Genomic DNA, 490,271 nt, shown 5'->3' with positions numbered 1-490,271 from the left:
ATACAAAGATCATTAGCATTTCTATACACTAACAACAGATTATCTGAAAAAGAAACAAAGAAAACAATCCCATTTACAATAGCATCAAAAACAATGAAATACTTAGGACTAAATTTAACTAAGGAGGTGAAAGATCTCTATCCTGAAAACTGTAAACCATTGATGAAGAAAAGTGAAGACACAGTTGGAAAGATATCCCACATTCATGGACTGGAAGAATTAATATTGTTAAAAGGCATCTAAAGCTTCAGTCAATCACTATCAAGATTCAAAGGGCCTTTTTTTTTAAACAGAAATAGAAAAACAATTCTAAAATTTATATAGAACTACAAAAGACCCTGAATAGCTAAAGCAATCCTAAGAAAGAAGAACAAAGCTGGAGGCATCACACTTCCTGACTTCCTGACTTCAAACGATATTACAAAGCTATCAGAACAGCGTAGTACTGGCATGAGAACAGACACATAGACCAACAGAATAGAATTGAGAGCCCAGAGAATGAAACTAGATGCCTGTCCTATACTGCTCACAAAAATCACCCAAAATGGATTAAAGACTTAAATGTAAGACCTGAAACCACAAAAATAGAGGAAAAAGTTTGTTTACATGGGCCTTGTCAATAATTTTTTGAATATGACACCTAAAGCACAAGCAACAAAATTAAAAATAAACAAGTGGGACTACATCAAACTAAAAAGCTCCTCCATAGCAAAATAAATGATCAACAAAGTGAAAGGGCAACCAAATGAATGGGAGAAACTATTTGAAAGCCACACATCAGATAAGGGGGTTAATATCCAAAATATATTAGGAACTCATACGAGTTAATATCAAAAATGCAATCCAATTAAAAAATGGACAAAGGGCCTGAATAGGTACTTTTCCAAAGAAGGTATTCAGATGGCCAATAGGTACATGATAAGGCACTAAACATCCCTAGCTATTAGGAAAATGCAAATCAAAACCACAATGAGGGCTTCCCTGGTGGCGCAGTGGTTGAGAGTCCGCCTGCTGATGCAGGGGACACGGGTTCGTGCCCCGGTCCAGGAGGATCCCACATGCCGCGGAGCGACTAGGCCCGTGAGCCATGGCCACTGAGACTGCGCGTCCAGAGCCTGCGCTCCGCAACGGGAGAGGCCACAGCAGTGAGAGGCCCGTGTACCGCAAACAAACAAACAAAAAATACTGCATGGAGGGCTAAAAATAAAAGAGAACACAAGCAAGAAGAGCTTAGAGAGTCCTAATCAGATGAGATGGAATTCATCACAGGAACCAATAAATAAAAGTTAATTTTAGTTTGATATATACAGTTAAAAATGAAGATATGAGAATCTTGCAGTGAGTAACAATATTAAGCTATGGAAAAAATACATTAGAAACAAGGATAATCTGACAGATGTATAATATTAGTGGGAACCATGACAAATGCCTTCTCTGATGCACAGAACAAGTCCATAAAAGATAACTGAGGCGTCTGGGAAAGAACCTGGACAGGCATCAGGCTTCTGCTTTTGGTTTGAATGACATAACTGCAAAAGTTCATTCCATCTCAAGTGATGCAAAGTAAATACAACTTTAAAAGTTCTTTTAGGGCTTCCCTCGTGGTGCGGTGGTTAAAAATCCGCCTGCCAATTTAGGGTACACGGGTTCGAGTCCTGGTCCGGGAAGATCCCACATGCCGCGGAGCAACTAAGCCTGTGCACCACACCTGCTGAGCCTGCACTCTAGAGCCCGTGAGCCACAACTACTCCGCCCGCGTGCCACAACTAGTGAAGCCTGCGCACCTAGAGCCCGTGCTCCGCAACAAGAGAAGCCACCGCAATGAGAAGCACGCCCACCACAACGAAGAGTACCCCCGCTCGCCGCAACTAGAGAAAGCCCGCGCGCAGCAACGAAGACCCAACGCAGCCAAAAATAAATAAATTTTTTAAAAAAATCAGCAGACAAAATGATGAAGCCAGCTTTGGGACCAAACTTGTTTTTTATTCCTTTTTTGTAAAAAGGAGAATATTTTAAAACAGGGGAAGTATAGGCTGCCTTTGAGAATTGATGACTTCGGGGTAAGATCGTTTGAACTACATTTGGTGGGGGAGAGCTCTGGGAGGGAGGGGAGCAAAGAGTGTCCTCCTGGTGCCCATTTTTCAGAACTATGTCAGTACCGGAAAACTTAGATCAGCTCCTACCGATACCTGTCACCCTACCATGAGCACACCGACAGGAGAGACTGGTCTGAGCATGACGGCAGGTCCTGCTATCTCAGGCGCCCCCTCCTGCCATTCCTAATGCTTTGTCTTCTCTCCTTTTTTCCCTTCTCTTGGGGGTGGGGAGCAAAAAAAATATAAGAACAGATCACTCTCCACTAAGCCCTTTGCAGAACGAGAGTATCATTCCTGTGATGGGAGAGACCTATTATCACCCCCATGGTGCCTGCAAGAGCCAGTCTGCTCATGACAGCTTTTCGTTGCTTGCTGTGCCATGAGCTAGCCATGTTTCTGACTGACCGATATTAAACCTTCCTGCATTCCTGGAATAAGCCTTACAGCCTTCCTGACCATGGCTTAAATTTTTTAAAAAAATTTGTCCTGGGTTTTACTTGGTAGCATTTTATTTGGGATTTCAGCACCTACATTAGTCTGTAGTTGTGTTATCTTGATCAGGTTTTGGTACCAGGATTTAACCATCTTATAAAAATGCACCTTATTGGGGCTTCCCTGGTGGCGCAGTGGTTGCGAGTCCGCCTGCCGATGCGGGAAACGTGGGTTCGTGCCCCGGTCTGGGAAGATCCCACATGCCGCGGAGCGGCTGGGCCCGTGAGCCATGGCCGCTACGCCTGTGCGTCCGGAGCCTGTGCTCCACAACGGGAGAGGCCACAACAGTGAGAGGCCCACGTACCGCAAAAAAAAAAAAAAGCACCTTATTAAAATCGTTTCATCTTCTTTTCATTACTTTAAAAGTGCTTCCCGGGCTTCCCTGGTGGTGCAGTGGTTGAGAGTCCGCCTGCCGATGCAGGGGACGCGGGTTCGTGCCCCGGTCCGGGAAGATCCCACATGCCGTGGAGCGGCTGGGCCCGTGAGCCATGGCCGCTGGGCCTGCGCGTCCGGAGCCTGTGCTCCGCAACCGGAGAGGCCACAACAGTGAGAAGCCCGCGTACCACAAAAAAAATTTTTTAAAAATAAAATAAAATAAAAGTGCTTCCCACTAATTGGGGGCGTGGGGAGACAGGTACAGATATTGACCCTCTTCAGCCTCAAGAGGCCTGGGTGGCTGGAGCGCCATGCAGTGAGTTCCCGTTTCAACAATCTTGACTCTTCATCTCAGTGTGATATATAAATATTTTCATTTTCTGTGAGGCATGCCTTGAAAAGTTTGGGAAACACCATATTGTAGCATGGTACCTAATCAAAGGAAAAAAGTGTTAACCCCGTACAAAGAACTGGGAGAGGGCTGGAACTTCCGTGGAGGTCCAGGGGTTAAGATTGTGTGCTACCACTACAGGGGGCAAGAGTTCCATCCCTGGTGGAGGAACTAAGATCCCGCATGCCCAGAAGTGCAGCCAAAAAGTAAAAAATAAAGAAAAACACAACTTTAAGAAAAAAAAAAAAAGGTGGGAGAGGGCTGTACTCTGCATCATCTTCGGGGCTTGGGAACTGCCTCTGAGACCTCGTGTTTAAATCCGGCCTGGTGATTTCCCTTTTTTTTTTTTTTTCTGACAAGGTCTGGAGCTTTCAGGTGATCTGGGCCGGGTGATTGTGGGGGCGAGGCCTGGTGGGCCCCATTCAGTAACATGTGAACTTCACGTACTTTGCGTCGTGCTTTCCTCCAGACTGGCAGCACATTTTTGCTGCTTGGGGCTTTACGCACATGTTTACTTGACCTCGCGCACTCAAACTTACATTTAAAACTGAAGGCTTCAGGTGAGTGCTTGCTAGGACCCAGGGAGCGAGCCACGTGACGCCACGCGTAGCTCCGCCCCCCGTCAGCCCCCGAGCGCTGTGAGCAGGGCGGCGGGCAGTTGTGCTGGCGGTTGGCGCACCACGTGGTTTCTGGAATCCTCGAGGCGTGCGCTGGCTGGGGGCGGGCGCCGGGGGGCGGGGCGGGAGCCGCAGCACGCCCTCGCCCGCGTCCAGGTTGGAGGACGGCGCGTCGCCTGCGGTTCGCTGCGGTGCTGGGCCAGGGCGGCGGGGCAGCCGGCGCTGCGGGGCCGGGGCTGGGCGCGCGGACTCCGCGGCGCTGACCTGGAGAGGAGGCGCGCCTCCGCAGAGGCCGGCACTGCAGGAGACTCCGTTTTCGCCCCCAAAAGTTCATCTCGAGGGAGTAGCGACGGGGAGACCAGGAGCCGGGCGCGGCCGCTACGCTGCGCGTGTTTCCCGGGAGAGTCTGCCGGGTGGCCTGCAAGACTCGGGGAAGATGCTCCAGGTCCTGGTGCTGAAGGTGAGCGAGCGCGGAGCCCTGAGCCCGGCCGTGCAGGGTCCGCCTCGGCTGGGGACCTGCGGGAAGGGGTGCCGGATGAGATACCGGACGCTTAATTTCAGATAAACAACGGGAAGTTTTCGTTCAAGTTTGCCCCATGCAGTATTTGGGACATACTTAAAGTAAAAAAATCATTCGTTGTTTCTCCGAAATTCGGATTGAACTAGGTGTCCTGTATCTAGAACCTCAGGGGGAGGGACGGACTCTGACCCCTTCTCCCGGTCCCGGTTCGGCGCTGGATGAGGCCCCCCTCGCGCCCTCGGTCCGTTGACCTGTTACTCTCCCCCGATGCGGGTCCTCTCCGGCCGGTCCCCAGCTGCATTGGACAGGGGGCGTGGGTGACCTGTATCTCTTCTCCGAACACACGCCCGTCCCGGCTGCACTCGTGGGGACCCCTGACCGCTCGCGCCCCAGGACTCTGGCGGCCACCCCCTCCCCACGCGGGCTTCTCGGGACTCGCGTCCTTGGAGTCGGGGGCGCAGCGGGGGTTCGCCCCGGAGGGGGCCTGCAGAGCGACCCGAACTGCAGCTTCTCCTTTGAGTGAGGTGCGTGCTCCTTAATGATGCCAGAGACCGGGAAAGCACGTAATGTGTTCACGGTGTGTACTTGCAGGAAGGGAGTTTACAAACCAGAGCAAAGGGGTGGGTATTGGGAAAAGGAAACATAAAGAACTTTTTGGAAAAGATCATACTTCAGTGGGCAGAGGAGAGGCATTAAAAAAAAAATCAACTTTCCTGTTCCTGTTTTATGTAGTTTATACCAACAGAGATTCACAAGCGTTTGAAGCAGCTGATTCTTACAGAGGATTTGCTCTGAGACTTTTAGGGTTTTGAGATGTAACTGGCAAGCTCCTCTCCACCACCTTCCCTAAATAGTCTGATTTCTCCTTTAGAAAGACAGGGCTCTTCCAGGGGGTATGGATGCTGCCAAGTGCAAACCCATTGGGGCAGAACTTTGGAAGGAGTTGCTGGACTCTTACTGCCTCTAACTTGGGAACCTCTCTTTTCTTAGTTGGACCCAAGAACCCTTTTCTCTACCCCCTCAGTTCTGGTCTGGCCCCACTGCTGCTTCTTACCCTGCTCACACTCAGAGCAAATTTTCTATCCAATATAGGAGTAGTTCGTCAAGTGTGGTACCATTACCAGCTGTAGTTTTCCAGATTAATTTAGCTTTTACATGGATAAATTTTTTCCCCCAAGTTTTTACCAACAGATGAATGGGTAAGCAAAATGTAGTATATACATACAATGGAATATTATTCCACCTTAAAAAGGAAGGAAATTCTGGTATATGCTACAACATGGATGAATCTTGAAGACATCATGTTAAGTGAAATAAACCAATTACAAAAGGACAAATACCGCATGATTCCACTTATATGAGGTTCCTAGAGCAGTCAAATTCATGAAGACAGAAAACAGAATGGTGGTTGCCAGGGGCTGGGGGGCACATGGGGAGCTACTGTTTAATGGATATAGAGTTTCAGTTTTGCAAGATGAAAAAGGTTCTGGAGATGGATGGTGATCAAGGTAGCACAACAATATGAATGTAGTTAATGCTACTGAATATGGTTAAGTTGGCAGATTTTATGTGTATTTTATCACAATTAAAAATAAATTAAAAAATTTTAAGTTATGTATTTGTAATATATTTTAGAAATAAAAACATCATAACTAGCATTACAGACCTGTTAGGATGAGGCTAAGGGAAAAAAAAGGTGTTGATTAAAAATATATATATAAAGGAAGCAGCCCAGGGAACATGCAGCTGTGTCAGAAATGAGGAAGGTAGAATGCAGTGCGACCCAGAAGCACTGCAGGAGAAAAGGATGTCATGTCATCTTTGATCATAAAGGTGATCAGCACAGGAAAAGCCCCAAGGCCATTGGTCCTGCAGTCAAGCTTTGTTAGTGGAAAGGATCACTTACATTTCAAGACAGCTAGGTATGGACCCTTCAAAGGGACAGCTTGTGCCAGGAGGGGTGACAGAAGAAGCTAAACAAGACTTGGAAATAGGGGTGAGATTCTGAAAGCTGCAGGCTGTGACCTCAATAATGTGGTAGAAGCAGCTGTTCTGCTGGCTGAGTGTATGACTTCAGTACCGCCAGTGAAATCCACAATCAGAATGTCAGGAGTGGTTTTCCTGCTGGAGCTGCTTACCAGAATGCTGCTTTGTTCTGAGACTGGATTGAGATTGAAACAGTAGCTGCCCAGGGACCTCCCACGACACTATGAACAAAAGTGGGCCAAGTGCTATTTAGTCTGTAAATTTCATAACGTTTTAAAATTAACATCTTAATTTTTATAATTTATGTCAGAAAGTAAACGACTGAAATATCTGAAGTTACTATGCAAATACCGTATACTAAGGGGAATTGAACATGAATTGATAATTAACAATGAATCCAGTTACTGATGTTATAAATTATACTTACACCCACTCATGTTACAGAATGGAGGAAAAGAGACACTCATTACATAGTTACCCAGATAAATGAAAGTAAAGGGAAATAACATGTAGGAAACACGAGTTACTATTCCTGAGAAATAATAAAGAACACACTTTAATTCAATTAAATCCTATTAATTTAATGATGTGAGATATTTAGTTCTCATGCCAGATAGCTGATTCTACTTTTACTTGAGTAATAATAAAGTATTCAAGTTTTGAATGGTAGAGGTAAGGAGAAGAAAGTGGACCAAAATATTATATAGATATTGTTTTTCTAATGGAAATAACATAGACATGCAGGGAAAAAAATGTGTGAGGCTGATGACTGCAGTGTGGGCAGCATTGCCTTATGGCATTGGCGGGAAGCAGCAGGCCCCAACCTTGGTGTAAGAGGCAGGGGTGGGAGGAGTTGTGAGCCCATCCCTGCCGGGTAAAGCGCATGGAAGAAATTGCAGCTTGAGCCACTTGTTCTTCTGTCGGGTAAAACTGAACCTGGCCTACATTTTTTAGGTTTTAGTAGCAGATTAAAAAAAAAAATTGAAACAATCTAGAAACTTCAAATTATCTATGATGCCTTAAAAATATTTTTAAACATCTTTCCCCATCTTACTATTTTGAAGATTTTCAAACTCGAAAACAAGTTACAGAAACAATATTGAGAATAACCATATACTCTATACCTAGAGTCAACAATTGTTAACATCTTGTAATATTTGCATATTTCTTTTTTTTTTTAAGTCCCCATGTTGGGGCTCCACATCCAGATATTTTTATTTCATTGGCTTCAGAAGGAGCCGAGAAATCTGTATACTTTTTTTTTTTTTTTTTTTTTTGCGGTACGCTGGCCTCTCACCGCGGTGCCCTCTGCCTTTGCGGAGCACAGGCTCCGGACGCGCAGGCTCACGGGCCTAGCCACTCCACGGCATGTGGGATCTTCGTGGACTGGGGTACGAACCCGTGTCCCCTGCATCAGAAGGCGGACTCTCAACCACTGCGCCACCAGGGAAGCCCTGCATATTTCTTAATAATATATGTATATAAAATTGTTGACTTCTCTTGCCGAACCATTTGAGAATTAGTTGTAAACTCTAAATACTTATGCGTGTGTTTCCTAAGAATAAAGACTTTTGCTTACGTAACCACAATATAATTATCACACTTGAGAAACGTAACACTGATACACTAATATAAAATCCATACTCAAATTTCTCCAACTGTGTCAATAATGTATTCTGTAACTTGTTTTCTCTGATCCAGGATCCAATAAAAAATTATACATTGCATTTAATTGTCATGGCCTTTTATTCCCCTTGAATTTGGGTCAGTTCTCTGGCTTTTTTGTATCTTTGATGTCATTGAAATTTATGAAGAGTAAGGGCAGTTGCTTTGCAAAATACCCTTCAAGTTGGATTTGTCTGTTTCCTTATGACTGTGTTCAGGTTAAACATTTTTAGTAAAATACTGCATAGGTGATGCCACGTCAGAAGATAAGAAGCTTTCAAAAACAAATCATTACTTTTGATGAAAAATAATTTTAAAAATCCAACTTTTTATTAGGAAATATTCTAGACATACAAAAAAGTATAGAAAATATTATAAACACCTGGACATCTATCACCTAGCTTTGCCAGATTTTAACATTTTGCCATATTTGCTTCATATCTTTTTTAACCATCAACTATTTTATTGTTTTTAATGTAGAGTTCTGTGATATTTTGAAAAATGCATAGTCATGTAATCACCACCACAGTCGAAACACAGAGCAGTTCCATCACCCCCCCAGAATGGCCTTGTGGTCCTTTGTAGTCATTTCTTTCCCCCACCTCTAGTCCTTGGCAACCACTGATTTGTCTTCTGTCCCTATTAGTTTCTCCTTTTTCCAAAATGTCATAAAAATGGGATTGTGCCTATGGAATCATACAGTAGTATGTAGCGTTTGAGTCTGGCTGCTTTGACTTACTGTAATGCATTGGAGGCTTATCTATGTTGTGGCATTTGTTGGGAGTGAGTAGTATTCCATTGTATGGACATGTGACAGTTTGTTTATACAGTCACCAGTTGAAGGCCGTTTGAGTTGTTTCCAGTTGAGGGAGATTATAAATAAAGCTGTTAGAAACTTTGCATACAGGTTTTTGTGTGAATACAAGTTTTTATTTCATGGGTAAATCAGTAGGATTTACTGATGTTTGTTTGTTACTGATGTTGTTTGTTACTGATGTTTGTCAGTATGTTTAATTTTATGGGAAACTTTTTCAAAGTAACTGTACCACTTTACATTTCCATCAGCAGTGCTCTACATCCTCACCAGCACTTGATATTGTCAGTTTTATACATTTTAGCCATTCTAGTAGGTGTTTACTGGTATCTCACTGTGGTTTTAATTTTAATTTCCCTAATGACAAATGTGTTAATCATGTTTCCAGGTGCTTGTTTGCCCATCCTTCCATCTTTCTTTGTCAAGTATCTGTTCACATCTGCCCATTCTTCTAACTTGGTGATTTGTTTTCTTATTATTGACTTTGTAGAGTTTTTTATATATATTGGATAAAGTTCTTTGTTGAATATGTGATTCGTAAATATTTTCTCCCAGTTGTTGGCTTATCTCTTCCTTCTCTAAACAATGTCTTTCAAAGAGCTGAAGTTTTAAATTTGGATTAAGTCCAGTTTATCAATTTTTGCTTATATGAATTATACTTTTGGTGGTTTATCTAAGAAATCTTTGCCTAACCACAGCATGTGGGATCTTCCCGGACCAGGGCACGAACGCATGTCCCCTGCGTCGGCAGGCGGACTCTCAACCACTGTGCCACCAGGGAAGCCCCATGTGAGTTAATTTTTGTATATGGTACAAGGAATGGATCGAGGTTCATTTTTTTGCATATATCTAATTGTTGCAGCATCATTTGTTGAAAAAACTATCCTCCTTCCACTGAATTGCCTTTGTGCCTTTATTGAAAATCACTTGACCACACATGTGTGACTCTGTTTCTGTTGTGTTGATTTATGTATCTATGCTTTCTCCAGTACCACACAGTTCTGATTACTGCAGCTTTATATTGTCTTGAAATCAGATAGTGTGTCTTCCAACTATGTTGTTCTTTTTCAGAATTATAGGGGCTATTCTAGTTCCTTTGCCCTTCCAGTAAGAATTTAATGAATAGTTTGTTGATTTCACAACTCCTGCTGGAATTGAGTCCGTTTTATAGACCATTTGGGGGAAATCAAAATCTTAACATTCCATGAACATAGTATATTTGTATTACAGGCCTTTCTTTGATTTATTTCACCAGTGTTTTGTACCTTTTAGCATGCAAATTGTTCATTTTTTTGTTAGATTTATTCCTAAGTAATTCCTGCTTTTTGGTGCTATTGCAAACGGTACTGTTTTTAAATTTTAAATTTCCAGGTTTTATTGCTGGAATATAGACAGGCAGTTGAATTTATTATATGACCTGTACCGTGGAATCTTGCTACAGTCATTTATTAGTTCCAGTATATTTTTTGTGGACTCCTTAGAATTTTCTACATAGATATTCTTATTGTGAATAGAGACACTTTTCTTTCTTCTTCTCCGATTTTCCTGACAATCTTTTCTTATTGTACTGACTAGGACCTCCAGCACAATGTTGAGTAGGAGTGGTAAGCACACCACTAATAAATTTTTTATTTTGTTTGTTTCACATTTTGGTTCTAGAATTACCCTTTTCCAAAGGTTATTTTTTAAAAATAATTTCCATTTCTTACGTGAAACCCTCCTTTTTAAAAAACAAATTCACTATAGCTATCTTATCCTTAAGTTTTTGAACATGGTATTTATAATAGCTGCTTTTAAGTCCTTGCCTGTTCACTTCAACATCTGGGCAGACTTGGGTTCACTTTCTGTTGGCTGTTTTTTACCTTGGCTGTGCACTGCATTCTCATTTCTTTGCCTGTCTAGTATTGTTCATGCTACACTGGGGGTTGTGGTGATGGGGAACTACTGTGTGCTCTGTCAGCGCTTTGGGAGGCTTGGTTTATAGTTCTTTACACACCTCTTGATTTTGCCCTTGTTGACAGAGCACATTCTCTTTGCCTTGCAACATGGTCTTTACTCCTCAGGCCTGGCACTGCAGGGGTTCTCAGGGAGCCTGAGGTGTTTACTGAGCCTCCTTAACTCCTGCTCCAAACTCCATTTTCCTGTGATGAGTGTCACAGAGAATCAAAGACGGACATTGGTTAAAGCAGTGAAAACAGATTGTTATCAGCGACTGCTGATGTAAGGGAGGGAGCTGAGTTCCGTTCCAATTTGTGTAGAGGTGACCGGGCGTTTTAAAGGGAGGAGAGTGAGGACGACGAGGGGAGGGGCTTCAGTGGAAAATGACAGAGGGTGGGTTAGTGTCACTGTGGTGGGGCAGCTGTGTCCGCTGCCTCTGGGTCCAGGCTTCTGAATTCCCGCAGAGACTGGGAGGCTGGGGCCCTGTCCTTCCAGATGATTATATCCCAAAGGAATTGGTTATCAGGTCCTCGAGAAGGAGGAGTACTCCTGAGTGGTAGGAGGTAACATACACATCCCAAAGGGATAGGTAGGCTCCACAACTGATGTCCTTTTCAGTAAGTTCTGTGACAAGGGGAGGCTCCTCAAGGGCCTGTGTCAGGTGTTGGCTGGGACAAAAGTAGTTCTTTCTCAGGCAGGCATTGGTAGAGGGGACATGGCCTTATGCTGTGAGTTTGGATGGCCTCTTAGTGCAGAGGTTTGGGCAGTCACTTTGTGCCCAGAGTCCTGCAGTTCTCGTGGGCAGAAGCTGAAACTGTATTTCCATCAGCCTCCCAACTGTGGCTTCTCCCAGGACTCCCTGGAGTCTCACCATGCAGTTCCGGCTCTGCCGAGGATTTGAGGGGTTTCGTGTGCAGACTTCAGGGCTCTCCCCTCTGTGGCTCAGCATTTCTGCCCTTCAAGTACAGCTGCTCTGGCAGCCCCAGACTCCATTCTCTGGTTTCTCAAGCCACAAACAGGGTGGCTTCTGCTTCAGTTGTGTTCTGCACCCCCAGGACTGGGGCTGTTTTCAGGGGAAAAGCTGTTTATGAACGTGGCTCTCGCGCAGCCATGTTGCCTCCCTTCAAGGATGGACTCGCCCACCTGCTTTTGGTCACTCTTCAGCGCGTTCAGGCTGTCATTTTCTTTTTCTCCAGGGTTTATCATTGTTACTTGCAGGTGGGTTAGTCCATATGAACCACTCTGCCATTACTGGAACCAGGATGGCCAGCTGTTCTTTTTTCCAGCTATTTATTATAAAAATGTTCAAACATTCAGAAAAATAGAATACTGATGTACTCCTGTTACCTGGTATCTGGAATCCAAAATCTGGGGATGTCATTGCTTTTAGGCCCTTTCAGTAGACAGGAAATATAGTACATTTGAAAAATCATGAGCTCTTACTGATATTTTCAATTCAAATTTAACTTTTTATTTTATATTTGTATTCTTTCTCTAATGATGAAAATCTTGGTTTCTGATAACACTAACAGATAATAAGATACATTCAGAGAAGTCTTTCATCCCTCTTCCTTCTACCCCATTCCTGGCTTCCTCTGTAGGTAATAATTTGTATGATTTTGGTTTATCTGCCATTTCTTTATTTTAACATGAGCAGAATGTACATACATTCACATTTCCCTCTCTTTCTTATGAAGGACATAGAGTACAAAAAACGCTGTTCTGAACCTTGCTTTTCTATTTTATTATGGATATTTTCAAAGTACAGATCAAGGGCATTGATCTCTGCTTTTTCAGTCACAGCACATGATTCTAAATTACATATTATTGGTTATGTGTTTTAGAGTTTTATCTTTGCGTCTTTTATCGTTTTTCCGAGTTTTATTGAAGTATAATTGATGTATGACATTATATAAGTTTAAGGTATACAAGGTGATAGTTTGAGGGTCATTTATCTTCTGTCTGACCATTTAAGGCAGAAGTACTTGTCAAGAATTTGTTAGAGCAGTTAAATTTGAAACAGTTACTGTGATTCTAAGGTTTATTATTTTATGGTTCCTCTTTTAAATCATGCATTGTTTTGTCTTTTAAAAATTTTACAGATCGAAGATCCAGGTTGCTTCTGGGTTATTATAAAAGGATGTAGTCCCTTTTTAGATCATGAAGTTGACTATCAAAAACTAAATAGTGCCATGAATGACTTCTATAATAGCATGTGTGAAGATATAGAAATAAAACCACTAATGTTGGAAGAAGGGCAGGTATGTATCTAAATGTGCTGCTTTTTTTTTTTTTTTTTTTTGCGGTACACGGGCCTCTCCTGTGGCGGAGCACAGGCTCCGGGCGCGCAGGTTCAGCGGCCATGGCTCACGGGCCCAGCCGCTCCACGGCATGTGTCCCCTGCATTGGCAGGCGGACTCTCAACCACTGCGCCACCAGGGAAGCCCGGCAGGTGGATTCTTAACCACTGTGCCACCAGGGAAGTCCACCGTTTACTTGTTGAAGAAACGAAACCAGGTCAGTTGTCCTTTTAAAATATTCCACGTTCTGTATAGCCTGGTTGCTTCCTTGTGGTGGTGGTGAACTTTTCCCTCCATCCCCTATATTTCCTGCAGACTGATAAATATAAAGCTTTCCTTACGTTTATAGTCACTTTTTTTCCCCAAGGATGACTGGTGCTGTGAGATTCCTCTTGTATTGAATTGGGAGAGAATCTCACTTTCGGTGATGCTGAGGTTGACTGCTGCATCCAGATGGCGGCCGCCTAAGCGCCCCCCGTGGTTCCCGTCAGCTAGTCATGCTGTCCAGTGACCACCACCGCCCAAATCAGCTCTTCCATTTATGCTTGCAAAATGGTCGTTTTCACATTGCTTCTGCATTCATGAGCTGGAATTCTTCCATAGAGAACCTTCCCTTATCTGTTAGAACTGTTTGGCTTCCTGAAGTAATACTGGAAAGGTGGAAAAATTGCTTGATTCTTTCCCTTATCAATTTTCCTGTGCCTAGTTATCTACATTTACATCTAGAGGTTTGTTTTGTTTTTCCCTCCTTGTTATTTTTAAGTACTATATTGAGCTCATGGCTTTTAATGTATTCATCAGTTGTAAGCATTTTTCTTGATGCTTAAATTATCTCATTACTGGCTAGCAGAAGCCCTAGCACACCACCTTTTCAAAGTTGAGTGACTGTGTGAATTATTAGCTACAGGTTTCTTTGACTTAAGCATGAAACAGAAATACCCTCCATCCTTTGGCGCAATTTCTCTTGCATTATTTGAGTCTTGAATTGTGTGAGGCTCTCAAGAACACATCCCTTGCAGAATAGCTGCCCTGTGTTTTCCAACTTCAGTTCCTGAGGGCAGGGATCTCCACTGTCCCACTTCTTCCCTGTTGGGCACAGCTCTCCCTGCTGAGCCACTTTATAAGCCTGTGGTCAGCGTATGGTTTGCCCGTCTGTGGCCTGGCAGTCCCATGGGACAGTCAGGATGCCAAGCACTGTCACTCTAGCAGGGCAGCTTCCCTAAAGGGGGGCTGCAGGTATTTATTCAGTCAGTCACTGAGTAGTTTCTGAAGACATAGTACATGCCAAGCCCTGTTCTGGGTGCTGGGAATATGGCAGGAATCAAAAAGACAAAAATCCCCTTCGTCGTGGCACTGACGTCCAGTTGTGGCTGATAGCAAACAAATGTTAGAGGGTGGGGCTTCCCTGGTGGCGCAGTGGTTGAGAATCCGCCTGCCGATGCAGGGAGACACGGGTTCGTGCCCCGGTCCGGGAAGATCCCACATGCCGCGGAGCGACCGGGCCCGTGAGCCATGGCCGCTGAGCCTGCGCGTCCGGAGCCTGTGCTCCGCAACGGGAGAGGCCACAACAGTGAGAGGCCCACATACCGCAAAAAAAACCAAACAAACAAACAAACAAATGTTAGAGGGTGGTAAACAGGCGTGGGAAGCAGAACCAGGAAGATGAGCCTGGGGTTGTGATTTTGTGTTGTCCTGGCACATGACTGACAATTATTTGTAAGTTTTGTTTTCTGATTTAAGAAGGTAAAGCAATGCATTTTCCTTATTTCACTTTCTAAAAATTCTCCTTAGTTAAGGAGTCAAAGTGATCGTGGTCAGAAAACCTGTGAAACAGAATTCAGGTGCCCTGTGTTCTCGTTTTCCCAATAAGCAGTGTTTAGCTTGGGGTGATCCAGCCTCCTTGCATCTTTAAGGTAAAAGGTGTGAGATGATATCAGTTGAGAGTACCTTTTAGTCCTCCCATTATTTTTTTTTTTTTTTTTTTTTTTTTTTTTTTTTTTTTTTTTTTTTTTTTTTTTTTTGTGGTACGCGGGCCTCTCACTGCTGTGGCCTCTCCCGTTGCGGAGCACAGGCTCCGGACACGCAGGCTCAGCGGCCATGGCTCACGGGCCCAGCCGCTCCACGGCATGTGGGATCCTCCCGGACCGGGGCACGAACCCGTGTCCCCTGCATTGGCAGGCGGATTCTCAACCACTGCACCACCAGGAAAGCCCGTCCTCCCATTATTGACTAGAGATTTTTAATTTAATTTTTAAAATTTTTATTGTAGTATGGTTGATTTACAATGTTATGTTAGTTGGAGGTGTACAACAAAGTGAATCTGTTATACATACATCCACTCTTTTTTAGATTCTTTTCCCATATAGGCCACTGTAGAGTATTGAGTAGAGTTCCCTGTGCTATACAGTAGGTCCTTATTAGTTATCTATTTTATATATAGTCGTGGGTATGTTAATCCCAGTCTTCCAACTTATCCCTCCACACACCCTCCCCTACTTACTCCCTGGTAACCTTAAGTTTATTTTCTACATCTATAACTCTATTTCTGTTTTGTAGATAAGTACATTGGTACTCTTTTTTCAGATTCCACATAAAAGTGATATCATATGATATTTGTCTTTCTCTGTCTGATTTACTTCACTCAGTACGATCATCTTTAGGTCCATCCATGTTGCTGCAAATGGCATTATTTCATTCTTTTTTACGGCTGAGTAATATTACATTGTGTATATATACCACATCATCTTTATCCATTCCTCTGTCGGTGGACATTTAGGTTGCTTCCATGTCCTGGCTCAATATTGAGCTCAATTAAATAGTGCTGCAGTGAACACTGGGGTGCATGTATCTTTTCGAATTATGGTTTTCTCCGGATATATGCCCAGGGATTGCTGGATCATACGGGTAGTTCTATTTTGAGTTTTTTAAGGAACCTCCATACTGTTCTCCATAGTGGCCATACCAGTTTACATTCCCACCAACAGTGTAGGAGGGTTGCCTTTTCTCCACACCCTCTCCAGCGTTTATTGTTTGTAGATTTTTTGATGATGGCCGTTCTTAGCAGTGTGAGGTGATACTTCATTGCAGTTTTGATTTGCATTTCTCTAATAATTAGTGATGTTGAGCATCTTTTCATGTGCTTTTAAACTGTCTATATGTCTTCTTTGGAGAGATGTCTATTTAGGTCTTCTAACCCACTTTTTATTGGGTTGGTTTTTTTTTTTTTTTTTTTTTTTGATATTGAGCTGCATGAGCTGTTTTGTATATTTTGGAGATTAATCGTTTGTCAGTTGCTTCATTTGCAAATATTGGGTTGGCCAAAAGGTTCATTCATTTTTTTCCTAAGATGGCTCTAATAGTGCTTAGTTGTCTTTAACTTCATTCAAAACAATTTTGTTAGATTGTATTGTGACAGCTGTCATATCAGCGTGCATTTAAAAGAAAAATCAAAATTGGTGAATTTTTGTGTAGCCATTTTAATATTGAAGGTGGAAGAAAAAAGCAACATTTTCGGCATATTATGCTTTATCATTTCAAGAAAGGTAAAAATGCAACTGAAACTCAAAAAAAAAGATTTTGTGCAGTGCATGGAGAAGGGGCTGTGACTGATTGAACATGTCAAAAATGGTTTGTGAAGTTTCATGCTGGAGATTTCTCACTGGACGATGCTCCATGGTCGGGTAGACCAGTTGAAGTTGATGGCGATCGAATCGAGACATTGATTGAGAACAGTAACGTCATACCACGTGGGAGATAGCCGACACACTCAAAATGTCCGACTCAAGCGCTGAAAATCATTTGCACCAGCTTGGTTATGTTAATTGCTTTGATGTTTGGGTTCCACATCAGTTAAGCGAAAATAACACCTTCTTGACCATATTTCCGTATCCTTTCTCTACTGAAATGTATTGAAGATGTTTCATTTTTTAAACAAATTGTGATGGGCGATGAAAAGTGGATACTGCATAATGATGTGGAATGGAAGAGATTGTGGGGCAGGTGAAATGAACCACCAACAACCACACCAAAGGCCAGGCTTCACCCAAAGAAGGTGATGTTGTGTATATGGTGGGATTGTTAGGGAGTCCTCTATTATGAGCTCCTGCCGGAAAACCAAATGATTAATTCCAACAAGTACTGCTCCCAGTTAGACCAACTGAAAGCAGCACTCGGCAAAAAGCATCTAGAATTAGTCAACAGAAAACGTATAATCTTCTATCAGGATAATGCAAAGACTACATGTTTCTTTCATGACCAGGCAAAAACTGTTACAGCTTGGCTGGGAAGTTGATTCATCTGCCGGATGCACCAGACACTGCACCTCCGGATTTCCATTTATTTAGGTGTTTACAAAATTCTCTTAATGGAAAAATGTTCAGTTCCCTGGATGACTGTAATAGGCACCTGGAACAGTTCTTTGCTCAGAAAGATAAAAAGTTTGGGGAAGATGGAATTATGAAGTTGCCTGAAAAAATCACAAAAGGTAGTGGAACAAAAGGGTGAAAACGTTGTTCAATAAAGTTCTTGGCGAAAATGAAAAATGTATCTCTTATTCTTTCTTAAAAACTGAAGGAACTTCTTGGCCAACCCAATATTTTTCTCCCATTCTGAGGGTTGTCTTTTTGTTTTGTTTACGGTTTCCTTTGCTGTGCAAAAGCTTTTAAGTTTAGTTAAGTCTCATTTGTTTATTTTTGTTTTTATTTTCATTACTCTAGGGGGTGCTTTGAAAAAGACCTTGCTGTTATTTATGTCAGAGAGTGTTCCGCCTATGTTTTCCTTTAAGAGTTTTATAGTATCCGGCTTTACATTTAGGTCTTTAGTCCATTTTGAGTTTATTTTTGTGAATGGTGTTACGGAGTGTCCTAATACCACTTTTACATGTAGCTGTCCAGTTTTCCCAGCACCACTTATTGAAAAGACTGTCTTTTCTCCATTTTATAGTCTTGCCTCCTTTGTCAAAGATCAGGTGACCATAGGTGTGTGGGTTTGTCTCTGGACTTTCTATCCTGTTCCATTGGTACATATTTCTGTGTTTGTGGCAGCACCAATACTGGTTTGATTACTGTGGCTTTGTAGTATAATCTGAAGTCAGGGAGCCTGATTCTTCCATTCCATTTTTCTTTCTCAAAATTGCTTTGGCTATTCATGGTCTTTTGTGTTTCCATAGGAATTGTAAATTTTTTCGTTCTAATTCTGAAAAATGTCATTGGTAATTTGATAGGGATTGCATTGAATCTGTAGATTGCTTTGGGCAGTATAGTCATCTTCACAATATTGATTCTTCCAATCCAAGAACGTGGTGTATCTCTCCATCTGTTTGTGTCATTTTTGATTTCTTTCATTAGTATCTTACAGTTTTCTGAGTATGACTAGAGATTTTAACACCGACGTTTTCTTTTTATTTTGTAGGTTTGTGTGGTTTATTGTCAGGAACTGAAGTGCTGGTGCAGGGCTGTAATTAAGTCAATAGTGTCTTCAGCAGACCATTACCTCACAGAGTGTTTCCTTGTGGATTTTGCCAAGTACATTCCAGTGAAATCCAAAAAGTATGTATATTTGTATTTATTTTGCCTTGTGCTCTTTAGGGGACGAATGTCAGTTTTCAAGGAGAATGTCAGTTTTCAAAGTAAGGGGCGAGAGCTTCAAGAAGGGAAGACTTGCAGGTTCCAGTCTTACAAGCAGTGAACGCGAGAGCAGGTGCTCAGGATGAGGACTCAGCAGGCGGCTCCGGCCCTCCTTCTGTGTTCCTTCCTAGAAAGTGCAGGTGCTCTCCGTCAGCCGCTCTCCTGGCCTGGTGTGGCATGTCCCCTGCATTTGCTCAGGTGATGGAATGGGTCTTTCGGGAGGCCTGGCTACCGGGAGGCAGAGAGAAACTCTTCTTGTCACCACAGAAGGGATGGTTTGCTGGCACAGCCTCAGATTGCAGAGAGCAGAGCGTGTGTCCCTTGTCCTGCTTAACAGAGTGACGGTGTGACTGTCACAGAAGACAGGAGGCCGTTGAGAGTGACCCTCAGTGACTCCAGGACCACACACCACAGTTCCCTAGAAAACACTTGTCAGCAAGTCGGTCTTGGTGTTTGTGGTAATTTTTTCATGGGTTCCTATCCCAGAGTCAGAGGATATCAGTTTAATAAATAATAAATAATAAACATGAGGACCCTTCTTCCGAAAGGGAAAGAGCGGTCCCAGCTGCAGGGGGGGCGGGTGCCCTGATGGGGAGTCTGTGTCCGGGGGCCGCTCCCACAGTGGGACTGGCAGGTCTTCGTGGAACAGGAGGTGCCTTTCCAGCTTGTGGTTCTGCACCCTTATAACCATAGTGGTTATTAAAAATAACATCGTGTTTAACGGTTTGGAGAGATTTCCTCTTAGTATTTGGAGTTTTAAGTTTAGTTTGTTTTGGGCAAGAGAATCATATGATTAGAGCAGGGAGGCCTGCAGGGGCGGTTAGTGCAGCCACCTTTTCTAAACTGTCCGAGAACGAGGTGGCCAGGCTCCCCACACGCGGCCCCTGAGAACCTGTTGATGTCGAAACCATATGTTCAAGTGCTCTGTCATTTGCCTGAAGGAGAATGGAAATAAAAATGCTGAACAGCTTATGAAACCTCAGTCCAGTCCATCAGCTCTTTTGTGCAAAGCTGACAAATACTAATTCTTAAAACATCTGCTTATTTAAAGAAGCTTCAAGGTATTTCTGGTTGTGCATTGAAATTGCTATTTTAAAATCTTAAATAGAATTTGCTTCCAGGTTTGTTCGTTATTACCCAGTGTTTCTCAATCTAAGGAGACTGTTTTTCTAATGCCTCCCTGCCCCCATGCCATGAAATTTTAACGCCCAAGATTACTGAGTATCTTTTATGTACTATATGTATATCTGTGCTTTATACATAAAAAAGTAAGATTTTTCTCAGCCCCCAAGAACCAGTTTTCACCTTGCTCGGCAGATGTCTCCAAGCACTTGCTGCTGTTGGTGGCTATAATAGAAACAGAGATAATCAGGTTTTGTGTGTTTTGCTTCATGTTAAGTATTTAATTATGTAGGTGTACTTTAAAGAAATATGTTATATATAGTTTTTTTTAATCATGGAACTCTTTCTGTTTCACTGTTAAGCATCCGAGTTGCAGTAGAAACTTTTATGCAGCTTCCCTACAGAGCAAAAAAATTCAAACTGTACTGCACAAAACCTGTCACATTGCACATTGACTTCTGTGAAGACAGCACTGAGATTGTGTAAGTACAGCTTCTAACATATGCTGAATCATTAGTAAAAGTCTTAAATTGAGTGTATGATGTTTATGTGAAATCAGATCCTCTTGAGAAGTGCTAAGCGATTTCAAAGGTCTCTTTGTCCTTCAGGAGGTGTCTTCTGAGTCACTGTGTCAAACCTGGCCATGTAGCCCCATCTCCAGAGGCTGTGGTGTGAGGGGGTTAGAGTATAGTCTGAGCTCTGTGCTATTTGGCTTCTTAACTTACAAAAGGGATAAATTAAGTGTAAAGAGAAACATTTATACGTCGGATCATGAAGCATTAAAAAAAAGTCCATGACATCCTTCTCCAGCCCCATATCCTCCCTCCCTCCCTCCCTCCTGGGAGGCCTCTGTGACCTGTTCAGGCTCTGAACTTGCAGACCTTTTTCAGTGCTTTTATACATATTCACATGCATGGAGCTTTTAATGAAAATTAGAACACACTGTCTTATTGGCAAATTTAACTTAAGAATGTATTGAGTTGGCCAAAATGTGCCTTTGGTTTTTAAGTAAAAATAAAAGACACATTTTCATTTTCACGAAGAGCTTTATTGAACAACATATTCACCCTTTTGTTCCACTACCTTCTGCCATTCTTCAGGCAACTTCCTAATTCCATCTTCCCAAAACTTTTTATCTTTTTGAGCAAAGAACTGTTCCAGGTGCCTTTCACAGTCATCCAGGGAATTGAAATTTTTTCCATTAAGAGAATTTTGTAAAGACCTAAATAAATGGAAATCCGAAGGTGCAGTGTCTGGTGAATATGGTGGATGAATCAGAACTTCCCAGCCAAGCTGTAACAGTTTTTGCCTGGTCATGAAAGAAACATGCAGTCTTTGTGTTATCCTGATGGAAGATTATGCATTTGGGACTTGCCTGCTGGCACAGTTGTTAAGAATCCGCCTGCCGGTGTAGCAGACACAGGTTCGATCCCTGGTCCAGGAAGATCCCATATGCTGCTGAGGAACTAAGCCCATGTGCCACAGCTACTGAGCCTGCGAGCCACAGCTACTTGAGCCCACATGCCACAACTACTGAAGCCGGCACACCTAGAGCCCCGTGGTCCGCAACAAGAGAAGCCACTGCAATGAGAAGCCCGCACACCGCAACGAAGAGTAGCCCCTGCTCACCAGAATTAGAGAAAGCCCGCGCACAGCAACAAAGACCCAGTACAGCCAAAAATAAAGATAAATAAAATTTTTTTAAAAAGTAGAGAATCGTATGCAGAAATACAGTCAAGAAGGTGTTATTTTCGCTTAACTTATGTGGAACCCAAACATCAAAGCGATGAACATAACCAAGCTGGTGCAGATGATTTTCAGCGCTTGATTTGGATATTTTGAGTGTGTCGGCTATCTCCCACGTGGTATAACGTTGATTGTTCTCAATCACTGTCTCGATTTGATTGCTATCTACTTCACCTGGTCTGCCCGACCATGGAGCATTGTCCAGTGAGAAATCTCCAGCAGGAAACTTCGCAAACCACTTTTGACACATTCGATCAGTCACAGCACCTTCTCCATGCACTGCACAAATCTTTTTTTGTGTTTCAGTTGCATTTTTACCTTTCTTGAAATAGTAAAGCATAATATGCCGAAAATGTTGCTTTTTTCTTCCATCTTCAATATTAAAATGGCTACACAAAAATTCACCAAGGGCCTCCCTGGTGGCGCAGTGGTTGAGAGTCCGCCTGCCGACGCAGGGGACGCGGGTTCGTGCCCTGGTCCGGGAAGATCCCACATGCCGCGGAGCGGCTGGGCCCGTGAGCCATGGCCGCTGAGCCTGCGCGTCCGGAGCCTGTGCTCCGCAACAGGAGAGGCCACAACAGTGAGAGGCCCGTGTACTGCAAAAAAAAAAAAAAAAAAAAAAAAAAAAAATTCACCAAAAAATTTTGACTTTTTTTTTCTAACGCACGCTGATATGACAGCTGTCACAATACAGTCTAACAAAATTGTTTTGAATGAAGTTAAACACAATTAAGTGCTACTAGAGCCGTCTTATGGAAAAAAAGAACAAACCTTTTGGCCAACCCAGTATTTTGAAGCTCTTTGCCAGTACACGTATTCCCTTCAACTTTCAGTCGTTTTCCTGCATGAATACAATTGCCATACTTGCTGTTTTTAACCACTCCTCTCTTGATAGCCAGCTAGATTGTTACCAAACCATTTTGTACTGTACATTCTCATAAGAATATAGGTAAATCAAAATGAGATATATAGGTGTAGAAATGTATACATGCGTGCATGCACATGTATTCACATATCACACACACACACACACACACACACACACACACACACACACACACACACACACACACACACACCCCTGTCAAGTAATTTGACCAAATTGCCAGTGTTTGCACAGGATGGGTCCCTGCACTGGGCAGTGCTGTGTCGGGGTTATGACTGTGATCTTTGCTGTCTTGAATGAGCACTACCTGAGGTCCTGGGGGGTAGCCCTGTCCTCCCCCTCCAACACTGTGGCTTTGTGGGAGAAGAAGCTACGGGAAGCGGCACAATTTTGATTCAGCTTGCATGTCCCGGTGATGTTGCATTCTAAGTTTTCTCTGAACTTGGAAGCTGCCTCTCTTATGGATGCTTCTGTGGGATCTGTGGAGACCCTCCCATCTCCACTGCCCCAGCCCTCACCCCCTGTAGCTCCCTTGGGATGATGAATGCATCACTCTTGTGGCTGCCTCGGAATCCCCACTAATAAGCCAGCTGGTCTCTGCTGAGGCCGCCGCTCCGCCAGGCTGCCCAGCAGTGCCTGCCCGCTTCCTGTCCCCCTTGCAGAGCAGCCCGCTCTCCGTGCACAGCTCTCCCTCAGAGGCAGGCCCCCGTCTTTCTCACGCCCCCCCCCGCATTACCCGCTTCCCAGCAGCACCACGGTGCTCCCCAGGGCCCTTCCCAGCCTTGGGCGCGCCCAGCCCTCGGAGACCCGCGGTGGAGGCGAAGAAGGGCTTCAGTTAAGTGAGCTTACTGGGTTCTCATCACCTGCTTTGATGTTGCTGGTTTTGTGTTTGCACCTCATCTAGAATGTCTGTCTTAACATGTGTATTGCAGTTTTTGTTAAATTTCCCTTCAAAAGGACTAGCAGTCTCTACTCCCATCATTGGGGTATGGAAAGTGCTGCTTTCCCCACACCACGCAGAATATCATCAGGCTTTTTAACTTTTGCTTGTTTGCTGGACAACAATAGTATTTTGGGGTTTTTTTTTTTGTTTTGGTTTGGTTTTTTTTGTGGTACGCGGGCCTCTCACTGCTGTGGCCTCTCCCATTGCAGAGCACAGGCTCCGGACGCGCAGGCTCAGCGGCCATGGCTCACGGGCCCAGGCGCTCCGCGGCATGTGGGATCTTCCCGGACCGGGGCACGAACCCGTGTCCCCTGCATCGGCAGGCGGAATCTCAACCACTGCGCCACCAGGGAAGCCCCTAGTATTTTGTTTTAAGTTGTATTTTTCTGACTTGTAAAGTTCGGTATCTCTTCACGTAGTTTGTGTGTGTGTGCGTGTGTGTGTGCGTGTGTGTGTGTGCGCGCCTGCCTGTGTTGAGAGAGAGACACACATACACAGACACACAGACTAATTGATTAACCTGTGATACACTGTTGATTTACTTGTTCATAGACTAGATTGATTTTTCTCTTGGGCCTTTTCCTTATTAGGAATCTACTACATTTTGTTAAAAAACAAAAAGCTTATTAGGTAATTTTTTGTATAGCAAGGTTTTAAAACCACTGTATTCATTTGTTTGTTCGTTTATACCTCCCTTTGGAAACCCTTTGTGATTCTCTTGAAGTAATGTGCTTAGGATCTTAGTAAAAATAAAAATAACAGGGCTAAGTGCTTTATGTACATTACCTCATTTGATCTTTGAAACAACCCTTGGAGGATGGTGATGGCACCTCTGATAGATAAAACCAGTGGAGAAACATAAAACATATCACTCTAACCTTACTTTATTTTTGTTCCATTTTGCTTCCAAATACTGGTTTTTCATGATCTTCCACTGCCTATAGCTTCTCCTGCGATTTTCTTCCCAAAGCATAGTATGACTCTGACTCCAGTTTGGGAGTGTGTGTTTTAACACACCACCAAGCAATGAGTGTAGCCTAACCTGACATAGCATCAGATCCCACAGGCTAAGGGCTCCACCCTACAAGACCTTCCCCAGCTCCCCTCCGCCCCGACTTCAGATGCCAATTTTAAGTCTGGGTTGTCACCTGTGCTTCTGACTGGGATGGCTATAAATGAGAGGTTCCCTTCTTGGGTTTGATTAATTTGCTCACAGAACTCAGAGAAACATTTTACTTACTAGATTACCAGTTTATTATAAAAGATAGAACTCAGGAGCAGCCAGCTGGAAGAGATGCACAGGGCAAGGTGTAGGGAGAGGCGCTTCCTTCCCTCTCCAGGCACACCTGTCCCCCACACCTCCACGTGTTCACCAGCCCAGAAGCTCCCAACCTAGGCCATTTGTGGTGTTCATGGAGGCTGCATTACCTAGCCATGATTGAGTAAATCTTTGGCCGGTTGGCAATTGATTCAACCTCCAGCCCCTTTCTCCTCCCTGGAGGTCAGGGTGGTGGGACTGAAACTTCCAACCCTCTAATCACAAGGTTGGTTCCCCTGGCAACCAGCCCCCATTCTTAAGTTACCTTGGTGCTTTCCACTCGTCATCTTGTCACTCTCATCACTGAGCTCTGTGCCAGAAACAGGGACAATGACAAAATATATATTACTTATCATCAATCACGGTATCACAGATAGGAAAGGACAAGATGATAGGGAGAAATGGGACACAGTGAAAGGGGCACCACGAGACAGTAGTGGCTGTGTTTCCCACAGCCGCTTTCAGAACGTTGGTTTAACCGACACGTGTGGAGCCCTCGCTCTGTGCCAGCCTGTGCTGAGCAGTCCTCACTCAGGGTCCCTGTCCTGGGAAGCTAGTGTTCTGGCTGGGAGGCAGGTGTCGCAGGTAATGGGACGATGGTGTTGGGACAGATGATGCCGTGGAGGTGGGCACAGTAGCTCAGGAAGCCCCAGAAAGGGACCCATTCTCAGCGAGTCTCTGCACTGGCACAGGTGGGCATGCAAGAGAAGTCTGCTGCAGGGTGCCGCTGGGATCATCACCCTCAGGCCAGAGCCAGACCCCCTGTTACCTGCATCATATGTTCTTCAACGTGTAATATCAGACACATCCAGTGTATAATTTAACCAAGTGGTTGTTAGCGTACTGGCCTCAGCTTTTTATTTAATGAAGTTGCCTCTGTTCTCTGTTCCAGACCTGCCAAGAAGTGGGACAGTGCAGCTGTTCAGTACTTTCAGAACATCGTAAAAGGTGAGGCAAGTGCAGGAGCACTGCAGCCTGCTCTGAACTGACGCCTTCTGTTGATGAGGGGGTTTGAGATGTGCGTGCTTAGCTCTTTGACCCCCTTTGTGGGGTTCATAAGTGACCTGGAGCTTCTCCCACCCCAAGTGTCACAATGACTCTGCACCTCTGGAATTTTGGGGGTGGATGTGGGCATCGGTAACTGACAGGTGAAATCAGGAAGGAGCTATGTGGTTGAGGACCCTTACACAATAATAATGCCTGTCTCTTAGTTTGCATAGAAGCTGCACCACTGCAAAATAAATTTACGTGCATTTCATTGAACCAACAGTTGATGAAAAGCCTAACATTTTTTTAGCGAGCAAGGGGTAGTAAATGGATACTTAACTGTGTGATCACCGTCATTGCTAATGAAGATGTGTAGAATGTCTCAGCGCCTATTTAGTGTGCTCTTTTTGTTTAATATCCTTGGCTGTAAAATAGACTCTCATTTGTGACATCTGTCCTAACCGCTGGCAGCCTGAGCCAAATAACTGTGCCGAGCTCCAGGGCTGTTCTGAGGAGTAGTGAGTTTGCATTGCCTGGGGTGCTGGCCCCTCTCCTCCACTGCCCCACGGTCCGGGTAGAGGAGCAACCAGAGGCGTTGCACCTGGGAGAAATGGGAGGGGCGCCTCTGGTTTTGTAGCTTGGGCCCTTGTGAGCCCACAGGGGGCCCGGGAGACACAGGTTTGGAGGAGGCAGGGTGCTTGGGTTGAATACCGTCCTGCTACGTCTGCATAGCCTCCTCACCTGTAAAATGATAACAGTGCTTACCCCAGAGTGTTGTGGTAAGAGTGAAATGAGATACGTTTGTAAAGGACGGAGCAGTGCCTGTTGGTACCCATACATGGAGCTGCTCTTTGGGGCATTTGGAAGGGGTGGGGAATGGACTCAGGTGAAAGACTGTGACTGGTCACGTGGGTTTGGGAGTCACTGGAAAAGAAGAGAGGGCCCAGAACTGTGCTCGAGGTGCTGTCACAGGGTGGCAGGAGGAGGTTGGCGGGCTGAGGGGGACAGAGGACACATGGCTGACTTCGTGCCGGGAGAGCCTGCACCTTACCTTGCCCAGTGCCAGAGCCCTTCTGCGGGAGGAAGCTGTTGAATATTGTGGCACTGGGTAATTGTGAGTGGTTAGCAGAGATTAATAGGTGAGAAACAGTCATAGTTGTTTAAAGCATACTTTTTTTTTTTTTTTTTTGGCCTCGCGGCGTGGCATGCGGGATCTTAGTTCCCTGACCAGGAATCGAACCCGCACCCCCTGCAGTGGAAGCATGGAGTCCTAACTGCTGGGCCACCAGGGAAGGTCCCTCAAGCATACTTTTAATATCAGCTATTTTATGTTTTGATTTATGCTATTTAGCAGCTACCCAGGTGGAAGCCAAATTGTGTGCTGTGGAAGAAGATACTTTTGAGGTTTACCTTTATGTAACTACAAAAAATGAAAAGGTAAGTGAAAGAATTGTATTCCTAAAATATTATTAGAAATGCTTATTTTAATAAAACAGTACACACCTAGAAAAACAATGTCGTTCACACAGCATATAAATTTTCTTAATCTTTCGAGGTCTGGCTTAGATCAGAAGTTAGCCAGGACTGTTTTTCTTCTTTTAATTACTTTTAAAAATTACTTTAATATTTTATTTAGACAGCATTTTATTTAGTAATGGACAAGAAATTATTCCTATAGCGATGAGTGTGAAATGTTGTTTTCTTATAAGAGGATGTAATTTTCTTGAATACACACATTTGGTGTGGTTTTGGTTCCCTGCTTTTTCCCTTCCATAATTTTCTCATTGTATAGACATATGTTCACTGTAAAGAATCCAGATACCATAAGTAGAAAAGAAGTGGGCCTCACCTGTGAGCCCCCTCTTTCCTCCACCCAGTTATTAGCTGTTCACCTTTGGCTGGCAGCCCTTTATGAAGGGTGGCGTGAGGGCGCAGCAGCTCTGCACCTTATGTGGAGGTGGACAGAGCTGCGGGTCTAGGGCTGCTCAGGGTCCACAGAGGGCATCTAAAACCTGGATTTATTTTAAAACTTTGTTTTGGAACAATTTTACACTTACAGACGAGATGCCACAATAGTGCAGAGATTTTTGTATGTGCTTGACCTGGGTTCTCCTAATGTTAACCATACAAACAAGTAGTACAATGATTAAAACCAGAAAATTTACACTGATAAAATGTAATTTAAAAAAATTTACAGACCTTATTTGAACTTTGCTGGTTTTTCCACTAATTTCCTCTCTCTGGTTTCAGATCTGATCTCAGATCCCACATTGCACCTGACTGTCAGATCTCCTTAGTCTCCTCCAGTCTGTGACAGTTGTCTCTCCTCTTTTAAGACCTTGACACTTCTGAAGAGTCCTGGCCAGTTATTTTGTAGAATGTTACTCAATTTGGCTTTATTTGATGTTTTCTCGTGATTAGCTTGAAGTCTTGCATGCTTTTAGCAAGAATGCTACAGAAGTGATGCCCTTCTCAGTACATCAGAGCAGGGGTTATGATGTTGATGTTTTATTATTTGTCATCTTAGTCGTGATCACGTGGTTAGGGTGGTGTCTGCTAGGTTTTTCCTCAACAGAGTTACTGTTTATTCCTTTTTGAAATGATTAAGTATCTTATGGGGAGATACTGTGAGACCATGCAGATAGCCATCAGTGACTCTTGTCTGCAAAACTTACTTCTGTGGTGTTTGCCCATTTCCATCGTGCCTTCTGCATTTTTTATTGGAATCTATGAGCAAGAACTGACCCTTCTTCCCATTTATTAATTGATTCAATAATTTACCTTAGTATAGCCTCTTTGGATATTTATTTTACTCTGAGGATATAATCCACCATTATCATTATTTTCCTGCTCAAGTTGTTGCAGATTCAGTTGTTAGGAGCTTCTTCAAAGTGGCTGATGTGTCCTTTCTGTGTGCCCCGTCATAGTTGAAAACTCCTACGTTCTGGTACCGCAGGATGCTCCAGGCTAATTTTGTCCTTTTCCAGTCCCAGCCCTGGAATCAGCCACTTCTCCAAGAAGTGGTTCCTTTTATTGAAGAGTGGTCTTCAGATATTAAGATCAGGGCACTAGGTGTGCTCATTATTACTACTGGGGTGTCATTGACTGCAGGCCGTCTCAGCAGACAGATAGGAAAGACATGTATGTACGTTAACACACTTACACAAACATTTACATCTATTCCTAGATCTATCCATCTGTATATATATTAAGAACTCTGGTACCTCTAATTTCAATCCAGCGCTGCAGGGTTAATTCTAGCCCTCCCCTCTCCTCATTCTTAGCACCTGTCTCTGACAGTAAGAAACCTGCGTTAGCTACCATATAGTTACTTGTTTAATCCTAGTATTCACATAGAGCAATTTCAGACTTGCTAACCCACATTTCTGTGAAAAATAAATTTGTCTTTAGCCTTTGAGCATGCAGCCCTGCATGCAGAATTACTTAGGTTCGTTCTTTTCTTCCCTACCTTCTTCAGTGTCATTGTGTTATTGATTTGTAATAAGGTTCATTTGTTCCTGTTTGTATTGTGTTTGGGGTTCCCCCACATTCTTGTTGATTTTGCCTGTGACTTTTCATTGCTTATTTTACAACTTGGTAAAAATGCCAGAATGTTGGCTCTAGGACCCGTCTTGTGAAACATCTTTTAAACAAGTTCTCCACTGACCTCCTTCTTTCTTCTTGCTTTTCTTTGTCTGTGTGTATGGCTGTGTTCAGATGACAACTTGCTTTTACCTCAGGGTGTTAAAAGAGCAGAGGCATTGCTCAGCAGAGAGAACTTAACAGTGGATGCGTGATGTCGTAACGGCCAGAAAAGAAAAAATGGGGGCAACAGTCCTTTTCTAGCTCCCGAAGGAAGCACAAGGATGTGTCCCAGCGTGCTCTCTTTTTTTTTTTTTTTTTTGCTTGCTTTCTTTCACACAAAATTATTTTGAGATACATCCACGTTGATCCTTTTATTATCAATATCCTTCCATTGTCTGGATATACTACAGTGTGTTTATCCATTCACTTGTTGATGGACATTTAAGTTGTGACCCCTTTGGGGCAACTACAAATGAAACTTCTGTAAAGATTCATGTACAAGTCTTCCTATGGACCTGTGCTTTCAATTTTTCTTGGATAGATACCTAGGAGTCCCACTTTTGGGTAGTGTTATAGTATAGGTATTAAGAGCCTACCAAATTGTTTTCCAAAGTGGTTGACCATTGTACAGTCCCATCAGCAATGAGAGTTACACTTCCTTCACATCCTCTTCATTACTTTTATGGTCATTCTCATTGGTGTATAATGCTCTCTCACTGTAATTTTTTTTTGTTTTTTGTTTTTTGGGGTTTTTTTTTTTGCAGTACACGGGCCTCTCACTGTTGTGGCCTCTCCCGTTGTGGAGCACAGGCTCCGGATGCATAGGCTCAGCGGCCATGGCTCACGGGCCCAGCCGCTCCGCAGCACGTGGGATCCTCCTGGACCAGGGCACAAACCCGCGTCCCCTGCATCGGCAGGCGGACTCTCAACCACTGCGCCACCAGGGAAGCCCTCTCATTGTAGTTTAAATTTGCATTTCCCCAGTGACTTACGATGTTGAGTATCTTTTCATATGCCGTTTGCAATCCGTATATCTTCGATGAAGATTCAGATCTTTTACCCATTTTTTTCCTTTTTTTAATTGATGTATAATTGACATACAACATTATATTAGTTTCAAGTGTACAATACAATGACTTAATACTTGTGTATACATATTGCAAAATGTTTAGTTAACATCCATCACCACACGTTACAGAATTTTTTTCTGGTGATGAGAACTTTTAAAATTTACTCTTAGTAACTTTCCAATATGCAATACAGTATTTTTAGCTGTAGCCACCATGCTGTACATTATATGCCCGTGAGTTATTTATTTTGTAATTGGAAGTTTTCACCTTTTGACCCCCTTCACCCAGTTCATCACCTTCCCCCCCATATTCCCCCCAGCCCCAGCTCCAGCAACAAGCAATCTGTTCTCCGTATCTATGAGCTTGAGTGTTTTTTTTGTTTATTTTGTTTTCTTTTTGTTTTAGATTCTACATACCAGTGGAAATTATATAGCATTTGTCTTTCTCAGACTTATTTCACTTAGCATAATGTCCTTAAGGTGTTGTCACAAATGGAAAGATTTTGTTCTTTTTTGTGGCCAAATCATATTCCATTGGGTATATGTATATACACCACATTTCTTTTAGCATCTTTATTGGAGTGTAATTGCTTTACAATGGTGTGTTAGTTTCTGCTGTATAACAAAGTGAATCAGCTATACATATACATACATCCCCATATCTCCTCCCTCTTGCGTCTCCCTCCCACCCTCCCTATCCCACCCCTCTCGGTGGTCACAAAGCATCGAGCTGATCTCCCTGTGCTATGCGGCTGCTTCCCACTAGCGATCTACTTTACGTTTGCACCACATTTTTTTAATCCATTCATCCACCCTTGAAAGCTTAGATTATTTCCATTAATTGGGCTACTGTAAATAATGTTGCAGTGATCATGGGGATGCATGTGTCTTTTCAAGTTAATGCTTTCATTTTCTTCAGATAAACAGCCAGGAGTGGAATTGCTAGATTGTATGGTAGTTCTATTTTTAATTTCTAGAGGCATCTCCATGCTGTTTTCCATAGTGAGTATACCAATTTACATTCCCACCAACAGTGCATAAGGGTTCCTTTTTCTCCACATACTTGCCAACACTTGGTGTTTCTTTTTAACAACAGCCCTTCTGACAGATGTGAAGTGTTACCTCACTATGTTGTTTTTTTAAAAATTTATTTAATTAATTAATTTATTTTTGGTTGCCTTGGGGCTTTCTCTAATTGCGGCGATCAGGGGCTACTCTTCATTGCGGTGTGTGGTCTTCTCACTGCGGTGGCTTCTCTTGTTGCGGAGCACAGGCTCTAGGCGCGCAGGCTTCGGTAGCTGTGGCGCACAGGCTCTAGAGTGCAGGTTCTAGTTGTGGCGCACGGGCTTAGTTGCTCCACAGCATGTGGGATCTTCTCGGGCCTGGGCTCGAACCCGTGTCCCCTGCATTGGCAGGGGGATTCCTAACCACTTCACCACCAGGAAAGCCCCTCGTTGTGGTTTTGATTTGCATTTCCCTGATTATTAGGGATATTGAGCATCTTTCCTTGTACCTGTTGGCCATCTGTATGTCTTCTTTGGAAAAAAGTCTATTCAGATCCTCAGATCCTCTGTCCATTTTTGAGTTGGATTATTTGGGGCTTTGTTTGTTTGTTTGTTTGTTGCTATTGTTGTATGTATGAGTTCTTTATGTATTTTGGATATTAACCCCTTATCAGACAATGATTTATAGATATTTTCTCTCATTAAGAGTCTTTTCATTTTGTTGGTGCTTTCCTTTGCTGTGCAGAAGCATTTTAGTTTGATGCAGTCCCACTGGTTTATTTTTGCTTTTGTTGCCTTTGCTTTTGGTGTCAAATCCAAATAATCATCTCCAAGACCAGTGTGAAGGAGCTTATCACCTATGTTTTCTTCTAGGAGTTTTATGGTTTCAGATCTTATATTCAAGTCTTTAATCCATTTTGAGTTTGCTTTTGTATATGGTATAAGAAAGTGGTCCAGTTTCATTCTTCTGCATGTGGCTGTCCAGTTTTTCCCAACACTGTTTATTGAAGAGACTGTCATTTGCCCATTATATATTATTGACTCCTTTTTTGTAATTTAATTGACCATATATGTGTGGGTTTATTTCTGGGCTGTCTATTCTGTTCCATTGATGTATGTGTCTGTTTTTATGCCAATACCATACTATTTTCATTAGTATCTTTTGTCCATTTTAAAATTGGTTTTGTTTTCTTTATATTCAGTTTTGAGAGTTCTTTATGTATTCTGGATACATGTCCATCCAGATATATTATTTTAAAATATTTTCTCCTTTTCTGTGGTTTGCCCTTTACAGTATCTTTTGAAAAGCAGAAATTTAAAATTTTGATAGAATCTAATTTATCACTTTTTTCTTTTATGATTTGTGTTTTGTCTTCACCCTCTTCCCAGATCTTTGCCTGGCAAAGTCATGTTAGTTCTCAAGCACTTTCAAGTAGACGTTTTTTAGATTTTGTACGGTTTCTTACTGTTTTTCTTATCAGGAAGGTTGGTCAGAAGTATCTAGTTTACTGTTACTAGAGCAGAAGTCAAGAGATCAATTTCTATCAAATTATGTTCTATAAAATAATCTTTCTGAAGATTGAAATTTTCGGTTAAGTCTGGCATATTTTCTGAACAGTCACGTGAGTATATTTGTCTCATTCATGAAATGTTTAAAATTATACAGGTCTGTGTTAACGATGATCTGGTTGCAAAGAACTTCGCTTGTTATGTATCACCCACGGAGAATAAAAACCTTGATTCTTTAGAGAAACCAAGAATGAATATAAAGTCAGCATCCTTTTCCAGTAAACTCAATCCAGCACTTACTCTTTGGCCAATGTTTTTGCAAGGAAAAGATTCTCAAAGGATGGAAAGTGAGTGGATTTCACCAATATGTTTCTCTTAAACTGTCTTATTTATAGGAATCTTAGTGTATTGATATAAATTGTTGTACTGACTTTTCCCCGTATGGAGGCAGAGACTTCGACTCTGAATTTAATATTTGAATTTTAATCCTGGTGAGTTTGTTACAAGTTTTGAGGTTCTAAAAGAGCTGCTGCAGTTTATTTTTATGAGAACAGGATAAAAAACTATCGTCAATTTCTTATTAACATGGAGTTATATTTTCAGAAGTCCCTATGTTCGTAATTTAAAGATATTATCAAAACAAGGTTTTGGGGCTTCCCTGGTGGCGCAGTGGTTGAGAATCCGCCTGCCGATGCGGGGGACACGGGTTCGTGCCCCGGTCCGGGAAGATCCCACATGCCGCGGAGCGGCTGGGCCCGTGAGCCATGGCCGCTGAGCCTGCGCGTCCGGAGCCTGTGCTCCGCAACGGGAGAGGCCACAACAGTGAGAGGCCCGCCTAGCACACAAAAACAAACAAACAAACAAACAAAAAACACAAAGTTTTGTTTACTGTTTTAGATACTTTTAAAAAGAGCCATTTATTAGCATGAAAATATGAGAAGAGTCAGTCACGGACAATGGAAACAACTTTAAATATTTCTCTCTACATCCACTTTTGTATTTTGGGTTTTATTTCATGCTTTAACCCTGAAATGTATTCTTTCTGAGAGAGTCAAGTGGTTTAACTGTTCTGGCAAAGTCTCTCCAGCATCCGTAGCCCAAGGGTGTCGGTGATCTCGGGCCAACCGCTAGGATCATTGGTGAAAGCTGTTTTGCTCCATTTCATAGGCAACGTATAAGAATACTCTTAACTATCTAAAGATTGTAGGGGTTGTTTAGAAGGGTGGTGGTAATTCTGTCTCTTTTTCCCTTAATGTAATGGAACCAATTTATGATGTAGATGCTGACAAAGATAATTTGCCTTGCAGTCCATAGGATTTTACCATAGCATAAAGAACATAACAGGCCCTTGTTCTTGGGTAGGACTGATTTATTCCAGCCCAGCCATAGGCCAGTGATTTTATTATTTGTCTTCAGAATACACATATAGATTTATGATTGATTTTTACTTTAAGCAATAGGATGCATAGAAATAAGAAAGAGGCAGGGGCTTCCCTGGTGGCGCAGTGGTTAAGAATCTGCCTGACAATGCAGGGGACACAGGTTTGAGCCCTGGTCCGGGAAGATCCCACATACCGCGGAGCAACTAAGCCCGTGCGCCACAACTACTGAGCCTGCGCTCTGGAGCCCACGAGCCACAACTACTGAGCCTGCGCTCTAGAGCCCGTGAGCCACAACTACTGAAGCCCCTTCACGTAGAGCCCTTCCTCCACAACACCTCAGTGAGAAGCCCGTGCACCGCAACGAAGAGTAGCCCCCACTCACAGCAACTAGAGAAAGCCCACATGCAGCAACGACCCAATGCAGCCAACAATAAATAAATAAATTTATTTAAAAAAATAATAAGAAAGAGGCATTTATGAAATCAGAAATATCCAGTCTTTAATTCCATATCTCCAAGTTATTTAATGAATTGGATTTGTTGGGCAAGGGTGAAACATGCCAGCCACTCTGATGTTTGGCTCGCCCTCTGTGGTGATTCCTCCGCGATCACTCTTACATTGGGTGTACGTATACCTATTGATATTTCAGATATATCCATTGTAAACCTCGAGTAAACTAAAGCTTTAGTCGACTAAAATATTCCATGCACCTTAAATTTTTTAAATTACCTTGGTAATGTTCATCATAGAAAAATAACATAATTTTAAAAGCCTGTCACTTTTGATGTACCTACTTATTAAAATTTTACAGTTTTTTCCCCAGAGTTTTCCAGATGTGAGGGTGTGTCTTACAGAAATGGGATCCTACTATACCTACCACTTTGTAGTGGTTTTTCCCTTCTTTCTAGGTCAAATGCATCCAGTATAACCTCTCTGAGGTGAGACTCTGTCAGTCCACTCGCTCCTCTGTGGCACCAGGAGGCCCTATTCCCTCCTGCTGAGTTGGTCAGATGGGCTCTCCTTGTGCAGTTTGTGTGGTGGATTTTGGCACATGTGGCCCCTACCCATATTCTGATGTACCTCCTGTAGGGGTCCCAGATGGGAATTTCTGCTGAAAGGAGCCCATTACTAATGGGAATGTGTTATTTCCAGCTTTCCATTGTATAGACATATGACTTCAAGTAGCCCCAGATTGCTGGGCAATAATTGTTTCCTACTTTTCTTTATTACAATCAGTGTTGGAATGAACTCTGCATATCTTTGAAAAGGAAAAGGTTGATGGTAAACAAAAGAAAGCTAATGTGAGATGTGACTGGATTATCATGTAAGAAACAAAATTACTAGATGTTACTTATTCAAGCAAAGATTTCCTTTTTCTTGTTAATTTTTGTGAGGAGCTATTTCAATTATATTTTTATTAAGTTTTGGTACTTCTCCTTGAAGTTGCCTTATTGTTTCAAAAATCAAAGTGTAGTACTCTTTAATACTTGGCTACACAGTCAAATAGTATAGAAAGGCTATAATGAAAAGTAATTTTCTCTTGTCCAGCTTCTTCTCACCCAGGCCCCTCCCTAGAGGTAAACCTTGTATTTTTTCTTAGCTATTTATCTTGGCAGTTATCTTTAAGTTTTAAAATATTTATGATTATTTTACTCTTCCCAGGCTTATGCGTTCTAGACCTTGTCCTGACTCCTGTGGCAGGTTAGCTCTCACACCCCCGTTCCACACATCTTCAGTCCTCAGAAACTCAGGAAGCGCCTGCTGTGTGTCAGGCACTGTTCTAGGATTCAGCAGAAAAGGAATCAAAATCTGTTTTCCTGGAGTTTACTTACATTTTCTCAATAAAACTTTTATTTCAAAATGATCACGAACTTCCAGAAAAGTTGGAGAGCATTACAAACAGCTTGATTTTATCCTAAACCATTTGAGAATAAGTTGCTGACTGGAACACCCCAGCTCTCCCCAATACTTGAGTGTATTTTTCTTAGAAATAAGGGTACTCTCAAAAATATTCACACAGTACAACCCATCTAAATCAGAAATTAACGCTGATACATTGTGATCATCTAACCCTCAGCTACCATTGAAATTTTGCCAAGTTGTCCCACTAACTCCCTTGTGGGAGAAAGATGCAGCTCAGGACCACTTGGTGCAGTTCCTGGTCTCCCTCGGTCTGCAGCAGTCATCAGTCTTTCCTGGGTTTTCCTGACTGTGGCACTTTTGAAGATTATGGACCAGTTATTTTGTAGAATGTCCTCAATTGTGGCAGATGATTTCCTGTTTCCAATTTCATTGATTTTTGCTCTTATTTTTATTCCTTTTTTCTGTTTACTTTACATTTAATTTGCTGTTCTTTTCTAGTTTCCCAAGGTGGAAACTTATATTATTAATTAAAATTTTTTCTTCTATTCTAATATAAACATTTAATGATATCAGTTGCTCTTTACTGCTTTTGCTGAATCCCACAGATTTTGATAAGTTGTATTTTTATTTTCATTTAGGTAAAAATGTTTTAAAATTTCTCTTGATTTCTTCTTGATCCATATATTATTTAGAAGTGTGTTGTTTAATCTCCCAAGTATTTGGGGATTTTCCAGCTATCCTTTTGTTATTAAGTTAGTTTAATTCTATTGTGGTCTGAGAGCATACATTGTACGATTTCTGTTCTTTTAAGTTTATTTAGGTGTGTTTTATGTGGTCTGTCTTGGTGTAAGTTCCTTTTGAGCTTGAGAAGAAGGTATAATCTGCTGTAGGATGAAGTAGTCTGTAGATATCAATTAAGACCAGTTGATTGGTGGTGCTATTGAATTCAGCTATACTCTTAACTGATTTTCTGCCTGCTGGATCTGTTCATTTTTGATAGAGGGGTGTTGATGTCTCCAACTATAACAGTGTTCTCATCTATTTCTCCTTGCAGTTCTGTCAGTTTTTGCCTCACATATTTTGATGCTCTCTTGTTAAGCACGTACACATTAAGGTCTGTAATGTCTTTTTGAAGAATTGGCTCCTTTATTATTTTATTTATTTATTTATTTGGTTGCGCTGGGTCTTAGTTGCAGCAGGCGTTCTCCTTAGTGGCGGCTCAAGGGCTCCTTAGTTGCGGCACACGGCCTTCTTAGTTGCAGCAGGCGGGCTCCCTTGTTGTGGCTCAAGGGCTCCTTAGTTGTGGCACACAGGCTTAGTTGTGGCATGTGAACTTAGTTGCTGCATGCATGTGGGATCTAGTTCCCTGACCAGGGATTAAACCCCAGCCCCCTGCAATGGGGGCACAGAGTCTTAACCACTGCACCACCAAGGAAGTCCCTGGGTCCTTTATTATTATATACTGCTTCTATCCATAATTTTCCTTGTTCTGAAGTCTACTCTGTCTGAAATTAATACAGCTACTTCAGCTTTTTTTTTAAGCTGTAAATTTTTTTATCGAGGTATAGTTATTTGATGTACAATACATATAAGTTTCTAGTGTACAACATAGTGATTCATAAGTTTTAAAGTTTATACTCCATTTATAGTAATTATAAAATACTGGCTGTATTCCCTGTGCTGTACAATGTATCCTTGTAGCTTATTTATTTTTTATGTAGTATTTTGTACCTCTTAATCCACTACCTTTTTTTTTGTACCTCCCCACTTTCCCTCTCACCACTGATAACCACTAGTTTGTTCTCTGTATCTGTGAGTCTGTTTCTTTTTTGTTATATTCACTAATTTTATTAGATTCCACATATAAGTGATATAATACAGTATTTGTCTTTCCCTGTATAACTTATTTCACTAAGCATAAATCCATCCATGTTGCTGCAGATGGCAAATTTTCATTCTTTTTTATGGCTGAGTAATATTCCATTGTGTGTATATGTGTCTGTGTGTGTGTATGTACACACACACACGTATACACCACACTTTCCTTATTCATCTGTTTATGAACACTTAGGTTGCTTCCATATCTTGACTATTGTGAATAATGCTGCTGTGAACATTGGGATGCATGTTTCTTTTCAGCTTAGTGTTTTTGTTTTCTTTGGATATATACCCAGGAGTGGAATTGCTGGATCATATGGTAGTTCTATTTTTAGTTATATACATTAAAGACCTTTTGTTTCCTTTGCCTTAGGAGACAGATTCAAAAATGAAATATTGCCTACTGTATTGTGCTATACAGTAGGACCTCATTGTTTATCTATTTTTTTTGGGGGGAGGGTGCCACAAGGCTTTCAGGACCTTAGTTTCCTGACCAGGGATCAAACTCATACTCCTTGCAGTGGAAGAGCAGAGTCCTAACCACTGGACTGCCAGGGAGTTCCCTGTTTATCTATTTTATATATAGTAGTTTATATCTGCTGCTCCCAAACTCCTAATTTATCCCTCCCTCCCCCTTTCCCCTTTGGTAACAATAAGTTTGTTTTCTTTGTCTGTCAGACTGTTTATGTCTTGTAAATAAGTTCATTTATCGTATTTTAGATTCCACATATAAGTGATATCATATGATATTTGTCTTTCTCTGCATGACTTCACTTAGTATGATAATCTCTAGGTCCATCCATGTTGCTACAAATGGCATTACTTCATTCTTTTTAATGGCTGAGTAGTATTCCATTGTATATATGTACCCCATCTCCTTTATCCATTCTTCTGTCAGTGGACATTTAGGTTGCTTCCATGTCTTGGCTGTTGTAAATAGTGCTGCTGTGAACATTGGGGTGCGTGTATCTTTTCGAATTAGGGTTTTCTCCAGATACACACCCATGGGTAGGGTTGCAGGATCATATGGTACCTCTGTTTTTAGTTTTTTAAGGAACCTCCATAGTGGTTGTACCGATTTACATTCCTACCAACAGTGTAGGAGAATTCCTTTTTCTCCACACCCTCTCCAGCATTGATTGTTTCTGGACTTTTTTTTTTTTTTTTTTTTGCGGTATGCGGGCCTCTCCCGCTGCAGAGCACAGGCTCCGGACGCACAGGCTCAGCGGCCATGGCTCACGGGCCCAGTCGCTCCGCGGCATGTGGGATCTTCCCGGACCAGGGCACGAACCCGCGTCTCCTGCATCGGCAGGCGGACTCTCAACCACTGCGCCACCAGGGAAGCCCTTCTGGACTTTTTAATGATGGCCATTCTGACAGGTGTGAGGTGATATCTCATTGTGTGTGGTGTTTTTTTTTTGGGGGGGGGGTCTTTGTTGCTATGCGTGGGCTTTGTCTAGTTGTGGTGAGCAGGGGCTACTCTTTGCTGTGGTGCATGGGCTTCTCTTGTTGCGGAGCATGGGCTCTAGGCGCACAGGCTTCAGTAGTTGTGGCACATGGGCTTAGTTGCTCCATGGCATGTGGGGTCTTCCCAGACCAGGGATCAAACCTGTGTCCCCTGCATTGTCAGGCAGATTCTTAACCACTACACCTCTAGGGAAGTCCCTCATTGTGCTTTTGATACGCATATGTCTGATGATTAGTGATGTTGAGCATCTTTTCATGTGTCTGTTGGCCATCCGTATGTCTTCTTTGGAGAAAAGTCTCTTTAGGTCTTCTGCCCATTTTTTAATTGGTTTGTTTGTTTTTTGATGTTGAACTGTATGAGCTGTTTGTATATTTTTGAAATTAAGCCCTTATCAATCCTGTTGTTTGCAAGTATTTTCTCCAGTCTGTAGGTTGTCTTTTGTTTTGTTGATGGTTTCCTGTGCTGTGCAGAAGCTTGTAAGTTTAATTAGGTCCCATTTGTTTATTTTTACTTTCGTTTCCTTTGCCTTGGGAGACTGACCTAAGAAAACATGGCTAGGATTTATATCAACCTGTCTTTTATTTAGTGTATTTAGACCAATACCATTTAAGGTGATTATTGATTTAATTGGATTAATATATGCCAAACTTGTTACTATTTTCTGTTCATTCCCTTTGTTTTTTGTTCTTTTCTTCCACTTTTTGTCATTTGTAGCTTTAATTTAGCATTTTATGTGATTTTGTTTTCTTTTTTAGCATATCAGTTGTACTTCTTTTTTCACTTTTCTGAGTGGTTGCCTTAGATTTTGCAATATACATTTACAACCAATCCAAGTCCACTTTCAAATAACACTATACCTCTTTATGGGTAGTGCTAGTACCTTATAATAACAAAGTATTCCTAATTCCTCCCTCCTGTCCATTGTATCATTGTTGTTATTCATTTCATGCATTCGTAAGTGTACATAGGTGTGTGTGTAATTTATGTATATGTATACATTTTTATATGTATATGCATAATTAAATACATTGTCACTATTATTTTGAACAAACTGTTATCTATTACATCTATTTTCAAAAAGAAAAAATTTTAATTTGCCTTCACTTATTCCTTCTCTAATGTGCATATCCTCAAGCTCAAAGATTTTTTCCACAGATGAGTCCAGTCTGCTAATAAGCCCATCAAAGGCATTCTTCATTTCTGTTATTGTTTTTTTTTTTTTTTTTTTTTTTGTGGTATGCGGGCCTCTCACTGCTGTGGCCTCTCCTGTTGCGGAGCACAGGCTCCGGACGCGCAGGCCTAGCGGCCATGGCTCACGGGCTTAGTTGCTCCGCGGCATGTGGGATCTTCCCGGACCAGGGCACGAACCCGTGACCCCTGCATCGGCAGGCGGATTCTCAACCACTGCGCCACCAGGGAAGCCTTCTGTTAGTGTTTTTGATCTCTAGCATTTCTCCTTGATTCTTTCTTAGAATTTCCATGTCTCTGTTTATATTACCCATCTGTTCTTGCATATTGTTTACTTTTTCTATTAGAGCCCTTAGCATATTAATCATAGTTGTACTAAATTTCTGGTGTAATAATTTCAGCATCCCTGCTGTGTCTGACTCTTGTTCTTATTTGCCCTATCTCTTCAAACTGTCACCTTTTTTGCATTTCAGTATGCCTTGTAACTTATTTTTTTGTTTAAAACCAGACATGATATACTGGGTAAAAAGTAGGCCTTTAAAGACATGGTTGTAAGATGTAGAGGGAGGGTAAGCAGTCTATAATGCTACGATTAGATCTCCGTCTTTGGGAGCCTGTGCCCCTGGGCTGTGACCTTCACATGTGCTTCTCAGTCCACCTCTCCTGCTTTAGGGGGGACAGGATGGCTGGAGGGGGCAGATAGGTAGAGTGGGGTATTTCCCCTCCCCCAAGGTGATTCGTCTCTGGTAAAGCCCCAGTAGTTTAGGCTCTGGTTAGTTTCTCCTGAGGCCCAGCCTTGTTGAGAACAGAATGTGTTGGCCTATTTCAAATTGGTTAATTTTCCCCTCCCCTACCAGCAGCCCCAAGGGGATTTTTATATGATCTTCCCTATGAGAACCTGGTAGGGTTCCAGTAGGTAAGATTCACAAAAGTGTTGGGGGCCTCCTGGAATTGTTAACTTACTTTCCCACCCTGAGCCTCCAGGAAATGGTCAATTACAGTTCAGATTTTCCTGCTCCAGTGCTGGTTCCTGTGGAGATTTCTGCTCATATCAGTAGTGATTGTCTTGTCTCCCGGGTCTGTCTCTCCAGTTGTAGGAGAAGAGGTTTGCCCTGCAACCTCATTTTTTAGGTCAGATCTAATAAGAGTTGTTATTTTTCAGTTGGATTAGCTTTTTACTTATTGTTATGATGGAGTGGTGAATTCCAAACTCCTTACATGCTGGAATCAAAACTGGAAGTTAAATTGAGTTTTGAAATGTAAGATTTCAAAGGGAGTTTGGAATTCACCACTCCATCATAACAATAAGTAAAAAGCTAATCCAACTGAAAAATAACAACTCTTACCATATAACAACAATAACAACAAATAACAATAATAAAATATAAGATTACAGCATTTATTTCTTCATGGAGATTCTAATCACTTTTCTTTTTCCTGCTTGTATTATCTATCTTTATTGACTCCTTAAGTTGTTGCAGATTCTCAATTGAGTATTATATATCTGTATGACTTGAATCTTTTAAAATTTATTAAATGTGTATCATGACCCAGAATATGGTCTCACTTGGAAAAGGCTGTGTGTGTACTTGAGAAGAATGTATGTTCTACTATTGTTGGGGAGAGCGTTACGTAAAGGTCAGTTTCCTCATGTTGGTTGATAGTGTTGTTCAGGTCTTCTCCGTCTTTATTGATTTTTTTTGTCAACCCATCTGTCAACTACTGAAGGAGGGGTGTTGATATCTCCAACTTTGCAATTGTTTTATTTTTGTCTCCTTTCAATTCTATCAGTTTCTGTTTCATGTATTTCGAGGCTGTTACTTAGGTACATGAAAGTTTAGAACTTTTATGTCCTCATGATGCATTGATCTGTGTCATTATTAAATGACCCTTTTATCTCAGATAATATTCTTTGATCTGAAGTCTGCTTTGTCTCAGCTGGGGCTGTCATCTGAAATACGTATAGTGGCCTTTCCATGTGGTCGCTTGGGCTTCCTCACAACATGATGGCTGGGTTTCAGAAGTGAGCATCAAAGAGAGCAAGTCATAAGTATATGATGTTTTTGTAATCTAGCTTTGGAAGTCACATAACACCCCTTCCATGTTTACAAGCCCACCCAGGCAATCGGGAAAGGAGTATGAGCCCATCGCTCCGTGGTAGAAGTGTGAAAGTCACATTGTAAGAACAGCATGTGTTGGGAGTCATGTTGTGACCTTTGCAAAATAGATTCTGCCAAGTTGGGAAAATAAATTATGGTTAATTTTTAGCCATTAAAGGAATTTTTAAAACATTTTTTAATAATAAGGTTGAAACAAGATTTTTAAATTTAATCCCCTCAAGTAAAGTGTAACACAAAATCCTATTCCATAACAATTTAATATATTAAGGTTTTACAATAGTACTTTTTTTTAGTATAATCCTTTTTTTTTTAAAGTTTTTTTTTGGGGGGAGCTGTGTTGGGTCTTTGTTGTTCTGTGCCGGCTTTTTCTAGTTGTGGTGAGCGGGGGCTACTCTTGGTTGCGGTGAGTGGGCTTCTCGTCGCGGTGGCTTCTCTTGTTGCAGAGTACGGGCTCTATGCACCCAGGCTTCAGGAGTTGTGGCTCGTGGGCTCTGGAGCGCAGACTCAGTAGTTGTGGCGCGTGGGCTTAGTTGCTCTGCAACATGTGGGATCTTCCTGGACCAGGGCTTGAACCCGTGTCCTCTGCATTGGCAAGTGGATTCTTAACCACTACGCCACCAGGGAAGCCCTAGTATAATCCTTTTTGTCCTATTTTCTATTTATTAATAACACTTTCTAAGATAATTTTTATTACTATTTGTATTTTGCAGATACAGCTATAAAGTGTAATATGGATTCACTGAGAGATTCACCCCCAAAAAAATCAGAAAAGAAACAACAGTGCATCTCCTTAAAAGATGTAAATAAGGTGGTATTTTAAAATGTTCATTAAATACAAAGTTCATATAATGTTCATTTTAGAATATTCTCCTTTAAAATCTACTAGGAACCAAAAATATGGCTATGATAGTTTCATTCATGAAAGAATGTAAGTTTACATGTTTGCTCTATTCCAAAAGAACAGGGTAACTCCAGCTCCTCCCTTGTCAAGTCCTTGTTCTTTTTTTTTTTTTTTTTTTTTTTTTTTAAAAAAACTTCAGTAGCTTAACACAACAAATCTTTGTTTTGCAGTCATACAATATGCGTTCTTGAAGCAGGGGGGAGGTTCTGCTCCATATAATCCTTCCTCAACGACCTGGCTTCATCACCTAGAACATCATAATCATAGTGGTGGGGGATGAGGGGAAAAGAGAATTATGAACCTGCTCTAAAGCCCTTCTACCCACAAGTAGTGACACATGTCACTTCTGATCACTTCTGATTATGTATCATTGGTTAAAGCAAGTCCTGTGATCATGTAACTGCAAAGGGTCATAGAAGTACATTCCTGCTGATTAGCCAGAAGGAGAACTGGAAATAATTAATGAGCTGCAATGTTTACTCTTATCTCCCAGAGATATTACTAAGTGAAAAGAAAAAGCATGCTTTATTCTTCATGTTAAAAAACATGTTACATATACTATATACTCTTGAAATGCATTGAGTATTTCTGCAATCCATGTTGAAAATAAGGAGATAGCTCTAAGTAGGCATAGAAAACCTGGGTGGTTTAATTTTCTTGAAGGCTTAATTTTCACTGTATATGATTTTGTATTTTATGTATTTCATACCAGATGCATGTATTATCTACTAAAAACATGTATTTAAAAACAAAAATAAAAGGCATGCCCTTTGACCCTAAAACAAAGGGCAATATAAGAAATTTACCTGAATTTGCTTTCCCTTGAATAAAATGATATAAGGGTTTCCCGAAAGGAATATGTGAGTCCGGAAGAGACTTTTTAAAAATTACTTAAATTTATAAAGATTTAGTAATCATGGCTTGTAAATAAAATTTCCAGGTGGGAGATACTTTTAAACTCAAATCCTTGTTCTTGGCTTACTGACCACTCTACAAAATTGGGTATTCATTCTCGTTTTAACAAGGGTGTAAAAATCTGGAATTATGGGACACTGATAGTTAAGGTCAAGTCTGACCTGTCCTTCCAGGTCTTTTGAAAAGACGGGTGAAAGTAATTCCAGGACATTTTATTTATTTATTTATTTATTTTTTTAAATTTTTTTTTTATTTTTTTTTTGCGGTATGCGGGCCTCTCACTGTTGTGGCCTCTCCCATTGCGGAGCACAGGCTCCGGACGCGCAGGCCTAGTGGCCATGGCTCACGGGCTTAGTTGCTCCGCGGCATGTGGGATCTTCCCGGACCAGGGCACGAACCCGTGTCTCCTGCATCGGCAGGCGGATTCTCAACCGCTGCGCCACCAGGGAAGCCCCCAGGACATTTTAAATACTGATTATATGAAAAGGCAGCTGCCTGCTATTTGGACATTTCAATCTAGTGGTTATAGCAGGGGCATAATCACCCAGCTCTCCAGTTCTTGGTCTCTTCATATCTGTGTTGCTTGAATCTTATCTGGGATGGTTGTCTATGAGAATTAACTCCCATGGAATTTTGGTTCCTCAAGAATGTGTATCATGTTAGCATAATTATTCTTTCTGAAAAAAATTTTTTTACAGTGTGTTGAGTCTTCAGTGTATTGGCCGATGAAAAGAGGCATAACCATGTATGCCGATCCAGATATACCAGCAGCAAGGTATGATTTGAAAACCAGTGTAATTGACTAGAGACTTAAGTATAATATTGTTTTATACATCATTCTATGAGATTGATGATAGAAGAATATTCAGTTTCAAAAAAAGAGTGACCTTGGAAATATTGATTAAACATACATTAATTTAAAATTAAAATGTTTGACAACTGGCTAGCGGCACAGTTGACCAAAAAGTGGTAGTGATTCTCGTCTTCTTGTTACCTTATCAGACAAAGTTGTGTCTGTAAGGCAGGTCCAGTGACATTGTCTTGATGTAAAGGATGGGTAAATGTGGGCCAGATGGCAGTTCAAGTTGGTGGAAAGCAAAGAATGGTCTGTTATATTTTTGAAGATGAGCATCGAGACTTTGTAACCCTGTACTCATCAAGATCCATGTCAGTGATTCTAATCAGATCACAGAAAGGCTGTATTGTAATGTTATACATTTCACATATAGTGTGAGGTCTTAAAATGGGAAGCTTCCATTTCTCCCCTTCTGGACTTTATGCTAGTGTTGTCATACATTTTATTTATACATTTGTTATAAATGCTGGAATCTGTTATTGTTTGTATTTAAACAGTGATTTTTCTTTCAGAGGGATTTAAATAAATAATAAGAAAAAATATCTTATATATTTACCTATGTAGTTATTTACCATCCATGCTTTTCACTTTTTGTGTAGATGCAGATTTCCATCTGGTACCATTTTCCTTCTACCTGAAGGACTTCCTTTCCTGTTTCTTGTATTATGGGTCTGCTGGTGATGAATTCTTTCAGCTTTTGTATGTCTGAAAAAATACTTTAGCTTCATTTAAAAAACCAAAATCTCTGCAAGGATAGAATTCAAGGTTTAAATTTCTTTTTCCCTGTGTTTTAAAGATGTTGCTCCACCATCTGCTTGCTCATATTGTTCCCAATGCAGAATCTACCATCACCTTTTTCCTTTGTTCCTCTGTTTGCAGCATGTCTTTTTCCTCTGCTTTTAAGATTTTCTCTTTATTGCTGGTTTGAACAATTTAATTATTGTATCACATGTCTTGGTGTCGTTTTGCTCACGTTTCTTATGCTTGGGGTTCATTAGGGTTCTTCGTTTGTAGGTCTCTGTCTTTTCATCAAATTTGGTAAGTATTCAGCTGTTACTCTACAAATATTTTTTCTGCATTCATCTCTTTCTCCTCTCCTTTTGAGACTCTTATGAGACAGATGTCCCTGAGGGTCTGTTCATTTTTTCAACCTTTTCTTCTTGCTGTTTGTCATGTTAATAATTCTGCTGATCTATGTTTAATTGACTCTTCTGTCATCTCCATTTTGCTATTAAGCCCATCCAGTGAATTTTTTATTTGATGTATTACATTTTATAATTAAATAAAATTTTTATTTAATTTTTTTCTAATCTGTATTTTTTTGCTGAGGAGAAAGGAGAGTTCTTATCATTCCGTTCAATAGTGCTCACCTTTCCTTTTCTTATGGAGCATGGTTACAATAGCTGCTTGATAATTCACACTTCTGAGCTGTGCTGGGGTTGGCACCTGCTGATTATCTTTTCCCTCTACAGTCTATCTGATTTTCCTCATTCTTTGTATGTCAAGTAATTTTGGATTGCATTCGGGATATTTTGAATATTATGGTATGAGACCTGGTTTAGAATCCTCTGGAGGATGTTGACTTTGTTGTTTTTGTTGTTTGTTTCAGCAGGAGGTCATCACTTCCTTAAGGTTCAGACCTCAAACTCTGTCTCACTTGCTGTGGGTGGTGATTGCGGCACTGTTTCCAAGTCTTTGGTACACTGCTTTGGGTCTGTTCTGAATATGCTCAACTTGGGGTGAGCGTGGGACTTCTTTTTGGGCCATAAACAGAAATAAGGGATTCCCCCCGCCACCCAGCTCTCTATCTCTTTTTTTCCCCCCAGGATTTTCCTCACATTCTCCATTTTCTAGATGCCCTCTCTCCCTGTTCCTCTGACCAGATAGATGGTTTCCTGTGGAGAAGCTACCACGCGGTTCTGTGTCATTGGGGCTGCTTGTGTAATAAAACAGCAATAGAAATAAGAGAGGAAAAAAGAGGGGGATTTTCCTTGTACAGTCTTTAGACTACTGGGTCCCTGTTTCCTAGTTCCTTAGAGGGAGGGAGAAGTTTTCTCTCAAGGTTTTAAGTGACCGCACTGCCGTTACCACTGCAGCATGCAGCTCCGTGATCAGAGCTGCCCTTGGGGCAGGGCCAGGAGAGGAAGAGAGGAGAGCAAGTCGGGATTCCTTACATCCTCCTCTGGTTTTAGGCCCTTCCCTGTTCCCTGGCTTGAAGTACAGTCGGCCCTCCTTATTCACAGCTCCTGCATCCGCACTGACACAGGTCCCTTGGGTATGGAGGGCCGACTGTTCTACACCATCTTGTATGAGCGTCCGTGGATTTCGGTTTCCGCAGGGCTCCTGGAACCGGTCCCCTGAAGGTACTAAGGGATGACGGTAGGGAGTTTCTCTCAGGGTTTTTCATGTCTGCATCTTCTACGCCATTCTGCAACTCAGGCTGCCCTCAGCCCCACACCAAGAGAAAGCCAGGAAACTCTCCGTATCTCTGGTGGCTTTTCACGTTTTGACTTCTGTCCACTGTAGCTGCGCACTTCATCCCAGGTTTCTAGTTGTAATCAGCAAGGAGGAGAGGAGGTAGTGGGCTTGCTCCCTCCTGGCAGCCCAGGGCTGTCAAAATGGTTTTCTACTCAGAGGACTCAGTTTCAGTCCTCACAGAATTTACTTAAGTTGATCAGCTTATTCCAGTGGAACCTCTTAAATTTTCTCCCAGAAAATAACGGTATTTTGAGGTTTGGGATAAACGGGTTCAGAAATGTTAATACATGTTTTTTATTTCTAGTGCTTTATGTCAGAAGTCAAATGAGAGACCACTTAGATCGGCCGAGAAGAAAGAATACAATGAGAAGAACGGCTGTGTGAAGTACGGATTTTTTTCTTGGCCTAAATTTTTAATTGAAATAATTGTAAAAAACATTATAAGCAGGAAGAATTTAAATATGATTTTATTATTAATTTCAAACCTGCATTCCCATAAAGTAAATAAATATATATGAACACAAGTTAGTTTTTTCTTTTTCCATTTGCTAGAGTAGATTTTTCTGTTTAAAGCTTTGTTCCACTGTAAATAGTCATTCTCTACCTCCTGTTCCTGATTCTCTTGTCAAGTGAACAGTTTTATGAAACAGATTATAGATAGTCGATCTTTTCGGGCTGTTGATTTTATATGGGTTGCTGCTTATATGGTTGGTGCGTTCTTTCTTCCCAGTCTTCTGATGTTAAATAGGTCTGCCACCTGCTGGAGAAACTGTTTAATTATTTGCAGTGTAGAACGTCAGGATTCTGGGGTTGTTTTGTCCTGCCAGATTCACAGAGTATTCACTTACAAGGTGTTAACAATAGAGCGATCACTTCATTTTATACTTGTTTAATCCACAAGACATTTTCATACCAATTTTTATGATTTCTTACCCTACTAGCTTAAAAACACTCTTGCATTCCAAGTAACTGTGGCTGCTCTGAAACCACCAGAGTGACAAAGTGTTTAAGACAGTTCAGAAGTGGGTAGGTTGTACTGCATCCACTAACTGGCCTGAGATGACTGGGGAGAGGGCGTTGACCCTACAGCCAATTTGGTGTCCCGACTTCCCAGCGGCCACTCTGTGGCCCTGTGATGTCCCCTTGCCCAGCAGGAGGTCCTCACCGTGTCCAGGGCTGAGGGCTCTGAAGGCCGCCATGGAGCCCATGGATCTGGGGGTGGCTGCTAATGTATCAGAGTTGACATCGTCTTACCCAGGCATCCCTCCACCTAATACCTGAAAGTTGTGGTGCTACAACAGGTTATTTTCCTTGGAACCAAAGACCTTGCGTTATCCATGCAGCTCATTTCTTTTAGCTACATGCCCTTTGCTTAGAACCCACTGGTGAAATGACATCAGTTATTCTATCAGTCTGTGGTGGGTTCCAGGGAACCTTGAAGTGATTAAAGATCAAACAGCAAAAAAGGAAGGAGGCAGTGGGTTTCTTAGAAGAAACATGAGATGACCTAGTGATCATGAAGTCTTTCTCCATGTCCAGAGCAAGTGGTCCTGGGATTGGCAGTGCTGTGTCCACAGAGCAGGGCCTGGTGGGGGAGGGAGACGGGGCAAGCATGAGACTGGCAAGGCCCCCATGGCCCCTCATGTAGCAATAGACAAGGCAAAACAGAACAAGCAGTAATGTCATAGCCATGCCTTGGGAGACAGAGTTCATTTTACCTCTGTCGAGGAAGAATTAGAATAATAGCTCAATTGAAGGAATAGAAACACTCCTTTGTTCTTCAGATTATCCTTTCATTTTACAGATTATTGCAGTTTCTAAATCCTGATCCTCTGAGAGCCGATGGAATCTCTGATCTGCAGCAGGTATGGCAAACACCCGCAAGAGAAAGAAAACTGTTTACTCTTTAAATCCTTCCCCTTCCTCCCTCTAGATTTGAGATATGAAGAGAAACTCCTTGCGTGGAGGACTTTACCCGAAGACATCCTTTTAGACATTATGTACTGAATTATTGCTTTAGAGACATGGCTCTTTGGGGGTAGTGGATAATCTTCCTTTTCTTTTGGTAATTTTGGTAGGTTTTTATAAGCATATAAACTGAGGGTTTTACATTGAAAGCAAACTCTTATATCGTCTTTATTTCCATAAAGTTCTTGGTATTCTGTGCTAACACCACAGGGCAGAGCCATCTAACATCTGTGTTCTGAGTTGCAGAAGCTGAAGTCAGGCTCCCGGCTGCCCTTGGTCGTTCTGCGGACCAGGGTCGAGCCCTGCTTGTCCGTCAACACGGCACCGCTCTCGGCAGACCTGAAAAAGGTGACGGGGCCCAGACCAGACTTGTGAAGGAGTACTGACCTGCTGTAACGTGGAAGGATTCTTAATGAAACAGTTTTAAGTTTGCATTTGTATAATTTCTTTGCTTTTGAAATTTTCTTCTAAGATTTTATTATTAATTTCTCATTTATTCTTAGAGTCCAGGTGAACTTCTTATAGGTGAATAATTCTTTTGTGGAGAAACCTAAGTGCTTTTCTGAAACAAGTTTTCAGATGTGCCTCTGAAAAGGGGCTTAGAAGGAGCACAAGTAGTCGGCAATTAGAATGTACTTCTTAGTGTTCTTTTCAGAATCGCTTTATAGACCTGTGGTTTCACTTAGATCATCAGTTTAGATCATAAATCTTTATCTACTTCCCTCTTGATGCTGGAAAAAAGTAAACAAACAAACAAAACCACAAGGATGAATAGGATGAGAGCGGAGCCTTTATTGGACAAGAAATTTCTTACAGGCTTTTGGAAGACAGAAAAGAAGCAGCCGAGGAAGGGGAGTGACGTGGGGAGGGCAGTGAACTCCCTACCTTGTTTCCTGAACATCTTCAGCCAGTTTCTCAGGAAGGAGATCGGAGGCTCTGTTTGGAGAAACTGAACGGCCCTAGAGAATGACCTTGGGGTGATGCTGTTTTTGCATCCTCACAGTAACAACGCCTGCTTGCTGCCTGCCTCCCTGCAGTGACGTGACGCTCACATGGAGATGAGCCCTGCCTTGCCTGCGGATGTAGTCAGCTTTCAGTGTCCTCGACGTAAGCAGACGTCAGGGATCCTGGGACATTGGAAGAAAGCCTTAACCTAGGGAAAAAAAAAAAAAAAAAAAAGACCAAAACAAACTCTGAAAGAAACAGACAATGTAAGGAGTGGAAGAAAACGTTAGAAAATAGATATCCTCAGAGATAAGAGAAGATATTGCTTGGATTTAACAATAATAGGGTGCTACTAAAAAAAAAAAAAGGAACAGTCAGAGATAAAAAGCGCTCTTAGAAATGAAAAATGCTATGGAAATAAACAACAGTAGATATGAGAGGTAAAATAGAAGTTAACAATCAGAAAGTAGAACCCAAAGACAAAGGGATGGAAATGGGGGGAAAAGAGAATTTGAGGGTCAATTTGAGGTCTCATATCTGAGTGGGATTTCTAGAAAGAACGACGGCAGAGGACCGAAAATTCTGAGAATAACACATGGACGCTTTCCTTACTTAATGGATATGACTTTCTAAATTAAGAGAGTTTGCCGACCACAGACCCAGCACAACCGAGGAGCGAGAGTGTAGACACGTTGCTACGAAGCATCTGAACTGGAGGGCTTCAGAGATCGTGAAAGCTTCCAGAGAGAAGAAGCCCATCCCACGGCAGGGTCAGGAATCAGAATGACTTCAGACTTCTCCACAGCTCACCAGAGGAGCAGTGACTCCACAATTCTCGTGAAAAGTTATTTCCGGCCTAGAGGTCTGTACTCAAACCATTGCTGAAGGGTAAGGATAGAATGAAGACATTATCACACGTGCAAAATCTCAAATTTCCTTCCCCTGTACCCTTTGTCGAGAAGCTACCAAAGTTTGTTCTCCATCAAACCAAGAAATTCCACTGAGAAAGTTGCAGCCAAAAGGGTGATGTTGCAGGGGGATCCCAGTCCTGAGTGCAGCCTGGGGTTCAGGGCCGGGGGATGAGACCTTCAGAGAGAGGACGGTGCTGATGAGTTCAGCCTGTTGGCAGATCTCATCAGTGTGGCTGGAGAACTCTCCTCTGTGGAACGTTTGGGAGGTTTCGATGACAGCGAATTACATAGAAAAATAAGCAAACACAGGCAAGTTTTAAAAAAACTTCATAAGTGGAGCTGATGCACCAGCAGTTTATCAGGAGGAGGAGAAGCCACACCTTTGCTGGGCTGAGCATTAAGCACCGGGTGCTTCAACAGGACTGCCTCTGGGATCCTTTCAGTTTGGAGCCCAGGAAAGCAAGAGTCTTTTGAGCAGGAGTTTGCCGCTGGAAAAGATTCAGGGGGTACTTAACTAAGTTAGGTCTTGGAAAATACCAGATTAAGCCATGTGTACTCGTTATTGGGGTAAAGTGAGCAATGAGAAGGAGTTTATTAGTTTTCTGGGCTTTATTGTTGTTTTGGTGGTTGTTGATGTTTTGCAGGCTCTTCGAAGAAATAAGTTTCCGGGCCCCAGCCACACTGAATCTTACTCTTGGCCTCCCATAGCACGTGGCTGTGACGTGGTGGTCATTTCTCATTGTGGAAATGACCCTTTGTTGTACCTTCCACCACTGCTTACGATTTTGCAAACGGGGGGCTGCTACAAGTCATTACCAAGTAGAAATGGAGTAAGTTGAAGACATTTTTGTTTAACAACAAAATGGATTAAATATTTATTTTAAATTTGACACCTAACCTTTGGTGAAGTGTAAGTCACGTTAATACTCGCAGAACAGAGACCGTCCTATGAGAAACCCTTTTCTCGACACAGTCGCTGATTCTTACCGAGAACCCCTAAGTTGTAAGCCATCGGCTGAGTTCGGAGAGTCCTGGCTTTTAGTGACGACTGTACAGTTTACAGAATTACCTAACTGATTCGATTCGCCTAGTTATCATGGCAAACCCTTGAGGTGGTCGGGCCATGTATTGTTTTCACTATTTTATAGATGAGAAAATGAGGCTCGTGAAAAGTTAGTGGTAAAGGTTCTCACCTGCTGACAAGAGCGACAGGAAGTGGGATTTGAATGTAGGATCTCTGCCGTCTTGTCCCTATTCTTTACGTTATCTTCACAGAAGCCCACACTGTTTTATAGCCCCGCTTTATTTTTCCCACTCATAAGAATCAGATAATAGCTGAGAAGGATGATGGAAAGGAAGGCAGTTGGATGTGAGGGTCCAGTGATGGTGAGGGAGTGACATCTGCTTCGCTGGGGGTTTGGCTGTTAGGTGAATTGATGTGTATGAGACCCATCTCAGATCTTCTCCCAAGATAAGCTACAGATGGTTCCATCGCTCCTTATAAGGTGAAAAATAGCAGTACAAAAGACAATCAGAATTTCATCTTAGAAAAGATACTAGTTTGTTTTTCTGATTATGCCATGTAGTTTAATGAGTTCTCCTTGGAGATCTGTGTTGGCTATGTTATGATGTATTGACTTAATACTATTAAATGGATACATTTATATCACTCAGGTAGCAGCTGAGCCCACTGATGAGATGCAGCTTGTGTTGAGATAGACCCCTGGCCGGGCCAGAAAGGAATGCCCAGCTCTGCCCCCTGTGTCCATTCTGCTTTTTCTGCGTCTCCAGGGTCAGTCTGCATTTAGGCGTGAGCCCTGGAAGCTGGCGCTTGCCTGCCTCTGCATAAAAAAAAGAGGAGACTCATTCTTGTCTTCAGTTAATTGAGGGCATGTGTCCAGGAAGGTGTTTGGCAGGCAGATATCGAGAGATAGCTGTGGGGTAGTGGAGGGCAGGGGTCCGATGGTGCAGTAGGGAACTTAATCTCCTAAGGAAGCGATGTTAACCTTTCTCAAGGCCCCTTTCAGGAGGCAGTTCATCCTTGTGCTTAGGAGCAGGAGGTCTGGAGCCAGATTGCCTGGCTTCAAATCCTGCTTCTACTGAATATTAGCTGTGCAGCCTTGGGCAACAAACTTCACCTTTCTGTCCCTTAGGCTCCTCATCTGTGAAATGAGGTAGTAATAGGTCTCACCCTGTAAGGGGAATTTAAGGACTAAATGATTTAATACTTGTGCATAGTTTAAGCCCTAGCAGAATCTGAGTCAGTGTGTCTGAATCCATTCTAATGAAATTCTATTTTGACTTCTCTGACCTGCATGACAGTGATGATAGCAAAAACTTAACAGTGCTTACTGTGTACAGGGAGATGTTCTGCATGCTTTACATACACTGTCTTTGATTCTTAACCTTTGTCCAAAATTATGTGAATTTATTTGTCTTTGCAGCCTCTGGCAGTCATCGTATGCCCTGGGTGGAAAAAGGCCCAATTAATTTTTGAATTATTGGGAGAGTGTAGCATGTTCTCCAGGCCTGTTCATCCTGTGGTATTAACAATTGGACTCCACAAAGATGAAGCCAAAAATATGAAGCTTCCAAGGGGGTGTAAGCATCCTTTCCAAGCTATTTGGTTTTCCCTAGAGAACACAGTGGACGCCTGCTCAGGCAGGCCTGGGAGCCTGGGAGCCAGCACTGACCCGGGGCTTGTGTGACCATCAGCCAGGCTTCGCTTGTCAATTACCGATCAGTGTTGGTGGTGAGGGTTTACTCTTGGCTTACGTCTGTTTTACTGAGAAAACTAAGTCTTTTCATTCATTTATCAACTGTTTTTTAAAAACTTACTGTTTATTAGCTGTTGACTAAAACCACCCCCTGCCTTTCAGGAGCTCAGAACCTGGTGGGAACGTAGGTATTTAGTCAGACAGTACAGGGGCAGCCTGGGCAGGCCTCTTCTCACACCCACCTGAGTAAGAAACACAGGGTTTATTTCATGGAAAGGCATTTCTAGAAAGTATATGGAATCTTAGCAAAGGAAATGTTAGAAAAACCTGTGGGAAATCTAAGGTGTTAACTGTGTTTTCTTTTAAAATGTAGGCAATGTAATTGTTACAACACCACATAGCCTCCTGAGACTTCTCAAATATCAAAGCTTGTTATTTCTTAGACTCTGTCACCTGATTTTGGATGAAGTGGAAGTATTATTCTCTGAAGCTAATGAACAAGTAAGTATGGCATTTATTTAGATGTCATTACTACTCAGAAATATATATATATATATATATATATATGTAAAATTAAAGTCTTTTTAATTTTAATTAAATTTAATTGGGAAGAAGCTGGTTAATCTAAAAAAATTTTCCCTTTAACTGCTGTAATTAAGAGGAGAGAACGTTTATCTGAATTTTCTACCCAATGTTAAAGTTCTCTTTGAAGAGCAAAATTTCTTTCCCAGGGAAATTTTCTAAAATCAATATTTTTCTGGTTATGTAAACAATAATTTTATTTTAGAAAATTTGAGAAATAGAGAAGAACATTTGAAAAACCCCAACATCCATAATCTTATGCTCAGAGGTAACCACTGTTACTATTTTAGAGTATTTCTTTCCTTTTTGTAATTCCTGTGTCTATTGATATATATATAATTAATAATATCAGGACCTTATTTCATGTATTAGTCTGTAACTTGCATTTCAGTGAACAGCATTGTGAGTATTGCTACTAACTGTTCTCTAGCATGATTGTTATTGGCTATGTGGTATTGAACCCTGTGGACATAATTTATTTTCTGATTGTCTTATATTTGGACATTTAGCATCATTTGTGTGTATGTGTGTAGCTGAAGAAACGTCTTTCCGCACATGTTTTCTTAGGATAAATTCCTAGGAAGGGGATTAATGGATCAAAGGCTATGAATTCTTAAAAGGCACTTGTTGGAAGCAGTGTAACATGAAGATCAGGAGCATTCCTTTGGCAGCAGCAGTGGCCCCAAGGTCAAGCCCAGGCTTTGTTACTTGCTGACTGTCTCAGTTCTTACTTGCAAAGCTAGCATCTGGAACACTGCCTTGTTGAGTGGCGCTCTGAAAGTGTAGATGGCTTTGCTCTCCCTCTGGCAGCGTGCCTCCACGCCACACTGCCCGCACCCCTGGCAGTAGGAGGCCCTTGTCCAGCTGTCTTTTCTAGGCTGATTGTGACACGTGGCATCTGATTTGCTTAATCTGTATTTCCTTGATTACTTTGTTAAATTGAGCATTAATTCATACTGGCCATTTGTACCCATTCTTCTAGGAGATGCTTGTTCATTTCCTTTGCTTGTTTTCTTTCACTGGGAATCATCTTTTTCTAACGAGTTTGTAGAAGTTTTTATATAATAAGGCTGTTCATCCTTTGTTACCCGTGTTGCCCGTATTTACCTAGATGTTTGTTTTACTTTTGTCTCTACATAAACATTCTTCCCTTTTGGCTTTTTCTTTTACTTTCATGTTTAAAGACCTTTCCCACTCTGAGAACAGAAAATATACATTCCTTACCTTTTATGTTCTGTCAAACTAATTATTAGTTTCTTCTGAAATAAAAATGAAATTAATTATGCTGATTTTTTAGATATTTCCTATATTAGATAACTTTAAAAAAAATATTGAAGTTGAAGAAAGAGAATCTGCCCCACATCAGATTGTCGCAGTTGGAGTTCATTGGAACAGACATATAGAGCAGTTAATCAAGGAGTTCATGAACGACCCCTACATTGTGATCACAGCCATGGAGGAGGCAGCCCTCTATGGCAGCGTCCAACAGGTAAAGAGTCCTGGGTGTGTGTGGTGGGGGGTTGGTGAGCACAAGCAAGTAACCTTTATTCATGGCTTAATGTTAAAAGATTATAAGGGCTTCCCTGGTGGCGCAGTGGTTGAGAATCCGCCTGCCGATGCAGGAGACACGGGTTCGTGCCCTGGTCCGGGAGGATCCCACATGCCGCGGAGCAACTGAGCCTGTGAGCCATGGCCGCTGGGCCTGCGCGTCCGGAGCCTGTGCTCCGCAACGGGAGAGGCCACAACAGTGAGAGGCCCGCACACCGCAAAAAAAAAAAAAGATTATAGCATTAACTTCATTTACAATCGGTAATTGTGTATTTAAATTTATATTGCTTTTCTATTAAAATTATGACTTTGCCATAAAAGGTAAAACTGGAGCACCTTGAACATTTTTTAAAAATCCCACTGTTTCTGCATTTCATTACCAGGTAGTACATCTTTGCCTGGAATGTGAAAAGACCTCCACTTTACTCCAAACTCTTGATTTCGTTCCAAGTCAGGCACAAAAGACCTTGATCTTCACCGGTTCTGTAGCTGAAACAGAGATAGTGTGTAAGGTGAGCCCTTCCACACAAGAAACGTTCTTACTGCTTGTTTAAACTGTGGTTGAATCTTGAGTCACCAGAGAATTACTTGGGGTAGTTACGTATTTGACAGGGAAATAAAATTTTACAAGTTCAGTATCAGTCAGAATGGGCTCTGCCACAAAGCACTGGTGGCAGTAACAAAGGACAGCAGGAGGCCTGACACCGAGAGGAGGAGCCAGGCGTGTGGGAGGAGCCTTCCCATGGAAGCCAGCGGTCCACGGTCCACGAGGGGAACCTGGCAGAGCACGAAAAGGATCTGGTTCATGAAGAAGTGCCAACATCTTCTGAACCCTCTATTTAAGAAAGTAGAGACAATAATGCTAAAATGTATCGTCATTTAGCCAAAAAAAGCCAAATAAATTGGCTAAAGATGTATTTAATCTAATTGTGTATAAATTAATGCTAAAGTGTAGAAGTGAGGCCAAATACAAAAGAATCAGTAGTGCACCCACCTTTAGCAAAAATGAACTAGCAGGTATAGTGAAAAACAACAGTACCCTCTTGACAATAGTACCATAAATTTCATGTATACGTATACATATCTCTACAGATAATCTGTGTAGGTAAATATACATACAAACAAGTATATATGCATGCACATATATGTATGTACACGTTGTTTTAAAAGGGAGGAAAATAGTTTTAGCGAAATAATGTTTGTTCCACTGGAGCAAGTTTTTAGATATAAACCATAGAATTTTGAAAATATATTTCTTTAAATTTTACAACCATTTCATTCTTAGAATTAGTGGATCAGTGAGGTGAGACCCTCACAGATAATTTTAAATGATTTGTATTGATAATTATTGATGAAAAATTATCTTCAAGCTTGTGTTCCTGACTATGAACTGGCCCCTTTGGTTTCATCTTTAGGTAGTAGAAAGCAGTTCCATATTTTGCTTGAAAATGCATAAAGAAATGATTTTTAATTTAAAAAGTGTTTCAGAACAGTGGAAGAAGAAGTTAAGTTCTGGGTCTCACATTGTATTAGGTAAGTATTTTAATTTCTACTTGTATTTAGAGAAGGCCGAGCTAATAGGAATTATGTCTTCAATTCGTTAATTTATTTACCTCTTCTCCAAATTTCTCATCATTTCCCAGATTTATTGAGAATGTATTAGTAATGTGAATTTCAAAGTGAAAATTAACCTTGACTAAGATTTTGATACTGAGGTGGAATCCAAGTGTCTCAGGTTAGTGGGCAGCGGCCCTTGGTCTAGCCGTGCTCCTTGCAGTTCCAGCTTAAGGATCACTGTCATATGTATATGCCTATGATGAAGCTTGTCGTAAATGGTTGTTAAATTTAATATTGGAAATATAAAAGTCAAAATGTATAAAATAAGTGAAAACTATATGGGCAGCCAAGATTTGTAATAGAGGCATTTTTCGAGTTAAAAAGGAGACCACTTTTCTCTGGAATTTAATTACTGGGCTTTGAAATTTGGGGAAAAGAAATGGGAAGGAAGTTTCTTTGCATCTGAAAAGTAAAATGCAGTAGAGAAGTGTTTTGAAGTATGGTTCCTGGAATTGTTCTGTAAAGTATGTGCAGTAAAATTCCAGCTTCATTTGAAATTGTCCAAATCCTTTTCTCCAGCCTTAACAGACGATTGCATACCACTCTTGGCCATCACCGATGCCACGTGTGTGATTCACTTCAGCTTTCCTTCCTCGCCAAAAATTTTTGGTGGACGCCTGTACTGCATGTCTGATCATTTTCAGAGTTTAACTGAACAGGTTTGATTAATTTATATTACCATTTAATATGTCACTGGCATTTTCCACATAATGACAAATTCAGAGTCCAGAAAGTTTGATCATTTAGACTGGTATGGATGATCCACTGCCTTTATTCACCCCCAATTTTAAGGGTTCTCCTGCAGAACGGGGAGATAAAAAAACCAAATCTGTATTGCTGCTGACGGAGAGAAATGCCTGCCACGCAGTTGGTGTCCTGCGCTACTTGGAGCGAGCAGATAGCAAGATTCCTTCAGAGCTGTACGAGTTTACTGCAGGGGTTCTGGAAGCCAAAGAAGATAAAAAAGCCAGAAGGCCTCTTTGTCCGTATCTTAAGGCTTTTGGTTTTTGCAAGTAAGCCAGTCATCTTTTTTTTATAACTGACATGTAACATACAGTAAACTGCACAGATGATAAGTTTACAGCTTGATTGTTATATGTGTATGCAACCCATGTGAGCTACTACCCAGCTCTGAGGGAGCCCCTGCAAGATCCCCTCCTGCTCCTTCCCAGTATGCTCTTCCTCCGGAAGTAACCACCCTGATTCTACCTACCAGCGTTGACTAATTTTGCCTGTTTTAGAATTTTATATAAATGGAATTGTAGTGTGCTCAGTCTATCAATACCGTCTGTGGCATTCATCCATGTTGTTGCATGTATTGGTATTTTATTTATTTATTTATTTTGTGGCTCAGAATTCTATTGTGTGGGGACTTCCCTGGTGGTCCAGTGGTAGAGAATCCGCCTTCCAATGCAGGGGACGCAGGCTCGATCCCTGGTCGGGAAACTAGCATCCCACATCCCTCAGGGCAACTAAGCCCGTGTGCCACAACTACTGAGCTCACTCACCTCAACTAGAGAGCCCCCGCGTGCCACAAACTGCTACAGGGTCCACATGCTCTGGAACCTGCGCCACAACTGGAGAGAGAAAACCCACACGCCACAACTAGAGAGAAGCCCGCGTGCCGCAGTGAAGAGCCCGCGCACCACAACAGAAGATCCCAAGTACAGCAACGAAGATCCCGTGTGCTGCGATTAAGACCTGATGCAGCAAAATAAATAAATAAATATTTTTTAAAAATTCTTTTGTATGAATATATCATGATGTATATATCCATTCCACTCTTGACGGGCCTGTGAGTTGTATTATATATGGAGCTGCCGTGAACACTCTTGTACGTGTCCTTTTCTGGAAATATGCACCCGTTTCTCTTGGGCATATGTTATACTCTGGAGTGGTATTGCTGGCTCATGGGGTAGACTTGTGTTTAACTTTGCCAGAGCGGTCGTCATCTTATGATCCCACCGGGGGTGTGTGAGGGAGTTTGGGTTGCTCTGTATCCTCACCAACACTTAGTATTCATGGCGGTGCAGGGAAAACCATTGTTATTTTTATTTGCATTTCCCTAAGAATTCATGACGTTGAATGGCTTTTCACATGATTGTAGGACATTGGACATCCTTTTTTGTGAAATGCCTGTTCTGGTCTTTTGCCCATTTTTAAAATGGGGTATTTATTGGTTTATAGGAATCATTTGTTTATTCTTGATACAACTGCTTTGTCAGAGATATGCATATATGCATTGAGAAACTTCTCCCAGTCTGTGGCTTGCCTTTTCACTCTTTTAAGAGTCTTTCAATGGACAGACATTTTTGATTTTGATGAAATGTTTTATGGTTACTGTTTTATTGTGTTTTAATATAAGAAATAAATTGCCTATCTGTAGATCATGAAGACATTCTTCTGTATTTTCTTCTAGAAGAAGAAAATAGATTTAGCTTCCACATTTAGGCATATAATCTATATTGAATTAATTTTTGTGTATAGTGTTTGATATGGGGCAAGGTTTACTTTTTTCTGTATGGATAATCTCTTGCTCCAGCATTCTTTATTTAAAACACTGTTGTGTTCTCACTGAGTTGGTGCCTTTGACATAAACCAGACGATAGTATATGTGATCTATTTGTGGACTCTCTCTGTTACATTGGTCTATTCGTCTATTCTTACACCAGTACTACACTTTTTTTTTTTTTTTTTTTTTGTGGTACGCGGGCCTCTCACTGTTGTGGCCTCTCCCGTTGCGGAGCACAGGCTCCGGACGTGCAGGCTCAGCAGCCATGGCTCACGGGCCCAGCCGCTCCGCGGCATGTGGGATCTTCCCGGACTGGGGCACGAACCCGTGTCCCCTGCATTGGCAGACGGGTTCTCAACCACTGCGCCACCAGGGGAGCCCAGTACTACACTTTTTTAAGTACTGTAGCTTATAGTGGGTCTTGGGAAATGGTATTTAAGTCCTCCAACTTTGATCTTCTTCAAGGTGGTTTTGGCATTTTAAGTCTAATGCATCTCCATGTTTATTTTAGAAAGGGTTGTCAGTTTCTTCAAAAACATTACTGGAATTTTGATAAGGGCATTGATTATATGAATCAATTTGGAGAACATGGATATATCTTAACAGTCAGGAGATCCCTGAGTTAGGGATCCAGACACAATGCCAATACTTGATCAGTGGATCTCTGGGACTGAGTAGTAGATGTAGTAGTAGTAGTAGTAGTAGTAGTAGTTAGATATCTACTGATTGAATGTAATTTTAAGATAACTATTGAAATTAACTTCTTTGAATTATGTATGTTATCCAGGTTATTAGCAGAAATTTCCATTATGCCTTTAAATAAGATATTGAATTTTAAAACTGAAGCTTTAACTATTTCTCAGTTTGGGTTATGGAATGGCTCCTGGTTTAGAGGTTCATTGGCCTCTGTTGTGGGTTATACTGATGTGTTTCTGATACAGAGTCTTTATTTTGGAAGTATATTTTGTTCATTTATGTACTGCATTTAAGACTGTCTGGAGAAATAATGCAGTAACTCTGTCCTTTAAGTTTACTCGGTGCCAGTGAAATTTTAGGATCCCTTTCCACTTATTTACACATTGTTAGTGTCATCTGAAGGATTTAATTAACTTTACGGCATTTGGAATACAAGTTCTCTGATTTCGATTCTAGATTAATTTTCCTGGTGAATACTTTGAAATTCATGTTGAAAATTGTTATTGTTTTTTCCTGGTTTTAAAATCCTGTTCCTTTTTTTCAGAGACAAAAGGATCTGTCCTGATCGACACCATGTTAATCCAGAAGTAGACATGCCAAGGAAGTTGTCCAACCAAACTCTACCAGTGTTTGGATACATAAAAGTAAGTCCTATGAAAGAACGTGTCCAATGATTAATGGTCATTTTAATGAACAACTTTCATTCTTTAAGAGGTAGAATTTAATAGAATGCAATTATGACAGTATTAATTACCACCATTAACCTGACAGTAGGCACTTATTTTAAGGGTTCTTATTTCAAGGTGCCAGTTTGTTCAGAAAATCAGGATCAAATTGGAAGATACATAAACCACTTAAATTTAGGGATTTCTTAGTTATATTTTTAGAAAGAAAGTTGTTTCCCTTTGGGAACTATTAAAAATAATGTGATGGCATTTCAGATCATCCATGATTATTCCTTTGGGGAATATTCTGAGGTGCAGATAGAATTGCTGAGTTGAGTTGTCACTTTCTTGTGAATCTTTTTTTAAAAATTATTATTTTTTCTTCCTTTCTTTTTGAGTTTGCGTGTTCTGCCTTCACCTTCCCTTTCCCTTAGGGCGAGTCTGTTGTGCTCATTCATGCCTGTGCTCCTCCTTGTGTGGCTATGCTGTACTCGTTTCCTGGGGCTGTTGTACAAATACCATGAACTGGGTGCCTTAAAACAGCACCAGTTTATTCTCTCACAGTCCTGGAAGCCAGAGTTTGAAATCAAGGTGTCAGCAGGCTGTGCTCCATCTGAAGACTCCCTTTCCTGCTGCTTCCAGCTGCTGTTGACGCCAGGCGTTCCCTGGCCTGTCTTCACCTCGTGGCCACATCCCTCTGGTCTCTGCCTTCATCTTCACATCACCCTCTCCTCTTCTCTCTGTGCCTCTTACAAAGCACACTTGTCAGTGGATAAAGGGCCCACCCCCATAATCCACAGTGATCGCCTCACCCAGAGATACTTAATTACATCTGCAAACACCTTTTTTCCAAATAAGGTCACAGTCACAGATCGTGGGCATTAGCACAGAGACAGTTTTCTTTGGGGGCGTGGCGGGAGGCATGGATTACCATTCAACCCAATACAGTTTTCATTGATGAAATGATTGTTTTCTTTAATTTCTGATTATTTCCCAAGTTCTATCACCTCCTTTCTACATTTTAAAATTCTGATTTATGGGGTTCTTTTATATCATGTATCATTTTCTTAATAAGCTAAAAGGCAGCTAGTTTTGAAATTGGAGTACAGTTTTAATCTATTTTGTGGGTACATTTTTCTGGTGGCCTTCATTGTCTCTAGGGACTGTTATTCTGCTTCTTATTCTCTTTTTTATTATCGTAACTTAATATGGGATTTGACCTTAATACTTTGCTGTTGCTCATTTTTCGATAAAATTCCTTTTCCTTAAATTTGAGGAGGAGGTGTGGGTCAGGATAACTTTTCTAATTTCACAGAGTTTCCATTTCTGTTGTTTCCATGTCTGGTTAAAAAAAAAAAAAAATGAAAACACAGTTTCTGAGATTTTTGAGATACCCTGGCTCTGTGCCCCTCACCCAGGTATATCTGGCCTTTTTCTTCCTTCATCTCTCTTGTCCCTGGGTGGACAGTTTGGAGATTTCACAGGGGCCCAGCCTTCACCCACTATCCGAATGCGTGAAAGCCTTCCAGTTCAGCTGCCCTTGTCACCCAGGCCCACCGTGTTTTCAGTGAATACCTGCTGCCTCTTGTGGAATCCTCCTGTTCCTAGTCTTTCAGACGAGCTCATACCTCCCAGTGCTGCTTCCTGCACAGACAGTGATACCGTGCAGGTCTCGTGATGTGGGTGGTTTTTACTCATCTGCTATTTTTGCTGTTGTTATCTAAATTAATAGATTTTATTTTTCTGAGCAGTTTTAGTTTTACAGAAAAACTGAGCAGAAAATACAGAGATCCCCTGTACTCTCCCCCGGCAGCCCCCACCAGTTTCCCCTATTATTAACATCTTTCATTATTGTGGTACATGTGTGATAATAGATGAGCCAATATTGATAATTATTATTAACTAAAGCCTACAGTTTAAGGTTCACTCCTTGTGGTGTACGTTCTATGGGCTTTGCCAAGTGTACGATGACACGTATCCGCCATTACAGTATCGCACAGAACACTTTCACTGCCCTGAAAATCCCCTGTGCGCTCCACCTGTCCATCCCTTTACCTCTTCCCCAGAATTCCTCACAGTCACTGATCTTTTACCGTCTCTGTAGTTTTGCCTTTTTCAAAATGTCATATAGTTGCAATCATACAGGGTGTAGGTTTTTTGAACTGGCTTTTTTCATTTAGCAGTTTGCATTTAAGATTCTTCCATGCCTTTCTGTGGCTTAATAGGTTATTTTTACTGCTGAATATACTACAGTTTGTGTATCCATTCACCTATTGAAGGACATCTTGGTTGCTTCCAGTTTTGGGCGATTATGCATAATGCTAGGAGAAATATTCAAGTGCAGGTTTTTGTGTAGACAGAAGTTTTCAACTCATTTGGGTAAATACCAAAGAGTGTGACTCTTGTGTGTGATTATATATAGTAAGACTATGTTTTGCTTTGTAAGAAACTACAAAACTGTTTTCTGAAGTGACTAGACCATTTTACATTCTTACCAGCAATGAATGAATGAGACTTCTTGTTGTTCCACATCCTTGCCAGTATTGGACGTTGTCAGTGTTTTAGATCTTAACCATTCACTTAGGTGTGTAGTGGTATCTTGTTGTCCTAATTTGCAATTCCCTGATGACGTGATGCTGAGCGCCTTTTCATATGCTTATTTATCAGCTGTAATCTTCTTTGCTGAAATATCTGTGAGATAATATGTTCAGGTTTTTTGCCCATTTTTAATTGAGTTGTTTGTTTTCTTATTATTGAGTTTTAAGAGTTCTTTGTATATTTTGGATACCAGTCTTATCAGATATGTGTTTCGTAAAAATTGTCTCCCAGCCATTGGCTTGTCTTTTCATTTTCTTTATATAGTCAGCTCTTGTTATCCGTGCATTCAACCAACCTCAAATCTAAAATATTTGGCAAGCAAGACTTGAACTTGCAGTGGTCCAGCAACTATTTACATAGCATTTACATTGTATTTACAACTATTTACATAGCATTTACATTGTATGAGGTATTATGAATAATCTAGAGATGATTTAAAGTATATCCTTAGGCTGTCCTTAGGTTATATGCAAATTCTTACACCATTTTATGTAAGAGACTTAAGCATCCAAGAATTTTGGTATTCCCAGGGGGTCCTGGAACCAATCCTCCGTGGATACTGAAAGATGATTATAGTGTCATTTGGACAGCAGAAGTTTTTAATTTTAATGAAGTCCAACTTTCCAATTTTTTCTATCACAGACTGTGCTTTTGTCGTTGTATCCAAAGAGTCAGTGCCAAACCCAGGGTCACCTGGAGTTTCTCCTTTGTTATCATCCTCATCTGCTTTTATTTTGGGGTCCATGGGGATATTTTGTTAATTATGTTTTGTTGCAGTATGTCCCTGGCTTTGGCTTTGCTGTCTCACTGCTCTGTCTGTCTTTATGTGGGGGATTCAGAGAGAGTCAAAAAGTATGACACCTCACTGCGGCCACCTTCCCAGAACCCCTCTAACCAAGACCCTCCTTTTTATTTAATTTTATTTTTTACTTTATTGAAGTATAGTTGATTTTCAATGTAGTGTTAGTTTCTGTTGTACAGCAAAGACTGATTCAGATACATACATATATATATATTCTTGTTCATACTCTTTTCCATTATGGTTTATTACAGGATATTGAATATAGTTCCCTGTGCTCTACAGTAGGACCTTGTTGTTGTTTATCTGTTTCATATGTATTAGTTTGTATCTGCTAATCCCAAACTCCTAATTTATCCCTCCCCCACCCCCTTTCCTCTTTGGTAAACGTAAGTTTGTTTTCTGTGTCTGTCAGTCTGTTTCTGTTACGTAAATAAGGTCATTTGTGTCATATTTTAGATTCCATGTATAAGTGATATCATATAATATTTGTCTTTCTCTGTCTGGCTTACTTCACTCAGTATGATTATCTCTAGATCCATCCATGTTGCTGCAAATGGCATTATTTCATTCTTTTTTATGGCTGAGTGATATTCCCATGTGTATATATACCACATCTTCTTTATCCATTCATCTGTTGATGGACATTTAGGTTGCTTCCATGTCTTGACTGTTGTAAATAGTGCTGCTATGAACATTGGGGTGCATGTATCTTTTCGAATTAGAGTTTTCTCTGGATATATGCCCAGGAGTGAGATTGCTGGATCATATGCTAGCTCTATTTTTAGTTTATAAAGGAACCTCCATGCTGTTTTCCATAGCAGCTGTACCAATTTACATTCCCACCAACAGTGTAGGAGGATTCCCTTTCCTCCACATCCTCTCCAGCACTTATTGTTTGTAAACTTTTTAATGATGGCCATTCTGACCCGTGTGAGGTGGTACCTCATTGTACTTTTGATTTGTATTTCTCTAATATTTAGTGATGTGGAGGAGCATCTTTTCTTGTGCCTTTTGGCCATCTCTGTGTCTTCTTTGGAGAAATGGTCTTCTGCCCATTTTTTGATTGGGTTATTTGTTTTTGTTTTAGAGTTGTATGAGCTGTTTGTATATTTTGGAAATTAAGCCCTTGTCAGTCACATCATTTGCAAATATTTTCTTCTGTTCCATAGATTGTCTTTTCATTTTGTTTATGGTTTTCTTTGCTGTGCAAAAGCTTATAACCTTGATTAGGTCCCATTTGTGTACTTCTGTTTTTATTTCTGTTGCCTTCAGAGACTAACCTAAGAAAACATTGGTACAATTTATGTCAGAGAATGTTTTGCTTGTGTTCTCTTCTAGAAGTTTTATGGTGTCATGCCTTATATTTAAGTCTGTAAGCCATTTTGAGTTTATTTTTGTTTATGTTGTGAGGGTGTGTTCTAACTTCATTGATTTACATGCAGCTGTCCAGCTTTCCCAACACCACTGGCTGAAGAGACCATCTTTTCTTCCTTGTATATTCTTGCCTCCTTTGTTGAAGATTAATTGACTGTAGGTGTGTGGGTTTATTTCTGGGCTGTCTATTCTGTTCCATTGGTCCATATGTCTGTTTTTGTGCCAGTATCACACTGTTCTGATTACTGTAGCTTTGTATTATTGTCAGATGTCTGGGAGAGTTATGCCACCAGTTTTGTTCTTTTTCCTCAAGATTGCTTTGGAAATTCTGGGCCTTTTATGGTTCCATATATATTTTAGGATTATTCTAATTCTGTGAAAAATGTCATGGATAATTTGATAGGGATCACATTAAATCTGTAAATTGCTTTGGGTAGTATGGCCATTTTAACAATATTAATTCTTCCAATCCAAGAGCATAGGATATCTTTCTATTGAATCATCTTCAATTTCCATTATCAGTGTTTTATAGTTCTGAACATACAAGTCTTTCACATCCTTGGCCAGGTTGATTACTAAGTATTTTATTTTTAAAAGGGATTTTTTTTTTTTACTTTCCCTTTCTGATATTTCATTGTTAGTGTAATGACATGCAACAAACTTCTGTATGTTAATCTTGTATCCTGCTACCTTGCTGAGTTCATTTATCAGTTCTAGTAGTTTTTGTGTGGAATCTTCAGGGTTTTCTATATATAGTATCATGTCATCTGCCTATAATGATACTTTCACCTCTTCTCTTCCAATTTGAATGCCTTTTATTTCTTTCTCTTGTCTGATTGCTGTGGCTAGGACTTCCAATACTACATTGAATAGAAGTGGTGAGAATGGGCACACTTGTCTTGTTCCATATTTTAACAGGAAGGCTTTCACCTTACCATTGTGTTGGCTGTGGATGTGTCATAAATAGCTTTTATTATGTTGAGATATGTTCCCTCTATACCCACTCTGGTAAGAGTTTTTATCATGAATGCATGTTGAATTTTATCAGATGCTCTTTCTACATCTATTGAGATGACCATGTGGTTTTTATCTTTACTTTTGTTGATGGAGTGTATCACATTTATTGATTTGCATATGTTGAACCATCCTGTGACCCTGGGATGAATCCAGCTTTATTGTGGTGTATGATCTTTTTTATGTGTTGTTGGATTCAGTTTGCTAATATTTGATTGAGAATTTTTGCAACTATATTCATCAAAGATATTGGCCTGTTGGTAATAGTTGTTCTTCGTATGTTCGGTAGAATTCCCCAGTGAAGCCATCTGGTCCTGGACTTTTTGTTTGCAGGGAGTTTTTAAATTACATACCCCCATTCCCCTGGTTCCCAGGGTATCTGCTTTCTGTCACTATGGTTTTGTCTTTTACTGGAATTTCACATTAATGGAATTGTACAGTATGTGGTCTTTTGAGTCTGATTTCTATTACTCAGTGTATTATCTTTGAGATTCGCCTGTTTTGTTCTTTTTTATTGCTGTGTAGGATTCCACTGTATGTTTGTTCACAAATTGATGGACATTTGGGTTGTTGACAGTTTCTGGCTGCTTTGATCATTTGTTTTGCATCTTTGACAGTACATTTTCTTTTCTCTGGAGTAAGACCTAGGAGTGGAATTGCTGAGTCATATGATAAGTTTATGTTTGTAAGAAACTGCCAAACAGTTTTCTAAAGAGGTGGTACCATTCACATGCTGACCAGCACTGCATGCAAGAATTCCAGTTGGTCCACATTCTCATCAGTACTTGGTGTTCTCAGTCTGTAATTTTTGCCACTCCGTTGCATTTGCACTGTTATCTTATTTGTGTTACCCTGGTGATAAAGAATCTTAGACATCTTTCCACTGCTTACTGCCCATTTGTATCTCTTCTTTTGTTAACTTTCTGTTTAGAATTCTTGCCCACTTTTTATTTGGGTTTCCTTCTTGTTGAGTTTTAATAGTTCTTTATATATTCTAGATATCCTTTGTCAGATATATTGCAAATGTTTTCTCCCAGTGGAAGAGCAAAAGTTTTAAATTTTGATGAAGCCTAGTTTTTTACTTTTTTATTTTGTATTTTGTGCTTTTCATGCCATAAGAAATCTTTGCCTACCATATGGTTGCAAAGATTTTTCCCAGTGTTTTTATTCTAGAAGCTGTATAGTTTTACATTTAGCTCTGTGATCCATCTCAAATTAACTTTTGTGTGTGGCAGAGTTTTTTAAAAGGAGGCAAGTTTTTTTCTTCTGGATAATTGGTTGCTCCAGCATCATTTACTATAAAGACCTTCTTTTCCCCCTAAGTTATATTGGCACCTTTGACAAAAATTAGGAGACCGTATATGTGATTTCTGAGTTCTTTGTTTTTTCCACTATTTATTTATTTATTTATTTGGATGTGTCAGGTCTTAGTTGCAGCACGCGGGCTCTTTGTTACAGTGCATCGGCTCTCTAGGTGTGGTACGCAGGCTTAGTTGCCCCCCTTGCATGTGGGTTCTTAGTTCCCCGACCAGTGTTCAAACCTGCATCCCCTGCATTGGAAGGCAGATTCTTAACCACTAGACCACCAGGGAAGTCCTGATTTCTGAATTCTTTATTCTGCTCCTTGGTTTCTTTGTCCTTGTACAGTATCACACTGGCTTGATTACTGTAGCTTTACAGTCTTGAAAACTGGTGGGTAAGTCTTCCAACTTTGCATGTCTTCTTCAGTATCCTTTTGACTGTTACTTCGCATGTCCCTATAAAATTTTAGAATCAGGTTACCAATATCTATTATACTTAGAATCCTGGTGGGATTTTGATTGGCATTGCATTGAGTCTGATACCGAACCAACCTTGGGTCCACTTGCCTGTGTGCATGGTAAAGCCACTCTACTGACACCAGGTTGTAGTGAAAGAAGTGCAGCGTGCCAATGCAAGGAGAACGAGTGGCTCATGCTTTAAAAACCCCCAATTCCCCAGTGGGTTTCAGGAAAGCATTTTTAAGGCCAGGTGAGGGATGGGGAGTGACAGGGTAGGTGATCAGCTCCTGCACAATTCTCTGATTGGTTGAGGGTAAGACAACAGAGTGCTGTCACGGGGATTAACATTATCAATCCTTAGGCCCCAGTAGGCCTGGGGGCTATGTGCTCATTGGTTATCAAGTAGTTAATATCTTCTGTTTGGTGAGGGGTTTTCACATCTGTAAAACAACTCAGGAAACATGCACAGATACAATTACCTGGGTACTTCAGAGAGAAGCTAAAGCAGAGGATATGGGGGAGGGGTCTGCCGTGGGAAGGCCCCACAGGGTCCTACTCGGTTTCAAGTCTATAGATTAATACAGGAAGAATTGACATCTTAGCAGTACTGAGTCTTCTTAGTCCATTAACGTGGTATATCACTCTGTCTAGGTCATCTTTAATTTTCTAAGCAATGTATTACAATTTTCAGTAGATGGATCTTTTACTTTTTGTGTTAAACTTATCCCTAGTATTTCATGTTTTGGGATGTCATTGTTATTTTTCCTTAAACTTCATTTTCTAATTGTTTTAGAAATGTGATGGATTTCTGTATCTTACCTTGTGTCCTGCAATCATAACAAACTGAATTACTGGCGAGAGGGGAATCGAAACAGGTGGGGAGGTGTGTGGCCAAAGGGGACCCTCCCATGTGCCCAGGACTGAGGGGTTTCCCTCCACCCAAGATGTTCGGTGCTGGAACCAGGAAGAGTGGGTCACCTGTCTGGAGGCCTCACGCTCTCCCCCTCCTGTCAGGAGAGTCCAGTCCACAAGCTGCATTTTGCCACCTCCGTTCTGCCAGCTCAGTGTGTCGTGGATGTGCTGATGCCATGTGGAGGGGACTGCCACAGACTGATGCCTGCTCGGGCCTGGACTTTGTTCATCAGTGTGTGCTGAACACAGAGCCTTCTAACTTGGGAAATGTGGGGGAAAAGGAACTTTCCCCTTATTCCTGTTATCCTAAAACAGTCACCATTGGCATCTTAGGATATTTTCTCTGTTACTTTTCTTTGTGCATCTTTCAAAAAATTTATTTGCAATTGGAGTGTCTGTTATATTCTGCCAAGCTCTCATAACATTGTAGTGAGAGTTTTTCCCATCCCCTGCACCTCCTGTCCACTGACTCCTGTCACCCAGTGGGCTTCTGTCTGGGATGCCAGGTTGTTGGGGCCCCTAAACCATAGGGGAGAGGACTCCTTGGGAGAGGCCATCTGCCAGGCTAGAAGGAATATTGAATTCACTGCCCGAGATGAGGGCCGGCTTGACAGAGCACTGGGGGTTCACTGAGGCAGATTCTCCACGGGCTGGAGGATGTCTGGGTTGGGAACCATGATAGATGTGCTACTTGTCCTCTCCTGGCTCACCTTGCAGTGAGGATGGTCAGCAGTGAGTAAGATGATGACAGTGCTGCGGAGAGGATGAAATGCAGTGAAGCTCTGCTCTGTGTGCTGGGGGACATGGGGCCCTTTGGAAATTAGAGGCAGGGAGGGGCCCTCTGGGGAGGGGTCAGCTGCCCTGAGGGCCAAATGATAAAAAGAATCCAGCCATGAGACTATCTAAGGAAGAATATTCCAGGTGGAGGAAGCAGCAAGTGCAAAGGCCCTGAGGTAGGAGTTATGTGGAACGTTTGTGGAGTAGGACAAGGCTTATGGCCAGTGTGAAGGGTGCAGGCAATGAAGCTGGTGGGGGGGGGGGCGAGCGCAGAGGAGAGCCACAGGCTGTCAGCCCTGTGAGATCCAGCACCTTTTGGTCCCAAGGGGTGACCTCTCCCCTGCCTGCCTTGCCTCCCAGGTGGCACTGCCCTCTCTGCCACCCCACCAAATAACCACTGTTCACTCCTGCCATCTGCTCACTCCTGCTCTGTAGCCAGGGCTCCTCGCCCTAATGCATACTGTTTGCCCCCCGACTGGAATGCCTCCTCTATACTCTTGCATACCTGTGCACGCCAACACCCCAACACATGCCAGTGACCCTGCGTACGCTTTTGCCTGTGAAGCGTTACCTTCTTGACCACACGCCAGCTGTGGCACATCTGTCCACCCATGGTTGATTAGGGTCCCTGTAGGACATGTTTCCTCTCTGCGTTCCTTGTGCCTCATACACAGCAGGCTCTTACTAAAATACTTCAGAAAGGGCTCAAGAGACAAGGAGGCTGTTTTTTTTTTTAAGGATTTTTATAAAGTGCAGTTAAAAAGTAAACAAAGGAACACTTACTAATAATAAAGCTTTAAACTAACATTTACCCAAACCCCTTCCATTAGATTTAAAGTGAAACTGTAATTATTTGTGTGTATGCTAAGGTTTTTATTTTGTTTTTTGGTCAGTTTCCTAGTTTATTTTTAAATCCCTTTTGTGTGCTTTGGGCTCTTAGGTCAGGTGCTGACTTCTGCAGATACCTCTTTGCTTCAGAGTGAGGTTTTTGTTTTTGGGGTTTTTTTAAAAATTTATTTATTTATTTATTTTTGGCTGTGTTGGGTCTTCGTTTCTGTGCGTGGGCTTTCTCTAGTTGCAGCGAGCGGGGTCCACTCTTCATCGCAGTGCGCGGGCCTCTCACTGTCACGGCCTCTCGCTGCAGAGCACAGGCTCCAGACGCGCAGGCTCAGTAGCTGTGGCTCATGGGCCTAGTTGCTCCACAGCATGTGGGATCTTCCCAGACCAGGGCTCAAACCCGTGTCCCCTGCATTGGCAGGTGGGTTCTCAACCACTGTGCCACCAGGGAAGCCCTGTGTTTTTTTTTTTTTTTTTTGAAAGGATTTTATTTTATTTTATTTTTTAAACATCTTTATTGGAGTACAGTTGCTTTACAATGAGTTAGAGTGAGTTTGTTTTCTGGATATGTTTACTGTTTATGTTTCAGATAATACCCTTTTATATTTTGAATGCAACAAATTACTTTGGTCGTATAGTTGATAAACATGTGGATCTTTATGCAACTCTGACTGCTGAAATGAAAGAGTATTTTGAAGATTCCAGTAATAGAACAACTGTTGAAAAGGTGGAGAAATTTGGATTATATGGATTGGCAGAAAAAGTAGCTTTTCACAGGTAGAATGTCTCTTTATTTCATCTCTAAAAGTTCTGAAGCATAACTTTAAGTGGTGTTGAATAGCTGTTTTCATCTCTGTCCAGATGACCAGTGTACACACACCGGGCCTGGCTGCCTCCCAGGAGGGTGGTGGTGGGGTCGTGTCCACCCTAGTCTGGCTCAGCTGTACTCTCGAGGCTCATCTGCCCTGGGGCTGCTGAGCACAGAGCGTGGATGACAGTGTGACATTGATATATGGACAGTCATCGACTCACTTAATTCTTAACCAAATTCCCATAGAGTGGGCACAGTTCCCATTTTACAGATCAGCAGACTGAGCCCTGGTGAAGCTATGTAAGTTAGCTAGGCCACCTCAAGAAGTGGCACTGTCAGCGTTCCTTCCTGCCTCGTGTGCCTGTTTGCACCGATGGCCCTCGAATGCCCCACCCGTCCCCGCTTGGTGATAGCCCAGATTGAGAACCTTGGAACATTCAATTTGCTATGTTAATTTTTCTTGTGTTGTCAGATGAAGGAATTTCCTTTATTCAAAGTACTGCACTATTTTTCATACATAGGTATACTTGAATTAAATAAATCATGGCTAAGTGCTCTTGATGACTCCAGTTATTTTATGTCTAGTACGGAGTAAAGCCATGCAGTTTAGGGAACTTTTGTGTGGTTTGCTTCTAACGAGGAGGCCGAGGCGACGATTATTTCCCTTTGGGTCTCTGTGTTAGACTGAGGCCACTGTTGTCCTGTAGGGTCCAGGTGTTGGAGATGAGCCAGAAGGAGGACACGTGGGCCCTGGATAATGTCCTCGTGAAGTTCATAGATGAAGGCAGGACCGAACTCATCACAAGAGGCCAGTTGCTTCACCTCCCAGAGAGTTTCCACACTCTGCCCCCACAAGCTGTGGAGTTTATCGTTTGTAGAGTGAAACCCGCGGACAATGAAATTGAATGGAATCCAAAGGTGAGTTATTTTGGCTGTTTATGTTTTGTTGACTTTCAGAATATATTTAACCCAGAATATACACAGAATTGAGGTGTATTTGAGTTTGGAGTATTGGGTTTGGCTTAACTGCTTCATGTTTCTGGGCAGGGATGCACTTACAGCGCTACGTGTAGACTAGCTCTGAGCCCCCAGAGAGGCCGGGCGCGATTGGCCATTGCCGTCACTTTGGGTGTAAAATATGCACTGTGCTAAAAATAAACTGGCTGTTACTTAAAGAGAATAAACAGTGTACGCACTTAGAAAAGTGGATACCCCTGTCACGGGGGCCCATAGGTGACAGACGCTCTCCGGAGGGACCAGGTAATTCCGCTGGGCTTGTGAAGGTGGGCAAGGAGAGAGAGAGTCCAGAAAAGCTTCCAGAGGAGGGGACATTCCCTCTAGGTCCTTCAGAATGGGTAACTAGAACGTCACCAAGTAGAGCAGATAAGGCACCGTGAAGGCGAAGAAGCCCCCCTGGACCAAGGCACGGAGCACATGCCGTCTCAGGTGGGGGGAGAGGCCCAGCCCTCGGCGCGGCAGGGACGTCACCAGAGCAGTAAGTCCTGTTCATAACGAGGCCCCCGATTCTTCAAAGGAAGGCTAAATTTCATACAGTCTGATTAACAGGATATGAAAGAAGCCATTGCAGTTGGCAAAGCAAAAAGTTTGGGTCATAAACAGTAGAGCTGAATGCGGACAGATGCAGAGGTGAGTCCCAAGCACGGGTCTGTGCTGTGGACGCCTCACGCCGCGTGGTTCCCAGCGTGGGTGCGTGTCCCCCATCCCCTCTGTCAGCTGTCAACCTGTCTTTGAAGGATGGGTGTTTCTTTCTGTGGAAGCTCAGTGAGAGAGTGAGGAGAGAGAGTTCCACTGTTGGTGGGGACCAGGGCCCCTCGACCCCAGTGTCCCTGCTGCGGAGCCGGCCCAGTGTGTGACCTCGTCCTCTGGAGCAGCTGGCTCACCCTGTGCTGGGGACTCACCTCTGCGCCTGTCCTCATTCGTCTCCACCGGTGGTCACCCTTGTCGGTGCAGGGGTGTGATGGCCTCTGTAGCCTGCCTCATGGGGGCGTCGTGAGGCTCAAACGAAAGGCATGGAAAAGCTTCTTGCAAAACTATAGAGCACGTACAGAATAAAGTATTTTTTTTAAAGCTTCAGATAAATTACTTGTGTTTTTTTTTTTTCAGGTTACTAGGTACATTCATCATAAAATTAATGGGAAACTGCATGATGCAAAAGTGATGTTGGCTTTAGGGAATACGGTTTGGATTGATCCAATGGTAAGTATGCAGTTTTCTTGAAAAGAAACGTGTGTTTGAATGGGCCCCTAAAATTATCCAAATAATTCTAACCTGTTGCTTGAATAACTATTTGCCTCACATAAACGGAGGCTTATTTGATAAGGGCTCTGTGTAAAGGAGAGCTTTTTCCATGTTATTTGGGTCATGAACGTGGTCATGGGTTTTTTGGTTTAAGGGAACCTTTTACATTGTAACCCAGCGCTCACAGGTTGTGTGTGTGTGTAAATCACAGTCACACATACAACCGAGACAGAAACTTCATGAAGCTATTGTCAGTACACACGACAGTCTCTACCATTTGTAATTCTTTTCCAAGTGGTGACTGTGCACTGGTAATGCGCTTTCACAGTCCTCTGCCCACACAGGTGGGAAGCCCGGGGACAGTACCTGCCCTGCAGAAGCACAGCCGTGTGCTGGTGTAGTCGTAAGTGATCTTAAAGTGGTCGGTAATGTGGAGGATTCCGGTCCTCAGGCTTTCCAAGACAGATTTTATTATGTTCACGGTTCCTACCTCATCCATTCACCAGATATTTATTGAGCACCTACTGTGTGCTAGGACCTGTATGGGGCACTGGGATTCCATCCATGAGCAGACTCCTACCCTGTGGGGGTGGGGGGGACTGAGCTTGAGGCCAGGGCATGTGACTCAGGGCCTCAGCCCGTCCCTGCTCTGTGTGCCCCCTGGGGACTCTACTTTTCAATTCAGAGTTTTGCTCTATTAGACTTAAATCGTAATTACTATGATTATTTATACGATTTAAAGGAATTCAGTTCATAAAAACTGTTTTGTTGACATTTATTTTTATAAGAGTGAAAAAGCCTTAACATGGAAAAGAAGAGTTTGGGTATAAGATTTAAGAGTAAGAGGAGAATATGATTTTTAGAAGAGAAGGTAGAGACTACCAGTGCAGGTAAATGAAGAGGTCTGGGGGGCGGGGGGGGTCTTAGTCGATGTCATAATAGTCAATATTGTGGTGGTTTTTCATCAGAGAAAAAAAATGGAAACTTTATTAAGCAAGGATTTTTTAAACTATAGCTAAGAGAATGAAGCAAAAAAAAGAAAACCCACCTGGCAAACATGCTTCCGCAGCTCCAAAGTATAGCAGTGTTCATGGCACACTGGAGGGGAGACAGACCCCACACCTGCCGCCTTCTCCCCCCAACACCAGCTCGGTCCCCAGGCTGAGCGGAGAAAGGCTCTTCTGCTTTCCCCGGACGGGAGTGCATTCCTGGTTCCCGCGCTCCCTGGGGAGGCACCCCAGCCAGCGCCAGCCTGGTCTACTCCGACCCCCATGAAAGTCCTGGGGCCACACCTCCCACCAACAGGAATCAGACAATTGCAGATTTTCATGTTTTACTTCATTTTGTGTAAACTGAAATGGATGAGAATGTTTTGGTTGCAGAAAAAAACAAGTGGAGGAAACTGTCCAGGACGCAGGATTTAGGGCCTTGGTGTAGCCCCCTTCTGGGCATCTGAAGACCCTGAGCCTTCTTGTTAGGAGAGGTGAAAGCACAGGAGGGAGAATCAGAAAGATCTAAGAACTGTGCGTGTGGTTACAGCATCACCGATGGGTCTTGTCTGGGATTTTACCTCAGGACTTGATCTTGGCCCCAGCCCCACACCTGATCATATTTCTCCAGTACGGGGCTGGGTTCTGGAAGATTCCATTGAGGAGGCCCTTGTGGTGGCACATGCCCTGGTGCATCAGACATTGCACAGTGAGATCAGGAGGCCACGGTGAGAGTGTTTGTGATTCATCTAAAGTTCTAAGTGTAATTCCTGCAAAAATATTTTTTCTTTCATTCAAGGTGCACATTACAAAACTTTCAAACTTGAAAACTTCTGTCGTTGATTATAATGTTCGAGCTGAAATTTTGTCAATGGGAATGGGCATTGATAACTCAGAACATGTAGAACAACTGAAAAAATTATACAAAGGAGCTAAAATGCCAACTTTTGAAGAAAGCGTAAGCCAGACCCTGTAAGTGGATTTTTGTCTCCTTTTGGAAGAGCTGTTTTGTGGCAGTATAACTCACAAGTGTGATGGCCGTTTTTTCTGAAAGTAGCATAGTTTAATGAGTCTCTGCGTTCCCATCACTCAGCTTCAATAATTACCAATATTTGGGGGAGTCTTATTTTATCCAAACCCCAGCCCACATTTTTGTTTTTGTTTGACTATTATAAAACAAATTCCTTGGGCTTCCCTGGTGGCGCAGTGGTTGAGAATCCGCCTGCCGATGCAGGAGACACGGGTTCGTGCCCTGGTCCGGGAAGATCCCACATGCCGCGGAGCGACTAAGCCCGTGAGCCATGGCCGTTGGGCCTGCGCGTCCGGAGCCTGTGCTCCGCAACGGGAGAGGCCACAACAGTGAGAGGCCCGCATACCGCAAAAAAAAAAAAACAAATTCCAAATACATTTCATCTGTATCTCTTACAGAATGAATTTTTGTTAGCTTTTTATTGACAGCACACATACAGAAAAGAAAACGTGTCGTAAGTGTGGCTTGGTGGATTTTCTGAGCACAGAAACCAGCCCCAGATCAGAAACAGGGCATGACTCAGACACCTCCTGCTCCCTCCCCGAGGGCAGCTGCTTTCCAGACACAAAACAGCATGGATGGCTGTTCCCTGGTTCATACTTTGAATGGAATCATGCAGTGTGTCTCTTTCATATCTGGTTTCTTTAACTCGGCATTGTTTGTGAAATTCATCCATGGTGTGCATGCTGCCGTAGACCTACAGATTCTCATGGCTGCGTCATATTCCGTTGTATGAATATAATTTATTCACCCATTCTGTCCAGGGGAGAAATTTCCAGTTCTGGGCCACTTCAAGGGGCACTTTAAACATTCTCCTACATGTGCTTTGGTGCACTTACAAACGTATTCCATTTCTTACGAATGGAATGGAATTGTTGAGTCATAATTAGACTACTGCTTAGCAGTTTTCCAAATTGGCTGTACCAGTTTTCACATCCACAAGCAGGATATGAGAGGCTGTGTTAAGTCTCTGAGGAAGTACACTGGCCACCTCCAGAGGGGAGGATGGACCCAGCACGTGCGTCCACCAAAGGACTCGCATCAAGAGCTCTTTCGGTCAGGGAGAAATAGCAGACACCTAGTAGAAAATGGGGCAAAAGATTTGAACAGACACTTCACAATGTCCAGTTCATTAATTGTCCAATAATTAATGCACGAAAAGGTGCTCAGACTCATTACTTATCAGGGAAATGTAAATTAAAACCACAATGGAGCAATACCACTTCATAGCCACAAGAAATGAGAGAAAGGAAATACCAAGTGTTGGCAAGGATGTGGAGCAACAAACGGCTTTAAAAAACTTGACTGGTGGGGCTTCCCTGGTGGCGCAGTGGCTGAGAGTCCGCCTGCTGATGCAGGAGACACGGGTTCGTGCCCCGGTCCGGGAGGATCCCACGTGCGGCGGAGCGGCTGGACCCGTGAGCCATGGCCGCTGAGCCTGCGCGTCCGGAGCCTGTGCTCCGCAACGGGGGAGGCCACAACGGTGAGAGCCCCGCGTACCGCAAAAAAGCAAAAAAAACCTCACAACTTGACTGGAGTGCTGTTATCATAGCTAGCAAAATTAACGGTAATTTTTTAAATTTCATTTTTAAAAATTGTGTTAAAATATACATAACAATTTCTCAGTTTTGTTTTTTTCAAAGTGTGGTAAAATACACATAAAATCTATCACAGTAACTGTTTTTTAAGTATACAATTCAGTGGCAGTAAGTACGCTCACATTGTTGTGTAACTGTCACCACGTTCTCCGGAAGTTTTCATCATCCCAACAGAAACTGTACCCATTAAACCGTAATGCCCACTCTCCCATTCCCTCGGCCCCAGACACCTAGGAGAAAACAGGGCAAACTTTCGGTTTCCATTAATTTACCTGTTCTGGGTCCCTCATATAAATGGAATCACGCAGTGTTTGTCCTTCTGTGTCTGGCTGGCTTGTTTCACTGAGCATAGTGTTTTCAAGGTTCATCCATGTTGTAGCAGGTATCAGAATTTCTGTCCTTTTTTTTTTTTTTTTTTTTTTTTTGTGGTACGCGGGCCTCTCACTGCTGTGGCCTCTCCCGTTGCGGAGCACAGGCTCCGGACGCGCAGGCCCAGCGGCCATGGCTCACGGGCCCACCCGCTCCGCGGCATGTGGGATCCTCCCGGACCGGGGCACGAACCCGTGTCCCCTGCACCGGCAGGCGGACTCTCAACCACCGCGCCACCAGGGAAGCCCTTCTGTCCTTTTAAGGCTGAAAAATACTCCATTGTATGGATATACTGCATTTTGTTTATCCATTCATCTGTAGTGGATATTTGGCTGTTGTGAATAGTGCTGCTATGAACATGGGTGTACAGATGTCTGTTTAAATTCCTGCTTTCAGCTCTTTTGGAATTTCTGGATCATATGGCAATTCCACGTTTAATTTTTTGAACTGCCGAACTGTTTCCACAACAGCTGTGTGTTATGTTCCCACCAGCAGTGTACAAGGTTCCTGTTTTCTCCACGGCCTCGGCTAGAAATCAGCCCGGGGTGAAAGCTTAGGGTCCTCTCAGGACTTCCTGAGCGTGCGTCTTGCCTCGGCGGCACATGGCTTTCTCAGTCCCCTTCTGAATGTCCTAATTTCCAGTGAGCCTCCCCCTACCTTCTCCAGGCCTTCGATGGTCTGTTGTGTGTCTCCTTGCGTCATACCTTGCCTCAGGTGTCCATGGGTCCGTAGTGGCCTTTTCTGAGCAGTGCCCACAGCTCTCCTGCCTGTGTTCTGAGTTCCGTGAAACAAGAGATGAGCATCTTGCATTATAGCCCCTCAGGTATCCCCCAGATGGCTTAGAACGGACTACACAATAATTCACACACGAAGTCTGCTCTGCCCTCTCTGGTTTTGGGGGTGGGGGGATGGGGGAACGGGAAGGTGGTTCAGACAGCTTCTGGTGGTTCTGTCTGTGTGTCTTTGGGGAAATGGGAACCTGGAGCTTCCTAATCCACCATTTTGCTCTGTGTGTGTTTTGGATGCTGGAATATTTTATTCAGTCTAACTTTGTTTCAATTGACCTAATTAATAGATAAATACTTTTAACTGAAGTTGCCAATAGGTAAAGTTGAAATTTTTAAATTGGTTCATTTATTCAGCAAATATTTATTGATTGTCTACTGGGGATACAGTAGTGAACAAAACAGATGAAGGGCCAGCTCACATTTCAGTGGAGACAAATGATAAACAGGTTACAGACATACACAGTGGATAATGTGGTGGTATGTGAGATGGAGCAGATTAACACAGACGGGAAGACAGGGTAGTTTGGGGTCTGAGACGGTGAGCAAAGACCCAAGAGGCGAGGCCTGACCCAGGCGGCTACCGAGGCCTGCACCCACGTGAGCAGGGGGAAGGCTTGGCTGTTCCCTGGTTCCAGGAACAGAGAGGAAGGTGCGGTGACCAGAGCAGCAGACAAGGGGAGAATCTAGGCGTGAAGGTCAGATCTTGTTGGACCCCGTGGCCATTGCAAGGGTGGGCTCCTCAGAGGAGGAGATGGAACCATGAGAGTTTTCAGCAGAGGAATGGCTTAATCAGAACATTCTGGGCTACTGTGTTGAGAACAGACTGGAGCGGGGGACAAAGTCTGTGCCCAGAGTTCAGGACAGGATGACAGCGGCTCAGACTCGGGTAGTTTCGTGGAGGTGGCGAGAAGCAGCGGGTTTCTGAATGTAAGTGTAGTGCGCATGTGGTCTCAGGGGGCCTGGCCAGCAGGCCCTGGTGTTGAGAGCCAGGATGCCGGGCAAGGCCCTGAAGGACTGGGCACTGGGGCTCTAGTGTTGAGAGGTGGCCGGCAGTGGGGGTGTGGGGGAGGAGCCTGAGAGGCAGCAGCCTGGAGCTGGGGGGTCGGGGAGGGCATCCAGGACAGCGGGTGAGGGGAGGGTTTCACGGAGCCGGGAGCCATGAGCTGCCAGGTGCTGCGAGGCCAGACCGGTGGATTTAATGCTGTGACCACTGGAGACCTTGAAGGGTTCCTGAATTACTGCCGAGAGTAGGAGAATTTCAAAGAACATGGCAAAGATTAAAATAGTCTTAAGTTTGTAGAGTTTTCTATCTTAATAAAATCGGGTACCTGTGGAATTAGGGTATATTTTGTTTTCTGCACACTTTCAGGGAACAAAAATTGCTCCATACTTACTTTTAAGATATTCTTTTAAAAACGAAGACACTACTACAGTTCAGTAGATTTAATCAAGACAGATTGATCACTTATAGGAAACACCGCAACTGCCGCTGAGCCCCAGCTCTGCACAAGGTGCCTGGCTCAGCCCCTTCGCACGCGTGCTTCTGTGGTTGTACGGGAGCGCTGCGCACCTCGATGGTCATCACAGGTAGAGGGACGTGCAGAGGCCTCGAAATCTACGGAGGGAGCCTGCCTCCAAGAAGGGGCTCCATGTGGGGAGATGGGTTGGGGAGCTGTGATGGTTCTCTGGTTCAGAAATGAGGAGATTGGCGCCATTCTCAACAGCAGACTGGGAAAGAGGACAGAGTCCGGGCACTTGAAGATCTGGAGCCGTAGGGCGAGTGCTTGGCAGACCCAGGGGAGTGTGATTGTATAGCTCTGAGCCCTCATGACTGAGAGCAGCCAGCTCGGAGAGGAGGAGACACTGAGTGGGTTGGGACATGAGTTTCAGGTTAGTGAAGGTGTAAGCCTAGAGCTCAGGAAAGCGGCTGGGGAGGCCCTGGTTTGCTGGGAGAGTCCGAGCTTGTGTGAGTGTGGGAGGCGGAAGGCACAGGACCCCAGGAGATGAGGGTCGAGGGGAGGTCAGAGCCGTGGTGGAGGAAGAGGGTGGGCGGCAGGGCGTCTGGGGCTGCACAGCAGTGAGGAGGACAAGGCCCGAGGAGGGGTCCCTGCCCGGGTGGTTGGAACATGGGACACTGCCCTCCACGCCACAGGCTTCATGGGTGTCAGTCAGTCGTCGCCTTGGAGACACACATGCACACTCCCTAACCACAGGTGGGGGTGTGTGTGCGTATGTCTGTGTGTGTATACATGTGTTTGTATAGGTTTGCTCCTTTAGGCTTGAATTATCTCAAAAAGGATGCACAAAAAATGAATTACGTTGTCACCCATGAGGAAGGAAATTGGTGGCTGGGGAACAGAGGTCAGAGGTAGATTTTTCACTGTGTGGACCTTTCTATTTATTTTAAAATATTGAACCACATGCATGTGGTTACCCATTCAAACAACCAAAAGAAAAGCACAATTAAAAAGTTTTACAAGAATGAGATAGCCCTCTATTTACGGATACGGAATAATCTCCACTTTAAGTACAATAAAATAAGGGGTAGAAAAGTGAATGTAGTAGGTTCCCATGGGTTTAAACTTGCGTGTGTGTCTGTGTGTGTGTTTTAGATAGAAAGCTACAGATGGCAGTATTTGCCTTTTCATGCAAAGAATGTTTCTAGCAGTAGATCCGGACTGGTAAGAGGGCGTCTCTGGGAAGCCAGGACAGGAGAGGAAAGGAGATGGCTTGAGTTATCCTCTTTGAAGTGGGTAGCAGTGCACACTATCCTCTAAGTGATTTGAAAAGAATTTTATTTCGGTAAATGAGTTCCTGCCTTTATCGAATGATATGTGTGTGTCAGTCAGCTACTCTGCACCCCATGCCAGGGGCGCAGTAGTGCCCAGAGCTGACCGACCTGCCCGTCATCTGTAAAGGAGCCGTAAGCTCTGTGCGGGTCTGACTCGTGGTAGGAGGTACTTCACAGACGTGTGTTGCTGGCCTGCCTCCCTCTTCTTGCTGGGAAGTCCCTGTAGGGAGCCAGATTTTGCCTGTCTCCTCGTCTCACAGTTAACCTCCGCCTCTTCTACCCAGGATGCCTTCTTCCACAGAAGATGATGCTTGTCTGCAGAGCACACATCAAGAGGACAAGGGCTCAGAGAGAGGTGCTGACTCCCAGACAAACTCAGAAAACCCAACACATGGTTGGTTATGTAAAAGACGGTTAACTTAAAATCATTAATGCTTGGAAATTTTCCAGTGTTCAGGCTTTCCACTTTTAGATGAATTAGAGAGAAGGTGACATAAACTGATACTACCTTACTTTCTATTTTTGACAGTACAGCTTCCAGTTTTTTTGGTAACTTTTTTCTTTTTTGTTATTTGAAGTATAACGCTCATCCAGTAAAAGTGCAAAGATCTTAAGTGTACAGCTCATCGGAATTTTTCCTATGTGTATTACCATTACCCACACCCAGATCAAGCTGTCGAACATTTCCAGAACCCCAGTGGTCTCCCTTACACACACCCCCTGTCTGTAACCCTGCCCTGTAACCCGTTTGACTTCTGTCACCATCCGTGTTGCTGAATTGGAAGCACCTGGTATACACTCTTGTGTCGTCTTTCTCTCAGCTTTATGCCTCTGAAATTCATCTAGATTATTGCAAGTAGCAGTGGTACTTTTTCATTGCTGACTTGTATTCCATGATATGCACATACTACAGTTTATTTAGCTGTTCACCTGTTACAAAACGTTGATTGTTCTCAGTTTTTGACTACTGCTAACAAAGCTGCTTAGAAACATTTTTGCTCAAGTCTTTGGAAGCTTCAAATGTTTCAGATTGAGAATTTAAATTGCATTGTTTTAGGAAATGTTATGTTCAGCAGTGGTTCCTTGTGTATACTGGCTACTGTTCTGGAAGTCATCGTTACTGGGGCCCAAGCAGGTTAAGATAGCAGAGACACTGGAGCGTTTGTATCATATGGCCAATAATTATATGTGGTTCCTTTTCAGAGAGTTTACTTTCCCAATTGTTTAATCATAATATTTAACAAGGCAAATATTTGTTTTCTTAGTCTGATATTTGTTTTATTAGTTACACTAAGTGATCCGCATTTTAATTTTTAAAAATTATTCTTTGCAATTGGATACTTTGGTTACTATGAAGTTTATACTCTTATAGTCTTAGTGAGTAGTTCCTCAACTAAAAGTTGCAGAAAAGTACATATATATACATATATTATGGAGTCACATCTAAATAACCTATAGGAAAATTTGACTTCTTGTACAGAAGCTTTACCTGAAAACACTGGAGATGCTTCCATTAGCACAACTACAGAGCCTCTGAAAAGGTATGCTCATCATCGTTGGGGTCTGCTTTCCTTCCTTGCCTAGCGAATAAACACAGATGAGTGTATAATCCTCTTCACTGTCTTCTAGCTTCCACCCACAAATAAAATGGTTCCAAAAAGAGGATGTGGTCATACTGAAGATAAGAATAAGGGATGTAAAAGATTACAAGTGTAAATACTTCAGAGATAGAGTTGTTTTCAGGTGGGTATATGGATAGCTTATAAAGTAAAAGAGAAATAATTTCTAACATTTTAGAAGGCTGACCTCATTTCTTTTTGTAAATCTAGTGCCTGGGTGGGAGAGAAATTTTACTTGGCTGATTTGGAGCTGCAGGCCAACATAATAAAAGATGATTGCAAATGCATAGTGAAAAATGATGAACCAATAATCACTCTTTCGAAAGAGAAAAAGGAGTCTTGGTGTGGCCTACTCAGACAGAGGGTGAGTTGAAATCAGCTGTGCTTGGGCTTAACACGCTGAGCATGTTTTATTCTCTCACTTAACATAAACTGTTTTATTGAACAGAATCCTAACGTGGCTTTTGATTTCGATCACTGGGAGGAATGCAACGAGGATGAGGAGGACAGCCACTTCTCCAGGGTAAGCGGGGAGGGGGGGCACCCATCCCTTCTCCAGGATAAGCGGGGAGGGGGGGCACCCATCCCTTCTCCAGGGTAAGCGGGGGGGGCACCCATCCCTTCTCCAGGGTAAGCGGGGAGGGGGGGGGCACCCATCCCTTCTCCAGGGTAAGCTGGGAGGGGGGGCACCCATCCCTTGGAGAGTCGTAGGTCCTGAGCACCATGGGGGTGGATGCAGTCACTCAGCTGACTTCAGGAATGTGGCCTTTGTGGAAATGTGTCTTAATGTAAAGCCCTTAGGTATTCGTTTTCTCCTCGTGGTTGATCTTGGTGCTAAATGTTCTGCTTTGAGGAAGTATCAACTCTTGGTTATAAACATACCTCCTTATAACACTTCTACAAATATTTCTCCTAGGAAAATAATGTATTCATAAGCAGGCAAATTTTACCTGCTTGTTTCTTGCTTAAAATAATGAAAATATAAAATAGGTCACAAAATATAGAGCTAGAACCCAAAGGACTTTTTCTGCAATGACCACAGTAATCGGGGGGGATGAGGGGGGGAGATTTGCTAATTAATCTATAATTAGTAACATATTTTTAATAATATCTCTCAGCTGTAAATTCTAAAAACCCGTCCTTCAAAGTGGTAGAGTTGGTTGAGACCAGTGACAAAGCTTCAGATGAAGATGAAGGTGAGAGTGAATGAGAATGTGAAATAAATCCTGCACAGTGGCCAGAGGACTCTGAACAGAAATGGATGTTGCTACGTGACCGAAAGCTGAGAAGACAGGCAGTCACTGAGTTCAGACCTTCTGTCACTTCAAGGATCAAGTATAAGTAAGTGCCACCTTGTGACACTGAGATTAGTAACGGTGAGAAATTCTTAATTGATTGAAAAATGGGCCGATGATGAGACTCTGGAGGGAAGGTGGAAGCAGAGACACAGCGAGTGCTGGGCTGTCCTGCCCGTCGCCTCTGGTGTGAAGCCCACCTCAGCACTCAGGTTGCGTGACGCCCGCCGTGGCGTTCGGGTAATGAACTGTACCATCGGGAGTTGGTTTTTCATTTAGACCTGTGTTTGGTACATTCTTAAAACTTTCTCTTGTGCATATAAATTGAGATTTCTTAAAATTCATACCCCGCACTGCTTAACAGACCTTTTCAGCCATGAGTTAGTTGAGATTCAGTGTTAACTGTCTGTGTACTAATACTCCTAGTGTTCTTTAGATAGTGATAGCTGCCCAGGGTAAGTTTACTTCTTGGGAAGAGATAGTCCAAGGATGAGAGTGGGGTTGCCTCAGCAATAGCAGCCTGACGCAGGGCTTTCTGGAGGTAAAGCTAGTGCTTCCGAAGAACCCATGGAACCTGCAGAGTCCTGGACAAATAGGACACAGGTTTCTCTCCAGTGGAAACTGAAAAGGTCATGTGGGGTGCCTGGAGGTAACCCTCAGAATACCTGGATGTGGTGAGCCCTGAAAACATTCATGACGCCACCCCGCGATGAGCCTGCGGTGCCTTGATAAGGTCGCGAGGTTACCAAGAAACGTGTAGTGTCGTTACCGCTTAAGTGTGGGGATGCCCAGAGCCTGACTTTTCATGGTCACTGGAAAAGTTAGACAGGCGAGCTGTTGGGAAATTTACACCCTGTGCACTGCTTCAGTGTGGGGCTGGCGGCTTTGCCTAGAAGAGGAAAAGAGCATTGGTAGGCTGTTGGAACTGCCCGCAAGATCTTTCTTCTTTTTACACGTCAGAAAGCACAGGTGCCCAAGTTTGTGTATGTCCCAGGTATAAATCACCGGGTATGTCCCAGGTATTAAACGAGAGGTAAACTTTCTGTCGTCAAGCTGTCGTGTCCCGTGAGCAGGTGTGGATCTCCCTCTGGCTGTCAGTTTCCTCATCTGTAAAATAAGACGTTCGGCTCCTTGTGGGGCGTCACCTGGCCTCGGGGGGCCCGGAGCGCTGCTGGGCGGGGTCAGGCCGCTGTCCTCTGGTGGGAGGACGCGGCATCCGGCCTGGACAGCTGCCAGGAGCGCATCCTTGCTGCTGCCGTGACTCCCGTGGGTTAACTGGCAGGTGTCCGATTGGCACATGAAGTGTACGGGAAGTGATTTTCCTTTTTCTTGGCTAAATAGGGCAGGCTCTTTGGGAAGTGTGATGTTCTGGTGTCTTTGCTGGCAGAGGTTCTGATTCTGCAAAACTCTTGTAATGTCCCCATCCGGTATACTTTGCTTCCACCGGGAAGGGCTTTGGGCCGGCAGCCAGGCCTCCTGAACTGCACTGGCTTTCCGTGAGATTGTTAGCCACCTGCGGCGTGTGCTGGGTTGTACTGTCTCTTTCGTAAAACAGCACACAATAATAGCAAGCAGTAGAGCTGCACAAATGTGTTGCCCACGCACAAATGGTGGGGTCCTGCTCTCAGAGAAGATATAATACTGATTCTCTCGTGTGGTTCACTAACAGTGAAATGAAAGTATTGGGCAGAGGAAGGTACATGTTTAAATTTCAGTTTCTTTTTTCAGACATCTTCTGTTATTTGAAGTTCTGAATATCATTTTGTAAGACATAGGACACTGGCTTGTGAAATGTAAACAATTACTAATTGCTTTTTTTGTTCTCTACTATTAATATGTACTGATTTCACGTTTGGGGGAAATTCCTGAAATGCATGGTAAAAGTACTTGCGTCTCTACGCTTCTAAAGTTGCTCACATACTTAGTAAATTTTGGTGTGAATGTCTTCCGCAGTATATCAATAAAATTTCAGTGTTTTCACAGAAATGTTACCTTTTCCCATTTTTTTAGACCGTGTTTTGTCAGGAAAATCCATGAGTGCCAAATGCAAAATAGAATTTTTTTTTTTTTTTTTTTTTTTTTTGTGGTATGCGGGCCTCTCACTGCTGTGGCCTCTCCCGCTGCGGAGCACAGGCTCCGGACGCGCAGGCTCAGCGGCCATGGCTCACGGGCCCAGCCGCTCCGCGGCATGCGGGATCCCCCCAGACCGGGGCACGAACCCGTATCCCCTGCACCGGCAGGCGGACTCCCAACCACTGCGCCACCAGGGAAGCCCCAAAATAGAATTTTATACACCACACTTTCTGATTTGACTGAAATGCCAGTAAAGGCTGTCAGGGAACCTGTGATGCTGAGCCCCTTGTGGACACAGGCTGCAAATGGTTCCAGACGGCCAGCCTTGCACTGGGGGCCTTGACATCCAGGGACAGACCTGCTACATACATGCTAGGTAGAAATATGGTTAGGTAGTAAAGCGTTTGTACTTTAGTATTTTAAAAATCTATTTCAATCAAAGCATAAGTTCCACCAATTTTATATTTATATATATATGTATATATTATATATATATATACACGTACATATATATACACACGTGTATATATATATATACATATATACATATATACACACACACACACATATGCACCTTTCTGATCAATGAGTGTAAAGAATTCCCTTTATTGAAGTAGGTGTGATGTGCCTTGTTAAAGAGTCACCATGTGGTGGGGGCCGTTCGGACTGAGCCCTTCCCTGGCCACCAGCCTTCTGCTGGGTTACATCCTCACCTGCTAACGTCAGCACACACCCAGCCAGAGAACTAAGGGTAGCTGAAACTAACAGTATTATACACACGTGAATACATTTTTTTCTTAAGAAAAGCATCAGGAAGAAACAACCACAAATATTGCTTACAAAAATAAATTCTTCACAGCTTAGACTTGGCCACAGGAGGCTGAGCTTTGTTATTACTCTGGATCTTCCTCTGGGGGGACGACTTCCATCAGCATCTGAAGGTGCATGGTGAGAGGCTCTGGGGGGGAAAAGCGCAGTCAGAAAACCGTCACTTAAAGTTAGCTTTGCCTTGCTTATCAATGAGCAGTGATACTGTTACTACTCCTTGGTGATGTCTCATATCCGAGCCTGTGCTCAGGGGACACAGGTGGGTAGCGGTGGGCAGACCCATCCTGGGAGCTAGGTGGTTCTTTGGAGATAAGTTATTTCCCATTAAAGCAATTAGGAACCTACTAAATACTTTACTGCCACCAAAACATTTAGAGGAAAAGTATGAATGACTCAGTTTTATGTGTATATTTAACTACCACTGACCAAGATTGCATGTTGGGCCTGAAGTCACTAAGTCCGCATCTTGTTTAAAATACAGGTTGTTAATTCTTTTCACCTCCTTAATTTTAACTTCTTATTGGTTTCTGTAGGGAACAGCTTGGCTAAATATTCTAAAGCTGAGAAATAAGACATATCTCGGGCCTTTAGGCTGTAAGTCATCCTAGCTAGATTCTCTGTCAGTATGATCAAGTGCAAGTCCATTTTCAGGGGCATGGGAAGAAGTGGCTGTTTTTCAGGTAGTAATATGCCTTTTCTTTCGTTTCTATAGTAGTGTCCCTGCAACCCCCTCTCAGCTTTGGGCTTAGATCAGCGTAAAGAGGTTTAGGGGGAGGGGGAGCTATTTCAAGAAAGGGGAAAAGTCCTTGGGAAATAATAAAGCCATATTTTGGTTTTACTGTCCCTTTGTTAACAAACGTGAAAACAGATTCTCTGTCTCTTAGAACACCCCTGTCAGGTGAGAGGTGGTACCAGTTTCACAGGTGGGGACACAAAGGCCGAAGGAATGGAGGCAGGCATCCCCAAGTAAGATTGCCAACCTTATTTCATCTTTTTCTTTTCCCTAGACTGTAAAGAAAATGACATTTAGGCTCAGTCTAAATGGAGTCTCAGGGCCGCCTTCCCCCACTTCCAGTTGGGTTCTGCTCTTTGCTACCTTGTATGTCTCCCTAAGTTGTATGCATCTAAATAAAAGACCACACAGGGGTGCCTGAGGAATGACTGTACTTCCCTGGTGAGACGAGCTGAAGGAGAAAGAAGGCAGATTTTTCATCACATTTACTCAAATACTAAGTGGCTGCTGTATAGATCCAGGATTAAATTGTACACAGCCCAATTCCTGCCTCCGGGGAACTCATGTTTAGGGTGAGGGAGACCAGGCAAGGCTGTGGATCACTGCCGGTCTGGTGAGGGGCTCGGGAGCCTGGCAGGCTTTTGTGAATGGAGTTCCTTGCAGCTGGCTGTGCCATGTAGAATATAACACACCCTTGGGTGTACTTCAGGGTCCTTTGATGTACTCTGCCATCACTGCTTTCTTTTTCAAAACGAAAATGGCTAACATAGCTAAACTTTTAAACAACTTTCCTAAAATACACAAGGAATCAGTACTGCTGAGTGAAAAGCAAGAGCCGTGGCCTTGGTGTTGGAAGGCTCAGGCCCTCTTCCCAGCTCTCGCATTTTGGGTGTCTCTGGGATGCTGCTGAGACCCCCAGATGACGTCCGGGTATCAGGCACAAGGAGGCAGTGCTTCGGGTATGGGATGCACAACTATGTGAATAGGTATTGTCACTACTGACCCGTACACTTAAAAATGGTCAGGATTTCTGTTATGTGTATGTTACATTTGAAAAAAAGAAAAAAAAAAAACGGTGCTTCCTTTTCCTGCTTGTTACAGGAATTGATGGGAACAAAGGAAGAGGCCACAGGTGGACCCCAGAGGTGTGACACTGAGGAGAACAGGTCACGCCTCCTCCCAAAGAGGAGACGAAATTAGTTAGCTGCGCAAGACCCCGTGATAAGAAGGTCCTGGTAGAATCGGGACAGATGAGGCTACGGGATGTCGGGCCTCTCTCACTTTACTAACAGCAAAGCAGTCCCTCAGTTGACACTTACTTGAGATTTTCTGAGCCCATCCACACTTGTAGTAGACAAAAAGGAAATAAAATATAAGGCCGCTCAGCATAAATAACACACAGTAGAGATACTCCCATGCAGGTTGGCTGATGATTGGGGCCAAAACCAAAAACATGGATAACAGAGTCACCAAGATGGGGATGAAAATGGGCACCTGTAGGCAAAACAGAGTGGTGTCGTCATTTGGCCACGTGCATTCACTTCCTTTTTGCAAATTTTCTTTCAAAACAAAACACTTGACAGAAAGAAGAATATAATGAACTCCACGTACCCCTCCTCCAGTTTCAATCATTTGTAAGTAACATTACCAACCTTATTTCCGTCTTTTTCTTTTCCCTAGACTGTAAAGAAAATGCCATCCTGTCATTTTACCTGTAAAATACGCATTATACACCTCTAACTGATGACGGCTTCGTTTTTAACATGTTTGTTCCCTCCTCTCTTTATCTTGTCCTTAACTCGTGGGAATTGGAGGGTTTATCCTATACAGTGTCTTCATTCTAGCTTTGCCTGATAACTTGCTCCTCTGTCCCTCTTGTTTCCTGTAAACCCGCAGTTAGCCGTGGAGGCAACAATACTCTGTAGCTGGAGCAGTGCACTTCCTCTTGTAACACGTCATGAGGCACTTAAGGTCCGACTGTCACACTTCTGCACCCCTAAAGTCAATCCGTGGATTCAGGGGCTGGAGAGGAATCCAGTCCCAGCAGATCTGGATTCACCCGTTTTTCCAGGGCGTTTGGTAGGAAATGGCATTTAGAAACCGTAATCTGGGTGGTTGGGAGCACTCAGTGTTCTTTTACAAGGACAGAGAAAAAAAATTTTTTCAAGGGGAAAAAATTCATAAATTTCTACTGATAGCTTCCGTTCAAATGTAAGATTGCACTTTTTTCCTTACTTTCCCTAGACTTATGCCTTCTTTCCTTATGCTTCTGAAAATCTTCTCAATGGCTTTCACATAATTATTTTATTTATCCTACAATGTGCCTGTGATAAACTTCAAAATAACTGTACCAATACTACCACTGTAAGTAGTAGTAGGAAGTTTAGGATATTTTTGCCGTTCTTTTTAACTGCACAGCATAAGCCACAAAGGAGATGCATTCAAAGTCCTGCACTTTAATATCAGTTCTAGTGATTACGTTCTCTGTGTGGTTATGTCATCTACTTGTTACAGAGTAAGGTTTCTTTATCTCCATTTGTTTCTAGTTTTTAGGGATTTGCTTTTTCCCTTTTTTATTTGATTTTTTTTAATATTATAAATTTTTTCTTGATTTTGCTTTATTCTTCCATTATTTCTTTTTCAGAATAAACACATGTATATGCACAAATGTACATACACATGTTCATCTTCCACTCCTCTTACATAAAAGGTAGCAAATGCATAAAACACAGTTTTGTGCCTTGCTTTTTTCCATTAATATATTCCGGAGAGTCATAGTACTGTATAAAATTACTCGTCCATTGTTTTTACTGCTGCATACCACTCTACTTTGCGGATGTACCAAAACTTAATTCACCCAGTCTCCCATTAATTGACATTTGGGTTGTGTTGAACCTTTTGCTATTACCGATTAATGCAACAAGTAAGCTTATGTTTATTTCATATTTTTGTCGACATCACTTAGGGATAGATTACCTCAAACCAGGCTGGCTGGGTCTAAAGGTAAGTGCATATGTAATATTGCTGGATGTTGCCAGGTTTCCCTCTGTAGTGGCCATGCCATCTGTATTCCACTAGCAGTGTTTGAGAAGGCTGTTTCCCCACAGCCTCTCCCACGGAGTGTGGCCTAACTTTGAGATTTCTGCCCATCTGATAGGCAAGAAATGGTATCTCATTAGGATTTTGGTGTGCGTTCTCTTATTAGAAACAAAATTGAGTTTGCTGGGGTTCATTTGTTTCATGTTTAAGTGTCATTGCATTTTATTCATTGAACTGTCGTTTTATTTTCTTGTCTCCATTTATATCTTTTGTCCATTTCAGTTGTTAGTAACTCCCATATCAATGTTAGTAACTTTAAATTAGGGATATTTATCCTTTTTTGTGATATTATTGCAAATATTTTCCCCAATATTTTATGTATATGTGTTTTCAACTTCTCTTTTTTTGAATGCATTCATTTTTATTTGGGGGGGTTATGGCTGCCCCCTTTAAAAAAATTACTCCTTGATTTTGAGTCATGGGAGAGGTTTTCTTCATTCTTGAATTACAAAGCAATTTATATTTTCTTCGTGCATCGGCACCATGATATTTAAATTTTAGAATCTGTTTTTTGAATTTTATTTTATTTTTTATACAGCAGGTTCTTACTAGTTATTCATTTTCTACATATTAGTGTATACATGTCAATCCCAGTCTCCCAGTTCGTCCCACCACCACCAACCACCACCCTCCAGCCCCCCACCCACCACTTTCCCCCTTGGTTTGTTCTCTACATCTGTGTCTCAATTTTAGAATCTATATTTTAATATTTTTCTTATTTTTAGTTTTTCCCTGGCTATTTTTGCTAGTTTGTTCTTCAACATGAACTTTCTAATCAACTTGTCTAACTCCAGGAAAAAAAAAATTAGATGGTTTTTTTTATCGCGATCTCATAAACATCTAAATTAATGATGCCGAGTTTCCCTATCCAAAACCATGATGGATTTCCATTTGTTCAAGTTACCTTTTCTGTCTTTCAGGAGAATTTTACTTTTCTACTGTGATGTCTAGCCTCTTGTTAAGTTCATGGCCGGGTGTTCTTTGCTTTGGGGATGAGTTGTTCTCTTTCATTACCTTTTAATTGGATATCGTTTTTATAAATGAAGGCTGTTGATTACAGTGTGTTAGTTTTATGTCATATTACTTCACTGTATTTTCTTATATTTTTTTCTTTGATCCTTTTGGGTTTTCCAGATGTACAGTTTTATTTTCTTTGAAAGGAGAAAGTTAGACTTTTGAAAGTCTTTTCTAATCCTTGTGCTCCACATTGCTTTCTCTTGTTTAATTGCCTTGCTGATATCTTCAGAACAGTGTTAGCTGATAGCAGAAATAGAAGGAAGGCATTTTTGTCTTCACCTTGGCAGAGATCTCTCTAGTGTTACCTTATCAATTAAAATTGCTTTTTTGGGCTTCCCTGGTGGCGCAGTGGTTGGGAGTCCGCCTGCCAATGCAGGGGACACGGGTTCGTGCCCCGGTCCGGGAAGATCCCACATGCCGTGCGCGGAGCGGCTGGGCCCGTGAGCCATGGCCGCTGAGCCTGCGCGTCCGGAGCCTGTGCTCCGCAACGGGAGAGGCCACAACAGTGAGAGGCCCGCGTACCGCTAAAAAAAAAAAAAAATTGCTTTTTTGCCGTAGGGCATGTTTGTGTGTGCAATCATGCCAAGGAAAAGGTTATAAATTCCTATTTGTGTTTTTATCACTAATGTATGTTGAATTTTATCTGGTGGTTTTTGACAACTGTGGGAGGTGATTATAGGGGGTTTGACCATAGGTACATTAATATGATGAATTATATCCCCATGAATTAAATCCAGATCATTCTAATCTTTAGCCACCCTTGCACAGACTTGACTTAGTCATGATATGTTTTTAATATAATTGGATTCTATTTGTTAAAATATTTTATTTAAGATTTTTATATCAATATTCAAAAGTGAGATTGGTCTGTGATTTTTCTCTTCTCCCCTTTTTTGTGCTGTCTTTGCAAGGTTTGGTATAAGTGTTATAGTCCATAAAAATAATTTGAAAAATCAATAAAACATCCTGTAGCTTACCTTTTAAAAAAAGGAGAGAGAAAGCATAAACACACAAATAAGAAACAAAAATGGAGAAATAATCTCCAGAACACAGGAATTTTTTTAAAAATCATAAACTATTTTGTACAACTCTATACAAATAAATTCAAACACCTAGATGAAATGGACAGTTTTCTAGGAAAATATAGTTTATTAAAACTAACCCCAGCAGAATCTGAATTCATGGTGAAATTCTAAAAATCAGATAATCCAGTTAAGTGCTTTCTTTATGTTTATTAATTCCTTCTATATCCTTTTGGTTTTCTTTGTTCTTTCTCATGCCCTTTGAGTTGCTTATTTAATTTGTTTTCGTTTTGTTGATGTAAGTAATGTAGCGGAACTTCCTTAAAGTACTGATCATAGATTATATGTCTTGTTTTCATTATTGTTATTTTTAGGAATTTATGTACTTTCATTTCCTATTTCCTTTTGGACCAAAAGGTTTAATTTTAAAAATTAATTTCCTGTTTTATTGCATTATAGTCAGAGAATGTGATCTGTATCATTTCTGATTTTAAAAAAATAAATGTATTTATTTTTTATTATTTATTGTTTTTGGCTGCGTTGGGTCTTCGTGGCTGCGTGTGGGCTTTCTCTGGTTGCGGCGAGCAGGGGCTGCTCTTTGTTGTGGTGCACAGGCTTCTCATTGTGGTAGCTTCTCTTGTTGCAGAGCACGGGCTCTAGGTGCGTGGTCCTTAGTAGTTGTGGCACGTGGGCTCAGTATTGTGGCTTATGGGCTCTAGAGCCCAGGCTCAGTAGTTGTGGCGCATGGGCTTAGTTGCTCTGCGGCATGTGGGATCTTCCCGGACCAGGGCTTGAACCCGTGTCCCCTGTATTTGGCAGGCAGACTCCCAACCACTGCGCCACCAGGGAAGCCCCATTTCTGATTTTTTAATCAGGGTTTTTCCTTGTGGTATTAAAGATTGTCAGTGGTCAGACCTGTCCCATATGCACCATGTTTGCTATTTTGGGGATTCAGAATTTGAAATGAATCTCTAAGATAAACCTTGTTATGTTTTTATAGATCTGCAGTCACTTTTACTAATGATGTGCCTGGATCGGTCTTGTCCTGAGGGAGATGTTGTAAAGTCTCCTATTAGTGTGTGTGTCTGTTTCTCCTTGTATTTCCTATAGTTTGTTCAGTAAAAGTAATTACTGTGTGGTGTGGTGAATAGGTTTTCATAACTGTTATCTCTTTATTGTGAATTTTAGCCTTTTGCATTACTAAATGGTCTTTGTCTTGTGTTTTGGGCCTGAGTGCTTGTCTGATAAGATCACAACCCCTGTTTTCTGTGTATTTTCATTTGCTTGATTTTTCTTTGCCTATCCTTTTACTTTGCATTTTTCACAGTTCTGTAAACCTGCCTGAAAATTTTTTTCTTTTAATGGCTGATTTAAACCCATTTAAACTGCATAAGCTGGTTTATTCATACAACTGATAAGTCTGGTCTCCATATTGCTTCATATTTCTATATAAAGTATCTTCGACTTACTGTCAGTTTTCTGCCCTTAAAGAGTGACATTCTGTGGGAAAACTCTTACCGGGGCCTACTTCCTTTAAGTGGGAAAATTACCATGTATCATATGAAACCCGAGACTTCTAACCAGTGTTTTCAGATATAACAAAAAACAGAAAATGCATGTATATATCCAACATGTAAGTAAACTGGAAGTAAACTGCTTTAAAAATGATTTCCTGGTGACCAATTAGTATGATTGTTAGTAAATGGTTACCTTTAATGCAATAACATGTTTCCCAACATCTGAGACACACATGCCTCACACTTTCCAATATGCCTACATACGGCTGTGACTTGTGTTGGATTTGGAATGCCATTTGAAACTTTCCTCACACATGTATTAAAAATATTGTATTGCATTTGGGGAATTTTAATATGCATTTTTTCCATATAACTATCAACTAGAAATAAGAGTATTAAGAGATTCATAGATTCTATAAAGTTTGGGGATGTTAAAAATCAATAAGCAAAAAACCCTAATAAGCATTCTACTGAGAAAATGTCAACCAGGAAGATATTCTCATTTGTTTCCCTATTTGAGTCTTTATATATAGGTTCTTTTATGATATGGTTTTGTGGATGTGTTTGTGTGTGGGTATGTGTGTTGGATATATCTATCTATAAACACTGTTTTTGTTCTGAGAGTTACCATTATAAATAGTAGGTATTAATACCTTTGTCTCCTCTTTTTTAGATATTATCTATAATAAGCAGTAATGAAATAAGCTAGGATTTCTCCTCTTTCCCCCTAGCATCTAATTTTAAATTGTATCCAAAGGCAGTTTCCCTGACATATTTTCCTTAACTGGCATACGTTCATATGCCTTCTCTCCCATTTTTGTTTTATTAAGTTGTCAGTGCTTAATATTTATATACTGTTTTGCTATCTTTATCTCCCATCATTTAGTCTTAGTTCTTTAATTAAATATATTCACCTTATGCCAATGACTTTTTGGTTTCTAAAGCTCATTCTCTAGTGATCCCTTAGGTCTCATGTAACAATACATGCTTTGAGTTATTTTGTTGGTAACTTTATTCTTCAAGGTCAGTTTGACTGGACGTAAAATACGTGACTTACATTTTTTTTTTTTTTTCGCGGTACCCGGGCCTCTCACTGCTGTGGCCTCTCCTGTTGCGGAGCACAGGCTCTGCACGCGCAGGCTCAGCGGCCATGGCTCACGGGCCCAGCCGCTCCGCGGCACGTGGGATCTTCCCGGACCGGGGCACAAACCTGCGTCCCCTGCATCGGCAGGCGGACTCTCAACCACTGCGCCACCAGGGAAGCCCGCCAGAAAGACTTTTAACCAGATTTGTGAAACAACATTCCGAAGCTAAAGACATTATCTTTATTCTTGCTCTAGTTACTGAAGCCCTCTTTTTGCCTACCTTTTTCTTACATCTTCACTTGTTATCACAAGAATAAATAGCACAGGTGTTTTTAAAAAACAAAAAACAAACCAAAAAATCCTGTAACATAAGCAAAATAAAATACGTTCTTCTTCCTTGTTGGTATATGGACCCACACCAGCCATGGAGGGAGGTGGGAAGGAGCGCAAAACAGACTGCAAACACGGACCGTTGGTGGTTGCATGCATAGGAATGGGTCTGAGCCAGAATCAGAAGTCCCCACCGGTCGACAGAAAGTGCATTCATGAGGGGTCCTGGAACTATCAGAACTGGACCTCTCACTTTGGTTAAAGAGACAGGTCACAGGTATTGTTGATAACTTTAATTAATTACGAGATGGCTGACTGGATCATAATCTATAATATGAAATGAATTGAAGAGCAAACTCCACTCTAAAGTATGATGTTCAAGAGAAGAGTCAGGTTGAAAATAGAAAGCATGCTCCTAGAAGTTAAAATAGTTACCTCTACCTAGCTCATTTCAGGAAATAAAGCCACTTGTGACATTTGGGGAACTAAACCTACCTTGATGGGCCTTTTCAGTTCTTTCTTCGTAAACCTCATCACAATGAGTCCAAAGATCGTCAAGCCATAAAACAGCCAGGCAGCAAAACTGAAGTAATTGACTAATGAGTTTATGTCACCAGGGATGATATAAATGATCGCTATGATACCCTAGAAGAAAGAAGAAGGAATTCTTAGGTCATTAGTACATGAAACCATTAACCTTACCACTTCACAAAAGATGGAAGAAGCTTTTTTTTCTGTGGATAAACACTCTAATGTGAAAGAAAACTGTGTATCCCATTATATTTGGGGTTACACCAGACTGGTGCTATGACAGCTCTCAAGGTGTGATGGAAAGGACTTGGAAAATTTGTAGCTCTTTTAAGCAGGGGAGAAACAAAATGTGTATGTATATTGCACCAGCTTCCTAATTATGAATTTTCCTTCCAGAGAGTTTTCACTGGGGGAAAGGGCCCTGCACCATAAAACCCAGGCTGTCTAGGTCTGGTCTTGACTGCGTTAGCTGCATGGTCCTGGACTTGTAATTCCAAGGGCCTTGTAATTCTGGGTCCTTTTTCTCAACTTTAAAGGGAGTAGGTTAACAGAGAAAAGGGGCTCCCTCTGGGGGTGGTAGGAAGAATCTGGCCCTGAGGCTGGGCTGTGGATGGTCCAGAGGTACCCAAAACAGTTGCATACAGCCAAGGACTACCCCTCACTGAGAAATTCCAATCAGAAGATGTCAAACGCCTATAATTCACAAGAGTCCCATGACTTCTGAATTAGTGGACCGTAATGAGAAGCTGTTGTCATTAGCCACCTTGTAAAATGCCTTATTCTCCTTCCCCATAAGCTAGTGGGTTTTTGTACAGTTTGTTAACAAGGGACTCAGAACATACAAATGTGCATGTAAGAAGTGTAGAGGGTACAAGCTCAGAAGATTCAAACAGTGTCTTTCGTGGATAAATTCAGAACAAGGAGCAGAAGTTGAGTAAATTATTTAAATTGTTTTGAACTTTTAAATATACCTATTTATATAACTGAGGGCTGGGGGAACCTGGGTCATTTGAAAATCACTGAGCTTGGTGATCAAGTTTACTTCATCATCCAAACTGAGGGACCCTCTGCCTTAAGGGGGTGTTTTCGTGGCAGAATTCATACTTACATAAAAGATGATGGCAGGGGCTGGAGTGAGGCGCTTGACGCTAACATAAGAGAGCACTTTAAGCATGTGGCCTTCCCGGCCTGCAACGTAGACAAGTCTGAAAGGGCAGTAATAAGGAAGTCAGTCGATGAGGGTGAAGGCTGCTGTATGATCACCGAGCAAGTGTGTCCTGAGCATCACTACCCAGGCCACAGAGAAAGGGACTGAGTTATGACCATGGTGTCTTCAGGTAGGAGTCTAGCCTCTTGAGATGACTGTGTTTTGCAGAAGTAAGTGAGGTGGTTAAATGCATCTTAGAGGAATGAACCCTGGTGCAGTGGGGTCACCTGTGGGGGTTGCGGTGGAGTGGGAGGTTGGGGAGCCCCTTTCAAGGAGGAGGTACCTGATCTGAGTCCTGAAATTTATGCAAGAAACAAATGTAAAAACTAGTCCAGGGCCTATGGACCTCAGTGCTTGGTGCACCTGACAGAAGCCAACACAGACATGCCTTGTACTTCCTAAATCCAAAGTCTGTATTTTAAAAAAATCAGAAAATCAAGGGTGAGTCAGCAGATGCAAACAAATGGCTGAGCCACCCCGTCCACCCCCCAAGAACTTCTGATGATTCAGGAATCTGAAAGGCTATCTTTAAAATGGTAAAGGAAAAGGAAAGGAGAGCTAAACAGAATTCCTAAGGAAACAAAAAGTTACTTTAATTAAAAATTTAATCAACAACAGACAAACACAAGTGAAAAAAGTAAAAGCTAGACTGAATATGAAGCATAGAGAAGTGGAAAATGTAGACCTGAAATTAAGAGAAGAAACCAAGGAAGAAGCTCATGTATATTGAATGGGGTAAGAAATTCAAAGAAGAGCAGAGAGCCTTTACACAATCAAAAAACACTGAGCCTTCAAATTGAATCCTGTTCTAGACAAAAACATACACAGATATAAACATTAGAGTGGAAGGGGAAAAAATTTAAGCTACTGAATTTAAAAGATAGCTACAAAATTAGGACAATCAGAACAACAGCGATCGCATGAGAAACTTTCAAAGTGATGAGGGAAAATTGATTTAACTTTCAGATTAGAATACTACACAGCTAAACTATCATTCAAGACTACTGGCAAAATACATTTGTAGATAATAACTGTGAGACATTTACAGTTCTTCAGTCCTTGTTGGAAACTATTAAAAAGTCTACAACCAAAGAGGACACTGAACTGAGAAGGAACTGATTGAAGAAGCAACATTAAGGAAATAGCAGTAAAGCACATTTGGTGTGTATGTAAGTACTGGATTTTTTATTTCTGTCATGATGGACATTTTTTGGAGGGTTGGTTGGGATTATAAACAAGGTGTAGCTGATACACTAGATGATATGAAAGGGAGAGCCCTTGCAAGAGAGGGAAGAGAACTGAGATACTGATAGGCTCTACTAGGTATTCATGTTAAATTTTAAAGGTAATTGCTAAAAGAATAGAAATATAGCTTCCATCCATATCAGCAGAAGAAAAAAAAAGGAATAAAGGACATTTGATGATTAATAAATCAGGGTAAGATTTTTTTAAGCCAAGAAAACACAAAGGAATACGTTAGAAATTAATCTAGCAGTAATCACATCCAGTGTGATCAGATTCCACTTGCCCAGCTGGAGACTCCTGGGTTGGGTTTGTTGAAAGAGACACAAGCCACAGCCCATGACACTGAGAAGTAGACAATAAAAGGGATGGGACATGTTACCAAAAGTAGCAGCCTGAAAGACAGCTGATTCAGCAATATCAGTATCAGAATTTAAGGCAAAAGAGGGAGCATTCCTACTGAAAAAGAGAACAGTCAGAAGATATAAAAAACAAAAGCCCTTGCAAATATACAGTAAAGGTAGAAAATCAACCATGTACAAAGCTAGTAGGAAGGTTTTAAGACAAAAGTAGTAAAACCATCTATATCCAAAATAAGCAGTTAAAGAATACACAAAACAATTAGATGTAAAACATGTCAAAAACAGTAATCGTAAGGGGAGGAATGTACAAATGCAGGGTTGTTAAATGCATTTGAAATTAAGAGATCAGCAACTTAAAACAATCATATATATATATATATATATATATATATATATATATATAGTTTGCTATATATAAACTTCACATAAATACAAACCAGAAATCTATACTAGATACACACATAAAAAAGAAAAAGGAATTAAAACATAACACTAAAGATAGTCATCTAATCACAAGAGATAAGAACAAAAGAAGGAACAAAAAAGACCTCCAAAAACAACCCCCAAATGAATAACAAAATGGCAATAAGAACATACATATCAATAATTGCTTTAAATGTATATGGACTAAATGCTCAAATCAAAAGACATAGAATGGCTGAATGGATACAAAAACAAGACCCATATATATGCTGCCTACAAGAGACTCACTTCAGATCTAAAGATACAGATTGAAAGTGAGTGGATGGAAGAAGGTATTCCATGCAAATGGAAATCAAAACAAAAGCTGCGTAGCAGTACTTATATCAGACAAAATAGACTTTAAAATAAAGACTGTTACAAGAGACAAGGACATTACATAACAATCAAGGGATTAATCCAAGAAGATATAACAATTGTAAATAAATGTGCACTCAACATAGGAGCACCTAGATATATAAAGCAAATATTAACATACATAAAAGGAGAAAATGACAGTAACACAATAATAGTAGGGGACTTAAACACCCCACTTACTTCAGTGGGTGGATCATCCAGACAGAAAATCAATAAGGAAACACTGTCCTTAAATGACACATTAGACCAGATGGACAATATATATAGAACATTCCATCCCCAAACAGCACAATACACATTCTTTTCAAGTGCACATGCAGTGCTCTCCAGGAGTGAACACATGCTAGGCCACAAAACAAGCCTTGGTAAATTTAAGAAAATTGAAATCATAGTGAGCATCTTTTCTGACCACAATGCTATGAGACAAATCAACTACAAGAGAAAAACTGAAAAAAACACAAACACGTGGAGGCTAAACAATATGCTACTAAACAACCAATGGATCACTAAAGAAATCAAAGAGGAAATCGAAAAATACCTGGAGACAAATGAAAATGAAAACACAATGATCCAAAATCTATGGGATGCAGCAAGAGCAGTTCTAAGAGGGAAGTTTATATTGCCTACCTCAGGAAATGAGAAGACTCTCAGACAACTTAATTTTACACCTAAAAGGACTAGAGAAAGAACAAATGAAACCCAAAGTTAGTAGAAGGAAAGAAATCATAAATATCAGAGCAGAAATAAATGAAATAGAGATTAAAAAAGAAAAATAGAAAAGATCAATGAGGGACTTCCCTGGTGGCACAGTGGTTAAGAATCTGCCTGCCAATTCAGGGGACACGGGTTCAAGCCCTGGTCCAGGAAGATTCCACATGCTGCGAAGCAACTAAGCCCGTGCACCACAACTACTGAGTCTGCGAGCTAGAGCCTGCAAGCCACAGCTACTGAGCCCGCATGCCACAGCTACTGAAGCCCATGTGCCTAGAGCCCATGCTCTGCAACAAGAGGAGCCACTGCAATGAGAAGCATGTGCACCTCAATGAAGAGTAGCCCCCACTTGCCGCAACTAGAGAAAGCCCATGCACAACAACGAAGACCAAATGCAGCCAAAAATAAATAAATAAATTTTAAAAAAGGAAAAGATCAGTGAAAGAGTGATTTCTTTAAAAAGATAAACTCAATAAACCTTTAGCCAGATTCATCAAGAAAAAAAGAGGGCCCAAGTCAATATCATCATAATTGAAAAAGGGAAAGTTATCAGTGACACCACAGAAATACAAAGGATCATAAGAGGGCTTCCCTGGTGGCACAGTGGTTGAGAATCCGCCTGCTGATGCAGGGGACACGGGTTCATGCCCCGGTCTGGGAAGATCCCACATGCCGCAGAGCGGCTGGGCCCGTGAGCCATGGCCGCTGAGCCTGCGCGTCCGGAGCCTGTGCTCCGCAGCGGGAGAGGCCACAACAGTGAGATGCCCGCGTACCGCAAAAAAAAAAAAAAAAGGATCATAAGAGATTACTATGAACAAGTATATGCCAATAAAATGGACAGCCAAGTACAAACTGACAAATTCCTAGAACTGTACAATCTCCCAAGACTGAATCAGGAAGAAACAGAAAATATAAACAGACCAATTACCAGTAATGAAATTGAATCAATAATTTAGAAAAGTCCAGGACCAAGTGCCTTCACAAGTGAATTCTACCAAACATTTAGAGAAGAGCTAACACCTATCATTCTCAAACAATTCCAAAAAATACAGAGGAATGCTTCTGAACTCATTGCATGAGGCTAGCATCACCCTGATACCAAAACCAGACAAAGATATCACAAAGAAAATTACAGGTCAATATCACTGATGAACATAGATGCAAAAATGCTCAAAATATAAGCAAACTGAATTCAGCAACACTTTAGAAAGATCATATACCATGATCAAGTGGGATTTATCCCAGGGATGCAAGGATGGTTCAGCATCTGTAAATCAATCAGTGTGATACATCACATTGACAAACTGAAGAATAAAAACTATATTATTATCTCAATAGAGGCAGAAAAAGCTTTTGACAAAATTCAACAACCACTTAGGACAAAAACTCTCCAGAAAGTGAGTAGAGAGAAAACACACCTCAACATAATAAAGGCCATATATGATAAGCCCACAGCTAACATAATACTCAATGGTGAAAAGCTGAAAACATTTCCTCTAAGACCAGGAACAAGACAAGGATGCCCACCCTTGCCACTTTTATTCAACATGTTATTGGAAGTCTGAGCGACAGCAGTCAGACAGAAAGAAAGAGAATGAAAGAAAGGGAATCCAAATTGGAAAGGAAGAAGTAAAACAGTGACTGTCTGCAGACAACATGATACTATACATAGAAAATCCTAAATACGCTACAAAATAAAAATAAAAATAAATACTACTAGAGTTCATCAGTGAATTTGGTAAAGTTACAAAGTCAATATACAGAAATCTGTTGCATTTCTATACACTAACAGCAAACTATCAGAAAGAGAAATTAAGGAAACAACAGCATTTACAATTGCATTAAAAAAAAAAAATAACACACCTAGAAATAAACTTACCTAAGGAGGTAAAAGACCTATACTCAGAAAACTATAAGACATAGATGAAAGAAACTAAATACAACACTAACAGATGGAAAGATACACCATGTTCATGGATTGGAATAATTAATATTATTAATTATGGTCATTGTTAAAATGACCATACTACCCAAGGCAATCTACAGATTCAATGCAATCCCTATCAAAATACCAATGGCATTTTTCACAGAACTAGAACAAATAACTTTAAACTTTGTATGGAAACACAAAAGACCCCAAATAGCTAAAACGATCTTGAGAAAGAAGAACAGAGCTGGAGACACCACACTCCCTGACTCTAGACTATACTACAAAGCTATAGTTATCAAAACAGTATGGTACTGGCACAAAAAACAGACACACAGATCAATGGAACAGAATAGAGAGCCCAGAAATAAATCCACATGCTTATGGTTAATTAATCTACAACATAGGAGGCAAGAATATACAATGGAGCAAAGACAGTGTCTTCAAAAAGTGGTGCTGGGAACACTGGACAGCTACATGTAAAAGAATGAAATTAGAACATTTTCTCATACCATATACAAAAATAGACTCAAAACGGATTGAAACCTAAATGTAAGACCAGAAACCACAAAACTCCTAGAAGAAAACATAGGCAGAACACTCTTTGACATAAATTGTAGCAATATCTTTTTGGATCTGTCCCCTAAGGAAAAGGAAACAGAAGCAAAAATAAACAGGAACTAAATATAAAAGCTTTTGCACAGCAATGAAATCACTGACAAAACAAAAAGACAACCCACTGAATGGGAGAATATATTTGCAAATGATATGATCAATAAGGGGTTAATATCCAAAATATATAAATAGCTCATACAACTCAACATCATAAAAACAAACAATCTGATTTTAAAATGGGCAGAAGAACTGAATAGATATTTTTATAAAGAAGACATACAGATGGCCAACAGACATGAAAAGATGTTCAACATCACTTATCATCAGAGAAATGCAAATCAAAACCACAATGAGATATCTATCACCTCACACCTGTCAGAATAGCTATCATCAAAAAGACCACAACAAATGTTGGCAAGGCTGTGGAGAAAAGGGAGCCCTTGTACACCGTTGGTGGGAATGTAAACTGGTGCAGCCACTGTGCAAAACAGTATGAAGGTTCCTCAAAAAACTAAAAATAGAGGGACTTCCCTGGTGGCGCAGTGCTTAAGACTCTGCGCTCCCAGAGCAGGGGTCCTGCATTTGATCCCTGGTCAGGGAACTAGATCCCACATGCATGCTGCAACTAAGAGTTCACATGCCACAACTAAGGAGCCAGCTGGCCACAACTAAGGATCCCATGTGCTGCAACTAAGACCCGGTGCAACCAAATAAACAAATAAATAAATATTTTTTAAAAACTAAAAATAGAATTATCATATGACCCAGCAATTCCACTCCTGGGTATATATCTGAAGAAAACAAAAACACATAATTCAAAAAGATACACGCACTTCAATGTTCATAGCAGCACTATTTACAATAACCAAGCTATGGAAGCTACCTAAGTGTCCATAAACAGATGAACAGATAAAGAAGGTATGATACACACACACACACACACACACACACATATACACAATGGAATACTACTCAGTCATAACAAAGAATGAAATTTTTCTATTTGCAACAATGTGGATATAGCTGGAGGGTAGGTATTATGTTAGTGAAATAAGTCATACAGAGAAAGACAAATACTGTACATTGTCACTTATATGTGGAATCTAAAAAATAAAACAAAATAGTGAATTTAACAAAAAAGAGACAGACTCACAAATATAGAGAACAAATTAGTGGTTACCAGTGGGGAGAGGAAAGTGGGGAGGGGTTTAAGAGGTACAGACTACAATGTATAAAATAAGCTACAAGGATATACTTACTGTACAGCACAGGGAATATAGCCAATATTTTATAATAACTATAAATGGAGTATAATCTTTAAATATTGTGAATTACTATGTTGTACATCTGGGACTTTTACCCATGGGACATATAATATTATAAATCAACTATACCTCAATCAATTTTTAAAAAACAGGAGCCCCTGAAACATAGGAGGCAAAGTTTGACAAAACCACTGTGAGAGCATAACATTTGAACAGTCAAGGTACAAGCTTAGTGATAACACAAAAACCTAGAAGTTAGTAGAATACACATTATTTTCAAGACCATGGGAATACTTATAAAAATGGCAGTAAGCCACAAGGGAAGTCTTAAAACTTCTGAAGAAGTAATATCGTAAAGATCACACTCTCTGAGTACAATACAATAACATTGGAAGTCAGGAATACACAGGCCAAAAAGACTCATTTTTAAAAACTACTTTTTGAACTTTGAAAAGATATAAACATAGTATTAATTCCCAGAACAAGTCAGTGAAACTGGGAGGAAAGGGATTGCTAGATGGAGGGGAGACTTAGACTCAAGATGATGCTGTGAATTCACTCTTTAAATTCCATCAGTTCTCCACAAATCAATATATAAATTCCATGCACTGAAGATGCAAGCACGACTTTTCGGAACTGGACAAAATTACTGTAAGTGCATCTGGAATGCTAAACAGGCGAGGAGAAATCTGATGTGGGAGCACCAGTCCTACCGGATTTTTACATTACTGAAGCTGTGAAACATGTAATAAGTAAGATAATAGCACAGGAAAATATTTAGCAGTGAAACAAAGTGAATCAAGTACATTGGAATGATAATGCTGGATTTCAAACCAGTAGGAGAAAGGGTGGACAATAGGTAAATGTTTTGGGAAAAAAGTCAGATTTATGCCTCACGTCAAGCTGCTTTCTAGATTGATCAAAGAGCTAAAGTAAAATGCTAGAAGAAAACATAGGTGGGCATTCTTGAAAGGAGAGAGGAAGGTCTGTCTATGTGAGATAGAAAACTCAAAAACCAGTAAGCAAAAAATCTTAGATTTGACCTCATAAAAATGACATCCAACATAATTCAATATAGCACAAGTCCCTGGCCAACCCCCAAGTTGCACAGGACAAAACTATACAAAACTAACTCAAAATGGATCATATACCTAAATGTAAGAGCTAAACCTAATAAACATTTAAGATAAAACAGAAGAGAAAATCTTTGTGACCTTGCATTGGGCAAAGGTTCTTAGATATGACAACAAAAGCATGACACATGAAAAAAAAAAAAAAAAAAACCCTGATAAACTGCTCTTTGTCAAAGTTAAAAGCTTTGGTGTTCAAAAATACCACTAAGAAAATGAGAATACACGGCACAGACTGGGAGAAAATATGTGCAAATCAGACACCTGATAAAGGATTTGTATCTAGAATATATGATGAACATGTACAACTCAATAAGAAGATAAAAGGAAGCCCAATTTTTTAAATGGACAAAAGATTTGAATAGATATTTCACCAGAAGATATACGAATAGCTAACAAGCACACAAAAAGATGCTCAGTACCATTAGTCATTAGAGGAATGCAAATTAAAACCACAATGACAGGGGTTCCCTGGTGGCGCAGTGGTTAAGAATCTGCCTGGCAATGGGGGACATGGGTTTGAGCCCTGGTCCAGGAAGATCCCACATGCCGCGGAGCAACTAAGCCCGTGAGCCACAAATACTGAGCCTGCGCTCTAGAGCCCGTGCTCCTCAAAAAGAGAAGCCACCGCAATGAGAAGCCCGCACACTGCAACGAAGAGTAGCCCCCACTCACCGCAACTAAAGAAAAGCCCGCACGCAGCAACAAAGTCCCAACGCAGCCAAAAATAAATTAATTTTTTAAAAAAACACCAAAAAAACACAGTGACACACTAATACCCAGTGGAATGACTTTAAACAAAAGACAAATACAAGTGCTGGTGAGAATGTGGAGAAACTGGAACTCTCATGCATTGTTTACAGAAATTAAAATGGAGCAACCACTTAGAAAACAGTTAAGCAGATTCTTTAAAAGTTAATCACAAAGTTACTATATGACCCAGCAATTCTATACGTAGGAATCTACCCCAGAGAAATGAAAACATTTATATCCACACAAAGACATATATGGACAGGCTCTTTGGTGGGGCTAATGGCGGACTCCGTGAGGGCTCATGCCAGGGAGCACTTCGCAGAACTTCTGCTGCCACTGCCTTTGTCCCTGTGGTGAGCCACAGCCACGCCCCGCCTCTGCAGGAGACCCTCCATCACTAGCAGCAGAGCCAAATGAGATACGAGTAGGAATGCCATCCCTCAGAGTTCCCAGAGACACCCTGGAGCTTCATCCAGACTAATTTCCTTCCGCGGATAGGCCATAGAACTCACAAAGAAAGAGCGTCCTCCAGGTCTGCACTCAAGGCAACTGTGTTTCTGTAGCATTAAAAGTGTTCCATTACTGGGAAAATACCCCCAAGCAGAAGATGCTTACACGTCGCCACGCATGGCACGCGTGGGGTAGGTCCACTGTGAAGGTACCCGGGTTTTGGGGCATGGATTTGTGCTAGAAAAGCCTTTTCAGAGATCTCTAACATAAGTTATGGGTCCTTCTGCAATTAGCAGACAAATGAGAGGGAACCAGGGACTCACCGGAATTCAACTCTTTCACGAGAGAGGACATGGTGTTAGTGACAGAATCCGCTGCTACTAGAGAAAATGCCCTGTAATGGATCTTCCTTTTTCCCTCAGAACAGAGAGTACATCATTCTCTCCCTTCAAAATGTAAGCTTTTATCCCCTATAAACAGTGGATGAGAGCAACTTTTTCCTCAGTCTCCCTGGATATTAATGATGTTAAATAACTTTTTTTGAATCTGCTAGGCAAAAGATCTACATGTGAGGACCTGGAAGGATGTTCATGATATATCGCTAATTCAAGGAAGATGCAAATCGCAGACCAAAATGCAATGCATGATCGAATTTGTGTGAAAAGAGTATATGTCCATAAAAGCACACTTAAACATTAAAAAAAGAGAGAGAGACATATATGTACATGAATGCTCACAGCAGCATTACTCACAATAGCCCAAACTGGAAACAATCCAAATGTCCATCAGCTGGTGAATGGGTAAATGAAATATACATCTATAAAATGGAGTACTATTCAGCAATGAAAATGAATGAACTGATACCTGCTAGGACATAGAGGAACCTCAAAAATAATATGCTAAGTGAAAGAAGCCAGATGCAAATGTCATACTGTATCATTCCATTTACATGAAATGTCTAGAAAAAGCAAAGTCATAGAAACAGAAGCAGATCAGTAGTTGCCTAGACCTGGAGGTGGGAAGGGGCTTAACTATACTAGGCATGAGGGAACTTTTTGGAATGACGAAAATGTTCTAGAATTGGATTGTGATGATGTTTGCACAGCTTTGTAAATTTACTAAAATCACTGAATTGTCGAAATACAAAGTGAGTTTTATGGTATTTATTCCTCAGTAGAGCTGTTTAAGATGTGTTTCTATATACCTGCAACAAAACATCAGAAACTGAAAATGTTTACATTTTTGAAAATACCATTTACAATAGCATGAAGAAATATGAAATATTTCAGAGTAAATCTGACAAAATATGTGCAAGAATTTGTGTACTGTATACTGAAAGCTGCTACTCAAAACAATTTTTTTTGAAAAAAATTAAAGAAGAAAGACCTAAATAAATGGGGAGATAGTCCATGCCCATAGATTGGAAGAATCAATACTTTGAAATGGCGGTCCTCTCCGAACTGATCTATATACATTAGGTGAAGTTCTATTCAAAATCCCTGAAGGCTCTTTTGTAGAAATCGATAAGCTGATTCTAAAATTCATTTAGAAGTGCAAAGAATCTCGAATAGCCAAAACACTTTTGCAGAACTGAAAGGACTAGCACTAAGGAATGATTTTGTGGCCTGTATTTCTCTCTTTTTCTAAGCGTATACGTGCTTAACGTTTGGCAATTTCACTCTTAGAACTCTATCCACTCAGAACGCTGGACAGCTGGGCAAAGACGTGTTCACGAATGTCCCCTGTCGCAGTGTTTATAAAAACCACCCCCAACTAGCCCGTGAGTGGAGGTGATGTGAAACTATGCTCCATCGTAAAGGGGATTCCAAAGCAACCGTCTCTACACCGAATAGGGTCCAGAGGATCGGCAGGGGCTGGAAAACTGCCTGTTTATTTAAATAAAGTTTTAGTGGACCGTAACCACAGCTGTTGGCCTTTCTACTGCAAAGACAGAACATGACAGGTTTACACGGGCTGCAAGCCTAAAACCTTCACTATCTGCCCTTTCAGTTTACCAATCCCTGATCTAGACTGTGTATCTATTAACCTGAGAAGATGTTCAAGAAAGCTCATTCGGTGAAAAGTCCCACGGGTCAACCTCGCTCACCCGGGTCGCGAAGCCCCGCCTTGCGCTGGGGCGGGTGGCACTGTCCCCGCTCGCTCGCTCCCTCGCTCGGAGACGGCGGGCCCGCGCCACGCGCCGGTCCGCGCACGCTTTCGGCTCCATCACCCCAACTCAGGCCTGGCGCCGCCCTGTGCGCGCTCCGCCCTGGGGTGGGGGCCCGGCCCTACCTGCCCGCCGTAAAGCACGTCCCGTTAGCGGCGCCGATGGTTGAAAACGCCACGAAGAGTGGAACGATCCACGAGGCGGGGTAGAGGACGCGGTCGCCAAACGTCTGCGAGAGAAGTGGGTGCGTCCTGAGACCGTGCGCGCCCCCAGGAGCCACCGGCCCCGCAAGCTGCTGTGCCCTCCCAGCGGCCCCGCTGAGCTGGGCTCCCGGACACCTCCGGGAGGAACAGTGGAGCGCCCGTCGGGAGGAAACGACCTCCTCTGCGGATGGTGATGGAAATCTCTTCTCCACCTCTCTCTGGTATAATTCGCAGTGTTTCAGCAACCTTGGATGCCCCTGCCTCTCCCTCCCTCGGAATGGCCTGGTCTCCCTCCCACCCGAGCCGCCTATTCCCCGCTCAGTGGCCCGTCACCAAGCTGCGTCTCTCCACGCTCCCCATCCTTGTCACCTCATTGCCTGTTTTTAGTTTCATTTCCTGTCCCGCTCCAGCTCCGCCGGCCTCCTCCAGCACGTGGACCGCACCCACCTTTCCACCTGTCCCTCACACCCATCCCCCAGCTTGAATTCCACAATCCATTATTATAACTCCCTCTTCTAATGACTCCTTTGCGCTTTCTCTCCCCTGCACTTGCCGGTCAAAGCCCCAGCCCTGCTGAAGTCCAGCCCCGCCGCAGCTACACTCTGTGCCTTCCCCGGCCGGGCGGGGTGTGCTGGGAAAGCAGGACCTGCCACCTGCTGGCAGCCTGGAACCTCAGCTGGGTCTCTGGTACTGCCCTAACCTGCTCACCCTCGCCGTGTCTGGTCTCCTAGACGATTATTTCCCTCCCCCGCGGTGAGGGCCTTTCAACTTGAGCACTTATCCCTTGCCTGTCCCCTTCCCACAGACCAGGCACCCTCCCGCAGAGGCCCTGGGCACTCACCACGGCCACAGCCTGGGACTGCAGGAGCTCGGTGGCTGTCATCACAGTGAAGTAGGACACGTTCATGAGGATGTAGCACCCTGTCACCAGCGGGATCCCGATGATGATGGCCAGGGGCAGGTTTCTGGGAGGGGCAGGGACCCAGGGACCCAGTCAGAGCAGAGCATCCTGTTACGAGACTCACAAGATTGTTGTCCTCGTCTAGTCCTTTCTTCCACCCGCCCCGGCCAGCCCTCCACCTGCTCCCTGGGGTGGGCTGGGGTCACAGCTGCCCTTCCTGAGGCCCACCCAGAAGCAGGGGGCTTGTAGGACAGCAGAGCCCCAGTGGGGACATGTGACATTGTCAAATGAGAAAGAACTCTCCCTCTCTCAGACTCCAGGGCAGTAAAATTGAATTGGTTATAGAGCAAAATAAGCTAGAGTTCTTCCTTCCTCTTAGCAACCATTCTACTACCCCAAACGAAACCAAGCTCTAACAAGTGTAAATGGGGAAACCATCCGCTGCGTGGAAGGGGGTGGTGGGTGATGACGGGGGGAGCAGCTCCACTTTATGGTTGGGGGAGAGAAATACCCTCACCTGTCCACTGTCTCCTGCTCTGACTCAGCTTTCTTACCTGAAAGGGTTTCTAAGTTCTTCTGTAATATAGTTGAGTTGATTCCTAGAGGGAAAAAAAAGTAACGTGAGTAACATAACTTTGACTTTCTTTGCTAAGATTATGAAACACAAAATAATAAATGTAGGTCTCATTTAAGCTACTCCATCATAGAGAAAATTCCACTTGTAGGAATTTCAGGGCCATTTCTTTCGGAGAGAGCCCTGGTGGCGGTGGGACTAGTAAGGTCTGCACATCTTTCAGTTGGTAGGTCCTTGCCCTCCACGGGAATCGTGGAGGGCAAGATTATTGGGAGTAATGAGTCCCCAGTGTGCTTTGAAAAAACTGGAAGATTCTTCGTCTGAAAAGGGATTGAAGCCTGCGGATGCTTTGCAGGAGGGAAAGACCGGTGTCCCGGATGGCCCCTGGACATAAACAGAATCTCATCGACTAAACCTAGTGTTTGTAGGGTGGAAGCAGAAGTCCTACTGAATATCTGCCTTGTCCAGTGCCTGGCAGCCCTCCCTGCCTCCAATCCAGCTGAGCCTGCGTGTGTCTGGTGCAGCGTCCGGCACAGGGTCCCACCACTGCGGGCTCACGGGCCACTGTGTCAAGGGCTGGTGGCACGTGAGCGAACGGGAAAGGGGCAGGTGCCTCAGTGTCTCTGGGGTCCGAGGAGAACAGAAGCGTGAAGGGTGGGGTGCTTAAGAAAAGGGAGATGCGGAGGTAGATGTCGGGCTCCCACCAAACCCCCAAACGGAGAAGTCATTGCTTTCCACACGGCTTCGGTAAAATAGCCTAAAGAAACCCACAGCCAGACGTGTGCCGTCTTACCATCCATCGTACGCCCAGAGTCCATTATAAAACGCCAGACCGATGGCTCCCAAAGACAGTTTTGTGCCCTCAAAAGAATTTTCAAAATTCCTTGTATTTCCTGTAATTAAGCCAGACAGTGAGGAGTGGGTGTCAGCCGACCAGACTGGGACTTTGCATCAACGGGCCTGTGAAGGCAGGGGGTGACTAACGCCCTCAGGTTATTAAACACACTCTGAAACACTGGGAGACTAAAGACTGTTTCTGTTGAATTCCTGCCTTAAAGATACGCTTAGGAGCAAGACTTCCAAATGGTCTGTGCTGCGTGGCACCACACTCCCCGCCAGCCAAAGGTCACCTTGGGCCAGGAGGACAAGTCCGCTGATGATGATAACGACCACGATCACCATCTTGGCCGCTGTGAACACGTTCTGGACGTAGCTCCCCAGCCGCACGCTCAGCGCGTTCACCGTGGTGATGAGCACTGGGGAAGTCAGAGGTGGGCGACATTGTGTGTCTGTGGGCTCAACATCTCCCTCCTTTCTTAAGGCCACTCCCAGGCCCACCCCTCCAGCCTCCCCTCTCCGCCGCCACATCCATCAGAGGCACCTTTGAAATCCAGCCTGGCTGCCTCCCCGCAAGAGCAATGGAGACGCAGCCGGGCCCCCGTGGGACAGCCTGCTGCCCGCCGTCCCTGACAGCTCCGGTGGCCCCGCAGAGCAGGCACTGGACAGCAAAGGGCATCAGGCTTGGGCCCAAGAGTAGACCTGGCCCTGCTCCTCGGCAGCGCCTCCAGGCCCACTCGGCCTCTTTCTGGCTGTGCAGGAGCCGAGTCTCCCCACACCACCTGCGCCAGGTCTCTTCTGAGCCCTGACCAGTGTTTTCACACACGTACTCACAGATGGCGGCTGCAGCCAGGAGTTTAATGACAACTTGAGGAGGGTTGCAGCCTGAGTAGAAGGGCGCCGAAACGTACTCAGAGAAGCTGAGACAGATGATGGCAAAGGACGAGGGCTTTATGACGAACAGGCTGGTCCAGGAAAAGAGATAGGCAGGAATGGGGCCAAAGGCTTCCATCAGGTAAGGGTACTCGCCCCCCGACTTGGTGATCATGGTGCCAAGCTCCGCAAAGCACAGAGCGCCTGGAATACAGAGAGGAAGGGGGCCCCGGGCCCCTCGTGAGGCATTGCCCTGGTCGAGGGAACCCCTCTCCCCCGTGGAAGACATGCTCCTGGAGCCCATCACGGTGTCTCTCATCCTGAACTCTGGCCATTGGACTTTCTGTGAAGCCCGCTTTACACCTATCTGTGCACAAGCATTGAAGGGGATCCAGGCAGCAGCCAGACCAGGCACAGATAGAGCTCCGACAGCAGCCCCACACTCAACAAAAGGTGCTCGCCAGGGCGGGGCATCTTTGTTACCCAGTGTCGCAAGAATCCCACAAGTCGCCCATATGATGAGACAGGGTCCCACGGCTTCCATGTTGCTGAGCACAGACTTGGGGGAAATGAAGATCCCGGAGCCGATGATGGTGCCCACGATGATGCAGATGCCGCTGAACAGGCCCAGCTCGGGTGTGGAGAAGGGGAGAGGAGAGTTAGTGCTGCCACCCGGTGGGGCTCGAGAGGCCCAGACGCAGCCCTCTTCCTCCCTCCCTCCCTCCCACTCTGGGTGTGGCCAGGGCAGCCCCAAGTGTCCCAGGCACCTTCACCCTGTGCTGTTGCAGGGAGAGCACCAGGGAGCTGCTCCTGGGGCTTCGCTTGTACAGATTAAGTCAATTAATCCTCACAACAGCCTCATGAGTCGGGTACGCCATTGTTATACCCATTTTACAGAGGAAAAAATAGAGGAAAAGAAAGATTCCGTTACTGCCCAGGGTTCACATCCAGTACGGTTCATAGGCCCGGCTGAGGTTCCATGTGCCAACCCTTACCACCCTTGACAAAGGGGCCCAGATGGTAAGTAAAGGCTGATTTGACAATCAATCACCAACAGGAGAGGCCCTTGGGACCCGCCTCTTAGGTGGGCAGAGCAGAACAGAGCTTCTCCCCCCAGACAAAGAATGAAGTCAGGGTTTGGGGATCCTGGCCAGGGCAGTAGGGGTGAGGGGGTGAGCAGCAAGGTCTCCAGGGACAGAAACACTCGGGGGCTGTGAGCTTTCTCTCATGCCATTCTGTAGAATATGAGCTTCCTACCAGCGAGACCCTGCTCAGACACACCCTGTATGATTCCGTCCTATGAAATTCCACAACAGTGAACATTACTCTGCAGAGATAGAACTCGGTCGCGGGGGTGTGTGTGTGTGTGTGTGTGGCCCTCCTGGAAAGGGGCAAGAGGGAACTTTCTGGGGCGACCAGTTTGTCAAACACTTCAAACTGAACACTGAAGAGAGATGTGCATTTCACTCTATGTAAATCATACGTGAATCAAGAAAAAACATTTTAAAGGAATAAAATAGTCTGATTCAGTATATATAAGTCCATGCCACTCTCTCACTTTGTCCCAATTTATCCTTCCCCCTCCCCGTGTCCTTATACACACGACCAAATGTAAAATGGACAGCTAGCGGGAAGCAGCTCGGTGCTCTGTGACCACCTAGAGGGGAGGGATGGGGAGGGATAAGGAGGGTGGGAGGGAGACGCAAGAAGGGGGGGATATGGGGATATGTGTATATGTATAGCTGATTCACTTTGTTATAAAGCAGAAACTAATACAACATTGTAAAGCAATTATACACCAATAAAGATGTTAAAAAAAAAAGAAGGAATAGGATTTCCCTATCACTGGAGGTATTCCAACATTTGGGGAAGATGCTGTAGAGGGGACTCCACATCAGAAGTCCTCTCTGACCATCCTGGAAAAGGCCACTGGTCTGAGCAAACAGCAGCCCGTCCAGGTGCTTACCCAGAACGCAGAAGCACACATGTATGAACCTCACAAGAATATGCTGAGTTCACTGGCGAGAGAGAGGTGAGTACAAGGAATTGTTCGATCAGAGATGGGGTTGGGGGGGCTTGGCTGTGCACCCCGTGGCTGAGCCTGGGAAGGGCCTGCCCCTAAGGATGGCCTTACCTCCTTTTGGAGATTTGTGGTCTTGTGTTCGATGCTCTGGATCGACTTCTCATCCTCTCTCCTTTTTCTCACGCTTGTCTCTTCCATTTTCCACCCGCTGCCAAATCTAGGAGGCTGCAAGGAGGACGTGGGTGTTCACTCAGCAAATGCTCTATCGGACATGATGCAAATGGGGGCTCAGCTGTCGCGCCTGGGTTGTGGGAACGGATTCTACGAGCAGATGATTAGCTACAGTTTGGGGGAAATGCAGCTGTCAACTCCTTAGGGATGATTTGCTCAGTCCCAGCAAAATTCTGACTGCCGTTCAGACCCTGGGCAACTGGGGTTCCAAGCTCTTTTCCAAACTACTCCAGTACCCCCGTGCCCCCTCACCTATCCTATGTGCCCTAACCCTCAGCAGTGACACGCCTGAAAGTCATTCTACAGCCCAACCTCAGTTTTTCAAAGGCTTTTAAAAAGAAGTATTTAAAAAACATACTGGAATATCCTTAGTGGAGTCAAGTCTGAGGAAGGAAGGCTTTTCTCATAATTACTTCCCGAGTAATTAAGGCACCTCACACAATAGATCCACGGTATAGATATTTTTTCATTGAGTGATGCCAGGAACATTGCTGAGGAAAACCAGTTCAAGGCTGAACTAGTTAGTGCTCATTCCTTGTTCCCTTTCTCCAGATGAAGTCCCTCTCGGTTCCCTGGCCAGGGGATCAGCCAGCCTTCCCATCACCTGGTGGCCTTACCTTCTCCTTGACCTCGAGGAGCCCCTGCCCAGGGCAGCTGACCACCTTCCTCTGCACAGTAGTGCCCTAGGAATGGCCATGTCTCGTGCCCAGGAGAGGAGGAAGCCAGAAGGTACAGAGGTCAACAAAGGTAATTATTAAGCACCTTTTTTTTTTTTTTTAAGCAATGAAGCTTGGATATGCCACACAAAAAAAGGGAGAGTCGGGCAGCCAGTTTCTCTCCAAACTTTTTATTTTGCTCATTTGTGCCCAGACCATTTTTTTTTAAAACTAACCAGATCAGCTACATCCTGGAAGGAGAGATCTCTCTAAAGACTGGAACCTGAGAAGATAAACTTTGGAACCCACTCTTTTATTATCTTAATAGGTTCTATTTACAACTCCAGGCAGGCGGCACCAACGGTAGATGCACTCGTAACTCACAGGTTGGGGGGAGCTGTTTCCCTCCCCAGAGGAATTTCGTCCAAGGTCCTTGGTCTGCCTCCCCCTGGTTCGGACCAAGCTTGTCTGGCCCCTGCTGAGACCTTATCTGGGACGGAAGAGCCCAGCCTGAAGCATTGTTGCTTATCGCCCATCTCCTCGGGCAGTTTTGCACTGGGGTAGATTTAACAGCATCCAAGTATGCAGATGAGACCAAAGGTCACAGGACAGAGTTGGTGAGTCACTGAGGTTTACTTTGGGAGCGCTTTGGGACAGGCAGACCTGAGAGGAGGGCAGATTTCTCAGAATCATCTCTTAAAGCCTACTGAGAATGTGGGGGACCTTTTGCTTTCCCAGAGTCAGGGTCCTGATGTAGAAGATTGTTACCTGCCCCCCGCCCCTCCCCCCCCCCACCCCCCCCCCCACCCCCCCCGCTTGATGGGGCCATACCTGCTCATCAGGGCACCTGATCCTCTTGCCGGCCATGGCCAGAGCCTGAGCCGGGCTGTCTCTCCAGAGCATGGAGGCAGGACCTGCCCACAGGCTTGCTTGAGGCACTCCTTAAGCATTTGCCAACAGTGCAGCACTCAGAGGTAGGTCTGGCCCATCTGTACTTGCAGAGCACAACAGAAGGCTCCCTGGGTCAAGGTTGCCCCAGAGGGCTGATATTCTAACAGAAACCACTGAGGAAAGCAGGGGAGCAGGGGGCGGTGGGAGGGTCCTGTGAGCCCACACCAGCCACATAGCCTCTCTCCAAGCACTGAGTTCTGAATCTGTAAAATGGGCTCGTACTGGCACTCCCTTTCACAGGACTGTGAGAACTGCAGAAGGTTATGCATTAAGCGTCAGCATTCTGTTAATGCAGAGGATCCCAGGGGCTTCTTGGGCCTCTGTCAAATGCTGAGTTTGGAACATCTGGGCATGAGGATCCTTGCTGAGGGTCAGAAATCTACTTCAGTTCATTTTTGGTCCTTGGTGCGCATTTCTTTTCTTGAAGCTGTGGTTGCTTCTTGTTTTGTTTTTCCCCAGCAGAGTGAGTGTTCAACCAATTATCATAAGGGTTTTTTTCCCCCCTCAGGGAAAATAATGTGGATTTGTCTTCACAATTTTTTCCCCAATTCTTTAAGACCTTTGGCTCATTGTGCATCCGGCTCTGCTACCACGTGGCTGAAGTTTTACCTCGTTGCAGTCAATTCCCTCTCACAGTTAATTTCCTAGGAAGTTTCGTGTTATTATTATTTTTTTCATACAACTCCATTGTTTCTTAAGTTTCTGCTAAAGCTCTTGACCTTCACTTTCTTTTTTTCTTCTTTTGGCTGAGCCACGTGGCATGTGGGATCTCAGTTCCCCGACCAGGGATCGAACCCAAGCCCCCTGCAGTGGAAGCGTGGAGTCTTAACCACTGGACCGCCAGGGAGATCCCAACCTTCTCTTTCAAACTGTGCTTTTTCCAATTGCACAGATGCTTGCAGTTTGAGGATGGTAACACCATCTGCATTTTATCATCTTATATTTGGTACATATTTGGTTCCCTGGTCCTGTAATGGTTTATAAAGACATGTTTAGCCCGGCAGTGTAAATCCATACCCCCACAGCCTCTTGGCATCTTATCCTCTCAGTCACCTTCCTCTGAGTCAGGGTCAGAGTCAAACCTTCAAGACCGATGCCAGCTCTTCCTTTACCACTTAAAACTTGTCCCAGACCTGGCTTCAAGTTTTCCAACTTTCTTCTGTTCCTAAGTTTACTCATCTTATATTCTTTCCCTCTGCTGCTGACAGTAGTTCAGAGCTTTGCGGGGGACCCAAAAGGCCAGATAACAGGCGTTAACTTACCTACCAAAATCCCAAGCAAAAGAACTCATAAAGAGTCAGTGGAGGGCTTCCCTGGTGGCGCAGCGGTTGAGAGTCCGCCTGCCGATGCAGGAGACGTGGGTTCGTGCCCCGGTCTGGGAGGACCCCACATGCCGTGGAGCGGCTGGGCCCGTGAACCATGGCCACTGAGCCTGTGCGTCCAGAGTCTGTGCTCCGCAACGGGAGAGGCCACAGCAGTAAGAGACCCGCGTAGCACACACACACACACACACAAAAAAAGAGTCAGTGGAATGTGCAAAGTCTTTAAATGTCAAGGATTTACAGTCTGACTGTAAAACAATTAGCAAGGAAAGCACAATTTAAAAACTCTCATCTGGGAAACAATCTCTATCTATATATATCCAAGAGCTATTGGAATAGTGCAATTCTACCTTAGAATTGTCCCATCATTTTTGTCCATCCTTTTTTTTAGATATAATTGACATATTAGTTTCAGGTGTACAATGATTCGATATTTGTATATATTGTGAAATGATCACAATAAATCTAGTTAATATCTGTCACCACACATAGCTACAAATTGTTTTTCTTGTGATGAGAACTTTGAAGATCCACTCTCCTAGCAAGTCTCAAACATACAGTATTATTAACTACAGTCACCAGGATGTACATCACGTCTCCTGAGACATTTATTTTAGAACTGGAAGTTGTACCTTTTGACCACCTTCACCCATTTTGCCCACCCCTCACCTCTGGCAACCACAAATCTGTTCTCTATATCCATGAGTTGGGTTTGTTTGGGTTTTGGGTTTTTTGTTTGTTTTTCTGTTTACTTGGTTTGGGGTTTTTTTGGGGGGGAGGGATCCTGTTGACACATTCAAGTGAGAGCATTCATATTTGTTTTTCTCTGACTTATTTCACATAGCATAATGCTGTTCAAGTCCATCCATGTTGTCATAAATGGAAAGATTTCCTTCTTTTTATGGCTGAATAATATTGCATTATATATATGTATATATGTGTATATATATCACATCTTCATCTATTCATCCATTACTGGACACTTAGGTTGGACACATCTTGGCTGTCATAAATAATACAGCAATGAACATGGTGGTGCAGATATCTTTTCAAGTTTGAGTTTTTACCCAGAAGTGGAATTTCTGGATCATATGATAGTCCTATTTTTAATCTCCATACCGTTTTCCATAGTGGCTGCACCAATTTACGTCCCACCAACAATGTACAGGGTTCCCTTTTTTTCCACATCCTTGTAAACACTTGTTATTTCTAGTCTTTTTTTTTTTTTTAACATCTTTATTGGAGTGTAATTGCTTTACAATGGTGTGTTGGTTTCTCCTTTACAACAAAATGAATCCGTTATACATATACATATGTTCCCATATCTCTTTCTAGTCTTTTTGATAATAGCCATTCTGACAGGTGTGAGGTGGTATCTCATTGTGATTCTGATTTGCATTTCCCTGATGATTAGTGATGTTGAGCATCTTTCCATGCACCTGTTAGTAATCTGTGTATCATCTTCTTTGGAAAAATGTCTATTCAGATACCTCTGCCCATTTTTTTTTTTTTTTTTTTTTTTTTTTTTTGCGGTACGCGGGCCTCTCACTGTTGTGGCCTCTCCCGTTGCGGAGCGCAGGCTCCGGACACGCAGACTCAGCGGCCATGGCTCACGGGCCCAGCCGCTCTGTGGCACATGGGATCTTCCCGGACTGGGGCACGAACCCGTGTCCCCTGCATCGGCAGGTGGACTCTCAACCACTGCGCCACCAGGGAAGCCCTGCCCATTTTTTAATTAGATTTTTTTTTTTTTTTTTTTTGCTGTTGAGTTGTATGTGTTCTTTATATGTATTGGATATTATAGTTTCTGTTGAAGCATTTTTTTTTCTCTAAAGTCACTCTGATTTCTACCAAAGATGGCCAAATTCACACTCATTTGTTTTAAAATAAGTTTAGTTTCATTAAACTTGACCTGATTATTTACATAAGTTCAGCAAGAATAGCAATTGACCATATAGGCTGTTTTAAATCTGCTTTGCTGGAACTTTTCATAAGGAACCTCCAGATTGAACTTTTTTTTTTTAATGGAAATGCATTATTTATTTATTTATTTATTTATTTAATTTTACTTTTGGCTGTGTTGGGTCTGCGTTTCTGTGCGAGGGCTTTCTCTAGTTGTGGCAAGCGGGGGTCACTCTACATCGCGGTGCGCGGGCTTCTCACTATCGCAGCCTCTCTTATTGTGGAGCACAGGCTCCAGACACGCAGGCTCAGTAGCTGTGGCTCACGGGCTTAGTTGCTCCGCGGCATGTGGGATCCTCCCAGACCAGGGCTTGAACCCGTGTCCCCTGCATTAGCAGGCAGATCTCAACCACTGCGCCACCAGGGAAGCCCCCAGGTTGAACTTTTAATAGCCTCTTTAGGCTAAGAAGCCACGTCAAGGATTTATCATGAGACTCACCTGTAATACCTAAGGATTCGGGTGAATTCCTCTCTTCTTGAAGTTCCCCCAGATATCCTGAAGTTCCTGTGCCTGCCAGAAAGTGATCTTCCTTACTCACCTGGCAAGGCTGTTGGGAACTGTGTAAGCAAGGAAGCAGGCTGGTTTTCCAAGGGTCTTTATGGCTCCACAGTCAATCATAGCTTCTTAAAGCTGTCTGTCAAATCTGATTCTATGCAAATCCTCAAATATGACATTCCAGTCAAGGCTATGGTAATACAACGAATGTGTCCTGTTACAAAGAGAACAGATTCTTAGTGAACTTATATAAATAGCTATATTGTCATGAAAATAAGAATGCTTATTAAGAGTTTCCAAATTCTAGAGGAATCAGGGAGAGAGATAAATGTTTCAATCCTGCTTGCAAAGGTATAATTTACCAAACTGCTCTGATTCATAGTTAGCGTTAAGACGAAAGGCTTTCTTACATCTGGAAAACAAACATTAAAAAGCTGTATAACATTTCAGATAAAAAGTCATAAAATTTACAATCATATTCATCAGTTCATTCAGTCCTGTGTAACTAATTCTTGTTGATCTTGATCATTTGTTAGCAATTTTATGAAGCCGTCAGGCTTGCCATTAGAGTTTTGTTATCTTACCCAGTTCAACGGTATGAAATAAAAGTTATCAGAAACCTGTATTTGTCAAAAAATCCTTTCTATGAATCTTCTTGAAGATGAAGCATTTTTGCCAAAGGATCAGAGTAAAATAATAACTGTCTATAAATGACAAAGACAAAATGGCATGGTTAAAGATCTAATTACAATGCAATTGACAAGGAAATCTGGTTATTTCAATGACACAATATTTTAAGATAATAGCTAGAATTATGACTGATAGCATTTTATCAGGACATAATCAGATTTTTAGGAATTTCACATAATTTTTAGAACATATATATTCATCAATGCAATATAACCTAAGATGGTTTATCACCACTTATCTGACAGTGCATCCCATGTAATTTAACATGCCAATTAGTTTAAGATCTCTCCTTGAGACGTTTAAGGGACCCTCTGAAAAATCCCAGAGTTTGCTAGAGGTCAAAAGGACTTCATTTATAATTTGATTTGGGGAAGTTTATCAAAGATATCAGGTTTTAAAACATTTGTTCAAATAGGATCATAGGTCACTGTGAAATAATACTTAGTTATTCTCTTAACCAAAGTGACAAAGACTTCACAGGCAAATACAGAAAGTTTAATAATTGTTAAAAAAAAAAAAAAAACCTTAGCTCTTGTAATATTAAAAAGACTCAGCGGACTCAGTGTAAGTAATCAAAGACCTGATAAAACAACACAGGAAATTACTTTGATGAAACATAAACATCTCTGCTTTTTAGACAGACTACTCAGAGGTAAAGGAAAACCGTTCACAATTTCCCTATAATAGAAGACTTTTGTCTCTTTAACACAGAGAGAAAACCAAATTCTAATTTTGCACCAGTTTACTTTTAATATTTATTCACTCAGTTAAACTCATTTGAATCTTAGCCAGTCCTGAGCATGCGCAAAACTTTTTTCTAAGGGTTCCTTTCTCCCAAACCTTCTGTAACTTCCTTTTTTACATTCAGATTTTATCATATGCTTTCCCTCTTTTTTCTTTTTGTAATTAATTTTTATTGGAGTATAGTTGCTTTACAATGTTGTGCTAGTTTCTACTGTACAGCAAAATGAATCAGCTACACATATATTCCCCTCTTTTTTGGATTTCCTTCCCATTTAAGTCACCACAGTGCATTAAGTAGAGTTCCCTGTGCTATACAGTATGTTCTCATTAGTTGTCTATTTTATTCACAGTATCAATAGTGTAAGCGTCAGTCCCAGTCTCCCAATTCCTCCCACTCCCCCCCTTTCCCCCTTTGTGTTCATACGTTTGTTCTCTATGTCTGTGTCTCTATTTCTGCTTTGTAAATAAGATTATCTATACCATTTTTCTAGATTCCGCATATATGCGTTATTATACAATATTTGTTTTTCTCTTTCTGACTTACTTCACCCTGTATGACACTTTCTAGGTCCATCCACATCTCTGCAAATGACCCAATTTCGTCCCTTTTAATGGCTGAGTAATATTCCATTGTATATATGTACCACATCTTCTTTATCCATTCATCTGTCAATGGACATTTAGGTTGCTTCCATGTCCTTGCTATTTCCCTCTCTTTTTTAAAACCTCTCTTTAGGACAGAATTACTTGCTTTTCCCTTAACAACATGCATTTCTATTCCGTATATCTTTATAAAAAATTTCCTTGCAGATGAATATATTTTTCTTATTTATTTTAGTAGTTTTAATTACATGTAACAATTAGAATTCTTAACCCTTAGAAACCTAAATTTCTAGTGAAAACTAAAAAGTAAGCAAGTGTGAACTGTTTGCTATACCAGTATTTTTTGATTGGCAAACTTATGAATACATTTCATAGTTTCTAGAAACCTATATTTCCTCATAGCGTATTTTTTTTCAGTGTGGTATAAGACGTGTTTCTAATGGACCCAAACATCTTTAGTTTTTCTGTAATAAAGCAAAAGTAGGTAAATTTAAGACTTATTTAGCAACTGATGTTTCAGTATCTTCTCTTATTTGGAAATTATCTTGACATTCAATGAATTCCCATCATTTAACTTAGCAAAACTCTAAACTTTTAAGTTACCAAAAGATTTTGGAAGCTAATTTTAAGTCTTATCGCACTTATGTCTATCTAAATCATTTGTTCCTAACGATTATGTGTAGATTACCCATGAAAACTTCATGAGCTATTAGACAAGTCAACCATCTTCCCAGGCTGTTTTTCTTGCTGACAAATTTTGTAGCAGAGATAACATGAACTTATTTTACTTTTGGTAAACCTAGGTAGAATAAAAGTTTTACATTTAATGCTGATAACTCTAAAGACATGCCTATTTTAATTAAACCAATAACTTTAAATAAATTTGCTTTTACTTACTAAAGGTTAATCTTAGACCATGTGAACTTGAAAAACATTTGGGTTACTTTCTATTACACTTCTGAGATTTAGAAATATTTAATTCATAAGTGCTTACTTTTAAGCCTAAATTAAATAGAGCTCCTTTACAAATTAATTTTGGCAATACCATCTGGTGGTAGAAAAACACCATATCTAAAATAGACACATGTAGGGACTTACCTGGTGGCACAGTGGTTAAGAATCCGCCTGCCACTGCAGGGGACACGGGTTTGATCCCTGGTCCGGGAGGATCCCACATGCTGTGGAGCAACTAAGCCCATGAGCCACAACTACTGAGCCTGCGCTCTAGAGCCCACGAGCCACAAGTACTGAGCCTGAGTGCCACAACCACTGAAGCCCGCGCACCTAGAGCCCGTGCTCCGCAACAAGAGAAGCCACTGCAGTGAGAAGCCCGCACACCGCAATGAAGAGTAGTCCCCGCTCGTTGCAACTAAAGAAAGCCTGCGAGCAGCCAAAAATAAAATTAATTAATAAAAAAAATAAAACGGACACACGTAGACCCACAGACACAATCTGAGATCTCATAGCTTTCATTTTAAAACTTCAGTCATGAATCTGGGATAACAGTATAAAATTCACTATTTTATAAATAACAATTGGAATAAGTTAAGTGTATCTGTTCAGATGGTTAAGGCTTTTTACTATTTGTGAAAAAGACTTTTTAAGATTTGTATTTGTCCTTGACAAATCCTTGAGGCTGTGAATTAGATTTTGAGTGAAGGAGCCTTTCCAGCAGTTGGTACTTTTAAAAAAGGTCTCTTTCCCTTTGGTTTCAGGTTCTACTGAATTAACCAGGTCCAGTCTCAGGGGACTGTGGTTTGTGTTTACACTTCTAACTTTGTAGAAATTTGCAAGATGAAGACAGTTGTTTTCAGTTCCCTAAATATCTGGGCTGCCACCTAAATGATATCAAAAGGCTGATCTGCTCATCCAACTACATTTTCTTTAATTTGCTTCTTTATATCGGAGAGAAGGTTTCCAACTAAAATGGAAATTAAAAGATTTCTATGTTCTAGAATTTCAGGGTTCAGTGTACCATGCCTTCAAAAAGTCTGCATAAGGCATTCAGTAAAGGCCCTCTTTCCTAGTGCACAAGTCAACTCCAGACCAAGTCACTCTACAGGCAAAAAGCTTCCACTATTGCTCCTATCTGTCCCGAATATCAGTCCCTAGTTTCCACCTCACACCATGTGGGTTCAGGCAACCCTATTCGTTCCCTTTAGTACGTTCAATTCACTTTGCCTGAAAGGTGGATTTACATGCCCTATCTTACAATATTAGGCAGGGAAAACATTCTCCAGTGAGACAGTGTCCATCCCCATGATACAATCAGGCAAAACAGATGCAACTGAAAACAGAGGGAAATGAGAAGGGCACAACTTTTGAAAGAATGACATAGCCCGAGGACATGACTTAAACTGATTAGAACCAAATGGGCCCAAGATGGCGGACAAGTCAGCTTCCACTAGACCTTGAGCCTCAGTATATGCTCACTGTAACACATCAGCAAGCTAAATGACATACTCACAGGCGCCATGGCAGTTCCAAGGCCAACCATAAGGATCAAAAAGTGGGCAGTGGCCCAATTCCTGGAAATCCCTGCCCCTTCCCCAAATAGCTGGCATACTCCTCCCACGCATTAGCCTATGAAATTACCCACCCCTATAAAAACGGACAAACCCCCATACCCTGGTGCCTTTCTCACCCTCTGAGATGGTCCACACTCTGTCTGTGGAGTGTGTTTCTCTCTAAATAAATCCACGTCTTACCTATCACTTTTGTCTCTCACTGAATTCTTTCTGCAATGAAACATCAAGGACCTGAGCTTCATTAAGTCCTGAAACCAGGTGTGTGACCTCACGGTTGGAAGACCGTGGGTTTTGGCAGGGTTTGAGTCCCAGCTGCGTGGGTTCAAGTCCCAATCTGAGGTGCACGGTTTCACAGCCACCTTACACAAAGCCCATTCAAATACACCAATTCTCTTATAAACTTCCACCTCAATTCTATCCACTCTTATACCTCTAACCACAGCCTCCGCTAGGACCCCATCAACAAGTCTTGGGGTAGGGGAAGTGTTCCCACCCAGATAGAACTTCCATTCCCATAAAATACTTAGACCATGTTGATATAACCTCTTCACATAATGTCCATTCAAACATTTCAACCTTTATAATCCTCTCAACCCTCGTATGTTTACATTTTCTCAATCTAAGTGTAGGCCAAGTCAGGCTTCCATCAATGGGTTTTGGTACCACAGCTCATGGGACTCCTGCATCAAGGAGTCCTGGAAACTTCTGTCACCTAGCAGTCTTACCCACTCCAGTGTAAAAGGCTTTGGTTCTCAGTGAGGGGTCCAGGTGGGGTCCAGGAGAAATTTCTTGCTTGGATGCGGGACACCTGAGGGATCCTTACCGCTGACGGGAAAGTCTTGTAGAGACAGAAAAGTTGCCCAGAGTGACCTAGACTTCAGGTCTAGAGTATCTGGGAGCATTCCAAGTCTTCCCAGATGGAGGTGACCCCCACCCACTGAGCCCAGCTGCTTGAGGAGTCAAGGAGGTGACAGTCACCCAATCAGAGGGGGACAAGCGGGCCTGTCCTGGACAGTTCACAAGCCCTGCTGGTGGGGGCAGGGCTGGGAGCCTGCAAGGCCTGGGGAGCTAGCCTGAGGCTCAGTCCTGCTCTTCCCTTTTTTCTCTCTCCCTCTCTCTTTTTCTCCCTCTCCCTCTCTCCCCAACGCAAAGTCATGAACTATCTTCTAGAAGGTTAGTTTTGCTTTTCACATTAAGGTCTAGATAGCACTGTCCAAGGGAAATCTAATGGGAGCCACATATGGGATTTAAAGTTTTCTAGTGGCCATATTTTTTAAAAAGTAAACCAAACCAAAAAGACAAAACAACAACAAAAACAAAATAAAACAAAACCCACAACCAGGTGAAATCAATTTTAATAACATTTAACCCAATATATATAAAATGTTATCTTAACATAAAGCCAATATAAAAATTATTAGATATTTTACATAATTTTTTTCCTAGTAAGGCTTAAAATCTGGTGTATATTTTATACACCAGATGTGTTATAGCACATCTCAATTCGGGTGCTGGATTTTCATCAGAAATACTTGACCTATATCTAGATTTCATAAAATTTATAGTTGAGAAGGCAGATTCACCTACCCACTTACTCCAACACACACGTCAGTTTTCCCGTGATGCACTGAGACCCTGCTTGCTCTGGAAGCTCATGGCTCTGGGCTTCTGTCCTGGCGCTTTTCTTCTGAGCACCTAGCACGCTCTATAATGATGTTGGCCTTCGTCGCTACTGCTGTTCTCAACAAACAGTGCACATAGGTAAGCATCCACAGCATATTTGCTGAATAAATATATTTACATCAAAACTAATAAAATCCAGAATTCCCCCCTCTCCTAAGAGTTAGATGACCCGCTGGTCTACAAAGATGTAAGCTGTTGGAAGAGGGTGGGGTCTCTCCCATCTTCTCAGAGGTTGAGGGGCAAAGGCATCACTTCTGATCCTTCCACCCCTCTGCACGGGACAGCTGCAAGACAGGACAGCCCCCCAGCTACTGTCACACCAAATTCACACCCGCACTTGCGCCTGGCCCCTCTCCACAGTCCTGACTTCCCCAGGGCTGCTTTTAAATAGTACCAAAGGCAGCAGGGCTCACTTGGGTTCCTGGGTCATGTTTTCTAACTGTTTACCTTGGGTTACTTTCAACCTGATCAGGACCTTTCTAGAGCCACATGAAGACTCACCAGGACCAAGAGAGAAGTGGACCGGCTCCTGCTCAGACTGGAACCTGTCAGGATGACAGAAGCCCCCTCCCAGCAGCCAGGCCTTACCGCCCACCCAACCTCTAGCCCCAGAGCCCCACCTGCTGCTCACACAGCCCTTCTCCAGGTCCTGAGACCCTGTCCATTCTGCAAGGCTGTGTGTGTGCCTCTCAGCTGCACTGTCTTTCGCCACCTTGCCTGCTTTGCCCTCCTTTGCATCCCAGACTCTGAGCCCACCTGCCCATTTGCTACAGCACCCAGTAGGAGGCTAGCAGAGGCTGACTGCTGCGTGAACACCACCCCTGGGGGGCCGTGATGAGGTCCAGGGGTGACTGAACTTGCAAAGTATATTTGTAACGTGGGATAAAGCAGAAATGTAAAAACATTCACTTCTCAAGGGAATAAAATGTTCTCTTTGAAGGCGGAAAGAAGACAGGGATAACACACGGGATTCTCTAGGTGACGTGACCACAGCAACGTCCCATGGACAAGCCATCCCCTGAGCATTGGTCTGGAGACAAGAGGCTCACGGGCTGCTGCCACCTTGCAGCCTGTCTACAGGTTATTAGATGGTTTTGGCACAAATTCCCTTGAAATAACATCAAAGTTGGGTGCTAGGTCATCTCCTAGGAGCTGATACATAGTTTTAAATCCTGTCTTTCTATCCATGGTAAGAGGAAAATAAATTGGAATTCTTTAACTGTTGAATAAAATGTAAAAGTTTAATAAAATATAAAAGAACAATGATTTTCTATCTTAACTTCCCACTTAGCAACCAAAAAGCACATGTGTAACTTTTATATATGACCAGGGACCAACGCTGGGTCTATCTGCACACCTGAAACCACACAGGCCTTAGCTATGAGGGGTTTGGTAAAAGGATGTGACAGGATTCTACCCTCCATACACTGTTTAGGATCCTCTGTAGCCTTCTTCCAGCATGCCGGGGGCAAGCAGCCCTAGACAGCTGGCATTACCGCCAGGAGTCCCAGGTCCTGGAGGCAGGGATGAATCTACCTGAGGAGGTGGCACCGGGTGGAGCAGGACCACGGCCCCAGCACCCTCTCGGTGGTGGCAGTGGGGCAGGAACCCCACCTTGGTGTGCAAAGTCAAGGCTCTCAGCGGGGAGGGAGGTTACATGGCCCCAGAAAAATTACCTTTCTGGGAGGACAGGGAAGGGCTCGGGGAGAGGGCAGGACAGATTTTGTACAACCTACTGGGACAGGAAGACCAGCACCTGTTTTTTGCCAAACAATAAAATACCACCCAGAGTGAATGCACAGGTCTCAGCGCTGGGGCTTCCATCGACCGCTCAGCCAATGAAACTAACTCATCAAACACACAGGCTGAGCGCTCGGGCCTGCCCGCCCTTCCCTCTGGGGCTTTCTCAGAGCAGATCTAGGAGCCCGGAGACAGGCCAGCTTGCCAGGTCACCTGTTAGCCTGAGCAATGGATCTCACAGAGCCCGGCTCGGTGGCAGTGGGGTCAGAGGACGTGCGCTGGCTAAATATAGTTCAGCAGCACATTTTAAAAATAAAGCAAAATGTAAAAAAACAACGCTGCAGCGGTGGGCGGGAGTCTGCCCTCTCCTTGGCGCTCCCTGTCCTGCGTAGGGCAGACGTCTCCGCCGAGGGGCCCTAGCCCAGGGGCTCCTGCAGACCCTGGTAGGAGGTGGGAGGTGGCTTCAGGTCACAGAAGCTGAAGCGGCAGCCATCCTGCATGTCTCCCTGAGAGGTGCCATCCAGGCAGCGGTCCACGAAAGCTCTGGTGTTGTCCCACGGGCCTGTCCTCTCCAGCGTGGCCTGGAGAAGTTCTCGGATCCTTTGGTTTTCCTTGGAGGTGGACTCCCAAACAACCTCAAGCTCACCTTCCATTTCTCTGAGAGAAATAAACAATATAAAGGAAACGTTTAAAATAACACGATTTAAAAAATATTTATAGAGCCCTTATGAATCCTAAAGTAGTGAGAAGCCAAGTGGAAGAATGTTTAAAGTCAGAGAACAGAGACCATTGTGCGTGGGTCCTGAAGCAAAGATTCCCAGTGTCGAATGAAGCCCGATGGCCCCTGGAAATAGAAAAAAATACAAAGGCACAGGCTGAAAATGACGTCTTAGATTTCCTCTCTACGTTTTGCCTTTTCTTCTATTTTGGCACCAGCGCACGCACCCTTTGTTCTCCGTGGCATTAATGTTACAAAAATAAAACACAATAACTGCCGTGGCTGACCGACAGCACAACAGCCTGGCTGTGGGCACCCACACGGCATGGGCCCTGTAGGCCCCTCCCCTCTGCCCGTCCCCATTGCGACCCAGCCGACACTCAGACGCCTTGCACAGCCTCCATCCGCAGAGCCACTGATGGGCCCAGACACAGAGAGTGAGTTAGAGGGTGAGGAGGGGACTGACTGCGGGGAGTGAGGATCACAACCCGGGTCACAGAGATGACTGGCCCAGACCATGTGCCAGGAGGGCGAGTGCCCAGAGGGAACCAAGGCTGAGCCAGGACTGTGTGACGGGCCCCGTGTGGGGAGCTGAGGAAACAGGGCAGGCCAGGTACACGTGTCCTCACAGGGCTGTGGTCCACTGGGGGAGCAGACCAGATACCTGCCACCACCTCACATGAAGCCCCACGGAGAGGGAAAAACAAGCCTCAGCCTGAGAGGAGGAACGGGCCTCGTGCAGGACGGCAGGGCTGGGAAGGCCGGCTCCTTCACAGACACCGCCCGGTGGTTACGCAAAATGTTAGCAACTGGATTACCAGGTGGACTCAGCACTGTTGTCTAAAGAGGAGGACACAGAGATTCAGGGAGGCCAGTGACACACCCACTCGTCCAGTGTCACTTTCCTTGTGAACTGTTGTTTCCTTCCAAAGCCCATGATGCCCACTAATTACTCTGTGTCTAAAAAATCTCCAGGCTTCCGTTTTCTGATGCAAAACACCCAGATGTTTGAAACATTACATCATGATAATGTACAGCCAAACTCAAAACAAAGAGAGAAGGAAATCTCTAAGGGCAGACAAAAAAGAGGATTAAATTGAAACCACAGAGGTTGGCAAACAAAATGTTTGTATCGCTTTGAGGACAAAAGCCCATGCTAGAAACCCAGATTTCTGTAGAATGGAGACTAGTCTTGGGCGCATGCAAACTGGGTGCAACAGAAAACCGCAGGGCTCACTCACATCCATGTTTGCCCTCTTCCTCCTAGCAACACTGTGAACTATGTGTCCCAGAATTGGGCAGGTAAGTGGAGATATGTGAAGAACCCTCAAAGGAGGGATGGTTGGCTGGAAAAATCTGCCAATCTTCAAAAGAAATATGCTCTGAGAGGCTCCTTGGGAACTGTAGCCACTGACTGGTTCTCAAATGAATCTGGGGTTTGAATCTACACTATTCCCCATTGTACAGCATCCCCAGCCCCTGACTGGAGTGAACCAAGAGTAAAAAGACATTTTTGAGACAATCAGGGAAAAAACTCAGTGGATGAGTTAAAAGAACATTGCACACAACCAAAGAGAGAATTAATGAAGTGGAATATTGAGCAGAGAAAACCACCTAGAATGCAGCTCAGAAAAATATACATTAAGAAGTTATACATTCATTATAAATGTAATAATGGCATTGTGAAATTTTTTTTGGTTTTGGCCATGCAGCTTGCAGGATCTTAGTTCCCCGACTGGGGATCGAACCCAGGCCCTCAGCAGTGAAAGTGCAGGGTCCTAACCACTGGACCACCAGGGAATTCCCTGTGAATATTTTAAAAGTCCTTTTGTATTTAAAAAAAACCATTACTGTAGATTATTTTTTAAGTTAATAATAAAATTAAAGTGACTCCAGGTTTGGAAATACTCTCTGGCACCAAAGAAAAGCAAATGCAAACCTTCTCTGGAGAAAACATCCTCAGTCCAGGCCCCTAGGACTCCACAGACTAAATTCAACCCATACATGAGTTCATGGTAAAAAAAAATTACTGTACATAGAACGAAATAAGCCACACAGGGCAAGAGTCAACAAAACCAGATTTCAGACCCCCAAATTGCAGATAATGAAGCTGTCACACACAGAATATAAAATAACTATGAATAAAATGTTAAAAAAAATAAAAGATGTATTAAAGATAAGCAAAGACCAAAAATTTATTTTAAAAACGACTAGGTAGATTTTCAAAAGAACCAAACAGTACTTCTGAAATTGAAATTTACAGTTGTTGAAATAAAAAACCCTCCATGGCTAGGTTAAACGGTACATTGAACAAAACTGAACAGAGAACTAGTAAACAGAAATATTGAGAATTACCCAGAATGTAGACCAGAAAAACAAGGAGATAGAAAATGTAAAAGATAAGACACATGAAAGATTCAATAAGAAGGTCTAACATACATTTAATATGAGTTCCAGAAGGAAATCTGGAAAAAATGAGGGGAAAAGACTTATTTTAAGAGATAGATAATGACTGGTAATTCCCTGGTGGTCCAGTGGTTAGGCCTCGGCACTTCCATTGCAGGAGGCACAGGTTTGATCCCTGGTCAGGGAATTAAGATCCCACAAGCACACGGCTCAGCCAAAAAAAAAAAAGAGAGATAATGACTGAGAATTTTCTGGAAGTAATGAAAGACACAAAATCACAGATATAGAGAATAACTTATACCAAGCAGATAAGTGAAAAGAAATTCATAGTTAAATACAATGAAACTGCAGACTACAAGAGACAGAGGAGATCTTAAAATAGGCAAGAGAAATGATGGATCATCTAGTTTTAAAAAATGACAAAAGACTTCTCAACAGCAATAATGAAACAGACAAGACAGTGGAATGTGTTGAGAGAATCAACTCACGAGGATGAGGGCAAAATGCGGACATTTTCAGATAAACAAAAACTAAGAAAGCTTACTCTCCCTAAAGAAACTTCTAAAGCATGTACTTTCGGAAGGAGGAAAATAATCTGAGAAATAAGGTCTAACATGCAAAAGAGAATAGTAAGCAAAGAAACTGGTAAACTCTAGGTAAATCAAAATAAAATAACTATATTGAAACTAGTAATATGTAATTTCTGGGGCTAAAAACAATGATATAAAATAGATCTTTGCTTTTCATCTTCACATATCTGTATCTACATGTAATGACACTAGACAACAGGAGCATATAAACTGAGTGGGAAATAATTAGGTTAGAGCATTAGGTCTTGCATTTGCGGGTAGAAATGTAGAGGCGCTGATTAACTTTAGATTTTTGTTAATGTTAGGTATCCATATGAAATTTCACGGGCAACCACTAAAAGAACATAAATAGAATGTTTAACTTTCAAACCATTAAACGGCAAAAAATGGAACAAGGGAGAAAGTGAAAAACAAAGTTCCATTTTATTAACGCAATTCTAAACCTCCTGTCTGGCAAGAAAGTTGGTATCAGCCCAACTTTTACAAAGTGACCACTTATGGTGGTAAGAACTTCTGTGACTACAGAAAACCTGTTAGATAAGACTTCATTTTGCCTGGCATTAAGAAGCATCCAGCTGATAGAAAGCATAAACGGCTGTCTGCATTCTGTCTGGTAACAAATACATGGATTCTACTATAACTTGAAGAAAATCACATTCAAGTGTCATTATGATTCTTCCACATGCATCAGTTTATGTTCCAGTCTGTCAAAGACAACACAGCCATTCTGAAAAGGCCGACTTAAATGTGAACCCAAACTATGTGAGGGGACCACCAGGTTCACCTCCACAAAACACGCACTGTTCCCCAGGTTTCCAATACACTGGCAATACCTCCTCTATCACACATTTAAAGGACAAAGGTGTAACTGACAGAGTACCTTACAGCCAGAGAACATGATACACCCAAAATCTTATGACTGTGATCTTAATAAAAGGGAAGAATCTGAAATTTAAAGTTCTCAGAAATGAGAACATAATGGCAGAAATAAGACATCAAAAATTAATAAAATCTCCCAAGAAAATGGAATAGAATAAAAATATCAAAGAGATGGAAAAAAGGGGGAAAAAGTGAAGGACAACGAGAGGATTGGATTGATTTAGGAAATCCAATATTCAAACAACAGGAATTTTTTTATTTTTTATTTATTTATTTTTTTATTTTTTATTTTTTGTGGTACGCGGGCCTGTCACTGTTGTGGCCTCTCCCGTTGCGGAGCACAGGCTCCGGACACGCAGGCGCAGCGGCCATGGCTCACGGGCCCAGTCGCTCCGCGGCATGTGGGATCTTCCCGGACCGGAGCACGAACCCGTGTCCCCTGCATCGGCAGGCGGATTCTCAACCACTGCGCCACCAGGGAAGCCCACAACAGGAATTTTTAAAGGAGGGATTAAAGACCTGGGATCTACTGTACAGCACTGGGACGATAACTACCAGTACTGTACATGTGAAAGGTGCTAAGACAGGAGATCTTAAACGTTCTCACCATAACAAGAACAACAACAAAATGGTAATTATATGAGGTGAAGGATATGTTAACCTTATTGTGGTGATCATTTCACAATATATGTGTATATCAAATCACACTGTACACCTTAAACTTATACAATGTTATATGTCAATTGCTAGGGAAAATCTCTTCAAAGAAAAAAAATGAGGAGCAAATTAAAAAACCAATATTAAAATATATTTAATATTAAAATCAGATAAAACTAAACTGTAAAAACAAAAATAAGCGATCAAATGGACAAACCAGGTCCAGAGGGTTTTGCTGGAGAATTCTACCAAACATTCAAAAAACAAACACATTGCAACGGGGCTGGGGGGGCCAGACCTTTTCTGCTGCAGTGCCTTGTCCAGGACATCCTGCTTGTCCTGCAGCATCCGATGGAGGTACCTCATCTCCTGCTGGTACTGAGCCGTCTTGCTAGCAAAGTCTTCCTGCTGCTCTGTCAGACGGTGACTGATGTCACCCAGCTTCAGTGCCGCCTGCTTCCTGTACCCCTGGGGGAGGAGGGTGATCTCTGAGTGAGGGGCTGCTGCCCGCGGCCCAGGTGGATAGCTTTGTGGATGCGTTCCCTCCCCACTCCTTGGCCTGTCAGAGGCCCTGAACTGAGTAAGCCCTGGGCAAGTCTGATCTGGGAGGGCAAGTCTGGATCACAAAAGTCACATAAAGTAACGAAAAAATTTCAAGTATGATAAAACCAAATTTCTGACTTGTATCATGCCTAGTTTTTTGTATGCCACAAATAAAAATGAAAACACAAGGACGTGGCAAGGTCTGTCATACTCTACTGGTAAACAGGTGACTGAGATAAAAGCCTGATTCACTTATTTTCCTTCTTACGTTTTCATTGTACAGTACTTAAGTTTAACAGATTTCCCTCTGAGCATTTCCAAAACGGTTGTCACACAGATTCTGACTTGTAGTTCCCATAGGTTCAGTTCTCATTAGAAATTATGACATTCAATTTATACATCTCCTCTGACCCAAGAGTTAGTTTACTATACAGTTTTTACATTTCCAGGTGAAAGAACATTTTCTGCTCTCTGATTTTGTTTATTAATTTCTGGTATTTATCTTTTTGATCAACAAATGTCTGCCTTATTTCTACTTTAGGGGTTTACTGAGGCTTTTTTTTTTTTTGGTAGCCGGTCTATGATCAATTTTTGTGATTGTTCTGTATATGTGTGTGTGTGTGTGTGTGTGTGTGTGTGTGTGTGTGTGTGACACACACACACATATACACACATAAATAAACCTTATAGATTATGTTGTAAAATCTTCTATATCCTTACTTTTGTATAACTTCTTGATCTGTCTTGGACCAAGGGAAGTGGATTAAAGCTCCTATTATCACTAAGTTTCCATTTCCCCTTGTATCTCCTGTAGTTTATAAAATTTGCTGCTGTGTTATTTAGTACGTAGGCATTCATAACTACTATATATTATTAATTGTAGTCTTTAGCATTATTAAGGCCGCTCCTGTTTTTTCTTTTTTGGTCTCATTTAGTGCTTTTGGTCTGAATTCTCTCTTGGCAGATGTAAAGATCGCAACTATGCTTTCCTTTTGTTTGCATAAATCTGCATTATCTTCATTCATCCTTTTATTTTTAATCTTTCTGAAACACTGTTCCTGACTGTCTCTTGGTTCTGGCATGTAATAGTGTTTTCTGTTATAATATAATCTATTATATGTGTCAGTTCCATTTCACATCCTCCTTTGTCTGGCCATCTGTATCTCTGCTTTTTGGCACTTTTTCCCAGCTTTTACTATTTTATTGAGTTTTAGCTACCTGGCTACCTGCCTACCTCCTCCTTACTTGTCTATCTACCTACCAACGTATCAGTTCACCTTAGAGTACAGGTTTCAATTTTGATCTCCTTTGTGGCAACATTATTTCTGATGCTGCTCTTACATCATGTGTAAGAAAATTATACTTCTATTTTTCTTAAAGAATTTTTGTATGGAGGCCACTGAATTCTTTGGGATGAGATGAGGTTCCTGGGAGGGTGAGAGCAATGGGTCAACTTCCAAGCTTCACACACCACTTCTCTTGTAGTTCTTTCTCTGGCTCTCTGAATCCAGCCTGGTTCTGAAATACTTCTGCCTGCAACTCTGATTTCCCAGATCTCATCATTGCCCTAACTTCCAAGTTGATGTCCTCACTTTTAGGAGGGTTTTGCTAAGGTTTCCTAAGATGTCACCTCTGAATTTTTTTTTTTAAGATTTTTTTTTGATGTGGACCAGTTTTAAAGTCTTTATTGTATTTGTTACAATATTGCTTCTTTTTTTTATGTTTTAGTTTTTTGGCCACGAAGCATGTGGGATCTTAGCTCCCCGACCAGGGATTGAACCCACACCCCCTACACTGGAAGCGTGGAGTTCTCAACCACTGGACCGCCAAGGAAGTCCCTGTCACCTCTGAATTTTGACAAGCCTTTTCCAGGTCTCTTCTCCTCACTTTCCCAGAGATCCTGCCCTATCTGACCTGGATCAGACTCACAGATTTCTTCTCTGGGTGACTAGGTGGAACTTTTTTATTTTTACTGTTCTTATTCAGATGAACAGTAATGAGACAAATTCCCAAGACAAGGCCAACCACTCTGAAGATCAGACCTTCGCTTTGGGAAATAAAAGCCAACAGGAAAACCAGGAAAAAAAGAACAAGCTACAACTGCTCTTTATTACTCATAATACTTCTATGCAGATTCCCATCATTAATAGTGTGGTATAGTCCTTCTAGCCTTTCTGATGCAGAGTTGAGATACTGTTTTGTATACTGCCTTTGATCTTGTTACATTTTTTAAATTGTAAAATATATTATTTAATTCCCCCAATAGTTATTGAATTAATTGAATACTATGCACTGGGTGCTATTCTAGGTGCTTGGGATATACCAGTGAGCAAAAACAGAAAAAGAGAAAAAAATCCTTGCACTTGTTATTCTGGTCAGAATAGACAAACAGTAACCAACAAACATAATAAATAAATTACATAGTCTGTTCAAAGGTGATGTTGTCTCTGGAAGAAATAACAAAGCAAGGATAGAACCTAGATATATTTCTGTATCTTTTTTTGTTTTTAAACAGCTGCATGGTATCTTATTGTGCAGATGAACCAAAGCTTACTTAATGACTGGAGAGGTGCTATTACTTTTTTTTTTTTGGCCGCACCACACAGCATGCAGGATCCTTAGTTCCCTGACCAGGGATCGAACCCGTGCCCCCTGCAGGGGAAGCATGGAGTCTTAACCGCTGGACTGCCAGGGAAGTCCCGAGAGGTGCTTTGTAAAAAAAATTTTAATTAATTAATTAATTAATTTTGGGCTGTGTTGGGTCTTCATTGCTGCACGCAGGCTTCTCATTGCAGTGGCTTCTCTTGTTGCAGAGCACGGGCTCTAGGTGCGTGGGCTTCAGCAGTTGTGGCACGCGGGCTCAGTAGTTGTGGCTCACAGGCTCTAGAGCACAGGCTCAGTAGTTGTGGTGCACAGGCTTGGTTGCTCCGCGGCATGTGGGATCTTCCTGGACCAGGGCTCGAACCCATGTCCCCTGCATTGGCAGGTGGACTCTTAACCACTGCACCACCAGAGAAGTCCGAGAGGTGCTATTTCTGCCAGAGAAACCCAATACTGCTTTACTCTGTGGAGGATCAGTGATACATAAATGCAAAATGGGTCATTTTCTTAAACATGGAAATCTGACCCTGGGAAGCCCATTCCCATTAGGAGTGGCTAAATGTCCACTTACCTTGACTTTTTCCTCCAACCTTCCCAAGCGAATATTGCCTTCTATGATTTTGTTGAGAACTCCGTGCTTCTCACTTTCTAAACATTTAGCCTACAGAGTAAAGTGAAAAGAAAAACAATGGGCTCTTAGTTTAACAGGAAAACTAAAATAATAAAAAATCTTCTGCTAAGAGTATTACTACAAAGAGTATTACCATTCTGCCACTTGTCCTGGCCTGACACCTCTCCAGCCCCCCACCTCCAGATTCCTACCCCCTGTGTGAGGGCTGTGGGCAGACCTTGGACCAACAGCTGAGGAGGGCAAGAGCCGGGAACGGCAGTCTGGGCGCCCCTCCTGGGTACAACTGGAAAATCTGAGCCCCTCAAACAAGGGGGATGTGAGCTTCCAGGACACTTCTCTATTCTTGGGGAATATACCATTCCTTCCATCATATCCAAGGAACAAGCGCCAACATGCAAATAAACTTCTCACTGGACTATTTGAATAATTAACAAAATTAAGGATAACTTGAGATGAATGCACAATGCCATTCTCCAAACCAAATGTGACGGGCAGTAGATCAAAGAGGGATGTCACTGAAGTGGAATGATTTAGATTAATATCCAGATGGGACATGAACTACTACATGCTATAAATTAACCATTTCAAATGGTAAAAGTTTTGTAAAAAGTAAAGGTGAGCATTCCTTCTATGGTAGTACAGTAGTGACAAGTGATTTTTCTAGAAAGGAAAGCTAAGACCCAGGGAATTAAACTTGCCGCAAGTCACATGGAAACCCATCCTAAAGGGATTCGAAATGAAGATGCCAGTATCAATAAATTACTATATAGGGGGCTCTCACAGGCCCAGGAGACCAGGACAGGTTACAGTGAGGGTGCACGGCCAACAGTCCCACGACAGGGCAGAGGCAGCCAGTACCACGCCGGAACCCCAGCTACAGAGGCTGGTCTTGGGGCTGCCAGGGGCAAGGAGCCTGCAGGGCCAAGGGGACGGCAGTCCGTGTGCACACAGAAGTCCCTCATGGTGGGTGGAGCCAGGGCAGGCTGAGAGCAGCTCCCCCCGCATCTGGAGGGTCTGAAGATTCTAAATCTGAGCTTGGCTTTCAGGCCATAATAACAAAGGTCAAAGAGGGAGGAGAGAACACATTTTATTAATAGTCTGTTGGCTTAATCTGTAACTTTTAAGTATTTGGACAAGCAGTATATGGCCTCCATTTGTATTTCCATCCTGGGTCCACAGATATGAGGAGTGAGCCTAAGGGGACCATTTGATGGTCGAGGAGGCTCTTGACTTCATCTTGGAAGCCTGGGATGCTCTCTGGCCCAAACAGGAGGTACAGGGCCTGCCTCCTGGGGGAACCAGCATGTCCCACCCTATAAACAAGATGGCCCTGACACGAGGCAGCCAGGTTCCCATGAGTGTTTGCTAGATGAATGCGTTTGCTTGGCACTTTCCATTTTTCAACAAGCTTTTGTGTTGCCCTCTATATCCCAGTGGGTAAGCTCAGGAGACACAGAAGAGGAAATGGGCACTCAGCACTGGTACAGAACATGCCAGAGACTTCAGCACTTGGGTTGGGATAGTGACCTCTCAGGAGGGGACTACTGGTTCAGGAGGTCTGAATGCTTTTCAGGCTCCTACCATGGCATGTCAAAGTCAAATTGCCTCTAAAAGACTCGGGGAAGGGCTCAGAAATCACCAGTAATGTATAACCACGCTTACCATGCTCCTACCAGCAACTACTATAATTAAAAAAAAAAAAATTTGTACCATTAATATAAGTGCAAAATGGAGTCTCAAGACTGGCTTAATTAGCATTTCTTTTATTACAAGTAAAGATCAACGTTTTGCCCCAAGAGCTGTATACTATTTATATGTCCTCTTATGTAAACAATGGCTAAAAGCCTGTGTCCATTTTCCTATGGAGGAACTTAACATCTTTCTAACAGAGGGGAATAAGCCTGTGACACATCCTGACAGACTCTCTGCCCCTCAATCACCCTGCAGAAGGGTGGAGTTACCTCCAAGTTGGCTGATTTCTGACTCTCACAGAAAGTCTGCTGGGCTCTTGGAATGACATGCATTAAATTATTACTTTGAATCCTATGCCACCAGAGATTTGCAACATTGTTTAAATAAACATGTTTAAATGTACATAAGCAATATGTATTCAAAGCAGAAAAACCATAAAACGCAGATAGGTAAAAAAGATTTTTTAAAAAATCACCTGTCATTTCACCATTTGGAGATACAGTTATCTAAGTCACTGTTATATTTTGTGGTAAATTCTATCAGACTTTGTTCAACACATAGCTTGGCACAGCATCTGTCTTCTTTCGCTGCACAACCTGCTGTGGACGTCTTTTAAAATCGGCGTGGAGATGTGAGATCATGCCCACAGCATCACACTTGCTGGCTGAGCAGTGCTCCATCATCAAGGCAGGGGTCCCCAGCCCCCGGGCCACAGACCAGTACCGGTCTGTGGCCTGTTAGGAACGGGGCTGCACAGCAGGAGGTGAGCGGTAGGTGAGCGAGCAAGTGAAGCTTCATCTGTATTTACGGCCGCTCCCCGTCACTCGCGTTACCGCCTGAGCGCCACCTCCTGTCAGATCAGTGGCGGCATTAGTTTCTCATAGGAGCGCGAACCCTACTGTGAACCGCACGTGCGAGGGATCTGGGTTGCACGCTCCTTATGAGAATCTAACGCCTGATGATCTGAGGTGGGGCTGAGGCAGTGATGCTAGCGCTGGGGAGCGGCTGCAAATACAGATCATCGTGAGCAGAGATGTTTGACTGCACAGAGACCATGATAAATCAGTTGCTTGCAGACTCATATCAAAACCCTATCAGTGGGGCTTCCCTGGTGGCGCAGTGGTTGAGAGTCCGCCTGCCGATGCAGGGGACACGGGTTCGTGCCCCGGTCCGGGAAGATCCCACATGCCTCGGAGCGGCTGGGCCCGTGAGCCATGGCCGCTGAGCCTGCGCGTCTGGAGCCTGTGCTCCGCAATGGGAGAGGCCACAACAGTGAGAGGCCCGCGTACTAAAAAAAAAAAAAAAAAAAAAAACAAAACCCTATCAGTGAGTGGCAAGTGAAAACAAGCTCAGGGCTCCCACTGATTCTGCATCATGGTGAGTTGTATCATTATTTCATTATATATTACAATATAATAATAATAGAAATAAAGTGCGCAATAAATGTAATGTGCTTGAATTACCCTGAAACCACCCCCTGCCCACCCCGGTCCATGGAAAAATTGTCTTCCACGAAACTGGTCCCTGGTGCCAAAAAGGTTGGGGACCGCTGATCTGGGGACCACCAATAATGGACTCAATTCCTTTCCTCAGGACTGGTGCTACTAGAAACAATGTGGGATGGGTACCCCTGGAGCTACCTCTTTGTGCCCTTTAAACTATGTCATTGGGATGAACTCTATTTAACCTGTCTAGGATTCTTACGTTTCATCTTCAAACAGGGACTACATTAAGACAACTTTACAGAGAGAATATAAAGATGCACCTGTGTGTGTAATAGAGGCCTTATGACTACTGTTCCCAGTTGAACGGACTATTCCGTTAGTTTACCTTCTAAAATATCATTTGCCAGTATTTAAAAGTTTGGGTTATTTGCCTTTCAAAAATGTTTTTCACTGATGGTTGAAAAATAAAATTTTGGAGAACTTGAAAATTTATAGTTGAAATGTAAAAAGATACAGTTTTTATGGATCATTAAAAAAAAAAAAACCTTTAAAATTATGTTTGCATATTAACTTGCAGCATACTTGAAGTAACCGAGGAAACTTACCAAATACATAAGATTGTCACGTTCCTGGGTTATATTCTCTGCCAGGACAACAAGATTTGCCAGGTACTGGTGAGCAGACATTTCGTTCTCCATGGCTTTTTCCACCTGCTTTTCGAAGACATCAATTTTCTTTTGAGATCTCCTAGAGAGGTCCCCCAAATGGTGGAATAAAAAATTCATTAGCCTGCATGGCCAGGGCATAGTGAATATCTGTATTCTAAAAATAGCAAGCATGTTATCATTTAAGTGTATTTTGCAGCAACCTAAATCTTCTATTTAGTTTCAAGGTGAGAAGAGGTAACTGAATTTAAAGGAAGCATAATTACTGACTCCAAGCCAAGTCAATAGGAATCACAAAATACTTAACACACTTAGACTAATACATATTATTCTATTAATTTTTTGGCTTGTGTTCTTTAAAAGATATTTTTGAAAAAGGAATCCAGTAATCCCTGGATTAGACTTTTGGGAAAGACTTAGTAAAGAACTTCTAGAACTTGCAGAGTCCTAGGGTCAGCATTATGACTATCAACTGTAATTGAACAATAATGTTGGTTAATGTTGGTGATATTTTATATTTTGGTATTTAATAATCTCATTTATCCCTTTCCATTTCATTGCCAATATTAGAAAAAGAAAAGATAAAGACTATGAAATAGAATATTCAATTGTCTTTTTTAACTACTTAAAAAAAAAAAAAAACAGTTTAAGAACAAAAAAAACCCACCTATTTATTTTCTGTGCCTTTTCGAGTTCAGCTTCCAGCGCCTTGTTTTTAGCCGTCAGATTTTTCTTCTCTAATAGCAGGCTCTTTTTCTGCACTTGCAGGGCTGCCAACTTTTCCATCAACTCTTCCATCTCAGCATTTTCTTTCTCGTCTTCCTTCTGCAACTGGCTGATGGACAAAAATATCACAAGCCTGTATCCAGTACACCGAGGTTAAATGAAGCAGCCACTGCCAGGCAGTGATAGCACAGCCCTCCAGCCTGCGTGGGCCCTTTGGAGGCCTCTGTGGGAACATCGTCATTCAGTCCCTGGCAGACCTGGTGGGGAGCTCCTGGAGGGCAGCAGAGAGGGCGTAGCTGGTACACACTGCTTTGACGGTAATGATCTAATCCCTTTTTCTGCCCACCATATTTGCTTATGTCTGTGTGTGTATGTGTATGTGTGTGTATATATACACACACTTATTTATACTCCCTCCAGAAAGAATTTAAGACAGCTTAATTTTTTACATAGTTATAATTGCCCCTCCTTCAAAACCTAATGCTAAAACAAATTTTATTTCACACTAAAATAATTATGTTTTTCTGATAAAAGAAAGAAAAACAAGGAGGGCATACAATCGATATATAATTCTGGCAAAATGATGCCTGAGAGAAGAGTTATTCCTTCACTGGTTCTCTCGGTCAATTTTCACGAAATAACTGAGACCGAATAGGTAGGGCCACACGCACAGAGGCTGCTCAGCATTCTGAGTGATGGGGTCTCCCAGTGTACCACGTGGGGTTTACTACTTCCTGGCTGGCTGGTCCCGCTGCATGTGTTTGGGGTCTGCCTCACTTGCCACACAATTTCAATGACTTCAGCCTAGGTTCGCTCCCTGAACACCCAGTCTCCACTGCTTTCTAGTTTACTACTTTTAGTTAGTCAAAGAGCAGAGGACACACCTGGACAAAACCCACAGAGTTGGGATTTGAATTAAACTCATCTTTTATCTTTTTTCTTTGCTGTATTTTGTTTTGATTTTAGAATTTTATTTAAAGGTATTTTTGCCACTTACCTGACACCAAAATCAATCAGTTCACAAAATCAGTCAAAAAGTTCACAATGAAAAGCAACCAAAGACAATAGGAAATGCTGGGAAAGTGCTGGTGGGCGTGCACAGCCACCTCAGAGAACAATATGTCAAAATCTAGAAAATTCATTTACACTATGGCCAAACAATGCCACCTCTAGGTATGTATTTAGGGAAACAGATAAACCGTACAAGAAAGTTTACTGGGGCATTGCTTAAAGGAACAAACTTAGAAACAATTTAAACTTCCATTAATAGGCTAAGTAAAATGCAGTATTTCATATGATGGAATACCACCATGCAGTTAAAAAGAATAAACTCTCAGACTTCCCCGGTGGTGCAGTGGTTAAGAATCCACCTGCCATTGCAGGGGACATGGGTTCAAGCCCTGGTCCGGGAAGATCCCACATGCAGTGGAGCAACTGGGCTGGCGAGCCACAGCTACCGAGCCTGTGCTCTAGAGCCCACGAGCCACAACTACAGAGCCCGTGTGCCACAACTACTGAAGTCCATGCACCTAGAGCCGGTGCTCTGCAACAAGAGAAGCCACTGCAATGAGAAGCCCGCACACCACAATGAAGACTAGCCCCTGCTCACTGCAACTAGAGAAAGCCTGCATGCAACAATGAGGAACCAACGCAGCCAAAGGAAAAAAAAAAAAAAAAAAAAAGAATAAACTCTATGTATCTATCTCAACATGGAAAGATGTTTGAAAATTGAGTGTAAAAAGTGAAGATACTAAAAGTATGAATTCACTTATGAACACATAAAACACACCAAAAAACCACTGTCATTCACAGATACATGTAAAAATAAAAAATAGATTGGAAATATAATTCCAAGTTTATGATAGTGATTGCTTTTGGAAAGCCAGGGAAAAGAATGGGACTAAGGATGGTGGTTAAAAGGGGCTTCAGCTGTATTTCTAACAATACAGTTCTTAAAACAAACAAAAAAAGGTGGAAACAATTTGCATGCATACACATACAAAAAGTTAACACTTAATATTTGGTGGGAGAAATAGTTGATTAAAAAAATTTTTTTTAATAAAATGTTTCCTATTCTATCCCTAGGGTCTCACTCCCCAGAAGAAGCTTCTACTGACCATTTCTGATTTTAGTTCTGGTGAAAAACCATGACTTAAATTTTTAAACTGTGAAATGTTAATATAGAAAACTATACAGATGGTAAATGCGTATTTTAACAAACAATTATAGTGAACACCCACATAATTACCACACAGGTCAAGAAACAGAACACTTCTGGTACCACCCCCCAGTCATAGAGTCTCTCCTTTATCACCTCTGTAGTGTCATCGCCTATCTATGCATCACTACAGCTTAGTTTAGTTTGCCAGTATTGGAACCAGCTATAAAGGGAACTAAAACCATAATAGGTGCACAAAGGGACTATATGTACTTTAGTGTCATTGCACCTCTAAGACTCACCCGTCTTTTTGAGTGGCTATTGAATATTTCATTGTATCAGTACACCAAACGCTACACATTCATTTTCCTGTTGACAGTCACTTGGGCTATATTCTGCACACACACTTGCAGGATTCTCTAGGGCAGTGCAACTCAAAGTGTGGTCCTCAGATGGATCAGACGGGCAGTCTCCAGCTGTCTGTTACTCATCCACCAGATAAGCACAGAAATTGAAAAAACGGTTCCAAAACTTTTATAGCATTTTAACATTGCTGTGACATCTGGGCAGTCTGAGGTGAGTGAACACATTCTGCTGAACAGCAGCTTGGGTGTTGTCAAGTCTGCAGAGAGAGAAGCATGTGGTAGGAGCCACATACTTGTCATGTGCAGCAGGAATACATAACAATTTATGATTTTGAGATTAATTTATCAACTGTAACTCAAGAATACATAAAAGCCAGAATTCATTTATTTCACTGAAAAATAATTTAACTATTATTTTACTGGACACACTGACCTGGATTTACGATAAAGGGTTAAAGAAGAAGACTGAAAATACAAAGACTTCTTTCTGCTTCCAGCCAAGACAGAGTTACAGAGACCAGATTTATTCAGCTAGGAAACCAGGCAAAACATAAGAAACCACAGTTTTCAGACTTTGGACAATAAGCAGTACAGGACTGTGATCCCTGAGAGGGAAATAACAAGGTAAGTACTATGACTGCTCCAGCTTACTGCCTGGCTGCAGTACAGGGAGGGAAAACCCAAACCAAACCCAGTGGACTTGCTGAGTTGAGGAGTCAGAGGTCAGAGATCAGAGAGTCCAAGGTAGCTAGAAATTGTGGGCAGAGAGGAGGGAGTTCCAGGGAGAGAGGAAGGGCTCGGGAGATCTTTAGGCAGGGTCACCACCAGTCTGGCTGACTACTGATCTGCAGATGTATGAGAGGGAACTACCTGAGGCCGAGGAAAGAACCACAAGAAACAAGGAGGCAGAATAATTCCTGACATTCACCAAGAACTGGGAATAGTGCATGAGCCCACTAGCCAGAGTACAAAGACCTTATAATACAAAGGAGACTGGCGATAACCCTCAGAAGGGTATTACTGCCTTTGTAGTATGGTTAAACTAGCCCTGACTAAAGGCTGCTTTGGGCCTACCCTAACAAAAGCAAGCTTTGAAAGTATCCAACTGCTGTCTAGTAACGTAAGTGTGCACTAGAACAAAATGTAACACTATTCAAAGCAATGCACTAAATCTAGCATCCAGCAACACAGAATCTACAATATTCAATATCCAGTCAAGCATGGGAATAAGCAATAAAATAGGGTCCATGATCAAGAGGGAAAAAAAAAAATCAACAGAACAGATCCAGAAGTCAGAGAGATGATGCCATATAATAGAGAATAACAGCATGGTGAGGAGAGAAATGAGAAATACAAAAAAGACTCAAATGGATCTTCTAGTGATGGAAAAAAACAAATGGAAGAGGTAAACAATATGCTGGATGAGAATAAAAAGATTAGACACTACAGAAGAAAAGATTAGTGAACTTGAAGACAAGCAATATAAACTACCCATCTGAAACACAGAGAGAAACAAGAGCAGGAAAAAGAAATGGACGGAGCATCAGAGGCCCATGGGACAGTATCAAGTGGTCCCAGGAGGAGAGATGAGAGAGGGAAAAATAGAAAAGAATATTGAAGAAATAATAGCTAAATTATTTCCAAATCTGATGAAAAATATATATCCGCAGCCCAAGAAGCTCAATCAACCTAAAGCTGAATAAACATAAAGAAACCACACCAAGGTACATCCTAAGTAAATGCTAAAAACCAGCAACAAAGGAAAATTATTAGAAGAAGCTGAAGAGAAAAGACATATCACTGTTCAGAGGAACAAAAATAGTAACAACTGCAGATTTTCATCAGACACAATGCAAGACAGAAGGCTACAGAGAACACCTTTAAACTGAATGGGAAAAAACTCCAAAACCAAAAACCTGTCAACCTGGAATCTTTACCCAGTGAAATTATCAATAAAGTTTAATGATTTTTCCAATAAAAGTACTATGAATCTTTCTATTCCTTTCTATTTGTGACGCTTTGTAGATAGTTCTTTCCTTCCTTCTTTCTTTCCCTTTTTTTTTGGGGGGGTCGTTTTCAAAATCTCATTTTCTACATATTTATTCCTACAAATAAATACAATCTTTTTTTTTTTTTTTTTTTGGTACGCAGGCCTCTCACTGTTGTGGCCTCTCCCGTTGCGGAGCACAGGCTCCAGATGCGCAGGCTCAGCGGCCATGGCTCACGGGCCCAGCCGCTCTGCAGCACGTGGGATCCTCCCAGACCGGGGCACGAACCCGTGTCCCCTGCATCGGCAGGCGGACTCTCAACCACTGCGCCACCAGGGAAGCCCTACAATCGATTTTTATAAATTGACTTTGTTTCTACCAACGTTGCAAAAATTCATTATTATTTCTTTTTTTTATTGACGCATAGTTGATTTACAATGTTGTGTTAATTACTGCTGTACAGCAAAGTGACTCAGTTATATGTATATACATTCTTTTTCATATTCTTTTCCATTATGGTTTATCACAGGATTGAATATAGTTCCCTGTGCTATGCAGTAGGACCTTGTTGTTTATCCATTCTATATAAACCAGTTTGCATCTGCTACCCCAAACTTCCAATCCACCCCTCTCCCACACCCCTCCCCCTTGGCAACCACCAGTCTAGTCTCTATGTCCGTGATTCTGTTTGTGTTTCACAGATAAGATAGGTTCATTTTTATCCACATCCATTTTATGTGGCCAAGCGCCCCCAATGACCCATAGTGTCATATTTTAGATTCTACATATAAGTGATATCATGCAGTATTTGTCTTTCTGACTTACTTAGTATGATAATCTCTAGTTGCATCCATGTTGCTGCAAATGGCATTATTTTGTTCTTATTTTTATGGCTGAGTAGTATTTCACTGTATATATGTACTACATCTTCCTTATCCATTCATCTGCTGATGGACATTTAGGTTGTTTCCATGTCTTGGCTATTGTGAATAGTGCTGCTGTAAACTTAGGGGTGCATATATCTTTCTGAATTCTAGTTTTGTCTGGATATATGCCCAGGAGTGGGATGCTAGATCATATGGTAATTCTATTTCTAATTTTCTGAGGAACCTCCATACTGTTTTCCACAGTGGCTGCACTAACTTACATTCCCACCAACACTGTAGGAAGGTTCTCTTTTCTCAACACCCTCTCCAGCATTTGTTATTTGTAGAGTTTTTAATGATGGCCATTCTGACCAGCATGAGGTGGTACCTCACTGTAGTTCTGATTTGCATTTCTTTAATAATTAGCAATGTTGAGCATCTTTTCATGTGGATATTAGACATTTGTATGTCTTCTTTGGAGAAATGTCTCTTTAGGTCTTCTGCCCATTTTTCAATTGGGTTTTTCTGTTGTTGTTGTTACTGAGTTGTATGAGCTGTTTGTATATTTGGGAAATTAAGCCCTTGATGGTTGCATCGTTCGCAAATATTTTCTCCCATTCTCTAGGTTGTCTTTTCATTTTGTTTATGGTTCCCTTTGCTGAGCTAAAGCTTGTATAAGTTTGATTAGGTCCCATTTGTTTACTTTTGTTTTTAGTTCTATTGCCTTGGGAGACTGACCTTAGAAAACCTTGGTATGATTTACGTCAGAGAATGTTTTGCCTATGTTCTCTTCTATGAGTTTTACGGTGTCACGTCTTATGTTTAAGTCCTCAAGCCATTTTGAGTTTATTTTTGTGTATGGTGAGAGGGTGTGTTCTAACTTCACTTTACATGTGGCCGTCCAACTTTCCCAACACCACTTGCTGAAGAGACTTACCTTTTTCCCATTGTATATTCTTGCCTCCTTTGTCAAAGATTAACTGACCATAGGTGTGTGGGTTTATTTCTGGGCTCTCTATTCTGTTCCATCCATCCACATTTCTATTTTTGTGCCAATAACATGCTGTTCTGATTACTGTAGTGCAAAAGTCTATTATTATTTCTAATGATTTATTTGTAGATCTGTTTTCTACGTATGGAATTCTATCATCTATGAATAATGACACTTATTTCTTTCTTCCCAAACTTTATAACTTTTCTTTTTTTTTGCCATGTGCACTAGTTACCATTTAGTAACCAATGTTGTTTATGCTGTTTAGAAATGGTATCAGAGGGCATCTCTGTACTGTTTCCAGTCTCAATAGGAAAGCTTGCAACATTCCACCACTGAGAGTGACATTTACTGTAGTTTTATTTTTCAGCAGAACCATTAAAGAAGTTCACATCTATTACTAATACTGTTTTTAGAGTTTTTATATCTAGATTCATGAGTGAAAATGAAATGTAATTTTCCTTTCTTATACCATCATTGTTGGGGTTTGGTATCAAGGTTATATTTACCTCACAAAATGAATTAGAGAGCATTAACTCTTTTTCTGTTCTTTAAGAAATGTTTAGGTGAGACTAGAATTATTTCCTCCCTGAATATTTTTAGAGCTCTTTTGTGAAGGTATCTAGGCCGGTAGTTTTCTTCAAGGGAAGATCTTTGGATTCAATTTCTTTAATGACTAAAGGAATATTCAGGTATTCCTTTTCTTTATAAGTCCATTTTGACAAGTTATATTTTTCAACGAATGTGACTATTTCATCTAAATTTCCAAATGTATTGGCACGAACTTATTTTTATGTGCATCTATTTGATGGATTGAACTTTTTATCTCTATGAATTGATCCTCTTTGTTATGTGGAGTCTTTAACATTTATCTTGTCAGATGTTAATATAATTTACCACCTTTCTCTTGGTTCGGTGTTTGAGCAGTATAGCTCTTTCTGTCCTTTTACTTTTGAACTTTCTGTGTCCTTGTGCTTGAGATGTATATCTTAACGACAACACAGTTGCTGTTGAGAGTTTTGGTAAACTACTCCGCGATACTGCTGCCTTGGCATCCATTTTATGTGGCCAAGCGGCCTGCAGGGGTCTTGAACTGACACTAGCCCCGCTCTGGAGCGCAGGCCCTATAACAGCCAGCAGAGTCACAAGTCAATGTAAGTTCCTGATATGATGCCCCCAACGACCCTCCTTCCTCACCTCGCAGGGCCTTCCCCTCATGCGCCCTTTAGGTAAGAACCCCCTCTCCCCCTGAACCTTACCAAAACCCTGCTCTTTTCTGGTTTGAACTGACCAATTGGCCTTAGCCCAGGAAGCCCAAAGCACTCCACCCACAGACCCTAATAAAGGCACGTGCCCCAGGTCCTGTGGCTTCTCTCTGCCTGCACCTGCCTTGACCTCCCACGTGGCCCCACGAGGAGTGCCGTGCACCTCGTCCAGGACCTGTGAGTGATAAGCTTCTCTATTTCACTTTCCCTACTACCGATATATTTGCTTTTAAATCTAACATTTTATTTTGTGTTTTCTGTTTTCCCACTTGTTCTACCTTTTCTTGACATCATTTGGATTACTTTTTAAAAAAATCATTCTTGGGCTTCCCTGGTGGCGCAGTGGTTGAGAATCCGCCTGCCGATGCAGGGGATACGGGTTCGTGCCCCAGTCCGGGAAGATCCCACATGCCGCGGAGCGGCTGGGCCCGTGAGCCATGGCCGCTGAGCCTGCGCGTCCGGAGCCTGTGCCCCGCAACGGGAGAGGCCACAACAGTGAGAGGCCCGCGTACCACAAAAAAAAAAAAAAAAAAAAAAAAAAAAAAAAAATCATTCTTTCTTTCCCTATACTAGCTTAGAAGTTAAACACATTCTGTTCTCAGAAATTTCATCATGCATATTTTCAAACTATAATCAACACCTTTATCCTCTTCTGAATGATACAGACTTTAGAACACAAATTCCATTTACCACCCTCACTAATTATATGCTATTTTTTTTTTTTTTTTTTTTTTTTTTTTTTTTTTTTGTGGTACGCGGGCCTCTCACCGTTGTGGCCTCTCCCGCTGCGGAGCACAGGCTCCGGACGCACAGGCCCAGCGGCCACGGCTCACGGGCCCAGCCGCTCCGCGGCACGTGGGATCTTCCCAGACCGGGGCACGAACCCGTGTCCCCTGCATTGGCAGGCGGACTCTCAACCACTGCGCCACCAGGGAAGCCCAATTATATGCTATTTTTGTTGTACATTTTAATTCTATGTATTTTGAAGTCCCCAAAGATATTACCATTATTGGTTTATAGAATCAATGTTCATTTACATTTATCCACAAATTTACCACTGTATTTTAGTTCCATCTTGCTTCTCAGACATCCCACATTGAGTTACTTTCCTCCTCCAGACTTATGCCTTCTCTACCCTCCTTTAGAACTGCCTTTAATGCAGGTCTGCTGGTGGTGACACTCAGTTTGGGTTGGATTTATTTGACTTGACTTCTGAAAGGGATTTTTTCTGGTAATAAAATTCTAGGTCATCCAGGGTTTGCTTGTATCCAGCACTATGAAGCTAACATTTAAGGGACCACAGCACCCCTGTTAAGAGCCTGCTGCCGCTGAACTCCTCTGAAGGAAACTGTCCCGGCCGGGCTAGCACAAACCATGTATCATCATCTTCGGTTGGGGAAGATTCTCAGCTATCCTATCTCTAACCACTCCTTTTGATTTAAGTATATCCCTATGCTGATTCTTGTCTCCAATCTAGTGGTACCTCAACCTTTGAACACTCTATGTCATCCCGAACTAGTTTTCCTTCTGACCTATTTCAGTTCACTATTTCACAATTCAGCTGCGTCTAATCTGTAGTTAAGCCCATCCACTGAGTTTGTATTTTTCAGTTCTAAAAATTCTATTTCTTCCTTTTCAAACCCACTATTGTCACGTTTTATAGTTCCCTGAAGACAATTTGGAGCTTGTCTTTTCTTTCTTTGAGCACACAGCCACCAGTTGTTTTATACTCTTTGTCTGATAATTCTGCGTTCTGTGGGTGCTTTTAATCAACAGCTTCAGAGATCTGGAAATGCCCATCAACTATTAACGTCTCCCTTTCCATTTTCTTTAATCTCTCTGTGACTCCTGATGATCTGAGGCTGGACCTCTTGGATGGGTCTTCCATCTGTTATCTTTTCTCTCCATTCCCAACTGTTTGTTTCCTAATGTTCTAGGTGAATCCACAAATTTATCTTTCAGCCCTTCTACTGATTTTTTTTTGAAAATTCTGGTAATCGTTTTTAATTTTTCTTATTTAGTGATTACACTTTTTTTGCCATGGCATTTTATTCTTTTAAACTCTCCTTGGGAGGTCCTGGATGGCCTAGTGGGTTAGGATTCCGGGCTTTCACTGCCAAGGGCCTGGGTTCAATCCCTGGCTGGGGAGCTGAGATCTTGCAAGCTGCCTGGCGTGGCCAAAAAACTCTCCTCAGTTCTCTGTGTAATCTCAGTTTCCTTTGAAGTGAGTTTCTCTGCTCATCTAGGTTTCCCTCCATTGCAATTTCCCCCCTACACCCAATGCTCCTTGCTGTTGGTCACATCTAGCCATCTGTTCTTACTTTAGGATGAAGACTGGGTATTTGGTGTGCACTCTAGTCTAGTAGGGGACTGTTCTGTCCTGGTGCCTCCCTGAGCAGACACATCGCTGACTGATGACCAGGACTCCGTCTGTGTAGGTGAGTTATGTGAATAGTTGGCTTCATTTTAGGATACAGGACCCCCCAAAACCAGAATAAGGAAGGCTTGCCTTTTGCAGATACCACTAGTCACGACAAACCCTTGGCTCTCCCCAAGACTTTGATAAATTTCTTTAGTGACGTATGTTGACACCCGGTTTCTCTCCCATCACCCAAGCCGAGTTAATCTCGAGCTTTCCAGGCAACAGTAAAAGCAAAGAGCAATCTAAGCTTCAAGTTGTAACCACCAGTCTAAGTCTAAGCCAACTGGACAGTTCACTAGGAAAATAAGCTTCTGCCATTTCCCGCATCACAGTTCCTTCCAGGCATGGTTGTCAATAAGGAGAACAAGCAAGACAAAATGGATAAGCCACTCTGGGTTTATTATATGCACTGCCGTCAACAGGATAGGAGAACAACACATATGCACCACACCTAGAAGCTCACTGAGGACAGGTGCAACCCAACCTTTTTCTACATGAATAAAAATCTTTTCTTCATGACCTCACCTTTGCCTGAGGTACAACCCTTTCCTAACTCAGACTCACCCCCATATTGTAGGAGCTAGTTCAACAGCCACTCTGCTGCTAGTTAATGATTCCTCTTTGGTATGTGGCGTTATCCCTATTATGACAGCAGCATGGGAAGGGCTCTCCCTCACTGAGGCAACCAGAGGGCAAGTGCACTGAAGCCCCAGAGGCCCTTCTGCCACCTTTAGCCTAACTCCAAGGTGTTCTTGGCTCCAAGGTGTCCTTGGCCCCTGTGTGTAGTAGCCCAGACCAAAACACTCTGAGTTTCCTTCTCCTTATTTTGCCTATTTTTCTACCAGGTCTTGGTACCGCCTCTACACACTTCCCTGAATTCACATATTCCATCTCTGATGAATCCATGCCCCTCTTCCCACGTTACAGATTTCCTCTCCAAGCAAACACTGCTCCTTCCAAGAGCGCCAACAGGCTCAACACTCCCCCACCTCCACCCTCCTCATTCCTCTATTCCCTACCCCACCTGTCAACTCGGAGCGCAAAGCCTCTCCGCAAAAAGCTGGCACAGGGCTTCCCTGGTGGCGCAGTGGTTGAGAGTCCGCCTGCCAATGCAGGGGACACGGGTTCGTGCCCCGGTCCGGGAAGATCCCACATGCCGCGGAGCGGCTGGGCCCGTGAGCCATGGCCGCTGAGCCGGTGCGTCTGGGGCCTGTGCTCCGCAACGGGAGAGGCCACAACAGTGAGAGGCCCGCATACCACAAAAAAAAAAAAAAAAAAAAAAGCTGGCACAAAGGCTTTCCCTCCGGTGTAAGAACCTGACAATCGGCTTTTCTGACTGTGATGTAAGTGCTTGACATTAAGCTTTTGATTGCTGAGGCTTCCATTTCAAAGACATTCTTCTCGAATAAACATACTGCCGGCCACACAACTAGACAAAGAGCCAGGCCGGCTTACCCATAAGGTTCCCCTTTTAGAAAGCTCTGGGTGACCTAGGTAACTGACCGCTTCAGTGGCCCCCTTCCTGCACCCAAATTCCTGCTTTCGCCAGTAAAGAGTGAACCCGTGAAACCCTAGGCACTTTCACCCTTGACCCCCAAAAGGGCAGAATCTCAGTCTGCGCTGTCTCTCTCTCTCTACCCTTGACCTTGTTGTGTGGCCCCAGGTGTACCGTGAACCCTCCAGGACCTGTGAGGAATGAAACTTGTTTCTTCAGCGTTTCCTGGCGGTGCTGCTTGGGGTGCATCTTACAATCAGAATAAGAACTGTAAGGGCCGGCCCAGCCAATACAACACTTGGGCGGGGCTGGGGTGGGAGGGGGTAGCTCGCCACAAGTAGGATGGCCCAGGTCCGTGCTTCAGGCATTTCTATCCGACAGCATCACTATGACAGGCTGAGACTAGGAGGAAACACCTCCCAGTCCAGTGCCTTCTGAGCCACTACACTCCTGACCCAGTTTCTACTTAAAAGAGATTTGGTGACATGTTTGTTTCTTCAATGACCACATCTCCCATTGCCTTCAATTAGTGGCTCCCTTCAGAAATTTTTTATACCTTTTATACTCACCTCTAGGGGGCTATTAGGATATGTGGTTATGACGCATCCATTAAAAAAAAAAAAAAAAGAGCCACAGGAGTGGGTATTTGAGGAAAATAAAATCATAAAGATGAATATGACTTCAAGAAAATTTCCTTCCTCTACTGGAACAGAAAAGTAAAGTACAGATCTGGCCCAGACAGTATGCAACAGTATAGTCAAAACACTGGGTTTCTGTACTTGTTATCATCAGCATTTACTGATACACCAAGCTAAGCACTTTGTATGCACTAACTCATTTATTCCCCTGCATCAACCACCTTGAGCTGAAAGCCCCACCACTTAAAAAATTATTTCTTCTCTATTACAAAAGTAATATGCGTTCATAAAAGAACACTTGGAAAGTAGAGAAAACACAAAGAAAATTTACATTACATTACTCATTATGATAGTTAAGTTTATGCGTCAACTTGGCTAGTCTATGGTGCCCAGTTGTTTGGTCAAATACTCGTTAGATGTTTCTGTGAAGGTATTTTGTAGATGTGACTAACATCTCAGTCAGTTGACTTTAAGTAAGGGAGATTATCCTCGATAACATGGGCAGGCCTCATCCCATTACTTGAAGACCTTATGAGCAAAAACCGAGGTCTCCCAAAGAAGAAGGAATTCTGCCTCAACACTATAACATAGTCTCAGGTTCCAGCCTGAGTCCCCAGCCAGCTGGGCTGCCCTATGGAGCCTGGATTTGCCAGCCCTCACAACTGCATGAGCCGCTCCTTAAAATAAATCTCTCTCGCTCTCTCCAAATATATAGATACATATCCTATACATATCCTATTGGCTGTTTCTTTGGAGAACACTGACTGCTGATACACCCATAATTTCACCTGCCAAAGATAATTTCTATTACTATTTTTCCATTCTTCCAATCCTTTCTCTATGTACATATGGTATATAAGTAATTTTATATACATATATGTAATTATACAGACACAGACAAACACACACACACGAGAGTGATGAACTTGTCCCAGTCATCTTCATTAACACGAGAAGTCCCGTATCCTGGGAAACCCCTCAGTCCCAGGCAAACTGGGATGGTTGGTCAGCTTAATACACACACACACACACACACACACACACACACACACACCCCTTTTTAATTTTTAAATAAAATTGCAATCATTCTGTACATACTGTTTTGTAACCTAATCTCTTCACTTACAAATATATTGTGGCTATTTTCCAATGTCAAAAATATTCTTCTGTGACATCATGTTTAATGGCTGCACTGTATTTCATTTTATGGTTCTATCCTTTCATTTCACCAGTTCCCCATTACTGGAGATGTAGATTTCCAGTTCTACTACTTTAAATTGTCTTTGCATCTAAAAACAAGAGAGGCTGGAACAGTAGGGGAAAAAATCATATACTTACACACAAACTGTGGACCACAGCCCTCAAGGACGGCCTTGTTCTACCTTAATAAAATATTTACTATTCTTAGTCTTGGACACCTGTGCTGGTGTAGCTAAATGACTCAAAAAAAGAGGGAGCACCCCCTCTCTACCTGCCTATAACAACATGCATGGTGACACATTCACGCTTGAAAAGACATTGAGTCCTTACCTTTTTAATTCATTTACAATTGAAGTGTGAACTTCTATTGCAACTCTGCTGTCCAGCTGTATTTTTAGTTCCTGGCATTCCGTCCGTAAAGTGTCCAATTGCTCCTTACTTTTAGTTAGCTCCTTTTCTTGGCTCTGTGTTTTAGTCTCCAGAAGCATTAGCTGTTTAGTCAGTTTAGAAACTGAAACACAAAAGAGATGGATAAAGACTTGGTACAGAAGAGCTAATAAAGCATGATTACTGATTACTTATACTAGTGAGAGCTTATAGAAGATGATCTTTAAAAAAAATGTGCTGGCGATTTAGAAATTAATACCAAAGGCTTTGTACTTAGCAATTACTGTCCCTATATTAAATAGTCGCTAAATATACACTTTCTTACTGGGGATCAATATACTGATATTATCATTAAATATATAATATTTAACAAGACATGATTCCAGTCTTCAAGGAACTGACTTTCTAAAGACTGAAGCCTTAAGTCACACACAGATGTGCAAGCGTACCTCATGATGCAAGATTTTCAAGATTTTAAGGACATCAAGTATGGCCCAACTAAGGGCAGAATTTGTTTTTCTTCCCTTTCTTCATTAACTTTTTATGTTTAGTGTCCTAAATCTAAAGTAAATCATAAATATTTTCATCCTAAGTGACATGGAAGTATGTAATATTAAGACACTTCTTGGGCATCTGCTGAAACTAGCACTCAGAAGTATTACAGCGTAGAACTCTAAATCTTTCTGTTCTGTGAAAACATTTAGTTGATCAAAATGAATAGCTGTTTCTGGGAAATGGGAAAATAACATGGGCAGCTGACTGAATCAAACAGGCCAAAATAATCATCCTACCTGTTTAGATCTGCTGTGTTTGAGATTAAGCTCAGTAAATACGAAATTAATTTCCCCGTCGTCTCTGATATTTGAGGCTTTCTCTCCCCTCCACCCCAAGCAGTGCCAGGACAAAGGCAGCTACTCCCGTGCCTGCTCAAGTCTACGGGGAGGAAACTCCTGCTGGATTGACAGCTGCTCTCACTGCGGACCCGGCCTGGCCGGCAGACACTAGCCAAACGCCAGCCCCGCAGCGTCAGCTACAGCAGGGGCTGGTAGCAGCCTCTTCCGTGGTGTGGAAAGGGGAGCCGCTGAATAACAGGTGCAGAAGGGGAAACAGAAAGGACTCACGCTGGCTCACAGAAGACAGCTTGTATCTTGGCCTCCCGTCCTACATTGCTCTTCACCGGAAAAGCAAAATCAGTAAAGCCAAAGAAAAAAAAAAAATACCACTCTCTTTTGTGTTCATAAGTTTTGGTTTTAATCGAAGTGGAATAAATGACTCAGTCTGGCCACTTCAAAGTCCACTGTCATACGCTGTGAGGCTCCTGAGATGGGGCGGCAAGGCGGGCGGGGGGCGGGGACATGTGGGGAGAGGAGGCGCTCACAGAAAGGATCTGATAGAGATTTAAGCTATGGCAGCGCCTGCAGCGCCGAAGGAAGGGCGGAAGGGCGAGAGCACAGAGAAACTGTTTAGAGAGTCAATGGTTCCTACTTATTTACTCATTCAACAAATTTTGGGGAACGTGTCCCCGTGTTGTTTCAAATATTCATCTCACACGATTTTTCCCAGTTTCGTGGCACACTGTTTTCCCCCAAACTCAGTTCTGCTCACTCTAAAGCTGTCATCCACAACTGATTTACAAAAGAGAGTAACTCGACACCGTGGAGTCTAAGAGAAAGCAGTTCAGTGCATCACGGGTGATGGCTGGATATGCTATAACATAAACAGCTGCCCTTCAGTAAAGAAGAACATGTTCTAAAAAACATGACTTCCAGTGTCTTCAAGTGGGGGTGGGGGGGGGATGACACAATGGCGACATCGCAGCATCACCACCACTGGCGGGAAGGACCGCTCACCTTCCTGGAGATGCTCCTGGTGCGTGTCCTTGGCTTTTGTTTGCTGAATCTCCAACTGCTCTATCAACAACTTGTTTTCCTCTAAAACCAGTTCTGCTTGAGTCTGGAGCTGACGCCTACAATTGATTTACAAAATTAAATACTGACATTCAGGTGAAGAATGATTACAGAGACACTCCTGAGTCTAAAAGAAAGCATCAAATGTGTTGTAGGTAATGACATGTTTTAATGCTAAACATGTTATTAACATAGTAAGTCCTGCCATTTCCATTAAATTGAGGGAAAGGACAGAAATGAAGTTGGAATTACGAACTGCTTTAGTAACTTGTTAAAATGTAAAATTTCAAACATATACAAAAGTAGAAAGAATAGAATAGAGACTCCCATGTACAAAACGCCCTGCTTGAACAATGATCAAATGGCCAGTCTTGTTTCATCTATATAAACCTCTAATCCCCACATCCAGTGGATTATTTTGAAGCCAGTAGGAAATATTTTTAAAGAATTTAGAAAGTTCCCATTTTAAGCACAATATGTTCCCTTGTACTCGGTAGCATATTTGCCAAAAGACAATCAATGACTTTGTTAAAAAGCCCTTGTACGAGGGCTTTTAATTCAACCCCCCAGGTTGAATTTCACATGCGCAAACCCTATCCTGACAGTTGGTGCAAAGTAAATCGCAGCTCAGCTCAACCTCATGATGGCAAAATCCAGTGAGAATGAGCTAAAGGGATCTTAGAAATCATCTAGTTAAATGTTTACCACCCAAAGTACATGGTAAACCAGTAAATTATCTCAATTTTCCACTTTAGACTCAAAAAAGTGAGGTGGAGAAAGGAGGGAGAAAAGATGAAAGAAGTCCAGCTCCAGTGATTACCTCCCTCAACAGAGGCTGCGCACTAGCTCCTTGGCACCCGGAGGCGTCCCTACCAGCTGCCCGACCCGTGGTGTGGAGGAGGCCCCACGCTGTACCGGAGCGGAGCTCCCCCAGGCGAGGCTGGCTCCAGCCTCCTCATGCCTGCCTCAAACAGATCAGCTCCACTTCGGATTTTCTTATCAGACTTCCTCCCTCCCTCCCTTCCTCCTTCCTTACTTCCCCCTTCTTTCCTTCTTTCCCTACCTCTTTCCTCCTTCTTTCCTTCCCTTCCCCCCTCCCTTCCACCTTTTCTTCCTTTTTTAAATGAAAGGGATCTCCCATTCTTAAAAAAAAAAAAAAAAAAAAAAAGGTCAAAACCTCAAATTTAGTTTAATGCTCCTTCCCATTTTCTAGGTAAAGAAACTGAGGTCCATTAAGCCTGAGGTTACCCAGCTGGTCAGAGGCAGTTAGGGAAAGAAATGTAGAGTTTAGCTGCAGCCCAGAAGTTCATGGAGAAAATTATCTGAAACTAAGGAGGAAGACTCTGCTGATGCGTGAAGTCAGCATGCCGAGTGGACCTCGCGGCTGCGTAAGCACAGGGAGCAGCAGCCAAGGCGGGGCAGGCGGGGGCACGACTGGGACGGGCTTCGGGGTGGCAGCAGGCCTGCCTACAGAGTGTGAGGCCCCGGTCCTGCCCCAGCTGGAGGACAGTGAGTTCAGAGCAGGGGGAGGCCCTGTGCGGAACTAACAGCTTTCTGCATCCCCACCCCGTGCCGCAGGCCACCGGACCAGAGCAGGATGCAAACTTCGAAGTCTTATAAACAGGACTGGGGAAGAGAGTGGGCATGAGGATTTCAAAGTGGGGTCTGCCTTTCTTTCCTTTATTTTATTTATTTATTTGTTTTTACCGTAATGAGAAGTCGACAGGTTTGACTTACAGCTATACACAAGGTTAGAGAAAGAATCTGAGGGTTTGGGAGAGGGAGCCTGGAGGCAGCCCAACTGACCTGCTTTCTAGGTCACTATTCAAGGAGGGTTTGAGGGGAGACACACTAGGAACCCTGACAGGAGAAAATCAAAGTGCAACAGGGGAAGCCACAGTACAACAGGATCCAGTAGGTGCCCAACCAGTCCCAACTGACACATCAGTGGCCATAAAATCGGGGAGAACCCCCCTAATGGTAAGAATGCTGTTGACTCAATTCCAAATTTCTATACATCACATATGGAAAACATTTCATTTTTTTCAGTGATGTTAAGACATTTAAAAAATATTAACTATAACATACCTACCCAAGGCAAAAAAGATATACCTGAATAGCTTTCGTTTTCTTGGTCCTGCTTGGGTACTGCCTTTAGACTTTCGAAGACATTTACTTTCTCAAAGGCACTGAACAGGCAACTGTTGCTGCTGTGCTAGGTGAACAGGACATGGCCCTGCCCTTGAGATGCTCCCAAAGGAGAAGAGGGAGACAGGTGTGAAGACACATAGGTAGGCACAGCATGGCAGGTACAAGGACAGGGCGTGTATTTAGGGCCAAGTCAGAAACTGAGACAAAGGAACAATTCACTCTGCCTTCAGGGAGAGCTACTGACTAGCACCATTCGAGCAGGGCCCTAACGGATGTACAGGAGGGCAGAAAGGGGTGTTCCGGGGGGAGGGAAGCGAGGCAGCACTCAGCTGCCTGGGAATGAAAGGCGCAGGGCAAGTGGGAGCTGGGGGTGCAGGGCCTCATCCTGGACTGTCTGTCCTAAAGCCCTGGGAGCCATCAGAGGGGTCTAAGAAAGGATGTGACTCAACAGGTTTGGGATGGGAAAAGTGCCCTAGAAAAATACAACCTCAGAAGATAAAAATGGAGACAGCAAATATACATTTATATATATATAAACCTATTTAGAATTTTTAAAGTAGTCCTTAAAATACAAGTTTAGAATAATTTACTAGTTTTCACTACACCTTATTAGTTTCTTAGAAATTCTCCATTAAAATGTTTTAGTTAAAATACATATATATTTGACAATTTAGTAAAGTTTACTCCTATTATCTTTTCTTCTTTTAATTAGCAAAATACCAGAAACACAACACCACTTGCCATTCCTCACTGGTGACAAGACTATTCTTATTCAGCTTTTGGTGCAGTTCTTCATTTTCCTTCACTACTTCTTGGACTCTCATCTTAAACGTTCTCATTTCCTCCTGAAACAAAATTTATGTAAACTGTAACACACACATTCATCTCTGTACTTCTTAGTTCTAATGCTGTCGCTGTGGCTAAAATAAAATGTTAATAGCTTTTAAGCAAAGTCTCATAGTACCGGCAGCCTTAAACTTGGTACCAGCACCAAGTGCCTGCCCTCGAGGGGCTCACGGTCTAGCGAGAAGACACAAGAGACAGCTACCATGCAGAGAACAAGGGACAAAAGCACCTTAAGTTTTAAATATTCGATTCCTAACTTGATGACATTTTTCTATAACTGCCAAATATTTGAAAAGATAAAAAGGGGAATAAAGAAGGCAGAGATGCCTATAAATGCCATAGTTTTTTCTTGGTTTAAAGACTTTGGAGGATAAATTGGAGCTTTTTTAGATAAAAATAAGAATTTTTCATCCTAACTGAAGCCCATTTTGGTGGGGAAGGGCTTAGTGCAGGGGTTGGAGTCTCATAATCTTGCCCCATTACAATCACGAGAAAGCCTCCCTTACTTAAAGCCATCAGTCAGTCCAGCTTCATCACTCATTGGCCCCCACATGAGGACTGTCGCTTGGTTTGTTTTCGACTGCTAACAGTCTGTGTTTGTGGCACTCATGCTGGGTGGCCTCCGTCATGACTTTTCTCAGCTAGCCCTTGGCCAGCTTCAGTATCGTGTGCTGTCTTATGGTGAGGATCTTAGGTGCTAATATTTATTCTGGGACGCTTCTAACTATTCTCCCAGCTAGCAGACATGTATACTTATAAAAAGCAGCAATGCCAAGCAACTTCTTTCTCTCACTTTTCTGCCCAAACGCACTCCCCAATTGCTAGCAGTCCACTGGCCCTTTTTCAGAACATGGGTGGGGCCAACTACAGCCCATAGGCCAGCTGCCTGTATTGTCAATAAAGTTTTACTGGAACATAGCCACACCCATTCGTTCACACCTGCTCTGCAGCCCGCTTTCATGCTACAGTAGCAGAGCTGAGTAGCTGCAAATAGAGACTCCATGGCCCCCAAAGCCTAAAATTGATACTAAGTAAATGTTTACAGAAAATGTTGCCCGAACCCTATTTTAGAAGGAGCACTAAATAAGTAATTTTTACTATTTGGATTGATACTTAACCAATTATACAGGATTAATTCACCCTCTTAAAAAATTAAGTGTCCAACAGAAAGCCTAGGAGAAAAGGTTCACAACTGCATTACGTGGGCCATGTACGTGGGACAGCAGAACAAGAACAGGCTGGGTGACTCTTAACAGACCCTTCCAATCAGGGATCCTAGAAATACCAACTCTTTTCTCCCTGGATCCCTCCAATTCCAGGGATCTCTTTGGTCACTTAAATAAGGAACATAGAGGTTCGCAGCATGGAAAGGCGTGGGATGTATCTATAACACCTGCACAGCCTTGGTTTCCTGTATCATGAGAATGAACTCTGCCGCAGGAGCCATTCCCATGAAAAAGAGTGAACACGGCAGAAACACACAAAAACCTCACTTCCCCACCACTACCAATAATAGCTCAGTAATTAGACGTCCCGGGGGGTCAGCTCTTCACAGAATTAAGAAGCATCTAAGTCTGCCTAAAACATCCCGGGTCTTCTACCTTCCTTGTCTGCCCAAATGTCCCTTTTACCAGTGCTGTTTGCAGCTGCACAGGACCAGGAAAGTAGCACCTCCCACTGCTGCCTTCTCCGCACCCCAAGATCCCAGCCCACGTGGGGCTGCCTGCCTGGGAAACCATGGCTTCCAATGCTGCACCACCCCGTTCCCCCCTTACTTCTCCCACCAATCTCAACCCACCCCTCCAGATCTGCCCACCACTCTCTCCTGCCTTCCCTCTTCCTTCTCCCCGGCTACAGACATCCCCTGTAGCAGGTGGGTGTCCCCACCCTGCTACACTCCCTCCTTCCTTCTTTCCTTCTTTTAACAAACACTTGAGTACCTGCTAGATGTTGGCTATACCTATCTTCAAAATGTTGCTTCCAAGTTTGAATCGGTCTTCTTTTTTACAAACCTTGTTCTTCTGAGACTTTTGCCCACCTACCTGAAGGCTGGCATTGAGCTTGTCCTTCTCCTTCATTCTGTCTTCATAGGCCAGCAACAAGGGGGACAGGTATTTTGTATCCACCTGAATGAACATCATGGAATAAAGAAGGTTAGTATCTTTCTTACATCTAAACACAATCAGCACATCTTTAAAAAGGAAAGAAAATATACTTCATTTGGAATGGTTTGTAAGTTATTCAATTATAGCCCAGAAAGTATGGGCCTGAAATTAAATAACTTTCACTTACCAGCCAGGGAGGTATAGGGCCCTTTGGTGGGAGGCCTTCAATATTTAAACTCTAAAAACAAAACACATGGTGAAGACAAATTAAATTACATTTCCTCTGAAGTTTCAAGTCTTAGCTATTCTTAACCTAGACTTGGCATCAGCTATCTAGGAATCTTGTGTGTGTGTGTGTGTATATATAAATTGATATATTTGTGTATATATTTATATATATATAATTATCTGAAGTGTTTGAGAGTAATTTATAGACATAATGCTCCTTTTCCTCTAAATACTTCAATGTATATTTCCTAAAAGCAAAAGCATTCATCTATTTGACCACAGTACCATCATAAAAATCAGGAAATCAAGACTGATGCAATACTGTATTCTAATCTATAGACTATACTGAAATTTTGCCTATTTTCCCACTGATGTCCTTTTCTGGTCAAGAATCCAATCCAGGAATACATGTTGCATTTAGTTGTCAAAACTTTTCAGTATTTTAAAATGTGGAACATATCTAATAATTTTTTATTGGATGCCAATAAAACTTTCTCAGCATTATGTTGTTGAGTGTCTACATTTTGTTGTCATCTTTTAAAGTGTTTTGTTTTCTTCTTTTTCTTTTGTAGGCTCTTAAGTTACGCACAAAAGACGATGCTTTTGAGGCTCATCTTTTTACGCTGGCTAGGGTGGGTCTTTACTGAAAGGCTGGTTTAGCCATACTGCTAAGGCATGGCCCTTCTGGGCTCTCTACTCAACGCTGCAGTGTTCACCAAGGTCTCCCCACTCTGGCTGGCCAGAACCCAAAGGTCTCCAGGTGCTAATCACTTTTAGCTCACAGCTCCCTGAACTTGTTTTCTGCCTGGCCTCACAGAGTGTCATCCTATACATGTGCAGATTAGTGTTCAGCAAAAGACTGCAAGGAACCCCATGTGGATTTATGTAGCTCTTGCCATGGCTCCCTCCTCTCTGGTGCTCCTGCCCCATCAATCCTAGTCTCCTCTGCTTCCCCAGATCTAATCTGTGTCTTCAACTCAGACTGCTGGACTCCGCTTGCGTTGCTCCACCCTGCAATGTCATCCGAGAGTGCCTCCAAGCAGAAAGCAATGTGATCAAAAGGCTCATCGATTTATCCTCCTTCTCCCCACGATCACAGAGCTGCCTGCTGTCTGAGGTCTGTAGAGAGTTGTATTATTTATTCTGCCTGGTTTTCTAGTTGTTTACAGGAGAGGCCAAACCTGGTAGCAGTAATTCCATCAGGGCCGGAAGCAATGGCCCTGATGGCATAATTCCCTATTCAACAAAAATTTTCTAACGCGTTTACCATCTCATGATTCATTCAGCAAACACTGAAAGCTCACTAAGCCATTATGGACGTTACAGCACATTTCACTGTTTACAAGGGTTGTATGGTTCCACACAGAGATGGGTCTTCTCACGTAGCACAGGGCAGAACGTGCCTTGAGAGCGGTACAAACAGAAGCCTGCAATGGTCGGAGAGAGAGAGATCCCCTCTGGCTGCAGGCATCAGGGGAGACTCTCATGGAGAACGGTGGCCGCAAAGGGTAGAAAGGTGTGCACATTTTGAGGGGGCGGGTGATGGCAGCAGCCAGTCACTGGGCCTGCCTGCCCACAACCTTCTGAAAGAGAACTGGCTTGCCCACAGCCCTGCAGAGGGCCCTGGCCTAGGAAGCCTGTTTGGGATCATAGGACCCCAGGAACTCTTTTTGTTTAAAAAAAAAAAAAAGTTAACATTATGTTAAGTGAAAGAAGTCAGCCACAAAAGACCACCTGTTGTATGATTCCAGTTACATAAAACATTCAGAGTAGGCAAATCCACAGAGACAGAAAGTAGTGGTTGTCAGGGCCAGTGTGGGTGGTGGGAAAAAAGGGGGCATGACCGCTAACAGGTGTGAGATTTCTTGCTGTGAGTTTTCTTGTTGTGGTGAAAATGTTCTAAAATTGATTGTGGTGATGGTTGCACTGTTCTGTGAATACACTAAAAAAATCACTGAATTGTATACTTTAAATGGGTGAATTAGATGGTATGTGAATTATATCTCAAAGCTGATATTTAAAAAATTTAAACCTAAGTCCTACTTCAAAAAGAAAGAAAGCAGCCCATAAAGCTGCCCTGAACTCCCAGGAGCCACGTGACAACACCGTACACACCTGGCTTCCCCCCACCCCCCCACCCCCCCGATCCAAGTAGGAGCCAGTGAGCTGGGCGTCCTGACACCCCCACCGCGCCTCCAGCCCCACACAACCCTCACACACATGAGCCTCCAGGGCACAGACCTGAGCTGCTGGGTCCATTTTTAATTACTTGAGGAACCTCCATACTGTTTTTTATAGTGGCTGCACCAACTTACATTCTCACCAATAGTGTACAAGGCTTCCCTTTTCTCCACACCCTCACCAGAATTTCTATCTTTTTAAAAAAAAGACATGCTAACAGGTATGAGGTGATATCTCACTGTGGTTATAAGTTGCATTTTCCTGATGATTAGTGACGTTGAGCACCTTTTCATATACCTGTTGGCCATCTGTATGTCGTCTTTGGAAAAATGTCTATTCAGATCCTTTGCCCATTTTCAAACTGGGTTATTTGGTTTTGTGCTATTGAGTTGTATGAGTTCCTTGTATAGTTTGGATATTAACCCTTTATTGGACATGTGATTTGCAAATATTTTCTCCCATTCCACAGGTTGCCTTTTCATTTTGTTGATAGTTCCCTTTGCAAAAGCTTTTTTAGTTTGATGTAGTCCATTCGTTTATTTTTGCTTTTGTTGTCTTTGCTTCTGGTGTCAAATCCAAACAATCAGGGCTTCCCTGGTGGCGCAGTGGTTAAGAATCTGCCTACCAATGCTGGGGCATGGGTTCGAGCTCTGGTCCGGGAAGATCCCACAGGCTGCAGAGCAGCTAAGCCCGTGTGCCACAACTACTGAGCCCGTGCTTCCAGAGCCCATGAGCCACAACTACTGAAGCCCTCATGCCACAACTACTGAAGTCCATGCGCCTAGAGCCCATGCTCTGCAATGAGAAGCCACCGCAATGAGAAGCCCGCGCACCGCAACGAAGAGTAGCCCCCGCTCACCGCAACTAGAGAAAGCCTGCGCAGCAATGAAGACCCAAAGCAGCCAAAAATAAATAGATAAATAAACAAATAAATTTTTTTTAAAAATCCAAAAACTCAATGCCAAGACCAAGGAGTTTTATAATTCAGGTCTTACATTCAAGTCCTTAATTCATTTTGAGTTGATTTTTGTGTATGGTGTACAACAGGGGTCCAGTTTCATTCTTTTGCAAGTGGATATTCAGTTTTCCCAGCATCATTTACTAAAGAGACTATCCTTTCTCCATAGTATATTCTTGACCATATACACATGGGTTTGTATCTGGGCTCTCAATTCTGTTCCATTGATCTATGTGTCTGTTTTCATGCCAAAAGTACACCATTTTGATTACTATTTCTTTGTAATATAGCTTGAAATCAGGAGGTGTGATATCTCCAGCTTTGTTTTTCTTTCTTGAGTCTACTTTAAATATTTGAGGTCTTTTGTGGTTCCATGTAAATTTTAGGACTGTTTTTATCTGTTTCTGTGAAAAATGCCACTGGAATTTTGATAGCAATCATATTGACTCTGCAGGTCACTTTGCGTAGTATAGACGTTGTAACAAAATTCTTTCAATCCATGAGCGCAGAATATCTTTCCACTTATTTGCATCATCTTCGATTTCTTTCATCAATGTTTTATAGTTTTTGGTGTACAGATGTTTCACCTCCTTATCACTTCTCAGCCTTTTGGCTACGATCAAGTGTACATGTTTCACCTCCTTAGTAAATTTATTCCTGTTTTATTCTTTTTGATGCTACTATAAATGGGATCGTTTTCTTAATTTCTCTTTCCAATAGTTTTTTGTTAGTGTATAGAAACACAACTGATTTTTGCATATTGATTGTGTATCCTGCAAATTTACTGAATTCATTTATTAGTTCTAACAGTTTTTTGGTGGAGCCTTTAGGGTTTTCTATATATAATTTCATTGTCATCAGCAAATAGAGGCAATTTTACTTCTTCCTTTCCAGTTTGGATGCTTTTTATATCTTTCTTGCCTAATTGCTCTGGCTTGGACTTCTAGTATTCTGTTGAATAAAACTGCTAAGAGTGGACATCCTTGCGTTGCCCCTGAAGGTTTCAGCTTTAGATGTAGGCTTGTCATATATGGCCCATTACTATGTTGCAGTATGGTCCTTCTACACCCGGTTTGTTGAGAGTTTTTATCATGACAATATGTTGAATTTTTGTCAAAATCTTCTACATCTATTGAGAGGATCACAGGTTTTACTCTTAATTTTGTTAATATGGTTTATTATACAGTAAGTCCCCTACATACAAACCTTCAAGTTGCGAACTTTCAAAGATGCAAACATGTGCTCCATCAACATCAGGCGTGAGTGAAACTGCAGCTTGCCCTCCGTCTCCTATTGCTGAGGATCCTTCAGCTCTACCATCTCCCACCTCCCTCCCTCCTGCAGTCAGTAACTCCTCTTGCCTGATCACTCCATGCCAACCCCTGTATGCCAGCTGTTGTACTGTGCTACTGTACTGTAATCTTACTATATCGTAAGATTAAAAATGTTTTTTGTCTTTGTTTCTTACATACTGTGTGAAAAGTATTATAAACCTAGTATGGTACAGTACTATATAGCCAATTGTGTTAGTTGGGTACCTAGGCTAACTTTGTTGGACTTAGGAAAAAACAGGACTTACAAATGTGCTCTCGGAACAGAACTCGTTTGTATGTAGGGGACTTACTGTACTTACTAATTTGCCGATGTTGAACCATCCTTGTATCCCATGAATAAACAGCACTTGGTCGTGGTGTTTGATCCTTTCAATATACATTCATCCCTCAGTATCTGTGGAGAACTGGTTCTAGGACTGGCTGTGGATACCAAAATCTGTAGGTGCTCAAGTCCCACAGTTGGCTCTCCAGATCCAGTTCTACACCTGCAGATTCAACCAACCATGGATTCCGTAGTACTGTACGTATTTACTGAAAAAAAAATAATGTATAATGGACCCATACAGTTCAAACCCATGTTATTTAAGGGTCAACTATACTGTTGAATTCAGTTTGCTAATATTTTGTTGAGGATTTTTGTATCTCTGTTTATCAGCGACATTGGCCTACAATTTTCCTGGAGTGTTCTTGTCTGGCTTTGGCGTTAGGGTAATTCTGGTCTCATAAAATGAGTTTAGCAGTGTCTCTTCCTCTTCAATTCTTTAGAAGAGTTTGAGAAGTGTTGGTATTAATTCTTGGTATGATTTCAAACAATCAGCTTAGTTCATTGACATTTTCTATTTTTTATTTAATTTACTTCCGCTCTGATCTTTGTTATTTCCTTCCTTCTATTAACTTTGGGCTTCGTTTGTTCTTTTTCTAGTTACTTGAGGTATAAAGTTAGGTTATTTACTTGAGATCTTTCTTGTCTCTTAGTGTAGGTGTTTATTACTGTGAACTTCCCTCTTGGAATTGCTGTTGCTGTATCCCATAAGTTTTGTTATGTTGTGTTTCTATTTTCATTTGTCTCAAGATACTTTCTGATTTCTTCCTTGATCCACTGGTTGATCAGAGTAGCATGTTGTTTAGTGTCCACATATTTCTTAATTTTCCAGTTTCCTTCTTTTAACTGATTTCTAGTTTTACACTATTGTGGTCAGAAAAGATGCTTGATATGATTTCAATCCTTTTAAATTTATTAAGATTTGTTTTGTGGCCTAATATATCATCTATCCTGGAGAATGTTACATGTGTGCTTGGAGAAGAATGTTTATTCTGTTGCTTTTGGATGCAATGTTCTGTATACACATGGTCTGATGTATCATTTAAGGCCAATGTTTCCTTACTGATTATCTGTCTGAATGATCTACCCATTGATAAAAGTGGGGTATTAAAGTCTCCTACTATTATCATATGACTGTCTGTTTTTCTCTTTAGGTCTGTGAATATTTGCTTTATATTTTTAGGTGTGCCTACGTTGGGTGCAAAAATATTTACAAATGTTATATCCTCTTGTTGGAGTGACCTCTTCATCATCTTATAATAACCTTTGTCTCTTATTACAGTCTTTGTCTTAAAGTCTCTTTTGTCTAAGTAAAGCCAACCCACCTTTCTTTTGGCTTCCATTTGCATGGAGTACATTTTTCCATCCCTTCACTTTCAGTCTGTTTATGTCTTTATATCTGAAGTGAGTCTCTTGTATGCAGCACATATGTGGGTCTTGCTTTTTTATCCATTCAACTACTCTATGTGTTTTGATTGAAGAATTTTAGCCCATTTATATTTAAAGTAATTATTGTTAGGTATGGACTTATTGCCATTTTGTTCACTGTTCCCTGGCTTTCTGTAATTCCTTTTGGTTCCTTTCTTCTCTTGCTCTCTTCAAGTGTGATTTCATGATTTTCTATAGTGTTATGCTTAGATTCCTTTGTCTTTACTTTCTGTGTATCTACTATAGGTTTCTGCTTTGTGGTTACTATGAGGCTTACATAAAACAATTTATAACTGTCTATTTTAAGTTGATAACTTAAGTTTGAATGAATTCCAAAACTAAATTTTTTATTCTCTCCCCATTTTATGTTTATGATGTTGCAATTTACATCTTTTTATCTTGTGTATTAACAAATTATTGTAGTTATATTTTTACTATCTTTGTCTTTCAACCTTCATACTACATTTATAAGTGATTAACCCACCAACTTCACAACAGATTATCTTTAATTTTACTATATATTTACCTTTACCAGTGAAATTTTTAATTTCATGTTTTCCTGTTACTAATGAGTGCCCTTGTATTTCAGCTCAAAGAAAGTCCTTTAACATTTCTTGTAAGGTTGGTCTGGTGGTGATTAACTCCTTCTGCTTTTGCATGTCCTGAAAACTCTTTACCTCTACTCCAATTCTAAAGGACAACTTTGCTGGGTAGTGTATTCTTGGTTGAATATATTGTGCTACTCCCTTCTGGTCTGCAAAGTTTCTGCTGAAAAATCTGCCGATAAATCTTATGAGGGTTTCCTTGTATGTAACATGTTTTTCTCTTGCTGCTTTTAAGATTGTCTCCTTGTTTTAACTTTTGACAATTTAATTATAATGTGTTTTGATGTGGGTGTCTTTGGATTCATCTTCTTTAGAACTCTCTGGGCTTCCTGGATTGAGAGGTCTATTTCTTTCCCCAGGGAACTTTTCAGCATTATTTCTTTAAATGAGCTTTATGTCCCTTTCTCTCTTTCCCCTCTGAGACCTCTGTAATCCACATGATGGCATTCCTTAAGCTATCTTCACTTGTTTTCATTCTTTTTATTCTTCTGTTTGGATGAATTCCACTGCCCTGTCTTCAAGCTCACTGATCCTTTCTCACACTTGCTCTAGTCTGCTGTTGAACCCCTCTATTGAATTCTTCACCTCAAGTATTATATTCTTCTACTCTATGATTTCTCTTTGGTACTTTTTAAATATTTTCTATCTCTTCGTTGAAATTCTCACTTTGTTCATGCTTTCCTGACCTTGCTGAGCATCTTTATGACTGTTATTTTAAACTTTCTATTGAGTAAATCACTTATCTGGATTTCATTAAGATCAGTTTCTGGAGATTTATCTCATTCTCTTCTTTAGAACATATTCCCTTTTTTCTTCATTTTCCTTTACTCTCTGTGTTGGTTTCTGTGCATGAGAAAAAACAGCCACCTCTCCTGTCTTGACAGAGTGGTCTTGTATAGGAGATGAGTGTCATTGATCAGCCTGGCCCAAGCTCCTGGTTGCCTGGCAAACCTCTGTGATTGTCCAAGCTGCTGTCTTTATTTTTAGTGGTTCCCAGTAGTTGGGGATGTGCCAAGACCCGTCAGAGAAAGGGAGGTAGGGAGGGAGAAAATAGAAAGGTGCTCAGAAAGACTCTACTTTGGATGTATCTTTTTTTATACCAAATTATAATAAATATGAGCCCTTTAGAATTGGAAACCAACTCAACAGGAAAGGCTAAAATATCAGAAAACTGATTTTTCTTAATAGGAAACATTACCTCTTCCTTGGATAAATGTCTGAATTTTGTTTGATATCTACTCAGTTCTACATTCAAACAATGAACAGTCATTTTCAATCCATCATTTTCATCCACCAGTTCTTGAGCTTGTTTTCTTAGATAATGTAATTCAGGTGCAGCGACTACTGAAAAAAATAAATTCAATATTATACCATAAGAACTTATTTCAAATTTATCAAGATTTTATATAAATTGCTGATTGTCCTTCTTTCCCTTTTAGGCCCAAAAAGGCAGTGAATGACAGATATATAGATATAAATGAATAAAAGTTACTAAGTTTTTTTAACATTGAATAGTCAACAGTGTTTTGGAAGTTTGTGAAAGTTTTTGCATGTACAATTAAGGTAAAATAAAAATTTTAGGTTGAAAAAAAGTCATTTCAGATGATATACAAATATGTTCCTTGAAAATTATATAGAATAAATGGAGAATTTATTACAACTAATAACTTTCCCACATAATAGTAATGTCTTATTAGAAAATGTAATAGAAAATAGATCCCACAAAATAATAGCACAGGGGCTTCCCTGGTGGCGCAGTGGTTGGGAGTCCGCCTGCCGATGCGGGAGACACGGGTTCGTGCCCTGGTCCGGGAAGATCCCACATGCCGCGGAGCAACTAAGCCCGTGAGCCATGGCCGCTGAGCCTGTGCGTCTGGAGCCTGTGCTCCGCAACGGGAGAGGCCACAACAGTGAGAGGCCCGCATACCACAAAAAAAAAATAAAATAAAATAAAAATAATAGCACAAATAATATAAAGTATCTAGAAATGTGCCTAAGACAAGAAATATGCAGAGTCTGTATAAAGAAAACTACAACATCTTTTTTAAGGCCATAATATTAGACTTACATAAATAGATAAATATACAGAGAAAACACTGAAAACAGTGAATATTTATATGACCTTAGCATTATTATTATTATTATTCTGGCCGTGCCACGCAGCACGTGGGATCCTAGTTCCCAGGCCAGAGATTGAACCCGCCCCCACCGCACAGTGGAAGTGTGGAGTCTTAACCACCAGGTAAGTCCCTGATCTTAGCATTAAAAAGAACTTGACACCAATGGCATAGGTCATAACAGAAAAATATCCTATACATTTAGCTGAATTATCAACAAACTGAGAAAATATTACATACATGACAAAGGCCTAAAATCCTTAATATGTAAAGAGCTCCTACAAATCAACAGAAAAGATCAAAGCATCTCAATTTAAAATGGGAAAACTTATAAAAGAGAAAGAAAATGACCCACAAAGATAATAAAGAAAATATTCAACTTCATCAATAATAAAATAAATGAATTAAACTAAAATGGGATTCTTCTTTGTTTTTTAACCTATCAAATTCACAAGGAAAATACAGTCCTCATCATTGGTAAGTATGTGGTGAAAGAGCCACTTTTATATGCTGCTCATGAGGATAAAAACTAATATGAAACATATGTACAATACTATGCTCAGAATCAAAAGAAGTATTGGAATTTTAGCATAATGACACAGCAGATGAAATCAAATTTCAACAAGTATAAGGATATTAATGAAAGACCTTAAAATCATAACAAAATATCAAGAACATTAATATCAACAAATACTGTAACATAAAATATTAACTTTCAAAATAAATAAAATTTGAATTCTTGTTTGTTCCTTTAATAAAAGAACTGTGTAGTTGTCCCCACCTTCCTGAGAGGATGCTTTCTCAACTTCTTTCAGCTTTCCATTTTCTTTTTCCATCCTTTTAAGTTTTAACTGTAGTTCTTTCATTGTTTTTTTTATTATGTTAAGTTCAAGAGTAAGGGTTTGATTTGCATTGTTTAGATGCAAATTTTCTTCTTTTAATTCCTCAAACTTTTCTTTGGTTATTTCTATATGTCTTCGATGTGTTCCACCATTTACATCTAAAAAGGCACAGGAAAAAAAGTTTTAAAATATTAAGTGATATTTACAATTCTACATCAAAATTACAGGAGACTATTTCAAAAACCACATGAGCAACTCTTCATGTCAGTGCCTGCAAAGAGAATGGCCTATACAGCAAAGAGTGCGTGGTCTGTTGAGACTGCAGTGAGCAACAGGAAGAGGGATGACAGAGGGGGAGGCAGGAGCCGGTGGAGGCTCCAAACTATTGTACATAGTATTGTACGTATCATCATATGCAGAGTGGAGGTTGTATCCTGCAGGCCACCAGGAGCCAGAAAGCCTTTCAGGCAGAAGTATGGAAAGAAGAGGCTCTACTCTCAGGTGAACCCCTGAGGCCAGCAGTGAAGAGACTGAACAGGAAGGAGGCCTAGCCCAGAGGCAGGGAGACCAGTCAGGAGACTCCTAGAGTAGGGATGGAGAGGAAAGGACATGAGAGAAGGATTCAGGGGCGAAAACTCAGCAGGGCTCAAGAACTCACTGGGTGCGGACAGTGGGGGGGGGGGCAAATCAAGGATGAGCACCAAGACCTGTGGTTTGGAAGACATCTAGCCAGACAAGGGACACAAGCATGGCAGGGGGAGGGAAGCTCAGGTTAGGACACGGGCCCGAAGCTCTGAAGGCAGCCTCAGCTGGAGAGACTGAGGAGCCACCAGCATGTGGGCATACCTGAAGGCACCGGGGGGAGAAGAAAGCCAGAGACCACGAAGGATGTTAGGAAGGAGTAGCAAGAAAGATGGAGGAAAGCAGAGAGCGATGTCCCACAGGGAGATCAAAGGAGGTGCGGACTACGCTGGGCTCCCAGCCCGGGCAGAGCTTCTGCGCGCAGATGTGCAGACAAGGGCGGGAATGTTGGTGGCTCCAGACAGCCTCCCCTGACCTCTGACACACACATTCCCCAACCCCTAGAACATGAAAGGAAAGTCTTAAGAAATGAGTAACTCCACAGCTACACTGAAAACAAGAGGCGAGCCACCAGGAATCCTGGAAAGAAAACATTTGAGATTAGATTGAAGATGGAAGCTGCAGCCTAAAATATGCCAGGAGAGGCCAGCTACAGGAGGTGGGAGTGCTTCCAGGGATGTGCTTTGCCCTGGCAGGTAGTGGGGACACAAAGTGACCTAGAAAGGGCTGATGAGTTATCCAGTTAATGTGCCAGACAGGATCAGCAATGGTTCAAGCCCCCTGGGCCAGGTAGTACAGACAGGCTCTGAGGACGGAGGCAGGAAGGCACTGGGGCTGGGGAAACTCAGGAGGAAGAGGGACCCCCGAACCCCTTGGCTGACCACACACCCTGTCTGTCCCTGTCAGTCACTGGAGACAGGCTGTACACCTGACAGCCCACTGGTTTCCCCCTCTGAGCAGCCTGCAGTTATCAGATACAGCATCCCCAGGCAGACCAACAGGGACGCCCAAGGACCAAGGCGAACACATCACCAAGAACCATGTGAGCTAAGAGAAGCACCAAAATCAAATAACAGAGGACAGAGTTGGCTGCTGAACAACTATAAGATTTTTGAATGGGTGTAGTTAAGATTCCAGAGAGATGTCTGCCAATACTTAAATCATGGAAACAAACAGTTTCATTCACAATACGAATTCAAAGGATGGGCTCCGCAGCAGAATACATACAATGAAGAATGAACCTGTGGGCTAGACGTTAGAGCCCCAGCAATGTCCCAGAATACAGCACCAAAAACACCGAGATAGAAAGGGTGAAAACAAAGCCAATCAGACATGGAGGACAGACAAAAGCCTGGATTCCTGACAGGATTTTCAAACTAGCAATGTGAGGCTTAACAGGAAAAAATTACAAAATCCACCTTGAAAGCTAATGAGGCTCCCCAAACTGTTGAGGGGATAGCACCCCAGAAAGTATCTCTAGACCCCTCAGCTCTGTCTCTAGCCCCTGAGCAGAGCCCCTGCTTGCATTCACCCCCCTCCCAGTGTCTGCCTATATCCCACAGGTCCACTCCCCTCCCCAGGATCTGAGCACATCCCATGGGGACATATATCCATCATCCAACGTGTGAATGTTTTTGGACTCTCTCTTTTAAGGCAAAGGTGGAAATTCAACAAACTGCCTCCTCTTCCCAATTTTGATAATGGGACAGAAGCAATAGCCTTTACGGGAGAAAAAAAAAAAGTGATCTTTATCTTATGTGAGATTATTCTGGGTATTCGCTAGAACAATCAGCTTTTCAATCACAATGAAATTCAAAAGGCAAATACCTGGAGAGGGTGGAGGTTTTCCACACAATGGTGGTTTTTCATCCTAGGGAAGAAAAAAACATGAGAGTAATGAATTAAGAGTCTCGGCATCTTCTAAAAGTGGATTGGCACAAGCAGGTAGGTCATCTTATATCACATATTTAAGTACTTTTTTCCCCCTTCATTTTGGCTCTTATAGTTGCCAGTTTGTTTTAGCTTTAGAAACTTTAATATTCACTCTTTCTTTTAAATGAACCGAAACCTTAAGGGTTTTCCCCTCTTGGCAGGTTCTCTGAGCAGCAAGGGAAGTCCTGCTTTCTTCCTGCCTTTTTGTCCATGAGTTCAGTGTCTTTTTTTTTTTTTTTTTTTTAAATTGAAGTCTAGGTGATTTACGATATCGTGTTAGCTTCAGGTGTATAGCAAAGTGGTTCAGTTATACATATATATATTTTTCCAATTCTTTTCCGTTATAGGTTATTATAAGATACTGAATACAATTCCCTGTGCTATACAGTACATCCTAGTTGCTTATCTATTTTATACATAGTACTGTGTATCTATTAATTTCATACTCCTAATTTATCCCTCCCCCCCATCCCCTTTGGTAACTATATGTTTGTTTTCTATATCTGTGAGTCTATTTCTGTTTTGTAAATAAGTTCATTTGTATTATTTTTTACATTCCACATAAGTGATATAATATTTGTCTTTGTCTGGCTTACTTCACTCAGTATGATAATCTCTAGGTCCATCCATGTTGCTGCAAATGGCATTTCATTCTTTTTTATGGCTGAGTAATATTCCAGTGTGTGTGTGTGTGTGTGTGTGTGTGTGTGTGTGTGTGTGTGTGTACACACCACATCTTCTTTATCCATTCATCTGCTGATGGGCACTTAGGTTGCTTCCATGTCTTGGCTGTTGTAAATAGTGCTGCATATGAACACAGTATCTTTGCAAATTAGAGTTTTCTCTGGATATATGCCCAGGAGTGGGATTGCTGGATCATATGGCAACTCTATTTTAGATTTTTGAGGAACCTCTATACTGTTGTCCATAGTGGCTGTACCGATTTACATTCCCACCAACAGTGTAGGAGGGTTGCCTGTTCTCCACAATTTATTATTGGTAGTCAGTCACTGTGTTTACATGCAGTTCCCATAAGTAACAGGCCATCAGTTCACATTCTAAAGCATGTGATATGACTGTAGGTGCTGAGCAGAGATGCACAAAGCAAACTCCAACTGGCCTTTTCTCCTTGGGATATGCAAAAAGACCCCATAAGCTTCAGAGAAACACGTTTTCAAAGCACTGAGAAAAGAATACAACATCCTCCTTTTCAACCCAAAACTTAGAGGAAAGGGAAGTCTTTGAACTTTTGTTCATTTTTCTACCACACATCAGTCTGATATTAAGTTTCTAATTTCTGCTGAAAAAGTAGATAAGGTTATAAATTAACTCTACTGAGAAGTCTTTAATTTTTAAACTCCTTTGACATCGCAGAATTAAAAACTTAGGTAGAACTATTTCCATGTCTGCAAGCTGGTTATTGTCTATTCATTCTACAAAGAAAAATGTAAATGTAAGTGATTTCTAATCCCTCAATACATTACATTCATTTTAAACTATGCAAAACATGAGTTTCTTCATGTTTTAAAACTTTAAAAAAAAAAACATTCAATGGAAAAGAACTCTTAATGGAAGTTTTTTTCCCCACAAAAGTTGTCTTGAAATTATGGTGGAAATTCTATTAATTGAGAAAATCAGTTTTTAAAAAACAATCCTTGGGCTTCCGTGGCGGCGCAGTGGTTAAGAATCTGCCTGCCAATGCAGGGGACAAAGGTTCGAGCCCTGGTCTGGGAAGATCCCACATGCCGCAGAGCAACTAAGCCCGTGCGCCACAACTACTGAAGCCCGCGCGGCTAGAGCCCGTGCTCGGCAACGAGAGAAGCCACGGCAATGAGAAGCCCGCGCACCATAACAAAGAGTAGCCCCCGCTCACCGCAACTAGAGAAAGCCCGCGTGCAGCAACGAAGACCCAACGCAGCCAAAAATAAATAAATAAAATAAATAAATTAAACACACACACACACAAACAATCCTTACCTTTAAATTCAGAATAGAATGTTTACCATCTGATTAAAAAAAGAGAGAGAAAACTTTGTAAAGCAGAGAAAGACATCTGACAGCTCAGAAGAGTACAATCTTAGGAACTCACCTTCTGCAGATGAGCTAAACCAGGCCCGGGCGGACAGCCTTCCCAAGGTCACATGAGAAGCGGGTCCAGAGCCAGGCAGGAGCCCAACCCGGAACTGCTCATTTCTCCCCGCTGCTCGTTCCTGAGCACCTTCAGTGGCTCGCATGATTGGAGAACCAAGGCCAAACTCCTCAGCGTGACTCTGAGCCGGCCCCAGCTTCCCAGCACTCCCCTCCCAGAGCTCTCTACCCGTCCCACCGTCATTCCCCAGATGGGCTGAGGCTGATGCCTCCCCGTCCACTGGGTCAGATGCCGGTACCTCGACCAAAGGATGTCAGGGTCCGAGCTTCTTGGCCGGGTACTGCTAGGGCGCAGAGTGGCACCTCAGGCTGACAGAGTTTGAGGCTTTAGCCTTTAGACAATAATTATCAGCTAGCATTTATGGAGGATGCTGTGCTTCACACATACGACTAAATTTAATCCTGATAAATTTAATCCTTATAAGAACCTGATGAGAGGTGCACTCAAACTGAGTAGAAGTGGGGTTAAGGAACTCACCAAGCCTCTCGCCACCTGGAAATGACAGAACCAAAGTACTAAAAACCAGTGTTTCTGATGTGTTGCCTAAGGATCACTCACATCAGACTCTCCAAAGAGCTTGTTAAAAATACAGACCCTCTGGGGCTTCAGCCCAGAGTCACTGACTCAGAATTTGGGGTTGGTGTGGGGCCTTTTCACAAGTGTCCAGGGGCTTTTAATGCCCATCACGAACCAAAAACCACTGCAGGAACTGAACTCCCTCCCATCCACCACCTGCATTCCCAGTTCAACACCACCTGTGTTACCAAGTGCCAGTGACCACACTGCCTTTCAGCTCCAAACCCACCCTTATTGCTGGCTTTGTGTTACTGCAGCAGCGCTACCTTGCCAGGTGGCGCAATAGTAAACTTCATCAGTAGAGGGCGCAGAAGAGACACTGGAGGAGGAAGGGGCTTGGGTTCCTCATTCCAGAAGGCTGTCTCCATCCCCCTCTCTTTCCCTGCGTTCCTCTTTTTCTCTCCCCTCTCCTCCTTTCTTCCCTCTATCTAGGTGGCCAGCAGCACTTCCCCATGGGTGGCTTCTCCTGGAACTCCCCTGGAAAGGGTAGCTTTCCAGCGAGTTCTGTTAGCAACGGCTAACTTCTCCACCCGCCAGTGGGCCACAGCTGCACCCTCTCCAATGTCCGCATTGGAGATTCTCCAAATGTTTCTTCTCCTGGGGGCTCTCTGTTAACAAAAGAGGGAGCAGCTGTTCCCTCTATCTGCTTTCCCTGCATCCTTTAGATTTCTCTCTACCCCTTAGTAGGCAATCCTGTTATAGTCAATAATTCTTTACATTAAACTTTCCTTTTTCAAAGCACCATGTACATTCTGTCTCCTGATTGGATTCTGACTGATATATAACACATCAGGCCACAGACAACACAGACATTAGAAAGTGGATGGACATGTATGAACACAGAGATATTCAGGATGTGTTATGATTTTTTTAAAAAGGCAGGTAATAAAATAACATGCATTTTATTCACATACGCATTCGAAGTTGTTAAAATTGTACTCTACCGGAGTACAATTATGTGTGTTTAACCTCCTATGTTTCTGCATTTCAGTTTTCTTTTTTACGGTGAGAAAGTATTAATTCTGTAATTTAAAAAGAGATATACTTTTTACTTGAATTGAATATACACATGGATTTCCCACAGGGATAAAGTATGCTAGCCTAATCAACTGGCATTTTCTGGCATACGTATCAGTAGGCTGGCCTTCTGTTTATCAATCAGTGTCCTTGTGAACTGACTTATATGAGTCTTCTTGAGCCTAAGCAACTCTGAGGGTCCTGATAAAGCAGTGACTGGTGCCCACTGTAGGCCAGGCTCTCCTTCTCACTTCTCAAACATAAGCCACCTCTTAGGAAACAGAAAACTACCTTTGTTATTTAACGCGCTGAATTCTCTCACTGTGCCAAATGAAATGTACAGGGATGCGCTATTACAAAGTTGTATTATAAATATGTCCATGCACTCTTCCATCCAAAACACCTGTAGTGACAGCCTGCCATGGGCCAGGACCCTGATCCAGGCACGGGAGCCAGCCTGGTGAACAAGACAGACAAGCTCACTCGCTCATCCTGGGGAGATCACTGGGTACCCGCCCCTCACAGCGCTAGACGTGGGGCGCAGAGAGGAAGGAGGGTGTGGAGCTTCAGAGCCTGAGCCCTGACCCTCCACCCCAGGGGGCCTCTCACGGCTGACGGAACCGACAAAATGGACTCCAGTGCGAGGGCCTCATGCTTTAAAGATGACCTAACACCCAAGCAGTCAACTATTTTCACTGTAACCCAGTGAAAACAAACTCAGGGATATTCCCACTTAAAATCATGGAACCACACTATGAAGGTGCAATGGCTACATGTTCCCCCAAGTTAACCAATCTTTATTGCCACAAAATGCTTTTTTATATTAAATTAAAAATTTTTTTTTTACCTTTTTCTTGTGTATGCTCTGGTGGAACAGGTGAGCCTGGAAACCCATCTTGCTCAGAAATATGTTCCTCATCTTCACTGTCCACCCCATGTGACGATGGAACCTTTTTGTTACAAAAGACAAAGGGACAACCAACTATGTGATGATGGCTTCTGTATCAAATTTCTTCCCAACAAACCCAAACGTCTTATTCCACACCTTCTCCACTGCTCCCTCCTCTCTAAGACGTAAAAGGACCACATCTGGCAGGGCTGGATGAAATCTCGGGTCCCTCAGGAGAAGCCCAGTGGCAAAGGCAATGCCGTCCAAGTTATGCTGAAGCCATCGAGAACTTCACAGCCACCCCCACCCCCACAATGCTACCTGGGCAGCTCGCCTTCCCCATTCCTGCCAGGGACCAACTCAGGAAAAGGGGCTGCCTCTGGCCTGCTCTGCATGGCACCAAGTACCACCCTGCGTTGGTACTGATGCTGTGTGTTCATCTCTGCATGGGACAAGACCTGCTGACGAGCCCCGTGAGAGCCCTCATCCAGGCACCTATTTGGGATCGAGGCCATGATGTTCGCTGGCTGTGAGTCCGCTGTGAATGTTTCCTGGTGGACTGGAACTCTCCCCTCTGCTGTATGTGAGCATCTTCTACGTAGGTATCATGAATGGTGGCAGGGCTGCAGAGCTGCCCCTCACAGACCTGTGGGCCAGGACTGGGACCTCCCTTGATGAACAGGAGAGCACCCCACTGGCAGGGCTCTGGGAGGTGGGGACAGAGGCTGCCCAAGGGGAAGAGCAGTGAACCATGTCTCGTACAATAAGCTGTGACTGGTGCTCCCTGGCTGGCTTCCCTTCTGCCATACTGAATCGTATCTTGCGTATGTGATCAGCTTGGCTTAGCTGTGCTGTGCTGTGCTGCAGGCCATGGAAGGGTCATCCCCATGGCTGGCGGGGAGGGGGCAGAACTCACCGGCAAGATGCCCAAGGGAAGGGGCATTTCAGAGCCAAAAGCTAAGGCTAGGCCCACCAGGCTCTGGGTACAGGGCTCCAGGGCGACCCAGCTCAGAGCAGCAAAAGGTCTCCCACTCTACTCATCATATGAAGGGATTAAAAAGAAATGACCTCTTAGGTTTTGTCTCCTAGGAACCCACCTGCCTTGTTCACCCTGTCAAAGATATATTACGCTACTCACTTTTATCAAGGAAACACGAAACTGCTAGGGGCTTCCCTGGTGGCACAGGGGTTAAGAATCCACCTGCCAATGCAGGGGACGTGGGTTCGAGCCCTGGTTCGGGAAGATCCCACGTGCCGCGGAGCAACTAAGCCCGTGCATCACAACTACTGAGCCTGTGCTCTAGAGCCTGCGAGCCACAACTACTGAGCCCGCGTGCCACGACTACTGAAGCCTGTGTGCCTAGAGCCTATGCTCCGCAACAAGAGAAGCCACCGTAATGAGAAGCCTGCGCACCGCAATGAAGAGTAGCCCTTGCTCGCTGCAACTAGAGAAAGCCCGTGCGCAGCAACAAAGATGCAATGCAGCCAAAAATAAATAAATAAAATAAATAAAATTAAAAAAAAATGCTAAAGATACCCTATTATGGAAAATAATGTTTGGCAGCATCTACTAGCACTAAGACTGATCGTACATATGCCCTAAGACCACACATATATCACTCATCAGTATATATATATGAGCAGTATAGACCCACCAGAAATATACATATATACACACAAATGCTCATAGCAGCACTATTCCTAAAAGCCCCAATCTGGAAACAACCAAATATTCATCATCAGTAAAATGAAAAACTAATTGGATGTTATAATTGTACAACAACTGCTACACACAATGACAGAAGACTCTCAAAAACTCCAAAGAATACGTACTGTATGATTAAATCATAGAATCCTCAGAATAGGCAAAACTAACCTACGGTGATTTTCTAAGATCTAGTCTACTCTTGGAGTCAGGGCAGTGGTTAACTCTGGGGGGAGCAGTGAGTCCTCTCGGTCACAGAGGAGGACTTCTGGGGTCCTAGTAGTGTTGTTCTTTTTCTTTTAATCTGGATGGGGGCCACTTTGTAAAAATTCACTGAGCTGTACACTTATGGTTTATATGCCTTTTGTGTATATTTAATACATCGATAAATGAGCCTAAAGAATTTGTGACAATATTCTAAAAACACTCTAAAAGTTTTAATTCAAAACATTTTTAAAACTATTACATACTTCTGAGTATGAAAATCACCTGGTTACTGAAACAGAAATTGTTTGGGTACTGAAGGAAGGGAGGAAGAAGCCGGCCAACTCAGCCACGGGGATGCCAGGAGTGGCCTTTAGCTCATCCGTCTGTAGCCCTGGCCTAAGCTCCTTCATCCCCCTCCTGGTTAGGACACTGACTCAGATTTTAAAGGGTAAATTGTACACGCTAGAATTTACAGGGTAATTATCAGAAAAGAAAACAAGCCAGTATAATTTGCACACTAGTAGACGGGAAGAAGTAGAACTAAAAAAATCATCAATCCAAACGAATGGAAGAGGAAAAAAGATACAGAGTAATAGGAGAAGTAGGAAAAATAAAGATGGCAGATTTAAACTCAAATATATCCATATAATATGTTAAACGTAAAAGAACCAAATGGTCCAGTAAAAAGACAAAGGAAAAGTTTGTCAAACTTGGTTAACAAAAACTATATGCTGCATTGAATTGTAAACATTAAATGGATGAATAGTATGTATGTGAATTATATCTCAGTAAACTTTATAAAAACTAGATGCTATTTATAAGACACAGCTAAACATAAGGACATAGAAAGGTTAAAGTTAAAGGATGGATTGGGAATTCCCTGGAGATCCAGTGGTTAGGACTTGGTGCTCTCACTGCCGGGGCTGCGTGGCATGGCCAAAAAAAATAAAGGTTGTAAAAAAATAGACCTCGCAAATATCAAACAAAAGAAAGATGGAGGGGACTTCCCTGGTGGCACAGCGGCGCGGGCCTGCACTGGGACCTTTGTAAGTCCGACAGCATGCTGGACCTCCCCTGGTTTGGTACGTTATGGTAAGTGAAATACGCGTTTGTGAATCCACGCCTCCTCACCGCTGCATGGAGGAGACCCCACCGCTGGAAGATGGCAGGGCTCACTCTTGGTGTCCTCTGCAAATTGGCTGGATTGACAGCTCGGTGCCTGACTTGAGATCCTGGCCTTCTACTGCCACCAATGGGGGCCCAGCTCATGCAGAGGTGCTTGCATTGGTAGAGCAGAGTCAATGGTCTACACGTGCATACACTAACCGTGGACATTCCTATCCGCACAGGGATGTGTATGTGTAAATGTGGACAGGAGACTGCAGGCACTGCAGCCCACCCGGCAGTCAGTGGCCCGCTTCTACCTTGCTGAGAGAACCCTGATTTTGTTCAGTGCAAGTGGGCTCAGCCCATAGTAATAGTAACCCTCTTCCCCTTAGCCAGTAATTGGCCAAGGGATGGGCATGTGACCAGTGAGCCTCCTGCTGGGAGGCTCCCAGGAAAACATGTTCCCCATAATCAACACAGCGCAGCCTGAAGGATCTTGCCCTGCTTCCTCCTTTCTGCAGGAAGAACTCGCTGCATTTGGTGACCACAAAGAGCAGGCCAAGAGAATCTCAGGTGCCAGTCTTTGACAGGCAGCTGCAACAATTTGGAATCTCCTACCTTTTGATTTTCTTACGCGAGAGAGTTAAAGGTCTATTATTTAAACCTTTTGTTTGCCTATTTGATTATCTGTAGCCAAGAAAATGACACAGACATCAAAGTGACCGCAAAGGCTTGTCCTGGAGAGAAGAGGAGGGTTGCAATGGCAGGGGTTCAGGGCAGTGATTGCTTTACACGCAGTATCAAACATTTTTATAAGACACGGGGATTCATGTATACTTGTGTAACAGAAAGAAAATTTTAAAGAAATGAAAAATTAACAACTGTGGAGAGAGAGAAGGGGGACATTCCTAATCCTCAACCACAGCAGCAAAAGATTCCCTACTACTCCTTGGCCTCCAGAAGTTTCTAGAGATAACTGGTTTACCCCTGCATGAATGATTCCTCTCTGGATCCAAGGACATGGCGGACACTCAAATATCTGTTTGTTGGCAGTTGGCTGGATGAATAAATGAAGAAATGAATGAATATATGATATGTTATGACAAGATGCTCTGCAAATCCACAAACGCAACAAGAGCAAGCATGTGTGACAGAGGAGCTTCAGTAACATCCTATTGGTGACTTCTTAAAAATGGTAGCAGGCAATTAGACTACACTCTCCTCCCTTAAAACCTGTTGAAATCAACTGAAAGAATGAAAAGAAAAAAAGCAAGCAAGCTTAGTCAATGGCCAGAAAACAGCTACCAAACCTATGAAATGTGGAGAGAGGGAGAATGCCAGAAGCCGCCAAACTTCCTCAGACGTCAGGTATGCAGATGCTCCAACAGTCACAAACTGTCACGGCTGCAAAGGTCCACAGTGATCCTCTGACAGGTGCACTGAGAGCAAGGATGTGATGGTCCTAGGAGACGTACAGTTAACTCCCACAGGGCAGAAGGGAGGGCGGGAGAAGCTAAAGGGAGACATTTGGGAGAGCCCACCTTTGCCATCCAGAATCCAGCTCTATACTTTCAAAGAAGTGACAGACAGCACAGTCTGACATGAGGAACCCAAAGAAGAGATCCAGGAGATCAGGTAAAGTGTTAAGGCAACAGAAAGATGTGTGAAGTAAATCAGCAGAACTCACAGAAACAAAAGGCAAAATAAAACCAATACAGAGGTGAAAGCTATATGAGAAGCCATAAAACATAGTGACAGAGTGCTGAGAGAGATGAGGATAGACAGAGTAAATCACACAAAGTGAAGCTGAAAAGAAAATGGAGGGACAAAGGATTAGAGAAAATATAAGACATGGAAGACAAAGGATATCCAACAAACGCATAACTAGTGTTCCCAACGGAGAATACAGTGAATGGATGATGAAATCAGTCAAAGATAAAATAAAAGAGGGGAGGAAATAGTCCCTGAAAATAAAAAAGGGAGATGAAAATCTATGTCTGCAGAATTAAATTATGTGCACTAAATTTCAGGAAAAAAGGACAGAAAATAATAAACACCACGATTAATCCTGGTGATATTACTGAACTTCAAAAGCTAAAGAGTGAACCTACAAAGGTATCAGGCAGAAAAATCAAGTGACCTCAAAGGGGGGAAGGAAGGCCTTAACTCGATCTTTGCTGTCATTCTCAGCAGTCCTCTTAGAAAAGGTTATGTGGTCTCATGCCACCGTGTACCCTTCCTTTAATTAATTATTAATTGTGTGACTATGGACTCTGTCTTATACTGATTCTCCAGCACCTAGCACAATACCTAGTACTCAATCAGATGCTCAACAAGTAAGTGTTGAATTATTTACCTACCCAAAGACACTTTCCTCCCTAACACAGTCCTTTATAGGATGAAGAAGCTGAGGCACAGAGACATTATCAGACTTCCCAAGTCACACAACCGGGAAGCAGAGAAGCTGGGACTTGGACTCAGGTCTCTGTCCATGGCATTGCACTTTCCACTGGGCCCTAGTGTTGTGGGAACTGACCACACATTCACGCACCCCACTTCCCTTGCAGCCTTACTTCTGGGTGGCACCAACAAGACAACTGCTGAAAACAAGACTTGCTTTCCATTTGTTAGGCCATTTCTGAGTGGGTGCACACCTCACATGAAGATGTTTGCCCAAACTACCCTGAAACACAGAGAGAGGCATGAGGTAGAGACTTATATCCAAACTGCCTGATGTGGGTTGGTCTGTTTCCTTATCTTACTAGTTTTGATAAAAAAGAATAAAATTGTAAATTATTTACCTGAGATTACAGAATGTCTATACTAAAAATAAGGAGGGCAATTTTACTTTTTTTTTAAAATTAAAACATACCCCATTGGCAGTATCTCCTTCAGAGCTAGTGCCATCTAGTGATTAAACAGCAGTTTTACATGCTCCACACATCTATTCTTTTCAAAGATATGTATTTTAATCATATAATAAATTTAAGACTACTTGGTCAGTTTCAAAAAAAAAAAAAAAAGCTCTATGTCTAAGAAATATTCTTGTTTGTTTGTTTTGCGGTATGCGGGCCTCTCACTGTTGCGGCCTCTCCCGTTGCGGAGCACAGGCTCCGGACGCGCAGGCTCAGCGGCCATGGCTCACGGGCCCAGCCGCTCCACGACACGTGGGATCCTCCCGGACCGGGGCACGAACCCGTATCCCCTGCATCGGCAGGCGGACTCTCAACCACTGCGCCACCAGGGACGCCCTAAGAAATATTCTTGATAGGCACAAGGATTGTAAACACAAGTTTTAATTCTAAACAGGGAAAACTGGTTGCCCTGGTCTGAATCCTGCCTCTGCCACTGGGTGGTTGGTTGGATGATCTTGGGGAAGTTATTTATCCTGTTTCTTCACACACTTACTGCCAGGGGTGTGAAGTAAATGAAATGGCACGTGTGAGCTGCCTAGCAAATATCGAATGCTCAGAAAAGGTCAATGTGTCTTCCGCCCCCTGTTGTACTAATCGTAAGGCTGTGGGAAACTGAAATCCCTTTCCAGCTTAAGGGCCCCTTCGTTCATGCCGTCTGCAACCGGCCAGGACAATGTTCAGGTTGTGATAAGACCTTTCAACTGCAATCAGTTACTAATACTCCACCTCTGACTCCTGGGCTGTATAGGGAAAGGCTTTCCTGTTGGCTGGGATGTACAGAAAGGTGGAGACCGGCACGCACATACTGCTGCTGGGAAGGCAAATGGGAACCAGTGGTTTGGAGAACAATTCGGCAATATCTAGTGTGAGGAAGCACACATAGGTACACGTACCAAACGTGCAAAGGAACAACCTAAATGTTCATCAGTAGGTGAGTAGATAGATAAATTAACATGTATCCATCTCAAAACTTCAATGCTGAGTGAAAAAGCCGAGAGGTGGAAAGACTGATTCAGTACGGTGACCTTTGTACAATTAAAAACATATATATAGTAATACATTTGTTTATTGACACTTGTTTGCAGTAAAAGAATAAAAACAGACTTCTAGAACACATCCCAAATCCAGGAGAAGATGGCTATCCAGGGATGGAGCAGATGGGAGACAAAGATTTCAACCCTAAGTGTAATTTTCTTTCTTTTATTAAAAAAATCTGAAGCAAAAAAAACAAAAAACAAAAACAAAAACAAAAAAAACCGAAAAACAAAAGATAAGATGTCAATACTTGTTCATTCTGGAGCATGAGAACACTAACATGCTATGTTATTTTCTGCTTCTCAGTTTTGGGGGGCTGGGTTATAGAAAATGTACGTGTTCAGCTCTAATAGACAGTGCCAAACAGCTCCCCACAGCGGTGGCGTCAACTCCCACTCGCGCAGCGTTAGAGAGCTCCTCCACATCCTCACCAACCCTCGCCAGTGTTTGTTGCCTTGCTCTACTTTTCAAATTTTATAATAAAAATAAAAGACATTTCCGAGACTTCCCTGGCAGTCCAGTGGTTAACGCTCCGCACTTCCAACACAGGGTGTGCGGGTTCGATCCCTGGTCGGGGAAGTAAGATCCCACATGGCGCACTGTGCGGCCAAAAAAAAAAAAAAACAAAGAAGAAATTCTATACTGCACATGGGTCCTAGAGGCACCATGACACACTTGCCTAAAAAATAAACTATCTGTGCTGTTAAAGACAAAGAAGGTTGTACAGATCACTATAATCTCTCTCCTCTGAGGGAAATGCGGTAGCAAGCTTTACTTCCAAAATAGTTGAGTGATACAGCTCTAGCTGTAACCTGGGTCCAACATACTAGCCAGGAAGCGTGCAGCCTGAGGGGACAGTGGGAGCTCACAGAGGCCTTTTAGAGCCCCGCAGCAGACCTCCTTGGCTTGGCAGCTGTCTGCCTGTCCAGTGCTCCTTGCTGTAGAGAAACCTAACTCTGCATGTTAAAGTCTTATATGCCAGAAAGTGATGGTTAGTTTCTGAAATACTCACATAAGGATTCCTCAAAATAAGTTCCCTAACACCACTTAAAATGTGATTCAATATAGTGGAGGGTAGTCAATATATTCAATCTGTATATATTATAGTTGGATGCTACAAGTCTATAAGTATACTCACTACAAATAACACATTATAGTGATGGTGAAAAAGAAAAAAGCGAGAAAGGAAAAAGAAATTGTGGTGCTGTCTTTTGCCATTAAAGAAATGGCGCTATCCAGTTTCCAAAACCCTGGGAGCAGAGTGTTTAAACCAGGGCACGCAGGCAATGGTGGAGAAATGGGCTCCTTCGACCTCTCTGGACCTTGGCTCCCCCATGTGTGATGGAGCCATAAATGGAACCTACGTCACCGAGACAGCAGGAAATCAATGCATATGAGAGTTTGATTTACAGACTCACATAGGGTAAGCACTCGAAGAACGTCTGCTGCTAAGGAGAGACGAGTGATCATACTCCTCTTGTCAGGCCTGAATTTGAAGAAACATTGCAACGTACCTATCGATCCAGAAAAGTGACAGGAAAATTAGCTTTGGGGGGGTCAAAGGAAAGAGCAGGATGACCAGCATCGGATGGAAACCTACGTTAAGAATGTGAAGATGTTTATCTCTGTTTTTGAAGGACTTGTCTTGAAAGATAAAGGAAAGAGTTTTGAATTTTAGCCTAACAAGACAGAAAATGAGACTGGACATGTTAAAAAGAAATAAGCCCCCAAACAAGAGCCATTAACTGCCGAAGAGAGAAAAGGAAAATCCTTACTAATGCACTTGACACAACTGACTATGAGTTAATGACAAGGTGCAGAAGAAACGCTGTAACGATACAAGCACCTGATTTCTGTGTGGCATGGCATACACGGCGTCGCTGAGGCTTCCCTCTTCTTTGCAAGCACTTGTGTCCCCCAGCTCCCTGTGGCTGCATGACAGGTGCGTGTCAGCGTCCTCTTCCTCCTCGTAGCCCAGCATTTCAAACGATGGCAAAGAAGATCTTCTTCCAGTCTCATTCTGCCTATGTGGTCTGTATTAGAACATTCAAGAGCAAAATAAACAAACAAGCCACTTAATGCTTCACATAGGTTCATATACGTGTATTAAATGCACTGCCTCAAGTTCCACTGTAAAGTATTATGACCACATTACAAAATATACAGAAGCTAAAGGGTGATATCATCCACAATTCCATCTCTTTGTACACTGTTAGCATTTCTTTCTAGCTTTTCACCTACGTTTTTATAGTTATTATCACTGCATACATATACAATTTGCCTCCTCGTTAACATGTTTTTAAAGTCAAAAGGTTAGATTCATACACCAGTTTTATCACCCGTTCCCCTTACTTAGGTTTTTTCCCCCTATTTTCACCATCATAAATAACCCTGTAATGAATGTCAATGTGTAGCAAATCTCTTCTGTATTGAGGATTAGTCCCATAAAACAAACAACCATATGGAGAACTGCTGAGTCAAACAGCATATAAACACACACACACACACACACGGAAAGTACACCACCAACAGCAGGAACATTTCGTGGGTCCACACGCGTCTGTGCAAAATCGTTTCCCCAACCTGCAACTATGTTGGTAATGATTTTCTAAAACTTGCCAAAATAACTGAAATCTCACTGTAAAAATGTGCATTTCTTCCTGAGACTGGATATTTTTCCATGTATTTGGACGTGAGCCCTGGTTCCTCTACTGTGAATTGTCTGCTCATGGCCTTTGTCCATTTATCTACTCTGCTTCTAGTACGTCCATTCCTATTTGAAATTAACTTTTCCATCTACTAAAATTAAGACCCTGACTTTGTATTTACTACAAATATTTTCCCTATTCTATTGATCTTATTTTGACTATAAATTTTTTTAACATACAGATGATTAAAAAAAAAATTTTTTTTTAACCTTCCAAATTCCTAGCTCGGAAGCACACAGCAGGCATCTCTCTCTGAGAGGCTTGATAAGATTGGATATAGGATTTCATGGTCTTATTTCTATGGATATAAAAATTAATCCTTTCATTCCATAAGAATTTGTTTTGGTGTATGAATTAGGAAAGGCTCAAAGCTGATTTTTTTCTAATACTGCTAATGAATATACCGTTGAATCCTTTCCTTTCCCTTTATCTGGGGGGCTGCCTTTATTAAAGATTCAATATGCCTGCAAACACTAGGCTCACCTCAGGGTGCTCACGTGCACCTCTCTAACATTGAGCCAGCACTCCTCTACTTTAACTACTTCAACTAAATGTTTTAAAATATGTTGGGGCTGGGGCTTCCCTGGTAGCACAGTGGTTAAGAATCCACCTGCCAATGCAGGGGACAGGGGTTTGAACCCTGATCCAGGAAGATCCCACATGCTGCAGAGCAACTGAGCTCGTGCGCCACAACTACTGAAGCCCGTGCACCTAGAGCCCACGCTCCACAACAAGAAAAGCCACTGCAGTGAGAAGCCCACACATCGCAATGGAGAGTAGCCCCCACTCGCCACAACTAGAGAATGCCCGCGTGCAGCAATGAAGATCCAAGGCAGCCAAAGATAAATAAATAAAATAAGTACATTTATTTAAAAATATATATATATATATGATGGGGCTAATGCAGCCCTCCCCCTGAATCACTATTCTTCCTTTCCAGATTTCCTCTTATGGTCTTATCTGCCTATTCTTTACAATGAATTTCAGAATCACTTCCTCATCTTCAGTTCTTATTCAGCCAAAGTATAAATTCTTACCAGGAGAAAAACAGGCTATATTCAAACATCTCAGAAATGGAGTCAAGATTAAAATTCAAAAACCAAAAATATAAACACATCCTAGAAGGAAATACGTGAGCATCTGTATAATGCTGTAATAGGGAAAATCTTCCTAGATTTGACAATAATGTCAGAAACTACAAAGACTGACAGCTCTTAATACATAAAAAATAAAATATTTTGGTATGTTAAAAAAAAAAACCCTCAAAAACCAACATTGGATAAACATGGCAGATACAAGGCAAATCTAGCGATGCATCCCCCACCTCCACCCCACGAGCCCTTAAAGTCCTCAGGGTCTTCCCACGGCTCCTGGGGGAGACACCAAACCTCAGAACAGGATACCAAAGGTACCCCCAGCCTGCCCACTCCTCCAGCACCATCTCGGATGACTCCCCCCCTCACTTGACTCCTCCCAGACACAAATGTCTTCCTTCAGGTGCTCACATGTGTCATGCGCCCTCTTCTTTCACCCCAGCCCCACACTGACCACCTCCCAACCCATTCCCAGTTGGTTCCTGTATAGCCCACAGCTCTCCCCCACTACCCTCTCCCTCAGGAGGAAACCTTCCTGCCTCCTGGCCCTATGTCAGCTCTAATCCAGCTCAAGCAGTAGGGAAAGTGATGTTAAAGAAGAAAGGTTACAGTAGGCGTCAACAAAGGTAAATTCAATGTGACCGTTCAGAGAGGAGATACACGAGAAGTGGGGTCTGGCAACTCTCACCATCTAGGTTGTGGCTAAAAGTAGCACTGAATTCACCCACTCAGTGCTGCCGTGAAAGCAACCGGTTATAACCGGTTACAGCTTGTGAAATTATAGCTTCACAAGCTATAATTTAACAAGATCCACTCGAGAGAAAATTCGGATACAATTCAAGACCGATTAATGTCCCAAGACAGTATCCCTTTGACATTGGTGATGAAAACCTGAGTACTAAGCTCTAGTCCTAGCCACATGCACCCACATGCACACACACACGCTCAGAGCTGCCCTGCCTCTGTCCCGAGAGGAAGCTGAACCCGTGACATGGTCCTTACTGATGCCTCAGCTCCGAGGTGGTGGCATAGGGCTCGATGAAACTGTCCTTTTCAATGTAGGTCGTGTCACTCTCAGAGTGGGATCTCCGGCGAGGCTGAGGAATGGCAACAGTCCGGCCAGTCAATGTTGTTGCTAGAATGGCTGCAGCCAGAGCAGATCTACGGACAAAAACATCCCAGTGAGCCAGTGAGACACGAACCCTCAAGCTTCAGGTTGAACAACAGGATGCATGAATTAATCAAGGTTTACTTTCAGTTCTACAGTGTTTGGTGTGTATCTACTGGCTGCACGCCTGTAATCTGTTATGTGCCATCGCACAATCTCACTTCATTCTCACAGCAACTGTGTGAATGGATATTACTGTCATCTCCATTTTTCAAAGACATTAAATGACTTGTCTAAGCTTTCCTAGCTAATGGGAGATGAAACCAGGTCTGTAATCCAGGCAGTCTATATTCAAGTAGTGTTCCTATTAAAATGAAAGATCAGAATGGGGGAAAAAAAGGAGAAATAGAAAGATATAAAAGAAATGAAAAGGAATTTGAAAATTTTGCAAATTATTCAAAACTATAATAAAGGCCAGATTGAAGTAATGGGTTTACCCTCCCACTTGAAAAAGCAAAATAATTAATTGTCCCGGCTTACTGCCTGAGAAAACTTCCAGGTCACAGCACAGGGAGGAGGAAATGAGGTGGAGCCAGGCCAAGCTGTGGAAATGGAGTGGAGAGCCAGGGAACACCAAGGCAGATAGAATTTGTAGGACCGAGTACCGGAAAGGAAAGAGCTGAACAGAGAGAACTCCAGAAACCTGCAGAAGGCCCCCTGAGTGCTCAGCAAAATGCTCCGCGGTGTAGGAGTGTGAGGGCACTGCAGAAGGCTGGGGGAGAGCCATCCACGAGGATGAGACGAACAGTGCCAGGTGCTTACACAGTGACACAGTGGGGACAGTGACTGTTCCCACCAGACAGATGGGAAAACATTATAATTCATGGGTACTCCAAAGGTGGTGGAGAATAAGTAGCCCTAGACTGAACACTGCTCCAGACCCTGCCTAACAAATCATAAAAGCAAGACCCAAAAGATCAAACTGGTTCCAAGTAATTTAACTGCATCCCAGAACAAAATTCAAGAAGACTTACAGCAATACAAAAGTATCCAGCACTCAACAAGGTAAAACTCACAAAAGTGTCTAGTATGCAAACATACATAAACTAGGCATGAAAGAGACAGAAAAACATGACCCATAATGAAGAGAATAATCAATCAAAACCCATTCAGAACTGACACGTTAGAAGTAACAGAGAGGGACATTAAGACAGTTATTATAATTGTGTTCCATATGTTCCAAAAGGTAAGTAGAGACATGGAATATTATTAAAAAGACTTGAACTTCAGGAGACGGAAATTTCACTGGATGGGATTAACAGCAGGTTAGTGAAATTAAAGGTAAAACAATCAAAATGAAATACAGAGAGGAAAAAATAACTTAAAGAGCATAGTAAGATATGAGATAAAAAATGCTATTGTTTTATGTTTTAAGCCACTAAGTTTTGGGAACTCCCTGGCAGTCCAGTGGTTAGGACTCTGTGCTTTCACTGCCGAGGGCCTGGGTTCAATCCCTGGTCGGGGAACTAAGATCCCGCAAGCCACACGGCATGGCAAAGAAAAAAAAAGCCACTAAGTTTTGGTGTATTACTTACATGGCAATAGATAACTTTCATCAAATGGTGCTGGAACAACTGGATACCCACTTGCAAAAAAGTGAACTTGAATCTATACCTCCCACACCATACACAAAAATTAACTCAAAATGCATCATAGACCTAAATGTAAAGGCTAAAACTATAAAACTTCTAGAAGAAAATATAGGAGAAAATGCTTTATGACCTTGGGTTAGGCAAAGATTTCTTAGATATGATACTGAAATCATGATCTGTAAAAGAAAAAGGTGACAAGCTGAGCTTCATAAACATTAAGAATGTCCGCTCTCTGGAAGGCTGTTAAGAAATTGAAAAGATAAGCCATAGATGGGGAGAGAATATTTGCAAATCACATATTTGCATGTGATTTGTATGTGATATAAGAACTTGTATCCAGAATAGTGTATATATACAGTAATAGGAACAAAACACAATTTTTTAAAGTGGGCAAAAGATTTGAACAGATACTTTACCAAAGAAGATATATAATGGCAAATAGGCACATGAAAAGATGTTCAACACCATTAGTTACTAGAGAAATGCAAAATAAAAGCATAAAGATACCACTACACACCTATTAGAATGTCCAAAATTTAAAAGACTGGCTAAGACAATGCCTTCAACCTGGGCCTGGCAGAATGGCTCTCACAAAGAAGGGTGGAGAGAAGAAGGGCCCAGTCTGCCATCAATGAGGTGGTGACCAGAGAATAACCCACCAGCATTCACAAGCACATCCATGGAGCAAGCTTCAAGAAAGGTGCCCCTTGGACACCTGAAGAGATCCAGAAATTTGCCAGGAAGTTGATGGGAACCACAGATGTGCACATGGACTCCAGGCTCAACAAAACTGTCTGGGCCAAAGGCATAAGGAACATCCCATACTTTACCAGTATGGTTGTCCAGAAAGTGTAGTGAAGATGAAGATTCACCAAACAAGCTCTGTACATTGTTACCTATGCACTGGTCACCACCTTCAAAAACCTATAGACAGGGACTTCCCTGGTGGCGCAGTGGTTAAGAATCTGCCTGCCAATGCAGGGGACACGGGCTCGAGCCCTGGTCTGGGAAGATCCCACATGCCGTGGAGCAACTAAGCCCGTGGGCCACAACTACTGAGCCTGCACTCTAGAGCCCATGAGCCACAACTACTGAGCCCGTACACCACAACTACTGAAGCCCGTGCGCCTAGAACCCGTGCGCCACAACAAGAAAAGCCACTGCAATGAGACGCCTGCACACGGCAACAAAGAGTAGCCCCCACTCGCCACAACGAGAGAAAGCCCGCGCACAGCAACGAAGACCCAACACAGCCAAAAATACATAAATAAATAAATAACCCTATAGACGGTCCATGTGAATGAGAGCTAATGGCTAATTGTCAAATAGTTACAAAGCCACAGACACGGACACACACACACACCTGATCAAACCAAGTACTGGTGAGCACGTGAAGAAAATGGAACTCACACCCTGCTGGTGGGAACGTATATGGAATAACAGCTTTGGAAATAGTTTGGCAGTTTCTTAGTAGGTTAAATATATCCCTAGTATATGACCCACCTATTCCACTCTTAAATATTTACCCAAGAGAAATGACACCACAGGTCCAAAGATTTGTGCACAAATATTCATAGCAGCTTTACTTCTGGTAGCCAAGAAACTAGAAACCGCCCAAATACCCATCAACAGGTGAATGGACAAACAGTGGCATATTCATATAATGGAATACCACTCGGCAATTAAAAGGATGAATTACTGATTTTCACAACAATATGGATGAACCTCAGAATCATTATGCTGAGTGAAAGAACCCGGCATAAGTATTTTGTATAATTCCGTTTATATAAAAGTCTAGAAAATGGAGGCTAATCTTAGAGTGGTAGAAAGCAGACGGATGGCGGCCTGGGATGGGGATGGGGGTGGGCTGGGCCGAGGTATGGGAAGCGAGACGGGGAAGGAGGGAGCAATTACAAAGGGGCACGAGGAAACTTGAGGGGATGATAGATACATTTATTATCTTGCTTATGCTGATGGTCTCACAGGTATAAACATAGGTCATAACATCAAATTATTCATTTAAATATGTACAGTCTATTGTACATCCATTATATAATAAAACTGCTTTAAAAAAGATAAAAGACTATCTAGAGCAAAAATAAGAACACCATATTGTGGGGTTTATAACATATAGAATTAAAACGTATAATGACAGTAGCAAAGGATGGGAAGGAGGAAACAGAAGTGATTGCTGTTAGATTCTTACACTATTACGCTAGACGCGAAGTGGAATAATGTCAGAGGTTAATTTGAATGTTAGTTGTTAGAGTAAAATAACCTAGAAATCGGCCAGATTTGCCAAAACCATGTTGATTATTTGGGGCTAATAAAGATTATAATCCAGAAATATATTTTTTGGAAAACACAGGAGACTACAAAGTTTTTCTAACGAGTCTACCGCATGCTTGCCGTGAAATGATGTGGTCTTTTGTTTGTTTTTCTGCTTTATAATGGAATGTGAAGCTAACTCTCTCACTACTGCTGCTACATAAACATTTCAGTTCTAATGACACAACTTAAGGGTTGTTCACACAAACACTGAAGAGCCAGACAGACCTACAAGTCCATCGCAGCGATGCTACCACCCACCAGCCGTGAGACTCTGGGCCAATGACTAACACTTGAGCTCAAAACAGAGATGCCAACAGGACCTCTCTCAGAGGATCGTTGAGAGAGGATGAAATGAAACTGTACTTCTTAAGCAGTGACCAGAGTCCTTGGCACAGAGGAAACACTAATAAATGGCTATTCTTATTATCAAGATTGTACCAAAGGAAAAAACAAACGCTAAAAATATTTCAAAGTGTTTATTATCAGGAGGCATACAATATTCCAGTTTCAAAGAACACTAAAAGAAGGTACCACCCTTGAGTGAAATTATTTCTCATTGTTAACAGTTAAGCCATGTATCCATGTATTTTATGGATTAAAAAGAAAGTCTAAAATTCTCCTGTGCCTAAAATTTTGGAGGGCATAGGCAGGGGTCTTAAGTATAAAAGAAGTCAGCTCTCTGGTGTGTTAGAAGCACTGAAGGATAGGGGAACCTCGGGCCCTGGCAAGAGAGCTCGCTTCTCCTTCCCTCCTGCAAAGCAGTTCTTCTGAAAGGCAGACTTGCGTTTAAAAAGAAAATTATGTGCACATTTCAAATTCCTTTCAACATACTATCAACCTAAATATTTGTGCTTCAATGTTTTATATTTTGAAAAATTGCATTCAATTATGACATGTGAGAACTCCACAGACCTGAAAGGAACAGACCATTATCCCACGGAGAAACCATATTAAGTGCTTCGTTATGGAACCGTGATATGTATTTCAAAGGACATGATCCTAATCACCCTCCTTGTGATTTTCTTACCCATCTGAACAGTTCCGGGACCCAGCACTTGGTGGCTGAGCTCAGGGTGACTTCAGTGCCTGCTCACCTGAGACTCACCTTGGTCTCTCTGGAGAGGGGTTGGGGCTGCGTGGAGGAGGTGTGCGGGGCACAGCTGGCTTCGGTGCGATGCTGGCTGCAGGGAGAAGGCCATGGATGATGCGTTTCTGCACAAATGAAACCCAGCAGAGATCAATGGGATCATCTCTGGGGACTGCGACCACACCTCCCTGGGCCTGGGAGGGAACACCTGCACTGGTCACCCAGGGATCTAGTCACACCAGGAGGCCCACACCTCCCCCGGCCATCCTCAAGCCCCATCTGGCCAGGCACACGTGCCCATCCAGGAAGCACCATATAGCTGCCCTCGGTGGGGACCCTCTGGCCCTTCCTTCCTCAGGACAGCTTCCCTGACCATCCCGCAGAGTCACCCTCCAGCACCCCCAATTGGTCTCACAGCACTGCCCCTGATGACCCTACTTACTCACTTGCCACCCCCCCCACCCGCCCGGCCGGATGGAAGCTTCCTAAGAGCATGCCACCTTCTTGTCTTTATCAACCCTGGAACTCTGGCACTTGGCACATTGTCTAACACCTGGTAGGGGCTTAATGAGGATTTTAGGTAGTTTATCTCAAAGATGCAGAGTAACAAAAACTAGTTCTTACACACAATGAAAGTCGGAGAACCCTGCTTTAGGCAACTGGGAGGCCCTGAGAAGTTTCTGAGTGTAACCCAATCCAGCCATTCATTTGTATCTACTAGAGGCAAAACGCCATGACAGCGTTTCATGACAATGAAGAAACCTTGTCCTCATCTTTAAGGAGGGACAATACAGAGGAGAAACGCCCAGATATTTATAATACAACAGAGAATCATGGAAAGTGCCAAGGGAGAGGTAAAGACAAAGTGCTGAGGTGACCCAGGAAGGGAAGGGCTCCTTGAGATCTGGGGGCCAGCAAGGAGACCACTGATGTCCTGTTGGAGAAAATCTCAGAGCATTTAGACTGGGTCTTCAAAGATGGCCACTGCTCTCACATTTGGGAAATGCGACAGGAAGGCATTCCAGGAGGAGGGAGCAACAGGAACAGGGGAATGAAGCAAGACCTTAGTGGCAGAGTGTTCTAGAGATACGCACTCCAGTTCGCTGGAATACAGAGGCATCTGAGTTGGAGAGGCTAGAAAAATGAGCTGGAGTCAGAGTGGGGACTGTTTCTATTTAAGAGTTTTGATACCAGACGAAGGAGATCTTGTGACCTAGGAGAAGCACCCACTGAAACTGGCCCGAAACTGGCCCCGGGAAAGACTTATCAGGCTGGGGTAGGCACAAGGTACGGTGGTGGAAAGGAAGGTGAAACGCAGGGGCAGAGCCAGGGTCTGGGCATCCTTCAGGAGTGAGGGATGAGCAGACCTTCCAAATGTCTTCTGCAGCCCTCCAACCCCCACCCCAGTCCCACGTGCATGGCCAACCCCAAGAGCAGGTATTCCAGAGCAGCCACTGCTGAATCCCACCATTCTCCAGGATATAGACTTGTCTGCCCCCTCCCCCTCCCCCACTGCCTGGCAGATGCTCAAGGACAAGAAAGGCTTTTCTTCACCTTGGAATCCCCAGGGTCTGGCATCCAGAAGGTCCTTCAAAAAGGCCTCGTGAGTTTTGTTTATTTATTTATTATTATTTTTTTTTGATGGAGTGACTCTCCCATAGTATGCTGAACATTTCTCCCCTGTACCACGATAATCATTTCCTAACTATGGTTCTCCTGCCTCTAGTCTCTAATAAAACACAGGATGATCCTATCTCAACCCAGCATGAAAACTCTCGGGTTGACAGAGAAATGTCCTCTCCTGGCACAGAAGGCTGCTAAGGCTGCTACCAGCTGGTTCCTATCAATGGCCCCAGATTCTTTTCTGGCGGGCCCTCCTCATCTCTACACATGCTGTAGCACTCAGAATTGCCTTCCTGTTCCCACATAGCAAATGACTCTTTGTCAGACTTTTGTACATGCTGTTTTCTCCACCTGGAGTCCTCTTTCCTTACTCCTCCCAAGGCCCAGGTCAACTCTCTGGGCCTACTTTGCTGCCCCTTCCCTGGTATATGCCTCTTCAGCACTTTTTCCCCCTCACCATTTTGTGTTGAATGACTTATAGGTTTGTCTATCCTTTAGCCTTTGGGGCCATAGGCTGTCAATCAATTGTGGGTATCTGGCACACACACAGTAGGAACTCAGTAATACAATAAAAACCTCAATAAAAAAAAAAAAAAAAAAAGAAAGCGTGTCTGACTTGGCTTCCTGTTCTCAGCCCTATGACCTGCTGAAGTCATTTTAGACAGGTGGATATTGAGAAGCAAGGAAGGCATAGTTGAAACATATTTTTCCATTGCAATTTTGCTAACTCTGCTTCAGTTTGTTTCTGTTCCATACCTGGTTTCATTGTTTAATCCCTGTGTGGTTTTTTTTTTTTTTTTCAGTACTTGGGCCTCTCACTGTTGTGGCCTCTCCCATTGCGGGGCACAGGCTCCAGATGCACAGGCTCAGCGGCCATGGCTCACGGGCCCAGCCGCTCCGCGGCATGTGGGATCTTCCCGGACCAGGGCACGAACCCGTGTCCCCTGCATTGGCAGGCGGATTCTCAACCACTGCGCCACCAGGAAAGCCCCAGACATGCTTTCTGATCCCAGACTGAAACGGAGTTCAGGAGTACCCTTATCAAAATGCTTTCTCTGCATTTAAAGTATTAAGTTTATGGAGAACTGGATGTAAGTAGGTCTGGGGTTTCACCAGGCAAATATGGAAAAGGGAGACAGGAGCAACGCCATGGGGTGGGGGGCAGTGGTTACAAAGAAGTATCACGGAATCAGGAATTAGGGCTGGGAAAGAGAGCAATGAGGACATTGGTAGGACCAACAGACGGGGAGAGGGGAGGATGTCAAAGAATTATCGATATCAGGGTACTAAAGGAACTGAGCAGCTTCCTAGTAGGAGGAGGGGTCAGAGAATGAGCCTGGAAGTGTGCGCCCGCAGTGACAGAGTGGCCATGGTAAGGTCTGGAGGGAAGCATTCCAGGCAGAAGAAAGAGCAAAGACAAAGGCCTGAATAAACCTAAAGGTGGGAATAGCTGGAGCGTCTGTGTGTGTGACCTGTGGGCACGATCAGAATTGCATTTTAAAAGAATCCCTTTGGCTGCTTTGTGGAGAACGGACCTAGGGGAAGGGGAGGAACGGAGACCGAGAAATAGGGAGGAGCTGCTGCAGCAGTGCAGGTAGATGATGGAGGCCGGGATGGGGACGGGGACGGCTGCCAGATGCATTTGGTGGGTGGAATCTATGGAACTTGCTGGTGGGGTGTACATGGTGCGTGGCGGAGGAAAGAATCAAGAATAACTTCCCACAGAAGAATATTCAGTAGTGGAGCAAGTTTATACCGGCAGGAGTGAACTCCCCGACACCGGAGCGAAAAGTTACAGGTGAGACGGGGCGAGTCCTATCGACTGAAGCCGACACTGGGATAGAGGACCCGTGTTCCAAACACGAAAATTCAGGGCTTCTCGAAAGAAAAACCAATTCCTCTTGTGCCGTTACCCTGCCCCCATCCCAAATCCCAACCCGCCGTTACCTTGCCCCCATCCCAAATCCCAACCCCTTCCCACTTAACTCCCGGCCCCACGGGCCAGAGCGCAGATATACTTACAAACTGCCTCTTGCCGCCTCTCCGGAACCCCAGGAGCATCCTTGCTGCGGGGGTTGGCCAGACCGGCACAGGACTGATAAGCAGATATCTGGAGACGAGTACCACTCCCTAAAGTGGGCCGCCTCCAGCTGGCCTAGCCCCAGACGCCTTTTGTACGCAACAGACTTCGCAACAACCACGTCTGCCATTGGCTCTGCTTTTCCCAAGACCAATCAGAGCGAAGGATACTTCACACCCGTCGCTCATGGCAACCAGCTGGTACCTCTCAAATCTTCTCCAGGGCTGAAATTGTGCAGGCTGTCCATTCTCTTATTGGCCAGTCACGTGTCGATCTCTGAGACCATAGCCTATCCGGCGCCAGGGGAGGCAGAGGGCGGGCAGGATGAAGGACTTGGAGAACGCGCAGGAGAGAACCCGGAAGTGGGGCGCCGCAGGTAATGTCGCGGGAGACCCAGGACTGGGCCCTGGCTGGCTCGGCCCCCGCCCTGGACTGCATGGAGGAGCCACGGCGCGGGAGTGTCAGGGGCCAGGCAGGTGACTCAAATGAGGGACGCGGCTCCTAGGACTGGAATCTCCTGGTTCTTAGGCTTTGGCTAATAAGCAAGCCTCTTTAAGAACACTTTGCAGACGGGCCCCTGCCAAAGAGGCCCGGGCTGGGAGTGGAATGCGGGGCCGTGTGCCGGAGAGCCTGCTCAAGTGCCGTCTTGTATTCCCCTCATTAGATCCAGGCAGCCGATGGAAGGGAACACCCCTGATGGCACAGGCCCCATGCACGTGCCCTTTGGGCACATTGTGGCCAATGAGAAATGGCGCGGGTCGCAGCTGGCACAGGGAATGCAAGGTCGGTGGTCTCCCTCTACTAAAGTCCCCTCTCACCTCAGCCCACTTTTTAAAAACGTTCCACCTATTGCCGTCTTTTCATCCAAAGCTCACGGAACTTATTTTCTTGTCTGTATTTTAAGGAAAAATTAAACTCGTTTTTGAGGATGGCCTGACACCGGTAGATTTTTACTTGTCTAGCAGAGCCTGCATTCTTTATATCACCGAAGCTGATTTGGTGGCAGGAAATGGCTACAGAAAGAGACTTGTTCGGGTTAGAAACGTAAGTACCGAATTAAAGAAACAAATTGAAAATTGACTTCTATCCCCCTTTGTCTATCCCTTGGAATAATTTATATAAAACCATTGGCCATTCCAAGCACCCTTGGATAGCTTCTTAATCTTGAATGGAATTTTGTTATAAAATAGTTTCCTGTCCTTTTTTTTTTTTTTTCCTTTAAAGTCCTGTAAACTTCAAGGGATTGTAGTAGTTGAAAAAACGCGGATGAGTGAACAGTACTTTCCAGCCGTACAGAAATTTACTGTGCTGGATCTTGGGATGGTGTTGCTTCCAGTGGCCAGCCAGACGGAAGCGTCCTGTCTCATTATCCAGTTGGTAAGTACTGATTCCTACTCCTCCACAACAGCCCTGTGTTAGGACTCTTGACTGACCTTCCTGGACCTGTTACTCTGACAGCTGCCCTTATTATAGGTGCAATCCATCAGGTCAATCTCTATCAGTGACTGGGTTGGTTTCTAAAACCTTTTTGAGGAATTTAAGTTCAGAAGCTGCCTCTGCAGCTAGCTGAGCTTGCCCACCATTCTAGGCAAGCATGTAACAAAGCAAACAAGTTGGAGAACTGATTTTAGCCTCCCGGGCTGTGATGACTAAATCATGCACTATTCTGCACTTAGGCTGGTGACATTGTCAACAGCTTCTTTGCCTCATCCACACGTTATCTTTTTTTTCTTTTTTCTTTGGCCGGGCCACGCGGCATGTGGGATCTTTGTTCCCTGACCAGGGATCGAACCTGCACCCCCTACACTGGAAGGGCAGAGTCTTAACCACTGGACTTCCAGGGAAGTCCCGCCATGTATCTTTTGTTAAGCATAAGCACTTCTGTCTGCAAGTTCATGTGTTATTTTTTTTAACCTAGTGGTTTTCCGTATAGTTCATCTTTTAATAATTTTTCTGATGCCTGAAAAATTATATTCATGGTATATATGAGAATATTGGCAGTGGTGAATCAAGCTGAACCAAATGGAAAAACTAAAACTAAATTTCCACAAAACAAAATTTTAAGAAACCTCCAGTCTTCTAGAGGGCACTCATGTGCTTTTCCTTTCATCTCGGTTCAGGTTGAAGAGCAAACCAAAGAGCCCAGTAAGAACCCTTTTCTCAGGAAGAAACGGGCTCTGATCTCTGAGCCAGCCCTCCTTCGAACTGTGCAACAGATCCCAGGAGTCGGGAAAGTTAAAGCTCCTCTCCTGCTTCAGAGGTTTCCAAGTATCCAGCAACTAAGTAATGCTTCCATCCAAGAACTGGAGCCAGTGGTTGGACAATCAGCGGCCCAGCGCATTCATGCGTTCTTCACCCAGTCCAGGTGATGGCTCTTCCCACGGCATCTCCTTTACACCACGAACCACAGGATCTTGTTTTCTTTCACATTAAGAAACAATATTTCCTCTCACAGAAACTAGGGAAGGATGAAGTGAGGCCTGAATGGCACCTGCCAGTTGTCCTGCCCTGCTTTCTGGGCTCAGGTATTTACTTCAGTCAGTGTACCCCAGATGGCACTGCCCGCATCCTGCTAGCACGAAGAGGGGTGGTGGACACCTTGCTAAGGGAGTCGCTTTAGACAGGGACTCTCAAGATTCAGCAAAAAGCCAGCTTGGGCAGATTTTAATGTGTGACCTTGACCTGTATCTATCATGGGAGGTGGTGGATGCGACCGTCTAAAGGAAACAAACCTACGATGAATGAAGCCCTGTGTACCATAAGCCCCTTGCTCCTTCTGGCAGAGCCACTGTTCTTCAGGTCTGGTCTTAATACACCTGTGCTTTGAGGGTGGCTGCCAGTGTAAACAAACAATTGTACTGCCTTTTTCCTTCCCTCCTTCCTTTTTCCCTCCATCCCTCCCTTCCGGGTAGCTGCACAGTGTTTGTTTGTAATCACTGAGCCTGATTTCTGAACCCAGAAAGCCTGGAGTCCGGAGTTCCCATTTTAAAATAAAAAGCCAGTGTGTGCGAGGGAGGGAAAGAATGTGTTTGTAAATGTATAGCCCAACAACGGGAAGAGACACGGGAAAATGACAGGGGCAGCTGCGTCCAGAGAGGAGAGCCTAGGGATCAAAATGTACAACTGCTCATTCAAAAAATAAATACAATTAAAGAGGCTGTATGTTTTCAGGGATACTAAGATAACTTGAAAGCTAAGTCCTGTTTTGTGAAATGTTAGTAATTTTAAAAAATCAAATACAATAAAAACATTTTGTGCGTTAGGGTAAAAATGATTTGAAAGAGGAGGGAATTAAAAGTGAAATCAAAGTGGAAACCATTAACTCAGGCAAATGAGTGCATTTATGTAAATATTTATACAAAAATAGCCCTAAGAGCAATGGATACACTTTCCCAAATATGGTTGCTTCCCTTTTGATACTACACACTAGAAAATATTTACGTTTGTTAATTCTCAAAATTACATGTCAATGATATGTTTTTCAAAGCTATAGAACTTGTACTATGCCAACAGTGAACCTTATTAGAGTCACATTGTCATCCAACATATAGCAAGAGAAATCAGTTGGTAAGAATGTCATTTTAAAAAGTCAAATAGAGCTCTAAACTTGAATCATTTACATCCTGACCTTATACAATGTTTTTAACCCTTCTTAAAGACTCTTAAAATATACAACTATGTACTTTCTACTTTAAACAAAATGAAAAATGTTTTGAGTATCAAACAGTATATTATCTACCTTGTAGACAGCATCTTCATCTAACACTGCCACTGTGTTAGCGACTTTTAAATGACATAAAATAGAAGAAGGGCTTCCCTGGTGGCGCAGTGGTTGAGAGTCCGCCTGCTGATGCGGGGGGCACGGGTTCGTGCCCTGGTCCGGGAGGATCCCACATGCTGCGGAGCGGCTGGACCCGTGAGCCATGGCCGCAGAGCCTGCGTGTCCGGAGCCTGTGCTCCGCAGCGGGAGGGGCCACAGCGGTGAGAGGCCCACATACCGGGGAAAAAAAAAAAAAAACAATAGAAGAAAAGTTGCTCCTAAATGGTTTTTTATCTAATAAGTCATGACAAATTTGGCACTAGACTTTATCTGGAAACAGCATTCATATTATTTAGAAATCATAGTAAAATCTTGTTGTTTTAGGTTAATGAATTCCCCTTAGGAAGGAGCTCTTTGGGACAGTTTTTAGTAACACTCATTTAAGTCTGTCATTATTGTCCCTTGCCCTGCCTTAGTCTGGGGTCATCTGAATTCTGAGTTAAGGAATTATCTATCTATCACCCAAGTCTGGAAACTTACAAATAGGGCCAGTATAGGAAATCCTAATTTAACTCTGATAGTAAGTAACTGAGAGTCTTAATGATAGTCGTTAAAAACAGCCATATTTCCACATTATTCTATTTACAATACTTTATATAATAAATAACTTGCAGCAATATGGTGAGACTCCCCTAATCAGTTTGTTTTCCACAAACTTCTAGAGGTTTCTGGTGACTGTCATTCATAAAAACATATCAATCGTAGGTTTACGCTGCGAGAGAATGGGATTTGAGACTATTTTAGACATTTGCCGCTATGGCACAAATATGAAGGCCCAGTCAGCATGGGAAACGCTTTTGCTTCCTCACGTTAGTACAAAGAACTGTCGGAGGTGAGAAGGCTGAACGGAGAGGGGAGCTTCTTCTTGACCGGAGGCCCCGCAACCCTGACCCCGACCGACGGGAGGCACAAGGTGCTCGCCGACTTCTGTCTGTTCTTGGCGCTCCAACTCAAAAAGGACAGCTTTTTCGAGATTTTCTTGGTTTTATCAGTTTTATCATCATCATCTATGGCTAAGCAGATCATGGAGTACGTTTTCTGCATTCCCACAGAGTATGTGGCACATTTACTATGCTGCACACAGAGAAGGAAAGAGAAAGGTGTTAGAAGCCAAGATGTCAGAGAAACGATTGCGAAGTTCGAGACTCAGATTCTGCACTCATAGCATCCTCTTTAAAATTACGTTGACATAATTCTGAAACTCAGTGACAAATGCTCCTATAGAATTAGGTTCTTAACAACAAGGGCAATTCTTAAGGAATATACTCAGTAGTAGTAATTTAGGCTAGAGACCACTACCTTTTAAGGTTATTACATTTGAAAAAGTAATACATACTCATGGTCAATGATCTGAAAATGCATGAGGTGAACAGTAGGTGTCCCTCCTACCTGGGCTTTCAGGCTCTTCCCCTGAGGTAACCACTATCTGTTACACTTTTAGAGATAACATTCATATACAGGTATTGATGTGTGTGTAAGTATACATCACCATTTGTCTCTCCTTAAGAATACACTACACACACTTGTCCACACCCTGCTTTCTTCACATAATGTATCCTGGATTTCAGCGCACACCAATAGATACAGATCAACTTCATCCTCTTTAAAGACAGTACAGGGTCCGTGGTGATGAGGATATTAAATTTTTCCAATTTTTTAAACGTGAAATAAACGTAACATCAAATTTACCATTTTAACCATTAAGTTATGTTTATTTGACCAGTTTAAAGACATGCCCTCCCATGTGCCTGGACCCTCTCACTCCCTCTCTCCTCCAGGTATCCCCTCCTTTCTGCTCTCCTGTCTCCTAAACCTTTCCCATCTGCACACAAGCTAACTGTGCTATCAACACACACACCTTTGAAAAACTTTCCTTTACCCCACATCCCCAATCCCAGCTACCCCCGCAATATCTCTGCTCCCTTTCACAAGTCTTCCGTTTCTCTCATTCACTTGTTTCCTGTCCTCATCCAGCATGCTCCCCACTACCCAGTCCCCAAATCTTCCTGGGGCACCTCTCTGACACTCTCAGGGCTTTATGGAGCACAGCTGGAAACCACTGCACTCGTCTAAATCTTAGATTATTACAGATGAGGACCATGAAGCCTGCTGAAGTTCAAACAACTTATTAACAGCAGGCAGGGCCTGATTCCAGGTCTTTGATTCCAAGCCTGGGGTTCTTTCCACGACATCAGTGGTAGTCAGAACGTGCTCCATGGAGAGATACTAGGGATCCCCACCATAATCCAGAGAGAGTGGGGTAGCAGGCAACCAGTTCAGCCAGAGCACTGGGCTTTCCTGTTCCCATGATTTGCTTTTGTTTGAAGAAGAGGCTCAGCAGTTAAAAACAGTGCTCATAGCAAAGGAAACCATAAACAAGATGAAAAGACAACCCTCAGAATGGGAGAAAATACTTGCCAACAAAGCAACTGACAGGGAATTAATCTCCAAAAAATAGCTCATGCAGCTCAATATCAAAAAAACAACCCAATCAAAAAAAAGGTGGAAGACCTAAATAGACATTTCTCCAAAGAAGACATACAGATGGCCAAGAGGCACATGAGAAGATGCTCAACATCACTAATCATTAGAGAAATGCAAATCAAAACTACAATGAGGTTATCACCTCACACCAGTCAGAATGGCCATCATCAAAAAAATCTACAAACCATAAATGCTGGAGAGGGTGTGGATAAAAGGGAACCCTCTTGCACTGTTGGTGGGAATGTAAATTGATACAGCCACTATGGAGAACAGTATGGAGGTTCCTTAACAAACTACAAACAGAACTACCATACGACCCAGCAATCCCACTACTGGGCGTATACCCTGAGAAAACCATAATTCAAAAAGATACAGGCACCCCAATGTTCACTGCAGCACTATTTACAATAGCCAGGACATTGAAGCACCCTAAATGTCCATCAACAGAGGAATGGATAAAGCAGGTGTGGTACATACATACAATGGAATATTACTCAGCTATATAAAGGAACGAAATTGTGCCATTTGCAGAGACGTGGATGGACCTAGAGACTGTCATACAAAGTGAAGTAAGTCAGAAAAACAAATACTGTATGATATCGCTTATATATGGAATCTAGAAAAAGGATACAGATGAACTTATCTGCAAAGCAGAAATAGACACACAGACGTAGAGAACAAACGTATGGACACCAAGGGGGGAAGAGGGGGGAGGGATGAATTGGGAGATTGGGATTGTATGTACAATAGTATATACAATAGTATATACACTATTAGTATATACACTACTATATATACTACATAGTATATACACTACTATGTATAAAATAGATAACTAATGAGAACCTACTGTATAGCACAAGGAACTCTACTCGATGCTTTGTGGGGATCAAAATGGAAAGGAAATCCCCAAAAGAGGGGATATATGTATACATATAGCTGGTTCACTTTTCTGTACAGCAGAAACTAACACAACATTGTAAAGCAACTATACTCCAATAAAAATTAATAGAAAAAAAATTACTCTTCTAACACCTATTATGAGTTGAAATGTATCCCAGCTACGCACCCTTTTCTCCATTTTCCCGAGGCTCAGAGCAAGTCTCTGACGCCCAAGGTCACGGAGCTGGTGAAAGCCAGGATTCAAATGCAGGCAGTCTGAATACAGAACCCTTGCTTTCCCCCCTACATCAGATTCTTCATTGGCCTGGTTCAATCAGAAGTGTGACAGGACTAATAGATAAGCCTTTCGGTCTCTTCAGGGGCAGGGCTGCTCTCTAAAGCTGCAGGTACTCTGGCTGTGCCTAATAGACTCCAGCCCTCAGGCCAGAGCCCAGCACTTTTATTTATCCTCTTCTTGGACAAACTTCTTTTGTTTCTGGTTGAGACCTTGATCACTAGTCTAGCAGTGCTATGGATTCCACCCCTAAAAGTGCCATTTTTCATGTTCCCTTCTCCCAGGATGCTCTGAGTCCCTTGACTACTTTATCTTCTTTTTTTCTAATTGAGTTATAATTCACATACCATAAAATTCACCATTTTAGTACAATCCGGTGGTTTTTAGTATAGTCACAGAGTTGTGCAACCACTAATATTACCGAATTTCAGAACATTCCCACCCCCCTCCAAAAGAAACCCTGGGGAATTCCCTGGCGGTCTGGTGGTTAGAACTCTGTGCTTCCACTGCAGGGGGCATGGGTTTGATACCTGGTCATGGAACTAAGAGCCTGCAAGGTGTGCGGTGCAGCCAAAAAAGAAGGAAAAAAAAAAGAAACCCTGTCCCATCAGCAGTTACACTCCCCCCCCATTCCCCGATGCCCCAGCCCCTGGCAACCAACCACTAACCTACATTCTGTGTCTATGGGTTTGCCTCTTCTGGACATTGCTTACCAATGGAATCACACAATCATTCACTCTCCAACCCTCTCTACGTCTGAGTTCTGTTGCCCTTTCCCCATGAAAAGTGTCCTTTTGTCCTGCTGCCCAATATAATAGGCATGGCTCTGCTTCCCTCAGTCTCCACCTCTTAACTGTGTTCAACACAAACCACCACTCTTTCCAGGCAGGATTTTCTTCTCTTGGTTTCAGAAGCTCCTCTTTATCCCACCTGTCTGCACTCCCCTTTGCACCTGCTTCTCTTCTAACTGACCTCCAGACCTTGTGGTGTCTCTCAGGGTTGAGTCCTCCACCCTCAACCCCTCGAGGGTAATTTCGTTTAGTATCTTACAGCTTTGAATATCATCTCTGTGCTGGTGATCCTCAAATATTTAGTTCTAGGCTGACATTTGCCTTGAACTGAAGATCTGAACATCCAGCTGCCTAATGGCATGTGAGCCACACACAGACTTGATTTTCTCTCTCCTCGGCCTCCCTCACCCTTGCGCCATCTCCCGTCATTATGAAAAATGATGCAGTAGTTCAAGCCAAAACCTGTGTAGTCCTCTCTCTTTCCCGCATCTTTTTTATACAAGTCATCTACAAATCCATCAGCTCTATATCCAAATTACGTCTCAGGTGCCCCCACCTCTCTCCACCTCCACTGTCACCCCCTAGTGGGACGGTGCTAACGTCACTGGCCTGGGTGACTGCCACAGCCAGCTTGCTCTGCGGCCACCCGGCTAGCCTCCAGACAGCAAGACGGCCTTCTAAAATAAACATCATGCCCCGTCACTCCCCCCCACCCCGTCTCAAAAGGCTTCAAACTCCCTCCACTGCCGATGAAGCCCTGCCACCCTCCCACCGCATTTCCCGCCACTCTCGCCCTTGTCAAGATGCTCCGGCCGAAAGGCTTTCTTTTAGTTCCTCTAGCAGGTGCAGCTCACTCCTGCCACAGGGTCTGGCCTCTGCACCTGTTGGTGCCCCTGGCCACGTGCTCTTCTCGTACCTCTTCACATGGCTGGTCCCTCCTGTCACTCAAGCCTCAGGGCAAGCCCTGCTCGGGAGCCCCTCCTAGCTCCAGTCATTCTAGCACATTACACACTTTATTTCCTTTACAGCACTTACCCCAAATCACAACCACTTATTGCTTATTTACTGCCAGCTTTGTGGGGGCAGGGACCTTATCTAATTCCAGCTGTAGCTCCAACACCTGAGAAGGGCCTGGCACACAGTTGATGCCCAATCAGTATCTGTTGAATGAATAAACACATACTGTTCCAGAGGGAAGCGTCCAAGGTACATAATTGAATGCCGCAAGCACAGAAGAGTGCGTATGCCACAATTCCTCCGACTTGGGGCAGCAAAGGGATGTAACTGTGCACATGGACTTGCACAGGCTCAGACGCTTCCCAAGGTCTCCCAGGAAACAGCTAACACTGTCCCGGACGACGAGTGGAGAGCATCTTCCACACATCGTCTCAAGCCCTTCTGTATCAATTCAGTATTTTTTTTTTTTAACCATGAGTATGTACTACTTTTGCAATTGAAAAGAATTTAACCAGAAAAATAAATCAATTGGTTATCTATAGCAGGGGTCCCAACCCCTGGGCCGTGGCCGGTACCAGTCCACAGCCTGTGAGGAACCCGGCCGCACAGCAGGAGGTGAGGGGCGGGAGAGCCGCTCCCCATGGCTCGCGTTACCGCCTGAGCCACGCCCCCCGCATCCGTGGAAAAAGTGTCTTCTGCAAAACCGGCCCCTGGTGCCAAAAAGGCTGGGGACCGCTGATCTATAGGATTAAAAAAAAAAAAAAAGCTTTCCAGTGATCTCTCTGACCCAAGTTGAGCACGTGCCAGTGATAATGGGCTTAGGAGTTCAGTCATTTGTGGCACGTTACAAATGCAGGCAGGAGGCAGGGGTCCGGATAAAGACCTCTGGGGCTGGACTCACACGGACGTCACTCCACGTCGCTATTTGCTGCCGGGGGCATCAGCACTCACCATGGACGACGTGGCATCCAGGAGGCTCACGACCTTCATCTCAATGTCGTTCTGGCCAAATCTCTTCAGCAGCTTCATAACCTCACTCACAGTCAGCCACTTACAATCCACGTCTTGAATGGAAACAATATAATCCCCTTCCTTGGCTCCTGCCACCTATGAAAGTATGATTTAAATAAAGGTCAATGTTCTGGTTCATTCAGATCCCTAAAGCAGATCCCAAGTTCATTAATAAAATAGTTATCTGCACAAGTTTGCTTCAAAAAGGCAAAAATTAATCCTTTTCTCTTTGGGCAAGAAAGGTATGAGAGGCCTTTCACATAAAGCAAGGCCTTTTACGTAGAGGAGCCCTAAATTGAATCACCCACATACATTTGTTTGGGCAGCTCTCTTTATATTTTACCAGTTTCACTGTCTGCAAAGATGCCAGTGAGTTTTGCTCCCAGTTTAGAAGGGTCCACACTTACCGCAGCAGAGCAGTACGGATCCAGGAAGTGGACTTGAACCGGGGAGTTTCCTCTCAGGGTGAACCCCAAGTCTCCTTCTTCTGCAGTGAAGTGAATGCTTCGAGGAGGCGTCCATCTCTTATTAGCCGAAAACACAGATAAAGGGCCCTTTGGAATAGAGCATCATTAGCTGTAGGAGCTGAAGGCTGAATCAGGAACTTTGGAAAGCCAAAGGAAATGATGCCTTACTGTCCTTACAGATTTCATTCGGCCCTGCTCCGAGACTAATGAAACCATCTGGGATAATATGTGCTACAAAGTCATACAAGAATGTTAACTAGGGCTTCCCTGGTGGCGCAGTGGTTGAGAATCCGCCTGCCGATGCAGGAGACACGGGTTCGTGCCCCGGGCCGGGAAGATCCCACATGCGGCGGAGCGGCTGGGCCCGTGAGCCGTGGCCGCTGAGCCTGCGCGTCCGGAGCCTGTGCTCCGCAATGGGAGAGGCCACAACAGTGAGAGGTCCGCATACCACAAAAAAAAAAAAAAAAAAAAAAAAAAAAAAAAAAAATGTTAACTGCCATTTTCTCTAAAAGATCCAATATATTTAAGATAAAGTTATCTTTTAAAAATTATCTTAATTTAATTAATCTTATATAACATCTCCAATTAAAAATCAAAAACATCTAAAAGTAACCTTTTATTTATTTATTTATTTATTTATTTATTTATTTATGGCTGCATTGGGTCTTTTTGCTGAGCACAGGCTTTCTCTACTTGCAGAGAGCGAGGGCTATTCCTCGTTGCGGTGCAAGGGCTTCTCATTGCAGCGGCCCCTCCCCGCTGCAGAGCACGGGCTCCAGGCCACATGGGCTTCAGTAGTTGTGGCTCGCGGGCTCCAGAGCGCAGGCTCAGCAGCTGTGGTGCACAGGCTTAGTTGCTCCGCAGCATGTGGGATCCCCCCGGACCAGGGATCGAACCCATGTCCCCTGAATCAGCAGGTGGATTTTCAGCCACTGTGCCACCAGGCAAGTCCCTAAAAGTAGCCTTTTACATACTTGCAACTTACAAAAAGGCTTTCCCCTCAAGTCATTAAGAAATAAATGTTCAACATACCAGCTTCTGGAAGAAGTCCGTTACTGTCACCTTGGAGAACTGTGGCAGTATAATTTCAACCTCTCGCTCAGTTTTAGCTGGAAAAGATGATTAAAAGTAAAAGCATAAATGTTTCTGTAATTGAAAGTTATCCTTGGAAACTCAGGCCTAACTCCATTTGGGTATCTACTATGAGCTATATCCCACTCTGGGGCTGGGACAGAGTAGTGAAAATAAGACAAATTCCCTGCCTTCGAGGGGCTTATTTGTATTCTAGGGGACATCCTCTGGTATTCATAAAATTCTACTGAGAAGTAACCTATGTTTCAGGTGTGGCTGTTACGGAAATACCATGCTTTCAGCACAGTTTCGGGCGAGACGTGCTTCCTCTCTTCTGTGTTCATGTGTGATGCGAGGATTTCACAGTGAGAAGTGGGTTTGCCGAATCTCCACTATCATATTCATGGCAGGCTCAAGCCAACCCTTCCCGTGAAGCTAGTCAGTGTCTAACAAAGGATCCCAGTGCAGGCTAAGTATACATGAACCACAGTATAAAAAGAAAATATGGGGAAGAACACTGGCACTGCCAAGAAGACTGACACACCCCTGTATTCACGGGACGGCCCTGTGGTTTCTTAACAAACAAACTGCTTCACACAGCATTGGGCTCAGACAGGTTACTCATCCACTACAAGAGTGGTGCCACCACCCCCAAGACAGCCTCGCCAGGAGTTGTGCGTCTCCCTCCCTCTGTGGAGGTTGTCTCTACTGTGTGGACAAGGGGGCCAGGGAAGTGGCCCGTGTCCATGAAGGAGAATCCCTGAGTGCCATTCCTGTTTCCACCAACCAGCTTGTTCACCTGGACCAAAGGCTTTGATCTCTCTAAGCCTCCGCTGCCTCATCTTTAAGATGAGGGTGATACTAGTATCACCCTCATAGTACTGGGGAGCGAGATCTCACTTATATGTGGAATCTGAAATGGCCAAACTCTTCAAATCTGTTTATGATAAAAACCCTCAATGAAGGGGGGTATAGAGGGAACAAATCTCAACATAATAAAGGCCATATACGACAAGCCTTGAAAACTTTTCCTCCCTTGTCAGGAACAAGACAAGGATGCCCACTCTTAGCATTTTTATTCATCATAGTATTGGAAGTCCTAGTCATAGCAATTAGTCAAGAAAAAGACGTTAAGGCATCCAAATCAATAGGAAAACTGACACTATTTGCAGATGACATAATCCTACTTAAAGAGAACCCTACAGACTTCACCAAAAGACTGTTAGAACTAATGAATGAATTCAGTAAAGCTGCAGGATAAAAAAAATCAATATACAGAAATCCATGGCATTTCTATACACTAATAACAGACTATCAGAGAGAGAAATTAAGATAATTCAATTTACAATTGCATCAAAAATAATAAAACACCTAGGAATAAATTTACCCAAGGAAGTGAAAGACCTCTATACTGAAAACTATAGGACATTCATGAAGGAAATTGAAGAAGACACACATAAATGGAAAGATAATTCCATGTTTGTGGATTGGAAAAATTAATGTTGTTAAAATGGCCATAATACCCAAAGCAATCTACTGATTCAATGCAATCCCTATCAAAAATCCAATGGCATATTTCACAAAACTAGGACAAATAATTCTAAAATTTGTATGGAACCACAAGAGATCCCGAATAGCCAAAACAATCTTGAGAGGGAAGAACAAAGCTGGAGGTATCATGCTCCCTGATTTCAACTATACTATGAAGCTACAGTAATCAAATCCGTATGGTATGGGCACAAAAACAGACACACAGATCAATGGAACAGACCTGAGAACCCAGAAATAAAACCACACATAGATGAACAATTAATTTATGAGCAAGAAGCAAAGAACAGACGATGGAAAAAGGATGGTCTCTTCAATAAATGGTGCTGGGAAAACTAAACAGCCACATGCAAAATAATGAAACTAGATCACTATCTTACGCCATACACAAAAATTAACTCAACATGTAGTAAAGACTTGAATGTAAGACCTAAAACCATATAATTCCTAGAAGAAAACATAGGTGGAAACCTCAGTGACATTGTTCTTAGTGATATTTTTGTGGATCTGACCCCAAAGGCAAGGGAAGCAAAAGCAAAAACAAACAAATGGGACTACGTCAAACTAAAAAGCTTCTGCACAGTGATGGGAACTATCATCAAAATGAAAAGGCAATTTACTGAATGGGAGAAGACAGTTGCAAGTTATATATGTGATAAGGAGTTACTATCCAAAGTATATAAAGAACACATACAACTCAACAACAAAAAAACCAAACAACTCAATTAAAAAATGGGCAGAGGGTCTGAATAGGCATTTTTCCAAGAAAGACAGCAGATGGCCAACAGGCACATAAAACACCACTAATTATTAGGAAAATGTAAATCAAAACCACAATGAGATATCACCTCACACGTGTTATAATTAGCTATTATCAAAAAGACAAGAAATAACAAATGTTGGAGAGGATGTGGAAAAAAAGGAACCCTCATACACTGTGGGTGGGACTGTAAATTAGTGCAGCCACTATGGAAAAACAGTATGGAGATTCCTCAAAAAGGTAAGCATAGTTCATATGACCCAGCTATTCCACTTCTGGGTATTTATCTGAAGAACTCGAAACACTAATTCTAAAAGGTATATGTACCCCTATGTTCATTGCAGCATTGTTTGCAATAGCCAAGATATGGAAACAACCTAAGTGTCCACAGACGGATGAACAGGTAAAGAAGATGTGGTATATATATATATATATATACAATGGAATACTACTCAGACAAAAAAAAAAAAAAAATAATGAAATCCTGTGACTTGCAACTAAATGGACAGACCTTGAGGATATCATGTTAAGTGAAATAAGTCAGAGAGAGGAAGAAAGAACACCATATGATTGGAATCTAAAAAAAAAAAAATCGCCCAGAACAAATGAACAAACAAAACAAAAAGAAACTCATAGATACAGAGCACAGATTTGTGGTTACCAGAGGGGTTTGGAGAGGAGGGATGGGCAAAATGGGTGAAGAGGGTCAACTCTATGGTGATGTATGGTAACTAGACGTGTGGTGGTGATCACTCTGTAGTGTATACAGGTGTTGAATTATGATGCTGTACACCTGAAACTCATACAATAAAAAATAATAAATAAATAAAGTCAAACTCATAGAAGCAGAGAGCAGAACGGTGGATGCTGGGGGCAGTGGGGGGTGGGTGCTGTGAGGAAATGTTGGCGAAAGGGTACAGAGTTTCAGTTATGCAGGATGAGTAAGTTCTAGACGTCCAACACAGCATGACTACGACAACACTATATTGTATACCTGAGGGTAGATCTTAAGTATTCTCACCACACACACACTCACACACAGACACGATGAACGAGATTTTGAAGAAATTTTCACTGCCAAAGCAAAAACCTTCCCCTGCATCCCCTGGATCCGCTGTATCAGTGAAAATTTTACTTCTTGTTTCATAATAAAAATAATTTTCGTCTGGGGAAAAAAAAAAAAAGAAAGAAAATGGAGAAAACGGTAAAGATCAAGCCTTGGAGCAGGAATAAGGATGCAGGTGGCTTTCAAACTATGGAGCCGGAGGTAAAAGACAGAGAGCAAAGTGCAGTTTTCCAGAAGGCAGGTGGCACGTGCGTGGGTATGGAGCGTAGGGAAAACGTCGAGGCGAAAGGCAGGTCCTGGGGTCTCCTGACTAGTGGTGGTGGCTGGAACCCCAGGGGAGGTCATGAGACTTTAAGGAAAGGAATCTAGAGGAAGCAAACCAGGGAGAGGAGACCCGCAAGAATGCCAGGAGGGGAGGTGGGTTTGGGCAAGACCGTCAGCAAATAGGGTGGAGAGGAAAGTGAGGGCAGAAAGAACCAAGGTGGCAGGGCCCTGACACCATAGGTGGCGTGCTGAGGGGCAGGAGGGGGTCAGCTGCCACCAAGGGGTCAACAAGGACGAAGGCCATAAAGAAGGCCCTGGATGGGGGAATGAGGAGGTGAGGACTCCAGGGCAAGAGCAGCACGCAGCCCTGTCCCAGTGCCCGGCACACAGCGAGGGTGTGCCCGGCCCCTGCAGGATGAGCGCCCGAGCGCCCCTGCCTCTCACATGGCACGCTCTGCACCTGGCACCGGCACCCAGGCCACTCACAGTTGATGTCGGGAACGTCGATAAAGTTCAGCAGGTCATCGTCCTCACGGAGCTGAGTGTACTTGAGCCGGGACCGCTGGTGTGCCGCAGACAGCACCTCCTGCAGCACCTCAATGTTCCGGAGCTTCTTGCACAGGCTGGCCTCCCTCACGGACTCCTCGTGATGGGTAACAGCTCGGCACAGGTGGGACTTGCCTGCCCACAGAAAATCAAGGCCACGGGACACATGTCGTAAACTGCAATGTGAGTACCTCAAGGAGAGCCCAAGTGCCCAAGGATCCGCCCAGAAAGGTGGACGTTCTCTTTTCTGAAGGATCTGCCTGGATGGCTTCAGTCCCTCTTAAACGTGTGTACACTATGCTCACTTGTGTCTATAAAATTTTCATTCAGCAAACATTTACGGAGCATTCTAGGCATCAGAGATAAAGCAATGAACAAAACCTCGCCTCTGCATTCATGGAGTTTACAGGCTAGTGGTTGAAGACAGATAATTAACAAGCAAAGAAATATGTAATGGGTCGTGTGGCTATAAGGTTCTGGAGAAAAATAAAGCAGAAATAAAAATAGGCAGATGTGGCACAAGAAGATGGGCAATGGGGAGTCGCCCTTCTATTATGGGTGGTCAGAAAAGGCCTTTTAGAAGGTAACTTTTAAGCGGAGCCCTGAAGGAAGTAAGGGAGCAGTCAAGAGGATATCTGACAGAAGAGTGCTCCTAGAAGAACAGCAGCAAGTGCAAAGGCCCTGGGGCAGGAGCATGCCTACATGTTTAAGGACAACAAGGAACTTGGGAGTTTGGTTGGAGGGAGTGAGGGCTGGAGAGAAGGGTAGGGAATGAGGCCAGAGAGGAAGAGCGGCCTGACCATGTCCAGCCTCACAAGTGCAGGTGAAGAATTCCGCTCCACCTCTGGGTGAGACAGGACCACGAGGGCTCCCTGGTCAAAAGCTGGGCAAGCTGTGTGACCTCTCTGGGCCTCTGTTTCCTCAGATGAAAAATGGGGAATCATACCATATGTATCTCATAGGGTTGTGTGAGGTTTAAGCGAGTCAATGTCTGTTAAGTAAGCACTACGTAAGCTTGGACCAGGGCGGTAGGTAAGAAGTGGTCAGATTTGGGATATTTTTCTAGGTAGAGCCAACGGGATTCGCTAATCAAATGCAGGGATGAGAAAGCAAGATGAGGGCGGAGAGGGCTTCCAAGGTTTCTGGCCTGCACACCTAGAAGGATGGAGCTGCCACCCCCTGAGATGGGGAAAGTGCATGTGTGGGGTTGGGGGACAAGTTTGGGTGGAGGAAGAATTCAGGTTTGGACATGGAAAGCATACTCACTCCGAGACCGGTTAGAGACCAAACTAGGACAATTCATTACCAGTTCTTAGGTGTGGCCTAAGAAATGCATCCTTCCAGATTAGCACGACCAAGGGCCATCCCCTGGACCACTAGGGTGTCGGAAGATTGCCAAAGCTCTGGCTCCATCGTGGGAGCCCTGGTCCCTCGCAGAACCTGTGAGAACACAGCTCTGGAAGCCCGTAGAGGCCAGAGGACTATGCCTCCCGGTTTCTGAATCCAGAGTGGCCACGATGACTCAGGAAGCCCTACTCTCCGGGCCCTGGCCCGGGGACCTGTCTGGAGTCGCTGGTGAGTGAGAGCACAGGGAGGGAGCAGGAGAGCCGACACACACCCAGCTGCTGGCGCTGGTGGACGTTTTTCAGCGTGGCCAAGGGCGTCATCCCCTCTGGCATGTGGTCATAGAGCTGGGACAGGCACTTCTCCTGGTGGTCCTCATCTGTGCCAGGCTTCACTGCAACAAGAACCACAGGATACATCCCTTCTTGCGGCTGCGGTGCAGGCTCTATAGATGGCACCGCAGACCCACTGAGAGATCCCTCTTTCAACCACATCCCCAGGTTCCCTTCTCCAGCTTTTACAAGGCACTTGGGATAATAGGTCTCCTTTCTACCCCTGGACATACCCAGGCAATCCGGCCCAAGGTCTCTGTGCAGGGGGCCCGGCACACTCTAGGGGCTCATGATTTGGCTCCAAGCAGCCCCGGCTCTCTACCTGCTCCCCATCACCCATCTCATGAACTGCCAAGCACAGCCCCACCTCAAGCCTCTGGGGGCCACCATGCCTGCACCCTCCCTGGCATGTGTCCCCTCCTGACCTCACCAAACCACCCACCGCTACCTCAACACTTCCGGCCTCTGTTCCAGGGCTCACTCAGGTCCTGTTCTCACTCGAGTTGTCCTTTCCCTCCTCGTTCAGCTGGAAAAGTCCTCCTCAGAGGCCCAAGTCTAACTCGAATGGCACCGCCTCTGACGAACCACCCATGACTACACCAAGGACTCCAACTGCTGCCTCATGTGTGTTCCTACCACAGTGACTGAAGCACTGTATTTCGGCTGGTTTACATGACTTGTCCTGCCTGATAGACCATATGATAATACTAGCAGGAGCAGCTGACACTTCCAGAGAGCCCACCATATACAAGGCACTATTTAGCTTTGCATAGAGGCATTTAGTTTTCACAACAGCCTGTGAGATAGGTTCTCTTCATGTCCCCATTTTACAGATGAGAAAACTGAGGCACAGAGCAGGTAAGTAACTTGCCCGAGATCACCCAGCTAGTAAATGACAGAGCTGAGATATGAACCCAGGCAGTCTTGGCCCCAAAGGTTATCCTTTTCGTTACTCAGAGGGCTGCCTTGATTAGCACCAATTGCAACAAAAGTCCCACCCAACCTCAGATCAGAGCCAAGACTACGGGGAGGAGGGTGAGGCACTCACTTCAGGCTGAGCATTTAAGGGGGTGCCCCAAACTCAGCCATCAAGATATATATGATATTTTAATACAATTTTCTAAATATCAAAATTAATACAAAAATATTCATGATAAACAACCGATCAAATTTTTTTTTTTATTTCAGGTTCCCATGTGGCTCAGTACGGCACCATTAATCCTGTGTCCTTATTTAAAACTTTAATCACCAAGGATTTTTTTGCCTTAGTTTTGATTTATTTGCAATTATGATGTTAAAATATTATCTCAATTACTGAGTTTATCCCCTTAGATTTCGTGCCCGAGGCGAATGCCTCCCTGGTCTAGTCCTGGCCCTAGAGTCCAGGTGAAACATCATCTCCATGAAGCTGTCTGTTCCATCCCAGGCAGAAGGAACGCTACCCCTCTTCCTCCCATAGGAAGGAACCACATAACCCCTAATCCCACCCTGTTGCCAGGGCCAACATGTAATCCCCACCCTCTGCCCCCAGGCTGTGAGCACCTCCCAGGCAGGTAGACAGCTCTCACTCAGCTCAGAATCACCCAGAAGCAGCAAAACCACAATCCTGACCAAAGCCCAGAGCCCTGAGATGTCAAGCCTTACACTGGTGGTCGATGAGGAGGGTGGCTGTAAAGTAGTGGGCCAGGGCTTCATAGTGGTGGGCCTTCACGCAGGCCAAGCTGGCCCAGGAATATGGGATGTTCTCCTTCACTGGCTCCTGGTTCATGGCCGTGTGCAGCTGCCGATAGACCTCTCCCACCTAAAATGGAAAATATGTTGGGAACGAGGAGGCTGGCACAGGGGCCCTCACGTATCCGGGCTGCAGAAAAAGAGCCCTTTCTTCTAGGCAGCGGCCCCTGCCAGAGGTCGCTCCAGAATCTGGGAGCAACTCCAAGGTCTCCTAGCGCTGTCAGTGTCAGAGTTAACAGGGAGATCAGGCCACTGTCATTATGCTGGTTTTTAGGCTAAGCTGCAGATGGAATCAGTGATCCGTATCTGAAACACCATTACTTGCTAAGAAAATGCAAGCCAGCACTCTGGCCAGCCTGGGCGGGCAATGCTGCCCAGACCACGGGCAAGCTTCCGTGGGAAGCCCCCGCTGCGTCCAGTGGGCCCACACCGACGAATCCCACTCACTCCGAAAGTCACGGGAAACAGCAAGGCTTACCTTGGCAGCCTCCTGAGCCACCTTCACCAGCATGAAGAACTCGTTCTGGATCCCAGCAAGGCAGATTTTCTCAAATGTGCTTTCTTGGGCTTGCGCGAGCATCATTTTGACCAGCACGCTGAGCATGGCGGGACTCATGTCGTAACTTGGAGTGTGAGTAAATGTCTCTTTCAGGTAGTTTAAAACCCCTACGATTGGAATTGTTTTGCACGTTAGTTGGGGATCATATTTATTTCACCACGCTGCTCAGGAGTATGGAAAATGACAGAAGCAAAAATATAAAACTGGTGTCCTGAAGCATCTTTAGAAAAATCTGATTCTCAATTACCATAAGATCAAGCAATTCTACTCCTAGGTATAACCCCACAGAATTGAAAGCAGAGACTTAAGCTGATATTTATGCAAGAATGCACATGGCAGCATTATTCCCAATAACCAAAAGGCAGAAACAACTCAAATACCCATCCACAGACATGGGGATACACAAAATGTGGTATATACCTACAATGGAATATTTCAGCCTTAAAAAGGAAGGCAGTTCTGACACACGCTACAACATGGATGAAGACATTACAGTAAGTGAAACAGGTCCATCACAAGGACCAATGTCGTATGATTCCACTGGGTGAGATGAGGTATCTGGAATAGTCAAATTCATAGAGACAAAAAGTAGAATGCTTCCCAGGGGCTGAGGGGAGGAAGGAATGGAGATTTAGTGTTTAATGGGACAGAGTTTCTGTTTGGGGTGATAAAAAGTTCTGGAGATGGATAGTTGCAAAACAATGTGACTGTACTTAATGCCAACGAACAGTAACCCTAAAAATGGTTAAAATGGTAGTTTTGTTATGTATGTTTTATCATAGCTAAAGAACTTTTGTTTTCCAACTCTCTTCCAAAACATTTACGTCTGTATCAAGCAAGGAAACCAGCCTGTTCCCTGTCCACTCCTGTCTCACCTGAGACACTTGTGAGAAATTCCATACGTGGCTAGACATTTGATGGAGGTGAAGGCAGAAGGCAGACAGAATGACGGAAGGGCTCTCAGGGGGACGTGCTCACACTTAACCCCTGGGTCATTCAGAAATTCCGGGCTTTCCCCCCAGGACCTCAAGAAAGATCAACTCAGCCACTCCAGTGGAAATTTTCATGCTGTAGCCCTCAGCAGACGTTTTTATGTGTTAGAAAAGTGTCACAGCATTAAATGACAATCAACCTGGAGCTGAAATAAAATCTCTGGCACAAAATCCCATCTGACTGGTTCTTCTGGTGTTGCTGCAAAGCATAAACTGCCCAGCAGAAGGAAGGTGACAGCTGCAGGCTGTCTGCTCCTTTCTGGGGTTCTCTCCTACTCTGTCCTCAAGCTCTGTTTTGTCCGTATCTCTGGAATCTTAGAGACAGGTCACCAAGCATACCTGCTTCAGAGTCCTCAGAAAGAAAGATGAGCCCAGAAAAGGATTTACCGTGAAAGAAATCAACTCCCACATGGAATTTCACAGTGTCGTTTCCTCCCAAGGGATCAATCATTTTAACCCAGCAATTCCATGATCAGCCAAAATGGCAAAGCCACAGTTCTTCACGGCCTTGCAGAGCAAAGTGAGATACCCAAAAGGTTTTCTGCCACGGGTAACACCCCGAAACAGAGTGACAAGGACCGGCACAGAAGGAAACTCGCTGTGGACCCAGCTCAGTGCATCACATGTTGGTCTGTGCTTGTCACTGCTTTTGCCCACTATTCCCTGTGCTGAGACTGCTGGTCACAGGCCCTGCTAGAGGGGAGCACTGCAGGACCCTCGAACACCCATGAGACAGGCCTGCCCATTGCACCTCGCCTGGCAGCCCCCAGTCCTCTACAGGCTGGCACTAAGTGTCAGTTGGTAGGGGGCCGAGAAGAGCAAGCGTGGGTGAGCGAGCTTCTCAGAAAGAGCATAAAAGAAAGGCAAGGGGGGCTTCCCTGGTGGCGCAGTGGTTGAGAATCCGCCTGCCGATGCAGGGGTCACGGGTTCGTGCCCTGGTCCGGGAAGATCCCACATGCCGCGGAGCAACTAAGCCCGTGAGCCATGGCCGCTAGGCCTGCGCGTCCGGAGCCTGTGCTCCGCAACGGGAGAGGCCACAGCAGTGAGAGGCCCGCATACCACAAAAAAAAAAAAAAAAAAAAGAAAGGCAAGGGTAGTAATATGCACCAAACAGGCACGTCTGATGAAAGAAAAAAGAAAAAGCCTACATTCCCACCATTTTGAGAAAACGTATTCTCTTCTTCGAAACTGTGTTCAAAGAAACAGTCCATTCACTGCCATCTCTGGGGCCACTTGTTTGGAAAAGATTAATCGTTAACTACTGTGTTCACGAGCCATATTCAGACAGAGACAGGGTTGGAGCCAATAAGCGATTTTCTTGGTGGGAAGATACACCGGCTCTGGAAACTGGCCTGGCCCTTTCAGGCCTGTGAGGCCAAGCATGGGCCTGGGGAGGACCCACAAACCCCCTTCGGCTGGGGTATCAGGGCCACCTGGCAGGGCCAGGGCTCTATCCCGGCAGCCCTCGCAGAGACACACCTGCGGCTCTCTGAAAGGCATCCACTGTGCTCTGCAGCCCGGCTTCTGTCTGTCGATTGCACCGGGTCCCGATCTGTGTGTAGAGGGCTCCAATGTTAAACAGAATGCTGGCCTTCTCCAGCAGCAAGTTCTGTTGGCTAACCGGAACCCCCGTGAGGGAGTCATACCTATTTAAAAGAAACGTCTTTTGAGAATATGAATTCCTTGGCTAGTGAGTGCCACCTTTGGGTAAAAATGGACAGAACTTACTTCTTGAATAAAACTCAAAGAGGCACATGCAATGAGGTTTTATTTCCAAGCAAGACGATGGGCCTGACCATACTGAATAAAGACACCCGCAAGTGCAAATTGAAATAGGGATTCTCAACCGGGACGTCCTTCCATAGGTGAATGGATATACAGACTGTGGGAGAGCTACACAGTGGAAAATTATGCAGCACTAAAAAGAAATGAGCTATCAAGCCATGAAAAGACATGGAGAAACCTTAAATGCATGTGACTAAGTGAAAGAAGCCAATCTGGAAAGGCTACATACTGTATGATTCCAACTATATGACATTCTGGAAAAGACAAAAAGAATCAGTGGTTGCCAGGACTGGGGGTGGGGAGGGGTGAGGATGACCAGGTGGAAGGCGGAGGGTTGTAGGGTAGTGAAACTGTTCTGTGTGATACTATGATATGATGTGGATACATGTCTTATTACATTTGTCCAAACCCATGGAAGGTAGCCCACCAAGAGTGAACCCTACTGTAAACAACGGATGTTGGGTGACAATGAGCCAATGTAGGTTCATCAGCTGTAACAAATGGAACACTCTGGTGGGGGCATGTTGGCAGTGGCGGAGGTCGTGGGTGTGCAGGGGCAAGGGCTGTATGGGGGCTCTCTACACCTCCCCTTCAATTTTACTATGAACCTGAAACTGCTCTAAAAAGTACAATGTATTTTTTTAAAAAGAAGGCTTCTCCTAAATAAAATATAGCAAATCCTAACACTTCATAATTCTTCCTGAAGTCTAAAAGACTCAGGATATGTTTTCAAGTTCACATATCAACCAGGGGATAGATATGGAGCTTCCTCCTAATTCAACACTAAGGAGAAGTCCATTTGGCCCTTTTACCCACATGCCGGCAGCTAACACATCTTTAGGAAAAGTCATCTGCCTTTCCTTCCAAAAGGAAGCATCAATAGCCATCTGCTGTGGTGAAATTAAACTCTGAATATGCCCCTTAGCTACCGGGATTTACTTTCATTTCACACAGCCCTAAGCAACTCAGAGAAGAGGTATAGCATCTCCAAAATATTTAGACAACACTAATCATGGTTAAGTACCAACTCTGGGGAAGAATCCAAGGTTCTGCTTCAGTTTTTAAAATCGGATCTATTTCTGTTTGCTGTCCTTGTCACTGGGACAAAACCTGATTCCCACTCCCATGCCATCTGGGACAAGAATCTTGTTTCTCGTGAGTTCCACCTCAGAGCCCCAGGGTTTCCCCCGCGATAAAATGAGCATGAAAAAAATGCCTCTTCTCCTTGGCTCACTTGCTCTGAGAAGCAAGAAGCCACTGTCCGTTGGAGCCTTCTCCCCCTGGATCCCCTTCATAAATAAACACTGGTTTATCTACACGTCTCCTGTATTAACGGGACAGTTAGAAAGAGGAGGCCACAGTGCAGAGGAGCCTCCGTGGGACAGAGGCTCCCAACTGTGGCCGGAGTGGGAAAGCCCCAGCCCAGGCACCTACCAGGTAAACAGGATTCCCATTTGTTGGGTGGGTGGGAAGAATCGGCTCTCAACAAACCCCAGCTGGATGAAGTAACTCATCAGCAGCTCGACCCCAGCCTCATCTCGGCTGGGCGTCCGACAGGCCTGAAAGGAAAGGAACCACTGAGGGGGTGAGGGGGTGACCGGGCGAGCACAGAGCAGACAGCCAGGCAGGGAAGATGCTCACACACGCTACTTCTCTGGAGCCTAGGCCCCAATGCTGGTATCATGAACTCTAGGAGAGACGGGCAAGGCTGGAGTGAACTCATGAGTCCTGGAACCCAGCCCCAGACATGTATGTCTGTCCCCTCTGTGGTCTTCTTATGTGGCAAGTTGAATGGACAATTTTGACAGCTCCTCCCTACCACCTCCGACCACCAGCGATTCTACAAGACTTCAAATGAAATAATGGGATCAACTGAAGACTCATCAAGCTCTAGCAGCCACCCTCCTCACCCTGCTGCACACAGAAACATACTTGTCTCAGATCCATCAGATCTGCTATTTCATCTTCATAGAGGTAGCTATCTTCACTGTAATGTTCCAGAATAAAATCCTGTAAGAAAAATGAGATACTGTAAGGTGTGACTCAAAATCGTAAACAGGTATAATAGTAATGTCTAAGGTGCCCCCCCCCCGCCTTTAAAAATACATGCAGAGGGACTTCTCTGGTGGCGCAGTGGTTAAGAATCTGCCTGACAATGCAGGGGACATAGGTTCGAGCCCTGGTCCGGGAAGATCCCACATGCCGCAGAGCAACTAAGCCCGTGCGCCACAACTACTGAGCCTGCGCTCTAGAGCCTGCCAGCCACAACTACTGAAGCCCGCGTGCCTAGAGCCCATGCTCCACAACAAGAAGCCACTGCAACGAGAAGCCCGCGCACCGCAACGAAGAGTAGCCCCTGCTCGCCACAAGTAGAAAGCCTGCACACAGCAACGAAGACCCAACGCAGCCAATAAATAAATAAATACATATTTCTTTTAAAAAAATGTATAATTCATAAAAACTTATGGGAGGAGCTTCCCTGGTGGCGCAGTGGTTGAGAGTCCGCCTGCCGATGCAGGGGACACGGGTTCGTGCCCCGGTCTGGGAAGATCCCACATGCCGCGGAGCGGCTGGGCCCGTGAGCCATGGCCACTGAGCCTGCGCGTCCGGAGCCTGTGCTCCGCAACGGGAGAGGCCACAACAGTGAGAGGCCTGCGTACCACAAAAAAAAAAAAAAAAAAAAAAAAAAAAAAACCCACAAAACTAATAAGAATTCAGTAAAATGGCCAAAAAGTTAATACTAAAAGTTAATAGTCTTATAAAGAACAGACTTGTGGTTGCTAAGGAGGAGGGGCGAAGGAGAGGGATGGACTGGAAGTCTGAGACTAGCAGATGCAAACTATCATATATAGAATGGATAAACAATGAGGTCCTATAGTATAGCACAGGGAACTATATTCAATATCCTGTAATAAATCATAATGGAAAAGAATATGAAAAAGAATATATGTATAACTGAATCACTTTGCTGTACACCAGAAACTAACACAACATTGTCAATAAACTATACTTCAGTTAGAAAAAAAAAAAGTTAATAGTCTTCCTTTCTTACACAAACAATAACCAGTCAGAAAAACAGAACAGGGGATCAAAAAGTTCCACAATCATAACAAAAGTACAATATCCCTAGGGACAAAATTAATTGAATTAATTAAGCAGATAACTATTAAACATTACTGCAAGACCTAAGTTATTTCATTGTTTCATTTATTCATTAAATCACTTTTTTTAAACAAGATAGACATGATCCCTGCCCCCATAAAACTTGCTGTTTGTTGATTATCAACAATTGGAAATATTACGTTCATGGATGAAAATGTACAATATTGTAAAGATGCGATTTTGTCCAAATTAAGCTATGAATCTAATGAAATTTCAGTCAAAACCCAAAAGTGCTTTTTTGGAGAAACCTAACAAAACATGGAAGTTAAAAACACGGAAGAAAAGCCAAGAACATTTCGGAAAGCATAGTAATAAAGAAGGACTGCTCCAATTGGTGTTAAAACACACAGGGGGGAAAAAAACCACACAGGGATTAAACAATGAAACCAGGTATGGAACAGAAACAAACTGAAGCAGATTCGAGAATCAGGTACATAACATAAGCCAGCATTCCAAAGAAGAGGAAAAGCCTGGAGCATCCACCAGCTCCAGGCGGGAAGGAGGGGCACACACAGGTGTGCCTGGTGTGAATTTAAGGGAAGAGCTCTTATAGTGATGTGGGCAGGGTTATGGGAAACCATAGGATTGTGCAGGATCTCCAGAGCCATTAGAACCACAGAGTTGAAGGGTCAAGGGAGAGAAGGAGCTACGGGAACCTGGAGAGGTGAGCATCCAACAGCCACGAGGACCTTCCCTGCTGGGGGGATTGTAAAAGGTACCCAGCTGAGGGAGCTGAGGAGTTAAAAGCCCCGACTTCCCTCTCTTCCCATCCTCTCATCTCCTGATGCTACTCTCCCTCAGACACACCCAATAGAAAGCCATAGAGCAGGGCCTGCTGCTGTCCCCCGGCACAGAGCAGGGTAGAGGAGGGCTGAGGGGGAGGGAGGGGCACGCAGTGAAATGGACAGCATCCAGCACCACAGATGGATTCTTTTTTTTTAAATTTATTTTATTGTATTTATTTATTTTTGGCTGCGGTGGGTCTTCCTTGCTGCGGGCGGGCTTTCTCTAGTTGCGGTGAGCGGGGGCTACTCTTTGTTGCGGTGTGTGGGCTTCTCGTGGCGGTGGCTTGTCTTGTTGCAGAGCATGGGCTCTAGGCACACAGGCTTCGGTAGTTGTGGCACGCGGGCTCAGTAGTTGTGGCTCGCTGGCTCTAGAACGCAGGCTCAGTAGTTGTGGCGCACAGGCTTAGTTGCTCTGCGGCATGTGGGGTCTTCCCGGACCAGGGTTCAAACCCGTGTCCCCTGCATTGGCAGGCGGATTCTTAACCACTGCACCACCAGGGAAGCCTCACAGATGGATTCTTTATACATAGTTCAGGGGAAACTGGCTACCCAATTTTTGGTGAAAATAAAAAGGGTACTACACCTCATTTTTTTACACACAAATTCCTGATTGATTAAAGATTTAATGTTAAAAAATTTTAAAGCACTGGAAGAAACTATAGCAAAATATTTACGTCTTCTTCATGTGGAGAATGCTTTTCTGAACATGTTATCAAGGAAGAATTGTTAAGGAAGAACTGTGAAGCTTAACAACATAAAATCTGTTTGGAAAAAAAAAAGATATACTTTTAAAACTGGTATTGTTTGTAAAACAAGTTAAAGGAGAGAACCTACTGGGATAAATATTTGTAGCGTACATAACCAAGCATTACTCTCCTTCATATGTAAAAGAACTCTTAAAAGCAACTCTATGGTAAAGCAGACAAAGGACAGAAATAGGTATTTCCAAAAGGACACATGTAAAGGACAAATAAACAAAAGCGGGAACTCTAGTACTGATCAAAGAATGCAAACTGTCATTATATCATTTTTGCCTGACCTCACAAAATCAAAATGATAAGCGATACCCAATGTAAGCAGTCATACACTGTAGGAATGTAAGGCAGGACCACTTCTGGTGGGTAATTAGGTAACATGTATCTTTATTTTTTTGGCTGTGCTGCATGTGGGATATTAGTTCCCTGACAAGGGATCGAACCAGTGCCCCCTGCAGTGGAAACGCAGTCTTAACCACTGGACCACCAGGGAAATCCCTAACATATATCTTTGACCTACCAAATCCTCATCCAGAAATTTATCCAAAGGGAATATTCAGCAAAGTGTGCAAACGTGCTCAGAGAGCTGCTGACAACAGTATTTGAAAGCTGCCTTAAGAATGAAATTGGGACTTCCCTGGTGGCACAGTGGATAAGACTCTGCACTCCCAATGCAGGGGGCTGGGGTTCAATTCCTGGTCAGAGAATTAGATCCCACATGCATGCTGCAACTAAAAGTATGCATGCCGCAACTAAGGAGCCGGTGAGCCACAACTAAGGAGCCTGTGAGCAGCAACTAAGACCCAGCGCAACCAAATAAATACATAAATATTTTTTAAAAAGAATGGGACTTCCCTGGTGGTGCAGCGGTTAAGAATCCGCCTGCCAATGCAGGGGACACGGGTTCGAGCCCTGGTCCGGGAAGATCCCACATGCCGCAGAGCAACTAAGACCGTGCGCCACAGCTACTGAGCCTGTGCTCTAGAGCCCGTGAGCCACAACTACTGAAGCCGGCGCACCTAGAGCCCGTGCTCTGCAACGGGAGAAGCCTGCGCACTGCAACGAAGAGGAGCCCCCGCTCACCGCAACTAGAGAAAGCCCGCAGGCAGCAACAAAGACCCAATGCAGCGAAAAAGAAATAAATAAAATAAATAAATTTATTTTTTAAAAAAAGAATGAAATTAATAGCTACCTTATTTAGCGCCTACTACCAGAAGACACCACGCTAAGCCTGAACAGATCACAGGAGTCTCACAGCCTCCTAAGGCAGGCCCCTCATCAGAGGACAAGATCGGGTGCTCAAAGATTAAGTACTGAGCAAGTTACATAGCTCAGTGGGGAGACGGGGGGCGGGGGAGGGAGATGTGTGGCTGTGAGGGATCTTTACGTGTCTTGATATTTTCTGAATGTCTTGCAATACTGTTCTCAGTTGGAAAAATAAATTAATAAAGACAAATTTAAAAGCAAAAAAAACCCGTGAATTCTCTGAAAGGGAATTGATTTTGATCGTGTTTTTTTATGAAGCCATTTTAAAGTCCATTTATTTAAAACAGAAAAAAATCAGACCATGAAGCTTCAATGACCATTAAACATCACATGGATACACAGATTTGAAAGACAACTTGAATTGCCCTAATTCAGTCGGCCAAACTACTTCTGTGTTACTCTCAAGGACAAATGTGGAAGGAAAAACAGAACATCCCCCAAACATTCTCATTTTTGTATGACTGACATTTGTAGAGTCATTTTTAGGCTAAAATGACATGGCCGGAAGCCTCAGCTGAATAGCACTTGGCCATACCCACAATATGTGATTTTTTTCCCCCACTGGCTTTAATGTGAATTCAACACATGACATGTTTGGATCCTTACAGATGCTCATGAAATTCCCAAGTTTCTCCAAGAGTCTCCCTTTTAAATGCCTGTGTTCTTTATTTTTATCTTTATTTTTTGGTAACCTTTACAATTCCTTCCAAACTCAGACATTTTGTGGCTCTGAGTATGTCTTTTTTTTTGTTTGTTTAATTGAAACATAGTTGACTACAATTCTATGCTAGCTTCAGATGTATTACATATGATTTGACATTTGCATACATTATGAAATGATCACTACAGCAAGTCTACTAACCATCTGTCACCAAAGTTATGACAGTATTAGTGACCATATTCCTTAGGCTGTATATTATAACTCCCTGGCTTACTTATTATATAACTGCAAGTTTGTACCTCTTAATCTCCTTCGCCTACTCCGCGCCCCCCTCCCCCAAATGCCTGCACTCTTGCAGCTCTGGCACCAAGCAACAAACTAAATCTTTTTTTTTTTTTTTTTTGTGGTACGCGGGCCTCACTGTTGTGGCCTCTCCCGTTGCGGAGCACAGGCTCCGGACGCGCAGGCCCAGCGGCCATGGCTCACGGGCCCAGCCGCTCCGCGGCATGTGGGATCTTCCCGGACCGGGGCACGAACCCGTGTCCCCTGCATCGGCAGGCGGATTCTCAACCACTGCGCCACCAGGGAAGCCCAACAAACTAAATCTTAAAAGAAACTATTCTACAAAAGCAACTAAAACATTTCCACAGACATAAGCATTTTCTGGAGTCTCACAGACCTGTGGCAAGTGTCACATCTAAAAGTTCAGGGGATCTGTGAAAAGCTGCCATATAGCTGTGGATTGTTTCCTACCCAGAAAATAAAATCTTTGGCAATCCTGCATCCAGGAAGACTACCAATGTCCCTTCTCAAACTCCAAAATAAACCCCAAACTCACAGGGCCCAGGACCTGGATTTAAACAAGCAGCAGTCCACAAGGCCATGAGTGAAAGGGCTCATATGTCAAGGGACTCACGCAGTCTCTGATTGAGATTGGAGGTCAAGTGCAAAGGCTTCTGAAGCATTAACCAACTGCTTTTTAAAAGGACAAATTGTGTAGGGCCCAAAATGTCATATAACCATTTTTTTCTTTTCTAAATTAAAAGCAGTCCAAGATGAGTCAACTAACAGGATTACTGTGAAAAGAAACAAAATTCTCGGGCTTCCCGGGTGGCGCAGTGGTTGAGAGTCCGCCTGCCGATGCAGGGGACGCGGGTTCCTGCCCTGGTCCGGGAAGATCCCACATGCCGCGGAGCGGCTGGGCCCGTGAGCCATGGCTGCTGAGCCTGCGCGTCCGGAGCCTGTGCTCCGCAACGGGAGAGGCTGCAACAGTGAGAGGCCCGCGTACCGCAAAAAAAAAAAAAATAAATAAATAAAGGGAGCATCTGAAAGGACGGCACAGGCTCTGAGGGGGCTCAAGGCCACCCTGCAGAAATCAACGGACACTCGGCACGCTGAGCCTAAGGTCACTCTCAAGGGATACACAACTTCTACATTTCCCTTTTAAACAGTGAGTCCAGTGCCCCTTGCTTTGAGATTTACCTTGAGAACGACTGAAAAGTCAACGTCCTTGGTTTCCTTCAGGCCAAGTGGAATCAGGGGAATCGTAAACGCCTCCCTAGAAGGAACACAGCAAGGTACATGAACATCCGTATCCCGGCCACTTTGCACACCCCGGCCTTCCCCCCGCAGCCCAGCTCAGGTCCCCACCCGCTCTCCCCCCGCCAAGCTAGCACACACCAGTTCATTTTCCATAAAGCCCACTCGGGTCACGTCCCCATCTCTGTTCCAAAACTGGTCCCAGTCCCCGGCAACTTTTTTTTTTTTTTTTTTTTTTTTGTGGTACGCGGGCCTCTCACTGCTGTGGCTTCTCCCATTGCGGAGCACAGGCTCCGGACGCGCAGGCCCAGTGGCCATGGCTCACGGGCCCAGCCGCTCCGCGGCACGTGGGATCTTCCCGGACCCGGGCACGAACCCGTGTCCCCTGCATCGGCAGGCGGGCTCTCAACCACTGCGCCACCAGGGAAGCCCCCCGGCAACTTTTAAACGACCCAGCCTAACGCATGAGGCCCCTCCCAGCTCCACTCTGATTTAGTCCTCCAATCGCTACACTTCTTTGAGTAACTGTGCTGAGAACCTATTGTGCACCAGGGGCTGTGCCTGGTGTGCCAACTGCTCCACCATCTGGAGCGTCTCTACCAACTCCACCCAACCCCCATCCCCCTCTGCCTCTCCTCACTGCAGTGGGTCCCATCTCTCCTGCAGCCCTCCAACCCTGGGCTCTCAAGGGCCTCCTATACGGCGGCGGAGGCAGCGTATCCCTCTAGGCGTCCCATCCCCAGCACAGGGAAGGCCTTGAGGGTGGGGGCCCCATCTGACACCTAAGTGCACCTGGCTCCCAGCCTTCGGTCAGACCCTGACCAGCTGCTTCCCCTCCACCTCCTCTCCCCGCACTCACCAGCTGGTTACCCAACAGGTCACCCTGGGAGTGGCCTTAGGGGCAGAGCTAACAGGAAGTGAATGGGGCTCGGCTATGTTTTGCAAACAGGGATTTCGCTCCCTGACCTGTAACAGGAGACCTCCTGGGGTTGCTCAGCTCAGCTCAGGGAGGAGGCCAGGAATGCAGGCAGGGTGAGTGGACAATAGGCTGTAAGCTGAAGCTGCCTCTGTGGGGGACAGAAAACAACAGGGCTAAGCTAAAAGCAGGCAAGCCCAAGTGGGGTGTAAAACTTCCCCAAAGCCCTTTCCTGAGGGAAAGCTGGATCCTGCTAGGAGATGAAGACAGGCCGTTCTGCTCTCCTCTGGGCCCCAGCGTGCTCCTGGCCTGACCCCGACGGGGCTTGCTCTCCCTGTGACCGTCCAGGAGCAGCCGGCGTCCCGAGGCCTCCGGGCCAGGGCGCCCCGCCCTCCGTCTTGCGCTAATATAACTTTTCCCGTAACTTCCGGCTTCCCTGTGTTTTCTCATCTGCACAATGAGATTGTTTCTTCCCTGCCTATCTCATAGAAATGTTTAAAAATCAACCGTGCTGAGAAAAAAACAATCTGCTTTGAAAACAGGAAGAGGGACAGATGGAAATGCAAGGTTTCATTATGCATCTGCACATCTCTCTCCCCTCTTCCCAATGCACAGGGGACCGACCGGACACTTTAGAGCCGCACCGTGGCCACACAGGGGCCTTAAACTGCATGTCTCTGGGGGACACCCTCGTGATGGACAGCCCTGTGCTTCAGTATGGTGAGGGGGGGAATATGAAACATCCTACATTTATCACCAAAGTTTGGCCCGGCCTTGCCTCCTCGAGGAACTTTGACCTTCTGGGCAAAACACTGGAATTTAATACCAGAGCATAGGCTGGGGGAAGCTGTGCATTGACTGTTCTGATTAGGTGTCAGACTGCACCGGGAGCCCACAGGTAAGAGAGGCAGGACACACGGGCTGGCTCATGGACAGTCACCAAAGGAGCAGAGGTTCACATGTGACTCCGAAAAACACTTCGGGAACAGTGCAGAGGATTGGGGACAGTCAGGAAAAGTACATTCCAAAGGTGACTCAAGGTTCCCCAATATTTTCCTTCTGTTAATCTAGGGAATTATTTTCTGACTGGGTTTCCCCTGGGACTCCCTTACCTTTTGAGAAGTACCACTTCCCCACACAGAATAGTATGTAAACTGTTCTTTAGAGCTCAAAGTTTTTTCTTTTTTTTTTCGACTGCCCCACGCAGCATATGGGATCTTAGTTCCCTGCCAGGGATCGATCCCGTGCCCCCTGTGTTGGAAGCACAGAGCCTTAACCACTGGACCACCAAGGAAGTCCCCTCAAAGTTATTTCTTCTTAAAGATGGACTTTTCTTTCCAAGGTAGCTCACCTTGGGGTGGGAGACTCTCTGAGCTTTTCTGAAGGTCACACCTCAACGTTTGGTCTCCTATAAACACTCCCTAAGGGATGCTTCTGAATTAGAACGTTGGTTTCTCAAATATTTAATGGGGGACATTTCCAAAGCGTCTCAGTCACACTGTCTCTCCTCAGGGAACTTGCAAAGGTCTCATAATCTTTGATATAAAAGGCAGTTTTTATGTTTTTGTACTCTTATCAACAGAATGACCCAGAGTCAGACCGTGTGCATGGTGCTGAGGCTGACAGGGAAGAAGGCGGGGCTTCCTGGGACCCACCTGTCAGGCTGGCTCTCAGAGCTAACCACAGCCGCCCTTCCAGGGCATCTTTATGACAGAGCCACCACCCAGGGCACCTGAGAGACGCCATCTCCCCGCCTGGACCCAGCCACATAGCTCTCCTGTAAAACTATGTCCCATGTGTCCCCAGGACAAATAAATGCCTTCTTGTCCAACTGGCCAGGTATTTCCAACAAACTCCATGGGTTCATCCCTTTAATTCCTACACCTTGCTCAACCCCAAATTGGATCAAAGTGGGGTCTGCCACACCCTCAGGCCTATCTGTGCACCATCCCTGATGTAGGCATGTTCCAAGGCTCAGAAAGTATCCAAAAGAAGTGTTGCCCCCACTTACTCTGTGCTCTGATAGACTCCCACCGAGATGTTGAGCCCCTCCAGCTCTTCCTTAAGCATTTGCAGGTCTGAGTTCAAGAAGCTCAGTTCCAGGCGCACCTGCTCCCGTACCTTTTGGTTCGTGGCTGCTCTGTTAAAAGAGAGGGCGGAGAGAAGCATCCTCAGCCAAGCATCCCAGATGCCGGATGAGCAGATACCCCAACGCTTGTCCCCGTAGGGAAGTTCTGAGGGTCTGCCTGCAGATGGAGGAGCCAGATGTGATCAGATAAGGTGTCTCAGGGATGCTGGGCACCTGCCCCATTTTGAGCCATACCTGCCAATAAATGGACTTAGGATATAGCCAATGACACTGAGCTGCCTGACATGAATGCTAAGACCTCTCTGTAAGAATCAGCCTTGAGAAGAGGAAAAGGAGTTGCTCCTAGTCACCCATAAGAGACCATAAATTTTCCCCTTAAAAGGAAATGGATGAGAAATAGAGGAGGAGGTAACACTCCCCAGTTCATCCTATGAGGCCAATATCACCCTGATCCGAAACCAGAGGAAGACACCACAAGAAAACAAAATAACCAATCAATATGCTTCATGAATACATATGCAAAAATACTCCATATAATATTAGCAACCTGAACCTAGCAACATATACAAAGGATTATACATCACGACCAAGTGGGATTTATCCCAGGAATGCAAGGTTGGCTTAATATACGAAAATCAATTAATGTAACATACTATATCAACAGAATAAGGGACAAAAAATAGTCATCTCAACAGATGCAGGAAAAAAAGCATGTGATAAAGTCCAACACAGATTTATGGTAAAAATCCATAACAAGCTAGGAATAAAAGATAATTTACAAAATTTGATAAAGGGCATCTACAAAAACCCACAGCTAACATCATACTTAATGGTGAAAGATTGATGCTTTCCCCCGTATGATCAGGAACAAGGCAAAGATGTACATTTATGCCACTTCTAATCAACACCATACTGGAGGTTCAAGCCAGCAACAATAAAATAAAGAAAGAAATGAAAGGCATCTGGATTGAAAGGAAGAAGTAAAACTGTCTTTCTTCACAGCTGTCATAATCTTGCATGTATAAAATCCCCAGGCATCCACAAAACAAATACTGGAACTAATAAATTTAGTTAGGTCACAAGATACAATTCAAAATATACAAATCAATTTTTTTTTCTATATACTAGCAATGAGCAATCAAAATAGTATCAGAAAGATTAAAATATTTAGGAATAAAATTAAGAAAGAAGCACAAGACTTGTACACTGAAAACTTCAAAACATTGCTGTGATATTTAATGGAGAGACATTCCATGTTTACGGATTGGAAAACTCACTATTGTCAGGACGTCAATTCTCTCCAACTGATCTATCAATTCAACGCAATTCCAATCAAAACGCTAGTAAGCTTTTTAGTAGAAACTGACAAACTGAGCCTAAAATTTATATGGAAATGCAAAGGGCCTAGAAGGGCCAAAGAAGTTTGAAAAAGTACAAAGTTAGAGGATATAGGCTATCTGATTTTAAAACTTAATATAAAGCCTCAGTAATCAAGACGTGGTATTGGCATAAGGAAAGGCAATGGAACTGAACAGAATCCAGAAATAAATCCTTACGTTTATGGTGAATTGCTTTTGACAAAGGTGACAAGAAAATTCAAGGGGGAAAAAGTCTTTCTGACAAATGATGCTGAAGCAACTGGACATCCCTAGGCATGTCAGTGTCCCCAAGACCACCGCCAGGTTCAGTGATTTACTAGGAGGACTTGCAGGACTCAGGATATAGTTGTACGCATCGCTCTGATTTATTACAGCAAAAGGACAACAAAGCAAAATCAGCTAAGGGAAAGGTGCATGGGGTGAAGTCTGAAGGAAACCAGGCACAGGCGCTAAGTGTCCTCTCTCTCAAAGGAGCCACACAGGACATGCTTAATTCCTTCAGCAAACAGTTGTGACAAACGCACGTGAAAATGCTATCTTCCAAGGAAGCTCACTGGGGTTTTTACTGGGGGCTGGTCAGGGAGACACCTCTGCCTGGCATGTTCCAAAATTCAAGACTCCTAGAAGGAAAGCAGGTATTCAATATAAACCACATTGTTTGTGCAAATACTTTACGTATAGTGAGCTCCTCTTATCAGTTCTGGGAATGGTGGGAACTCTCCTGAAATCTAAGTTTCCAGATACCAGCCAAACAACAACCTTGCAAGCAGGGCTTTCTAAGGATAGCCATTAGCCATCTCAGGCCGGCTATGATAACTCTTTTCTGCACAAAAGGCAAAAAATAAATCTCAATCTAAATTTTACACCAAACCAAATATTAAGTCAAAATGGATCAGAGACCTCAGTAAAAGAGCAAAAACTCCAAAACTTCTAGAGGAAAATCTTCATGACCTTGAGTTTGACAAAGCTACACACCAAAAGCGCAATCCATAAAAGAAGAAACTGAGGACTTCCCTCGTGGCGCAGCGGTTAAGAATCCACTGGCCAATGCAGGGGACACGGGTTCAATCTCTGCTCTGGGAAGATCCCACATGCTGTGGAGCAGCTAAGCCCGTGTGCTGCAACCACTGAGCCTGTGCTCTAGAGCCCGTGAGCCACAACTACTGAGCCCATGCGCCACAACTACTGAGCCCACGTGCTGCAACTACTGAAGCCTGCCCACTCTAGGGCCTGTGTGCCGCTACTACTGAGCCCACGTGCTGCAACTACTGAAGCCTGCGTGCCTAGAGCCCATGCTCCGCAACAAGAGAAGCCACCACAATGAGAAACCAGTGCACCGCAATGAAGAGTAGACCCTGCTCGCTGCAACTAGAGAAACCCCGTGCACAGCAACGAAGACCCAACACAGCCAAAAAAATAGAAAATAAAAAATAAAAAAAATAAACTGCACATAAAAAAAAAATCGATTAACTGGACTCATCAAATTTAAAAACTTCTGTGCTTCAGAAGATACCATCTAAAAAAAACAATGAAAAAAGCCAGACTGGGAGAAAATATTTGCAAATTATATATCTGATAAAGAATCTGTATCCAGAATATATAAAGAATTCTGTTAATTAAATAACAAAAAGACCACTCAATTTTTTTTAATGGGCAAAAGATTTTTTAAGTTGATTATAAATGACCTACAACATTATTTTAGTTTCAGGTGCACAACATAATAATTCTATGTTTGTATATTTTCAAAATGATCACCACAATAAGTCAATCTGCCATCTGTTACCATACTTAGTTACAGAATTTTTTTCTTGTGATGAGAACTTTTAAGATCTACTCTCTTAGCAACTTTCAAACATACAGTACAGTATTATTAACCATAGTCACCATGCTGTACATCACATTCTCATGAATTATTTTATAACTGGAAGTTTGTACCTTTTGACCACATTCACCCATTTCATCTCCCCTGCAGCCCCCACCTCTGGCAACCACCCATCTGTTCTCTGTATCTATGAGCTTGGGGGTTTTTGTTTGGTTTGGTTTTTTATTATTTTTTAAAATATTTATTTATTTATTTATCTGGCTGTGCCAGGTCTCAGTTGCGGCACACGGGATCTCTTAATTGCGGCGTGCAAACTCCTAGTTGTGGCATGTGGGATCCAGTTCCCTGGCCGGGGATCGAACCCGGGCCCCCTGAATTGGGAGCATGGAGTCTCAGCCACTGGACCACCAGGTTAAGTCCCTAGTAGTTTTTGTTTGTTTTGTTTTAGATTCCACATATAAGTGAGATCACATAGTATTTGTCTTTGTCTGATTTATTTCACTTAGCATAATGCCCTCAAGGTCCATCCATGTTGCTGCAAATGGCAAGATTTCATTCTTTTCTATGGCTAAGTAATATTCCATGATGTATGTGTGTGTGTGTGTGTGTGTGTGTGTGTGTGTGTGTGTATCACATTTTCTTTATCCATTCATCCATTGATGGACACTTAGGTTGTTTCCATATCTTGGCTATTGTAGATAATGCTGCAATGAACATAGGGGTACATATATCGTTTCAAATTAGTGTTTTGGTGTTCTTCAGATAAATATCCAGAAGTGGAGTACATAGGTCGTGTGGCAATTCTATTCTTAATTTTTTGAGGAATCTCAATACTGTTTTCCACAGTGGCTGTACCAACTTACAGACCCACCAACACTGTATGAGTGTTGGGATTGTTTTCTTAATTTATCTGTCTGATAGTTTATTATTAGTGTATAGAAATAGAATTGATTCCTGTATATTGATTTTGTATCCTGCAACTTTACTGAACTCATAAAAAAAATGCGCAGATTTGAATAAACATTTTACTAAAGAAGTTCTATGAATGGCTAATAAGCACACATGAAAAGATGCTCAAAGTCTTTCGTCAATAGGGAAATGTAGGTTAAAACCATAATAAGGGCTTCCTTGGTGGCGCAGTGGTTGAGAGTCCGCCTGCCGATGCAGGGGACACGGGTTCGCGCCCTGGTCTGGGAAGATCCCACATACCGTGGAGCGGCTGGGCCCGTGAGCCATGGCCGCTGAGCCTGCGCGTCCGGAGCCTGTGCTCCGCAACGGGAGAGGCCACAGCAGTGAGAGGCCTGCGTACCGCAAAAAAACAAAACAAAACAAAACAAAACCATAATAAGATACCAATACACAACTACTAGATTGGCTATGATAAAGAAGACAAACAATACCAAGTGTTAGTGAGGATGTATAGAGAAACTAGAACCCTCACGCACTGCTGAATGTAAATGACGAAGCCACTTGGGAAAACAGCTGGGTGGTTTCAAAAAATGTTAAAACATAAACTTACCACACAACCAAGTAATTGCACTCCTAGGAATCTATATGAAAGAAATGAAAACATATGTCCAAACCAAGACATGAGTGTGAATGTTTATAGTAGCATTATTCCTAATAGCCCCCAAAGTAGAAAGAATCCAGATATCTAACTGGCAAATGGATAAGCAAAATGTGCTACATCCATAGAACGGAATAGTGTTAAGCAGAATGGAGGAACAAACTTTACCCAGATTCTCAAAGCAGGGGTTCTGCCACCTACTCGAAGACCTTACAGATGCTAGCTCACTTTACAGATTGGGAGTCACTGCGAAAACAACCACGGCAGTAAGAACCCAGTTCTAAGCCAGGCCTTGCTGAGCTCAACATTTCCTTGAACCATTCTGGCAAGTCCTCAACCATGGCTCAGGCCAGGTACCAGAACTGTCCTCCTCCGTGAAATGGGTCAACAGCCAAGAGTTCCAGCCAGCCAGAGAGACAGTACCTGACTACCTCCTCCTCCTCAGCTGATGAAAATCCATCTATCTGTCATTGGCCTGCTTTGCTCACCACCTGTCCACCTTTCCTCCAGAGAGCAAAGCACTAAACCTCTTTCCCTGCAATGGCCCTCTTCCCTGGGGCTTCCCCTGCCTTGCACATATTTGGGCCCATCAGTTTCTCTCCGTGGTGCATATATATTCCCTCCTCTCTCTCTCTCTCTCTCTCTCTCTCTCTCTCTCTCTCTCTCTCTCTCTTCCCCTCCCTTGCTTCATTTCGTTCTCCATGACCAACCAACAAGCTTACGCCCCCTCAGAAACAGCAGTTGTGACCTGGCTGCAGATAGGACGGCACTTGCCCTCTCACTGCCCAGTAAGTTTTCACACATGTAGGTTTGGACTCCCCAGCCAGGCAATGAGATCTTGGAAGCTCAGTTGGTGAATGTCATTGGTTTGGGAAATTTTTTTGGAGAAGGACACGATCACCAGTAAGACATGCATTTATATCACAGCAGAGTACACACATACACCTCCCGCCCTCAAAAACAAAAGTCTCACAAAACCATCCTCTGCCATACATGTGATGCTCTCCAATATATTCTGTTAGAACTCTAATAACTTCTTTTTAAAAAACAATAATGGGGGCTTCCCTGGTGGCGCAGTGGTTGAGAGTCCGCCTGCCGATGCAGGGAACACGGGTTCGTGCCCTGGTCTGGGAAGATCCCACGTGCCGCGGAGCGGCTGGGCAGGTGGGCCATGGCCGCTGAACCTGCGCCTCTGGAGCCTGTGCTCCGCAACGGGAGAGGCCACAGCAGTGAGAGGCCCGCAAAAAAAAAAAAAAAAAAAAAAAAAAAAACCAATAATGTTTGAAACTCTCCATTTCTGATTCTCTGACACCAACTGGGTGCCCAATAATTCAATTCAATTCTGACACCAACTCCCAGAATTAGAAGAGACCCCACAGGTTAAGGGCTCAGTGTCACAAGGCTGCTCCCACTTCGGGGGTCAGTTGCAAGCAGGTGGGGGCAGGAGGAGGGCACCTGAACTTCTGACCAACTAGCTACAAATCAGAGGTACCCAAAACCCCCTTCTCAGTTTCAATAATTCACTAGAAAAACTGGACAGGTACATGTAAAAGTATGAAATTAGAACACTCCCTAACACCATACACAAAAATAAACTCAAAATGGGTTAAAGACCTAAATGTAAGGCCAGACACTATCAAACTCTTAGAGGAAAACATAGGCAGATGCTCTATGACATAAATCACAGCAAGATCCTTTTTGACCCACCTCCCAGAGAAATGGAAATAAAAACAAAAAAAACCAAATGAGACCTAATGAAACTTAAAAGCTTTTGCAAAGCAAAGGAAACCATAAACAGACCAAAAGACAACCCTCAGAATGGGAGAAAATATTTGCAAATGAAGCAACTGACAAAGGATTAATCTCCAAAATTTACAAGCAGCTCATGCAGCTCAATAACAAAAAAACAAACAACCCAATCCAAAAATGGGCAGAAGACCTAAATAGACATTTCTCCAAAGAAGATATAAGATTGCCAACAAACACATGAAAGGATGCTCAACATCATTAATCATTAGAGAAATGCAAATCAAAACTACAATGAGATATCATCTCACACCGGTCAGAATGGCCATCATCAAAAACTCTACAAAACAATAAATGCTAGAGAGGGTGTGGAGAAAAGGGAACCTCTTGCACTGTTGGTGCGAATATAAATTGATATAGCCACTATGGAGAACAGTATGGAGGTTACTTAAAAAACTACAAATAGAACTACCATACGACCCAGCAATCCCACTACTGGGCATATACCCTGAGAAAACCATAATTCAAAAAGAGTCATGTACCAAAATGTTCAGTGCAGCTCTATTTACAATAGCCAGGACATGGAAGCAACCTAAGTGTCCATCATCAGACAAATGGATAAAGAAAACGTGGCACATATATACAATGGAATATTACTCAGCCATAAAAAGAAATGAAATTGAGTTATTTGCAGTGAGGTGGATAGACCTAGAGTCTGTCATACAGAGTGAAGTAAGTCAGAAGGAGAAAAACAAACACCATGTGCTAATACATATATATGGAATCTAAGAAAAAAAAATGTCATGAAGAACCTAGGGGTACGATGGGAATAAAGACACAGACCTACTAGAGCTTGGACTTGAGGATATGGCGAGAGGGAAGGGTAAGCTGTGACAAAGTGAGAGAGTGGCATGGACATATATACACTACCAAACTTAAAATAGATAGCTAGTGGGAAGCAGCCACATAGCACAGGGAGATCAGCTCGGTGGTTTGTGACCACCTAGAGGGGTGGGATAGGGAGGGTGGGAGGGAGACGCAAGAGGGAAGAGATATGGGAACGTATGTATATGTATAACTGATTCATTGTGTTATAAAGAAGAAACTAACACACCATTGTAAAGCAATTATACTCCAATAAAGATGTTAAAAAAAATTCACTAGAATGACCCGCAAAACTCAGGAAAATATTTTACTTCCATTTATTGGGGTTTATTTTTAAAGGATACAGCTCAGGAACAGCCAGATGGAAGAGAGCCACAGGCCGAGGAGGGCGAGAAGCCACCATGCCCCCTCCAGGCAGGCCTCCTTCCCTGCCCCTCGATGTGTTCTCCAACGTGGAAGTTCCCCATCATTTAGGGGTTTAATGGAGGTTTCATGACTTCATTACCAGGGCATAATTGATTAAGTCATTGGCTACTGGTGATTGAACTCAATCTCCAGCCCCTCTCACCTTACCAGAAGTCCAGGGGTGAGGCTGAAAGTTCCAACCCTCTAAACAGGCTTGGTCATTCTGGCAAATAGCTCCCCCTCCTGAAGGCCCCCTACCCCCATCAGGTGTCATCACATTAGCATACAAAAGACATGCAGGAGGTTCTAAGGGTTTTAGGTGCACTGTGCCAGAAACCAGGCACAAAGACCAAATATTTATTTTTTATTATACCACAGCAACCCACTGAATTGATTTCATTACACACAGTGGTTCACAATCTGCCCCTTGTAAAACCTGAGCTACAGAGATGTTATTGAGAATGTGACTGATTCACTAGCTGATAAAGTCTAAGAGTGTACAAGGGAGGAAATTCTCCCAGCCCTCGGTATTGCGAACAACTTCTTCTGAGCAAATGATTTGCTTCCAGCTAATGGGTATGAAATGTGTTCCAGGTCACATTCCCTTCTTACTGCCTGCCGGAAAACTCGGAGACAAACATGGCCCACATCTAACAGCCGATATAAGACCTTGTAGCGTGTACTAGCCTTACTTCCAGCTAAATCTCTTTTAATCTTCTTCCTCCTGCCCCCATATCCTCACTCGGCCCTGTTTTAATCTTACATGCTGTACGAGGGTGTCAGGGTGCCTCAAATACGTGTTCGAGTGAGGCAAGACAAACAATTATAACTCCTGGAGGGGCAAGACCTTTGCCTACTATTTCTCTTGGAACCTGACATTGTCCTTTCCACACGGTGGAGGCTTTCAATTTCAGTTGATGAAAGAACAAAGGGCAGAGTAAAGACCCTCTCTAGAAGCAATGGTGTGTGAGTCGGGGATGGGGCTGGGGGTTTGGGGTATGGGGTGGTGTGACTGGTTCTCAGCAACAGACTGCGTCCAGCTTAAATATGACAAATTAGGCCCTAAGACCCCCACCCAAATACCTGGAGAACCTCCAAATACGCCAACTCTTGATTTTCCCACCTCTATATATGGATCTGCTACTTCTTCGACTTGGCAACAATTTGAGATTTAGGATTTGCAACAAATCAATGACCTGCTCTTTGAACATGGACCTCGTCACGTGAGTCATGGCGTCACTCCGGAAAACGCTGGTAGCCAGGTGGGGCTCTCAGGGTGGGTTTCCGCAGTGCTGACCTTAGGGTGCAACACTGATTCAGAGATGAACCCTAGAACGTGTGCTGTTCCTAGTACAGGTCATGATTTTTCACGGATTCACTGGTGGAGGGGGGCTTCTCGAATGAGGTGCCACCAGTTCAACATGGTGGGTGTGCCCAGTTCCCGTGTGCCCAGTTCCCCTGTGCCCCAGCTGGGGGAAGAACTGGCCCAAATCAAGGATGAAGACCAGATCCTCGGGCTCCTCAGTACTGGTGCTCTGCACCTGGGCTGCCTTTCTGGGTGAAAATGAATCCCTTCTAGGGGTCTTTTTGGAAGAACATGGGTTTTCTCAGCTTTCACTTGGGTGTGCTTCTACTCTGAAACCCCTGTGGTCTGATAACTGATGTTACAGCCAAAGGAGGCCCTGAGACTGACCACGATGAGGCAGAAGGGTGTTTCAGCCCTTTCCTGCCCTGGGTCTCCAAGACCACATTCTCCACGGCCTCCTTCTGGCCTGGACCACCAAGGAGAGCCCAACTCCCTTGGGTTTTTCCTAAAGAGCATACACATACTGCAAAAGTCAAGAATGAAAAGGTGGGACTTCCCTGGTGGTGCAGTGGTTAAGAATCCTGCCTGCCAACGCAGGGGACACAGGTTCTAGCCCTGGTCTGGGAAGATCCCACATGCCGTGGAGCAATTAAGCCCGTGCGCCACAACTGCTGAGCCTGCGCTCTAGAGCCCATGAGCCACAACTGCTAAGCCTGTGTGCCACAACTACTGAAGCCCACATGCCTAGAGCCCATGCTCTGCAACAAGAAGCCCCTGCCCGCCGCAACTAGAGAAAGCCCGTGCGCAGCAACAAAGACCCAACACAGCCAAAAATAAATAAATAAATTTATTAAAAAAAAAAAAAAAAAAAACTTTAAAAAAGAAAAAAAGAATGAAAAGGTGTCTAACTTACTCTGAGTGATCAAGCCACCATATGTGACCAGGAAAAAGAAGGCCACAGTCAATAATTTCCTGAGGCCACTCACAACAACATCCAGGCATGTCCCTCAAGTTGGAGCCTCTGAGACCTTTTCCACCATAGACACCCCATGGGATGTATGGTTTCTTTGCCCCAAGTCCAAAATTTCTCTAACATCCCCATGTTTTGTCTTAAAGATGTACATGAATTTGCATTCTGACCCATGTATCTCCATTTATTTTAGTGTAATTTTTCTCCCAAGTCTTTTAGTAAAATTGTCCCTCCAGGAACAGGCTTGTTGACAGGCAACACAGGCTTGTACCAGCTTCACAATCCTTATTGGAGCAGTTTGGCCTTAATCTGTCTGACCCCAAATCCTGCTCTGCCAGGGATTCAGGAAAGCTAGAGCAAGTATTGCCCAGTGCCCTCATGTGGCCACCTGGCTAAGGCAGCAGATCAGCCGGTCTGGCAGGACACCTGCTTCCAGCCCATCTCTCAGTGTAGAAAGGCAGGCCTCAGAGTTGGTGCAGGCCCCCAAGGCTTTGACTCATACACCCCACTGCCCAGACACCAGCACCTCTCAGAACTGATAGTGTGAGCAGTCATTAACCTCAAGTCACTCTCATACAGCCCAAATCACCCCAGGGCACCCCTGTCCCAGAACTTCATGACCCTCTGGTCCAGAAGTCGCACACTGGAGGTCCATGGGACTTGCTCACTTGATTCTCAGGGTGTTATTTCTGCCCCCTTGAATTAGCTGCCAATATTTTAAAATTCAACTATCAGAAGATAAAAAAGGGGACAAAAGTCAGATCTCTCTCTTCTCCTGAAAAAAACAAAACAAAGCAAAACTGAAGATCTGGCAACCCTGGCCCTGCCCCACCATGGGCCACACTGTAGCTGCCCCCTCCAGAGAGCATATGCTCTGCTCTTTACTGCAGTCCCCACCACTCCCTATCGCATCACAGCACCAGTCCCAGCCCCAGCCCCCTTCACTCTTTTCCATGCGCACCTGGACCCAAGAAGGGAACCTGAAGCCCAAAGATATTAAATGACCCACCCTTGTTCAAAGAACCAGTTAGTTAAAATTCAACTATACGGCAACTTGCTTTAAATTTCACAGAGGCCATCTGTTTTTGAGAAACATCATCACGTTTCTACCCCAGCTTTTCTCAAGGGAGGGAAGGGAGCTAGGAAAAGAGAGAGAATATTATCCTTGCTTAGCCTAAAAAAGCACATTTAAAATATCTGATATCTTCCTAATCAGACTCCAGGAAGTTCATGGACTCTTGGCCGATATGGATCAGAGAAGAAGGCCTTGAAGGGGTAGAAAACCAGGTTCCTCAGAGCACCCGCCCAGACTCAAAGCTTCCTCACCGATGCAGGTAAGGACCGGGATCCTCACGTTCCTGCATTTGGGGGAGACATCTTCCCAAACGCCCACTCCCCTAAACATTCCAACTGCTCTGCCTTTATCAGGGAGCACGCTAGGACATTTAGGAACCTGAAAACAGACAGGACGGCAGGGCCCGGTTTATGACTCAAACTACCCTTTGCTGGCAGGGACAATCACATAATCGGCCACCCAGAGACACTCAAGGGCCAGACCTGGGCTGGGCTACACGCCCTATTTGTTTTCGGGAAACCGCGCTGGTGCCGGTTAAGTCAGATTAATAAATACCTTTAGGGTTTCCTCTGACAACATTCCCCAGAGAGGGGCACTTCGAGCTTTTAGGTCACTGCAAGAATCATTAACAACCTAACCTCACCCCACCCCCACCCCGCCAGCTCAACAACTGCCGACGGGACAGTGAGCCCCAGAGGGGCTGTTTGCTGGTGTCATTAACAGAGCAAGACAGACAAAACCGCCCTAGGCCCCGCCTTAGCAACGCCAAGTGCCCCGGCCAGAGGGGGCCTCCCGGGCCTCCCTGACCACCCTCCGTCTCCAAGGCCGCCGTCACACTGCGTCAGCCCTCTATCACATTTCTCTTTCATCGGTGGCCTAGAAAACATCACCTCCTGACGTGACTGGATTTGTTTGCTTGTATATTTCGGTTTCCCTTATGAGAGATTAAGCATCAGGAAAGCAGGGCCTCATCTGAATTGCTTGCGGCCTTATCCCCTCACATCTCAGACACCACTTAGTAGGTGCTCAGTAAATCCGTTTGTTGTGTGAATGGACAGGCACAGGGTCAGGGCTGCCCACCTGCCCCCTCGGCTGCACACCTGGCCTGGCAAGGTGTCAACCAAAACCGAAAGCCACAAAACACACCAGGGGGAACCACACCTGCAGCGTCCTCAGCACAGCAAGCTCAGCACACGTCAGGACTTCCCCAAATCGGGGGTTTGGACTTCCCTGGTGGAGCAGTGCTTAAGAATCCGCCTGCCATTGCAGGGGACATGGGTTTGATCCCTGGTCCGGGAGGATCCTACATGCCATGGAGCAACTAAGCCCGTGTGCCACAACTACGGGGCCTGTGCTCTAGAGCCCGTGAGCCATAAGTACTGAGCCCATGAACCACAACTACCGAAGCCCACGCACCCTAGAGCCCGCCTGCTGCAACTACTAAGCCCACATGCCGCAACTACTGAGTCCACGTGCTGCAAATACTAAAGCCCACACGCATAGAGCCCTTGCTCCACAATCAGAGAAGCCACCGCAATGAGAAGCCCACGCACCGCAACAAAGAGTAGCCCCGCTCCCCACAACTAGAGAAAGCCCGCGCACAGCAACGAAGACCCAACGCAGTCAAAAAAAAAACACAAACAAACAAAATTGGAGGCCTCTCTCAAGCTGCACTGGCCACTAAGGCCCGCTGTGCAGCAGACCTGACAACTCCCAGGTCCAGACTTCTCTGGGGACAGGGACACTGTCAGTTGTTTCAAAGGTGGAACGTTACCGTATTTTCCCCGGTCTGCTCCAGGAACAGCCTCCCTTCTACCCTGTTACAGAAGTAGCTGGAGAAGAGGTTCCCAGACACTTGGCCACCCCAGGACTTGCGTCCTCTGCTTGTCCATGAGCAAAAAACCAACACAGGCACAGCACTGTTGTTCCTGCCCAGGGGCAGTGGGTTGCATATATTATTCTTCTAGGCCTTTGCAGTATTTCACAATAAAAATGCATGGAAGTAATCCACGCACTTTGTTAAAAGAACATTCAAACACTGAAAGGATAAAGTGACAAGAAGGAGTCACGTCTACCCACCCAACCCTGGTCTTTCTCCCAAGAGCCCACTCTACTAACACCTTTTTTCTTCGCCCCTTTGGAAAAAGTCTATGCATACACAAAAGCATATGCACGTATTTTTTAAACACATATGCAGGGCATGCTGTCCTGCATCTTTCTTTTCCCCCATTTCATACCTCAGAGATCTTTCCTAACGAACAAATACAGACCAATTCAGAAATGAATTTACTCCTAGTTCATGGTGAGAAACCCTCCTCTTGTCTGTACTGAGTGCTCGGGTGAGCGGCCCATATGGAACAGCAGATCACACTGTTCGTACATATATGTGACCACCAGAGTCTTGTGGCTCTTTTACCAGTCTACCTGGTTTGGAGTATTTGTTTTTCCCAACAGCCTCCAATCAGCCTCGGGGCTCCCTAAGGCCTCCAACAGTGAAGCAGACCTACTGGGAACACCCATTATCCATATCCTGCCAGGTTTCCAGGTTCCAGGTCCCAGCAAACACTCCACATGTCTTTCTGAGGCTCCCGGAAGCATCTGTCCCACTTAGCCGGGCAGCGGACATACTGCCTGCCTCCATACCCAGGGCAGAAGGCAGCGTGGGGCTGGCAAGAGTCACCCCCTAGAACTCTGAAGAAAAAGTCTGAACTCTCTGTAAACAAGAGGAAGCTGCCACATCATCTTGCATTGCATTGACGGGTGTGGGGAGGGCTTAGAGCTGCCTACAGGTAAGGCCTCTCTGAGTTCTACGCTTGATAAGTAACTATGTTACCATCAGAGAATAATAATGAGTGCCCCAAGAGCCCAGAGCTGTATTGGGCCCCTCTCATTAAAGATGGACACTGGCAATTGAAAGGCTCCTATTCCCTCCTTTCTGCCTTCCTTTTCTTTCTTTCTTTTTTTTTTTAACTTTTTATTTTTTCAAATCTAATTTTTTTAACTGAAGTATAGTTGATTTACAATGTTGTGTTGCCTTTCTTTTCTTTATACATTCAACAAATATTTAGCAAGCAGTGATTCTAGATCAGGAATAGTGCTACGCAGTAGAGAAAACAGGTCCCAAAGAAAGCAGGGAAAACAAACAGGAATCAGATCATTGGACTTTTCCCATCGCCCTTCTATCCCAAACACACAGACAGGCTGTGTAAAATACTTCTCTTTGACATAACCAAGCTCTAGGCGAGACAGGGCCCGCTCCAGGTGCCAGAAATGAGGAGGAAACTCAAAGCTAAAACCAAGAGCTGAGGGGAAGCTGGGCAGGCCTGGGAGTTTAGGAAAATAGATGGACAGGCCTCAGGAGAGTCCGGGCTCCTAGCCAAGGTGGTAGAGCCAGCAGATACCTACTTCAGAAGGTTCTCCGCTCCCGTTCTCATCCGCACGGCTTTCAGGATCTGCTGGTTCAAGGCAGCCCTCTGATTCTGCAGTTTGCTCCGGCCAGTCTGTGCGAGGGGATTGCAACCCTGAGGGAAAACAAGAGATGCGCCTTCAGAGGTCAGCCACTCTAAAAATGATGACAAACATCTAATACAACAGAAAATGTTTCAAAAACTCATTTTCTCCTGAAAGTAAAATCTATTTTCCAACATAGAAAATACATTAAATATGAAAAATATAAAAAAAGAAAAGTCAGTCCTAATAACACAACTCCAAAACAGCCACTGTGATTGGTTTCTTTCCTGCCCACCTATTTTACAATACATGCATATTGTTACTTTCCGCATTAGTGGCTGTGTAGGGAGTTCCCCAGACCAGCCCCATGTCTAGAGTTTCACAGGACTCAGCATACAGTTGCACTCACAGCTAAGATTTATGACAGCAGTTTAGTAAAGACACATAGCTGGATCATAGGGAAAAAGAGGTAGAGTCTGGAGGAATCCATGTGCAGGCTTCCTTATGCTTTCTCTGTCCTATGAGGGGTCACACAAAGCACACTCTTCCCCCAGCAACAAAAATGCAGCAACATGCATGTAGTGTCACTGCCCAGGCTGGCCCATTAGAAAATCAAATTCACAGTTTTTATAATAAGGGGCTGACCACAAAGGCATCTTCTGCCTAGCACATACCAAAATGCCAGGCTGCAGAAAGGAAAGCGGGTATTCATTGTAAATCACATGGTTTTCGCCATTAGTTTAGACACAGCCAGCCAACTTCATCACTTAGGGGATGAAAGGAACACTCCAAGAGCCAGGCTCCCAGAGACCAGGCAGGGGCCAACCTTGCAAGCAGGTCTTCCTAAGGGAAGCAGCCTCAGATCTGCCATGTTAACCCTTTGCTGCACAGTGGCACACATAAGCTATCATGTTCTCACTTAATACTCTATCGTGAAAATTTCCTTTGTTATGAAGAGCTCCTCAAAACCATAATTTTAATAATTGCATAATGTTGCCTTTTGTAAGGATTTACCATTTCCTTATAGTCAGACAGTTAGATTGTTTCCAAGTATCTGCTATTATCTATAATTATTTGATGCATATTTGTAAACACGAATCTTTGTAAACCTCAAGTTTTTCCTTTAAGGTATATTTCTAGGACTGAGTTACAGGGTGTCTAACCTCTTTAAGCCCCCTCCTCCCCCTAAGCACCAGCCCAATTATCCTCCAGCAAAGAAAGGTACTCTCTATCTCTATTTCCTGTCCCTTCTCCCCGATAGCATTAAGCAACCATGAATCTATTGATAATTTCTGTCTGTATAGACTTGCTTATTCTGGACATTTCACTTAAGCGGAATCATACAGAATACAGTCTTTTGTGATGGGCTCCTTTCACTCAGCATAATGTTATCAAGGTTCTTCCGTGGTGTAACACATATCAGTACTTCACTCCTTTTCTTCCCTAACACTCCAATCAATATGAACACTTATTTATCCATTCATCAGTTGATGGACATTTGAGGGTGTTTTCACTTTTTGGCTCTTATGAATAGGGCTGCTTATTTGTGTGTAAGTTTTTATGTGGATGTATGTTTTCCTTTCTTCTCTTGGCTATAGATCTAGGAGTGGAACTATTGTGTCATATGGTTAATTCTACGTTTAACCATTTGAGGTCAAACTATTTCCCAAAGCGGCTATAATATTTTACATTCCCACCAACAGTAGACGAGGGTTCCACTTTACCCCTATCCTCATCAATACTTGTTATTGTCTTTATTAGAGCCAACCTAGGATGTGTGGTATTTCCCTGTGGTTTTGATTTGCATTTCCCTGATAGTTAATGATGTTAAACATCTTTTCTTGTGCTTAATGGCCATTTATGTATCTTTGGAGAAAGATCAATTCAGATTCCTTGCCCAATTTTTTTTTTTTTTTTTTCCACATCACAGGGCACACGAGATCTTAGTTCCCCAACCAGGGATCGAACCCTCGCCCCTGCAGTGTTAGCGCAGTCTTAACCACTGGACCGCCAGGGAATTCCCTCCTTGCCCATTTTTAAACTGGGTTATTTTTTACTGTTGAGTTGAAAGTATTATTTTCAATCTTTGCCAAATTGATATGCTAAAAACAGGTATCCCATGCTCCCAATATGCAAGGATTATTAGTGAAGATAAACATTTTTTTCATATATTATTGATCACTTGAATTGCTTTTTCAGTGAATTGTCTGTGTTCTCTGTCCATTATTTCCTGGGGTATTTAGATTACAATCAATGTTTCACTGTGAAAAGTTTAAGATCAGAAAAAGAGTTTCCTTTTTTTTTTTTTTTTTAAATCTGTGCGGCTTGCAGGATCTTATTCCCCACCAGGGACCGAACCTGGGCCACCACAGCAAAAGCGCCAAGTCCTAACCACTGGACCCAGGGAATTCCTATCCTTTTTTTTTTTTCTTCCAACTGTGTTAGTCTCTTTTTATTCTTTTGGTAATTTCTTCCAGAGTTAACTACTTCCATTTGTAGGTGATGAAATGTGTAAGAAATCCACTTCAAATGTTGCCACTGCTATGAGCATGGTCTTTCCCTTTACTTCAACTGACTTACTGTTGATTCTTGTTTATATTCCAAGTCCCGGAAGTGGTTTCCACTGTGGAAGTTACCTGAAGATGGTCTTATGCTTTCTAGTAGTGGTCTACAACCAGGTTCTAGCTTCTCCAGGAAGGCTACACAGGATGGATTTAGACATTACATATTAAACTAAGAGGCATTCTCTCAATTGAGTTTAATCGCATTTTATTTTTAGACAACCTACAGGCCATGTTTTTTTTTTCTCAAAAATAGTGCCTCTGCTCCAAACAAATCAACGTCAAAACGAAGAGCTCAAGATGACATCAGTCCCATTTGTCTAAGTCCTGGTGTTGTGTGGATGAAAAGCAGCAGCCAGCTAGTTATGACGAGCAGGTAATAGATCCAAACAGCCAAATTTGTTGACATTTTTCCATTTCTAGACCTTAAAGAAAATCATATACGGGGTCACACCATCCTCACTGTAATCCAGCAGAGCAGCCATGACATCTGGATTCATGTTTTCACCAGTAAAGAACCGATAGTTTTTGAAATTAGCAAGGATATGCTTGATTTGTTCTGCAGTCCCTGTCATAAAAGGTTTTACTCTTTCTCACCTCTGTTCTTCAAGCTTCCCTTTGATTAACTTCATGTAATCTTTGATGTACTTCTCGTAGGCTTCTTTTGTGAAGCTGGTTTCCTGCGAGTGATGGTACATGACAATAACCACACCAGTGATTACTGTGCAGTCGGTACCTTCGCCCTCGGGGCCTTCAGCGGAGGCATTTCCACCAATGAGTAAGTCATCAATGTTACCCTCTGTCCTACCGACCACATTCCCCTCCACCTCCAGACACAGCCCTTCCGTGACCTCCCGGATCTTGTAGATGTCAGGGAACATCTCATCATGGCTGATGAGGTCCCGGTAGATGATCATGATGGAGGGAGACATCGGTGGCACTAGCTTAGTAGGAGCCGAGCCCGGAGCTCAGAGCGAGCGTGGTACAGCGAGAGCGGCGCTCGGGGGGAATGGGAAGCAGGCGGAAAAGCTTTTTTTTTTTTTTTTAATTAAAGTAGAATTGATTTACAATATTGTGTTAGCTTCAGGTGTACAGCAAAGTGATTCAAAAAATTTCCTTTTAACCTAATAGTGTTTTTCCCACCCCAGCAGGCAGAAGCCCAGGGATCTGAGGGAACGTTCCATTCCTTTCTGAAGCTTATCTTTCGGTTCTGCCCACTGACGGGCTTGTAAACACACCCTGGGAGTGGCTGGTGGGCAGTATTTGATGAGGGGACTGCCCTTTCTCTCTGCGTCACTGCCTTGGTCACTGCCATCACAGCTCTGCACATACCTAGCCTCCCACACCTCTGCCCAAGCCACATCCATGGCCTTGACCCCAAGGAAGAAATGGGTTCTCTGTAGCCCCAACCTTCTCAGGGATTCCTACATCAGTGGCCTTTAGACTACAGGGTCAGAAATAAGTTACATCTCTCCTTTCACAGAGATTTTTCACTCTCCCATCCTAGCAGGTGGCCACTCACCTGTCCCCCAAGCAGCCGCCCAAATTCAAATTACACAGATATTCAGAATCTGAGTTGGAATAGCCTTAAAATTAACGTCTTTCAAACCATTAAATGATCCCTGATTTAAAATAAAAATCAGAAAACTAATTCTCTCTTTTCAGATCTAAGTTTAAAATGTCTTTACTATTAAGATAACTTAATAGTAAAGGGCTAAAATAATTGCCAGTCTCTTTCCTTTCCACGTCCTAAAATGACTATGAAGGGATGGCTCAATCTGACTTTAAATTACATGGTTCACCAAGGCTGTGTTCTATTTCACAGAGAAGCCTTAATAACTAATTCCTTTACATACATTCCCAGAACTAAGATTAAGCAGCCATTCCAGCTCACGGATAAGAACTTTTTCCTGCTCCCATACTTCACCCAACTTCTGGCTGGCCTGGAATCACTATACCCTAACCAGCCCACAGATGTCGGGTCAAGTTTCCAGATAAGACATAGGAATGCTTAGGATTAGATTTGACTGAGTAATTGGACCCCAAACTACATTACTTCTTACTGACAGGTAGGCATGCCAGACCTGTTGGAAACACCAGAAACGCCTGCAGGGCTGTTTGGAAACTTCCCAGAGCCCTGAGAGGTGAATCTGGGCGAGACTGTCCAAAAGACCCCCTGGCATCACCAGAGGCTGCTAGCTGTCCACTGGCCCCTGCCAGGGGTTCTCTGCTAGTGGGGACCCACAGTCCTCAGCCATACCTTAGTTCTTAATTGGTTCACAACAGGATGCAGAGCTGCTCCAAACCGAACTGAGGGTTTGTGCCCAGGACCGAGGCAGCACCTGTCAAGCCTGCCTGGCCTGGGAAGTGGGGAGGGATTGGGGGGAACAAATGAACTGTCCTTACCTCTAGGGTCACTGTCCACAAGTCTTACAGTGAAGTTGAGAGTCTGTCCACTACACAGAGTCTGTCAGTTACCTGACCAGCCTAAGGTTTGGGCACTGGCGTCAGTCTCGATTCGTGGAAGGATGGTCCGACTGCCAACACCCAAGAAAAGCTAAAGCTCAGCTTCCTGACTAGCTTAGCGGGGTCTCCCACGTTGTCAGTCAGCCCACGTGGACTCTGGTATGGCACCTCGGACCCCACAATTCTGAGGCTTGGAGGGTAAGTGAGCTACTCAAGATGCTAGAGGCAGTAAGGATGGGAGGGGGACTTAAGCCCACGTCCTTCCTGCCACTCTGAGATGAATCTGAGCAGCAGGAATGTGTGGGAACGCGGGGACAGCTCGCCCGCCAACCCCCAGACACCCCTTCCGTGCTTCCTGGCTGAGGGCTGCCCAGCTCAGTGCATATCTTTTGGCCACAGTGACCCACGTCCCACTCTCCCACCTCGCAGCCCATAGCGGTCAGGGCTTGTAAATCCATGCTCCCACACCTCCTTTCCAGGGGGAAGGACATCTGATTCATGCCTGGCTAGTTGGAAAACCAAAGGCCCCAGCCCTGAGTTTGATTCAGGGTGAGCACCTGACATAGGACAACAGAGCCCATCAGGAAGGGTCTTCATTTTTCCCCATCAGCCTTGAACCTAGGAGGATATGAGACTGGGCAGCTGCAGCCACGTTACCACTGTCGGGGGAGTGTCTCCCCGCAAATGAAGCCAACCTACGGGGAGCAGAGCTGAGAAACAGAGATTTGGTGGCAGCATTTGAGCCCTAGATCAAGGCAGGCCTGAAGCCATTCCTCTGGGCTTCTCAGTTACAGGAGCCAAATGCATTCCCTTTCTTGCCTAAGCCATTTTTTAAAAATTGAGGTATAATTTACACATAATGAAATACATAGCTTTTTAAGTACATAGTTCAACGAGTTTAGATAAATGTGTATACCTATGTAACCACTATTCCAATCAGAATATGGACCATTCTCATTACCCCGCAAGGCAACCAAGACTCTGATTTCTATCACCGTAGACTTTTGCCTGTTCTACAATGTCATATAAATGGAATCATAGGGCATGTATGCTTTTGTGTCTGGCTTATTTTGCTCCATAGTAGGCTTTGAGATTCATCCATGTTGCTGTACTTATCAGTGGTTTGCTCCTTTAAATTGCTGAGTAGAATTCCATTGTAGGAATGTACCATGGTGTGTTTATCTGCCTAAACCATTGGGGATTCCATCTTCTGGTAACCACAACTAAGAAAGTCCTAAGTAGAATAAGTTCACCCAGAGTGAAAACTCTATTTGTTAATATACATGTACATGCCTTTAGGGTACAGTTAAGTTGTTCAGCTGGGAAACAAGTATTTAAGAGCAGCACCTAGGCAAAAACTGGAGTCAGTGGATTTGGAAGAAAGGAAAGGCTACTTGACTTACAACATGCAGAGACTGACAGTGAAAAGGCAGATAGGCCAGGCCACTGGGAAGGCAGACACAGGGTAGGGAGCAGTCTTTCCTCCCCAGCAGGGGCTGGCGGGGAGGGGGGCCCTGCTCTACGCAGTGCCTGGCGCCTGGCTCCCCTCCACCCCAAGAACCAGTGAGGGCCTTTCTTCCACACAGCCAAAGTGAAAGCCCACACATGTAGATGTGTCTCCAGCAAACTGAGGGCACAGTGTGAACTTGGGAGTCTCTAGGTCAGGAGTAAGACTGAGTGAGGGTGACCACGCAGGGTCCCCTGGCTAGTGACCCTCACACAGGGCATGGAAGAGTGGGGTGCTTTTTGCTGCCTCTCCAGCATGAAGATATTTTCTCTGCCTTCCTTCCTAGTCATGCAACCCCTCACTCAAGCACCAAGCTCTGGAAAACAGAATTGTTTATGAGTTAGCCAGAAGCTGTCAACCAGAAAGCATAGAAATAGCATGCAATACCCTGCAATACACAAAAATACATCTAACTGAACTTTTCACCATGCTGGAGATTCAGGGCAGTTTGGATGAACAGAATCTACCTTTTCTGTGTCCATAAAAATTAAAACATGAATTTGGCACTTGTAAAGAGGTCTCCTGCCCTTCCAGGATCTCTGCCAGGTGCCTCCCTCTGGCGCCCCCATCCAGTCACATGGGGGTAGGGGCCACAATATGAACCGGCTCCCTTCACTCCTACAAATCTTTACAGACACCTACCGTGTGTGTACAAAGTGTGTGCCACTCTACAAAGATTTACAATCACCAAAATTTCCAAGAGACAAATGTATTTTCAGACCCAACTGATGACCTGTTTATTTCAACTGGTAGGATGTACTCACCACTAGTGTACAGTCCTTGGTGGGGGGGAAATGGTATGTGTGTGTGATTTTGTACACTTCTGTTATTACCCTTTTTTACAACAATTTATGTTACTTTTCTAATACAATAATATTGGAGAAAAAGAAACTACTTCTGAAGTTGTTTTGGATCACCTGCCTTTTTCTCCTCTTAGAATCCAATCGAAACAGGATTTTCTAAGGCATATGGCCCTAGCGAACTCCGTGGGTCTGACTAGCAAGGCCAGAAGGACCTGCATCTCTCCCTGTTTCTGGCTCTACGGGCAGGAGACCTTGCCCCCAGCTGGCACCCCTTGCTGCCAGCTCAGCCAGACACTCAGTTTGGCTGAGCTGCACCTGCGGTTCCGCTGTCCTCTGTGGCCACCTCCAATACAGCCTTTGTGTCACGAGACTCTAGTACCTGAGCCAAAGGAGGAAGTGGTGATCAGGCTAAAGCCAATGCCCTGTATCATCAGGTGGTGTCTTGGAATCCGTCCAAAATAGCCCCAGGAAGCCAGGGACATTTACAGTGTCACAGCTCATCATGCTGACTCTCCTCTGAATCACCTGAAAATTCTGTTTCTGCCAGGGGACCCCCTCCTGGCCAGGATCCCGCAATGTGAGGAGGAGTTTGTCCACCACGCCCTCTGGGCTGCTGGTGTGCACCAGTGCAGCTGGACAGACCCTCACCAAGGCCATGATCAGCCTGGATCCAGCCTGGCCTGTAGGGTCTGGCTCAGACCATGGTGAAGTAGGGGTTGGGGAGGAGGCAGCAGCACAAACTTTTATACCCTTCCTCCTCCCTCCTCCACCCCCACCTGAAGAAACATCATCACTACCCAATAAAAATGGGGCAGGGACTTCCCTCGTGGCACAGTGCTTAAGAATCTGCCTGCCAATGCAGGGGACACGGGTTCGAGCCCTGCTCCGGGAAGATCCCACATGCCGCGGAGCAACTAAGCCTGTGCACCACAACTACTGAGCCTGCACTCTAGAGCCCAAGAGCCACAACTACTGAGCCCACGAGCCACAACTACTGAAGCTCATGCGCCTAGAGCCTGTGCTCTGCAACAAGAGAAGCCACCACAATGAGAAGCCTGTGTGCCACAACGAAGACCCAACGCAGCCAAAAATAAATAGATTCTCAAAAAAAAAAAAAAAAAAGATGGACTGGATGAACCCCCATGACCCACCCTGTGCTCCTCTGACTCAGCCCAGCACGTCCTTCCACATGTGCTTATATATGATGCACACATGTGTCTAACATGAAATTACACCCCACTAAGATGAATGGTGCAGAGGAGGACCTAAGAGGAGCCTCTGGGTTAAAAAAAAAAAAAGAATTCTCTTCCTTCTCTGCTGGAGCCTTGAGAAAATCCAGAGTAAACAGGGACCACAAACAGGGACCACAAACCGGGACACAGTGAACCTTGCGGCCCTTTCCAGCCTGGAGGCTTCTGTGAACAAGAAACAACTTCTCCTCCAGCTCTTGGGTAAAAACAATGGAGCTAAATTCATTTCAGGCCATTAGTGTTCCCAGAGGATGGCGAGGCAGAGATAAGGTCCCACAATGCTGCACTTTGTACCAACCGTCTTCTTCCCCTTACTGCTAAGGTCTTTCATTTAGGCCCTTTCAACAGCCTTGGGGAACATCTTTCTCTAGTTTTTTTCCAGCTAGTTTTCTCTTGGCCAAGAACAGGTTTTCCTGTGGGTTTCAGGACTATAGCCCCCAGAGAGCCCTGGAGATGGGACCGGCTCTCAGGATGTAGTGTCTTAGCAATGTGTATTACTCTGCATTAACTATAGGCCCCAACACACATTCTTCCAAGACTTTCATTAGGATAAGCATAAAAATCTGTTTGGGAAAAAGAAACTCCATGTCCACTAGTCATTCTTTTAAGAAAATAATTTAGTATTTAATTATTCTTATAGAACTGTACCTCTATTTAAACATATTAGTGTCAAGGAAGAAAAAAAACAGTGAGAAGCCAGAGAAGAGAAAAACGTATTGTGATAGAGACCAAAAAGTATTCTGTATTTTTTGTTTGTTTTTAATTCAGAGAGCCCGCTGCCCCAAGCTGCTCACCCAGGAGGCCAGGGTCTGTACTGGTGTCCATGCCTGACCTGGGGCAAACTGAGTCCGTGTCCTCGGGCTCTGTACAGCCATGTCCTGCACAACCCCAAGAAGACCCTGATTTGCCAGGGGGCCCTCTCTGCCAAAGACCGTCTCACATGTTCAGGGTCCAAGACCAGCTGGCAATATGAACCTCCTCATTCTAAACAAACCTGCCTTCTTCTCTCTCCTCTACCTCCATCCATGCCCCCCAGCAACTATTGTCTCTGCCCTTCTTCCACCTGTACTCCACCACACTGACTTGAAAGATTTTTCTTTGATGTGGACCTTTTTTTTTTTTTGCGCCGGCTCCGCCGACGCGCAGGCTCAGCGGCCATGGCTCACGGGCCCAGCCGCTCCGCGGAACGTGGGATCTTCCCGGACCGGGGCACGAACCAGCGTCCCCTGCATCGGCAGGCGGACTCTCAACCACTGCGCCACCAGGAAAGCCCTGGACCATTTTTAAAGACTTAATATTTTACTGAATTTGTTACAGTACTGTTTACAATATTGTTTCTGTTTTATGCTTTTTGGTTTTTCGGCCGCGAGGCACATGGGATCTTAGCTCCCCGACCAGGGATCGAACCCGCACCCTCTGCATTGGAAGGTGAAGCCTTAACCACTGGATCGCCAGGAAAGTCCCCACCAGACTGACTTTTGCCCCCAATTCTCCACCTACTCATTTACCAACAACCCCCTAAAGGACTAAACCCAGTATTTTCCAGGGCTCTTCTGACTTGTCAACCTCATCTCTCCACTAAAAAGATCTCTTCTCTCAGCTGCCTTGACACTGTCACCCTCTGGGCTTGTTTACCATCTCTCTGCCTGTCCCTTAAATGGAGGCTTTATTCTCTTCTGCCTTGGGTCCTTTTTCACAATATCCCACCGCCTCCCACACTGGTGCCCCCCAAAGCTGCATCTCCAGCCAGGGTGCTCTCGTGGCTGCCAGGTTCATGGGGTGGACTCCCCACCGGGACCACCATTCAGATGTCGCGTAGGGGCCTCAGGTCCACCACCTCTACCTCAGCCTCCTGGTTGCCCCATCTCAGTGAGGCGCCTGACCATCCCCCCAGACACCAAAGGGCAGACATTTTGGACTCCCATCAGCAGCGCTTCCCCACCGTATTTGGTCCATTAGTTCTTCCCATCCCTGTTGACCGCCTTTGCTCAGTCCCTCATCCCTGCACCCTCCCCACTGGGATCCCTGCCTCCAGTCTGGACCCCTGGTTTGAGTTAGGGGTGCAAGCTGGTGGAAAGGATGGGTGGTGAGGCTGTGTTTACCTAGTACTTCACATAACTGACTGAAAAGTCATCAGTAGATCGTATCGGAGTAGGACAGAGACAATGAGGATTAACCCTCCACACTCCTCCCTGCCTGGCTCCACCACTGCCTCTCCCCCATCGCTCACCTACCGATCACTCAGCTTTCAAAGTGGTCTTTCTGTGACACAACTCTCACACGTCTGGTCCTGCATGAAGCACTTTGATAGATCTCCAGGTTCCCTTCCCATGCATCCAGGATGCATGACTCCCGAACAGCCTAGTTCCCACTTACACCTCCACACCCCCAAGGGTTCACTCACAAACGCTCACAACCCTGTGCCTTCACCCATGCTGTTCCCTCTACCTGAAGTGTTCCTCCTCCCCTTCTTCACCTGTATCACGTCGACCTCTCATTCAAGGAGCATTTGTTGTAGGACAAACTGGCTCAGATCACACATCAGGGAAGGTTCCATGTCGACACCTTTCATGAACCTTGTACTAGGAACACTCTTTGGACTACTATGATGTAGCGCAATGATCATTACAAGGTTTCGTTTTCCAAAGAGATGTTTCTAATTGCAAACCAGTGATTCATCCTATTTTGCACCCATGATTCTCTTTATCTACCGCCAGAGAAACCGCACCTGAAAAACACTCAGCTTTGCATCCTTTCACAGCTCCCCTGCCTTCCACTCAGTCCTGTGCACATCCTCCCCTGGAAAACCTGTTCTGGAAGACAAGGGAACATAACCCGGGCAGGTGTTCACCACCTCTTCTGCCCCTTCCTCTGTTGCTTCCCCCAGATGCCGCTACAGGTCCAGACCTCCACCTGTTCAGAGGACAATTTGGGGAGGAAATGAAGTCCCAGAAAGATGCAGCAACTTGCTGGAGTCTACACTGCAATTTTGTGGGGGAGGCAGTCAGGGTTTGAGGCCCTAGGGCTGAGATCTAGGGATTCCCAGGCCTGGCCTCCTTCTGTAATTCCACGGCCTGTGATGCTCTGTCCCCAATGCCACACATAATTAGAAGTTATAATCCTATAATTCCATGATGACATTTTTTAACTTAAATACACCTTAAAACTACTCCTTTTTTTTTTTTTTAATGCTAAAAGCAATTTAACCAAAAAGAATTTTTCCAACTCTGTCCTCACCTGTTTCCAGATTCTGCTCCTGCCCATCCTCTAGGGCCACTGGCTCCTCACCAGAGAGCAAAAGCCCAAAGGCAGCGTCATGGGAGAAGGAGGAAGACGCCAAGAGCATTCACTGACTGGATCATTAGGCGTGGAACAATTGAGAATTGACTGTTCTGTGGGAAACAGTTTCACTGCCCTGTTTATAATTTCGTCCTCTGCCTCCGGTCATAGAAGTTCTAAAAAAACAATTTCTCAACCCACCTAGTCAAACATGGCCAAGAGCCAAAGGCTATTTTTAGACTCATAGGGACAAGGAAGAAGGATGGAAGGTGTCCCCGTGCCTCCGGGCTCAAAAGCATCTTTGTAGCCCAGGCCTTGCAACCTGCGGACATCCCAGCGACGCCGCTCCGTGGATTGGGGCCACTTTTGAGGGGCTGAGCTGCGAACCTTCAGGGCGGGAGGCCACGGTATGTGCCAAGCTCCCGCGGAGCCCGCGCCTCCCGCAGGTCTACCCAACAATCGGATAAATCCGCTTTAGCGAAAAGTGGTGAGGGGGAGAAACCGCTGCCCTCACGTCTGCAGCGCGCGCGCCGCCCTCCTGGGCAACTAGGGGCAAAGAAGGGGACGACGCCCGAGGTCCCCTCCCATCCTCGAAAAAGGCGAAGAGGCAAACACTGCAAGCATTCTGGAGGCAAAAGAGGAACGCCATCCCTTCTGAGGGGCTCCTATTTCCACGCGCCCCGGCCAAGCGCTCGGGTCCCCACGCGCCGCAACACCGAGGGCGCCAGCGCACTGGGAACCGGTCCCTTCCCCAGGGCCGCGGGACGGCGGGCGGGGGCGACCCCGAGCACCGCTCCTGGCCCTGTCCTCCGCCGGCACCTGCACGGGGCGGCCCAGACACCACTCCCCAGCCCCGTAAGTCACCTGCTCTCGGCCGCCGGCTGCACCGCCGCCGCACCCTTCCACTCCGACCCTCCGCCGGGCGCGCCCCAGGCCAGTGCGCCCCCTCCCCCTCCAGGCCTGGTCGACCCCGGCCGCGCGCCCTGCAGCCCCCTCCACAGCCTGGGGGGAAAGAAGTCTGGAGCTCGCAGAATCCCAGCCCGCCCGAAGCCGCCCACCTTCCGAAAGTAGCCGTCGCCCTCCTTCTCCAGCGGCTGAGGGGCCGCGGGCAGCAGAGTGTCGGTCATGCTGGCAGCGCGGGAGCGCAGGACAGACTGAAGCTCTTCTGCGAGCTGGCCCGAGAGGGCGCCTGGGCCCGCCCCCGCCCCGCCTGAGCGACCGCCCTTCCAGCCCCTCCTGAGGTCCGGCCAGGAGCCCTGGAGACCAAGCCAGGCCCGCCGAGACCACGCCCCCGGTCCCGCCCCGGCTCCGGATTGGCCGAGCGCAGCCGTGCCCCAGGCGAGGCTGGCGGAGGGTAGAGCAAAGAGCCCCTCCACTTTTCGGTCGCCCTCTCCCAGCCTCAGGGGCTTAATCTGGGAGTGGTTGCAGCCTCAGCCCGGGAGCGCAGGGGCTGGCCGGGGGTCTCCGCTGCCGCAGCAAGGCCCGGGTTAAGGATCCAGCTCCTCTCCTCGTCTGGAACCATGGGGGTAAATGCAGCGAGTGGGTGAAGCTACGGCTCCTGCGCGCACGACGCGGGGACAGTGACCATACCCGACGCCACGTCGAGGGCGCGGCGGGAGCGCTGGGCCCTGGGCCGAGCAGTCAGGAACAGCTTCCCGCCAAAAGGGATCCCGGGGCAGAGTCCGGGACGCTGAGGGAGAGTTGGCGGCGCCACCGAGGGCCTTGGCGGGTGACTCAAACCTGTTGGCACAGCGATCAACCAACTGTCCCCCAACCCGCTCTGCAGAAACCAGGCGGATCCACTGGGAGGTCACAGATGGCGAGGGGAGAGGGGTCCACCCAAGGAGGGATCCCCAGAAAGGGTTTCGTGCCCAAGAGACTCAACGAATATCCTTGAGCACGTTTCTTAACCACCACTTCGAACCTCAGATTTATCAACTGCAAAATGGGTCCGGATCACCCTCTCTTGACCTGGTCCAAGGTATTACAACCAAAGTGGTGTATAAGCGCTTAGCTGCGCGGTAGGGACGCGAATAGCTCAGGAGCGAAAGGGGGACCCCTGGGGACAGAGGTCGCACCGCTCTCTCTCCCAGCTCCCTTGATCAGTGGACTGAGCGGGTAGAACTAGCAGAAGGGGTGCCGGGACTGGGCTGCCGGAGCCGGAAGCCCCCCAGCGGCCACGTCCCTCCTGGCCAGCGTCCTGCAGTTCCTACCCCCTCCCCCAACTAAGGGACACCTTTGCGCAGTTACTGCTGCATTTGGCCGTCGCCGTAGGTGCCACAGGTAGAACACAATACAATCTGCTTTCAAAACACGCCAAGCGTTTCCTTTTCTTCTTAAAAGAAAAAGAAAAAAGTATGTGCATTAGGGGATGTTCAAGAGTTTAAAATAAATGGTAGCAACAGCCAAGTAAATGTTTAAAAAAAAAACACCTCATCATCACTGCCGGCTCCAAGACGCAGCACAAGAAAAGGCGTTCTCTGAAAGGACTGTTTTAATACTAAGAAAGACCCTGAAGAATCTTAAGCAGCTGGGACAGGTGTTTGGGAGACTGTGGCAAATGCAGAAACTTCCTTTCTCTCTTAGGGTCAGAAATGAGCCTCAAGCTAATTTCTGCATTGTCGATCACCCTAGAATTAATTCATGGCCCTAGAAATGTACACTCCCCACCCCCAGCTGGGACTTGAAAACAACCGCTTCGTTTGGGGGATCCAGGGGTGGCGGATCACTCTATTACATTTGTAATACTACTGCTGCTACTACTACTAATAAAGTTATCAATAATAGAACCGCTATTCTAGCCAGAAAGTGTGTAGCTATTATGTTTCACGAACCTTCTGCAAATAAGAGAAATGAATAATGTCCATTTAACAGGTGAGAAGACCGAGGCTCAGAGGAGTGAAGTGGTTAAGGGCACGCTAGCCATTAGTGGCTGAGATCGGTGTTTAGTTCAGGGCTGCTGACTCCAGTCATTCCCTACTACTCTCAGATTTTTGTCATCTCCTACTACCTTAAAGCTCCAATCGCTTTTACAGTTTGTCACATATACGTGTCACTTGTACTATTATCGACTTAATAGTCTTCTTTAAAATTACTCACTTTAGAACACACACTTCTGTCATACAATAGTTAAAGAAATATAGTTTGTATAATAAATACTATATCTAGTGCAATAACCCACAATTTTATTAGAACTGAAAATCCTAATCAGACCTGACTAGTTTTCAGAAATAAATACATAAATAAATAAATAAATAAATAAATAAATAATAAAATGACTCACTTTAACAAACTTTATTTTAAAACACAACTATGTCATAACAATAAGCAGAAAACCAGTGCTACTTTGACCTATGTGGACATACACATAAAAGTGACTATAGTGAAAACCCAAATCTGTTATTTAATCTAGCCCGACACCTTTGCCTTCTTGAGTTGCTTCTTTTATTAAAAAGGAAGAAGAGCAAGAAAAGGAAGCCTGCTGTTAAGGACACACCAGCTCACCCTGATACTAGCTTCAGAGGAAAAGAAGCACTTCTCTGTGCTTCCCAACAGGAATCTCCTGGCCCTGTGAACCATCTCTGTGTCACTCCTTGAGGCTGTGGAGGACCAGACATCTCTAGACATTCTCATGGCTCCTTGCAGGGGGCTCACAGGCCTGAGCCCGTATCTCTGATCCTGCTGTGATCAGGAAATGAGAGCTGCTGCAGCTGACCCAGCAGGAGAGTAACATCTAACCTCCTATTTGTCAACTCAGTTGGTGGTGTGTGTCACAAGAACTGCCAGTGAGCCCCCTGTGCTCCTAACAAAAGAGTCGGGGTGGGAATTTCTGAGATAGGCAAAGGTTAAAAATCTCAACTGCAAACAACTATTTTGTGAAGTCCCTGTTTTACCATCTGGCTGGGGCCAGCAGTTGACTGTCCAGGTACTCAGTTTCTTTAAGTAAAATGTAAGTCACACCTCCTAAGACCTGCTTGTTGAAGAAAGGAGCACTGGCTTCTCTAGGGGCAGCCTGATGTACGTCCTCTCTTGGAGAATCTGATGAAATTTGCCAAATTAAAAGCAGAAATCACAAGTTAACCCTTAAGTGAGTGAAATTCATTGTAAATTATAGACCCAATTTTGCAATTTTTATGAAAAAAAAAATCTTAGAAATTGAAGCCATATGGTGCCATGGAGCACTGACTTGAGAAAACCACACAAGACTTGGCAAGCTCTGCCACTAAGTCACCTTGGCCAGATCCTTCTACCCCTTGTGACCTCAGTTTCCCCAGCTCTGAAATATGGTCTTAAATACATAGCAGTCATTTATTGCATACTTTATGACAGGAGCTGTGCTTTGCACTTTGCATACATGATCTCAGTTGATCCACAACCCTATGAAGTGTATACTTTTTCATCCCCATTTTAAAGAGGAAGAAGCTGAGGCTCAGAGGTCACCAGTCTGCTAAGTTAGATTGCCTGATGCAACACCATGCACTATGCTACTCTACACTGTTCCTTGTGATTTAAAAGGAAAGTTATTTTGTCATATTTGGAAGAAGTGATTATAGATTAAAAATAAATGAGTGGGACTTCCCTGGTGGTGAAGTGGTTAAGAATCTGCCTGCCAATGCACAGGACATGGGTTTGAGCGCTGGTCCAGGAAGATCCCACATGCCGTGGAGTAACTAAGCCCATGAGCCACAACTACTGAGCCTGCACTCTAGAGCCCGCGAGCCACAACTGAGCCCATGCACAGCAACTACTGAAGCCCACGTGCCTAGAGCCTGTGCTCCGCAACAGGAGAAGCCACCGCAATGAGAAGCCCGTGCACTGCAACGAAGAGTAGCCCCCGCTAGCCGCAACTAGAGAAAGCCCGCGCGCAGCAATGAAGACCAAACGCAGCCAAAATAAATAAATAAATAAATTTATAATAAATAAATAAATAAATGAGTGACAGAATGGAAAAAAAATACCAAGTATTGGTGAGAATGTCAAGCAACCAGAATCTCATACATTGCTTGTGGGAGTGTAGATTGGTACTGCCACTTTGGAAAACCGGCATTTTCTACTGAAGAGGGACATATGCATAACTTATGATCCAGCAATTCCAAATCTAGGTAGATATCCAACAGAAATGCATACATCTGTTCTCCATAAAACATGTACAAGAATGTTCACAGCTGCACTTTTCAAAATAGCCCCTAACTGGAAACTACTCAAATGCCCATCAACTGTAGAATGGATAAGAAATTGTGGCATATTCACATAATGAAAATGAACACATTACCATTACAAGCAACAAGTATGTTGTGAGCAAAATATTTTGCTCACAAAAATATTGTTGAGCCAAAGAAGCCAGAAAAAATACTGTATGATTCTATTTTACATAAAGTACAAAACAAGACAAAATTAGTCTATTGTGGAATTATTGCTTCTGGGTTCTGGAAATTTTCTATTTCTTGACCTGCTTGTTGTTACACGGATGTGTTCACTTTGTGAAAATGCACAGAACTGTGTGCATATATTGTATTTCAGTAAGAAAACTCAACAGAAAAAAAATGAGTGACATTGATTCCCAAGAATATACAGCAGGTTTCTTTGTATGTCATGAGTGACCGTCCCACAGCCAGCACTGATATGTGGACCATAGGAACAAATTACTCCCGACCCAGATGATTCAGTCCATCTTCCTACTGGGCAGTTTCCTGAGATTTGTGCTTTCTTGCCTGTCTGAATAAGAAAGGAAGGGTATGTGGTGTTTAAGCTTCTACAGTTTTGCATAAAAACACATTGTTGAGAGAGTGGCATGGACATATATACACTACTAAATGTAAAATAGCTAGTGGGAAGCAGACGCATAGCACAGGGAGATCAGCTCCCTGCTTTGTGTCCACCTAGAGGGGTGGGATAGGGAGGGTGGGAGGGAGACGCAAGAGGGAGGGCATATGGGGATTTATGTATATGTATAGCTGATTCACTTTGTTATACAGCAGAAACTAACACACCAGTGTAAAGCAATTATATGCCAATAAAGATGTTAAACAAACACACACACACACACACACAACACATTGTTTAGGGGTTCCTGCTGCCAAGAATCAGCAGTATTGGGTAATTAGTGACCAGGGTTGCAGATGAAGCATCCAGTGGTTCCTTCTGAAGATCTGGAGTCAGAAAGGTTGGTAAGTACTGTTTTTATTTTGTTTTGTTTTTTTAAAATATTTATTTGTTTATTTTGGCTGTGCCAGGTCTTTGTTGCAGCACGTGGGATCTTCGTGGCAGCACACAGCTCTTAGTTGCTGCATGCGGACTCTTAGTTGTGGCATGCATGCAGGATCTGGTTCCTCGACCAGTGTTCAAACCCGGACCCCCATCTCCGCCCCCACTGGGAGTGCAGAGTCTTACCCACTGGACCACTAGGGAAATCCCATTACTGTCTTACTAAATGCAGTGATTGTCAGAAATCTAATTAAGTAAACTCTCAGTAATAAATTTATTGGGTTTTTCTTGCCTCTTTAGAAGCTATAAGCTGTAAGAAAATTATCTGGGGTAATTCAGAAATAAAATCACGGACCTTCATGATTTGGCTGTATGGATTAGTCCCCAGGCTTCTTTACTTTCAATATCTACATTTATTCACATGGTGATCAAAGGGTGATGCTGGGACCTTGCAGGGCTTCAATAAACAAAGATGCTTTCTCTCTAGTACATTAAATTTCTCAAGGCAGGAAAGGGGCTAATACATACAAAAGCCTTTAAAATGAAAACAAAGGCACTGATATAAAAAGTTTTGGAAAGAATACTATGGATGTAGCTCAAAACAAAAATTCAAGGAGTACAACGCTGTATACATGTATCCCTCCTGCTGTGATTTCCTTTGATCAGTGGCAACAACTGTTACCAGATTCTTTGGGGAGTTCACTGGAGGTATAGCATGTTTGTGGGTGTATTGTGTCCCTACATCGTGGATGTAATATGTTTTCTTTTAATATAAATGGCAGCATCCTGTGTACTCCGTCTCACCCCATTTTGCTCATTTAACAGCATATGCTGGAGATATACCCCACCAGCATTTTATTTTATTTTATTTTATTTTATTTTTATTTTTATTTTTTTTGCGGTAAACGGGCCTCTCACCGTTGTGGCCTCTCCCGTTGCGGAGCGCAGGCTCCGGACGCGCAGGCTCAGCGGCCATGGCTCACGGGCCCAGCCGCTCCGCGGCATGTGGGATCTTCCCGGACCGGGGCACGAACCCGTGTCCCCTGCATCGGCAGGCGGACTCTCAACCACTGCGCCACCAGGGAAGCCCCCCCACCAGCATTTTAAAATGCTTTACAGTATTCTATCATATAGGTTGTTCTAGTTACTATTGCTGTTAACAAATTACTGCAAATCTTAATGGCTCCAAACAAGAACAATCATTTTATTATTACCTCTCATGGTTCCAGAGGTGGCTGTACTCAGCTAAAAGGTTCTTGCTTGTGGTCTCTCATGCAGCTGTAGTCAGATGGCTGCTGGAACTGGAGTCATTTTGAATCTTCCTTGCTCACTTGTCTGGTGATTGATACTCATTGTTAACTGGAACCTCAGCTGGGTCATAGGCTGGAATACCTACACATAGCGTGTCCTCATGGCCTGGGCTTCCTAACAAAATGGAGGTTGGGTTCCAAGGTCCAGCATCCCAAGAAACAGAAAGTTGAAGCTACTAGTTTCTTTTTTTCTCTTTTTTTTTGGCCATGCTGGGTGGCTTGTGGCATCTTAGTTCCCTGACCAGGGATCGAATCCCGGCCCCTACAGTGAAAGCGCCGAGTCCTAACCACTGGAACACCAGGGAATTCCTGCTACCAGTTGCTTCAAGGTTGGGTGTGGGAAATGTTATATTGTCACTTTTACTGTATTCTTTTGGTCAAGCAGTCATGGAGCTTAGATTCAAGGGAGGAGACATGGACTCTGCTTTTCAACCAGAAACTTGCCAAAAATTTTGAGGTTGTGTTTTTAAAATAATTTTTTTTTGGCCTTGCTGTGCAGCTTGCAGTGATCTTAGTTTCTTGACCAGGGATCGAATCTGTGCCCCCTGCATTGGGACCTCAGAGACTTTCTTTTATTTTTTTAAGATTTATTTATATTTTGGGCTGCATCAGGTCTTAGTCGCGGCACGTGGGATCTTCACTGAGGCATGTGGGATCTTTCGTTGCGGTGCCCAGGCCTCTCTCTAGTTGCGGCATGGGGTTTTCTCTCTCTCTCATTGTGGTTCGCGGGCTCAGTAGCTGCCCCAGGGCATGTGGATCTTAGTTCCCTGACCAGGGATCGAACCCGCGTCCCTTGCATTGGAAGGAGGATGGATTCTTTACCACTGAACCACCAGGGAAGTCCCTAAAATAATTCTTTTTGTTAAAGTCATGTACCATGACTTATTTAATTAGTTCTTCATCCTTTTCTTCAAATTATTTATTGAGTGCTTACTACATTCCAAGCACTGTTCCAAACTCTGAGGATACAGAAAAGGAAGAAAAAAAAACTGGCTCAAATCTGTCTTCTTGGAGCTTATGTTCCAAGGGGAGCTTACATTCCATTCTATTGGGAAAGACAATAGACATATAAATAGGTAAATCAAATTATATAAGGTGACAAATGTTGTGGAAAATATATAGTAGGGTAGGGGGTGATAGGGGTTGGTTTTTAAAATCGGGTCAGAAAAGTTTTCGCTGAGTAAGTAAACTTTGAGCAGAGACCTGAAGCAAGTGAGACAATGACTCATGCTTGTAGTATTCCAAGCAGTGGGAACAGTGAATGCAAAGGCCTTGAGTCCAGAGTGTGATTGGAGTGCTCAAGAAACAATCCCAATCCCAGAGATTCTGATTCAGGAGGCCTGGGGGACGGGTAGGAGGGACATTTTAGCAACATGCTAGTGATTCTCACTCACACAGACTTCTGACCCTCATTTTGCAGACCAGGGCTTCGTTTCTCTCTTCTGTAAGAAGGAGGTTCGCGGTGGGATAACAGCACGCTATTGGACAGATGTTTGTTTCTTTAGCTTCAATAAGGGAGCCCTCAGCGTCCCTCACCCCACCTCACAGCAGCCTTTTGCTTGTCCGTTTGCATATGCTTTCTCCTTTCTCGTTTTCTTCGTTCTCTTTTCAAATTTCTTTCCTTTTATTTTTCTCTTTATTCCTGTTTTCCTCTGCCCTCACCACGCCCCCCCCTTTCCTTCTCCTTTTCTTTTAATCTCTTCTTCCTATATTTTAATCCTTGACCAAGTGTTGTCCCAAGCTACCTTCACCGTGGGCATCAGGGTTCCCGTCTGAATCCTTTCAGAGGTCTGGAAGGGGACTCCACTTACGTCAACCGAAGGGTGACATACACAGAGTGCGTGTGTCTATCTGGGAGTACAGGCAAGTTCCCGCAGATGGCAGGGGCAGGACTGAGGGGAGCAGGATCTGCCGGCAGGAGAAGTGGGGGAAGGGCACGGACCGGGTTGGGCAGGGGTGTGGGGTGGGCATACCTCGCGGAGAACTACCCCTGCAGCTCGACAGCGGAGTGCCTTCCACCTTCTCCCAGGCGCCTCCTCCTGACTCGCACGTGGTGGAGCTAGGATGGGATGTCGTGGCAGCCAAAGCCTCCAAGACAACTCCTGCCGGGGTCTGCCTCCCACAGAACGGGTTTGAGAACCACCCGGCGCAGATCCGAGAGAGCCTTGCCGGGCGGGGTGAGCACTTTCCGCCACCTGCGCTTAGAACTTCGCTGCGGTTCGCGGAGATTAAAGCGCGGAAGGCATTTTGCCCATTGAGGCCTCCGTAGCGAGGGGGCGAGGCCCGGAAGAGAGCAGGATGGCGGCGCTGGATAGAGACAGCGACGAGGATTTGGTCAGCTATGGGACGGGCCTGGACCCGCTAGAAGAAGGTGCGGGCTAGATTCGTCGCCGGGGCCTGTGGAAAACACGCCGGGGGTCCAGGATTCGGGGCAAAAACGCACAACCCTGTGCCAGACCTTGTCTGGCACCGGGGGAAAGGCTCGCCTGCTACGGGCTCTGGGAACAGCGACCGGAGAGGCGTGCACTGTGCTTGTGGGGTGCTCACGTTTTGCAGGGACGGATGGGAGGCCCGGAGGGATGGGAAGAAGAAAGATGACAAACAGGCTCGTGTGAGAGCGGGGGTAGGGGAAGAGCGGTGGTCAGGCAATGTTTTTCCTAGGAGAGGACGTTTGAGCTCCGCCTTGAAACAGAGAAAGGAAGCAACCGTACGAAGATTTGGGGGAAGAGCATTTCAGGCGAAGCGAACAGCAAGTGCGAAGGCTCTGAAGTCGGAGCCAGTTTGGCAAATTGAGGGACAGGCAGGACTGATGTGGGTGGAGCAGACAGCACCAGGGGGAGGCTGGTGGAAGATGACGTCAGAGGGGGAGGCGGGGATTGAGTCTTGGTATGGTCAGGGAGTTTGGATTTTAATACTAAGTGTAGAAGAGTCATGGGGGAGGGGGTTACGCAAAGGAGGGATGTATATTTTTCAGATTATTCTGTCCTCGATTTTGAGGGTAGGCGGGTTGGGGGGGGCAGGAGTGAAGCAGGGAGATTAGCAAAAAGAGGCCAGGCGTGATGGTGGTGGTGGTTAAGTAGTGGTGAGTTGAGATGTGCTTTGAAAGCAGAGCTGACCCGACTCGCTGGTGGAATGTGGGGTGAGTGCAAGATGAAGCAAGATTCTCCCCTGTGTTTCTTGCCTGATCCACTTAATGATTTGTTTCGTAAAGTATGTATTGGATGGCTAGTAAGGTCTGATGGCAGTGCTAGCCCTGTGGGAAAGACAAAGGAAGTTTGGTGGGCTAGGAGTTATTTGCAGACTCTCCTTTTTTCCTGCCCTGACCACATCGTGTCAGGTTGATTGTCCTTCTGGGACGTTGCCACCGATTACCCTTTTATTCCCTACAAACAGTTCTAATCATTAGAAACTTCTGCCAGATGCTGGCCCTGTTCCTACTGTCTCCTTACAAAAGACAGAGAAATGCTAGTCTCCTGAAAGCTTCTTATGTGTTTAAAGACACCCCTTGCATTTCCTCTAAGACATCTCTGTACCACACTCAGTTTTCTAATAAATTAAGCTTAAAGTCCCCTCAACCTTAATTTGTCAGAGCTTTCTTCAAGCATGGGACCAGAGTGTGGGTAGACTGGGGCCATTATTAGTATGTCCTTCATTTTAGACTGTATTTCTTTACCACAGTCTAAGCTCACATTAGCTTTATTAGCAAACACATCATCCCATAGTCTCAAGGAATTGGTTGACAAAGATTCTTAATTTGAGGGGTTTCAAATCTAGTTGAGAACAAAAGTATGAGGTTCACAAGTGCTAAAGTATGTGATGTAGAGAGGAAATAACCTGCACAAGTGAACAGGGAAACCTGAGAAGGCAGGATGGGACCCCTTGAAAACTGGTTAGAATTTAGGTATGCAGGAAGAGGACCGGGTTAAACATGCATGGGTGGAGGTTATTAGAGCCTTGCCAAGCAGAATTTTGTGTCATTTCTATATTTCTGGTCTCACAGTTGTTTCCTTGTGAAGTGACATACTGTAAGTCATCAACGATTTGACCTGTATTTTTCTAATTCTTCTTGTTTTGATGGTGTACAAAATCTGTGATAAAGCCTAATGGTCTAGCCAGGCTCTTGAAGTAGAATGGACTTTTTTTCCACCCCCACCCGCCTCCCCGGCCTAAAATTATCCTTTAACTTCTCAGTACTAGGAGTTTTGGAGGATTGATCCATTGTTTCTTAAGCACTTTGAAGTTAAAACACACTCTGACTACATTTTACAGTATAACATAGTAGACCAATAATCACTTCTACCTCCTACTTTGAAGTTCTAGTGACAGGTTAGACAAACATTGGTAGAGGAGGGACTCCATTACTTAATTAAAGTTGCTGGCCCTGACAAAACGTTTTGTTGGGTAAGAGAGTGGCTGATCTGTTACCCACAGACTCATAGACACCTAGGCCCTCTGTCCTGGAAGGAAGGTGCCTCAGTGCTTATCTAACCTTCCCTTAGATACATTCATTTGGCTGTAGAATTCTCATCGCCTGCTCATCCTGCACTCACATTAATTTAGGACCATTTTCTTCCTTGATGTTGTGACTCTCCCACTTAAAACTATCTGTGGCTCTCGGTCACCCACAGGACATACCACAGACCCTGCAGCACTGTGTTCCAGGCCTGCTGCACTATCTGCCCTTTTGGTTCCATCTTCCGTGCATTCCCTGTCTTCCAGTCAGACTAGACTACTTTCTCAAACATCTGACCTTCCCTTCCCCTTTTCCACTTCCTGTTTACTGTTTACTGATGGAATTAATGCCTCTGTGGGGAATTGTGTCCCTATGTGCAGCTATCACATGCTGCTCACGCCTCCGGGTGACTCTGATGTTGTGGACCTTGAACATTGTCAGAACAGTTCCTGTACATGCAGGTCTTCTCTGCTGGGCTCGGAGTGCCCTGGGAACAGGGACGGATTTGTATTCAGTTTTCCACACTCAGCATCTAGAACAGGGCTGCTTCCACGGAAAGGCCCTCAGTAAACTTCTGGTGGGGAACAAGTAAAGGACAGAATGGGTTGTGTCCCTGACTTGGAGGCAGAATTGAGATCTGATTTCAGTTTTGTGCTTATTAGCCGTGGACCTTAGGGCACTTACTTAATCAGAGCGTCCTTAGCGGTGTATGATAAATGAGATAATACTATTAGTAACAATAATTATAATAGGGCCTGGCTAAAACGCCACTTCCTTCCTGGAGTTTTCCTGTGCTGTGGTTAGAGGCGGCGCCTCCTCCTCAGGAGCCCTGTGGGACCTGGTCAGCCACCCTGCTTGGCCCTCATCATCTGCTGTCCGGTTCTACGTAGTTGTATGCAGATCTTATCTCCCCTTTCAGCTCAGTACTTGGAGAACAGAGCAAGAACAGAACCTCACATTAGCAGGACCTGTCATCTCTCCCCTTAACCCAGTGGTTCTCAACCAGGGATGAATTTGCCCCCCCCAAGGGACATTTGGCAATGTCTGGAGACGTTTTTGGTTGTCATGCTTTTTCGGGATGGGGGCGTTACTGGCATCTAGTGTGACAGGCGAGGGATGCTGCTGACCACTGTACAAGACAGTCCCCTGCAACTAAGAATTACCCAGTACAAACTGTCAGTAGTGCTGAGGTTGAGGAACTCCACCTTAGCCAGGAATCATGCCAGGTGCACGTGCAGTAAAGGAGCATGTGTACTGTATTTTCTGAGAAGTGGTGAAAATCTGGGACTGTGGGACCTGAGTTGTAATTCAGTTCTTTAGAAGAAATGAAATTGTAGTGATATTAACCAAGCTTTGCTGTGGCCAGCGACTGTGCTCAGTTCTCTGCACGTGGTTTTTAATCCTCGGCACCATCCTCCAAGGTGACTTCGGTTATTATCCTAATTTTATAGTTAGGCTTAGAGAGATCAAAAAACTTGCCTATAATCACAAAGCTAGCAAGTAGGAGGGTAGAGGGATTTGAACCCACGTCTCCTGTCTTCAGAGCCCTCTGATTACCCTGCTGTGGGTTATATTCTAGAAATGGCCTAAAGCCTCTGTAAGCTACAAGTAAGAATTTAGGACTATGAGGCTAGACATTTCTTTGCTTTTTGTTCCACTATCCAGAAGTAGTAACTGGCTTAATTATTGAAGTAACAGGTATACATGGGCTTTAGGATACATCTTACCTACTGTAGGTACTATTATTACTATAACAGCAATAGCAGCTAGGGGACTTCCCTGGTGGCCCAGTGGTAAAGAATCCACATTACAATGCAGGGAACGCAGGTTCTATCCCTGGTCAGGGAACTAAGATCCCACATGCCGCAGGACAACTAAGCCCGAGCGCCACAACTACTGAGCTTGTGCGCCTCAACAGGAGACCCTGTGTGCCGCAAACTACAGAGCCCACACGCCCTGGAGCCCTGTGCCACAACTAGAGAAGAGAAAACCCGCACACCACAACTAGAGAGAAGCCCATGTACCTCAACAAAAGACCCTGCATGCCACAACGAAGATCCCTGTGTGCTGCAACTAAGACCCGACGCAGCCAAAAAAATAATAAAAAATATGTAAATAAATTTTAAAAAAGAACAACTAGTACTTTAAATGTGTTTATTGTGGGTCCCTCTTTTTGCTAAGCACTTTACAGGCATTATCTGATCCAATTTGCATAACAACTATGAAATAGATATTACTATTAATGTTCCATTTTACAGATGAGGAAATCGAGGCACAGAGAGGCTAAGATGACCATAGTCCCTAGTAAAGGTGGGCTTAGCTTTAAAATCCAGAGTTCCATGACTCTCAACCCCAAGTGCTTAACTACTGTCTAACTTGCTTTCAGTAGTGAATGTTTGAAAATAACTTGATAGTTACTTTTTATTATAAATAGATTCAGAAGTTTTAATTAGAACTGATAAAATTAGGCAGTAATTTGTGTCATGAAACTTGAAACCTAAGGAAATTTTTAGGTGAGCCTAAAATGTTCTAAGTTCCTTTTCACTGGTGTTATTTAGCACCCCAGCCCTTTTCAGCCAGGTAAGTAAAGGAATAAGCTTAAAGAACAGTAATTATGACATCAGGAGAGTCCCAGAAATAAGGAAACTCAAGATTTTGGGAAAATGGGCAATGCCAATGGAAAAATTCTGGAGTCAGGGATGCTGTGAATTTCTGGAAGAGATATAGAAGTGTGTCCCTTGCCGTAAACCTCTGCACAACATGTGCCACCCCAGCAGCTTGCCTATTTTACTGCCAGGAGATTTCACCTCCATCTCTGAACCCTTTGCCCAATAATTCAGTTTTCATAATGGAATTTAGTGGGAAAAGCAGGCCATTTTTGCTAAAACATTTCTAATATAAATAAGAGATATTGTTTTCTAAACTACATCAGCTACTAAGGTCTAGGAATAGCAACTTAATTAAACTTGTTATATTTGAAGTTACAAGAAGCGAACAATGCATTATGTTAAAGAAATGGTCTTTTCCTTAAATCCTCTCTAACCCACCATCACCTTCTGTCCCATTCAAAATATTATTTTTTCAGGCGAGAGACCAAAGAAACCAATTCCTCTTCAGGATCAGACTGTCAGAGATGAAAAAGGAAGGTATAAACGATTTCATGGAGCCTTCAGTGGAGGTTTCTCTGCTGGTTACTTCAACACCGTTGGCTCAAAAGAAGGTAGGATTTTCCTACTTGTAGCTACTGTATTGCTAAAGCAAATGATTGAAATACCGTAGGAGTTTTGCTCCCCTCCCTCACCTCTCCCTTTTAAAAAAATTTTAAAAAACATTTTAGTACGTACACTGTGGTCTTTTGTGTTCTTTGAATGTTTGCAATGTTTTCAGAGACAACTTATGTGCTGTTCATTGATTACAACCTGAAGGTGAGAGAGTTTTCTTTGACTTTAAAGAAAAATAATAGATATGTCATAACCAAATGAGTAAATGATGATAAGGACTTCTGTCTTATACTGTATCTTGCCACACACTCAGTGCTCTCACACAGATTCACTCAGGTAGTCATTGTCTCACATGACTCGGGGCCTAAGGAGGGCAGGTGTCCCAGCTGTTTTGTGGCTGAGGACCCTGTGGGTCCCAACACTAGGTTCCACAGCATCACTTGTCAGTACATGTTCTCCACCTGGAGAAAAGTCAGTCAGATTTTTCACATTATGCAATATAATAAATTCTGTATTGTTTAAAGTAATATATGTTGGGAATTCCCTGGCAGACTTCCACTGCAGGGGACACGGGTTCAATCCCTGGTCAGGGAACTAAGATCCCGCATGCTGTGCAGCACAGCAAAAAAAAAAAAAAAAAAAAAAAGTAATGTATGTTTTTAAAAAACGTTTTAACACAGAAACTGGAAGAAAATGGCTTATGTATATCAAATACGAATGAAGATGACTGATTAACTCACATAACAGTTATTAAGAACAAGATGAGCCAGATCTTTCATGTATATATTTTTTTTTTTTTTTTTTTTTTTTTTTTTTTGCGGTACGCGGGCCTCTCACTGTTGTGGCCTCTCCCGTTGCGGAGCACAGGCTCCGGACGCGCAGGCTCAGCGGCCATGGCTCACGGGCCCAGCCGCTCCGCGGCACGCGGGATCCTCCCAGACCGGGGCACGAACCCGTGTCCCCTGCATCGCCAGGCGGATTCTCGACCACTGCGCCACCAGGGAAGCCCCCATGTATATTTTTAAAAGTAACTCATACATAACAATGATAGTAGGGACTTCCCTAGTGGCCCAGTGGTAAAGAATCCGCCTTACAATGCAGGGGGACGCAGGTTCAATCCCTGGCCAGCAAACTAAGATCCCACATGCTGCGGAGCAGCTAAGCCTGCGTACCACAAACTACAGAGCCCACACGCCCTGGAGTCCATGCACCACAACTAGAGAGAAGCCCACACGCCACAACGAAAGATCCCACGTGCGGAAACAAACACCCAACGCAGCCAAAAATAGATTAAATAAATAAATAAGTAATAAATAAATCTAAGAAAAAAATGACGATAGTAAAATAAAGATGAAAAACAGTACAAGAGGGCTTCCCTGGTGGCGCAGTGGTTGAGAGTCCGCCTGCCGAAGCAGGGCACACGGGTTCGTGCCCCGGTCTGGGAGGATCCCACATGCTGCGGAGCGGCTGGGCCCGTGAACCATGGCCGGTGAGCCTGCGCACAAGAAAGGGGTGGGGGAAGGCATGTAAAAAAAATAATTAGGGTAAATGAGATGGTTAAAGTTCAGTATCCAGAATGTATAAAGATCAGTTCAGTGAGCAAATAATCAAAGTATTTGAACAGTTTACTCCAGAGGAGATAGAAATGCTACGTGGAATGTTCAGCCTTATTATTAAGAAAAGCAAAGTAAGGTAACTAAGGCACTATTAAAGTAGCACACTTATTAAAATGTTAAAAATGGCAGTAGAATTTGTGGAGAAAGAAGTACAGGAATACATTGCTGATTGTTATAATTATGGCTGTGCTGTATATTAGAATTGAAAAGTAAGACCAGCTCAAATGATTTAGTCATCACAAGTAGACTGTGATATGTTAACACACTGGAATATCTCTTTACCATTAAGAGTGACAGATTCAGGTCCTGTGCAGATACAGGGCAAAGACTATAGACATCCAAAGTGGAGGAAGGTGCTGGGCCAGGGTATCGCCTGGAAGAGCTGGTCTTCACTGTCCTGGGGTTTCTCCCAAGTTGGCCTACAAGGCTGTTCTACCCACCTGTGTCTGCCCCATACTCCTCAGCTCCCCAAGACTCTGGTAGGAAGTCAGAAGGAGGTGTGCCACTCTTAGAGAAAACCAAAAATGTGTATCTTAGAGGGTTACAGATACATTTGACCTCTGGGGCATTTTCTCTCTGTAGGCACAGCACATGCTTGGTTACCGTGGGTGGGGAACAGGGGTGTTAGTTATAGGACTCAGGTATTTGATGGAATTGGGGGCCTAGTATGGTCATCGCCTGCCCTTAGACTAGCCAGGTTGAATCCTTTCATGGCTGACTAATGCACCCTGACTTACTGTTTCTTTGATATGTTAGTATGTTGGTGTACATTGCTGTCCTGGTGGTCTCAGAGTGGTCCTGCCTTATAAGGTGACCTTGCTTCTTTTTGCTGAGATCTGCTTGTGTTCCTTTCACAGTTTAACTTTCAATGTATCGTTTTATTTCTCTTGGTTGCAAATTCTTGTGGGGAAACCGTACTGTATCCACTAAGTTCTGACAACAGGGCGTATGGGGGTTAATAAGAAATTTATGTGGCCTAATTGTGTCTATGTGAGCAGTGAGATGAGAAGTAGCTAAGAGTTTGTAATTATTGGAGGTTTCAGGTCCACATGGGTTACTTAATTATTTAGTTATAAACCATAATACCATCTGGGATTGTAATGTTCTAAACGCTTTTCTTTCAAGGATGGACACCCTCTTCCTTTGTGTCTTCACGACAGAACAGAGCAGACAAATCTGTTTTTGGTCCCGAAGACTTTATGGATGAAGAGGTGAGTGTGCAGAACTTTAGCTGCCAGTTAGCCGGTGAGATGTGGGTGATTGGTTGCTGTAGCACCTTCTCTCTCCCCAGAAAGTTCAGTGTACGATTTCCTCTTTGTTTGTAAGACTTTATCATTTTGGTATTTGGACTCCATAGTGCCCTGTACATCAATGGATTCTTGTTGATTGGCATAGTGCCTTAACTGGCTGGTGCCAGTTTCTAAAGTCAAGAGTGTAAGGGGGGACTTCCCTGGTGGTGTAGTGGTTAAGAATCCCCCTGCCAGTGCAGGGGACACATGTTCGAGCCCTGGTCCAGGAAGATCCCACAGGCCGCGGAGCAACTAAGCCCGTGTGCCACCACTACTGAGCCTGCGCTCTAGAGCCCGTGAGCCACAACTACTGAGCCCACGTGCCACAACTACTGAAGCTCGTGCGCCTAGAGCCCATGCTCTGCAACAAGAGAAGCCACCGCAATGAGAAGACCACATACTGCAACGAAGAGTAGACCCCGCTCACCGCAACTAGAGAAAGCCTGCATGCAGCAACGAAGACCCAACACAGCCAAAAATAAATAAATTAAATTTAAAAAAAAAAAAAAAAAAAAAAAGAGTGTAAGGGGAAGGTCATATACAGGCAAATTTACTTGAAAAATCCCCAACTGCCCCCAAAGTGCAGTGTCTGTCAAGCTGAGTCCACAGCCTTCCATGGTGACTCTTTTTTAAAAAAACATTTTCCAGCATAACTTAAAAATTTTTTTAATTTTATATTGGAGTATAGTTGATCAACAATGTTGTGTTGTGTTAGTTTCAGGTGTACAACAAAGTGATTCAGTTATACATAATATGTGTATCTATTCTTTTTCAAGTTCTTTTCCTATTTAGGTTACTACAGAATATTAAGTAGTGTTCCCTGTGCTATACAGTAGGCCCTTGTTGGTTATCTCTTTTAAATATAGCAGCGTGTACATGTCAATCCTAAACTCCCAATCTATCCTTCCCACTCCCCTTCCCCCTTGGTAATCATAAGTTCGTTCTCTAAGTCACAGTGACTCTTACGCACCCTGCAGTTTAAGGAGGAGTGAGTGATTAGACTAGAGAAAGGAATTAAAGGAAGCCCTGTCCAGGCATCTGGGCACCTCAGTAAAGTGACCATGACTGCTGCTTCCTAGGAGTAAACGGTGGTGGGTTTCTAAAGTGGTGCTACCGGCCTGCAGCCTGGGCTACATTTTCTGGTAAAATTAAGCCTCTCTTACCTTAAAACCTAGTCATGGGTTCATTTGTGATAAAGATTAAGTAAAATACTTAACCTGAGCATGTTTTAGGCTGCAGGTAAGTGGCAAGGGGTGATCCCCTTCCTGTTTGACTAGCAGAATCTGTGAGGAAACATATCTCATGGAACAAGAAATCCAGATATCAGCAAGGCCCCAGGCTCTCAGGTATCTTCTGCACGTCAGCGTGTCCTTCCACGACCTCACCTCACTGTTGCAAGGTGGCCACAGTAGTTCTAGGTGGCACATCCGGGATGACATTATCCACTGGGAGGGAGGACTTTCTTCTTGGAATCTTTCCTTGAGAGCAGAGAAGCCATTTGGTGGATTTTCCCTCACATCGGCTCCAGTGAATTGTCCTACAAGCTCGTTCTTAAAGCAGTCCCTGGTGAGGAAAATGGGATCAGAATGACTGGCTTAGACAAGATGTGAAGCCCACTCCCGAACCCTCCCCTGCCCCAGCACATCCCCCCGCAGGGACGTCACCCCTGAAGGGCGTGGTGGCGCAGAGCCAGGCCGGTGCCTGGACAGCATCAGGGCTCCGTGGGGAGGGCGCAAGGGGCTGTGGCTGCTGGACAGGCAGTGGATGGTACTCAACTCTAGGCCTGGCACAGAGGTGCTCCCAAATGCTTGCAGACTGTGCCTCCAAGGCCTTTTCCGCCTTCACACTGACCTTTGAGGTATTGTCCAAGAAGAACAAAGAGCAGAGCACTTCCTTCCTGTTTTCCTAGCTTGGCAGTGCCTGTTGTGGCTTCACTGAGTGGCCACTGTCATGCCCCTGTCCTCGGGCACTGGCCTTAGCTTATCCAAAGTCAGGGCGCAGGTCAGCTGCTCTGCTGATCCCTAACTCAGTTTCGTAGTTTTAACCTTTTTTTTTTTTTTTTAAGTAATAAAGCTGTGTAATGTATCATGTTTAATCACTTTCCAAATAATTTAAGTAATTCTGTTTGAATTTTTTTTTTAAAGGATCTTAGTGAATTTGGGATAGCACCTAAAGCGATTGTTACCACAGATGATTTTGCTTCTAAAACCAAAGATCGAATACGAGAAAAGGCCAGGCAGTTAGCAGCAGCTACTGCCCCTATTCCTGGCGCCACTCTGCTTGATGACCTCATAACACCAGCAAAGTAAGAAGAATTTAATTCTGACTTTTCTTATCTTGGCATCACTGCCTTGCATATGTGTGATGATCTTACTTAGGGATAGTTTGGTTGCAAGTAGGAGCAGCCCTCTCAGCCTAGCTTGAGTACAAAAGGGTGTTTTGCCAAAAGGACCTTGCGCTGTTACCACATGGAGTGCTCTAGAGCTCCAGGCACTAGCTGTGTTAGTGGGGCTCATGGCAGCTGGAGAGCTATTAGGAACTGGGGTGACTTCCCTCCCACCCCCTGCCTCACAAGCCTTAAGGGCTCTCTCCTCATTCTACCCTCTTCCTGCATACTTCCTTGTTCTGCTCCTGGGTATGTGGCCTGTTGTGGCAGCCTCAGACCGTCGTGGTTTCCCAGGCCACATGCTTGGCATCTATGTGCCCGTCCCAAAGGCCTGGGAGAGGGGGCATCTGATCAGCTTTCCCAGGTCCAGTCAGCTGTGGTGGGAACAGCAGGGCCACGCAGTTCTAGTAGGGATGGGGGAAAGGGCTGAGGCATGACAGGTATATGAGCTGCTTATTTCCTACCGTTGGTTAGTGTTTTAAAAAGAAGTTCATTTTCAATGCCTTGATATCCTAGGTTATCTGTTGGGTTTGAATTGCTAAGAAAAATGGGTTGGAAGGAAGGACAAGGAATTGGTCCTCGAGTAAAGAGAAGACCACGCCGACAGAAACCTGGTATGTGTACTGATTGTCATTAATTCTACAGCAGACTTTTTGATGACTACATGTTTCTAGAAGTAAGGTTGCTGGGTCAAGCGGTGTGCACGTATTTTAAGGTTTTTTGTGTGTAATGTACAATAACTTTCTGGAAGGATTGTACTAGTTTACCTGCCCACCAGCAGCATATGAAAGTTCTTGTTTCCTACTTTTTCCAAAACTGTGTTATAGGGCTTCCCTGGTGGCGCAGTGGTTGAGAATCCGCCTGCCGATGCGGGAGACACGGGTTCGTGCCCTGGTCCGGGAAGATCCCACATGCCGCGGAGCAACTGAGCCCGTGAGCCATGGCTGCTAGGCCTGCGCGTCCGGAGCCTGTGCTCCGCAACGGGAGAGGCCACAACAGTGAGAGGCCCGCATACCGCAAAAAAAAAAAAAAAAAAAAAAAAAAAACTGTGTTATAGCTTAACATGATTATTTTCTATTATTCCTGTCCCTTGGTCTCCCCAGCCAGACTGTGAACTCTTGGAGGCAGCAGTACTTTCTTTCGGGTTCTCTGTGGTTCTGAGCAGTAGTGGTTACTCACCATGTGCGTCATTGCCAGAGTGCAGGTGGGGCAGGGGCTGGTGGAAAACAGTCCCTGAGTGGTCAGTGTCCAACTCTAAAGCTGTAGCGTCTTTTACAGGCTCAGCCGTCTGCCCCTGAAGAGTGTCAGTGAATCAGGTTTCTATAATTTTAGTCACCTCTGACTAATGCATTTGAAATCTCTTTTATAGATCCTGGAGTAAAAATCTATGGCTGTGCATTACCCCCTGGAGGCTCTGAAGGATCTGAGGTATTGTATGGGATGATTGACCTTCAATTTGGCCCAGTAGTACCTGTTACTTTATGAGCGTGAAATTTAGGTTCGGAAAATTTTAGAAATCAGTCAGATCGCATTATAGGGAAATACCCATACCCTAAAAATGTCCTCATTATGTCAGATACTGTATTTAGCAACCTGCCAGCCCCATAGATGTCCCAAGTCTGTTCAGATTCTTAACATGGAGTTGTTTGTCAGAAATAGGCTCACAAACTAGAAAACAGACTTATGGTTAGCAAAGGGGATAGCAGTGGGGGCCAAAGGGGAGAGATAAATTGGGACTTTGAGATTAACATATACATACTACCATATATAAAATAGGTAAACAACAAGGACCTACTGTATAGCACAGAGAACTATATTCAATATCTTGAAATAACCTATAATGGAAAAGCATCTGAAAAAGAATATATATATATATATATATATATATAAACTGAATCACTTTGCTGTGCACCTGAAATTAACACAACATTATAAGTCAACTATACTTCAATTAAATAAAGGTTAAAAAAAATGGAGTTGTTTGTGTTAGTATCCTTTGTTCAGGGACTTGATTTAGTCATTTGTACTAGTGGAAACGAAAATATGATAATTGTTCTGTTTGGAATTAATCACGCATTTGAAAATAGTTATTTTACAGGCTTTACACCAGGCAGTGACTCACCTTCATTCCATTTTGAAACACTGAAAATAGGATGAAGATGATGACTACTTGCCAGAAAATGTGACCTTTGCACCCAAAGATGTCACACCTGTGGATTTCACACCTAAAGATAATGTACATGGACTGGCTTACAAGGGCCTGGATCCCCACCAAGCACTGTTTGGAACTTCAGGAGAACATGTTAATCTTTTTCGTGGTGGACCCGAGGGCGCCAACAATCTTCTTGGAGATGTTGGAGTGAATAAAGGAAGAAAATTGGGAATTTCAGGCCAGGTAAAAGTGTTTCTGTTTGATAAACAGGGAACCATTGACACATGAGAATTCTTGCTGTTATTATATTAGCCCCATAGTAAGCACTCATTATTCATTGACTAAATGAAGACCTTAAAGTGGTTGTATTGTCCTTAGGAGCTTGTCCGAAGACATGTAAAGCACACCGTCCTAACCTGGATGTGTGTTCCTGAGACCCTGTGACCTAAGGTGCCCAGTGGAGTTTGTGTGTGAGGAGTGAGGACTGCTTTCCCACACCCCAGCAGGGCTGAGCGGAAAACCACACTCACCTCTTTGATTTAGTTAATAGTTGAATTACAATCTGCCTCTCCACGTTCAGGTCCAAGTTGTACTACCTCTCCGACTCTTTCCTAGTGCAGCAAGCCCTAAGTCAGGAACCTGGGTGTAAGTTTTACTTTTACCAAGGGTCCTTGGTAAAAAGACTTGCTTTTTACCTTTGAGGAGATGGAGAGCTTTTCCTGATTGCCTGTCTTCTCAAATTGATTCAGAATCTCTTTCCTAAAATAAGTTCAGAGAATGTTTACTTTGTCATCTCATTTGTACCTTTTCTTTCCTTCACATGTTTTTTTTTTTTTTCCAATCCTTTTAACAAAAAGTGCTATTTGTTCTTTGCCATTTCCCATAAAGATTAGGAGTTCTTCTAGCAGCTGTTAGAGTAGCGGAGGTCTTCAGACCCTGGTCACCAGCGCTGGCACCAGACCATGTTGTTCAGTAGATGAACATTCTGCCTTTCTCCTTTTGGAGGCCCCATTTCTCCCCCTGCACTGCTGCTTGGGTGTCTTCTCCACTCCTCTTTCTGCACTAAGACCCAGACCCATGGCTGCTGCTGAGTCTGGAAGACAGCTGCAGCGCTGGAGCCATGGCATTCACTTCTGGTCAATGTTTTCCAAAAGACTTGGATACATGTGTTAATCTGGGGCGGCCATTCGCTTCTCTCTTGGTGATCTTGAAGTGCTAATGTGGTCTGATCAGTCACATCCTTATAGTAGCCTTATCCTTCAGTGCAGGCAGGCATACGCTAACACCTGTAATGGCTCAGTGTGAAATCTTGCTTTTTGAAGGCTTTTGGTGTAGGTGCCCTGGAGGAGGAAGACGATGATATCTATGCCACGGAAACTCTATCCAAGTATGATACCATTTTGAAGGATGAGGAGCCTGGAGACGGACTCTATGGCTGGACAGCACCCAGGCAATATAAAAATCAGAAAGGTAATTCCATGGACCCGCAACTGATGGTGGACCAAGTGTTGGGACATTAGCCTCCCTGGAGCAGGGAGTTGTTGGTCAAAGATGCAGAGTGAGGAACAAGTGGGGATAAGAGGGGCCCACTGTGGGAAGTAAGACAGAAGTGGGATTTAGACCAGTTCAAGGCCAAAGCCAACCGTCCAGACAGTCAGGTGGGGAGGAGGAAGGGGCCTGGAGTCAGGGAAGGAGCAAGTGTGTGGACGCGTGCTTGCTCGTGTTGCGGGTCAGAGCTGACAGTGGGACAGAGGGACGCACTCCCAGCTCAAGGGACTGGGCAGGTAGCCAGAGGAGGTCAACCGAGGCAGCAAGTCAGGAGGCCAGGCATGGGGACCAGGTGGTAGGTACACAGAGAGCCTGCAGCAGAATGGAGATTGGTGCCCAGCTCACCTCATCACTTAAACTTATCTGGTTCCTAATGGGCTCTTGTTGAGCTAGGAGATGAACATCTCTTGACACACCTGGAATTTCAAGTCAGAGTCTTATGGTGATTTGGATTCTATGGTTCTAAGTAGGATTTCAGTTTTTCTTTCCAGAAAAGGTATAGGAAGGAGTCAGCAGGTATTAATGGCATGTGATTTTGATTCAGTCAGACCTGGGTTTGAATCTTAGCTCTCAATCAGACCCAGATTCGAATCCCAGCTCTCTACTGCCCAGCTGCATGACCATGGGCAAGGCTTGTAGCGTCTCTGGGCGTCATCTGTAAAGTGAAGATAAAATCCACTCTGGGGGTCATTGTGAGGATTAAATGGCATCACGGGTTTGGCATAGTACCTGCCTCGAAGACTGAATAGATGGCATCTACTCAACAACCACTTAAAGTAAGGAGGTGAGAGTTCAGATAAAATAATCTAGTTGGATGTTTTTAGCTATAGTCAGATCAAGTTTGATCTAACTCTTATAAAATACATCTAAATAATCTAAGCATCACTCCCCAGTGATGCCAATTTTACATTTCCAGAAGAGAAAAAAGCAAGTGAGAAACAGTCTTTAGTTTGCGTAATGGCTGTGAGCACAGACCGTTAAGAGAGATTCCCTGGGCTCCCGTCCTGGCTCTCCCCATTTATCAGCTGTGACCGTAGGTAGGCTGTTCAACCTCTCCAAGCCTCAGCATCCTTGCCTGGGCAATGGGCACGGCAATGGCTTACCTATCCCACGGAAATTTGCGTAAAGGGCTTAGAACGTGCCTGGCACACAGCAAGCACTCTGCAAGTGTGAGCGGCCTCTGTCATCATCGCCACGAAAAGAACCCAGGGTTTTACACGAGGTGCTGGGCGGGTGTGCACCCAGACGTTAGTAGATGTTACCTCTGGGTGGGAACTAGGCTACTTTTATTTTCTTCCTTTTGCTCACCTATATTTTCAGATTTTTCTACTAAGACTATGTATTGTTTTTATAACTTAAAAGAAGATATATAATATTATATTAAATTAATGTTATATTAATTAATATTATAGCTTATGTTAACGTGTTAGTTATTACACTAACTATATCAACATACTAACACACATACTATATTACTAATATTAATATAATGTTTTATAATAATTACTAATCTATAATAAATATACATATTTAAATCTGCCTTCTCAGCCAAATCTTTGGCTCTTCCTTTGTATAACACCTTTGCCCTGGCTGATTTATCCCAGCCAGCCCTTCCCCCATCAAGCCTGGGTTGGTGCCTCCCTCTGAGGTCCCCACCCTCTGCTCACGCCCTCCCTGCCACAGTTCCCTCGCCTGTCCTTAGGGTCACAACATCGATAGTTTTGACCTTACGGTTTTTCACTGAGTGAATCTATATGTAGCCAGTCTCATGGCTGATTTTTAAATTGTTCTTGTATTTTTTCCATGATAAGTAGGGCTATAGTATTCTCATGGCTCTCTCTTTGTAGACATTTATTTCTTCATAAAGGTGAAATTGCTGGGGTTTTAAAAAAAATAAATTTATTTATTTATTTTTGGCTGCACTGGGTCTTCATTGCTACCTGCAGGCTTTCTCTAGTTGCGGCGAGTGGGGGCTACTCTTCATTGCCAGTGCACGGGCTTCCCATTGTGGTGGCTTCTCTTGTTGCGGAGCACAGGCTCTAGGCGCGGGGGCTTCAGTAGTTGGGGCTCACGGGCCATAGAGCTCGTGGGCTTCAGTAGTTGTGGCACACGGGCTTAGTTGCTCCACGGCATGTGGGATCCTCCCAGACCAGGGATCAAACCCGTGTCCCCTGCATCGGCAGGCGGATTCTTAACCACTGTGCCACCAGGGAAGTCCCAGATTGCTGGGTTTTAAAAGAATACAAAATTCGAAGAATGTAGTTTAATCCTATATTACCCTACAGAATTTTAGGGACTTCCAGAAGCTGGTCCGAAAGTTCTACGTCAGTTGAAGTGCAAAGAATGAGATTGTGGGGAGGGTAGTTACAGGGCTGTGCTGCATTATAAGAGGCTGAAAACCTGAGTGCCACCTGCCCTGCGGGCAGCCGTGCCTGCTTCAGGGTTCCACACCCAGCTTTTGTAAGTGCTGGTGGTCATGTAGCATGAGCTTTTGGCAACAGAAAATGCAGTTCATGCATATGGATTTTCGACATAACCTCTATGTGCAGAAAATCCTTGAGAATCAAAGGGGTTGTTTCCACAACCAATAGATCATCCCTGGCTGCAAGTTAGAGGGTGTTAGTCATATCCTGAATTAGTGATCTTTATCTCTTGTTAGAATTTCAGTTGACAAAAAGACAAAAGCACCTTTTAATTGGTCCCACAGATTACAGGCTGACCTGGTTGTATTGCCTGTTGTGTCTTACTTGGATGGTTGCTAAAGAAATTGGGAGGTCATGTCCCCATGGTTCTTCATCTAGTTTTAGAAATGACTCTTTCAAAGTTATTTTAATTTTTATCCATACTTGTTCTCTTGATGGTTTTTCTTGAGATCTTTTACTCTACAGAGCATATTCTTTGGTGCCCTTTAGCATAGGGCCTTGCGTACTTTTTCTAAATCACCGTTGAGGTGCCATTGTTACCTGGACAGCCTAATCAGCCCAGGGCCGTGTGGTCTGGGCTGCCAGTCACTGAGTCAACAGAGGTGTGAGGGCTTTACATGCCATTCTTTCCTCCCTTTTACTGATTGCAACTATGACATGTAGTGTTTATATTCTCAGAGATAAAAAACTGAGGTCTTTTGTCTTATTCTAATTTTCTCTGCCTCTGGAATTAATCAGATGACATCATTTTGCAGAATCAGAGAAAGAGCTTCACTACGTTGGCAAAATTTTGGATGGATTTTCCTTGGCTTCTAAACCTTTATCTTCTAAGAAAGTAAGGTTTTTCTTTTTTAAAAGAAAATAACTGATTTAGCACTTAAAATATTTGCTGCTGTGTAATCTGAGTTATTCTGTTAACAATGGAAAAGATAAATAAATTCTGCTAACAGAAAGCAACAGTCTGGTTACTAAGTGATTGTCCAGGGAAACATATTCTGCATTGGAAAAGTCAGTCAGTAGCCACATGGTGTTCAAAACATCTAACTGCTAATCTTTTAAATCCAAACTTCAAGTGAGTGGTTATTTCCATTAAGGAAGAATTACATTAGAAGCTGGTGGGAGAATGGAATTGATCCAATCCTAGGGGCAATGTAACTGAAAGAAAATTTCAAAGAGCCGTAACAGCCCACAGTCCCAGCTCCTCCTGGGCGCCGTGGAGCACATTAGCTGCTGTGGGCAGGGCTCCCTGGGCTCCTTGCCTGCGCCGAGCGGAAGGGAGAGAAGCTGGGAACGTGTGGGTCGAGTCCTGGGGAGAACTCCTCATGGCTTTCCAGGTAGTTCTGTTTCTGTGAGCTTTTTTACAGCTTTGGCCACGTGGCTCTTTAACACCCAGCAGAGTCATGTGCTCACAGGTTAGCATGGGTGCTGGTAGCTCAGGAGGGGTGCCTGGCCGTTTGCCTCCTTGGCATCCTTGTTTTAGATTGTTCCACACTTTAATGGGCTTTTTGATTTTAACTCAGCAAACATTTGTTAAGTACCTCTGTGGCTTGGCCTGTGGTTCTCCAGAAGCAGGGAGGCCAGGAGCAGCGCAGCCTGAGAAACCATATACGTTGTTACAGCAGCTTTGATTTGTTTAGTCGTGATAGTTAATGTGTTGTAACAGAGAGCAGAATATGTTCAGAACAGTGTTGGGCACCTAGTCAGCCGCTGTTATTTACCAGAAATGTCATATTACGTCAAAGGAGAATGTAAGTTTTTTACATGTATGAAAAGGGAGCATAAAAATGGTTAAGTACTCATTCAGCTTAGGACTCAAGGGTAAATAGAACTATTTAAATAAGTCTTGGCCCCCAGGTAGCTCCTGCTCATCGAGGGTGCCAGACAGACAAATCCACTGTCATGGCAGAGTGTGTAAATGGAGATGTGGGCGCCGGAGGTTCCTCGCTGGCATAAGGGTTTGGGTGTGAACGATTCAGAGCAGGGCTGTGTTCACTGAGCCTTTCACAGAGAGACAGGTTTTCTAATATGTGGCTAAAAACCCAGCCTTCGGATCCGGAGGCAAAACAGAGCAGTGATTTTAGCAGAGGGATTGAAATGCTTTGAATCCGATGGTGGATATTAAGAAGAGTCATGTGTATACACCCCTCCTATCTGCCATGCTCCTGTGGTTTTTTTTGTGTCATGGTAACATGAGAGTGTTTGCTGCCTGACTTGGGAGTTACGTTTTTCAGAGAAGGCGGTCAGGCTAAGATCATAAAAAATGAGGCTTCCTAACAATGATAATAGCACTCTTTCATGACTTTCATTGGACCAGGTGCTCACCCCAGGCTGCACTTTACAACCACCTGGGAAGCTTGGGAAACTCCAACTGCAGCCGACTTTTCTGTGGGATGGGACACAGGCATCAGCATTGTTAAACCTCTTAAGTGAGCGCTGTGTGCGTCTGGGGCTGAGAACCGCAGCCAGAGAGCGTTCAGTGCTTCACTGGTTACAGAGCTCAGAATTCCAGGTAGCTGAAAAATCTAGAAAACAGCTTAAATAGGACTGTCCATAAATATGTGTTTGTTAGACCAAGAGCAAGGGAGACCATTTAGAGCAGTAATTTAAAAATATCTAATACTTTCTTTTAGCTTATCTGTTCTACCATCATTGATATCTGAATTTCCCTAATGTATTTCAATTTCACTTCAGTCAGCTTTTGAATGAAAAATACCTTGGACCAAAAAATAAGGCCTGAAACTCCAGTTTGGAACTGAAACATAACCAGAAAAAGAATTCTGAATTTATTTATTAAAAAAAAGTTTTTTTTAAAGCTAATGTGATTTTTAAAAATTAATTAATTAAGTAGTTAATTAAGGCTGTGCCGGGTCTTAGTTGCGGCATGCAGGCTTCTTAGTTGAGACATGCGAACTCTTAGTTGCGGCATGCATGTGGGATCTAGTTCCCCGGCCAGGGATCAAACCCGGGCCCCCTGCATTGGGAGCATGGAGTCTTACCCACTGGACCACCAGGGAAGTCCCAAGAATTCTGAGTTTAAAAGTAACTTATTTAAAGTAATTCTTTTTATTTAAGCTGTGAATCATACTTTTCTAAATTTTCTGATTCACAATGGGCCGGTTTTGCATGTGGACCAGTAGTAACTATAGTTATCGTTATTATTCTCATATAAAGCATGCGTGTTAGCATCTCTGAGTAGAGTGGTCGGGATGATATTTAGAATGTCTGGCCACGAGAACAGTGTGGTTCTGGTGACCCTCCAGATCCAGGATGGATGTTGGCGGGGCACCTGGGCAGGCTGTTCCCAGTGCTGCCTCCCCGCCAGGTGCTAGCCTGGGAATGGGTGGGGTTAACCAGAGGTAATGAGTTTTCTTGGTTAAATGAAACATGATCACCTTGCAGCCTGTGTGTTCTGAGTTTTGTTTCGTTTTGTTTTTGTAAGATTTATCCACCACCCGAATTGCCAAGAGACTACCGACCAGTGCATTATTTCAGACCTGTGGTGGCTGCAACCTCAGAGAACACCCACTTACTTCAGGTATTATCAGAGTCAGCTGGAAAGCCAACACATGAACCAGGGACACATAGTAGGCACCAACTGAATGCCTCCAAGCGGGGAGAGTTGCTAGGAGAAGCGCCTATTCAAGGTACGTGCCACAGCGAAGATTAAAATCATTACATTTATAATAATCTGAGTTATCCAAATGAAAATGGAAAGTCATTTTCCCACTGAAATTTTTAACATAATCTTGTATTCTCAAACTGTGGGAATACAATTGTTTATTGTGAATGGTGTAGTTAACAGTGTACACATCCTTTACTTGTTGTTTTCCCACCATCAGTTTGAGTTGTGTCATTCAAATTATACGCCCAGTCTTAAGTGCAGCAGTTTTCAGACTTGATAATTGTCCCAAGAATGAAGCAAAGACTAGGGCCATGTGTACCTTCACTTTTTCTGCACAGGCTGGGAACGTATTGTTTTTTTCTCAGGGGAAAAGGGTATTGTTGCTCTTTTCCTGAAAGCCTAAAAGGAATGAGTGTGTCTGAAAGGATGGATAGACGTGGAGAATCCCCTTGTAGGCTGGAACCGAGAGGCCCGCTGTGAGAGGTGGACTTGGACTTGCCGTTTGGGAGCCTAACAGGTGCCTCAGCTACAACAGACCAAAAGAGAACTCTTGGTTGCCCGCTTCCTTCCCCAGGTCACTCTTGCTTCAGCTTTCCCCTTCCCAGTAAATGATACCACCAGCGACCCACTGCCTGGCCCAGAACACGGGAACCCTAATTCTTAGCTCCTTTCTTTCCCTGCCTACCCCTCCCTACCCAGTCCCTCAGCAAGTCCTCTCAGCTCTACCCTCAACGTGTGAGGGGACCCCATCCACTTCTCTTCGTTTCCGCTGCTTCCACCCTGGTCTCGGTGCCCATATTCTCTCACCTGGATCATTACAGCAGCCTTTCATTGTTCTCCTTAGTTCCCTTCCTTTTTCTCTGCAGCCTGTTCCCTTTAACAGCAGCCAAATGTATCACTCCCCACCTGCCCCTGCTAAAACGCTCCAGTACTGCTCACACTAAGGAGAAGTCCAGACTGCCCACAGGGCCCTGTGGACCCCGCCCTGCCTACCTTTCAGGCCACAGCTTACACCACTTCCCCTGAAGCCCCTGGGGTCCAGCCTCATTCATGATCCTCCCTCCTGCCCTCTGAACCTGCCGACCATGATGCCGCCTCGGGACCTTCATATTTCCTCTGTCTCTCTTTTCTCTCACATTTTGGCTCTTTTTATTTATTTTTTGGCCGCGCCGTGTGGCTTGTGGGATCTTAGCTCCCCTCCCAGGGATTGAATCTGGGCCCTCGGCAGTGAAAGCGCGGAGTCCTAACCACTGGACCCCCAGGGAATTCCCGGCTCCTTCTTTTTACTTAGAACTTACCTCCGATATTATCTTTTTAGAGGGCCTTTCCAGGCTCTCCCTGCCCACTGTTTAAGCTAGTTAGCTCTTCCTCTGCCCCATGACCAGCCCTCTCACGTAGGTCACGCTATGTTTCTCTCCCCACAGTTCTCCTCTGGTGGTGGTTCTTGGCTTCTTTAATGTCCATCTCCCTCACTAGTAAGAGCAAGACCTCATCTGTGTTGTTCTCCCAGCCCCAGGCCTGGCAGTGGGTGCTCAGTGAGCATTTGTGACCCGCGTGAGTGTTTGATGGGGCTGTGCTCTGAGCCAGGGCTTGTGCTAGGCAGGACTGGGGAGATGGTGGTTGCCACAGACTGGAGGTCCAGAGTCTGGGATGTCAGGTTCCTCATTCAAGGACCACTCACTGGCGTTATAAACATCCAACCTCCACTTTTGCCAACTATAAAATAGGTGTGTCATTATTTTATTACTGCCTAGTTCACAGGGATAGTATGAATACAGATGAAACACTAAATGTAAAATACTCCCCTCCAATTACATAAATTTGTGATATTGAAAATGTATGTAGAGAGATATGTGAGTATAGATGTTTTATGATACTTTTCATCTCTCGCTATTATTGTTTCTTTTTTAGGGGCACCTACTTCAGTGTTAGAATTTCTGTCCGAAAAAGATAAAGAGAGACTCAAAGAAGTGAAGCAGGCAGCTGACCTTAAAGCAGCTCAACTCAAGGCCAGGAGTCTGGCCCAGAGTGCCTCTAGCAGCAGACCCCAGCCCTCCTCTCCAGACATCGGACACTGCTCTTGGCACATGGCATTGAGTGGTGGCACAGCCCCCGTGAGAGCCAGCAACTTCAAACCTTTCGCAAAAGATCCAGAAAAGCAAAAACGATATGAAGAGTTTTTAGTAAACGTGAAACGGGGTCAGAAAGGTGGGTGCTAGGCCTGGGCCTCCCACGTGTCGCCAGGGGTAGTGTTCTTGCTGTTCTGACCTTAGGCCCAGATTCAGAATTGAGGTATCCTGCTCTGGCAGTGTTTTATTTTGCCCTGCTGTGAACACTGTAAAGATTTCAGGCCCTGGCTCTTGACTTGAGAAAGCAAGAACAATCAGTCTGTGTTTCTCTGTATCTTGGGTCCCAAAGATAGCAGTTTAAGTAGAGAGTGTGCCTTGGCAGTGGCTAATGCTAAATTACAGACCATTTACTGTTTGCAAATGCTTGACTTCTGTGTAAGGGTTGCATTTCCTGCCACGAGAACAAGGTCATTTCCCACGCTATCTTAAGATCCTAACCATCTAGCTCTAAATTATAGTCTAAAATTTAACTTAACAAACATAGTTGGCCGTCGAACCCTTACATGGGGAAAAAGTCACTCTGTGATCTATGAAGTAAATACGGCAAGACTGAGGCAAGAGATTGCTCTTATACGCAGTAGTCCTTGTGAGAGCTTGTCAACAAATTAGAGGGGTTGGTTTTCAGAAGCAGATCTTTGTGTACTGTGCCTTAACTCCCCACTAAGATTCCACACCCCTAGTGTTTACATGTTAAATTAAAAAAAAAAAAAAAGTTAGAGAAAGGAGTGTTTTCTGCTCAAACTTAGGCATATACTTGGGGTGAATTTTCACTGTCTGGGACTGGTAGTAAGTTCCTTGCTTTGAAAATTTTATCAAGCATTAATCCCCAAATGTTTTTCTCTGCTATGTGCAGTAGACAGAATTCAATAAAAGCATCATTTTGAGGGAGGGAGCAATAGTACCTGCCAAGTACCTCCCGCCATGCTCTTAAAGACCAGGATAATGATTATGTGTTTCCTCTGGTGAAAACTACAGGGATACAGTGGTGCCCACTAGATGTTCCCCACTTTTCCTAGGAGTGAAGCAGTTTCTTGTTCTCTACCACAGACGCTCTGGAATGTTGCCTTGATCCCAGTATGACAGAGTGGGAGCGACGCCGTGAGCAGGATGAGTTTGCTCAGGCAGCCCTGCTGTATGTGTCTTCCCATTCGACCTTGTCCTCCCGCTTCACCCACGCCAGGATGGAAGACGATGCAGAGCAGGTGGAAGTCCCTCGGGACCAAGAGGTCTGTCGCCATCATTCCCTATATGTGGTGAACTTCAGAACTAAAACACCGTATGGCCAAAAACGTTAACTCCCTCAGTGAAGAGATCAAAATACACACGGCACTGTAGAATAAGAAATGGCTTTATGCTTTTAGCTTCCAGTGTACTTTAGCAGAAATGGAGCATGAGCCGTTTTGAAATTTTGGAAGGTTGTTTGCAAACTTGTAAATGGAAGAGCAGACAGGTCAGTTGTGTGGCCACTTGGTGAGACAGATGACTGTCTTTTCCCAGAATGACGTCAGTGACAAGCAGTCAGCTGTGAAGATGAAGCTGTTTGGGAAGCTTACCCGAGACACGTTTGAGTGGCACCCTGAGAAGCTTCTGTGTAAGAGGTTTAATGTCCCTGACCCATATCCGAGGTAAGTTGGATAAACCTGCCCTCGCATCAGTACTTATTTCCCTGTATTAAAGCTAACTCTTCACCTGCATATTCATTTAAATTTCCTTTTTCTAGACGAACTTACTTGTAAATGCTTGGAGCTGCAGACTTTGCAGATTTAACTTCTATTAATTTGTTACTAAAAAAAAAAAAAGCAGACATCCAGGTAGCAAAGATAGGAAACTCAGATACACCAAGTTACAAAAACAATGTCTGTCTAATCTGCCACCTTTTTAGTCACACACAGAGAGTTTACATTTAAAATGAAATTTATGTTTTCTGATTCTCTATACAAGTTCAGTACCTTCTTATTTGATTGTAAACACCATAAGAAAGCATATACAGTTGAATCAGAGACTTTGTCAGAAGATTGAGGTAAATTTTAACAGTGGAACTTTTCCTTCATGGAAATCCATTGTCAAAGTTAAATCCTAGGGCTTCCCTGGTGGCACAGTGGTTAAGAATATGCCTGCCAATGCAGGGGACACGGGTTCAAGCCCTGGGCTGGGAAGATCCCACACACTGTGGAGCAACTAAGCCTGTGCGCCACAACTACTGTCCGCGAGCCACAACTACTGAAGCCCATGTGCCCAGAGCCCGTGCTCCACAACAAGAGAAGCCACGACAATGAGAAGCCCGCACACCACAACGAAGAGTAGCCCTCACCTCGCCACAACTAGAGAAAGCCCGCATGCAGCAACGAAGACTCAAACGCAACCAAAAATAAATAAATTTTTAAAAAAAAGTTAAATTCTAGCTCTTACTGTAATAATAAAAAAACTCATGGCTCCTAAAGTCAGACATTCCAAATTCTAAAATTGCTTTGAGAAACAAAAACATCTTAAGGGACCTTTTCAGCCAAGTAGAAGAGCTACTGGTGAAAAACATGAGATGGTATAGGAATTGGATTTTATCCTCACAGTTGTTATTAAAATTATTTATATATATGTTTCCTTTTCAACCCCCAGTTCAACTTTAGTTGGCTTACCAAGAGTGAAACGTGACAAATACTCAGTCTTCAACTTTCTGACAGTCCCAGAGACAGCTTCCTCACCTGCAACTCAAGCATCAAGTGAGAAAGTTCTGCAGCACCGAGGTCCCGACAGTGAGTAGGGCTTCCCCAGGTCCATGGTCTCAACCCCTAGCCTGTCGGGAAGACAGAAGTAAAGGGTCATCTTGTCATAGGGGTCCACGTAGTGTGAACTCTCCTTCCATTAAAAGAATCGTTCAGGGCTTCCCTGGTGGCGCAGTGGTTGAGAGTCCGCCTGCCGATGCAGGGGACACGGGTTCGTGCCCTGGTCTGGGAGGATCCCACATGCCGCGGAGCGACTGGGCCCGTGAGCCGTGGCCGCTGGGCCTGCGCGTCCGGAGCCTGTGCTCCGCAGCGGGAGAGGCCACAGCAGTGAGAGGCCCACATGCCGCAAAAAAAAAAAAAAAAAAAAAAAAAAAAAAGAAGAATCGTTCATATGAATACATTAGCTCCTGCTGAAGTGGTCCAGATATACACTGTTTTGGGTTGGAGCTCTGCTTCAGCATCTGCCATATTCCCAGCACCTTGCACAGTGCCTGGACCATACATAGTGGGCTCGCTGATGTTCTTAAATGAATTAAAGAACCATAACGCAGAGCTTGCCTTTTGCTTGCTAATTCTAATGTTAGGTCTATGTCCTACCTTTCAGAATCAAGAAAACCATCCAGATGGGATACATCTAAACAAGAAAAGAAAGAAGATTCCATTAGTGAATTTTTAAGTTTGGCTAGATCAAAAGTTGGTCCACCTAAACAAGAGTCCAGTCCATTAGTAAACAAAGAGGAAGAGCATACAATGGAGTCAGTCTCAAATAAGGTATTTGGGGCTCTCAAGTTCTCTTTGCCAGGCTGACTGTGGCCTTTGCCTTTCTCTGTGGTGATGCTTTTTGTTATTCGATAGCAGTGGTCAGCAGACTTGCTGTGAAAGTCCAGATATTAAATATTTTAGGCTTTGTGTGCCATACAGTATCACAACTATTCACCTTTGCTGTTGACTGTGAAAGAAACCACAGGCAATATGAAAAAAATTGAGTACCTCTGTGTTCCAGTAAAACTTTATTTACAGAAACAGGCAGTGGGTTGGATTTGGCCCATGGGCAGCAGTTTGCCAACATCTGCTGTGCAATTCACCAATTTCGGTCATAGCCTTAGTCATTTGAGGAGAGGTTATAAACTTCTCTGCCTAGAATGGCTTTCACTTAGCATCAACCACTGAAACAAAATTCAGTGTATTGTATAGAAAATATGATTTTTCAAGTAACAAGTAATCCCTTTTGTGGAGAGTATAGAGAAAATATCCATTGGATTTTTTAAAAAATTACTGCCTAAATCGTTGAGCTGAACTTAATAAAAATTTGGTTTTATTTCTAATAGCCTCATTAAAATTATGTTTTAAATTAACATACATTAAACTTGACTTTTAAAAAAAGTGCAGTTCAGTGAGTTGTTATACATATGTAGATTCATGGAACCACTCCCACAATCAGGATGCAACATGATACCATCACCCAAAAAAACTCCCTCATGCTGTCCCTTCATAGTCATACCCTCCCCTCACCCCAAGCCCTGGTCAACCATTGATCTCTTCTCTGTCTCAATAGTTTTGCTCCTTCCAGAACGTTATATAAATGGAATCAGACGATATACATATGTAGCCTTTTGAAACTGGCTTCTTTCACTCAGTGTCATACATTTGAGATTCATCAGTACTGTGTGTGTATCAGTAGTTCCTTCCTTTTTATTGTTTAATGATATTTCACTGTATGGGTACACCACAGCTTGGTCCATTCACTCTTTGAGGACATATGGTTGTTTCCAGCTTTTGGCTATCATAAATAAAGCTTCTATGAATATTCATGTGCAAATTTGTATATGAACCTAAGTTTACACTTCCCTAGGGTAAATACCTCACAGTCGGATTACTGGGTAAGAGCTAAATATAGATATAACTTTATAAGAAACTATTAAACTTTATTCCCAAGTGCTTGCTTCATGTATTTTGAAACTCTTGTTAGGTGCATACAAATTTAGGATAGTTATTTTTTTTTTTGATGAATTGACCCTTTCATCATTATGTAATATTACTCTTTATCCCTGATTGTTTGCATAGTATGTATTTCTCCATCTTTTCACTTTTAATCTATTTGATTATATTTAAAGTAGGTTTTTAATAAGCAACATGTCATTAGGTGCTTTATTTTTAAATACATTTTGATAATCTGTATGTTTTAATTTTTGTATGTTTTGACCATTTGTATTTAATGTAACTTGTTGATGTAATTTGGATTTTGGTCTGCAGTTTTATTGTTTGCTTTCTGTTCCCACTCTTTTTTGTTTCTCTCTTTCTCCTTTCCTACCTTCTTTTGTATCACTTTAATAATTTTTAGTTTTCTATTTGCATTTATCTATTATATATTTTTTTACTCTATTTTTGCAGTGATTGCTCTAGGGATTACAATATACATACTTAATTAACCTTTACACCATGTATTTAGGATTGATATTTTACCACTTCAAGTGGAATAGACAATCCTTACCGTCCCTTTACTCTCCCTGCTTTATGTTGTAGTCTATATGTTACAGTGTATATATATATATATATATATATATATATATATATATACACATAATGAAAACCTCATCAGACAATATTTAAATTTTTGCTTTCAGTTGTTATACACATTTAAGAGAACTGCTGAGGAGATAATGGTCTATTTGATTTACTTGGATATTTATCATTTCTGTTCCTGAAGTTCCAGGTTTCCCTCTTTTTAAAAAAATTTTTTAAAATTCTTTTATTTTTTGGTTGTGCTGCACAGCATGCGGGATCTTAGTTCCCCGATCAGGGATTGAACCCATGCCTCCCGCAGTGGAAGTGTAGAGTCTTAACCACTGGACCACCAGGGAAGTTGCAGGTTTCCTTCTCTTATCATTTCCTTCTGTCTAAGGAACTTCCTGTAGCATTTCTTTTACAGCAGTTCCAACAACTAATTCCCTTAATTTTCTTTCATCTGAGAATATCCTGTATTCCATCTTCACTCCTAAAGGATGTTTTTGCTGGATGTAGAATTCTGGGTCAAGAGGTCTTTTCTTTTAGCTCTTTAAAAATGTTGTGCCAGGGCTTCCCTGGTGGCGCAGTGGTTGAGAATCCGCCTGCCGATGCAGCAGACACGCGTTTGTGTCCTGGTCCGGGAAGATCCCACATGCCGTGGAGCAACTAAGCCTGTGAGCCATGGCCGCTAGGCCTGCGCGTCCGGAGCCTGTGCTCCACAACGGGAGAGGCCACAACAGTGAGAGGCCCGCATACTGCAAAAAAAAAAAAAAAAAAAAAAAAAAAAATGTTGTGCCACTTCCTTCTGGCCTTTTGGTTCCTGATGAGAAACCTATGGTCTTTCACATTGTTGTTCCTGTCCTTGTAGTGATGTGACTTTTCCTCTGGCTGCTTTCAAGATTTTCACTTTGTCTTTGGTTTTTAGCTGTTTGGTAATGATATATCTGCGTGTGCATTTCTTTGAGATTATTTTGTTTGGGGTTTTCTGAATTTCTTGAATCTTTAAGTTTGCCTTTGACCAAATTTGGGACATTTTCAGCCATTATTTTATTCAAATATATTTTGTGCATCACACTCTCGTGCCTCTCCTGAGACTCTGATGACATAAATGTAATACTTTTTGAATTCGTCCTGTAGGTCTTTGAGCCTCTGTTCTGGTTTTCACTCTCTTTTTTTCCCCTCTCTGTTGTTTAAATCAGATAATTTCAATTGCTCTGTCTTCGAGTTCACTGAGTCTTTCCTCTGTCATCTGCATTCTGCTATTGAGCCCATTCAGTGAATTTTTTATTTGGGTTATTGTATTTATATCTTTAATTTCTTTGCTGAGACCTTTTAAAATCTTTTCTTCATTTGTCTTTATTCTTGGAGCAGGGTCATAATAGCTGCTTTAAAGTCTGTCTCATAATTCCAACATTTTTGTCATTTTGGTTTTTGTCATTTGGGGTTGGTGTTTGTTGATTATCTTCTGCAAGTTGAGATTTTCCTGGTTGTTTGTATACCAAGTAAATTTGGCTTGTACTCTGGATACTTTGAATATTACGTAATGAGACCCTGGGTCTTGTTTAAATTCTAAGGAGAATGTTGCCTTTTTGTTTTGTTGTTTTATTTTGCTTTAGCAGACAATCGACCTAATTAGGTTCAGGCTACAAGTTCCAACCCATCTGGGTTGAAATGTCCTTCCGTTTTCAAAGCCTTTAGAGTACTCTTCAGATCTTTCCTGTATGTGCTCTTCCTGCTGGCTGGTCTGGGACCTGGCTGGTAGTTAATCCCATAGTTCTGTTATCAGAGGCTTTGATTTGCTCATGGAATCAGATCCATGAGCTCACAGGTGAGCGAGAAGCTCATAAACCACTATATAGGATCACCCTCTTGAGCTCCTCCTCTTCGTGATCTTCCTGACATTTTCTTCTTCTTCTTTTTTTCTAATAACTTTATTTTATTTATTTATTTTTGGCTGCGTTGGGTCTTTGTTGCTGTGTGTGGGCTTTCTCTAGTTGCAGTGAGCAGGGGCCACTCTTCGTTGTGTGTAGGTTTCTCGTTGCGGAGCATGGGCTCCAGGCGTGCGGGCTTCAGTAGTTGTGGCTCGCGGTCTCTAGAGCGCAGGCTCAGTAGTTGTGGTACGCGGGCCCAGTTGCTCCACGGCATGTGGGATCTTCCTGCACCAGGGATTGAACTTGAGTCCCCTGCATTGGCAGGCCGACTCTCAACCACTGCGCCACCAGGGAAGCCTGATACTTTTCTTTTCTTTTTCTTTTTTTTTTTTTTTTGTGGTATGCTGGTCTCTCACTGTTGTGGCCTCTCCCGTTGCAGAGCGCAGGCTCCGGACGCACAGGCTCAATGGCCATGGCTCACGGGCCCAGCCACTCCGCGGCATGTGGGATCTTCCCAGACCGGGGCACGAACCCGTGTCCCCTGCATCAGCAGGCGGATTCTCAACCACTGCGCCACCAGGGAAGCCCCTGATACTTTTCTTTCAAATTTATTTTTAAAATTTATTTTAAAAATGAAATTAAATTTTTTAAATTAAATTTTTTTTTTTTTGGCCAAGCTGTGTGGCATGTGGGATCTTAGTTCCTTGACCAGGGATCGAACCTGTGCCCCAGGCATTGTGAGCGTGGAGTCGTGATCTTGTTACTTTTGAAGATTACAGGCCAGTATTTTGTAGGTTACCCCTCAATTTGGGCTCATCAGGCATATCCTCAGGATTAGATTCTGGTTCTGCATTTTGGCAGGAACACCTCAGAAGGGATGCTGCTCTGCTTTTGTTGTGTCCTGCCAAGTAGAATACGATGATGATTTTTCCCGTTACTGATGTTCACTTTGATTATTGAGTAAGATCGTGTCTGCCAGACTTCTCCACTGTGAAGTCAGTCTTTTCCCCTTTGTAGTTAAGTACTTTTATTTATTCATTTCTTATTAATTTGTACTTTATCTTTATTACACATTTAAGAGCTTTGAAATATATAAATACCCTGTCCTTCATCAAACTATTTATGTCACTGTGGACCCACGGTTTCCTATTTTATCCGGAGGGATAATTCAGTACTATCATTATTTATTTTAATCCTCCAATTGTGCTAGTTTGTTTAGTTGAAGCCCCTTCAAGTTGGCTTCTGTGTCCTGTTGAAATGTCCCTTTTACCCTCTGAGCATGTCCTCACTTTCTGGGCATAGTAAGATGTTCTGGCCTCATCTTTTTATTTCTCAGCCCCAGCTCTAGAATCAGTCCTTATTCCAAGGTGTCCTGGTTATTTTTAGTGGGCAATGGTATGCTTTTCTTCCTTAATTTTTTTCTATGAAAAGGGTTTACTTTAAAATCATAAATTCCACTATCTTGTATCGGTTTTCCTCACGTGCGTATTTGTAACTCTGCTTCAGAAATTGGAGGTGATGTGGGACTGGGGAGGGACCCCTGGCCGAGAGCAAGGAGAGCTGGTGGTAGAGTCCAGGCCCACCCTGGGCACGTAGCATGCGTGTGTCGTTGACAGAGCCTCTTGTAGCCCCTGACACACGTTCTTCAGTGGTAAAATGGAAGGACTGAAGTGGGTTCGGATCTAGGCCAGTCCTGGGCTCTCTCGTCACTGCTGTTCACACTTAGCACGTTAGATCACTGCATGTCTGTCTGGTGATTAGCTCTTAGGACGTGGGAGCCATGTCTTCTTCATACCTTTGCTCCTTGTTTATAGAATGGAGTGTATACAAAGTCACTGCCTCTTTATTGGCTAACCTGACTCTCCATACCTGGGCTGCTTTTAGGAAGGGTGACGTGTAATTGCAGAGGGGAGCTCCAGGACCATTTTGTTGGCTTGCTCTTGGTGCCCTCCCCATTGTGTGGAGGCCCCCAGTTTTCTCTTCAGCACTTTTATACGAGTACACTGTCTTCACTACCTTTCATGTGGGACCTCTGAAGGCTCGGATAGACTTTTGAAAACAGGACAGAGGCACTGTGCTAGTCCCTACTGCCTTTTTCTGGGTCCTTTGCAATTCTGATTAATGACCTGTTTCCACGTATAGCTTCAACTGCTTCTACCAGTCAGCACAATCTATAGGTGTTGAATCAGAAACACCACAAAAACGATGCCGTGTGAGTGATCATTGTTTAGTTAGGCAGTGCGTGGGTGTGGAGACCCACGTAAATGAGCACAAACATAAGTATGTGTGCATATGATGTACGCATGCGTGCGTGCGTGTGTGTGTGCACGGGTGCCATGTTCTAGAACGCGTGTCTCCTTTCACCCTTGCTTCTTCATTTCTGACTGTTATTTCACTGTTAATACAGGTAAACAAAGGTGTGGATTCACAGACTGAAGGAGAGGGTAGCCGCCCATCCATGGACTTATTCAAAGCCATCTTTGCCAGCTCCTCAGATGAAAAGTCTTCATCCTCTGAGGATGAGCAAGGCGACAGTGAAGACGATCAGGAAGGTACCGGGGAAGCCGACTTCCAAGGTTCCCAGGAGGCTGACTCGGTGGAAACGTCATCTGTGGCACAAGGTATGTCAAATATTTTAGACTTTGGGCTCTAAAAAAGAAAACAGTGATGTTTCTAGAGAAGCTGCTTTCTTCATTTAGTGTGTAGTTTGGAACCAGGATAATTAGCAATTGATGATTTTTTGATGATGTTTTAATCTTTTGTATTTTTTTAAGCTAAAAAAAGTTGTATTTAATTATAGTTAATTTACAATATTATATTAGTTTCAGGTGTACAATATAGTGATTAAAAATTTTTGTAGATTGTACTCCATTTAAAGTTGTTATAAAATATTGGCTATATTCCCTGTGCTGTATAATATATCTTTGTATCTTATATATTTTATGCATAATAGTTTGTATCACTTAATCCCCTACCCCTCGTTTACCCCTCCCACCTTCTCTGTCCCGACTGGTAACCACGAGTATGTTTTCTATGTCTGTGAGTCTGTTTCTGTTTAGTTATATTCATTCAGTTTTATTTTTTAGATTCCACATGTAAGTGATAGCATACAGTATTTGTCTTTCTTTGTCTGAGTTATTTCACTTAGCATAATACCCTCCCAGGTCCATCCATGTTGTTGCAAATGGCAAAATTTCATTCTTTCTTATGGCTGAGTAGGATTCCATTGTGTATATACACCATATCTTCTTCATCCATTCGTCTGTTGATGGACACTTGGGGAGCTTCCATAATCTTGGCTATTATAAATAATGCTGCTGTGAACAATAGGGTGCATGTATCTTTTCAAATTAGAGTTTTCATTTTTTTCTGGAAATATACCCAGCAGTAGAATTGCTGGATCACATGATAGTTCTATTTTTAGTTTTTTGAGGAACCTCTGTACTATCTTCCACAGTGGCTGCACCAGTTTACATTCCCACCAACAATGTACAAGGGTTCTCTTTTCTCTATACCCTCACCAACATTTGTTATTTGTGGTCTGTTTGATGGTAGCCATTCTGACAAGTGTGAGGTGATATCAAAACCAGGATGATGGAAAAAAAAAAAAACAACAACAAGATTTATACCAGCAGTTGTCTTTTCATTATGTTGACAGTTTCCTTTGCTGTGCAAAAGCTTTTTAGTTTAATTAGGTCTTATTTGTTTTTTGTTTTTTAAAAAATATTTATTTAGTTATATATTTATTTATTTGGTTGCACCGGCTCTTAGTTGTGGCAGGCAGGGTCCTTAGTTGCAGCTCCCTGGCTCCATAATTGCAGCACGTGGGCTTCTTAGTTGTGGCATGCGAACTTTTAGTTGCGGCACGCATGCGGGATCTAGTTCCCCAACCAGATATCAAACCCGGGCCCCCTGCATTGGGAGTGCAGAGTCTTACCCACTGGACCTCCAGGAAGGTCCCTTATTTATTTATTTTTGCTTTTGTTTCCTTGCCTTAGTAGACAGATCCAAAAAAATATTTCTATGATTTATAATCTTTTGTATCTTTAAATGGGGTGGAGCAGAGTTCTTTTTTTTTTTTTTTTCTCTCTATCTGGTATAAATCTCTGCTATATTTTTAGGATGTAAAGATGTGTTTGATAACATTGATTTTCCTACTTATCCTAGTTGAGGAGAATTATAAAATAGTAAAATTTTCAGTTAAAAAATAGCTTCTTTTTTTTTTTTAACCTGGTTGCTGATGAGGTGCCAGGATTAGTGGAAAACATTTGGTCATGACATATACAGGGTTTTTTCCTGCTTTCCTCTCTGTAGGGCAGATTGATTGTATGCTCTGGAACAACCATCAGATGGGCATTGCCTGGCACATAAGTGGCACTTGGTAGATGGTGTCTGTTCTCATTACAGTGAGTCTAATACCTTGTTAGTAGCCTGTCCTACTTGTTCTGTTTACCCCAGACAGGAGTTTGGGCATAGGAAAGGAGACTGTCTGGTGCTTGCAAGGGTGGGAGACTTTTCAGATGTTTGGGTGGGTGGACAGAATTTCCCATCTCAGTTTTAGATTGTTCTGCCTGCCCCTTTCAGTCCGTGGTGGACTTGGGTTTAATTTTTGAGGGCCTTTAACCAAAAAGTTACATAGAGATATAAAATATTGTTGGTTCTTAGGTGATTGCAAATGTCAGCCTATTTTTTCTTTGTGAGAAAAAAACAACTTATTTTTTTATTACAGAGTCATATATTACTTGAAAAGTTTAAAAATATAGAAATATAGGGACTTCCCTGGTGGTCCAGTGGTTAAGAATCCGCCTTCTAATGTAGGGGATGCAGGTTTGATCCCTGGTTGGGGAACTAAGATCCCACGTGCCACGGGGCAACTAAGCCTGTATGCTTCCACTACTGTGCCTGCACGTCACAACTAGAGAGCCCAGGTGGTGCAACTACGGAGCCTGTGCGCTCTGGAGCCCGTGCCACAACTAGAGAGAAGCCCAAAGCACGCCAAAACAGAAGATCCCACACGCCACAACTTAGACCTGACGCAGCCAAAAAAAAAGAAAAGAAAAGAAATGTAGAAAGCTTAAGTCTCTGGGAATTCCCCCTTCCCAGAGATAACCACCATTAATGCTTTGATGCATATTTTTCCGGACTTTCCCCATCTTTCTCTCTTCTCTCTGAAAACCTAATCATCTCTTTTTTAAAAACGAGATTATTAATGTGAACACAATAATTTGTTTATATTCAGTTTTTCTCCTCTGATGATTTATCTTGAGTGAAATGAAGCCTTCTGAGCTGGGACATAGTCTTACATCCTGTTTTTTTTAAAAATTAATTAATTAATTAATTTTTGGCTGCATTGGGTCTTCATTGCTGCGTGTGGGCTTTCTCTAGTTGCAGCGAGCGGGGGCCACTCTTGGTTGTGGTGTGTGGGCTTCTCATTGCGGTGGCTTCTCTTGTTGCGGAGCCACGGGTTCTAGGCACGCAGGCTTCACTAGTTGTGGTGCCTGGGCTCAGTAGTTGTGGCTCGCAGGCTCTAGAGCACAGGCTCAGTAGCTGTGACGCACAGGCTTAGTTGCTCCGCAGCACGCGGGGTCTTCCCAGACCAGGGCTCGAACCCGTGTCCCCTGCATTGGCAGGCGGATTCTTAACAACTGCACCACCAGCAAAGCCAAACATCCTGTTTGTTTGTAAGTCTTTATTCTCCTGAGATGGCCCTTCCTTGAGGTTGTGTTTCTACCTTTTATTTTTATTTATTTATTTCAGTTTTTGTGATATTGTATTTAGTCATCTTGGCTGACCTAATCACATTGTTGTTTTTGTTTTTATTTTTGGGCCATGTGGCGTGTGGGGTCTTAGTTCCCTGACCAGGGATCAAACCCACGCCCCCTGCGCTGGAAGTGCAGGGTCATCACCGCTGGACTGCCAGGGAAGTCCCGATGGTGTTTCAACCTTTTAGGTCTCAGGTGATGTGGAGTGTGTGCCACAAGTACCCCCGCCACCCCTGTGGTACAGCCAAGCAGGTGCCCTTGTGTGACCGGCATCCCAGCTCAAATGTCCAGGAGGTCAGAGGTTGGGCCTGTGTGTTCACTGCTGTGTCCTCAACACCTGGCATGAGCTAATTACGCAGGGTGCTGAACGAAAAGCACATGGTATCCGGTAAAAAACAGACGTTAACTGAAGACTCAAGCACATTAGTATTTGGCGTGTATCTAAAATTAATATCCTGGTGTTTTTCAGCTAGTGAGCCAGCACCCCAGGAGCCCGCACCTTTCTTCCCGATTCAGAAGATACAGATAGATGAAAGAGAGGAGTTCGGCCCGCAGCTGCCTCCCGTCTTCTGCCCCAGTGAGTCGAGAGCTCCTTATGTCATCTGTTTGCATTGGGGCCAGAGTCTCCCCCAAGATAGGACAACTCTAACCACATTGTTCTGTCTGCCAACGTAATCCAGCATGAGGCTGACCAAATATTTATGTTTGTTTCTAGTTTATCCGTTCTCAGCCATGTTTGGAAAATCAGTGCTTCCACCTCGCGCCTAAAATGATAGCTGTTGCTTTTCAGCCTTAGAGTACTTTAATTTTTTTTTTTAACTTTTTAACAGATAGGGCCCTAAGTATCTCAAATTTTGTCACGTATAGAGATAAAAAAGTAAAAATCTAGGGCACAAAGAGGGGATAGGAATTGTAGGGAGAAGGATATTCTGAGACTTCTTTGTACTTTGGCTAATGCAGCAAATAAAATAAAACTAATCCTTTCAGAATTAAATACAGCTCATCCTCCTCCCCCAGTATCTGTTAACAACTTCTGTTCAGTGCCAGCTTAAACTGACATCTCCTGTTAAAATGTTTAGACTGGTTGGCATCTCTTTGAAAGCTGAGTCAACAAACATCTGATAATAGGGCCCAGACATAGAAATGACATAAAATTCTATTATCTACTTTATAGTTTCCTGTAGTGCCCACATATGCATATTGGCTTGGTTAATTAACCCAGCCTTCAAAGAGATGAAAGCAGAGAGGAGTCAAATGTGTGAAGTTTTGAAAAATTGTGGTGAATGTATTTCTCATTTGTGTAATTGTTCAGATCTTTAGTTTAAAGTAAGTGTCGGCACTTGAAAGCTAAGTTAGTTATGCCCATTTCCCAGATGGTTCTTGATAACTCTGTAATAGTTGATAACTTAATTTGGTCTGTGGGCTATTTTCCAAAAACTAGCATCAAAAAAAAAAAGTTTGGGGAGGTCAACTTGGGAAATACTTGACCAAACTGTAGGACTAGAAAATTGCAGGCATCGGTTAACCGGGTTTGGGAAATAAACCATACTCCTGAAATACCTTGGAATTTTTCTTTAGGTAGAAAAAAGTTGATTTAATGACTTACACTGTTTCTGCTATAGATAATTTTCTGCTGGTTTGATGACCTGGAAGTTAATGACCTATGAAAACGTTTCGGTCAGAATTTGGAGGTGGAGAAGTGGAGCGCGTGCAACTTTAGTCTTTTTTTTTTTTTTTTTTTTAATTTAATTTAATTTATTTTTTTATAAAGCAGGTTCTTATTAGTTATCCATTTTATACATATTAGTGTATACATGTCAGTCCCAATCTCCCAATTCAACCCACCACCACCACCACCACCCCTGCCACTTTCCCCCCTTGGTGTCCATACATTTGTTCTTTACATCCATGTCTCTATTTCTGCCATGTTTAGTCATTTTTAATGATCACGTATATCGTTTTGGTGCTAATTTTTTAGTGTTTTTGCTTATAAGACAAACTCACATGAAATGTGCTTTTGTAAAGGGTGGACGGTGTCAGCGGGGTGGACAATTATGTGCCAGATTCTGGGCTATGGGATTCATGTGCATGGTCCCATCTAATCCTCTCTGTGTCCCCCAAAGGATAGGGATTCTTATTTTCCCCATTTTTCAGACAGGAAAACAGACTTGGAGAGGTTTAGCAACATGCCGAAGATCACAGACCCGCTGACAGAGCCAGATTCAGACTCTGGTCTATCTCTGAGTTTACCTGAGGTTGTTAGATGACAGAAGGCTTGTAGGCATTCTGGTCTGACTTTATCTTCATCTGGCAGATAAGACTGTGGCCAGACACCAGTTGGATCACTCTGGTCTTAGGTTGAGGTTTCTGGCAGTTTCTAAATATAGATCTACAACATGATATGCTAATCTGCTTGTTTATCAGTGAGGCAGGGCAGGAGTTCTGCCTTAATGGTAAACATCTGTCTACGTCAGATTCCTAACTAAGTAATTTAGCCTTCTTTTCCCCTATAGTCTATGAGTTATGTCTTTATTACATTCGTGTTTCAGATGCTCGTCAGAAACTTGAGGCACCTCTCAAAGAGAAACATAAAAAGAACAAAGAAAAACACAAGACCAAGAAAGAGCACAGACGGAAGAAAGAGAAGGTAACTTCTGGGTGTGCCAGGATCAGTGTGTGGGGTCAGACGCCCCTGCTTCTGTCGTCAGGACCAGACTCCAGGGGTGTCCCATGAAGCCAGTCAAGATGGAGGCCACAGGTCTCTCTACACCTTGACAGAAATGCTGAGAGTCAATGGAAACCCTCGATTTTCAGAAAAACTTTGTTTTTTTGTTTTGTTTTGACCACACCACACGTCATGCGGCATCTTCCCTGACCAGAGATCGAACCCACGCCCCCTGCCGTGAAGCACAGAGTCTAACCACTGGACCACCAGGGAAGTCCTGTTTTTCTTTTAGACAGAACATCTTAATTTATTCAGTTCTACTTAAATTTTTTTTTTTTTTTACTCATGAACATTAAAAAGCAGGAAAAAGGACATTTAAATATCTTAGAGTTGAGAATTCCCTGGCGGTCCAGTGGTTAGGACTCGGGACTTTCACTGAGGGGGCCAGGTTCAATCCCTGGCCGGGGAACTAAGATCCTGCAAGTTGCTTGGCCAAAAAAGTAAATTAAATAAATAAATAAATATCTTAGAGTAATGGTTGAGTATTAGATAACAGAATAGTTAATTACTGTGTTTAAGAAAACAGTTGTTTTTAATAAAATATTTAGATAATGAATAAAAACATTTGATATTGATTATCATTCAATATTAAAGGAAGGTATGAGTTTGAACAATTCTCAACTACTTTGTCATCATTACAAATAGAGATTTGGGTCTGTAGCTTGCCATTTGAAGTAATGGACACTTAAAGAACACTGTTGACACCGCTGTCTCAACACCCATGTCTTCTTTTGAGTTATGGCACAGGCTTTTAATTCAGTTAATGTTAGTGCTGGGTACCCACAGTGATCTGGGTAGTAGTAGAATTGATTAGAAACAGTTCCTCTTTTGGCTACCAGAAAAAAGAATTCTTGAGCATGGAAGGTAAGAGAAGTTCTCCTAGAGTGAAAGGAAAGAAACTGGTGATGACAGATTTGAAAACCAAACTCACGTGTTTCTCACCGGCGTATGTGCTGTTCTCTGACCTTCTACCAGTTTCTTCTTTGTGCTTTTCCAGGGAGCTTGCCATCCTGATATGTGGTTTGTCACACATGGCTAAAAAAATGGAGCAGGCAGGTTCACGGGGTGGGGATGGGGTCACCTTGGAAGAGATGGGGGCTGAGTGTCATGATGGGGTCCTGCCTGTGCCTGCTTGGTTCTGCTGTGTCTGTTGCCAGAAGATCAATTTTGTGAGCGTATGCGCGGTGGAGAGTGTGCCCAGTTGTGTGTCCTGGTCTGTCCCACACCAGGCTAAAGCTCCGCCAAGGGAAGTTTTTTGTTTTTGAATGACTCCAGCAACCAAATGCCTCATTAGCCTACCACTGCACGGAATTAGGAAGGGAAACACCCATTTGTTCTCCTCGATTGTTTATTTATTTATTTCAGAAAAAGAAACACCGGAAGCACAAACACAAAGGCAAGCAAAAGAATAAAAAGTCAGAGAAAAGTAGTAGTTCCGAGAGTACGGACAGCAGTGACAGCCAGAGCGATGAAGAAGGGGCCGCAGACCTGTCACCCCAGGAACTGCTGAGACGGTAGGTGACAGGAGACAGTAGGCTTTCAGACACCCTCAGAGGCTCGTTGAAACCTTGCCGTGTTTGCATAGAGGGAAATGTCAGAAATGATAAATTTGTGCATTAACTCGTTTTTTTAAAAGTTAACTTTTAATTGCATAAGTAATATGTAAACATATTATCATTGTGAAAATTCAGATCTTACAGGTTTGAAGTGGCCCGTGACCAATTCCCCAAATCTCTCTTCTCTCCACAGTAACCTCTCACCTGTTGCTTTGTAAGTCTGAAGGCTTTTTGTGCAGCCACACACACATGCGCGCACACACACACGCACACACACGCACAGAGGTACACGTGCATTTTGTTGCACATTTTTAATATAAATAATATAACTTTATGTAGCATAAATCTAGAGGGAACGAACATTTAGAAGGAATAAATATCACCAAATTGTTTCCAAAAGTGGCTCTATCCATTTAAATTATGAAAGCACCTTGTTATTACATCAGTTACAAATAGCACAGAGATGTTTGCCAGCCTGATGGGTGAAGAATGGCATGTCATCTTCATTGCATTTCCCGAATGAGTAATGAGGCTGAGCAGCCTTTCCTATGTGTCTCAGCAGCCTTTCCTGTGTGTCCCAGCCTTTGCCATGAGCTCTTCTGTGAATAAAGTGCTCCTGTCCTTTGCACAATATTCTGTTTTCTGTTAGATTTTGATACTGGTTTTTAGGTACTATTTTTATTGATTTTTAGGAATTAAAAAATAATTCTGGATATTAATCCTTTGTGTTTTAGAGTGTTACCTGTTATATGACTTTTAACAATCTTTGTTGAACAGAAACTTTAATTTTGGGGACACTCAGTTTTATGAATTTTTGGGGTATTGTTGGTATGTTTTACATTTTGTCTCTTTAAGGCCTTCCCTAGTGTAAGCTTTTGTGTATGTATATAGACTGTTCTCATGCTTTTGTAGTTTTGTTTTGGTTTAACCTCTTTGAATTGTTTTATTTTCCTTTTTTTGTGTGAACAGACTAGGGTAGGCATCCAACTTACCTTTCTCCAGATAGATGGCTGGTTGTATTAGAGTGAGTAGGCGAGCTGCAATGAAAAAGAACCCTCTCAACCCATTGGCACAGCACAATGGAGCATAAGTTAAATTGAGAAAGGTACTCAGGATCCCAGTTTGTTCCACTCTAGCACGTGGCCCTCGGAGGAGCCGAGGGGAACGGGTTGGAGGATAGTCTTGGAGGTTGTCATGGTCCTGCCTGGAAGTCGCTGTCTTCCCTTCCCCTCCGTGCAACGGGCTGGAGCAGCTGGGTGGCCCTGCCCGGCCAGCACGGGACCAGGTAGGGCAAGTCCAGCTGTGGGCCCAGGGTGACGGGGGCCATGGCAGGCGCGAGCCCTGGCCACTCGGCCCCACCGGTGCTCTGGGCTGTTCAGGGAGGTGTAGCTTGATCAGATTCTAAACGCCTGTGCCCGTGCGGATCTGTTCCTGGATTCTCTGTTCTGGTCTCTTAGCCATTTTTCTCTTTTTTCATCCACCCTCTTTTAACTACTCTGGCCTTATAGTATATTTTGCCGTCTGGAAAGACAAGTGCCACTGCCTGTTCTTTTTCATTTATTTCTTTAGAATGGATAGGACCTTCTCATGGTTCAGAAACAATACGGGGGCTTCCCTGGTGGCGCAGTGGTTGAGAGTCCGCCTGCCGATGCGGGAGACATGGGTTCGTGCCCTGGTCCGGGAGGATCCCACATGCCGCGGAGCGACTAAGCCCGTGAGCCGTGGCTGCTGGGCCTGCGCGTCCGGAGCCTGTGCTCCGCAACGGGAGAGGCCACAGCAGTGAGAGGCCCGCATACCGCAAAAAAAAAAAAAGATACAATACAGATATGAGCATTTCAGTTTAATCCAGAGCCCCCTGAAGCGGCTATGTTGATCCACGTTTCCCTTTCCTCGGTGCGTGTCAGTGGTGACAGGGGTGGGCCAGGCACTGTGGGGCTCTTTTAATCCTCACATAAGGCTGTGACTTGTGTCCCCTCCTCTCACCGGTGGGGAAAGCAAGGCCCAGGGAGGCCCACTGACCCTCAACAACACCTGATATTTTCACCCTTGACCGTTTGGGGCCATGTGATGAGTCATTCCTGCGGGGAGGCATTTGTGCTTGCACACGTGGAAGCCCCTCAGTGCCCATAGGGAGGGGGTGGTGGGGTGGGCTGAGCACAGCAGTCAGAAAATGTGGGCAGGTAGCTGTGTGCTGACTTGCGTCTAAAACTTACCATTCAGAAACCAGAAGCTGCAGAACAGTGTATATGCCTGGTACTGTTGTCCTCAGGCCTTTGGATTTCCCCGCATGCACATGTATGTACATCCTTGCATAGAAAAGGACTGGAGGGGTTCTTAGACCCTTGAGAGCGCTTATCTCTGAGGCAGGGGACTGGGATAGAGGGAATGCAGAGTCTGAGGTGTGAAATGTATTAAAGTATTACTCTTGTGGTTGCTAAAGGTATAGTTTCCATAGCCCCTCACCCCACCCCTAAGCTTCCTATGTTCTCCCCAGGGAGCCTGGAGGGGGCCCCTCCATCGTTTGTGCCTCACTCCACTCTGTGTATTGCCTGTTGGCATCTGTCTCCTGCAGGGGGCATTTTGAGCGTCACGACCACATGGGTCTTACTTGCATCCCCAGCGCCTGGCTGAGGTGTCACTCTTGTCAAGGGCCCCTGCTGCTTTCCTTCAGTGACGGCACAGCCTAGTTCTGGATGGACTTGCTGTCTGGCCCCTCCATCCCCTCCCCAGGAGACACTGATCTTCCTCCTGTCCCTGTAAGTTAGCTTTGCCCATTCTAGAATTCCACAGGCGTGGAAACATACAGTTAAGTACACTCTTTAGTGCATTCACACTGTAAGTTCCCAGCTCCGTGCATGTTCACTCCCTGAATATACCTAGAGCAAGGAATAAACCGGCACTCCAGAAGCCGCTCCCACTTAGCATCCCCACCCCCGCCCCCCAAAGGTAACCACTCTGGCTTCTATCACCGCTGATTACTCTTGCCTGTGTTTCAGATTTATTTAAGGGACCCATGTACTGTGAACTCTTGCCTCTGGCTTGTGAGATTCCTCTGTATTGTCGTAGCAGCAGCTGGTTCGTTCTCATTGCCATAGAGTGTTCCTTTGTGGGAAATACCACAGAGTACCCATCTGTTCCGCTGTTGGGGGCATTTGGCTTCCCACTTTGGGACTGTAGAGCACGGATCTAGAGTCAGTGTGACCCAGCTCTTCTTGGTGAGTAGAGCCGCCATGAACATTCTTGTGTACATGAAGCTGAGATTTAAGACTGACAGCTCGGGAGCTTTTGGCCCTGGAGCAAACATGGTTTTGTTTTTTGTTTTTTTAGTTCCTTCCCAAAGGTCATACATGAGATAGGTGGGTGCAACCAGGATTAGAACTTGTTTTTATAAAAGGGTCTTAATTTGAGATGTGGAGGAGTGAGTCTCTCTGTGTGTTTTGGGGGGAACAGAATCTTCAGAGTGCAGAGTAAACGGTACTTTCTTTCATGGTGTGGGTCATCCTCTGTATTTTGTGCCACTTTGGCTCAGGGAGGGGCCTGGCATTCTTCTCCCCCGCTGAACTGTCTGGTTTTTCCGTTTGTATCTAACTTTCCTCCTCTCTCTCTTTTATTTCCTTTTCTAGGCTGAAGCGTCTTCCACTAAGGAGGCAGTAATTGAATTCTGCCCTGGCCTGTCCCAGTACCAGATCTCCTCCAGGATGGAAGTTCATTGGTCACTCGGTTAATAGATTGTATAGATTGTATTTATATGTAAATTTTTGCTGTAAAATAATTTTTAAAAAAACATTGACATTTCAAAGCTTGCCTTGGAAGGTTGCTGAAATTGATTTCTATTTTTAACTTCTGTTAGTGTCAGAGGAAAAAACTCAGACTGTACAGTTTAATTAAAATGGCGTTTTTCTATTTTTTTCTTGATTTTTCATTTCCTGAAACTTTAAAAAAGAAATGAAAAGCAAAGGCTTTTCTCTGGTTTTGTTGTGAAGAAAACCAGGTTCAGATAAGGACAGTCTGACTTACTTAAGGACCCGTGTGGGAGGGAGGTGGTCACTTTCCCATGTTTTCCTGGGGAGTGTGGTTCCTCCCTCATGTGGTTGGTGCTGGTGGCCAGGAGCCAAGTGGGCAGCACAGTACCAGGATCCTGGCAGGTGGCCTCAGCCTCTCGGGGTAGATGCCACCAAAGTGTCTGAGAAAAGCACTGGGACCAAGAGTGGAAGAGTGTGCGCCCACACCCTGGGTCACACAAGCTCCAGGTCTTTGCACTGCAGCCCTGGGTCCCTGCTCTGAGGCTGCCTCATCTGCCCTGACGAGACCTTTAGAAAAAGTCTAGAGTGCAGAGGTTTTTTTCTATTATCAAAGTAACATCATAGAAAAATCAGAACAATTGTAAAAGGAGAAAGAAGGAAGAAAATCACTTCTACTTCTACCCGCCAGGGGTGACAATCTTGCTCTTTTGTTATAAGTCCATGCAGTCATTTTCTAGCATTGAGTCTGCTCCCGGACAAGAGGTGACTTTTTTTTTAAAGTTTTTAAAAATAATTAATTAATTAATTAATCTGTTTTTGGCTGTGTTGGGTCTTCATTGCTGTGCGCGGGCTCTCTCTAGTTGCGGTGAGTGTGGGCTACTCTTTTTTTTCTTTAAACATCTTTATTGGAGTATAATTGCTTTACAATGGTGTGTTAGTTTCTGCTTTACAGCAAAGTGAATCGGTAAGTGGGCTTCTCATTGCAATGGCGTCTCTTGTTGTGGAGCACGGGCTCTAGGCGCGCAGGCTTCAGTAGTTGTGGCTCGCAGGCTCTAGAGCACAGGCTCAGTAGTTGTGGTGCACTGGCTTAGTTGCTCCGCGGCATGTGGGATCTTCCGGGACCAGGGATCGAACCCATGTCCCCTGCATTGGCAGGCGGCTTCTAAACCACTGCGCCACCAGGGGAGTCCCAAGAGGTGACATTTTGTTCTTTGGTATTTCATTGGCATTATGACAGGTATTTCCCTCACGTGCTTATATATTTTGTGTACCTACCCCTAACATCTGCATCTTAATTAATCCTGGGCACATTCTATAATTTATGGACCGTTTCTCTGTTGTTGACGGTGAAGTGGGTTGGCCAGGAGCCCCCTACAAAGGCAGAAGACACACAGATCATTCCGGGAGGCGGAGCCAGGAAGACCCTAAGCGAGGCCGCAAGGATGGGGCCGCCGGTTTCACACACTTGGCCTCATTCCTTTTACGCCCAGAACTAGAAGTCCATTTTTCTGTGGCTAACCGTGTTGGGCGTTGAGCGGAAGCAGCGAGATCTCCGGGCTCAGGAAGGGCGCGTGGGTCCCAAGGCGGGGGCGCGGGCGCGTGGCGCCACCGTTCATGGCCAGGCCGGGCTCCGAGATGGCCTCCCAGCTCCCGGGCGCCCCCAGCTCCGCAAAAGCCCTGGACCAGGACGGGAAGACTGCGCTCTGGAGAAGTAACGTGCAGCTGTCCTCGCTCCACATCCGCGATGCCGCACATCGGCCCCGCAAGCTGCCCTGGGTAGCCCTGGTCAGGGCCTGCGGCCGCTTCAAGCTCTCGCTCTTAGAGGCGCGGCGGGGCCGGTTGCTGCCCTCTCTTAACCCCCTGGCCGTGGGCAATGACTTGCCACCGCCGGAGAAGCACTGGATGCCTGAGAAGGCAGCGTTCTGGGGCGACCAGGAACCCCTCTCCAAGGTCAGAACCGCCCCCAAGGGGAGGGGGTGTGGCTTGTTCCCAACAGGTAGGGAGAGCTCAAGAGCTGGCAAGAGGGGACCTGGGAGGGAGCCACCTGGCTTGCTAGGCCCAGGCACACCTAGTGGGCAAAGTGGCTGCTGGGCGTTGGGGGCAGCTGGAGGAGAGGCCGGGTGGCCCAGGGAAACCATCCTGGGGGAGGGGGACCCCACCCAACCCAGATCCTGTGGGCTCTGGCTGAGCCTCACAAATGTCCCCATGGTGACCCTCCCAAGTGCATGCCCTGGGGTCAGTGAGGGAGCCCTGTCACCCATGAAACAGCACTAGAAGCAACAGAAAACTTAGAATAACAATAATACAGAAATAAAAACCCCCAAACACTACTTTGTATTCTAAATGATATTTGAGAGACAATGCATTGCTGAAAAGAAAGCTGCTGGCTGGGAAGAAGAAATAATCTGTGAACAGAGAGAAGTCTTGGGGATGAGAAAGAGGATTTCCAAACGAAAATCCTCCATAGAGGCTTTAAAACCAGAGCAGAGAACTGGAACAGAAAATTAGAAAACAATCTCGTGGGATTCTCTGAGAACTCAGAGAAAAAGTATAAAGGAACAATAATTATGAGAGAAAAGAGAAGAGGAAGGCAGGGGAGATGCAGAAGAGCCAGTAAATATATGAGGTATTGGGGTGGGGGGAGGGAGCAGGAGGAGGAAAGAAACACAGAAGGAAACAAGGAAATCTCCCTGGGCTGAAGAAGGACTGGAGTGCTCATGTGGAAAGAGATAGTCAAGTTCACTGCAAGACTGGAGGGAAATAAAACCTACAGGTGGTGAATGCCTGCACTGCAAGGGTAGGAGCAAGGCTGTCCCTTTTCCAATGCAGATGGAAAAGCCTGGGATCAGACTGAGATGGAAGCTTCTCCAGCTGTCAGAGGACCTCGGAGCTGAGTCCACAACTGGGCCTGTCGAATGGCTGACTGTCTCGGCCAGTCCACCACAGGGGTGCATTGGGGTCTCCATGCGGAAGTCTGTTTGAAGAGAAAGCAGTGTGTGCCAGTGCTTTGCTTGCTTTTATTTGGGACAGTTATTCTGATTTTTAAGTAAAATTCAAGGAGAGATAGGAGTTGTATTTTATTTCTGTTCTCCATAGAATACCCCCAAGATCCAAATTCATACATAAAAAAGGTTTGTGGGCATTTTTTGTTTTTCTTTTTTACAATTAAGTGTCTCCCCTTGGACACAGTATGTTCTCTATGTGGTTGCCAAGGGGGAGGGATGGATTAGGAGTTTGGGATTATATATAGAAATGAATCACTTTGCTGTACACCAGAAACTAACACAACATTGTAAATCAACTATACTTCAATAAAATAAATTTTTAAAAAGTGTCTCCCTCCCACCGCACCCCCCCCCAACTACCCTCTTTCCGTCTATGGAGGCAACAAATGTTTCTAGTTTCCTCTGCATCCTTACAGAGATATTTTATGCACATACCAGCACTTACATGTATATTCTGACCTCTCCGTTTTTTTACATAAATGGAAGCCTATCTTAGACCTCTTCTACACCTGGTTTTTAAATTTGTTTTTAAAATTTATTTTAGAGATCTTTCCATATTTTTTTAAAAATTATTTATTTATTTTGGCTGCACCGGGTTTTAGTTGCGGCACGCAGGGTCTTAGTTGTGGTATGCATGCAGGATCTAGTTCCCATGACCAGGGATCGAACCTGAACCCGGGCCCCCTGCATTGGGAGCACGGAGTCTTACCCACTGGACCACCAGGGAAGTCTTGAGGTCTCTCCATATTAGTAAGGAAAGAGCTTCCTTGTTCTTTTTTTGTGGAGAGTATTCCATTGGCTGGCTGCCCCCCTGATGGATTTAACCAGTCTTGGGTGCATGCACATCAGGTGGCTTAAGATTTTTTTTGGTCTGAGGTTTTTATCATCCATTAGGTTAACAGAAGTTGAGAAGTTATATAAAGCTCTGGGAGAAAAGTTTGTGACCTAAAGTATTCTCTGCCTGGCCAAACTGCTGGTCCCTGATAAAGCCAACAAAAGGACATTTTCTTCAGAGCTACAAAAACTCAGAAAGGATGCCTCTCTTTGAGGAAAAAGTCACTCAAGGGAATACTGTGGCAAACAACAAAGAAGTCAGAATTAAGAACTGGAGTAACAAAAAGAAGTTTAGAATAAACAGAGGGGAGCAGTGATTGAAAACAGTACACCTTGGAAGTGTTTATACAGCAAGGTTAATGCAGTTGTTTAGCTCAGTGAAAATGTTAACAAATGATCTTTTGAAGTGAAGGTGCACAATGCAAGAATAATAATGTTCCAGATGATTTCATCCAACAATCTGAGTTGGTTTGGTAAAGAACATTCTCAATGATAATTCTTCATTCTTGGCCTTTAAACAAGGCACACTCACACGTGGATGTGTCACAAATTTTAAAAATAATTGGCTCAAAACCTCCCCTTGGCTCCCTGGCACATTTACGAGGAAGTCAGGAGATCTGACCATGACCTTCCAAGCCATTTCGGCTCTACCTCATCTCTCTCCTCTTCCATCTGACTTGCTGACGTTCAAGCCCGTCAGTCCGGCCTCCAGTGTCCTCGTTTTGTCCCCTTCCCCCCGAGGGGGGGGTGTCTCTCCCTGCCCTCGGTCTAAAACAGAGCTCACCTGGCTCTGGCCATAACCTGGCATCGCGTGCCGCCTGTGCAGTGGCTGCCCCAGCTCTCACCCTGGCCCCTGAGAGCAGGAGCCCGCCAAGAGCACTCCTGGTCTGGGGTCTTTGCTCCCCGGTTCCTGCTGCACCGCGGCACCGCGATCAAGGCCCTGCCAGGGAGGCGCAGGCAGATTTGTAGAACATATTTGTGGGACGCTACACATACCTAAAAAGCTCACATTTTTTGCTTTTACAAACATCGGACTGCCTTCTGTATGCTATTTTTGTTAGGGCCTCCGTCAATGTACCTAGAGTACAAGAGTGTGGAACTTCTCTGCGTGGCTCCTGGGGCTCCCTCTCCATCATGCACTCCAAAAGTACTCTGCCCAGAAAGGTCCGGAAGGGTGTGGGAGGGATTTCCCCGCTCTTGCTCTGTTTTCCCATACCAAAGTTCTGTTTTTGTGATGAGAAAAAGAACGAAGCCCCAAGAGCTTTGCCTCGAGGCGGAGACAGCTGCAGAGCAGGGAACTGAGGGTCGGCTGCCTCGACCCCAAGGCGCAGGCTTTGGCGGTGGAACCTGGAGCAGACCACTGACCGGGTCTCGTCCTGGGCCCCCGCAATCGGCCAGGGATGCTGGCCCCATGCTGTCCAGGCCCCGCCCCCTGACCCGACCCGACCCGACCCGACCCGACCCGACCCGACCCGACCCGACCCGACCCGACCCGCGCCGGCAAGGCCCCACCCCCTGACCCGCCCCACGCGTGACAGGCCCCTCCCCCTGACCGGCCGCACTCCTGCCGCCTGGCTCAGTTTGCCTGCGCCCTCTGGCGGCCCAGCCCCGACCTGGAGCCTCGCATCTCGTCTCCTGGCGGCCCAGTTCCTGTCCCACCTCTCCCAGCTACCCAGAGCCGAAGGGCCGTCTCACTCCCGCCTTCCCACAGCCCCTTGTTCCCCACAACCCCGAAACCGCTCCCCTACCCTAGACCCCCGCCTCCCCTCATCCCTGCACCTCGGACTTTACTCGCCTCACCCCAACCTTGTCCCCCGATCCAGAGTTCCTGCGTCCATGGGGGCACTGACTGGCGGCAGGGCCTCAGATCCCCCCTCCCAGCGCTGTCAACTTAAAGAAAAATGCACAGTGTAAAGTTACCAGTTCACTTTGATTCCTGGACCTTACTGCAAACTGTAGCATGGGAGACAACCTCTCAGATAGCTCTGAGGGACGGCTCCAGAGAGGTAAGGAAGGAGCCACGGTATATGAACTTTTTGCTGGGAAAAACATGTAGTCAAGCATAGAAAGCTTACTGCTAATCACAAAGAACAGACATCTCAAGTTAATGATTTTAGTGCTTTTCTGTATATGGGAAGAAGATGGAAAAACCGGGATCATTTAAATGTTCCTTAAGTACGCGTCTTAACCATGTAGGGGCTGGTGTATCCAAAGCACAGAATGCTTCCTGTTTTTCTCTGTCTTGAATTCCCCTCAGGTGCACTGTCTGTGGGCCCCTGCAGTGGCTAATGGCTTGATCTTTGTAGAACTGGAAGAGCAGGCAACATTTTTTTTCTTTGCAGTACCCCTACATCCTGGACACCTCCCTACCCCCTGTGCTGATATTAGTAATTTGTGTTCTCTCTCTTTTTTTCTTAGCCTGGCTAGAGGCTTATCAATTTTATTGATCTTTTTAAAGAATCAGCTTTTGTATTAATTGATTTTCTCTATTGATTTCCTGTTTTCAATTTCACTGAATTATGCTGCAATTCCTAGTATTTTTTTTCTCCTACTTTTTTTGGTTTTACTTTGCTCTTCTTTTTCTGTTTTCTTAAGGTGGAAGTTTATATGATTGATTTTAGATTTTCCTTCTTTTTTCATGTATGCATTCAATGCTATAAATTTCCCTTTAAGCACTACTTTCACTGCATCCCACAAATTTTGGTAAGTTGTATTTTCATTTTTGTCTAGTTCAAAATATGTTAAAACTTTAAAAATTTTATTTATTTTTGGCTGCATTAGATCTTCGTTGTGGTACACGGGCTTCTCTCATTGCGGTGGCTTCTCTTGTTGCAGAGCCGGGCTCTAGGTGCGTGGGCTTCAGTAGTTGCAGAGCGCGGGCTCAGTAGTTGGGGCTCACTGGCCCTGGAGCGCAGGCTCAGTAGTTGTGGCACACGGGGCTTAGTTGCTCCACGGCATGTGGGATCTTCCGGGACCAGGGCTTGAACCTGTGTCCCCTGCATTGGCAGACGGATTCTTTTTTTTTTTTTTTTTTTTTTTTTTTCCGGTACGCGGGCCTCTTACCGCTGCGGCCTCTCCCCGTTGCGGAGCACAGGCTCCGGACGCACAGGCCCAGCGGCCACGGCTCACAGGCCCAGCCGCTCCGCGGCATGCGGGATCCTCCTGGACCGGGACACGAACCCGTGTCCCCTGCATCGGCAGGCGGACTCCCAACCACTGCGCCACCAGGGAAGCCCTGGCAGATGGATTCTTAACCACTGGTGCCACCAGGGAAGTCCCCAAATACGTTAAAACTTCTCTTGAGATTTCTTCTTTGGCCCATGTGTCATTTAGAAGTGTTAGTCTCCATGTATTTTGTTATATCCCAGCCATCTTTCTGTTACTGAGTTTTCATTTAATTCCATTGTATTCTGAGAGCAGACATTGTATGATTTCTGCTCTTTAATATTTGTTAAGGTCTGTCTTATGGCCTAGAACGTGGTCTATATTGGTGAATATTCCATATGAGTTTGAGGAGAACTTGTATTCTGCTGTTGTTGGATGAAGCAGTCCATAAAGTCTATTATATCCAGTTGATTGATATTGTTGAATTCCTCTGTATTCTTACTAATTTTATGCCTGTTGGATCTGTCCATTTCTCATAGAGAGGTGCTGAAATCTCCAACTATGAGAGTGGACTCATAAATTTCTCTTTGCAAGTTTAGTAGTTTTTGCCTCACATAGTCTGATGCTCTGGTGTTCTGCACATGCACATTAAGGATTACTATATCTTCTTGGAGAATTGACCTTTTTATCATTATGTAATGTCCCTCTTTAGCCCTGATAAATTTTCTTGCTGTGACGTCTGCTCTGTCTGAAATTTTTGATAGTGTTAGTATGGTATATTTTTCTTCATCCATTTACTTTTAATCTATATGTGTCTTTATATCTAGAGTGGGTTTCTTGTAGACAACATATTGTTGGGTCTTGTTTTTTGATCCACTCTGACAGTCCCTGTCTTTTAATTGGTGCATTTAGACCATTCAAAGCAATTGTTGATATAGTTAGATTAATAACTACCATACTTGTCACTGTTTTTTATTTGTTGCCCTTGTTTTTCGAATTTTTTTTTTTTTTGGCCGTGCCACGCGGCTTGCATGATCTTAGTTCCCTGACCAGGGATTGAACCCATGCCCCCTGCATTGGAAGCACAGAGTCTTAATTGCTGGACCACCAGGGAAGTCCCTGCCCTTTGCAGTTTTAATTGAGTATTTTATGTGGTTTCATTTTCTTTCCTTTCTTAGCATATCAGATGTACCTCTTTTTTACTTTTTAAAGTGGTTGCCCAAGAGTTTGCATTTATAATTTACATTTATAGTTAATTCAAGTCTACTTTCAATAGCCCTATATATACCACTTAATGGGTAGTGTGGGCACCTTAAAGTAACAAAATATTTCTAATTCCTCCCTCTTGACCCTTTCATTTCTGTCATTTATTTCATATATACATAGTTGCTATTAATATTTTGAACAAACTGTTATCTGTTAGATCAATTAGGAAAAAGAACAATTAAACAATTTCTTTTACCTTCACTTTTCTCTTTTTTTGATGCTCTTCCTTTATGAAGATCTGAGTTTCTGACCTATGTCATTTTCCTTCTGTCTAAAGAACTTTTAATGTTTCTCTCAAGGCAGATCTACTGGTAACAAGTTTCCTCAGTTTTTGTTTTTCTGAGGAAGTCTTTATTTCTCCTTTACTTTTGAAGGATAATTTTGCAGGATACAAATTTCTAGGTTGGTGATTTTTTTCTCGCAATACTTAAAATATTTCAGTCTATTCTTTTAAAAAATATATATATATTTATTTATTTTTGGCCGCGTTGGGTCTCCGTTGCTGCGTGCAGCAAGCAGGGGCCACTCTTCGTTGTGGTGCACGGGCTTCTCATTGAGGTGGCTTCTCCTGTTGCAGAGCATGGGCCCTAGGCATGCAGGCTTCAATAGTTGTGGCACGCAGGCTCAGCAGTTGTGGTGCACGGGCTTAGTTGCTCCGTGGCATGTGGGATCCTCCCAGACCTGGGCTCGAACCCGTGTCCCTTGCATTTGCAGGCAGACTCTCAACCACTGCGCCACCAGGGAAGTAAGTCCCCAGTCTTCTCTTACTTGCATGGTTTCTGAGGAGAAGCTGGATGTCAGGCTTATCTTTGCTCCTCTATAGGTAAGGTGTTTTTTCCTCTGGCTTCTGTCAGGATTTTTTATCTTTGATTTTCTGTAGCTTTAAAATGATATGCGTAGGTGTAGTTCTTTTTTTTTTTTTTTTTTTGCATTTATCCTGTTTGGTGTTCTCAGAGCTTCCTTGATCTATGGTTTAGTGTTTGAAATTAATTTGGGGGAAATTCTCAATCATTATTGCTTCAAATATTTTTTTCTGTTCCTTTCTCTCTTCTTCTGGTATTCTTGTTATGTATATGTTATACCTTCTGCAGTTGTTCCACAGTTGTTGGATATTCTGTTCTGTTTTTTTTTTTTTTTTTTTTCCCCCCAGTCTTTTATCGGTTTGCTTTTCAGTTTTGGAGGCTTCTATTGAGATATCCTCAAGCTCAGAGATTCTTTCCTCAGCCATGTTTAGTCTAATAATAAGCCCATCAAAGATGTTCTTCATTTCTGTTATGGTGTTTCTGATCTGTAACATTTGTTTTTGGTTCTTTCTTAGAAGTTTCATCTCTCTGCTAACATTGCCCACATGTTCTTGCCTAACTGTCTACTTTATTCATTAGAGCCCTTAGCATATAATCACAGTTGTTTTAAATTCCTGGTCTGTACCATATGAGTCTGCTCTTGATGTTATATTTGTGTTGACCCTTCAAACTGTGTTTTCTGCCTCTTAGTATTTCTCGTAATTTTTTTTTTTATGGGCAGACATGATGTACTAGGTAAAAGGAACTGCTATAAATAAGCTTTTCATAATGTGGTCGCAAGGTGTGGGGTGTGGAGAAGCATTCTACAATCCTATGATTAGGTCTCTGTCTTTTAGTGAGCCTGTGCCTCTGGATTGTGAACTTCACATGTGCTGTTTAGTCTGCAACCCTCACCCCTCGCTTTCATGTGGAATAGGATGGCTAGAGGGGGCTGGGGTTGGGTGTTTCCCTTTCCCCAGGACAGTTAGTCTCTGATAAAATCCAAGCAGGTTCGGCTCTGGTTAGTTTCTCCTGAGGGCAGAGCTTAAGAAGAACAGGATGCTGTGGCATATTTCAGGATGGTTCCTTTTCCCTTTCCCTGCTGGAAGCACGAGGGGACTTCTCTCCAGCTTTCACTGTGAGGATTAGGACTGTTCCTGGAGGTAACACTCACAGAAGTGTGGGGAGCCCAGGAATGCAGCTCTTAGAATTGTCCATGCTGAGCCCTCAGCCGTTTGTCGATTACAGTTCAGGTTTTCCTATCCTGCCGTTGGTGCCCATGGAGGTTGCTGCTCCTGCATTTCTGCTCTGGCAACTTGGAATTCTTTGTATTTGCCTGTCTCTCTCTCCAATTTGGTGGGCAGCCATTCGCCTTGTGACCTCACTTCTCTTATGGATCTAAGAAGAGTTGTTGATTTTTCAGTTTGTTCTGCTTTTTCCTTGCTGTGACGATGGAGTGGTGACTTCCAAGCTTCTCACAGTCCATATCAGAAGAAGTCCTTCATTTCTTTTTTTATTGCCTAGTAATATTCTATTGTGTGGATATGCCTCATTTTATTTATTCATTCATCAGTGGATGGTCCTGTTTGGATTGTTTCCAGTTCATCTTTTCAATTTTTAAAAAATTGAAGTGTGGTTGATTTACAATGTTGTATTAGTTTCTGGAGTAGAGCAAAGTGATTCAGTATATATATATATATATTCTGAATATATGTTGTATATATTCTTTTTCAGATTCTTTTCCATTAGAGTTTATTACAAGATGTTGAATATAGTTCCCTGTGCTATACCATAGGTCCTTGCTTTTTGTTTTATATATAGTAGTGTGTATCTGCTAATCCCAAACTCCTAATTTATCCCTCCCCTCCTTTTCATCTTTGGTAACCATAAGTTTGTTTTCTATGTCTGTGAGTCTGTTTCTGTTTTGTAAATAAGTTCATTTGTATCTTTTTTTTTTACATTCCACATATAAGTAATATCATATGATATTTGTCATTCTCTGTCTGACTTATTTCACTTAGTTTGATAATCTCTAGCTTCATCCATGTTGCTGGAAATGGCATTAGTTCATTCTTTTTCATGGCTGAGTAATATTCCATTGTATATTTATACCACATCTTCTTTATCCATTCATCTGTCACCAGACACTTAGGTTGAATTCATGCCTTGGCTATTGTAAATAATGCTGCTATGAACACTGTGGTGCATGTATCTTTTCGAGTTAGAGTTTTCATCTTTTCTGGATATATGCCCAGGAGTGGGATGGCTGGATCATATGGTAGGTCTATTTTTAGTTTTTTGAGGAACACCCATACTGTTCTCCATAGTGGCTGCACCACTTTACATTCCCACCAACAGTGGAGCAGTGTTCACTTTTCTCCATGCCCTCTCCAGCACTTATTATTTGTAGATTGTTTGATGATGGCCATTCTGACTGGTATGAAGTGATACCTCATTGTAGTTTTGATTTGTATTTCTCTAATAGTTAGCGATGTTGAGCATCTTTTCATGTATGTCTTTCATGTATGTCTTTGGAGAAATGTCTATTTAGGTCTTCTGCCCCTTTTGTTTGTTTGTTTTTGCGGTATGCGGGCCTCTCACTGTTGTGGCCTCTCCCATTGCGGAGCACAGGCTCCAGACGCACAGGCTCAGCGGCCATGGCTCACGGGCCTAGCTGCTCCGCGGCACGTGGTATCTTCCCGGACCAGGGCACGAACCCGTGTCCCCTGCATCGGCAGACGGACTCTCAACCACTGCGCCACCAGGGAAGCCCTCTGCCCCTTTTTTTGATTGGGCTGTTTGTTTTGTTGTTGTTGAGTCGTGTGAGCTGTTTGTATATTTTGGAAATTAAGTTCTTGTCAGTTAGTTGCAGCTTCGTTTGCAAATATTTCCTCCTACTCCATAGGTTGTCTTTTCATTTTGTTTATGGTTTTCTTTGCTGTGCAAAAGCTTATAAGTTTGAGTAGGTCCTATTTGGTTATTTTTGCTTTTACTTCTTTTGCCTTGGGAGTCTGACCTAAGAAAACATTGCTATGATTTATGTCAGAGAATGTTTTGCCTATGTTCTCTTCTATGAGTTTTATGCTGTCATGTCTTATATTTAAGTCTTTAAGCCATTTTGAGTTTATTTTTTGCGTATGGTGTGAGGGAGTGGTCTAACTTCATTGTTTTACATGTAGCTGTCCAGCTTCCCCGCGTTACTTGCTGAAGAGAATGCTTTTTCTCCATTGTATATTCTTTTTTTTTTTTTTTTTTGTGATACACGGGCCTCTCACTGTTGTGGCCTCTCCCATTGAGGAGCACAGGCTCCGGACGCGCAGGCTCAGCGGCCATGGCTCACGTGCCCAGCCGCTCCGCGGCACGTGGGATCTTCCCAGACCGGGGCACGAACCCGTGTCCCCTGCATCGGCAGGCGGATTCTCAACCACTGCGCCACCAGGGAAGCCCTCCATTGTATATTCTTGCCTCCTTTGTTGAAGATTAATTGACCATAGGCGTGTGGTGTTTCCAATTTTTGATTATTATGAATAATATTTCTATGAATGCCCATGTTCAAGTTTTTATGTGGACATTTGGTTTCACTTTTCTTAGGTAAAAACCTAGGAGTGGGCTTCCCTGGTGGCGCAGTGGTTGAGAGTCCGCCTGCCGATGCAGGGGACACGGGTTCGTGCCCCGGTCCGGGAAGACCCCACGTCCCGTGGAGCGGCTGGGCCCGTGAGCCGTGGCCGCTGAGCCTGCGCGTCCGGAGCCTGTGCTCCGCGGCGGGAGAGGCCACAACAGTGAGAGGCCCGCGTACCACCAAAAAAAAAACAAAAAAACAAAAAAAAAACCCCTAGGAGTAAAGTTGCTGGATCATAAGTTAACACATATGTTTACATTTTGAGGAATTGCTGAAGTATTTTCCAAAGTGGCTGCATGATTGTACATTCACACCAGCCCTATTTAAGAGTTCCGATTTCTCTTGTTCTGTCTGATTTTTTGATTACAGACATTCAACTAGGTATGAAGTGGTATCTCAATATGTTTCTTTGTTTGGTTTGTTCTGTTTTTTATATTTAGGTACTATAATCGAATGACTTTTTTTCCCCAGTTTTATCAAGGTATAATTGACATACAGTACTGCATAAGCTTAAGGTGTACAACATAATGTTTTGACTTACATACATCATGAAATGATTACCATAATAGGTTTAGTGAACATCCATCATCTCATATAGATACAACATGAAAGAAATAGGTAATATTTTTTTCCTTGTGATGAGAACTTTTAGGACTTACTCTCTTTATACAATATGGTTTTGATTTACATTTCCCTAATGGCTTAAGACGTTGAGCACGTTTCCAAGTGCTTATAGATGATTTATATATCTTTTTTTGAGAAATGCCTATTCAAATCATTTGCCTATTTTAAAATTGGATTGTTTGTTTCTTTATTGTTGAGTTTTAAGAGTGTTTTACGTATTCTAGATACAAGTCCCTTACCTGGTATATGATTTGCAAAAATGTTCTTCCATCGTATGGGTTGTTTTTCACTTTCTTGATGGTGTCTTTTGAAGCACAAAAGTTTTTTATTTTGATAATGTCCGGTTTATCATTGTTGTTGTTATTGCTGCTGCTACTTGTGCTTTTGTTGTCATAGCTAAGAAACCATTGACTAATGCAAATTCACAAAGATTTACACCCATGTTTTCTTCTAAGAGTTTTGTAATTTTAGCTCTCACATTTAGGTCTTTGATCCATTTTGAGTTAATTTTTTTTTATGGTATGAGGTAAGGGTCCAACTTCATTCTTTTGCATGTGGATATTCACTTGTCCCAGCACAATTTGTCGAAAAGATTTTTCTTTCCCTTTTTAATTATCTTGGCACACTTGTTGAAAATCAAGTGACCAAAAATATGAATGCTTATTTCTGGATTCTTAGTCCTATTTCATCCATCTATATGTCTATCCTTATGCTAGTACTACACTGTCTTGATTACTGTCTCTTTGTATGTTTTGAAAATTGTTTTGAATTTGGAAATTGTGAGACCTCTACCTTTGTTCCTTTACAAGATTTTCTTGGCTATTCTGCTTCCCTTGAGTTTCTGTATAAATTTTAGGATTGAGGTAGGAGGTAGATGGGCCCCTGGGCTGAACAGCTGGTTTTTGTCAAGTGGAGTACAATTGAAGCTTTGTTTTCCCTGGACACTCCAACGAGGTTAATGGCAGGAGCTGAGCTCTGCTGGAGTAGCGAGATAAGATGACCACTCCTGAGGTCAAGGAAAGCTCCCTGACTGCACAGGTGCAGAAAGACTCCTTGGGGGTCAAAAAGGAGGGCCCACCACCCCATAACAGGTGATGCCAAGCCTCCACAAGCCTCTGCGCTGGAATCCATCTTGACAAAAAGATGTGCACGCATGCTGGGGAGTGTCCTAGAACAAGTCAGATGTGGGAAAAGAAGTAAGAAAGTTGGCCAAAGGTAAACAAAGATGTGGAAGAACTGCCCCTATATAAATGATTTAACCGCCTGTTTACTGCACTCTTCCTCATTAGGGAGTATGCCCACAGTCTTTCTCTCCAGGTGTGTATTTCTGCCTTGCTTCTGTCTTAAATAAACAAACTGTTTCTCTGTGTGCTCTCCCACTTGTTGTGCTGTGTCTCTAATAATAAACTTTGGACCTGTTTTTACAATTTTTGCCTCTTTGAGAAATTCATTCTTCAAATGGGGCAAGGGCCAGGGGAACTTTGCTTCTAGCCTCTAGCCCCGGTGGTCTAGCGATCAGGATTCCTGGTTTTCATCCAAGCTGCCCAGGTTCAGTTCCTGGGCAGGGAACTAAGATCTCTCTTCAGGACCACTCACTGCTGTCTCTCCGATACCAGGATCAGCTTGTCAATTTTAGAAAAGAAGTCTGCTGGGATTTTGATGGGATGGTGTTGAATCTGTAGATCACTCTGGAGGGTATTTTCATCAGAATAGTAAGTCTGCTAATCCATGAACATGGGTTGCTTTTCCATTTATTTAAGTCTTTTAAACTTTATTTTAACAATGTTTTGTAATTTTCAGAGTATAAGTGTTACACTTTTTTGGTGAAATTTATTCCTATTTTGATGCTTTTGTAAATGCAATTTTCTTCTTAATTTTTTTTCTGGATTGTTCATTGCAAGTGTTTAGGAATACTATTGATTTTTAAACTATTGATCTGGTATTCTGCAACCTTCTGAACTCATTCAGTCTATCCTTTTTTCAGATCCCATTTAAAATTATGAGGGGACACCAGCACATTGTGAGTTCCTGTCACTTCTGTGTGGATGACACAAAGGTCCTCAGTGGCTCCTATGACTGCACCGTGAAGCTGTGGGTAGGTGGCCCAGTGTTAGGTGGAACCAAAACGTCCCATAAGCTTATGTCTCCTCTTGTGGAGAGTTCCCCAGTACTGAGTTCCCAGACATTCAAGGATCCCAAAGATTTGGAGAGACCTTTCTGAGCAAAGTGCAAGAAGAAGAAGCAAAGTGAGGGTTCACCCTAGTTTCAAGTCACCAGAGAGAGATGAGGTTAGTGTGGCTGCTGTCAGCCTGTTAATTTGGAAACAGTGGGAGCAGGGATGGAGACCGCTGGACCAGGAGCTCACCACCTTTTGTTAGAGGCTGTGCCTGAGACCTACCTGGGGTCTCTGAGCTGTGTTATCTCTCTGGGTCTCCTTCTCATTTGGAATATTCAGTTCCATCCACAGAGATGGTATTACGGCCAGGCCTAGGTGATCACAAGAGGACAGAAAAGTGGCCAGACCTGGGACCTGTCCATGAAGGGTGATTGGGAGAGGTAGGCCTGAGCACAGGTCAGTGCCACAAGGTGCAGGAAGCAGGGGCAAAGGAACAGGGATGTGATGGTCAGATGAGGTTACAGAGAGGTGGCTGCCAAGAACTCTTCCGAAGTCTTCTGGGCATAGCCAGCAGACCCTAGTGGGCCTGCTTGGGGGCACTGCTGGTCAGTCAGGAGCTGGTGAGGAGGGAGCAGGGCTGGGAGGTGGCAATGGGCATCAGGGGACAGGGCCCACTGGGAAGGACAGTCAGTTCCGAGTTTGGCTGTCTTATCTGGCTTCAGGGGCAGGAGGGGGACAGGGTGGAGTGAGTCAAGGCTGGTTCCTGGGCTCTGGTTTGGGTAACTAGGTGGAGGATAGCTCCTTACCCTCCAGATCACCTTGGAGGAGCATCTTCTGGGTCACCTTCTGGGTCTTGGCGGGTACCAAGCCAGGCAGACTAGGCAGGAGTGTTTGGGGACCATCCAAGTGGTTCAGGCCCCACGTTAGTGACCTACCAGCTGTTTGACCCTGGGTGCTTGCATGACCTCCTGGGCCTCCCTAAACCTCCCCAGGCCTCACAGGATCAGCTGTGTGCTGGGGCCACCCCAGGGCCTGCCTGGCCCATACCAGGTCCCGACAGACATCCACTGTCTCCTCTTCTGTGGCCCTTATCCACCCCCCATCCCCCCGCCCAGCCCCATGATCTTCTTGTTGGGAAAACCACTGCTTCCTCTGGGAACCCTAAGCCCTTTCCCAACCCTCTGGGATGGCTGAGAAGGCCTGGGGGTGAGGGGGTCTCTGCTGCTTGTCATCACCCAGGGGGAGGGGGAATGGTGACTTTCCACGTGTGCATTTTGCTTTGTCATCTTCAGATGCTTCTCATGTTCTTCTCACCTTTGGAGTCAGTGGAAGGACTCTCAGGGGTTTCTGTCTATAAGGGGACATCTGCCTGTTTTCTCTTGTTGTCCCAAGATTAGGGACCATCCGTCAAGATGTCCTTGGCTCCCACAGCAGCCTCACTTGCCCTGCTCCCTACCTACTCTGTCCCCCATCCAGGACACCGTCCCTTCAGCCTGCCCAAGCGTCCTCAATAGCTGACCTGCTCACAGCCCTACCCCCTGCCACTGCCTTCTACAGCTGCCCCCTCCGTCTCTCTGCTTTCTTTCACACCTCCACCCCTGGTTGCAGAATCACTTGTCCTCTGGTCTCCCTGCCTTGGCTGTCCCTCCAATGATCCTCTTTCCCCCTCCTGGCTCTCTTTTCCCCATCTTTTTCTCTGCTCCTGGCTCCTCCTGTGGCTCTCCCTGCCCCAGTGGCAGCTCGTGGCACGAGCCCTCCCTCAGGAGATGCCTAAGCCATTACCCTGCACATCACCTTCTGTGTCACAATATCTTGGGCAGATGTCTCCTTGCCTCTCCCTTCTCTCCTCCACTCTTACCATCTCCCATCTCCGGTCCTTCCTCTCAACCCACCCAAAGCCAAACTTCTGGTTTAATCTTTTAAAAAGGTCCCTTTCCCCTAACTGCAGATCATTGTGAATAATTTAGAAAGACCATAAATGTATGAAGAAGCTGAGAAAAAAAATTATTCTTAGTCCTGTGCCCAATCTCTCTCTAATAGGGTACATCTCTTTCCAATCATTGTAAAAAAAAAATCACTGGTAGTTTTTCTCATACTATGAAGGTAATATGGTTTGATCACCAAAATACATAAAGACACAAAGAAGAAAAAATCACATCGTTCCGTGAACCTTGACTTAACTACCATGAAAACGTTGGAGTGTAGCTTTTCTTTTTCCTGTTTGCACATGTATACACACATTTATGAAATTGAAACCATACAGAAAAACTGTTTATATAATCACAGTAAACTTGGGCTACAAATATTGTCACATCTCCTTTATGTTTCTAACCACTTATTAGAACCCCTTCCTCCCCATTCATTCAAAGTCCAACCAACATCCCCCCTTAAATTATCTGAGTCCACAGAAAGAATTCCTGGTTCCAAATGCCCAGTGAAGGGGGAACTGTCTTTATTTGTCTTCTCACACCCCTAGCCAATGGCCCATTTATTTCAAGAAACATTCAATACAAAAGAGAGACATTTCCACTGTCTTTGGAATTCACTAACAACATCTGGCTTGTATTGCCATATATTGAATATCTCCTGCCAAATCACTCATGACTGTGCACATTTTCCAAGAGAGTTATCTGTCCATCGTTGCTATTCCTCCTCTTGGCCATATGGCGGCGCTATTGAACACTGAACCTGCACAGTCCCATGGACTGTCCATTCTAGTGCTGCCTTTAACTGGCGCGGGGCCCTGCACAGACTGCCATGGGTCTCAGCCCCAGGCCCCACGATGATCATTTTCTTAGTTCCCGGACAACGTTTGTCCTAGAGCAACACACCAGCCCGGGAGGCTGGATCACAGGCCGTCAGAGCCAGCCCTTTCTTCCCAAGCCATGAGGCCGCATGAGCTGGGCCTCCAACCTGAATGTGTCCTGCTCCCATGACTTCCTCTTTGGGATCTCTTCCTGTCGGTGGGCTTTGATTAAGGCCTGCTGGGTTCACCCAAACACAACCCCACCGTTTCAAGTTCCACGGACCAGGGGTTGGGGGACTGGGTCTGTGCAGAAAAGAGTTCGCACAGTAGGCCTGAGACTGCAGTCCTTGGAAAGGCCCACTGGCAAGGCTGGCCTTGGCTGGCATCTGGGAACTTGACTGGTGAACAGTGTTCTGTAGTCATATGAATCTTTCCCTAAGTGATAAAGGGGGTTCACAGACGATTTGTGCAAACCACACGGCTGATGCTGTACACCGGCTCTCCTTCTGGGAGTCTGGAATTTTGGTGCATGCTGCAGAGTGTCTGTGTGACCAGACCCCTATAAAAACCTGGGCCCCGAGGTTCAGGTGCGTCTCCCTGGTAGACAGCACCTCACACGTGTTGTTACAACTCGTTGCTGCAGGAATTAAGCATGTCCCGTGTGACCCACAGAGAGAGACTCTTGCAAGCAGTACCTGGTTTCCTCCGGACCTCACCCCATGTACCCTCCCCTGTGCTGATTTTGCTTTGTGTCCTTAGGCTGTAATAAATCTTAGCTGTGAGCACGACTATATTTGGAGTCCTGTGAGTCCTGGAGAATCACCAATCCTGGGGGTGGTCTTGGGGACCCCTGACACAGGGTCCTTTGCCTCCCAGCAGGCTTGGGGTCTTCATGCAAAGTGGTCTCTGCATATCAGGAAGAATTGTCCCAGGTCTGCCCTGGTCAGGCCAAAAGCTCCCCCAACCAGGCACCATAATTTCATATAACAGTGCAAGGCCTTTCTATGAATTCACTGTCTTACTAATAACATTTGTTTCAAGGGGACTTTCCACCCCTGCTTATCCTGAAAAGCTGTGGACACATTTCTTACTGAAAGTATTTTATCTCTGCCACAGCACGCACCCTTTGCTTTGGTACCCCGATTGTTGCCATCATATGCTCTGTTCTCGTCATGTTCTGCAGTTATGTCCCTTCAGTGTGATCAGAGTTGCTTGGGTCCCACTGTTGGGAGTGCTCCAATTTGTTTTAACTGCCCCCTTTAGGTGGACACAGACTGTTGCCGATGTGTTTGCCATCTGTCCCCTATAACACGTGACAAACCTTTTTCATGCATAAGTCTGGCCACAACTCAGATTATTTCCTTAAGAGAGACCCCTCAGGATAGAATTGCTGGGTCAAACAGTGGGAACTTTTAAAAAGTTCTTGAAAGATCTTGCTAGATTTTGTGGCGCCTCTTTGGCCAGTAGAGAATGAGAAAATTAAGTGTTTGCAGCTCTGCCCTCAGAGCCGCCTGTTTCCATCGGCCACTGTGGGATCGAGGGGGAGTTTTACGGGGTTGCCGGCGAGGGTGTCCTTCCTGCTTTGGGAGTGGAGGGGAAGTCCTTTTGCCCCTCTGAGCTGGGTGAGAGTCATAGGACAAGGTTCTCAGGTTCTCAAGGTCCTCAGACAAGCCTAGGGCTGATGTTGAACTCAATCACAGCTTCAGCCGACACCTCAGTGACCTCTGGCCCTCTCCCCCTCTCTCCCGCTGATCTGAGGATGCCATGGATGGATCTATTGTTCGGAATTTTGAGCCGGTGCCCGGAGCTCCTGTTTTAGAATGCAGCGTCACGGCTGACAGCAGAAGGTGACTTGCCCTCATTTTACTCTGGTCAGGAGAGTGGGAGGAAAGAGCAAGGCCAGCACACAGCACGCCCGGGACAGTTCACTGTCTTTTAAGCAAGCACCCAACCTTACTCCCATATATCAGTCTCACGGCTCCCATTCTTTTGCTGTGAGAATCAAGTAGATGGGATAACTCTTTGAAAATTTAAAATGCTGAAAAGGCAAAATTTATTGGGGCTAAAGTCAGTCTGAATGTTCTTCACGGAGTCTATTTCCTGCAGTCACACCTGTGGACTGGGTCAGCTGCAAGGCTCACTAGCGATTCAGTCCAGGACCTCATTTCACAGGGGAAACCGAGACCCAGGAAGCAGAGGCAAAAGCCCAAGCTGTCACCCGGGGAGCGTTGGGGCTGGAAGGCAGCCTCTGGGATGCACTTGTATTTACCCCTCACACAGATGTGAGACGGACCTTTAAAAGGGGATTTGCTTTAAAGTGGATTCACTTTTATCCTGAGCAGCAGCTCCAAATTAGTCTACTAGTGAAAAGTAGTGTGGGAATTGAAGTTTCGAGGGAATTTATCTTACATAGAGGACAGAGATTGTCACAGAAACATGCAATATAAGAAGACAAGGGTACACTTATATTATCTTACTAAATGTACAAGAAAGCATTTCAGAATGAGATGAGCTATGAAAGTCTTTTCCTGTAAAAATATAGACAAGTGACCAGAGCAAGAAGTGACTGATCCTTGTGAGTTGTAGCTCCTTCTAGAAGAAGACAATTACAGAACAGAAGAAATGATACCTTTAACGCCCCAGATATAAAAGAACATATTTGTGTGACTGAGGGATTAAGGAAGAGAATGGTGCTGTGGTGCCTTCTGTGTTAGGGGCTCTCTCTTTTCACTGAGAACCTCTGTTCTCGGGGGGCTCAAGAAACATCTTTAGGAAGATTCAGGTATTATTTGCAATCTTGGTCCTAAACTATAGACATTTTCTGTAAAAATGTCCTATTTTTTTTTTCATAGAAACCACAGGCATAATAATCTGAGTCATTAAGACCCTATGTTGTCATTTTATTTCCAGAATTATTGCAGCATCTTATGACAAAACAGTGAGGGCTTGGGACCTTGAAACAGGCAAGCTGCTGGTACGTATGCTTTGCCCTAGTGGAGACCTCACAGCACAGGGTCTTTTTGTAAAATTAACTTTTATGGGAGTATAGTTGCTTTACAATGTTGTGTTAGTTTCTACTGTACAGCAAAGTGATTCAGTTATATATATACATATATCCCCTCTTTTTTGGATTTCCTTCCCATTGGGGTCACCGTGGTGCACTCAGCAGAGTTCACAGCACAGGGTCTTGACTGGGCCTTAAGTGGCCTTGAGCTGGGCATGGAGTGTGAAGAGTAGCCAATCTTTCAGGAAAGGAAAATTTTCTCAGGGACCCAAAATGATGGAGGGTGGGCTTCAGGGAAGGAAGGCTTTCTGAAGCAGGCAGAAGATGGCTCTGTTTGAGGGATGGGGAGGATGTGGAAGAAGGGAAGAAGTGGAGGTGGGGGTGGGAGGTGGCATTCCAGGCTGAGGGAAATGCATGGGAAAGGAGACCCTCCCCTAGGGGTGTCTGCTTTTGATGGGGCAAGAAGCAGAGCTGAGGCCTTGGGACAAAGGCCATGCACGTGGCCAAAGCACGAGGCTTCTGGGCCCTTCGCAATCTGTTCTCCGTCTAAGAAGGTACCACCATCCATCCATCCAAACTGGCCCGAGATCCTCCTCGCTCTCCTGCCTGGTACCCAGGCAGCCCTGACCCTGCTCCAGGGGCTCCTCAGGGGCTCCTGTCCCATCCCCATCGCCCTTCCCCCAGAAGCTTCTCATCACCTCTCCTCTCTCCCTTCCACCTCTTTTCTCTCCTTAAAAAAAAAAAATCTTCCTTCCTGGTGTGAAGATCAATTTATACTCTTTGTGGGGCTTCCCTGGTGGCTCAGTGGTTGAGAATCCGCCTGCCGATGCAGGGGACACGGGTTCGTGCCCCGGTCCGGGAAGATCCCACATGCCGTGGAGCGGCTGGGCCCGTGAGCCATGGCCGCTGAGCCTGAGCCGCTTGGTGCAGCCAAAAAAAAAAAAAGAATAAAGTCGGCCATTACTAGAACCTTGCTGCCAGTTCTGCTAGGTGCTCTCTATCCTTGTTCATCTGTCCTAGACACACATTAATTACATTTATTAATTAAAAATTAATTCATGAAAACTAAACAAACAAAAATTCAGTTCCTTATTTGCACCAGCCTATTACAAGTACTCCATGGCCACATGTACATAGAGAGAACATTTCAGAAAGTCCTCCTGGAATGCTGGGCTAGAGAGAAAATCTTTGAATTATTGCTCTATTTCAGTGGAAGCTCAGTCATGAAACCTTCATAGTCTCCTGTAAGTTTTCCCCCGATGGTAAATACGTGGTCTCAGGCTTGGATGTGGACCATGGAATCTGTATAACAGACGCGGAAGACACCACCACCGTGTCCCACATCAAAGGTGAGTTTGCGTGGGCTCTCCCTGCTCTATTCTGTCTGTGGTAACAACCACTTGTCACTTGACAGAGAGTGACTTTCGATTGCTTTACTTGGTGAACCTGCAATGCTCTGAATCACATCATTAAAGATGGGACATTGATTGATAAATGCACAGGCAGTTAAAACTAAGACTGCTGAAGGATTTTCCGTTCAGTCTCGTGCTTGTAATAAATGAAGCAGTGCTCTGCTCCAACCTCACTTGGACATTTAAAGCCCAATTCTTTATTGAGTGGAGTCCCACCCTTCTTAACCTTTTGATCTGTAATTTTTAAATATAAAAATTATTATCACAATGATGATGAATAATGCACGTAAAGTATTTATTGTCGTGTTTTACAATGCTGATGATTTGCAATATTATTATTATTGTCATGTAGAAAGAAACAAATGCAGACAATTAGAAAAAGAACAGAATGGCATCTACTGACAAGAAAATCATTGTATATCAATTTCCCGGTTGTAATCCTATATAATGATTATGCAAGATGTTATCACTGGGGAAAACTGGGTGATGGGATCTCTCTGTATTATTCCTTACAACTGCATGTGAGTTAACAGTTATCTCAAAAGAAAAAGTTAAAAAATACATGATCATTGTAAAAAAAAATCAGTAAGTGTGTAAAGTAAAAAGTGCAAGGCTGCCGTACCTGTTAGAACTCCTCCCTGGAGGTATGTATTATTAACAGTACATTGCTGGGTGGCCTTCCTCTGTGTGTGTGTGTGTGTGTGTGTGTGTGTGTGTGTGTGTTTGCACACACACAGTACTACTTCCCACATGCATTTAATGTATTTTTATCAACATGGAACCGTGATAGGTGCACTGCCCCACAGCTTGCATATTTCCTTAATGTATCATCTCAAGCTCTACCTCGCCTCACGCTCGGAGTTCTAGCTGCACACCATGCCCCTCCATGCTCTGTCCCCACGCCGGACCTTGGTACATGCTGTTCCTTGTGCCTAGAGCACTCTTCCTTTCCTGCTTCCCTCGATACATTTTAGGTCCCTTCCTCGACCTCTCGGGGCTGGGCCAGGCTTCCTTCTGCTGGCTGGGAGCCATGGCATATGCTGCAGATCATTGCCTGCTCAAGGGTGTCTCCCCATCCACCTGGGAGCTCTGCAGAGGCAGCGGCAGGGGCAGGGGGCAAGGGGCAGTGCTCCTTGTCCAAAGCCTGATTCACAGCTGGCACTCTGTGTGAGTGCATAGTCCCCTGTGAAGACCAGAGTTGCATCTCTGTAACATTGTCGCTGTCTAGGGGAGCCGCGTGAGCCTCTGCGTCCCCTTGGAGCCTGTGGCCCAGAGTAGGGAACGCACGGTAACGAGTCACTTTCCTTGTGCCTCAGATCATCACAGGATGTCAGTCACAGCATGCTGCTTTGACCCAGACAGCCAGAAGGTGGCTTCCGTCTCCCTGGACAGGAGCATCAAGATCTGGGATGTGACATCCAGGGCCACGCTGCTCACGATCACCAAGTGAGGAGGCCCTGGGAGGCCGGGCAGCATCCTGCAGCGGGGAGGTGGGTGGGAGTCCCCCTTCGTGCCCTCCTGGATTCGGCCTGTGCCCCTTTGGCTCCCCAGCTGGTGTCAATGTGGGGCATCTCCAACTATGGTCCGCTGGTGCTGTGAGGAGGCTGGAGATGGAGAAAGGGAAGAGGGCAGACAGGCAAGGGGAAACCACTAGCTGTGTGGCCCGTGGGCTGGGACGGTCCTCAGCTGCATTCATTTCAGTGTGAGCCAACACTGGTAAACATTGTGCAGTGTCCCACTCCCACCCCAAAGGGTGGATTTCCAGCATCCCACGTAAAATGGGAAGATCTGATAATCCAGGGCCTGCAAGGGTCACTTTGTCTGTGGCCACCGGCACCAGGTGGGTGGCCAGCCCTCTCCAGCGGGCCTTGGAGTCAGGATCCCAGAATGTGCATATGCCCTGTCACCCTGCCGGCTCGGCTCAGTTATGAGCCCGGCCGGCCTGGACCAGGCTTTCCCCTGGGGGTCTGGCCTGGGGTTAAGAGAGTTCAGGTTCTCATCCTGTGTGACCTTGGACCTTAGTTTCCTCACCTGCAAACTGAGCCCAGGTGAGGTCTGCACGAGATAACACACAAAGGTCCTTAGCACAGGCTGCATGGTGGGCGCTCAGCACGGGCTCTGTTACCAGAGGTGACTCCCGTGGACATGGGGGTCGGGCAGGGCCGTGGGACACCTGCCCTGCTCCTTAGACCTATTCCGTGCTGGCAGTGAGGAGGGTGACTCAGCAGAGGCGGCTGCAGCTCCAGCTGTGGGTGTCACAACCCACTCCACTTTGCTTCCCCAAGGAGGGTGGAAAGGGAGGTAAGGAAAATGTCTGTTGGTATATTGCATTGACCCACATTTGTCAATTTTCTGGAAATGTAGCTTTTAGTGAGAAAATATAGAGACAAGGATTCTCAGGGCTACAGGACAGGGCTGGCTTCATGGCATGAACCTCTGAAGTTACACAGGGCTCCACACACAGAAAGGCTCACACTTGATTTAATGCTCTGCCGTTGATATCTTGAAATTCTTCATTTTTGAACAAGGGACCTCAAATTTTTTATTTTAAAAATATGTAATTTGGGCTTCCCTGGTGGCACAGTGGTTGAGAGTCCGCCTGCCGATGCAGGGGACACGGGTTCGTGCCCCGGTCTGGGGAGATCCCACATGCCGCGGAGCGGCTGGGCCCGTGAGCCATGGCCGCTGAGCCTGCGCGTCCGGAGCCTGTGCTCCGCAACGGGAGAGGCCACAACGGTGAGAGGCCCGCGTAACGCAAAAAAAAAAAAAAAAAAAAAAGTAATTTACTTTATGAAACTGTAAAGCATGCAACACAGTACAAAGTTTAAAAGGTACAAAAGGATATATAGCGAAAAATCTCTCTCTTACCTGTCTCGTAACCATTGTTTCTCCAGAAACCATCACTTTTCCCCCTTCTTTCCTGCCTGCTGGCTGCCTTCCTTAACAGCTTTATTGAGATATAATTCATACACATCATACAACTCACCCATTTCCAGTGTACAGTGCAGTGGTTTGGGGGATATTACATTATTATTTTTAAAATTGTGGTAAAATATAGAATTTTAACCATTTTAAATTTATTTCACTGACATCACATTTACAGTATTGTGCAACCACCACCACTTTCTATTTCCAAAACCCTTTTATCACCTAAATGGAAACTCGGTACCCATTAATAATAATTCCCCACTCCCCCCAACCCTAGCCCCTAGTAACCTCTATTCTACTTTCTGCCTCTATGAATTTGCTTATACTACATATTTCATATGAATGGAATCATACATTATTTGTCCTTTTGTGTCTGGCTTATTTCATCTAACATAATGTTTGTGTGTTTTTTTTAACATCTTTATTGGAAGAAAATTGCTTTTAATTGGTGTGTTAGTTTCTGCTTTATACCAAAGTGAATCAGCTATACATATACATATATTCCCATATCTCTTCCCTCTTGCGTCTCCCTCTCTCCCACCTTCCCTATCCCAGCCCTCTAGGTGATCACAAAGCACCAAGCTGATCTCCCTGTGCTATGCGGCTGCTTCCCACTAGCTATGGATTTTACATTTGGTAGTGTATATATGTCCATGCCACTCTCACTTTGTCCCAGCTTACCCTTCCCCCTCCCCATGTCCTCAAGTCCATTCTCTAGTAGGTCTGCATCTTTATTCCCATCTTGCCCCTAGATTCTTCATGCCCCCCCCCTTTTTTTAGATTCCATATATATGTGTTAGCATACGGTATTTGTTTTTCTCTTTCTGACTTACTTCACTCTGTATGGCAGACTCTACGTCCATCCCCCTCACTACAAATAACTCAATTTCATTTCTTTTTATGGCTGAGTAATATTCCATTGTATACATGTGCCACAACTTCTTTATCCAGTCATCTGTTGATGGACACTTAGGTTGCTTCCATGTCCTGGCTATTGTAAATAGAGCTGCAATGAACATTTTCGTACATGACTCTCTTTGAATTATGGTTTTCTCAGGGTATATGCCCAGTAGTGGGATTGCTGGGTCGTATGGTAGTTCTATTTGTAGTTTTTTAAGGAACCTCCATACTGTTCTCCATAGCGGCTGTATCAATTTACATTCCCACCAACAGTGCAAGAGGGTTCCCTTTTCTCCACACCCTCTCCAGCATTTATTGTTTGTAGATTTTTTGATGATGGCCATTCTGACTGATGTGAGATGATATCTCATTGTAGTTTTGATTTGCATTTCTCTAATGATTAATGATGTTGAGCATTCTTTCATGTGTTTGTTGGCAATCTGTATAAATTCTTTGGAGACATGTCTATTTGGGTCTTCTGCCTATTTTTGGATTGGGCTGTTTGTTTTTTTGATATTGAGCTTCACGGGCTGCTTATAAATTTTGGAGATTAATCCTTTGTCAGTTGCTTCATTTGCGACTATTTTCTCCCATTCTGAGGGTTGCCTTTTCGTCTTGTTTATGATTTCCTTTTCTGTGCAAAAGCTTTTAAGTTTCATTAGGTCACATTTGTTTATTTTTGTTTTTATTTCCATTTCTTTAGGAGGTGGGTCAAAAAGGATCTTGCTCTGATTTATGTCATAGAGCGTCTGCTTATGTTTTCCTCTAAGAGTTTGATAGTGTCTAGTCTTACATTTATGTCTTTAATCCATTTTGAGTTTATTTTTGTGTATGGTGTTAGGGAGTGTTCTAATTTCATTCTTTTACATGTAGCTGTCCAGTTTTCCCAGCACCACGTATTGAAGAGGCTGTCTTTTCTCCATTGTATATTCTTGACTCCTTCATCAAAGATAAGGTGACCATATGTGCGTGGGTTTATCTCTGGGCTTTCTATCCTGTTCCATTGATCTATATTTCTGTTTTGGTGCCAGTACCATACTGTCTTGATTACTGTAGCTTTGTAGTATAGTCTGAAATCAGGGAGCCTGATTCCTCCAGCTCCATTTTTCATTCTCAAGATTGCTTTGGCTATTTGGGGTTTTTTGTGTTTCCATACAAATTGTGAAATTTTTTGTTCTAGTTCTGTGAAAAACGCCATTGGTAGTTTGATAGGGATTGCATTGAATCTGTAGATTGCTTGGGTAGTATAGTCATTTTCACAATGTTGATTCTTCCAATCCAAGAACATGATATATCTCTCCATCTATTTGTATCATCTTTAATTTCTTTCATCAGTGTATTATAATTTTCTGCATACAGGTCTTTTGTCTCCTTAGGTAGGTTTATTCCTAGGTATTTTATTCTTTTTGTTGCAGTGGTAAATGGGAGTGTTTTCTTAATTTCACTTTCAGATTTTTCATCATTAGTGTATAGGAATGCAAGAGATTTCTGTGCATTAATTTTGTATCCTGCTACTTTACCAAATTCATTGATTAGCTCTAGTAGTTTTCTGGTAGCATCTTTAGGATTCTCTATGTATAGTATCATGTCATGTGCAAACAGTGACAGCTTTACTTCTTCTTTTCCGATTTGGATTCCTTTTATTTCTTTTTCTTCTCTGATTGCTGTGGCTAAAACTTCCAAAACAATGTTGAATAATAGTGGTGAGAGTGGCAACCTTGTCTTGTTCCTGATCTTAATAGAAATGGTTTCCGTTTTTCACCATTGAGGACGATGTTGGCTGTGGGCTTGTCCCTACTTTCTGGAGGATTTTCGTCATAAATGTATGTTGAATTTTGTCGAAAGCTTTTTCTGCATCTATTGGGATGATCATATGGTTTTTATTCTTCAATTTGTTAATGTAGTGTATCACATTGATTAATTTGCGTATATTGATGAATCCTTGCATTCCTGGGATAAACCCCACTTGATCATGGTGTATGATCCTTTTAATGTGCTGTTGGATTCTGTTTGCTAGTATTTTGTTGAGGATTTTTGCATCTATGTTCATCAGTGATATTGACCTGTAGTTTTCTTTCTCTGTGACGTCTTTGTCTGGTTTTGGTATCAGGGTGATGGTGGCTAACATAATGTTTTTAAGGTTCATATATGTTATAGCATGTATTAGAATTTCATTCCTTTTTATGACTGAACAATATTCCATTGAATGTATATACCACATTTTGTTTCTCTGTTTATCTGTTGAGGAACATGAGTTGCTTCTGTCTTTTAGCTGTTATGAATAATGCTGCAGTGAACACTGGTGTACAAATATCTGTTCAATTCCCTGCTTTCAATTCTTTTGGCTATATATCTAGAAGAGGAATTTCTGGATTGTGTGGTAATATTATGTAAAGCTTTTTTGAGAAACTGGCACCTTACATTTTAATCTTGCACTGGGCCCTGCAAATTATATAGCTGGTCTTACTAGAGAAGTTTGAAAACTCATAATCTCAACTGATTTTGAAGCTTGCAAGGAATAAACACAAGTACTTTGTTATAACTTTTTTGCATCAGTTGTCAAACATAATTTAGAAAACTCAAGAGGAGAAGGAAAATCTATTGTATTTACCCATACTTTTGCTTACCATGTTCTGTTTTCTGATATTCCAAGTTTCCTTCTTTCACCATTTTCTTTCTGTTTAGAAAGATTTCCTTTAGCTATTCTTTTAGGGTAGGTCTGAGGGCAACAAATTCTCTTTGTTTTCCTTCATCTGAAAATGTCTTGATTCCTCCTTCAATCCTGAAGGATATTTTTTGCTGGATATAGAAATCTGGGCTGATGGTTCTTTTCTTTTGTCATTTGAAAACTGTCATATCACTTTTTTCTGACCACCATGGTTTCTGATGAAGAATACACTGCTGTTCAAATAGTTTTTTCCCTATAAGTAAGGTGTCATTTCTCTTTCGTTGCTTTCAAGATTTTTTTCTTTTTCTCTACTTTTCAAAAGTTTAATTACAATATGTCTGTGTATAGATTTCTTTGGGTTTATCCTACCTGGGCTTCACTCAGCTCTTTGAATCTGTCCTTTGCCAAATTTGGTAAAATTCTAGACAATTTCTTTGATTATTTTTTCAGCTCTATGTTATTTCTCCTTTTCTTCTGATATGCTGATGACCCAAATGTTAGGTATTTTGTTATAGTCTCACAGGTTTCTGAGGCTCTGGTTTTTTTCAGTCTAGTTTTTGGATTGGTTAATTTATATTGTCTGTCTTCATATTTACTGATTATTTCCTCTATGTTCTCCATTGAGGGTTTTTGTTGGTGTTTTTCAGTTCTCAAATTTCCATTTGGTCATTCTTTATACCTTCTATTTCTTTGCTGAGGCTTTCAATCTTTTTGTTTATTTCAAGCACGATTATAATTGTCCATCAAAGCATTTTTGTGATGGCAGCTTAAAAATCCTTGTCATATAATTCTAACATCTGTGTCATCTCAGTATTGGCGTCTGTTGACTCTCTTTCCCATTCATGTTGAGATTTTCCTGGCTTTTAGTATGATGAGTGAATTTCAGTTGCATCCTGGGCATTTTGAGTATTGTATTATGAGACTCTAAGTCTTACTTAAATCTTCTGTTTTAGCAGTCTACCTCATTAGAGCCTGGCAAGGGTGGCAGTCTAGACTCTAGACTTTGCTGGCAGTGGTGGTGATGGGATTGCAGTTTTTCCCAAGATTTTTGACTAGAGTAAGGCAGGCATTGTGTAAAGGTTTTCTGTCTTAATAGGCTATCCCTTTGGCTAGGGAGAACAGGTTTTTCTTGGGAGCTTTTTATCCAGTCCTTATTGTTTTGGGGGTTGCAGCCTTTCCTGGTACCCAGTCCAGGATATAAGAAACAAAAAGAAAACTACAGGGACTCAACAGCATGCCATCCTTGAGTCCCAAGATCCTTAGCTGGTCTGCCTTCTCTTCTCCACCTTTTGCAGTCTTCTATTTGCTTTATAAATGCCCAGGTTGTTAGCTGTACTTTTTTGTTTTTATAAATTTATTTATTTAATTTATTTATTTTTGGCTGCATTGGGTCTTCGTTGCTGCGTGCAGGCTTTCTCTAGTTGCAGAGAGCAGGGGCTACTCTTTGTTGCAGTGCGTGGGCTTCTCATTGCGGTGGCTTCTCTTGTTGCAGAGCTGGGCTCTAGGCACGCGGACTTCAGTAGTTGTGGCACGCGGGCTCAGTAGTTGTGGCACACGGGCTCAGTAGTTGTGGCACACAGGCTGAGTTGCTCTGCAGGGTTGCTCTGAGGCATGTGGGATCTTCCCGGACCAGGGCTCAAACCTGTGTGCCCTGCATTGGCAGGCGGATTCTTAACCACTGTGCCACCAGGGAAGCCCCTGTTAGCTGTACTTAACAGGAGGAAAGGGGAGCAGTACCTTGACTCCATCTTGTCCAGAACGCTTTCCTCAAACTTTTGTACTAAGTAAAATGGTCTTTTATGATATGTGGAGTTTATCTGAAATGAGAGCCGCATCCTGGAAAAGAGAGAGAGCTTTGGTTTAAACCTCAGTGACAGTCTCTGGATTCAGAGGAGGGCTTGTTATTCACCTCCAGTATATGCTGGGATGGTTCTTGCCCCACCAGGCACTGGGATTTGGACATTTTAAGCCTGGACAGCCGTGGGAAGCTGACGTTTCTTCTCCTTTGATCCTACTCAGTTTGTTAGCTTCAAAGAACTAAAAGAGTCTAAAACTCTGACTTGAGCTCTAGAAAACAGTCTTGTTCAACCTTTTCTTCATTTAGATGAATTGATATTATAATCCAGGCTACTCAGAGATGCTCAATTATGTTTATAAGTTTGCTTGAAAACTCTATTTGTAACAGGAGATGACAGTCACAGGGAAGATACTTTGAAGATCATAACAAAACAAAGAAAAGCAAAATTCTGACAATTCTTTTCTCTAAAAAAATAAGACATTTAAAAATTGAGAATGAATAACCCCAAACTTTATTAATTAAATGCCCAATATTAAAATATGCTTTAGGGACTTCCCTGGTAGCACAGTGGTTGAGAGGTCTGCCTGCCAATGCAGGGGACACAGGTTCGTGCCCCGGTCCGGGAAGATCCCACAGGCCGCGGAGCGGCTGGGCCTGTGAGCCATGGCCGCTGAGCCTGCACATCCGGAGCCTGTACTCCGCAATGGGAGAGGCCACAACAGTGAGAGGACTGTGTACCACAAAAAAAAAAAAAAAAAAAAAAAAAGCTTTAGTGACTCTGAAGACATATAAGGAGAGAGGAAAAGGAAAAAAGAGAGCATTGGGGGTGAGGAGAAGTAGGGGCAGTGAGTGAGAGAGGGGTGGGAGAGGAGGGTGGGTGGAAAGGAACCATGCGCCCATGTCTGGGAGAGAAACGAGGAGGGAGGGAGATCAGGAGAGACCCACTTTAAACCTGAAAGGCTGTTAGTCCATTAACTATCACTGACAACTTTTCCAGCTGCTCTTTTTCCTCAAGCCTCAAGTAGCTCTGAAGAGGGCAGTGGTTCTCAGCCAGGGGCAATTTTGTCCCCCAGTGGACATTTGGCAATGTCTGGGGACATTTTTTGGTTGTCACAGCAACCAAAAGTAGAGTGAGTAGAGCCCAGGGATGTTGCTAAACATCCTACAATGCATAGGACAGCCCCCTACCACAAAGAATTGTCCAGCAAAAAAAAGTCAATATTGCCATTATTGGGACTTCCTGGAACAGTTTGACATAGCCAGAGTAATTAATTTTTAGTAATTAATATTTAGTAATTAATATTTAGCAATAAATATTAGACCATTTAGGCAGTGATCAAAGGAATGCTGTCCATTAGGTCACAGCGGATCAGCTCCAATGCCCCCTCTACTCACCTCCCCTTTAGTGTGTCCTCGGATCCTCCACGAGTGATGTACTAATGTGTGCACCCTTCCATATATGTTTCAGAGCACACACCAATGCAATCTCAAACTGCTGTTTTACCTTCAGTGGCCATTTCCTGTGTACAAGCTCTTGGGATAAAACCTTAAAAATATGGAACGTCCATACAGGAGAGTTTCGAAACCGTGGAGCCTGTGTGACTCTGATGCAGGGTCATGAAGGTTCTGTGAGCTCCTGCCACTTTGCCAGAGACAGTGAGTAATTAAGTGTTGAAGGATTCCACACCCGTGGGAGTGCTGGGGTAGAGTTCCTCACGTCCCATTCATGTGGACTTTCCTTAGTATAAAGAGGTGATTTCCAATGATGTCAGTGGTGAGGGGGGATTTATTTTCCACAAGAACAGAAAAGCCAAGAGGGAGATTCATACGCACAAGTTTGCAAAGGATGGAAACTCAGTTTGATACAGCTTAAGCAACAAGATAAATCTGTAACTTATTTTTTTTCAAATCTATTTTTTTGTTTTCCTTTTCTTTTTAACATCTTTATTGGAGTATAATTGCTTTACAGTGGTGTGTTCGTTTCTGCTGCATAACAAAGTGAATCAGCTATACATAAACACATATCCCCATATCCCCTCCCTCTTGCATCGCCCTCCCTCCCACCCTCCCTCTCCCACCCCTCTAGGTGGTCACAAAGCACCGAGCGGATCTCCCTGTGCTATGTGGCTGCTTCCCACTAGCTATCTATTTTACGTTTGGTAGTGAGACCAGCTCACTTCATCCAGGAGCTGGTCTCCCTTCAGGAGGGCCGTGTCCAGAGAGACAATGCTCTCAGGAAGCCAACCCTTCCGCTCTATCCTTCAGCTCAGCTTCTCTCTTGTGTTGACCTTTCTCCTCAAGGAGGCAAAGATGGCCTCTGGTGGTCCAGGCCAACAAAGGTTCTGGCCACTGGCAATCCTAGAGAAAGAGAAAGCCTCTTTCTGGTGGTGCCCGCACAAGTCCCAGGGAAGAGCCTCATTGGCTCAGCTGGGGACACATGCCCATCTCTGAACCAGCCCCTTTAGCAGGGGATGAAAGGCTCTGATTGGCCACGCCTGAGGGACTTGCCCATCCTTAGAGCTGGAGGGCAGAGTCGGTACCCTCTGAACCAGAGGCACTGAGAATATGTGAGGGGTGTTTCTGCATGGGACATTGGAGAGCTGTTTCCAGATGAAGGGGCATGGATGTGGCCAGGAGCAATGCCAGGACACAGCCAGGGGCAGCTGGCCCCAGTGAGAGCTGTGACTGCTCCTGACACCCAGGAACCAAATGTTATCACTACACTCCGCAGTCCTCGCGAGGAGTGGGGCTTGCTCTGTGTGTCAAGGGGAGTACCCAGCCAATATGCACGTAGTCAGGGCCTGGCTTGAGAAACGTCTCCCTCTTCAGAAGCGGCCTCTGTGTAAGTCAGACCCCGCTGTGAGGTGCCCCACCAGCTTCTGTCCTTGGCATTGCAGGTGTCAGAGTTGTGTATAGTCAGTCCGTCATCACTATTTGCCGACTCTGTGTTTGTGAATTTACCTACCGGGTAAAATTTATTTGTAAGCGTAAAATCAATACTCGTGGCACTTTTGCAGCCACCCATGGATACATGCGGAGCGGCAACAAGCTTGCCACGTGCACACGGTCCCAGCTGAGGCTGAACAAGGCGACCCTCCGCTTTCTTCTTTCAGTTCTCTTATCATAAGGTGTCCTTGCTGTGATCTATTTAGCCCCACTTTTTTGCATTTTGTGCGTTTTGCTGATGATTTTGCCGTTTAAAGGGGCCCCCCCAGCATAGTGCTGAAGTGCTGTCTAGTGTCCTAACTGCAAGAAGCCTGTGATGTGCCTTACAGGGAAAACACATGTTAGAAAGGCTTCGTTCAGACATGAGTTATAATGCTGATGGCCATGAAATCAATGTTAATAAATAAGAAATATGTATCAACTAAAGTGTCGTTAAACAGAAACTGACAGAAAACAAGGTTATGTACTGATGGGTTAATGAAAATGTTGTAACCAGAGGCTCACAGGAACCTAACCCTCTGCATTTCCCCTAAGACCAATCATCACTCATTGAGTGTTTGTGATGACTCTGTAGAACGCAACTACCATGAATATCGAGCCTCAACTGTAATCGATTGGGGGTTGTTGAGTCACACCCGGAAGGGGTTTGAGTGCCCTCAGAGTGAGCCATGGTGGCACGTCACCGACGCACCCACAGCCTGCTCTGGCCTCACCAGAGGAGGAAACGGTTGGTTGAGGAAGGAGACCCCCTGAGACTCTCTCATTTTGTGTTCCAGCCTCTCTGCTTGTGTCTGGAGGGTTCGACAAGACTGTGGCTATTTGGGATGTAGGAGAAGGCTACCGGAAGCTCTCCTTGAAGGTACCAATGCCAGCATCAGATAGAAGATCTGAGCTTCATTCTTCATTTCACGCTGGGTGCTGGGTGCTGGGGATACAACAGTGAGACAGACCTAAATGTTCGCAATGGAGCTGACACCTCTGTGGGCGAAGGTCAGACAAGAAACCAACAAAGAAATCCTCAATAGTGATGAGTGACACAGAGTAGCCACAACAGGGTGATATGATAGAAACAGACTCCAGGGACTAATCCACAGTGGGAGGGCCTCTTCGGCAAGGTGGCATTTGAGCTGAGAACTGGATGGCAAAGAAAGACTGGATGAGGGAGGATCTCGGGGAAGGGCGTTCCGGGGGAAGAGGGGGTGGCAAATGCAAAAACTCCGAGGAGGGGCAGTGTCTATGAAGGTTGAATGCCATCATGAGGCATGCATAGAAAGCTGTGGGGCTTCGGAATGGGGGGTGTCAATGGTGGGTGAGTACTTTTGGCTGCAGGTTAGAGGAGACTCAACTTAAAGCGGCTGTATGGTAAGGAGATGGATTGTGCAACACGACGAGAACCCAAAGGTTAGGCAGTCCCAGGATTGGCTGCTTCAGTGCCTCTGTTCCAGGTGCCCCCACCCCAAGACTTCTGCATACCCCTTGATCTTGTGATCTCATGGCCGCCTTTGGCTGTGAATGCTTGCATTCATGACTCTTGGTTTCTCTATTTCCCGTGACCCCAATGTGGACTGTGTCCCCTTGATCACCACAACATTCAGGATCCCAAAGCTGTTCTATCTGACCCTCTTCTCTGTGGGTTTGGAGAGGCAAAAGGGGAGTTTACATCATAGCACGTGAATGGCTTAAAACTGAATGTTCAACCTCACTGTGGTTAAAAGTCCCTTTGTGTTCCCATCAGGCCATTCTATCCTCCCTTCTCCTCTCCTCTCTCTATTCTTCCACCCTCCAATTCCTGTCCTTTTGTTATGCACAGCAGTTTAACCTCGCTGTTGCTCCCTTCCCTCATACCACCCCTCCCCATTCACCTCTTTCCATTAGGGGAAGGCCAAAGAATGAGACAGAGGCTGACACAGAGCTCTGACATCATTAAGTGTTTGAACCAGCAAGTATTTATCTCCTCTAAACTCCTTTTACCCCAGGAAAATAACCTCCCTTTATTTAGGCCATAGTGGGTAGGTTTGCAGTTACTTGAAGCCAAAAGCTCCCTCACCAATAGGATCGCTAAGTGATATTTCCTAGAACAAAGAATATGTAAACAAAAACCTGCAAGTGGTGCTCTGGGACCAGCTGGGAAAATATATTTTTTTTTTCCCATTGTGCCAAGCACCAGAGTGCTATTTTTAAAAACTCATATGGTGCTGTGATATATACATGAATCCCAAGCTTTTACACTTTGTACTCCACTTTAAATATCATGGGTGAAACCAGGGAAGCACAATTAATTGCTCTTAAAAGTAAGCAACGGTGGATTCTTGACTTTGTTTTTTTGGTTTTTGTTGTTCTTTCAAAGGTTTTTTTTTTCTAGGTCCCCTTAAAATTCTACTTTTCTTCAGGGCCATAATGACTGGGTGATGGATGTTGCCATTAGCAACAACAAGAAATGGATCCTGTCTGCTTCAAAGGTAAAAGTGGCCAACCTTTGAGTGACTTAAAATCTCTATCACATTTGTGAGAATTGGTGTTAGCAGAAGTGCATTGTCAAGTAAAATTCCTCAGTCTGAAGGACTGAGCAGCTCAGTCTGAAGGCTACACCTGGCCAGGCCGACCCCATCCAGGAAGCGGGAACGTGGGAAGTGAGTCCTTTGCTCATATGGGAAGTTGCCAGGTATTTCTTTGCACAGTTGTCATTTGAACTTCATTGGAGCAAGGGCCTGTCCAGACTGGTAAGTGATGGAACCGACAGGGGGCCTTGGAGGGAAAAGGCAAGCAGACAACCCCGAGGTTCCAGGTGGGTCTTCCCTCGCTACTCACTGCATCCTGGGATTCCCGTGCCAATGGCACGTAACAGACAGCCCAGGCTATCCTGAGGGCTGTCCTTCATGAGTGAGCGCCAGAGAAGTGGGGTCCCACCTTGTTGCCCAACCTTTGTTAAAGCCATCTCATTCTCTAGGCTGGGGGTTTCTAGGTGTATAAAAATGTGGGCAAGACTCTGCCTGCCATGATCAACTTCTTAGAGAGCCAATGCAGGATACCGTCACACCTGACCAAAAAAACCCCCATAATATTATAATACATAATAAAAATTATATGCCAATGTGTTGTTGCTTTAGCATAAAAAATATGAAAAATATTGTCAATTATATCTCAGTAAGGCTGGAAAAAAGTAAAAATACAAGACAAACTATCAAAAATGAGTGTTTATTTGAAATTATGTCTTATTTACTTTTCTGTTACATAAATGCTATTATTTAAACAAAACAACAACAGAACTAGTCAATAACAGTGATTAGTAGTAACTGATAGTAGGATAATTAAGCAAATATGGTTAAGAAAAATATATTTTATAATGTTTCGTTCTGTCTTTTGATATAGCAATTTACTTTGACTTAAAAAAAACTTTGTTGGTTATCTAAATTGTATAGGCTATATTATTATATATGTATTAATATTATGTGTATCTTAATATTTATGTATTAAGATACATAAATGTGACTTAAAAAATTGAATATAAATACAATAAGATTGGTTAAACGATACTTTATGTATTGATTTTTAACAGCTTTATGAGATATAATCGACATGTAACATTGTGTAAGTTTAAGGTGTACAAGGTGTTTATTTGATACACTTATATATTGCAAAATGCTTACCACCATAGCCTTAGCCAACACCTCTACTGTGTCATATAATTAGCATTTCTTTTTTGTGGTGAGAACATTTAAGATCGACTCTCTTAGCAAATTTCAAGTGTATTATACAGGATTAATAACTATCCTCGCCATGCTGTACATTAGATCCCCAGAACTTGTTAATCTTATAATTGGAATTTGTACCCTTTGACCCAATATCTCCCCATTTCTCTCAACCCCTAGCCTCTGGTAACCACCACTCTATTCTCTGTTTTTATGAGCTTGTTTTATTTTTAGATTCCACATGTAAGTGAGATCATACAGTATTTGTCTTTTTCTGTCTGACTTATTTCACTTAGCATAATACTCTCAAGGTTCATTCTTGTTGTCACGAATGGCAGGATTTCCTTCTGTCTCATGGCTGAATAATATCCCATTGCATATATATACCACATCTGCTTTATCCATTCATCCACTTATGGATATTTAGGTTGTTTCCATACCTTGGTCATTGTGAGTAATGCTGAAGTGAACATGAGGGTGCAGATATCTCTTTGAGATCCTGCTTTTATTTCTTCTGGATATACACCCAGAACTAGGAATCCTGGATCATATGATAGCTCTATTTCCAATTTTTTGAGACACCTCCAATACTGTTTTCCACAGTGGCTGTACCCACTTACATTCCTACCTACAGTTCACAATGGTTCCCTTCTCTCCACATTCTCGTCAACACTTATCTCTTGTCTTTTTGATGATAGCCATTCTAACAGTGAGGTGATATTTTACTGTGGGTTTGACTTGCATTTTCTTAATGATTAGTGATGTTGAGCACATTTTCATGTACCTGTTGGTCATTTGTATGTCTTTTTTGGAAAAATGTTTATTCACTTCCTCTCTCTTTTGTTGTTGTCGGTATTGAATTCTATGAGTTCTTTATATATTTTGGATATCTGACCCTTATCAGATATATGATTTACAAATATTTTATCTTTATGGTTTCAGGTCTTATGCTTAAATCTTTAATCCATATGAGTTAACTTTTTGTGAGTTGTATAAGATGGGGGTCCAATTTCATTCTTCTCTATGTGGTTATCCAGTTTTCCCAGCACCACTTATTGAAGAGATTTGCCTTTGCCTGTTGAGTATTATTGGCTCCTTTGTCAAATTATTTCACTGTAGGGACTTTTCTGGTGGTCTAGTGGCTAAGACTCTGTGCTCCCCATGCAGGGGACCTGGGTTTGATCCCTGGTCAGGGAACTAGATCCCACACGCTGCAACTAAGAAGTTCGCATGCCTCCCGCATGCCGCAGTGAAGATCCCGTGTGCCGGCACAGCCAAATGAAAGAAAAAAAACGTTAGTTCACTGTATATGTGAGGGTTAATTTCTGGGCTCTCTATTTTTATGCTAGTACCATATTGTTTTGACTACTATAACTTGGTAGTATAGTTTGAAATCAGGAAGTGTGATGCCTCCAGACTTTGTTCTTCTTTCTCATGATTGCTTTGGCTATTTGGGGTGTTTTGTAAGTTCATACAAATTTTAGGATTGTTTTTCAATTTCTGTGAAAAATGCCATTGAGATTTTGATAGGGATTATCCATAGATGGCTTTGGGTAGTATGGATATGTTAACAATATTAATTCTTCTGATCTATAAACATAGAAAGATATCCTATGTTCATGGCCAAGAACACTTAATGTTTTTAAGATGTCATTACTACCCAAAATGATCTACAGATTCAACACAATCCCTATCAAAATACCAATAGCCTTTTTCACAGAAATGGAAAAGTTGATCCTCAAGTTCATATGGAATTGCAAGGGGCCTGAATAGCCAAAACAATCTTGAACAAGAATAAAGTTAGAGAACTCACACTTCCCAATGAAACACTACAAATCTATAATAATGAAAACTGGACAATATAGATCAGTGCAGTAGAATAGAAAGCCTGGAAATAAACCCTCACGTATGTGATCAATTGAGTTTCAACAAGTGTACCACGATCATTCAATGGGGAAAGGACAGTCTTTTAAATAATTGGTGCTGGGAAAATTGGATATCCACATGCAAAAGAGTGAAATTGTACCCTTACCTTATACTGTATACAAACATTAATTCAAAGTGGATCAAAGACCCAAACTTAAGAGCTAAAACTATAAAACTCTTAGAAGAAAACATTGGGGAAAATCTTCAAGACTTTGTCATAGATATGACAACAAAAGCACAGGCAACAACAACAACAGCAAGATAAATTGGGCTTTATCAAATTTAAGAACTTTTGCACATCAAAGGATACTACCAAGAAAGTGAAAAGACAATCTACTGAATGGGAGAAAATATTTGCTAATCAATTATCTTATAAGGGGGTAATAATAAAATACATAAAGAACTCCTAAAACTCAACAACAACAAAAAAACAAACAACCTGATTCAAAAGTGGGCAAAGGACTTAAATAGATACTTCTTCAAAGAAGATATACAAGTAGCCAATAAACACATGGAAATATGCTCAATATCATTAGTCCTTAGGGAAATGCAAATCAAAACCACAGTGAGATACCACTTCACACCTACTAGAAGGGCTATAATTTTTTTTAAAAAAGGAAAGTAACAAGTGTTGACAAGGATATGGAGAAACTGGAAGACTTGTGCATTGCTGATGGGAATGTAAAATGGTATAACTGCTGTGGAAAACAGTTTGGCAGTTTCTCAAAAGGTTAAACATAGAACTACTGTATGACCCAGCGATTCCACTTTTGGGTACATACCCAAAATAATTGAAAGCAGGAACTCTGGGAGTTGCTTGTGCACTCATGTTCATGGCAGCATTATTTACAGTAACTAAAAGGCAGGAGTAATCCAAGTGTCTGCTGACAGATGAATGGATAAACAAAATGTAGTATATCCATACAATGGAATATTATTCGACCATAAAAAGGGAAGACATTCTGACACATGCTACAACATGGTTGAACCTTGAGGAAATTATGCTGAGTGAAATAAGCCTGTCACAAAAGGACAAGTACTGTGTGATTCAACTTATATGAGGTACCTAGAGTAGTCAAATTCATAGAGACCGAAAGCACAATGGTGGTTACCAAGAGCTGGGAGAAGGGGAGATAGGGAGTTATTGTTTAAAGGGTATGTAGTGTTTTGGGGGGAATGATAAAAAGTTTCAGTTATAGATAATGGTGATGATGACACAACATTGTGAGTGTATTTAATGTCATTGAATTATACTTACAAATGGTTAAAATGATAAATATTGTTAAGTATATTTTACCACATTAAAAAATCCAATAACGACATGTTTCTTTCTGTCCCATAATACAGTAGGAGATTTTTACTTTTATGTTTCCCAATAATATTTCTCTAAACTACCTTCAGCCTTTAGGACATCCTTCTTTTCTTTTATGTAGTAGTAAGACTAAATGCTGTCAAATGTAAAATTCACAATGACTTGCAGCTCTGCTCTTAGCAGCCCACATTTCATTGATTCCTGGTGTCAGCCCAATGTTATGACATCAAAGTAAATACCCTCTCAACAAAAGCTGTTGAGCATGGAATACTTAGGATTTTACTTATGGCAACAACAAACTTTTGGATTTGTAGGAATTATTTTCCAGCTCTCCAAAAATCTCCAAATATACGAAGTCTGAAAGCTTGTTTTAGTAGAACAGGTATTTGTCAATCAGGTTCTTTGCCATGATAAATTCATCATATAGGCTCTCCATTTTCTAAAATGTCCATTATTTTAAACACTCTCAAGTATTACATTTGCTGTCATCGTAAGTCAAATCTCTCTTTCTCAGGGAAATGGTTTTAAAGCACAGAGGTAATTTGCATTTCTGAAAATGAAGTTGGATTTCAAATAAGTTACAGTTTTAGTTAAGAAATTGAGAATGTCCTGTTTAACTTGGCTGTCCTTCTCTGGTAATTTTTTAAAAAGTACTGAAGCTGTCTTATTTCCAAAAAATGAATCTTTTTTTTTTTTCTTTTTTTGGTTATGCGCGCAGCTTGCGGGATCTTAGTTCCCCGACCAGGGATTGAACCCAGGCCATGGCAGTGAAAGCATCGAGTCCTAACCACTGGACTGCCAGGGAACTCCCAAATCATTTTTTCACTGAGTATGAGTTTTTGTAACAACCTACAATTCAGGTGAGGTCACTTCATCCTTTTTTTATGGTTGTTGTGGCCTCTTTAAAGATTATCAAACAGTTTTGGGAAACAGTATATAACTGTCAGTGTTATTGTAATCCCTTTCTCCATTCTCATTTTTAATGTATTTCAAAATTACAGGACATTCTTCTTGTCCCACACTTAAAAAATATGATTTTATGGCAGGCCAAGATTTTAACATCTTCTCTAAGGCCAGCAATGATAATAGCCATCTTGTAGACATATATTTAGGGAAGATATCTTCTTCCATTTCTATAAACTCATCATTTTTATTAAGTGCTTCTGCACATTTTGAGGAAGGTGAAAATTGACTAAAAACTTTTATTAGGAAAGACCCAACACCACAGGTAAGCAAATCACACTCCTTTTTAGGATGTGCAGGCCATTTAGTAGGTAAGATATTTTCATTTACTTTGGTAAGAAGTTAGCGGACTGAATGGAATTTGCCAAAATTCACATTTGCACTGTCTGCTGAATATGCAGATAGATGAGCAGCGTCTAGTCTGTATTTGCATACGATGTCAACATGCTTTTGTTTTATGTTGTCTGCAGTTTCATTAAAAACTTCACAGAGGGCTTCCCTGGTGGCGCAGTGGTTGAGAATCCGCCTGCCGATGCAGGGGTCACGGGTTCGTGCCCTGGTCCGGGAAGATCCCACATGCCGCGGAGCAACTAAGCCTGTGAGCCATGGCCGCTGGGCCTGCGCGTCCGGAGCCTGTGCTCCGCAACGGGAGAGGCCACAGCAGTGAGAGGCCCGCATACCACAAAAAAAAAAAAAAAAAAAAAAAAAAAAAAAAACTTCACAGAAACCAAGAAGATGATTTGAAACTCCACCTTTTGAATCAAAGTATCTAAGAGCTAGGGGGAACTTTGTTGTTGTCCATCATGATTGGACAACTCACTTGACATGCTGTAGAAAGTATGATTGTTGATAAAATCTGACAGCTCTACACTGTAAGGGCCAACACATACATGTCACCAGACTTTCTCCTTTTGTTCTTCCACGGGATATTTAGTTGCAACTGCCAAATCAGGAAATGTAACATTACTTACTGTGTTCGTTTTTTTTTTTTGTTTTTTTTTTTTGCGGTATGCGGGCCTCCCACTGTTGTGGCCTCTCCCGTTGCGGAGCACAGGCTCCGGACGCGCAGGCCTAGCGGCCATGGCTCACGGGCCCAGCCGCTCCGCGGCACGCGGGATCCTCCCGGACCAGGGCACGAACCCGTGTCCCCCGCATCGGCAGGCGGACTCTCAACCACTGCGCCACCAGGGAAGCCCACTGTGTTCGTTTTTTAATATTATTTTTACTGCTATAGTAAATCACCAGAGACTTCACTGCCTAACATACATTTAACATCTTACAGTTCTGTATGATAGAAGTATCACAAGTTCTCACTGGGATAAAGTCAATGTGTCAGTAGGACTTCCCTTCTGGAGGCTCTAGGGGATAATCCACTTCCTTGCCTTGCCAGCTTCTAGAAGCCACCCATATTCCCTGGCTTCTGGTCCCTTCTTCCATCTTCAGAGCCAGCAACATTGTATCTTCTCCGCCTTTCTTCCATTGTTACTGATTCCTCTGACTAACACTTCCACCTTTAAGGACCTTTGTGGTTACGGATAGTACAGAATAATCTCCCTATTTTAAGATCATCTGATTAGCACCCTTAATTCCATCTACAGCCTTGCTTCCCCATTGTCCTATAATCTAACATATCCCCAGGTTCTGGGGATTAGGATGTAGACTTCTTTGTCGGGGTGGGGTGGGGGGTGGGGTGGGGGTGGGCGGGGGTGGGGAGAACATTATTCTGCTGACCACATTCAGTTTCATACGACTAATCAAAGGGATGCTGAGATAATGGATTTGAGTGGTATTCCCAAATTAATTCAGTGACCACTATTTTCTAAGGAGCATAGGTGTCTTTTTAAAAAATTGATTTTACTTTTTTAGAGCAGTTTTAGGTTTACATAAAAACTGAGCAGATCATACATAACCTCACCCTCCAGTTGCCACCTTGCATTAAGTGTGGTATATTTATCACAACTGATGAACTAATATTGATATATAATTATTAATGAAAGTCCATGGTTTAAGTTTCACTCTTTATGTTGTGTGGGTTTTGCCAAATGCATGTCATGTATCCACCATCACAGTATCATACAGAACAATTTCACTGTCCTAAAAACTCCTGTGCTGCACTTGTGCTGCATCCGGCCCCTTCTTCCCCAGAACCCCTGGCAACCACTGACCTTTTTACTGTCTCCATATCTCTGCCTTTCCCATAACGTTATAGAGTTGGAATCATACAGTATGTAGCCTTTTCAGACTGGCTTCTTTCACTTAGAAATATGTATTTAAGGCTCCTCGATGTCTTTTCTGTGGCTTAACAGCTCATTTCTTTTTCTTTTTTTAATCACTGAATAATATTCTATCACATTAATGTACCACAGTTTGTTTATTCTCTTATTCAGGGACATCTTGGTTGCTTCCAGTTTGGGGGACGTGGGGCTTCCAGTGCGAAGGCTGGGATGGTGCTAGAGAAACTGGGACAGTTGGTCGCCCTAACTGTCCCTCTGCAGGTCGAAGTTGTCTGCGTGTAACCTGGATGCCGTGCCCCTCCCTGGGTCATCCAAGCCTAACGAGCCCATTTTGTGACTGCTGGTTTGCTGTTTAACTTGTTTTAGGATAAGACCATGAGACTATGGAACATTGAAGAAATTGACCAAATTCCTTTGGTAATCGAATACAAAAAGGCCCGGGGCTTAAAGCTGAAACAGGTTGGTGTTGGGTAAAATGAAGCCAAACGTAGGCTTTCATTAGTTCTCTCTACAAATTTATTCTTTGAACAAACTGGGCAACTGGGGATAAAACTATGAACAAACAGATGGACATTTTTGCCCGGAGGGAGCTTACATTTCTAAAAGGGGAGACGAACAATGAATAAAGAAATTAGAAAAATAGGTAGTAAGTCACATGATGATAAGTAATTTGGAGGAAAATAACATAGGAAGGGGAAACGGGAGTGCTGGCAGTTGCAGCGTTCTAAAGGGTGGTCAGGATAGGTCTCACTGAGAAGGTGACATTTGTTCAAAGGCTTGAAGGTAGTGAGGGAGTGAGCTGTGCAGCTCTTTCAGGGAAAGGACATCCCTGCAAAAGGAACAGCCCATGTGGAGACCCTGAGGCAGGAGTGAGCAGGGTAGGTGGGAGAAGATGAGGCTGGAGGGAGTCCTGGAGGGAGCCTGGCACACAGCTGGACCCCATGTGGGCCTCCTATGCTCCTGCAGCAGAACACCGGCCAGGTCCCCAGTGCCCCGTTGCCCATGGACGAGGCTCAGGTCCCAATTCTCTAGTGGATGATCATGGTGGGTACATCTTCTGCTTCACCAGGTATAGCCAGGGCTGGCCCTGGGCAGTGGGGGCCAGTCCCTGCTGGGGCCTCGCAGTGCAGGCACCTGGCTGCCACCTCAAGAGGCTGAGGAGTCCCTGCTGGGCCCTTGTGAATCCTGGAGCTCCCTAGGTCTGTCTCCACTCAGAAGGCCTGGCGGGGAGCCACTGCTTCTGGGGATGGCTAATTGGAGAATGGCACTGGGGGCAAGGAGGTGAGGGGTGGGATCCAGGTGGAACACCGTCTTCGTGGCCAGCTGGTCCTCATGGCCTTTGTGGCCATGTCGGCCCTTAGGCCCTGGAAGCTGACTGGTTACAGAGCAGTGCTTGTGTCCTCCACCGGCCACCTGGGGAGGGACCCAGGAGCTGCTTCCTCTGAGCCCTGCTGTTCTGGGCTTGGGTCGTGGGAAATGATGCTGTAGAATAAGGCAGGTAAAGGATTGAATTTCTTTCTTGCAAAAGAAAGAAAAGAAAGAAACCTACCTGAAGCTGTAGCAAAGATGAGCTTGCTGCATTTGACTTGCTCTGATTCAACACGAGAAACTTCAGAGGCCTCACTTCCCAGAAGACCTGCCCTGGGCGGGGTTGGCCCCATCTCTCCTGCAGGCTTTGGTGCCCTGGCACGGGCAAGAGTGGCAAAGCACAGGGGCTTGGAGAGCCAGGGCAGGGGCTTGCTGCCTGCTGGCTCGTCTCAGGGGGACTGTGCTTTGGTGGGAGCCCTGAGAGACCTCTGCCCATGGCCTGAGAGCCCACCCCCTGGTGTTGCTCACTTGTTGGTGGGAAAATGTTGCAAGTGAGCTGTGCCGCTGTATCCCCTGTCCTCTGGGTGCTTCGGCTCAAAGACAGAGGAGGGTGCTCAGCACCCTCATCATCTAGAAAAAAACTCCTGCTTTGTTCAGAAGTCTTGCCTACTTGATTCTCAAAAGTTAGGTGCCCCCAGGATGTCAGGGAGTTAGGACAGCCCCTCGGCCCTGTACTTTTGCTCTGCACAGAACAGAGGGTGAGGTTAGACACTCACCCCAAGTCCTCAGCACTGTCAAGTGGCTTTCCACTCCTCCCCGCCACCCTGGGACCCCACAGCAGGGGACATGAGCTGGAAGGACCTGCATAGCTTTTGAGAGGGAAGAGAGCGGGAAGCCTGTGCTTATCCCCTCTCAGTGGCCTGCAATTTCTACCCTTGTGCGCTTAGAGCCCCAGAGAGGGGAGGCAGCTCTTGCCTTGGCCCGGCCCAAGGCAGTTGGATCAGGGGGGAGAATTCTAACTGCATGCCTTGATCTCCTCTGATCAGCACCTCCTTTCTACTCTTTTAAAATATTTCATGTCAGTGTGAAGAATGTGACAGGCCTTTCTCCATCTACGAAAGTGACATCTTTTGTGAAACAGTCACCAAATGTGTGTTCTGCCGGATCGATGCAAAAGACTTGTCAACAGAGGCCTCACCATCATCAGAAGGGGAGGTCTCACTGTCAAGGGGGTGCAGCCTGGTTGAGGATGGCTGATGGCCACTGGAGTCTTCGGGTGACTTGAGCACAGGCCACCTGTCATATAGGTTTCGGGGCTCTGCACAGGCCTTTCTCTGGGGCCCCTCCCCAGTGGGTGGGCCTGTCAGACTGGGGCAGGGGCCACGCTCTGGCTGGGCTCCCACCACTGTGCCACCTCCTCAGCTCCACAGCCCCTTAGGGATCCCTCTGTCTTTAGTTTACATGCAGAATAAATATAGATTCTTCTGGAAAACAAGTGTGCATGTGAATTCTAGAAACATTTTTGTTCTTTCTGAATTCTACGTCCTGATGTCCATCCTGTCTCATTTCTGGAACACATTCTGGTCTCTGGATTTGCCCTGTAAAGCAGCCGCAGCCTCTGAGGAAGGGTTTGTTGAATGAAGAGGAAGCTGTGTAGCTCCATCTGTGGAGGGGACTGTACCGTGGCACTGTGGGTGCCTCCCTGGCTAATGCTCCCAGATGGTCACTGCTCAGGGCAGAGGAAGGTCTGGTTAGGCAAGTGGGTGGTGGGCATTTCCATCACAGAATACTCCTTGCTCTCCACCCCAGTTTCTTTACTTCCCAGAATGCCCATGCATGTGTACAGCCTCCTTCCTGCTTCCACGCGTACAATTTAATCAATTACTTCACAAAGAGCAAGGTATCAGTTAAACGTGAAGGGCTCCCTTTTCCATTTAGTATGGCTTACAGGATTTCCGTCACATATCATTAGTATGCCCCTTGGTCCTTTTAAAAAAACGTAGTTGCTGGACAGATTTATTTAACGTTAATTGACTGGCATCCTATAATTCTGCCCAGGAGTACAATAACCTGGTAGTCATTGCTTGGGCGGGTCCTGTGCTTGGTGCTACCCTCCTTAGTCACAACCAGGATGACTGCCCAGCTTCAGCAGGCTGTTCAGTATTTATCCATTAATTTACAGGAATGATGCATGTACATGGCAAAATTCCACTGCATCAGCCTCCCAGGAATTGGGCTCTTTTTGGAAGAGAAGTCTTATCCCTTCTCCGGCACATGAAGACATACATAGATGTATTCTTCCTCACTGCTGTGGAGGACGCCTGGCCTGCATCCACTGTCCGCAGGGATGGGCAGTTAGGTTGCTTCTCGTTTTTTGCTATTACAAACAATGCTGGAGTGAACCTTCTTGTGTACATACTTTTGCAGAGACCTACATTTCTGTGGGTAAGGCTCTCCCACTGGAGAAATCGCTGGGTCAATGGATTAGCAGGTTTTCGTGTTGCTGCTGCTCAAAGGCACTCTAAAAAGTGTTGTGACGAAGTGGCTGATGTGTCTGAGTGAGGAGCCCCAGAGGGGCAAATGAGACTCCAGAATGGAGAGGGCTTTGCCTTCCTCTGGCAGCGGAAACCTTCCACGTATGGTGTTGATGCTCTAAGGCCAGCGGCCTGGGCCCCTTTAAGCTCTTGATCGTTCAGTGCCTGCTCAGGGTCTCCTCAGTGCCCCCGGACTCTCCCCGTGCTCAGGGTCCGCGGAAGAGGCCCAACTGAAGCTATGGATCTGGTTTCCACCGGCGGGCGGATGAGCCCCCAGAGCTGACGGCGCCGGAGACCCCGGTGGTCAGCGTGCGGCAGAGGAGGGCAACCGGCCTCCCAGGCTGAGGGCGCCAGTGTGATGGGTCCGACGCGTGGTCACTGCGGGACCACGGCCGGGTTGAGCCCTGATCCCACGCTGGGGAGCCGGCAGCCCGGCCGCGCTAGCGGGACGTGGATCTCCGGACCGGGCCGGGGCTCGGCCTCGCCGGACAGCTTGCGTCAGTTCTGGAGGGCCGAAGACCGGATCTTGCGCGAGCATCCCCCAAAGATGGTCCACCCTGGCTCCACGCCGGGGGCGGACACTGCAACACTGGGAAGACTAGCGGGCCAGGGCCCGCCCACTGCTCACTGCCCAAGCTTCCGGCTTCCGAGTACAACTCTTCGGTCTAAGCCGCCTGTGACGAGGACTTTACACAGCGCATGCGTCAGCCGCCGACAAAACTTGTGCGCGTGCACGCAACCTATACAGTGAATGGTGATGGGGAACAGACTCTCGCGGTAGTTGTGCGGGCGGCGCCGTGGCTTAGTTGGTTAAAGCGCCTGTCTAGTAAACAGGAGATCCTGGGTTCGAATCCCAGCGGTGCCTCAACCGAGCGTCCCGGCTCTCGTTTTACCCACGTCCTCTTTTGCTCTGTGCTCCTACCCAGTTCCTCCTCGCTTTGAGGGTGTGAGGGGGAGCTTAAGAAGCCAATTTAATGCCCCCTTGCCCGCAGCAGTGTGAAGCGCTGGCCCTCCTCGGAGTCAGCCCCTAGGGTTTCCTTGAGCTGCGGGGCATCCTTGACTTGGCCTCCGGGGCAGAGGGGACGTCCCCTGGAGGCGGCGCGGGACTCCTCGGGTGCCATGGGAACACTCCTGGGGTTAGAGATGCCCCGCAGGGCGAGCAACCTGCCCAGGTTCCGCCGCCGCTGCGTTGGGAGGCCGAGCCCGGGCATTCCTCCGTCGATTTCTTCCGGAAGCGGCCGACTGGACCTGACACCTCTCACATAGGCCTGCTGGCTTACTCCCCTCTCTCCAGCCACGCGATCCGGATCATCATTCCCCAGATTGAAGACTGGGGCTTGCAGAGGTCAAGTGAGGCCCAAAGTCACGGGCGCCTGGGAGAGCGGAGGATTGAACCCGGCCAGCGTGACCCTCAGGCTGACGAAAGAATGAAATTTCCAGGGTGGGAAGCTGGAAATTTGGGACTCCCTGCGCCGGGGCTGCACAAGTAGACGGTTGTGGGTCCTGACCCAGAGAAATTGCATCGGAGTCTCTGGGGGTGCAGTGAGACATTGGAATTAAAAGTTACCCAGGAATTCTCATGTCAAACGAAACAAAATTCAAGTCAGATGCAACAGGACAGTCCCAACGACCTGCAGAAATTGTAGTTATGGTATCAGCCTGTGTTCGCAATAGTCAGATCACCTGCCCCAGAAGCAGCTCCTTTCCTTCTCCCACGGGTCTTGTGTGTGTGTGTGTGTGTGTGTGTGTTTCCTCCCTCTTCTTTGGGGGTCAGTTCTTGCCCTTTGCAGCTTGGTTGTTTTTGATTGGTGTTGCACAGGAAAACCTGTAGGGATACTTTGAAGCTTTGCATTTCTGTTGGGAGCATCCTCCTAAGCCAATTGGAGGTGAGTTTATTGGTAATAAGGCTTGAGTCATTGTGGCGCTGGGTTTTTTTCTGGCTCATCTTTACTGCTAGCCTGAGGTATTCCAGGTCAGTTTTGAGCATTTACCTTTTAGGTGGCTAAGGGGAGATACTGGTTGTGGGTGTGAGTCTGGGTCTTAGGGAGGGTCAGCTGGAGAAAAGCATTGGCGGGTCACCAGTCTTGTGTGCAGCAGTTAACTTTGAAGGTGTTGCAAGGGTGAGCACTCCTGGGCAGTGAGCAAAGCCAGAAAAGACAAATAGGGCTGAGTCCACCCCTCCTTCTTTTCTTGAAAAGTTCCATGCTATTCCTGCTTAGGGCCTTTCTGCTTGCTGTGCCCTGTGCTTGGAATTCTGTTTCCTGCACCTTTTGCAGAAACGGGTCTTTGTCATCTCCTGGCCTTCAGCAAGTGTATCACCTCTTTGGGAGGCCTCCCCTCACCGTGCTCTGTCCAGGAGTCTCTGCCACCCCCCAGGCCAGCGTCCAATACCTCATCCTGCTTATTTCCTTTACAGCCTTTTCACGGTCTGAAATCATCTTGTCTGTTGTCCATTTTCTCAAAGAGAATTAAGCCCCGAGAGGTGGGGAGCCACATATATCTATTTACCTAATGGTTCTTGGAATATAATAGGCATTTGTGAACACATGACTTTAAAAAAATTGGTCACATTCTCTTGATTGGATTATGCGTTTTGAGGGTTTTTTTGGACAGCTTAGCCTGTCTTTTCAAATGCTGTAAGGCAGCAATTCACAAAATGTGGTTCATGGACCCCTAAGGGTCCCTAAGACTCTTTCAGGTGGTCAAATCTATTTTCATAATTATACTGTTACATCGCTTTATCACTGTGTTGACATTCCATATATAAATGTTATCATATGGTATTTGTCTTTTCTTTCTGATTTACTTTACTTAGTATCTCTAGGTCCATCCATGTTGCAGCAAATGGCATTTCATTAATGGCTGAGTACATATATATATATATATATATATATATATATATATATATATATATATACCACATCTTCTTTATCCATTCATCTGTCGATGGACATTTAGGTTGCTTCCATGTCTTAGCTAATGTAATTAGTGCTGCTATGAACACAGGAGTGCATGTATCTTTTTGAATTATAGTTTCGTCTGGGTATACGCAGGAGTGGGATTGCTGGATCCTATGGCAACTCGAGTTTTTTGAGGAATTTCCATACTGTTCTCCATAGTGGCTGCACTAATTTACATTCCCACCAAGAGTGTAAGAGGGTTCCCTTTGCTGGGTGTGGCAAGTTTTGAGGGTTACTTCTAGGGAGTCAAAAAGTAAAGCCTGGTGCTTGGTAAGGTGGCCCCCAGTTAGCCAGTGGTGGCCTTTGATCTCTAGAATCCCTTGGAACTTGATGCGGGGAGGGTGTCCGGACTTCCAGTGACTGTCCAAAGGTAAGCTTGTTAGGTTCTTCCACTAATAAAGTGGTGGCAGCTACTGCCCAAAGGCAGCCAGGCCAACCTCGGGCCACAAAATCTAGTTGTTTGGAAAAATAGTGTAGCTTCTGTATTAGGACTCCCAGAGGTGTCCCCTGCTTTTCAGCCTTGTACAAAATGAATGGCTTTTTAAAATCGGGGAGACCCAGAGCAGCAGCATTAGCGAGGGCCTGTTTGATACTATTCAAAGCCTTTTCCTGTTCCCCAGTCCAAAGTAATGGTTCTGTACCTGGGCTTTTAGTGGTTTCATATAGGGGCTTAGCCATTAGCCCAAAGCCTGGGGTCTAGATTCTGCAAAACCCTGCCATGTCTAAAAAGGTATGGAGATGTTTCTTTGTCTTTGGGGCACTGAGACCTAATATAGTTTGTTTTCTGTCTTGGGACAGCTGTCTTCTTCCAGAGTTTATAATGTAACCCAGGTATTTAACTTGTTGCTTTGAGATTCGTGCCTTTTTCTGGGAGACCCTGTAACCCTGGGCCCCAAAGAAATTAAGAACTTCAATGACGTTCTCATCTGAGGCTTCCATGGTAGGGCTACATATTAATATATCATCCACATAGTGTAGAAGAGCCCTTTCTTTTAGGCATATTTCCCTTAGTTCCTTTCCTAGGGCCTGGCTGAACAAATGTGGGTTGTCCCCAAACCCCTGTGGTAGTGCTGTCCAGATGTATTATTTCATCTGGCCCGAGTGGGAATTAGTCCGCTTGAAGGCAAACAGATAGTGGGGGGGTGGATGAACTGGGATGTAAAAGAAGGTATCCTTGAGATCGAGCACAGCAAACCATTTAGCATTTTCAGGGACTTGGGCTAGTACGTTATAAGGATTGGCCACAAGGGGGTGAATAGGGACCACGACATCTTTTACTGCTGAGGTCTTGCACCATCGTGTATCACACATTTGGCTTAACTGGCAGAATAGGGGTGTTGCATTGAGACTGACAGGGTCCCAAGAGGTCATGTCTTAACTATTTATGAGGGCTTGTAACCCCTTTTTTCCTCTAACCTTATGGGGTATTGTCTCTTGTTAGGGTAAGTGGCTTCTGGCTTAAGGCTGATTTCCGCAGGTTGGGCATTTATGGCCCTCCCAGGGACTCCTCTGTCCCAAACTGTAGTTATTCTACTGCTTGTAGAATATGGCTAGGAATAGGCCCTTCCTCTTCTGCCTTAGCCAGGGTCAAGATAAGGGGCTGCTCGGCGCCTCCTAACCATAATATGGCCTTGAGGGAGCCCAGAAGATCTCTCTCCAGTAGTGGGGTAGGACACTCAGGCCCAACTAAAAAGCCATGTGATATCAAATGCTGCTCAAATTGGCAAGGGAGAGGCCCGGTAAAGTACAGGGTGCGAGGCTTTCCATCGACACCCGTCACTGTGCAGCTTTTAGTGGAAAGAGGCCCAGCATGAGAAATCAGGACAGGGAAAATGGCTCCTGTATCAATGTAAAAAATTGATCTTCCTACCTGCTACATCAGGGACCACTGGGGCTCCTCGGTGGAGATAGACATCTCATGGGAGGAGCTGCCAGAACCCCTGGGATGCCTCAGTCTTTCAGCATGGCCATCTCAGGAGCAGGAGCCCCCCTTCCCCTTGGGGACCGAGGGCATTCCCATCTCCAGTGACCGGTCTGTTTGCAGGCTGGGCTTGGCCCAGGGTGTCTCCTGCTGGTACTCATGGGCCCAGTGGCCAGTTGACTTGCATTTGAAGCATTGCCCCTTGTTGGTCTCATTTCCGGACTGATGGTTGAATCTTCTTTCACCCTTTGGGTTGCTCTGAGGTTGCAAGGCATGGCTGACAGCAATGGCTACCAGTTTAGCTTGAACCTTGGCCTGCCTTTTTTCATGTTGAGTTCTTTCCTCCTCCTCAGTTTATTGTGATTATTAGATATCCCAAAGGCTACCTCTAGGAGTTGTGACATAGGGGTTTGTGGGCCTAATTGTAACTTTTGGAGTTTTTGCCTAATATCAGGGACAGACTGGTATAGTGTTGTCCCAGCAGGGATCGACCCTTGGGAGTGGAGAGGTCTCTGTTATAGATTTTCTAACCACCTTCCACAAGCGGTCCCTGAAAGAGAATGTGTTTTTTCTTCCTCATGGGTAACTTCCTTGACCTTTTCATAGTTGACTGGCTTCCAAATGCACTTTCTCATTCCTTCTAATAGGCACTGGACCTTGTGATTCCTGGCCCTTTTCCCTCCAGGGTATTATAATCCCAAGTGGGCTCCTGATTTGGGACTGTGTCCCCACCCACATCATAAATGTTGGATTGGTCCCTGGTGAGCTGGTCAGCGTGTCCCTGCCAGAATTCCTGGGCTGCCTCAGAAAAAGAGAATCTTTTGCTTCTCTTCATGGGTACGGCATGTAGAAGAGGCAATTTGGATGTCCCTCCAAGTTAAATCAAGGGCCAGGGTTAGAGCTTGAAATCCTCCATGAATCTAATCCCAGAGGTGTTTCTTCTGACCTAGAAGGGGATGCTCCCGTGTTGAGCAAACTTGAATCCAGGGATCCGAGTCAGGGCACCAAGGGCCCGAGACTGATGCTGATTTATGTTATGGTCTCCAGCCAGGTCACTGCCCGTCTTGTAGGGAGAAGTAGATCTAGACTTCCCAATGGAATTGGGGGGAGGGGGAGGCAGAAACGTGTAGAATGCTGAGGACCCGGGTGGGGCTCAGGTGGAGTCTGGACCTGGGGGGCTAGGTCGGCTGGTGGGTTCGGGCCACCTCCCCAGCCCCCTGTGGGCCCAATTCCTCCTTCGACTGTGGCGCGTGGGACCACCAAGAAGGAACTCTCCCATCTCGTACTTGATCCCGAAGGACTCAAAACTCATTTAATTGTGCACTTAAGATGTAAGTATTTTACTGCATGAGAGTTCATCTCAATTAAAATATTGAAATAATCAAAGTCGTGTTAGCAGCAATCTGGATCTTTATCCCAGTCTACCCCACCAGCTCCATGCAGATTTCACTTTTCCTGCCTATTGCCTGTGTCCTCATGGCGGGCCAGGCCTCCATTTGGGGGCTGTGTTATCACCCCCTATTTCTACCTCCTGTGTAATTCCAGCTTAAGGGGCTCCAGATAGGGGTTCATCTGGGCCAGGAGGACAGAGATGTGCACACCCCATTAGCTGCTTCCTGGGAAGGGTTTCACGTTTAATGATCATCTGAAGGCCTCAGCCTTGGGGATGAACCCGCTGACAGCCTCTGGGGAAGGAGACTTACTGTCAGGGAAGGGCCCAGAGCTGGGTCTCCACTGTGCTGGGTTCTCAGCTGGGGGAGACAAAATCAGTCATGAAATTTCTCTTACCCCAGCTCTGCTCAATATTTTTATCCATCGAACTGTACTGTTGAATGTATTTGTACAAATTATAAGATCTTATTATTTAACTTAATAGGTAACTAATATAGAAACAGAAAAAAACATTTCACACCGCCACGTTATATTTCTTATAATTAATTAGATTATATTTTAATACAAAAACTCATCAAAATTTCACTTAAACTCAGCAAACATGAAGTATCTGGTAGGTGTAGAATGATTTATTTACTCTGTGCTCTGGGAGCTGTAACATGAGGTTAGAAGGTCTGGGTGGGGGGCTAATTCAGGCTGGAGGGGCATTAAGATGGAGAGCAAAGGGCAGGTGTAAGAATTAGTGTGGCCTGGTTTCCAGCCTTGATGTTTTTGTTCCTCACCGGTCTGTGCCCCTGAGGTACTCCATCACTTCCCTCTGAATAGAGAGTGGCTCCTTAGAAGGCTGTTGCAATCAGTTATTTATTTTGTTTTATTTATTTTATTTTTTAATTGAAGTATAGTTGATTTACAATGTTGTGTTAGTTTCTGCTGTATAGCAAAGTGATTCCATTATACATGTATATGCATTCTTGTTTTTATATGCTTTTCCATCATGGTTCATTACAGGACAATGAATATAGTTCCCTGTGCTCTACAGTAGGACCTTGTTGCTTGTATTTTAAACAGTAAAACGGTACCAAGTCAGCCACTAGCTGTGCTTGCTCTGCTATGTGCATCAGATTACCTGGCATACCTGTGTGTACCTGGGACTGAGTTGCATCAAGGAGCGTGGGAACCTTGCTTTAAGGAGGGTTCTGGAGGCCAGCTGATGCTCCAGGGAGAGACCCTGCTGATGAATTCCTCAGCAGAGCTTCCTGGGGTCAGCCCCAAGGGCACATAGCTAAGGGTGGCCTCAGAGGTGGAGGCCATCCTGGGATGGCTGCCAGGCCGTGACTCAGCAAATCCATACCTATGAGAATCAAGCCCTGGAGAAGGCCAGGCTGATCAGTTTCATGGTGGAGGTGCACCTCTGACTTCCCTCTTTCAGTGAGTCCCAAAGCTCTTTTTAATGCATGACAGTAAAGAATTTTCTATGAATCACCATAACTTATAGAACAGAATATAATTATATAAACCTATTCATCAAGCAAGTATTTCTAGACCACGTTTTCTAAGTTTGTAAAATATCATTATAGAGCTAAGAGTTTCTTCTAGATCACAGCACTTCAAAATGAGATTGGAGGTAAACAAATGAAGAGATCTGTAATTATGAGACCTGCATTATTTCTTTACATTCTAAAATGAACAAATTTGTAATTAGCGTGTAACAATTTATTATCTACATAAACAGGTACAACTTCTCCCAGTAATTTTGAGAGAATGCTGGATTTTATATTCACAACCAACCACGTTTCTTGTTGCATCTTATAGTCTATAATTTTGGTAACACTTTAAAAATGATAGTATAATTCTTTCAAACTACATCCACCACCCAAATGCTAAACAAGCAACATGATGGAACAGAACATGCAAATGTAGGTAGCAGTCTTTGACAAAGGGGCCAATGGATTCTGATAGATAAAGTGGGTGTAAACCAAGCTTGTGCCGCTGGCTGGGTTTTGTTTCCTGGTATTTTCATCAGTGTCTTTTGGAGGCGGGTCCAGTCGAAGGAGCCAGTGTCAAGGTACATGGGACGGAGGGCATGAGGGCAGCCTGTGTGGCAGCTCAGAGGACCGAAGCCCTGGCAGGAAGGGAGGTGACCTGTCGGGTGGGAGCCCAGCACCTGGTCCCTGCGTGCTCCTTAGGACTCCTTCCACTGAAGAAAAAGAGAACTTGGTTGGGTCCTGACCCAGGGAAGTCCCTGGGTGGCACTGGCTTCTGGTTGGGTGGCCTAGGCTCTCCCAAATGCTTCAGGACCTGCTCATTCTCTATCCCTTGGCTCTGTTTCCCTTGGGGTTGCCTCCATTCCAGATGGGAGGGGAGCTGGTTGCTAGCAGCTCCAGATGGACATCCTGCTGCCCCACCAGCTCAGGGTAGAGTTTCCCCAGTTTTGAAGTCTTGGGCTGAGCTTTGTGAGCCAGAGTTGGGCCTCAGGGCTTTCCTGGGTGAGAGGCTGTCACCTGGAGGAAAAGAGGGAGGGCTGGGGGGGGCGAATCCCACAGTGTCCCCTTGAGACCCTGGCGACACATCAGCATCATCTCCGGAATGACTCGAGAGACCTTCTGAAGGGACAAAACCAAATCAAACCAAACCAAAGCAAACCAAAGCAGAGGAAAGAAGGTGCATGCAATGTGATAGTGTTTATTATGCTTAAAAAACAAACCCAAACTCAAGTGGTATATTTTCTATGGTACACACACATATAGGTATGTAAAAAACCTTTTTTTTTAGGGGTCAGAAGGGTAGATATGAAATTCATTTCAGTGTTTACCTCTGAAAAGGTGGGGAGGAGAAAAACTAAACTTTAATATTTAATTTAATAATAATTTGCATATAACTAAACAATAATTTACATATTTTTGGTGTATAGTGTTGAATTTTGATAAATGCATAAAGTCGGGTAACTACCACCACAATCATGATGAAGAAGTTTCACGATCCCCAAAATATCCCCTGTAGTTAACCCCCTTACAGTAGTTAACCCTTCCACAAATCCCAGCGTCTGGAAACCACAGATCTACTCTCCACTCCTAGAATTTTGCCTGTTAGAGAGTCATATAAATGGAATCATACTGTATGTAGCCTTTTGAGTCTGGTTTCTTTGGTCCATGTTGCTGTATGTATCAGTAGTTCGTTCCTGGTTTTCTACAGAGTGATATTCCACTGTCTGGATGTACCACAGTTTGTTTACCTTGTTGAAGGAGATTTGGGTTATTTCCAGTTTTAAATACCTATGTGTGGGATTGCTGGGTCATAGGTAAATGTATGTTTCGCTTACCTATGACCAGATCAGAAAATGCACTCTTTTCCATAATGCTTACGCCATTTTGCATTCCCATCAGCAATGGATGAGAATTCAAGTTCAAGTTCTACCACGTTACCAGCACTTGGTATCGCCAATGTTTTTATTTTAGCTGTTCCAATATGTGTGGTGGTTTCCCTTTGAGGTTTAAAAAAGACGTTTTATTTTGAAATAATTTTAGACTTACAGAAGAGTGGCAAAAATAGTACAGAGAGTCCTTCCTCAGATCCCCAGTATTAACATATTACATAATTTGGTGTGTTTATCAAAACAAAGAAATTAGTATAGGTGCAGCACTGTTAACTAAACTGCAGACTATATTCAGATTTCCCTAGTTTTTCACTAAGGTCCATTTTTGGTTCCAGGATCCAACCTGGATCTCACATGGCATGTAGTCTTCTTGTCTCATTAGTCTCTTCCAGTAGCTACTGGCCAGGTATTTTGTGGAATGTCCCTCAATTTAGATTTGTCTAAATTTTTTTCATAAATGGACTGAGATGATGGGTTTTGGGGAGGATACCATGCAGTATTTTTTTTTTTTTTTTTTGTTTCCTGTACGCGGGCCTCTCACTGCTGTGGCCTCTCCCGTTGCGGAGCACAGGCTCCGGACGCGCAGGCTCAGCGTCCATGGCTCACGGGCCCAGCCGCTCCGCGGCATGTGGGATCTTCCCGGACCGGGGCACGAACCCGTGTCCCCTGCATCGGCAGGAGGACTCTAAACCACTGCGCCACCAAGGAAGCCCCATGCAGTATTTTTTTTTTGTCTTTGTTATTTTCTGGCTCTGCCAGCTCATCTGTGTATTCTCAGTCCCAGACCTAGACAGTCTTCCCCAGGGACCCCTGGTTCCTTGTATTAGAGAAGAGTATTTAGAAACCAAGTTCTGGGTGCTGGGTGAGCTCATTGCTACTGAGGTGTCACTGCTTCTAGGCCCTCTCAGCAGACAGAGCTAGGGAATTCTAAACATGCATATATACATATCTATTTTCTGTCTGTCTGGGTACATATTGATACTTTAACGCATGAGTTCATACTGATATTTCTAACTGCAGTCCAGCACCACAGTGTTCTTTCTTGCATTCCCCTCTTGCTTTTTTGGTAACTTCATTCTCAGTCAGTGAAAAACCTGTCTCCGTCATTATCTCCAATACATTTATTTGTTTGTTCAACTCTACTAGACATGTAAAATGGTTTCAAAATTCATAGCTTGTATCTGTTTGAGAAACAAATCTGCCAACCAGAGCACAGTTTATGTACAGTTCTTTTTTTCTTTAGTCTTACTGTATCTGGTCAATATACACTGTCTTAGCTCCTTTTTTCTTCACCAGTTTCAGTGTGGTTAAACCATCCATTTGTAAACAAATTTATCTGTCACAGTGTGCATTTCATCTTGGATTCCCCTGACATTCTGGGTGATTTCTAAATAATTTTATACAGTAAAATTTACTCTTCATGGTATACAGATCTATGGATTTTTGACAAATTACACACGCTGATTTTCCATTGTTGAACCAGACTTGTATTCCTGGGATAAACTCCATTTAGTATCCTTTTAATATATTGCTGGATTAAATTTACTAATATTTTGTTGAGGAATTTTGCATCTATGTTCGTGTTGCATATTGGTCCATGGTTTTCTTTTCTTGTAAATTCTTTTTCTGTTTTTGGTATGAGGATAAATCTGACCTCATACAGTGACTTGGGAAGTTTCCCTCCTGTTTTATTTTCTTGAAAAGGTTGTGTAGAATTGATATGATTTTTTTCTTAATTGTCTGATAGAATTCACCAATGAAACCATGTGGGCATGAAGCTTTCTTTGTTGGAAGGTCTCCATTACAAATTCAATTAAACAATAAATATAGTACTATTTATTTCTTCTTGAGTGAGCTTTGGTGTCTTCTTATGCATACATTAACCATACATTAATCATACATTAAACATATTTACAGTACAATCAGCAATCCCACCCCTAGGTATTTGCCCAAGTGAACTGAAAACTTCTGTTCACACCAAAACCTTTCAATTCAGAAGCCCATGGCAAGTTGTAGCACACACTATAGGAATATCTAGGAATGGCTCCTGCTTGATGCCAATTCCTAGGGCTTCAAGATCAGACAGCCTTTGGCTCCCAGTTGAATAAACTAGGTCTAAGCATATCAATGTGGATAAATCTTATAAACATAACACTGGATGAAAAGCAAGTTGTCAGAGGATACAGCAATATGTAACCACTTAAGTAAAACAATATGATACATTGGTCATGGGTATATACTATGTAGTAAAAGTATAAAATTGAAGAGAAAGTATGTGTACCAAACTCAGGCAGGGTTAGGGATGGAGAATGGGATGGGGCAATACTCTCTGGAGGTGACGGCTGATTCCAAGGGATGCTGGATAGACTCCTTTCCTACAGGTTGGGACTTATGGAATGGGAGACTGGAGACACGATAAAAGAACAGTATTTCTGTAGGCAGCCCGAACATGCTGCCACCTGCTTCAACTCAAGTCAGTAAACACCCGCTAAGTACCTACTAGGTAGGTGTGAGCAGAGCCGCCCTGGATGATGAGGATGTAAAAGGTAGCTTAACATCTCTAGGGAGGAGCTGACAGCTTAAGGACACAGACAGCCATGGAAATAAGACAAGAGGATGATGTGTTCAGCCCCAGAACGCTGTTTGAAGTACAGAAGAAGCAGTGAGGTGGGAGGGAGTTTTATCTTCCTCTGGGAGGGCAGACAAAGTATATAGCTGGCCTGGATTCTGAAGACTGAATAGGAGTTTTTCTGAAGGGGGTGCAGTTGGATAAAGGCTAGTATTTACTGAGTGCTTACTCTGTGCCAGGCACTGTTATAAGTGCCCTGCGGGTATTAGTGCTTTGAGTTTTTATCATGATCTAGTGAAGTAGGTACTGTCGTGGTCCTGTTTATAGATGAAGAAAGCAAGGTTCATAGAAGTTAAACCTGTTCACGTGGGGAGCGCGTGGGGAGCCAGGTTGAATCCTCCGCACGTTGACTCCAGAGCCTCTGTGCTTAATCAGGCCCATCTTCCTGCTTGCGTGATGTGGGATACGGGATGTGTGGGATGACTTCTAGTGGGACTGGAATGATCTGGATCAGGACTGTCACATCCTGCCGTAAATACTATTGAACCACAATGCCAGGATGCTACTCTCTCTTCAGTTCTTCTCCAGTGTTTCTCATTTGATTGAGGAGAACATCTTTGCTTTGAAGCTAGTGTGTCATGAATGCTCTAGCCTTCTTCCTAACTCTCCTTGGTGGAGATTAATAGACAGAAAGACAGAGACAGAGAAACAGAGACAGAGAAAACAGGGATGCAGGCAACAAAACGGGCAATGTTTTGTTTGGGTTATGCTTATAGTTATAGTTATATAGAGATAGCTTAAGTAAATACTTAAGTAAAATGAAGCAGTAATACTTAAGTAAGATGAGTTGACTTAAATACAACCATTAAGTCCATAATAAAGGTTCACTGTCCACCATGGTAGAGGAGGGGTCCTCTGAGCCCTGGCGAGTCAGCAGCACCGCACTAGGCCCCCCATGTGTCCCCCAGGAGTCCTAGGAGCTCTAACAGGGACGTGTGGCTTCCCTAGGAGCCACCCGGAGTCCCTCAGTGGGCTGATTTCATCTCCCACGTGTGCTGGAAGTGAGCTTGGCCTCCACTCTCTTGACCTTGACCACGAAGGAGACACTTTGGGATGTGAGGGCTTGTCTCCATGGCTTTTCTAGTCTATCCTTCCTGCCTTGGGTTTCCCAGATCTGCACACGCGCCTCTGGACTCAGGCTCTCAACCTGTCACCTTTATTCCCGTGGCAGCAACACGGTTAAAGAACAAGCAGTATCTGTTAACCTACCTCGGGGTTCTGATGTACTTTGCTCCATTAATAATTTAGTGAGGTGGACTGAATTGGATTGATTCTCCCCCAAATCAATATACAAATGATGATTGTTTCAGGGCACTTCTGAGTAGTTCAGCAAGGCTGAGGGGAGCTTTCTGATTGAAAATTGGAACCACACTCCTTGTTCAAAATTACAGTGGAGAGGGTTATGTAAAGTAAGGGGGTGACCTGGCATTCACCTTTTGATTGCAGTAAAATCTTTTTTTTTCTTTTTGGAATGGTGCTTTTACAACATACTTCATACTTACTATCACTGTTCCAGGCCTATAATTTGAAAATTACCGCTCGGTACTGAAGGTGAAATGACTTTACGGCTATTATTCTATTATTCTCTTAAAGTTGGAAGAAGCAGCAATGGCTTGCAGAGTGTCTATGGCTAGATGCACTTCGCCGTGCTGAGCCCATCACCAGATGTGCCTGCAGATGCGGCCCGTCACTGGGCTGTGGCTGGGACGCCTGGGCAGCGCACAGGGCGGAGGAGGTGCTCAGCTCTGAGCCCTGCTCTTCCCCCATCACCCCTGGCAGACCAAGGTTCTGGGAGCCTCCAGTATCGAGCCACACTAAATCCAAAGCAGCAACTCAGGCTGGCGCACTCACCCCACAGAGCCCAGTGCAAATGGTGTCACAACCCTGAACTTTGCCAGTTTATTTTTTAGTATTTTTAAATTGTGGTAAAATACACATTACACACAATTTACCATTTTAACCATTTTTAAGTGTGTAGTTCAGTGCCATTAAGTACGTTCACATTGTGTGTCACCGTCACCACCATCCATCTCCAGAGCTCTTTCATTTTCCCAAACTGAAACGCCGTACCTGTTAATCAATGACTCCCTATTCATTCCTCCCTCCAGCCCCTAGCAACCACCTTCCTACTTTCTGTCTCTATAAATTTCATGACTCTAGGTCCCTCATATAAGTGGAATCACACAGTATTTGTCCCTTGGTGACTGGCTTGTTTCACTTAGCGTAATGTTCTCAAGGTTCATCCATGTTGCAGCATGTATCAGAACATCCTTCCTGTTTAAGGCTGAATAATATTCCATTATATCTATATCTGTATCTATCTATCTCGATCACATTTTGTTTATCCATTCATTTATTACTGGGCACTTATGTTGTTTCTACCTGTTGGTTATTGTGAATAATGCTGCCATGAACACGAGTGTACAAACGTCTCCTGGAGTTCCTGCTTTCACTTCTTTGGGGTATATACCCGGAAGTGGACTAGCTAGATCATATGGTAGCTCTATATTTAACCTTTTGAGAAACTGCCAGACTGTTTCCCACAGCAGCTGCACCATTTTACGTTCCCAGCAGCAACGTGCTAGGGTTCTAACTTCTCCACATTCTCGCCAACACTTGTTATTTTCTTTCTTTCTTTCTTTTTATAATAGCTATCTTAATAGATGTAAAGTGGTATCTCATTGTGGTTTTGATATTTCTAGTGTTTTTAATGCAAATAAACTTTAATTCCCTTTCTCTAAAGCTACTCTTTCTCTTCTTGCTTCCTCTCCTGTCCTTCCACCATCTTATTTCAAAGTTGTACAACATTAACTGCCGTTCAGAAATCCCACAGTTGCAGGCTTTCGTGTTAGTTTTTACCTAAATGGCTCACACATTTGAGAAACACGGATTTTAATGTATATGAGAGCAAAATAGCCATAGAGAAGGCCCTGTCCTGTGAGGCTCCTCTGCTGGGTCCCAGAGGGATCTTATAAAGTGTCTGAGGATGGTTTCTGCCCAAGGAGAGACTTATCTTTTAAACCTTTAAGAAATGTATTTATTTATTTTTGGCTGCACTGGGTCTTCGTTGCTGCGTGCAGGCTTTCTCTAGTTGCAGCAAGTGGGCGCTACTCTTCATTGTGGTGTGCCGGCTTCTCATTGTGGTGGCTTCTCTTGTTGCGGAGCACGGGCTCTAGGCACACGGGCTTCAGTAGTTGTGGCATGCGGGCTCAGTAGTTGTGGCGCATGGACTCTAGAGCACAGGCTCAGTAGTTGTGGCTCACGGGCTTACTTGTTCTGTGGCGTGTGGGATCCTCCCGGACCAGGGAATGAACCCATGTCCCCTGCATTGGCAGGCGGATTCTTAACCACTGCGCCACCAGGGAATGGAGAGACTTATCTTAAATGAATACAGAACAATCCCTCCACCACTGGCTCGAGTGAGTGGCTGGCCTCAGGTGCTTGGAGTGCTTCTCTCCAAGAGGGCCCTGGACACGTGGGGTCAGTCAGAATGTCCACACACTGGAGGGGCTGCTCACAGGGCTTAGACTGTCTCTCCAAATGCTCTCTGGCTCTGCTTCTTGACTGTTCTCCTGGCCAAGAAGGAAGAGTAGAAATTAGCTCTGGGAAGGGTGGAAACGTTCTGAGGCCAGAACGAGTTGGGTGGAGAGGGGGCTTGGAGAGGTAGTAGGCAGGGCTAGTCCCACAGGATCACAAAGCTCAGGTTAAAAACTTTAAAGTCCGTCCTGGAGCATTTTCTGCAGGGAGCATGGTCCACTTTGCATGTTAAAAATGTGAGCTGTTGATTGGGAGGCAGGGGACCATGTAGGAGGCCCAAGAGAGAGGAGATGGTGGAACGGACCAGGGAGGTGGCCTGGTGGTAAAGAGAAGTGGGTAGATTAGAGATACATTGTGGGGACGAGCTATCAGGACTTAGTGAGGGATTGGCCCTGGGGGATTGGAGTAGAAATTATTGACTCAGTAAATGATGCAGCCAGAACTGAGCCGGGCACAATAGGGAAGGTGCAGATGGCAGAGTGGGAGGTGTCTGGACAATGAAGAGTTGGCCCGCCTGGAAGTCACTTGCAGTAAACCTGGACCAGGTGGTCATAAGCCCTTGTTCCAGCTTGGCTTGCCAAAGCCATATTTGGCCTTTGATCCTCAATGAAATTAACTATTTGAGATCAAGAAAGACAATTACCAGGAGTTCCATGGTGGTCTATTGGTTAGGATTCGGTGTGTTCATTGCTGTGGCCCAGGTTCAATCCCTGGTCAGGGAACTGACATCCTGCAAACCGTGCAGCATGGCCAAAATAGAAAAAAAAAAAAAAAGAAAGACAATTACCATCCAACTTGGCATCCTCTACATAGTGTTCAGCAACCAGCTGGGTAAGAGCCGGTTTGAGTTTGTGCCTGCATTTTGGTAAGTGGGTTCTTCCAGACAGGGATTTATGTGGGACACCTCCATGCCCCTTCCTTCTCCTCTCTGCTTCTGAAGGCCTCAGTGGCCCACAGTCTGAATCTCATGAGACATGTGTGAAGGACAGCAGCTTTGCTTCCTCCTAACTGGGAAGGCCAGCTTCCTGCCAGGAGGACCTTGACTCCCCACCTGGATCCCCCTCTGCCCCACTGCTCCCTTGTCGGCCCCAACCAGTCTGCATGTTCTCAGGGTCTGTTACTTGCATCACCCTCTTTCCAGTACTAAATTCTCCAGTAGCTGGAAGATTTGGGGTTGTGAGGGACACAAACCTCCCGGATACAATCAAGCCAAGGTAGAATGTTTGTTAAAAAGTTGAGGGGGACCCAGTGACTGCAGCCAGGATGTCGAGTCCTACCACAGAGATTAGGCTTCCAGGAACTGCTGCAGAAGTAGTGAGAAGTGTTGGGGGAGAGGACTGAGCCAGGGTTACACTGGGGACCCCTAGAGCGGGCCCTGCCTGGGGCGGCAGCCTGTAGAGGGCACTAGACCACTGTGAGACTAAACCGGAAAGGGGTATCAGATAGCTAAGGTCTCAATATGGGCAGGGGGGCTAAGGTTGTGCCCAAAAAACCCCAGTAATCAAGATAAGTTACATTTTAAAAAAATCTAAATGCAAAAAAATTCATGCTGAGGGCTTCCCTGGCGGCGCAGTGGTTGAGGGTCCGCCTGCCGATGCAGGGGACGCGGGTTCGTGCCCCGGTCCGGGAAGATCCCACATGCCGCAGAGCGGCTGGGCCCGTGAGCCATGGCCGCTGCGCCTGCGCGTCCGGAGCCTGTGCTCCGCAACGGGAGAGGCCACAACAGTGAGAGGCCCGCGTACCAAAAAAAAAAAAAAAAATTCATGCTGAACAAATTATCAGAAGTTTAAATAAAGTTAGGTTGTTGTTGTTTTATGACCCTGCTCTACTGTGCGGTGGGAAGAGTAGTTTCCAACCGGCCTGAGGTTCCTGACCTGCCTGACCCCTGCCGGGTGGGATTATAAGGGTTGACAGCAGGGTGTGAGCAGACTGGGCCACTTGGAGCTTTACGTGTAGCCATGTTTTCCCACTTGGTTCAAGACATTTGATATTTGATAGTTTGGTAAGTGTATATACGGGCTCACATTTTTCTTTTTGCTGCAGGCTCCACTAGGACTCCCCAGGGCATTGGCCTCAACCCTGGATTCCTTATAGAGCTTGCAAAACATACACGGAAGTAGAAATCATCTTCAAATGGAAACAAAACTGCAGGTCTTCACTGTCAGTGTCCCAACTTCTGCTGAATGTAAACACCCAGGGCAAGGCGATCAGCAGCCTGAGGAAATTCTGAAACCAAATTACAGCAGGCTGGTGCTCTTTACCATAAATGAGTCATTTATCCCATTATTTGATTTTTTTTTTTTTTTTTTTTTGTTTTTTGCGTTATGCGGGCTTCTCACTGTTGTGGTCTCTCCCGTTGCGGAGCGCAGGCTCCAGACGCGCAGGCGCAGCCGCCGCGGCTCACAGGCCCAGCCGCTCCGCGGCACGTGGGATCCTCCCGGACCGGGGCACGAACCCGCGTCCCCTGCATCGGCAGGCGGGCTCTCAACCACTGCGCCATCAGGGAAGCCCCATTATTTGATTTTTAAACCCTTTAATACATCTCCCAAGGAGAAGTCTGCTTTGGAAAAATCACCAGAAGAATTAGAAGACAGAGAACAAGGAAAGAGAGAAAACCTAAAAGTTGTGGGTTTTTTTCCAAATTTTAAAAAATTAAAATCCAGTTGGCCTGCACGGTGAAAATGAGTTAGTTGAGTTACTCTGTCTAGAGTGTTCACTAATATAACATGTGTCTCTCTACCTTCTTTCCTAAACAGGGAAAATCGAGGGGGAGAGGGGTCCTGAGCCTCCATCAGGGCAGGCGGGACAGGCTATGCCAAGCCTCCCACGCCAGGGAGGGAACCTTTGGGGACCTCTGGTTTCACATCAGTCTCGGAAGGAGGGTTGGCCCTGCTTAACCCTATATGGCCTCCTCAAACCGTTTCCCCGGTTTCTGCTTCTACTGGGCCCAGAACTCTCCCAGACGGGGCCCCAAGCCTGGAAAACTAGGCCTCCTCTCCATCTCCCAGTGCTTGTCGGGATGACCGGGTGGGCTCAGGGCCTCTTAGAGTGGTCACCAATGTCCCCTCACAGGCCTCGCTCTGCGCAGAGCGATTCATCTCAGGGTTGTGGCAGCGCTACTTGGGTTGTAGCAAATGAGGGGGGCAGGTCGGAGTGGCAAGAACCTCACGCGGAAGACAGGCCTTAGTCCTGCGCCGCCACGCGCCGTCCTTCCCTCCGCCCCTAACCAGCCCCGCGTAGCCCCTTTCTCTGCTACCCTCTACCCATCATCCCTTCCCTCCCCTCCCATCACAGCCGACTCCGGGAGGGATCGAATCTTGGGCGGCGAGGAGGGCGGCTTGGGGAGCCAGGCTCAGGGGCCGGAGGGCACGCACTGGCCGGGGGCCGCCTGCGCGGAGCTGTCCAGCACCCGAGGCGGGGCGCGCGCCCCCGGCCCGCCCCAGCAGCCAGCACCCGTCCTGCCAGCGCCACTGCGGCTCGGCGGGCGCGTCACGTGGCTGGCGCGGCGCGGCCTCCGGGCTCAGGCGGGCGAGGGGCCGGGAGGCAGGACCCACAGACCCGCTGACGCTCCACCGGCGGCACCGGCCGGGCGGGCTGGGAGCAGCGCGGGGTGGCCGGGGGACGCCAGGACCGGGCGGGCTGCACGCCGCGGGGCATGGGCACGCCGGGGGCCCCCGGGCACAGGCCGGCCGCGGCGCGGCGCCCGGGGCGCGGGGTCAGCGGCGGGCAGGGGTCCTCCCTGGCGGCCGCCGCTGAGCCCCCGCGGGGCCCGTGACGCCGCGGCCGATGTGGCCCCGCACGCGCTGCGGGCCTGCACCGCCGCCTCACAAAGTCGCCTCCGGAGCCGCCGCCCGCACCCGGGCCGCAGCCGCCGCGGGAGCCCGAGCCCGAGCCCGAGCCCGAGCCGGAGCCGCAGGCGCGGGGCAGGAGGCGGCGTCCGCGGGCGGCCGCCCGGCCCCGGCATGGAGAAGCGGGCAGCCGCGGGGCCGGAGGGGGCGCCGGGCGCCCGGGCGCAGCTCGCCGTCGTCTGCCTGGGTGAGTGGGCCGCGCGGGCACGCCGGGGTCTGTCCCGTTGCCTCTGTAGCTCCGCACCTCTCCCTGTTCGCACCCGGGACGCCCCTCTCCCCCGGTTGCGGCAGGAGTTCCCGGAGCGGGCACTGCGAGAGCTTCCGCCGGAGGCCGCGGAGACTTCGGCCCCCAGGACCCCGGCCTGCTGGGGTCGTAGGCCTGGGAGGGCGCCTCCGGCCGCGGAGCCCCGGCTCCCGCCCGGCTCGGAAGAGCGTCCGGGAGCCCGGGTGAGCGGTGCGCAGGGCGGCCCGCTGTGCAGGAGCCTGGGTTGGCAGGCAGTGTCTTTCTGCCTGGGCTGCTCGTGCTTAGCCTGGTGGCGATGGGGGGTCGGGGGCCTCTGGAGCTGCGGACAAAGGCGAAGCCAGCTGGGCTGGGGCCGGTGGCCCCCTCAACAAGGAACTATTTCCTGTCCAGAGTGGGTTGGGGGCGGGAGCTAGCCGGAGCCGGGATCAGGATGCCGGGCAGGAGGCAGCTGCTAGAATGACTCCTGTTTTCCCTTTGTGGCTTCACAGACCCAGCGGGGCAGGCCTCATCAGCCCAGGTGGTGTGTCTGGGGAGGCCCGAGGGACCCATCCAGTCCTGGCACCCCTCCAGCCCTACTGGAGTTTTTCTGTCCACCTTTCCAGGGCCTTGTGTGGGGGAGAGGGGAAGGAAGGAGTTAAATCCTCAAGCCACATGGCTCCTTTATTTACCATGATGAAGGAGGGAGGCCATTATCTAAGCCCCGGGTCATTAGGGGACACCCTATGGTGTCATTAGTGAAGGCTCTGTAACCCTGATAGGTTGGTTGAAGCCACTGATATGACAGTAAAAAAGAAGCCTGTTCATTTTAGGTTGCACCCTCCTCTACCCCCAAGAACCCAGGAGCTGGGGGGAGGCCCCTGCCTTAGCTGTGTGAGCAGGTCTCAGCAAAGGCCACGGCCCCCAGAGTGCCCACTCCCCAATCTGTCAGTGGTGACGTGCTGCTGGGTGCTGGGCTTCCCCAGGGAGCAAGGCAAGGGGCAGACCCTCTGGCCTTCCCAAGGCCCTTGCTGCCCAGATGAGGCATAGGCTCTGCCCAGCAGAGCCTGCGTGTCCTGCTACGGGGCAACTGGCCCTGCTTCCTCACCAGATGGGGGCTGACCCCTGCAGAGATGCTCTCTGCTTCCCTTGGCATCCTTGATGTTGGGGAAGGAGGCACCCTGAACCCCTGGAAGTTGAGTCTGCCCATATCTTCCGTTCCCATAACTCCTGCGGGAAAGCAGTTAGATGAAAGCAAAGGCAAATCCCATGGTGGTGGGTACTTGAAGGGGTAGGTGGCAGGCAAATTCTTTGCCTCTCTTCTCAAGGTCAGCATGGCACAGTGAGGAGGACCTTGAACACTGTTAGCTGTGAGTGCCTGTAAAATGGATGTAATCAGAACTGTTTCCCTCCCTCCCTGGCTGGAGAGGCCCCTCAGAGGGAGGAAGCCCTACAGGGTGGTAGGAGCCCCCTTGACAAGCAGGTCCCCTGCCCAGGTTGAGCAAGGGCCTCTCTCTGAAGGATGGGCCAAGCCCATGGTTTCCAAGCCTGAGAGGAAACAGAAACACACCCCGTCCCAAGTAAGTTAGAATTCCCAAGTGCGGCGAGTGGCAGGAGCTGTCTGGCGCAGTCAGGCCTGCACCCTGCTCTCTTCCGCTGTGGGTGTTCAGGTGGGTGCTGAGATCCCCGAGGTTCTCGCGTCTGCCCATCCCAGCGGGAATGGGGTGGAAGCACAAGTCTCTGTGGCCTTACCCTGCGAGATGAAGAGAACCGGCCTGGAGTTTGGGCTGTGTTGTCCTGTGCCCCAGGTGCTTGAGCCTCAAGAGCCACCCCCCTCCCCCAATCCACTGAACTCTCTCTGTGTCTCCTGCAGTGAACATTGTTCTCACCGGGCGGCTCAGCAGCGCTGTTCCTGCCCTAGGTGAGTAAGATGCTTCTCCCCTTCCTCCCTTCCTCCCCGCCCTCCTGGCTTAGTGACCTCTGAGTACCAGCCTTCAGGATCCTGGTTCCACCCCTGAGGTCACCTGGCCTTCTTCTACCTCAATTCCTGGGACTCTTTTATGCATCACAAAGGAGCTGTCTGGCATTGGGCAAACTTACACCTCTCTGAGTCTCAGTTTCCTGTTCTGTAAAATGGGTGCAATAACAGGCCCTACCCCAAAGCCTGCTTATTAGGGTTAAATGGGCAAATGAGGTAAGGTGCTCAGCACAGCGTTGGCACATGGTGGCCTAATACCGCTAGGAAACTGTCACAGCCCACACAATTGTTGGATGTGCTTCCTGTAGGCTGTCAGGTTCCCGGAGGGCCGTGGGGCGCCATGAGCTGCCTGCCTGCTTTAAAATTATGCCTGGGATTTAGCTGATAAAGATATGGCTGAGTGACAGCACTGACAGACCAAAGCCATTGATGGAGGGATTCATTACTTATGTGTCTTGTGAGGAGGGCGCGTGCCATGCCACATAGGGTCACAGGGGAAATACCAGGTTTGGTCAAGGCAGACATAGGAGTGAGGGGAAGGCCTAGGCCAGAGCCTTGATTGGAGTCTCAGTGGGAAAGGCAAGGCAGGGCAGGGGAAGCAGCTTAGGACTGGCTAATTTGAATAATTCTCGAGGGCTCTGGGCTCTGGGGGTGGTCTCTCGGTGCCTGGTACCTGACCCTGGGATGAAATATTCGCTTGGTGTGTGAGTTAGATAAGAAGGCAGTGAGGAGACTCAGCCTCGGATCAGCCAGTCTGCCCAGGAAAGACCAGTTTCAGGCAAACCGGTTTGCAGGAGAGAGGTAAACACTTTGGCCGATAGTTTGGCCCTGTGGTTAGTGGAGGCCAAATAGACATATGGAGTCTAAGAAAACACAGTTAGAACTCCGCGGCTGCCTCCTGCCTGTCCGCGTGGGTCCGTCCATCCACTGGCCGTCTTTGTGCTTGGGCCTAGTGCCGAGGACAGCAAAGGCTGCCAGGGGCGGGAGGGAGGCTGAGGCCACCAGGAGCATTTGTCCTTTGCTGAGGGGGCTGCCAGGGGCTGGCGAATGCATTGGCCCAGGCCCCTGTGGCCCTCGGTGCCACCGTGAGACACCTTAAGGGCCTTGGGAGCTGGAGTCCGGGCGCCGCGGACTTGTTCGCTCTGTGCTGAGCTGCATCGTGGGGCAGGAGGTACCTGGGGTTTCTAGTTCTGCTCAGGGCCCGGCTTGCAGCAGAAACCCACTGAGGCTGGCTCAGGGAGAGGGCTCTCTGCTGGCTGCGGTCCCTGGGGTGGGCAGGCTCAGGGTCCACAGAAGCTGCTCTCCCGGGCCCGTCTCTCAGACGCACCCTCAGCCTCCCTTCTCCCTGCCCACCAGCACCTGCTCCCGGCAGCCTGGTCTCCTCTGCTGACTCTGCTGGCCCAGGGCCCTGCCCTGCTCAGCACTGAGCCAGCCTCAGCCCTGCCTGGCGCCCTGGCCCCCACAGCTAACCACCCAGTCTCCCCATCCCAATTTCCAGGAGAAGACTGACTGGCCTCACCTGGGTCAGGTGTCTGTGGCTATGGTAGAGAGTGGGCATGGGGGAAGGGGATGTGAGGGTGTCAGGTCTTAAAAATGTGAGCCCAGGCCAGCCCTCCTGCTGGTGTAGTGGGTGGGCATGTGGCTAGACATTTAGAAAAGAAATGCTCCAGGGACAAGGTCCACTCCTAGATCCAGGAAAGACAGCCATCCAGCTCCATCCTCATGTTTGGCTGCCAGCAGGGTCCAGTTTGCCTGTGCCTGGCACCCCCCGGTGTCCTGTGCGGCCACAGGTGGTGGTCTGGGGCTGGGGCTGTCTTGGAGCCCATCGCTGACCCTCTAGCATTGCTGAGGGAAGTGGAGACCAGTTCGTGCTGCCAGAGGTGCCTCCCTCCACCCAAAGCTTCATGCGGCTGCAGTTTTCAGGGTTTCCCTGCGATTCCTACGGGGAGGAGGCCAGATCATCATCGCTGTCTGGCCTGCCCCTTCCCGCCCCTCACTGGGCTCAGACCCCCCGGAGGGCCCAGCTGGGCTGCCCGGGAACCTCATGGGTTTTTGCCTCTCAGACCCCGTCCTGCCCCAGGTCAGGCACTAACCGTGTCGGGCCACCCACCTCCCGCACCCAGACTCTGGGCTCCGCCGTGGGGCCGCTGTGACCCGGCGGGGTGGTGAGCCTGGGCAGGGTCTTCAGGCTCTTCTCCCCTCACCTGGCAGCTGCGCCCAGGTGCTTTGGTGGGGCTCCCAGCTCCCTGTCATTGGTTACACCAGCACGTTGTCCGGAGTAACGACGGCCCCTGGAAACCGGATCTGTACGCTGCGCGTCCTCAGGCCTTGCTTGTACCCTCTCAGGAGTATTTGATGTCTCTTTGGACCAGGAAAGGTCACTGGCCTAAAAGTGCCCAGTCATCCCTTGCCCCCTTGAGCAAGCCACCTTGACCCGAGGGCCGAGCCATCTTCTGCCCGAGTGAACATAGGTCACCTCCAGTTAAGCTCAGACACGCCTCTCTGACTGCTCCTCAACACCCTCCAAGACCCTCCACCCTGCATCAGTATCTCCCAGCTTCCCTTGCTGCCCGCCCATCATCACACACCCCATCGCGACCCTCACTTCCCATGGGCATCCCCCCTACTCAACCCCGCGCACACACGTCTGCCTAGAGACTGCTGCTTCCCCAGACCTCCCGGCCACCCTGAGATAAGCAGCACCCACTGACTCCATTTCACTGATGGACAAGCTGGGGCCTAGGTGCAACGGTGTATGTGGCAGTGTGGACCCCAGGACTGGAGTCACGAGGCTCTTTACCCTGCCTGTGCTTGGGTACTGGGGTGGTGGTGGAATGCAGGTGAGGCCTGCCGTCACAGAAACTAGAAAGCCTGGGGCCGGTGGTCTGAGCTGACGATGCCCTCCAGGCCCGCGGCCACGCAGCGTCCGGTCTGGGGCCCTGCAAGGACTCCGGCCTCCCTCCTGCTCCACGGTCACCTTGCACGGGCCAGGCCGACGGTTGCAGAAATCAGGGTCTCTGTGGCCCCCTTTGGAGAAGAATAAACAGTGACTGAGTGACACTGCTGCCCCCGACGTGAGAATTTCTGGGGCAGCCAGGGGGCACTCAGGAGTGAGGCTGTTTGGGGGATGTGTTGTCAGGGGCTTTGCTGAGAGGCAGAGCTGGGCTGGCAGCTGTCCAGTCATCTGCTCCTGGCTAGGCTGGTGGTTGGAGAGACAGGCTTCCCTACTCATGAAAGAAGGGCCAGACACAGGTCCTTGCGGGCCTGGCTTTCCCTGGCCAGTGTGGGAAATCCGGCCCCCACGAGTGCTCCATCCCATAGGGAAAGCCTCTGGGCCAGGGTCGGTATTGCTTTGCCTCAGGCCTTGTCCTGGGGGTGGAGGGGACAGGGGGTGACTCCCACACTGGCTGGTGGAGCCTCCAACTCCAGGTGTAACCTCTGCTTTAGAGATTCAGTGTGGGGGGAAGATGTGCTCCCAGCCCTGCCTGGGAACCTCCCACCCAGCACCCTGTAGGAGGAGAAGCCTCTTCTGGGTTTCATAACCTCACGCCTCCCAGGGTGTCCCCAGGTCAGCACCCAGCGTCTCTGTGAGGCCCATAACGCCGGCGGCCTCACCCGTCACAGGGCACACGTTGCCCAGGCCCCTGGCCGCCCCTCCGTTTGTTTAGTCCTTACCCTCCTGGGCTGTGAGAAATCTGAGGCTCAGGGAGGCTGTCCTCCCAGGCCACACTGAGTGCCAAGCAGAGAACCCTGGCTGGTACCTCGCCGACCCACGACTGTCGCTCTGATGGCGACCTGAGCGTGGTCAGCCTCGCTTTAGGGTCAGGGTGAGTGTTTCTCTTCTAGTCCCCTGATGCTCCTGTGAGCCGTCGCCGGGGGTTAACTCCCTGCTCGTCACAGTATTGGATCACCCGGACCTCCGCGTGTACCCTCCTGAGATTGTGGGAGGTGGCTGGAGGGCTTTCACTCTCCCTTCTGTACCTGAGCCCTTTGGGGTTTCAGAGTCTTATTGAGAGCTAGCAGAGAGACCCTACTTCCAGGGCAACGGTGGAAGGGGCCAGGTGCAGTGGGAGAGAGGAGGTGGTATTGCCGGGCTCGGGAAAAGCGTCGTCATTTGTCTCCCCAAGCCTCAGTTTCTCCATCTGTATAACGGGCCCCACCTGTGCTGCCGGCTGTCGTGAAGGTCAGATGAAGAAGTATGACGGAGGGGCTGTGAGGGGTGGGGGCAGCCAAGTGCAGGGCCTTCCTGGTCCTGGGAAGGCCAGGGCACACCGGGGCAGGGTTTGCCGCCTTCAGGCTGGGTGGGCTCAGCTGGGAAGCAGAGGGCACGTGTAATGATGTGGGTAAAGTGAGGCCGGTGGGGCTGGGCATAGAGGCACTTGTCACCCGTGCTGGCTGGCGTGATGCCCTGAGCTCGTCCCTGACACAGTGTACGGTGGACACTTCATCAGTGCGTTGGCTCAAGGCTGGCAGTGAGAGGCCGAGCCCGTTAGAGGACCAGGGTGGGCCCTGACTTGCCTGCTGTGTGGCCATGGGCAGCTCACTCACCCTCTCTGAGCCTCAGTTTCCTCATCTGGTTACAACATCCACCCCTGGTGGCTTCCCACTTATGCTCAGGATAAAACCCAAGTGCCACACAAGGTGCCATCAGACCCAGCCTGCATTTCCAGCCACCTTGGGACATCGGGTCCTCCTTTCAGGCCTGTTTTATAATCTTCACTTTACCCAGGGTATCTGCATGGTCTGTCTGCTCCTTCCCCAGCCTGTGAGCTCCACAGAGCCAGGCTTTTGCCTGTCTTACGAGCATGCCTACCGCTTGTGCTTGCCATATAGTAGGTCTTCAGTAAATATGTGTTGGGTGAGCAAAGCCCCTTCCCTCCCGGGCTGAGGCCTGTATTTAGTCAGCCCTGGGGCGGGAGGAGGGGAACAGGCAGGGAACCGTAGTGGGTCTGCCTGCGCCTAGGGCTGCAGGATTCTCCACTGAGGCACCAAGGGGAGTTGGTGGGCTCGCTCCCAGCCCTGCCGGGGATGAGGGATAAGACCTCGGCTCTGGGGCACAAGGTGGGCCCTCCTTGGCCCACGCCATACACACCACTTCCGTGAAGTCTCGAGCTGTGGCCTTCCTCTTGGCCATGACCACCTTGGCTGGCCTTGATCCCACCCCGGGGAAGGCCTGTGCTCAAGCCATGGGGGGCTCAAGTGTCCCCCTCCCTCCCTACCCCCTCCCACCCAAAGGTGAGGCTAGCACCTCTCAGCCTCCTCTCCTGACAGCCGCCTGCAGCGGGAAACTGGAGCAGCACACGGAACGACGCGGTGTCATCTACAGCCCAGCCTGGCCCCTCAACTACCCACCGGGCACCAACTGCAGCTGGTACATCCAGGGCGACCGTGGGGACATGATCACCATCAGGTATGGGGGCCCCAGGGGTGTCAGAGGGAACCGATGTGGGCCTACACACACTGAATGTGAGTGTGATGGTGTGCATGTGAGGGCATATGGCAAGCACGGCGGCCAGATGTGTGTGCACACGTGTGAGCACTCACGTGTGCTCGTGTATGTGCGCGAGCCCCATCTGAGCAGGTATAAAGGACAGGTGTGTGTGCGTGTGTGAGCACGTGTGTGGATAGGTGTGGTGGGCACGAGTGAGCAGATGTGTATGTGTGCAAGTACGTGTGTGAGTCTACATGTGCACATGTATGAGTTGTATGCATGTGGGTGCACGTGAGCATGTGAGTGTGGGCCTCTGGTGCTGGCTGCCCAGACCTGGGCCTCGTCCTGCCCTGAGCCTCTCTCGTGGGCTTGTGGGGCTGTCCGTCACCTCAGGCCTGCCAGGGAGGGGAGCCTTGGGACTGGTGGGCATGGCCCAGCTGTCTGTGAGGTGGCAGAGGTGTCCTGTCTGTCCTGCAGGGGTGGCTTGAGGCCAGGCTGGCACTGAGCCCAGAGCACGTTTTCCCCAGGGACCTTGGGGTGGTCTCGGCAGGAAAGGGGACCAGGCAGGAACCCAGGCGCTTGAGCTGCGGGGACATGCAGAGGGAAACGGGGTGAGGTGACCAGATGGTGGAACCGAGGCTGGACCCCTGGACTGGGGAGGTCATGGGGAGTCCCTCTCCTAAATGCAAAGCCCGGAAGCCCCCAGTCGCTCCAAGGCACAGGGACGTGATGGGCACCATTGGTGTCTGTGCCCGTTTCCCTGTGGCCTCTGGGAGTCTCTTCAAAGACTCCACCCTTCCTGGCCACCTCTAGAGTACTCCATGGCTCTGTTTATCCCACAGCCTGGGCCAGGGGGTGCAGGGCCAGTGTTTCTCCCCAGGTGCTGAGCTGTGCCCCAGCCCCAGCCTAGGCCAGACCGGTGCGCACGGGTCCCTTCAGTGTACAAGCCTGGGATTTGTGCAGTGTCTGTCCCAGCAGAGCCAGCATGGTGGGGATCTGAACCCTTGGGCCTTGTCCTTCAGGGGAGAGTGTAAGTGGAGGGAATTGCCTACGATGGGGCTCCTGCCTCCCCCTCCACCTGGGCCTTGGGTTGGGGTGCCATGTGTGTGTTTGTGTGTGTGTGTGTGTGTGTGTGTGTGTGTGTGTGTGTGTGTGTGTGTGCTGACTGAGGGTGGAAAGGCTGCCCTGGGGCTGACATGACCCAGGCTGTCCACGCTGTCCTGATTCTTCATGGAGCCACCTTCAGACCCCTGGAGGGCCAACTGAGCAGCTGGGAGTGGAGGAGAGGAGGGACTGTGGGACTGGCCGTCCTTGCCGTGAGCTCAGGCATGACCGTTCCCTGCTGGTCCCTGGCCACCCACCCGTGTCGGCGGCCCTCTCGGCCCCCTGCAGCTTCCGCAACTTTGACGTGGAGGAGTCCCACCAATGCTCCCTGGACTGGCTTATGCTGGGCCCAGCGGCCCCGCCCCGCCAGGAGGCCTTCCGGCTTTGTGGCTCCGCCACCCCGCCCGCCTTCATCTCTGCCCGGGACCACGTTTGGATCTTCTTCCACTCGGACGCCTCCAGCTCCGGCCAGGCCCAGGGCTTCCGTCTCTCATACATCCGAGGTGATGCCGGTGGTAGGGCGGACAGGGCACCTCAGTGTGTGCACATGGGCTCCTGGGGGGGCCAGGGCGGCACCCTGCAGGGTCTCCCCCAGCAGACCTGTCAGTTGGAGCCCAGTGTTGGGATGGGGACTGGTCATGTTGCTGCCTCAGGGTGCCTTGGAGCCCCTCGAGGTCACTGACCCCACTTCATAGACTTGGCCAGAGTGGGGAGCTCACCCCTTACCCCCAGCTCAAATGCCTGCCCTGGCATTTGGAGGGTCTCTGCCCCTCAGTTGGCCCTGGAGAGTCCAGGGCCCTTCTCCTTGGATCTTGCCTCTCCCTGGACCCTGCAGAGGCTCTGCTGGGATGGGGGCACCACATGCCAGCTGCTGGCCCCAGACTGGAGGGCAGCTCTGCTTGCCCCTGACCGTCTCTACTATGCACTTCACCCCACAGGGAAGCTGGGCCAGGCATCCTGCCAGGCTGACGAGTTCCACTGTGACAACGGCAAGTGCTTGCCGGGCCCGTGGCAGTGCAACACCGTGGATGAGTGCGGCGACGGCTCTGATGAGGGCAACTGCTCGGCGCCCGCGTCCGAGCCGCCGGGCAGCCTGTGCCCCGGGGGCACCTTCCCCTGCAGCGGGGCGCGCTCCACACGCTGCCTGCCCGCCGAGCGGCGCTGCGACGGCACTCAGGACTGCGGCGATGGCTCCGACGAGGCTGGCTGTCCTGACCTGGCCTGCGGCCGGCGCCTGGGCAGCTTCTATGGCTCCTTCGCCTCCCCAGACCTGTTCGGTGCAGCCCGTGGGCCCTCGGACCTTCACTGCACGTGGCTGGTGGACACGCAGGACCCACGGCGCGTGCTGCTGCAGCTGGAACTGCGGCTGGGCTACGATGACTACGTGCAGGTATACGAGGGCCTGGGCGAGCGCGGGGACCGCCTGCTGCAGACGCTCTCCTACCGCAGCAACCACCGGCCCGTGAGCCTCGAGGCCGCCCAGGGCCGCCTCACTGTGGCCTACCACGCCCGTGCCCGCAGCGCCGGCCACGGCTTCAATGCCACCTACCAGGTGAAGGGCTATTGCCTTCCGTGGGAGCAGCCGTGCGGGAGCAGCCGCGAGGGTGACGTGGAGGACACGGGCGAGCAGGGCTGCTTCTCGGAGCCGCAGCGCTGCGACGGCTGGTGGCACTGTGCCAGCGGCCGGGACGAGCAGGGCTGCCCCGCCTGCCCCCCCGACCAGTACCCCTGTGAGGGTGGCAGTGGCCTCTGTTACACGCCGGCCGACCGCTGCAACAATCAGAAAAGCTGCCCCGATGGCGCCGACGAGAAGAACTGCTTCTCCTGCCAGCCGGGCACCTTCCACTGTGGCACCAACCTGTGCATCTTCGAGACGTGGCGCTGTGACGGCCAGGAGGACTGCCAGGACGGCAGCGACGAGCACGGCTGCCTGGCGGCCGTGCCCCGTAAGGTCATCACCGCCGCGCTCATCGGCAGCCTGGTCTGCGGCCTGCTACTCGTCATCGCCCTGGGCTGCGCCTTCAAGCTCTACTCCCTGCGCACGCAGGAGTACAGGTGGGCGGCGGGGCCAGAGCCTCGCTTTCTTCCTGTCTCTGGAGTGAGGCCCTGGGCTCACTGTTCGTACAACTGTGGGCTTGTGAGCTGGGGCTCGGGCCATCCACACGGGGCTTCTCGGGTCTGGGCACCTCGGGATGTCCGGATGGAAGGACGGGGTCCCACGTCCTGCTGCGGAGCCCCCGTGGGAGGCGGGAAGTGGGGGGGGGGGTCCCCGCAGCCCCGCCATGCTGCCCTTCTGCCCTTGCTTTCAGGGCCTTTGAGACCCAGATGACACGCCTGGAGGCTGAGTTTGTGCGGCGAGAGGCACCCCCGTCCTATGGGCAGCTCATCGCACAGGGCCTCATTCCACCCGTGGAGGACTTTCCCATCTACAGTGCGTCACAGGTGAGCCAGAGGCCGTGAGACCCCACCGGCCAGATCTCGGAAAACACCCAAGACAGGGAGGCCGAGGGGCCAGGTCGGACAGCTTGCGGCCAGGCTGGTCCAGGGGTCGAGGGAGGCGGAAGATGAGGCCTGGACAGGGTGACGTAGCAGGCCATGGCCGGGGAGGGGACAAGTTGGTCTCTGGGTCCTCGGGGGTCGTGCTGACCTCTGCCCCCTCAGCCGCCGCCCCACCCTCCAGGCCTCGGTGCTACAGAACCTTCGCACGGCCATGCGGCGACAGATGCGCCGGCACGCCTCCCGCCGCGGGCCCTCCCGCCGCCGCCTCGGCCGCCTCTGGAACCGGCTCTTTCACCGGCCGCGGGCACCGCGCGGACACATCCCGCTGCTGACGGCCGCGCGCACCTCACAGACGGTGCTGGGTGATGGGCTCCTCCAGCCGGCACCGGGGGCTGGCCTAGACCCCCCGGCACCCCTAACAGACACAGGCAGCCCAGGGGCAGCTGGGGAGGGGCCCCCCGGCGCCCCTAGCCACGGACCGGAGGTGGGGCCTTCTGTGCCACCCCCCTCGGGCCTGCGGGACCCAGAGGCCAGGCCAGTGCACAAGGACAGAAAGGCCGGCAGGGACCCTCTGGTGGACAACCCAGCCCCTGTGGACATGCCTCGGGAGTCCTGCTCGGCCCAGGGCCCTCACCCCCCGGCCCCCACTGCCGGCAGCACCCTAGGCCCCCACCCACCAGAGCCACTGGGTATCTGCAGGAGCCCCCCGCCACCCTGCTCCCCAACGTTGGAGGCCAGTGACGACGAGGCCCTGCTGGTCTGCTGACCCGCCGGACACGCTGATGACCGCCACAGCCCCGCTTTGTAACCAGGGAATACACAGTCGTTTCTACCCTGCCTCCGTGTCCTTCTTTCTTATGGAGGCCCTCCCAGAAGCCCAGCCAGCTTCCTGCATCAGCGCCCTGGCCCCCCGCTGGGTGTGATGGGCAGGGGCTGTGGGGGTTGAACGTGGGACGAGGGTGGAGTGATGAGCCCCCCCCTCTGCAGGGCCCCAGGGTACACAAGATACCTTGGGGCCCATGCCTACCTCCCCCGACTCTATTCCGGGAATCCTTTTCCAGAGAAGCGGGAGGGCCAGGGCAGGGCTCCCTGGAATGTTTCCTGTGGCTTCTCCCTTCATTCACCCTGTGGGGCACCAGAGCTGTCCCTGGACTGAACAGGGACATGGATACATCAGACCCAGTCCATGGTGGGCGCTCTGGTGGCACTGAACCCTCCTCCGTCCTCCCAGAAGGCCGCGGAGGAGCCGGGCTAGGAGGCTTCTGCCCCCAACCTCATGCTTGTGGGGTCAGCGCGGGCCTGGCCAGGTTGATGCCCTTTGCCCTCTGGCTGAGGGGTCCATCTCCCAGGCAGTACTGCAGGGCTGGGAAAGTGGGCACAGGGTAGAGAAAGCCCATGGGGTCTCTTGCAGGTCCTGAGGCCCCCGGAAGATGTTGCTTGAGGCTTTCTCAGGGGGCAGAGGCTGAGGCACCAGTTGCCAGCAGGCAAATCCATCCCGTCCTGTCTCAAAGTCTCAGTTTTCCCACCTGTAAACCAGGGCCAGGCCGTGGGCTTTGAAATCCTGACCCTCGCTCCGTGGGGATTTATGGGAGGAAAGGCAGTTCCAGTGGGAATCACGGGCTCTCCTGGGTGACTGAGCCTCCAGCAGGTGTTGCAGGGCCTGGGGGAGGGGCGCACCCAGCGGCTTCCCAATCCTCCATGTCCCTTTGGGGCAGGGGTGGCTCCGGACCCCATGGTGCCAGCCCCGGAGAGGGAGTGCCTGGCTGAAGCGGCAGAGCCCCCGAATGCCAAGGGCCTCCTCCTGGGCCGGCCGGGCCCCCTTCTCCAGCCAGCTCCACGCGTGCCCCCCACCGAGGGGTGCCCCCCACCGAGAGGTGCCCACCAGGGACTCACCTGACACAGGTACACCACCAGCCCTGTTTTATTCGTAGACCTTTCCAGGAAAAGCTAGCGGGGCAGCGCTGACAGGGGACCCAGTCCACATCTTCAGGGCTTCCTTACCACAGGCCTCTAAGAGTCGGATCTCTTTTTTTCCCCAGGAAAATTTTTTTTTTTTTTTTTTTTTTTTTGTGCAAAAACACCTCCTCATAAACAACATGTAAACAGAAACAGCTGCTTCAAGGCTCCACAATGTCTCATTGTGTCTTCAAGGGCTTGTCCGTGGCGGCGGGCAGTGGGGAGGGCTGGCAGGGGCCATTTTCCTCCTCCTCCGGGGAGCCCTGGGGGTAGACCACGAAACACAGCTCCTGGCCCCAGCGTGTCATTGACTCTGAGGACAGACAGACAGGCCGACAGATGGACCCTGGGGTCTGACCCTGTCGGACGGGGTTCCTCAGGGAGCCGCTCCCTCTGCACGTGGGACCTGGACACTTGGGCCAAGCCACGGGGAGACATTTGGTGACGGTTGGGCCCCCTGTGGCCACCGCAGCTGCCGGGAGACCCCGCTCTAGGGTGAGCCCCCAAGAGGGTTCCATCTCCAGGCCCCGCCCCGTCGGGGAGCTGCCTGGCTCACCTGTGAGTGTGTGCACACACTTTGGTTTGCTTCTCCAGAGCACTCCCAGGAAGAAAATGGGCACCCCTGTGAGGATGATGATTACGCCCACCCCGCACACCATGGGCTCCGAGATGAAGCTGAAGACCAGCAGGAATGCCCAGAAGACCAAGTACGCGACGGGGACAAGGAGGTTCACCTGGGGGACAGTGAGCAGCAGTGCCGATGGCGCAGGACCCCTGGCTCTCCTGCCCCACCCCCCCGGGGGTCTGAGGCCCTTTCCCCCCCTCTCCTGGGAGCCGAGGCCTGAGGGGCCCCCTTCTGCCAGCAGCCCAACGTGGCTGGCCAGTTGGCCAAATTGTTGAGGGTTTGTCAATTTCAGCGGCTCTGAGCTCCACACAGCGACTGTATGTGGACTTGCCACTCGGCACTGGGCTGAAGGCGACTGATTTTTGGGCGTTTCACATTCCAGGCACTGAGCACTTCTCCAGCTCAGGGATTTACATGCAAACGGGAGGACTTTTCTTTTAGCTCGGTTTTGGGTCTTCTGTTTTCTGTGGGCTCGTGGAATCCTGTGTGACCGTCATGTCTGAGCCTTATTTTCCCGTCCGTGAAGTGGGAGTATTCACAGCACGCACCCCACGGGGCTGCCTTAAGGACTGGATAGGCCAGCGCACACAGGGCCCCGAGCAGGGCCCAGCACACGGCAAAGGCTGGCCTCACCATCGCTGCCGTCGCCGCCCCTGGTGCCCAAACGGGTAAAGGGGTGGCCCTGACTGCTCCCGGCACGGGGGCTGGCCGGTCCCCTCCGGGCCTCACCTTGATGGGCCTGTGGAGCGCCGGCCACCTCCAGCGCAGCACGAGCAGGCCCAGGATGGTGACGCCGTAGCAGAGGTAGTTGATGAAGGACACGTAGTTGATGAGCGTGTACGTGTCTCCCACAAGCATGATGACAGCCGTGGCCCCGCCCTGGGAGAGGACTGGGCTGAGGGCTGACTCCCACCTGCCTCCTGTCAGCCCAGCAGGGGCCCTGGGCCGGCCGCCTGGGGCCAGGGGGTCAGCGAGCCCGGCCCTCCCGCCCCCACCCACACTGCTACGTGGCCCTGGCTCCCCGCCTCGGGAGCCTGGGTCCCCCAACTTACGCAGACGAGGAGGGCGGGGATAGGGGTGCAGTGTCTGACGTGGATCATGGCCAGCAGGCTGGGCAGGTGTCCCTCTCGGGCTCCAGAGAAGCACAGTCTGGGGGGTGGGGACGGAGGTGGGTAGGAGCCGTGAGCCCAGCCTGGGGCCTCGCTGCTGGCCAGATCCCCACCTCAGCTCTAGACCCGATGGTCCTCTTGAGCTGTCACCTCCGACTCCCTGCTCTGGGCCCCAGCAGCTCCACTAGGCGGTTCTTCCCCTCACCTAGCCCGCCTCCCTCTCGCTTTCTTTTCCTCGCAATTGGGATCAGACATCTGTTACCGGGGAGTTCATGGTCCCAGCTTCAGGTGGGCCCCACCGGGCAGGACTTCACTTCCTCTGGCCCCCGGCACTGCTCGTGTGCACCAGGGCAGCTGCCTTGCCTCACCCTGACCGCCCTCTTCCCAGTCCAGTCACCTGGAGGAGGTGAACAGGTAGCCGTTGATCCCTCCGAAAGTGGAAAGTGCCACGGAGACGGGCATGACCCAAGAAAAGTAGCCCAGCAGCTTCTCCCCGAAGGTCTGGGTGGGCACAGAAGAGAGGTGGTGCGTGAGGCAGGGTGGAGGCCAGGCAGGAGCCGGGACCAAGCGGGGCCCCACTCACCACGGCCACTGCGTTAGAGGCCAGCAGCTCCCGGGGGGACATGGCAGTGAAGTAGGCCACGTTGGTGAAGGTGTACACGAAGGTCACCAGGGGGATGGAGATGAAGATGGCGCGAGGTAGGTTCCTGGGAACAGTGGTGCAGTGTGTCAGCATCAGCCCTTGCGGGGCCCTAGGGTGGTGGGGAGTGTGGCAGGGGACCCAGCAGTGGGGCAGCTTTGAGCCTCCACCTCCTGGGTCTGCTGGGGGCCTTGGGGCAGCGAAGGGGGCAGCACTGCTGTCTGTCTCCCCCCTAGTCCCCAGCCCAGCCTTGGCACAGGCTGGTGGGAGGAAGGGCAAATGGAGGAGGGGCCACCCATATCCCGGGGCGGGGGGCGGATCTAATGTCTGCACATGAAAAGGACATTGCCTACAGCCAAAATCAGCCTTGAAAATCCTCAAAGCGCCCTTAGAGCTCCATCCACAGACCAGGGTCCCCAGGGACTCCCGTCAGCCCCAGCTCCAGCTGTAACTGTTCACTGTCAAGGTCCCAGCTGAGAGCCATTGGCTTCATTTTTAGGGACCGTGTTGTGTGCACATGTGTAATTTTTGGCCAAATGCAAATAGCTGGATCCATTTACAGCGAGACAATGATGCTCAGTGTTTCTGAGGCCCAGCAAGGGGCCGTGACTCATCCACAGCCATACAGAACAGGGTCAGGCTGGAACACAAGCGTCCCGGCTGCCTTTCCAGAGCCGTTCCCGGTGGGTAGCATTGTGGTCAGGCAGATGACCAGACGGGCCAGAGGTGACAGCGGCTCTGTGTGGGGAGGCTGCCTCTCCCACCCCACGCCACACCCCTTCCCAGGGCCTGGCCGGAGCCCCGCTCACTTTCGAGGGTCCACCAGCTCCTCGGTGACATAGTTGAGGAAGTTCCAGCCGCTGAAGGCAAAGGAGCCCTGGAGGAAGGCCAGGGCCAGGTGACCCACGGAAGGCGTCATCCAGAAGTCGAAGGCGTTGCTGGGCCTCAGCTCCTCGAAGTGTCCTGGGGGTCCAGAGGTCAAGGGTCAGCGTCATCTCCCCGGCCCTGTGCCCAGCCCCCCGCCGCCCCACCCCACAGCCCGGCCCTACCTTGGAAGATCTGGACAAAGCCCACGCCAATGATGAGCGAGAGGGCCAGCAGCTTCCCGCCGGTGAACACGTCCTGGATGCGCGTGGCCCAGCGCACGCTCGAGCTGTTCACCCACGTCAGGAGCACTGAGGAGGAAGGGCAGGTGGGTGACTGGGTGGGCGGGCACCCGAGGCCAAGCCCCTCGGGGTGGGCCATAGCCAAGTCCAGCCCGGGCTGCAGGAGAGCGGTGTCCCCTGCAGCAGCTGGAGTGCCAGAAGCCCAACCCCTGAGGCCGACTTCACGGGAACTCACAGCTGGAGGGACCTCCCCCCAAAGTCCCCCCACGGGGGCAGGGAGGAGGGTGGGCCCTGGGGACAGAGGCCCAGCCTGGCCCCACGGTGGACACTCACTAAGGCAGGCCATGGAGAGCGCACGGGAAGCAGCGGCCGGGGGGATGCAGTTGGGGAACACGGGCTGCAGCACGTAGTTGGAGAAGGTCATGGAGATGACGGCCAGGCTGGTGGGGTACATGATGAGGACAGCGCTCCAGAGCAGCAGGAAGCTGGAAGGAGTGAGGGCCCGAGTGGCTCAGGCCTCCCTGCAGCCTCCCAGCCAAGGGGGCCCAGATGTGTGGAGCGGGGCTGCACCCTGGGCCCCGGCACCCAGGCCTGCTGTGGGGGCCAGATACCAGCTTTGGTCCAGGGAGGCAGGGCCAACCTTGTCGAGGTCTCTGCTCTATTTATGAACCGTTTCAACAGAGAGAGACGGTGTTCAGTGCAAACAGCTACGGGCTGCCCTTGGGCAGGTGTGGAGAGAGACTCGGGAACCAACCACTTTTCTAATGGCCACCTAATCCCCGGTCACAGGCTGCTCCTGAGCTGGGGTGGGCTGTCCCAGGACCTCCAGCCACAGCTCCAGCTGTAGTTCTCAGCAGAGCCCTGTGGCTGCAGGTGGCTGATTCTGAGCTGTGATCCCCGAGGGACCGGACCTTGCAAAGACCCCTGGCTGGGGTGACAGGGATTTATATCCCACCTGCCAGAATCTCACCTCTGCAGGGTGCCCACGTGGGAGTGAGGCCCGACCTGTTCCTGGGGGCTCGGCCTGTACCCAGGGGAGTGCCTGTCCGTGGGGGTGGTCCTAGTCCCCTGTCCGTCCCACCTTGAGGGTAGGGATTGCCTCATCCAGGGGCACCAAGCTCAGTGGCTTCCTCTTGGTCCTCACCTTTGCTCTGTAGCCCTGCTTCCTTACCTCTTGCTTTGTACCACCTCTCCCGCTTTGGCTTCTGGGACGTCCTAGCTCCATGACCCTCCTCCCACCCTCGATGCTGGGTGCCCTTGGTTTGGGTCTCGGGTCCTCCTCTCCCTCCCATCTTCTTGAGTTTTCTGCCACACAGCAAAATTCTTCTGCTTTCTTGGGTCCCAGGCCCCTTTGAGGACCCTCTCCCCAGAGGAGAACACCAGTGCCCCATCCTCCACTGCCCTGTTAAAGGCCCCTGAGCACATCCCTCAGAACCAAACTTTAAATACTTCAGCCCAGACCTTTCCTCTGCGCTCCAGATCCCCCACCCAAGGCCTGACTCAGCATCTCCCCGGACATGCCACAGACCCCACCTATGTGGCAAACTGTCTCCCCATCCCAGGAACCACCATCTATGGAGTCTCTCCAAGGCTCTCCTTCATGCCACACTGGCCACCATGTCCTCCCAATTTAGACTCCTAAATGGTTCTGGAATCTTCCTTGTACCTTTGTTCAGCTGGATAGCGGCAATAGCTTTGATGGCCCTCCACCTACAGGCTGTCCCGTCCCCGACAAGCCCTGGCGTCTATGATGGATCTGACCTCACCTGTGGCCGTGGCGGACAGACCAAGGGCGCCCAGGCCACCACCCTCTGTATGTGCTACCCCTCCTCACTGGTCGGCCAACAAAACCCCACCCTTCCTCCAAGCCTTGGCACAAATGTGGTTTTTTCTGGGAGTCTTCTCTGGGTGGTGGGCACCCTGTTCTCTTGGCTGCTGGGCTGCAGCCTCTCACATATCTTCAAAGCAAGGATCCTCCTGGTCTTAATCACACTTGAAGGATTATTTCCCTTCTGCACCGTAAGCAACTTGAGGCCCGGGATGGATCTTTTTATTATTGCGTCCTGGCCCTCAGCACACAGTAGGTGCTCAGCTAATGTTCACGGTGAATAAAGGAGCATCGGGAGCTATTTAAAGGGGACCTCTTGCAGGGCGTTGATAGGACTATCATGGCCCCCGCCCTCTGCATTTAGTTTACTAACATCAAGGTGTCCCCGACTGGATGTTGGCATGATCTAGAGGTTTCCATAGTAAGGTCCTCCCCACCCATAAGCACCTGGGTGGAGAGTGGGGCTTAGAGGAGCTCTATTTAAAAGGAAGCACAGAGAGGTCAAGGGGCCAGCTGGAGTGGGGTGGACGTTGGTCCCACCCTCCCTGGCCTTAGAAGGCTGCCCAACACCTCCCCTTCCCTCCATCCACTCCCATGACCTCCCTGCGATGTGAGAAGCAGAGGAGGACACTGGGGTCCTGGGCCCAGCTGGCCATCCATTCTGGAGAGGCTGTCGCCACCCCACAGCTGCTGGTGCCCCACACTCACCCAGCCAGGCCCCCGAAGATCTCGGTGACATAGGCGTAGTCCCCACCAGACCTGGGGATGGCGACTCCCAGCTCCGCGTAGCAGAGTGAGCCCAAGGCAGTGATGCCCCCACCCAGGACCCAGACGAAGAGGGCCAGACCCACGGAGCCACAGTGCTCTAGGACCCCCTTGGGGGAGATGAAGATGCCCGAGCCGATGATGTTTCCTGTGGGGGGAAGAGGTGGGGAGGCATCAGGTCTGGGCGTCCCCAGCAGGGCAACCACTCTGTGCAGCTCCAGATGCTGCAGTGAGGAGGGGAGCCCGGGCTGCTCCCTCAAGGAGGAGGGTGGGCCTGGAGGCATGTGGATGCCATGGATCCCTCCAACCCTGCAAGTCCCACTCTGGCCGCCTCATCTCCCCTCCCCAGCCCCTGGCATGGGGAGTGGCACTTTGTCCAGACAGGCTCCCCTGCCAGGGATGGGTCCTGTTCCGAGTTCCTCTGCCCCCAACTAACCACCATGAGGTGGGGCAAGCACAAGCAGTGGCGGAGAGGCAGCCACTCCTGTGCATCCCCACAGGGCCCAGGCCCAGCCCCTCGCCCCTGGCCAAGGCCTCCAGGCTTGTCAGCCTCCAACCATCTGGCTTCCTCCCAGCCTGGCCAGAGCTGGCCACCTAAAGCAGGACCTTGACCATGATACTCTCTTGCCACCTTCCTATTGGCTGAAATCCAAACTCATGGAGTGGATTGGGGACTGGCACCTCCTCCATGAAGCCCTCCTTGACCACACCGGTAAAGCTCCTCCTCCCACTTCACAGCCCCAGACCCTGCTCCGTACTTTCTTTCTTTATCTTCCATCTCCTCTTTCACTATTAAAGAGCCCTTTGCCTGCTGGGCTCCTCCCTGACCTAGGACCCATGCTGTGGACACAGACTTGGAAGAGACCTGATTTCCTGGCATTGTTAAAATGTTTCAGGTCCTGGGCAAGGGTCAGTGGGGTGAGGGAGAGGAGCTGGTGCATTTTCAGGGCTGGGGGTTGCTTAGCAGCCATCGCGGAAGAGATGGGGTGGATGATGGCAGGCTGGCAGGACTCAGTTGGCTCAGCCTGGGGTCTGAACACAGATGCCTCTCCCTTGGGAACAGCTCACTGGTTGCAAACAGGGGTCACTGCTCTAATCCTAGGACCACAGTGGGAAACCCTGGCTGGGGCTCAGGAGGCAGGGAAGCTCTCCCCACTCATGTCACCTCTTGAGTCCCGTCTATACAATGGCACTGTTGTGAGGACTCAGCGAGGTGCTGTATGGGAAGCCTCAGCTCATTCACAGCTGTATCCAGATGTCCTCTGCCTCTGTGCGTGATTCTCTGTGTACCATCTGCGACCTCACCTTGGGCCTCCAGCACACAGTTGGTGCTCAGTACACATCTGTTGAGCAAACTACAGGACGAGTGAATAGCCTGATGCCCAAAGTGGCACCAGTGCCACTGAAGGACCGATCTCTTCCTCTGTGAAGTGGGGGGCAGCAGCCTCCCCTCGACCCTCCCAGAAGGGCGCTGTAGGCAGGAGCAGAGGGGGTGGCTAGCTTCCAAGGCTTGGGTGCCAGTGGAATCTGCCAGGTCATGGGTCACAGAAGGCCTGGCCTGCCCCTGGGCCGAGTCTGAGTTTTGGAAGTATGGGCATTGTGTGGCACTCCTGGGGTCTGATAGCAGAACAATGGGAAACGCTCAGAGGGCCAAGCTGTGGGCTGCAGAGCAGGTTCCCAGGTTCCCAATTAATAGCAAAACGCTGAGCGCCCACTTAGCCCTGAGCTCCCTGGCAGTTAGCGCAAAGAGGGCAATGTTCTGCGTTAGCCGCGTCTCATCATCTGTGCAAATGAATCAGGTCACGTCACTGGTGATTTGGACTAGGGCCTGCCCAAGAGGAAATAATCCCAGAACCCACGGGCCACATGCAGAAAAAAGCAACACTGCTGGCACCCAGGGCTCAGGCCCTCCACGAGATGGCCCCACCTGCCAGGGCCCAGGGGGAGCACACGTCCTTCAGGGCAGACCCTGCCTGCCCCACCTGCCAGGCCCCCAGGCGGGTCTGGACGAGGACACAGCTGGGGCGGCCCATCTGCATGCGTTCCCTGTCCACAGTCCTACCCCACCCCCACCCGGCCGGCACAGATTTCCAGTCTGGACGGCCACGACGCCCCACTTGGTTTTCTAGTCACGTCCCAGGAGCCCTAAATACATCCAGATAAGGAGGAAAGAATTCCTGTCTCCCAGCCTCAGAGGTAAGCTGTGCCCTCAGCTCGCTTCCAGGGAGAGAGGGGCCGCTTCCTTCATCTACCACGGGGCCCAGGGCCTGGGTGGGCTATTAGGCTTCTAAAGAGCCTTTGCGTTTGCTCTATCCAGCAGCAGAGCCTCTGTTCTCAGGACCTGGTGGAGTGGGATCTGCCAAAAGCCAGGGAGGTTGGAAGCCAGTGGGGGCTGGGTGGCCTTGGAAGGAGCTGGGTGCATCCAGGGCCCTGGGCCACCCACCCCGTGGGGACGCCCACCACCCTACACACCTCAGCCTGACGGGGCCTCACGACTGTAGCCCTCGGGGAAGCCACACCTGGCGCCTCGTCCTCCAAGGCTGGGATTTGAAAGGGACACATCACTTGTCTGTGCCCAGTGGCTGAAGACTCGGGGGATGGGCCGGGGGTGAGGATTGCTATTGTTTTAGACACATGGCCGCAGGCAACAGTGCAGGACTTCTCCCCACGTGGCTCAAAGGAACACATGTGCCAGCAGGAGGCCCTGAGCTCTCTGGGGGCCTCTTCCTCTGGGCCTGGACAGCCTCCAGCATCAGCCTCAGGTTTGTGCTGGAAGGTGGCAGAAAACCCCATCGAGGTCCACTGGCTGCTCTTGGCACCATGTGGGCTGGTCGGGGCTCTGCAAGGAGCAAGAGGGGTGGTGGCTTGGGCGAGGAGCAGAGGGCAGGGAGAAGGAGGGGTGTTGCTGAGGACAGGGGTGGGTGTCTCCAGCACGGAATGACTTCAGGAGGTGTGGAGAAGGGACCATGGAGCTGTAAGGCAGTGCTGCAGGGGAGCCTGCCCAGGCCTCCTGGTGGTGCGTCCAGGCCTCCCTTCTCAGCCCTCGGGAGGAGGGGCAGGAACCACAGACTGTGGGATGGGCCGGGGGATACTGCTGAGCACCTGGTCGGGTGTCTGACTGACGGCCGGCTGGAGAAATGTGGGTTCCGAGACCTCCATGTTCCCATCCACGCAGTGGGACGGCTGCTCTGTGGTCCCTGCAGGTCCTTGGCAGGGCCAGAGCTCCCAGGAAGGTGGGCGAGGATGTGGGTCCCTCAACTAGGGGGCCCCCCTCCAGTCTCCTCCCACCCCTCTTCCCTCAGGCCAAGCTGGGTGGTTTTTATCACATTAAGATGTGTGGCCCGCTGAAGGAACGAAGAAAGAGCCATTGTTCCCCCGGCTGCAGCGGTAAGTGCTGACCTATTTCTGGGAGGCATGAGCTGACCACAGAGGTCACAGGGGTGGACTGCGGAGGTGGTGTGGGTGGAAGCGGCCAGCTGCCCTCGGTGTGTGTGTGGGGAACGTGCAGAGTCGGATTTGGGGGAGGGGTCAGGGAGGTCCTGTCAGGCTGCTGGCACCACCCCTCATCCCTAGAACACTTTCAGGAGTCTGTTGTGTGACCTCAGGCCCGTGCTGCTCCTTGGGCCTCAGTTTCCCCTTGTGCCAGGAAGGGCCACTGGGCTAGGGGGCAGCAGAGGGCTGGTGCAACACTGACTTTGGCTGAGGCACTGCTGGGCAGGAGGGACGCGTCCTGAACATCTGCACGGGGCCCAAGGAAACACAGTTTCTGCCTGGGCCCCTCTGTCCCGCATTGTGGCAGGTCTCTCCCCAGCTCAATGGCTTCCCAGAAGCAACGCCACCCCCAGGAAGCCCTCCCTGATCTCCCATCCTGATTCCTATAACCTGGCCCCTGCTCCTCTCCCATGGTACCTGGAGTATGGCCAAGAAGTGACTCCTTTATTTGCCATCCTGGGTGGACCCTGCATTGTCAGAGGGCGGGGTCTGTGCCCTGGCTTGCTGAGATGAGAAGTCCAAGCCCCCTAGAAGGACAGGGAACCCCCAGGGCCTAGGTCCCCTTACACGCACCTGGCCTATGCCTGCCTCTTCCGCGAGCAGGGCTATGGCGGGGCCTCCTCCTGCCACGCTGGCCTGGCAGAGACTAGCTCAGGGCTCCTGGGTCTGATCAGGGGCTGGCCATAGGCCAGGCCTCCTTCTCTTGCCCTGGGCAATGAGTCCCAGCACCTCCCTGTTAGGATGTGACCCATGAGGGCTCTGGGGAAGCGCTCCAAATCCCTGTTGGTAAGTCCCAAGGCCCCTGAGGCCATGGGCAGGGCCAATTACTAGTTGAGAACCCCTACATCTGGGTCTGAATCCCAGATCCCTCATGGCGGGAGGCTGTGGACAAGGTACTTCACTCTCTGAACCTCCTTATCTGTAAGACGGGGAGATGAGGCAGTGATGTGGGTCTGTTCCCACACTGCCTGCTACATCAGAGGCCCCAGGAAATGCTTATGGGTCTCACTATTGTCATCTACCTTGGAGACACCCCAGGCCACCCAAGCTGGCCTTTGGATCTGAACCCTATCGGACGTCAACAGCCTGGGGTCAGCGGCCAGAGCCCTGCTTTGGGGGCCCTGCTATTGCTCTGGTGAAGCCTGTGACTCCCAGCACAGTGTCCTTGTGGTGAGCCTGTCAGGCACCCTTGAGGGGGACAGCAGTGCCCGCTGAGGTGTTGGCAGAACTCCAGGGAGGTGAGCGGGGACGTTTCCAGGACGTGCCTGGAATTGCCAATTGGTCAGCGTGCGCCTCCGGCCCAACCCACTTTCCGTCCAAGAGAGGGGCGGGCAGGAGTGTGGAACTCTCTCCCCTGGACCTGCTCACCTCACAGTCTTCCCAGGTCAATTAATGGCAAACCATGCTCCCAGCTGCTCAGGCCCCAACGTGCTGTCACCCAGACTCCACTCTGCTATACCTTGTGTCCAGTTCAACACATCTGGCTCAATCTTCCAAACACACCTAGGACTGAACCTCCTCTCAGCACCTCCACTGCTGCCACCCTGCTCGGAACTACCATCATCTCTTTCCCAGGTGACTCAAGTACCCTCCCGACTGGGCTTCCAGCTTCTGCCTCTTCTGCCCACAGCCTCTTCTCCACGGTAAGCCCCAGGCCATGCCATCCCGTGCCACCCCATGCCACCCCGTGCCACCCCATAGCATCCCACCCCGTGCCACCCCATCCCGTGCCACCCCATGCCATCCCACCCCGTGCTACCCCATGCGATCCCACCCCATGCCACCCCGTGCCACCCCATACCACCCCACCCTGTGCCACCCCATGCCATCCCACCCCATCCCATCCCATGCTATCCCACCCTGTGCCACCCCATACCATCCCACCCTGTGCCACCACATGCCATCCCACCCCGTGCCACCCCATGCGATCCTACCCCATGCCACCCCGTGCCACCCCATGCCATCCCACCCCACCCCATGCCATCCCACTTCTGCCCAAAGCCCTCCCAGGCTCCCACCTGACAAAGAGAAAAAGGCAAAGTCTTTACTGTGGCTGCAAGGCCTACACAGACTGCACCCCACGTCACTCCTGACTCATCTCCTCCCTACAATCCTCCCTCCTTCACTTTCTCACCTTAGCACTTATCATTACCCTGGCAGCTAAAAATTCAGCTTGTTTATCTTGTTTGCTCTTTGACTTCCATGCTGGAACGTCAGCTCCAGGAGGACAGGGATTTTGTCTGTCTTGTTCCCTGTTATGTCTCCAGCACCTAGAACAGTGCCCAGCACTGTCCAGTACCTAATTGTTGAATCGATGAATGAGCGTGACCAGAGCTAACAGGCCCCATCCTTGTAGCCAGAGCTGCTTCAGCCCCCAACGGTGTCTTAGAGCATACCAAGGGCATCTGACCCTGGGCTGGTTGCAGCCTCAGGTCCCCAGTTTCCTCATCTGTAAATTGGGCCTATGGTGAGGTACAGACAGCCTCCTGTGTAGTTTTATGTCCCCTCAGGGTCCCGGGGAGGATGGGTTGGGGTTCTGGAGAGGGCTATCCTCTGAGCAGCCCAGCACCTCCAGCCCCAGAGACAACAGAGGGACCTGGCCATGGCTGGATAAGTAGAGACTGGCTCCTAAGGAGACAGGGTTCATGAAGGAGGCCCCTGAGTCCTAGAACATACTTGAGCCTGATCCACAAACATGGGCTGGATATTTGAGTCAAAGGGAGAGAGCGAAGGACAGGACAGTCTGGTCAGCAGACCCGGCTGATTCCCACTCTGCTGAACCTGGGCACGACCCTTCCTTGGGTGTGGATGGGGAGGGAGCTGGTTGTGGTACCTGAGCCAGGACAAGAGACCCTGTACATACAGCCCTGGGTGGGGGTGGGGGTGGGGGAGTCAGAGGCTATTTCTCTGTCCACCTGTTGGTTGTTCATCTACCCATAGTAGAGTGGCAAGCGCACTAAATCCTGGCTGGATGAGCGCCCGGATCAATCTTCAACCTTCCCCCATCACGGGCTCTGCATCTGGCCCCAGTTTTGCCCTGCGTCAAAGCAGTGTGAAGAAGGGCACTGCATTGGGAGAAGAATCCAAGTCTGGTTCCAAATTCCGAGTTCACCACTTGCAGCATTGTTATTTAACTTCCAACCTCAGTTTCTACATCTGTAAAATGGGTATAAAAATTCCCATCTTGCAAGGCAGGCAATCAAATGAGATAAAGGGAGAACATGTTTTCATAATGTAGTAAGGTGTGTTTTTCTGAATAGGCATTGGATGTGGTGATGTCTTGCACAGTCCCTGTCCCAGAAGGCTCTTTTTCCTCCAGGCTGGCCCGTTCCCCTCCAGTTGTGTTCGCTGCAGCCAGCGGGTGCTGTCCTAAACACATTTTAGGTGGAGTCTTGTTCTAGCCCAAAGCCCTTTTATGTCATTCCATTCCTCAGCCTGGGGCAGGAGTTACAAGGGGAGAGAATTATCCGATCTTCTGGGAGGGTCTATTTGGAAGTTTTGGAGATAATAAGCTGCTATCAAACAAGAAAGATTATGGAGGAAGCTATAAAGTTTTCAAGACGTTTAAGGCTAAACTATGACGCTTGGCAGACATTTTTTACTTTGACCAGGCTCCCCAGGGCAGGAAAGTGGGGAAAGATGTGGGAGTCCAGGCTACCAGAACAGTGAAAGGGGAGGAAGTGGGGGCCTTCAGGGCATCAGGCTAGGGAGGGCAGTGCAGTGATTCAGCCCACCCCTGCCTCCTCCTCATCTGTCACCTTCTGGACCAGGTCCCCTTGTCCCCTTGTCCCCTTGTCTGTCTCCTGCCCAGTCCAGCCTCCTGCCTGCTGAAACCCCTCAAAGCTCCCCAAGCAGGTTTGTAGGACCACCCCTGAGTGTCCTGGGCTGGAGTCAGGTCATCTGGGTTCTGTTCCTGAGTCCGCTACTCTTGGCTAAGTCACTCCTAGCCCCAGCTCAGTCTTCAAGGCCTGAAGCCAAGAGGGCAGTGGACCTGGAACAGCAAAAATGGTATGAAAAGTGGGTGAGCTGTAAGGGCAGAGCTGTGCTGCACAGAAGAATTCTTGCAGAATTAGCCTCATCCACTCCCACCATCACCACCAGGGCCCTCTTTTGAGGAGAAAGGAGCCAGCAGCCTCTGCCTGACCTGAGGGGGATGGGAGGCAGGGAGGAGGAAGAGTAGGAATACAGCTCGAGGGTGCTGGGTTTAGCTGAGGCAGCCCAGCAAGTACCACGTCTCTCCCTGCACCTGCCGGGCACTGTAGCTGGCTTCAGACACAGTCAGCCTCTTGACCCCAAGGCCCACCCATGATGTATGGGCTTCCTCTTCCTGAGGGCACAGCTCCTGGAGAGGGTGTGGGCCAGGGCAAAGCTCTAACCAGTACCCTGGCCAAATCCCTGGAACCAGCCCTTCCTCTCAGCAGTCAAGCAGGGGCACTCTTGGTCAAGAAGGTCTCTGGACCAGATCAGGACCAGCTCCTAGAAGACACCTTTCCAGGTGCAAGTGGGTGAGACAGAGAGGTACCTGCACAGGGGCTGTGTGCTGGGGCAGTTCTCAGTGTGAGTGCAGGGCATGACCAAGAGCTAGACCCCAACCTTGGTCCAGGAACTCCCAGTATGGAGGCAGAGGAGGAGGAGGTGGAGACACCAGTCTGCCCTCCTGAGCCCCCAACTTTTTCCATCTCCAGGGGTCTGAGGATGGGCGGGCAGTGAATGCACAAGCAGCACCCACTGGCTGGGGAGGGGAAAACTGGGCAGTTGGTAAAGTGAGAGTGGTCAAGACCCTTGCCATCCATCCTTCCAGCCTGTGTCTCGTGGGACACAGGAGATGGAACAGACTCCTCCCACGAGGGTCTCTGAGGCACCTGGTGTGGATACAGGCACAGGTCTGGGTGAGCCAGTTCCTGAGGCATCAGTGTTCTTGACTTGGGACAGAAGGAGGAAAACCCCATCACTGTTCTCTCTGTGCCCTGAGCCCTCTGCCTACCCAGAAGTCCCCAAATGGGGGCAGGATGCACAGACTCATTCTCAGGTGGGGAAGCCCAGGAAGCAGTTGGCCTTTCGCAGGCTTGGTCTGCCCACCACACCTGGGCCTCCCCCAGTCACTGGCTGCTCCTCCCCCTCCGCCAGGGTCCTGCTGCAGAATTCTGCACTAACTATATACTCTGAACCGATTTCCCCTCTGGGCTGGCTCTACCTGTCCAGGCTACCCAAAGTCCCTCCTGCTTGCGAAGAATAAATCATTCACACTGCGTGGCACCTGCACACAGTAGGAACTCAGTTTAAGCCACAAGACCCAGAACGTGGGGTCTTAGCGGGGGTCAGCTTACTGAGTTCCCACACTTGCAAGACTCCCGCCCTCAAGGCAGGACCACAGCCATCTCCATGCTATAGATGAGAAGACTGAGGGTAACTGCCTTGTGGAAGTCCATGGCGAAGTAAAGGCAGGAGAAGGATTCCAGCGGTGGATGGGACCTGCACCTCCTTCAAGCGCAAAAATTCGGGGCACTTGGGGAGGTGGAAACAAGAAGCCCCGTGGCTGCCGTGTGAGGGGAGACACAGCAGGTGCCCCGGGAGGGCATCCCCTCATCCATGTTCCACCGTCTCAGACCGGTAGGCGCGCCCGGAGAGGGGTGCTCCTTGTTCCGAGTCGCTGTGCGCCTTAGGCCCTACCGCCCCAGGCTCCTGCCCGCCCCGCGCCCGCTCACCGATGATGATGGTGCAGGCGCTCACCAGCCCGATCTCCTTCTTGAGCGCCACCCGCTCCGAGGCGCGGGGCCCGGGGCCCGGGCCGGGCGAGGGCGAGGGAGCAGGGCCCGGGTTCCCGCGCCCGCTCGGCTGCTGCGTGTGGCCGGCCATGTCGCTGTCCCGCCGCGTCCCAGCTCCCTGCGCTGCCCCGTCTGTCCGACCAGCCGCCAGTCAGTCCGTCCGTCCGGCTGTCGGTGCGCGCCGCTCTCGCAGCCCGGACAGCGCCCACAGGCGGGCGCATGCGCTGGCGCGGGGCTCTGGCCCCGAGCCCCGGCCCGCAGGGACCAGGGAGGGACGGAAGGAGGACCGGCCAGCAGCCCCCTCCCCCACCTTCCTTAAAGGGAACTCCCCCCCCCGTGGCCCCCACCCTCCCAACGCGGGCCTGCAAGTTAGGAGAGGACTTGGGGGCAGACCTACGAAGAACTTCCTGGACCCAAGAAGGCCTAGGAAGGAGGCCTGGGGTGGGGGCGGGGGAGCAGGGCTCAAAGGCAGGACTCCCCCTGCCCTCAAGGAGACTGAGGAAGCTGGCAAAAATAATAGCCGTCTGTGTATTGAGACCTGCTGTGCGCCAGAGCTGCCATACTCCTTAAATCCTGGCACGGACCCCTAGAGCGTGTACCGGGAGAGGGGTGGAGGTTGGGCTCACTCTACAGGTGAAAGCTGAGGCCCCAGGATAGCAAGGAAGGTCACAGAGCAAGTGGCAGGGCCGAAGTGCAAACCCTTTCTGATGCCTCCTTGGCTTCCAGACGCTGATGGGGGTGTTGAGGTATAGCTCTCAGAGGGGTGGGGGCCTTGTCCAGATCCCCTGGGGTCACGAGACCCTAAGCCCCCATCATCAAAAGTCTGGGGAGACAGGGTCGGGGTGAAAACTCTGGAGCCCCTAACCGTCATCCAGAGGGGACCCAGTGCCTCGTGGGGGTCCTGGAAGGGGTTCTGCTCTAAAGCTTACCTTCCCCCGCCCTCTGCCGCCCAGCCTGGCTCTGGACTGGGTCCGGCAGGTTCTACCCGCAGACGCCTGGCCACAGAGTTGGGGCTCAGTGGACTAGAACTCGGGTCTTTGGCGAAGACCCCTCGTCTCTTGAGTCTCTTCAGCTCAAGCGACGAGGCCACCTCAACTGCCCGCGAGACACGGAGAAGGGGCTGTGGCCCCTGGGGTCGCAGGAGGAGGTAGGGAGTGCAGGGTCCGAGGGAGGCTGCCTCCTCCTCCCGGAAGCCGTCCGGACCGTGCAGCCGGGCCGGCGGGACAGACGCAAGGGGGGCCGCGTCGGGGGCCACCGGGGCGGCGGGCGGGGCGAGCCTGGCACTGTGCGGCCGGCGGCGGAACAGCCTTTGTCCCTTCCTGGCGGCCGCAGCGACGCGCCGTCCCCTGCATGTGGATGAGGCCTTGCCGGGCGCCCCGTCCTTCCCCCGCCCGCGGCCTCGGGGCTTGCGGGGTGGGGGTGGGGGTCGCCCCGGTCCGACGGGCGGACCGGGGGTTGGGGCGGGGTCTGGGGTCGGGTCCCGGACTGTGGGAGGAGCATCGGGGGGCGGGCGTGGCGGTTCAGGGGGGTTGCGGGCGAGGGGGACCTTCGAAGTCGGGGGCGGGGACAGGGGAGTAGGAGCGGGAAGACCCTGGGGGGACGTGGAGGGGGAGGCCGCCCGGCGAAGCTTCAGCCCTTGCGCTCCCGTCGGAGTGCAGCATTCTTGGCGCCCTCCGCCTCCCGCCCCAGAGACGCGTTCAGGCCGACTTTCTTAAAGGAGACTGGCGCAGGCGTGGGGCGGGGGAGGCGCACGAGCTGTGCAGACTCTTAATTGTCTTGCGGGGGGGGTTGGGGGGTCTGACCCGTTCGCTCTCCGCACGCACTTGCCCTTGCAACGCTAGGGTCTGTTGGGAGAGGGTCCTGCCGGGGCTGGTGCCCCCGGGGGTTGGCTTGAGCCCCACGGGCCAGGAACCTGTGGCTTTCGAAGGGGAGCCTCTCATGGCACCTGAAATGTGTAGTCAGTGTTTGAGGAGAAGGGGTGACTCTGGGGCACTGCACAGGATGGAATTTGCATGTTGTTTTCCAGGCCCACAGTTCAGGAGGTGATTTTAGTGGCATAAACTAGAACCTGCAAACCCTGATGGGAACAAAGAGTTGGCAAGATTGTTTTACCTTCCGAAAGACAAGCATTAGAAGTCACCACGTAAACAGGAAGAAAAAACAAAGGAAAACCATAGGATCTTCTCAACACATTCAGCAAACAGTCTTCCACGTTTTAAACAAACCAAAAAACTCTTAGCAAATTAGACATAGAAGAGAACTTGCTCATCCCCTCCTGACGGCCTGCCTCTGTCATGGCTCATTCTGTAGGTTTGTGAACCTTGACACTGTCCATCGCCCCCTCACACCCGGCACAGCTACTTAGAAAAAAAAAAAAGAGAACTTTCTCAATCTGATAAAGGTATCTTACCAAACCCCCAAAACCTCCAAGAAACAAAAAACAACAAACAAAAGCCCTACAGCTAACATTGTGCTTAATGTTGAATGCTTTTTCACTGAGATTGGAGATGAGAAAGAATGTTAGCACTCTTTTCTATACACCACTGGGCTGGGGGTCCTCGCTAGTGCAATAAGGCAAGAAAAAGCAGGAATAAGGCGCAACCTTTTAATGACCAAAATCTGGAATACTGACAACACCAAATGCTGGTGAGGATGTGTAGTAACAGGTGTTCATTGCTGGTGGGAATGCAAAATGGTACAGCCACTCTGCAAGACAGTTTAGCAGTTTCTTACAAATCTAAAATGCTCTTACCATACAACCCAGCAATTGTGCTCCTTGGTATTTACTCAAAGGAGTTGAAAACTTACATCCACACAAAAACTTGCACATGGATATTTATAGCAGCTTTATGGAGAACTGCCAAAACTTGGAAGTAATCTAGATGTCCTTCAGTAGGTGAATGGATAAATTGTGGTACATCCACGTGTGGAATAATACTCAGCACTAAAAAGAAATGCACTAGCAAGCCATGAAAAGACATGGAGAAAACTTGAATGCATGTTGCTAAGTGAAAGAAGCCAATCTGAAGAAGTATGAAGCTAGGAAAGGAAAATATAAAACTGTCATTTACATATGACATGATTGGGTAGAAAATCCAAAAAAAATGTATATGCAAACTTAAGGTTAATTAGTTAATTTAGTAAAGTAGCTGATTCTGAAACATATATAAAGAAGAACAAAGTTGGAGGACTTACACTACAGTTAGGGAGACAGGTGCAAGGATAAACAAATCAACTAGGAACAGAATAGAAAATGAGAAACAGACCCATCCATGCACGGACTCCTGTTTTATCACCACAAGGTTGACATTTCAGAGCAGGGGAGAGAAGTGGGACAGACTTTTCAGTAAACGGTGCTGGATCAATCAAGTATCCATATTGGAAAATAACAAAACCAAAAAAACCTCTTCATCTCTACCTTACACCATACCCTAAAACCGATTCCATGGATGTGCGCATGAAAACAAAATGTATATGTGAAAGGTAAAACAACAAGGTAGCTAGAAGAAGACTTAGGGGAAAGAATAGATTCATTTTCTTACATAGGACACAAAAAGCATGAGGAGTAAAAAAGTGACAAATTGGACTCCATCAAAATTAGAAACTTCTGTTAATCAAAAGGCATGATTCAGAGAGGGAAAAGTAAGCCACATATGAGAGAAGTTATTTCAATACATACATCTGATAAAGGACTTGTATCTTAAAAATACGAAAACTACAAATCAAAAGGAAAAAGACTTTAAGTAGGTGCTTCACGAGGGAGGGTGTCCAAATGGCTGGTAAACTTTTGAACAGGTGTTCAACCTCATTAGTCATCAGGGAAATGCAAATTAAAACCAGAATGAGATACCACCGTGCATCCACCAGAGTGCTTAAAATTAAACACCAGCATCGGCAAAGGAGGTGGAGCCACCTGAGGCTCTCATACGCTGGGGAGGGAGCGTGCATTGTTGCCACCGGTTTGGAAGACTATTTGGCAATATTTCTAAATCCCTATGGCCCAGCTTCTCCGTTCTGTGTCAGACACCTGCTGGGTACCACCTCAGATCCTCCAGCCTCACCTTGGAGGCCTCGGTTACCATTTCTTCCTTTTCAAGTACAACCTGCGGACACCTCCCATCACTCCCCCCTCCCCAGGGCTTCTCTGCTACCCCTTGAGGCATGAGACAGTGAGGGATGAAACTGGTACCCACACATTTGTAACCAAAAATGCAGGGGAGTTAACACACTTTGGCCTATCTTTTGACGACGGCGGGTGGAAGCCAGTGGACAAATTCTCCCCCATTCCTCATCCCAGATGGGCTGTCATGAATCCTATTCGTTATGAAGCCTCTTGCAAGAGGGTCCCAACAGCCCAGCAACCAGATGCTTTTACCAAGCCGTGGTCAGTTCAGAAACTCATGCTTGTATTGGCTCTCTTGTCTTCCCTGCCTCACCCCCTTTCTCCTCACTCTGGATTCCCTGTGATTGCATGCCCTGATTGAAAAGGACCACCTAAGCTTTTGCCTCGGGCTCTGTTTCTGGAGAGCCCGGGCTAAGATACACTCTCAGGTATATACCCAACAGAAATAAAGGTAGCAATGCACTGAAAGAAGTTTACAACTTCATAGCACCACTCTCACGGTAGCCCCAACCCGGAAACCATTATTAGTAGAATAGATAAATATGTCAGAGTACATTCAAATCCTGGAGTCCTGTACTGCAAGGGAAATGAACAAACTACTACCATGCCACAACCTGGATAAGTCTTATAGACATAATATTGAGTAAAAGAAGCCGAATATGAGATAAAATTCTGGGATAATCTCATTCACGAGAGGTGCTAAAACGGGCAGAATTAATGTGTGATGCTAAAGGTTAAGATCGAGGTGGAGACTGGAGAGGGCTACAGGGAGAGCTCTGGGGTGCTGGTCATGTTCTGTTTCTTGATCTGGGTGCTGGTTATATGAGTATGTTCAGTTGGTGAACACTCATCAAGTGGAACACTTAGAATTTATACAATATTTTGTATGTAGCTTATGCTCACTTCAACAAGAGTAGGACATTAAACTTGTCCTTTCAGGGCCCCTGGGTGGGACAGGATCCGAGTGGGGGTGGGCCCTTGGGTCTGTTCCTTCTCCACCAGCTCCTCAAGGTCATTGAACCTGCTCGGCGCCCCCATACCTGTTCTGGCCTTAACTCCCTTCTCCTGTTACTGACCTTCTAACCTCGGTAGCCACTCAGGCAGCCTGTTTCTCCTTGGTTTCCACTCTCCTGAGCCCAAACCACTCCCTAATTCTCAAACGTCTCTTGGCTGATGGTTCTTGGGAACCCCTCTCTGTTTCTGTCTCGTGAGACTCTCAGCCTTGGACATAGTTGCTGCCCCTTCGTGTTTCCTCTCTCCCCTCTCTGCACCCTCCCTGGACAGCCACTGCTCACATCCAGCCCTAACACTGGTAGGCCCAGGGCAGAAGTCCAAATGAAGGCTCCACGTGCTATATGCCTAAATAGTTAGTGAAAATCCCCTCTCCTAAGGTCACTATGGAGCAGAGAGTGGAGAAAGCACAGTTATGGGGAAACCGGGCTGCTTGGACACTGTCCTTGGTGATCTGGGGCAGCCAACTTTAAATGAAAGCTTCGTCTCTTTTTGTGGTTTCCCAGGGCAGAGGCTATGACTGCCCCCCTACATGCATGTGCATGTGTGTACACACACACACACACACACACACACACACACACACACACACACACACACACACCACCACCACCACCACCACCACCACCACCACCACCACCACTCTTAGTCCAGCATCTTCTGACTTGGGGGGGGGGCCTTGTATTACACCTGTTCCTCTCCCGCAATTCTCCTCTGTTCAATTAGTTATCAAACTTTAAAATATTCTGTGAGACTGAATTTTTTTAAAAAAAATCTTTGTATTTGGTTCTGGTGACATTCTGGATCTGCATGGTGTGAGGGTCCATGGCAGGGACCACCTTGCCCAGAGCTCTGACGTCCTCCATCCTCCACACCATCTTCCCCTGCCCCAGTACTCTCTACCACCCACCGTATCCTCGAGACTGACTGACGACAGCTTCTTCGTCACCCCAGCGTTGCTCCAACATGCAAATCAAATCCCATCCCAAACTCTCCCTGCTCAATGCAGCCCTGGGGGTGAGGATTGACCCCCTCCACGGAGGTGTTTCTGTGGGGAGGCCATTTAACTAACAGTCCAAACGGGGAGCCTTTTGAAAATGCAAAGGGGTGCTGTTAATAATTACAGCAGGATGACAGGTGTAAACCAGATGTCTGAGAAAACTGGGATGTGTGGTCACCCTCTTTAAAACCACGGTCCCGGTGGGAGAGAGGGTGATACAAGAGGGAAGAGATATGGGAACATATGTATATGTATAACTGATTCAGTTTGTTGTAAAGGAAAAACTAACACACTATCGTAAAACAATTATACTCCAATAAAGATGTTAAAAAAAAAATAAAATAAAATAAAACCACGGTCCCTGGCTCTGCATGCTCAGAGGTCAGTCCCCACCTTGCCTTGCCTATGCTGGCCGCCTGGCCTGCAGCCCCTCACACACACACCGTCATGCTCACGTGCGTCCCTTGTGAGTCAGCCAGCTCACCACCTTCTCCAGGAAGACATCCTGGTCCCCAGAATGGACCACGAGCCTCTTCTGTGCCCACCTCGCCACCTCTCCTTACTGCGTCTCTCCCAGCTGGGCCAGATGCTCCTCAAAGGCAACTGGCCTTCCTCCCAGCATAGTCCTAAGTGCAGGTTCCCAGGCGTCTGGCCTGGGAACTGAGAGATACAGGTTCTAGCCCCAGCTCTGCCCCCGACTTCGGAGCTAGATGAGTCACTGAACATCTGTGAGGGGGAGGGAGCGGGGACGGGTTCTCATCCCTCGGTGCCACAGCTGTTCTGGGGGGCAGCTGGCCCAGGCCCTGGGGTTCCTGGCCCTACTAGTCGGAAGAGGGAAAAGGAGGGGATGGGTGACCTGTTGGGGAGTCTGGGACTCTCGTATCCTCCTGTGTCACCTCATGCCCTCCCCTGAGACCCTCATAAGCACAGCCCTGTGCAGCCCCCTGTAGGTGGGGTGGGGGCCGTGGGTAACAGGAACCAGTAGAGAACATGAGAAGCTGGGGCTTGGGCCTCTGCTCTGGAACTGGGCTCTCTTCTCCCTCCTGGTTGTCCCAGCCCCAAATCCTACGGGGCCAGCCTCCTGAACCTGGACCCTCCGCCCTGGCCAAGGACATCTGCCATTCCAAAAGGTGCCACCAGAGGGCAGCCTCCCTCACCATGGCATAGACCCTGTGGCCGGCCCCACTCCGCCATCAAGGAATCCAGGCCCCTGGCAGACCCTGTCCTAAGGTGTTGGCCAGGGCTGGCCAGGACCCAGCCTCTCTTGGGACCACTGGAGTTAGCTAGGAGCCAGGGAAGTCCTTCCCGAGGGCTGCCCAGGCTCCCTCCTGTTTGCTGCCTGAGTGGGGAGCCTTGCCTCCTGGCCCTAGAGATGCAGGGGAGGCCCCGGGGGCCGTAGGTGCTGGCCTGGGTCAGGAAACTCATAGTGAAACCAGAGAGAGCTCGTAGTGAAATTCATTCCGCGCAGCACACCTGCCTCGGGGCAGGGCTGGGGAGGCCCTGGGAGGCTATAGAGCCTCTGCGGTGGCGGCGGGAGGGCCCAGAGCCTTATCTGATGGGCCCTGGCCTTTCTCACAGCTGAGCAGAGCTGCCCTGACAGGCCGACCCCGGCCTGGTGGGCAGGGGCTCTGCAGGCCCCGGGGGCCCAGCTTCCCCCCCTGCCCAATAGGCAGGGAGGCAGTGAGCCTGGGAAAGGTGCAGGCGGAGGAGTGGGTGCAGCTGGAGAGGGGCGCCCAGGCAGGCCCCTCGGAGACCCGGTGCCTCAAAATACCGGAAAATGTCAAAACCAGTTACAAAACATTGGGGCAATCTAGGCGTGTACTTGTAACGAACTAATGCTTTTAATGTGAAAACAAGACTTCGCACATCACCAGATGCTCTTTGGATTTGAGACACATCAGCCCCTGGAACACTGCAGGACCTTATTATTCCACGAGCGGCGACAGTCCTCTGTCTTGCAGGCGGCTTGGGGACCACGCGTGGAATGTCACTGGGGGACCACACAGCAAGTCTGAACATGGGGCCCTGTGGACAGGACGGCTCTCTGGGTGCCCCTCTCCACCTGGATCCCCCTCCTGGGGGGGCACTCCCTGTGCTGACTGATGCCAGAGCTGGTGGGGAGGGCAGGGGTCTGACTCCTCTGGGTTGTGGACGGTGATCCACTCTGGAGAAACGCAGGCCCACATACTTTTCCAGGGACCCTGTCCAGATGGGCCTGCTGGATCCTGGGTGCCCTCAGAAGGGTCCAGGGAGGAACTGTCTCAATGTCAGAGGGCTCTCCCAACCCCTGGACCCCGGCCACCTTCCTGGGACCACCTCTTTGGGCCCAAGACACTAGCCACTCTGGGTGGACTGGGCTGATATCTCCATGGGGGGGGGGGGTTCAAACCTGGCCTCGCCACCCATGTCCTGATATGAGTCACCGGTGGGGCTGGGAGCCTCGGGCCCACTCAGCACCATCACCAAGGGCCCTCGGGACCCATGGCTATTGGAACTCTTTCCTAAGAGGAAGATGGCGCGTTCTCTTGGGTCCACCTTACGGAGAGGAAGACGTGTGAAGTGGGGAGTCTCAGGACCTCATGGGTGGGGGTCAGCTTGGCCAAGGGTGGGTCCTGCTAAGAGGGAGGTGCTGGCCTAGCCAAGCCATGGGATAGGATCAGGGCATTGTCTGGGGGGGGGTAGATGGGAGTGGGGCGGGCAGTGTGTTGTCTCCCCATTTCCTTTTTTTCTTTTTAAACATCTTTATGGGAGTATAATTGCTTCACAGTGGTGTGTTAGTTTCTGCTTTATAACAAAGTGAATCAGCTATACGTATACATATATCCCCGTATCTCTTCCCTCTTGTGTCTCCCTCCCTCCCACCCTCCCTATCCCACCCCTCTAGGTGGTCACAAAGCACCGAGCTGATCTCCCTGTGTGCTATGCAGCTGCTTCCCACTAGCTATCTGTTTTACATTTGGTAGTGTATATATGTCCATGCTACTCTCTCACTTCGTCCCAGCTTACCTTTCCCCCACCCTGTGGCCTCAAGTCTGTTCTCTACATCTGCGTCTTTATTCCTGTCCTGTCCCTAGGTTCATCGTAACCATTTTTTTTTAGATTCCATATATATGTGTTAGCATACAGTATTTGTCTTTCTCTTTCTGACTTATCTCCCCATTTTAAAGGTGGAAAAGCTGAGGCACGGAGTGGAAATAATCAGCCCAAGGTCACAAAGCTGATAAGTGCGGGGCTGGGATAGTCAGATCCAGAAACCGCAACCCCTGGGAGGCGTGGGCCTCCTGGTCCTGGGGCTCCTCACCCCCATCCTGCCCTGGGGTCCCTCCTGGCACTCAGCCCAGCCTGTTGGTTTGATGGGCAGAGCCCCTGGTCTGCTGATGGCCCTGCTTGGACCCACAAGGCTTCTTCTTCCCAGAGCTGCCTGTGGTCTTGAAGGGAGGCCCCCAAATAGGTCAGAGGATGTTTGATCCCTGCTGTGCTCTCACCACGCCCTGGCACAGCTCACACCTCCCTCAGGGAGCTACTCGCAGACCCCTGCCCTGGACTACACTGCCTGGTTGTTCTCTGTCCTGTCCATGGCCCCTGTCCTCCATCTGCCCCTGCAATGCCCCCGGGGCTCCCTCCAGGGCCACCATCCCTCACTCAGTGATTTGTGGTCTGCAGTTTCCACTCCTCGCTGCCCCACCCTAAGACCCAACTCCCCTCAAGCCAATGGTTCCATGAGCAGTATCCAGCATCTTCCTTCACGCCCAGGGCCCCTACATTTCCTTATCCGGGGGGCACCCTCATCTGTTGCTCAGGCAAGAACACTGGGGCTTCCTCGTCTCTCCCCTATCCCCCACCTCCCGTGAGCACTTACATCTGGTCAATCCAGTCAGATTCATTACCGCTTCTATAAAGAATCTTATAATTCTTGCCATCGCAAAATAAAATTCATAGATAATATAACCTACAGTCATAATTTTAAAAAAAATCAATATAATGACCTATCTTTAAAACAAGGGAGAAATAAAAGGAATGTAATTTATAACTTCAAATGTGTATTTGATTTGAAAAATGCTTGCATATGACCTACAGAGGACTCAAGATACTGGCTGTGTAGCATCACTGAGGCTGTAGCAGCTGCAGACGCAGACGGGTCAGAGCATCCTTCCGGGCTCAGATGGCTGCTGGAGCCACGGCTTAGGGATGCGGTTTTCCAAAATGGCAAACAACTCTTGGTAAATACCCGAACGAAGCAAGGTTCCATTTTCCTTAGATTGTCACGCTTGCTGCATCCCTAGGAAATTCTGTATTTGGAAACCGTGTAAAAACAAAGCAGGGGGCTTCCCTGGTGACGCAGAGGTTGAGAGTCCGCCTGCCGATGCAGGGGACGCGGGTTCGTGCCCCGGTCCGGGAAGATCCCACGTGCCGCGGAGCTGCTGGGCCCGTGAGCCATGGCCGCTGAGCCTGAGCGTCCGGAGCCTGTGCTCCGCAACGGGAGAGGCCACAACAGTGAGAGGCCCGCGTATCGCAAAAAAAAAAAAAAAAACAAAAAAACAAAAAAAAAACAACGCAGGTTCCGGACTCTGATCATTACCAACTGGGTTTTCACCTTGGCCGGGATTCCTCGGCCTCAGTACTACTGGCATGCTCTTGTGCACTGGGGAATGTTGGTGGCGAGCCTGGCCTCCACCCGCTAGATGTCAGTAGCACACCCAGCCCAGGTGGTAATGATCAGCAATGTCTCCAGACTTTGTCAAAGGTCCCCCACGAGGGGCAAAATCACCCCCAGTTGTGAACTACCCGCCTAGCCGAGTGTCCGGTGGGATCTTCAGACACTGTGTGGGCACAGGACGCCTTGCTGCTGGGCAGGATGGCCCTCACACCCAGTGCCCACCGACAATGCCAGTAGCACCCCCATGACCACAACACCCAGTTGCCCCTCCATGTCTCAAACACCCCGTGGGAGAAGCACAGCCACTGTGAGGGCTTCTCAGAGAACCCACCTGGTTCTCTGATCCGGCGGGGCAGCCAGGTTGAGAAGCCCCTTTCCCTTGCCCGCACACACTGTAAAAAACCTGCGTCCTGATTTCTCCCGGGGGCCCAGTCACCACCGCCTCACTGGCCTCTGTAGGGACATCTGGCCCGCCCCCGCTATGGCCCCCAGGACCCCGTGCTCCAGCCTTGCCCACGTCGCCCCTCCTGCCTCTCTCCCTTCCAGTTCCTCAGGGTCTCGTCCTTCTCAGTGCCGTTTCCTCTGCGTCATTACCCTGGAATTCCTCCCACGTCCTTGGTCTGGAGGAGCTTTCTCAGCCCAGGTGTCTTCTCCAGGGAGCCCTCCCTGACCGCCCCCTCCCCTGCACGGCCTGGGCCAGCATTGCCTTCCAGGTGTCCCAGCCCCCAAGGCAGCATCCGCCCAGCACACGTTTCTCACCTGCCCCCCGCCCCATCCCCAGAGTCTGGCTCCAAGAAGGTAGCATGGCTGAGACTGCGACTCAGTTCAATCCTGGTTGCACCCACAGAGGCCTCCAGCGCCCACCCCACAGACTGGAGGAGGCGCCTGCTGAGGGGCGGGCCTGGGAGGCCAGTGGGTTACAGCCCTCGGAGAGTGGGGGGGGCACCCGGAATCTCGTCTCCCTGCCCGGAGCTTCTGCCCCCTTCTCCCACAGGACTGTGGGAGGGTGGGGGCTGGAAGCGTCGGGGGAACATTAGAATTTCTCTATCCAAAAGTGTCTACTGGGGAAGGGCTGCTGCAGTCCAAAGTGGAGCTGGGGCTGAGGACGAGCGCTGGGGAGGCAAAAAGGACCCCAGTCCAGCTCCTGGCATCTACCCCTTGAGGAGCTGGAACTTCCAGCCCCTACGGTGTCCCTGGGGCCTGGAGCACCGGGCACAAGCAGAAGCCAAAGGCATCCTGAGCTGGCCTTCACCTCAGGCCTTGTCTCCCCACAAGCCTGCCCGTCCCTGAGCAAGATTCGTGTCCTGCAAGCAGGAGAGGGCCGTGGGCAGCACAGGGGAAGGCTGCAACCACCCCTACTTGGCCACCCCTCAGCCCTTGGCACCCCATCCCGTCCTGTGGGTGCCTGGCTTCTGGGACACCTCCTGTCTGCGGTGCGGGCACTGGAGGGGGTTTGGGGAGGGGCGCGCTGACGGATGAGGCCATCTCCAAGCAGGCAGAGCTGGGCGCACAGCGGTGAGAGGCGCCCAGGTCCTGGGAGGATACAGGAGGTGGAGGCCCTGATACTCAGCAGCCTAGGAAGTGAGGCCCCAGCAACTCCTGTCTCTGTCAGCTCCTGTCAGGCCTCAGTGCCCCCAACTGGGAAATGGGGAAAGGGACATTTGTCCTCCTCTCCTGGTGGCTATTGCAGGAGTAGCCCGGCAGCATACCTGAAATGGGTCCCTCTAGCTCCACTGAGTCTGGGGTCCCAGGCCCCAGGCCCCAGGCCCCGCCCTGTGCTGCTGGCCACGCGTGCCCCATGCCTCTGTTGGAAGTGTCCACCAGGCCTTTCCCCCAGTTCCTCGGGCCTCTCTCAGTGATGCAGGCAGCCTGGCCCTGGCTCAGCTGAGGTATCTCTTGGCCAATGCAGACATGCCCACTCCTGGGCCTGGCCTGGCTGCCAGGCCCCTTTCCTCCTCCTGGCGTCCTCAAGGGTCACCACGCTCGTTTGTGCGGGCCTTGCCCATGGGCTGGTTCTTCCTGGGCTTCTGGTCAGGATGGTGATCTCCTGGGTTCTTGCTGGTTCTTGACCTTGGTCTTGTGCCTCTGCCCTGGTTTGTTTTTATCAGCACTATCTGTGAGGCCCCGCAGGAGGGGATGGGCAGGGAGCCCAGGGTGTCACTGCAGTCTCCCCTCCAGGCCTTCCTCCCCAGGGGGACCAGCTGGTCATGGTGCACCTGGGTGGGTGTGGGGAGGCTGGCGGCGGGTGCTGACCCCTGGTGGGGCTCCGGTGAAGACCCTTTGCCTGGAGGGCCCAGGGACACCCCATGGGCCCCATGTGGCTCTGTGACTGTGTGTGGGAGGGAAAAGCCTTGAGAGAGGGTGTGAGAGTGAGTGTGGGGGGGTGGGCCCGGAGACAGGGATCGTGAGAATGTGAGTGGGTGAGACCGAGGCTGGGGGTGCCCTTGCTGTCTGGGACATCCCCTGGGGAGAGAGTTCAGGGAATGGGGGAAACAGTGTATCAGGAATGCTGGCCACTAGGTGTCACCAGGAGCCCAAGGGACAGATGAAAGGCTCCAGGTGAAGGGCCAGAGCTCCTCCTCGCCCCCAGGCTTGCCCCCTCCTATGGGCAAGGGACGCTCCCTGGTCTGTCAAGGCATCTGAGTGTCCACTAGCTGTGTTTAGCCCATGGGGTGGCATTGCCCCCTCCAGGAGGAGACATTCTCCATGGAGGCCACCCTGTCCCCAAACAGACCCAGCTGAGGACAGAGCTAGTGAGCGGTGGGGAGGCAGCACCGGCTCCCAGCCTCCCCGCCCCTCCCTGGTGCAGCTGCCTTGCTATGGGGGGAGGGGGAACCTTTTTGCCAGCACTTCCAGATGAGCACTTTGACTGCACACTGGCCTGCCTGCCAGGTAAAGGAGGAGGGTGGAGTCCCACTTGCCCCTGCCCGCCTGCCCCTGTCCAGCTCGGCAGTTAGATTCCCACAGCCCTACTCCAGCCCTCTCAGGCCCAGTCCCCACCCTCTTGCCATGCACTCACTTGTGCAATGCTCGGCGAGGACCTACTGTGTGCCAGGCGCTGGGGATGCGGCCACAAACAAGACGACTGGACTCCACCCCACGGAGCTTGCATGCTACAGAATGCTAAAGTCTCCCATAAATGAACTAGAGAATTTGTGATGGGGACTCTGTCACACAGGAAAACAATCATGGAGGAACTGGGAGGGCCATGGGGGTGGCTGTTTTGGAGGGTCCAGGGAGGGCTTTTGTGAACAGGTAATGAAGAGGATCAGTCATGTGAAAACTGGAGAGAAGAGCATTCAGGGCAGCTGGAACAGTATGTGCAAAGGTCCTGAGGCAGGAACAAGCTGAACCTGTTATTAGTGAAACACCTAGGCCTGTGTGGATGGGATGCAGTGATAGAGGTTGGAGGGTGGGAAGAAACAGACTACCAAAGGCCTCAGGCTACATTGTCTTGTTCTCCCCAAGGACACTCGATGTGGAGAGGTCTTCGGGGGCTATCCCCTCTGCAGAGCAGTGGAGCCTTCCTGCTGGGATGTGGCTGAAGGGCTTTGTCCTATCTGGGGCTGGTAGTGGCTGGTAAGGAGTGGATACCACAGCTTGCGGTGGATCCAACAGGACCTCATATCTTTGTGGTCTGAGAAGCAGTTAAAACCCCAGAGGGTCTTTCCTTGCTGGTTGAGGGCTCCCCAGGGCAGGACAGGGCTGGTCGGTCTCCAGGCTCCTGGATAGTGTCTTCTTGGCTGGCAGCAAAGTCAGAGGGAGTAGGACAGAGGGAAGGGCAACAGAGTTCCTGTCTGGAATCTCTCCACCTCTGAATGAATGAATGGGGATGAGTGGGTCAAGGCTGTCTCCATCCCTCCTGACCTTGTCTGGCCACCACAGGACCATCCTTGGGCCTTAGCGCCCATCCCCCCTGGAGCAGAGCCAAAGGCCTAAACCAGGTGTGTCTGCCCCAGAGGTCCCCAGACTTTGTCACGCTCTGCTTGGTGTGTTGTGGCCATACCCCCTGGAGGGAATTATAGGGAAGTGGCCCTCACGGGGAGGTTCCTAGGGCCAATCTAAGCTAGAAGTTGTCGGCCAGGCTGGGGCCAGGCTGGGGCCATGCTGGGGCCAGGGTGGCAGAGCCACTGCCCACTGCACCTCTGGCTCCACTTTATGCCCCTGTGAACCATGTTCTACATCCAGCAAATCACATTTTATGACTTCAGGCAAACACAGCAAGGCGTGAAATGCGGGCAACGTGGTGTGCCCCATGCTGCACTGGGAACATGCAGGCGGATGCAGGAAACCACTTGGCAGGGCGGGACCAGCTGTAACTGTCCTGCCGCCTCTGGGGCGGTGGGGAGCTGGTGGGCTGTTGGGTGGAGATGCCCTGTTATCAGGGTCTTCCTGTGTCAAGGCCCGAGTGGTGAGGCAGCAGTTCCCCTGGGAGCCCCTCACATAACATGCCCTTTTATTGGAGAATATGAACTCGGCCCTCGCCAAAGGGCTGGGCCCCAGCGGACCGCAAGACTGCCCAGTCTGAAGTGGACCCTGTCTCTTTTTTGCCTCTTCTGGTTTCCAAGAGGTATTTACATCAGAACCCAACCTAAAGTAATATTGTACACCTGGCAGGAGATGATGGGGTTAAAGCCCAATGAATTTTGTTCTAAAAGCAGATCTAACTGAGACACACTCATAAATAGACTCCTAGAGCTGAAAGGTCAAAATCACACTGAAGATGTAAAATATTTTTGGAGAAATATCTTCTAAAGCTCAGTACTTAAAAGCAATGCTCTTTTGAGGAGGAAGGTGGGAAGCTGGGAGCATCAGATTTTGGGAATCCCTGGAGAGACCTGAAGGAACCCCAGGGTTCCTTAGCGCACAATTTGAAAACCATGCATATCAATCCACTGCTCCCTGCAGGGAGGAATCCATTGAAGTGAAGGGGACCCCTTTCCCTCACCATGGCTTGTAGAGCCAGTCTGCAGTACCTGATGTTCCCAGCAGGGGTCACTGCTAGGAGGCGGCCCCAGTCAGGCCCTGGTGGCATCAAGGACAGCTCCAGACCCCAGTGTGCCACGTGCCTCTGCCTCAGTGCCAGTGACCTCGAACCTAGGTATGCTCTGAGCCAGAGGCCACCACATGTCTTCCCAGTGGACAGAGCTGCCCTCTGGCCATGCTGCCAGCTTGACTGGGGTTGATCAGAAGCCCTCAGCTCTAGGAGAGCTGCCAGGGCCAGGACCATAGGGACTGGTAAGGGTTTCTGGCTAAGCCCGGATCAAGCCATTCCAGGGGACAGCTGGAGCGTCTCTCCAGTCAGCGCCTGGAAGGGGGCCAGCCCATCCCCGGGCCTGAGCCAAGCACATGTGAGTACACGCAAACGCACACACACAATGTGCCCACGTGCACATAATCACACACAGTTCACTCATGCACACAATCACATGTTCACACACATACCCAGTGCACAGAAACTCACACAAATAACATGTGCACACATAGCAACGAGCACATGGATGTACACACCTGCGAATACGCATGTGCACACGCGCACACGCACACACACACACACACACACACACACACACACACACACACACACGCCCCTTTTCTCTCCCCAGGCAGCCTCCAGGATGGATGGAAAAACACTTCTGGGTCCAGCCTGTTTGCGTTGAGTTCAGTCTGGGGAGGTGCCCTTCATCTCTTGGTCGTGGAGGCTCCCCAGCTCCGGGCAGGCCTTGGCTCGGCCTGGACTGGTGGATGTGTGTGCGGGGGACGAGTGAGGCAGAGCTGGGGTGTCTGGCCACCTCTGGGAGGGCTCTGGGCAGAGGCTGGGGTGGGAGCGGGGTGGATGCACTACATCTTTCTGGGGAGGGAGGGAGCTGGAATGGTGCCTGCATCCCACAGAAGCCAGCTGCATATAGGACCCGAGGTGGGGGGGCTGCCCGATTCTGGGGTGAACAGGTAAGACTAAGGGAGGCTTCTGAGGGTCACTGCAGCTGTGTACCCTCCCCCAGGAAGCCAGCCCGACCCTCAGCCTGCAGTTCTCTCGAAGAGGACGTTGGGTTTCTTGATTCCTCAGTTCCCAGCTCCCCTAAGTTGGTCGTCTCAAACCTGTGGGGGCTTCGGGTGCTGGAGCACGCAGCCGCCCAGGTCCGTGTTGTCCCCCTGGCCACGCAGACCCGGGCATGCTGCATCACCAGCCCAAGGATGATAACGGAAATCACTTGTGGTATGACAGTTGGTCCCCTGCCTGTCGAGGGACCTGGCGCCATGAGAGGGGCTCCGTAGCCCCCAGCCCCGCCTCCCCGGGTGTCTGCTCTGGGGTGGGCTCTGCTGAGGCCAGCTTGCTGACCACCAGCCCATGCCCACAGCCCTTGGCAGGGGACAGAGTTCTGTCACCTCCCCCGCCAGATCAATATCTCCAAGCCTGCTGTCAGCAAATCTTTGACCTCTGACCCAGCCATGCACTGCGACCCCTGAACCTCTCGGCATTTCCACCAATCCTTGCCCTGGTCCCTGGGGTGGATGAGCGGTGACCCATGGCTCCGGCCCAGGCTGTGAGGGGAGGGAGTGTGAGGCCCTCAGTCTCCACGGTCCGGCCTCTTCCCTTCACTCCACACTCAGGGCTGCGGTCAGCGGCGGGCCCGGGGCAGGCGGGCGGCTGGCTCTGCAAGGGGGCCCTGCCGGGCAGGGAAAGATGCTGGGCCTTGGAGCTGAATACGCAAGAAGCCAAGGGGTGTAAATGAAGGATTCGGAGGTTCTTTCTGGGGCCCAGGGGCCTTTGAGGTCCAGCCATCAGGGAAGGGACTCTGGGCTTCCTATCTCCTATCTGAGGCCTACTAAGGCATCCCCCTACCCTGCCCCTGCAAACTGCGGTGCATCAGGCCAGGGAGCTGAGGCTCAAGACCCCTACACTCGGCACGGTCCTGGCTGAGAAGGGGGCTAAGACCGGAAGGACTGCAGCTAGGGATGGCTTGTAGCCTACGTTGGCCCCATGGCCAGGGCATCTGCCCATAAACCTCTAGGGGATAGAGGGACCCTGGCTTCCCCATCCAACGGGTCCCCTCCCTGCAGCCATCCCCCTGACCGATCTGTGTCCCAGGTCTGTGTCTCAGCCCTGAGCTGAGAATGAGGAAGAGGCCGCTCAGAGCCCCCTACTGAGTTACCTGGGCCTGGTCCCCTTCAGCTCAACCAGGCGTGTCACCGCTCTGGCCACCCTGTCCTACCCGCCCAGCCTCCTCCAGCCTGGGGGGGTGTTTAACCCATTGTCCCATTGAAATCCCCTGTGAACCCTGGGGGCCTTATCTCCTGAACCACCCTAGGATGCAATCTGGGGAGTCCTGGGCTCCCAGGCAGATACTGCTGTCACAACACTCGGCCCCCAGAGGGTCTGGCCAGGACAACAGAACCTGCTGGTCACTCACCGTGTGACCCTTACCTGGTTGCCTTTCTTGGCACTTGGAGTGTCTCCACACTGGCTCCTGCTTCTAAGAGGGGACCCTGTCCCCCACATGGGTGTTCTGAGGGGGCCATGGGGCCCAGCAGCCCTCTGTCCCGGGTCCGTCTGGGTCTGCGGTAGTGGGAGGGGCGATGGCCCAGGAACTCCAGCAATGAGACTTCCCCCCAGGAGAGGAAGAAGAGAAAGGGAGGCTGAGGAGGAAGGAAAGTGGGGAGAGGAACAGAGAAGGAGGCTGACCAGGGGCCACCCACTAAGACGGGAGATGCAGGTGAGGAGTGCATGGAGGTGGGGAGACCGAGAGGCATGGAGGAGGGGCGTGCCCAGATGTGGGCTCAGGTGGGCCTGACCCCAGGGTGGCCTGCCTGGGGCATTCTCAGGTGCCAGGAGGGAAGGGCCAGACCTGGGATGGAAGACTGGTGGTGCTGGCCCAGGCTGGTAGGTGCGTTGGCAACAGGCCCTGAGGCCAGTGGGTGCGCTGGGGTAGGGCTGGGGGACCCAGGAGGCCCCACCATAGCATCTGAGGCCCACCTCCCACACTTGCATTGGCCATGCCCTGGGCCACAACTCCGCCCGCCAGTTCCTTCTCTGCTAGGGACCTGGACCAGTCAGGTGGAAACGGTCTGCCTCAACCCAGCCATGGGGTCCTGGATAGGGGGAGGTGGGGGCACAGCAGCAGTAGTGGGCGCGTGTGCTGGGTGACACCTCTTCGCCCGCCATGAGCTGAGCTGGTGCGTGGTCACCCCACCCAGACCCCAGGAGCTGAACCTGAGAAAGGAGAGGGACTCACAGAGTACACTCAGGGGACAGACCTGGACTTGAACCTCAGGCAGGGAAGTTTCAGGGCACCAGGTAGGAAATCCTGCTGTAAGTGCAGACACAGTTCGCCACCGGTCTCTGGTTGGCACATGGCTTTCTGGGTCAGGGCCAGAGAGGGGAAATGCGCCCCAGTCTCGCTGGGCCCCAGGGGCTTTGGGCAACATCCGGCTGGGTGCAGATAGTGCCAGAACCCTGGTCCCTGCGGTGCCTGCACCCTGCACCGCAACCCCTGTGACGTGGCCGCACAGGGGAACCCAGGTCCTTCCTAATGACCACTCCTGGGGCTCCTCAGGCTCCCTGTGGAGCTGCAGATGCTGCACGAACCGCCAGCCTGATGGTCAGCCTCTCGGACACAGGCACACAACACACACAAGCCACACACCACACACAGACCCACACCCCACACAGAGACTCACAGACCCCACACCACACACACAGATTCCACACACACAATCACACACCACACACAGACCCACACAGCATGCACTGACACGCAGACCACATTGATATGGCCCACAGACGCCACACACCACACAGCGACACAGCCCCCAGACACACACAGAACATGACTGCCCCACCTGCCCCACGCCCCGCCCTACCATACACATAGAGTCACCGTGGCAACCAAGTCACCCTGCAGGAGCCCCGGGGCCACAGAGCCCTTCCCCTGTCACTGAGGTTCCTCAGCCTCCACCTGGCAGAAGCCAGAGCTCAGGGGAGGGCAGGGTATCCTCGGCTGAATGCTTGATGGGAGAAATTCGGAGGGGAAGCCAGGGCTTCCAGCGGAAATTCCTGTGGGGCCAGGACTTGTCAGGGGCTTTGGGTGCACTCAGGGGTGGGTGACTGGATGCTGAGGCCTGAGGCTGGGCGATGTCCCCACACTCCCTGCACCCTCAGGGTGGGGTCTGTCACCTCCTGGGGACAGCTTCTGCCACCCCCCTGGGGTGTATGTGGGCCCAAAGAGGCCCTGGTCTTTGACTCTACCCATACCCCTTCATAGCAGATCTGGGGTGTCCTGCTGGGCCCCCACCCTGCTGCCCTCCTGGCTTGGAACACAGGAGTTCCAATGGAGGGGTCCCGACATCTCGAGCCCAGAACAAGGGGCTTGGCCCTGGGGGTCACCCCTGGCCTGGGCCAAGACCCACCACCCGCTCCAGGGCATGAGGCCTTTCCCAGACCCTGTGGCCAGGCCAGTCTCGGTTCCCTGAGCCTGAGCTGGACGGAGCAGAGGTCCCATCTCGAAGAGCAGGGCCTCTCACACCTCTGACCCACTGCGTCTGCCTGACATTCCAGCACTGGAGCCGGATTCTTCTGCTGGAAAGTGCCCAAGGCTCTCCTGGGCCGTTTGTGGATGGGTGGAGGGGGTGGGGTGCTGAAGGCAAGTGGGGCCTGGGTGAGGGGGGCTCCTAGGAGGAGTGGGTTTTCATTAGTCCCGTGGGGATCTTCCCAGAGGTCAGGCGTGGTGGGCAGTGAGATTCTGAAGCGTCGAAGCTCCCACTCCCTCCCTGGCTGGGTCCCGGTATGGTGGCGACAGGATAGCAAAAGGTGGAGCCAGTGTTGGGCCCCGGCTCCTTCAGCGTTTCTCGTTGCACAGCTGGCCGCTGACATTGTCACTCTCTGAGAGTCACCACTGTCTGCTCCAGTCAGTGCCCACTAGGCTTCACTGCCAGCAGCCCCCTGCCCAGTAGAAAGCCTAGGGGAGGATGCAGAACTGGGGAGCCCTGAGGGTGAGGGACCCCTTCTCTCAGGAAGCCCCCCTGCCTGGATCTGCTTGGACCCTGGCCCTCAGCCCAGGCAGCAGCAGGCCACCGTCTCCCAGCCTCAGGCTCTGGCCCTTGTGGAGGCTGGCCGGCTGGCCTGTTCTGGCAGGAGTCATGTCCATAGTCAGGATAGGATGAAAATAGGAAGTGGTCTCCAGTGCCAGGCGGGTGCCCATCTGCCATTCTCCCCGGGTGTGGGGCTGGCAGCTCCCAGGAAGGAAAGGCCTTAGTCACCCGCCAACGGCTGTCAGGAGCCCTGTGCCCAGCCTCTGGGGAGCGCTGCTGGCCTTCCAGCTGGCTTAAGGGCCCACCCTGCCGGGGCACCCATTAGGAACCAAACCATGCTGAAGGCAGCTGCTCGTTATTCCTAGTCACCTTCCCACGACCCCTGCCGGGCAGACCCATGTTACAGATAAGGAAGCCGAGGCCCAGAGATCTGCTCAGGGTCCCACAGCCAGTAACTGGCAGTGCCATGATTTGAAGTTGGGGCTATTTAGGCCCAGGGTCTGGCTGTGAGGACAGTGAGGTCCAGCCTCCAAGGCCTGGGCCAGGGAGCAGCTGGGAGGGTGAGGCCGAGCGAGCCCAGCTGGGTAGGGAGTCATCAGGGTGGCCTGCGGTGTGGAGTCAGTGGCTGGCATTGTCCACCCCCAGTGCCCTCTGGGTTTTCAAAGTCACTCCCCCCACCCCAAAGCATTTACCTACCGTGTGCTCTGTGTAGTGCCAGGCACTGGGAACACAGTGGTGAGCAAGACGGGCTCAGCCCTGCCTTTGGAGAGCTGACATTCTGGGAAGACACGTTGATCAAAGAGTAAACAAATAAGGAAATGACGTAATTTCAGCTTTTGAGAAAAAACCCTGAAGGACACGAATCAGAGTGATGAGGGAGATGAGAGTGGCTGTGGGGTTTTAGCTAACTAAGTGGGTCAGAGGTGTCCTCCCTGGGGGGTGATACTTGAGCCAAGACAAGAAGGAGCCAACAAAATGACTCTTAAGGGGGAAGTGAGTACCAGGCAGAGGGAACAGTGAGTGCAAATGCCCTGTGGCAGGAACAGGTTTGGAGTATTTGAGGAACAGACAGGAGCCAGGTTAACAGTGGTTCCAAGTTGCAGGCCACACGCCCCACACAGATGACCTGTCTCGCCCACAGATCTGAGTGGGGCTGGGTATCTGTCCTTAGCCCTGTGTTGCCAGTCAGGTAAGCTGTGGTGGGCCTCACAGTGGGTGGAGAATTCCTGCCTCTGAGGATTCATATGTGGAGTCCTAGAACTTTTCCTCCATGTCTTCCCAGAGAGCAGGCCAGGAATAACAGGAAGTGATGAGAACTTGACTCCACTGCAGTAGAAGGCTGATCCATTACCCTCTGTGCTCCAGGCTGACCCACAGGACCCCTTGACCCCATGTCTCAGGCACTGAGATGGCAGCTTCTCAGAGTGATCCTGGGGTAGTCGTAGGCATTCTGATCCTCCAGCTCCATTACAGCCTTGCCCTGACCAAGTGCATCTGGGGTGTGGCTGAGCCTATGGACAGCCTCTGATGAGTGAGCAAGGCATACTTCCTGGCCACCCACCAGGGAAAGGGAGTCATGGAAGACTTTTGTGGGAAGCACAGGTGAGTTTATACTGATCCTGGGGTGGGTGTCTCATACGGAAAGAACATAGAAATCCAGATAAAAATAATCTAAGATAGTTCATAGGGAGTTCATGGAGGAGAAACGTTGCATCTGGTGAGGGGTCAGGGCAAAAGAGGTAGCGTCTGCGTGGAGCACAAAGAGTAGGTCAGGTGGAGATGTAGAGAAGATGTGGCTGTGCCCAGAAGCCAGCATGGCTCCAGGGCTAAAGGTGTCGCTTTTGACCTCACCCTCAAAGCCTTGTCAAAACCAGACACAGAGCTGGCTTGCAGGGCTTCTCTTACTACTTTCTCTTTTCTGGAACAGCTTCTGACCTTGTCTTTCACTATTTTCCTGTCTAAAGTGTCCATCAAAAGTGAAGCCATTCTCCAAAAGGCCAGATTGGCCCACCTCCCCACTCTGCCCACCCCCCACCACAATTGTTTTGAAGACCCTCAGTCCTACTCCTGATCTCATGAACACTATCTTCTCACCACAGATCCTGCCTCGAACCCACTTCTTGTGTCCCAATTCTTTATTTCACTCCAGTTTAGTGGGGTATAGGATTCTTGGTGGAAAGTTATTTCCCTAAACACCTGGAATATATGATTCTCTAGTCTTCTGGTATCCACTGCTGCTGAGGAGAAGTCTGTTGTCAGTCTAATCATCATTCCTTTGTGGTAATTCCTCATTTCTTGCTGCTACGTTTAAGATCGTCTTTTTGTTTTTAATGTTCTGTAGTTCTACTATGATGTGAATTTCTTTTCATTTACCCTTCTTAGGACTCAGTGTGCATCTTCAATATGAGGACTCATTCTTTACTTCTGGAAATTTCTCAACCTTTAGGTCTTGAATATTTCCTGTTTTTGCTTTCTGGAATTCCTATTATATATGCATGTTGGACCTTCTTGGACTATCTCATTTTATCCTCCAAGAGCCTTTGTATCTTATTTTTCCTTGTTTTTATGTCTTTGTGCTGCATTTCATGAAATTTCTTCAGCTGTGTTTTCCAGTTTTCCAATCCTCTCTTCCACCACAACTAATTTGCTATGTAATCCACCCACTGAGATTTTATTTTATACTGCAATGACTGATATCCTTTGAAATCTATCTGTTCTTTGTTTTTAAATAATATTTGTATTATGTCTTCCACTCCCTCTTCTATCTCCTTAATAATTAAAAAATTTTATAATGTAGTCTTTTTCAAATTGTTCTAGTATCTGCATCTAAGATCTCCTGCTGATGCAGTGGCTTGCTTTTTTAGGTCATTCATAACTTCTTTTTATTGTGAGCTCGTCTTCACCAGGGATTGTTTTTTCTGTGGAAATTGCTCTGGGTGGAAGTGTCCATACAAAGTGGGTAGAAGTAAGTTTCTCTCATGGTTCTTTATTGGTTTTTATGTTAATTTCCAGATTTGAGGCTGTAGAAGCCCTGGATTTTGTACATTTGAATTCCACACCTATTTATAGCTCTGGCTAGGGTTTTGGCTTCTCAAAAGTGACTCCTTTTTCCCAACCCTCTGTCCCAGGAGGATGGAAAACTTCACTTCTTGGGTCAGCTTTACAAGTCTTCTTTGTTTGGGGCAACCCTTTCAGCCCTGGGCTTTACACGAGGATGTCAGTTCTAGCACACCACCTTGGGGAGTCCAGGACGCCTATCATGGCCCTGTGTTCTGCCTGATTCTGTAGCTTTTCCCAACCTTTCTGGTCTAGGATGCTGAGTGCCTCTAGGTGACTCAATTCATGCCCTCCCCAGTACATCTCCTTGAGCTTCCTTTGAATGAAACTTCCCACCTTCACCATCCCTTTTGCAGTCCCAGGGCTCCCCTTTCTGGGTCCAGGATCTGTGACACAGCGAAGCCCAGAACCCCAGAGGGGGCCCGATAGCACAGACCCCTCAGACAAACACACCCTGCAACTCCTAAGAACCGCAGACTCTGACGAATTACTGTCTTTTGAGTCAGTGACCTTCTAGAACAAAACTGTAAAACAGGCCAAGTGAGACTTGGAACCTTCTAGTCATGGAAGCCAGGGCCTTCTCAGGTATCTATCAACCTGGGACAATTATGTCCTCCCACGAGATATTTGGCAGTATCTGGAGACAGTTTTGATTGTTGTGACTGGTGGTGCTGGTGGGGAAATGTTACTGGCACTTAGTAGACAGAGGCTGGGGATGCTGCTATATAGTCTACCATGCACAGGACAGCCCCCAACGACACAGAATCAATTATCCAGCCTAAAATGTCAACAGCGCCACTGTTGAGGAACCCGGAGAGCCTCTTCTTCCCTTTCTCACAGCTGGGTTCGGAATCCCCAGGCACCGAGCCCTGTGTCTGTGATGGAAGGGATGGGTAGAGGAGCAGCCTGAGACCCTGACCCCAGGGTCTCCCCAGTGAGTGGGACAGAGGAGTCCGAGGACCAGCCCCAGGCTGACAGTGCATCTGGAGGAAGAGTGAGTCTCATCAGACCCAAGGAACCCCGGACGCCCAGAACGTTCCCAGCTCGCACACAGAGCTTCATCTGGGTCTGCCCTGTCTGCCCGCGAGGACTTCTACTCGGCTCCCTCCCCTCTGCAGCCTGCACGCGCCGGCCACACGCTCCCGCGGGATGTGGGGAACGGGCCCCGTGTGATGTGGGGAGCGGGCGTGCGGTCGTTGGAGCAGGCCAGGCCCTCCCGGGAGGGGGTGAGGACATATCTCTGGTGCCATCTTTCCTGTTCTGATAAATAACTGATCTGTGGTTGGGGCAAGAAGGTCACCTCTGCCCAGGGAAGCTCGGGAACAAACCACTTGTGACGGGTGGGAAGAGCCCAGGGGCAGAGCAGCGGGAAGTCTGCCTTCCCTGGCCACCAGGCTGCTGGGGGCAGATTTCAGAAAAGGGAAGTGCTGAGCTGGGGCAGCGCTTCCTGTGGTCGCGGCAGTCAGGGCATCAGGGCAGCCATGGCAAATCAGAGGGGCGGCTGCCCTGCCCCAGGACGGGGCGAGGTGAGCCTTCCTGAGCAGGCCTGGGCCAGGGGACCTCATCCAGGCAGCCTGCTGCTGTCCTTCGTGGGTCAGGGCTGGGAAGGAGGCACTTACTAAAATGCCCCTGGGGCCATGGGTCCCCTGTTTGGGGATCTCCCGGTGTCCCGCTCTGCTCTCAGAATGAGGTTCGCTTCTTGCTCCTCATTATCTCCAGACGCTGCCCGGCCAGCACCTGCTCACGCAGTTCCTAGGAACTGACGAAGGGCTTCCCCAGAGGCCTGCTGCCCCTTCCCCGCTGGGAAGGCCTCCGCCTCTGGCCGGGCTGCTCTGTGGAGCCCCCTTCCTCCCCAAGACCTGAGCCCAGAAGCCCGTGCAGCCTGCCCAGCACGGATGCTGCTCAAGCGGGCGGCTGTCCGCGTCCTTCCGTCTCTTGTTAGGGAGGCGCCTGCAGTGGGGTCCAGGGAGCGAGGGAGGTGGCCGGGCCCCCATGGCTCCCGGAGCCCACCTTCCCTCCTCCGAGCGTCACAGAGCATGAGCCCAGGTTCTGACCCCAAAGGAGAGCTGGGCCTGGGAGGGGAGCTGAGGGGAGAATGTGTTCCCTCCAGTCCCAGCCCGGAGGGCGGCCGGCGCCCTGCTCCCCAGGTGGTCCCAGCCACCTGCCTCTAAGCTGAGTCCCTCCCTCCCCACCTTGACTGTCCAGCTTCACTCCAGCCCCACCAGACCTCAGCAGGATACAAATAACCCCTGGGGCGCTCCTCTGTCCCTTCTGCGCTGGCTGAGCCCCTGTTCTGGTGAGCACTGTGGCTCCATCAGCCCCACAGCCACGCAGCCTACAGCCCCGTGTTCCTCCAGAGGCTCTGGTTGGGGGCTGGGTGTGCGGTGCGGGGTCTGGAGCTGTTACCCCTGCCTCCCTGCTCCCAGATGGGGTCTGTGCCTGGCTGGGGGCAAGTCAGCAAGACCAGCCCCCCAGCTCTGACCCGCTGTGTTCGGGCTGCATGGGCAGTGCCTGGGAAGCCAAGTCAGCACCCCCCTCCATCTCTATTGACCTTGGGTCACCTCTTCTCTCTTTCTCTGTCTCTCTTAGTCTCTTCTATTTTTCTCTCTCTTTCGTAAGTCCGTGCAGCCCCTGGGACTCCCAACCCCTCTCTACCTATATTTATACATCTGTCAGTCTGTCTGTCTTGCTCTCTGTGTTTCTCTCTCCTTATCTCTCTTTCTCATCACCCTACCCTGACCCCGGCTCCTCTGCGTCTGCCTGTGTCTGTCTCCATCTCCCTGTCTCCCTGCTTCTCTCTCTGTCTCCCTCTCTTTCCTCCCCCTCCCTGTCTCTCTCCCTCCAAGCTCACCCCCGACCCTGATCTTCCTGAGGCTCTGCGGTCCAGAGCCCCTGCAGGCAGCTCGCCCACAGCCTTGGCAGGATGCGCTGGGGCATTTCTTAGTCCCCCCTGGGCCCTCATCCTTCTATCAGCTGGAAATGAATCAGAGATTAGGAAACGGGGGAGTGGGGCTGTTATCGCCTAGCGCACGCGGGGCTCTCGGCTAATCTCTGGTGGCCCTGGGTTCGAGAGGAAATGCAGTTGCAACATTGAGCTCTTCTTACCGTCACTGTCATGTCCGAGGCGAGGTCGTGGGGGGACATGGGCGCTAGGTTGGCAGGGGAGAGGGAGAGGACTGAGGGCCAGGCCCCGGCCCCTGGCAGGCGTGTGTACACCCACACGTGCACACATGCATACGTGCACACATACACAGGAAGCCTCCTGGACCGTTGCACACTCAAGCTTTGCACCTCATCCTTCCACCCTCCTCACTGCATGGCTTCTCAGGCCCTGCCCCAGGCGCCCTGCAGCCCATTCTTCTCTTAGCAGACAGGGTGGCCCCTCTCCTGACCGAGCCCTCTCGAGGTTCTCAGGACCAGCCCACTGCCGTCACCATGGCCTCCAGGCTTTTATGTCCAGCTCCCGCCCCACCCCCTGCCTTCACTCTCCACCGCCCCTCAGCTGTCTTTGCTCCTGCCTCCCTGGCCTCCTTACCCCTCCTCTGTGCCCCAGCTTTTGCACATGCGGTTCCCTCCACCTGGAACACTTTCCTCTCTCACCCAGCTGGCCGACTCCCATGTGTCACTCAACTTTCAGGTCACTTCCTCAGAACATCGAGGGTCCCCAATGGTCCCCTGTCTCAGGGGCTCTGGCCTCCCACACTCTGCCTTCACGGCGTGGTTTTCCCATCGCCACTGAGCTATGCGTTTCAGGGGTGATTCCTTGTGTACCTCCCACCTCTCACCAGACTGGGATGAGGCTGGGACCGAGCCCTCCATCACCCATCCAGGAGCTGGCCCGGGACCTGGCACGCTGGACAGCTGTTGAATGAACAGAGACACGTACATTTGCAGGTGCACACACAGAGAAACACACAAACACATCCACGGGCAAACCACGGGAACTCTCACATACACAGATACCCAGCCAGACTCACAGACGTGGGCTTGCAAACCTACGTACACAGAGAGACCCAGAGAGACACGGAGAGACACAGAGAGACCGAGACACGCACACGTCCCCACTGTCCCCCCGTGCTTCTCATCAGCCAGGGTGGCCTGGCTTATGGGCAGAGCCAACCCTGCCCCTCAGGTGGGACCCCCTGTCTGTGGCGTTCTCCTAGATTCTGTTGCCCTGGCCTTGGCTTCAACACAGCCAGGTCACAGCCTCCTCAGGCAGGATTCTTGGGGCCCTGGCAGAGAAGTATTAGTTCTTACAACAGGTAGCTTTCAGGCCCTACGCACAGTACCATAGCCAGTATGAACAAACACGAGGGTTAACACTGGGAGCATAGCATCAGCTAACCTCTTACGTAGCATTTTACAGAAAGGTGACAGTCCAGGGAAAGGATTGGAGCAGCACACAGGAAGCTAAAGCTTGGTATTTTTCTCAGCAACGTTTTGCTTTCAGAATCACTGCTGAAGTTAGCCTGGTTAGTGTTTCTGTCCCAGGCTCAAGGAGGTTCCAGCTGGAAACAGGCAGTCGTGGTGGCAGACGGGGGTGAAGGGTGGCAGGCCGAGGAGAGGGCAGGCCCTCAGGCAGAGGTGGGTGGTGAAGGCAGACGGCAGGAGGGCAGCAGGCAGGGCCCAGAGACGGTGGCGTGGAGTGGGGAGGCCCTCAGCTGGCTTCGGCTGGGGGCCGGGGCGGGTGGGGCATCTGGCCCCAGGAAGCCAGAAGAGGTGAGGGGCAGAGACGGGCTTTCACCCCTGCAGCAGGGAATGGGGTCTTGAGGCGTTGAGACAACTCGTCATCCAAAGCACCTCCAGGCAGCTTCTCTTTCTCTAAGGTGGCTTTTGTCATCGTCACCACCCAGCTGAGAAAAGCAGTGAGGCCTCCTCGGGGTTCCGCTCACCTCTGAGGGTCCCCATGTCAGTCCTTGCCTGGTGAGAGCCTGCTTCTCGGTTGTCACCGGCCCTGAACGAGAAAGAACTAGTACCGTGTGCGCTGGACCCCTGGCCGGGGAGAAAGACCCCAGGGGGCGGCTGCTGGGATCTTCTTTCAAATCGAAGGGCATCTTCCCAGTGACCCCCCCCATCTGACCCTCTGCCAGCCAGACACTACCTTCCCCTGCCCGAGAAGGGTGCTCTTGAATTCTTCTCCCCAGGCAGCCCTAACAGCTTCTAGATCCTTCTATCCCGATTTCCAGTTTCCTCCATCAGGCCCGGGCCTCGCCCTTCCCCAGACCCCACGTTTCCAGAGGTATTGGCGGGTGCGCTTTGGGGGAGGCAGGAGGGGTTTCCGCAGCACCCAAGTCTCTCGTGCACCGTTTCCTTGTCCCCCGGGGGCTGGTGGCTGGCCCGGCGTCTCTCGGATGGAAATACTGAAGACTCCTAGGCTGATCTGAGAAACGTGAGAACAGGGCTGGGAAAATCGGCCGTTTTTGTGGTTTGGGGGTTTGAAGCAAGTTTCACAACTGATCTCCCAAGAACACGGTCCAGTCAGATGTGCTCCCCGCCGGGGGGCCCATTTCCCTGCTGGCTCTGGTGCTGACCGCCCGCCTGGCTGCGTCGCGAGGGGAGGGCTGAGGCTGAGGCGGGGGGCTTCGCCCGCCCACCCCACCTGTTCCCCACTTTCCCTCTTTGGGGGAAGAGCACGAGGGGCTGAGAAGACGGAGCCATTTGGGGGGTTCTTGTGGCCTCTGCCTCAGCCTTTGGCATGGGAAGAGGCATCCGCTCGGCACCCTTCTGTCCCATCCTGGAAATCTTTCTAGATGCCTCTGGGGCAGCCGTACCTTTTACAGCCTTCATTTGAGGCGACAAGAAGGCCAATAATTTCTTCTGTTGCCAGGATCTTGGGCTGGGGCTGACTAGCATGGGGTAGCGGAGGGAGGTTCAGGGAGAGAGTGGGGACCCCAGGGAGGCACACCCAGGCCACCCTGGATCCCCAGAACTTCCATTGCCCCCAGCCCCTGCCTCCAAGTGGCCTGGCCCCCCAGCCTGTCCTTCCACTCTGGGAAGTCCCAAGCTGCCTCAGGCCGGCCAGGGCAGAACTGAAATTGGTGACATCTGCCTTTCTGGCCCCTTGGCTCCCGTCCCCGCCCGTTCACCCCAGAGTCTTTCTGCAGGAGCCTCCAAAGCCGGGAGCAACAGCAGGTCTTGCTCTCCCTGAGTGAGTGCCGCCCTGCTGTTGCCCCCCCCACCCCCCGCACCCCGGCCCAGGCCCTGCGGGAGCCAGACAGCTCCCTGGTTCTGGAGGCTGGCACGTGATTCCGTGCACTGCCACACCCCTGCTCAGAGGCACAGTGTTCTCAGACATTCCATCTCCCACCCCACGCAGCAGAGGGGAGACTGAGGCATCAGGACGTCCTGCCCCAGGACACGGGCTGAGGCCGTGGTATGTGTGGGGCAGAGGCCCGACTTCCCGCCTCCGCTGAGGGGACCAGGACAGTCCCGAGTCCAGTCACCAACTAAGAGTGTGACTGGAGGCTTGCCACGTCCCGCAGGGCAGCTGGGAAAACAGAGCCGGGGCTGGGAGTCATCAGAGTCAAGGCCGGGGAGACGGCTAGTCGCATGCTTGGTCAGGGGAGTGGTCAGGTGGCCACACAGACAGGGTGGGTTGGAGAGAGTCAGGCCAGCCTGGTGGAGAGTCCCACGTGACCCCGCACAGGGGCCAGGGAGAGGTGGCGTGGCCAGACCCACGTGTCTGGGCGGACAGGAAGACTCGAGCAGACCCACGGAGACCTCCGGATCAGGACCAGATAAGCCTGGACCATTGAACACAGCCAGGTGGACAATTAGCCGGCGTCTGAGAACCCCTCAGGGAGTCTGCCCTTCGGGGTGGGCGTAGCTGGGCCATCGGGGTCAGGCAGAGACACCCAGACACGGCTGCCGCGCCGGACCCAGGAAGGCTGGGGCTCTCTGGGTGCATCTGCTGGGTGCCTGTGTCCCCCTTCCCGTTCCCTATCCATACACCCCCTCCCAGCTTCCTGTTTCTGTTTTGGGGCTGCAGGAACTTCCTCTTCTCATCACGGTTCAAAATGGCTTGCTGCTCTCAGCTGGAGGCCCAGTGTGGCGCTGGGCACCCCAGACCAAGGGACATCAACAGAGGGAGGGAGGGGGGGGGCTCTGCGTCCCCGGGGGGTGGCGGGGCCCACTGAGATGTGGTCCTGCCCACAGCACTGCAGCTGGAGCCCCTGACAAGGCTGCCCCAGCTCCTTGGGGCTTCTGCTGTGAGCACTGCTTGAGGCCAAGGCGGCTGGACCCCACTGGCGTGACCTTGCACGGTCACCGTGGGCCTTTCCTGCCTCAGACGGGGGACCCAGAGGGTTTCGTACCCTACCCTGCTTCCTGCTTCCTTCCAGGCACACTCATACTTGACACAGGCTCTCAGGGGCAGCACCCCGTTGGCCCGTGGTGCGCACACGTGCACACGTACCCACACACACATGCTCGGGGCCCCACCAGGAGCAGAGCTGCAGCCTCCCGGATGCTGAGGCCCGGCCTGGGGGGTGTCCTTGTGTGTGCATGCCTCGGTGAGCTGCGTGTGTAGGATGTAGTGGGGTGTGCACACGTGTGTGTGTTGGGGGGTCTCTCTGGGTGAGCAGGTTTGGGGAGCACAGTCTCCGCAGCCTCTCCCCCAAATAAAGCTGAGTTGTGTCCTGCCGAGTCCCTGAGCTCACGCTTAGGAGGCACAAGGTGAGGCAGTGGGTTTCCCTCCCCCCGGGGAGTCCTTGGGTGCGCCTAAGGTGAGGGTGGGGGGCCGAGGTCATGCACAGGGAGGGTGCCCCGGGCAGTCCTCAAGTTGCCCCCTCGGGACCACCTTGATCCACTGAGGATGTGAGATCATGCGCGTCGTGAGTGCCCTGGGCCGGGGGTGGGGCGTTGGGGTGGATGTGGGCAGCGCTGCTGAGAGGCCGGGCTCCGGTCCGCTTCCCTGCTCATCCAGCTGACCGGGGATGGAGCTGAGGATTCAGAGGCTTCCTCCCAGGGGCTGGGGCAGGGGTCAAGGTCAGGACAGTACCACTCCACCAAAGCTTCTGCTCCAGCATTTCCTGAGCACTCGCTACAGGCCAGGGGTCTCCTTCTCGGTCTGATGACCAGTACTGTCACTTACAGATGAGCAGGCTGAGGCCGTGTGGTCAGGAGGCTGCGGCTCCAGGGCCCAAAGCTGGTGACCACACAAACTCAGGGCCTGGCCACCTCCCTCCCTGGGGACGGCTCCACGGGGAGATAGCACAGGGAACTCAAGAGCCCAGGGTCACCCGGTTCCACTCCTCGGCACCTGGCTTGTGTCGCCCTGAAAACTGAAGGGAGGCATAGAACAAACACTCAACGATTGTTTACACTGAGGTCTCCAGGCCATAATTAAGACCCCGAGAATCAGGCCTTTATCGACCAGGTACCTTGAACAGCCTCCGAAGGGGAAACATCCCGGAGCATCTAACGAAGGAAAGCTGGACGGGTTTGAAGACTTTTTTAAACCGTGAAGAATAGGCTTTTGTTGCCAGCTCCCCTCTTGTGGCAGCCGGCCAGGTCCTTGGACTCCGGCCAGGGGAAGGACCAGGCGGCCCCAGCCCTTGCAGCCCACACCCTGCTGGGCTGAGCCCCTAGGCCCTGACCACCAGCTGGCTCCTCCTTTTCCACTGGCACTGCTGGCTGTGGGCAGGGGGCCAGGTGTGGGGTCCTAAGGATGCCCTTCCCCTGCCCTCAAGGCCCCACCTCACCCTGCCAGTTCCTGACATCTGCCTTTGGTGGGCACTGCTGCCAGCCTGGAGTCAAACCCAGGTGGGGGTGGGGTGGGACTGGCGATGAGGGGTGACCTCTGATCGAGCAAAGCCCTGCATTACCTGGCTCCGTGCCACCTCCACCATGTCTCGGCCTGCCCCTTTCTCGGCCTCTGCACCTTTGCTAAAGCTGTTCCTTCCACCCGGAATGCTTTTCCCTGTTCCTTTTCCCCTCGCAAATTTCTACTTATATTTTAGGACTTGGCCTGGGCATCACTGCCCTGGGAGCCTTCTCTGCAGTCCAGGCCAGGTTCCCTGACCCTCCCCTGTATCCACTCCCTGCTAAATGGTCGGTCTCCACACCTCCGGGTATGTGTCCCTTGAGAGCAGCTCTTGGGTGTCAGACCAGCCCCGTGCCTGACACAGAGTTTGTAAGTGCTTAGTTCCTTAAAGGGAAAAAATAAAAGAAGAGTGAGCAGGGGGCAGCCATGTCACCCAGTGACAGACTGTAAACCCCGGAGTCCTCACGGCCGTTCTCTGATGGAAAAAACCTTCGTCCCATGGTACAGAGAGGGAAACTGAGAGCTGGAAGCAGAGGTGATTTGCCCACAGCCAGTCGGATGGTGGGTGGAGCAGCAAGCAAGCGAGCAGCAAACTTTCTTTGTAAAAGGCCAGACAGCGCATTATTTAGGCTTTGTGGGCCACTTGGTTTCAGTGGCAACTATTCTGCTGCCCCTGCAGGGCAAGAGCGGCCTCAGACAGGGCATACAGGAAAGGGTGTGTCTGTGCGTCAGTAAAATTTTGTTTACGGATTTCATATCGTTTTCATGTGTAACGAAATATGATTCTTTTGTTGATTTTTTTCTAGCCATTAAAAAAATGGAAAAAATCATTTGCTCACAGGCTGTATAAAAACTGGCAGCAAGCGTGATTCAGGCTGGGGGCTGTGGTTGGCTGACCCTTGGTCCAGGTTGAGGACAAAACTCTGCCTTCTCTGAGACCGGCCTAGTCAGTGGTCCCTTGGGGCCCCCATTCAAACATGGTGTGTGTTCAACAAATGGAGGGAGCAAACGAATGAGGGCACTAACTAACCAACTAGCCAGTTAACTAAGCCCTTATCTAACTAACCAACGAACCAGTTAACTAAGCCCGTATCTCCTGGGTTCAGAGTAACCCCCTTCTCATCTCTGGGCTTCTTTAGACCTGACTGATCCCTTGTCCCCTGACCTATCTCACTGACCTCTTGCCCAACCGCCGTCTTTCTGACCTCTGGCCAGGCCTCTCATCAACCTTCAAGCTGCCCGCGGTGGTGAAGAGAAGCCGAGAAAGTGCCTAGAAACTTCTAACGGGCTCTCATCACTGCCAGGCTAAGGGTGCTGCCTGGCAGAGGAGCTCGGGGTGGCTCTGTGTGGTGGGGAGAGGGCTTTGGGGCTGAGAGGGGGTTTGGGCTGCACCCTGGGGGTAAGGCAGTGTTGTCCAGGCAGGCAGAGGACACATTCCAGCCACAGTAAATCCAGGAGAGATGATACAAGGGGCTCCTCTCTGCACAGGGCTGGGAGCAGCCAGGGCAGAGCCTAGTCCCATCAGGAGCAAAGGGTGTGGGACCCGATGCCTGTCCTAGCCCTGACCCACTCGGCTGGGTCTGCCCATGTGGTGTGAGTGAACCAGGAGCCCCCCCCCCCCCGAGGAGGCTCCAACATGCCTGTTGTAGGCCTGTCCCCACACCTGACACATGGCCCTTTCTATTTCAGACTCATGAGTTTGGGTTCAGTATTGCCCCGTCTCGGTCATTCATTCACTCAACAAACATTGGCGCGCCTCCCACCGACTACCTGCCGGGCAGACCGCCTTCGGGATTCAGAAAATACAGACAAGGTCCTTGTTTCATGGGACTGACAATCCAGCAGGAAGACAGATAATGGACAGGCAAGTAAGGCCAAGACCAGGGCCATTTCTAAGAGCACGAGGAACGGGGAGTACAGCATAGCAGGGCAATGTTACTGGGCGGTGACTGGGGCCTGCTTCAGGAGGGCTCCCCTGGGGCGGGGGCAGTAGATCCCAAACCTGATTGAGGGAAAGGGCCAGCCAGGCAAAGACCCAGAAGGAACCACAGTACCAAGTCCCGGACAGGAGCAAGCTGCTTGAGGGACAGCCCAGAGGGAGGGCCAGGGAGACAAGCATGGGGACAGGGAGGTGGCCTGGCCACGCAGGACCTTACAGGACACTGTGGGGAGGGCAGCAGATATAAGGGCCTGGAGAGCCTTTGGGAAGCCAGGCCGGGAACATGATCAGATTGACATTTGCAAAGATCCCTGGGTGCTGCTGAGGGTGGGAACGGCAGGCAGGACACCCGTCCCCAGGTGTGCTGGGAGGCTGGTGTGTGGACGGGAGTCCGGGTCCTACGGGGGAGTCAAGGGCTGGGTCTCGCGCCCGAGCAGGCGCAGACGGCTGGGCGAGACGTGGGCGGTGGGCGGGCCTGAGACTCCGCTCTTGGCCTGGCTCTGGCGCTGGCTTGGCGCGCCGCAGCCGGGGAGCCGTGTGCGGGCACGTCCCAGGGCTGCCCGCCTGCCACCCTGGAGACAGGAGCCTTGGGCAGGCTCTCAGCACTGCGGAGTGAGGCGCGTGGCAGGGCGGCAGAGGCCTCCCTGGGCCGGAAGCCAGCCCAGAGGACCGAGAGCTCCTCCACCCTCACCAGGCTGTTGTCCATCTGTCCAACCACTCTGTAACAAGGACCCACTGTGCGCCAGACACAGCCCCGTCCCAGGATCTTTCTAGCCAGGCAGACCTGCAGGAAGTGAGCGTCTGGTCTGATGGGTGCACTAGCTGCATGGGATGGGTGCCCTGTCCCACAGCAGGGTCTTGGGCACCTCCACCCCCAGCCCAGTCCCAGCGGAGGGGTGTCAGCTGCTGCCTCGCCTCCTCCCAGTCCCCATTTCCAGTGGTGCCAGGACATCCAGGGCAGCATCTGGCCCCAAAGACAGAGCCCTGTGTGAGGTTCAGGTACTCAGTCCTGGTCTCAAACTTCCTAGGCTGCCAGGCGTGGGCTCCTGGGCACCGGGTGGCTGGTGTCTTCAAGGGAGGGCCCCAAACAGTGTGAAGGCCCCCAGGCAAGCAGTGCAGAGTGGTGTGTGTGGGTCTGCATCTGTGTGCGTGTGCAGGGGTTTGGGGGCAGGAAGGCCCGTGTGGGCACGTGTCTGTGTGTACACGTGTGAATCTGAGGGTATGCGTGTGCCTGCGGGTGAATGGTGAGGATGCATGGGTGCTTCTGCATCTGTGTGCGTGTGCGTGTATCTGTGTGTGTATCTGTTTGTGCGTGTGAGACTGTAAGCGGTGCGGGGGCTACGAGTGTGTGTGCATGGCGTCTTCGTGTATACGTGTGACTGTGAGCACATGAGGAGGGTCTGTGTGTACCCGTGTGCATATCTGTCAGTGTGTGTGTGTGTGTGTGTGTGTGTGTGTGTGTGTGTGTGTGTGTGTGTGTGTGTGGTCTGCACTCCTGGGGCTGCCGTGGCTCAAGCCGTGTCCCGAGGCCTGTTTTCCTTCTCCCCCGCCCTCATTCTCAGTGAGTGTTGACTCAGGGAGGGAACGGCAGCCTTAGTTCAGGATTTCCTGGTTGGGCAGAAGTGGTGTCTTGAAAAGGGAACAATTGTATCCCGAAGTGGATGCTGAAGGGTTTGGGCTGTGCAGTGCTCTGTGGGGCCCAAGGCCGCACGCCCCCCTGGACTGCGTTTCCAGAGGCAGCTATAGAAACGCTTTGCCCCTGAGTGGACCTGTAGGACTTGCCCTAAAACCCTTCCCAATGCTCTGCGGATGCAGGGGAGCCACACAGGCTGTGGGCGCTGGGCCTGGATGCCCCCTTTACAGCCTGGAGGGGAGGATGGCACAGTGTGAGTGAAGGGTACCTTCAACACCCCCAGCTTCTGGCTGTCCTAGGTGCCCTGCCAGGCTGGGCCAGGATATCTGGTTCCCCGGCCCATTTATCCCTCCACTGGCCACATCCACCAGAGGCTCAACAGATAAAAATGAAAAACTTCTGAGGCCGGTTGTCTCAGTCTAATAGTGAGTGAAAAGTCCCAGGAGAGCTCTGTCATGCGGGGGCCTCTCTGAAGCATTGCCTCTCTCAGGGGGGGTCCAGGAGCTTTGGCCCTGCTGGACGCTCCTGAGAAATGCAGAGTCCTGGGCTGCGGACCTGCTGAGTCAGCCCCTGGGCTTCAACAAGTTTCCCTCCAGGTGCTGCTGTCACCTTGCAAGAGAAGCACCGGGTGGTGACCCGGCCCTGTCACCCCAGTCCCCCTGGTGAGACCTGTCTCTTGGGTGGGATGAGGGCAAGGCCTCCCCGGGGCCAGGAGGCTGAGAGGGTGGGGCTCTGGGAGACCTGGCTGGAGCCAGAGAGGTGGCAGCCAGCCCTGCCCCCGCGCTCACTCCATTCTCCAAGCCCAGTGTGAGGGCCTAAGTGGGGACAAAGTGGGGATTTGTGGCCCAGAAGCTGCAAATTCGGCTACCGCTCCTCTGTCAGCACCTGCTCCCTGGAGAGGGAAGAAGCCTCCCCAGGCCACAGGGAGCCACCTGCCCTGGCTCATTTGGGACATTGATGACTAGGAGCTCAGCTGTCCCTGGGGAGGGTCAACACAAGCGACAGTCCCGGAGAACCTCCAGATCAGTCCTCGGGTGCCCTCCCCCCTCAGATACTGCCACCAAATCTGTCCCCCGCCAGAAAAACGGGCTTCGCTTTGGCCGGAGCTGGGGAGGAGGGTGTCAGAGTGGCCGGGGGCTGCACAGGCGGTGCCTTTTGAGGCTGAAGGGTGGGGAACGCTCCAGGGCGCCCCCTTGCACAGGTGGCAGCAGGGGGCTGGGGGGCGGTGGTGGTGCCTGGGTTCCGGTCTCCGGCCTCTACCACACCAGGCAGCCACGAGCCGGGTGGCCGTTAATAATTAACCCTGGGCCTGGGCCTTGACCTCGTGGGCCTCTGAGTAAACAGGCCTTTCTGGCCAAGCGTCCTCAGCCTGCTGGAGCCCGCTGGGCCCCTCAAGGCCTCTCCACCCCTTGACCTCTTCTGGCCTCGTGGGCCAGGCCCCCCCTGCCCTCTTCAGCTGCAAGCTGGAGCAGCAGCCTGTGGTCTGGATGCCTGGGCCTCTCTGACTCCCACCCCAGATCTGCCTACTACCTTTTCCTGCCCCGGTGCTAATTCTCTCTGCACATTTCCCCCCCACGCCCCTGGCCTTTGAGGTGAGGGCCTCTTCTTGGACTAGGGTTTGCTGATGGAGTGTCTCAGCCCCTGCATCAGCACTGCTAGGACCTGTTGAGCCCGGAGCCCCCTGCACAGCCTCCAGCCCATCAATGCTGACCTTCTGTGATGTGATTCGTGTGGACACTGATGTTTGGGACCTGCATCCCAGGTCTGACGGGTTGGTCTGGGATGGACATCACAGGCCGGTAAATCAGAATCTCCCAGGCTGGCAACATGCAGCTTGGGCTGCATTGAACCCTGTGTAGACAGTCGGGCTCAGCTGTCAAAAGGCTCCTGCTCTAGTTCCAGCTTTGCGCTGTGTGACCCTGACCCTCTGGGCCTCAGTTTCCCCATGTGCACTACAAGAAATGGCACAGAAATGCAAGGCTTGCCAGCTCCAGGATTGTAGACTGCATTCAGTCTTGGAGGGAGACCGGGGGCAGGAACAGTGCATTCCCGACCCTGCCACAGGTCATCACTCGTGGACAGAGTCATCTGGGCCTACCGTGTTCCTAGCTGCCATCAACTACTTTCTCCCTCTAGAGCAGCCCTGGTGCTCCTCTGGGGAACCAGCCCTCTCCTTCTCTCAGACCACGTGGTTCAGGGCTGCTGCAGCCCGGGCCTCCGGAAGTGGGTCACATGTTCTGGGCCTGCCCAGTGGGTGTCAGCCCTGAGACTTCTGCTGGAAATACTGGGGAAAATCATTTTCTTTTTCCTAGGTGGCAAAGCAGAGGAACGTGAGCCTAGAGGCTGTCCTGCCAGGAGCCTGCCAGAAGGTGGAGGAGCACAGAGGATTGTAGGGCTGGGAGAGGGACATGGATTTGCACAGCTGAGAGCCAGCTGTGCCTGAAGCCGGTGCCATCCTGGGCTTTTCCATGCCAAGAGCTGATACATTTCTTTTCTGCTCAAAGCAATGCAAATTGGGTTTCTTCCCCGTTGTGCACATTCTCACACCTGACCCAGATCATGCAGAGAAGATGCTACAAACACACCCTAGCTGCAGGTACACACACTGCCAAACTTCTGCGTAGAAAGTGTGAATGAAGACCAGGTCCAGTGAGGGAACCAGCCTGGCTGTAGCGAGGGGCTTGAGGGAAGAATTAGTGAGCACGAAGGAAGGGTTGGGCCAGGCCAGGTAGGGACAGGCAGAGACCTTGATACCCTGGGCTCTTGGGAGCCACTGGAAGTTCTGGGTGAGGGGATGATGGGCAGGTTGGAGCTCACCAACAAGGGAACGAATGTGAACGTTTGTGCTTGTGTGTCTGTGCGTGCCACACCGAGCTTTGCATGCAACAAACATTCTGTGGCCCAGTCCGGGAGCCTCTGAGAGGAGCCAGAGGCCTGGAGCTGACTCTGCACGTGAGTGGGTCAGAGGCCTCTGGTAAGTCAGGCCCCTCCACCTGCGGCTGTGTGGTTCCTGGGAGCCCCAGAACCACTTGCGTGGGGGGAGCCCAGGGAGAAGGGGCTGCGTCTTCTGCTGCACAGGGTGGGAAGGACATCTGGGAGGGCCTCTGGAGGGTTGCCCCAGGGCCACCCAGGAGGGCTGCCTCATGGGGCTGGGCTCAGAGAGAGGCCTCGTTCTGGTGCTTGGCCACCCGCAAGACTTTGGGCAGTCGAGGGCCTTAGAGGCAGAGGGCTTCAGGAACATGGTACACACACCACACACACACACACACACACACACACACACACGACAGCACACACAGATGATGGCCATCTAGTGGGAGCCCTGGGGTGGGGAAGGTGGGGAACCTCTGTGTGGGCGGGAGCAGGGGCTATAAACAGGGACCCCCACCTCCAGGGCTCCTGCCTGACTCCTGGGCTCTGGCCTGGACAAAGCCTCTTTACTATAGTAGTGGGAGCCCCTGGACAGGGGACCTCTCCAAGCTGCTCCTCTGATGCTCTTCCTCTGTTCCTCTCCCTTTCCCTGCCTTGGCCGTGGCCTCTTTCAGCCCCTTCCCCATTTTCAGCTCTCCTCTTGTCTATTGCTCTCATTTTCTGCTGCCCGGAAGGGGGGACCCAGGGGAGGGGCTGAGCCTAGAGCTCGGGCTCAGGCCCCTTGGTCACTCCGCGCAGCTCTCATCTTCACACTGCTCCCTGCCCTGCTTCCTTGCTCTGGCCAGAGCGTCTTGCCCTTTGTCCTGGAACTGCCAGCACCCAAGGGGGCCAGTAGCCTCGCCTCCTCCCCGCAGGCTTTGCGGCCCCTGCTCCTCTCCTGGGAGGCTGGCCAGCAGGCTGGACCGTGGGGAGGCCACAGAGCCAGGACACGTGTCCTGGCCCCAGGCAGAATCCGAGCCCTGGCTGCAGAGCCACACTGGCCAGGCCCAACTCTGTTGCCTGAGGTTCCCGGAGCAAGTAGAGGGCAAGGCTCCGCCACTGGGTAGTGTGGACCCCCGACCCACTCCAGGTTGGGAAACTGACCCCAGCTCAGAGCAGGAGTTCAGGTGAAGCAAGATGTGGGATGGCCCCCAGCAGAATCGAGGTCCAGCCAGCAATAGCCCCGTCATCCCCCTCAGGGGGCCCTCAGGGAAGAGCCTTCCTGGAAGGGGAAATGAGAAACAGGGATCCTCTCACAGCTGTGGCTCTAGCCAGGGTGGGAGCTGACACAGGGGAGTCCATTGGGAGGATGGGGAGGAGCGTCTTCCAGCCTGGGCAGTCACTGTCCTGGGGGCCCTTATTGTGCTCAGTGCTGTCATTCAGTCCGGAGCCTGCTGGCGCCCACCTCCAGGAAGCCCACCTGGGCTGAACCGGAAGTGGGAGGACCCCAATCGACTGGCCTTCTTCCTCATCAAGCACCTAGACCAGGACTTGTCCTCATCATGCTCCGTAGGCTAGAAGTCGCAGGAACAGGGCTGAGTCCTCCACTCTTGGAAAACCTAATCTGCCACCCAGCCTTCTTGGGCCTCAGGGCTGGGCTGGACACCGGGAGCCAGGGCTGCACTGGAGATGTCCCGATTTGACATCTCAGAAGCCAGGGCAAGGCCCAGCTTCTGATTACCAATGGGCTGGCGTCTGAGCAGGGCCTCTGCAGAGAAACCCTCAGCCCTCGCTGGGCCCAGAGCTGCAAGTTGCTATGGCAGATGAGCCTGGACAGTGTCAGGAGGTGCCAGGAGTTGGAGAAAGGGCAGGTGGGGGCAGTGATCAGTGTCTACCATGGTTGCCTGGGTTTGCATCTGGCTGTGCTTTTCCCTCTAGGAGTCTCAGCTAATAACTGGAGTGGGTTGTGAGGTAATGTGCATATGTGCCCAACCTGCTGCCTTGGAGCAAACTTAGCCTTCAATCAATGTAGCCAATTAGCCTTGTTCAGGTCAACAGGCTCAGAGGGCTGAGAATCCAAGTCATTTCTTCAGACCTGGGCAAGGCCTGCCACCAGGCAAAAGGAAACAATCCTGACGAAATCTCCCCTTCCTGGGCCCCAGTCTCCTCCAGGCACAAACATGCACTTGTGCACGCAAGCGCGCGCGCACACACACACACACACACACATGCACACGCACGCACATACACACATACACGCCTGGCTTCACTCCCCAGGACCCAACCACCTGCTGGAAAACCAAAAGCTGCCTTTTCAAAATAATGATTAAGAATCAGCATTGACTATTCAAATCGAAACTTGCGAAGCCCCTCTCTGGGGTATCAGCTCCTCTGGAGCCTGTGGGTAAAAAGCTCTTACCATAGTGGAAAAAGTAGTGTGCTGAAACAGAAATCTTCCTCAATTTAGCTGAGTCATTTTCTTATGGTTAAGGAAGTCCAGGTCGCCTCTGGCCCTTCCCCTGATGCTCATGGCCCAGCCAGCCCGGGGGGACCCCAATTCACACTCCCCCCATGCCTGCCCCCAGCTAACCCCAAGGTCCACCCAGCAGAGCCTTTGACGGTAAGATACCCCTGCCCACCTGCTGCTTCCCGCAGCTGCTTTCTGCTCCTAGGTGGGAGTCCAGAGCCCTGGAGAGCCAGGAACCCAGTTCACACCCCACTGTGGACTGTGGGCTCCAGTGGAATGAGAAGTGAGCAGCTCTCAGGGGGCTGTGCCCTGGGTGCTCACTGGCCCATTGTCTTGGGCCCCAGGGAGACTTGCTGCAGCCAGGAGGTGGGGCCTCTGTCTCATCCTGGATCCGAGGCGCCTGAGCCCAGGGGCTGAGATGCCCAGCCCTGGAGTGGCGGGTTCCTGCCCAGCTTGGGCTCTCAGTTCAATGGAAGCTCATGATGGTTGGTGTGTCTCTGCCTGGCCACAGGCTACTGCCTCTCCCTTGGAGACCCTTAGGAAGCTTCCAGAGGCCGTCCTCTGGGAAGATGGAGGGATGGCGTGGGCAGCCACCTGAGTGCTGTGTGGAGGGCCTTGAATGCACCCGTTGCCTGGCAGGAAGGGGAGGCCGGCTCTACGGGCTGGGTGTCCTCTAGGTTGTGTGTGTGCCACGTGCCAGAAACCAGGGCCCTCCTGGGATGGCAACCGAGCCCTGCGCTTCCGACCGGGGTGCTCTTCCTGGGCGATCTGGAAGTCAGCGGGAGATGGGAGGCTGATCACTTGTCTGCCCTCAGGCCTCCCTCTGCTGCCATGGGTCACGTGCTGTCCGGGGCTCCTCTTCCTGCTGAGAAATGGGGGTACCGATGCCCACGGCTCAGGAGTGCTGTGAAACGAAAGGAATGGCAGGGTGAGAGGGAGCCAGGAGACCAAGCCCCAGGGTGTGTGTGTGTGGGGGTAACCGAAAGCCCTGATGTACCTGGGGGAACGGAGGACACCTACGCTTCACTCGCAGGGTCCCGGGGCCAGTGAGACTCAGCATCACTCTTTGCTGGCCTGGGCAGGAGCCGCGTGGCCAAGAGGGCTGGGCCGAATCCCAGCTGGGTGTCCGAGGTCACCTCGGGAGCAACCCTTAGCCTAGAGTAGCCTAGAGGGTGCGGAGGAGCCAGCCAGCCATCACCTGCGTGCCGGGAACTCTGGAGAGACTGCAAGGCTGGGAGCGGGTGTTGGGGCCCACGTGGGACCCCAGACCAGAAGGATTGGGGCATTGAAGCGGACGCCAGGGAGGCCCACCGCCCTGGAGGGCTCCTTGGCCCATCTCCATGCCCGGCAGGCATCCGCTGGCCTGGCCCTGGGGGCTGTGTGGACCAGTCATCCTACACCCACTTGGACTGGGTCCTCCCGAGGCTCTGGCAGCCAGCGTTTGGGAAATTAGGTGAGGGGGGTCTGGGACGAGGGTGAGGAAGGGAAAAATTTATGTCTAAAAGTCATCCTGAAATTTTCAACATATTTTTTATTTTTCAAAACAAAAGCTCTACACGTGCTGGGGGGTTGGGGGTTGAACCTAGCTTTGTGGGAAATGAGTCAGACGGCCATAAAATGTGTTTTTCTGAGCCAAGGGGATTATTTTACATCTTGTGGCATGAAGATACTGAGAGGAAGCCCTCCTCCTTGTCGCTGGCAGGGCTCCCCACTTGCCAGCCTGAGCCACAGTGCCCCCCTCCCTTCCTGAGCTGGGGCGCTCACCCTACCAGAAGAGATGAGTGTTGTGCTGCTTCTGACGGCCTTGCTTCTCACCTCCCAGGCCTCGGCCTCTGCCTCCCTGACCTCATGGCTCATTCTCTTCGGCAGGAGGGAGGCTGGGGAGGGAGGCGGCCTCACGGTGGGTGCCGGCTTCCCCATTTATAGTTAGAGAATCTGGATGAAGTCCAGTGGACCTCGGGAGCCTCCTACCTCTCCTCCCATGGACAGGCTGGGGTGGGACCATCCCTGGAGCAGCTGAGAAACTTACAAAAGCGTCTGCAGGCCACTGGTACTCAGTGAAAGGCTTTCCTTCCCCACCATCAAGCAGCATCCTTGAGTACAGGTGACAAGGAGTGTGAGGGGTCACCTGTTCCTTTGGAGGTTCTTCCTAAAGCCAGAAGGGCAGGAGTCCCCTCCTAACCTCCCCTAAGTAGCCAGCACCCCCATCCCCCCAACATACTCCTTCCCCCTCCCCCAACTCTGGTCCTAGGAATCAGGAAGCAGAATTCCCACCCCGGGGCTGGAGGCCTCAGAAGGGCTAGGATCGAGGTATTGCAGGGGCCCATGGGGGTCAGGAGCCAGTGACCCCAGAGGCCTCGGGTTATACCTCTCAGCCTCTCATCTCCCCCCCAAGTAGGTGTTGGGTGGGAGCAGTATGGGGGGGGGACTTCTGCCTGGAGCCCCTCTGAAGTCTCTCTTGGGACAGCTGTCCATTGCCACGTGGTCCCCAGCAGCCCCGCCTCCATGGGCTAGAGTCATAGATCTCAGGGATAGCCTGGAGCCCAGAGGACCTGTGTTGCCTGTGGAGAGAGGTTGCTGGTAGCCTGAGGTGGGGAAGAAGCAAGGAAGGGATCTGGGGCCCCAGTCACAACGGCTGTTGCCAGAAACCCCCCACTTGCCTCCACCAGGGTGGTGAACTTGCTTTTTCTTTGGAAGCAAGCAGTCACCCTGAGTCGTCTTCACTCTCTATGGGCTCTATTTCTTTCAGGGACACCGGTACAGAGGACACCAGCTGTTTTGCCTGCCTCGTTTTCTCTCATTCCAGCCAAAACACCTGGATTTTCCTTGGAGAACCTCCCTCTCCCCCACTCTCATTCCTTGCAGTATGAGTGAGGCTGGCTCCCCCTCCAAAAGGGTTTATGGCAGGGGTAAGAACATGACTCAGGATTGGCCAGTTAGTGTCTTCCATCCTCCTGGAGACAGTAGCTGTTCAGTAAGGAGCCTATGGTCCAAGAGAATCTAATTCCAGGATTTTTGATGGAACTATTCAAAAACTGGAACTTCCCTGGTGGCGCAGTGGTTAAGAATCCGCCTGCCAATGCAGGGGACATGGGTTCAATCCCTGGTCCAGGAAGATCCCACATGCTGTGGAGCAACTAAGCCCATGCATCACAACTACTGAGCCCACAACTACTGAATCCCACGCGCCCTAGAGCCCTCACGCCGCAACTACTGAGCCTGCATGCTGCAACTACTGAAGCCCGTGCGTCTAGAGCCTGCGCACCGCAGCAAAAAGTAGCCCCCACTCGCCACAACTAGAGAAAGCCCCTGTGCAGCAACGAAGACCCAACACAGCCAAAAATTTAAAAAAAAAAAATGAAGCTCTATTCTGGGTTGCTGGGTATCTGTTTGGAGGCCTTGGGTCACTGGGAACCTCTAACAGGAGACTGAAGGCAGCACAGAGGATGGTAAACCAGGAAATGCCGTGAGAAAGGACTCTTGATGACATAGTCAGGCTGCTGGATCCAGCTGTGCCTGAAGACACATCTGGCCAAGTTTTGTCCTCCTCACTGCACTTGGCTCTATGCCTGAGTCCCTGGCACAGAGGCAGGATTTGGGGTGAGATGTGCCACTGTCATATGCTCCTTTCTCCCTAGACCACTCAAGCTAGGATTCTGCGAGCATTTGGAAGCCTGTTACCTAGAGCTAAGGACCAGCCTGGAGTGAGGGCCCGGTCAGAGCCACCAGCACACAGCTAGGCCTGCCAACCATGGAAGCCTAGGTATGTGGGTGAGAGGGGAGTCAAGGGCAACCCATACTGCAAGTGGCTCCCCACGGAGACCTCCCTCAGGGGTAAATTTGGGAGCAGACTTCATGGGAAGTAGTTTATGATTTTCCAATTATGAAATTTAGAAAAAGAACCAGCGGGATGCTCTTTTGGCTTCATCTTTCTATCTGTCCAACAGGCACCTTGCCTTGTCAAGGGCACTGAGAGTGGAGAGTTAGTTAATTTCGTTAGACACATGTCGGCATTTCTAACAGTGGAATGTAAGCTCCATGAGGGCAGAAGTTCTGCCAAGTGTGGCTCATTGCTGTGCCCTGGAGCCAAGGAGAGTAACTCAGTAAATATTTGGTGAATGAAGGAAAAGCTTGGAGCCTGTCCCTCCCATGCCTGAAATCCTCTGATGGCTTCCCATTGTGGTTAAAATACGAAAAATCTAGATTTCTTTGCTCTACCCTGTAAGGAGGGTGACCGTGTCATTTATCGAATAAGCAGGGGTACTCTGTGAGTCAAAGGGGATGCTATAAACAGTTATGCTGGGACAGGGGAGTAAGCTAGGGCTGCTTCACGTCATCTGGGGTGTGGGGCTGCCCCACTCCAAGGCCACCAGAGGGTTGGTCTCTGCTCAGCTCCCCGGCCTCATCTTCTGCCCCTGCCCCTCATCTGGCTCGCTGACCCTCCCCTGGACCTTTGCCCTGTTTCTGTACCTGGAGAAGTCCTCTGAGCGCTTGGATCTTTCTCGTCACCTTGGTCTCCCCTGAACACTGCCTCCCTGGGGTGCCTTCCCTGACCCACCCCCCCAACCTCCACCCAGGCAACCTCTGCCTTGAGGATGCGTTTCGTTTTTCTCGCCTTCCCCTTGGCTCTGTGCCCGAGTGCCCAGCACAGAGGCCTGTCGGGAATGGGCAGGAATGAACCCAAGGTGTTTGGGAGCCCATTTCTCAACATCTGTCAACCTCGGAGTAGAGGCTCACATTCCCAGCACACATCTCCAAAGTGAAAGTGAAGGGAAGGAGCTTCAGCTCGGGAGCTGGGCGGGGGGGAAGAAGGAGACAGAGGAGAGGGAGGGAAAGAGCAGGGAGAGGGGGGTGTGGGTTCTTCCGGAACTGCACTCAGCACTGGGTCCATCACATCCACCCCAGAAATCAGATGCACTTTGACCCCCGCCGCTCGGACACTTTTTTTAAGAAGTGTCTGGAACCTGAATGCGACTGTGGGTCGGAAAGCAACGCCTCTGGAACTCCCAGCGGCCAAACAGAAGACACCAGATATGTTTATGATTTTCCTAATTACCTCTGTCCTCTCTGATACTGGGGTTCTATAAAATTGTCACAGCCGTGGTTGTCACTGGGCTCTGGCTCACCCCGCACGCACGCGGGTGTTTGTTTATGGAACACAGATGGCGGCAAGGCCTTCATGTGGCTCGGACGCCACCCCTTTGGCTGCCATGAGGGACTGGCCCCTGTCCAGGATTCCCAGACAGATTTGCTTCTCCAGATTCTTTAAAGCAAAAAAACCTGAGTATGGACGGTCACTCAAGGGTCCTTGGCAGAAAACCAAACTCAGCCTGGATGCTTCCAATAGAGGGATGTTAACAAAGGGACCATTTGTGGACTGTGACCCGGCTTGAGGGAATCAAGGAGGGATGTCAAGGTCGCCAGAGACCAGCCTCAGCAGCAGTGGTCACCAGCATAGGGCTCCAGGGGTGAGGCAAGGAGTTCGTGCTGCCAGAGCCCCATGAGAACTGGACCCATGGAGGGCAGAGCACAGGCTTACCCGAGGGGGGCTGTAGCCTTGTGGACACGCAGATGGGGTGTTGAAGCCGAAAGAGAGCAGAGATAAAACGCCCCAATCTCTCTCTTCTTCCTCCCTCTGATCTCCGGCTGGTACCTACCATTGGCCAAACCCAACAGGAAGCCAGAGGCCCGGGAGGTCCTCAGTGTGGCCCACACAGGCCAGACTCCCAGGGCAGAGAGGAGGTGTCGAGTGGACCCGAGAGCAAACGAAGAATAACAAGCACGATCCGGGAAGGCATTCTGGGACAACTCTGAGGTCACTTGGTGGAGAGCCTTCTTTCTTAACCCCAAAACATCTCTTGGATCCGTCCACCTCTGTGCTGCAAAGCCCCCTCACTGGCCTGACTGATGCCCTTTCACATCCCCCACACTTCAGCAGAGGGATGATAATAAGCTAGCCTGATTTTGATGTTCTCCACGGCTCTTATTGCTCTTGGCCTATTGACCAAAGTCTGAACCCCTGCTTGTGAGAGACTGATCGTCTGACCCAGCTGCCCTCCGGCCTCACCTCTCATCCTCTACCCACCGTGCCAGGTACGGTGGCCACACTGGACATTCTTCACTACCTAGAATGTCATGCTCCTTCCTACTGCTGAGATTTGTATATGCTGTTCCCTCTGCCTGGATTCTCTCAATCCAGCCCTCGACTGCTTATAAATCCCACCGATTCTTCCGATCTCAGCTTAAAAATCATATCCCTCGGGCTTCCCTGGTGGCGCAGTGGTTGAGAGTCCGCCTGCTGATGCAGCGGACGCGGGTTCGTGCCCCGGTCCGGGAGGATCCCACGTGCCGCGGAGCGGCTGGGCCCGTGAGCCATGGCCGCTGGGCCTGCGCGTCCGGAGCCTGTGCTCCGCAACGGGAGAGGCCACAACAGTGAGAGGCCCGCGTACCTCAAAAACAACAACAAAAAATCATGTCCCTCAGCGATGACTTCCCTGAGCCCAGGAAGCGAGCAAGGGCGCCTTCTCATCACTCCTGAGTTTCCATACTTCACAATCCTCATCACAGATGTAATTAACTAATCAACTGAGTAACTCTCTGTTTATTGGCTGTCTTCCTAGAGAGACGGTGAGCACCGCAAGAGCCCCCTCTGTCTGTCTGGTTTGCTGATCTGCCCAGTACAGTGCCGGGCACGCACTAGGCACCTCACCAACGCTTGCTGAGTGACTGACAGAGAACTTCCAGCTTCCAGTAATGAATGGCAGGCTAAATGGTTTGGGTCCATCCTTGCACTGAAAACAACTAAAAATGCTGGATAAAATTTTAAAAACATTAAAAGCACTGCAAGAGTTGGCAGTGCCAAAGGGAATTGCCAGGCCAAACTCGGGGGGAACAGGAATCCAGACAGGTAAGCAAGAGGAGAAGCCACTTTTTTTCCTTGAGGCATTGTCTGATACCAACCAATTTGAATTTTATTTTGATGGCCTCATGAAATGAGAGAGACAGAAATCAAATCTCAGGGCTCACACAGGTGGGGCCATATAATAAGACACCATCCCACATTGATGTGGAACTCCAAAGTGCTACTCCCTCAGGATATGGGTGAACCAGAAGTAGACCAGCCCTCACATGGTCTTGCAATCGAAGTCTCATCTCCTAGGTGGGCTATCCTTAAAGGTGGGTTAAGGTGGTCCTGAACTAGTAGTATTCCTTGATGTTTAGCAGGAGCAAATAAAAGTGCTCTCAAGTGGAAGGTACTGTTGTGATAAATCAAAAATTTTTCTTGCAAACAATTTTTTCTAAAACAATGACCTGAACATAACCAAAGATCAGACACACAAGAAAATAAGGCATGAGAGCAAAAACTAGGAGAATCAACAGAAAGCAGAAATAGACCCTTATATTGCAAATGATAAACTATGAAAGAAAGAAATATGACATGCTTAAAAATAATTGCAGGGAATGGGAATTTATGAAAAGTCACATAGCATATCTGCAAAAGAATCGAGTTGATCTCTAGATGTGAAAACTATAATAACCAAAATTAAGAACTCCAGGGACAGGTTTCATAGCTGAGGAAACACAGCTGAGAAGAGAATTAGGAAATTATAAGAGAAGTCAGAAGAAATGTTCACAAATGTAGCACACAGAGCCCAAAAGGAGACAATATGGAAGAGATCATATGAGATAAAGAGGAAGAGAAGGTGTAACATATGATTAATATTGTCCCTGATGGAGAGGAGAGAGGAAATGGAGCAGAAGCAACGTTTTAAGGATCAATGGGTAAGAATTTTCTGGAACCAATGAATGAATGTATGAGGGATGCACTGAACCATTTAATGGTTAGTTGTGCTTTGGTAATACAGCTCCATGTTTCAGACAACCCAGAGCTCAAAGAATACTGGTGAGAGATTCTGGACCCAGTTTGTTCTTGGCCAAGGGCCATGATGTTGTACAATGCCAAGTTCAATACAGCAAAAGACACAAGAGACAGGTGAAAAATCAACCTTTGCCTTTCCCCTCCCTCTACAGTTCACCCCTGCCTTCTTAGCAACTATTTGGGCAGCCCTGAGATGACCACAGCTTCAGCCTCCTGTTTCTTCTTCCCTCTTGCAGGCCTTGCTGACCACTCATTGGGAGATAGCAGAACGCCATTCCCTAGGGTCCCTCCACAGTCAACTGGGGGTGCAGTGGCATGGGTGGGTGTCCTACCCTGATTCGGTACAGGCGGTGACATCCTCCTCCTAGATTCTATGCCTCTTCTCTCCTCTGACCCTGGTCTCCTTGTGGCTGGGCTCCCATCTCAGCCCTCAGGGGTGCTTGATGGAGACTTATTGACTCACTGGCTGATATAGTCTGATCCCGGCTGGGGTGGGTGATGCTGGAGTGTCCCTTTGCCATAGCCGAAGAAATCTTGATGATGCCATCACCACCTGAGGGTCCTTCAACCCCAGGCCCCAAGATAAGTCAAGGAGCACTGATGTCCCTGATTGTCGAGCCCGCCAGCATCACCTACAACCTGAATGGAAAGGATCTAGAAGCTGGGCTCCAGGGGCAGGAGGAGAAACACCCAACCCTCGATCCTGCAGCCCTCTGGCTTCCGAGCCTGAGCTCCCTTGGGCAGGAAAGTGACCTGGCTGGCAGGTGGGTAGTTTGTTTCTGACTCACCCTCTCCTCTCTGCCGCCAGGTGGCCCGGTCTTGGTCCTCCTCCGTGTGACTAGTCCTGGGATCAGGTTCTTGTGGTTGCTCTGTTCTGCAGGGACATCCATTCATCATCTTGCTTCTGGGAATCCTGGCACACCTCTCAGACACGCTCAAACAGAGAGGCCGCCGAACCTGGGATTGGTCACACAGCAGGTGTGTGGGGAGGCGAGGGCACTTACGGTCTCACGTCTCCGGTGGGTGGGGATGCAGGCCCAGCCCCTGTGTAACCATTTCCCCAGCCCCAGCAGCAGGTCCCTTCAAGCCACTGTGCTGCGGGGGTGCCATCCTGCGGCTTGTCTCCCGCGGAAAGCAGAAAGAGAGATCTCAGGCCATGATGTGTGAAGATGGGGGAAGGGTCGTGCAGGCCCCCTAACCTGGCTCTGCAATGTCTCTGGCATGCCATTCCAATTTCTGAAATTCTCCAAAATGTTCCAAACATCGTGCAGTTGACTTAATTAAAAAAATTAAAAACTCGAGTAAATTAAGTTGAGGGATGTTGGCTGGAGGCAGGGGAGGGGGAGGATGGCAAAGGAATACAGCCAGTAAGGAGAGTCTTAGGAACACACGAGCGTTTCACACCCCCCCCCCGGGTGGATTTGGGGTCGGAGAGGGTGAAACTCTCCCACTGGATGCGGAGTGTAGGGGCCCAGGTGCTGATCCTGCCCCCGCCCTGGTCTCATCACTGGTCCTGGCAGACTGGGCTCCTTGGCGAGCACCTGGGCCTCCGGGGAGCCTGGGGTGCAGCCCGGTTGGTGAGTAGAGAACAGGAGAGAGCTGTTCTCCTTTCTAGTTCGGTTCACACACACCCTGGGCAGTGCTGCCCCACATAATTACATAAACGGCCCATCACTCAGAATGCTTATCTTGCCTCTGACACAATTCGGGCTCGGAGCCATCGTCCCCAGCTCCCCTCAGCTCAGGGGCCTGGCTCATGACTCACCTGCCTCTACCTCTCCCCGACGAGATGCTCCTCAAATAGAGGTCGGGCCGTGGAGAACTTGGGAATTGCTCTTGGGAGGACCCTTCACCCCTCCTGGGTCCGAAAGCTCCTCCAGCCCAAGGCTCAGAATCGGTGCCGAGGTTGTACGCTCACGGCTCACACCTGTACCCGTGCCCACACACCCCATGGCCACCCTCTCCGCAGGGAGTTGGCCCCAGACCAGACCTGCCCTCTCTCCTTTCCAGGACCAAGCCCAGCTGACCCGGCTGTGGACGACCCATCCCTGCTTCCCTCCCTTGACAAGTGACAGCCAACTTCTTCCTGTGGCGGAGGTGTCCCAGAGGAAGGCTGCCTTCCTTCCTCGCCCGAGGAACTTGCTCATTAACCCAAATCCCTCTCGTGGTGGCATTCCCAGCAGCCAAGGGAGAAGCAGGGTAGCTTCCAGAGCTCTTTCCTACTGGTGGCCCCAGCTCTGGGGAAGGCTTCCTCACCCCTCCAGGACCCCAGGGGCTGCCTTGGTCGTGTGAGCTCAGCCAGGCCGCCCCACAGGGCAGAGGCCGGCCTCCCTCCTCACTTCCTGAGCTCGAGCAGGGTTGGCAAATGGGAAGCAGCCGGTTGGCCAAGCGCTGCTATGACCCAGAGGGGAACCGAGGGAGGCGAGGGGGGCGGGAGGTGTCCTCCCCGACAGACACACAAGTGTACCTTCCACGCCCATCCACCAGTAATGGGGGAGGCAGGACCACCCAAGTCGCTGAGGTCCCGACCTCCCAAATGGAAAGGAGTTAGTGGGGAGGCCCAGCGGAGCAGGACGCGGGGTCTTTCAGGATCTGGGGAGGTTGATGCCCCCCAGATGTGAGAATGTGTGTCCTCACTGACCAGGCCTCATCCCCTGGCGTTCTGCACTGGTATCAAGAATCTTTTACTGCGACAAGCGCAAGGGGCATCCTTGCCTGCTCTGTGAGAGCAGTGGAGGAGGGTTTGACCTCCGGCTCGGCCTTCAAGGTCACTGGCAAGCGGGTTGTGCACCCAGGAGGAACTTGTTAAGTGTTTCCTAAGCAAATGGAAGGTATCCTGGAAAACAAAGAAAAATCTAAGCAACGGTAAAATGACTTCAGTAACTTTGTTGTTCTGGGTACAAGGATTTTGCCCTAAATTATCCAGACGACCGTCTCCTTCCAGGAGAGTTTTCAGGGGCTGGGCGTGGCCTCTGTGCCCACTTTGCCTCCTGCCCTAACACACAACGATGGCAGTCCCCTTAGACTGAGCCAAGCGTCTCACAAGCTTTGCCTGTTTACCTTTCACAACAACTGGATGATGTGGGGCCAGTTTTGCATATGTTTTGCATAAAAGGAAACGGAAGCCCGGAGAAATGAAGAGCCTTGGTGAGGGCCCCACAGACAGTAAGAGGCAAAGCCAGGAGTTGGTTGGTGCCAGTGCCACAGGGACACCTCCCGAGGCCCATTCTGATCCCAGGATGGGAGGAAGATGAAACTTCTATGTATCACGCGTGAACAGATTGCTTTCCTCTAGCACCCAGCTCAGCGGTGGGTGCATCACGCCAGGACAGCTGGGCTGGATGCATCTGCTCAACAAGGACCATCGACCTACTGTGTGCCAGGGCTCTGCAGAAGTGCAGTGTGGTCTTCAGCCCACACTCACTGTTACTGGCCCCAGGCGAGTGGCACTTGCAAGGCTGAATTAGACGTATAGTTAAGCAGTACACACTCCAGTGTCTTCCGGTTGTCCTAGGATAAATAATTTGTCCTGTGGACTCCTGGGTTAAGGCCAATGAAATTGCTGCCAGGTAAGGCTTATTCCCTATAAATCAGTGGGAATGTGGTCACACGAATTTTAACTATCAGATTAAAATCAAATTAGTGGGAAAATTTGGAACAAATTGCCTTCAAGTACAGTGAATGAGTCTATTTTTAAAACGTTGCCGCACCAGGCAAAATAGTGAAGCAAACACATTTCCTAACAGCGCGTAGACACCGTGGTGTTCAGAGTGTTTTGTCATGCTGAGTCACTGTAATTGCTCCAGCAAAACTGAGGGATCAAATAAAACGTGTTTGCAAATTGTAAATCACTTGAGGAGGCTACTTCAGACGGGTCCGAACCTGACTTTGAAGGCCACAGTGGCTCCCTTTGGGGCAGGCGCCCCAGCCCTGACACCCCTCGTCCACGTTCTCTGGGTAGGGGCTGTGCTGTCACATCCAGCCGAGATGACTGCCCAGCGTGCGTGCAAGAGGGGCCGCCATAAATCAGCCACGTTTCCTCGCCAGCCAGAGCAGCTCAGATTCCTGGGGGCACCGGGGAGAGGGGAGAGCGCTTAGGTTGGCTGGGGGAAGGGGCGGACTCGCTAAGACTTCCTTGTCTGGGTAGGGTGGGACCAGGGGCTGCTCAGGAAGGACAGGCTTGCTTTCTGGTGAAAGTCTGGCTGCCACTTGCCAAGAAGCAGAATTATTTTCGTATCCAAGAGGGCTTGGGACTGGCCCCGATTGTTCCCTTTCAACCCTGTCTTGGTCATCAGGTGACGTGTCCTGGCCCTAGGCCACCACGCTTGGTCACTGATGTTCCCACTCTCGGGCCATAGTCTGTCAAAAATGACTTTGCCAGTCATCCTAGAGAGACACAAAAGGGAGACACAAAGGCTGATAGACCTTTACAGCAGAAACGCTGTGGCCCCAGCCGCCCAGAGTCTCTGAGCAGCCCTGGCAGGCTTGGGGCGCGCTGCACTGCCTCGTCCTCCTCTCCCCCCCACAACTCCTGGAATCCCACCTTCTCCCTGTACAGCCCGCACGAGCATGACCATCTCGTTGGGGTCTGGCTAGACCTGCTGGTAAACTAATCACTCAGAGGTGTTGAGGATTATCTAGAACTGGATAAGTTACCTTTCTTAGGATTCTTGCATTTAAAAATTAACTTTGTAGAAGCAACAACTCTCCTAAACAGGGCCGGCACAGTGGAGCCTTATCTCCGGTGCCCTCGTGTTGCCTCCCAACCCTCAAACCCCTGCTTGGTGGACCTCAGGCCCACCCCACAGACCCCTGCCTGAAGAGGAGAGGGTGTGGATGTTTTTTAAAGGAGAGAGATGAGTTGCAGAGAGATCTGTGCTTTCAGACACAGGTGTTGAAGACCTGCTGTGGGTCAGACACTGGACGTCCACTGGGGCCAAATTCAGCCAGAGGCCAAGAAAGGCAGGATCCCAGGTGAGTTCATGTGATTTGACTCCCGGAGCTCATGGTGACCTTGGGGAGAACAGTTTCCAGGGCGGGTGAGGGTGAAGGTGAGGGTGGAGGGTGGGGACAGGGAAGGAGAAGATGAAGTTCAGAAAGTGGCTCTTTGGGTATGTAAGAAACAAAGGATGTTTGTAAAACACAAACTCCCATCCCAACTTGATGGATATAAGAAAACCACATCTTTAAGTCCACGCTGGGTGGGGCTCCCAACCACGGTGTGAAAAATGGGGCTATGGAAGACTCTGCCTTGGCTCTGCCTAGAAGAGGCTTCAAGCAGCAGAAGGTTCTTTTCCCATGGTTCTCATTCAGCCCCTTCTGTGTCCCACAAGGCCGCCAGGCGGTATGGACCCCTGCTCCCCTAGCCACCATGGCAGCTTCTAAGAGCTCATTTGGTCCTGTCAGAACTGCCTGCCATTCTGTAATCTAAGGGGAGCCCCTGGGGTTCAGGCCCCACTGAGGTCCCCAACCCCAGTGGGGACCCACTGTTCTCAGGTATGGGCAGTAAGTTTGGACACAGCTAATGAAGAGAAAGAGCATCTTTGGGAGACATGCACCTGGGGAGGTCTGTTTCAGATGGGTGGGGTCCGAAGGCTAGAAAAATGATACATACAAATCAAAGTGAAGAGAAGCAAAGCTCTTGGGTGCCAGAATGGGGCTGGCCGAGGCTGTGGCTGCCTGAGTAATGGGTTCCACATTTGTCTGACTCCGTCTACAGTGACCAGGATCCAGGATGCACCGTGGGCCTTTGAGGGGCTAGAGGGGAGAACCCAACTGTGGCCAGACCTAGGCACACATGCTTTTTGTGGCGGCCCCGTCCCTGGTCAGCCACAATGTGGCTGAAACCTTGCTTTAAGCTCACGCTCCAGCACCCCAGCCTCCCCCCGCCCCCGCCCACAGCCCCTGGGTCCCTGCCGGCCTGCACAGATTGTTTGCGTTATTAATGCCGTTTTCCCAGAGATTCCATCTGGCTTTTTAATTGCTCTGGGATGGGGCTAGGATGCTTTGATAGTGAATTGGTATCTTCCCTGTGTCTCTGCTTACGTCAAATCCTCCATCCACAGACGGGGTATGGGGGAGGGGGAGAGACAAGAAATCTTTCAAAGGTGCTTGTGGTTTAGTTTCATTTAAAGAAGAGAAGAGTAAAGCCTTGCCCTTCCCGCCAGCATAGGAAAGAATAAAATGGGGTATCGCCTCTGCCCGGGCAAGGATGCTGCCCCATGTCTGTGGAAGGCCCGAGGGTGCCTGGAAGGTGAGGCTTCATGGCTGAGCAAGTTCCAGGTTTCTGCTCCCCCTTGACCTGTTCCATGAGTGGCTTCCCGCTTCCTCCCCCCACTGCCCCCTCTCCTCCCATGAGGAGCTCTTGGAGGAGGCCTGGCAGGTTCCTGCCTGGGAAGGAGGGGGAGGAAGACCTGGGAGGGGCAGACACTCCTCATCAGTCCTAATGGCTCATCACAGGTGTCAGGGCCAAACCCCATGTTCACAGATTCCCAGGAGATCCAAGAGATAAGGGTGACATCGTGACACTGCTCAACCATTAGGAGGCATCTGGTGCAAAGGGGCACCTCCCTCTCTCCTTTCGGCCCTTGCTCCTTCCCTGGAGGCTGGCTCTCCTGCACAGTGCTTTCAGGGGACACTGGGCTCAAGTGGCCTACTGAGGACGTGAGGTCCCTGTTGCCTCCCATGGGAGAGTACGAGAGAGAGGCATCCAGGCATATTGGACTTGGTCGATGGCCAGGTCTTGGTCAAAGCTGCTGCCTCCAGGAAGCCTTCCTTGGTGGCCTCCATTCACACTTTGAACTTCCCCTTATTGCCCTGTCACCCTTGAAGCTCATCTTGGGCCCACAAGGCTGTGCATTTCCCCTGGTACACAGGAGGCATCCCATAAATACTTGGGGTGTGTTCGGTGCCAGGCACTTGAAGTGGGTCTTCATGAAGGCTGCAGTCAGGAGGGGAACCGTGGGGGGCCCTTCAGGAAGCGATGAGTGGTGAGGAGCCACCCACTTGGCGACCCCTCTGACTGGGCACAGAGCACGTGCTGGGCAGGTTCACCCCATGCTGCCCTCCCCCCGCAAGCAGGCTTCTCTGTCTACTGGGGACCCCACTGGCCCCATCCCTTTCCTGGGTCTGACTTGTCTCCAACAAAGACTGCCTTGGACCTCAGGATCTGCGGCAGGAGCGTTGCCCTTTTGTGAGCTGACAGCTTTGAAAGAGGAAACCCCTGGAGATGGGATAGTGGGACAGGAGGGGGAGGAGTGAGGGCAAGAGGGGTGCCCCTCCCCCACTTGTCTTGGGATCTGTTCTGGGGGCAAAGGGGGAAGCCGAGGCTTGGCCCCCTCAAACAAGAAAAACTGGAATTAGCACTGAACTCAGAGAGGGTTTGCTGGGGCCTAGCAAGCTGTGGCCTGCCCCAGGCCTCTAGGCAGGCGGTGGGGCTCTGCGTCCTTGGTTCCCAGGCGGCGGGGCAGGCTGCCGCCTCCTCACCGGGGCTCGCGGCCTTTCTTCCGCCAAGGGCGGCCATGGGTGAGGAGGAGGCAGGACACCGCGGACGGATGGAGAGACAGAGGGCGGCGGAGGGGGTGGGGGAGTGGGGCGGGAAGGGGGCAAGTCACCGGCTAACCACACAGGCAGGTGAAGCAAAAACTTTCAGAATTTAAAAAGAATGTGTAATTTCTTGAAATGGTCACAGCCCGCATTGGCGTATACCGTCAGCTGCTCAAGTGAACGCTCTGCAGGTGAAAACAGAAGGTAAAGGGTTTTGCCTTTTACCCTCAGAGAGGGTCAACTCTGAAAGCCCTGCCAGCCTCCTGGGCTACCTCCCCCCAAGGCCCTGGTTTTTCAGGCATAAGGGCATGCCCTCCCTTGGTTGGCCATCACCGCTGCTAAGGGGGTTCTGGGTGCCTGTCCTCACGGGTCGGTCATTGGAGTGGGGGGCTTGGTCCAGGGTGGGCACACTGGGAAAGTAGTTGCTGGGGCAAAGGAAGGTGTGAGAGACGCTGCTCCAGAGCTGGAGCTGTCAGTGATCTGGAAGGAAGTGTGGTCAAAGGGCCCTTGGAGCCTGGAACCCTGGGGCAGGCCTGTCTGAGTCCCAGGGAGGCCGTGGCAACTTCAGGCAGAGCCCCCCCCAACCCCCGCCGCCGCCGCCTCTGAGTCCCTCTCCTCCCAGGGGCTGATGAGAGGCCACACCAAGGCCCCGTGACACCCCACACACCCCTCCCCCTGCCACACACCCAGACACTCTTCAGGCTTTGGCATTCTCAGCTTGGAGCCTTGTCCTACTTCTGCCATTTATTTGCCTTGGTTGGGAGAAGTCACCCCTTCAATGTAAAGAGGGGCTCAGGATGGGTGGAGAGCTAATGAAAGTCAGGCTCTCAGCCAGAGAATATGCTGTGATTATTTACAAATGTGACCTGGCCCACAGAAAACCTTGGAAGTAGCTTTTCTGGTTTTAAAAAGACACCAAAACTGACTTTGATATGTTTATATTATAGATATAATACATAAAACATCTAGCATGAAACTCTATGTTCTCCCCAAAGAAGAGAACCAAGCCAGCCTTCCCTGCTCCCAGGCCCAGCGATCTGATCTGCGAGTGCTGGCTGAGGCCGCCTCCCTTCCAGACCAGGAGCCAGGGCCTCTGCGGGGGACAAAGCTGTGGGCAGCCCAGGCTGGAGGGGACCGAGGCCCACAGCTACCCCCAGGGAAAGTTGAGGGGAAAGGGGAAGCCCACCTCGCCTCTTCGGTTCCCCTGGGAGCAAAAGCAATCCCAAAACCAAAAGGAAAGAGAGCCGCAGACCCTCCCTGCAGCTGCTGACGAAGAGCCTCATTTTGGCAAGTATCTGAGCAAAACCAAAACAAAACAAAAACCAAATAAAATGGTGGTTTAGCATAGACGTGCACATTCGCATTGCACAAGGCACCGCTGGGACACAGAGAGGCCAGATACAAGTGTTGATATCGGCTGATAAAGCAAAATATTTGGAAAGCTTCTCATAACTTCGGTCCCTCTGGGATGGACTGATTGTGCTTCGTGTTTGGATGGCAATGCTGGCGACATACAGTACAGACAAGGCTGACGGTCCCAGTGTCCCTTCACCACCCCCCTACTAACCCCCAGACCAGACCTCTAGGTTGCCCTCTCCCACCAGGCCACCACTCCCATGCACATACGTCCTCATACCTAACCCACAACCTGGCTTTCTGATCTGACTGGGGGCAGGAGGCTCCCACTGGTCACCTGGTGACACCCAGCTCAGTGAGTTCTGCCCAGAAGAGCCCAGCCTGTTGCAGGCTGAGAGTTTAGAGGCAAGGAACTGGGGACCCTCCACCTTCATGCAGAACTAGGGGAACAACCTTAGGTTCAAAGCCCCAAGCCCCTGTGTTTCCTCCCGTCCAAGGATCGGCGTTCAGGAGCGGCTGGGGCCGGCTTATCGGGGATCTCTGCTCCCTGAACCTTCCTCCTGCCGGGGGTGGGGGGGGCCTGCACCCCCTTCTTCTCTCGCGGGGTCAGGAACCCTCCAAATAAAATGACAAGGCACATATTTGCTCCCCCTACTCGGTAGGAATCGGAGCCGTGAGTTTGCGTTTCCAAGGCACGGGGTTATTCCTTTAATACTAGAGTTGCCGGGCTCCCGGCTCTGCCCCACGGCGCTTCTCCTCTCTGTCTGACCCCTCATCTTAGACGCACCGTGTCGGGCGCAGAGGAAGGCCAGGGGTACGCGCGGCAGGCCAGGCTCTCAGGCTGCACCGGAATCTCCTAGTCCTGGCTTGCGCGGCTCGGGCAGTCTTGAGATCCGGCGACCCGAAACCACTCCCTGGGTCCCAGCCAGCGGCCGGCCCAGGGCGGTCCCGCCGCCGCGCGCCTCACGCGCAGTTGCCCATGGCCTTGACCAGGGAGCTCTCAGGCAGCTGGCGGAAGATGCCCCGCAGCGTGTCCAGTTCGCGGCTCAGTTGTTCCACCCGCTTGCGCAGGCGGTCATTGTCACTGGTCAGCTCCAGCACCTTCTGCTGCGTCTCCACGTTGCGCTGCTTGGCCTTGTCCCGGCTCTTGCGCACCGCGATGTTGTTGCGCTCGCGCCGCACCCGGTACTCGTTGCTGTTCTTGTCCACGGACTTCTTGCCTTTGCCCGCGCCGCCGCCGCCGCCGCCGCCCGCGCGGATGTCTGGGTGCCCGACGGCCAGCCCCTTGAGCGCGCCGCCGGGGCCTGGCAGGCCAGCGGCGCCGAGCGCGGGCGCTGGGTGCGGGCTGGGCACGGGCGTGGGCGGCGGCGTGGGGTGGCCGGGCTGCAGGTGCATGGTGGTCTGGCCGCAGTGCGCGATCTGGAACTGCAGGTGCGGGGCGGCCAGGTGAGCGGGCGGCGGGTGTGAGTGCTGTGGTGGCGGCGGCGGCGGAGGCTGGTAGGGAAAGAGGCCGGCCAGCGCCAGCTGCTTCGCCTCGTCCTCCTCGCGCGGCTCCTGCTTGATCACCAGCGGCCGTAGAGCCGGCGCCCCGACGCGCTCGTACAGGGGTTCCAGCCTGCCGTCCAGGTAGCCGGCCGCCGAGCAGCCGTAGCCGGGCGGGGGGCCGTGCGCCCCTCCGGGCATGACGGCGCCGCCGGGGCCCACGGGGGCGCCGGGGTAGTCAAAGTCGCCGCTGCCTCCTGCGGGGGCCGCGGCCGCCTTGGCCTTCTCCTGCTGCCGGCTGTGCTGGAACAGGTCGGCCAGGAACTCGTCGTTGAAGGCGGCCGGGTCGATGTAGGCGCTGATGTCGATAGACGTCTCGTGTTCGCAGATGCCGCCCAGCGGCTCCGGGGCGGCAGGTGGGGCTGGGGGCTGCGCGGGGCCCGCGCCCCGGAGAAAGCTGAAAGCAGCGCTGCTGGGCGCGTGCGGGGGGCTCTGGAGGTGGCTGCTCATCGGGGGCCGCGGCTCCGCCTCGTAGAAGTCGGCCGACTCCATGGGGGAGCTAAAGTCCTCCCGGCATGGCGAGCCTCGGCGGCCTCCAGCCTGCGCGGGGCGCCGCTGCTGCCGCCGCCCACCCGGAGCCCCTACTCGCTCGCGCCCGCTCGGCTCCCGGTCGCGAATGGCCAGGCCCGCGCGGGCCCCGCATTTATATCGGGTTGGTCGCCCTCTAGTGTCCAAACCCGCTGTGGACCTTCGGCGACGACGGAGCAGCACCTCCTGGGTCTTAGCGCCTGCGGTCTGCAGAGGGCGGCGAGTGAGGCTAGAGCGCAACGCTGGCGGGGAGGGGCCGCGGTGCAACGCCCACTACCTCCTGCGCAGCCAGCCGAATCACTACCGGCGCGCGGTGCCCCACCCTCAGCAGAGTTGTCGTCCCCGCGCACACGTGGTCGGTGGCAGGGCCCCCTCCTCTAGCCTCCGCAGGGCACCCAACTCCAGCCAACGGTCGGGGAGTCCGGGAGCACCGAGGCGCCGCGCAGGGGGGTGGGATTGGTTGGGGGCGGTGGGCAAGTCTTGGTCTCTGAGCTTCTCTGGCGCGGATTCGCTTTAAAAGCTAGAACTAGTCCTGTCCGGGTCCGGGTTCTCTGGAAGGCGGCGGCGTAGAGAAGGGGTGGGGGGCAGTTTGTGACGTGCGGCCCAGCGCACACTGCCGCGTGGAGAGGCCGAGGGCAGAGGCCCGGAGCGCGGAGATTTTGCGACTCTCTCCGATCTCCAGGCGTCCTCACCGACTCCGCGCAAAAGTACCTCTCCCCCGCTCCGCCCCTCCCAGTACTCCGGGGTCCCGCGGCCCCGCAGTGCAGGGCGCTAGGACCCCGCGGGGAGCGGAGGGAAGGAGAGGCGGCCGCAGCCCGGCTGAGGACCCGGCTAGTCCACCCGCCTGGGCTGGAAAACTTTTTCTTTTTGATTACTTCTCCTAGCCGGAGCTCTAGGTGTTGCTAGGTGCACGGAGTTGGCGCTGCTACCCGGCGCGGGGCCGCCAACTTTTTCCTGCGGGACGGGCCGAACTGGATTCCCCGGCTGGGGTACCGGGGCGAGGGGGGACGCACAGAGGGAGGAGGCCAATTTGACTCCCAGACGGGGATCCCGAAGCGGGGCCAGCGGTCAACGGAGTTGGAATCCACAGCCTTCTCCCCTACGCCCCATTCAGGTGCTCTCCAAGGCGGGAGCAGGGGTGTCGAGGGAGCCGGGTCCTCCGAGTCTCTGCGGCCCAGGGTCCGAGCACCTAATGAGAGAACCCTGCAGGGTGGTTCGCGGGGCGCTGGGTCTCCGGAATCCTGGGGAACAAGGCGGTCCGGCCCCGGTGACCCCTGGGCGCCACGCCGCCTCCGCACTCGCTGCTGCCGGGGTAAGGGGTTCAAGGCAGCGCGTTTCCCCAGCCACGTGGCTCCTCGCGCGTTCTACTTTGGGATCGCGGGGACAGCCGGCTCCCAAGGGGCCTCGTGGGCCTGCAAGTCGCTCACGCCTGTACCCCCATTGCCCCTTACGGACTAAGTGCCCTGAAGCCCAACGCCGCCTGGATGCTGTTTGGAAGTTTGCCTGCTTGAGAATCGCCGGGCTGCGCTGGTCAAGACCCCCCCTCCCGGCCTTCAAAAGGCTGGCAAGACGCCACAACCGGCCCAGGAGCCCTCAAGGAGGCGCAGCGTAAAAGCAAGGCCCGGAGAGGCTGAGCTTCCACTGTGGTCACATTAAAGAAGCAACCTCATCTGGGGAACGCATACTGTGCTTTAATCAAGTTCCTATTCAACATATTCCCAATGATTAATGGCCCAACTGCTTCATGCTTTGGTCCAGAGCTTGATGCTTTTGGACTGGAGTAAAAGTAGATACATTAAATAAGTAGCCTATGTGAGCTGGGGAGCTGCTCTCTGGGCCCGGGTGTAGGACCATTTATATACCATGTACCTGTGCAGACCTGGAGGGAAACCCAAAAACATGGCATGGCATTTTCATTTTTGCTGCAGTGCTAAAAATAATGGTCTGCTCCAGTGCAGGAACTAGGGCTATGGAAAGTGACCTGTTCTAGCGTGTATACCTACTCTCCTGCTCAGGCAGCAGGAACGTCTCCTCTTAGGATCCAAGTTAACCGCAGAGGCTCCTGGGACTGGGGAAATATTGGAATAAGGCCTTGTCCAGCCTGCAGCTGCAGGTCCAGTGCTGCAGGTCCTCCCATAGCAGAAGCAGAAATCTCCGCACGAGGCCAGCTCTGTGCAAGGTGCCTAGTGCCCAGAGGTGAGTGAGAAGTGGCCCCTGCCTTCTCAGAGCTCTGGGCACAGCTGGGGAGACAGACAGGTTATCACACAAAATCTGCTGAGAGACAAGGGCCTCCTCACAGAGGAGGTGATGCTGAAGGAGCGGGAAATGGAACTGGGTAGAGGCATGGAGTCCGTTAATTCATCAAATGTCTGTTAGGAGACACAAATGCGGATGAAGGATGAATGTGCTGTGACAGAGGGATGTCCTGCTCTACCAAATATGGCTTTGGGGGAGGGTGTAACCAACTTTGTCTGAGGAGGTGCTATGGGCTAAATTGTGTCCTCAAATTCATATGTTGAAGCCATGACCCCTAACATAACTATATTGGGAGATGGATTTTTCAGGAGGTAATTAAGGTGCAATGAGGTCATAAGGGTGGGGTCCTAATCTGATTAGGATTGGTGGGCTTATAGAAAGAGGACAAGAGGGAGATTCTCTCTACCTGTGCCCCATGTGAGGACATAGGGAGAAGATGGCATCTGCAAGCCAGGAAGGGAGCCCTCACCAGAACCCTAATCTCAGACTTCCAGCCTCCAGAACTATGAGAAAACTCATTTCTGTTGTTTAAGCACCCAGTCTGTGACATTTTGTTATGGCAGCTTGAGCTGACTGAGATAGGAGGTTGGTGAGGGCTTCATGCAGGAGTGGACCTTTGAGCCCCAGCTTGAAGGATGAGCAGGAATTTGCTAGAAGGATAGGTGCAGTTTGCGGAAGGGCAGGTGCAAAGGTGGAGCAGCTGCAAGTGCAAGGCATGTTCTGGTAACAAAGGACAAGGCGTTTGACGGGCTGGAGTGCAGGGATTGCTGAGGAGGGGCCTAGATAAGGCTGGATCCACAGACGGGGCTTGGTTCATGGCCAAGGCGGCTCCAGGTGAAGGAGAGAACCTCTCAGGCTTTTGCCACCCAGCTTTTAGCAGGGGAGTGCTGTGATCCAATCTGGGTTCCTGAGAGGCCACTCTGGTAGGGGCTGGAGAGAGGACGGTGGATCAGATGAGAAGCAGTGGAGGCCTGCGGCCCCAGGATGGGGGACGGAGGGCAGGGACGGGTTTGAACGAGGTGTCAGGACTTGGGAGTCTGGGTGGGGGCTGAATGCCTGGCTTCTGGCTGGGGTCACCATCCCCCAACATATGTGATGCAGGGAAAATAGAGGGTCCCCTCCAAGCCCCTGGGGGTCTCACCACACACAGGACACCCCCTGCGTGATTTGCGATTCTGGAGGAGAGGACCATGAGCCAAGAGCAACCGCCAAGACCCACCTCCATAGTCTGGTCTTTCCTTTGAGATCCAAGAGAACACCTTGGGGTGAGGAGGAAGCGGTTTAGAGGGCAAGTAGTGGGTTTGTGGGTGGGCTGCGCAGGGGTGAGGGAGAGTCCTGGGGCCTTCTAAGCTGTGAAACAACAACGGGCTGCAGAACCTGAGGAAGACCCCAGGGTTGGTGGAGCCACTTTCCCTGGGAGGTGCCCACGGCTGGAAGGGGGCTGTGGCCTGATAGGACACGTGGGCAGCCAGCGTTTGGCTGGGACCACTTGGGAGGGAAATGGCTCTGTGGCTCACGCTCGGTTGAGACAGAGCCAGTAAAAACAGAAGCTCGTAAATCTGCCCACCTTTACCATCCTCCTGCTTCATCTTCATTGATGGCACTTGGCCGTGCTTGTGGAGTGAGTAGAGGGAGAGCTTTCTCATAAGCCCTGGCCTCAGTGCGCTCGGCAGGGGGGCATGGGGCAGGGACCTCCCCCCAGCTCCGAGGCCACCAGCTCAGCCGGCCTGACTTCTGCCACCGCATGAGCCCGGGGGGGGGGGGGGAGGAGAGGCGTCCTCTGGCTCTACTTTTGACCGAGAAAGTCAGCCACAGAAGTGAAAATGCATTTCGTAGGTGTGAATTATGCTCCAGACAGCTCAGGAGAGAAGGCTGCTGAGCCCGGGGCGGGCAGGCCGGGTGGGGAGGGAGTGGGCGGGAGCCCTCCCCTCCGTGAATTGGGGTCCTGAGTTTGGGGTGCTCTGGAATGGAGCCTAGTTCCAGAGTCGTTCACAATGCTAACCAGTTTGAGAAGACAGAGCGAGGAAGTTTTTTTTTTTTTTTTTTTTTTGCTGTACGTGGGCCTCTCACCGTTGTGGCCTCTCCCGTTGCGGAGCACAGGCTCCGGACGCGCAGGCTCAGCGGCCATGGCTCACGGGCCCAGCCGCTCCGCGGCATGTGGGATCTTCCCGGACCCGGGCACGAACCCGTGTCTCCTGCATCGGCAGGCGGATTCTCAACCACTGCGCCACCAGGGAAGCCCGAGGAAGTTTTTATTTTCCTTTGATTCAATCTTCCTAATGCAATGCATCCAAGAGATTAGTACCTACGTTTGAAAATCAATTGAATTCTGAAGAGCAAAGCTGGAATGAACCCTTCTGATTTAGTTTCTAACTTTATCTACAGCTAAATGGATGTCGGATTGGTCACTCCAAAGCAGGACTAGTTAAGATAATTAATAAGGGCGAATTAAGTTAAAAGATAAGAACTATATTTTCAGTCACAGTTTGCCCTCTGGCTAATATAGGATATCTAATAGTGATTCAATAAAATACTCAGAGACCTTCCTAAAACTTAGACGAACAAAACAAAACACCAGTTACTTTTTGTCAATACCAATGCACCGGCTAGTGAGTTTTATACTAATTCGTCTTATGCTTTAGGTATTGACAGGTAAAGTATATGAACTCTGTGGCGAGTCGACCAAGAGTCTAGTGTTTCTTACGAACAGATTCTGGGTACTTGGAGAAGACATTCTTATTACCCTTATATTATGTGTTCTGTCTCACAGGAGGTCTGGTGGTGTGTGAGATTCCTCAGATCTGTTAAAACCCCTACTTCAGGGGCTTCCCTGGTGGCGCAGTGGTTGGGAGCCCGCCTGCCGATGCAGGGGACGCGGGTTCGTGCCCCGGTCCGGGAGGATCCCACATGCCGCGGAGCGGCTGGGCCCGTGAGCCATGGCCGCTGAGCCTGCGCGTCCGGAGCCTGTGCTCCGCAACGGGAGAGGCCCCAACAGTGAGAGGCCCGCGTACCGCAAAAAAACCAAAACAAAACCCCTACTTCAACCTTCACTAGGGTGACCTTGGGAAAGTTATTGAATTTCTCTGAGCCTTTGTTTTCTTTTCTGTAAATTGGGGGCAATAATTCACTGTAGTGCATTCTCAGCTTGTTCTAGGACAAAGCACCGAGAAGTCACATGGAATATTACAAGGCATAATTAATTCTGTCACCATGAGCTAGAAGTGATTTAACTGTTAGGAAAGATGACTGTATATGTATATGTACGTATACCATATGAAATCACAACCATGCGTACTCAGGTCCATAAAAAAATCCACACTGTCAGATTCAGCTGTTTCCAGTTTTCTCTCAGTTTTCATCTACTCTAATGTGTATGGGGTTTGTTATGTTTTCTGTTTATGTGCTCGCAGCTGCTGGCAGAGAAGCGGTAGCAAGAAGCAAAGATTTTAGAAAGAGAAAAGTTGAGTCAAAATAAAAGATTCAGAAAGTTCTATCCATTATCTTCATTTTGCTTAGCGAATTGGGAAAAGTCCTTTATGTTGGTAAACCCCTTTGGTAGATAACGGATCCCAGAACTAGCCATCGAGCATTTGGGGAACACTGCAGAAAGCACGCTGTGGATGTGGGTGGGCCCACCACCCCATAGTTTTGTGGGATCCGGAACAAGATTACAAATGGCAGCCCCCATACCATCTGTTTAAACATTAAAAGTTATCAATCAAATGAAGAAACTGTTAGATAAAATATGTTCTGCCTTTCTGACTTGACAAATAAACCTTCGCAACGTCCTAGAAGGCCAGATTTAAATTTAGAACTGGACTCTGGGACACCGTGGTGCTGGGAGAGCCAGCCACCCCCTTTTCTTCCCACCCCTTGTGCTGTCCCCCACCAGAAGGGTCCTTCGTCAGCGGGGTGTAGATTCCCAGCACAGGACTCCAGCGTTACCCATACCCCCTGAATATTGCCCTTCTCCCGTCACCCCTTGACCTAGGGGTGTGCACGCTGCCAAGTGCCTGGAAAAGCAGCCCGTGAGGGCCCAGGCAGCTGGGTCTGGGCTGTTTGGGCAGGAAATTCCTTGGCCTGTAGGGTCCTCACCCAGAGGGAAGGGAGCAGCCAGAGGAGGGTATGAGTGGGTCCCTCTAATGTCAGGGGTCCAGCTTGAGGGTCCCTCTCAGGGGCCCCCATACCCAAGTTGAAGGATGATACGGGGGATACGGGGGATCCACCAAGCAGGGTCTTAGCACCCTGCTGGGGCCGGCACCCATTCAGTGCAAACAGGAGGGTGTGATACCGCTGCTTCTGGCCTCGTCTGGAGGCCCCAGGCCCTGCTTCTGTGCGAGGACATGTCAGTCAGCAGTAATCCCAAAGCTGTATCCCAGTTCATGGCTTCTCTCCATCTCACTGCAGACATCCTGGTCCCCCACTCTCTCACCTGGACCACACAGCAGGCCTCTAAGTGTCTCCCCGCTGCCCTCCTTGCTCCTTGCCCCCCAGCTCTCCCCCACGGAGCAGCCTAGGTTACCCTTTAAACATGCAGTGGGATCGTGACACTCACCTGCTTCACCCTCCCGTGACTGCCCGTTGCGTGTGGAAGAGGACGTGCAGCGTCTCGGCCCGACCCCAAGGCCCTGCAAGGCTTGGCCCTCACCTCTCCTGACACCTCAGACTCTCCCTGGCTGCCCACTGGGCTCCCAGCCTCGGGGCACTGCACTCTGCTCTGCCGGCTCCCTGGAATGATCTTCCCCGATGTGGGCAAGACTCCTTCCTTCCCGTCATTTGAGCCTCACCTTCTCCAAGAGGTTCCTCTCAGGTACGTACGCGTTGCACACGAGCCACCTCTCCCGTCACTCATTAGGCCATTGTGCGTTTCACTTTATCCTCCCGGAAAATGGTCTTGTGTACTCATTTGACTTGTTCCCTGTCTGGCTTCCCCCACTTAGAATGCCAGCTCCACAAAGACTGGGCCTTGTCTGTCCTGTTCTGCCTATTTCCAGAGGTAGAACAGGCCCTGGCATATGGTAGCGCCTCAAATATTTGTTGAATGAACACAGAATGGATTCTATTCAGGAAAACGGCTACCCCGCCGCCCTCCCAGAATTCAGTTTGTTCCCAAAGCCTAGGAGAGCAGCTCAAGGGTGGGCCCAAAGGATGCTGGGAAAGACCCGACCTCCCTGGGTCAGGGCTCCCCAGGGCAGACCCATCTGGAGCCTCCTGAACTGTGCCAGACACGACTGACAGGGCTTGGAGAGTCTGCTTAGTGTCTCTGAGCTGACTCGGAGGAAGCCCCCCTCAAGCACATGCAGCCCCCAGGGGTCTGGCTGAGCAGAAAGTGCCTTTGTTGGGAGGAAAAATGTCTCCTTTCTCTGGAGAGATGCAGCCAGGCCAGGACACAAGGCTTGGTGAGTGGAGGCCTCCTGCATCGGAGTCATTTGTGTAGTGCAAACTTCTCAGCCCTGCATGACGACCCTGGAGCTCTCCCTCCACCTTGGCTCCAGAGCACCTGCAATCTGTAGGGCACTGCTGGGAGGGGGCCCCAGGAGAGCAAGACTTAGTCCTTGGAGGTGACTGGACATCAGATCCACCTGGGAGAACAGGCCGGCCTACTGCAGGCCCACACAGGAGGCAGGGGTTGATCCAGGGTGTAGACCAGACAACCCCACTTCTCGAGAGATGGGGTGAGGCTCCTTGGAGCCCAATTCTGTGCACCCACCATTTTGACCCCATTCTTTCTCTTTGCTGATTCCAAGGACTTATGCAAAGTGCATCTTAAAAACCAAAACCCCTTAAATTAGTTGAGAAGACAAATCTTTTGAAAATCAAAATGAGTTTTTAGGTGCTGGCTCGTGAAGGTCTCAGTTGGAGCCCTTTTCCCTTGAGATTAGACTCAGCAACCCCCTCCAGTCTAAGCACCCCAAAGTATGTATAAAACGTCCCCCAAGTGCAGACATTGGAGTTACAGGAGGAATGATCTGCATACAGTGAGCTATTTGATAGGTCTCCAACGGCCTTATCTGTTGTAGCCCATTAGCTGGGGCTGGATTACTCCCAAAGGAAGCCAAATCTGTGGTGATATACTGTCAACTTACAGAGTTAAAAAACTGATTTGCAAAAGTTACCATTCTTGACATGCAAGATTAATCCTTAACTGAAAAAAATTAAGTTACAGAACAGCATGTAACTTCCACTTTTTGAGGAAAAAATTATTTAAATACATCTTGTCGGTATATGGAAAGCAGTTAGGAGGAATACACACCAAACTGTTAACAGGGGGGCTGCCTTGGTAGGAAGAAAGATAACTTGTACTTTTAAATTTACACACTTATGTATATTGGACTTTTAAAAACAGATGAGTATATATTTATGGCTTTTATAATTTTATAAACTATAAAAATATTTTGTCACGTACATTTTATACTTTTATAATTTGTATAGTTTTATAAACTACAAAATGTTTTAAAGTCACTTTAATTTACTCTGCAAACATGTAATGCCATAATGGATAGCATAGTTTTGTAAATTACTTCAAAACGCTTTTTAATGAGCATACTTTCCAAACAAAAAAAAAATCTGGAAACATGCTCTAAGAATGAATTGTTCCTGATTTATGAATTTTCTCATCTGAAGAACTATACCTAGTTATAGACACAGAATCACATCTAGTTCTACATTTAACAAGTCATCTTTACTTTTTTTTTTTTGCAGATAATTCAATTCAACTTTTATTCTTTTTTTTTTACTTTTTATTTTATATTGGAGTATAGTTAATTAACAATGCTGTGATAGTTTCAGGTGTACAGCAAGGTGATTCAGTTATACATATACATTCTGTTTCAAATTCTTTTCCCATTTAGGTTGTTACATAATAAGGTCATCTTTACTTAAAATGAGGAAAGCTCATTTATTTTAGAAATTATATATATAATTTATATATAAAGAACTTCTACAAATCAATATGAAAAAGAATCACAGTCCAAAGGAAAATGGGCATGGTCAGAGAGTTTATTAAAAAAAAAAAAAAAAAAGAAAACAGTAAGTGCAAATGGATTTTAAACATGTTTAAAAGTGCTAATACTCTGAATAAAAGATATACATTAAAACTACACCGTTGGGGCTTCCCTGATGGCGCAGTGGTTGAGAGTCCGCCTGCCGATGCAGGGGACACGGGTTCGTGCCCTGGTCCAGGAGGATCCCACATGCCGCGGAGCAGCTGGGCCCGTGAGCCATGGCCGCTGAGCCTGCGCGTCCGGAGCCTGTGCTCCGCAACGGGAGAGGCCACAACAGTGAGAGGCCCGCATACCGCCAAAAAACCCCCCCAAAACAAAACTACACCAGTTGGATAGGTGTAATGTGCTGTACTGATAAATGGGTCCGTCAAACAGGTAGGATTGTATATTGATTAATACAGTCTCTTTGGAGGCCAAGTTAGCAACGCGTATCTAATTTGAAAGTGTTATTAACCTCTCACCTAGTAATCCCACTTACAGAAATTTAATCTCATGAACTCTCATATGTGCACAAAGAGGTACATACATGGATATCGACCAAAACATTGCTTAGAGACGCAAAAGACTGGAAACAATGGAATGTCTGTCTATCAATATAAGACTAGTTAAATAACCATGGGATAGCTCGTTAATAATCCTCTGTATCTCTGTTAAGAAGAAGGAAAATCTGTTTATGAACACATAGAGCTCTGATATATTCATTCATATATACATATGTATAAAATACACTTGCAAACATGTGTATGTGAATATATATTATACATATACATATACACCCAGTGCAGTAAATGTGCTTCCATTCGTGTAAAAAGAAGGAGGGTCTACATGTATGCTGTCTTTGTCTAGAACATCTCAGGAAGGGAGCGTAAGCAGGGAAACGAGAGAGGAAATTGCAAATGGGTGAGAATTTTTATTATACATAAAGATATATAAAAGAATTAAACAATAATTACCTAATAAGGAATTGGGATTGCTCCAAAAATCCCAAATCATATGACTGCTGAATAGACCCTGAAAACACTAGCCTTAGGATAATGAGACAGGGATTTAGTTTTTTCATATGCTTGAACAGAAAAAAATGACCATAAAAGCCCAAACAATACTTTATTTTCATTTTTGTCACCAAGAAAATCTATAAACCAGTCAGTTAGAGTAAAACTCTTTTATTCAACGTGAGCCCATTTCCCCCAAATATGGAATTGAGTTTCCTGTCCATATTGATTTAGCAGTTCAGGGCTATCCCTTCCCATCCCTCCAACTGGTTTCGTCTCTACCATTTTCAGTCAAAATTCCAAAGGTCACTTGAAAAGCACATAACCCACTAAGCTTTCCAGACACTCCCTTTTGGCTAGATAACCCTCCAAGGCCCAGATCCCAATGTGGAGTCCTGGGAGCCAGGGCAGCACTGTTATAAATCCTTGTCTACTTGGCCCAAAATTGGAGGTGACACTGAACAAATTGAAAGTTTTAACAAGTATATCTTTAGGATCCAATTTTTATTATAATAACTAGAAAATCTAGCTTACATTCCAAATGCCATCATTTTATCATAGTCAAGGTGCAATAACAGTTAAACGAAAACCAGCATGAGTCATGCTCGCATAAAACCGTCTACTTGCAGAGTTTGGCTTTTCTCTAAACGGGGAAAACTCAAAGTCAGGCAGCATAGAAAGGGGTTGTTCGGGCCTCTTACTGGGAGAGATTATTATAAGAAAAGCAGGTCACACGGAATCTGCCCAATGGCTCACTGACATGGAATGTGCCCATCCGTTGAACTCTTTGGTTGCCCAGCCTCCTTCGCGGCTGGGATGAGGCACGAGAGGAAGGATCTGACAACACGCATGCTGGTGAGAGCCGCCAGGGCATCAGTGAAAGGCATAAGGAGCAGGTGCCTCTGGGCTTCACTCTGTAGGCACTGTAAGCAGCTGCACTTAAAGCTGGCCCCCATACCGGATCCTCGGGCCCTCCTAGAGACGTTGCCAAGTACCTAACATCCTCTTGAACTCTTCTGGGACTTCATTCTTGTTAACTAGGGTGGATTCTGTTGGTTATGCCCAGCTGGGATAAGCCTCTGGCTTGGATGACTAGCAAGGACTGGGCCAAGATCAAAGTCATAGATGACTCCCTCCACCTTCTCCCTCCAGCTATGGCCTTGGTCCTGAAAACTTGCCCTCATGGCCAGGGCAAGCAAGCTGTGTCTTATAGCCAGATTGAGGAAGAAGACGGGCTGTAGAGTGAGCAGCCCTTTTGAATGCCACTCGTGTGCAGTGACTTTGATAAGCGGCTTAATCTCTCCTGCTAAATTTTCTCATCTGTAAAATGGGGATGACAAAGCCATCTTCCCCAGAGAGTAGTTGTGAGAATTAAATAAAATAACCCATGAATTGAATAGTGCTTAGATAAATGTTGAGGATTAGCTGTCCCAGTAAGGAAATAAAATAAGACTAAAGTGTGGGGAGTTAGAAAATCATATTAGATGGGATAAAAATAACAATCCCTTTAACAGTGAGATCAGGGATTCCTAGCCATTTTTTTCTGAACATTGACTTCTTTACAACCAATCAACAAAATCCAATGATATCCAAGTATAAACTCTAAACAAAATCTAAACATCGGCTATCTGAAAATGATGGAGAATGAAATGAAAATGAAACAATGAAATGAAAAAATGAAAATGAAAAAAGCAGGCAGATACTGGAAAGAAGTTGACATTTGGAAGAAAAGGACATCACAAAGTTTCTTTCTTTTTAAGTAACATTAAGCCTGAAGGCAGGCCCCAGTGTATGCATGTAGGACAGCTAAAAGTCCGACAGAAAAACCTGAATTATTATTGGTTTGATGAAGCAGAGGACACTGTTTAGGGCAACCACAGTTCCTGGAAAGTGAGGAGAGGGGAATCCAAAAAAAGGAGAGAGGGAGCTCAAATCTCTGGTTGACACCTAAGCTGCAAATAGATGGGGCAGACACCAAGCAGCCAGCTAAGGCTCAGAAAATTGCACTTAAACTTGAGCTGCTACCCACCACAGGGGAGAGACGAAATTTACAGTTTGAATTCAGTCAAGTTAACTACAAGCTAAAATCTAAACCAATTTTCTTCAGAGAAACATAACAGAATCCAGAGACTCTACAATGCATCATTCATAACATCCAGGATACAATCCAAATTCCATGATATACAAAAAAAAACAAGAAATCACAACAATCTAAGAAAAAAGATAGCCAATGAAGACCAACTCCAAGATGATTCAGATGCTAGAATAGCAGACAAGGATTTAAAGCAGCTATTACAACTGTGCCCAAGGACATAAAGGAAATGTATTTGCCATAAATAAAAGAATAGAAAAATCTCAGCAGAATAGTAACTATAAAAAAGAACAGGGCTTCCCTGGTGGCGCAGTGGTTGAGAATCCGCCTGCCGATGCAGGAGACATGGGTTCGTGCCCCGGTCCGGGAAGATCCCACATGCCGCGGAGCGGCTGGGCCCGTGAGCCATGGCCGCTGAGCCTGCGCGTCCAGAGCCTGCGCTCCGCAACGGGAGAGACCACAACAGTGAGAGGCCCGCGTACCGCAAAAAAAAAAAAGAGCAAAATGGAAATTCTCAAAATTTCTCAGAAAAGTCAATATCACAAATGAAAATTTCAGTATCATATATAAAATCGCTGGGTGGCTTTAAGAGCAGAAGAAAGATTATAGAAGTCTTAGTAAAGTTGAAAGTAGATCAATAGAAATTATCCATTCTGAAGGACATACACATTTTTTAAAAAAATGAGCAGCGGGCTTCCCTGGTGGCACAGTGGTTGGGAGTCCGCCTGCCGATGCAGGGGACGCGGGTTCGTGCCCCGGTCCGGGAGGATCCCACATGCCGCGGAGCGGCTGGGCCCGTGAGCCATGGCCGCTGAGCCTGCGCGTCCGGAGCCTGTGCTCCGCAACGGGAGAGGTCACAGCAGTGAGAGGCCCGCGTACCACATTAAAAAAAAAAAAAAAAAAAAAAAAAAAAAAAAAAAAATGAGCAGCACTTCAAGGACGTGTGGGGCAATATCAAAATGTCTAACATACATGTAACTGGTGTCCTAGAAGGAAAAGAGAGGAAAAATGGGACAGAAAATGCTTGAAAAAAGAGTTTTAAGAAATGGCTACATTTGGTAAATGTGTAAATTTATAGATTCAAAAAGGTCAGGATACTCCCAAGCAGGATTTTAAAAACCACAGCAACAGCATACCTGGAGACATTATAGTCAAATTTCTGAAAATGAAATAAAGATAAAATCTTGAAAGTAGTCAGAGATAACAACACATTGTTATCTCTGTGTACAGGGGGACAAAGTCTCAAATAACCTGAGACTTCTTTCAGGAACAAAGGAGGCCAGAAAACTGGCACCACATCTTTAAAGTACAGGGGGGAAAAGAACCCTGTCATTCTAGGATTCTATATTTAGTGAATATATCCTTCAAGAATAAAGGTGAAAAACAGATTTTTAGGTTAAAGGAAATCTAAGAGAATATGTCAGCAGCAGACCAGCACTACAGGAAATGCTAAAGGAAGTTCTTCAGACAGAAGGAAAATGAAACCAGATAAACACTCAAATCTACAGGATGGAAGGAAGATCATTGAGAATGGTAAATAGGTGGATAACTATAAAAGTTTATTTTGTCATCTTAATTTCTTTAAAATACAAATAATTGTTTAAGTAAAAATTATAACATTGTATTATGGGGTTTATGATGTATGTGGATGTAATAATTTTAACAACTATGTATGAAGGACAGGGGATGTAAATGGACCTACATGGTTGCAACCTTTTTACATTTCATGTGAAGTGGTATAATATAAACTCTGAGAAGATTGTGAAAAGTTAGGGATGTATTTTATAACTTTAGAGCAGAGATGGAGAAGGAAGCATGGTTTTGAAAGATACATAGGAAGAAGTATAGTGAGAATTTGGCAACTCTGGATCTAGATGATGACACACACTGATATTTGTTAACTCCCATAAGCTGAGTCTCATGAAACCACATGATGAAGTGCTGCTTTATTCTTATTTCTCATAGAATAATAATAACACCATAACAAGATCTACCATTTTAAAAGTTCATGTTATTCAATGCAATCCCTAACAGAATCTCAGCTGGTTCCTTGTAGAAATTGATGCACTGATCATAAAATTCACATGAAACTCAAGGAACACAGAATAGCCAATATAATCTTGAAAAGAAGAACAATTTTTAGAGAACTTACACTTTTTGATTTCAAAACTTACCACGAAGCAAAAGTAACCAAGTTAGTGTGGTACTGGCAGAAGATAGATGTATAGATCAATAGAAGAGAACTGAGAGTCCAAAAATAAACCCATATCTCTATGGTAAATCAATTTTTTAATAATGGTGCCAAGACCATTCAGTGGGGAAAGAATAGTCTCTTCAACAAATGGTGATGGGACAACTGGATATCTATGCAAAAAAATGAAATTGGACCCCTGTCTCACACCATATACAAGAATTAACTCAAAGTGGATCAAAGACCTAGATGTAAGAGCAAAAACTATAAAACTCTTAGAAGATACCATAGGAGTAAATCTTTGTGACCTTGGATAAGGCAATGGTTTCTTAGATATGACACCAAAAGCACAAGCAACGAAAGATTAACAAATTCAACTTCATCAGTACTAATAAAATTTAACAAAAAGTTAACAAAGTTGACTTTATCAGAATGAAAAAGTTTGTGTCTCAAATGACACTATTAAGAAAGTGAAAAGACAATCTATACAATGGGAGAAAATGTGTGCAAATCATACATCTGATAAAGGATTTGTATCTGGAATATATGAAGAACTCTTACAACTCAACAATACAAGTAATCTAATTTTATTAATTAGATTAATAATTAATGGGCTAATTATTAAATGTTATTCAGATTAAGTATTTCTCCAAAGAAGATATACAAAGGGCCAAAAAGTACATGAAAAGACACTCAAACATCGTTAGTCATCAGGGAACATAAATTGAAACCACAATGAGATATTACATCACATCCACTAGTAATCAAAAAGACAAATAATTTAAGTGTTAGTGAGAATGTAGAGAAATTGGAACCCTCATACGCTGTTGGTAGGAGTGTAAAATGGTGCAGCCACTTTGGAAAAGTCTGGCAGTTACTCAAATAATTGCAGATAGGTATACCATCTGACCCAGGAATTCCACACCTGGATATATACCTAAGAGAAATGAAAATATATGTCCACACAGAAACTTGTACATGAATACTTTATAGTAGCATTATTGATAATAGCCAAAAGGCAGAACCAACCTAAATGTCCACCACCTTTTGAATGGATAAACCAAACAAGGTACATATATCTATCCAATGGAATATTACTTGGCTATAAAAAGGAATGAAGTATTGATACGTACTACAACATAGATAAACGTTGAAAACATTATACACAGTGAAAGAAGCCAATTACAAAAGATGACATATTACGTGATTCCATATATATGAAGTGTCCAGAAAAGGCAATTCTACAGAGATAGAAAATGGATTAATGTTTGCCTAGGACTGGGGGGGATGGGAAGATTGGAGAACGGGTGATAATTAAAGGCTTTTTTTTTTTTTTTAAATTGGAGTATAGTTGCTTTACAGTGTTGTGCTAGCTTCTACTGTATAGCAAAGTGAATCAGCTATATGTATACATATATCCCCTCTTTTTTGGATTTCCTTTCCATTTAGGTCACCACAGAGCATTGAGTAGAGTTCCTTGTGCTGTACAGTAGTTCTTATTAGTTATCTATTTTATATGTAGTATCAATAGTGTATATATATCAATCCCCATCTCCCAATTCATCCCACCTCCCCCATCCTCCCTTGGTGTCCATACGTCTGTTCTCTATGTCTGTGTCTCTATTTCTGCTTTGCCAATAAGATAATCTATACCATTTTTCTAGATTCCAAATATATGCGTTAATATACGATATGTTTTTCTCTTTCTGACTTACTTCACTCTGTATGACAGACTCTAGGTCCATCCACGTCTCTACAAATGACCCCATTTCATTCCTTTTTATGGCTGAGTAATACCGCATTCTATATATGTACCACATCTTCTTTATCCATTCCTCTATTGATGGACATTTAGGTTCCTTCCATGTCCTGGCTATTGTAAATAGCTAAAGGCTTTTTTTGAGGGTGAAGAAAATGTTCTAAAGCTGATTACAATGATGGTTGCATAACTCTGTGAGTATACTAAAAACCATTAAATTGTACACTTTAAGTGGGTGAACTGTATGGTATGGGAATTATGTCTCAGTAAAACAGTTACCAAAAACTATACATATATCGATACAAAACAATTTTTAAAGTTCACTTTGTTTTGACTTTTTAAAGTTATATAGCTTATGTATGTATATTTATGTTTAAGAAATCCAAAATATAGCAGGGTATAGAGGAAAGAAATTTCATTTACCTTCTTATTCTAAACTTTTAATCCTACTTTTAATACTGAGAGGAAGCCACTGTTATCAGTTTAATACAAATCTTTCTTCACACTTTCCTTTGTGTTTGTATATGTATTGGGTTGGCCAAAAGGTTCCTTCATATTTTTTTTCCCCGTAAGATGGCTCTAGTAGCACTTTAACTTCATCGAAACAATTTTGTTAGATTGTATGCTGACAGCTGTCATATCAGTGTGCCTTTAAAAAAAGACTTATCAAGATTAGTGAATTTTTGTGTAGTCATTTTAATATTGAAGATGGAAGAAAAAAAGCAACGTTTTCGGCATATTATGCTTTATTATTTCAAGGGAGGTAGAACTGCAGCAGAAACACGAAAAAAGATTCGTTCAGTGTATGGAGAAGGTGCTGTGACCCATCGAACATGTCAAAAGTGGTTTGCGAAGTTTCATGCTGGAGATTTCTCGATGGACGATGCTCCACGGTTGGGTAGACCAGTTGAAGTTGATAGCGATCAAACAGAGACATTAATTGAGAACAGTCAACTTTACACCACGCGGTAGCTGACATACTCAAAATATCCAACTCAAGTGCTGAAAATCATTCGCACCAGCTTGGTTATGTTCATTGCTTTGATGTTTGGGTTTCACATAAGTTAAGCAAAAAACACCTCCTTGACCATATTTCCGCATGCGATTCTCTACTTACACGTAAAGAAAACGTTCCGTTTTTAAAACAAATTGTGAAGGGTGATGAAAAGTGGATACTGTACAATAAGGTGGAACGGAAGAGATCATGGGGCAAGCGAAATGAACCACCACCAACCACACCAAAGGCCGGTCTTCATCCAAGGAAGGTGATGTTATGTATATGGTGGGATTGGAAGGGAGTCCTCTACTATGAGCTCCTCTATTATGAAAACCAAACGATTAATTCCAACAAATACTGCTCCCAGTTAGACCAACTGAAAGCAGCACTCCATGAAAAGCGTCCAGAATTAGTCAACAGAAAACGCATAATCTTCCATCAGGATAACGCAAGACTGCCTGTTTCTTTCATGACCAGGCAAAAACTGTTACAAGTTGGCTGGGAAGTTCTGATTTATCCACCATATTCACCAGACATTGCACCTTTGAATTTCCATTTATTTCAGTCTTTACAAAATTCTCTTAATGGAAAAAATTTCAATTCCCTGGCAGACTGTAAAAGGCACCTAGAACAGTTCTTTGCTCAAAAAGATAAAAAGTTTTGGGAAGATGGAATTAGGAAGTTGCCTGAAAAATGGCAGAAGGTAGTGGAACCAAAGGGTGAATACGTTGTTCAATAAAGTTCTTGGTGAAAATGAAAAATGTGTCTTTTGTTTTTATTTAAAAACCAAAGGCACTTTTTGGCCAACCCAATATGAACATAAGTTGTAGGTATATAATTTAGTTCTGTAATTTAAAAAATAAGAGGGCTCATGCTGTATGTATTCTTCTGCTGCTTGCTTTTTTCAGTTAACGTTGTGTTTTGGAAATCCTTCCCTATTATTATGCATAGATGTTCCTCTTTAAAAGTTCTGCATAGTATTCACATCGTATTGCATTAGTAAAGATTATGTAGGCTGAATATTTAATAGTGAAATTGTTGGGTCGAATGGTGTGGGCTTTACAGTTTAACAAATACTGCAGATTGTCCCCCCAAAAGGGTGTACAAAATTTCACAGACCCAACAATAGTGAATACATATACCCTTCGCTACACCCATGCAAGCAATGTACGTTATTAATACTTTAATAACGTTTGATATCTCATTGTTTTAACTTCTCTTTTCTTGGTTAC

General features: G+C 46.8%; 10 protein-coding genes, 2 non-coding genes and 2 pseudogenes across 23 annotated transcripts; 7 read left to right on the top strand and 7 right to left on the bottom strand.

The window, feature by feature from the left end:
* The first annotated feature begins 4,113 nt into the window (after window positions 1-4,113).
* Window positions 4,114-87,803, top strand: TDRD12 (tudor domain containing 12). 5 transcript variants are annotated; one of them, XM_067018478.1, is made up of 31 exons: window positions 4,114-4,431; window positions 12,997-13,155; window positions 18,604-18,740; window positions 20,303-20,422; window positions 25,726-25,781; window positions 27,172-27,257; window positions 33,145-33,334; window positions 43,597-43,694; window positions 45,401-45,477; window positions 48,341-48,421; window positions 49,841-49,901; window positions 50,251-50,352; window positions 52,505-52,690; window positions 54,305-54,461; window positions 54,951-55,078; window positions 56,457-56,648; window positions 57,091-57,219; window positions 58,123-58,240; window positions 58,844-58,983; window positions 59,117-59,337; window positions 62,077-62,176; window positions 72,861-73,048; window positions 73,790-74,000; window positions 75,207-75,299; window positions 77,130-77,302; window positions 83,191-83,261; window positions 84,387-84,447; window positions 84,536-84,649; window positions 84,736-84,889; window positions 84,974-85,048; window positions 85,644-87,803. In XM_067018478.1, the coding sequence occupies exons 1-31, from the start codon at window positions 4,408-4,410 to the stop codon at window positions 85,647-85,649; spliced, it is 3,708 nt and encodes a 1,235-aa protein (XP_066874579.1). In that variant the 5' UTR covers window positions 4,114-4,407; the 3' UTR covers window positions 85,650-87,803. The 5 variants fall into 5 exon arrangements, with proteins under 5 accessions (XP_066874579.1, XP_066874576.1, XP_066874581.1 ...); XM_067018475.1 differs by having other exon boundaries at window positions 83,191-83,300; XM_067018476.1 differs by having other exon boundaries at window positions 4,318-4,431; window positions 27,175-27,257; window positions 83,191-83,300.
* On the top strand, window positions 6,304-6,704 carry LOC131745250 (2-iminobutanoate/2-iminopropanoate deaminase pseudogene; annotated as a pseudogene).
* SLC7A9 (solute carrier family 7 member 9) lies at window positions 84,462-117,906 on the bottom strand. 4 transcript variants are annotated; one of them, XR_010837678.1, is made up of 13 exons: window positions 117,851-117,906; window positions 116,244-116,357; window positions 114,071-114,740; window positions 113,530-113,655; window positions 113,193-113,292; window positions 112,380-112,424; window positions 111,766-111,889; window positions 110,847-110,950; window positions 99,164-99,260; window positions 98,020-98,169; window positions 90,774-90,948; window positions 88,734-88,851; window positions 84,462-84,486 (listed from the first exon to the last, which is right to left on the bottom strand). XR_010837678.1 is itself a non-coding variant. In XM_059046043.2 (13 exons), exons 1-13 carry the CDS (start codon window positions 117,884-117,886, stop codon window positions 88,787-88,789), a joined length of 1,527 nt encoding a protein of 508 aa, XP_058902026.2. In that variant the 5' UTR covers window positions 117,887-117,906; the 3' UTR covers window positions 88,481-88,786. The 4 variants fall into 4 exon arrangements, 3 of the variants coding, with proteins under 3 accessions (XP_058902026.2, XP_066874582.1, XP_066874583.1); XM_059046043.2 differs by lacking the exon at window positions 84,462-84,486 and having other exon boundaries at window positions 88,481-88,851; window positions 114,071-114,313; window positions 114,593-114,740; XM_067018481.1 differs by lacking the exon at window positions 84,462-84,486 and having other exon boundaries at window positions 88,701-88,851.
* Window positions 117,907-127,653: 9,747 nt separating this feature from the next.
* Window positions 127,654-202,322, bottom strand: CEP89 (centrosomal protein 89). Of its 2 annotated transcripts, none has more exons than XM_067019476.1 (19): window positions 201,830-202,322; window positions 198,203-198,309; window positions 193,009-193,167; window positions 190,051-190,237; window positions 181,194-181,296; window positions 178,582-178,610; window positions 176,500-176,542; window positions 174,030-174,248; window positions 172,330-172,475; window positions 164,263-164,313; window positions 164,013-164,096; window positions 161,866-161,969; window positions 158,917-159,032; window positions 157,010-157,190; window positions 143,233-143,400; window positions 142,506-142,647; window positions 138,704-138,793; window positions 135,287-135,456; window positions 127,654-130,395 (listed from the first exon to the last, which is right to left on the bottom strand). In XM_067019476.1, the coding sequence occupies exons 1-19, from the start codon at window positions 201,866-201,868 to the stop codon at window positions 130,155-130,157; spliced, it is 2,379 nt and encodes a 792-aa protein (XP_066875577.1). In that variant the 5' UTR covers window positions 201,869-202,322; the 3' UTR covers window positions 127,654-130,154. The 2 variants fall into 2 exon arrangements, with proteins under 2 accessions (XP_066875577.1, XP_058902025.1); XM_059046042.2 differs by having other exon boundaries at window positions 172,330-172,472.
* TRNAE-UUC (transfer RNA glutamic acid (anticodon UUC)) lies at window positions 132,184-132,256 on the bottom strand. Its single transcript has one exon. It is a non-coding gene; the product is annotated as a tRNA-Glu (tRNA).
* Window positions 202,203-206,322, top strand: FAAP24 (FA core complex associated protein 24). 3 transcript variants are annotated; one of them, XM_059046039.2, is made up of 5 exons: window positions 202,203-202,263; window positions 202,552-202,670; window positions 202,792-202,931; window positions 203,112-203,264; window positions 204,008-205,888. In XM_059046039.2, the coding sequence occupies exons 2-5, from the start codon at window positions 202,565-202,567 to the stop codon at window positions 204,254-204,256; spliced, it is 648 nt and encodes a 215-aa protein (XP_058902022.1). In that variant the 5' UTR covers window positions 202,203-202,263; window positions 202,552-202,564; the 3' UTR covers window positions 204,257-205,888. The 3 variants fall into 3 exon arrangements, with proteins under 3 accessions (XP_058902022.1, XP_058902019.1, XP_058902021.1); XM_059046036.2 differs by having other exon boundaries at window positions 202,215-202,363; window positions 204,008-206,322; XM_059046038.2 differs by having other exon boundaries at window positions 202,215-202,359.
* Window positions 205,212-271,770, bottom strand: RHPN2 (rhophilin Rho GTPase binding protein 2). 2 transcript variants are annotated; one of them, XM_067019477.1, is made up of 15 exons: window positions 271,724-271,770; window positions 250,326-250,441; window positions 235,688-235,816; window positions 232,704-232,779; window positions 226,525-226,602; window positions 226,027-226,151; window positions 224,287-224,453; window positions 221,735-221,922; window positions 221,170-221,326; window positions 219,468-219,587; window positions 217,790-217,984; window positions 213,627-213,703; window positions 212,535-212,681; window positions 212,068-212,223; window positions 205,212-206,781 (listed from the first exon to the last, which is right to left on the bottom strand). In XM_067019477.1, the coding sequence occupies exons 2-15, from the start codon at window positions 250,352-250,354 to the stop codon at window positions 206,518-206,520; spliced, it is 1,908 nt and encodes a 635-aa protein (XP_066875578.1). In that variant the 5' UTR covers window positions 250,355-250,441; window positions 271,724-271,770; the 3' UTR covers window positions 205,212-206,517. The 2 variants fall into 2 exon arrangements, with proteins under 2 accessions (XP_066875578.1, XP_058902017.1); XM_059046034.2 differs by lacking the exon at window positions 271,724-271,770 and adding an exon at window positions 263,295-263,461.
* Window positions 253,200-253,863, bottom strand: LOC131745540 (translationally-controlled tumor protein pseudogene; annotated as a pseudogene).
* On the top strand, window positions 271,756-316,286 carry GPATCH1 (G-patch domain containing 1). Its single transcript, XM_059046025.2, has 20 exons — window positions 271,756-272,121; window positions 277,289-277,423; window positions 280,166-280,251; window positions 282,474-282,634; window positions 283,232-283,329; window positions 284,085-284,143; window positions 284,868-285,110; window positions 286,190-286,337; window positions 289,594-289,673; window positions 292,278-292,482; window positions 294,372-294,668; window positions 295,637-295,815; window positions 296,087-296,214; window positions 297,203-297,339; window positions 297,914-298,080; window positions 304,093-304,306; window positions 307,917-308,024; window positions 309,997-310,094; window positions 311,538-311,686; window positions 315,352-316,286. The coding sequence occupies exons 1-20, from the start codon at window positions 272,049-272,051 to the stop codon at window positions 315,380-315,382; spliced, it is 2,796 nt and encodes a 931-aa protein (XP_058902008.1). The 5' UTR covers window positions 271,756-272,048; the 3' UTR covers window positions 315,383-316,286.
* A 799-nt stretch (window positions 316,287-317,085) lies between these two features.
* On the top strand, window positions 317,086-361,913 carry WDR88 (WD repeat domain 88). The gene is made up of 11 exons (XM_059045699.1): window positions 317,086-317,421; window positions 330,691-330,801; window positions 335,327-335,415; window positions 336,479-336,542; window positions 337,783-337,921; window positions 339,301-339,430; window positions 347,747-347,934; window positions 350,001-350,083; window positions 351,615-351,683; window positions 359,715-359,807; window positions 361,740-361,913. The coding sequence occupies exons 1-11, from the start codon at window positions 317,086-317,088 to the stop codon at window positions 361,911-361,913; spliced, it is 1,476 nt and encodes a 491-aa protein (XP_058901682.1).
* A 2,068-nt stretch (window positions 361,914-363,981) lies between these two features.
* On the top strand, window positions 363,982-364,055 carry TRNAT-AGU (transfer RNA threonine (anticodon AGU)). The gene has a single exon. It is a non-coding gene; the product is annotated as a tRNA-Thr (tRNA).
* Window positions 364,056-382,928: 18,873 nt separating this feature from the next.
* LRP3 (LDL receptor related protein 3) lies at window positions 382,929-394,914 on the top strand. Its single transcript, XM_059045108.2, has 7 exons — window positions 382,929-383,037; window positions 384,944-384,991; window positions 390,320-390,458; window positions 391,872-392,086; window positions 392,522-393,638; window positions 393,893-394,025; window positions 394,264-394,914. Exons 1-7 carry the CDS (start codon window positions 382,965-382,967, stop codon window positions 394,846-394,848), a joined length of 2,310 nt encoding a protein of 769 aa, XP_058901091.1. The 5' UTR covers window positions 382,929-382,964; the 3' UTR covers window positions 394,849-394,914.
* A 1,303-nt stretch (window positions 394,915-396,217) lies between these two features.
* Window positions 396,218-411,468, bottom strand: SLC7A10 (solute carrier family 7 member 10). The gene is made up of 11 exons (XM_059045110.1): window positions 411,309-411,468; window positions 402,055-402,259; window positions 399,852-400,003; window positions 399,462-399,587; window positions 399,222-399,375; window positions 398,356-398,479; window positions 398,170-398,273; window positions 397,716-397,812; window positions 397,393-397,542; window positions 396,595-396,772; window positions 396,218-396,351 (listed from the first exon to the last, which is right to left on the bottom strand). Exons 1-11 carry the CDS (start codon window positions 411,457-411,459, stop codon window positions 396,218-396,220), a joined length of 1,575 nt encoding a protein of 524 aa, XP_058901093.1. The 5' UTR covers window positions 411,460-411,468.
* Window positions 411,469-469,244: 57,776 nt separating this feature from the next.
* Window positions 469,245-471,947, bottom strand: CEBPA (CCAAT enhancer binding protein alpha). Its single transcript, XM_059045111.2, has one exon. It carries the CDS (start codon window positions 471,710-471,712, stop codon window positions 470,642-470,644), a length of 1,071 nt encoding a protein of 356 aa, XP_058901094.1. The 5' UTR covers window positions 471,713-471,947; the 3' UTR covers window positions 469,245-470,641.
* Window positions 471,948-490,271: the final 18,324 nt, after the last annotated feature.

The sequence above is a fragment of the Kogia breviceps genome, chromosome 18, assembly GCF_026419965.1.
Source record: "Kogia breviceps isolate mKogBre1 chromosome 18, mKogBre1 haplotype 1, whole genome shotgun sequence".
Classification (NCBI taxonomy): domain Eukaryota; kingdom Metazoa; phylum Chordata; class Mammalia; order Artiodactyla; family Physeteridae; genus Kogia; species Kogia breviceps.
Note: the sequence above shows the minus strand (reverse complement) of the source record. Positions and strands in the feature narration are given on the sequence as shown.

Bases quoted from the DNA above. Each gene is read 5' to 3' on its own strand.
- TDRD12 (XM_067018475.1), top strand. From the start codon at position 4,408: ATGCTCCAGGTCCTGGTGCTGAAG. The intron at 59,338-62,076 runs GTAAGCCAGTCA...CCTTTTTTTCAG, and splicing joins AAGGCTTTTGGTTTTTGCAA to AGACAAAAGGATCTGTCCTG. The intron at 84,448-84,535 runs GTATGCTCATCA...ACTGTCTTCTAG, and splicing joins ACTACAGAGCCTCTGAAAAG to CTTCCACCCACAAATAAAAT.
- SLC7A9 (XM_067018481.1), bottom strand. From the start codon at position 117,886: ATGGCCGGCAAGAGGATCAGGTGCCCTGATGAGCAG. The intron at 113,656-114,070 runs GTGAGTACGTGT...TGACTTCCCCAG, and splicing joins CCTGGCTGCAGCCGCCATCT to TGCTCATCACCACGGTGAAC. The intron at 88,852-90,773 runs GTAAGTGTCAAC...TTTCCCCCCCAG, and splicing joins ATGGGCTCAGAAAATCTCAA to AGCCTCTCACCATGCACCTT.
- CEP89 (XM_067019476.1), bottom strand. From the start codon at position 201,868: ATGCTCCTGGGGTTCCGGAGAGGCGGCAAGAGGCAGTTT. The intron at 142,648-143,232 runs GTGGGTTTTTTT...GGACCTCTCTAG, and splicing joins AAGGCACAGAAAATAAATAG to GAGATCTCAAAAGAAAATTG. The intron at 130,396-135,286 runs GTCTGGCCCCCC...TATTTCTCTCAG, and splicing joins AAGGCACTGCAGCAGAAAAG to AGAAATGGAAGGTGAGCTTG.
- FAAP24 (XM_059046036.2), top strand. From the start codon at position 202,565: ATGGAAGGGAACACCCCTGATGGCACAGGCCCCATGCACGTGCCCTTT. The intron at 202,671-202,791 runs GTCGGTGGTCTC...CTGTATTTTAAG, and splicing joins GCTGGCACAGGGAATGCAAG to GAAAAATTAAACTCGTTTTT. The intron at 202,932-203,111 runs GTAAGTACCGAA...TTTCCTTTAAAG, and splicing joins GACTTGTTCGGGTTAGAAAC to TCCTGTAAACTTCAAGGGAT.
- RHPN2 (XM_059046034.2), bottom strand. From the start codon at position 263,363: ATGACCGACACTCTGCTGCCCGCGGCCCCTCAGCCGCTGGAGAAGGAG. The intron at 235,817-250,325 runs GTAGGTATCTGC...CTCTTTTAACAG, and splicing joins GGAGCGGAGAACCTTCTGAA to AGCAGCCACGAACCAAAAGG. The intron at 226,603-232,703 runs GTAAATCTCAAA...TTTTTCTTACAG, and splicing joins ACTTTTCAGTCGTTCTCAAG to GATTTTATTCTGGAACATTA.
- GPATCH1 (XM_059046025.2), top strand. From the start codon at position 272,049: ATGGCGGCGCTGGATAGAGACAGCGACGAGGATTTGGTCAGCTATGGG. The intron at 277,424-280,165 runs GTAGGATTTTCC...TTTTCTTTCAAG, and splicing joins CACCGTTGGCTCAAAAGAAG to GATGGACACCCTCTTCCTTT. The intron at 297,340-297,913 runs GTGAGTAGGGCT...CCTACCTTTCAG, and splicing joins GCAGCACCGAGGTCCCGACA to AATCAAGAAAACCATCCAGA.
- WDR88 (XM_059045699.1), top strand. From the start codon at position 317,086: ATGGCCAGGCCGGGCTCCGAGATGGCCTCCCAGCTCCCGGGCGCCCCC. The intron at 335,416-336,478 runs GTGACTTGCCCT...TTTTATTTCCAG, and splicing joins GTCACGGCTGACAGCAGAAG to AATTATTGCAGCATCTTATG. The intron at 347,935-350,000 runs GTGAGTAATTAA...TTTGTGTTCCAG, and splicing joins CTGCCACTTTGCCAGAGACA to CCTCTCTGCTTGTGTCTGGA.
- LRP3 (XM_059045108.2), top strand. From the start codon at position 382,965: ATGGAGAAGCGGGCAGCCGCGGGGCCGGAGGGGGCGCCGGGCGCCCGG. The intron at 383,038-384,943 runs GTGAGTGGGCCG...TGTCTCCTGCAG, and splicing joins GCTCGCCGTCGTCTGCCTGG to TGAACATTGTTCTCACCGGG. The intron at 394,026-394,263 runs GTGAGCCAGAGG...CCCACCCTCCAG, and splicing joins CCATCTACAGTGCGTCACAG to GCCTCGGTGCTACAGAACCT.
- SLC7A10 (XM_059045110.1), bottom strand. From the start codon at position 411,459: ATGGCCGGCCACACGCAGCAGCCGAGCGGGCGCGGGAACCCGGGCCCT. The intron at 402,260-411,308 runs GTGAGCGGGCGC...TTCCCCCCACAG, and splicing joins CGCCTGCACCATCATCATCG to GAAACATCATCGGCTCGGGC. The intron at 397,813-398,169 runs GTGACTGGACTG...CCCACCCCCCAG, and splicing joins TACCTGTTCACCTCCTCCAG to ACTGTGCTTCTCTGGAGCCC.
- CEBPA (XM_059045111.2), bottom strand. From the start codon at position 471,712: ATGGAGTCGGCCGACTTCTACGAGGCGGAGCCGCGGCCCCCGATGAGC.